The sequence below is a fragment of the Crocodylus siamensis genome, chromosome 4, assembly GCF_052110815.1.
Source record: "Crocodylus siamensis isolate JL-2025a chromosome 4, ASM5211081v1, whole genome shotgun sequence".
Classification (NCBI taxonomy): Eukaryota; Metazoa; Chordata; order Crocodylia; family Crocodylidae; genus Crocodylus; species Crocodylus siamensis.
Genome location: NC_143398.1, coordinates 27,441,506 through 27,967,490, shown reverse-complemented (window position 1 = coordinate 27,967,490; position 525,985 = coordinate 27,441,506). Strand labels below are relative to the sequence as shown.

Sequence of the window (525,985 nt, the reverse complement as noted above, 5' to 3'; positions counted from 1 at the left end):
GTGGTTAGCAGCACCTTTTATTAGGGGGTGCACTGCCTAGCTCAGGGTACAACCCCTACGTGCCACCAATGCCTAGACCCATACTGGGAACATGGGCCTTATGCCCATAGAGCAATAGCAGGGCCTACTGAGTATGTGTCAGCTGAATTTGTGGGATGAATAAAAGCTAAACTAAGGATGGGGGGTGAAGGTCAAAGGTTCAAAATGAGTGCACCAAGAAGGGACAGCGAGCGAGTCCAAGAACAAGACCAAGAAGCCAGCGGACACTGCTCCATGTGACACCAACCTATTTGCCATTTAGCGATGTGTGGCAAAAGGCCCACCACATGAAACTGTAAGCCCTCAGAGAGAGAGGCTACTGGGAAATTGTCAACTAATTGCTTGGGACAAATGATAACAAAATGGGGACGGGGTGAATGTCAACGTTTCAAAACAAATGCAGCAACAGGAGACAGCAAGCAAGTCCAAAAACAAGTCCAAGAAGGCAGTGGACACTGATCCACGTGGCACAGGACACTAGGCAAGATGGACCCCTGGTCTGACCCAGTAAATGGCAATGCTTATGATCTTAGGACTGAACCACAGAAGCCTGTGGGAACTTCTTCAAATTCCCAAAGCAGGTGAAGATACTCTTTCCCTTCCCTCTAAGAAACCGCCCTTCCCCACCCCTTGCCTCCTCCTCCCTGCTGTCCTGAGGGTGGAGAAGCACCAGAGCCATTCCTGCCCACTACACAGGAGCTAGGCTCAGCTGGGGGTGGGGACAACAGCTGCAGGGATGGACTGGGGTTCCTCTTGCCTGCACTGTGACCAGACAGGGTGGGAAAAGCTCTCTGCGAGCTCTTCAGTGTCCTTGTTTTCGCTGTCCCCTCCCTACCTGAGCCCAGTGCCTGCCCAGCCTGTCTGGCTCTGAAACTTCCCTGCCCACCAACCATGGCTAATGCAGCATGGGGAGGCAGAGGGGGAGGGGGAAGAAGAGGGGAGAAGGCTGTCTCTTAGCAGGAAGGGGAAGGGAGGAAGTATTTTCACCTGCTTTAGCACTTAAAAACTTCCTAGAGGCTCCTGCAGCCTAGGCTGTCCACACTGGTAGGCAGACGAAGCTGGGTACAGGGGGTGCAACCATGCAGCCACCCCTGTAGTGTGGGTTGCTGCTCCCGCACCCCCCTTTGGGAAATCCTGCGGCCATCTGTAAACATAACACATATTTTTCTTCAAGTTTAAGAAAAAATAGAAGCTGTACTAATGTGCCTGGGGCCTAGCACTATATCATTCAGTTTAAGATCAAAGCAAAACCAAATATAACTATTGGAATGTGCGCTAATTTGCTAGAGTATATATAAAGTTTAAAAAACACAACAAACTAAGCAAAAATAGTTAAAAGATATTGTCTCATTAATCCTGCTGTCGGTATAATTAAATGGACATCTCTTAGATTCATAAAACAAAATTTGGTCTTCTTGAGCATTTTGACCATGACTCCAATATTTCACTGTCAGTCATTTCTACACCTGAGTTAAGGTTTTTAGTTAGAGCTAAAAACAGTCTGCAGGGCTGTAAAATAGGGAGACACATTACCAGGTATGGCTAAGAGCCAGTCAAATTGCATAAGAAAACATAGTTTGAATAGTGGAAAAACAAGATCATTGAAAAGGATAGAGGGTCTTAACACCTGTGGAATAGAGAGAGCGATTACAGGAATCAGAGAGATGAAAATGAGTCATAAGATCAACTGAGGGAATTGGTTTTAAAGTTTGGGCAGGACAGGAAACAAAAGGGGTACAACTGTATCACTGCACTGTCTCCCCTGAATCTACCCCGGATCTGGTTGTGGATCTGGGGTTCTACCAATATCCATGACACAGCAGAAACAAATCCTCTGCCCTGAAGAGGTTTCAGGCCATTAAAGCAGCAGACTAAATTTACATTTTTTTCTCCAATTCTTATACTTCATAACATTTTTCTTTCTCTCTTTTTTTTTCTCCAATTAATTCAAAAGCTGTGCTGGCTACAAATGACTGGAAGTTGATATACAAAAGAATATTCATAGAAATCATAGAGAAGTAGGACTGGAGGGGCCCTCCAGAGATCATCTAGTCCAAAAGCCTGCCTTATTGTACTATACCGCCTTCGCACTTTATCTAAAGTTCTCACAATATTTCACAAATATAACACATTAAGCTATGTGGTATTCCTATCAGGGGAGGAATTGTTACACCTGTTTCAAAGACAGAGAAATTGAGGTACAAAGGTATATACCCTGAAGCTGCACAGGGAATCTGTGGCTTATACAAACATAAAACCTAAACTTCCTCTTTCCCCTGCATTAGCCACAGAACTGTCCCCTATATCTGACCCCATAGGCCACTTGTCTCCCTTCTCAGCTTTCCCCTCAATACATGTTAAAGAAAGGAAACTGAGTGAATATCCTGCAAAATCTTCCAAGATGTGGATTGCATTAAATGTGGAACAGTGACTGCATCTACATGAGATGCTGACTACTCAGTTGTTACCCCAGTTATTTAGTAGTTGCATGCCCAAGTACTAAATGACTGCACAGTAACCAGCACATGGCTTCCTGGTGACACTGACTGTGCAGTAGCTTGTCACAACTGTGTAGTAGCTCATTACTACTGCACAGTAGTGTTGTGTCACAGTTCATGCCACATGACACTAATATACACTAAGAACGAGCGAATGCATAGTAAGCATCTCATGTAGACATGGCCATTGTCTCTCAAAGGAAGTGATGGAAAACTCATAATTAGGGAAGTTGGGGCTCGACACTACAGAGTGTTCCAACATTCTCATGGAACAATGAACTATTTAAAATATTTATAACCCATCCACACTGGGTGGCAACATCTGGCACAACCTAGAAACTAATTTCTCTGGTTTACATTTTAACATGTCTGCACATCTCAGGCTTGTGAGGACATGAGAGAAGGTCATTATGTTTTTCCTGTGACTAAGTCACAAATTGTTTTACTAAAATGGATCCTATCTTTGAAGAATCAAATAAGTTTCTCCACTTGTCACTTATAAAAATGCTTAAGTAACAGACAGGTACTAGAATGATTTAGTTTCATATGCCTCTGCAATATCAGAATCCAGACACTGTATACATGCTTATTTATGCATGTACATTATCCCATAGAAGCCAATAGTACCAAGTCTGTCCAGAGAGCTCAGAGGTTCTGTCAAAGTAGGCTGTTATCTAGGAAAGCTTATGCCTTCCTAAACTAGTTACTCTTTCTAAGGCAATGGTTCTCAAGCTTTTTAGACTCCAGGCACCCCTCAAAAAATGCCAGCTCTTAGTTTTCATTTGGGTTTTTTTGTTTGTTTTTTTACTAGAACAATTTTTCTGTTGCAAAGAAGTCAGAACAATAAGTCAGATTTTTTTAACACTATGGATTCCTATTTAAAATCTCTGGGTTTATTTTGTGAACCATGTTTGCACACCTAAGAGTACTAACATTGCCTGGTACCCCAAAGCATCCTTGAAGGATCCCAAGGAACCCTGCCAGGGCACCCAGGTTGAGAGCCACAGCTCTGAAGTGCCAGTCTGAGCTGCATTCAAACCTAGTAGAGCATGGCAAATGCAGGAGGCCTGTTGCAGCTCCCTGAACCCCATTCACTCAGACAGAAGATCCTACACTGATTTCTGCCATTGACAAAAGCTGAGTACCAGACACAAGGGAGCTTTGGTCCCTACACATTACTTCACCCTCAACACACACCATTCTTTCATTTCCACACTGAAAGTGAATTTAGCACACTGCTGACTTGTGTGGCCCCAGCAGAACTATTCATATGGCTGAAAGTTAAACATGTACATCGCTACATGTGCGAAAGAGTAAAGATATATTGCTCACAGTTGGGTTAAACATGACGTCATAAATCTCAGTATCAAATGATAAAGCCTTATGCACTTCACAGGTTTCTGCAAAATGTTAAGCTTTTAGTAAAGAAAACTGTATTCTTGTTTTGCTTTTCAATTTCTTCAGAAGTAAACAAGTTACTGCTACAAAGCATCATAAACATCCCTCAACCCATTCACCTGCATGTAAATGACCACTGCTCATCAGTGCATTCACCTCCCTGCAGGATTAACTAGAATCAATGGATGAACCATCCCTCCCTCTCTTTTAGCATATATGTAAGAAAATACTTTATGTTGACAACACCTCTGTTTATGTTTAATAACAAGTTGGTAACTAAATGCTAATATTCACGACAGGTTCAATGAACTGAGGAGAGTTCTGCTCTGTTTCCAGCTATGCCACACACTTCATTTTTGACCCTGGGCAGGTTAGGCCTTGTCTATACTGGAAGAGCAGAACCAGTTTTAATCACCCTGATTTTGAATTGAACCAGTTAAGCCAGTGCTACTAAATCATTTTAACCTCTGTTTAACTCAGGTTACTTTAATTTGATAAGTTACTAATGCCAGATAAACCAATTTACACTGAGTTGCACTCATAGATATGTCTCTATACTATATTAACAGTTTGCAATTTTCACTGAAGTTACTAAATATAATTTATTTCTGGAAGAAATGGTTTACCAGCATAAACAAGAAATGTACATGGCAGAGTTCGATTGACCTGTTCCAGATGAATGCACAAGCTAAATTTGCAGCCCAAATATTTTGATATCAAACATTAAGACTCCAGTGTACATAACCCTCTCAGAAGGCAGTCCATCATTCCTTATATATTCGTGATCCCCTGTAGTCTTTCTTCCCAGAACTAGAGAGGGTGTTGTTTTTGTGGGGTTTGGCAATGAACAGATTATAGTGGATCGCTAGCTCCTGACTAATCTGTAACATAAATAGTGCCACCCAACTCTGACTGGTAGATTTAAAAAAAAAAAGGCTTTTTGTCAGGTTTGATACTATATGCATCAGTTTTTGGAACAAGCAATATTCTTCAAAAGATAAACTATCATATACAAGCTCTTTACAACATCCAAGCACCTGTTGAAATATTGTACTCCTCGTTCATAGAATTTCCTTTGGAATCATCTATTTCTGTAGTTTGTGTTGTTTGTATTTCAGATAAATTAAATATGAGGGTTGTCTAACTAGTCATTGCTAACTTACCATAGTTCTTTTGAATGATAATGAAGACTTCTTTACAAAATGTAAGTAGCAATAATCTGCATATTTTATTAATACACTGACTTCAATACAGCTCATACAGAGCAAATAGTATATCAATTCAAATAAGTAAAAATGATATCATCTTTTCTTAAACAATAGCTTTAAAAATTTTAAAGCTATTATTTATTTAAAGCTAATGTACTGTCTCCCTGTATTTTAAAGGGCGACAGTACATTAGCATGAGTGAGCAATCACATTTTTTCTCCATGATTTATTCCTTTCTCTTGTCTACTATACTTTGTGCAAAAGTTGAGCCTAGTTATTTGTACTCTGGAGTCATCTTTCACAAAGTATTTAGTCAGGCTTCTAGATTTTGTGCAGTGTGTGTAATTGAAATTAACTTGATTCTTCAGCAATATATACTCCATTTTCTTCAACAGCCAGAAGGGAGGCAGCACTAGAGTATACCTTGCATTATTTGTTAGGATCAAATTTCACTGGGGCTCCTTGTTCTATCTCTATGTCTATACTTTCTATTTGATACATCAGCCCAACACAGTTGTTCCTAAACAGGGGGCCAGAAGTCCCTGGTGGTCCATAAAGCCATGGAAAGTGGGCTACAGAATACACAGGATCTTGTGCGTCTTTATAATATTTTCAATTACACATTTGATGATATGGGTGCATGGCAGGGTTCCCAACTGTCTAGAAATGTATCTGCTTTTAAAAAAAGGCAAAAAATGCTTGTCTATTGAAAAAAATTGAACTGTCCACAAAAAATTAGAAACTGCGAGCTTCAGTGAGGTTGGATGCAAGTGCTGATAAACAGAACGGAGTGCAGCCACCTTGTGTCTAAGCAGGAGCACTGCTTGACCCCTGCAGGGTGTTCTGTCAGTGCTTTGAAGCTCATGAAGAGAGGGGCAAAATTGGGGTGGAGCTGTGGGACTGGTAAAGGTTAGAGATAGTAGATGGGTTTGTGTGCCATGGCAGGAGGAGCAGGACCAGTGAGGGTAAAGTTGTGGGTGAACTGATGTGTGGTCAGCACAGTGAAGGTTGACACTCCTAAATTTGAACCCAGCCCTTGTTACTGCCATCCAGGGCTTGGCAGATGGGATATATTTACATTATGTAAAACATGTCATGAAAAACATACATAAATAAAAAAAAACCGGTTTTCGATAGGAAGTTTGCAGATTGTCAGCGGAAAAAAAAAATTATTGCATTGTCAACCCTGGAGCATGGTGGCCTACGAGAAATATTGAGGGTTGATTGTGGTCCATAGGTCCAAACATTTAAGGTGAACTCAAAGCTGTGTCACAAATAGAATTTGAAGGCTTTAGGCTATAATCTAAACTAATACTGTACAAAATTGTTTAATCACTTGATTTGTAAGTATTTTCTAGAAGTTTTTAGGTTTCTCCATCCCTTTTTGGCAGGATTCTTTGTTTCACACCAGGGCTTTGAAGACAGCAAGTCTTTTTGTAAAAGATGTTCTAATGGTTTTCCATTTTCCTGCCTTTGCTCACAAGAACTTTTCTATATCCTTAGAGATGAGAGAAAAGGATAGGCTATTCGAAACTGGCAAACAGCAATGATATAGGGTGAACACTAGAGCCCATTCTGGTGGAAAAAGATAAAAGCCCACTGAAAGAACTAGTGCTGTAAATTAGGAGAGTGGGCACATCTACATGAGATGCTAACTGTGCAGTACCATGTCGCAACACGGACAGTGCTAATACACTCCTGTGCAGTATTATTAGGCTACAGCACAGTAACGTCACTAAAAAAGCATGCGCCAGTGCTACTGCACAGTAACTGGTTACTGCTCATTTATTTACTACTTGATTATACAAGTATTAAATTAAATGCACAGTAACCACTGTGCCTTAATGAATGTATAGATGCACCCAGTCTCTAGAATTAAGAGAAAAAAGAAAATGACAATGAAAAACTGAGTTTATTTGTATGGTCAGGTTGGGGTTCTTTGCAACCCACTAGGTAAGAGAGGAGAAAAGATAGTGGGTATAGATATTGGCTTATGCTAAGACAGCTTGTTCCTCTTTCTTACAGAAATAAACTGTACTGATATAAAGCACCCTTGTACCGAGGTAACTGTGTCTACTAAGGGGATTACATCATCTGAAATATCTGGGGTGAAAAAAAATTATATCTCTACCTAGTTTATGATGTAGAAGATCATAATAGTCATAGTGGCTGAGGTCAATGGGCTTAAAACAAAAATGAATATACTTTATTATTTTTGTATGTTTTAAGAATTCAACCACCTCAGTTGAGGCTAAGGCTAATAATAATACCACAAAACCTTGTTAACTCCACTTCACAACTGGTGCACCTGCTGTGGCTTAGGGGGTAAACACAAATAATATAGGCCCTGGACACACTGCACTTTAAGCTGTTATGTATGAAGATTGGATTTGCACACATGGATCCAGAGCAAACAGATGTGTGGGATAGCTCCTTATAGCAGGTGCTCTTACAGTGCTATAGCAAATGGCTGCCTTGGGGTAGTGGCAGCCGTATGACACTTGCACTGATATAGTTTTACCCCTGTTTTTTTCCTGGAGTAATTCTATACAGGATTCAAATAAATTGCACCATAGTAGGGCTATATGTAATGTATCCATTTCATATTTACACTGGTGAAAAGGCTGATTACACCCCTGTAAACACACTGTATGTCCAAACGCAGGAGAAAGGATCAGGAAATGGCCTTTATTTTTTAAGCTGTGGTTGTGTTATAATTATTTATGACAATATATGTTTTAAATGTACTGTACTAAGGTAAGGATTGCTATGCCCCTTTCACAGGTGGGAAGACAGAGACAAGGAATGAAGTGAATGGTTCGGTGCCATAGCAGGGGTTGATGACAACTGTGGATTAGGATATAGATGTTACTGGTTCCTAGGCCTATGCTCATGCCACTAGACTACACCTCTGTCTTGAGAAGGTCAACACAAAAGTGAAGAAGGAAACCCATCTCTCCTGTTTCTCCACACAGGAACCAACTGTACAGGCAGTTCTACTATGCAGACTTGAACATGTCACAACTCAGTTGCACAACATAAACGTTGCCTTAGCTAATAATTTTTTTTATAATGTCCCTCCCTATAGTGCAAATAGCTTCTTCCCCACACCTCTGTAATTTTTTGTTAAAACTTTACTGAGATCAGTATTTGCAGAAGGCTTAGCTTGAAGGCAGGAGTCCTATAGCCACAGAACAAGTAGAGTGCCAGCACCAGCAGTGGAAGGTTCCTCTGTGTAGCCTTGTGTGGGTGCCTACTATAATAAAGAAAATTAATTTCTTATATTTTAAAAACACCAGGCAACTAGATCCTACTAGAGAAATCTAATTTCCATTTCTTTCTCCCAGCTAAATGAGACAAGTAGCACTGGGAATTTTTTTGGTTTGTCACAAAGCCTGCCTGGTATATAGGTTAGGCTGTGATTATGAAGTCCAGTTTTACAATGAATCTATGCAATCACATTGTCCAATAACACTTCCTGACACATTCATTTGTCCATGCATTTACCTGCCGCATCTTGTCAAATCCTGAATGGTGCATTCTTTGGGTCAGGAACAATGTGTTATTTCCTTGGTCATTGTCTCATACAGCAGAGCCCTGACCCCTGATTGGAGTCCTTAAGCATTACTGCACTGGAAATAACAGCAACGATAACAATTAATATTGAGTGAAAGATTGATATTGCATGAAGAAATTACTATTACTTAAAAAAACCAGACCTATAAGCAATAAACAACAGAAGACCAGAGGGAGGAGTAAGTGGGTGAAAGGTTTCCTATGGAAGAGAGGCGAGGCAGGTAAAGAAAAAAAATTTGAAAGACAAAACTGGCTGCTTGTATTTTGATACCAGCAAAGAATCCATAAATAAAGGGATTGCCCTCAATCTGACATAAAGCATACCATGAGGTGTCTCATGAAATCCTGCTCACTACATTTGCTCAGTTTGGCTCAGAGAGGAGCTCTATCGTGTGGATTAAATAAATATCTGTAGGGTACAGTATAAAGGGGAGCAATAAATCACAATGTAACAAGCTGGGGAATGTGTCTGAATAGGTATATAGAACTGCTTGAGATCTGATCCCATTTAACATGTTCAGTGATGATTAGGAAGTGGGAATAAATGGTGTATTAATAAAAGAAACTGCAGGAACCCACAAGGTCAAAGAAATAATACCCATATATATATATATATACACACATACATATACATATATACATTGCTTGGCTCAATGACTACTAGGGAACATAACAACAGTAAAAATATATATTTGTGGGGTGTGTACAAGGGTGGAACAAGGGAGTAGTAGTACAAAAATGGAAAGAAAATTTAGGATAGATGTTCTAAAAGATTCTTGGCATTGAAATCTGTGAGAATATGGAAGAAGCCTCCCCAGGGAAGCAGTAGAACCCTTATCATTTGGGACTGTTAAAGTTCTATGGCAAAAAGCACCAGACAATGCACCATTTGGCATGGGCAGACGAACAGACTTTATGACCTAATATGTGTTTGCCGTCCAAAATTTGATTCTAAATTATAGTGATGGCGGAGGTGCTTTTTAACAAAGAGTACCCTGTTACTTCCAATCTGTGGAACATACTGGCAGATCTTTAATTAAGGCAAAGTACTAAGAAGCTGATTAAGGCCTTGAAGCTGCAACGCCTAGTGGTGAGCATGTTCATGCATTGCAGCTCAAGCAGAAGTTAGATACAGTCTCAGCTAAAGTTAAACCCTAGGTACAGTCCTCCATGCTATGCAGCAGTAGTTCTCAAGGTCGTGGTATGCCATCCATATTCACAGTACACTCAGTAAAATGGAAGACAGTGGAGAATGTGCATATTTGAGTAGATATTGATTTAAGCATACTAACAACAGGCTTATTCATCAGTGATCACTCCCACTTGAGTCTTCCACCCCCTATTCTGCAGGGGTATCTATCTCAGCAGTCACTCAAGAACGTGGCCTTAACATAGTGTCAATTCCCTTGCACTCCAGGGGCACGTCCAGATGAGTATGTATATACAGGCATTTCCCATGCTGCTAATTTGCAATGCAGAGGGTTGTGGGGTTTTTTGACACCAGGAGATTCTAGTATCAAAACAACCTGTGCTAGAAAAAAGCAGAGCAGAGCACATGGCATCAGCGTGCAACACCCAAAACCAGAACCTGGCCAGCTGGAGCTATACTCCAGTGACCAGCCAGGCTTTCTACTGCCAGATTGCCACTGATAGAGCCCTGTGAGGCCCCCAGGTAAGGCTGCTGAGGCTAGCCCAGGTGCTGGCCCCATCCTCCCCTACCCCACCCGGGGCAACTTGCCACTGGCCTTAATACACAGGCATGGGCATTCCCCGAGGACAAGTAGAAGTGGCACAACTACATACTGCTTCTATTTGTCCTTGAGGAAATGCACATGCACACTCATCTGGATGCACCCCAGGTCCTGATCATCTGCTTTTATGCAAGACTCCACAGCCACACTGTGAAGAATCACACCCTAGATCTATCCTTGATAACACTACTATGGCAACTGCAACTTTCAAACAGTTCCCATGAAGAAAACAGTCATTATTATGCTTCTTTTTTAGGCCTTCGTAGGTTTTTTATACCACTGGATCCCTAAAAAGCTGGAAATTTGGATTTATGAAGTGGGGGTCATTCAAACAGCACAGCTTTCCTTTCTTTGTATTACAGTTTTACATCCAGTTTCAGATTTGTCCTATAAGTGACACTCCAAAACTCACAAACAGAATTCATGTTTCCTTCATTGACACTGAATGATTTGGTGTGGAGATAAGAGCACCATCTAGTGCCAAACAGGCCCATTTGTAGATCCAAAGGAATATCCACTTCATATGCCTTTATTTACTGCTTTGTTATTGTGCCAGGCCACAAAAGGATTGTTCTTTAAAAGTGAGGAACACTCAGAACTCTTTGCAATAGTATTTGAAAGTACTCAACTGGCTTCCAAACACCTCTTAAGATGTCATTAATTATTTGCATTAAGTATTGCTTATTCATTAACATTCTTGCTGTTAAATCACTGAGGGACAGATTTCACCTCTTTCATTCATGTTGACTAGCAACTTACTCACAGATTACTCTTATTCTAATGAAATCAGTGAAGTTTATTCAATGTGGCCAGGTAATAGTTGCAACTTAAATATTTGGAACTCATGAATCAGGCCCCAGAAATCTTTGTTTGGTTGTTTTTTTGTTTTGTTTTGTTTTTTAGGTAAATACTTAAAAAAAAAAAGAAAAAAAAAAAGTGAATTCCAAAACAATTTGAAGTTTTCTCTATTTTCCTTTAGAATACACAAATACACTCAGATCACTCTTTTTTGGTAAGAGGCATTTGGTTGGCTTGGGGGGGGGTTGTGGGGGAGGGATTAGATTTTTTTTTGTTTTGGTTTTTTTTGCAACTACGAGGTCTAGAAAATTACTTTCGAAAATGACTACCTGACATTATCCTATAATCTCTTATCTCCAGGCTGTGGGGCTTTTTAAAAAAAGCATCAAATATCATGCTAGTTGCACTAAAAAGCACAAGAGTCATTTCAACTGTGCAAGGGAATTCAAATAGCTAATTTTTTGTTTACCATTTGTGGTTAAAGTCCACTCATTACTTGCCCAGAAGGGGCAGTGCATTAGTTTGGCCCAGCTCTCTCAACATCTGTATAGATCGGGCACTTCAGCAGGGCTTTTATCTAACAGCTGATTGAACCACCTGTTAGATAAAAGCACCAAAAAGCCCTGCTAAAAGAGCCCAATCTGTATAGATGCTGCAGAGCCCAGTCAAATGAAAGCACTCCCTCACCCCCTGTGTCTGTCAGCACCCATAGAGAGCACCTGAGAAATGTATTGACTCAGCACATTAACAATCAAGCTAGTTCCACACTCTCCTGGACAGGCCTCACTTTTTATGAAAAGAATAGGGGCTGTTGTTTTTTTTTTTATATTATTGTACCTACACTCTGAACGTGGAAACAGATAGTGCCTTTCATTGCCTTTATGCTGCCATAAAAATGTTTATGGTGGCATAAAGCCCAAGAAAACAGACATTCATGCCTCATGAGACACCATAAATGTTGCTGCAACAAATGTGGAATCAATTTGTGCTGCATTTAGCAGCAGAAGTCTGTTTTATGGCACAAGAACGCCAGTAGCCCAGAGCTCCCTGCATTCTCCAGCTGCCCAACCAGTGCTCTAGCTAGGGGCTCAAAGGGCTCAACCCTGCACATCCTGAGAAGTCAGGGTTTCCCTGCTTACAGAGACATAGCCCCAGGAAACCCCAACTTTCTCCCTGATGGGGACATACAGAAATGTGCTTCTGGGACTCTGGGGTAAGAGGGGAAATCCAGACAGGCACTCCCAGAGCTTGAGGGAGCCTAATCCTTCACATGAATTCCTAGAGTTTGTAGGACCAGACCCCTCATGCCCTGAGATAATCACCCAATGCCCCACAGCACCAAACAGGTGGTATGACAGGTGACATATTTCACCCAATAAAGCAAATCAGCTGGGCCAGGACACATCCTGGCCCAGCTGATCTGCTTCATTCGGTGATGCCCATTTCTAGTTTCCATCACCTTGTGGTACCTGATTCTCAGAACCTGAGTTATGCTGGCAGCACCTACAGAACCCACTTAGTCAATTGGGTCCTGTGAGCCATATTTTCAAAAGAGCAGATTTTCAAGTACTCAACAAAATTTCCATTAGACAGCTAAACACAGGCTAGATCTTTCAGAAGCTCAGGACCCACCCTGCACTGCTTTGAAAACATGTATCCAAATATCACATGGAAGATCAGTAGGTTTCAGTTGCAAAGAAAGTAGATGTAGCTATTTAATGAATGGGAGGACAAGGGGCATAGATGTGGATTTTCGTAAACGTGTACATGGGAATGAAGTCTGTAGCTACAAGCTTCAGCTTCTGGTTAATAGGGTATATGTTCCCATAGTGCTTGTCCTTGCATCTTTTTCAGATATGTGAAGCAACTGTGGATAACTCTTAAGTGTTAAAGGGCTACATGCCCTGGAGAGTTTGTATTTAATCCCACAGCTGCATCAAACAATGGAGTGTTACACACATGCACAGTTGCACTCACAACTACAATTAAATAATTAGAGACATTGCATTGTACATACACAAAATTAATCTGTTGGCTTCTAACAGTGAGGGATACCAGTATAGAATCATTTTAAAGTGAGCAAATTTCTATTTAGGAATTACCCAAAAGCTATGATCAGTTTGAAACTTGGGCTGGAAAAAACAAACAAAAAACAAACAAACAAAAAAATACAAGTAAAAGGCATCCTCCACCAGGTTTTCAAAAAAAGTAACTCTGAAGCATGTTCAAACACATGAAGTTTAAGAATATGTGGAAACAAGTACAAGAAAAAGATTTTTACATCCAAATTGTAGTCTCCCATGATAAGACCACCCATGAGGTAGAACAGAGGATTCAGAGAGCTACGAGGGTCAGAGAGAGAGGTTTATGACCTCAAGGAAGCGAGGGGAGTGTGTAGCCTTGTAACCATACTGGGAAAGCAAATTGTTTGCCTGCAGAGTCTACTGCACGTGTGGAGAAGGGCCAGCTCCTCTAGTGCCTGCTCCATTCTGCTGGTGTGAAGAGAGAATCAGAGTAAGACTAGAATTATTGATTGCCACTTTTTAGAAAGGGGGCCATAGGTCAATAAGTCTCAAGGTGCAATTTTCTTCCGTCTCATACCCGCTATAGCCATTCACACTTGCACGACTCAAGTATAAAACCTGTCAGATCACCATGACAGCATTACAGACCTACACTGAACACATCACTTGTACTTATACCTGAAGGACAAGACTGCCAGTGCTGACAGATGTGCAGCTCTGTGTTGTCATTCATGGCACTTCACAGAAAGATCCATGAGTTAGTGACGCCCTCCCCTCCCCTCCCCACTCAACCCAGACATTCACTGTTTGGCCAGGGGTGGGGGGTGGGGCATGATCAAGCTCCACTTTGGAATCGATCCAGTGGAGAGGGGCTGCTTGGCTCTCCCCTAGCCCTGCCCCCTCTTCCAGCTCCACTGCCATCTTCAGGATGGGCAAGGGAGGGGTGAGGGGACAAGATGGGCATGGTTAGGGTGAGAAGGAGCTCAGACTGGGGTTTGCCCAGCCTATGCTGGAGGGTGGGGCAGGTGGATTGGAGCACTCCCTCTACTCTTCCCCCCCCATCCTCCCAAAGTGGGGGATCTAATCCACCTATCCCACCCTGCAGCACAGGCTGGGTAAACCCCACAGGCTGAGCTCCCTCCCCACCCTGAAGACAGTACTGTAGGCAGGGCTGGCTGGGCTGGTACAGCCCAACCCTGCTCTCAGGCAGGGACAAACAGAAGTTAATGAAAGTGCTCCACTTCATCTGAGCCCTCATTAAGTGAGGGTTAAATCTGTCCCTCATTGGGCACTTTTAAAGTGCTATGCAGCCATACACTTACCAGGCACAGCTGTAGAGTGCTTTCAAGGGGCCAACTGCACATCAAATATGTGCATCAAACATCTGTTTGCACCCTTAGGAGAACCAGACCCCAAGTCTTAATTTTGGGGGCTTAAGATTCCCTGACAGACTTTTCTTTTCCATATCCAGATGCTCCGCCCACTCTCAGGAAGGTTCAGACTCAGCAGGAAGTAGGATGAGGGCTGCAGTCCAACCCTTTAACTATAGTTTGCTACAACAACAACCAAAAAACACAGCATTAGTGAAACACTGTTACTGAACAACTTTTTTTTCACTAGACTGTTTCTCTGTTTCTAGTTTTAGTTTTGTTCTCTGTTTTCGTCTAGTGTACAATTATCCAAAAATTATACAGCATGACAGGGTGTGTAAAAACCACACCTTGACCGAGCTCTGAGCAAGGACTTGAGAAGTACTGTTACACAAATATAATTTTGTCACATACCAGATGGAGCATAAAGGAACTTCTGTTTTTACTTTTACGAGGGCACCTATTGTCAGGTACTATACCAGAGAAGTGGGAGGCATTCAAATGCATACAGCTGAGCATAAAGGAGAAAAGAAAGTTGACAGGCAGACCGACAGGATTCGTGACTCCTGATGATCTCCCGAGGTCCCTTCCAGCCCTAATGTCTATGAAATCTATGAAATCCTCTTGGCTGTCAAGGCCCACATCTGGATGATTTTCTTGGGAGGAGGTGGCCACATCCTTGTAGAAATAAGTGTACTTATGAACACAAATACAAATGCCAATCATGCAAAGAGAGAAAAAAAAAATCAGCCTCAGCTCTCTGTAGCTAATAAGCTTTGTGCTATATGAAGAAGCACAGGTGTTATAGCCATACTTCTGGCAACTCCAGGGGTGGTCGTGATGTCCCTGGAGCCCCCTCAGCCTTTGCTAACCTGGCTGAGGCAGGGCAAGCTCCGCTTTTCCTCACCTGTCACACTTTGATGAAATGATATTTTCAGGAAAAAAAAAAAAGAAGCTTGACCCCAGGACTTCCCAAGTCAGATCTCCTCATGAGTGCTGGTGTCACTACTTATCCCTTCAAGGGCTAATTACATGGGTTCCTTCCACCCCAATACCCATGCTTTGCAGATGTTTGTTATCCCTCTACCCCCCCTTCTTGTTCCTAACACCCCTCTCAGGCTACAGGCCCCATGGCCCTGACGACATGTCCCTCCTGAGCTAAAGGCTCCCAGCACCAGTCCTCATCCCTCCTAAGCTACAGGCTTCTTGGCCCCCCTTGATCTCTGGCTGTGATCACCTGGACTTTGGCCCATCTGTGACCTGGCCCTGCTCCTGGGCCAGTTGAGATTTATGGGTTCCTCTGACCCCAGTATCCAGCTGTGGCCCTCCTCAGCATTCAGCCCCTATCTCTGGGCTCTGGCCCCACTCCTGGGCAGAGATCTTTGGGCTCCCTGGCCCTTTCACACTTGCCCCTTCTGGGCTCTGGCCTCAGTCCAAGCAACTGGCTCCCCAGCTCGGGCCTGCATTCTTGGCCCCACCTGGAGCTCAGGCCCTTTCACTGCATCAACACTTCCAACTTCGGCCCTACCTACTCAGCCCCTCCTGGACTCAAGCTCTCTTTCCTTCTGGGCCCAGGCCCAGGCCCTTTATTCTATGTTCCCAGGCTTCTTTACTACTAGGCCTGTTGGGACCTCTGCCTCCCCTTAGTCCAGCAGTTCCCAAACTTGGGGTCATGACACCATTTGGAATCACAACAATAAAAAAGAAAAAGAAAAATGGGGTTGCTGAGACAAATCACAGATTTTCTCCTTTAAAAGGAGAAAAAAAGCAGGAAATGGTGGGCTCCCTTTCCTGGCTGGCAAGGGGCTGCTTGAAGTTGTGGGGAGTGGGAAGAGTGCAATCAAGCAGGGGCAGCACATGCACACATATGCATGTAGCAGCCAGACAACATGGAGAACAGCTGCCACAGGTCCCTCCAGGTAAGTCTGTGGGGGAGGCACATGCCTCCCAGTTTTGTGCATGGGGCAGGGGCAAATGCAGGCTGCCAATTACAGGCTTGGGGCTCCCTGCCCTGCTGCCCTCCCCCCAGGGCCTCAATAGCAGAGCAGGACAAGGAAGCTCAGTGCCCAGGCTGACTGCACTGCCATGCCGATGTACATCCTGTCCACCTGGTAGCAGTGGGGGGCACAACTCTATGTCATCGCTGCTCCTGTTGCCAGATGGGCAGGAGGGGCCTTGCCACAGTGGCAAGGCTAACATGGTGGGGAGGTTTGGTGCTGTTGCTAGGAAACCCCTCTCATGCTGGGTCATACCTACTGGGCTGTGGAGGCCCTCTGAGGGAGGGCAGCAGGGTGGGGAGGCCCAAGCCTATAGCAGGCAGCCTACATCCACCCCACCCACAGGCTCCACTCTGGTTGTGCCATATGCAGGGGCAAGGGGTGGGAGGGGGAGGGGACCTGATCTCCACACCCCACTCTGGCCCCAGCAGCCACCACCTCTTCCAGGCTCAGGTGCTGCTGGGGCAGGAGCTTGCATGGGGCTGTAGGCCCTGGCCCTATAGACCTGACAGCTGGGGCCCCCCCTGGTAGGGCTGGGGGGGAGCAGCAGGCTGCAGGCCATAAGTGAGGAGCACCAGCAGGGCTGGGAGATGTGGGCGGAGATTCAGGAGGCATCAGTTGCCTATGCTCCTCAGTCAGGAGGGCACATGCCCCCCCCAGTGGCCAGTCAGTGACTAGGGGGATCCCCCCCCACAGCCAATTACACCAACCCAGAAGCATAAATGGGCAGCTGCACTTCTTCTGGTGCCCCCCCTCCCCAGCCAGCACTTGCAGGGGGCACCAGTGCTCCCACCTGCCCCCACCCTCATTACCTAAGGAGGGAAGCACTGGCTGTCAGGGATCACCAGCACCACTGGTGATCCTCACCTGGGGGGTGGGAATTGGGAGCAGCAGGTTGAGAGTGAGGAGTCATGCTGAGGAAAAAGGGGGAAAGCACTGCCTTAGTCCCTTCCCCAAACCTCTAGAACTGCTTACCTCAGCTTATATGTTAACCAAGCCCTACTATTCAACAACTTCTCTCTCCATAGTACTCAAGTCTTGACTGTCTGAACAATTCAGGCCCTGGGCTTATATCCTAGTAGCCCAGCCCCTCCTGGTCAGGTGACTCTCTAATTGGCCCCTACCAGATCTGCAGGTTGCTTTTCACACTGCCTGCCTTCTCTTAGAGTAGTAGGAGCATCAAGCTTTCTGCTACAAGAGTTAGTTAGCATAAGGATCCCAGTATCAAGACTTGGGGGAAAAGCTTCCCACTAAAACAAGTAAGAAAATGGATCCAATACATTGCTGGTTTGAGATGAAAGTGGGACTTCTTGAAAGACTCAGAAATTTGTTAAAAGAGCTGCAGAAAAGGAGGAATAAGAAAGTGAGTGGTAAAAAAACAACTTCAGTCATGTGCTGGTAACCGTTCCTCTGTAGATGAATGTTAATTGATTATTTTTTTTGGTATTTCTTGTTAAAGAAGATGTAGTGATAAAAGTAATAATTTAAAGATACTTGCTAATTTAGAAGGTTTGGGAATTAGATGGTCCCTCATTTAGGGAGTAACCAGTTAGAGGAAAAGGGTCTACAGGTATTGGATACTGCTCCACAAATTAAAATGTATTGTTCTTCTCATTTGTTATATGCCTGTATTTACTGAACACAGTGATCATTACAATAAGAAGTTTCATACCACGCCCGTTCCCTTTCCCAGTTTCCAATATTCAAAGGCCTAATATATCTTGATTTGGATGTCTCCCCACTATTGTGTTTAGTAACTACTGATAGACCTATCCTCCATGAATTTGTCCAATCCTCTTTTGAACCTGGTTAAATTATTGGCCTTTACAACATCTTGTTGCAAAGAGTTCCACAAGTTAATTACGTGCTTTGTTTAAAAAAAATAACACCTTTATTTGGTTTGTTTAAAACCTGCTTCCAAGTACACTAGAACTAGGAGACATGCAATGAAAGTAATGTGGCATAGGATTTTGACCATACTTTTCACGGTTCATTGGACTTGCCTGTTCCTTTAAATTTAATATAAGCCTAAAGTCAATAGCTGTGGTTCTAACCAAATTACAGGAAATTCAGTGTTGTGAAGATATGGAGAGGGACTGGAATCTATAGCAAATGTATGCTGATAATCTGTATTTATTTTGTTTCTGTATTTACCTCATCACACTAACCATAAAGTTAAACTGATTCAGCAGTGGTTTAAAATTGTATCTGTGAAAGTTTACTCTTACTATTTATTCTTCTAGTTGAAATAGCAAAGTATAATAAATCAAGTCATGTGTTTCATGACTACAGGAGAAGTCACAAACTGAAGAAACCCTGGAGCTATATGTTAACTATTTCTACAGTGATTTAAAATGTCCATGATCTTTCAGCTACATGAATGGACCAGTTTCATTCTTGCAGTCTTTAGTGATTTAAAACTAAAAACTATGCAAATGAACAAAATGCCTGACTTCGAACTCAAGCAGATTCAAGTGTGTGAGTTTGTGGTTACACTTTGAATTACCTTGTTTAGTCTCGGCTACATCTTAGTGTAAACAGTAGGGCTGTGCAAAGCTTCAGTCCCTGATTTGATTCGACCTGATTTGGTGGCCGAATCTCTGAATCTGAATTGAATCGGAGGACCTTTTAATATCTCCGAATCGATTTAGAAAGATTCGGACATAGAGACAGCTTTAAATGTTTTTTCCACACACCTCTAGGTAGCAGGAGCTCATGAGTGCTGCGGTGCTGGGGCACGTGGGGGGCCTCCCAGTGCGCTCGGCAGCAGACCTGGAAGTGGACCAGAAGCACTTCCGGTCCACTTCTGGGTCCACCGGGGAGCATGCATATTATTACCACTGTAGAGTCTCCCTGACTCACCTTTGGCATTTCCCGCCCCCACCCCCCGCTGTTTCCCACCCCTTCCCTTTCCTGCTTTATTTTTTGTTTTCCTAACTTCTACCTATTTCCATTCTCACTGACATCCTGTCAGTCTTTTAGCTTCTCTCATTCCTTGGAGTCTCAGAACAGCAGAGACTTCCTATGCCTGAAGAAGGGCAACTGTGCCTGAAAGCTTGCTAAGAACTTTTTTCCAATTACTCAGTTGGTCTAATCAAAGATGTCACAGCTACTCAAAGGACCTTGTTTGACTTGATTCTAATGAATTCATATTAGCTATTCCTTTTCACCAGGGATCCTACTCTTCTGCTTGCCACAGAAAAACTATGGAATTCACATTTTTATGTGACCTACTGAAATTATAGTGGTGTCTGGCACTGAGCAGCACCATTTCTGCTCTTTTATTTTTGCCACAGTTTTTACCTCCTGGCCAATCAGCAGCAACCCCCTCTCCTCTACTGCTGCTGATTGGTCAAGAGGCAAAAACCACAGCAAAAATAAAAAGAAGCAGAAATACTGCTGCTCACTGTGGGATAGCATCATGATTTTAGTAGGTTGCAGAAAAACATGGATTTTTGTGTTTTTTAAGTAGAGAAATGTTGCTTTTTTCCCCACAGAAGACCAGGATCCTTGCTCTTCACTTTGTTATCCTACATGCTTAGAAATAGATTTGTTGATTATCTGCTCCTGTATCTTTCCTCGTACTGAAGTTTGGCCAACCAGTTTAATTTTCAGGTTCTTCTTTCTTTTTTTTGAAGACGGCTGCTAAATTTGCTCTTTTCTAGTAATTTTTTAAGATTAACTCATGTTAACATCAGTTAGCAAATTTACCAGCGTGGTCAACCAGGTATTAAAGTACAACAAAGAAGGTTCCTTTTCAATTTCTGAACTTCAGCGTCTGCTGCATGGACAACTAATGGGAAGGCAAGGTCTTTCAATCATGCCAGAGCAGTTGGAGAAACCCCCATATGTGCCTGCATCATCTACCACCCCCCTGAAGATTTGCAGCAGAACCCTTATGGGCCTTCCAGACCCGCATCACAACAGTCCCAGCACTCAACCTGCCTTTGCCAAACTGGTCAGCAGCTGAGCAGTAGGAATTCAGGGCTGTATGTCCATCATCCATACACACTTGTGAATGAATATAGAAAGTCTTGCAATGATCTGCTGTCTCTGCAGTTCTGGAGTAAGCTTCACACAGATCTCCAGAGAAATGCCCATGGTCTGTTTGAAATTCTTCCCACTTTGCAGGTCATCCCAGGTCTGCTGCACAATCCTTTTCCACTGGGCAGCCTTCCCTCTGGACTTGCACAGAAGGAAATTCCTCAGAAAAAGTCCAGGCTAAAGTAGCTGCTCAATCTCATTGTTGCCTCTCATATCCTCTTTGTCTGAAAGCTGCAGGGGGAGGAGGGAGAGGGACTAGCTGTAGCCGCTGCTCCCCAAATCACAACTAAATCCAGCCTGTGGCAGCACCAGCACACTAACTTTATCCACAGAAAGCTCTGCATATCCCTGAGGTACAGACCTCTGTCTCATGATTACAGTTTGAAAATGGTGTCAGCTATCTAAATAGAGCTGAATTATAAAATACAGCAAGGAATCAGGAGATTTTTCTCTTGGATGTTTGAACATGGCATCTCTTTACTCACTATGACTGTAGAAATATATCATATATCACAAGAATAAACCCACAATGGCCAAGAGCAGTTCAAGTGCTTCCATGTATTTCTTTGTCCCCCACACATAGGAATTGTGACTTGAAATATAGAAATAGAAATATTCTGGTTAGAAGCACTGACTGCAGACCAATTACATCTAATACTCTCATTTTGTTGTAAAGCCCCTTGTGAAGACAGAAACAGTGTAAGTTGCAATAGATTTGCTTTCTATCAAATAACAACCAACTTTCTAATGCCTGGAGACTCTGTACCCTAGACCATACCACTTGCTGCTCAGCTCAAGAAATTTGTGTCAGGTAGGTGAATGTGCATAGTGAAATACAAATATCCCATTTTCTTAGGCTTAATATTTCATAAAGCCTTATTTCATCACAGGAGCTAGGCAATGAGCATGTGCTGGATCAGGACAACAGGGAAAAAGATTTAATTAAGATTATTTTGCCCTCTGGTCAGATTTAAATAGTTATTTAAACCCCCACACCCTTTTCAATGGAGCAATGCTCTCCAATATACTGATTCATCTTCTTAATACTATGTACATTGACCTACATATGGTGAAGCTCCGTGGCAGGGGGACATTTCCAGCATAATTTCTAGGATTGTCCCAGTTAAATAGGCACTAATAGAATTATGAGGTCAATATTTTAGACTGTAGAAGAGTCTGATTTGAATCCCTTAATTTAAGTGCATCATGATTCATGATCTCAAGCAAGATCCCATCCAGCAGCTGCATGAAGAAAGCTTTGGGAAGAGGCAAGTCACAGTTGTTTGATCAAGGTTGTGCTTTAGGCAGCATAAGAAAACTATGTTAGCCTACTGTACACTAGTTTCTGCAACAGATTGCATCAATTCCAGTACTGTGGTGCCTCCTTCTAGTCAATTCGCAGCTGTTTTATTCTCCCTTTCCCCACCTCCAATACTTTCTCCTCATTTTATTATGCGTGCCTATCTGATATAGCTGCCCTTATTTCAAAAGTGAAGTATTATTTCATTCCAGCAGAATTCCTCACTGAAAAAGGTAGTTTTGGAGTTAGGTGGACATAAGCACATTGCCTGTAGGTGCATCTTCCCACACAGCAGTGACAACACTTTAATCCAACTTATGCAAATGTGAAATGGAGTACTGGCTTGAGGAAGCACAGGAATGCCTTTAAAGCCAGGCTCAGAGACAAAGCTCCTAAGCAGGTTCAATCTCTGTTTCACTTTGTATCAATGCAGCATTAGAACCCAGGTCATGAAAGGAAAAAGGGTAGCACACTGCCCCAAAGGGACATACAATACCAGTAGCTGCATAGGGAATGCTGATTTGTATCAAGGGCGGCTGAGCTGTTTTTAGTCCTGGCGAACAGAAGAGGAAACACAAAGTCTTAGAATTATCTCAATGGGACCTTTGCTTCTGCAAAGAGAGCTTTGTGCCCACAATTCATGGAGCTGTGAAATCACAGATGCAAACTAGCACCTGCCAGTAGTAGAAATCTGGGGCAGGCTGGGGAGTCCAGTTTCTCACGCTCAGGTATTTTGTATCTGTGCTAATGCTGCAACAAACTAGTTTTCAGGATGTGCATTTGGTTTTAGTTGTGCAATTTTAGTACTAATTAGGCTATGTTAACCACAAATGTTCATCATTTCAATACTATTTTACTCTTCTGAATTATGAGCACAGCCCCAACAAGTCACTAGACCAGAGAGACATTGGCAGCAATATCTCAAACCTAAGTAGCAAAAAATAACTAAGAGCCAAAGTCAGATCAAATCTCATCTATCTGTACAACTTCCACATCAGCTTCACAAATGTAATGAATAGAATCGGGCACAGAACTCTGACCTTTACAAATAAACTCATGTTTTGCTGGATTATGGTGCCCTGCTGCTGGCAGCACTGATAAGCCAAGCAGGGATTGCTCCAAAGAAGTCATGTAGCATGCAAAAAATGAGGAAACTGAATTTGGATGACTCTGGATCCTGAGAGCATTTTGTCAGCACTTCAGTTTTGACTTGAGCTCTCATGGATTCTGGGTCCTACAGAAGCTTGAGGGCATTCAACATCTCTACAGAGATGCTCACACCTTAGCTAAACTGTACCCATATAAAGCAGATTCTTAAAGAAATGCATTACATTTGGTGTCTTCTCCCACAAATGTTACCACTACTGTAATGGCTATGTCCGCTGGCAGCAAGGACTTTCTTTTAACTACGTGAAGGGGTTCTTTGCTGAGTTAACACCAGCTACATTATGAACAACATAAAATCCCTCTCAGGAACTTTTAAAGGAAAATGCTTTCCAATAAATTTACACCCCTCCCCAGTGAATCCTGGTTCCAGAGTCTGGCTATTGAGGCTTTCACAATGCTCTTACAGCACGTGTCTGGGAGAGTAAGCCTGGGCCCTTTTGAGTTCCTCCCCAATATTCCAGTCAATCCCATCAGGAACATGTTATAAGAAATATAAACAGTTAATAACTTAGAAATTCATGGGATGAATCTAAAAGTAATGTAATGCCCCTGAAATCAGTAGGGTTTCACCAGGGATACATTTGGACCTATGGCTCTACAGTTCTCCTACTACTGTATCCTGAAAGCACAAAGCCAACTTTCTATGCAGAGTCCCCAATACTGTGAGAGACAAAACAGCTTGTTTCAAATAGGGCTGCTAGATCCTGTGTGTGGAGTGGCAATCAGAGTAATAAGAACATGCTTATCAAAAGCCTGCCTTGAAACTCAGGTATCTGAGCCTAAAAGTCAATGGGATGCTCACCCCTGCCATTACTGCAGAGAAGTCTTTGGAGATAAGTGTTGCAGGAGTAAGTTACTTTGTGCTCTCATTTCTAAAATCTCAATTGTATATAAAAGTGCATGTAGCATAATTAGAGATGGGTGAGAGGAGCACCAGCCCCAGGCACCAACTTAGGAGGGTAACAAAATTGTCCCCAACCTGGTGAAGTCTGTACCCCAACAGCAAGAGCAGTCCCACAGCATTTATCTTGAAGCAGCAGCCGGTGCAAAGACACCCTGCTATTGCTGCTTAAAGAGAAAGAGCCAAGGTGGCCAGAGTACACAGCTGCAGCAGCAAGGGACTGATGTTTTGGGTAAGTCCCTTCCCTCACCTCCTTCCATATCTTCCTCAAGATTTGTCAAGGGCATAAACCGTGCTTGCTTCACCACTGTCCTAAAGAGAGCAGTTTCCCAAAGTTCAAACAAACATTGAGCCATTGAGGAATGGGACTCAGCAGCTGACACACCGAAGAAGAATCCTTTCTGCCCACAAAAGCCTCTTTAAAAAAACAAAGTGTCCCAACCTGCTCCCAGCAAGAAATCTAAAGCATCCCTATGTAATAGTCAGGAGAACTACTACAGAAGTTCCAAGCATGTGAATACCAAAATGCAGCACTAGGAACTCCAGAACTGTATCTGTAATGCTCAAAAGTGCAACAGCATGCCTGAAAAAGGCCTGTTCACATGAATGAAAAACAAGAGAATTATTGTCCATTACCACTATGTCAAATCAACTGGGGGGGGGGGAGAGGGGGCAGGTCTACAGGTGTGCTTTAATGTGCAGTAGCCTATTTTACTGCACAATAAAGTGTCATGTAAAAAATGTGCAATTATTCTAATGCACAGTAAAACAGGATACTGTGCATTAAGTGTCACTTAAAAACTATGCACATTCATTACTGCACATTAAGGCAGCTTAGTGCGCAATTCTTTAGTACCTCACATTGAAGGTGCTAAATTTAATACACATTAGAAAAAGTGCCTTAATGCACATATACACATGCCAGAGACAGACAGACCTTCCACAGCTGCATCTCTTTATTCCTTTCCATCTGAACTTAATCACATACAATATCTTGCTCAATACACTTCAATACTTTTGTTATATTTTCCCCTCTGAAGGCAGTGCAGTGAGATCACACCAAATTGAAAAGGATAGTTATGATCATCTCATTTGACACCACCCAATGATTTGTGCATGAAACCTAACTTTAGTTTGATCTATAGCATGTATTTTAGATAATTTTCAATTAATAAATTTACCATACGCCTAGGTAGGCTGGTCCAATGATTAATTACCCTCACTAGAAAAAAATTGCTCCTTATTTCTGGATTGAATTAGTCTAGCCTCAGGTTAGAACGTTTCAATCACATATTCCTTAGAGCAATGTAAGTTTCAGTGTTAGCAAAATATTTAAAACAAATGGATCTGTCCCATATCCATGTCCCCATTTGTTGTTGTTTCTGAAGAGAAACTGGGAACTGGACATATTTAGTCTAGAGAAGAGAAGACAGAGGGGATTTAACAGCAGCCTTTAACTACCTGAAGGGTGGTTTGAAAAGGATGGAGCTAGACTGTTCTCAGTGGTGGCAGATGACAGAACAAGGAGCAATGGTCTCAAGTTGCAGTGAAGGGAAGTTTAGGTTAGATATTAGGAAGAACTTTTCTCACTAGGAGGGTAGTAAAACACTGGAACAGGTCACCCAGAGAGCTGGTGGAAGCTCCATCCTTGGAGGTTTTTAAGATCTGGCTAGACAAAGCCTTGGCTGGGATGAACTAGTTGGGGCTGGTCCTGCTTTGAGCAGGGGGTCGGACTAGATAATCTCCTGAGATCCCTTCCAAACCTAATTTTCTATGATTCTATATAACAAATCCTTAATGATGCAAATACTTAATTATGTTATGGACTAGCACTTAGGCAGAAGCATTTGGTTGCCATGCTTTGGGGCTCCAAGTTTTTTAAATAAACATTTCAGTTTAAAAATATTTAACTGCTTAATCTGTAATTTATTGCACAGATACCTAGTTGAGCCATGTGTAAACCATGTAACAGTTAATTTCAGAGAAGTTGTTGTTTCAGTCACTTACAGTATATTAACCCACATGTAACTCCATGCCTATGCAGAAAACTCACCATGCTTAGCTGCAGTACCCTCAAACATACGACAACACACCACGTAGGCATCTCCTGAATGGGAAATAGCGTAGCCATATTTGTGTCATGCTAAGAACAGGGAAATTAGCATAAGGGTAGGCTAACTGGAACTGTCAATCAGCAGTACTAATTATTCCACCTGCAGCAGTACTTCTTCTGGTTCAGGAGACAGGTTACAGGAAGTGTTTGAGGCAGCTGCTGTGGGCATGGCACGTTGGCTACGTACGTACATCCCGAGTTCCAAGTAGATGTGGCATTCTCCTCTGGTTGCTTTAAACCTACAATTCAAAGGTTACAGTTTGTGCTGTTAAACAGCTGCCACATTTCATCTCATGTTCCGGTCACGGGAGGACAAGGGCTAAATGCTGCCTGCTGTTATACTGTGGATCTTCATTGACCTCCACTTAGTTCCTTGGTGGCAGACTGGAATATATATTTTCTAGGCTTTAATGCCCTCATTCAGCAGTCCTTTTGCATCAAACACTGAGATGTAACTTGGGCCTTGGATAAAAAATGAAAATCAATGCCTAGGATTGTTATCTAGTGACACTCCTAAAATGCAAAATTATTTCCTGTCTTCCAGTGCTTGACCTCTTGCCTGCAGCAGCTCAGTGTGCAGCCCTTACAGTTCAACTCAGTCACACTCATTGAACAACCCGGTAGATCAAATGACTGCACGGCCAAAAAGTAAGACTGCTTATGAAGGGGCATCTTACAAATGCCTGAAGAAACAGATGCTTTTGAGTAACTCTGAAAATTATTTTTGAACTCCTGATTTTTTTCTGGCCATCAATACAAACTGTCAAACCATGCTTGCTTTAGCCAGTAAAATCTGAAAGAGAAATCAGAACAACAATCAGGCAAAGTCCCTGAAAGTACGGCTTCAGAAAGCAAAGCACACCTTGACTGTTTTAATCTTTGTATGAAATACCTTAATAACACTCCCCCCACAACCCAGTACTCTAAGCAGGGTCTAAGAGGCAGAGAGCCCTTCTGAGCTGATGCTCAGCAATGTGCCATATGGTACATACATAAGTGAGGATTAGTGATTAGACAAGGGTTGAATTCTCTGTAACATGATTACAGTATAAAAATAGGCTAGTAAGAGACTGCAACATCACCTAATCATATGTTCATTTTGCACCATCATGGGAAAGAAAGACCATAAGAGTTTGGTTTTCTGGACATAATTTTATAACTGACTTCGATTAAACAAAAACAGCTCAGCACAGAACTGTAATATTTTTTCTATGTATCTGATGTGTTTGTAGGCTACTTCAAAACAAACAGGAGGATGGCATGACAAGTAACCTTGTGCTTTTGGTAACAGCTTGTAAAGGATTAAGAGAGGATTACAGACAGTTCAAAACATTTGGTTTTTATAGCAGCACGTTGTAATGTCCATTGCACTCCTGAACTCAAGAGCTGCAGGAACTACTACTGCAAAGTGCTTAGTTAGCAGAAGAAAACCCTGCTTTGAGTATAATGGTAGTTAACCACTATTTTACTGCTACCAACCCCTATTGCTTTTCAGGACATTGTATTATTGAATTGTTTCTCAAGATCTTTAATGGGGCACTTGACTGATTCCTGTGCTCTAATAAATGATGTATGTGATGCGTTTCTGTAGAACCTGGATAAATCTAATTGCATCTGTTCCCCTATGGCCTTCCTACAGCACTCGTCTGTACAGGTAAACCTATTAAGAATGTGATGAGACCCATTGATTTCAAAAGGTAGGTATAAACACAAATGTTTTCAGGCTTACAAGCTATTTGGGCCAACGACTATGGTTGCGTCTTTGTACAGCAAGCACTGAGCCATGACGCACTGATTTTGATGGGAACCTACAGGAACAAGTGCAACATATGCATAGCAAGGAAGACTATAAAACCCCATCCTGGTGTTCCAGTTTTCTCCTCAGTCCACAGATAACATATCTTCCTCATCTGGGGGGCCTTTGGTGCCTATCCTCACCCTTTCCCACAAGTGTCAGAGCTCCTCCCAGAGCTTCACTTGTGGCTCAACTCTGCCACTTCACTACCTGTTCACACACCCCATTCACAAGACAACTTCATGTGGAGAAGGTAGCAAACTGAGTTACACGGGGGATGGGCTGAGTGTTGAGCTCAGACAAACTACCAAGGGGTGGCAAGCAGCCAAAGAGAAGAGTCATTGGACTCTGTTATACAGAATAAAAGTGCAGTCCTTCAAATCCTAATTTATAGGAGTGTTTCTAATTTCACCAGTTATTTATATCAGAAAGGAAGTCTTACAGGCAGGCTTGCAGTATCAAGCCTTAGTGGTCCCAAAACCATTTGTACAAGACTTACTAGAGAAGTAAGGTCTTTATTAAGATCAACGTATTTCCAGAGATTAAGGATTTCTTGACATTATTGGCTACAGTCTTTGCTGCTCTCTTTCTTCACATCTAATGCTGTTTGGTTGCATTACTGTGCTTGGAGTTTGTAACTGTAGTGACATTCATTTAGTAATTTTCCTTCAATATATTTGTAATTATCTGCAGTGTATCTTCATTAAAAAGAGAATTCACAAATCCTTTTCCAAGGCAATTCGTGAAACTAAGCAGGTTTTATTTATGGTTTACAAACATGCATATGCACATGTTTTGCCAATGTTATGTTATTTTATGCCTGGAGTTACTAACAGACAAATAATAGTTATATAAGTTTATGCTGAGATATCTTTGTGTTTCCAGTATGTTTTATTTTTTCAGTACCCATTGGAAAAAACAAGAGAAAGACTCTGTCCCATATCCCATATCTGTTTTCCAACCACCAGAAATAGTTTCCCAACAACAGCTGGGAAACATGTTTAGTGACTAATTTCTAATGTGTTACAATGAATTATGAAATGAATAATTGTTTTCAAAAAATAAGTTGACAAAGTCTTTTTGGTCACCTTTTTACTGAAATATTTCATTTTTTATTAACCAAAGTATAAGCCAAACACAATCAATATACAATTACATATATGCACACATTTAAAATATTACTGATAATTAAACAAGACACAGGTACAAAAACAAAAAAATTTTTATGTACTGCTGGGAACTGTCTACAGATATGCTTATTTTCAAAGATCACAGTTTGTACATAGGTTAGCACAGGTCTTTTATTTATATATATGTATATTTTGTAGTAGTCAAATTATTTTTCTACTAGAATTGCATATCATCTGACATTAGTAGTTCATTTATTCAGCATAAACATTTTTCCAGTAATGAAACAGTTATTAAAGCTGTAGCATTTAAAAGCCACAGAGTTTTTAGTCTTAATTGCCTGGGGAAATGTGCAGAAACAGAAAACAGTAGATTTATTAGAATGCAGAGCTTTGGTTTCCTAATTATCACCTGTGATTTAGTACCTTAGTTCAGTGCATTTTTTGATGTGTGAAGAAATGGCAGCTTTTTATGGAGCTTTATGAAATGGCTTTGGCATAACTACTATAGGCAAGGAATATTCTTGTCTGTTAGAATAGATCCCTGTTTCATGGTGCTGTCTGGACTTAATAGGCATTTATACAAGTGCTTCAGGAGGCGAGGGGAGCCACTTTAATTTGAGCAGTACCGAGAGCTGCTCTAATTAAAGTGTGCAGAGCATCAAGTGTGTCAGCATCAAGTGTATCAGCATCCTCACACAGCAGGAGGCACTTTAACTAAAGCTCATTAAACAAACTTTAGTTGAAGTGCCCCTGCCACCATTTTTCAGTGCGGGGATACAGATACATGTGAAGCTGGAGTCTGCTGGAGCGTAGTAATTACCATGCTCCAACATGCTGGAATTACACTGTGTTGGGGCAGCCTCAATGTATGTGGATAGGCACATGGTTTTTAAGTGACGCTTAAAAGTGCTCTTTAGTTAATGCTTATTAAAATAGGCTAACGCACATTGAAGCGCATGTGTAGACATGCCCAATGAGCATATATGTAGGCTCATGCAAAGATGTCGTGTGAGGGGCATGTGTGCTATACAGTGAATGGTTCCAGGTTTTTGTGCCAACAGTGGGGTATGGGGCCACAGTCCAGCTGGGACCAGGGCTGGGAGCAGGGGCAGTTGTGTGGATTTGTGCACCTCACCCCCACTGTCAACATCTATGGGTTCATGGGAGCATCTGACTATGACGGGAAAATATTTTAGGCTTTTTTACACAGGATGTGAAGTTAAGGTGAATTAGCAAAAGGGGTGAATTCAATGAACAGAAGTGAAAGTATATTGAACATTTCTGTGGAGGCTCTCATTCAGGTGGCCTTGGATCATTGTAACTTAAACATCCTCCTCCTTCTGCATGTGGCAACGGCTAGGCTGAGCAACAGACCTGTTTTTCAGTAGTCACTCAGAGCCAAGGAAGCTGAGAGAGGTGCAGTTTTTCCAGTGTATGACTACTCAGCATTGCCTAGCATGAGCCTCAGCAAAATGTGACTGGCTTCATTTAGCTCCTGCCAGAGCCTCTCAAAGGTACTAAAGTAGTCCAGAATGAGGGGGAACTAATGTGTGTTAAGAGAGAGGAGTGTGTGAATGTGGCACCTGTGAGCACAGGGCCTGATTACAGCATTGAGTGGCATTGATTGCTCCAAGGACCCATGTGACCAAGAATCATTCTGGATGAAGAGCATTTCTTTGAAACCAGCTACTATTGTTCACCCATTTGCAAAGGCAAGTCATTTCCAACAAGCTGCACCTCCTCGCCTCCCACAGCACTGCCCTTTCCATGAGACACCGGCTGAGGAGAGCTGGGGCCAGAGGCAGTGTGAGAAGTGGAAAGCAAGCCTGTGCAAGATGCAGTTTGCTTTCCGCACCTGCTCTGAAAGGCAATAAATGAATTAACCCTGTGCAGGCTTAGCTTGCATGTCTTATCTCTTCTGAGAACGTATAACCATTTGGTGAATGGGCTCAGGGTTTCCATGACAGCAGACATGTCGAGCCAGTAGTCTGCGTGAAGCCCTTGTGAAGGCCGACTCCCAATACTACTAATTAACACTGGTGCCATACAGTGAACGGTTCCTGTTAACAAGCTTTGGGGCTGATCCAAGGAGTGCCTGGTGAGTCAATCTGCACCGCTCACATGACAGTCTACTGCTCAGACCTCAGTGAGTTCTCCCTGCACACACTGACTTCATTCCTGTCACAGGTCAATCCCAACCTGAAGTGGGCTGGCACAAGATGTGAGAAACCAAACCGCGGCCTGTAGTGTTAGCCTGCTCTGCCATGCTGTGCTGGAAAGAAAATGCTCATTTTCCCTTTTCCTTAGGAATGCAGGGCCCAGCCTGACAGCGGCTCTGTTAGTGCATCAGGCACACATACACGCAGGCCTCAGGTGGTTTGTTGCATGATTCATAAACAACGCTGTCAACTCATAAAGTAAATGCAACGTACTTTATTTGGGACTGAAATAAGTTACAACTGTGAAATATAACTTATTGCTTTATCAAATGTCTGCTCTTAAAGGGCATTAAACCAAATGTAAACGGAACAAAGATGTTTGATTCAGCAGTTCAGTCATCTTGCATTTTATGAACAGCCAAGTGCAGTAATTTCATCCTATATTCTATATTGTCAGAAGCTCTGGCCACAGGTTCATAAGCTGGCTTGCACATGCACTACAGTCATTCAGATTTATTGAATGGACTTTACAGAATGTAAATGTATTTACTTGCTTCAGGTGGAAATTTATTATAATAAATTCCCCTAACACGACCCATGGAGTGCCTCACTCAGACAACTCCCACCGACTTCAGCAGGAGTTTGATCTGAGTTAGGGCATTAGATTCCAATCCTAAAAAATGAATTAGATTAGTCCCCAAATAGATTAATTAAAAAAAAATTTGTTAAAATTATTAAAATCCAGAAAGCAGAGAATGTTTCATCGTGTGTGAAAGGAGAGTCCCAACATTCAATAAATTTGCCTGGGTAAACATTCTGCACATTAAATTTATTTATAAGAAGCTTCCTCTCCCTGGAAGAGACTATTAATTTTGCTCTGAAGCTGTGCCCCATCTAGGGGTAAGATTACATGAAGTGCTATGTCTTTCAAACCCCTACCGACATCAACAGGGTTTGAGGTTGTTCACAAGGAAGTGCTCAGTCCCTGGCAGAATCTGCCCCCAGGTGCAAAATAATTCCAGTATACTTAATTCCTTAAAACAATAAACAGAGTGCAATGGGGGGGGGGGAGGAGAGAAATAGACACAAGGAATTTCTACACATCCTGAGCGCGGGGGTCTTGTACGCCAGGAATGAAAAGAACCTGGCAGGGCACTGCCTGCAGAGGAACACTAAAGAGAAAGTTCACAAACCTAGGAAAGATCCCTTCCCCCTGCACTGGCCAGCTGACCTGACCCTATGATTAAACAGTACAGCAGACACTTGATCCCAAGGCGGGGGACAGAAATTACACAGTAAAAGTGACTGGAAACTGGTCAAAATCTGTAACACAACAGAATTTCAGTGCATATAAACTGCTTTCAAAATGGCTGAAACCAGTTTAAGATAAACCTGGATGGATGCAAGATCAGGCTTAACTGATTTAGGTTAAATCGGTTTATTGAACTTCTGTCCCAGATTCCCTCCAGATTCAAGTTAACTCACAGTTCCCCAGTATCCCAGGATGCTTTGCAGGCTGGGTGGGCTAGTCTTGGTCCAAGGTGTCTGCTCCAGTCTAGCAGGGATATGTACTCTAGTGCCCGCTAGCTTCTGGCCTGGGCCACTGCAGGCATAAGGCTGCATTGCCAGAATCAAAAGTGAATATTTGTTCACCTGCCTATTGGTTCAATCTATGCATCTTAGGCTAACCTGCAAAGATTGAATTGATTCAGCCTCAGGCTTTCTGACTGTCTGTACTTAGCCTAAGTGGCTCTGTAACAGAGTCTTTCCAGAACTCTTAATGCTCTGCACCTCTGCCCAATTCTACCAAGGCTGTATCTTAAAAGCTACAGCTGATCTCATTTGTGCTTCCGTTTAGGCCATGGAAAAGCCTTCACTGAAACCACAGGGAACAGGATCAAGCCCTCTGGCCTTTGCACTTAGTATCTGGAGCTGTTCATAAAGCTTACAAGGACAATCTCCAGGGCAGTAGCTTTTCATATCACAAAAATCAGCTTTAAAATGATGAATCACTAGCACAGTAAATCTTTCTGAAATATTTTCAGGGGGAAATGTAACCCACAAAGGTCCAGGAGAGTGAAGGCTGTACATATTAGTGTACTGTCATTCTTGTCATAAACCAGGCCTTTAAATAGTAGACTAACGCATTACAATATTTTATGCCTGAGACTTTATGACATTATTGGCTCCAGTACATGAAGCTTTATGAGGCTTTTGGCAACATTATCAAACCACTTCCCATTTCATTCACTTTTCACTGTAAAAATAGGCTGATTTTTCCTTCCAGCATGAAATTAATATATACTTTACACAGAACCTTTTAAAACAAGGAAGTGTGTTAATTCTTTAAGATATTTCTTTTTCAGAAGACATTTTTCCCATAAGTGAATGAGTTGTCATTTGACAGATAGAAATGTGACAAGGATTCAAATTGCTCTGAGCACATAGTAACATTTTTTCAAAGCAGAACATTTTCATTAGGGTGTGTCAGTGGGAATTTGGGTATTAGGCCCCATGTTGATTGTTCAGTGTCTCAGGTTCAATGGCTAGTGGTGAGAAGGTATCAACTTTGCTCTCAGTGCAAGTCAGAGAAACTTTAGGAGGGAAGTGCCTTTCCAAAAGCAGGGAATTGCTGGAAAACAGCACCAGTTCCTGCTCCTATATCAGAGACTATGGAAGGAGTAAGCACAAGACGTTCTAGTAATTCAGGGCCAACTGGGAATCTACCTGCACTAGGGGATCCTGAAATACAGTGGCTAGATGACTGCTCTGTTCCTCTACTTTTTCCTTGTCACACACCAAGTGCTCAAGAAGCAGACATGTCTCATCAGCACAAACTTCAGTGATAAAGCATGGAACCATGCTCTGAATGCTTAATTTCCTCAGCTGGTGCTTGGCCTAGCAGAAGATTTATGACCTACTTTTTTCTTTATCATTTCTACATTTTTCTTTGAAGATGAGAAAAAGGGAAGAAGGCCTTCAGGGAAAACAACCTACTTGCAAATTAAAATGCATGCATGTTTTACTAGACAAAACTGTGCCCTCCAGCCTCTGTTGCATGTGATGATATCTAATTTTGTTAAGGTCTTTATTTCCCAATCGTTTCCAGATGTTCTCTGGGGCATTCTATTCACTTGCACTGAGACACCCCAGTGGACTGTCTGAAGACAATAAGACCAGCAAACTGCTGATGCAAAAGCAGCAGCTTCTCGGCCTCTTGAAGGCTCAGATCAAGTTTAGTTTCCTTCAGAAGCAGGGAACTAAAGGGTCTTGGCACTACATTATAAAAAGATGGGCTCATTCCAGGATTTTGTGCACTCCCTAGCAGACAGCTCTGGCAGCACAAAGCTCAGCAAAGGAAGAGGGATGTTGATCTAGTGGCTAGGGCATTAACCTGGGACTTGACAGTTCTAGATTCAGTTCCCTGCTTGCCACAGGTGTCCTTGGGACCCCGGAGAAATCACTTTGCTGATAACAGGTTCTTCTCTACTGCACAGAGGCATTGTGAAGATAAATCACTGTGGAACTGAGTAGCTGCTACAGTCTGTGGTGCTCAACCTTTTCTAGACTCAAGGTACCTTGTTAAACTCAAGACATTCCGCAGAAAATGCCAGCTCTTAGCTTCCACTCATTTCTTGACTATGGAAAAATAACAGAGCAATTCTATCGCAAAGAACTCAAAAAGACCACAACAGATCAGAGTGTTTCTAGCACTATGGATACCTATTTGAAATCTCTGGCCAGGTACAGACATTATACTTTTATCAGTATAAGTGGCTGGAATCTGGTCTACATCCATAACAGAACACAAGTTTAGCACACAAAACCAGTCTATACATATAACAAAGCAGAAGTTCAGCACACATAGAGTGGTTTAAAAAAGGCACAACCTGGTCTAAGCTTTTCCTCTCTCCGCTGGGCAAATGCATTTTCTGTTCACTACTGATCGAAACTACACAGCTTACAGAAAACAACGCAACTTAGATTCCACCTTGGGCTTGTTCAACGTCTGTACCTAGCCTCGGGGTTTATCTTGTGAATCATGTGTAGGTGTTTGCACACCTAACAGCGCTAATATTTCACAGCACCCTGCACCACCTTAAAAGGCTCTCCTATCCTGAGAATCACCCAACTGGGAGGTAGACTGAGTTGCCCCCAAGCAAGAGCTTCTCTGGAACAACCAAAAGGTCAAAGAGCTACCGAGAGAAAGGGTGCAGATGGGATGGCTCTGGAGTCCTTTGTGGAGCTTCTGTAAGCATTGTCGACCTCTTTCTGATAAAAACCACAAGCAAGATAATGGCCAGGATACCACCTTTGTGACACAGGTGCCATTTTGAAGTCTCTCAAAATAGTAATGAGTGAGGTTTCTGTCCATGCTCTTTTAATCTAAAATGCATCCTGAGGAGTCTGCAAACAGTACAGCTCAGCAAACAACCCGATACCTTTTCTCTCCCTTAACACAACTGAGCCTTTTTATACTGAAAAGCATTCCCAAAAAGTTAACAATCTCTTTCTTAAGGAAAAAAGGACCATCCAAGCACTTCAGGTCCATTTTTAATTTGCATAGCCTTGCTTATTCATTCATAGATTTCACAGACATCAGGGCTGGAAGGGACCTCGGGAGATCATTGAGTCCAGCCCCCCGCCCGAAGGGCAGGAAGTCAGCTGGGGTCATAGGATCCCAGCAAGATAAGCATCCAATTTACTCTTGAAGGTGTTCAATGTAGGTGCTTGAACCACCTCCGCTGGCAGACTGTTCCAGACCTTGGGGGCTTGGACAGTAAAGAAATTCTTCCTGATGTCCAGCCTGAAACGGTCTTGCAGGAGTTTGTGACCGTTCAACCTAGTCATCCCTTGGGGCGCTCTGGTGAACAAACGTTCCCCCAGATCCTGGTGGTCACCCCTGATAAACTTATAGGTGGCCATCAGATCACCCCTGAGCCTACGCTTTTCCAGGCTAAAGAGTCCCATGTCTCTCAGCCTATCATCGTAAGATCTGTTTTCCTGACCTCTGATCATTCAAAGGAGATTGAAAACTTACATGCCTCTCACCTTCTGCTGGCCACCCCAAACATCCAGGAAGATGTTTTTTCCCCAGGAATGCATTATTTGAGGGAATGATGGGGTCCTTTTCATCCTCCTATGGCCACAAGTGGAAGTGGGAGTTTAGCTGGGGCACATGTGGTAGTGCTAATGGTACCAAGAAGACTTTCAGGTGCCTGGGGCCAAGCCTTGCTCATATAACCCAAGGTCAAACTGTCAGATTTCAGGTGAGGAAAGCATTCTTCCCTCAGATCAGATTGACAAGAACCATTGGGTTTTTTCCCTTTCCTTTGTAGCACATGGCACAGTACTTCTAATTTAGGTATATATTAAATTAGCATATTCTGTACTGTTGCATTTACCACAGCATTGGTAGTACTCATTCATGTCTCTCCAGCTCTTTATTTGTGGCATGCTGTAAGGTTTTGATGTCACCTATTTTGTGTCTGTGACATGAGAGGGGCCAGAACAGATGTTCTTGTGGACCCTTTTAGTCTGCTGGCATACACAGGGGACTAGCTGGTCCAGAAAGTCCTATCCGTGTTTCTAAAAGACTTGTCTTCCTGTTTTATCTCCTCATGCTGTCCAGTATAAATGACTTCTTAAGCTGGAGGGATGGAATGGATAGCTGAACATTTCTATGGTACAGTCTTTCTGTCCAGGTCTCATCTATCCATATATTGCTGCCAAGGAAAGTAGTGGGATGCGGCAAATCTTTTATCTGACAGGTCAGAGGCACTATGTCCAAGAGGGACTGGAAGTGAGCAGTCTTTCAGATCTATTCTTACCTCTACTTTCCAAGTTACTTTGTGTCTCTGGCTTTGGACAAGGCACTGAAGCCAACATTTTCAGAAGTGTTCTCAGTTTGAGGCACTTTGTGACTGACTGTCAGAGGTCCTGGGGACTCCCACCTCCTAGCAAAGTACAAGACAGGCAGACACAATCAGTGAGCACCTGTGAAACTGTGGCTACAATTCAGTATGTTTTTCCATGGGTAGATGCAGATAACAATGTTGACCCAGCTTAACAAGGTGCCATGAGGATTAATCAGTGGTTATCAAGAGCTTTTTTTTTTTTATATTTTATAGAATCTCTAAGTGTTGAATACTCCAACATCAGGGCAGAAGCTCCTCAAATTTAGTTCTTGCATTGCCTTTTTCTTTCACTGCTCTCCAAGGCTCACCCAGCCTGGCAGGGGTCATTATCCTCTTCTCACCAAGGAGAAACTGAGACAGTAACTCACTTACGGTCTGGTAGCCAGTCAGTGACAGAGCCAGAAACAAAATCCAAGTCTCAGGCCCCATCCTCCAGAACATCCTGTCCAATGGCTATAAATAATCCCTGGGCAGGTTAACAGGGACCAATGTACACGGGAGGAGAAAAGTCTCTGAAAGTGTGTGTCGTGTTATAGTGTACTGTATATATGTATCACAGGCTTTGCTACAGATTCATTTAGTGGTTCACAGAAACAGTTACCTTCTGGTCTGTCTGTCCTGTTTTTATTTCCCATGGAAATTCAGCTAATGAAATGTGCACAGTGTAGCTGTGAAAACAAGATCTGTTTTACATGGACTGAAAGATTGTTTCTTGTATCCAAATTAGAGTTTTGCATGCACCTGCATACTCACCCTAACCCTGCCCTTGTGCTGCTCCATGCCTGAATCACATGCCAGGTTTGCTTTGTACAGCAGGCATATCATATGCACATGGCAATCGGTATGACAGCACATTCTGCAAATCAGATCCCACACAAGAATTTACCTAGAAAATCTAACTGTCCTGGTAACTTTCTGGAGGGAACGGAGTTTTAATGTGGAATTACCACAAGCTGTGATGATAAATCTTATACACAATGCATTTGTTTGCTTGTCAGAGTTCAAACCAGCTTCTTCCTCAATGCTAAAAAGGTGAAAATCTTATAAAGCATTATTTTTTTGCTGACTGGGTTTCATTATGCTCCAAGTCTATCACAATGCATGCAAACCAGAGGGACTGAATTCATAAAGCTTTTAACTAAAAAAGACATATTTAAAAAACATAGAACATAAATTAAGGTACTTATTCTTCTTTCTCCATTGTTTTTAGCACCGAATCTTCTCCCAAGATTTTGCAAAGTTCATTCAGTCTCTGTTGCATTTTCGGAATTCCTGCAAGCTGTGATTCTAGTCTTTGTTTTTCCTCACTGAGGGATAAACGGATAGCAGTGTCCAAATGTTCAAACCGCCAGCCTCCTTGTCCATCAAACTGTAACAAGTGAGTGTGGTACTTCCTGCATTAAAATTGTAGGCATTAGCAATGGTTTGGGGAACAGCTTTGTGCATAAGGCTTGAAACAAGAGCATTAGCTTCTCCAAGGCAGTATTTGAGCAAGACCTATTTTGTGTTCAACAGATTAACAATACACCACCTACGCAGCTAAATGCTGTTCTTCTTTATAGAGGAAAAAGCTGAAAAGTAACTATATGAATAAAAGCATAATGCATTTTCAAAAAAAGATTTGGGCACTTCAGATCCTAAATCTTTGTGAAAGTCTTCTGGACTTTCCTTAAAGCTTGGTCTACTGGGATTCAGCAATCCGAGGCCAGTGTTCACCACACTAGTGTTTCTGCTATCAGAAGCTTGGACATAGATCTGGTGCATCAGCTGAGCCTCTCCACCCAGAACACTACTATTCCGAGATGATGCAGGTAAGAGACCTTGGCTAGGGTATTCAGGGTGCCACCCTAAAGCTTCCTGCTGCAAGGGCTGGAGAAGTATGGTCCTCGTTTCCTGGCTGCCTCTCTCTGGATGCTCAGCAATAACCATTAATCTTTAACAACAGCACAAGCAATTGGTGCTCCACGCCCACTAGGAAGCAGCCACCAAGGTCACCCTTTTAATGATTACATTAACAGAAGTGGCTAAGGCCACCACACTTTCTCAACCACTGACAAAGTGCCTAGGAGCCTCTCTGCCTCTGACCACCCACAAGAAGAGTGGTCACACCGACAAGCAATTAGCCTCCATGGCACTTACCTGAGCAGTTTGTTTCAAACTGCAGGTACATGATGATGTTACAGATGTTATTGTACAACCTATAAGTGGGAGAGCCTATGCATTATCCATTTCCATTTAAAAACTGGAGTTACACCCAACTGGTCCCTTCTACTCTGTAATGAAGGACAGCTTCACAATATGAAGCATATGGCCCAATTCCTTGTATTTAAATTATTCTCTCTGTTGCAGAATTGTACCTTCTTAGAAGAAAGTCCACTAAGACTTGTTCCTGTTTTGGCAGACAGAATATATTAGTTTAAAATTACACATTAGTTGGTTTCCCTGGTTTCCAGTCTCAGACTGTAATTGTTTGCTTGGCCAAGTCTACAGTACTGCTTAATTAGCAAATGGGGACAAAAGTCTGTGGAGGTGTGAGAGATCTTTCAGTACCAGGATGTGCACTCAAAGCAAAAGTTCAAGATGTGCACCTGTACTTTTATAAGCCTTACAGAGATTTTTAACAGAATGTGGGGAAGTGTGTTTGGGCATGCGGGTATGTTCGAGGTAGGAGAAGAGGATTCCAGCAGAAGTGCTGTTGTGAGTTTAGTAATTTCTAGTCACGTTACTGAAGTTGAGATGTATCACAAAATGGAAATTAAAGAGATATGTAACTCCATCAACTGATCATTTAATAAATCGCCAACAGCTTATGGTTAGGGATGTGAAAGGTTAAATGATTAACTGCTTAACCAATAAGTCCAATAATAACTGGTTAGCTTACCAGTTATCATTTAGCTCAGGGTGAGGTGCAGTCTAGCAGGAAAAGGGGGAAGGAAAGCAGTGCAGTGCCTCAGCAGGAACCAGAAGGCAGCAGGGCAGGCAGGAAGGAGGGAGGAGGAAAAGTGGGGGGACTAGTATTAGCCTATAAGGTTAAAGAGGAAAACAGCAGGTGACTTAATGACATGTTAATTAAGCAACTCACTGCTCGTTCACAGACGGTGTCTTCTGGTGGGGCCTGCTACCACCTCCTCCTCCATTAAAGGGCCCAGGGAGGACTCCCAGCAATGGCTGTGTCTGAGCTGCTGCGTTATCAGTTAACCATTTAACCAATATAATTAAAGGAAGTTAAATTAATTTTTTTAATTATATTTACATCCCTATTTATGGTTCATTAGGGAATAGGATTTAATTGCCAATTATCAGTTCCACTACACTGGTCAAAGCTTAGTCAATAATCTTACACTGCCCTCCCTAAAAAAAATCCTGCAATCAGAAAGAAAGCACAGTCCAGAGAATATACTGCAAGATGACCAGTTAGGTCTGTTCAGGAGAGCAGCTAACCTGCTGCAGAAGAAAGAAAACAGCCAGTATTTGCTAGTGTTGTCTTCGAGAAGGAGATGACCGTGGGTGATCTTGGCAATGCCTAGGGAAACACAGCTGTGTTCAAGACATTTGGAATTTATGGCTGCCTATACAGGTGCTTGGAGAGACCAGGGGGATGACATTTTAATTAGAGCAGTTCCTGGGCAGCCGCTTTAATTAAAATGCTGTAGTGCCATGTGTATTAACCCCCTGTGCATTTAAAAATGTCCACAGGGTGCTTTATCAAAACCTCATTTGATAATGTTTAGTTAAAGCACCCCATGGCCATTTTTAAATGTGCTGGAGCTTAATACACAGGACACTGCAAAATTTTAATTAGAGTAGCTGCCCAGGAACTGCTCTAATTAACACATGATGCTATGGCAGTGCTGCAGCATTCTAATTAGAACACAGAACAGACTCAGTTAATTGAGTCTACTCCAATGCGTTCTGATTAGAACGCCAATGAGCACATGTGTAGGCAAGCTATGTCTTTGCTACATCCTTCTTCCTCTTCAATTCCCAGGACCTCAGCTGTGTCCCTCCACCTGCCCGGACAACTATATAATCCCCACATGAAAACTGCACAGAAGCATTCCAAAATGCTGATTTGCTCTCAAACAAACTCTTCTGCTGTTTTTTAAATAAACAAATCTGAGATTACAGGAACTTTCCCACACCTGTCAGACTAGCATAATTAGCTGAAAATAAGTAAATGCAATGGGAAAATGAATTCCAAAGACCTTCAGTCAAGAACTATCAGTTGAACATCCCTCTGCATTCTGGCTACTGACAGGCTTCACACCCTGTAATTATGTAGTCTTCATTTTCAAGTGCAGTGCTTTTACAGTAATTTTAACTCTTTTCATATTTAAACAGTATATTTAAGAGATTTTAAGAGATACTCTTTTAAAAACAAGTAGAACTTGAAAACTGAGCTTGTTGGGGTGATAATCATCTGTTTTAGCAGGAGTTCCCCACATATAAATTTGTCCCATATTTGAGAACTTGATTGTGCCAAATTTTAAACATGTAGTTTCCTTTATGGATTGTGACTCATGGCTCTGACTAGGGAGGAGCTCTACAGAAGCAATCCACTTCTTGAGAAGCAAAAGCAATGATATAGCATCTTTCTTCTGAGACATCAAGATGGAAGAGCCCCCCTTTATCATGAGCAGGGATCCAGGTTTTCTGTTTCCCATTGAAAAAATGGAGAAAAATGTGAAATTCTAACTTTACCCGAGGAAAACGCAGTTTTGTCATTTTAATGGAGAAACCTGCAGATTATTCAGGTTTTGCAAAGAGCTGTCTGCAAGCTGGCAGAGTTTCAGCCTGCAAGGGGATGGTGGGGAGCAGGAAAAGGGTGGTCAGGTAGGGGGTGCCATGTGCTTGTATATGCACATGGCTGCTAGGCAGCCTGGAGAGCAGCTCCCACAAGTAAGTCTGGATTGGGGCGGGGGGAGGGATATGGGGCCCCCATAGAGAAGGAGGGAGTGGGGCAGGTTTAAGGCTGGGGCTGTGCATAGGGCCTGGGGTCACAATAAGCAGCCACAGGGTGCTGGCAGGGAGCAGGATGGGGCCACAGGCAGCTTGTCTGGGGGGGGGGGGGCGGGTTGGGCCAGCTCCCTGCTACTGCATGTACTCTCAGGGGGCAGGTGGGGCCTGTGCCCCACAGATCTGTGTGCAGGGCAGAGGTGGTACAGGCTGCCCACTGCAGGCTCCCTGCCCTGCTGCCCTCCCCCGGGGCCTCTGCAGCCCAGAGGATGCGACCCAGTGCTGCAGGGAACAGCGGAGCCACATGGGGCAGTTCCTTGTCGCTGTGAGCTCTGCACTGCCCTGGCAAGGCATCCCTTCCCACACAGCAGCAGCATGGGGCACAACCCTGCACCACTGCCCCTGCTGCAGCCATGTGGGAAGGGGATGCCTCACCAGAGAGGTGTGGAGCTTGCAGCAGCAACAAACTTCCCTGTGCGTATCTGCTGTTCCCAGGTTGCATCTGCTGGGCTATGAAGGCCGTGAGGGAGGGCAGCATGACAGAGAGTCTGAGAACCCAATCTACATCTGCTCCTGCCCTGTGCACAGATATGGGGGGGCATGGGTCCCCCTGCCCCCCCCAGGAGTGTGAGTAGTGTCGAGGAGCTGGCCCCCTCACAGCCCAAGCCCGCAGCAGGCAATGGGAGGGGAACTGTATATGCATACACACACACACACACACACACACACACACCCATATTATATATATATATTTCTGATATTGTAAAAGCCTTAATCTGTCTATCTGTCCATAACACTTAATTCGCGCTCTGATTGGCTGACTGAAACAGCCAGAGTTAAAATAAGCATTCAGGCAGGAGGTGGCAGCATGGTGGAGCACTGCCAGGATGGCAGGGATGCAGGAGATGGAGTAGGGCGGGGAGCAAGGCCCTGCAGGTGGTGATGATGGAGTGGAGGGGGCAGGGGAAGGCCACTAGAGCTGGCTCACCCCCCCCTTGCTCCTTGGGGGTGGTGGCAGCAGCAGCATAGGGGGGAGCGGGGTTGAGACACTGTGGGGGGGCGAGCCCACTGGCACTGGCCTTGGCCTGCCCCTCCCCCCTTCCGCCGTTGTCGCCTGCTAGGCTAACATGGGCTGATACAGCGGCAGTGGGGGAAGGAGTGGGCCTGACACAGGTATAGGGAGAAGCTGGCATGCCGCAGCGGTGCAGGGGGGAGAAGTAGCGAGCCCTGGCTGGGGGGAGAGAGAATCTGGCCCACCACAACAGCGAAGGGGGAGCAGTGGGCCCAAACCACCCGATGTGGCAATGACAGGGGGAGGGGAGGAGTGGGCCCCCTTGGCCCCGAGCCTGCTCTTCCCATCACCCCACCGCTGCTGGGTTGGCCTGGGCCCGCTACTCCTGCCCTGCCCATTGCTTCCCTCCCCCCACCCCACTGCTGTGGGCCAGCTCCTACCTACCCTCGAGCCTGGTCTTCCCCTGCATTGGACCTGGGTCCGCTCCTCCCCTCCCCCCACCGCCACAGTTGGCGGGGGGGAGGGTGAGTCAGCTTGGAACCCAAGCAGCAGGAGGGAAGTGGGGAGTGGGCCCGGACGGATAGTGGGGACAGGGACACGGGGCTCTGTCCCTGCCCGCGGCCCTTCCCCCATCATTCTTGACAAGCAATTGGCTAGTAGATATACCTATATCTATATATTCACCTAGGTGTTCAACTAATATATATGTTCCCTGATAACAAGCTATTATATATACACATATACATACTATATATAGACACACACACACACACGTATGTGTATAAAGTGGCTTTTTGTCAGGGAAAACCAGGATCCCCAGATAAAAAAAAGAATAAAAGCAACAGTGAAGAGTCAGGGCCACAGAGCCAACAGTGCCTATTTCAGCGGCAGCAGGTTTGTGCCTTTTCACTCTTCTTTGCACTGATACATTTGATGGCTTCTTGTGCTCTATAAAAATATTTCTTATGCTGGGTCATTCATAGTATTGTCTCATTTAGAAAGATCACTTTCTTTAACTTAATTTCTTGCATAAACCAAGCTGTAACAAAGCCTGTTGATTGCAAATTGGCCTCGTCAGTCATCTCTGGACTAACAGATAAGGCAATAATGGAAAACAATCATTTTCTCTGTAAGGGATTGCCAGTGAAGATGGTCTACTACATCTGAGAATTTCTCTCAGCCCCTCCCCTATGCTGTACTTAATTTGCCTGTGTCTTCCTATATAATCAGAGACCTGAGGAAGAATATCTTCCATTCAACAGCTGTTTAACTTTATCCCGACTACACAGTTAGTCCAAAACGGTATCACCCTAAGACATCCTTGACTCTCATAATTTCTGGACTATCATGACTACAATATGATTCTTATATTACTGATTTATAAATATAGAATCTGACTTTGGGGGCTTGCATTATACTGAAAGCTAAGACTGTAGTAAAATATGGTATGTAGAATTATCATTAAAAATAAAGTAAAGTAAAATTAAAAAAAAAATAATCAAGAAATATGTTATTCCTATCAAAGAACAAGGAACAGATTTCCTGTTGACATACTTACCACTGTCTTCTCCCAAACAGTTGACAAGCTCCTAAAAATGAGCTGTTCTATTTTCATTTCCTGTTGCGTTTAGAGAATACTATGATGATTTTTTTTGTAGCTGTGACATGAAGTATTTATTAATTGCTGCTTAGCTACCTGCATGTTGCTATTAACAATGAATAACTGCAATGCATTTATAAGAAAAAAGAGGAAATATATAGGAGCACAAACAGGGAAAAAAAAATCAATAGTAAATGCATTTACATGTCTATTATTGAGGTCAGCTTATTTTAGTACAATATTGATTTAACAGGCACCCTAGTGCAAAGACTAAAAGTGGGTCCATCATTTGATAGAAAACTAAAAATGAGAACCATTATAAATACATTAGTACACTTACCAAAGAGAAGGCCTGTGTGTGATAGAAAGCAAGGAAATCCCAGCGCTCTTTGCAGCTTGGAATATCTTTCCTTCAACATCGATGCTCACGGCACTTGTACATTCATCCAGCAATGCATATTTTGGTCTTTCAAAAGCAAATGAAACATGTTACTCATTTACTTTTTGGATAACACGGTTATACAGTGGATACATATGTATGATGCTGATTTTAAGAACAAGAGATGATGCTTGTCGTTGGGCAAGAAAATTGCTTGTCAAAGACCACTGTGACCCAGCAAACAGGAAGCCAGTGGGAGCAGCACATTGGCATCAATCCTCAAGTTTTTTCTTTGACAAAATTCCTTTTCTTTTCAAATCACAACCATATGCTAAATAGGGGCATAGGAAAAACTCAGTATTCAAACAGCAGATTATTGTTATAAAAGTCCACAGAGGCTCGAAACTACTCAAATATATTAAAAATACCAACCTTAGCAGCCAGCATGATAGAGCAGGTGATACTGCACTGCAAGACCATATGAAGACCTGTTATCATTCCTGGGTCAGTCTTTTCATCCTCAAGCTACAGTGGAAGAACTGAACATATAAAGAGGGGGGTTGCTTTGCATTGCTTAACAGCATCCAGCCTGGCTGGCTGAGGAGTATGGTGGGAAGCTTCTCAAAGTTGGTGGACATTAAATTATATGCCCATTTGGGACTCAATAAGTAAAACTACCAAGCTACCATTTTAGGGATACTGTAGACAGATTTTACTGAATACCCAGCAAGCAATCTAGGTGTGGAATCTGATGTCAGCATGATCATTTACCATACAGAAGTAGAGCACCTATCCCTATGGGTCCCATAGCTCCGGAGTTGGTGTCGTCATGCCGGATTTGACTTCCTGGACCACGACCCGTACTTCAGAGCAGAGGGCATCCTGAGGCATGATGGTCTCCATCTCTCCCCCAAAGGTAAGAGTTTGTTTTCTTACATGCTAGCTGACCTCCTCCGGTGCGCTTTAAACTAAGTTCATCGGGGAATGGGGATCCGCGGGAGCAAGAAATAACTCAACCAGGTGTAGGACCTGCCCAGGTAAGAGCTCAGGTATATACCAAGGGACAGTTGTCTCTCAGGAACGGGTGGGGGTGCCCAAGGCTCCCACAGGGGGATTAAGGTGTCTCTTCACTAATGCAAGAAGCATGGGGAACAAGCAGGAGGAGCTTGCTCTCTTGCTTGCAAGTAGTAAAATCAACCTGGTTGGCCTCGTGGAGACATGGTGGGATGAAACTTTTGGCTGGGCAGTAGACATAGAGGGCTATAGGTTGTTTAGAAGAGACAGGAAGGGGAAAAAAGGTGGGGGGTTGCACTGTATGTTAGGGAACAGTATACCAGGTCTACCTTCCAAATGGGACCAGAGGAAGGCTTAACTAAGACCCTGTGGGTCAAGCTCCAAGGAGGGCGGGGGGAGAGGGATCTGGTGGTAGGGGTTTACTACAGGCTACCACATCAGGAAGAAGAGCTGGATCTAGAATTTTCCAGGCAGCTAGGGGAGGCCATGCGTGCAAAGGATGTTGTGGTCATGGGCAATATGAATTAACCTAACATCAACTGGGAGGAGCAGTCGGCCAGGTCTAGCCACTCACAAAGGTTCCTACGTCCAGGACCTACACCTCGTGCAGGAGGTACTTGTCCCCACTAGGGGAAATGCCGTACTGGATCTGGTGTTAGCCTCTGGGGACGACTTGGTGGGGGAGGTGCTAGTACAAGGGAGGCTAGGGGACAGTGATCATGAAATGATCCAGTTTGCTATTCAGAGAAAGGTGGGGAGGGTAACTAGCACAACGCAAATGCCTGACTTTAGGAAAGCCAACTTTGATTGTCCTCAGGGTAGTAGTCAGGGAGGCACTCAGAGACCAGGGGGTAGCTAGTATGGGGGTCCAAGAAAGGTGGTCCTTCCTCAAGGAGGCTATCCTTGGGGCGCAGCAGGACACAATTCCTCTGCGCAGGAAGGCAGGAAAAGGGTCCAAGAAACCTTCATGGCTGAGCGCAGATATCCAGACTGGCCTGAGGGCAAAGAAAAAGGCGTACTGGCAGTGGAAGCAGGGGACAGGGACAAAGGAGGAGTATACCTCCCTGACCCAAGCTTGTAGGGATTTGATGAGGAAGGCTAAAGCAGCACTGAAGCTTACATTAGCTTCTGGGATTAAGGATAACAAAAAGTCCTTCTTCAAGTATATAGGTAGCAAGAAGTCGTCTCGGGGTAACATTGGACCCCTACGAGGCAGGGCAGGGCAGTTGGTGACGGATGCGCGAGAGAAGACAGGACTCTTCAACAAGTTCTTTGCCTCCGTGTTCCTGTCTGCTGACAATGGGGTGCCCTCAGGTGATAGCGTAGAGAGGCCCAGGAAGGATGCGAGTCCCCCGACTGTTAGTTCAGACCTAGTTAAGGACTACCTGGAGGGCTTAGATGTATCCAAGTCAGCGGGCCTGGATGACCTTCATCCACGGGTGCTGAGGGAATTGGCTGGTGTCATTGCGGAGCCATTGGCACAGCTGTTCAAGGACTCCTGGTGCTCGGGCCAAGTCCCTGAGGACTGGAAAAGAGCCAATGTGGTCCCTATTTTCAAGAAGGGGAGGAAGGAAGAGCCTGGCAACTACAGCCCAGTCAGCCTCACTTCTATCCTGGGGAAGGTCTTTGAAAAAATTATCAAGGGCCACATTTGTGAGAGCCCTGCAGGGGAAGTGATGTTGAGGGGTAACCAACATGGGTTCGTGCAAAGCCGATCCTGCCTGACTAACCTGGTCTCTTTCTATGACCAGGTAACAAAGAGCTTAGATGGGAAGGAGGAAGTCGATGTCATCTTCTTGGACTTCCAGAAGGCCTTCGACACAGTGTCCCACCCAATTCTGGTGGGCAAGCTGAGGGACGGCGGCATTGAGGAATGCATGGTCACATGGGTGGCAAACTGGCTCCAGGGGCACACCCACAGAGTGGTGGTGGCTGGGTCGATGTCGACCTGGGAGGGTGTGGGCAGCGGAGTCCCCCAGGGCTCAGTCCTTGGGCCGGTGCTGTTCAACATCTTCATTAGCGACCTGGACGAGGGTGTGGGGAGCACCCTGTTCAAGTTCACATATGACACCAAGCTGTGGGGTAAAGTGAATACACCCACAGGCAGGGACCCCATCCAGGCAGACCTGCATAGGTTGGAGAAGTGGGCAGATCTGAACAGGATGCGGTTCAACAAGGACAAGTGCAGGGTGCTGCACCTGGGGAGAGGATTATGGTTATAGGTTAGGGGCTGACCCTCTCGGTAGCACAGAGGCAGAGAGGGATCTTGGAGTCATGACTGACTCCAGGATGAATATGAGTCACCAATGCAATGAAGCAATAGGCAGAGCCAACTGCACCCTGTCCTGCATCAACAGGGGCATCACTAACAGGTCCAGAGAGGTCTTGTTCCCCCTCTATGCGGCGCTGGTCAGGCCACAGCTGGAGTCCTGTGTCCAGCTCTGGGCACCGCACTTCAAGAGGGACATGGAGAACCTGGAGAGGGTCCAGAGGAGGCCACTCGTATGGCTGAGGGCCTCCGTGGCCAGCCCTATGAGGAGAGGCTGAGGGACCTGAATCTCTTCAGTCTCCACAAGAAGAGACTGAGGGGGGGGATCTTGTGACTGTCTACAACCTTATCAGGGTCCAGCAGCAGGGACTCGGGGAAAGTCTTGGAGTCACCAGGAACAATGGCCACAAGCTGAGGGAGGATATTAGATATTAGGAAGAACTACCTCACTGGAAGGGTGGCCAGAGCCTGGAATATGCTTCCCAGAGAGGTGGTGCTCTCACCTTCCCTGGAAATCATCAAGAGGAGACTGGATAGGCACCTGGCTGGGGTCTTATGACCCCTGCCACCCCCAGTGCTCCTTCCTGCCCATGGCAGGGGGTCGGACGAGATGATCCCTTCCGACTCACTGATTCTATGATTCTATAGCTGACTTCTAAGTACTATTGCAATATTAGTGTTAATTAAAAAAATTCAAGGCTTCTGCTTCCTGATTTTGCTGGATGCATTGTGATGGAGATTCTGGACAGCCCTGTCAGGATACAAGAGCAATGCAAGGAGTTTCTGACCTTTCCTGGGGTTGAGCACCTTTGCAGTGTTCCTTGGTAGCCAAACAGGACAAGTCTGAAAGCTGGCTCTCAGTATTACATATTCTGTGCAACAGTGCAACAAATGCCCATGATAGCACTTGGACATCTCTGATATGATTACTTGGGTCAAAGGTGGTAATGAAAGTGACATCTGGAAAATGCAAGGATAGGTTATGTAAAACGCATTAGCAGTAAGAAATATCACCCAAACTATGAAGCTGAGCTCAAATAATTAAGCAGCACGGTATGTTTTCATACACAATTACCTTCTGGTATTACATAAAGTAATATTATTACTCAAGACTATTGTGGCAAGCCTCCAAAGCTCTTTCTCCATTAGAGTAGCTGCCCAAAGAGCAAATACAGATCCTTACTTATGATAAAACATTCGAGCCATGCCCATCCTCTGCTTTTCTCCTCCTGATAAGACATCTTTCCAGTCCATCACAGCATCCCAGCCTTCAAAAAGATAAAAACAAAAGGTGGAACAATAGTATATGGGGATAAACTGAAGACATGTTTAATTGGCTTTAGGTCTGCAGTCTTGGATTTAAAGCAGAAAGAAAATGTCCAATGGTGCAGGTCAGTCAAGGGGAAGGGTAACATTTTCCAAACTGCCTCAGAAAATTTCCTACTGCAAACTTAATAGGATTGGAGGCCTAGGCCCTGAGTCACTTCTGAATGGAATGCAGGTACATTTGAAAAGGTGTGCATCTCCCCTCTGCTAAACATGCTTTCAGCTGTGTACATGAAATTGTTTCTTCTCTAACATGTTTGATATTCTTCTGTGAAAGACTGAGATAAATTTAATAACACCAGTCCACCAGATAAAGAGAAAAGAAGCTTAAAAAATAAATGAGAGCTCAAAGCATGAGACAGCAATGTTACACAGCTCCACTTGCAATTGTCGGCAACAGTCTCCTAAAGGCACTGGGAAGCTGGATAGAAAGACTTCAGTGCACACATACATTGGCAAGTGTGTGTTCAGGCAGCGAACACAAAACTGGGCAACTGAAATGTCTTAAGATTTTTGCAGTGCTTGCCCTGGCCTCTCCCACTTCATGATCTAATGTGACCCCCAACTTTTATGAAATGTGATACCCTTCTGAATTAGCTTTTCCCCATAGGATTTTTCTCTCTCCCCCACAGAATTATACAAAGATGCAACAAGCAACTGTTCTAATGCATGTATTTTGACCTTATTACCATGAAGTCATGTTTATGTCGGTGTTATGACATGAATCATCTCACTATGAATACAAATGGCCTTATTAAAAGTTTTTAATGAAGTGGTTAAGCTGGACCATACAGTAAAACCAAGGAATTGTTGTAAAAAGGGAAAAATGAGCCTGGGAAAGCACATTTCTCCCAATAAATCATTTTGTGATGAGAGAAACAGGCTTTCAGACAAAGTGGTGGGGGGGAAGGGCTGGGAGAGATGAAGGATATACTTCTAGATCAGCCCGGGAGCACTGTATCTAGAGGAATAAGACAACCAACAAGAATTTCTTTTCTGCTGCTGCTGCCTGATACAAAATGAACATTTTCCAGGGGAGACTGTGAACAAGGTCAAGGAACCATGGTAGCCCGTGTTACTTCTTGACTTTGGCCAAGAATTAAAAGTGTAGGCAGGATTTTACAAGGGTTTTTCAAGGGTTCTGGCCACATTACAGCATTGTTGGAGTCACACAAACAACCAGGATGGCTAAGCCTTTGTAATTTAAGAAGTAGCCTCAATTTGTCTCCTGAGGACAGGTCAGGGCAACTGAAAATATGGATCAGTAAAGTCAAAGCAGAATTCCAAGCATTTGTGTTGTACTGAATTGTAAATTATAGTCACCTAATTAAGTTGCAATTACTATTAATAACAAAGCAAGATAAAACAAATAGCTTCTCTTACAAATTTATATATGCGTATGTTTGCATACAGATATGGACAACAGATATATATATCTTTTCCAGCTTTACATGTTGTGGAGGGGTATACTGCTTCTTGTCTCCCTTTCCTGGGTTATCATGTGTAGAATTCCATCACTGGTGGCAACTGCAAGAAGAAACTTCTTGTGACACCCTGGTCTGCAGAGCAACCCAGCCCTATTCTGATTCTTCCTGCTCTTCTAAGGATAAGGAGAGGTTCTGCACAGGAATACCATTCAGATTACGCCACTCAGGAAGATGTTAAGACAATGTTTATGCCCTGCTATTTTAAAGTTAAAAAGAAAGCCAAACCCCAGAGATCCACTGGGATCCAGTACTTGGACCCTACCTGGTTTGCCTGTCTTGTGTTAGTAGATGTGCGTGTACAGTGGTGGAAATGGGAACTGTGTTTATACACAACCTAGGCCGACCCTGGTAAAAGAGTTTGGTGAAAGGCAAAAAGGGAGAGAAGGTTGCTGGGAACTGTAGGGAACTGACCTGCTCAGTAAAATGTTCTCATTGTCTTATCCAAAAAAGGATGATTAGCCTATTTATAGACAGATTTGTGACGGACTGAATCATGTGTTTGCATTTTAGCTTTTTCTCATTTCCCCTATCACCTTTCTCCTGTCTCCTCCTTCCAGATGTAGAACCACATGAATTTAACAATCAGTAAGGAGGGAACATAAAGCTAACTTTGCATTTAATATCATATTCTAACTGTCTAATGGTTTTCCCTGAATATTAATAATGTAGCTCTTCACAACTTCACATTATATATATTAAGTGTAAATATTTGATATGAGGTGCCATGTAAGTGTATCTATTTTGTATCTTGTGCACTTACATGGCACCTCATATCAAAGGATCTCTTTATGATGCAATTGGAATAACAAACTCGGTGAAATAGTTTGCATGACTGCAGCACTGTCATGAATGGGTATAAACTGTTCAGGAAGGACAGGGAGGGGAAAAGAGGAAGAGGACTTGCTCTTTATGTAAAAGAGCTGTATGATTGCTCAGAGCTCCAGCATGAAACTGGAGACAGGCCTGTTGAAAGTCTCTGGTTAGGGTCAGAGGAGACAGCAACAAAGGTGATGTCATAGTGGGGGTCTGCCATAGACCACCAGATCAGGAGGATGTGGTAGATGAGGCTTTCTTCAAACAGCTACCAGAAATTTCCTGAGCACAGCCCCTGGTTCTCATGGGGGGACTTCAATCACCCTGACATCTGCTGGGAAGGCAATACAGCAGTGCACAGGCAAACCAGGAAATTTCTGGAGAGTGTTGGGGACAACTTCCTGGTACAAGTGTTGGAGAGGCCAACTAGGAGCTGTGCTCTTCTTGACCTGCTGCTCACAAGCAGGGAAGAATTGGTGCAGAATGTAGTAGTGGATGGTAACCTGGGCAGCAGTCACCATGAGATGACTGAGTTCAGGATTGTGAAGAAAGGAAGGAAGGAGAGCAGCAGAGTAAGGACCCTGGACTTCAGAAAGGAAGACGCTGACTCACTCAGAGAACTGATGGGCAGGATCCCCTGGGAGACAAGTCTAAGGGGGAGAGGAGTCCAGGACAGCTGGCTGTACTTCAAAGAAGTCTTATGGAGAGTGCAGGAACAAATTATCCTGATGTGTAGGAAGACTAGCAAATATGGCAGAAGACCAGCTTGGCTTAACAGGAAACTCTTTAGTGAGCTAAAACACAAAAAGGAAGTTTACAAGAAGTGGAGACTTGGACAAACAACTAAGAAGGAGTATAAGAGCATTGCTTGAGTATGCAGGGACGAAGTCAGGAAGGCCAAAGTACAACCAGAGTTGCAGCTAGCGAAGAACATGAAGGGTATCAAGAAGGGCTTCTACAAGTAAGTCAGCAACAAGGGGAGGATCAGGGAAAGTGTGGGTCCCTCACTAAATGGGACAGGCAGAAGTAACCTAGTTAGAGATGATGCAGAAAAGGCTGAAGTAATCAATGCCTTTTTCACATATGTTCACAGGCAAGGACAGCTCCCACACTACTGCAGCTGGCAGCACAGTTTGGGAAGGAGGTTAACAGCCAACTGTGGCAAAGGAACAGATTAGGGACTATTTGGAAAAGCTGGGCATGTATAGGTCTATGGGGCTGGATGGGATATACCTGAGGGTGCTAAAGGAGTTGGCCAATATAATTGCAGAGCTGCTGGCCATCGTCTTTGAAGACATATGGCGACTGGGAGAGGTCCCGGACAATTGAAAAAGGGCAAATATAGAGCCCATCTTTAAGAAAGGGAAGGAGGATCCAGAAACCTACAAACCGGTCAGCCTCACCTTAGTCCCTGGAAATATCATGGAGCAGGTCCCCAGGGAATCCATTTCTAAGCACTTGGAGAAGAAGGTGATTAGGAATTGTCAGCATGGATTCACCAGCAGTAACTCATGCCTGACCAACTGGACTGCCTTCTACAATGAAATGACTGGCTCCAAGGATTCAGGGAGAACAGTGGACAGGGCTGGTCCAACCATTAGGTGAACTAGGCAGTTGCCTAGGGCACCAAAATGATACGCAGAACAAAACAACAGGAACATCAGCCCTGGCCGGCTTTGGCTCCACCTTGGTCTAAGACCTTTGGTTTGGTAAGGGGAGACAGATCTCTGAAAAGATCTGAGGGAAGATCACTAGAATCACAACTCCTACTTTTTCAACTCTCAAGTGGACCTATGTTAGGGTTAATAAAAGGCATGAAACAATCAATAAAATAAAATTTTATTGTTTGATTGTTCATTTTGAATATCAAATAAGTACAGGTAAAAGTTCATTTCTAGACTTATTTTCCTCTATATTGGAAGTAGTGGGGGTGTGGAGGTATACAGTTCGCCTAGGGTGCCAATTACCCTTGGACTAGCCCTGATAGCAGACATAATATACCTTGACTTTAGCAAAGCTTTTGATACAGGTTTCCCACAACGTTCTCACAAGCAAGCTGAGGAAGTATGGGCTGGATGAATGGACTGTAAGGTGGACAGAAAACTGGCTGGATCATGGGGCTCAGAGGGTCAGGTCAATCAATGGCTTGCTGTCTAATTGGCAGCCAGTATCAAGTGGAGTACAACAGGAGTCGGTCTTGGGGCTGGTTTTGTTCAATATCTTCATTAATGGCTTGCAAGATGGCATACAGTGAACCCTCAGCAAGTTTGCAGATAACACCAAGCTTGCAAGAGTAGCAGATACGCTGCAGGGTAGGGTTTGGATTCAGAGAGACGCAGACAAAGTGGAGGATTGGATCAAAAGAAATCTCATGATGTTCTATAAGGGCAAGTACAAAGTCCTGCACTTAGGATGGAACAATCCCATGCACCAGTACAGGTTGGGGGATGACAGGCTGGGCAGCAGCTCTGCCAAAAAGGACCTGAGGGTTACAGTGGACAATAAGCTGAATGTGAGCCAACAGTGTGCCCTTGTTGCCAAGAAGGCCAATGCCATACTGGGCTGCACTGTTACGAGTGTTCTTAGCAGATAAAGGGAAGTGGTTATTCCCCTCTATTTAGCACCAGTGAGGCCATATCTGGAGTGCTGTGTCCAGTTTTGGGCCACTACAGAAAGGATGTGGACAAATTGGAGAGAATCCAGTGAAGGACAATGAAAATAGTGAGGGGGCTCGGGCACATGGCCTAGGAGGACAGGCTGAGGGAACTGGGCTTATTTAGTCTAGAGAAGAGAAGACTGAGAGGGGATTTAATAACCACCTAAAGGCTGGTTCCAAAGACGATGAAGCTAGACTGTTTTCAGTGGTGGCAGATGACAAAACAAGAAGTAACTGTGTCAAGTTGCAGCAAGGGTAGGTTACACTAGATATTAGGAAAAACTCTCTCAGCAGAAGGGTAGTAAAGCACTGGAGCAGATTACCCAGAGATGTGGTAGAATCTCCATCCTGGGAAGTTTTTAAGACCCAACTAGAGAAAGCCTTGGCTGGGATGATCTAGTTGGGGAAGGTCCTCCTTTGAACAGGGGGTTGGACTAGATGACCTCCTGAGGTCGCTTCCAACCTTAATTTTCTATGATTCTATGATCTCAGTGTTTTTTAACCCTGATAAACCTCAAATCCTTCTGCGCCACAGGAAGAAAGGAAAGGGAAAAAGGAAACGGAGGTAGAAAAGTGTCTTGCCATGAACACAAAGCAAATCTTTGAGTAAGGCAGAAATATAAGCTAGACCTTCTGACTCTCAATCAGCTTCCACCACTGAATATATTTCCTCTTAGTATCGGACTGTTTAATACATTTATGTATAAATAATGCAACTGGATGAATATTATATCTGTTTTTAGCACCAGAAAAACAAAAAATATCTGCAGAAGGATTCCAGGATTTCAGAATGAATTTAAAAGACATTTAACATTTTGCACAAAAATGGTATGAGACACATGACAGTTTTTCATGCAATATATATAACAGCTATCAAGAAAAATTCAGGCCATCAGAATGGTCAAGAGCAGGTTGGCTAGGATCGTTTATCCTGAGATGATCCTGCCTTGAGGAAGGGGCTGGATTAGATATCCCTGTGAGGTCCTTACTAACCATAATTTCCTATCATCCTAATGGTGCCTGGCCTGGGTATAATAGGTGGAAGATCATGCAATCAGTTTAATCACAGCACCAATTGTATTGACTCGTTGATCATCCCCATTTCCAGCAATGAAAAGTAGGCTTTTCTCTTTAGGCATTGTTGGGGTTTATCATACAATGCATCCTGAGAGTCCCATGTACATGAAAGTTGCATTTAGCTACTGTATAGAGGTCAATAAAAAAAGCTATATTTCTTTCTGAAATGCTATAAACATGCACAAATAAGTCTCCAGTTATCCAGAAGGTCATGACAGAGTAACTTCCTTAATAAAAGCATAAATATAGTTAAAATTATTTAACTGTACACTCTTTGGGGCATGAGTAAAAGCTATCTGTGTGTTTGTACCTTACCTGGAAGAATGATGTCCCAGCCTTGCTAGGGTTTGTGGGTTGCTACCACAACACAAAATAATTAATATTAGTAATTGAGGGAGCTGAACATTTATGAACTAGATCAACTTGTTTAGTAATTGCACCAGTCCCTGAACTGGCAGAACTGGTTATGTAACAGGCAGATTACAACACATTTGGTGATTTTATCATGTGACAAGCTGCTAAGGTCCACAGGCATGGGTGGATCTAGGATTCTCAAAAGGGGGATGCAGATGGTGTGGTGCATCATCACTTACAACACATTTTTCTCCAGTTAAAAGGAAACTAGAAGCTTTACCAATAAACTAGAGAGCTAAGGCTACACTATTCAGTTTAAGATCAGAGCAAAGACACTTATAAATGTATCAAAATGTGCATTGATTTGCTGTATCATATATTATGTATAAAATACAATGAACTAGGAAAAATAATCAAAAGATGTTGTTTCAGTAGTCCTGATGTCATTAGAATTAACTATAGTCTCTTTTCAGATTAATAAAACAAAATCTAACCTTCCTGAGAATCTTGACAGTGCATCCAATGCTTCACTGAATGTTATTTGCACACCTGAGTTACTGGTTTTAGCTAGAGTTAAAACAGACTGCAGGGCTATGAAATGGGAGCTACATTAACTGAAGCCACTAACAGATTGCAGAATTGACTAAGAAAGGATAACTTGATTAACAGAACATCAAAAACATTAAAAAGGAGAGAGGCTTATTGACACCTGTGGAATGAAGCTTTCAGAAGGAATTAGGTACATTATAGAGAACCATGCAGTCAAGTGATTCCCTCACTGATGCCTGAACCGAAATGATGCTGCTGCCACTCCCAGGCAGTTGGTTTTACACTTTAGGTGGAATCAAAGGAGGGGTGTGATTGCATCACTGTCCCTCTCCCCCATCCCCCAAGATTGGCCCCTGGCCACAGGCTGCAATGTGATTATTGATGCTTGCTAGGCGAGGGTAGAGATGCACATTACAGATTAACTGAATAGTCAATTACTCTATAATACGCTATATAACTGATGCATCTCTATCCTACCTTCTCCCAACTTCAGATTAACGTGACTAACTATCCCTCTGATACTTATTAAATACACACACGTTTTAAAATAGAAGTGAATTCTAGTAAATTGAAGACCCACGACACAAAGTTACTATACATCTATATGGTTTTTATTCTAGATTGTTGCACATATATTGGATATTGAATGAGCACCACAGCAGGACTGCGGGTGGGTTTTATAAATAACACTATTATTATACCTCCTTATAGAAATGCTGTTCCACTTAAAGTACATCTGAATAAAACATCTTACATGGACCAGAGTCACTTTTGTCCATCCTGGACCAAATTCAGTACTGAGGTAATGCTGGTGTAAGATGACTACCAGCGAGCTGGTTAATATATTCACCCTACACCCATGGGTATAGAAAATAATGATGGGGGTTCTGTAGGAAGTAATTTCAGCTCCTAGCATAATGGAACATGTCTGCTGAACTTGGACTTCAGGAACTGCTTTTCCTCTTACATTCTGCTTTGCCTGCTTAAAGACTTGCACATTTTTAATACACATATTGAGTGTTAAAACCATTTCCCTTCATCTCTTCCACTCACTTTGTTTCATTTGTCTCAGATCCACTGAAGTTCAAGGGAGTTCTATCACTGGCAGAAAAGGGAGAAGTACTTGGGCCTTTCTGACTGATTTCCCCCTACTGTGTAGTTTGTACACTGCTGCTAAGCTTTACCAAGAGAGTTCTGTAAAGCTACACCTGCTGGTCCAAATTTTTATCATGCTTTGACTGATGTAAATCAGAAGTAGTTCTGTTGAAGACAACAGAGTTACTCTGGTGTAAAAGAGATCAGAATCAGGCTTGCTTACTACAAGCTGTATATGGCTCTCTCATCCCTGCCCTTAGGGAATGAAATGTAAAGACTTTATGTGTCTACAGCATTCACAGCCATCTGAAGCAACAGGGCCATGTCCTGAGGAGTTAACAATCTAATAAGGGCATAATACAGCAAGGGAAATCTGAAATGGGGATAGTATGTGAAGGACAAGGAGACAACAGAAAAACTTAATGAGAAATACTGTTTGTAAAGCAATGTAATGTCACATACCTTTCGGGGAGTAACAGGAATTCTTTACCTGTATTGTGTTGGGGGCCAGCCTAGCTCTGACCCCTGAGGTTCCTTCCAAACCTACAGTTCTATTCAGATCTGGACTGTATACCTAATAGTATATAACACTAATGCAAAACAATAGCTTTAGGTGGGGGCATTGCAACCACTTCACCTGTATTTGCTGATTATAACATTGTAGCCACAGCTGGGTATGCACTTGCTGGCACCTGCAAATTGTGTAGTAAATTTGAAAGCCTTGTGCTCTGCAAGACACAAAGGCCAACAGTCACAACCTAGGCATGCAAGCCACAGGGTGTTTTACTGCTTTTACAGTGCACTGCTTACATGGAAATCAATGTATTCAATGTTTGAAAAACTGAAATGTTACCTCATTGCATCATACCCTTCCACTGTGAAAGCAGTTCACAAGTGGCAGGATGGCACACAAAGCAGGGAAACTACAAAACTGTCCTTCCTATTCACCTCTCTGTTTATTCCAAATATCTGTCTTCATTACTTCCTCCCCACCTCCTCCCCTGGGTCCCCACTCCAGCCAGAGCATTCACTGCCCCTGTTTGTGGCTGTTTCAGTTATAGAAACTAAATTGGGAAATGAACGATTCTATTTACAGTCTAAATTTAGTTGGTAAAGCCCTGCTACCCATTTTTCACATTTAACAGGTTTAGCCCACTGATATTTTTTTCCACCATTATGTTGTATTAATTGGTGTGAATGCTGAATGTGATTGGGTGAATACATATTTATTTACTGAGGGGTTTTTTATTTAATATTTATTTGAAGAGGCTAACATCCATGTACCCCAGACTACTATAGGTCTGGGTCAGCAACAATTGCATTCTTAAATGTCAGCAACATTAATCAGAATTAAAATGCAAATGTGTAGGATTGTAGTTGGAACATACAGTTAGTATGGAAAGTGATGTTATACCATGGACAAAAAAATTACAACCCCCCAATCCAGAGTACAATAAAAAAGTTGCTCATGTAGTTCAAGTTCCTATATAGGTTTTACAAACAAAACCAATCTTCTGGCCTTTTAACAAAGTAATGGACTCCAGTTGGAGAATTATAATTAAAAAATGGGCTTGAAACTTCTGCTGCTTGAGCTACTAAAGTGAATTATAGTGGGAGAATGATACATTTAGTTTCCAAGACAATATGTATTACAATGCAATATTCCTAAAGTGCCGACAGTGGCCCTGAAGGAGCACTGATGATAGGCAGAAAGAGGCAGCTGCATGACCAGGCATCCTGAACTCTCTTCCTGAGTATCCTTTTGCTTTTTAAATGCTAATGCAGCTGTCATAAATCCACTATAAAAGCATAATGCAGGAAGTAAATCCAAATGATAAATTAGTGACTGTAGCAACCAGAACTATGAAAACTATCTGCAGGGTTTGAAAAAAAAGTCCATCAAATGTTCCAGCTCCCTAGATGCAACAGGAACCATTAATATCTTGACATTTACCGCAGTGAGGTATGTGTACTGCTTCCTATTCTTAGATTCAGGAATACTGGGAATACCATGGCAACTTATACTGCAAGTGGTAAACATTCAGATTCTAGTGGCAGTTCAGTTATTTTTAACTAGTTCAGTCTGGTGATGCTGATAGAGGATGTTACTTCATCTGTGCTTGCTTTGGTCAGGCACTGACAGATGATAATGAACTTGAGTCTCCTCTCACTTATATCTTGTAGAATCAATGGAGTTACAATGTTTTAAGACAAATGTGAAAGAAGTTGGCCTAATGTTTGTATTATATGACGCTATTATTATTTGTATTACTGTGGTACCTAAATAGCCTACTTAAGTCCCTATGATGCAAAGCCCTGAATAAACTAAGCAGATGCCTGCCCAACAGAGTTTACTGTTGAAGTATAATAAGAGAGATAACAGATCGACCAGGGGCAGACAATTATTTCAGGTGGAGGGCCACTTACTGAGTTTTGGCAAGCCATGGAGGGCCACATGACGGGCAGCCAGGGGCAGATAAATATTAATTTTTTAGGGGCCCCGCAGGCCAGATAGAATGGTCTGGTGGGCCACATTTTGTCCACCCCTGAGACAGACTGACAGTAGAATACAAAGAAACAGTAAGACCATATTGTCCTACCTGACAGTCTGTGGTTGTGCTAAGATGTAAATACCTGTTTGAGAGATATTTGGGGGTTTTTTTTTGATAAGTTCTTTACAAAAATATGGGACCTACCTCCTTCTCTCTGAACTATGTGATACAGATGAACAACCTGTAGGATACATTCCAGATCCTGGTCTCGATATCCTTTTCCATGCATGTCATCTACTGAATCAGGATAAATAACTTGATCGCGTAGTGTTCCAATAGACATATAGGGCCTGTAAAACAACAAAAGGAAGCTAGTAATCTAATAACCAAGTCATGTCTCCCCCCTGCTATTTTGTGCATCTTGCTGATGTTCTATGAGCAGTGGATAATGCCTTAATTATAGTTTTAGCAACACAGTGTTTATCTGTAACATGCTGTGAGTGAATGTTTTTCTAAACTTACTCTAGGGACAATGACTTGTTTACACAGAAACCGATTACAGTGGAGCAACATGGATATCATTAACACTAAAACAAAGGCAGAATAAACATCTATCCCCTGGCCTGTATTTTATGTGAGTTCAGAAATCTGCAATTTTGCACTGTATTAAGTACTGCATATCCATTTTGTGTCTATTCACATTTTAAAATTTCAGTTCAACATACATGCATCAACAGGGAATGACCAGAATAACTTGGTGAGACAGATGGGGCTGCAGCCTGGACCCCTCAAGCCAGAGGACCTGCGAGGTGAAGGAGGTACCTTTGCACTCTCCAGGTCCTTGGCTACTCTAAAGAGATGGGAGACTGAATAAACCCTAAGCATAACTCAGACAGCACAAGAGGTTTATCTAATCTACAACTGACTCCCCAGATGGCCATGGGTCCTGATGCTGCCCAGAATCTCTGCTGTGCCATGTTTCATCCTAAATTACCCTTGCCTCTGCCAGGCCTATCCCTCACATTCCCTCTAAACCAGGGCTGTAGAACAGCTTCTCAGAGGAAGTCTTATAACCATCTCTGCTGCCTGGATTATGGGGCAGTGGAGGCATGGTCAGAGGGCTATTCCGCTCCCAGAAGACAGTTCATAATTTCCATTCTGGGAGCTTTGTAAACTCCCTACGGTCCTCTGCAGATGCCAATGATCAACTGCCAACAGCAGGGCGTCTCCTGTGTGTGAAGACAGGGGCAAGAGGAGCCAGCAGCAAGATGTGGCCAGTGATCCACACAAGGAACTCTCGCCTCTGTGGATTATTATCAAGAATAGTTTTACAGTGGGTGACGTTCCTTCTCTGCAGATTAAGGATCTGTGGGGCGGAAACTCCAGAGCTCCCCAGCCCCTCCCTTCTAAGGGAGAGTTTAGAGAGAGATTTAAAGTTAGCCTGGCAGAGACTGCCTGCCTTTTTGGCTTTCTTCAGCACATTGTTTTGAGACCCATCAGTACACACTACAGGAAGGAATGTGTGACACTGACAGCTATAGAAGTACAAGGCTAAAGCAGCTGTATATATTAACGTTCATTAGTATCACTCTACTGCATCTCAATGGCACAGTCCGAGATGCTGCTGACAGTGGTGTTTTCCTATCTATACTTGCAATTAAAATGCCCTCTGTTTGAGAGTGGAAACAGCAGAAAATATGAGTTGCTGACAACCATTTGATCATTTTCCTGCTGTGGGCAGAGACCCAGATGGAATATCACCATGACCACAAATCAAATGTAGAGCTGGTGATCCTCTTTGCTATTTTTAATGTTATAGTTTTGCTGCCTACTGTGGGTTGAGCATGGCACTGCACTGTACTGTGGAGTGAATGCTACTGAAAAAGGCAGAAAACTCTTCATTAATCTGAATATTATAAACATAAAATATGATGCAATTTCCAAAGCAACAATCTAATATATTTGCATAGCACCCTCCAGCAAAAAATCCCAGGGATGTGTTTTCACTGCTCACATAAGAATCACTTCACCCACCCCTGAAGTGCGTGGCACCCCAACAGTACACTACTGCTTACTGAATAACAATAGCATAATTCAAGTCTGTCCACCTGGCAGCCTGTGCACTGCATAAGGCCCACAAGGGGTTATGCTGGGTCCCCCTACCCCCCCTCGCCAAGCTCCCACTTGGCTGCTGCTCCCCCTATTGCTCTGACTGTAACAGCAACTCTCCAGGTTACCTGTCTATCCTCCAGCTTCTGTCTTCTGTGCTCACCCTGTGCAGGTGTGTAGTTTGCACTGAGTGCAAGGACGGAGGATTCCAGTGCAGCAAGGTGGGGAACATCCATACAGTCCGCAGCCTATGGGGCACGCAGCCCCCATTTTTGTGCACTGTGGAGCATGCGGCCACCGACTGCTTAGAAGTTGGACAGCCTAGGCATAATTAATTGAAACTACAGGAAGGGCTGAGATGGGTGAAATACATTACCCCAACAGTAATTTGGTTGGGGCACTCCTCTAGTGAATAACAACATGGAACCTTTAATAGCCACAGCCTCTTAGCATCTCACTTTTAATTGACTTTTGAATGATAGTGCACTCAGCACCTTCATATCTCAACGTACCAAGTACTTACTGACTCACCAGCATCACTTCCTGTAGCAACTGGCTTTTCCTTGTGGCTTCCCATACTCTGCTGTCACTGAGTGCCCTTCACCATATGTAGATTGTAAGATCTACCCAGAACACAGCCATTATGGCAGAGCTGCATATGCCAGTAACTCACAGCATAGGAGAAGGCATGGTTCCATGTTTAGGGTATTGGCCTGAGGGGACTTGAGAGCCCTGAGTACCATTCTCTGCTCTGCCACACAATTCCTGTCTGACCTCGGGCATGTCACGTAACTTCTCATGGCCTCATTTCCCCATTAGTCGTATGGGGATAACAGTACTTTCCCCATCACTGGGGTGTTGTAAGGTGCATCAAAGCAGTGAAGTGCTCAGTTGCTACCATAATAGGAGGTGTATGATAGCTAGATGCTAAGTAGAGAGAAGCACACACTTACTGGGCATAGCAACAGCTGGCTTCTGCCCAAGTCATTCTGTTGACAGCATACTATATAAAGGCCCCCTTTTAATACTGTTTCCATTATTTCTTTAATCTGAATTCAGATAACCAAATGTTTTGTCCTGAAACATTATCCTCAGTTTAGCCAATATTACTGATGTCTCAATGCCTATGTTCAGAAAACCATGTCATTTTTCCTTTTAGCCTGGGCTACTGGGTTCAAGTTCTGAAAAAAACAAATATTTCACAGCCTCTGAAGATAGCTTTTTGGGTGCAGTAGGAGGTAAGTTCTCTAGGTAAGAGAAGTAATGGTGCTATAATCCTTTTGCTCCTTTTTTGCAGGATATTCAGTAGCTCTTTCCTACAGGTCGTATCAAAGATACTCCCACTGAAACCCCCATTGATTTCACCAAGAGCAGTGTTAGACGCTGAATGTAATAGGCCACACACTACAACTTCTTCAGCAATCCCTTGCAACTAAGGATGATTGTCTTATCTGTGGGTCCAAAGATGGCTGATAAGGCCAATCCATGATCAACAGACTACAACCTACAACTATAAACTAAGGTGGTGTATGCTCCTTAGTAGCATTTTGTTAGAACAGATTAAATAAAACAGACAAAGCACCTTACAGAACAACCAAAAATGTTATAAATAAAAAAGTCTTGTACGGGTGTTAGTTCTCTCACAGATACCTACCTCTGCCCTACCATAAAAGAATGTGATACCATTTAAAAAAAAAAAAGATAGAGGAAATAAATAACACTGTATTTAACACTTCATATTCAAAGAGCAGTAGCCTCAGTCAGTTCTACTCTATGTAGCTCATGGGTTTTTTAGGGCCAGCTAAGGTTTCTAGAACCCTTCTGGAGACATAAATAATTGATCTGTGTTTAAAATAACCTATGCTAAACTCACGCACAAAACTGGCCAAGAACATCTAAATATTTCAGGCAGATCAATTACCAAAATGGAATGGAATCAGCTTGCACCCACAAACAGTTTACAAGGGAGGAAGCACAGGGTATGAAATTTTCAATGCATACAACTACAATCTGGTATCAAAGACAGAAAAGAAAAAAAAAAAATCATACCTATGACTGTTTAGTTTTCTCTGTAGAAAGTGTAAGCATATCACCTATAGAAAAGAGGCTAGAAAGGAATGACAACTATAGCCCTAAAGGCATGCTTTAATTATCGTTGATGCTCTGACATCAGTGGGTTCCCTGATAGAGTTAGGGAAGAATTACAAGACTTTCCTGAAAAAACTAAAATCACTGGAGGATTATCAATGCAAATCCCTAAGAAGTTAAACAAGTTTGAAGAAACCTTTTCCCCACCACCTCATGGGAAACTGCACATTCTGGTTTAAGCTTGATGAGAAAAAGTTACCAAATAGAAAACTGGCAACTGCATAATGTGGCCAGCTTGACAAAAGAAGGACACTCTCATGCGACACCCTATCACGCACACTGGAGCAAGGAACTGATGCATCTGTCTGATGGGTAACACCTGATAAGCTTAGCATGTGTATGGTCCACTTACTGTTTTACAGGTTTTCTATGTAAGGTGTTATCCAAAAATAAACAGTATCATATTTTGTGAAAGTCAGATGGTTACTGTCTCGTACTAACAACACACTGTCCCTTCAAGAAAGCAGAACTGCAGGTGCTGATCGAAAGACTGACTTGCCAGGATGATTATAGCAAATTGTAGCAGGATTCGTTGCAGCCTGAATCCCCTGTCTGGAAGGAGAGAATTACAAGACTCTGCCCTGGAAAAGGTAATAGCTGAAAGCCAGAGGCATATTTAAGGTGACCCAGACCAGAAATGGGTCAGAGATGCAGCTCATTTCAGAACTACAGTCAACCAGCAGAAGATGATTAGTAAGGTGTCAAGAGAAAGAGTGCCAAGGACCATATTGGACAGAAAAGGCTACAACCTTCTGATTAATGGGCCCAAGGGTGGACCCCTATTGAGGGAAAGAGTCAGGTGTTTGTAGTTTGACCCAGGGCTCTCAACTGGTCTAAGCTGGGTCCAGAGTATAAGTGGTCAAAGGGCAAGCATGCCCACTGTGAGGGGCAGACCTGGGTGGTAGAGAGCTCTGGCACCCTGACTGGCTAGAGGGTGGGGCCAGGCTCAAGTGAGTGAAGGTCTCTCAAGGGAGAGATCACTGGCGAGAGAGTAAGGTGGTCAGTCAGCAGGCAGTCGGGAATGACTGAGGATGAAGCTCAGCCACCTGATGGGAGATATCTTATACGGGGCCAGAGAGAGATGGGGCCAGCGACTGAGGGTCAGGTTATAAGGGGAAGGCTGGAACAAAGTACCCAGGAGTGAGCAGGCCAGGAAGAACATCAAGGAGACCAGAGGGAGTAGAGAAAGACCAGGGCATGTACGCCTGTGATGGTCCTGGATCATGACCTAAAACTGTACTCTGCTAGGGTTGGGTGGTGCTGTGGGGCTGCCTGTGGTGGGGCAGTCTCCAGGAAATGCCACACCTGTGCGCCCCTAGTGAAAGGTGAGTATGGGGTGCTGGAAAGCCTCAGGCCCCACTGCCTTGTGGGTAACCCTGTGGAGGGGAAAGGCTAGGGGAGCACACCCTGAGAGAAAAGCACCACGCTTGGACAACATGGTTGGCTTCCTCAACCATGACGGGCACATCACGACAAGAGACATGCTCAGATGGGATGGACTCCATCCTTCCCCTAAAGCTAAGCGTGTGTTTTCTTCTAGGTTGGCGGACCTCCTCCGGTGGACTTTAAACTAGGCTCGTTGGGGGAAGGGGAAGACAAAGGTGGAGGAATCATCGGGCTGCCAGACCAAGCCACACCCACAAGCACAGCCCAGCCTAGACCGACGAGCGAAACATATACACAGGTAAGCGACAGGGGCCAGGGCAATGCTGTGATTAGGGGGCCAGTACACACATCCACAGGAGGCCTCAAATGCCTCTACACAAATGCTCATAATATGGGAAACAAGCAGGAGGAACTCACCCTCCTGCTAGCTGACACCAACCCAGACATAGTGGGGATCACTGAAACGTAGTGGGACTCAACACGGGACTGGGCAGTGAATGTCCAGGGCTATAGGCTGTACAGGAGGGACAGGAAAGGAAGGAAAGGTGGGGGCGTGGCACTCTACATTAAGGAAGAATACCCATCCTCATCAATTAACAAAGAATCAGAGGAAGGGCTCTCTGAAGTGCTTTGGGTTAGAATACAAAGCAGTCGAGGGGAAAGAGACTTAACAGTGGGGGTCTAATATAGACCTCCCAACCAAGGGGAAAAGCTCGACCAGGAATTCTTAGGTCAGGTCACAGAGGCAGTGAAGTCTAAGGATGTGGTAGTCATGGGGGACCTGAACTTACTGGACATCTGCTGGGAAGAGCAGTCAGCCAGAACTGACCACTTATGTAGGTTCTTAGCCAGAATACAGGACCTCCATCTAACCCAGGAGGCGCACAGCCCCACCAGGGGAGACGCCTTGTTGGACCTGGTGCTGTCTACGGGAGATGACCTGGTGAGGGGGCTGCAGGTGCTTGGCCACCTGGGCGACAGTGATCATCGCCTGCTGGAATTCACCATCCAGCGCAAGGTGGCAAAGGCCTGCAGCAAGGCAGCAGCCCTAGATTTCAGGAGGGCAGACTTCAATGAGCTAAGGAGAATAGTCGGGGAAGCACTGAGGTCCCAGAGGGGAGGGGAGCCAGGTGTCCAAGGAGAGTGGTCACTCCTTAAGGAGACGATCCTCCATGCCCAAAGGGAGGTAATCCCAATGTGGATCAAAGGGAGCAGGAGGACACACAAGCCCCCATGGCTCACCAAAAGCATCTGGGAATGTCTCCTTGCTAAAAGGGAGGTGTACACCCAATGGAAAGAAGGAGCCATCACCAGGGAGGACTATACCTCGGTTGCTCGGGGCTCTAGGGGGGCAGTCAGGAAAGCCGAGGCAGAGATGGAACTGGGACTAGCTTCCCAGATTAAGAACAGTAAGAAGTCCTTCTTTAAATACATAGGGGGTAAAAAGAAAGTTCCGGGTAATGTGGGGCCCCTGCAGGACACGTTAGGAAATTTGGTCGTCACACCAGACAACAAAGCCAACATATTTAACGATTTCTTTGCCTCCATTTTCCTAAACAGGGACCTGAACAGTCACCCCTCCGCTGGGCCCCCCTCAGGCCCCAGGGGAGGCACACTTAGGCCAAGGGTTAGTGAGGAACTAGTTAGGGAACTTCTGGAGGGACTGGATGTATTCAAGTCAGCTGGTCTAGATGATCTCCACCCTAGAGTACTAAAGGAATTGGCTGAGGACATTGCAGGACCCCTGGCACAGCTTTATGAGCACTCGTGGTGCTCTGGTGTGGTGCCAGAGGACTGGAAGAGGGCCAACGTGGTTCCCATCTTCAAAAAATGGAGGAAGGAGGACCCAGGAAACTATAGGCCCGTTAGTCTTACCTCGATCCTGGACAAGCTTTTTGAGAAAAATATTCTGGCGCATGTCCACAAGGGGCCAGCAGGGGAGGTCATGCTTAGGGGCAATCAACACAGGTTCATTAGTGGCAGGTCCTGTCAGACCAACCTGGTGGCCTTCTATGACCAGATCACCAAATCCTTAGATGCAGGGGTAGCAGTGGACATAGTCTTCCTGGACTTTCAGAAGGCCTTCGACACTGTCTCTCACCCCGTTCTTATTAAGAAACTGTGGGACTATGTTGTCAACACCCACACAGTCAATTGGGTTGCCAACTGGCTGGAGGGCCGCACCCAGAGAGTGGTGGTAGATGGGGCATTTTCAACTTGGAGGGATGTGGGCAGTGGGGTTCTGCAGGGCTCAGTCCTTGGGCCTGCACTGTTCAACATCTTCATCAGTGACTTGGACGAGGGGGTAAAAAGCACCCTGTTCAAATTTGCTGATGACACTAAGATGTGGGGGGGATGTGGGCACGCTAGAATGGAGGAATAGGCTGCAATCTGACCTAGACAGGTAAGAGGGGTAGGCGGATGAGAATAGGATGGGATTCAACACAGACAAGTGCAAGGTGATGCACCTGGGGAGGAACAATCGGCACCATACCTACAGGCTGGGGAACTCCCTTCTCGTCAGTAGAGGCAGAAAAGGATCTTGGAGTCATCACTGATGCCAAGATGAACATGGGCCAGCAGTGTGGGGATGCAGTCAGGAAGGCCAACTGCACCGTCATGCATCCACAGATGCATCTCAAGCAGGTCCAAGGAGGTGATACCCCCGCTCTATGTGACACTGGTCAGGCCGCATCTGGAGTACTGCATCCAGTTCTGGGCGCCACACTTCAAGAGGGATGTGGACAATGTGGCGAGGGTCCAGAGGAGGGCCACTTGCACGATCGGGGGCAGCAGGGAAGGCCTTATGAGGAGAGGCTATGGGACCTGAACCTGTTCAGCCTCCACAAGAGAAGGCTGAGGGGGGGATCTAATGGTCTGTTACAAACTAGTCAGGGGGGATCACTAGTCAGGCACTGGGGAAGTCCTTGTTCCCCCGAGCACTGCCAGGAGTGACCAGGAATAATGGTCACAAGCTGGCAGAGGGTAGATTTAGGCTAAATATCAGGAGGCACTACTTCACGGTCCGGGCGGCTAGGTTCTGGAACCAACTTCCAAAAGAAGTGGTGCTGGCTCCTACCCTAGGGGTCTTTAAGAGGAGGTTAGATGTACACCTTGCTGGGGTCATCTGACCCCAGTACTCTTTCCTGCCATGGCAGGGGGTCAGACTAGATGATCTACTCAGGTCCCTTCCATCCCTAGAAACTATGAAACATTACCATAGGGGCCAGGAAGGCCTGAGGCCCAACCCCTGACAGTATGAGGCCTATTGGGAGGCCTGAATAAGAATGAGGTCTAGCAGGAGGTATATTTAGGGGTCCAAGTACATCAACAGATACTTGAGGCCTGAGTGGGCTGTAGGCCAAGTGCGAGATGCCTGAGGCCAGGGGCCATAGCCAGCTCACAGCATGGGGCAGTAGGCTCAACACCTGTTGTAGAGTAGGGTCTGAATTGCGTGGCCTCAGGGTCTGCGAGGGAGCAAAGAAGAGGCCCCAGTGAGGGGGCATGTGGCCAAGGCATATCTGAGGATGCCTGAAGCCAAGTTTGGACAAGCGGCCAAGTGCAGCCCAGCAGATGCGGCCAGAGGGATGTCGGAAGTGATTTCTGGATGTGGCCTGCGAGGCACGGGACACAGTAAAGGAGAAGCTGGAGCTATGCATTATGCCCTTGGCATCAAGGCATTAAATAGGCAGCCTCCCGCCTATGAACAACTCTTATTACAACAGTGGCGTGGCAGGAAAGTCAGGTGGGGAAACTACCCTAGACAGGTGGGTGGGCCAGTGTTGGGACCGGCCTCATGACGGCCCCCATCACACACGCAGTTTTAATTTTGACAGTGTTCTAAGCAGTTGAAGCCAGCGTTATGTAATATGAACACTGAACAACTTTAAGAATAGAAAATGCTGCCAGACCTGCCTATACTAAAATATTTCATACTTCGAGTAGGATGTTTGAAAGATATAGTGGAGCACGGTGAAAATGCATTGCCCTAGCTTCAGACAAGCATTTGAGCCTCACTCTTGGACTCGTGCTGAAAGGTCCTTAGTTAATGTAGCTATAAATGGTTGGCAGCCAAAAGTAAATGATAACCATACCACACCCCAGAATGTTGCTGACTACAGCAGCTGGCATGCCCTTACCATGCTATCCTGATGGGTCTTTTAAGCTCAGGTAGATCGTGACTGATTAGCATACTTAGTTATTATTTTCAAGCACTCATAAAACTATATAAATGAACCACAAAACTTCCCTCTAAAACATATTCCTTCGATCAAAGACCCTTTAATACCAAACTACTCTGAAAAGTGAAATCTCTGCAGAGAATCAAAGGTTAATGTATTGCAATGTACAGTTGGTTGCCAAGAGTTATGCCAGAGTTGCTAGAGTTTTCCAATTGATTTTTTTTTTTAGCAGCCTTGACTTTGTACTTTGGAATTTTCCGAATTTTCCAAATTTTTGTATTCTGTTGTTAAGTCATTTCTTACAATGCAGCATACACAAGGTGCTAGAACATTTCATTTGTTTTTTTCCTGGAGGACATAAATAAGGTAATCAATACAACAAATTGTTAAAATATGAAATATTTTGTGTTCTGTTCTATTATCAATGAACCTTCATTCAACATTTAAAATGTAAATAATAAGGTTGGATTTAGCAACCCAATGTGAATATATAAATTAGATATTACCAAATAAAACAGGTAAAAATGTTAACTAGAAATGTTCTTGCCCAAGATGCAATTGTCTCCAACATAGATAATTTAGCATAATGTCAGACTCAAGCCGCACATTTATTATTAAGACGATAAACGATCTAAAATAGGGATGACACACGTCACTACATTTGTAGATGACTGAGTCTGACCTACTAGCTTTGTGCAGAGCATTGTAATTAGTAAGCCCTACTAACGAGACACTACCTTGTACCTATCCCTGTGTATCCCTGTTGCTCAGCAATGTAATGGGTTAATGCAGGGGCTGGCAACCTACAGCCAGGGTTGCCAACACAATGAATTTTTGTTACTGACAATCTGCAAGTCTTTACTGACAGCAAAATGTTTTTGGTTTTTTTGGGGTTTTTTGATTTTTTTTACTAACATGCCTTTACTAATATGTTTTACATAATGTCAATGTAACACTTCCATTAGACCCAGCCTTGCTGCTGGGCCCCAGTTAGAAGTGCTGGGTTCAAACTTAGAAGTTAAACATCAATCATAGTAAAAAAAAAAAAACTAAAAAAATTTGGGTGTCAGTAAAAAGATTTCAGTAAAAAAAATATGTATATATTGAGTTTGCAACCCTGCTCAACTGCAGCAGTGGTTTTATGCTGTGCTGCCTCATCCCATGCCAGGGCCCCCTTACACTTTGACCCCAGATAGCACTACTCTGCTCTGCATATGGGAGTTTGTTAAGCTGTGGCTGCTTAGTGTTTTTACTAATGGCTAAAGTTTTTGGGTTTTTTTACTGGCTTTGCTGACACATTTTTAGCCCGATTTTTTTTTTTTTTTTTTTTTTTTTTTTAACTGACAGCCAATAGAGTATACTGACAGCTGGCAGCCCTGCCTACAACCCACAGGCTGAATTGGCTTGGGAAGAGATGATATCCAGCCTGTAGGAGCTCAGGGAACTGGAATATGCCCTAGCTTCAGTACCCACAGAGGCACCCTCAGGGTCCTATTGACTACCGTGTTTAGCTTATGCTCTCTGAGGCAGCAGAGGAGGCATCCGCAGGATCCTATCACCTGCCTTTTTCTATTCCCTTCCTGGCATTCTGCTTATTGCTAGGGAGGTATGGGGGTGTGGCCCATACTGAGGACTGGATCACAAGCAGCAGCTCGCAGTGATAAAAGGTTGCTGACCCCTGGGTTAATGCATTAGCTGTTGCCTTCCAAATACTGCAGTTCAAATTCGGCTCATAAATGAAAAAAATCTGAGCTTATATTCATATGTAGGCATACAAAGTATTTTTAAAATGTGTCACACTAACAAGCCCAGAGAATAAAGTCCTGTATTTTTCCACAGAACAGGCAGCAATAATTTTAGTTCCAACCCTGTTTAATCTTTGGATGCAAGATGGTAATTAAATCTCTATCTCAAATCAATCCTTGGCTTTCCTGTGTAGATAAACTTGCCAATGAAGGTATCAGTTTATGCCAAGGTATTGTTTCTGTGACGCAGACAATTGTGTACTAGGAAACCACTTGAGATGATTGACCATCTACCTGATCAACACTAGCTTTTATTTACTACTGACCTGGGAATACCTCAACTAGAAATCTAAAAGTAAAAGGCTCTGTATAAATTAATGCATTCAGAGGCCTCCAGCTGTCAATGCTACTAAAACTTACAAAATAAAAGAATATATTCAATAACTAATTCCTGAGTCACTTAATTTCTGAAAGACACAGAAAAGTACTTAAGTGAATGCATCCTACATCCTTCAGAATGTTTGTTCATCACATGATTATTTGTTTCAACTGACAAGAGTCTCAAGGATCTGAAGCAGGGATATTGCAGGTGAGAACTATTGGCCAGTACTCAGCAACAAGACTACAATTAATGCTCTAAATTCAGTATTCCTGTGCGTATCAGATAAACACAAAGCAATAATATATTTTTCCTCAATGAACTGAATCTCACTTTACCTCAGTTCATAACATCCCCAACAATGAGGAAAAATTACAAAAAACACCCAAAACAACCCTTATCTTGGGTTTATGAAAATAAATGTAATATATAAACTCTTGTGCTGCATGCTGAGTAAGGTTGAGAGTCTGGGATTTTGTAATTCTTTTCCTAGACAACAGAAGAGGCTTGTAAACTCTGCTTTAATTATTAGACTCCATTGTCTCCCTGGGGGTGGGGGGAGAACTGAAGATGCCTTGGCTTGAGAGGCTATAGCAATTAAACTGTAGAGCCAATTTTCATTTCTGGAAAAGATCCCTGATGAAGCTTATTCACACTGCACTTTAAGTAGTAGTGCTATTTGCTGATCATTCCTATCAGAGTCAGAGAAGTAGGGCTGGAAGGGACATCCTAAGGTCATCTAGTCCAACCTCCTGCTTAAGGAAGGATCACCCCTATCTAAACCAACCCATACAACCATAATCTAAACGCTACATAAGACTACCCTCAACCCATGCCACAACATATAGCTACCACCCTAACCTGCCACAAATCAAGCAGGGGAAACACAGCAGCCAATGTTCTCCTTCTATACCATGTTATCAATATACGCTCAAGAGGTCCCAGATAGAGAGCTCTACACCCTACTACAGAGAAGGCACAAACTTCCATAGTCCATACTAATCTGACCATGGGGTAAAATTCCTTCCTGATCCCAAATATGGTGATTCATTTGACCCTGAGCGGACAGGCAAGACCCTCTAGCCAGGAACCTCTAGCTTTGCTCCTAGCAGGAGAATTGGCACACCACAGTTGAAGTCCCCAGTCTGAGCTGGAGTCAACACCCAGTGCCTCTAAGGAGACTTAAAAACACTCCGATACATATAGCAGGAAAAAAGGAGGGGGTGGGGAGGCACAGAGGAGGCAAGAGCAAACAGCAAAGCCCAGAAGCATGAGAAATACCCATGGCAGAAAATAGGCATAGCTATACCTAGATCATCCCCAACCAGTGGCAGTTCAAACTCTTCTGGAATACCTTCACTGATGAACAGCCCATAGCCTCACTAGGCAACTCATTCCACTGCCTCACTATTCTGACAGTGAAGAAGTTTTTCTGGATATCTAATTTATATTTACTTTGCTGCAACTTCAAGCCATTGGTCTGAATCCTCTTCTCTACATCAAAAAAGAAAAGGTGCTTTCCTTCTTCTTTATGGAAGCCCTTCAAGTATTTGAAGACTGCCATCATGCCCCTTAAGTGCCTTTTCCTTGTCCAGATAATCCTTATTAAATGTCTACCTACACCTTAATTATTTTTGTGAACAATGAGGAAAAGTAGCTGTTGAGTAGTTCTGCCTTCTTTGCATCTTTGGTTAGGAGTTCCCCCTGGCTTGTTAACACAGGACCCACAGATTCCTTGGCTCTTCTTTTCTGGTCAAAATACTTATAGAACCTCCTCTTTTTGTCCTTAACTTCCTTTGCCAGGTGCAGCTTGTTCCTTATTTTTGCCTTCCCAACTTTGTCCCTGAAGGTTCAGGCTACATCCTGGTATTTCCTTGATGACCTGACCATTCTCCCATTGCCTGTATGCCTTTCTTTGGCATTTGAGACATTTTAGAAGCTCCTTATGTTGGCACTGGATTTATGACCCAGATACCTTATTCTGGGCAAACCCAAGCCCTCAGACTGATCACAACTTCTTCTATTTGATAATAGGCAAATTGTATTGATACACAGTGATACCAGTTTCAGGGTTGACAGAGGAAAAGTATGCCTGGCCAATATGCAAGCTTCACCTTATGGTTCTTTCTTGAATGGCAGCACTCTTGGAGGTCAAGAACCAAGCCCCCACCTCCACCCAGTGGGGTGGGTGACACGGACTGGTGGTGTGCCTTCTGCCCATAGGTGCCTTGGAATCCCCCTTTAGGAACCACCCGCTGCTCTGAAATCCCTCCTTTTGTATTCTTTTTCTCTTCTGATGATAAAGATTTCTGGGTACTGTTGATTAGCTTCCCCGTGGTCATCATAGTGTCCACGCTCTGTTCTGTCAGCGTATTCCATTGTTTCCACAAACCCATCACATGCATACATCTTAATTTGGTCATTTATCAGCGTCTTAATTTGGGCATGCCTGTCCTCCTAATTTGGTCTGTCCACCAAAACCAGAAATCCCAGGGGCTTTGCAACTGGGCACTATGAACTGGCGCCACCCATTTTTGTTACGGGTTTTCAGGTAACATTATGCAAATTTCCCAGCCTGTTTCTCCACTGGCCTCAAAACACTGTCTGCCTTGAAAGCTGTAAAACTGTGTCACAAATTAGCTTTTAGAAACCAATTAACCCTTGCTATTCCCCTAGACCATTGTTCTAATGCAATATCTACTTTACCTACAAGCCAATACCTAAAAAAAATGTCTCTAAATATCATTTTCTAGACATCATTTGGGCAGTTACATTAATCTTTTACCATTCTTCTTGTGCTTCCATTGTGTCGAGACAGTTTCCTGTTGGGCTTCCAATACTGTGCCCCTTTAGAAACTCCCAGCCCTCCTAATCACCTTTATCTTTCAATCTATGCCATGATACTGTGCCTATTAACTCCCTGAGTCAGATGAAATCCACTTTTTTGAAATCTAACATCCTAATTTTGTTGATCTTATGTTTTCCAAACTGCAGGATCTAGAATTCTAGTGTATCGTGATCACTTCCTTCCAAGTTATCCACCAACTTCACATCCTCCACCACTTCTTCTCTGTTGGTCAGGACAAAATCCAAGATAGATGATCCCCTAGTTGTATCCTCCACTATCTGGAACAGAAAGTTGTCTTCCAGAAGTTAGGACGTGGCTTGCCATTTTATGTTTGGCTGCACTGTTTCCCAGAAGATGTCTGGAAAATTCAAGTCTCCCACCAGTACCATCCCATAGCTGTTCGACAGATTTGCCACCTGCTTGAAGAGTGCCTCATCCACTTCCTCTTCCTGATTAGGTGTCCTGCAATAAATCCCCACCATTATATTGGTGCCATGTTTTTCACCTTTCATCCTCACCCAAATGCATTCTGCTTTCCCATCTTCTTCCTCTTGAACCAATGAGCAAGTGTGTGCATTTTTGACAAACAAGGCAACACCTTTTGTTCCCAAGCCTGCCCTTCCAAATCACAGTGTAACTCTTGATGCTCCCTTTCCAGTCATAAGAGATATCCCTTTAGGTGTTGGTGATTCCACTTATAAGTAATACTGTTATCTGCTGATTTCATAGACATTTGGGCTGGAAGGGACCCCGGAGGATCATCAAGTCCAGTCCCCTGCCCCAGGGGCAGGAAGTCAGTAGGGATCACTGGATCCCAGCGAGATTAGCAACCAAATGTGTCTTGAAGGCATTCAAAGTGGGTGCTTGAACCACCTCCAGTGACAGTCTATTCCAAACCTTGGGGGCTCAGACAGTGAAGTTCTTTCTTATGTTCAGACTGAATCGGTCGTGGCAGTTTGTGACCGTTCGATCTTGTCATCCTTTGGGGCACTCTGGTGAACAGACATTTCCACAGATCCTGATGAGCACCCCTGATAAACTTACAGGTGGCCACCAGATCACCCCTGAGCCTGGGCTTTTCCAGGCTGAAAAGCCCCATGGCTCTCAGCCTCTCATCATAAGGCCTGTTTTCCTGACCTCTGATCATGCACGTGGCTCTCCTCTGCACCCTCTCAAGTTTCTCCACATCCTTTTTGAATTGTGGAGCCCAAAACTGGATGCAGTACTCCAGCTGTGACCTCACCAAGGCCGAGTACAACAGGAGTATAATGCAAATCCTGGGATTTGCTTGAGAAGCATTTTGATCGCTTTACTAACCGCAGCATCACACTGAAGGCTCATGTTCATCTTGTGGTCAGTCATGACCCTCAAGTCCCTTTCATCTGTGGTCCCAACCAGAGTAGCACTACTGAGCCTATAAGCATGCTGCAGGTTTTTCCTCCCAAGGCGGAGAACCTCGCATTTTTCAGAATTGAACACCATCAGGTTCTTGTCTGCCCATTTTGTGAGCCTGTTAAGATCTGCCTGGATCACCCTCCTGTCCTCAGGCATGGACGTTTTACCCCAGAGGTTGGTGTCATCGGCTGAAGTGATTATTCCTATCTTCAGCCACTAGCCAGAATAAATTAATATATTTTGAATTTCTAAGTGACATTTTGGATGGGACCAGGGGATAGGTCTACCACTGATCCTAGTTTAGTTAGGCTCGAGGGTTAATACCAGAGCTGTAGCCACAGCAACAGCCTGCCCTTCCACTGTTTGTACAGTAAAAGCTCTGTTATCCAGCATCCCCCGGGAATGGGGGATGCCAGTTAATCAAATATGCTGGTTAATCAAATGTGCACCATCTGGTGCACTCCCCGGCATCAGTGCACCAAGGGACAGGGAGGGGGGCCCCGCGCAGGTTGCTTTGCCCCAAGCTGTGGGCTGAAGAAATGACAAAGAAAAGCTTGGCTTGCAGCGGCAAAACCGGAAGTCCCACAGAAGTGGTACTTCCAGTTTCACTTTTGCCATGTCCCTCAGATGCTGGTTAGTAGAGTTTTCTGGCTAATAAAGTGCTGGTTAACACAGCATTTGCTGTACTCGTTTTCAGGACAAGGGCCTTCCCCCCAACCCTGCCCCACCACCATGTTAAATGGGGGGAGTAGAAGCATCTCATTTTGGAGTTAAGTAAATATGGTACGTGAATAATCCAGGATTCAGCTGAAACAACTGTGAAAGGTTAGGTGTGGGACAGCAGAAGTAAGAAGCTGAAAGGAACAATTATTACTGGTAAACAGTAATTTACCTTGATTCTAAGATTACACATTAGTGAAAAGGAAGTATTATACAACTGTTTGCTAGCACTAATAATACAAAAAAATAGTGGATCTTAAAACAGACTTTGCAAAATTAAGAGCTGTCTAAAAACAATAATATTTTAATTATAACAGTTATTTTTTATTTAATTACATAAGGTGCATTATAATCCCTCTGTTTTTTTGTAGCTGTACATGTAATTGTTTGGTAGCCAAGGATATTTTTAGAATACAGAAGGAGAAACCAAGGAACAAAGGCTTGTAAAGGAATAGAAGCTAACATGAGAAACAGACTAGGTGAACATGAAAACAAGATTTAAAGAGACTGGAAAACATGTTTGCTCATTCTGTTCCACATCATCAGTGCCTATTTAATAGAACAAGAAAAATATAGGTATTAATCAGAACATATTAAAGCCAAGAAAAATGGAAGATATTTCCACCAGCAGCAAACCATTTTTGTTGCATTTTAATGATTGATGGGCCTGGAAAAAAAAACAAACTAAAACTGGAACTCAGATTAAATTTATAGGAGAGGAAGGAGGAATTACAGAACTGAACTCCGATAGTGACAGATATGACAGTCAAGTCCATATATTATACCAGAAAAACCACAAAGTGAAAGAGGAGCTATATGAAGTAACGCAGGCCCCTGACAGATGTTAAAACAATGGCGTGACTGGGATTGGAGGGGTTTTATGTTGCAGCCCAAGCATCATGTCTCCTGCCATGCCAGACATGCACAGCCAGAGACAGATGTACTAGAGCACAGACCCACTACAGCACAGACCTGGGATTCCTCTGGTGCCAGCTGCACTACTGCTAAGCTGCCTCCAGTCTGATCCTGCAGACTGGGCAGGGGGTGGCTTTGTCCCAAATCCAGGGCTGCTCCCTACCCTCCCTGGTTCTAAAACCAGGATTGTTGGGGCTGGGTCTGACAATTAGCTGATTGGGACAACCCTCAGAGAGTCCTTAAAGTACCTTCTTGAAGTCCCGAGGCACTGGGACCCTGAGATTGGGGAGCCTCTCCTCCAGCCGGGGGTCCCATGCCTTGGGACATCTAAAATGATGGGTTTGGCCCAGCTCCCTGTAGTTTGGCATTTTTAAGTGCCTTTCCCTGCAGGGAAGGTTGCTAGGCTGTGAGGTTGCTGGCTTCCCAGTGGCCAGAGCCCCTCAGCTCCCCCCACACTTGCAACCAGGTTTCATGGCAGTTGTTTTTCAGCATCAAGGCTGATTGTCACCATTGGTGTGGCTACATGTACAACTTATGATGTGGAACAGAAATCGGAGTAACAGATTGGGCAGGGGAAGAGGTTTGAGTGGTACTTGGGGAGGGTGTGGGGCTGACCTTGTGGCACACCTGCTAAAAAGGGTGGTCCCTACTGCTGTGAAGAATAATCCTGAAATGTTGCCAAGGTAACCCACCAGAGCACAGACCTGGGATTCTGCTGGGGATTATATTGAGACAAGGAGAGGTGGGATTGTCTGTGAACTTTGGATGGAGTGGGAAAGAATAAGATTAAGTGCCTGATTTGTTGAAAAATAAATGTAAAGCTCATATTCAGTATTTCACAGTGATCCAGGGACAGAACATTCTCCCAAAATATATGACACCAGTAGAGAGTGAGAAGAGGACAAAGTCTAGAGAAATCAGATTACTCTGAGACACCATGGTGACGTATTGTGATAGGAGTCATACTTTAAACATTGTTATGAATAAGTCCTATTTTCATATATCTAGTGTTAGTTCTTAGCTTCTTACTCATGTTTTTGGGGGTGTTTGGGGTGGAGTTGGTGGTATTCAAAATATTGGTTGTTTTTTTTAATTATGGACTTCCTTGTCCCCTAAATTTTATTCTGGGTGTGTACAAATGCAACTTGATGAAGAACATGCTGTCTAATTTTATTCCAACCATCCAATAAAATATATGACCCCAAAAATCCTTGCCTTTTGCATAATTTCTGGACCATCATGGCTATACCATCACTCTAACACTACCAAGCATCTTATTACATGCTATCCTCTCAAGTACTTACATTTAATTAAAATAGAATGTAGAAGAAAACATAGTATAATTTTGATCCAACCTGGAATACGATTAGGACAAGAATAATCTTGGGCTTAACATCAAGGAGAGAAGTGAAGGAAATCTTGCCTCCATCTCCCCATTGTAAACCCAGTGAAAGATGATTGTAGCCTGGTGTTTGAGAGCACTTGGACTGCTCTATGCATCTGTGGGATTATAAATTGTCCTAAAAGCCTCTATGAGAATTATTCCTTAAATAAAGGCAGAGCTAAATCTTGCAGGATATAGTCAAGGTATGAAAACAATGTAAACATCACAATGGCTTGACAGATACAAATCCTGGAAACAACAGATGTTGATGTTAATTAATGTCAGGTGATCTCAGAGACAGGGAGTCTCAGGTGACGCAATTTTTTAAGAGTCCACACACTACTAAGAAGAACTGACTGAAGTGTTTCCACAGCAGCAGAAATTTTATATATAGCAAAAGATAATCCACCTTTTAAAAATTGTAAATCAGCCAAGCTATCTCATTTTCCTTACTTTTGGGGGGCTGCACTTTACAGTCCCCAGCCTGTACTGGCGCATGGGATTGTTCTGTCCTAAGTGCAGGACTTTGCACTTGCCCTTGTTGAACCTCATGAGATTCCCTTTGGTCCAGTTCTCCAATTTGTTTAGGTATCTCTGAATCCTAGTCCTATGCTCCAGCGTTTCTAATGCTGGATTCAGTCATGGTGTTTACCCTGGGCTAACACAGGCTGCATGACAAACTGCATGTTTTAGACTGCATTAACGTATACAAAGTACATAGCAACATGGCTACGACATGCAGGGGTCTATATTCTCTTCCAGCTCTACAAAGCCATGTAAATAACTATGATTTGAAAATTCACTAATAAAGTTTTAAATTTGCAAAAGTTTTTTAAAAGAACTAAACTCAAGCTTTAGAAAAAACATATTCCCACTTGCCCTGATCTTTGCTTTTAAAACATATTCCCACTTGCCCTGATCTTTGCTTTTAAAACAAATGTGAAATTTGAGTTCATCTACATTAGGTCCATTTCAAATTCCTTACAAAAACTCTATGGTGTTCCCCAGTGCTCCCTAAATGTCCAGTCCTCCCTGGACATCAAAGGTGAGTGTACATTTGTTCTCAATGCCCTACAGTGACTGGAGATGAGCGCTCTTAGCATTCTCTAATAATCAGAGGTGCTGGTTATCACCTTCTAATTTAACTTTAGGTGCTATGATTTTAGCCATATGTACTATGGCTCAAAATTCATATAACCAGAAAAAGTATTACCAGCTTAAGCAAAAACACATACCTTTGTGGAATATAGAACATGTGCTGAGGAGGGGGTTTGTAGAGAACTCCTTCATATACTGGCCATAGACCACTTAAAATTCTGAAGAGAGAGCTCTTTCCACAGCCATTGGGACCAGTGATTAAAAGATGCATTCCTTCCTGTACCTAAAATCGTAATGATAGTGATGAAGCAACAATTTTTCAAAAATCACTACTTTGCACTAACACATAACCCTAACACCTCAAAACGAAGCCACTGAAAAAGTTTAAAAGTCAGTTTCACTAGTAATGTGGTCTGCTTGAAAAAACCCCAAACAAAGAATCCCCAGTGGATTTCCATACAACATATGCATTCAAAGAACAAAAGCAAAGGAACTAGTAGATATCATATTTACTAGCTCCATGAAAGCAACAACATACCCAGGGTTTAGATAGCATGTTATCACTTACAGAAGACACAGAATTATTTTGTGCAAGTCACTATCATCGAAATCTTTTTAATCATTGGGTCACTTTGTTTCTTGGATAAAGGCTGAGGGCAGTTTATTTTAACATGCCATAAAACTGAATTCTACTTTCACAGAGTTGGGAACACTTGCCCACATAACATATGTCACTATCTATGAGGGATTCTGATTTCTGACATTCTTGTACTGCATCTACAAATAACACTTAGAGCCAAATATTCCCTTCACATACTTGTGCTTCTCTAAGAGGACTGTAAGCAGTTAAAAGGAATTAGTACCTTACAAGCTTAACATTCCTGTAAACTAGATTAAACTCCAATACCATGTCAGTCTGCAGCTGGTGATATCAATTTTTCTTATGGAATCAGACAGAAAGGAGTAAACTCCCAAAGCAGTAGATAAAGCCAATCCCCTTAACCACTTTGACTAAGCAGAGGTTCAAAAAAACCCAAGGCAGAAATAAATTCAATATGCTCCATTTTTTTCTAAGCTGCCTAGATTGAAGCAGTAACAAAGTAAACAAACGTTCAGTGTTTGGGTGGCCAAGACAGGCAGAAGCCTACACTGGCCCAGGCCAGGCACTTATACACACCATCCCTCATGGCCAGGTTCCCTGAGGCTGTTGAGCTCAGTTCAGTGGCAGCCCAGGCCTGGTTGATAGCCAGAGTCTGTGGGGTGCAAGGGAAAAGCCTGCCCTTGGTGTCTTCCACTACACTCCCCTGCTCCAAGACGCTTCTTCCCCAACACTCTGCCTCAGAAAGGCGGGGGGAGGGGGGACCACCCCCCAGTGGACCACCCAGTCAACATTTGCCCAGTATGGAGAGGAAAGCACCCACTTGGGGGCTTTACACCCCACAACATGGTAAACCCAGCTGGGATTGCCCCAGTTCTACTCCTTCCCCAGCCATCACCTCCCAGAGGGGCAGGGGGGGACAGGGGTGGGAATGCACCAGACCCAGACCCCTGTACCAGTCCTCCCAGCTGAGGTCTGCTGGGTGCCAAGGGGAAAGCCCCCACTAGGAGGCTTCCCCCCACCCCCTTGCAGCTTAAGCAAAGCTGGGATCACCCCACCCCTCCTCAGCCATGAGCGGCCGGGGGAGGAGGAAGAAATGCACCCCCGCTCCCCTAGCACTGGCACTCCCAGCTGCAGTCTGCCTGGTGCCAGGGAAAAGCACCCATCTGTGGGATTTTTGCCTCCCTGCAGCTCAGAGCTGGGCTAGGATCATCCCAGCCCTGCTCCTTCCCCAGCTGGCAGACAGCTGAGGATTGCCCCAGCCCCAAACCGCAGGGAGACGAAAAACCTTCAGGTGGGTGTTCTTCCCCCTAGCCAGGCAGACCATAAAACTGAGGGGGGCAGTGCCAGGCCAGGGCAATGCATTCCCACTCCCTGCTGCTCAGAAGTGACAGCTGAGGAAAAGGCAGGGCTGGGGTAATCCCAGCCCAGCTTGAGCTGCTGAGGGGCAGGGGGGAGAGGTAAAAATCCTTCCAGTAGGTGCCCTATGCACCCAGCACCTCAGTTGGGGAAGCTGGTGCAGGGGCAGTGCGTTCCCACCTTTTGCCTTCCCCTGCCCATCTAGGATGCAATGGCTGGGAAAGGGTTGAGGCTGAGACAATCCCAGCTGAGCTTGAGCTGCAGGGGTGAAAAGTCCCCTTGGCGGATGTCAGCTGGGGGGACCACTGGTGTGTGTGTGTGGGGGCGGGGGTTTCTACACCTGCTCTTCCCATCCCTCTCAGAGGCAGAAGACTGGGGAAGAGGTGGGGTTGGGTTGTGATCCCAATGCAGCTTGAGCTGGGGGGGCGGTGAAAAGCCCCCCAGTGGGTGCTTTTCCACCCCACACTGGGCAGACCTCAGGTGGGGGGTGCATTCGACCCCTGCCTCCCCCCATCAGAAGCAGATGGCTGAGGGGGCTGCAGGCCTGAGCCAATCCCAGCCTTGCTCAGAGCTGCAGGGGGGCAGGTGAAAAGCTTCTAGGTGGGGGCTTCCCCCTCCCCCCTCAAACCCCAGCTGGGGGAGCAAGTGCTGGGCAGGAGTGGGGAGGGGTGCATTCCCCCCAACAGGAGGCAGAGGTTGGGGAGAGGGAGGGGCTGAGCCAATACCTGCCCAGCTCTGTGGGCTGCAAGGAGGGGAATAAAAAGCCCTCACCACAGGGGCTTTTCCTCCCCTTGCTGTATGGCCTGGGGCTGGGGAAGTGGGGCCTGGGAGCCCATTCCTCTGCCCCACTGATCCGCTGGGCTGATAGGCCCAGGCAGGAAGCAGGCTAGGGAGCTGAGGCTTTAGCACTTCAGTTCTGTGACAGCTAGGCTGCCCCTAGACAGACAGCACAACCTGGTGCTGCAAAGCATCCTGGGATATTGGGGAACTGAATTAACTTAAATCAGGAAGGGATCTGGGACAGAAGTTCCATAAGCCAGTTTAACCTAAATCAGCTAAGTCTGATACTACATCTGTTCAGGTTATCTTAAACTGGTTTGGGCCATTCTGAAAGAGGTTTATGTGCACTGAAGTTCTACTCTGTTACAGGTTTAAACCAGCTTCCAATCACTTAAATCAGTTTGTGTGTAATTTCTGTCCCTAGCCTCTAAGTCATGAAGCTGAGAGCTCAAAACTAACTGCCTTGGAAAATTTCTCAGAATATCTTTTTCTGATTATATCAATAGCAATGTCACTTTGGGCATGTATATATATCCTTAATTGGTAGTATTCGTGTTATCTGTAGCTATCCAGCTGAACTCTCTCTCTCATGCACACAGATATCATTAGTGAATTCTTTGTATAAATCTACTGGGCAAAGTGTAGAATCATACTGGCATCTTTGCCTGACTGTCAATCCATCATTTCACAATGCTAAGATAATTATTTCTATTCATGTCATCATGAATTTTGCCCCGCCTTAGCAGTTGACGTTAAGTCCTTTTCTCTTGCACAGTGTATACCTACAGAAGTGATCCAAGTAGTTAGCTGCCTTTCCAAGACAAGTGAGGTTGTGGAAGTTCTCAAGTAGCTTTCTAGTACTTTTACCTATTTCTAGGAACAGCAATTTCTGTACTAGCAAATGATCTCGTGACAAACTCTGGTATGTAAATACCATTCAGCAACAATGTAGCATCAACAGGCATTAAATATTATTTGTAATAAGTCATTAGAAACAATGTGAGTTTTTACTAAGTAAAGATTTAAGGATTAAGCCTGTAAACTATGAATAGGGACCTACCAAAATTGGTGTGGCAGACAAGCAATTTTGCAAGCTGATAATGGTGCTGGTCACCATTTTTCTGGACTTATCACAAGCAAGGCCCCCCGCATCCTTATCTCCCCCACTCACTGGACAAGGGAGCCCAGCAGCCCTGCCCCTCACAGCTGATTGGCCAGGAGGGCTTCCTTCACATGGCCCTGCCCCATGCCACTGACTGGCAGAGGACTGCACTTTATGCAGTTCCATCCCTCACCACTGATTGGTGGAGAGAGGCTGAGCTGCATGAAAGGCAGCCCTCTCCTCCCTCTGCCACTGATTGGCTGAGGAGGTGGCCACTATCTTGGCTACTCCCTTTCATGTCCCCCTCACTTGGCAGTTCGCCCTCACTTGGCAGTTCGCCCTCACTTGGCAGGCTGTCAGGCTGGACCATACTGGCTGCTGGCTCCCACTGGGGAGCTAGCATTTTGTTTTTAGTAAGGTTTTTTTTTGCCCAGCAATTCTGCATGAAATTGCAGAGACTGCAGTTTTTCCTGGTTTCTATGAAAATCATGGAATCGTGATTTGAGTAAGTCCCTAACTATGAAGTTAGCTACTAGTTAATACAGCTCCTAGAAGTGGTCAAGTAATGTTACAAGCTCACTGTTTACACTAATGTTGTGGGTTCAGATTTTAAAAGAAATTTGGAGTTTGAGAGTCTCCCATTCCATTGATATCTAACAGGAGATAGATGCAGGATTTCCTTATGCAGCTTTGAAAATCCCAGCTGTGATTTTTCACCTGGCAATGGAACCAGGTGTCAAACCACTGTCTTTCTTCTCCGTGTAGTTTCTTTGAGCAGGATAAACTGTACATATCTGCCTCCATTGAGCCACTATGCCTACCTTTCTTGACTTTCCCTTTTTCCATATGCTCTTCCAAGTATTTAACATAAGGTACATGAATTCTGTGTTGTTTTATGTTAATGTGATGGCAACAATCAGAAGATTCTTGCATATCATCTTACTTTGAAGTTTAGTCTGGAAACCACCACATCTCCATTTGGGGTAATAATAGGAACATTTTCACACACAATTCCATGATCAACATCAATAACTTTTCCTACAAATTAAGGAAAAAAAAGTTAGTGAAATATTCAAAGAAGCTCTAGAGGTCTTTGAACATGGCTTTGAGCCACAAATATCCAAGTGTCAAACCTGGCTTTGAGCAAATTAGTCAAACACCTATGTTTCAAGTTCCCCTTTTGCAATGTAGAGATGATCATTCTTAAATATCCCAGTGGGTCACTGTTAGGATTAATTACTTAATATCTGAACAGATTTGTAAAAATATAAAACCTGATAATCTAATTAATACTATTTTTAAGCCTTTTACTAACACACACTTGCTTTCGGTAGTGAGTATAATCCAGGTACAACTGATTGTAAAACCATAAATCACTGCATAGCAGGATGGATTAAAAAAAAATCAATTATTTCTTTAAAAAAATAAAAATGTGGATTTTTATTTAAATCATATTTTTAGATGCTTTTAAAAAAAATAAATCTATATAAAGGTAGTTTTAAGGTATCTTAAAGCTCAAAGATATCATCATGGAATAGGGATTATTTCTTCTTGTTATATACTATTTGAGATCATATTGCTGGATAAAGTATATGAGAAAGAAATTGAACAGTGTGCAAAAAGTCTAGAGGGAAAATTGTTAACCTGAGTCTTGATGGATGCAGCAATGGACACAGTTATCCAGTAATATGCGACTGTGTGACAACAGAAAAAGGGACTGTCTGCTTTACAGAAATAATTGTTACATCAGGAAGTGCACACAGCAGAATACTTACAAGTAGCAGTAAAAGTTATAACAAACTGAAAAAAATTCAAATGTCTAGTATGCAGCTTTGTTTCACACAATGCTGCAAATGTATCAAAGTTGAGAAGAAATCTAGAAGAAAGTGAAGAGAATTTAGTACTCCAAAAATAAAAGCTAATGTTGAAATTACAAAACACTTCTGTCACAACCACTGTACAGTAGCTGCTCTGAAGAAAGCAGGGGGAACCAAACTAAATCTCCCACAAGACATGCGATAAAACTCAGTAGTGAACGGTTTTGAATGGTATATTGAAAACTGGCCTAATCTGATGACATTTTGTGAACAAGACAGACAGAACAGGTGGAACTGTTACAGCCAAAGTTCTCAATATTGGAATAAAGAGGAATGTAGAATGTGTGCTGACTACCCTGAAACCTATTTTCATAGCCTTGAACAATGTGCAGGGAAAGTGCTGTTTTATTGCTGATGCTGTTCAAAGTTGGAAGAAACTGAGTGAAACCTTGAAAACAGAAATACGTAATGACAGATTGAAATTACTGGCATTAAAAAAAACAAATGGATCAAGTGCTATATCCATCTTATTTTCCTGTTAATATTCGCAATACTCAGTGCCAGAGTCATGGTTTCATATTATCATAGTTTCTAGGGTCATAAGGGACCTGAGCAGATCGTTAAGTCCGACCCCCTGCCATGGCAGGAAAGAGTACTGGGGTCAAACGACCCCAGCAAGGTGTACATCTAGCCTCCTCTTAAAGACCCCCAGGGTAGGAGCCAGCACCACTTCTCTTGGAAGTTGGTTCCAGATGCTAGCTGCCCTGACAGTGAAGTAGCGCCGCCTGATATCTAGCCTAAATCTACCCTCTGCCAGCTTGTGACCGTTATTCCTGGTCACTCCTGGCGGTGCTCGGGGAAACAGTGACTTCCCCAATGCCTGCTGGTTGCCTCTGACTAGTTTGTAACAGGCCACTAGATCCCCCCTCAGCCTTCTCTTGTGGAGGCTGAACAGGTTCAGGTCCTGTAGCCTCTCCTCATAGGGCCTGCCCTGCTGTCCCCGATCATGCGAGTGGCCCTCCTCTGGACAATCCTTAACTGCTGAGTTGGGTATGACATGGACATCCAACAGTCGTCCCTCCATAATACCAACTATAATAAATTTCAGGGCTAAGGGTGAACCATTCAAGAAATACATGTTTGCTGATGAGGTTTTAAAGAAAGTCACACCAGTAAACTGGTAGAAGTCACTTAAGCACCTGGATCCAGAGACTATTGAAGTGATAATCCAGCTTTTAACACCAGTAGCTACTTCTGCAGGTACAGAAAGAATACTTTCTTCCTTTGGATTAATTCATTCTAAATTGAGAAATGAAGAGGAAGGTGAAGACTGAGTTTGCTACATAACCCCGTATTTTACGTTTCTCATGTTTACCTGGCTGAAATAATCTACTTATTTTTTATTAAAAACACGTTTCACAGTTGTAACTAAAATAGTTTAAAAAAAATCAAAAATACATATGCTTGTGTTGTTAAAATAATTATACATGTTTGTTGTTGAAGAAAAATATCCAAAATATACAAGCTTGTTTTAGTTAAATAAACAATTTAAAATGTCATAATTCAGTTTTTGATGTAGCTGCAAAATTAATCTGACAAAATATCAGAATAAATCACTGCTTTAAAATGTATAGTGTGTATCTTCTAAAAATGAACTATTTAAATTTTTTTCACTTGTTTCTATCCCAGGGCAGGCAATGTCCAGCCCACAGGATGGATCTGCCCAGCAGTGGACTCCTATTTCCCAGCAGCCCCTGTCTGCGTGGCTGGGGCCAGTTTCCATGGGGACCCCAGAAGCAACAGCGCTGTGATAGCATGGAGCCAGGGTTTCTGTGGAGACAAGCTCCAACAGCACTGGCAGGCAGCAGCAGCGCCATCTTCTTCCTGGTGGTGGGGGCTCAAAGAGAGCTGTGCTGTAGGCAGAAGCGGAGCAGGCTCAGCTGCTACCACCTGTATATGGCGGGCAGCAGTGGTGGTGCTGCTGGGAGGGGTGGCTACGGGTCATTTTGGGCTGGCTATAGCCCCACTTAGTCCCCCCCCCCCTCAGTACCACCCATGCTGGCAGGGCACAGAGCTGCTCCAGAGCTGAGTTAGGACCTTGCAACAGTGACAGCATGATCCAGAGTCACAGCAGAGCCACAATCTTCAGCCTGCATGCTTTGGGCAAAGACGTACAGGCAGTGGATCCACCCTGGCTCCAGACCACCCTCTCAATGCCGCAAGATCCCAGCTGGGCTCCAGAGCAGCTCTGCGCCCTGCCCTGGCAGTGCTGCTGGGCCCGATCTCCATGGAAACCCAGCCTCCCACTATCACAGCACCCTGCTGCTGGGGTCTCCACGGAAACCAGCCCCAGTCACATGGGCAGGGCCTGCTGGGATATGGAGTCCAGCCACCATTTTGCCCAGCCCTGTTCTAGCCTACATCAGTAAACATACGGACTGCAGTAAACACAGAGGATAATATAAACACTGTTTGGTGATAGATAAGTGTACACTTGATGATTTAAAGGAAAATCAATGGTACATGGTATTGTAATAAATTTGTCTAAACGTACAGATAATTAAGAAATTTTAATATGAGGATGCTTCTCTTTTAACACTTGAATGGAAGTATGCATGCAAGCGCACACCATTTCTGTGTTATAAAACCTTACACTGAGATCTCTGAATTATTAAAACTAAAAGAAAGGAAGAAAAGAAGAAAAATAGTATTACATTGCAATTTCTGATGTGAGAGCCCCAGAAAAAGTGTAGCCTTTCTAACTATTTGGAACCAAAGTCCTGGAGCAGGTTGGAAAAAAAAATGTCTGCTGTACCCAAGAATTCTCTCGTATCTAAACTGCATTCCATTTTTTTTTTAAGTAGGTCATTTTACTAATGGACAACTGCCCATGGGCCAAAGAAATTAATACTCTGCTCTATGAAGTACAAAACATTTTTCTTTACTAGATGATAAAACAGCTGTTTATTTTATTAGCAGTCAAACTTTATCACATCCTACAAGGTCAGGGAATCGGCTGTTCCTTCCCTTAGCAATTGTGCTGCTTCATAGCGTTTATGACGACCCTGTTGAGAAATCTGTGCTGAAGGGCAGTAGTGTTGTAAGTGAAATAAGAACAATCTCAGCAACAGCTCTTTAACTCCTTCATTTCTGGATTTTTTTAAGAAAAAAAGAATGTAGGAGTTCAACAGCGGTTGGAGAGCACAAACTGGAAGGAACCTTTGAAGATAATAAGAAAGAATGAATAGCAAAAGGCTACATACGAGAATTGGGAGAGAGAAACTAGACGTGGGAAGGAAGAGACATGGGGAATGGGACATAGTAAGAAACAGGTGTGCAGAACTGACAGAGGTACAGCTGACTGACATTAGATGAAGACTTTGAATTTCAGTAACTTAACTATTTTTAAATCCAAGCCCACCATAAGCCAATTACAAAAAAATCCATTTTAAAATGATGTGTCAGGTTTCCATTTTCTGATGGGAAAAAAATTAAATTTTAGAGGAAAACAGGCATTTTCTGGAAAAAAGTTGAGTTTAGTTAAATATCCCAGTTTTTTCTGTTGAAAAACATTAAAACAGAAAAGATTTGGTTAACCTAGTGTGAATATATTAATATGGAAAGGATGTCTGCTGGCACGCAGGGGAGGCTGCAGAGGCAAGTGAGTAACCTGCAATGGGAAGGCAATGGTCCTCGAGCACTGAGAAGGAGAGTGCGACTGAACTGAGTAAACAGACAGCTTGTTTCCGTTTCCTACCTACCCTACTGCAGCTGTGGAGTTGCACACTGGAGCCAGGAATTCATAGACAAATGAATCAAAATGTGAAATTACCCTTTATTTCCAAGGGACCGTCAATGTGTAGTTCCACTTTGTCTTCATTCCTGCTGTTGCTTCTCTCCTCTTGAATAACAGCAGTTTTTTTGTAAATGCCTCTCTTCACTTCGTCAAAGACTGAAAACATGTTATACACTCGCGCTGTGTAGCCTGCTAGCTCAGTGACCTGAGAAACAACAAGAGACCTGTTTAAACAATATTATCCAAAAATGAAACACTGCATTCAGTAACTTGGGGACAACCATTTTGATTCAGTACTTCTTAGATTGATTCTGAATTAAGAAAGAATGGGCAATTTGTCAATCATTCATTTGAATAAAAAAATTCATCAGAATTACTGAACAAATTCCTTTGAGCATGATAAAAAAACCCCAACAATGTTAATCTTTCATTATTGTTCAAGACAGGAACATTCAGATGTGGAAATAAAAACATTACACTCCCCAATCCAAAATGTCTGGAATATCATTTACAAGCCAGATTGGGGATTGGGGAGCAACTCACTTAGTAATCTTAGCAATTTTCCTCCCTTGATATCTTTTGTACTGGCCCAAATGCCCAAGTGTATTCCTGCCTGCCAACAAACAGAGACAGTACATTGAGGGACAGATCCCAGATGATGTAAATTGGCATGGCTTCAGCGGAGGCCATGAGAACTTCTGATTCTGTTGTCTCTCGCTAGTTTAGAAGCTACTGCCTTCCACAGGCTGGCCAAATATTCTAAAACAATTCCTATCACTTTTTTTTTTCAAAATATATCGCATAATTTTTTACTTTGAAACGCTAGTGCAAACAATTGTTGTAATGTCTTGAAACACTGTAAAAAACAGTGAGAACCTTGAAAACATCAGAGAGAAAATTTAACAGTTAAGGAAAAAAATCTTCTCTCTGATTTTGTGTGTCATACTGGATGCTTAGGACTTCCTAAAGCAGCAGTGTGAATCAGCTGGGACCAATCAGCACCGCATGAACACTGCCATCAACATGCCATCACTGACAGCTGAATCTCTCATGCCTGAACATTCATTTGCAGCATTTAGAGAACGTAGGCAGCAGAGAACGTGTAACCTAGGGAATAGCTGTCTCTCTTCCGTATTGATGCACACACTTTCTCCCCCTTAACATATTTAAACCTTTCTAATGCTATTTCCTTGGAAATCACATGGGACTTCCTTGCCTGAACTGAAGTTGTTCAATTATGTTTTTTCTTTCCTTCTTCAGCTTTTCTTCTCTACCAAGAGCAGGGGCGGGCAAAACAGCCCATGGGCTAGATCCAGCCCTCAGCTACCCCTGCAGTACTCAACATGGGCCAAGCTCCACATGCTCCCACTGGGGCAGCCTGCACAGCACTCCCACCAGAAGTATTCCCAGTGTGGCTGCAGCTGGCCAGGTGCTGCTCTGCTCCCCTTACGTCCAGCTTTTGTCCTGCCTGCCCAGAGCAACACAGAAGCAGGAGGAAGAGCTGCCACTAGAGGCAAGGGGAGCAGAGCAGCATCCAGCCAGCTGCACCTGCACCAGGAACAGACCCACTGGAAGCTTCTTGAGCTGGCTGGGGCCCAAGCTGGTGAGGCCGTTCTGCTCCCCTTGCCTCCAGCTGCAGCTGCTGCACCACTCCGAGTGGAGGGAGCTTCAGCTGGGTGGTTCCTGCCAAATGCGTAAAGCTGTGGCTCTAGCTCCCAGCTACCTTCCACCTGCCCAGTGCAATAAGCAACCGCCTGCAGGTGGGCAGAGCAGGTGGAAGGTGGCCAGGAGCTAGAGCCACAGCTCCACATGCTGTGCAGGAGCCAACCGACTGCAACTCCCCACCTGCCTGCCCAGAGTGGCGTGGCACGGCAGGAGCAGCAGCAGCAGCCACAGCTGAAGGTGAAGGAAGCAAAATAGCCCTGCCGTCCTGGGCCTCAGCCAAGTGGGTGCAGCTTCCAGTAGAGCTGTTTCTGGTGTGGCTCCAGCCAGTCAGGCACTGGTCTCCTCCCCTTGCCTCCCAGTGACAACGCAAGCCCAGCCAGCTGCAGCCACACTGGGAAATGCCCTGCTAGAAGCTGCACGCTAGCCTAGGCCCAGGGCTGGCAGGTGTGGGCAGTAGCATGGAACAGGAGCACTGGCTGGGCAGGGCTCAGCCCCATGCAGAGTGCCACAGGGGCAACCACCGACCCAGCAAGCTCTGTTGCACGTGCCCCCTGCCTCTCCCCTTCTTAAAATGCAGTGCCCAAAACTGACACAGTACCTCCAGCAAGACCTAGCTGGTGCTAAATAAAGTGGCATGGCTCCTTTGTCCTGCATATTAATTCTATTAATGGAACCCAAAATTGCATTTTCCTTTCCCCCCAGCAGTATCCCATTGCTGACTCATGTTCCATTTGTGATCCACTACAGTGCTTCAATCCTTTTTGGCAGTGTTAATGTCAAGCCATTTAGCCCCCATTGTATACGTCTGCATTTGGTGTTTCTTCTCTGTGTGCACCACTTCACATTTGCTTTGTTGAATTTCATTCTGTCTACAAGCCACTTTGTTCTTAACAAATCCATGGTGACTGCCCCTTGCACCTCCAGTTATTTACAAATGGACTGTTTTACAACTTGCTCTAGCACCTTCCCAGATAACATCGGACTGACTTGTCTGTAATTGCCCAGATCCTGCTTTATTCCCTTTTTATATAGTCTTTTTTCCAGTTTTCTGGGACCTTGCCTATTATCAATGAGTTTGCAATTACAATTGCCAGTAGCTCTGAGATTTGTTCAGCTAGCTCTTTCAGCACCCTGAGGGGTATTCCCTTAGGCCTGCTAACACAAATTAATTCAAACTTGTCAAAAGTTTACTTATCATGATCTGCAGTTCTTCCCCTCCCTTCTTTATATTTATTTTGCTACTTGCCTGGTTGCAGGGTTGTTTTTATGGAAACTGAAGTAAAGTTAAAATTGAGCACTTCTGCCTTCTTTGCACTATCTGTAAACTCACCACCCCAGTGAACAGTGGTTTCTACAGCTTCCTGCTCACCCTTTGCCATTTGATATACTTGTTACCTTTAACTTTGATTGCAATTCATTTTCCGCTTTCCCGATTTTGTCCCTATTTGCCCATGCTATTCTTTCCTTTACTTCTTTAGTGACATCCCCTTGCTTCCACTGCCTTTATGCATCTCTAGATTTTCATATGGTTAAAAAGCAACTTGTGTGGCCAGTCTCTCACAGTTCTTATCTTGCCTCTATGTTGGAATAGCTTGATATTGAGCCTCTAATTTTATGCTGTTTAGAAATGGCAACACTTTGGAGTCCTTTGCATTTTAATTTGTTTAATCAGGAAACCTGTCCTACTATTTTTTAGAGTCCAGTATCCTTGTTTTGCTTACAATGGTGGCTCTCAACCAGGGTGCCATGGCACTCCAGGGGCCAAAAGAGCATTTCAGGAGTGCCACAGCATGGGTAACACTGCCACAGCCACATGGAACTGCCCTGCATGCCTTGTATACAGCCAGATCAGAAAGAGCTGCTGCATAAGCATATGATCCTCCCTGAATAAAACTACTATGCATAAAGCAGGCAAAAGTGCCTGCTCTTGCTAGAGCCTTTTCTTGTCTGACATTATACAGCATCTGCCCAGGTACACAGGGCAGGTGGAACTGTCCTGCACATTTTTTTTCCAGAAGGAGCGGAGGGATGGGGAGGGTCAACCAAGAAGGGCAGCAGCAAAAGTAGGCACTCCTGCCTGCTTTAAGCTTATCAAATAGACCAAATATAGGCAGGAGCATTTGCTCCTGCTACAGTCACTTCCCAATCTGGCTGTTCATGAGGCACGCAGGGCACTTTAACTTCGTGGTAGTAGTAGTAGCAGTGGCAGCATCAGCAGCTGTACCCTGTTTGAGGACCACCAATGGAAGGTAAGGCTGAACCAACAGGGATTCTCAACCAAGGTGTCACCAAATGCAAAAAAAGTTATGGCAGTGTGTCCTGAGTTAAGGACCACTGTCTTACAGTCATGAATTCTCTCATGCCATGATCTTTGTCCTAATTTTTTTTCCCCCACTTTCACATTTGTAACCAGTCTGTAACCCCATTAGTCAGAACCAGATCCAAAAATGAATGATCCCCTAGTTGTTTTCTTAACTTTCTGGAACAGAAGACTATTCTCTATACACCTAAAGAACTTGCTGGCAGGGGGGTGAGGGGTGTTGTTAATGTTTTGCCATATTTTTCTATCAAAGATATCACTGGCTTCCTTATCTTGGAAGGTACTTCAGGAGTTTGCCAAACTGTACTCCTGTGAGTGTTAGCTCACTGCACTCCAACCGAGAGCAGGCACTTTTGAAGCCTCGCCTTAATGAACACCTGAAAAATCTTCCTGGATGTCTGTCACCCTCTCAAAGATGTCTCCTTTGTTCAGCCTTTCTCCATAGCCTTCAAGGATTCCAATGCTCCCCCTGCTAGAGACAGAGAAACTGAGCTCTGGGACCTGATAAACCTCTGCAGGTCATGACATCATCCAAAAGTCTCAATACACTGTCTCCATCTGCTGACAGACTGGAATTACACCTAAGAATCTGCACTGGTATGGAAGTCTGAAAGGAGAAATATTTCCATGGCTTTAAGGTTCAAAAAACACAAATTCAGATTTTAAAAGCTAAGAGTGGCAAGAATAGCAAGGGAATAAGGACAAACAAATCAGCTATGGTAAAATATTTATAGAGTATTAAACAGATTCAAGTAGATTTTATTGCAAGTAGATATGTATGATGTAAAGAAATGCAACTCTGTAAAAATATAATTAATTGCTCCAAATTAACTAACAGACATTTATGATAAAGTACAGGGTCCTATTCTCAATTATGATTTTACACATATAAAAGAATCAGGAGAACTTTGGTTAAAAATCAAACCTAAGTCTACATTTATGTTTTCTATAACTAATACATACGAAAGATGCTGAATTAAAAATCACTTTAGCATGAAGATCTTTTGCTATCAGCAGAGTTGCTCAATATGGAAAGCAGTTGTAAAAGCCTCTCCAAAAATGGAGTCTTTCTAATCAATTCAGTAGGAGTTGGATCAAACTCTGTATTCTTGGACTCTGCTGAGACTGAAAACCAACATCACAAATAGTGCCACAAGTGACAGTGACATTTTTTATATGAAATGCTGGGCTCTGTGAACAAAACCTAACCATCCCATCTCCTCTACTGCAGGAAGGCTAATAGATAGTAAGAATTTCCACAGAAAAAACCTCTAGACTCACTTGCATATAACCAGAATATTTGCATATAACCTTCTGATAAAAAGGGCCATGGATCATACATTACCCCCTTACTCCCCAAAATAAATTCCACTAACTGTCATTGGGATCCTTGGATTTATACTTTACAACCATAAAATAGTAAATATTATTTGAAACATACTGCCATTCTCTAGAAATCACCTAAAATGGGAAATGGGAATGAACTACGAAGTTGTAACCCCTTAACTTTCTTTAGCAAAGTTATAAGTGTAAAATTAAGATAGAAACTCAGATAGCTGATCTTTTGTCAATACATTTAGGATTTTAAAAATGGTACAAGTCAAAATGAGCTTGCTTTTCATTTATTTAGTGGATTTTTTTTCTAAAATAGAAAGCTATTGTGTTTGTAGAGCACCATGTAAAGTTTGTAGCATTATATAAATGACTTTAATATTGAATAAATAATAATGGTAACACTACTATATAATTAGTAATCTGGCTGCCTCTCTACAGTAGAGGCCAAGTATTGAAATAGCTGAAGCAGCATAGATCAAAAATCACCGTGCATTAGCAGGCCTCTCGGGAAGACTGCACCATATCTAGCTTTTCATAGTTAGGGAACTACCTCAATCGTGGTTTTCTGGATTTCGTGCAAACCACGAAAAACAGTTGTCCACAGTGGCTGGGAAATCTGGCATTGGCTGCAATTTCCCCCCACCAAAAAAAAAAAAAAATTCAACCAAAAAAGGTGGTAGGAAGGTAGACCAAATGAAAGCACCCTCCGCCAATCAGTGGTGAGGGGCAGGGAAAAAGAAGTGGTAATGACACAGACTAACTGAAGGTTCCCTCTGCCAATCAGCAGCAAGGGGTGAGACCACCGCAAAATGCCCATGAAATCAGCCCTATGCACCACATGTGAGCCATGAAAAACCCATTTTCTTGTAAGAACTTAGGTAGGTCCCTAGTCACAGTCTATACTCAAGGATCACAAATTAAGGTATTATTTGCACCCAAGTTACCAATGCCTAAATCCACAAAGGGAATTATTCACTGCATAGCTCAGTGAGCCTAACTTTTAGACTTGCCAGCATCTAATGCCACAACTCAAGTTAGATGGCCAAGCCTTCCCATGCACAACATGGGGAAAGCTAAAAGTTTAATGGAGTCCCATAGGGCAGGGGTTTTCAACCTTTTCCAACCAGTGTACCCCCCAGTGGCCAGATGTGGGGGGTGGGGCACGTGGCCAGATGCTGACCAAGCGGGGTAGGGGGTTGGTGCATGGCCAGATGCGGAGCAGCAGCAGTCACCACGTGTGAGCTTCCCCTGCCCCTCACGTCTGGCCAGGCAGGCAGCGTCTGGGCAGCAGCACAACATGGTGTGTTCTCTGTTCCCACCCACCCGCATGTACCCCCTAGGCCTTATCAAGTACCCCTGGTGGTACGCATACCCTCGGTTGACAACCCCTGCCACAGGGAGTAGAGAACAGTCTACAAGTTGTTACAGAAAAGCCAAACTTTTATTTTCCTATTGTACACTGCTTCATTTTTCTGTTCTTGTATCATCATATACTATGTTTTATTTAAAAAGAGTACGTGAAATTTATTGTAGGGTTTTAGCAAAAGACCATACGTCATATAATTTTAGTATTACATATAATTTTATCGCCCGTTTTATTGTGCTGTTTTAGTAAAAGCTGTAAATCAAATACTATTAAAATAAAGTGAATAAATTACTATTAAAATAAAATACAGTAAGATGAACACAGAGACCCGTAGGTCCTGGGTAGATGTAATGTCTGAAGCTCAAATGGCAAGCAGACAGACACAAATGTCCTAGAAAGTGCTCCAAAATCAGCCAAAGTGCTAAAAATATGGCTAGATGAAATATCCTTTATTTTGAAGTGCTTCCCATTTTGGCTGTGTACTCTCCAAAGTGTGATAGGGCTGTTTGGTCCTCCAGCATCCCACCATGCACTCCCTCTAACCTTGCCTACAGGAAGAGAGGAGGAACAAGGCAGACAGCCAAGGAGCACTGTACTGTACACTTGGTCATCTCTGGGGCTAGACAGCAGGAATCCCTGCATACCTCTGTTTCCAATCTCCTGGTTCTGGAGTGCAGGTACAAGGCCTCTTTTTTCCTAGTTTCACCAGGAGAATGCTCAGCTATCCAGAGCCCCAGGTCAAGCAAGGAGTCATCCCCTCCCTCTCCAGGGCTAGAGAGAACAATTCCTTGCATGTGCTGGAACAGGAGATCAGAGCCTGAGTGCACAGGAGAGGACTCACTGACTATCAGACCAGCTCTTCATGGGGTTGGGGGAGTGGAATAGAGCTGCAAGGCCAAGTAACTACAGCAGGAGAACACACTACTGCAGGCCTTCATACAAAGGCTGAAGCGGTCTGGTGAAGAGGCACAAAGTGGCCTTAAACACTCGGAATTTGAAGGACTCTGAACTAGAAGAGAATTAGAAGTGCTTCAAAGTACGTTTGTCCAAGGCCCAAAACCAGTGGTGCTTAATGCCAAGCCCATGGGCCAAATCCAGCCCATGAACCTATAGCATCCTGCCCATGGGGCTCCCCACAGGTCAGAAAAATTTGCAGCAGGGGAACAGTGGCATTTAATAGTACTGCCCCTCCCCTGCTGCCAAATTCCCAAGCCCCATGCAGCTGGGTTAGGGCTGAGCCACGCCCCCTCTCCCCTGTGGGGTTAAATCTGGGCCAGGCTAGACTTTGCCCCCTCCAGACTGGGCCCCACTGTGCTTGACTCATGCTTAATCTGACCCACAGATGGATTAGGCACTGTCAAGCTGGCTCATGGAGCAAGAAGGCTGAATGCCACTGCCCTAAACTAATCAAAGACAATGTAGAGATGACAAGCAAGGCCCAACTCCAGGAGAGTGACAGTGTTTCCACTAACCTATCTCCTTTAACTAATATCCCAGTTTTACAGCAAATACCTGGGATATAGGAGAGACAGGTTTTAATACCTACTATGATTGATTTAGACTAGAGCATCAGTTTGAAGCCTAGCATCTTTCCTCATGTGCGAGTTCTCTCAATACAAGCCTACGAAGTATTTTGAAGTGGGCCTCTCCTGCTAAAGTTGTTCAACACTGTTCAAAATACTTAAATATTCACCAGGCCAAAGAAAGAGAATGACTTTACAGCCTAGTAGTTACAGCAGTCACCTCAGACACATGGGTCCTTGCTTTAATGACTATTTAAGTGCTCCATAATATGCGGACCAGCAGGTAAAACTGAGAAAAGCCAAGCCCAGAATACACTACAGCCTGCTGCTAGGTAGAACACCTGGGTTTAAATACCTGCTCCAACTGAGAAGAGGGATTTAAACCTAGTTCTCATGTGTTTCCTAATGATCCCTGTTTTTCTCTATACACGAGGACATTGAGTATGTTGGTGCAGCTGAGCCACTACTATTTATTTATTTATTCTCTGCAGGTTCAGTGTGCCCTGGGAACACCACATAATTGAACCCATTTAATGAGAAGGCCATGAGGGAATACTTACTTTGTGAATCCCACTATGTTGTAGGCATGAGCTAGGAAACCAAGTAGCTTGGTAGCATCAGGGCCAGCAACAGACATTCTGGTACTTCCAAGGTTAAGTGGCAGCTAAACAGCTGTTTTGAAGAAATCTATGACACCTAAATTTTAAATCTCATAGAGAATCATAGAGAAGTAGGGCTGGAAGGGACCTCCAGAGATTATCTAGTCCAGGCAAGATCATCTCTATCCAAACCATAATTTAAACTCCACATAAAACTACCCTTAGCCTTGATAACACAGACCTAACAACCTAACCTGTGACAGGCAAAGCAGGAGAACCATGGCAGCCAATGTCCATTTTCAGTTAAACATTATCAGTATATGCTAAAGAGCTCCAAGGAAGAAGGCTTCATCCCCTGCTACAGAGGAAGACAAAACCCTCCCCAGTTTCTATCAGGGTAAAACTCTGTACCGACCCCAAATTTAGCAATCAGTCTGTCCCTGAGCAGAGTGGCAAGACCCCCTAAGCTAGGAACTTCTGGCTTTGGTTCCAGCAGAAGCCTTGGCACATCCCAACTGAAGTCCCAAGCCTTGGCTGTACCCAACATCCAAGGCCTTTGAAGGAGGCTTAAAAACACCCTGACACATATAACAGCAAGAGGAGGCAGGGGCAACCAGCAAAGCCCAGAAGCATGGGAAATGCCCATAGTAGAACACAGGCATAACTACACCTAGGTCATGACTGACCAGTGGCTGTCCAACCTCTCCTTGACTACCTCCAGTGATGGAGAGTCCACAACTTCCTTAAACTGTCTATTCCACTGCCTCACTATTCTAACAGTGAAGAAGTCTTTTTTCCAGATACCCAATCTAAACTTACTTTACTGAAACTTTAAGCCACTGGTCTGTGTTCTCCTCTCTGCAACAAGAGATAAAAAGGTTCCTGCCTTCTTCTTTATGGCAGACCTTAAAGTATTTGAACCCTGCCATCAATATCCCCTCTTAAGCACCTTTTCCACAAGCTGAACACACCTAGCTCCTTCAGCCTCCCCTCATACGACTTGCTTTCTGAGCCCTTTATCGTCTTAGCTAACCCTAACTTCTCCAGAACCTTCTTAAAATGTGGAGCCCAAAACTGCACAAAATACTCCAGATGAGCCCTAACCAGTGCCAAGCTGAGAAGCACTATCACCTCCCATGCTTTGCACCTAATGCTTCTATTGATGCAGCCACACAAGGCCAACGCAAGTTTTTGGATGCATCACACTGCAGACTCATATTGAACCTGTGGTCTACCAAGACTCCCAAGCCCTTTTCTGTAGAGTTGCCATCCAGCCAGGTGTTACCCACTATATATCTGTACTTTTGACGATTCTTCCCAAGGTATTGCATACGTCCAGACTGAACTTTATCCTGTTACCTTCAGCCCAGCTTTCCAGTCTGTCAATACCCTTCTGAACTGCACTTGCATCCTCCAATGTATTCACAGTCCTTTCCAGTTTCATGATGTCTGCAAACTTGCTCAAGATGTTTTCTATGTCACTACCCAAAAAATGAATAAACGCACTGAACAGCACTAGACCCAGGACATACCCCTGTGGGACCCCACTCAAAACCTCCTATTCTTCTGACATGGACCCAATAATAATTACCTTTTGCTTATGACTATTAAGCCAGTTAGCTATCCACCTTATGGCAGTTTTATCTAGCCCACATTTATCCAATTTATTTATGACATGGTCATGTGGCATGAACTCCACATACACTACATCCACAGCATTCTCTCTCCACCCAAGTAGTTACACAGGCAAAGATCACATTCGACATGATTTGTTTTCCATAAATCCATGCTGGCTGCTTGTGATCAATCTTTCCTCCTTCTGATGTTTGTAGATGGCCTTCTTTATGATATGCTCCAGTAACTTCCTAGGTATTGAGATATGGAAAGTACTGGCAATTAAGTACTTTAAGTCCTTTGAGGATTTAATCCTTTAGATCAGATTCTCAACTCAAAAAATACCCATTGATTTAGGAACATCAGTTTGAACCAATGTAATTATAAAAGATTTTTTAAATATGCAAATTCATTTTTTATTTTTTCTTCCTTTTTTCTTTTCTATTGTATACATAGATGATATACAATACCTCTTTATAAGAAGACATGATCCTTTCAATAGCATCTGCTCCCGAAACCAACAGATTTCGTGAAGTAGTAAAAGTTTCTGTTCGCTCACTAACCATTGCTTGTTTCTGGCCATCTTCTGACTCTAAAACAAGAAAAAAAAATTATTTTGTTCAAAAATTCTCCTGAAAACATCTCCACAAATTAAATTTTGGATAAAATATAAGCCAGTATATAAAAGACAGTGAGTTAAGTTGAGAACTTCCAAATTCTCTGACCACAGCCTTCTACAAAGAAAAAAAAGTCAGGCATACAATTAACAAAAACATCTAACAACAAAAAACAAGAGGGAGCATTAGGAATTACTTTTCCTATATAAAACATCCTGCCCTTGAACACTGATTGTGAATCTATAGACTCTTTTAATATACCATTATTCAATCCATCTTTCATAACTGGAAAAAAGCATAAATCTAAGCCATGATCTGAAACTAATGTTTTTGAAACATACAACTTCTATTTTTACTCATTTTCAATCCTATTTAATTCCTCATTCCACTCACATAGATGTAAATTGGTAAAATGAGACCATTTTATAAGAAAGCAATTAGCAATTTTATTTTGTCAGTAAGGATCTGTATTCCTCTTTCAGTTATTGTAAGGATGTGTGTTTGAATAATAGCTTTGTCTTCCACAACCCACTTTCACTGTCTGTTTGCTCCCATAATGAAGTCATAATCCTTTCTTTATATGCTGTGGCTTCTTAGAGTAAAAATTATTCTGAATAAAATAGGAGCAGAAGGTATGTTTTTAGAAATACCTTTTACAACTGGTAAAGGGAAAATGGCAGCAAAAATTATAGAAGACATAAGAAATATAAATGTTTCAGTAAGTATTCCATATATGAAATGTTCAGGGTGAAATTAATTATTTAAACCTTTCATGCCTAGAGTCCAAGTCTGTTACTATGATATCCCATGCCATCATCCAATACATGGAAACTGTTTTGCAACATTACTGAATACACAGCGTTTGCTTTTCCAATAAATCATCAAAATAAACGTGGCTACATTTTAAAGACTGAATATTGTATGAACCTAACGTCTGCAGCTATGCAAACTAAAACAATGCTGGTTAAACAAAACACAGAGCTTCGGGAAGCTGTTTGGAGAGAACCATTTCAGAAGGATTTTCTTTTGACCCTATATACAATATACAGATTGAAGTTTATTTTGGTGAGATGGACAAAAAGCTCATTTAATACATTTTGTTATTAATCTAATCTATTGTGCTTTTTCAACGCTTTCAGTCAAGAAACCCCATAAAGAATTCTTCTCCCCAGATGCAATGTAAATACTATTTTTCTGCACTGGTCTGTGTCAGGCACTGTACCAGTAATGGAAGCAAATTTTTCTTTTCTATATCAAGCGTCTGTTTCGCTATGCTGAAAAGGTCAGAGTCTAGAGCATCTGAAAACTGAAATACAACAAACAGCAAGCTGCAGTTTACTTGTCCATTGCTACTTTCTTTTTTAGAGATAGCAGTATCTAACTTGCAGTTTATTTCTCAGAATGCCAAATAAATGGGACAAATAACATCACTTAAATCAATGCAGTTACATAGGCAATAACTTTGGTTCTATGAATTTGAACTTATTACACAAGCAATTAGTATCTTACATGTAAGGCACTGTTTGGTCTCAATTAATGCCTCTCCAAATGCAACGGTTGAATTATTTAGGAAGAATGTGATCATTAACAAATACAATTTTTCCATGTATTGCATGTACTTAGGAAAAATGTGACTTTCTACCTTAAATAACAAGAAGTTAGTTCTCTGTCCACCAGCACAATAGAATATACCTGGCTGGGATGCAATGAGAGGCATGCAAATCTGAAAAAGGGCAAGCGTCCCCTTGGAAAGAATAGTGCTATCCTAAATCTTCTTCTTTTAGAAGTCTTTATTCACTGAAGTAGTCACATTGGGTGCCTGTAGACATGTTACAGGGCTGCTCTGACACACTGTAATTACAGAATTAACCAAGTCTGCTGGAGCATGGTAATTACTGTGCTCCAGCCAGCCTCAGTCTCATGTATTAGTGTCTCCACGCTTTAACATGGTGATGGGGTGCTTCAACTAAAGCTTATTTGAAGAACTCTAGTTCAAGTGCCCTGCTGCCATTTTGAAGGGCGTGTACAATACTACGAGACCCTGCAGTGCTTTAATTAGAACAGTTCTCAGAGCTCCTCTAATTAACCCCCCCATGTGTAAAAAGTCTCCATTTACTCCAATAGGAGAACAAATGTGAATAAAGCTTCTCAAGAAATCCAGCTCTCCCAGAAGAGGGACCATTCATTAGTAGAACTGAGCAAAACATTGGGCCCTGCTACATGTTCTTGGGCCCTGCTACATGTTCAAATTAAAGCTGGACAGAAACAAGCTATAAAGCTGTTACACATTTTCAAACACTAACTTTGTAGCTGGTAGATTCTTTTTATAACTGGATGACATTTTTATGGTGAGATAACTACTTGGCACATGTGACCAGTCTAAATTTATTGCACACAGTTAACCAGATAATTGCATGATAACAACTTTCCATTTGTGGCCACTCTACATTTATTAAAAGATTAGCCAGATAATTGCATAACATACATAACATGTGGCAGAGGCCAAAAAGGCCTCTGCCACATCTTGCATGTACTTGATGAATTAAATTTGGGTAGAACTGAAGAATTTTAAGACATTATAAAATATGGTTTTCCTGTATTACACAACTGATATCAAATTACTAGGCCTTTCCAAAATAACCTTCCTTAATTTTTTTCCAGTGTGTTTCATATAAGGTTTTCCTTCTTTATTAAAAGAAAGTGGTATAATACAACGGTGGTTCTCAACCTTTTTTGTACCAGCACCCATTCGTAAACATTGACTGCCAGTCCCAACCCAGTGCCCTGTGCTCCCAGCCCACAGTATGTTAGGCATGGGGGCCTCAAGCAGCCCCCTGCAGACTGGAACTCTGCCAGCCTACAAGGGAAAAGCCAGAGTTTCCCATGTTTTTCTCCTTTAAAGGAGAATCCATTTTTAAAGTTTGTCTGCAATCCTTTCATATATTCTTGCAACCCAGAGTTTTGGGTCATGATCCACAGGTTGAGAAACACTGTAGTAGATAGATTGGACAAGCATGTGCACTCTCTCTCTGCTGTCTAGTATTTTATCTCCATCAGTAGCCTAACATATTCCTCATGCATAAGAGTTATAACCCCCATGCCTTTGTTAAAAAAAAAAATCACATCTATTATGTTTAACAAAATGAAAATCTCATTGCCACTAATGGTTAGTTTCCTGGAATCACATATCACATATCTTGGATATTTTGATGCCATGTTATTTTAACACTAAAAGCAGGTTTAATACTTACATACTCTTGAGCCACCTTTTAAAAATCAAGAAGTGGGACCCTGACTTTGCAAAGTAAGCCTGAACTATGCAATGGAAGTGGCAGCAAAGGGCTGGCACAACAAAGATATTATAGAAGCATATGTAAATTTTATTTTACAAACACCTTAATTTTTGCGGCAAAAGTGTACAAAAGTTTACTGCTGCACACCTACAATGCACTGTGTCTGAGTTCAGGCCTGGTCACTATACCAGTTCTATACCCTTCCTGGATTTACTCTACAATGATAGCTCTAATTCTGCTCCGTCAGAACTATGAACTCAGTTTATCTGGCTTGCGTGGCAGAATGCTATTTATCTAACTGGATCAGCTGCAGTAGTGAGTTGGGTCTATTCAGTTCTTGCATACTAGATAGCCTTCATACTAGTCTCGATGGGGTCAATTTGTCACCATTATTAATACAGTTCTGATCCTGTAACTTCCCACTCTTAGTCAGTCAGTGCCATGGTGCTTCTATGACAACTTCTATGCTTTAACATTTTTACTTGTTACTACTAGCAAATTACTTGTCAGTAGTATAACTTGGGCTACCACTGACCTTCTGCTCTGCCACATTTTAAACATATTTATCAAGGAACTCATCCTAGGTATCAAGAGTGTTACTTGATATAAGGAAGGTGAAAATGAAACACAGCTCCTTTGCTCTATATATCTTTGTAGTAGCTTTATTCATTTGAAAAACCAACATTTTTTTTCTGATTCATAAGAAAAGTGCTGAGGAGGAGACACGTGTGTTCTATAAACAACCTTTGTATCTATTAAAGATTATTGCAAGACTCCGCAGATTTCTAGCTTAATAGACATATGCTTAAATCAGTAAACCTCACTTCTGTTACCATGGTAATAAAGTACTGTTACCCTCTACCAGCTGTATTGTTTGATACACATCAGTATAAACTCCTTTTTTAAGGATATGACAGCCAAATCCTTCAGCAAAAAAAGACAATGTGAACAAATTTCCTTCTGAAAATGAGCCTATGGTCCCTGGCTAAATGTAATGAATTTAAAAATTGAGCTCTCATCTTTTAAAACATTAAAGAGTCTTTGCTTCATAAACCTTACTAAATGTTACCATTTGTGATTCCAATCAATATATGGAGCTTGGTTAAGGCAAGGTTCCACGCCGTCCCGAAGTCAATCTGTCTTTTTGTTTAAATAGTCCCAGAAAGCCAATCATTACAGTTTCTAAATAGGATTTCTAGTATCTGAATTGTTAATGAACAAGGACAGTTCATTATATTCCCGTCTTGTAGATTGCCATTATGCTGAAATTACCATATCAACTCATTTGTAAAAATTTGTAAACAATAACAGGAAAACATGTTTGCCTGTCGTTACTGCATAATCATATAGGAAGGGGAGCCCTGTCTCAAGAGTTTTTGGATCAGGCACTTCCCTGGCTTTCCTCCACACCTCACCAAGTTCCATTTCTTCCTGTTCTTTTTTTTTTTCTTTTAAACATCTCCAATAGCAGTAATATCAGGGCTTCATATCACCAGTGCTGCCAGAAGATCTGGGCAGGATCTTTGAAGGATATGAATATTAGTGTCACATGGACCCCATAACCTGAATTTCCTGTCCCCTTCTACACCCCAAACAAGGAAGAATATGCAGATTCCTAGATAGGTCAACACATAGTAGAATAAATAAATATAAATAAATGTGCATGTGTAAGGCCCCTACCACCTATTACATATATTATGCAAGAGGGGTGTAGGTTGTAGCCGTGTTGGTCTAAGGACATAGGCAGACAAGGTTCTTTGGGTGAATCTGATATCTTTTATTAGATCAACTTAAATAGTTGAAAAACAATTTTTAAGCAAGCTTTTGGGTTCAAAAACTCTTCATCAGGCTAAGGAAGTTTCAGCAGTTGGCACCAGAATGAATGCACACCGGAAATCTATCAAAGACAGGAATCCCAATTACATGTGGGGGCACATTTCTCACAAGAAAACCACTCTCTCTCCAATCTCTCAGTCCTAATCCTCAAAGGAAAATTTACAGAATGCTTCCCAGAGACGAGCCTATGAACTCCACTTCATCAAGCTCCTGGATACTAAAAATCATGGACTATAGACATTGGATTTATGACACATTATAACCTACCCGACAGCTGACTTCCCAGGTACTTCTCCACTATTCATCCCCCTTCTCTCCCCCACCCCCCAGCCTGTCTCACCCACTGACTCCTCAGTCTACATCTTCACTGACTGCCTGTCTTGAATGCAGCCTTTGGCTTCTTTACTATTCATTCTATCCAAGAAGAACACACATTGACTGCTGAAACTTCCTTAGCCTGATGAAGGGTTTTTGAACCCAAAAGCTTGCTTAAAAATTGTTTTCTAACTATTTAAGTTGGTCTAATAAAAGATATCAGATTCACCCAAACAATCTTATCTGCCTATATATTATGCAATTAACTGGCCCATGATGTTAAGTGCAATTAACATCAAGGAATAAATTTACACCAGCCACACATGCAAAGTAATTCAGAAGCCACAAAGATGTCTGCCTAGCCTAAAAAGAGGCAACTGTATATGGTTAGTGCTTGAAAACATGCAACAACTTTATAGCTGGTTTCTATCCAGCTTTACCTTGAACATGTGGCAGAGCCTTGAAGTGCTCAAACAATAAAAGGAGGAGCAGAGAAAAGCCAATAAAGGTCTGAATAAACTAATGAATTAATCAATGAACAGTACTTAGTAAAAAAGCAGCAGGTATTCTAAGAATCAGCATGCTTTTCCAACCTCACTTAGGGTATGACAGCTACAGCTAAGGTTACAATATTATATAACATGACCATTCAGGTCCTCCTGTAAACCTGTCATTTCAGAATTTATGAGGTTCAGCAGGTTTAAGTTCAAAGTAATGTTTTTTATCATTTTTGCTTTCAGCTGATTTGCTTTGTTTGTAATGTTTGAGACATGATAGGAGTAACACGAAGATGCGGTATATAGTTTCTGTATATAACAGCCATGTAGATAAAAGCAGTATTAAAGTGAGAGACAGTTTTATTGCTACTCTGAAGTTTTAACAGACATTTGAAATTAAAGTAAAAATGTTATTACCTCCATCTGCAAATCCAGTTGCAGTGATGATAGGCACAGCCACCATAATCAAGCCACAGCTGCTCCAGACATACTTCATCAGGAATTGCTCTACCATGATGTACCATAAACGTTTGGACAATATGAGGTTCATTTGGTCTGCCAAAGCCTTGTAACTTTTCTGTAGTTGTTTCATTTCTACCTATAGTTAAAAATGTAGATACTAACACAGTATGACATAGATATTCATACTTACAAAGTACACATACACACACACGATGCAATCCTACATCTACAGTTGAATTTAAATCTTCTTCTACATCTTGTAAAAGTGTGTGTGGTATTTATATAAAAGTATCACCTTTCACATAGCCTATATATAGACTGAATTCCTGTCTACCGTGAAGCCCCTTTGCAGTTCTGTACCCCTTACGATGCCATCTTACCTACCTGGAGAACAATGCCCGAGTCATAAGAGCTGCTCCTCACAATCCATGGAAGATTAATTAACGTTTTATCACACAGAACAGTTCCTGTTCTTGGAACTCTATGAGCTGGGCAATGCTGGTGACTAACGTAGGGCTTAAGTTTGCTAGTCTTACTCGGTCTCACTCTTGTTTGCTCTGATGGGAGTTTTGCCTGAGTAAACCTTTAGAACTGATATCTTGAACTAATGTTTAATAACATAGCAAGCTGGCTACAGAAAGTGATAATTTATACCATTTACCTCAAGCAGCTTAATGAATTACATGTGAAGTAGGATATAAAACAATCTGGCTGAAATAACATAAAAGTAGCGATGGGAAAAAAAAAAACTGCTTAGTTTAGCTGCCGTTAATGCAGTGTGACACAGCTTCAGCAAAGCCTTGCCATTATAAAGATGAGCTGCTCATGTTGTATTATGAATAACGCTGACTGAAAAGAGCAGTAACACTGCAGGCCTTTTTTCACCATTCACTTCCACATGAGGCAAAACTCCCCGAAAAAAAATCTCTTACCCACCCAAAAGATGTTCCTGTCAGAATTCCCATCAGATAAAATTCAGGCCTGTTCCTCAGCCAGCATTAAAACAACCAGATACTTTTTACATAACCCTGATTGCTGGGGCACAGTGTTGCACTTCTGCTATTTTAAGGTTCTGCAGCCTTACTTGGCAATGCAACCTTTGCCATGGTTTTGGTAGCCTTCTGCCAAAGAGCAAAATTCATCTTTGCACCGCCTTGCAACACTGTTGCCTTTGCATGGCATCATTTATGAGAGAGAGGATTTCATCACCCTGAAAGCGCCTCTGCCAACACCAGTGAGGATAAGATTAAGAAAAAAACAATTAAATAAACAGTAATTATGTAGCACGGGTGAGGCCACATCTGGAGTACTGTGTCCAGTTTTGGGCCCCCACTACATAAAGGATGTGGATAAATTGGAGAGAGCCTGGCAAAAGGCAACAAGAATGGTGAGGGGGCGAGGGGACCTGACTTACAAGAGACTGACGAAATTGGGCTTATTTATTCAATTAGACTGAGAGGGGATTTAATAGCAGCCTTCAACTATCTGAAGGGAGGTTCAAAAGAGGATGGAGCTGCACTGTTCTCAGCAGTGGCAGATGACAGAACGAGGAGCAACTGTCTCAAATTGCAACAAGGGAAGTTTAGGTTAGATATTAGGGAGACTTTTCTCACTAGGACCAGGTTACCGAGAGAGGTGTACAAGCTGCATCCTTTGGAGGTTTTATGAACTGGCTAAAACAAAGCTTTGACTGGGATGATCTAGTTGGGGATGCTCCTGCTTTCAGTGGGGGGGTGGATTAGATGACCTCCTGAGGTCCCTCCCAACCCTGGTTTGCTATGAAATGAAACAGAATTAATGAGAAGAGCCTGCCAGGGTTAAAAACAGAAGCCATTAGGAGAAGCTCCGTTTGGAGGAGCCTCTCAGGGAGGATGAAAGAGCCGTGGTGCAGCTCAGAGCCAGGAACGGGGCCAGGGGGGAGGGGGGGCAGGGAAATCCTACAAGGCTGGTGCAGTGCTGGGTGCTGGTTTTTTGTTGGTTTTTTTTACACAAAGCCGTAAACAGGCTTCGGTGTCAGAGGAATTCAAGCTGCTGGGGTGGAGGGAGGGAGCTGATAGCCAGCAGAGCCTATCTGCCCGCGCTGCAGCTGCACCTGCACCAGCACCCGCAGCAGGGGCAGGGGCCGGTGCGCGCCCGCCCTACCTTGTGGCCGCGGTAGAAGGCGATCTCCTCCACGTTGGCCAGGATGCGGGCGTGGACGTAGCGCAGATAGCCCTTCCGCTGCGCTTCCTCGGCCACCAGCCTGCCGAAGCGGGGCGAGCAGGCTTTGAGCACCCTTGCCGTGGCGTACACCACGAGGCCGGCCAGCAGCGTGGGGCCCACCGGGCTGGCGCCCCGCTCGCGCGCCGTGCGGATGAGCGCGTAGGAGGTGAGCAGCACGTCCAGGATGGGCTTGGTGAGGTTGGAGTAGAGGTGCGCCACGGACTGCGCGAACAGCATGATGTCCTCGGTGAGCGACTGGTCGGGCGTGGGCAGGCGGCAGTCCATGCCGCTCACGCGGTAGTAGGTCTGCTGCGCGAAGTAGGTCTCGTAGGCGCGCTCCACCAGGCGCGTGCGGAGCGCCAGGGCCAGCTTGCCCTCCAGGTAGCGGATGGCGCTGTTGACGAAGGTGGCGGGCACGGCGATGAGCAGCCAGCGCAGGAGCTGCAGCGCGAAGCGGCGCGGCTGCTTCTCCACGATGCTCTTGACGATCTTGCCGTCCAGCCGCGCCACGTAGATGGAGAGGAAGGTGCGCGACACCAGCGCGGCCGAGTGCAGGCCCAGCCAGCCCGCCTCGCGTCCGGCCCCGCGCGGGAACAGCAGCCGCCGCAGCGCCAGCAGCTGCCGCACGAATTCCGCGTCGGCCGCCGGCGCCGTCCTCGCCCGCGGGGCGCCCGCGCCGCCCGCCTCGCCCAGGAGCCGGCGCAGCGCGGGGTACAGCAGCCGCAGCCCGCACGCCGCCGCCGCCAGCCACGCCGCCCGCCGCGCTGCGCGCCCGCGGCTCCACGGCCTGCGCCCGGCGGCGGCCGCCTGCGCCAGCGGGCTCATGGCGGGACCGCTCCGGCTCCCAGCGCCTCCGGCTGCAGCACCCCCGCCCCGCCCGGGCCTGGCCCTGGCCCTGGCCCCGGCCCCGCCCCGTCGCGCTCATTGGCCGCGGCCGCCGGGGGCGGGGGCGAGCGGGTTCCTCAGCCTGTCGCAGGCGCAAGGCGCCGGCGGGATGGGAACAGCGGTCTTCAAAGAGCGTGCTCGGGGCCCGCCAGAGGTGGAAGCCCTGCCTCGCCTGCCTGGGGCTCGTTTGACTTGGCACACGAAACATTTTCCTTAAAAAAGAAAAAGAAAAGATCCTGAGCGACTCTGGATGCCACAACCCCGCTCCCACAACCACTGCAGAGGTGTAAAGGGTGTACCCCCTGCGAAAAGGTGTTGCCAACACTGCTTTTGGCCGTCGCCGCTCGCCACCGACACCGCGGCGGCATCTTCAAGCGGTTCATGATCACCACTGGCCACTGCCGACACAGCCAGCGGCGTCTGTGGGTGGTCGCCAACCTCCGGTTGGCGCTCGCCCCCTTCACCGCCGCCAACGGCTGGCTACGGGAGCTCCCTGCTTGCCACTGCCATGCTCCTGCCACCGACAGTGCCACTGCCACCTGCGGGAGCTCATTGTGCCCCCCCAGCCTCCAGGGGCACGCAACATTCATGCCCACAGCCACGGTTCTCCTGCCTTTTTCATTTCCTTCTCTCTGCCTGACTCCTCCCTCCTCTTGTTCCTCATTTATTTCGAAGTACAGTTTAGTCAGAGTAATAGTGCCATGTGCCTAAGAAGCCCACAGGCAGAGGGGGCAGGGGAGCCCCCCCCACTTCAGAGGAGCAAGAACACTACATTTCACTTTAATACTGCTTTTATCTACACAGCTTTAATACACAAAAACTATATACCACATCTTCATGTAACTCCTATCATGTCTCAAACTTTGCAAACAAAGCAAATCAGCTGAGAGCAAAAACGATAAAGGACATTACTTTGAACTTGAACCTGCTGAACCCCATCAATTCTGAAATGCCAGGTTTACAAGAGGACCTGAATGGTCATGTCATATAACCCCCACATTGACCTCCAGAGATAGAGGAGAAAAAAAGAAAAACATTCAAAAAAGTTTTAGCCTGTTTCACTAGTTTATAAAGCAAAGCAGTGAAGCAACAGTATGGATAGGACAACATAAAGGGTTCCTACGTTTGGTGGAGAAGAGAGAGAACTTGGAGTCTGGAAAAAGTGTTACTAGAAATACACAAGAGTACCAACCTCAGCATCACAGAATTGCCTGGAAGATGTTTATTAACATAAGGCTGCTGAATGGGATTCAAACTAACTCTTCTGTAAATCAGGTTGGGCAGAGCTAAACTCGTTCATAGTCTTGTTATAAACCAACCTATATAGGCAGAGAGCAGTTGTGACATTTAGTGAGCAACTCTCCTGTTTCAGACAGGAAACACAATCTTGTGCTATCCCTGCAGCAGCTGAGCGGCAGCCTCCTGAAAATAAGGCCTAAAACCAGACAAGTTCTAACATATGAGCTACAACTCTCCTTTCCCCTAGGAGGATGGTTTTCCATCTCCGCTTTCAGTGTGTAGCTCTTGTTGATTAAAAGGCTTGGGTAAAACAGATGGGAGCGTAACAGTGAAGGAACTGTAGCTGTTTAAATACCTGCAGCTTTCAGTATTGTCAGGGGATCCTAGAGGCTTGGGTAGATGCCTTTTTATCATCTTTTGGGGTTTTTTTGCTGTACAAATCAAAATAAAATAAAATTATAGCTTAGAAAATAGTTCTATTGACATTTGAGATAGAACAGAGTGCAGTAACTCTTCGTTGGCCAAACTGAGCCAGTTGCACTAGCAATTAATTTGTCAGTAAAGAAAGCAGATAGCATATGATTTAAAAATACACAGGCACTAAGTATGATGAGCCAAAAGTGTCTTGTTTAGGCAATCACTTAAAGTTACTTTTTTAAAATCGCACATTTCATTTAGTTCCATTTCCAACTTTATGCTGTTTTGTGCCTTAGTCATAATATCTCTTGCAGCTGATATGCCAAACCGCACTGACTTGCAACATTCCACCACTCCAGCACTTTTTTAAAAGGGGGAAAGTTCATAGATCCCTATTTCACTTCTGCATATCTGCTGACTCGTAGCTGTACAAGAGCCAGGGAGACTGAAGCTGGTAGTGAGTTGGTAACAGCAAGAGCAAACATAGGTGGCAAGGTCAGGCTTGTGAGAGGATTTATATGAAACAAAAAGTCCTGAATATGCAGTGCTGTAATCAAAGCATATCTTTTCTTACTTCGAAAAACATGAGAAAAGTCCAAATTGCTGTTTTAATTGCATTCTTTTTTCCTCCTCTTGGAGTCCTGAGCTTTTTGCTTTGCTACAGTTCATCTTAGTCCATAAACAAATTACTCTTTGTGGAACATAGCTTTCATTTGTAGAACTGATGACTAGTAATGACTGGTGAGATCAGTGCATCAAAACATAATACAGTAATATTCAGGTACTGCTGATGAAATACTGAGCAAAACTCAGTAAAAGTGATATCCTTAAGCTAAAGGCTGCACTCAGTTTCTACTGACTGGGTGCAGTTACATGAGACCTTTACCGCAGAGTTGCCTAATTAGCTCTGCAGTAAACGTCTCAGCATCTACATGTGTGACCCTATTAGGCCACAGGAAACTAACAAACTCTGCAGCAGGTTAGTACTGGTAAATACAAGTTCTATCCTGCTGTGGAGTTTTTTCATGCACAGCAATGCACGTGTAGATGCTGATCCAGTTGGCTGCCACACTGGATCACCCTCGTGCCCCAGCCAGCCCCTCCTCAGCACGTTGAGCTGGGTCAGAGCAGCCCTGGACTAGCAAGCTGAGTCCCCAGATCTCCTGCCAGCCAGGGCTGCTCTGACCTGGTTCAATGTGCTGTGGTTCCAGGTGCACATTCAAATGGGGCACCTTGGGGCAATAAACTCCCATGCATCTGGGACGTAGCAAAGAGGATCGCAAAGCTTATCTGGCCCTCCAGCCACTACACTATTCTCCTTATCCATGTGGCCACGAATGACATGTCTCAGAGCAATCCCAGCTGGGTCGTGAGAGACTATAGGGCCCTAGGAGCGGGGCTTAGGGAGTTGGGTGTGCAGGTGTTTTTTCCCTCACTCCTCCTGGTTGTGGGTCATGGACTGAAGAGATACAGGTGGATCAGGGTAGTCAACCAAAGACTGCAGTGCTGGTGTCATTGTGAAGGCTTTGGCTTCCACGATCACAGTCCGCTCTTTGGTGAGAGAGGCAGTAGTCTGCTGGGGAGAGACAGCCTCTACCTCACTCCACTGGGAAGGAGGCTTTTCTCAGCCAGACTGGCTGACCTGTTCCACCGGGCTTTAAACTAAGCCCTCCAGGGGATGGGTGGATAACCGCCAGTGCAAGCCCACTAGACAACTACTGCATAACCATCAGGTTAGGGCACCCAAGGGAATTCACACCTACTCCAGCCCTGGAACGGTGTCCACCTGGGAGTGCAAGGAAGCCTAAGGCTTCCAGTGGGACACTTACTTATCTGCACACCAATGCCAGGAGCTTGGAGAACAAACAGGAGGAACTGGTCTTCCTGCTAAACAAGAAAGACTATGATTTCATAGTGATAATGGAGACCTGGTGGGACTCCACCTATGACTGGGCCACAGGTATAGATGGCTATACCCTGTACAGGAGAGATTATGCAAATAAAAGGGGTGGGGGTGTAGCTCTCTAAGTCAAGGACAGCTACACGTCACTCCAAATTGGCATTGGCACCCAGGGAAGATGACCGGAGTCCCTCTGGGTCAAAATACATGGGGAACGTGGCACAGGGGACCTCATGATAGGAGTCTACTACAGACCTCCTAACCAGAAGCAAGAGCTAGACCAGGAACTCGCTAGGGAACTGGCTGAGGCTGCACACTCTCGGTACATGGTTGTCATGGGAGACTTTAACTACCTGGACATCTCATGGGAAGAGCACTCGGCCAAATACAATTGGTCATAAAGCTTCCTCATATGCGTGGATGAGCTCTACCTGACTGAAGAAGTCTATGGGCCAATTAGAGGTAAAGTGTTGCTGGATCTGGTACTGGCCAGAGGGGATGATTTAGTCAGTGACCTGAGAATCAATGGAAATCTGGGTGATAATGACCACAAGCTGATCACCGTTGCTATCTATCACAAAGCGGGCAAGTCAGTCAGCAATGCAGAAGTCCTCGACTTTAGGAAAGCTGACTTTGACAAGCTCAGGAGGCTCATTGTTAGGGCCCTAAGGGACCATGACCCAACAGGAAGAGGAGTCCAAGAGGAGTGGTTGCTCCTCAAGGGAGTGATCCTGACAGCACAAGGGATGTTCATCCCATCCTCAGAGGAAGGACAGCAACTCCCTTGGCTCAGCAGGGAACTTGAGGACCCCCTATACCTAAAAAGAGAGACTTATAAAGGATGGAAGGATGGAATTACCACCAGGGAGGATTACTCAATACTGGTCCATGCCTGCAGGGAGTGGACCAGGAAAGTCAAGGCTGCAACTGAACTCCATCTGGCTTCACATATCAAGGATAGTAAAAAGTCCTTCTTTAGATCTGAACCAAATGGGCCAGCTGATAACCGACACCCAGGAAAAAGCCAACCTGCTTAATGGGTACTTCGCATCGGTCTTTCATCAGCCCAAAGGGACCGCTCTGCCTAGCATGATGTGCGACAGCCAGGGTAAGGGTGTATTTATACCCAGCATCGATGTAGACCTTGTAAAAGAGCACCTTGAGAGACTGGACACTTTCAAGTCAGCTCGTCCTGACAGATTACACCCTAGAGTACTCAAGGAGCTGGCAAGTTTCATAGCCCAACCATTGGCAAAAATATGCAAAAACTTGTGGAACTCAGGTGAAGTACCTGAAGACTGGAAGAAGGCCAATGTGGTACCGTCTTCAAGAAAGGGCAGAAAGTAGATCCCGGGAATTACAGGCCAATCAGCTTGATCTCAATCCCCAGTAAGATTCTGGAGAAAATTATCAAAGAGACCCTTCTTGATAAGCTGGCTGGGGGCAACATCGTGAAGGACAGCCAGCGTGGGTTTGCAGTAGATAGGTCTTGCCTGATCAATCTCATCTCCTTCTATGACCAGGTGACATATCACCTGGACAAGGGAGAAGAGCTTGACATCATGTATTTGGACTTCAAAAAAGCCTTTGCTCTGGTGTCCCTTGATCTCCTCATGGAAAATTTGGCCAACTGTGGCCTCAGCCATGCCACAGTCCGATGGCTGGGAAATTGGCTCCGAGGTCAGACCCAGAGAGGAAGGATTCAATGGAAGCAAATCATTATGGTGTTCTGTGACCAGTGGCACCCCGCAAGGCTCTGTCCTTGGACTGGTTCTCTTTAACATCTTTATCAACGATGTGGACTTTGGTGGCAGAAGTGCACTGGCTAAGTTCGCCGATGACACTAAACTTTGAGGCATAGCATCCACACCTGAGGACAGGCTAATGACCCAGGCTGACTTGGATAAGCTTAGAAAGTGGGCGGATATAAACCTGATAACATTCAATACTGAAAAATGCAAGGTACTCCACCTCGGGGGAAAAAACCTGCAGCATGCTTCTAGGCTTGGCAGTGCTACATTCCACTGAAAGAGACTTGGGGGTCATGATTGATCACAAGATGAACATGAGCCATCAATGCGACATCGCAGCTGGTAAAGCAAACAAAACTCTGGCTTGTGATCAGAGGGCAAGAGACTAGGCCTTATAAAGAGAGGCTGGAAGCCATGGGACTCTTCAGCCTGGAAAAGCACAGGCTCAAGGGGGACCTGGTGGGTGCCTATAAGTACATAAGGAGTGTGCATCAGGATCTGGGAGGATGTCTGTTCACCAGAGCACCCCAAGGGAACAACGATCATAAGCCAGAATTGGAATGTGGGATGAAGGAAGTATATCCAAGAACATAATTTTCAGGAGTTTTAAAACACCTTTGAAGTGATATTATAATGTATTCTTTACTGTGGTCATTTAAATTACAAAATAATGTACAATTTCCTAAATTTAAGGCAAAAGTTCAATTATGTGTTTTTCTACAGATTAGTTCTGAGATCTAATGGAGGTTGTAATATCAGAGAGTGGGGTTTCTGGAAAAGTTGTTGCAGCCTTGGAACTCATAGGTATGGATTCATGACATATTACATTTTAAAAAATGGTGAATTTAAAATAAATGTGAGCTATCTGTCCCATATCCTAGCTATTTTGGTCAATCAACATTGAAAATACTTTTAAATTTTAAAAATAATTTAATATACAATTATAAATTAAGTAAGTGTATTTCATATATGCATGTATGTTTATATGCATAAAATACACATACCCAGAGCAATGATTTCAGTGTGATTTGAGGAAGTCTGGTCTCTTATGCAACTGGTCCTTTTATGTCTACTTAACATAGGTATTTATTCTGCTCTTTTTAGTGTTAGCTGATAAATTATGTCATCTTTATTTTGGAGGACTTTTTAGTTTTTCTGTTGCTCTTGTGTACGCTAAGTATCAGGACCTTAGATTGTACAATCATTCACAGATTCAGAGATTCATAGATGCTAGGGTCGGAAGGGACCTCAACAGATCATCGAGTACAACCCCCTGCCTGGGCAGAAAAGAGTGCTGGGATCAGATGACCCCAGCCAGATGTCTATCCAGCCTTCCCTTAAAGACCCCCAAGGTAGGGAAGAGCACCACCTCCCTTGGAAGCCCATTCCAAATTTTGGCCACCCTTACTGTGATGTTTTTCCTGACATCTAGCCTAAATCTGATCTCTGTCAGTTTGTGATCATTGTTCCTTGTTACCCCAAGAAGTGTCCTGATAAACAGAGCATCTCTGATCTCTTGCTGTGTCCCCCTAATGAATTTGTAGGCGGCCACAAGATCACCTCTCAACCTTCTCTTGTGGAGGCTGAAGAGGTCCAGCTCCCCCAGTCTCTTCTCATAGGGCTTGTCTTGTAAGTCCCTAACCATATGAGTGGCCCTCCTCTGGACCCTCCCAAGTCTGCCAACATCCTTCTTGAAGTACAGCACTCAAAACTGGATGCAGTACTCCAATTGCGGCCTGACCAATGCCACATAAAGGGGAAGTATCACCTCCTTGGATCTATTTTTCATGCATCTGCTGATGCATGATAAAGTGAGGTTACTTTTGCTGATGATTTCATCACACTGATGACTCATGTTCATCTTGAAGTCCACCATGACTCCGAGATCCCTTTCTGCTTCTGTGCTGCTGAGAAGGTCACTTCCCAGCCAGTAGGTGTACTGGATATTTTTGCACCCTAGGTGCAGCACCCTGCACTTGTTCTTATTGTACTGTATCCTATTGGATACTGCCCACTTTTCCAACCTGTCCAGGTCTGCCTGCAATCATTCCCTACCCTCCAGATTGTGCACTTCACCCCACAATTTAGTATTGTTCGCAAACTTGGACAAAAACATTATATTCCTCTGTTTGCATTAAGACCTATACAATTACTTATTAAAAGTTTAACTGCAAATTATTTTTAAGATACCATTGTGTTATGATGTAGCATGGAGAACCTAGCATTTTGTAACCATGTTTTATTTCTTTCCATGGACTAGAGACAGAAGTTACACATAAACTGGTATAAGTGATTGGAGACCAGTTCAAATCTGTAATACAACAAAAGTTCAGCACACATAAAACAGATTCAAAATGGCCAGAAATTGGTCTAAGATAAACCTGGGATTGATGTAGCATCACACTTAACTGATTTAGGTTAAATTGATTTATTGAACTTCTGTCCCAGTTTCCCTTCAGATTCAAGTTAATTCACAGTCCCCAAGCATCCAGGTTGCTTTGCTCTTTTGGAGGTTTCCTTTGCCTTGCAGCAGAGTTTGGATTAAAGGTTGAAACTGGCAGTAGTAGTACCACAATGAACCCTGAGAGCAGTGGAGGCTTTTGGCACGTGTGCCCCAAATTAAGTCCCATGCCCTCCCAAGTACCACTCCAATCCTCTTCTCCTGCCTGATCTGCTGGTCTATCTCCCTGATTTGCCACATGCCACATACTGTCCCAGACCCTTTGCTGGTTTAAGCTAAACCAGACACCCCCAGTATCCCAACATGCTCTCTGGGCTGGGTGGGGGTCCCTGATCCACAGCAGGGCTGCCCCCCCACACTCTTCCCCCTTTCCCCTCACCACTCACCGGTTAAGCAGAGATCCCTTCCTCGTCTCTCCCACAGCATGGACTGTAGCCAGCATATGGTATGCTAGCTAATGCTGTGCAAGGCAGATAAAGCAGTGTCTACTTAGGGCTTTCTGGAGGTAATTAACAGCTCAGATGGTAATGTCCCTGCATTCCTTCCTTTGCAAAAAGCTGATTAAGAAGAGCTTGTAAGATTAAATGCTGATAACAGAGCTGATAAATGCTCTGTTTTCAATGGGAAGTGTGTGGAGGGGGAAACCCTCCCTAATCACAATGTCCCCAGTCCTTCTGTAAGTGGATGCTGTGTCATTGACTTCAGTGGGAATTGCATGTGTTTACATCAAGGGCTGAATTTTGGTTGCCCCAGAATACCACTATGGTGTGAACTGTACTCATTTTGTAAAGGTATTGAATATCAAACCACTGCCTCTTGAACCATTTTGCAATACATAACCATTTTCTGATTAATTTATGTTCAGTTAGCCAACAGAAACATTTATAATATCACTGAATATAGCCTTGCACATTGACTATAGCCCCTTTAATTATGTGGGAGTAAGTCTACTGTCTTTGCTTTTAAAATTAAAATCCTTGGGTTTTGTGTCCCTACCTTGCAAAGGGAATTCTTTGAGCCAACTCACCTCAGAACTGTAAATAAAATTAAAATTGTCTGCCTCTTTAATTAAGAGAGCTCTATCTTTGCTAAGTAACTAATTCAAAACAAAAACATTTTGTTTCACAGTGGTTACCTAAATAAAATACTCTTTTTACCACCAGTATTGACAATGATCACAGGCCACCTATGATCACATCATAGCAAACAAAATACATTTAAAAAATTGTGTTAAATCATTTTGGTACTAAGTAGCACTAACTGAAAAAGCACAGGAGCAGTATTATTTTCGTGCCCCAAGTGCCAGCCCCTGGAGGAGCAGGTAGAGGCATACTGTTGGGAAGTATGCTGCACCTGTCCCATAGATAAACAAAATACTTAAACCAAGGGGTTTGTCAACTCATACTTCCACTTGGACGAAGGCCCCCAAAGGGTGCCTGAAGTTAATGAGATCACTGGTTAAAAGCTTCATACCAATAAACAGGCCATGATTTTCAGAGGTGCTGAGTACAAAGTCCCTCATTGCCTAAGGATTCAACAGCAATACAGATGCTTAGCACCTCTGAATATCACAGCACTTTTACTGAAATATCAAAATAGGGTTTTAATTTGCCCAATGCTGGACACCAAGGCTGAAAATTTTGCCAAAACGTCATAGTAAAAATGTGCTAAAACTCCCCAAAAATCCTGTAATTATATTTATCTAAAATCACCTGTGAGCATCTTGAGCTGTTGCTATATTTGCATCTGCTTAATAAATAATCCCTTTGTTATAATAAGCAACAGCCTGGAACCTCTTGCAGGTGAGTAGTTGTACAATGGAAGGACTCATCAAGAAACATAAGGATCATTCACAACTATTTTTTATAAATGATTTACAATCTCAGCTTTTCTCTTTTTTAAAGAAAGGGGTTTGCATCAGCAGTGGTAATTCACTTCTCTTAAGGTGAGGACTGTCCTGCTTAGGGTAAGCAGGCAGCTGGAACTCCTACTGAGACTCAGACCCCATCAGAGCTTTTCTAAAAAAACAACTGACTTAATGAAGACCAAGGAAAAGAAGCAATTGAGAGGTGTTTCCACCCTGCCTCAAGTAGTCCTGGAAAACCAGACTAAACAAAACAGCACATGTGCCTGATTGGCTGATGGACACTAGCTCTCATGTAGTAGATGGCTTGTGGAAATATTACCTACAGGGAAGAGCAGGAGGAAGAGAAGTCCAGCCTGTAGAGTTAGAACATCAACTCCTCTTTGGACCTGCTTCCCATTTTTAGAGATGCATTAGAGGATGGGTAGAAGGGGAAAGCAGGAGATAAATAGGAACAAAGAAAGAGTAGTGAGCATAGAGCAACAAAGGGAACACAGAAGGAGAATAGTACTCCAGAAATACAAGAAAATAGAGGGATAATCCCAGAAGGTGGAAAAGAAATGGTGTGAAAAATAATCAGTTTATATAACTTTTGGATGCTGTGATAGCTTATAGCACAATGTCTGTGGTAAGATCCCCCCATGCATCCACTACAAGGCTTCAGGATATGATATAGATTTGGTGGCAGGCTGTTCTCCTTTAAGACTGGTACAGACAGCACAAGCCTATGTTTTGAGGATGCTGGTTTTGCTTATTCAGGCTGAGCTGTGGCAAACAGGGCCCTAGAAAGGCCTGCTCAGCACAGGGTCTGTAGAACAGTTGTGGAAGGGTTGAGGTTGTGTGTAATGTGGACCCCTCCATTACCCCACTAGTGATTGTTGAAGTCAGCACACTGAAGAAAACCTCAGCCTTGTTATGTAGGTCCCAATATCTGCAGATGGATTGCTTGATGCAGAGAACTAGAGGGAGATTTAAAAGGCAACTTTGGTACCTTGAGGTCTCATGCGTGAGAAAGAAGGCAGTTCTCACTGCCAAAGACCTCAGTCCATAAAACAATGGTGCTCCTCTGACTCTTTTATGCTTAAGAAAGTTGGGTTATTCTGCAACCCCACATCTGGTCCTTGGAGAGCTTTCACCAGAGATATTTAAGATGGGAACCCTGGTAGCGCAGGGCACCCATCAATAGGTTAATACATAGAGCCAAGTAATAATACATGGAATCAGTGATCCCTACAGCAAGGCTCTGCCATCTAGGCTCTGCCATATCACATCCTTGATGACAGGACCCCAACAGAGTTGCTATATTGGCAAAGGTGGAAACATTACATCATGTCTGACTTGAGGAAGGCCAATACACACTGCAAATGATACACTGGTCAGACACTTAGATCAGACAATCAACAGAGTGTTTCTAGAGACAACTGCTGAGATGGAGGTGTGTTTGTTAGTGAGAGGACATAGTTTGTTCATTATTTTAGTCCGTGGTGTTGCAAGTAGAGCTGGTGCCTGGGGCAAACCCTGCAGGAGAGATGGGGGTGGAGGGGAAGGGTCCAGTTCTGGGAGCAGGGGTGGAGAAGAATACAGCAGTCTTACTTTGCTGGGAACAACTGAACTGTCCCTGGCTGAGCTGCTGCAGCAGCTGCTGCCTCAGCTGTTGCTCTTAAAGGAACAGAGACTAAGAAGATAAAAGGATTTTTTTTCCAGTTTGTTTACTCACTGTGATAGCACTTTGTATAAAGTCAGTTTCATGATTTCCCTTGTAAAAATTCTGCAAATGCTTTAATGAAAGACATAGAAAGACTAAGGTTATTTTAATACTGCATTATCAAGATCTGATCTGAGTCCTGCATACATTATTGCTTTCACCACTACTGTCACTACACAGATGACAATGTAACAGTGGTGTTGTAATTTTTCTGGAAGAATTTTAGGTTAGATTTAGCCCAAAATAAACAGCCACTGTGGAAAAGTCCTGAGGTGTATGGGTACTCCAGGCTGTCATGTAAATTGTTTCAGTAGGTGAGTCCCTATGAAAGGCACAAAGAAGATCTACGTTCAGGATTCGAATTATTCGGGAGCTCAGGGGGCTGAACATCCCCCATAAGAAACTAGAGCCCCCCTGTAAGATCTGAAAATCATAACTGTGGGAGGGGGCCTCCAATTGTATTAGGGCCTCATGATGGGCAGCCCAATTTTTTTTGCAGATCCCTCCCCAGGAGTCAAAGTGTAATTCAAACCGTGGCTGGGTTGCTGTGGAAATCCCCTAGGAGCTCCGTAAAGGAAGTACAAACAGCATTGACAATACAGTATAGTGAGTGCTACAGCAGCTCTGGACCTGTCTTTAGATGGTTTGTGGCTAAACCACACTGCAAAATCTAGCTGCCAAATTTAGTGCAACCCTAATGTTGACATTTGTTGCTAGTCAATGTTCACTGATTTTCCTCTTCAGCAGCTCCCTGAGCAATGTGAGAAGTAGGGAGAGGGAGTAGAGACCTATTTCTTGCACCCCCCACCCCAACCTCAGCCATGTTAAAATCATAAGACCAGCTTAAAATTCATTGGATTAAAAAAAACAAACAATACATTTTTGGATCTCTCTTTTTTAAAGCCTATAGGCAGCTCACGTTGCCAAGCTTTTCTTCCAGTCGCAACTTTCCTGTATTAAAGAAATGACAGTATTGTTGCGGGAGGAAAGTAGAGATGCTTTCAGATTTGCTTAACTCCAAGAACTGAGGCCTTAAGAAAAACACCAAGTATTGCGAGGCTCATTTATAAGTCTCATGAGTTAGGAACGCAGCCGTGGCCAGGGGCTGCCTGGCACTTGCGGGAAAGAAGGAGGTGGGAGCAGGGGGAGCCTGTGTGCAAGGCGACCAGGCAGTGTGTTGCTAGGGGAAAGACAGCTGAGCCTAGGCCAGCCCCCTCCTCCCCATCCCGTCCCTTTCTGCTCCACCATTAACCTCCCCACAGCTGGCCTTATGGTCTTACTCCTGCCCCCCCTCCCCCCCCAGCCCTGGCAGGGGGCAGTTGGTGCACCTGCCATGGGCCATTTCCCTCCTGCTCCTCACTGAGCGCTTCAGATCAGCCAGGGGAGCGTGGAGGGCAGGAGGGGAGGCACAGTCTCCCTGCTCCTGGTGCCATAGCACTGCAGCTGGCCAGGGGGACCCTGCAGGCCTGTGGGGCTGTGGTGGTCGGGCGTGGGGCCTGCGACAGCCTGCCAGCCCCTGCATGTGACCTGCCCGGGCTGAAAATGAACTGGGTTGGGGGCAGTCGGTGAGTGAAACAATGGCACGGGGCAGTGGGAGGCCGCAACCTCACCACAGCATGGGGCTGGGTGTGCAGGGGCCTGCCCCATCTCATGCTGGGCACCATGTGACAAGACCTATTGCTCCTCCCTGGCGGGAAGGGACAGCTGGTGGCAGAGCAGCCTCCTCAGTCCCTTCTCTGCTTAGGGAGTCTGGGGCTGTCCAGAAGCGTCTCCATGGGAGTGGCCAGGATGGCACGTCATGAAGGGGCTTCGCCCTACATACACCGCTTCCCTGCCAGGCACTCGGTTGGGCAACGCGGGCTGTGTGGGAAGGGACTGTCTCCCGCCCACCTGGGACTGGGCAGACGTAGGTGATGTGAGAAGGCTTATCCCCTCCCTCAGCTCCACAACGGAGCAGCCTGGGCAGCGTGTGACTGCCAATGAAAATGAAAATATTGCTGGTATTATAGCTATGGATGCTGCTGGATTTACTATGAATTATTTCTAACCAAATCCAATACCTTCCACATCTTATGATAGTCCAAATGCATGTTTCTGCATGAGGAGAAATCAAAGGGACTCAAGCTCGTCTGAACCAGAGGAAGTTTGATGATACAGCACCTCCCATTTAAACAAAGCCAAGTTTAGCCAGAGGAAACCTTTAGTTCCTCTGTTTCCGCTCACCAGTGTTAAATAAAAACAAAGCAGTAGCCAAAGACAACAAATTACCCAAACCACCCAAAACGGTTGAAAGATATGTGCTGCTACCCGTTGTTTACCACCTGGGACTATCACTGTGGTTTCCTGTTTACAACCTCATTGCTTCCCCTTCTTCAGTAACTTCCAGTTGATATGCAGAGTGTCTCACTTTTTGATCTGCTTCTGAAAAGGCAGAATTTAATTATTTATGTAACTTAAATTTCTCACTGTCATTATCCCATCAGGAATTAATAATGTTAATTAAAAATCTCATTCATTATCTTATGACTTCATACTTTGTGTGTCTTTTCCCAAAATGATGGGAAACTCATTTTATTAAAAAAAAGTTTGATAAAAAACCTGAATTTAGCTATTGGGAGGCATAATTCTGAACTCATAGTTTATTTGATTTACATATTATTTTATTCTCTTTATTAGTTTTATTACAGCAGCATCTAGTGATTCCATTTGAGATTGTGATTTTATTATATTAAACAGAAAACATTGTGTGTTCTGAAGAGTTTACAATTTGAGTAGACAAGGCAAAGGATAGAAGAAGTTAAGTACTGTTATCCTCATTTTTACAAATCAAGAAGTTAGGCATAGAAAAATTAAGGGATTTTCCCAAAGGCACTCAGGAAAACTACAGAAGCAGCCAAAAATCGGACCCAGATATTGAGTACCAGTCCAAGGTCTTTGCCACAAGATTCTCTCTCTTCTTGAACCAAAAGTGAAATCCAAAAGTTGTTTATCATAGTTACTACTTAGATGTACATTTCATGGGGAGGATCATGTACAGCTGCTGGGCTGTAAAGAAATGTGAAAATCACCACCCACAGGCTAGTAACATTTTTATACTCAATATTTAAATTTAAAAAATCCCCTTCATTTATTTATTTTCAATTACTATACCACCTGGCTAGCCATTAGAAATTTAAAATTCAAAGGATTTCACCAAGCTTTTGAAACTAGGCTTGCTAAATACAATTTTAGAATCATCCTAAACACACATGCAGAGTCATACTAAAGTAACCCCACAAAGATTTTTTGAAAGCTTCTTTTTGAAGGGAAGTTTCAGCTTGCAATAACTATTGGCATAAATGCTTGTGAATACTATCCTTATACTTGTATAAATATGGCACAAGACATCTTAGAACAGATATCTAGGCCCCCCGCTTGGTGGCCAGAAGTGCACTTCTCTGCATCTGGCCAACGGGGCGGGGAGTGGTGGGGGGTACAATGATCCAAAAGTTTGAAAATCCCTGTGTTAAAGAACAGGGGCAATGCTCCATTTTTTTTCTTTGTTAGTTTTGTTGTTTTAATACTGTTCACCATGGTATGAAAGGCAGAATAGAAAAGTGCAGAATGAACTGTAAAGATTCCTTGTATTATTTTAAGGATTTTAAAATAGATAGTTAAGTTATATACTTGGTTAATTGCTTAAGAGTCTTAATTTGGGGATACACAGTGTTTTTAACTGTAGTGATTTAAAGATAATGGGGCAGAAGCCCAGCTGGTAGAAATCAGCATAGTTCAAATTGTCTGCAGTAGAGTTCTACTGACTTTTATGAGCTGATGGCCTTGCCAACTGTCTCAGCTTGAAATATGATGGCTTACACATGTAACTCTCAGTAGTATTAGTAGGTATTAGAGTCCTATATCTTTATACATCAACGTTAAGCAACAGCTTACAAATAAATACGAAATCCTTTCATGCAGATTTAATGTTATTTGCCATATTTCAGGAGCAGAATCATACTTAAGCAGGAGAGAAGAAAGCAAAAAGTAAGTAGTTTTTTTAGCTCTGCATGCTGTATATTACACAATTACAAAATAGTTTAATGTTGATTTCACATTCAAGGAAGTCTGGATTGTAACATGGTATATCTTTACGTACTTTCAGTGTAACTTTTAAGGCAAAATTTTTTTTCTGGGAAATCCTCATGCTTAATCATGCATTATGTTTTTATTTTAGATTGCTGTGCAGACATGCAATGCAATAATAGTAGTTACTGTTCAATTGTGAACATTTTCCCACAATGCAGGTATTAGTGCATAGTGACTTGAAAAATCATAATGCACAAATATGTGGTCAGTTTAACTAATAGCTAATTATGGACTTGTAGCATTTTTTCTGTAGGCCTACACATAAAATGTTTGGTTTAAGTGTTTTATGCTGTCATTCAAGCTTCTTTGTATTTACCTGATTTGAAAAAATATTGCTTGTATTAAACATACTCCTGACATTCAAATGAAACTAGACAAAAAGAGAAAAAGCAGTGACAGAGTGGTACATAAGAGTAATAAGAACAGACATAATCCCCTTAGTAGCCAGGACCAACAGGACAGTGTTGGGAAGTGAAGCCATCAAGTCTGCACCCTTCCTAGACCCAAAATAGATACCATGGCACTGCTTTTCAAGGCATATAGGGGAAGCACAATAGACTTGCAAGATGGAGCCATGCCCAAGAACAAGGACTGTCTTCCCATTGGAGAGTGGGAGCAGACACTGTCCCCATAGTTTTGCATTTTCTAGAATACTTCATAGGTCAGTGGTGCCTCATTATTAGGAACTAACTGGCTAATCTCCAGTAATAACGATACAACTTTGTAGTGGGCTTTAGCAGAGTGGAGGTGACAGAATCAAGCTGGGGGTCTACTGCAAGGCAAACTACTGCCTGTCCTAGCTCCTACCTCTCAGCTCTCCCTTGAGGTTCTTAACTAAGTGTCCTGAAGATCAGTGGTCTCAAGTTGCAACAAGGTTGGACATTAGGAATAATTTTCTCACTAGGAACATTGGAACGGGTTGCCCAGAGATGAGGTGGAATCTCCATCCTTGGAGGTTTTTAAGACCCAGCTTGACAAAGCCCTGCTGGGGTGTTCTAGTTGGGGATGGTCCTGCTTTGAGCAGGGGGTTGGATCAGATGACCTCCTGAAGCCCCTTCCAACCCTAATTTTCTATGATTCTATGAATATGCATGAAGTAACAGCTGTAAACTATGCACAGGGTCTATTTTGAGGTGATAGGCAGAAGGATTATTTGACATCTGAATAAGCTGCCAAGGGACAGGAGTGGTGGGTTTTTTGTTGATTTTTGTTTTCTTTTTTTGAGGATGGGGGTTCAGAGTCTTTTTGTATTATAAGGTGATAAACCACAGAGCACAAGATTTGAAGATGTAGAAGAAAGAGAGAATGAAAGTGGGAGGCAAGGGAAGTAGGGTACAGAAAAACTAAGGAATGTGAAAGGATTAAGACAGGAGAGCAATGAGAACTGTGTTAAATTGCACAAGGGTTGAATTTACCTATTTGTCTTCCTAACTGGAAATAAGTTTATCTATGTGTCACAGGCTAGGTTGTAAATCAGGTCAAGTACAAAATTACATTTCAGTTCAAAGGTTTTTATGGAATGGCACAGCCTGGAGCCTTCATTGTCCTTCTTGGAGCTAAAACTAAACAAGTTGTTATTGGTTTTATTTACTCATTCATTATTGTTTGTTGCACTTGATATCTGTGATCTCAGGATGATTTATTTAGCTGAGTGATCAACTGCAAAATTCAAGGCTTGTTCCCTACATTGCTACTAATGAAATTCAAGCATTAAACTGAATACACAACCCAGAGAAATTACAAGTGTCAATCACATTTGCTTTTGGCCCTTGGCATATGATAACATCTCAAAGGTCCCAGTCATGGGGTTTTCTTTTTTGTCAGAGGACAATATTTTCTGTGCCAAGAAAGACAGTCTAGGGAACAACAAGCTCTTCCTGCCCACATATAGATGGTCACATCTTTATAATCTTGTTGATTTGTTTACCAATTTCTAAGGTTCATAAAAAAATTTTAGCTCTTAAAAATTATTGACTATATGTAGTTTTCCTTCAAGGAATTTGGCACTGTTTTATGCAAAAGAGATTTTAAATTGTTAGCATGTGGCATTTGAGACAGTGAAGGGATCAATTTTTCCACAAAAATAACCATGATTATTTTTGTTTCAAAGACAATAGTCAGTAAGATTTATATAAGATGCAATCTTTTTTTAAAGTAATAAATGTGACCTTTAAAAATATTTTTACAGTCACTACAGCTATATCCATAGTGGGTAGGCATTTGGTATATGATTTTATTGACAGTAAATGGAATTGTGCTGCTAAGCTGTTTATGCAGTTGTATAGAAGTGTGCCACAGATACTGGTAAGGGGATCTAGAGTTTATTTAAAGCAGCTAATTTTTCTTTTGAAAATTATAGGAATTTTTCGAAAAGAAAAAACTTAGATCAAAGATGAAGCTGCTGGGAGTGTCCTCATCCCCTAAAAGTTCAACAGTCAGTTTAGATCTTCTCAATCTGTATGTTGTTAATCAGATAGCAAGCAAGAAGGATAATACTGGTGAGTTTAATGTAGTAATAGTCAGGTTTTACAACTGAAAGCCATATACTGTAACCTCGAACTGCTACTGTAAGATTATTAACTGATTATGTCAAGAATTGCATCTACCTTTAGGTAAACATAATAACTAAAAGTGAAAACAATATCCTCACAGAAAACCAGGACAGAAGAGGAACCAAATCATCTTGGCTAGCACCATACATTCACTTTCAAAATCATGCAGAACATATGCACTCATTTCATTTTGCATCCTTTATTTCCCTTATGCCCTTTTTTCAACTACTCCATTCAAATTCTATTTCTAGTGTCATAGAGTTGTTGGTTGTGGCTGTGTTGGTCTAAGGACATAGGCAGACAAGGCTCTTGAGGTAAATGTGATATCTTTTATTAGACCAACTAAATAGTTGGAAAAATTATTCTTTGCAAGCTTTGGGGTACAAACACCCTTCTTCAGACACAGGGAGAGTTTGTTGTTTCTTTGCATTCTCTCCTGGGTAGAAACACAAAGAACACAAAAAAATCCCACCCAAAAAACTCTCCCTGTGCCTGAAAAGGGTGTTTGTACCCAAGAGCTTGCAAAGAACATTTTTTCCAACTATTTTGTTGATCTGCTAAAAGATGTCACATTTACCTAAAGAACCTTGTCTGCATATTCCTAGTGTCATGCCTTCTTTCATGGTACCCACAACACTTGGAATAGCCTCTTCCTCCTGCTGCACTGAGTGCCTTTCTCCACATCCTTTCTCAGAATCTTACTTTGGTCTCCTGAATAACAAACATCTCCACATTTCCTGAAAACCTCCTGTTGTTCTGTGTAACATTATCTGAGTCAGATGATAGGGATCTTTCCATTTTATGCTCAAAAAAGTGAGGGTGGAAACAGGCTCCTCTGTTTTTTCATGGGTAGTGAGAACAAACTGAATGAGAAGTATAACAGAGCCTTGCAATGCCTGGAATTTGATGGATACAAAGGAACATACAGATAGAATAATACATTTAAAATAGGATTAACAATAAGCAGTTCAGACAGAGGAAATGGCAAGCAAAGCAAAAATATACTTATATTGGTTAGGTGGCCTGTATTGGTTAGGAAGAATGAACAATGGGTTATGCCTTGTTAAAATAAACTAGAAAGCTTAAATCTTGCTTTGATTCAGATACCAATATTCTGAACATTTTTATTACAGAAAGCATAAGAAAACCAGTCCATGTTGATATGACAAGGGGTATAAAAATACCAGTGAAAAGATATAATATGGAACTTCCTGTGTCACCGCAACGTGCATCATATAAAACAAATCTAGATGACATCCAAAACAGGTACCTGTTTAATTATAGGCACTAGCTAACCCTTAATGAAGATGTGCACAAAGACAAAAATTCCATGATGCTATTTCGTTTTTATCATTTGTAAATTTGAAACATGACATTTCAAGGTACTAGAAAGTATTACAAAGGTTAGAAAAAGGCAATTAAGACAAGAAACACCCCCCAGCAATTTCCATGCTCCTACTCAGGAAACCTACCCAGATCTAGCGATACCTGAAAAAAAAAACTACCTTATTTGACCTTTTATTGTGTTTTTCCCTTCTCAGAAGCCTAGTTAAGTAGATAGGCATTATAGCCTGCAAAAGTAATCAAACCTGGCTTATTTCAAACCACAGAAAAATGACTTGGGGCCCGAAACTGAGGACCTCTCATACAGAACATCCTGCCAGCAGCTACCCTTTCCTTAAACTGAGGGGTCTTCAGATTAAATATCTGCGAATTGCTAGCATGGCAGTTTGCCATAGAGAACAAATAGTCTCTCAAATAAATCAAACCCGAAATTTCACTCTCAACCAATAAATGGCTTTTAGAGATGACAGAGAACTTGTATACTGTGCTCTTGGCAAGAACTATCACTCACCAAGTAGGCTGCTTGATTGTGCAGCAGCTCCATTTCTTAGACTGATATGTCTGTATGTAGAACTATAGCAGTAGTCTAATATTGAGATAACAAAGGCTCCCACTGCTGCAAGATGGTTCTAATCTTCAAAATGAACCAAGGTGGGAAAAATTATTCCTGAACATTACCAGTAGCAGCTGGGAATCAAACAACAATCCAGCCTGAAACTCTAGTAACATATGATTTCAGACCATAGCTACAGACTAGGAACAGTATGCTGGTAAACAGTCTCACTGAAAATGTTTTATGAGCCAAAGTAGTCAAATATACCACCATGAACTGCTAGTACAATGTTGTTAAAAATGGCTTAATATGGTCCTTGGGCATATAAAGAGTGATATTATAGTTGTGATGGTTCAGAAATTATGAGGCAAGGATTTTTTAGAGTAATATCATTTATTGGGCCAACTATGTAGTTGGGATTGAGTTAATCAAGTTTTCAAATACAAGGCATTCTTCTTCAGGTTAGAGGTGATTTTTAATTTCTGCATACAGCACAAGTGCAATTAACACTGTAATACAGCAACCAGTTCTGGAGTCAATATTTTTAAAAGGGATATTGAAAAAATGGAAAAAGGCAAGAAGCCACTAAACTAATTTAGTTTTGGATAAAATGTTTTACATTGAGATACTTGGGGAAATCAATCTGTTTGGTTTATCCAAAAGAAGGCCAGGAGGTGACTTGATTATTAGTAGATAAATGTTTTCTACCTAGACTAAGAACTGGTACAAAAGGGTTCTTTAATGTATTGGAGGTAGGCATAATGAGAATGAATAGGTGCAAGCTGATAAATTAGAAATAAGGTTCTAATATTTAATGGTACCCTTCAGAACAAATTACCAAATGGACTGGCGGATTTTTAAAGCCTTCAAAGTAAGTCTGGAACCCTTTCTGGAGGGTGTACTTTAGCAAACATAAATTATTAAGTAAATAGTTGAAATTCTATGGCCTATGGTTAGGAACCTATCTAAGTCATGGTGAGACAATGGTTTTTCATGGCCCACTTACTGAGCAGATTTCACAGGCATTTTGTGGCAGTCCCACCCCTTGCCAGTGATTGGCGGAGGGCACCTTCACTCAGTCTATGTCACTACTGCCCCTGCCCTGAGACTGAGTAAAGGTGCCCTCTGCCAATCAGTGGCAAGGGCACTATATCTTTCCCTGCCCCAGTGGGAAAGTCTACAGGGGGAGAGGAAAGGGCCAACTTACCGTCCTGCTAGCTGACACCAACCCAGACATAGTAGGGATCACTGAAACATGGTGGGACCCAACGCATGACTGGGTGGTGAATATCAAGGGCTACAGGCTGTACAGGAGGGATAGGACAGGGAAGAAAGGTGTGGGCGTGGCATTCTACATTAAGGAGGAATACACATCCTCATCAATTAACAAAGAATCAGAGGAAGGGCACTTTGAAGTGCTCTGGGTTAGAATACAAGGCAGTTGAGGGGAGAGAGACTTGATGGTAGGGGTCTACTACAGACCACCCAACCCAGGAGAAGAGCTAGACCAGGAATTCTTAAGTCAGCTCACAGAGGTAGTTAGGTTAAAGGATGTGGTCATCATGGGTGACCTGAACTTTCCAGACTCCTGCTGGGAAGAGCAGTCACCCAGGTCTGACCGCTTACGTAGGTTCCTAGCCAGAATGCAGGACCGCCGTCTAACCCAGGAGGTGCACAGCCCCACCAGGGGAGATGCCTTGTTGGACCTGGTGCTGGCCATGGGTGACGACCTGGTGAGGGGGCTGCAGGTGCTCGACCACCTGGGCAACAGTGATCATCACCTGCTGGAATTCACCATCCAGTGCAAAGTGGCAAAGGCCTACAGCAAGGCAGCAGCCCTAGATTTCAGGATGGTGGACTTCAATGAGCTAAGGAAAATAGTTGGGGAAGCACTGAGGTCCCAGAGGGGAGGGGAGCCAGGTGTCCAAGGAGAGTGGTCGCTCCTTAAGAAGACGATCCTCCAAACCCAAAGGGAGGTAATCCCAACATGGATCAAAGGGGGCAGGAGGGCGCAAAAGCCCCCATGGCTCACCAAAAGCATCTGGGAATGTCTCCTAGCCAAAAGGGAGGTGCACACCCAATGGAAGGGAGGGGCCATCACCAGGGAGGACTATACCTCGGTTGCTCAGGGCTCTAGGGGGGCAGTCAGGAAAGCCAAGGCAGAGATGGAACTGGGACTAGCTTCCCAGATTAAGGACAGTAAGAAGTCCTTCTTTAAATACATAGGGGGTAAAAAGAAAGTTCCGGGTAATGTGGGGCCCCTGCAGGACACGTTAGGAAATTTGGTCATCACACCAGACAACAAAGCCAACATATTTAACGATTTCTTTGCCTCCGTTTTCCTAAACAGGGACCTGAACAGTCACCCCTCCACTGGGTCCCCCTTAGACTCCAGGGGAGGTGCACCTAGGCCAAGGGTTAGTGAGGAACTAGTTAGGGAACTGCTGGATGGACTGGATGTATTCAAATCATCTGGTCTGGACGATCTTCACCCTAGAGTTCCGAGGGAATTGGCTAAGGTCATTGCGGGACCCCTGGCACAGCTTTACGAGCACTCGTGGTGCTCTGGTGTGGTGCCAGAGGACTGGAAGAGGGCCAATGTGGTTCCCATCTTCAAAAAGGGGAGGAAGGAAGACCCCGGGAAACTATAGGCCAGTTAGTCTTACCTCAATCCTGGGCAAGCTTTTTGAGAAAATGGTTCCGGCGCATATCCACGAGGGGCCAGCAGGGGAGATTAAGCTTAGGGGCAATCAGCACGGGTTCATTAGCAGCAGGTCCTGTCAGACCAACCTGGTGGCCTTCTATGACCAGATCACCAAATCCTTAGATGCAGGGGTAGCAGTGGACATAGTCTTCCTGGACTTTTGGAAGGCCTTCAGCAGTGTCTCTCACCCTGTTCTCATTAAGAAACTGGGGGACTGTGGTGTCGACACCCACACAGTCAAATGGGTCACCAACTGGCTGGAGGGCCGCACCCAGAGAGTGGTGGTGGATGGGGCATTTTCGACTTGGAGGGATTTGAGCAGTGGGGTTCCCCAGGGCTCGGTCCTCGGGCCCGCACTGTTCAACATCTTCATCAGTGACTTGGACGAGGGGGTAAAAAGCACCCTGTTCAAATTTGCTGATGACACTAAGATGTGGGGGGATGTGGGCATACTAGAATGGAGGAATAGGCTGCAATCAGACCTAGACAGGTTACAAGGGTGGGTGGATGTGAATAGGATGGGACTCAACACCAACAAGTGCAAGGTGATGCACCTGGGGAGGAACAACTGGCACCATACCTACAGGCTGGTGAACTCCTTTCTCAATGCAGAGGCAGAAAAGGATCTTGGAGTCATTATTGACTCCAAGATGAACATGGGCCGGCAGTGTGGGGATGCAGTCAGGAAGGTCAACCGCACCTTGTCATGCATCCACAGATGCATCTCCAGCAGGTCCAAGGAGGTGATCCTCCCCCTCTATGCGACACTGGTCAGGCTGCAGCTGGAGTATTGCATCCAGTTCTGGGTGCCGCACTTCAAGAGGGATGTGGACAACATGGAGAGGGTCCAGAGGAGGGCCACTCGCATGATCAGGGGGCAGCAGGGCAGACCCTACGAGGAGAGACTACGGGACCTGAACCTGTTCAGCCTCCACAAGAGAAGGCCGTGGGGGGATCTAGTTGCCTGTTATAAACTAGTCAGAGGGGACCAGTTGGCATTGGGGGAGTCCCTGTTCTCCCGAGCACTACCAGGAGTGACCAGGAATAATGGTCACAAGCTGGCAGAGGGTAGGTTTAGGCTAGATATCAGGAGGCGCTACTTCACGGTCCGGGCGGCTAGGTTCTGGAACCAACTTCCAAGAGAAGTGGTGCTGGCTTCTACCCAGGGGGTCTTTAAGAGGAGGCTAGATGAACACCTTGCTGGGGTCGTTTGACCCCAGTACTCTTTCCTGCTATGGCAGGGGGTTGGACTTGATGATCTGCTCAGGTCCGTTCCAGTACTAGAAACTGTGAAACTATGAAGGGAGGAAGGGAGTGGGGCTGAGCATGGGACTGGGTATAGGACTGAGCAGGGACTGGGGGGGAGCAGAGCCAAGCCAATATTGGGGCCAGGGCCCACTGTGCCCATGTGGCCACCCCTCCCCCCATGCCCGGGGTCATTCCCAGCTCTGGCAGCCCCTGCACCAATGAATCTGCTGCTAGGACTGTGCAAAGCTTCGGTACCTGAATCGATTTGGTGGAGATTTGGCCTGATTTAGTGGCTGAATCTCCAAATCCAAACTGAATCAGGAGACCCTTTAATCTCTCTGAATTGAATCAGAACCCTCTGAATCAGTTCAGAGAGATGCAGAAAGATTTGGACATAGACACAGCTTTAAATGTTTTTTTTTACGTACCTCAAGGTACCAAGTGGCTCATGAATGCTGAGCTGGTGGGGCGGATGGAGCATCCCACAGAAGCGTGGGGGGATCTCCAGCATGCTTGACAGCAGACCTGGACATGTATCTTCTTTTTGGGTCTGCTGAGAAGTGCACAGGGGGTCCCCCGTGCCTCCCTGGGTCAGTAACTGGTGCCTCCTGGGTCTAGAGGTGCACCTGGGGTCCCCTCATGGCTGATCACTAAGCCAGGGGGGAATGGGGGAGCCACCCTGTGCACTCCCAGGTTGACCTGGAAGTGGACTAGAAGTACTTTCAGTCCACTTCCGGGTTGGCCACTGAGCACACGAGGTGGGGGGGCCACACTCTTGTGGGATGGTCCATCCACCCTGGCGTCACAGCGTTCACGAGCCATGCCTGGTACCTTGAGGTATATAGAAAAAACATTTAAAGCTGTGTCTATGGCTGAATTGCTGATTCTCCGAATCAGCATTGAATCTTCAGATTTAGATTTGGCCAAATCAAATTAGGGACAGTGATTCGAATCAATGAATTGAATCACTGTGCCCAATTCAGGCCAAATCTGAATTTGAATCGAATATGGCCCATTTTGCATAACCCCTACCTACCCCCCACCCTGCAGCAGCCCCATCATTGTCCCTGGCTCTGCACTGCCTGGGGGAGGGCCAGAGCCAGGGGCCAGAGTGAGGCTGGCCTCAGCTGCACTACTGGGCTGGAGGGGACTGAGCCCCTGGGACCGCTATGCCCACCCCCACCCCGAGTCATGGCTGGGCGTGGGATGAAAATCGTGGCTTATCCGGGGGCATGTGGGGAAGTAGGGCAGCTCCTGCTGCTGCATGCATAGGAAGAGGCATGGGGGGGGCGCATGCCCCCGGATCTGCATGGGGTAGGGCTGGCTGCTGCAAGGTGGGGCTGGGGCCAGGGCTGCACTGGGTTCTTCCCAGCAGGGGGCGCTGGGCTGCACTGGGGTGGGTGGCAGTGGTGCTGAGATGGGGGTCTGCAAATTTTGGGGTGGCTGCACCCCCCCCCATAGTCCCCTTCCAGTTCTACCACCGCAGCCTCAGCCCCGGCAGGCAGCCCATCCTGCCTCATGCAGATCTGAGGCAGCAGACCTGGAAATGTGCTTCCCTATGCCTCCAAGGCTACACATAGCAGCAGGAGCCACACCCCCAAAATGAGCTGCTCACATCTCAGTCCTGTGCCCCACCAGCTGTGCAGCACCTGCCTCTCCCCTAGCCCCAGACCCACTCCCTCCCTGCAGCTGCTGGAAGTCTCTTGTGATGTATGACCAAGATATTTAAAATCTCACATATCTTTCTTATACTTTGTTACAAGGGTACAACAACAAGTATTAGATAATAGAAGAAAGCATCTCTCAGACAAGATAAAATACCAACCACAAGTAAGTTAAATTTATAACACATAGGTCAAGTGTAGATTATTAACTAAGAATTTCAAAATAATTTTTAAAAGAATTCCAAAATCTCTCAGGTTAAGTCTGTGGAGTCTTCCTCCTTAAAAATGTATCAAAACATCAAAATCATCTTTCATTTATTTTTTACGTTTATTATAATTATGCGTAATTTTCAGTGCTAGGGCTTGTCATTTTCTAGACATCTTCCAAATACTTAAGAGCAGCCTCTGCTCCAAGGTATTCATAGACTAAAGACAGATAGTACACAGAGGTTAGAAGAAAGATAACAGCCAATATCAGACAAACCATATAGTGTTTATGATGTCAACTTCATTCACTGTGAATAGCATGTGAAATGAATCTTTACAGAGACTTAAATATAGATAATGTATGAGCATGGGCCTAAGGATATCATACAACATGTTCAATGCCATAGCAATGAATTTTGCCACCTGGGGCAAAGCCCGCAGCGGCAGCCTGCCCTCACCCAGTGCACAAATCCATGGGGTACATGCCTCCCCATGCTTGCCCAGGAGTACATGCAGCAGTAGGAGCCACTCTTCCTGTGTACCCATGTCCCCCCCATGAACCGTTACTGTTGTGGCTCTGTCCCATGCACCTCCTCGGCTGGGCAGCACTTGTGGGCACCCCTTCGCTTCAGCGCGTGGGGTGGTCACCCTACTCACCCCCACCACTCCTTGCTACGGCACTGAATATGTTAGAGACCCCACTGAGAAACACACAGAGGTAAATGTGGGAAGTTGACAAATTGACAGACAAAGCTGGGAGCAGATTAGACAAATATTTTCCTGGGATGGTTTAGAAACAAGGATGATTCTGCTTTAAGCATGGAGTTGCATTAGATGATATTTGGAGATCCCTTCTAGCTATATTTTCTATGAATAGATGAACAAATTTTCGAGTTAAAAGGTGGGGAAAGGATTTACTGTGCATCAGCACAGTAACTGCTTTGCTCCGCTGCTCCTCTTCCATAGTAAGTGGAAGCTAAATATGAATAGCTTGCTCCTGCATGAAACACTGCAAGAATGCTAGCAGAATAAGAGAATATGAGAAGCTGCTATATCCCCAACCAAAATAGGTAACCAGCTTAACAGACACCCAACAAAAATGAAACATACTTTAGAAGTCCTATGAGGCTCCTTTCTACCCAGAGGCCTTTATTTACCTAGAAGCTCATTAAGGTGTAAGATTCTCCAGTTTAATGTCTACTTAAATCAGAAGAAGAGTGGACACACAAACTAGTCACTGTCAACAGCTGATGTGCGGGGTATGCCTCCATCTTTAACTCAGTTTGTCTGTCCATACAAAAAGAAGATACATATAGAAAAGTCAAGGCTATATATGATTTGCAAGCAAAGATGAAATAATACTTGCAAATAGATTTTAGAATTGTACTTATACGTCCTCAAATATTTTTCTCCCAGAACACTGGCCAAAATCTGCTTTCATTGATGTATGTTTAACCTGATGAGATTGGATAAACATAACCGAGAGAAGACTTTGTCCCTTAAAAATCCACTATAAGCATTTCCTAAAGACTACTAAATTGATAATGGATTAATGTAATCAATTCCAGACCACACCGTGCAGCTTTGAATGCATTTCTAAAAAGCTGTGGCACCACAGGGGAAATTAGCTTCCTCTGTCAAGTCTCAACTTTTAATGGATTCTATTGTATTGGGTTTATAGACTAATTGTATTGCCTCATTTTTATTTTTGCTATTTTACATTCTTAGGAAAAAGATAATTTTAAAATCAACCTATTATTTTTTCCTGTAACTGTTTAAAAATCTTTTTTTTTTCATATGAGGTTAGGATTTATCCTTAAAATGTAGTAAATTATTCAGCAGGAAGTAAGACTTGTGCAGTTGGCAGATATGAGGTTGAAAAATGTTTCTATGTTGTCAGTGCACGTTAAGAACTGTCTAAGCCTTCTCTTGAAGAACAGAGAACTCAGCATGAGTAATAGTTAAAGTATCTGTGTCATAGAGCAGTCTGCCATCATTTGTCATTATATTTGGATTCTTCTTAATATAGATTCATATTCAAGATAGCTTACACTTAATTCTATCCTATTAACAATAGCACTTGAAATACATGCTTAACTTTATATATGCTTAAGGCCCACTGGAGCCAATGAAACTTAAGAAGAAGCATTAGCACTATCCTGAAAATGGATGCTTTCCTGAAACAGGACCATCAAGAAAAATACTCTGTACTAGAGGTTCACTGATACGTCGGTCTATGTCGTATCAAGACTGATAAAAGGAAAATTGATGTTATCGGCAATCAGCTTTTTTTGGCTGTTGCGGTTGATAGTGCTGCTGATAAATGCCATATGCATGCATGCAGCTGCAGCAATCATGCAGCCAGCCCAGCAGCTTGGACAGCAATGTCCACCTGGTAAGTCTGTTGGGGTGAAGGGGTGGAGAGGGAAGGGGCATGGGGGGGGCAGATCAAGGACCCCACGGTGAGGGAGGGAGTGGGGCTGGGGCAGGGGCAGGAGCAGGCACTTGCCAGCCGAGGCAGGGTGCAGGATGGAGCTGCGAGTGGCTCATCCTGGGGGGGTGGCTCCCCCCACTGTATGCACACTCAGGGGACGCATATGGGGCATGTGCCCCCTGGATCTGTGCATGTGGTGACGGCGGGCTGCCGGTGCAGGCTGTGGGTGGGGGTGGCACCAGGCTCTTCCTGGTGGGGGGCTGCATTCGGAGTGGGCAGTAGTGGCACTGGGAATGGGGCTATGGGGTAGGTTCCCAAATAACCCCCCTCTCAGCACTGCCACCACCCACACTGAGCACAGCCCTGGCCCAGCCCATCCTTCCCCACTGGGAAGATCCTGGTGCAACCGTGACCCCAGCCTGCCCTTGCCCCACATGCAGATCTGGGGGCACACACCCCCTATGCCTGCCCCTGGGGTGCATGCAGTGGTAGGAGCTGCCCCCTGCTCCCTCCCCATGCCCCCTGGAAAAGCCACTCGCAGCTCCATCTCACACTGTCTGCCCCAGCCCTAGCTCCCTTCTACCCTTACTGTGGGGGACTCAATCTGCACCCCCATGCCGCATCCTTCCCACTGCCCCTTCCCCCACGACAGACTTACCAGCTGGATGCTGCTCTCCAAGCTGCTGGGCTTCATATTGGCAATCGGATACCATAGATTTCATAGACATTAGGGCTGGAAGGGACCTTGGAAGATCATCGAGTCCAGCCCCCCACCCAAAGGACAGGAAGTCAGCTGGGGTCATAGGATTCCAGCAAGATAAGCATTCAATTTTCTCTTGAAGGTATTCAATGTAGGTGCTTGAACCACCTCTGATGGCAGGCTATTTCAGATCTTGGGGGATTGGACAGTAAATAAATTTTTCCTTATGTCCAGCCTGAAATGGTCTCACAGCAGTTTATAACTGTTCGGCCTCATCATCCGTTGCAGTGCTCTGATGAACAAACCACCAGATCCTGGTGATCACCCCTGATAAACTTTTAGGTGGCCATCAGATCACCCCTGAGCCTGCGCTTTTCCAGGCTAAAGAGCCCCATGGCTCTTAGCCTGTCATCGTAAGGTCTGTTTTTCTGACCTCTGATCATGCACGTGGTTCTTCTCTGGACTCTCTCAAGCTTCTCCACACCCTTTTTGAATTGTAGGGCCCAAAACTGGAAGCAGTACTCCAGCTGTGGCCTTACCAAGGCTGAGTACAAGGGGAGAATGATGTCCCAGGATTTGCTTCAAAAGCATCTATGGATGCAAGCCAGCGTTTTGTTCACTTTATTAGCCGCAGCATCACATTGCAGGCTCATGTTCATCTTGTGGTCAATGATGACGCCCAAGTCTCCTTCTTCCATAGTGCTAACCAATGTAGCACTCCTGAGCCTATAAGGATGCTGCAGGTTTTTCCTCCCAAGGTGGAGAACCTTGCATTTTTCAGTGTTAAACACCATCAGGTTCTCATCCACCCATTTCCTGAGCCTGTCCAGGTCAGCCTGGATCACCCACCTGTCTTCTGGTGTGGATGCTTTGCCCCAAAGTTGGTGTCATCAGCAAACTTGACCAGTCCACTTCTGACTCCAGTGTTCACATCATTAATGAAGATGTTGAACAATATGGGTCCAAGGACAGAGCCTTAGGAGACCCCACTGGTCACAGGGCACCATGATGATTGACTTCCATCAATTACCAGCCTCTGGGTCTAACCACGGAGCCAATTTCCCAGCCAGCAGATCATGGTGGACCCAAGGCCACAATTGGCCAGTTTCACCAAGAGGTGATCATGGGATACCAGATCAAAGGCTTTTTTGAAGTCAAGATATATGACATCAATCTCTTCTCACTTGTCCAGGTGATAGGTCACCTGGTCATAGAAGGAAATGAGATTGGTCAAGCAAGACCTACCCGCAACAAACCCGTGCTGGCTATCCCTCAGGATGTTGGCATTGGCCAGTCCATTAAGGATGGCCTCTTTAATAAACTTTTCTAAGACCTTCCCCAGGATAGAAGTCAGGCTGATGGGCCTATAGTTAGCCGGATCCACTTTCCTCCCTTTCTTGAAGATAGGCACCACATTGGCCTTCTTCCAGTCTTTGGGCACTACACCAGAGCACCAGGAGTTTTCAAAGATCCATGCCAGAGGCTGGGCTATGATGCTCGCCAGCTCCTTGAGTACCCTGGATTGTAGATTGTCAGGGCCAGCTGACTTGAAGGTATCCAGCCTCTCAAGGTGTTCCTTCACAAGGTCAGCATTGATGGAGGGCAGGGGATCTCCCTCACCCAGACCTCCCTGTCCTGTAGTGGCCATGGGCATCCCATGGGACTGATGAAAGACTGACGCAAAGTACCCATTTAATAGGTTGGCTTTTTCCTGGGCGTCAGTTGTCAGTTGTCTCATCTGGTTTAGCAGGGGTTGCCCTTGCTTTTCCTCTGGCTCCCCACATATCTGAAAAAGGACTTTTTATTGTCCTTGATACTTGAAGCTAGTTGGAGTTCAGTTGCAGCCTTGGCTTTCCTGGTTTGCTCCCTGCAGGACCAGACCAGTGCAGAATATTCCTCCTTGGAGGTGAATCCCATCCTCCATCCTTTGTAGGCCTTTCTTTTTAGCCTCAGGAGGTCTGCTAGATCCCTGGAGAGCCAGGGGGCTGCTGTGCCCTCTTGCTGCCTTTCCTCCAAGATGGAATAGAATTAGCTTGTGCATTGAGGATCGCTCCCTTGAGGAGCAACCACTCTTCTTGAACTCCCCTCTCCCTGGGGTCATGGTCCCTTAGGGCCTCACTGACAAGCCTCCTGAGCTTGTCAAAGTCAGCTTTCCTGAAGTCAAGGACTTCCGTGTTGCTGACTGACTTGCCAGCTTTATGGCAGATGGTGAAGGTGATCAGCTTGTGGTCACTGTCACCCAGCTTCCCATCGATCACTAGGTTGCTGATTAGGTCATCCCCAGTAGCCAGTACCAGGTTGAGCAGCACTTTACCTCTCGTTGGCCCATAGACTTCTTGAGTCAGGTAGAGGTCATCCACACATGATAGGAAGCTTTGTGACTGCTTGGATTTTGCTGAGTGATCCTCCCACAAGATGTCTGGGTAATTGAAGTCACCCATGACAACCAAGGTCCTGGAGCATGTGGCCTCAGCCAGTTCCTGGGTGAATTCCTGGTCAAGCTCTTGACTTTGGGTGGGAGGTCTGTAGTAGACTCCCACTGTTGTGTCCCCTGTGCTGTGTTCCCCATGGATTTTAACCCAGAGGGTCTCCAGTCATCCACCCTGGTCTCCAACATCAGCTTGCAGGGATGCATAGCTTTCCTTAACATAGAGAGCTACACCCCCGCCCCTTTTATCTACTCAATCTCTCTGTACAAGGTATAGCCATCTATACCCATGGTCCAGTCATAGGCGGAGTCCCACCAGGTCTCTGTTATCCTTATGATGTCATAATTATTTGCATTAAGCAGGAGGATGAGCTTCCTCCTGCTTATTCCCCAAGCTCCTGGCATTTGTGTACAGGCAGGCAAGTGTCCCCTTGGGGGCTCTTGCCTTGCCCACAGATTGTACCAGGGCTGGGGCAGGGGTGGGCTCCCTTAAGTGCCTTGGTCTGCTGGCTTTGCAATGGTTGCTCAGCGGGCCAGCAGTGGCGGTAGTCCCCCCATCCCCTAGCGGGCTTAGTTTAAAGCCCAGTGGAGCAGGTCAGCCAGTCTGGCTGAGAAGAGCCTCCTCCCCAGCGGAGAGAGGTGGAGGCCATCTCTTCCCAGCAGCTCACTGCCTCTCTTGCCAAAGAGCGGGCTGTGGTCATGGAAGCCAAAGCCTTCCCGATGACACCAGCGCCGCAGTCTTTGGTTAACTACCTGGATCCTCCTCTCCCTCCTCAGCCATACCCTGAGACTGGGAGGATCAAAGAGAACACCACCTGTGCCCCCAGACCCTTTAGCCCCACTCCCAAATCCCTGTAGCACCTCATGACCCAGGTGGGAGTGCTCCAATCCATGTAACTGGTGCCTACATGAATAAGGAGCTTGGGATAGAGGTCTGTGGGCTGGAGGAGCTTAGGGATCTTCCCCGCAATGTCTTGGATGCGGGCCCCCGGGAAGCAGCAGACTTCCCGGCTAAGGGGTCAGGGCAACAGATTGCCCCCTGAGGATGGAGTCTCCCACAACAAACACTTTACATTTTGTCTTGGGGAGAGCGGGGGCGGTAGCTGCAGTTGAGCCTGTGTTGCCTGTGGGAGCTGGCAACTCAGCAGGCTCTACTAGAGCTGCAAGAGGTGTGTACCTGTTTCTAAGCTCTGGCAGGGCAGGGGCCTTCGTGCGGTGGGCCTTAGGGCCCTTGACCGCCTTGGTCCATCCCCCTGACTGGACAGAGTGGGAGGCCCCAAAATCCTCCCTTGTCCTGGAGGGAGACCGTGTTCTGCTGTCCGGCTCCCAAGGGAAAAAGGTCCTGGCAGTAGGAGTCTATCTGCTGCTCACAGTCCCTGATGGCACTCAGTCCCTGGACTGTGGCCTGGAGCTCCTCCAACTGGCGCACCAGAGACCCCAAAAGGGAGCAGACCCCACAAGAGGGAGTGGCCATACTCCTGGGCCCCAGAGCCTGAAAAAGGGACAGGCAGCCTCCGCAGCTGAGAGCCCGGGTCTCCATCTGCATGGAGCTTAGAACCATGGGCTCTGTCTGGGTGGCTGTGTCTGACACGCTGGGGGGGGGCGCAGACCCCGAGGGGACCCTTGGGGTGCGGCGAGTGCCCATCCATGGCATGCCACTGGTAGGCGGGCTGGGCCTGAGTCTGTCTACCCTAGGGGGCTCACAGGCAGGGCGTCAGGCCTTCCTGCACACCTTCCTGTATGAACTCCATGCTAATACATGCGCCGGCAGACAAGCACACCTGTTTGCACAGCCTGTTTTAACCCCCTCCCACCATGGGCCCCACTTACCTCCAGCTGTGCTGGGGGTTTGGTGGGGGGGCTCCGTAACTGTTGGAGGGTTGCTGGGCGGCTTCGGCAAAGTGGGGGCGCAGTGGGTTTTCACCTGTGTGTCTCTTCCCCTCCTGGAGCTCAGTTGTTACACATTTTCAAGCACTAGACATCTAGGTGGTTCTTTTTATAGCCAAATTAACATTTTTATTGCATATTTACTTTGCATGTGTGGCCAGTCTAAATTTATTTCACAATGAACCAGTTAATTGCATAATATATGTATAATGTGGCAGGGGCCTTAAATAGCAGACATTGCCACACTGTGCCCCTTAGATTGTGAAAAGGCCACCAGATCTGTGGAGTTTCACACCCTGTGACACTTCCCCTGATCTGCCTCCAATTTTCCATTGTGCGCTGAAGTGCGCCTTCGCGGAATCCTACTTTCATAATGTACAGAAGCCTCACAACACCAATGTGAAATATCTTCTATTTTCTTAATTCAAACCCCAGTTCAGTGAAGTACTTGTGTACATACATGAAGTTAAGCATACACCTAAGTCTACCTTCATTTAAGATAGAATTAATGCATATGCTAAAAGTGAATATAAGTGCTCAGGTAAAATATGGTAGAATTTTACCCCTAGAGAAAATAAGTAGAATATTTTCTCTAGGGGTGTGTGTGTAATGAGATATGTAAACACAGAATATAAAAGCACAGAACTGTCCTTGTCTTTTTATAAAACATAGGATTAACCACAACAGTTTAGATAAATAATATGCATCTTTTACTGTACTTTACAATAGTTATCTCAAGCTATGGAATCAACTTGCATAGACTGGAGTACAGAACCTCAGTACAATGGAGCAGCAGCAGCAGCAACAGCAGATTATAGCTCCTGTCCACAGTCCTCTTCTGTTCCTTGGTCTTCTAAATGTAAACAGTTTCCAGAACAAAATTTCAGCACAAATCTAGTAAGCAATACTTGGGGATTGGCTTATGAAGAGACACAGAACAAACAGGTTTGATAAAGATATTTATGTTTCAGAAGAATTATGTTAAAAGTGTATTTCTTTTAGAGAAGGTCTAGTGAAATTATGATTATTAATATGAATAAGCTTCTTCTTTGTCGGAGTCTTTTATTAATGAATACAAAACAATAACATTTCGTTGGTGTCTTTTGAGGCTGGACTAGCACTACCTTTACTCTTAATTACCAGTTGCTGCCCTGAATTAAAGATAATTAAAATACATTAAATATTTTCCTAATATCGCTTCCCCTCATAAGCAATTGCTGTAACTGGGTGATTACAGATTATATGGGAGGTGATCAGTACAACTATATCTGTGATCATAAAACATCCTCTTAAATTAGGGGTTCTTAATTTTTTGGCCCCATAACCCACCTTAATAACTATGAAGTAATCTACACAGCCTGTAGAACTAGTAGTCCAGCCCAAAACAAGAAACAGCAGTGTACCCACCTTAGCGGACCACAATGCCGGTGCAAGACAGTGCTATGCAGAGTTGCTGAGCTAGCCCTGCATGCCGTGCCTCCTGAATGGGAAGCGGCACAGATGTATTAGCACAGTGCTGTGCCCAGACTAATTAATTCTGACTCTCAGAAGAGCTAATCTTTGTGTCTGCAGCACCTCACTAAGCCATCTATATTATTTCCCATTTCAGAAGTAATGAGCGTGGAGCAGCATGGTGTCATAACATGGTGGATCATGTACCAAGGCGTAGGTGGTCAAGCCATTAGCAGAAGTCTGAGGAGTAGCTAGGATCAGAGCCCAAGTCAGCACAGAAATGCTAGAAGAGCAAGGTCAGGGAGCAAGTTGGATCAGATACCATGAGAACTAAGCTCCAACAATCCAAGACATGAGGGAGACAGAAGCTGAAGTCTCAGTGGGGTTGGCAGTGAGTGATCAGATCTTGAGTCAGAGTGCAAAGGAAAGGACAGCAGGAGCCTTGTTACTTGGACAACTTCCCCAAGAAACAGGAAGTCTGACCCAATCTGGAGCCAGAGGTAGAAGGCCTTTCCCCATCAGGGCCCGTTCCTTTCGGCTTTGTCTTCCTTGGTGGACTGATGGAGGGGTGAGCTGGTGCTTGGTCCCTGAGCCCCTGGGTTGTGGTTCTGGGACTAGATCCTGACATAATGCTGATTAATGCTGTAACAACATTTGGAGGAAGTAGCCAGTTCCCATAAGCTCTCTCTATATCAAGCATTGCATCTCACCTGTTGGTACCTCAGGAGCATAAGGATTGCCCTACTGGGTAAAACCAAATGTCCATCAAGTATCCAGTCCCTGATAGTGGCAAGTAACAGATGCTATAAAACAGATAAGAAACAGGGTATAAAGAATATAAGAAACAGGTATAGTGTAACCCATCCCCTTTCATAGACAGGGAGAAGGTTACATCCTGGGTGGACCTGTCCTTCAGAAACGTATCAAAACCTTTTTTGAACTCTTTTATTCTTCTGGTTTCCACAACAACCTGTATTAATTATGCACTGAATAAAAATACTTCCCTATTTTTATTCTAAATTTTCCTCCTCCTGGTCATTTCATCAGGTGCTCCCTATTATGAGAGATCATAAAAAACAGTTCCCTATTTTACACACCATTCACAAACAACATACTGCCCTATGATAGAGAACCACTCCTCCAAATAATCCCTCTCCATTACATTGTGCTCAGTTTGTGGGAAGGCTGAGAACTTGTGATTAAGAGGATACCTTTGAACTCAAGGTAATATTTTCCTATGTCATTTTAAGACATTTATTGACAGGTGGCCTTCTCTAGGTTATCTGACTTTTTTACTTTATTTTTTGATAATTTTAGGTTTTAAGAAATGTGAAGAAGTAGTAACAATTATAAAGGGGGCTTTAATTTTTTTTGAAAAATTGATAATTCTCCATGAAATTAAAAAGATTAATATGTGTTTCATTTGCTTATGTATTTAGTTGATTTGTATGCTGCCCTTCCCAAATTTTGGTGACAAAATGATCAATGCTAGTTCCAGAAGTGTTTTATGTGGCTCCTTTGTTAATCTGGTAGCAGTGGGTCCTAGATAGACTGGCTGGCTGACAACCAGTACTGACATTATGAGCTGCATTAAAGTCAATCAGGCTGCTTACATGAATAATGCAGGGAGGATTTGGTCCTTTATGAGTGGTACTAGAGATTTCAATGAATGTTTTACTCCATCATGAATTAATTAAAATAAATAGAATTATTCAATTCTTTCCCACTGTGCAGCATAATTATACCACATTGTGTGTGTAGATTTTTTAATTATTCTATTCTCATCGAATTTTAATGCAAAATATATAAACAAATGTAAGTGATTAATATATCTATATTGCATTAAGCAATTGCTATTTTAAGCATTACAAATAATTAAACAATTATATATGTTTATTATTTGGCAGTTTCTACCATTTTCTCAGCCTGGAAATATTACTTGTCAAGACCCTTGGATTTCAAATTCCAAAAACAGCCAATGCATTTTCAATGAGTCAGATACAACAGTACCAGGAGCATTGTTTAGTCATTTGCATAGGTAGGCAGAGCTTTTTTCAATTAAAAAAAAAGAGAATTGACAGTGACATTTAAGTAAAATAAAAATAATAAATACTACGGAACAGATCATCATAGAGAAGTAGGGCTGGAAGGGACCTCCATAGGTCATCTAATTCAACACCCTGCCTAAGGCAGGATCATCTATATCCAAACCATTGTATATAAATCCAAAATCTAACTTCTTAGTAAAAGTGTTTTGTTGCTACTGGTGCACTTAGCCTGCTGGGTCTGGAAATAAGGGAAACAAGTCTCATGCATAGAAACTAGTAGTACTACTGCATGATAGCTGGGCTGATCTGCTAACCCTCACGTTATGAACAAACTTTTCCCTGTTTCTCGCTTTTCCCTGTACTCCCACCAGAACCATCCCTAGGGGTGTGCGGGACCCAGGGCATATCAGCCTGCGCAGGGCTGATATTAATCACCTTCTTGTGCTCATCCTTGAATTATCTCCTCATCCTCACCTTCAAAGCCCTTTATTATATTAACTCACCTACATCTCTCTTTTCATTTCTCAGTGCTTCCATTATTCCAGTGCTCTTCCCTTTTCCTCTTCTGTCTCTGATCCTCTTTTGTCTTTTTGTCCTGCTCTTAGCTTGCACCTGATCATGAATTGCTAGCTTCTTTTTGGCTAAAAACATTTCTTTAACTCCTTCTTCCCTTATCCTTATGCAAATAACTCCTACAACTTTCTTTACTTGAACTCTTGTTCCAGAATGTATCTTGTTTTAGATTGCCAGTCTGCTGGGTAGAGAACGTGTCTTTTTAAAGTACAATACAAAAGTATGACATTATAGTTTTTAATATTAAGAATGTAATATAATCCATTTTAATACATATTTAGAGTATTGTACTGGACTTCCATTTATCTGCAAGCTGTGATCACGCAGCTGCTTATTAAATAGCAACCCTAAAACTTGCATGTAATATAAAAATGGCACATGGCTTTGACCGCAATAGTCATGTGCAGCCTCATCTAGCAGTTCTTTTTACCTAGTATTTTAAAAGTCCATTTGATGAAGCAGTAAAGCTCTCAGGGTAACTATACAGAGCACAACCACAAGCCATTTCAGACACAGTGCAGTTTCTCTGAACTGTGCAAAAGTGAAGGGGGAAACAATTCACTGCTCAGAAAAAAAGGAAGTTGACAACATGAGAAGCAGCTAAAAAAAGATGGCTAGAGTAACAAAGAGAGATGGGGAAGTATAGAAATAAAGATCCTGCATTGTACCTCCAGTATTGTAGTGCTCCATTATCCCTGTAACATTCCTTATAGGGAATGTGTGCATCCTTGAGTTTCTGGGGGAAAAGTTTATTTCCTCTTGTGCATTTACTGTTTTAAAACCTAAAACAGTCTTTTGCTGCTGTTTACATGAGGAAAGGGAATCAGTTTCTCCCAGAATCTCTATCAAATTTATTGAGTTTCCTGACCCTTTTCCTTCAAAACCCTTTTACATGCCTTTACACTTCTTTCCCCACAATGGTACCTACTCAATAAGAGGGCTGATTAATCTTATAGTAGGCAAAAACCTTTTTTCTCCCTGACAATTCCCCACCCCACCACAGATCTTCAGAAACAGATCATTTTTTTGCTCAGTTATCCCCAGAAGTAAACTAGCAAGAGGGGATCAGACCTGATACATTCCTCTGCAAGATGAATATTTTATTAAAATTCAAGAAAGTAAATGCAGTAGATGTGAATGAAAATGTTTATGCAATCTTGATTATCACATGTGATTTGTCCTCTCAAATATTTTAGCATGAAATTTCTATGCTAATTTCACTCATTGTTAGTAGCATAGAAAGTTACTGGGTTTATTGTTACTGTTAAAGTTACTGTTATTTTAACTGGGAGTTGAAATTCCCCCCTCTGCAGGAAATTAGATGGTACCGAGTTCTGTAGAGGAGTTCTTCATGGAGGGTTGAACTGCAGTCTACAAATGCAAACTATCCTTTTTTAAGAACTGAAGAAGTTTGTCTTGCAGTTGTTCCTTGCGTGGGACCACCTGAGCTCAGCTGAGTGGAGCAGCAGTGACATACTGTGGCTGATTTGGTTATTCCCTTCTCTGTATGCAAAAAGATAGCTCATACATCCTATTATGTTTGGACAGGGCAAAAAATAGAATTTGTATTCTTTTTTAAGCAGCAAGTCTAAATTCTGTGTTCTTATTTTGCCATAAAAGAACAAATACAATTCAGGATTTTTTTCAATTAAAACGACATACTTTTTAGGTAGAAGTAAGTTTGAGGACCACTTAGTAAAGGAATTTTGAGATTCTTACATATGAAATTTAAAATTAATAATTTGATGTGTGAGCATTTATTGTTGTGTGTATTTCTGCACTGATTGCCTTTTTTCTTCTTCATAAAGTCCAGGATATATGAACTCAGCTGGTAAATCTCCAGCTGTAATTACCGGTAATGATTCTATAAGCAGCAACAGAATAAAAGAATCATTGTTTGATATTGTGGAAGAAACAGCAATACCAAATACCAACCAAGATGAAAGAAGTCATTCCATTCTAGCATTGTTTGAAGATGAGAGCAAGCTGATTCATAATACTCCCTCCAAAAAGCATTGCAGTTCTTTTGTTAACCAAAGCAGTATGAGCCAATTATTTACAGATCATGATAATACAAATCAAACGTTTAACAGAGGTAGCCTTTATGACTTTAAAGAGGTTTATCACAAGACTGACTGTGCTGAAAGACGTACTGTAGGCAGATGCCTTAAGGGAATTTTCACAGTCCCAGAACAGAATTTCTTTCAAAGGAACAATAATTTGAAAACTAGCCGCAAACAAAAGGAAAGACCTAATAAAAGCTACATGAAAGAATACCTTGAGGGACAATATTACTTCACACTGTCTGAAATACAAGAAAATCCTGCAAAGTATGAAAGATTAGGTAAGTATCAAGAATGCCGGGGATTATCTAGCTTTACTCCTATCATGTAGGGGAACATGGTTTCAGAGAGCCAGAGGAATTGTGTCACAGTGTGAAAAATGTCACATAACTAAGGATTGTCACTATTTTTCCCAGGTTTAATGATATAATCATTCTGTGAATTAATAATTTTAATCAAAATCATGATGGAAAAATGTGCTTTCCTAAAATGCTCTATTTTAAATTTAAGCTCTAATTTTTGTTTTTAAGGGTTATTTACAAATCACTCTGCTGAAGAGATTAACTTTGAGGGAACCATGCAGAGCTATTCAATGAACCAGAAGTGAGTTTCTAAAGCAATTACTAAATATTAAAAAGCTGTATCTGTGAATACCACACGTAATGATGAAATCCTGGCCCCAAAGTCTGTGACAAAACTGTCATTGACATCAGTGGGTCACAACTTTGCTTAATGTGTATGAAGTAGCACAGGTCCAGATCCATAAAACAAATTAGGGCTTTAAGCCCTAATACCTAAACCACACCAGAAGAACAGTTATCCCCCAGGTGCTTAAGGAAAACTGCCTTCATGGACCCAGATACATGGTGTTTCCCCTGCCAGGGTAAAAGACAGATGTACAGTGGAAAAATGTCCCTTCTACCCATGTCACTTTGCAAAAAAGGGTTCAAGATTTCTGGGGTCAGAGAAAGAAGGAGCTCCAGTGATTAGAGTACTTAGCTGGAAGAGGGGAGGTCTGGGTCTGATACCTAAGGGCTGTCTGTGAATTCTATATTGAACACTTGCTGGATAAAATACATACAGAACAAAGGCTGGAACCTAGGTCTCTGCTTCCCAAGTGAGTGCCCTAATCTCTGGGATGCAGAGTCAGGTTCCCTCTTTCTAGCCCAATGAATGCTATATTCTTTTTTTGTAAGCTGGCATGGTGTCAACAAGAGGAGTGGAATGTGCCCAGCTCCCACCTTACCCTAAAGCAGGGGTGTTAACATACCACCCACAGGCTTTGTAAGACAGGTGTTGAGCACTTTCAGTTCCTCCTGTTGACACCATGTTGGGTGGCAAAAAAGAGTGTAACATTTAATGGGCCAGAGAGAGGGAACCAGCAGGAGCCTGACTGCAGTTTGGAGAACATATTAGCATTAGTATAATTTACATTACTTTTTATACTGATGTAATTTACATCGAGATACAAAGTGGACAGATGACTAGTTATCCCAGGATAGTTGCTGCAGTAGATGCTATTACAGTGCCCCACCATTTGGCAGTGCAGGAGCAGATAATAGCTTGTTTGCATTGAGCAAACAGTTATCTTCAGAGAACAGCAGAAGCTCAATACCTAAAGTGCTGTAATAAACACCCTATGGCAGAGTTATTTACTCTGCTGCAATGCACATGTAGATGCTGACAGGGTTGGCTGGGGCACAAGGGTGCCTTACTGCTGGGACTGCCTGCCGGCTAGCTCTGCACTGATGCACCTTCGTGTGCTAGCCAGTCCCACTGCAGCACATTGAATCATGTCAGAGCATCCCCAGGCTGGCAGGCTGACCCCCTGTGCTCTTTGCCAGCCGGGGCTGCGTTGCCTTGGCTCAACATACTGTGGTTCTGAGCACCCATGCAGATGCTTCACCTGGAAGCAGTAAACTCCAGTCCAGTTTATTTAGCCACATTAACTGCACATGTAGATATGCCGAGCAAAAATGAAATATTCTGGTTATTTCTGAACATACACTTAGCTCTATTATATAGATTTAGTTTCTAGATCCTGTCTTTTGTAGCAAAAGTAATACAAAGTGCTTTTAAAAATGACAAGTTAAATACAGATGGTGTGTGGAGTGTTTAGGGAAAACAGGCAGCCATCACTGGCATAAAAATGGTTTGTAAACTGAATCACTCTTTCCCTTTGACTAAAACATAAATTACAGAGTAATTTATACTTCTTTATGCTAGGGCCATATTTGATCCTAAGCTAAGTGCGTTTTCTTTCTTAATTCTTTCTTATTCATGTTAATGTCGCACATTAAATGCAAATACATGAAATACAATTTTTGGCATGTGTTTACAGTCTGTATTCTTGTCCTAGTTAGAAGTTACTTCCAAGTTGCTCAAGTTGTACAATCTTCTCTCCTAACTATTCTGTCTTTTCCTTTCACAAAGTAGTGTTGGCCTCAGTAAGCTTTAATAAGATAACTGTCCATGGAAGCAATGTTTACAAAACCAAACTTGAGGCATGAAATGCTCAGAATTAAAAAACAAGTCCAAGCTACATTAGTAGCAGAAGGTATTTTGTAGTTAGGGAGGAGTGAGAATGAATTTACAGATAACAGTACTGTAAGAAGTATAAAACTAAATTATACTGTAAGATTAACAGTAGCTGTGCTTTCAAATTTGGGAAGCAAACAGGTTGAAAACTGCAGCATTGAATCACTAATTATATGACCTTATTTATTTGCATTCTTTAGTGACTGCCATCTTCTGGAAGAATCAGATTGGAGGTACTCAAAAGCCTTTGGATTTGAAATGGTAAAAACAATTATCAGCTTTTATTTACCTGTACTATATACTACAGGATGCTGGCACTGGACATACAGTCAAATTCTGTGCCATGCCTCCAGTGGGCAGGGACCAGCAGCAATTTAGGGGCAGAGGTTGCATGAAAAAACCTCTTTATCTCTATGCATCTAAATAGCTATATAGATAATGTGCCAGTAGATGTCACCCAAGAATATGCAATGTCTTCATGGGTTTTGCAAGTCTAATAAAACTTGTGCACTTCAGGTACCTCCTCTGTGTAATTCTACCTAGAACTCTTTACCTTTCCCACTTCATCCAAACTGCTGCTCTAGTCATGGGCATGGCTGAGTCTTTGTGGGCTTTTTAAATATTTTTATTCCAGAAAGGACCATAATGAAAAAAGGACAATTATTGACACTACAAAATGTATTAATGTCTTCATTTTCTTTAAATAAAAAAAAGGTTCCAACAACAGATGAGGAAAATGGTAATTTGGAAATGAGTTCAAAGTCTGGAGAGATACAAAAAGGTAAGTACCAGGGACATCTTTGTTAGATCAGAAAATAGATCTGCTCTGCGTAAAACTGATACAGTTACTGCTACAGTCACATAGTGATTGCCTCCTGTTTTTCAGCTACTAATATGGTATATTTGACTCATCCAACACTGAACCAAAAAATCTGAATGTTATCATAGAACTATGTCATACTTGTGGTTGCTTTTATTAAAAAAGATTCAGCAGTTATACCATCCCACTGGTGATTAATCATCTGATTCATCTGCAATGTTTTTCACTGTGCCACTTCCACTCTCTTGGCTAGCATGGGATCACATAGTCACTCAAAAAAAATCTGAGAATAATGGCAATCATAAGGACTCTTTTTACCAAGCAGTTTAGAAATACCTGAACACTGCAGCACAATCTTCTAATGTCAGGGAGGTGATGGCACCAAGTATGTCTTTCTTTTGCTTTATATTTCTTGTTCCTTTGGATGACAATTGGCTTGAAAATATTTTGTAAGGACATGATTACATGAAGTAATCCCTGCATTGGAAATTTGATGAGCATTTCTTACTAGTCTGTTTACTGTCTTACAGCTAGATGGTGCCGTGAATAACAAGTGCATGGGATGGTGGGAGTTGCATATTCTTTGGTTCCACTGTAGCAGTAGGTTTCAGATGTATTTGCTGCACTTCCTAGAGCCAAGAACATACTCTCTCTATATACTTAATGCATCACAAGATACTCTGAATATTGTGGAAGGAAGCCCAACAACCTGCTCTATATCCCATCCATTGCAAACAGGAACTTTCCTGCACTCCATTACAAGGTACAGCAGACAGCACAATTCCCATGCATTGCAGGGAGTTCTGAAAGAGTCAGGACTCCCTTGGAGCTTAGTTTTTACAATGCAACTCTGCCAAGCTCCCGTCACAGGGTTGCACTTTAATGGCACAGAGGAGACTTTAAAACATGAGAATAATCCCACTGATTCTACCTTGATTCTTTAGTCTGAGGGAGGAGAATAAGCTCTTTGCTACAATGAACCATCTAGTCCTTAGCTCTTTAGATAGCTATTGAAAGTGGTCAGCATTTTCAAAAGAAGTTTTACTGGTGAGAGACGTGTGTTTTGGATTTTATTTTCAGACACTGAATCCCCCTTGAGCAGTCAGTCCCCCTGTTATTCTCCCAAGCTAACAGAGAGTTGTGTCAGCACTGGTTCTGAGATGGTAAGCAACACCTTCTTACCTGTATTATTTATTAATGTTTATATAATGTATGGATTTGACAGAACTCATCAACATGAAGCCTGGATGCCAGAGCACATGTAGAAGAGCTTGCTGCCTAATCTTGTTTTATTATTTGACTTGTCTAAAAACTTTGCATGTGTGAGCAGCAGAAAAAAAATTGTCATTTTAAAGCTTTATAGGAATATTGGACCATAAGGAATGCTGGTACTATCAGCTTGGTGCTATGCCATGCATTACATTATTTGCTGGTAAGTAAGCAGAATTTGGCCCCAGTGTTTTTAACTGTTCTTGAATAAAAAGGGGGCAGGTTTGGACTTTTCATGTTGCTTATCTCTTGTTCCATTATGGAGTTACTGGACTTATGGGCACCTGTAAGTATCACTAATCTGCTTCAACAGTCAGAAGAGGAGGAACGAGCTGAAAAGAAGAAATGTCTTTATGAGAACTCTTTTCACAGAAACAAAGCCAATCCAAGTGCTGCTTCAACAAGCAAAGGCCCAGAGTGCAGCTCTCATACAGACAGCATGCCTTTCCTTCCAGGCAATAGTTTGGCTGTCAAAGCAGCCAGAATTCCTCAACAGGAAGAGGCTATTTTACAAGCTACACAGGAGGACAATAAAGGGCCAGCTGCTCTACCTCAGTACAGCTCATCACACATAGTACTTAAGAAGGAGGCTTTTAATCACAACGAGAGACATGATGCCTGGTCGCAAACAGAGACCTTTACTGTAGGAGCAGAAAAAATCGATGCTGCCACACAATGTGCTCTGATACAGGCATGCAGCTGTAGAAACCATCTTTCCTCTGTCCACAGTGCTGAAATGATCACTGATGTCAACAAAGCAGATCCCGCTGGAGGGCAGGAAATCCCAGCAGATGAGGCACTTCCATCTTCAGGTACAGACAATGCAACGGTTACTACAGAATTTCCTCCTGAAACTGAATATCTGGCTTTGGCTGACAAGATGACTCTAGATGTTCTGAACTATTTTAATGTAATGAAAAAGAGGGAAAAGAGCAACTGAGAGAGACGTGTTAAGCACGTAGAGTGGATGCATCAAAGTGCCCTGTACTCTAGAAGTTCTGTTCCTTTCACAGTCTATTATTTCATTTATTTGTTACATTTATTGTTAACTTGTGTGGACAAGACTTACTCATTTTTTAAACAAATGATTACTGAAGATGCTCAATGTTTTACTACAGTTCATTGAAAATAATGTTTTTAACTAAAGAAAAAATCTACAATCCAAGTATAACAGTTGTATGAGACTGAGCCTGTTCTTATTGAATTCAGCGGAAAGGCTCCATTTGACATTGAAGGATACAGGATAGGTCCCTTAAATCAGAAAACAAATATTTTGTGTGCTTATGCACCCATTTTAGCACACTAACTAGCCTGAATAGCACACCTATGCTGAAACTGTAAAATGAGATACAAGAGGAATGCACATCTGTGCACATAGAACAAACTGCAATTAGTACTGCATATTCAAGTAAGAAGATTCTCTCTTGAGGCAGTTATGCTAGATTTATACATTCACTGTAAATGCAGACTCATCTCTTGTTTTGGTAGTTTGCCTGAAAATTAAAATGCTGAGTTCTCACCTTTTCTCATTCAGTTAAGTGTTTGTACAATCCAGAAATAAATGTTGTAATTCCTATCATGTTCTGCTTATATTATATACTTCCTCTTAAAACAGCTCTCAAGAAAGGTGCTTGTAGACTACTCTGGCGCTGAACTCCTCTAGTTGCCTAGATGGTCTAACTGGTAGTATGTAGTTAAGCTCAACTATGTACAGAAAGACAACCTTCAAGCTGAGTCTCCATTTCTTTTCAAGCATTAGCTCCTGCCTGCTTGCAGTAATCCCATTTGTTAAGAAATGGGTATGGTCAAAAGATATAGAAGGAGCTGTTCTTTCAACAGTGCAGAGTAAATCCTTCAGTAAGACTGTTGTGCTGTGGTTTTTCCTTCCGTGATGGGTTTCAGAGATTCACTGCCCCAACACACCTGCTTAAGTCAGCTTCTTTTATGTCCATGTTTTATGTTCATATGCTTCCATATCTAAAGGGATGGGTGCAGTTCCAGCATTGTTCAAATCCTTTTCCATTACTTTCTCACCAGTTCCATACTGTAGGTGGTGATTTCTGCAACATCTTATTTTATAATTAAGAGGAATTTACATGGAACTCTGAAAAGGCATTGGCAGCACTCAGCAATGTGTGAGTTAAGTTTGGGACATTTCTAAACCAGGGATCCATAGAAATTTCAGTTAATCTTTTGGCTGTTTGAAAAAACTTTCATCACATTGTATCTTCAAGTCTCAGAGTGGGAAGAGGTTTGCAGAGCTAGGCTTCTGAAACATGCAGCTAGTAATTCAGCCAATGAGTAGGAGCTAGAAACAACCAGATTTTCTTTATTCAGATCACCTCTATTTAATCTCAAAACACATAGGTTCCCTAGTCATGTACTTTGCTGAAACTACAACGATCATCTTCTTCACAGGGAGCATAATTATCTGAATCATATTTATGATTTCGTAAAAGCTGAGCATCTGAACACATAATCTGAAAGCTTGTCCCACAGTGAACTGTCTTTGACATTATGTAGCAAAAATAATGCACACTGAATGCATCGACACATCGCCCTTTGGGGATGTACTGATGCACTACGTCACCATATGGTGCACTACAGCCATAGCAGTGTGCTCCCTGGGTATAGTATGCCGCAATGGCAACAAAATCTAACCATGCACTGTGCACATAGCACAGTAACCACCTGTACTGCGCCATGCTTTAGTACTTCCAAAAGGCAATACTAAAACACAGCACCATAGCACCGTTGCTGTACAGACATGTGTAGACATGCCTACTATCACAAAGACGGGCCAGGATTGCCTTTAAGGTGAAGACTGCATTTAGCAGTGTTGTACTGGAGACGTGACAAGTACACTGTACTTGCTGCCACACTAACAGTTTTTAGCCTATGATGGCTTGTAAAACAGGTACTTAGGATGATTCCAAATCCAATAGTATTCCAGAAATATAATACACCTGTCTGCAATGTGTCTTTCACCTTTTGCAGTTGTCTGTCAGCATCGTTCATCTCCTTATGGGCAGGTGGTAACCCATGTATATTCTTTGGCTTTGCTCCAAGTCATTTAAGCTGTTACATCTATTCCATGGTACACATCAGGGTGTAGGTTGTAGCCGTGTTGGTCTCAGGGCATAGGCAGACAAGGTTCTATGGGTGAATCTGATACCTTTTATTAGACCAACTTAAATAGTTGGAAAACCTCCAGAAATGTAATATATCTCATGTAATGCACCAAATGCCCCGATGGAAAATATGTGGGAGATCATACAACGACTGCTCACCAGAACGAATGCACACAGGAAATCTATCAAAGATAGGAATACCCAATTACCTGTGGTGGCACATTTCTCACAAGAAAACCACTCTTTCTCCAATCTCTCAGTCCTAATCCTCAAAGGAAACTTACAAAACACTTCTCAGAGACGAGCCTATGAACTTCACTTCATCAGCTTCCTGGATACAAAACATCATGGACTAAATACAGACATTGGATTTATGCCGCATTATAACCTGCCTAACATCTGACTTCCCAGGTACCTCTTCACTATCTAACTGCTACATTCATCCCCCTTCCTCCCACCCCCTCCAGTCTGTCTCTCACCCACTGACTCCTCAATTTACATCTTCACTGACTGCCTGTCTTGTATGCATACCAGCCCAGCCTCTGGCTGCTTTACTTTTCATTCCATCCAGGAAGAGCACACACCAACTGATGAAGGCTTTTTAAACCTGAAAGCTTGCTATAAAATTTTTTTCTACCTATTCAAATTGGTGTAATAAAAGATACCATATTCACCCAAAGAACCTTGTCTGCCTATGGTACACATCAACCACCTGTAAATGATGTACTATGGCCAAGTGCTTATGCATGAAAAATGTTACATTTGGGTGGCTGATTTAACTGGCAGGTGTAAAAATACCATTTGTTGCAGCAAGTATCTAGTGACTACACTTGAACAGATGCAGAAAAGAACACATTTCGCTGACTTAAACTGGCATTTATGTGTAATGAAAAAATCAGGATGACAGCTATCTACTCATGCCATTGAGTCAAGGCTTTTAGGTGTTGTTTTGGTTTAATTTCTCTAAGACAGGGACACCCACTTTAAGCCACCCACATGATCCAGAGAACCCACTTTTCCACAAGAAAGTGCTTTGCTTTGCTTTGGTGCAGCATCAACCCACAAAGGCAAATGCTGAAGGCATGCAATGAAACTTTGCCAGCATTAGAGACCTGCACATGGTACCAATAGAAAGGGGCAACACCTGTTTATAAAAATATACGTGATGCAGATATGAGAACTTTGAGATTCTCACAGGTAAGTAATTCCTGCACCATGAAAATAAATGGAGCCAGATCCTTGACCCTGATGCTGGCAATGTAAAGGGGCCACAAAGCTGTCTTACCTTCCTTTTGGGGGGTTTCAGTGTAAGGACAGTCACTGGCTTGTGTAGGACAGAAGCCAGTTCCAATGGAGGTCTGAGGGTAATGATATATTGCTTCCTGGTGCTCCAGGGGGAACCATGCTGGAGAACATCCCACCCACCCACTTCCCTTTGCAAGCGCTGAACCTGGAAATGAGGCAGTGAAGCTACCATGGGGACCACAAATCTTAAGCACTGCTCTGAGCAGCAAGGGGCCTACATCAGCCAGCCAGAAATAGGATCCCACCTCAGCCAGATATAGGATCCAGAAATAGGTGGAGCAGCAGGTAGGCCCCCTATGAAGCCTGTTTTAGTAGGCCTGCTCTGAGTAGGCCTACTGCACTTCAGCAGCACCAGAGGGTCTGTCCTTCAGGATTATTTCTGCTTTTCTCCAGTGCCTGTTTAATTAAATGAATCTTCAATAGCAGGGGTCAAAGCCCTCCCACATCCTTCGTTAATGGTTGGGCCATTCTCCTGTGTATGGGAGAGAAGAATCTGAATCCTTTCTAGGGGAGAAGGACCTAGAACCCAGGACTCTCCGACTGGGCAAGCACTCTCATGACAAGACTGTTATATAACACAGCGGGGATCCAGTGCCATTCTATGTTCAGGGGCACTCCCCCTCCTGCCTGCCTCCCATCTCCTCCTGTCCTATTTATCCCTTCCTTTGCCCACCATTGCTGCTGCCCTAGCAGTCCCAGGGGTGACCGGAGCCCCAGAGCCACGTCTTCCATGCTCCAGTTGGGTTGTGTGGCAGAAAGCCACCTTGGTTTCTCCCCAAAATCTCTGCCCTGTGACAATGTGATTAAGATGGGCCCAGCATTGGAGTCACACCTCAGCCTGTCTCTTTAGGTAACTTGAGCTGGCTGCATTCCTGAGGGAGGGGGGAAACCTGCTCCCTCTGCCTACGGGACTGGTATCAGCTACCTGGGTGAGGGGTTTCTACCTGGTGGGCTGGAGTCTGCCCAGCAACTAGTGATGTATTTCAAATTGATTGGCCAACAGCCAACAGGTGCTGGCCTCCACTGGACCAGGTGAATGAGGTCACAGGGGCTACATAGGTTAGGACTGCCCAGGAGGAGGGGGCAGCAGCCATGCGGGGGACACAGAGGAGCTTTACCATCTGAAACTGGCTCTCTCCCCCAAACTCACGAGCTAGAAACCGCCTGCCTCCAAAGGGAAACTTCACCAGTCTTTGGAAGATTCTTGTGAGTAAGCTACTCGAGATCTGGTTAGATATCTAGCTGGCAGTAACTCAGATGCATGATCAAAAGGCTACCTCAGCCAGACTGTTTGCTCTTTAGGATTTCTAGGATATTGCTCAATCTTGTACCCTATTTTCACCCTACCCCTGTAATCAATAAAGTTCTCCTTTGTGACCGGTGTGGGAGACTTATTGAGGAGTGGGTCTAAATTATGCCTAAGAGACCCCTTAGGTCTGCAGACTAAGGGAGACTTTACTTTTTGCCCCCGGACTTGGGGAAGTGCCCCAAGTGCCTGTACTGGGTCGAGTACCCGTAGGACTTTAGGTCTGTGTTTCCCCAAGGACACAGGGCCGAGAGTAAGTCCATTCTCGAGGTGGTGGCAGCTACGTTACCCCCAGGCTAGTGAGTGTGCTCCAGGAAGGGGGTTGGCCGGACGTAAGGTGCCCCTAGGGAGGCATTTGGAGCCTGGAAGGTGGGCGGGCACAAGGAGGTGGGCGGCTCAACGCAGGAGTGCCCCCTACTGGCCCGCCACAGGTTGCACAGGGAGATGGGATTAGCAGGGGACAACAGTAGTGATGATGGCAGGGGGTTCTCTCTCCTTGTGCCTGGTGGGGAACACTGGAGGGGATGGGGCAGGAAGGATGAGCCTCCCTGATGCTGCTACAGCTGCTGTTCCCAGATGAGACCAGATCCCTGTGCAGCCCAGCTGCAGCTGGCAGGAGAGACTCTGGAGCTCCCTCCCCCAGGAACACTGAAAGGGGAAAGGGGCAATGGGAGGAGAAGTGCTGCCAAGTATGGAGTGGAAGTGGGGCAGGGGGAGAATTCTTACCTGACTCAGGGACTTAAAAAAAGGTCCCCAGCTTCTTCTCCTGCAGTGTGGTCTGAACATGGGGCCATGACTGCACCACTGGACTCCTCTGGATCTACCCCTGCACCTGCATCTTTCACTGGATGCCCAATTCCAGTTCAGCATCTCTTCTCCAACTCCTGCTCCCTGTGGCTGAGGAGAAAGTGGATGCAATCAAATCACCCCTGCACTTCAACTATCCCTGAATGCCAAATTATTTGTTGGGCTCATAGGTAGAGGCTCACAACTTAGAACAGACTGGAACCTGCTTATAATTGCAACTGGGGGTAAATTAGCTCTAGCATCTGGGGGCATCACAACTTTGTACTCCCTTTATGATGCAGATTGCTTTGTGGAAATCTTCAGAAATTTAGCTGGAATATACTTATCCAATTAGGTAGGGTTTAGTTTTGATTCAGTGATCTTGCAGTTATTACTGACAATGTGCAGCTCAGTGGCAGATCCAAACTACTGTACTGAGCATATGTAGAGAGGTGCTGTACTTTGTGAATAGCCAGTCAGTCACAGGTCTAAAGGTCTATAACAATCCTCCATGGGGAACGTGTCAATCAAAGTAACTAATCTTATTCCAAATACTTTGGATGAGAGCATGTAAAATCCAATTACTTTACACTTCTCAGTTATAATCCCAGACCAGCCAGAAGAAAGAAACTAATTTATCTGGTAAGTATTGCTTCATGCTCCCTTCAGTCATTACACAGGTATTTTTAAAATACTTATATGGCTACAATGCTAGCAGAAAATAATCACATTGTATTTGCTATTCTATTCTATATGGTTTATACAAGCCAAGACTAAGTGCTAATCTTACTCACCTGCTCCTTCAATCAGCTCATGATCTTCTTCAATGGAATAAAAGCACGTTTTGCAGCCAAGGTGTAATGGAGAAACATGTAAGGGAGTCCACTCACTAACGCTAACAGTCATGTCTTTTATCCTATCCTCAGCAGCTGTACTATTAGCTGTCTCTTGCATGATAGTTTGTACCAAAAGGCACATTTTCTTATAGGTAGGATCCCAAACATACTGGCCTCTGTTGAAGTCTGCTAGGGCTGACATCCTAAATAATCAACCTTGGGATTATTGATGAGTACTGATCAGAGAGCTGCATCCAAATATTGATACTATCCTGGGATAGGCAGTTCCAAGTAGGTGGTGAAGGTCTAATAATGTCCGAGCCAGATAAGCAGAGATGGTCTATAACAGGGCTGGCCAACCTGCAGCATGGAACCACAAGCAGCACAGGCAGCCTCTCTGCATGGCATGCAGCAGATGGGGACAGGCAGCACAGCAACAGATAGGGCAGGGAGCAGAAAGCAGAGCAGCAGAGCAGGTGGGGGATCAGAGTGGCATTTGGAAGGATGTGAGCTAATCTGTGGTACACCAGCCAAAAAGGTTTTTCCCACTGGTCTGTAATACCTCTACCCCACCCCCGCAATTCTTGCCCGAGTGTCAGGTTCTTTCCCAGACATCACAGCACCTTCTTTTACAGTCTAGGGGATTTTGTGATATTTTGGATGGATTCAGGTTGAATTAATAGAAGTTGCTTCAGTCTTTTCCTGTGGATGATTCACATTTCCTCCAGTCATCACCTCCTCTGCACAGAAAGCCTGCAATTCACTGATGCCTGTAGAGTAACCCCTCAGCATCATTCAGGTTAATAAAATCAACAAGGACATGTTTTATCTATCTATATTATTCTGAATTTGTGAAGGCACCTTCTAGCATCCTCAGTGATGACAAGCAGTGTTCCAACTATATTCAGTGGGAGTTGATCCTGACATTAGATCTAACTTCTAACTTCCCCTAGAGGAATAAGCCTTAGTTTTTCTTAGGAATGGTACAGAAAAGTATCACCTCTGAGAAAAAATAAAACTGTCCCTCTAATATCATGTCATCAGCTCTAAATATCAGTAACCTGATTTGGAATGAATCTTCTATAAAATGTTATTTTCTTATTTCAGACTTTATGCCAACTCTCAGTTGGAGGCAATTTTAATGGACAAGTTAGAGACCCTTTTTCAATTAAAACATGCCTAATTGCAGTGGGCCTGCTGCGCACAGCTTTAAATAAATATTTTTAGGCAAACAGCAACAGAACTTCTAACTTTACTGCTACTTTAATGACTGTAGTCATTATAAAGATAACTGTAGCCTATGTGAGTTTTAAGGAAATATTCCTTTCATTTTTAGGAAAGATCATTGAGGAAAAGGAATAGTTTAAATATTCATGCAACTGGTTATTGCTTGAGGATAAAACGTCATGAACTGAGCTTTTTTTCTAAGGGCTGAGCAGAAAGCTTGGCTGAGGCAGGTTGGGGTTGTGACTCCTGCCTACAATAACTACTACTTCACACTAGGTGAATTCTAGTCTTCCTGCATAAACATGAGAAACCTCCCTGCCACTTTGAGAGTCCTGTCTTGTACATGTCCTCTTGTGGACCAGAGACTGGATTCCTGGCTATCTGATTGCAAAAGCACAGGTCTCCAAAACCTGAGATGTATGGGCATACTTGTCCTTTGAGTTGTAGGTTTGCTGACATCCCTGTGAACCAGGGAGCATTCTGCCTGACCCCGTGTCCTCCCCTCAAACCAAACCAGTACATTGCACTGTAATTTAAGGGCTGTCTACATTGTCTTCATGCTACAACTATGTGCACCTCCAAAAAAGCCCCACACCGCCCACTATCACACAATGTGTGCCCACTCCCCAAGATGAGGGAGCTAGGAACAGCCCTGAGCACATTCTCAGCACCCCGTCACAGGTGTGCGTATAGGCATGTACTCAGCACCACTCTGGGGGATGGTTGCCTTGTCTCCTTTCCAGGATTTGATGTGCATGGAGTTGCATGTGAACAGCACAGTGCATTTCATGATGGTGGCCCAAAGACAACACGGATGATCCAATGGGTGCCCCGGTAGACAATCCAATGGATGCCAATCTGCATAGTAGCCAAATCATAGGAGATGAGGAAGAGAAACCAGCTGGATGCTAGAAGACATTCATCCAGTCAGGTCTGGAAATAGTGACTCCTGAGGGAAAGTACTCTGGTTAGGGCTTATTATAGTGGAGGCTGGGAGACAGGAAGGAGCCAGTTCTGTTGTTTATTCAATGTTTCAAGGCTAACATGTTTCAGAATTCCCTAAATAAATCTCTTAGGTGAGGTCTTTGTGGGAGGCATGGTGATTTGCAGTTTATATAGTGCAGGCTTGTTCAACATATGGCCCGCCATGCGGCCCGCCAAGCCATTTTATCTGGCCCTAGGCGGCATTGCCGTTGCAGAGCCATTGCCGAGCTGCCGCAGCCAAGCACAGAGCTGCTGCTGAGTGTGGAGCCAGGGCGGAGCTGCTGCCGAGCCTCCACGGGTGAGCGCAGAGCCGCAGCAAGGTGAGACGGGCAGGGCCGGCCCGCGGGCCGCAGCTGGCAGCGAGGGGAGGGGAGCTGCTTACCCCCGCAGGGCCAGGCTGAGTGAGCCGGGTCCTGCTGCCGCTGCCCCGAGGGCTGCGTGGCACGGGGCTGCCCCAGCCGCACCTCACTGGACAAGCTGGGGACAGCCTGTGCAGCTTCTTGTCTGGCTCCACCCCTTGCCCTGGCAGGTGGCCAGGGGAGCTGCAGCATGGCCCGTGCCCTGCCCGCATGCATGGTGGATGGAGGCATGAGGCAAGTTCCTGTGAGGAGCTGGGGATGCCTCAGGGCCAGGCCCGGGCTCCGGGCTGGGCTGGGCAGGAGGAGCCCGGCCCAGAGGTGCTCTAGGTCCAGCCACCTCCTTGGTGGTTCAGGTCCTGCTGATGTAGCCTGCATGACTGAGGATGGGGTCTCCATGCTGTTGGAGCAGCCCATGCAGTGAGGGGGTCCTAGAGGCCCACCCCCACAGCGTGTAGCCTGTGCAACACATGCTGGTGTCATCTGGGGCCCACAACCTCACCAGATCTGAACTGCCCTGAACTAGCTTATCCTTGAGATCTCTTCCACATCTCTGAAGGACATGCCTACAATTTCTATTTAATTAACCACAGTGACCATGATCAAGTTAGTGAAGGATCTCAAGGATAAGCTAGTTCAGGGCTGCTCAGATCTGGTGAGGCTGTGGGCCCCAGATGACACCAGCATGTGTTGCACAGGCTGCACGCTGTGGGGGTGGGCCTCTAGGACCCCCTCACTGCACGGCCTGCTCCAGCAGCATGCAGACCCCCATCAGAACATGGACCACTCCTCCACACCCACAGGCCTTTCCGCCTTGCACAGCAGTGGGAGAGGTGGCTGCCCAGGCCCAGGCCCTATATATTAACTGCTTGCAGACCCCGTGTAGACTGTGGGCGACATCCTGGCCCTTTGTGGGCCACATGTGGCCTGCAGGTAGTCCGCTGGGCAGCCCTAATCTAGTCCAACCCCCTGCACAGAAAAATGATGTCCTGTTCCTAAGCCATACCAAACATACATACTTTCTGAAAACCACAACTTCCCTAGGCACATTTCCAGACCCATTTCATTGTCACTTCCTGCAACTTCATTGGTATCAAAGGTCATGTGACATCACTTCCTGATGTGACACTACTTCCTGCGAGGTCTTTGACTATGGCTTGCTGGCCCACTGGGTGATAAAAAATTCGTGATCCGGCCCCACATTCAAAAAGGTTGGGCACCCCAATATAGTGCCAAGCAAAATGATGCCACAGGCTGTTAAGGCCTCCCATATGCATGATAAAGAAATACATGATGATGACTTGCCTGATGGACTCCATCCTAGGACTGGGAACCTTGTCAGAGCAAGGTGGGGTCTTTAAGAAGTTACATGCTTATGCACATCTAGCCAGCAGCACCCCCACTTCTGCCTTCCAGGCCTCCATCCAGCTTTTGCTTCATAACTCTGAAGGTCCTTTCTTCTTACCCAGCCCCCACCAGGTTTAGATTAAGTCATTTAAGGTGCTATATGAATCTACGAATATGTCTGGGCCATAGCTGTATCCCTGCAACATGGCCCTACCTCCAACTACGGCCCAACCCCTGCCTTGCAGCCTTGCCTCCACAGCCTCTGCTTGGGGTAGCCATGCAAGAGCCACAGACACAAATGCCCCCCACTGGAGCAGGAGGACTGTCACACTGGGATAGGGATCTTTTGCCACCCCTGTAGGACAGAGGAGTACAGGACTGGAAGGGGCCTCCTGGACCATCAGGTCCAGTCCCCACTGTTTGCAAGTAATGAATGCAAGGAGTTCTCCCCTCCCCCCCCAAAATCAATATTTCAGACTCAAACTCCCAAATATGAGGCATGGTACCTGAACCACCAGGAGCTGCCTGTAACTCGCCTTAAGTAAAAGAAGGGAGATGAGAGCACTGCCAAGGCCCTGCCCGCTGCAGTGACAGAGAAGTACAAGGCTGTGGGTGAACATCTCCTGAGCAGCTGGCCTGGCCTCTCTCTTGGTTCTCTCCCCGAGCTGTCCTTCATTAGGAAACCACAGTTACTGACAGGCAGCAACAGGCCAACAATGCACATTGTAACCCCAGGCTACAGCTGGCCATGATCACATTGTAGTCTTCTCCCTTAAAGCCGATGTGCCAGGAGTGATCTGACAGCCTGAGCCTGCATCTTCTGCTGTCAGTGGCTGCAGCAACTCTGGGCTATATAGTAGCTATAGGACCAGTGGAATCAGGGATGCAGGTGCGCAGCGAGTGAAGTGAGGCAGCTGCCCAAGGCTGGCCTGTCCCCTTTCTGCCTGCTCCACTCAAACCTCCTGCCTGTCACTGCCCCAGACTTTACTGCAAGCAGCGTGAGCAGCAACATATCACTGAGCCACTAGCTCCCTTCCCCTGGTTTATGTGTTTGTAAATACAATTAACTCAGGTAATCAACAGCTGCCAACACTTGGTGGATTGCAGCACAGCTCCCCGCAGCATCAGCAGCTGATGGAAATTACTTTTTGCAAGACTCCATAATGCTGCCCCCAGGGGGTTATCTAAGGCTTCCCTGCAAATCTGATGCATAATAATAATTTCTGACATACTGGGAAGTTTTATTTAAAAGCTATCTCAGCTGTTATCAGACAGGCACATGAGTTATCCAGCTACTCAGCTTGTAAGAAAATTGCTTGCTCTCTTGAAACTATTTGTATAGTATATTTACCACTCTCTCTCTGCCCATAATAAGAAAGCAGCAGGTGTACCAGTATCGACCCCTGACTTGACTTTGATGTCATACAATACACACAGTGTCCCCCCTCCTCCTCAGCAAACTGTTTAAACGTTGTTGTGTATAACACTAGGAGAGAGGGGCAGAAACTATCAAGAATGACAGCTGAGACCTAATTGTAATATCACCTCTGTGACAGTCAAACAGGGCATGATGACCATATCAAACACTCAAGACAAAACAAGGAAGGTTAGTCAAGCTGTAGCATTGTCCTAGTATGGAAAGATTAAGTAAAGCATCTATTCAAGAAAATAATTACCCCCAAATTCTAGCCTACCTTTGAAGGCTGCAATTTCCCCTGTGAGGAAGGGGGTCCTCCTACCTTGTAGTCACAGATAATGCATTTGTATCACATGAAGAGGAGAAAGGACATTTCCAGTCCATTACCAAGGCTATGACATAGTATCGAAATAGTTTTAAAGCAGGAAGCAGGAATAACTTTTACCCAAGGGTCCTGAAAGAGTCAGCTCATGTTCATTTTCAATAACCCTGGGGATACTGGGGACATTTTGGAAGAACAGACAAGCATTAATGACATGCTGATATTCCAAAGGGACAACCAGGATGACTCAGGGAAGTACAAGCCAGTTAGTTTGACATCAGTCTGGGGCAAACTAATAAAAAAGCTGATACAATATTCAAAGGATAAGGACAAAGGAATGACAGTGCATGGCCTGAGCAGAGCTCCTTGCCTGGCCAGTCACTAGGCTGCTGTTTTTGGCTCATAACACTGATGCTGTGTGCATTTTGGCTTGCTGAGTCTGAACACAGGCCCCTCACTGCCTTTGGCTGGAGGTCTCAGTCCTGGGCACGGCTCCTCCATGTAGCACACTCTTATCAGAGCCCAACTGTCTAGGACTTGAGGCTGGTGACCACTCCCAAGAATGCCCCAGGAGATGAAGTGCACACCCCCTTTGGCATCCTGGTTGAGGTTTTTACCTCTTCAGGTACACATCATGGTTGAAGCAAATAGGCACAGGCTTTATACACTATTATCTCTCACTTCATGCAGCACTGGAGATGTACAGCTATATGGAAGATCAGAAACTGAAAATCCCTGCCTTGCTTTCCTTACTGCTCTTCCGCACACTTTAGGATTTGGGCGGGTGTCCCGTTGGGAATCCAGAGCTCCTCAAAGGACTTCCCACCGAGTCAGGCTTCTGGGCAGTCCCAGAGTCAGGCAGCTTGTTTTGCTCCCCAAAGACAATCTTTTTAGTCCTCTTCCAGTCCAGCTGTGAATCCTACTTAGTTTTAAAATGTTAGCACTAGTGTGGCTTACATTATAAAGTTTTGCTAACATAGCAATGCTGGGTAGTGGTGTGAAGAAATCACAGCCCCAAACTGAGGTAGCTTTGCTAGCAAAGCCCCGCACATGGACTTGGCTATACCAAGAGAAGTTGTCTGCCAGCCGACCCGCTGTAGTTTGGGAAGGTGTGGTTTGAGGTGCTAGCAATGGAGACAAGTCTCTGGTTTCTTTGTTCCTCCTTTTTGCAAACCTGCTGCTTTGATCTGCCTCCCTGAAGACAATATTAATCAAAGTGGTTCAAGCTCCTATATGAACACGAGCTACTCACACTAATGATTTTACAGTGATCCTTGTCTGTCATGATGTGACAGAAGCCCTGACAGAAGATTGGTTTCTCCTCAGCTGGAGATGCATTGAACACTATCGCAGTTTCATTACATCAAACAGCATGTGCAAGATGTGATGATTGCATAGCAATTATTAGCCTTGAATTCATGGGTAATTGAGAGAAATGAAAGGGTCTGTGATATAAAAGAATTCAAACTAGATGCTCTACCGTGCCCTTTTAGCTTTAAGTCCTGTGAATCTGCAACATCAATCTTCTCAAGTCCATCAAATCCATGGCTGCGCTCACCATGACTCTTGAAAACAAAATGGCATCTGTGCTGACAACTTGTATTTTACCTTTGAAATCCATGAACTAGAAGCCCTTCAAAACTGGCGATTTCAATGGAAAAGGCAGATGACCATTCACACTGTTTTTCTATTTAAGTATTTTGAACACCAGAAACACCCAAGAAAATTTATTTTTCAGTCCAATTCACTTTTACTTCACAAATGTCTGGCTGCCATTTTTCGAGGCATCAGTAGTTTTGCTTTCCATTTAAACACAGCAATTGTCTTACGATATGCAGTGTGGGAGGGGTGGCAGTAAGAAAGCGTTGCTTGTTTGTATGGCCCAAGGATGTCCCTGTACTGCTTGTTTTTGGCATGTGGCCAGACTTTGGACTTTGATGCCCTTCACTGAGATCTTGATCTTGGGAGAACATGGATCAATTGTAGCGCTTGAAGAAGGGGGACAAAAAAAAACCATTTCCAGTGAAATATGCTGATGTGTCCATTAACCAATATTGAGACCTTGTTACAAGCACACATTTAGCTGTGGGTCTCTGCTCCTCAGGCTTAACTACAGCAGAAAACCTCTCCTCGTTGGTAGTAAGGCAGATACCCAGGACACTATTTGGAAGTTACACGCACACATACAGTAACAAAGCTGCTGCAGATGGCTCTGAGGCTTTCCCCCAACCTACAGAGCAATATGGATTATGGTGGCAGGCCATAAAATCTCCTGCCACATTCAGGTTTCCTGATCTCTACTGCTTTCGAGAGCCTCTTCTCCAGGAAACCTCCTTTCCCCCGAAATACCATGTCTCCCTGCTCATAAGCCTGCTCTTTCTGACCATTCCCTTCAGTATGCTTCCTGACCATCCTTCTGATCTCCCTCAGGATTTTGTTCTTTTCTCCTTTAACCACATCTCCTTGGCTAAATAATCCACACCCAGAGTTTGACTTACCGTCCTCACTTAGAGGAGCTGCAAATGTAGCTTTCTCCTAACCTCAGCTGAAGCTCCTGCTGTCCCCCTGGTCCTTCTGCATTTCTCATTGCATCTTTGAATGGTGGTCATCTCCCTTCTGCCTCTTCACTTTCACCATCTTCACTGGGGCTTATGGGACACATCTTGAATGGGACCATCTTCACCACCTTCAATAGGACAATGGGATTTTGTTACATAGGAATGGGATTAAATCTGTAGCAATGAAAACCAGACTTCAGAGGGTGGAAGTGATCTTTACTCAGTACGAGGCATTCTCTGATGACGTTGCTCGCCTCCGACAACGTCACACAAACTCAGCACTGGGGATGGGCGCTGAAGTCAGGGAGGGCTTCTGACCTGTTCTGGACTGGAAATGGCCACAAGCCTGTCCTCAGCTAACCTCCTGACCTCTCTGGTGCCTGGAATGAAGCCATGCTATGTGGTCATGAATGGCTGATGTTACAGATAGTGAAAGTGTCCAAGTGAAATTGCTGTTGCTTAAGCAGGTGGTTAAGTGCTTTGCTAAACTGGAGTCCAGGAAATCTGACCAGCCTTCATGTTGCAGCTGGAAGTGCCCACTTGCTCCCATGCCACGCACACCTAAACCCAGAAATGAGGCAGTGTGGCTACCTCGAAGCAGCCCTGAGCTCACAGCTCTAAGTCTCTGAGCCAAAAAGCAACAATGCTGCCTCATTTTCAGGCAGTTATCCATGGAGCTGGAACATGGGGTGGGGTGGGGTGGGGTGGGTGAGAGTCACAGCAGTGCTCCCGGGTGCAGCATGGAGGTTATGGAGACAGGGCTTAGTGCTCCCTTTGTGTGCTCTCCCCCCAGTCCATATCAGGACAGCCAATCCCACCCCCTTGCCTGAAACAGCCTCTCTCCCCCAGTGGGTAATGCTACCTTCCAACTTACTTGCAGTTTGTTCTCTATTATCAGCTCCACATGGGTGTTATTTTGTCCTGTCACTGTGTCTGGACTGCGTGTGTATCACAGGCCTAATTGTTTCCGAGCATAGTTTCATAGTTTCATAGTAGCTAGAGTCGGAAGGGACCTAGGTAGATCATGTAGTCCGACCCCCTGCCTTAGCAGGAAAGAGCACCGGGGTCAGATGACCCCGGCAAGGTGCTCATCTAACTTCCTTTTAAAAATCCCCAGGCTAGGAGCCTGCACCACTTCCCCTGGAAGCTGGTTCCAGGCCCTAGCCGCCCTGACTGTGAAGTAGCGCCTCCTAATATCTAATCTAAACTTACCCTCCGCCAGCTTGTGACCGTTATTCCTGGTCACTCCTGGCAGCGCACGGGGGAACAGGGACTCCCCCAATACCTGCTGATCCCCCCTGACCAGTTTGTAGCAGGCCACAAGGTCCCCCCTTAACCTTCTCTTGTGGAGGCTAAACAGGTTCAGGTCCCGTAGCCTCTCCTCATAAGGCCTGCCCTGCTGACCCCTGATCATACGAGTGGCCCTCCTCTGAACTCTTTCCATATTGTCCACGTCCCTCTTGAAGTGTGGCGCCCAGAACTGGACGCAGTACTCCAGCTGCGGCCTGACCAGTGCCGCATAGAGGGGGAGGATCACCTCCCTGGACCTGCTCGAGATGCATCTGTGGATGCATGACAGGGTACGGTTGGCCTTCTTGACTGCCTCCCCACACTGCCGGCCCATGTTCATCGTGGAGTCAATGACGACTCCAAGATCCTTTTCCGTCTCCGTGCTGGCAAGAGGGGAGTTCCCTAACCTGTAAGTGTGGTGCCGGTTCTTCCTCCCCATGTGCAACACCTTGCACTTATCAGTGTTAAACCCCATCCTATTCTCATCCGCCCACCGTTGCAACCTGTCAAGGTCAGCTTGTAGCCTAGTGCACCCACATCCCCCCACAACTTAGTGTCATCAGCAAACTTGAACAGGGTGCTTTCTACCCCCTCATCCAAGTCACTGATGAAGATGTTGAACAGTGCGGGCCCGAGGACCGAGCCCTGCGGAACCCCACTGCCCACATCCTTCCAGGTCGAGAAGAACCCATCCACTACCACCCTCTGGGTGCGGCCCTCCAACCAGTTGGCGACCCATTTGACCGTGTGGGCATCGACACCACAGTCTCCCAGCTTTTTGATGAGGACAGGGTGAGAGACAGTGTCGAAAGCCTTCCGGAAGTCCAGAAAGACTACATCCACAGCAACCCCTGCGTCTAATGATTTGGTGACCTGATCGTAAAAGGCCACCAGGTTGGTCTGACAAGACCTGCCACTGATGAACCCATGTTGGTTGCCCCTGAGCATGCATTCCCCCGCAAGGCCCTCCTGGATGTGTGCCAGGATAATTTTTTCAAAGAGCTTACCTGGGATTGAGGTAAGACTAACTGGCCTGTAATTTCCCGGGTCCTCTTTTTTTCCCTTTTTGAAGATAGGGACCACATTGGCCCTCTTCCAGTCCTCCGGCACCTCGTCAGAGCACCACGAGTGCTCATAGAGCCGCGCCAGGGGTCCCGCAATGACCTCGGCCAGTTCCTGTAGAACCCTAGGGTGAAGATCGTCTGGACCAGCGGACTTGAACACGTCCAGCCTCTCCAGAAGTACCCTAACTAACTCCTCGCTAACCCCTGGCCCAGGCGTGTCTCTCCCGGGGCCCGAGGGGGGCCCAGCAGGGAGGTGGCTGAACTGGTCCCTACTTAGGAAGACAGAGGCAAAGAAATCGTTAAATATGTTAGCTTTATCATCTGGCGTGATGACTAAGTTGCCCATCGTGTCCTGCAGGGGCCCCACGTTACCCGGGACCCTCTTTTTACCCCCTATGTATTTGAAGAAGGACTTCTTATTGTCCTTAATCCGGGAAGCTAGTCCTATCTCCATCTCTGCCTTGGCCCTCCTGACTGCCCCCCTACATCCTCGGGCGACTGTAACATAGTCCTTCTTGGTGATGACCCCATCTCTCCATTGGGTATATGCCTCCCTTTTAGCAAGGAGACATTCCCGGATGCTCTTAGTGAGCCATGGGGGTTTATGTGCCCTCCTGCTCCCTTTGACCCTTGTTGGGATTACCTCCCTTTGGGCATGGAGGATCGTCTCCTTAAGGAGCAACCACTCACCTTCGACATCTGATTCCCTTCCCCTCTGGGTCCTCAGCGCTTCCCCAACGATCCTCCTTAGCTTGTTGAAGTCAGCCCTCCTAAAGTCTAGAGCTGTTGCCTTGCTGCAGCCCTTTGCCACCTTACGCTGGATGGTGAATTCCAGCAAGCGATGATCACTGTCTCCCAGGTGGCCCATCACCCGCAGCCCCCTCACCAGGTCATCACCCGTGGCCAGCACCAGGTCCAACAAGGCGTCTCCCCTGGTGGGACTGTGCACCTCCTGGGTTAGATGGAGGTCCTGCACTCTGGCTAAGAACCGACGTGAGCGATCAGACTTGGCTGACTGCTCCTCCCAGCAGATGTCTGGGAAGTTCAGGTCCCCCATGATGACCACATCCTTAGCCCTCACTGCCTCAGTGAGCTGACCTAAGAATTCCTGGTTGAGCTCTTCTCCCTGGTTGGGAGGTCTATAGTAGACTCCCACCGTTAAGTCTCTCTCCCCTGGACTGCCTTTTACTCTAACCCAGAGCACCTCAGAGTGCCCCCCTCTACCCCCTTGCTAATTAACGAGGAAGTATATTCCTCCTTGATGTAGAGTGCTACTCCTCCACCTTTCCTTCCTATCCTGTCCCTCCTGTACAGCCTATAGCCCTTGACACTCACCGCCCAGTCATGCGATGAGTCCCACCACGTTTCTGTGATCCCTACTATGTCAGGGCTGGTGACAGCTAGGAGGAGGGCGAGTTCCTCCTGCTTCTTTCCCATACTTCGAGCATTCGTGTAGAGGCATTTGAGGCCTCCAACGGTTGTGCCCACTGACCCCCTAGTCTCAGCAATGCCCCTTCCCCCATCACTTACCTGTTTCTCCCTTTTGACCATTGGTCTGGGCTCGCTGGCTGTTGCTGGGCCTGGTAGTTCATCATCTCCTCCGCCCTCATCTTCCCCCTCCCCCGACGAGCCTAGTTTAAAGCCCGCCGAAGGAGGTTCACCAACCTGGAAGAGAACACACGCTTACCTTTAGGGGAAAGGTGGAGCCCATCCCATCCCAGCATGTCTCTCATCACGAGGTCCTACACGCCTGTGGTGCGTTGCTCACACTCACAGCACCCTCCAACCAGTAAGGCAGTGCATGGATTTGTGTTGTGATTTTCCCCACTTCTCCACACCTGGTGTTGCTGCTATGAGACATACTGACTGACTCGCCTGACTGCTTTGCACTGAGCAAGGCTGTTCCTGCAGAGTTGGGTACAGACCACCTGCTGTATTACTTGTGATTCTCATTTCTGTCCCCTGCTATATAGACACATTATTGTCTTGGGTGTCTGTACCTTTTACTTGGCCATACAACACAACCTAATGATCCCTTTAAAGCAGGGGTGCCAAAGACATGGCCAGCGGAGGTCATACCTGGCCCACAGTACTGCCTGCCACATGCAATGTGTGTTGGCCCCAGCCCTGTGCGCTCTATGTGGCATGCAAAGCCTATCTGGTGTGGGGCCAGTCTAGGGCATGTGCTGCATGGGGCAGGTTTGAGGGACCGATCCAACCCACAAATGGCTTTGTCTTTCTCATCCAGCCACAGGGCCAGATGACTTTGACACCCTTGCTTTAAAGCAAACCATTTCTTTCATTGTACCATGAATGCTATTAATACCTGAGTAGGAAATGCTCCCATTTGAAATTTAACAGTCCTGTAAAATCAGCATTTGCTAATTGTGTCAGAGGGCAAATATTTGTGAAGAACTGAATGATAATTACAGCTTTCAAAAGGTCCCAACATTCAGGTCTTGTGGCTAAAACTCTCCCCAGATTTCAGTGAAAGTTTTACTGCCAGTAGGAACTGGGTTGGTATTGCATTTCGGAGGTGACCTCTAAACGGAAAGAGGCTTCACGAACTTTAAAAAATTCAATTCCATGCAGTGGAATAAAGTTCTGAATGCAGATGCTGAGGGGCATGCTATAATAGGAGAGGAGCAGGGACTGTTCACCCTCCCCGTCAGCATCTGCTCTCTGTCACCGTGTGAGGGAGGACATTAGGCCTGATGGACCCATGGTCTGACCCAGTAAATGGCAGTTCTTATATCCTTAGGTTCGATGCTCCCATTTTAATATGTGCACTGGTCTGCACCATGAATAAGACATATCAGTGCAGATCAACTGAGTTCTTGTCTCAATACCAGATTGGTAGGGAACTGCACAGCGAATGTGGAGAACATGTGACATTTTTGCTTTATTATTATGAAAAATATACAACTTGGTTTCCTCCTCAGTTTTATCTACCAGGACTGATAGGGTTAAATTCTTTACCTGCAAGATAAAAGTAGGGGGAACAGCTTTTCTATGCTCCCTTAACATTATGCCCATTCCCACAAGTCATTATAGCTGGTCCTGCCTTGGGGCAGGGGCATGAGTTTAAAGCCCTGCAAGGTCCCTTCCTGCCCTATTTTCTATGAGTAGGCCTAGCATGGGCTCCCCTTCCTGCTGTGAAGAGCTCAACCTCATTTAAACCACAGCCATGCAGCTGCTGCATTTTTTTTACTCCAGGCACCTCACAGGTCTAGTTACCCAAGTGCCTACAATGGAGAATAAACACGCAAGGACTGCAAAGTAAGACAGAGCTAACCCAAACAGGAGATTTTACCATACCTCTAATCTCCTATGAAATATGAACTTTCATTTCAACCTTGGAGAATTTTTACAATCTTTTCTCCTATGCCTGAAGAAGGGTGCTTGTGCCCCAAAGCTTGCAATTAAAGAATTGTTTTTGCTAAAATCTAGTTGGTCTAATAAAAGATATCACCTCTACCACGAGTTCTGACTCCTTTTGCCTCTAGAGCAATATGGCTACAACCTGGATACCTGAGCAGGGAAGGCCATTCAAAGCATGGACTCAGGGAGCAAGCAGAGGATTCCAGCCCTCTGGCAAGGCTACCACAAGGCGAGGGAGACTGTGTCCATACTGCCTCCATGCTAAGGGAGCCATAGGGAAGCTTGGCATGCCGAGTCTTGTGCTATGCCCTGAGAAAATGTAATGAAATTGCACTTAACTATAGTGCTAGTCACATGCCAATCCGCATGCCCAAGATGAGTGACTGGCATGCACCCAGCACTGTGCAGAGGGCAGCTACATTGCATTTGTCACAGAACACTGAATGTGGAGCCTATGTGCCATGTAGATTGCAGGTGAGGACAGAAGGCCACAGGTGGATATGTCTAGAGTCCCTAGCTAGCACTGGTTTTGTTCTTGTGCACAACAGTGTATTTCACTATGACAAAGGAGAAAGAGATCATGGTCACATCCCAAAACGGTCATCTGTTGAGGATCCAGGCTGTGCTAGTCACACAAATGAAGCCATGGGGCAAAATCCTAGCCATGCTGAAGTCAAAGGGAAAGCTTCCATCCACCTCGATACAGCCAGGAGTTCACCAATAGCACTGCCAAAAGCACATATAATTCAACCTTCATATGACAATAAAGGACAGTCAAACAGCCATAAAACATAATTAAAAAGCAAGGCACAGGTGGGGCAAGAGAGGATGTACAAGAGGAACAGTAAGGAGATTGCATGCTTACTCAGGTAAATATAAGCCCATTGAACCGAGCAGGTAAAACCTTTGTTTTTAACTTACCTTGAGCCTTCTGTATCAGATTCACATTAAACAGCAGGAAACTGCAAGGGCATCAGACAAATGGCATGGAGACACTTGTGTCCTACAAGGAAAGTGTCTGAATGCAACTGTCATTAGATGTGTGATGATCTGCATTTAAATGCAGCTCCTCAAAGGTGTAATGTCTGAGCCTCTGATACTGAAAGTCCTTAGTCACCAGGGTAAAAAACCCCTCAAAACTCAGTACTTTACTTTAAACTCAGCGTGTTCCCATGCCAAGCTCCACGCATGTCCAGAAGAGGCAGAGCATTACTTTGACACAGCTCACCCAAAGTCTATAAAGATCGGGCACTTTAGTGAGGCTTTTTTGGCACTTTAATTTTAAGTGCCAAAAAGCCTTGCTGAAGCACCCAATCTTTACAGACGCTGCAGAGCTGGGTTGAAGTAATGTGCTGCAGCTTCTGGCAAAGTGTGTTTTGGGGTTTGTTTTTTTAAAACTATCTGTAAGCCGCCTAGGGTAATAGAGAAATCCAGAAGCAAGCACTTCTCATCTCAGATGGGCACATTGGTAACTCTTTAGTGAGGCTGGGAAGCATTAAAACAGGCCAGTTGAAAGCTTGTGCTCCATCCTCTCTCTTGGTGCCACAAGGCTAGTGTGTGTGTGTGTGTTTGTGCATTCTGACAAAAATCTAGAAAAGATGCTGTTGCACCTTAATACACACTATCAAAAAAACCTGACAAAGCAAAGCCTATCAGTGCAGAACAATCATCCCCAACTCCACCCTACCCATGCCTCTCCCGGTGGGGAGTTCTGTCACAGCTAAGGAAGACTCTGGTAAGTTGTATTATCTCTGGCTGTGCTTTCACTACATCTTGTGCACGAGCCGTCTCGCAGGCATCCCTGATGGTGTTTGGGTAGACGGACATGCTAGTAAACTATACGGCCCATTTCACTTGGGATCTCAAGAGTCTCTAATTGAAAGTCAAAGCTTCCTAGGAGAATCTCACTTTGTAGTGTGACTTTGTCCTTGGGGTGGGCAGGGTGGTGGGTTTGTAGCTCTTTCAAACTCATTGATTTCTTTGCCTTCCTTAAGAAGTCACAAGGCTTCTCTGCCTCCCTTGAAGATGCTGAATAAGGAAAGCAGTAAGGTGGGGGGTGAGGGGGAAGCCTCCAGGAAAGAAAAGGAAACCAGTCAGTCCTTAAGGAAGTGGTATGTGGTCATCACAAAACACTGATACTCAAGACATATTATTTAAGAGTGTAGGAATCAAATGGATTATGCAATGCACTGGCATCACGTAAGGTACCATGTAAATCCTAATTTTAGCTCATTTTTAAATGACTGTTGTTCCACCTGTAAAGAGTCACCTAAATTCAAGTACAAATAAAATCCTGAGACAGAATCTGTAATTAACTATCTCACTTTTTATTGTGTTCATTTACAATCTGGCATTGACAATTCTTTGAAGATTCATTTTAAATGTAAGAACAAAATTCAGTAAAGCAATTAAAACAGAAATTAATTATTTAACTTTACATCACTAAGGTCTCATAAAATGTACACCACTTTCAAACATTATAGGTTTGATCGGCTGCAAAAGGAAATGGCACATGTTCGACATTATTAAGAGATAACGTAGACAATCCAGTGAATATGTGTTCATATTAGTTTTGCCAAAACCTGTTTGTTAAGTACTAAATACTGTAACATGCAGTCAGGGATTAGGCTTCACATATGCATTAAGCATAAAAGTACCACTTTCAATTTAGTTTCAAAATACATTTTATTTCAAATATTTTAAATCTGAATTTATTATAGAAATAGCAAGTCAGAGATGCTGTTGGCTTAAGTAAGTCTAACTGAAGAACTCCTGCATGTGTAGGGTTGATCCTCCACTATGCCCTGTTCCCGCAGAGAACTTAAGCAAATGCATAATTTTAAGCACATGAATAGTCTTACTGCCTTCACTGGGCTACAGGACTATGTGTAGTACTGGGACTATGCAAGTGCTTAAAACTGAACAGTTGATGTGTGTTCTGCTGGACTGGGGCTCCAGTGTAACCTGGGGCAGGTGCACAGCTTTAAGAGAACTACTGCACTTTACTCTCACTGAGGACCTGTCCCACGAGGCTGAGTTTTTGCTGCAGAAATCCTAGCGATAGTCCCACTTCTGGTACTTTTGTAGATCTGCAGAATGTTTAAGGCAGTGAGAGAAATTTGCCTGTTTTCTGACGCTATAAATCTGCAGGAGCCAGCTGTTTTTGGCAGGTGTACCACAAAGTAGCCCTGCACCCTTCCTGGATGCCACTCTGATCCCTTTCCTCTGCCTGGTTTTCTGATCTAATTTCTGCTCTCTGCCCTGTCTGATCTTCTGCTCTGCTTCTCCCTGTCCTATCCGCTGCTGCGTTGCTGGTCTCTTCCCTGATCTGACTCATGCCACACACACAGGCTGCCTATGCCACTTGTGCCACAGGTTGGCCACCCTTGGTATAAATTGTATTCTGATTTTTAAGTGCATGGACATTATTCACGTATCATCATTCATCTGTGCTACCCCTTGCTAGTTAGATAAACACAATGAACTGTCAAAGTATGTTCTGGGAAATAAAACCCAAAGAAAAAACTGTCAGTTTAAACAGAACCATATTTAGAGCTTCATACTTCTACATGCCATCTTCTTCACTCAGATGTAACGTACTGTATATTTACTACATAAAAAGGAAGGGTTTCTGGAAACTGGATTCATGATGCCTGATTCTGCTCTAACATATATAGGTGAAACTCAGGAATAACTCTATTTAAGTTGATAGAGGTACACCGTTGAGAAACTGGTGTAAGTGAGATTAGAAACATGCCCTTGGTTCACACTAACAGGTCATGTGGCTAAAATATTTCCATATACAGAACTTTGGAACACCATTAACACTCTGTTACAAAACACCACAGTGATGATTATTGGCACATAGAAATCTCATTTCTCTATATGAAAACATACACAAAATAGATAAGAACTGCCATTTTCTCTGACTTTTAAAATCTATAGATTTGCCTTAAGGAGTTTACCCCCCACCCCAGTAGCACAAACAACAATATTTCTCTAACAATGTTCACCTAAAAGAATTGACTGTGCTGACATTTTTAACACCGCTAAAACCTAAACCACTTCATAGATTATGTTGAACTATACTGTACACAAGGCTATGAAGATTTATAGAAAACCACCAATATTTTTGAACAGAAAATGTGACTTATTTAGGTCTGGACAACAATTCAGAGTCATTTTTATAGGCAGCAGCTACATGTAAGCTGTAAATATTACCCGCAATAAAACACATTTTGCCGTAAAGCACATATTGTGGATTATCTGCTTCTGGCCTGGTACACGAAGCTCTATATTCTTTCAGACAAAGAGGAATGGGATTTGGTTCATTGGAATCTCTCAGAAAAAGTGCACAAACATCTTTGCTTTTTAAAGTGCTTAACAGAACTTTGCCTTTCAACGAAACTCCTTCCATACTACAGAACAACACATCTCTTTTGTTTGAGCAATGCTTAGCTAATAAAAATAAGGCTTTATGTATTTTCTTACAGTGTTTAACCCCCCCCCCCTCCAAATTGTTAAAATCAGATTGAAGTTGAGCAAGCAAAATCCCAGAACTATGAATTAGGTCCACCCTTAACTACCCACTGGATGCTGTCCACAGGGCCAGGCCCAGTGCCCTGAAAGCCAAAGGGAAGACTCCCATTAACTGTCACAAGCTTCTCTCAAGGCCTGAGGGTCAGACTTGGTTTAGTGACCCAACCAGGCAATTGAGGGCTGTGGGGACTCTGCAGATGAAAGGGAGAGAGGAGAGATGGAGCTCCACTATTCTTCTAGCTCAGTCCTGGACCCCCATCAAGTTTTCACACACAGAGGAGTCACTGATGTCAATGGTAGTAATCCCCGGACCTGGGCTCCACAGTTCCACAAGTTTCTAATTTTGTAAAATAGCAGCGGGACCCCTGCTATAGGGCCCTCTGCACCCATAGAGGAGCAGCAAGATCTGCCATTTTGGCATATTCACTTTGGTGAATAAACTTGTTTGTCTCCACCAACCCCCTCCCCACCTTGGGGACAGGCACTTTGAGGTAAGTAACAAAAGATTTCTTGTCTGTGGGGTCTCAACTGAAACATCACTTTAGAAAACTCTTTAATACAGTATCTTTGTTCTTTGATTTCCTAGCAGTAACTTTTCCACAAATGAAATATCACAACTTCCAATTCATTCAAAAAGATGTTAGCATGGTAACATTTCTTATGATGCATCTTCCCCTATTACATGGGTATCACTGTCCATGGCTGTCACTGCAAGTCACAAGATAATAAATACACTTATGAAAATGAACTACTGTGCATGCATTGCAACTACATTTCATTTTTTATTGATTCCTAAAGGCTTAGTCCCTTTTATTATCTTCAAAACTTTTTAAAGTGTTTATTTCAATAACTTGACAAGGGGCAGAAACAAGTAGCAAATAACTTTAGAGAAGTTATTGAGAATTCTAAAACTGGTTAGCATATTGCGATACATGAACTAAATCAGAAAGATTAAAAATGCATCTGGACTGACTTTCCTGCACTTATTTTCAGACTAACATGATGCAAAGCAGCAGGGGTATCAAATACCACAAATTTTAATGAACAACAGATAAACCAGTTTACCCAAAATTGTGCTACCAACTTGACTCTAACTTTCCTGATGCACAGAACACCTGAATTAAGCATGCAATACTCATAACAAAACAATATCACATCTTCTACAGAAAGCTTTTAATAAAAATATTGTGCATTGTGCTTAGGCGTACTTTTAAAATTAAAATCTTACTGTAAGAAATTATTTGGCTACATTGTATTTATATCCTTTTATCTGGAATGTTATTAAGTCTACCCCATGCTAGCAAAAATTTTTAAAACTTAAAATATGCACAAATATAAAAAATCTGTTGCAAAATAGAAACATTTATTTAATTTTCTTCATACATTATAAATGTTCACAGATTCTAAAAATAAAACCCTAATTGTGTAAGAGTAATTTCAAGTATTTATTTGATCTCATTTTTCTCATAAATAAATCTTGTATTATGTCTAATGCTCCTAAGAAATGGAATGTTATCTCTGATTTGTAAAAATGAACAGGAATAGGAAGACAAACTCCACTGAGGTGGGGGAGAAGTGACAGAAAATAAACCAGTAGGTTTTGTGCCCTCATTATTCAGCTATATTCACTACTGAAATGCCTGGTGTGATTTTAGATGCTATGTGGAGAGCAGGTAAATGTCATGCAAGACTTTAGAAAATGGTCTGCAATAAGATTAATAAGATTAAAATCACAAGAGTCAGAGAAAAATAGTTGAGCACTGTGTGCACAGTTGAATGCCATTTATGCAAACATCACTGAAACAATGTTGACAAATGAAGATGGTCTTCTGTTGCTAAAAAGCCCCAACGTTGGTCTGAAAAACAAGACACTGATCTTGTGACAAGGTACTATCACAGTAACTTTACTTTGGTTATGCCACGTGAGTGACATCAATGCATTTATCTTTGTGTACTCATGGATGTTGGTGCAATAGGGGGACATGAAATGAATACTGAAAGTACTATTCACCACCTGCATTCTAACGAATTTGGCCCCAGTCCAGTAAAGCACTATATGGAGGAGACTAATCACGTGCGTTAAATCAAGTACATACTTAAGTACTTTGCTGGATCCTGGTTCTAAGTCCCAATTTACAAAAGTCTTTACATACTTGCTTACGATAACTTCTAATGAGGACAGACACTAGGTAAGCACACATTGAAAGTTATGCACTTGTTTACAGGCTGTCCTGAAGAGGGACACTTTCCTGACGTAGGGCTTTGGAGAAGACTTTTGGGCTTCAGGCAGAAACCAGTTTGCCCATAAAAGTGTTTGGTCTTGCCTATTACAAGTGCAGCGTACGAATGATTATGACTATGGCATGCCTTTGGTGAGGGTTGTAAATAGGCAATGGGTGTGAAAGTTGGGATGTGTCCATGAGCCTGTACACGACAGAACATTTTCAACGGCGGGTGCTCCAAACACAAACATAACATGAGCTTAAAAGAGAGAAGAGGTCTAAGGCCAGAGAGCCCAGTGCTCCGACTGCTCAGCTAAGTCAGTGTTCAGAGTCCAGCACTGCCTAAGTTTTGAGAATCTGATTTATTGAAAAGCCCCTCCTCCTTCTGTCACGCTTTCCTCTCCATTTCCAAGCCAAATTACAGAGGGACATTTTAAAACCTTTCCCTTTTAAAAATGTTTCTTTGATTGTTTTTACAAAGTTATAAAGACAGCCACAAAAAGACACTGAACAGACAAAATACACAAAACAAGGGGGAAAGAGTAAGAAAAACCCCTGTATAAAATTATATAGAACAGTATAAACCAGACCTGGAAATTGCAATAAAAACTTATTATCCATGTGACCTACTAAAAATAATTAGGTAACAAATAACATTTTGTTTTTTAAACAGCAAACCCACATTCAAGGTATTTCTTTCCACTCCAACAGAAGGCAAGCAAGCCCACCTCTAGAAATGGAATGACAGTTTCACTGAAATATACTTAATGCAAATAAAGACATGTTTTACCAGGGGACAGGGAGCCATATATAAGCAAAGGGGTATTTCCATATTCTTTCAAAGGAACGAATATTTCTAAGGTATGAGTCTGAATTTCTGACATTTTTCAAACTTATATCTCTGAAGGATTAAAAAGGAAAGGACAGTAGACAAGAGAATCACATTAATGTACCTTTACAAAACCCAATTTTATGCTAAAGTAAGTACATTTTTGGCAGGTGAAAAAAATACAATTTATAATAATTGTTTTATTCTTGTGGTGAGGCCACATGAATAGATTTTTGTGCCTGACATGGCAAATTTTCTTGACAATTTTGCAATGCTTCATAAGGCAATTAATGAATACAAGCTAATGTAGGCTTTTGTCCACTACTACATTTCTGAGGGGATCCAAGTATGCTGGTTAAGTGAAAGGAGACAGATTTACTAGGATCACGTTGCACAAACACCAATATCAATGGAAAGCAATAGGGATATTAAATTGCAATCAACATTCAGCTTTTCAGCACAAAAGCTTTACCGTGATTTTATTTTTTCAAAATGGTGATATTTTGTCTTCAAACAAGGTGTATACCTGAATGCTCAGATGCACAAATAAGAGGGAAAAAAATCATTTCCATTTAACCTAGGCCTTTAAATTGCACTTAATAATAGATGTTACTTTTTTGTGTAGACAGTCATGATTACCTACACCCTGTTGTGAGCTTATAGTTGTTCTTTGGCAATTTAGTTCACGAATGCCACCTACTGTTTATATTATGTAGTCAAAGAGCAGTAGTTGGACAATGTAAAACATCCATTCTGAGATTATAGTCGAAACACTGAGCATGTCCAAGTATGGCTCTCTGTTAATCACCACAAAGCACCAAAAAGTGGAATTCCATCAGAATAACTTAGAGACCTCTTGCCTACATATACAGAAGATATTTGTATTTTCAAAACTCAGTTATTGTTGTAAATATTTACTGCTATAACAACCTGTGGATTTCACATTTTGCTTATTACACAGCAGAATAATTTGAAGGGCCACAGAAGTGTAAACACAAGGTCTTTTATGATCCATCTGGTTTCTGATTAGCCATTATATTATTTTTATCAGTAAATAAAGATAATCACTCTGTATCACTGTGTGCTATCCATTTCATTTGGTGTAATGCACAAATTGGAGTAATTCAGGAGGGTGCAGAATCTCACACAGTTGGTAAAAATTTATATTACCATAGAATGAAATTTCCTTTGGAAGCCATTGCTTTCACTTATCAAGAAAACAGCAGAACATTTTATTGTCTATCAAATGAAGTATTATAGAACATAAAAGCATTTGTAACAAAACAGTAGAAAGAAGAACCAGACCAGAAGCAGGGCAGTGAGGTCACCAAGAGCTGTTCTTCCCCCAGAAGGCTTTTAAATGATTAAATACATCAGCAGCTGAAAATTATTCCACATCAGAAGCATCATTGTCAGAAAGATGATAATTACTTCCCTTCACCCGAATATATTCAATATACCTCCCTTCATCAGAATCTGACATACCGCATGTACATAGCTTGCTTTCAAATAAAGATTCAATTTCCTCTAGTTTTTTCCCTTTAGTCTCAGGAAGGCATCCATAGATGAAAATGAGTCCCACGCCAGCAAACCCTGCGTAGAGGAAGAATACTCCTGCAATATAAAACAACACATGTACCAGGTTACATAATATTTCCTCTCAGCCTTTTTTATGGAACAAAAGGAGCAACAGAATTTAGAAGCTACAGAAATCAAAGAAGACTGTGAAAGTAAAGATTTCAGCTGTAGCATTACAATAAAAACTAGATGAATGTGGACACAAGGAAAGAATGCTTTATTATACGACACTATAATAGCTCAAATGAAGAAGGAAGCAATTATTCCATTTGGTTTTGGAGTAATGTGGAAATTAATATGGATCTTTTTCACTTAACTGCTTCACACTTAAAAATAAGTAGCAATAATATTAAAGGAAGCCAAGAACAAAGACAGGTATGAAGCACAAGGGGCTCTCCCTCCTATGTGAAAGGACCCTGAGATGACCTCAAAAGCATAAGCCATGTTCACACTGCAGCAGCAGCAGCAGCAGCATTTTCTAGTGGGGAATGTCACCATGTATGACCCCCTGGCTTGCACTCTCCAAATCCAGAAATAAAGCCATAAGGTTGCTTTGGGGTGGCCTCATATGGTGGCTCTTGAGACCTCAATCTCCACTGTTTTTGGGAGTGTCTGTGGGGGATGACCTTGGCTATGTCACCACAGGGAAGATGTGGCCATAGAAATGTTTAAAGAAAACAGACAACTGAAATACAAGAGGTAAACTCAAACTGTAGAATGTCTCCTCTCTAATTATGGGAATTTTGATGTGACAGACGAAGGTGGCTCTGTATCTGCTTTGCCAGAGGGCAGACAAGATCAAAGACTAACAGATCACCATCAGTGATCCCACCAATCCTCAGAATGATGGTTCTGTGGATCATGGCCAAATACTGCTCTAGAAGGACTCTGGGGTCGCAGGACTGCCTGTGAATCCTGCTGTGAAGTTCTATGTAGACTATGGCATGAAGAAGAATCTCAGCTGCCACTACATGGTAACACTTTACAAATGTTGCCTTTTTCAACAGGAACTGTTGTAGTTCACTAAATAGACGGTTTCTTTCCTTTATATCATATTAGCATCTTTTCGGATTCTCCTTTTCAGTAGAAGTCATTAAGCCAATGTCAATCAGCTGAACTTGCATACTACCACAGGGCTAAAATATCCATAATACGAACTGCAGCAAATTTACATATCGTGGTATGTAAAATATTAGCATCAGGTATACATACTACTTACCATAGTATGTAAGGTACTCTGCTATATGCAAAAATGTCAGTGATACAAGAACATTGAAAATCCAGTTGACACCAGATGAACATGCATTCCCTATGCTTCTGGCCCAAAGTGGATATATTTCAGAATTTACTGTCCAAGGCATGGGTCCCATTCCTGAGAATATCAGAAAGATTTACTTTAGCATAACAGTCAATGGAACAGTAAGAAAAGTTCAACGTGGTCTGACTATTCCAAACTTTTAAGTGTTCAAGAATTATTTTAAAGCTACATGCTAAAACAGGGGACAACCATTTTGTCACATACCACAAAGTAAGCCCCATGCCTTCTTCAAGCACCACCCCAACTCCCTTCCCCTGTCCGATCTGCTGTCCTGCTATTTGCTTCCTGCCCTGTGCTCCTTGCTTGATCTGTTGCTCTGCTTTCTTCTCTCTGTCCTGACAGTGTTCCTTGTTTGATCTGCTATTCTGTTTTCTCCCTGTCCTATCTGTCACTATGCTGCCTGCCCCCTAATCTGCTGCGTGCGACATACAGAGGCTACCTGTGTCACTTGTGGCACAGAAACCACAGGTTAGCCACCCCTGTGCTAAAACAAGTATTTGTTTACCAGGTGCGAAGAAAACCAGGTATAAAATAAGGCCCAGAAGAGCTGTCCAAGCGTAGGGAGTAGGACAGTAGTTGTATGCCCAAAATAAATCTTCTCTTTTGAACATGGTTTCATTTGAACACCTGAAAAATTACCATATAAAATGAACATTAGGTAATACATTTCAGGAAATGAACAGCATTTCAATATGAAACATCTTAGTCAAAGTGCTAGAAATGTAAGATAAAATAAGTATACAATTAGAAAGCTGAACTGTCACTTAATTTAATCAAGACATTTTGGGCCAAATTCTATATTCAGGTATGCAGCATCTTCCAGTGCTTTTCAAAGATACTTTGTGTTTAATACCATAGCCCAAGGAGGAATATGAGAAGAGGTCTTCATTTTAACAGCAGACTCCTGTCTACAATTCTTCAGTGGAACAGTCTCTATTTCCAATGGGACCATTCACATAACTGTTGCTCACTCGAGTCAGAACTTCAGTATTAGGTCTCTAGGCAAAATGTGGTACATGGATTACAGATAAATTTACAGATTGGTGACTGATAAAAGAGGCAAGAGACAGGTCTACAACCTGATCTTTTATTGCTTACACCCCAAAACACGGAAACAAACACTAATCCCAAAGTCTATGTCTACTCATGACAGCACAACATAGACAACACATACTTACACTGGGCTGGGGAGACTCAACTGCGGGGAAGAGGTAGCAGATCTGCCTCAATTTTCTAAATTTTCCAAATTTCCCTCCAGCCCATATTTTAAATTTATAGATGCCTATTCTAATAAATGTTTTGCTTGGTTTTATTTATATTTCTTTGTTTCACTGAAAATTTTGTCACTGGAGTAAACCAGATTTCTTGTAAACCTGAAGATGTCAGTTAGTTGGGATTTATGTTCCTGTGAAAGTTACACTTCCATAACTCTATCCTGTTCCCCTCGTAATTGTGGAGTGCTTCTTTTTCCTCCCATCTTAGTTTATGGTCTTCTCTGATAAGGCTGCTTTGCTTTTACAACTTTTTTAAGAATCTTACCAAAAATATATCTTTTACAGCAAAACAGTATCTAATATATTTAGTTACACTAATCATTAGTGTAAGCTAAAGCTACGATACAGTATATTTGGATCATCTAATTTAAGGCCTTATTTTCTGTTTAATTGGATCTCATTACTGGTGTAGCTGGACATGTTGACGGCTTCCTTTGTTTTGCTGGCCAAGCTCTGGTTGTCACATCTGCAAAGTTCATTTTACAGTCATTTAGGGCATTTTTACATTTGGCAGGGAGAGTGGGGGTGCTTTAATTAGCAAGCCATGCTAATTAAAAATGCCAGAGCATCATACGTATCAGCATCCCTGCACCAAAAAATGGCGGCGGGGTGCTTTAAACTAAAGCTCGTTGAGTTAGCTTTAATTCAAAGTACCCTGCCGCCATTTTTCAGTGCAGGGATGCTGATACATGTGATGCTCGAGTTTGCTGGAGTGCTGGATTTCCAGCACATCGGAGCAGGCTCCCTGCACACACCTCAGAGACAGGCTTTGGGGCCTTTGGTTTAGCCACACTTCTGCAGCTTGGTATGGCCCCCTTGAAAATGGTGAGGTTGGCAATATATGCTACAGTAGTAGCATTCAGCCAGAGGCACAGCTGGCCTGGGGCAGTCCCCCAAACCCCTCACTTTCCCTGTAGCTTTTCTGGCTCTGGAAGGTTTGGCCGTGCGCAGAAGCAGCAGCTGGAGTTCACTGGTGCTGAGGGAAGATGTCACCTCCTGCAGACATCTATGTTGACGGCCACAAAAACTCCTAATTTTAGTGGCAAAAAATAGGGTGACATCTCTCCCCAGCAGCAGCAAATTCCAGCTGCTTGCCTCCTCAGGACTACGTTTCCTGACGTACCCTTCACTCACTGGCACACACACTGCTGCTGTTACTGCCAGAGGAGGCGGCAGCAAGGTGCGAGTCCCTTCCTCTGGACACTACTCTGGAGCCGCTTGTGCCTGTTCGGTGACTGCAGATGCTAATGTGACCACCTGCACTTCTTGCCACTAATGTAACCAGGGGAGCCTTTCTTCATTCACTAAGCAGTAAACTGCTCATTGAGGAACCCTTTCTCATTCAGTGTCTGTCTGTTTGCTTCCAGCTATGAGGTGACAAATATGCATAATGGCTCAATATCATTCAAAAAGAAGGCTATCATCTTTTTTTTTTAATCAACCTTTCATAGCATTTCATGCACTGCACCATTCAATTCAAGCATTGTCCACAGAGTGATATTTACATACACTGGTGAGCTGCGGGTATGCTGGCGATTTCTCAAATATGAGTTGAGAAACCTGCTTAATTTCCAAGCACCTGGTGACAACACAGCCTTCGCCCATTACCATCCTTTCCATTTGCATCATTATCAAATCACGGGATTGCTCGGACAATTTCACAGTTTCACTAGTACACATATGCTTCTTTTACTGCTACTTTTATTTCATTTGCAGGTGCTTAGTAATGAATACCAGCTGATTATCACTTTAAAATGTCTGGATACAAACAATGCAGTAATTGGTTTCTTGATTCCTTTCAGCCAGTACTGCAGCTGCCCCTCGAAGAATAGTCCGATGCTTTCTTGTGAAAGTGTCTCTCAGTAAACAAAGTTACTTGGTTTATTATCTTGTATCCATTTATATCAGCATGCACCAACCTGCTGATTCACAGAGCCAGGCCACCAGGAGGCCTAGACGTTTCATTTTACCACTGTTTTCTCCCAGATGTGTCCTACTTTTGACAGAGTGGAATAAACAGACTATATGGAAAAAACACATGTTGTTAAAAACCTCCTACTGCTGAGGCCACTGATCTTTTCCCTCTAGAACCCCCTGTAAGTGAGAGGAAGCTCTGTTTCAGGAACATGGATTCAGTGCAACAGAAATAAGAACAGCACGAGAAAATGGAATTGGCAAAACCTCAGCAAGTATGAATCTGTCTCAAACAGCAAGCATTAGCTACAGACAGAGCTTTGCACTTGCTGTAGGCTAGCACACCAAGAGATGCAAATAAATAAACCTCATTCAAGGCCAGCACTCCAAAAATTTACTGCAGCATGAAGTACTGCTCATGTGGTCATTTTAATACAATCATCTATCATGTTACTAAGGACTGTCTTACTAGTAATAGGTACTGCACGGTACGCAGCTCCTAAAGAGCTGTATCTGGTACTGAATGAATGGAAAGCCTATGGCAGCTGCTCAAATACTTTCCCAGCAATCTTCAGAAATGCAAGTTCAAGGAGAAAATTTCACAGCAATAGTTTGTAAAAGAAAATCAAATCAGGTACTAGTGCAAAGGGTTTATAAATAACAAGACTGTGTCAAACCATTACCATAAAACTATAAACTGTAAGGATGTATTGGTTCATTTCCCCTCAAAATGCAGCTTAAGAGAGAACATAATAGTTTTACAGTTAAAATATTTTAATACAAGTTGCTTTTGTTAAGTAAGGTCTACAGACAGTTTTAGCAGCACCTTTTATTCTAATTAATGAAAATTAAACAACCATTGAAAATGAATAATTCTAGACGAAAACACAGTGTCTCAGGATCACTCAAACGTTTTAACAGTGGATTTTATCAGCCCTACAGACCGGAAACAAATCTAGAACAATAGTACAATGTTTTAGTATATGTATTATATTTGATGACATGCTTTAGTGAATTTGTACAAATTCATATTCACATGGTAACATCTATTTGTTGAACTTAGATAAGATAGTTACAAGGTGTTCTGTATATTATTGCTAGATGAGACCGCTGATACTTTGACAAATAATGCCCTCTCCTTTACTTGAAATAAATACAATCACAAGCAAAACACACGATCAGTTTATGGGGTTATTGAAAAACAATATGTGCATACATAGAATCATAGAAAGTTATAGTTGGAGGGGACCTCAAAAGGTCATCTAGTCCAACCGCCTGCTCAAAGCAGGGCCATCCTCAACTAGATCATCCCAGGGAAAGCTGTCTAGCCGGGTTCTGAAAACCTCCAAGGATGGAGATTCCACCACTTCTGGGTAACCTCTTCCAGTGTTTTAGTACCCTCCTAGTGAGAAAATTATTTCTAATATCTAACCTAAAGTTCCCTTGCTGCAACTTGAGACTGTTGCTCCTTGCTCTGTCATCTGCCACCATTGAAAACAGTCTGGCTCCATCATATTTTGAACTCCCTTCAGGTAGTTGAAGGCTGCTATTAAGTCCCATCAGTCTTCTCTTCTCTAGATTAAATAAGCCCAGTTCCCTCAGCCTCTCCTCCTATGGCATGTGCCCCAGCCCTTTCACCATTTTCACTGCTTTCTGCTGGACTGTCTCCAATTTGTTCTTTCTGGGGTGGGAGACCCAGAACTGAACACAGTACTCCAGATGTGGTCTCACCAATGCTGATTAGAGGGGAATAAACGCTTCCCTTGACCTAATGGCAACACTCCTACCAGTGCAGTCCAATATGCTCTTAGCCTTCTTGGCAACAAGGGCACACTGCTGTTCAAATTCAGCTTACTGCCCATAGTAACCCCCAGGTCTTTTTCTGCAGAGCTGCTGCCCAGCCAGTCAGTCCCCAGCCCGTACTGGTGCATGGGATCGTTCTGTCCTATGTCTGCACTTTGCACTTGTCCTTATTGAACCTCATGAGATTCCTTTTGGCTCAAACCCCCTATTTGTCTAGGTCACTCTGAATCCTAGCCCGACTACTCCCCCCAGCTTGGTGTTATTTGCAAATTTGCTGAGGGTGCACCCTATGCCATTTTCCAGGTCACTGCTGAAGACATTGAACAAAACTGGCTCCAGGTCTAACTCTGGGCACTTTACTTGATACCAGCTGTCAACTAAACATGACCCATTGATTACTACCCTCTGAGCCTGATGTGCAGCCAGTTTTGTGACAGTCCATTCATCCAGCCTATACTTCCTTAGCTTGCCTGTGAGAATGCTGTGGGAGACGGTACCAAAAGCCTTGCTAAAATCATGGTATATCACATCCCCCTGTCTCCCCGTATCCACAGAGCCAGTCACCTCATCATAGAAGGCAATCAGGTTGATTAGACATGGTTTGTCGCTGGAAAATCCATGCTGACTGTTCCTAATCACCTTTTTCTCCTTCAAATGCTTAGAAATGGATTCCTTGAGGATGTACACCATGATTTTTCCAGGGACTGAGGTAAGGCTGACTGGTCTATAGTTCCCTGGGTCCTCTTTTCCCCCTTTCTTAAATATGGGCACTACATCTGTCCTTTTCCAGTCATCTGGGACCTCTCAAGATCGCCATGAGTTTTCAAAGATGATGGCCAATGGCTCTGCAATCACATCAGCCAACTCCTTCAGCACCCTTGGGTGCATCCCATCCAGACCCATGGACTTGTACATGGCCAGCTTTTCTTAAATAGTCCCTAACCTTCTCTTTTAGTACTGAGGGCTGCTCAGCTCCTCCCTAAAGTCTGCTGCCCACTGCAGTAGTCTGAGAGCTGACCTTGCCTGTGAAGACTGAGATGAAAAAGGCATTGAATACTTCAGCCTTTTTTGCATCCTCTGTCACAAGGTTGCCTCCCCCCGCATTCAGTAACAGACCCACACTTTCCCTGATCCTCTTTTTGCTACTGGCATACTTGTAGAAACCCTTCTTGTTATCCTTCATATCCCTTGCTAGCTGCAACTCCAATTGTGCTTTGGCCTTCCTGACTTCATCCCTGCATGCCTGAGCAATGTACTTTTATTTTTTCCTAGTTATTTGTACAACTTTCTACTTCTTAGAAGCTTCCCTTTTGTGATTTAGTTTACTGAAGAGATCCCTGCTAAGCCAAGCTTGTCTTCTGCCATACTTGCTAGTCTTCCTGAACATTGGGATGGTTTGTTCCTGCATTCTCAGTAAGACTTCTTTAAAGTACAGCCAATTCTCCTGGACTTTTGTCCCATTCAGACTGGCCTCCCAGGGGATCCTGCCCATGAGTTCCCTGAGTGATACAAAGTCCAGGGTCCTTACTCTGCTGTTACCCTTTCCCCAACTCAATCATCAAATGGTCACTATCCAAGTTGCCATCCACTACTACATTTTTCCCTGTGTGAGCAGCAGGCCAAGAATAGCATGGCCTCTAGTTCGCCAGTCCAGCACTTGTACCAAGAAGTTGTTCCCAATACTCTCCAGAAACATCCCGGATTGCCTATGCACTTACTTGCTGTATTGCCCTCCCAGGAGATGACAGGGTGACTGCAGTCCCCCATAATAAGTCATGACTTTGATGGTTTCAATAGTAGTAGCATTTGTAAATCATCAGTAACAGTCTTGTATAAAATGCCAATAACAGCGTAAAATTCTTAAGCTTAAGGAAAAATGTGAAAAATTTTTGGTTTAGTTGTCATCACAATTTATTCCTTTACATGACAAGATATGAACACTTGAAAAAAGCTTATTTTGTATAAGTTTGACCCAAAGAAGTATGTAGTGAATGGATGTCTTGGTGCCAACTTCAATAGTCTTTGGATTCTGAGAACTACATTTCTTTTAGTATGAAATGTATTAAAAAAACCAACCTTTTTTCTCATACACAGACACTAAGAAAGAAAAGGAACTTTTTAAGGTTATCCTAAGTTGTACTGCTAAAAATAATGGTACAAAACTGATAAGAAACATTTTCCATGACAGTCAGCATAAATTTTCCAAAGACAGGCCCAACTAGATGGTAAAATAACTTCCAAGTAGAATATTGGAAGGACTTGCATGAGAAGAATTTAGAGCAAGACAAATCACTAGGAAGTATGCTGTAAAGAGCAAGGGAAGGTAAACTAAGCCCGCTGGGGGATGGGGGGACTACTGCCCCTGCTGGCCCACTCAACGGCCATTGCAAAGCCAGCGGACCAAGGCACTTCAAGGGGCACTTAAGGGAGCCCACCCCTGCCCCAGCCCTGGTACAATCTGTGGGCAAGGCAAGAGCCCCCAAGGGCACACTTGCCTGCCTGTACACTAATGCCAGGAGCCTGGGCAACAAGCAGGACGAGCTCGTCCTCCTGCTCAGTGCAAAGAAATATGATGTCATTGGGATAACGGAGACCTGGTGGGACTCCACCCATGACTGGACCACGGGGATAGAGGGCTATACCCTGTACAGGAGGGATCGTGTTGAAAAAAGGGGTGGGGGTGTAGCTCTCTATGTGAAGGAAAGCTACATGTCCCTGCAAGCTGATGTTGGCGACCGGCATGGACAGCTAGAGACCCTCTGGGTAAAAATTCGTGGGGAATTCGGCACAGGGGACACAACGGTGGGAGTCTACTACAGACCTCCCACTCAAAGTCCCGAGCTTGACCAGGAGTTCGCCCGGGAACTGACTGAGGCCGCTTGCTCCAGGACCTTGGTTGTCATGGGTGACTTCAATTACCCGGACATCTCGTGGGAAGATCACTCAGCTAAATCTGAGCGGGCGCAAAGCTTTCTCTCGTGCGTGGATGACCTCTACCTGACTCAAGAAGTCTATGGGCCAACGAGAGGCAAAGCGCTGCTTGACCTGGTACTGGCTACGGGGGATGACCTAATCGGCGACCTAGTGATTGATGGGAAGTTGGGTGACAGCGACACAGAAGTCCTTGACTTCAGAAAAGCCGACTTTGACAAGCTCAAGAGGCTCGTCAGTCAGGCCCTCAGGGACCATGACCCCAGGGAGATGGGAGTTCAAGAAGAGTGGTTGCTTCTCAAGGAAGCGATCCTCAGTGCACAAGCTAAATCTATTCCAACATGGAGGAAAGGCAGCAAGAAGGCACAGAAGCCCCCCTGGCTCTCCAGGGACCTAGCGGACCTACTTGGCTAAAAAGGAAAGCCTACAAAGGATGGAGGACGGGATTCACCTCCAAGGAGGATTACTCCGCGCTGGTCCGGTCCTGCAGGGAGCAAACCAGGAAAGCCAAGGCTGCAACTGAACTCCAGCTAGCTTCAGGCATCAAGGACAACAAAAAGTCCTTTTTCAGATACGTGGGGAGCCGGAGGAAAAGCAAGGGCAATGTTGGACCCCTGCTAAACCAGATGGGGCAACTGACAACTGACGCCCAGGAAAAAGCCAACCTATTAAATAGGTACTTTGCGTCAGTCTTTCATCAGTCACACGGGATGCCCATGCCTGCTATGGGACAGGGAAATCTGGGTGAGGGGGATCCCCTACCCTCCATCAATGCTGACCTCATGAAGGAACACCTTGAGAAGCTGGATACCTTCAAGTCAGCTGGCCCTGACAACCTGCACCCCAGGGTACTCAAGGAGCTGGCGAGCGTCATAGCCCAGTCCCTGGCACAGATCTTTGAAAACTCCTGGCGCTCTGGTGTAGTGCCCGAAGACTGGAAGAAGGCCAATGTGGTGCCGATCTTCAAGAAAGGGAGGAGAGTGGATCCGGCTAACTACAGGCCCATTAGCCTGACTTCTATCCTGGGGAAGATCTTAGAAAAGTTTATTAAAGAGGCCATCCTTGAGGGACTGGCCCAGGCTAACATTCTAAGGGACAGCCAGCATGGGTTTGTTGCGGGTAGGTCTTGTTTGACCAATCTCATTTCCTTCTATGACCAGGTGACCTATCACCTGGACAAGGGAGAAGAGATTGATGTCATATATCTTGACTTCAAAAAAGCTTTTGATCTGGTATCCCATGATCACCTCTTGGCCAAACTGCCCAGTTGTGGCCTTGGCTCCACCACTATCCACTGGCTGGGAAATTGGCTTCGTGGTCGGACCCAGAGGGTTGTGATTGATGGCAGTCATTCATCGTGGTGCCCTGTGACCAGTGGGGTCCCTCAAGGCTCTGTCCTGGGACCCATATTGTTCAACATCTTCATTAACAATGTGGACATTGGAGTCAGGAGTGGACTGGCCAAGTTCGCCGATGACACCAAACTTTGGGGCAAAGCATCCACGCCAGAAGATAGGTGGGTGATCCAGGCTGACCTGGACAAGCTCAGCAAATGGGCAGACAAGAACCTGATGGTGTTTAACACCGAAAAATGCAAGGTTCTCCACCTTGGGAGGAAAAACCTGCAGCACCCTTATAGGCTCGGCAATGCTACGTTGGTTAGCACTACAGAAGAAAAAGACTTGGGGGTCATCATTGACCACAAGATGAACATGAGCCTGCAATGCGATGCTGCGGCTAGTAAAGCGACCAAAATGCTGGCATGCATCCATAGATGCTTCTCGAGCAAATCCCGGGACGTCATTCTCTCCTTGTACTGGGCTTTGGTGAGGCTGCAGCTGGAGTACTGCGTCCAGTTTTGGGCTCCACAATTCAAAAAGGATGTGGAGAAGCTTGAGAGAGTCCAGAGGAGAGCCACGCGCATGATCAGAGGTCAGGAAAACAGATCTTACGATGACAGGCTGAGAGCCACGGGACTCTTTAGCCTGGAAAAGCGCAGGCTCAGGGGTGATCTGATGGCCACCTATAAGTTTATCGGGGTGACCACCAGGATCTGGGGGAACGTCTGTTCACCAGAGCACCCCAAGGGATGACGAGGTCGAATGGTCACAAACTCCTGCAAGACCGTTTCAGGCTGGACATAAGGAAGAATTTCTTTACTGTCCGAGCCCCCAAGGGCTGGAACAGTCTGCCAGCGGAGGTGGTTCAAGCACCTACATTGAACACCTTCAAGAGTAAATTGGATGCTTATCTTGCTGGGATCCTATGACCCCAGCTGACTTCTGCCCTTTGGGCAGGGGGCTGGACTCGATGATCTCCCGAGGTCCCTTCCAGCCCTAATGTCTATGAAATCTATGAAATCTATGAAACATAACTGATTCCTTCCTCATTTAATTCCTATCAACTTTTCCTCCATTTTAAGGATGAAGAATAATGTGTGAATCAGCATAAATCAGGGATGGGCAATTATTTCAGCCAGAGGGCCACTTACTGAGTTTCGGCAAGCCATCAAGGGCTGCATGCTCAGGGCATATTATTATTAATTTTCTACATGTTTAGGGGCGCCGCAGGCCAGATAGAATGGCCTGGTGGGCCACATCCAGCCCCTGGGCCACATTTTGCCCACCCCTGACATAAATGGATACTAAGTGGGTGTAAAATCAATGTCTAGTTAAAACAAGTAGAACTGGATACAAAAATGTATGTAGTTATTTTAGCTTCAAATGGGACAGAAAACAATACAGAAAAATATACCCTCTAAAGATAGGCATTGCTGCTTCTCCCCTTCTGTAAGAATTGTTTACTCCTAAGTGATTTGTTATAATAAAAATGTAATATATATATTCCCAAGCTGATACTCTTCTCTTTGTCAGCATTCTTGCCTGCTCAGCAGAACCTTAAAATCCACAGGAAAAACCTCAAAGGTCAAAGCTACCTACAACCTAAATTTCCCCTGCCTGTAGCTTGAGGCTACTGCTCCTAGTCCTATCCCCTACAGTCAGAGAGAAGCCCATCTCCATCAGTTCTGTAATCTCCTTTCAACTATTTAAATACTGTTATCAAATTCGATATCTTCTCTAAATAAATAACAGTAGTGTTTTCAGCCGTTCTTGATAAGTCTTGCCTCCTAGGCCCCTAATCATTTTTGTTCCCTTACGCTGGACTATCTCCAATCTGCCTACATCCTTCTTGCAGTGCAACGTCCAAAACTGGACACAGTATTCAGGTTACCTTCCCCACAAGATAACAGTGCTGATTTGTTGTGGCTGCCTTGCATCACAGCTTTTGGTGCAAAGTGGAATTAACTTGCCAGTGGGTAGGGAGGTTGCTGATACTGCCTGATACCTATTGGTCATAGGACCAGATAAATACAAAGCTTAAGGTCATCTTTGGATGCCTTCTTGATCTATATCACTTGTCTTTTTGTGCAATCAAATATCTTACCCAATGACAGAAGCATTTTGATACATTCTGTAATTGTAATTAAAAATAACTGCCCCTACACCCTCCACGTGATTTTCTACCTTAGCAACTTTAGATCTTGGATTTTGTTTTTCAAAAAACCCAAACTAATATTTAACATTATGTTTTTCATTGAGAATATATCTCAAGAATGGGAAAAACCCATTATGGATGGCTTTTAAGTCAAACACTGTACTTATATAACCATCCTCTGCTTTATGTGAAACTTAATTTCACCTCCTTCAGTTTTACAAATCTCATCTCCCCAAGCAATGTCTCAACTGCAATAAAAATGATAGATCATTGTAAGAGAATATTTTCTTCCATTATGCTCTGCAGCTGAAAAGAAAGATCCTTCCTGTTTAAGACTTCAAGGATGAAGGGTCTTGTTTAAGATAAAAAACAAAAAGTAAAATGAAACGGGCTTTAATTCAATAATACACTTAAGATTATGCATTCCCTTTAAATAGTGAAAACACAGCTCTAAAACTAAACCAAAGTTAACTTCCCCACCTCAAAATTAATTGAAAACTCCAAACGCTAATCTAAATTTTATTTCCTTTTTCCATACAGAAGGAAGTATCAAGAATGGAATAAGTATCAGTGTGGTAATAAGTTTGATATTTTTGCAAACTTATGCCATGTCTAGACTGCCATTTTATCGTGCCTGGACATGGCATTCATCCTCACCAAGTTGCTCTGAACATATTTGCTCCCCAAGTAGAAGCTATGTAGCTTGGATCCTTGCATCCTTCAGTCACTCAGTAATGCTAATTAACCTACCCCTAGTATGGAATAGACTTGGCTACACTGCCTCCAGTTAGAAGGTAGCGCACAGGCTGAAGGACATTGTTGCTGGGTACGGTAAGTTTACAGTCTAGATATGGCCTTATAGACTAATAAAAAGTATGTAGGTATGTGCTGTACAGTATTATACTTAACCATTGTACTTTGTCTCAGGAGTAGTACATTTATGGCATTATGCACCTCTCACGGATATTTATTTTATCTTTCAGGAGTGGGAAAGAGGGGACAAAAAGATTCTGGTCTTCTACACATTGTTCTTGAACAACTTCATGGATTCAAGTAGTGCCTTGAGTCTATCTAGGGGTGTCTGGATCCTAAGAAAGTTGAGAATCATTGGCCTAATGAGACTGCCTTCCCTTGCAGTTCATGCAAACAGCCTTGGTGTCTCCTATTCCCACCCAGTCCAGACATTTACTAAATATTGTCCTTGTCTCATCTGTCTAGAAAGCATCTTTAGAATCCTCTCTCTGCCTTTAACAATTTTAGGCCCATGCACTTTAATACATCCAAATCAGTCCCCACCATTAGTATTTTTAGGTGCTTCTCATCAGGGTGCCTGGGGGCCACATAGAATAACTGAGATTCGCACCCACCTTCCACATCAACAGGATCTGGAAGACAACTACTGAAGCAGAACATATATTTGAGAATAAAAAGTGCAGTGTTCTTTTCAGTGTAGCCTCCTGACTCTGCATATTCTCTTGATGCCATCTGAAGTAAGAACTGAAGCATAACTCTCTTATCTACAAAGATGAGTAATAGATTGATTTCAAAAGCAACTACCTTCTAAAATATCATCAGGAATATTTTTCCATAGCTTTCAAGTGACTGGTTCCCATGTCTCAAAACAGACACACTAAAAGTTGAAGTATTTCTAGAGGAGCTTACATCTATAATGGAATTATTCTGCAGCTTACAGAAAGCTCTGGACTTGATCATTAAATCAGATGCTGCTACCAATATGTAAGTAAAACATTTTATACCAGAAGTTGACACTCAGTTTAAAAAGAAACACAGGTTGAGACTTGAAAATTAACCCATAATATTTACTCCTCTATTTGGCAAAATGTAGTTTAACTTCTTGCTATATAGTATTGTCAATATTTTGGGATGGCCATGGCAGCATTTTGCTAAAACCGGTAATGAGCTTTTAAAGTGATATTAACTTAGGCAAGAAAGTTAATAAGTTTGTTGGTGAAGTTGAAAAGGAACAAATATAAATACTATTGTAAGTGGATGACAATTGCTTCTTTTTAAGTATCATCTCTAGGGTTTCTATAGGGCCCAACATTGTAATATCCATCAATTATACATGGAGAACCTTAGAGTACATGTTCCTCTCTAAGGAATAGAAACACTGGCATTTTAACTGAATAATAGCTGTAATAAGTGCAGCTCTATAAAGTATCCAATAAATGTTAAACTGAAAAGGCAGCAGTAATTTCTATCTCTAGGCAGTGTATTGTGTGGCACATAAGTTTAATAGCAGCTATTGTGGTTAGAACAATACTAATGAGAAAATCCTCAAGTTGCATGACTGGCAGTTTCTATTATAGGTCTGAGAAATATAACAGCACAAGTTTCAAGGGTAAATAAAAATCAGAGTAAAGCTAGGCCATTTTACTCACTGCAGCAGTCAGGAAGATGTGGGTGATGAGTTTCCCTTACTATGTACTATATAGCACGATGTGAATTGTTATTCACAATAGAAGTTTTATATGAAAACTGATATTTCTAAGAAACCTACTGGCAAGCAGAGGGCACCATATATAGAAATACTTGTCAGTATATTAACTGTCAATTTCCTGACATTGGATATGATTTTTTGATCTTTCTTCTGTCCTCCTCCTCAAAGAAATTTTTATCAGTCTCTGACACTAACACGGCTAACCATCTTTGTACAGGCCCCTTTGTTAAGTATCAATTGAAGCGACTTTGTTAAATTAACTCATACATATTTTTAATATAAAATGAGTTAGCGTTTAATTTATCTAAGCAGACCCAGGCATGAATAAAAGAAACATACTTGACTAATTTTCTCACGAATGTAATACGTGTGAGATGAAAATTGTCTCCCCCCACATTCTGCTCAAAGTTTGGCAGAGTACATAACACTGCACATATCTGCATTTGATTTAGTATGTTACACCATGTGCCTCTAACTCTGCCCACAACTATCTGTACATATGTATGCAGGGCTATTCCCTAGGATTTAGTGGAAAATACTGACAGAGTTCTATTCAGATACTAGCATTTTCCTGAGTTGTTTGAGAGAGTACTGCTGTTTTACGGTATTGCTGCAGCTTTTTTTTTTACCCATGCAATAAAATGCTAGAGTATTAATCAACATGCTGTCAAAAGATGGAACATGGCATCAACTAAAGTGTATCAGCTACTAACAAAATTTCACTTTCAAATAACAGTGCTGGCTGGGAGTCCTGCATCTTTATAATACATTTCTAAATCAGCTGCTCTATATTTAGGCTATGTTTTGGTAAGCATATTATAAATCTAAGGCTTTTGCTGCTGAACTGAAGTCTAAACTACTGCTTCTTATCCAAGTACTATGAATAGCTGGATAAACAGGAAGTAGACAATAACTTTCAAACAGATATCAAAGATGACTGCTGTAAAACTTTAAGGCCATATGGAGCTAGACTGTGTAAAGTGACCATTGGAATTACAATAAGTGGCTATATGCCACATGGTTACCTTGGAATCAAGCTCAACAACTTGTGTTTGGCTAAAACAAAGATTGCAGAAAGGCAGTTTGGATTTGAGGTTATCAAGAGATATGGAATCTGCCTCTTCCCTCTGTAGTAGCAATCCACCATTTCCCCCTGCAGTTCCAGTGGGTGTAAAAAAATGAGTGCCATCTTATGTTGGCTCTAAGCTTTTCTCCACTAGACGGAAGAGCCCTTTAGTACTTGGTGTTTTCTCCTTGTGAAGGTACTTACGCACTGTAATCAAGCTTCTTTTTGATAAACTGAACAGATTGAGCTCTTCAAGTCTCTTATGGAAAAGCATTTTCTCCAGATCTCAAATCAATTTGGTGGTACTTTTTTCACTATCCCCATTTTTTTTCAACATACATTTCAACTGAGTACACTAGCACAGTATTTGGTATCCTATCAGTATCACCAAGGTTTTATGCAAATATGGTCTCCTCTTTTTTACTATTAAATTCTTCCCTGTTATTAGCCCTTTTTTGCCATAAATTCACACTGGGAGCTCATGTTGGACAGTTTGTTTTCCAGCACCTCTAAATTCATACCAGGCTCATGTCCCCCATCCTATAGTTATGCCCTAAATTCCCTTTTTCTATATTCATACCTTTGCATTGACTGCATGTAGTAAAATGCATTTTGTTTAAATGGACTCACTTACCAAGCAGTCCAAAATATTTTGTGTGAGCCTGAGTACCCACACTGGATTCAAGTATGTTACACTGGTGTTGGGCAGTACATTGTGTATTTGTTCTTTATATATTGTTTGTAAAGGTTGAATACACTGGTATAAACATATGAGTCCAAGCCCAATAATTGTGCTGTCCCATCCTTATTCACCACTTTATCATTCTGAAATCTCTGCATTTTTTTAAAATTAGTAGTGGTTTCACATGTACTTGCAGACCACCGATGACAACACTGGCCAGGTCTGTTATCAGTACCTGTAGAACCCTACTAGACACATCCTCATCTGATAAAGACTCCCCATTGATCACTCTCTGAAGTCTGTCAATTAGCCTGGTCCTAATTCATTTAATACATGCCCTACATTGCATAGGGCTTGTATTTCAGTCAGAACATTGTGTCACAGTTAGTAAATACAGTGAATGGGTCTGTGCAGTTATCTTTATCGAACTAATTTGGGACCTCAGAGAATGAAAATGTATTTGAACAACTGGAATCCCACATCAGCTTTTCTGCTTTACCTATAGCAGGGGTTGTGACCTATGGCTCTGGCAGTATTTGGGGGCAGGAGGCTCTCCCTGTGCTGCATTACAGTCAGCCACCTGAGACTCCAGTGGAGGGCAACTCTGCCCCTGCCTTGCCCCTGCTGCAGTCAGGCAGCATGGGCTCCAGCAGAGGAGGGCTTTTGCTGTGCTGTGCTGCAGATGAGCAACAGGAAGAAGCAATGGTGGTGACTCACCTGCCTCCGATCTGAGCAGAATCATTCCCATCCCCAGCCAGAAAACACCACCAACCACTGGTCTATAGTAATCTAAGTTTTATCTGAATATTGGCAAACTCTTCTGGAATTTCTCTAACATTATGTTATTTGTTAACAATTAAAATCAGCAAAACAGAGATCTTCTTAGCCAAGTCTTGACTCTATGGTATCGGGGATGCCCAATTTAAAAATATTACCATTAGCAGGTATTATCTAATATCCTTCTTAGTAAATAATGAAGTGGAATGTGCTTTGATACAAGTTTATGATCCTGATTCTTTCCAAACATGGAACCCTCATACTTTTTCTATGTCGTTTTTAGCTTTTCCATCTCATAACTGGACAAAACACTGCCAGACTTTATTTTCCTAATATATTTTTAAAAATACTTAATGTTTTTAGCTTTGCCAGTCAAAGATCTTTCTTCATGTTCTTAGCTTCGCTTGCCAATTGTCTACTCTGCATGATTTTTGTTATTAACTACAATCTATTGCCCCTTTTTTCCACTCAAAATGACAGAAAATTAGGGTTGGAAGGGACCTAGTCTAACCCCCTGCTCAAAGCAGGACCAGCCCCAATAGATCATCCCAGACAAGGCTTTGTCTAGCTGGGTCTTAAAAGGATAGCGATTCCACCACCTCTGGGTAACCTGGTCCAGTGCTTTACTACCCTCCTAGTGAGAAAATGTTTTCTAATACCTAACCTAAACTTCCTTTGCCGCAACATTTATTGCATTTTTTATTTTATTTTCTAACTTCTACCTTTTCCTACTAGGAGGGTCTTTTAGCCAAAGTTGTTTTCTTTCTAGATTGTAAAATCATAGCTTTTTGGCTAATATGCTTCTTAAAGAACTACCCATTTTCATTCTAGTTTTTCTGCCTAATTTTTCCCCAGTGTACTTTGCTCACTGTACTTTTGGGAAATCAGCCCTTTTGAAATGCACATATATGTCACCGAAGTATACATCTCACTCACTGAACTACCCTTTGTTTGCTTACATTGAATGCACTTAAGGCACGATCACCAGTCCCAATGACAAGTACACAAATGTTTCTGGACAAATATATTAATTTGCTGAAAAATACAGTTTTGGTACAAAATTCTTTTGAAAAAATCCAAGAGCATTAACTGGTGAGATTTTCAAAATGAAATATTTTGATAGTTTGGAAATGATGCTTCATTTCAAATTTTGTTCAAAATTAATAAAAAGGAAAATATCCTGAAAATGAACCAAATTTATGAAATGAAATGGTTTGATCAACTGAAAGTGATTTTTCCCCTTCTTCACGGAAAGATTTTTGGAATGCCAATGACCCAAAAAGCAGCTATTTGCACAGCAGCCTGTCTTGGGTAACCTTTTCTTGGGTAAGTCTTTCCAGTCAAATGCTTCATTCATCGACGCTCACCACAAGAAGACCCTAAACAGAGTTAGCTCAGGTTTGATGCAATGCCCTTTCTGTAAAAGGTTGTTACCTCTACGCTGTTAGAAACTCTAATGTTAGTCTGCTATAGGTTGCAGAAAACTTCTGGCATGTGCCTTCCAAACTGAAGCATCTTGTAACAACATGATTTTTGTATCTACACATCACAGATGGGTGTTCAGAAGTAACTCACCCTGTTTTCTGGTTTGTATGAAAATATGCTTGAGGTTGTTGCAATGGACAGACAACAGTTGCTCAAAACACCTCACTGTTAGCAGGTGATCATCCTAGTGGAAGAGGGATAAAGGGGCTCTGTGGACTCACTAAGGCAGATAGCTCAGTCCTGAACAGAGGTAAAAGGATCTAAAGAAAGAAGCTGGAACCTAGCAGCAGCCAATCCTGTGAAGACGGTTTGAGCTAACTTATGTTACTGTTTTTAATATCTTTGTTACCAAATCCAGACTCTAAGGTATGGGATGGTAGTGATTTGACTCCATATACGATGTATTTTTTGAGCAACCTGTGAAAGGCATCCATGCAAATTGATATTTTAAACCTAACCTACAACATATTAGAGTATGAAGTGAACTTCTTTGGTCTGTTAACATAATTTGCTCTTGGCTCTCCTAGTACATGACATATCTGTCCTGACTTACAAACACTCCCCAGAAGGACCTTAGGAAATACAGGTCTGCTTCGAAGCTCACTGAACCCAATGAGAGTCAGTGGCTTCAAAGGGCTTTACAATAGACCCGTCCGTCTGCGGATTCCCAAGATTTAATGAGGCTTAGAGTATTTATTATTTTTCTTACAGCAGGGCCAAGGGACCCCTAACCAAAATAGAGCCCTGTGGCGCCACGTGCTCCCTACCGCCGAGTGCTTACAGTATAAGAAAAACAAGGCAGAGGATGAGAAAGAAAATTACTTGTGTTTTTATCATAACCTTCCCTCTTATTTAGACCTTGTCTTGTTTAGACAGAGCAGTATTACTTGTAGCCCAGCCTCCTTAAATTAAAATGAAAGGAATTAAGGCTCTCTGCTCAACTGACAACTGATTTTCAGAGCACTCTGGGATGGCAGTTGAATCCGTCTTCACATTAGCACACATCCACTGTATCTCCACATACATATTCAATCACCAGCAAAAGGAACCATACTATATTTTCAGGTAAAGATTTGATAACAACTTAAAGTCAGCTTTAAAAGCCAGGAGTGTAATTAAATCATTACATTTATCTTATTTTACACAAGACACAGGCAGACTTGAGCCAGACATCATCTTGTACAGACACTGAGACTCTTCACAGATAGACTATGAAAGCATTTTTTAAATAAGGGAATCTGTGTCTCCCTCTCGCTGGGTAAGTGTTTTAATTACCATGCTACTGGACCTAAAGCTGGATGTGGCCTCTTCCTCCTCAGTCCCCAGTGAAAGAAGACAGCTCTGCATTTTACTGAGCGGATCTGGATTGCTCTCCAGGAAATAGACAGGACATACACCTTTTCTTGCTAGCCATGGGAACCACTTAGAGAATCCAAAAGTGCGAAAAGTGAGTGGGTCTTGGTTGGTTGTTTTTTTTTTTTTTTTTTTTGAGTCTTAGACTTAAAACTAAGAAGAAGGTATGTTACAACAGTAGATACACTAAAAAAGTTAGGGACTTTTGTGCAATGGAATAGGACTACAGGTAGAGATGCCTGAGAGATGGAACAGGATCTGGCCACATTAACTTGACTTTTGTGATAAAGCTTTTGTATATGTGAGAAAAGTTGCTCAATATCCTGTCACAGAATGGGACCATTTAGTAGTTAGTTGCACTACATGAGATTTCAACTAATTTCTGAGATTACTTATATAAATTCAGTATTCCAGAGCACTTCAACTGAGGTGTCTCATGTCCAAGGAACAGCACTTAGCTGTATTTCATAGATTTCATAGACATTAGGGCTGGAAGGGACCTCGGGAGATCATCGAGTCCAGCCCCCTGCCCAAAGGGCAGGAAGTCAGCTGGGGTCATAGGATCCCAGCAAGATAAGCATCCAATTTACTCTTGGAGGTGTTCAATGTAGGCGCTTGAACCACCTCCGCTGGCAGACTGTTCCAGACCTTGGGGGCTCGGACAGTAAAGAAATTCTTCCTTATGTCCAGCCTGAAACGGTCTTGCAGGAGTTTGTGACCGTTCGACCTCGTCATCCCTTGGGGCGCTCTGGTGAACAGATGTTCCCCCAGATCCTGGTGGTCACCCCTGATAAACTTATAGGTGGCCATCAGATCACCCCTGAGCCTGCGCTTTTCCAGGCTAAAGAGTCCCGGGGCTCTCAGCCTGTCATCGTAAGATCTGTTTTCCTGACCTCTGATCATGCGCGTGGCTCTCCTCTGGACTCACTCAAGCTTCTCCACATCCTTTTTGAATTGTGGAGCCCAAAACTGGACGCACTACTCCAGCTGCGGCCTCACTAAGGCCGAGTACAAGGGGAGAATGACATCCCGGGATTTGCTCGAGAAGCATCTATGGATGCATGCCAGCATTTTGGTCGCTTTACTAGCCGCAGCATCGCATTGGAGGCTCATGTTCATCTTGTGGTCAATGATGACCCCCAAAGTCTCTTTCTTCTGTAGTGCTAACCAACGTAGCACTCCCGAGCCTATAAGGATGCTGCAGGTTTTTCCTCCCAAGGTGGAGAACCTTGCATTTTTCGGTGTTAAACACCATGAGGTTCTAATCTGCCCATTTGCTGAGCTTGTCCAGGTCAGCCTGGATCACCCGCCTATCTTCTGGCGTGGATGCTTTGCCCCAAAGTTTGGTGTCATCGGCGAACTTGACCAGTCCACTCCTGACTCCAATGTCCACATTGTTAATGAAGATGTTGAACAGGATGGGTCCCAGGACAGAGCCTTGAGGGACCCCACTGGTCACAGGGCACCATGATGAGTGACTGCCATCAATCACAACCCTCTGGGTCCGACCACGAAGCCAATTTCCCAGCCAGCGGATCGTGGGGGAGCCAAGGCCACAACTGGGCAGTTTGGCCAAGAGGTGATCATGGGATACCAGATCAAAAGCTTTTTTGAAGTCAAGATATATGACATCAATCTCTTCTCCCTTGTCCAGGTGATAGGTCACCTGGTCATAGAAGGAAATGAGATTGGTCAAACAAGACCTACCCGCAACAAACCCGTGCTGGCTATCCCTTAGGATGTTAGCCTGGGCCAGTCCCTCAAGGATGGCCTCCTTAATAAACTTTTCTAAGATCTTCCCCAGGATAGAAGTCAGGCTAATGGGCCTGTAGTTAGCCGGATCCACTCTCCTCCCTTTCTTGAAGATCGGCACCACATTGGCCTTCTTCCAGTCTTCGGGCACTACACCAGAGCACCAGGAGTTTTCAAAGATCTGTGCCAGGGACTGGGCTATGACGCTCGCCAGCTCCTTGAGTACCCTGGGGTGCAGGTTGTCAGGGCCAGCTGACTTGAAGGTATCCAGCTTCTCAAGGTGTTCCTTCATGAGGTCAGCATTGATGGAGGGTAGGGGATCCCCCTCACCCAGATTTCCCTGTCCCATAGCAGGCATGGGCATCCCGTGTGACTGATGAAAGACTGACGCAAAGTACCTATTTAATAGGTTGGCTTTTTCCTGGGCGTCAGTTGTCAGTTGCCCCATCTGGTTTAGCAGGGGTCCAACATTGCCCTTGCTTTTCCTCCGGCTCCCCACGTATCTGAAAAAGGACTTTTTGTTGTCCTTGATGCCTGAAGCTAGCTGGAGTTCAGTTGCAGCCTTGGCTTTCCTGGTTTGCTCCCTGCAGGACCGGACCAGCGCGGAGTAATCCTCCTTGGAGGTGAATCCCGTCCTCCATCCTTTGTAGGCTTTCCTTTTTAGCCAAGTAGGTCCGCTAGGTCCCTGGAGAGCCAGGGGGGCTGCTGTGCCTTCTTGCTGCCTTTCCTCCGTGTTGGAATAGATTTTGCTTGTGCACTGAGGATCGCTTCCTTGAGAAGCAACCACTCTTCTTGAACTCCCATCTCCTTGGGGTCATGGTCCCTGAGGGCCTGACTGACTAGCCTCTTGAGCTTGTCAAAGTCGGCTTTTCTGAAGTCAAGGCTGACTGACTTGCCAGCTTTACGGCGGATGGTGAAGGTGATCAGCTCGTGGTCGCTGTCACCCAACTTCCCATCAATCACTAGGTCGCCAATTAGGTCGTCCCCCGTAGCCAGTACCAGGTCAAGCAGCGCTTTGCCTCTCGTTGGCCCATAGACTTCTTGAGTCAGGTAGAGGTCATCCACGCATGAGAGAAAGCTTTGCGCCCGCTCAGATTTAGCTGAGTGATCTTCCCACGAGATGTCAGGGTAATTGAAGTCACCCATGACAACCAAGGTCCTGGAGCAAGTGGCCTCTGTCAGTTCCCGGGCGAACTCCTGGTCAAGCTCGGGACTTTGAGTGGGAGGTCTGTAGTAGACTCCCACCGTTGTGTCCCCTGTGCCGAATTCCCCACGAATTTTTACCCAGAGGGTCTCTAGCTGTCCATGCCGGTCGCCAACATCAGCTTGCAGGGACATGTAGCTTTCCTCCACATAGAGAGCTACACCCCTGCCCCTTTTTTCAACACGATCCCTCCTGTACAGGGTATAGCCCTCTATCCCCATGGTCCAGTCATGGGTGGAGTCCCACCAGGTCTCCGTTATCCCAATGACATCATATTTCTTTGCACTGAGCAGGAGGATGAGCTCGTCCTGCTTGTTGCCCAGGCTCCTGGCATTAGTGTACAGGCAGGCAAGTGTGCCCTTGGGGGCTCTTGCCTTGCCCACAGATTGTGCCAGGGCTGGGGCAGGGGTGGGCTCCCTTAAGTGCCCCTTTAAGTGCCTTGGTCCGCTGGCTTTGCAAGGGCCGTTCAGCGGGCCAGCAGGGGCAGTAGTCCCCCCATCCCCCAGCGGGCTTAGTTTAAAGCCCGGTGGAGCAGGTCAGCCAGCCTGGCTGAGAAGAGCCTCCTCCCCAGGGAGTTATTTGTCTGTCACATGTACCCTACCTATCTGCTCACTTATCCTGACACTGCGGTTCAGCAGTCAGTAGTGAGCTCAGCCATCACTGTATACATGTTTAATTTCATGATTTGTTTCAAAAACAAATCTCAGACTGCTTTTATGCTATCCTGGCCTCTTCCATGTTATTCTGGCTACATGTGTGCGAGGACACTAGCTAGAATTTTTCCTTTCTTCTGTCATGTGGTCTTCATGTGCTTCCAAGTTTATTCTTCATTATATTCCCCATGAAATAATACAAACATTTCCTGATTCCTACAAGAACAAGATCAGAGATGTTTCTCTGACCTTCTCTTACACTGTGACCTTGTGAAAAGTCTCAAAACAGGGAGCAGCAGAACATAATAGGCCCTGTTGTTTTAAAGATATTACAGTATAGCTTCATATATCTGGCATGCTCAGGACCGAGCACCTGCTGGAAATGTGAAAATTCTCGATTTTTGAAACCAGAGCGCTGGTAGGTTGCGGAGGTGGGGAGGGTAGGGGCAGCTGGTCCCAGAGCAGTGGCTGCACACAGAGCGGCAACACGGGGCGGTGGATGGTGGCATTTATCTGTAATATATTCTCTGGTACCTTAAAGAAGAATTTTCTACAAAAAAAATTCAAAAGTATTTTGCTAATGAATGAGTCACACTGAAAATCTGCGACTAAGAATTATTTTGTTTTTTTTTGGGGGGGGGGGGGGAGAGAACAAAAACAACATGCCTAAAATATTTAGTGAGCTTTAGAAAAAGGCTCAAATTTACACTGAAAAAATAGGGCACATCACTTTCTAGTCCACTCTCCACGTACAATGTAATCTAAAAGTACTGCAAGAACTGTCTTAAACTCAAAGATTGTGGTGTGGCAATACTTCATTCTCATATTTTAGTGATCTTGTCCTCATGCTATACTGTATCATAAAACCCAAATAATTCTTGTCAGTCTGACCCAGAGAAAAAATTTCTGCCTCAGATATAACAGACCTTTAACAATTTTACAAGCATATGGGACTTTGTTACAGACACAGGGATAAACTATTTTTTATGGAATTTTAATAAGATTCTCTTCAACCTATTTGGGATACCTGAGACATAGTTCAGATCATCTTTACATCTGATATACAGAGACTGATGGAAACAGCTGCCAAATTAAGCAATATATAACTATCTCCATGAGAATGAAAGATACTATAAAAGACCCAAGCCACATTTTAGCTATCTATCAACTTTTCACTCTTTTATTCTGACACACTGAATGCTGCAATTTTCACTAATACTTTCTTGACATTTCAATTAACTTTCCAAGGACTAGTATGAAATTTATGAGACAGTGACTGATCAAGAATGTTTAGGAGTAAATATGTACAACTTCGCGACATGAAGTGAAAGTGAGTTGTAACATAGAGTGTACTTGCCAAAAAGTATCTGAAGACTGGTCATGCCAAGTATGGTTAAAATATATTGCTATTTTAGGGGGTGCATATAGAAAGATGACAGAGAGGAGAGCCAGAAGTAATAAAATTAGTCTAAAACAAAGATTTAATGGCTACTTCTGTTTCAGTAGGAGGATGGATAAAGCCTGCCTATTTCCCACTTGAATATTATACTCAAAGCAATATTCATGCCATATTTTTGTATATTGTAATTACATGCAAAACAGTCCAAATATCCTGATATTAACATAGGTAAGTGGCAAAATTAAATGCTATCAAGAAATGTTGACTCTTTAGTAAAACTGATTTTATTTCATAGCTTGAAGGCAGACAGCTGCTGACTAACAACATTTTTGTTGTGGTTAAAGCTATCTACATATGACAACTGGCAAAATGAAAAGGCACATCAGCTGACGGGTACAGGACTGAACATGGATAACAACTCTCTTGTCCCAAAAGGTCAGAACTGAGGTGCAATGATGAGACTGTCTGTTCTGGGGGAGCAGCAGCACAACATGAGCCAGCATGTTTTTGCTGTTGATAGAAATATGTAGCCCCTAGAGCTGCCCGAGCAGCTTCTTTAAACTTATTTGAGTACTTATTGATGGGGGAAAAAAACCATTCACTCATTTCTGTGAAATCTGAAAAAAGAGTGGAGCATTCACTAATGAACACTTTATTACTTCTGACAACTGTGACTAAACGTCAATGAATTTCAGTGATGAGCAACAACTGGAAAGAAGACTACATGTCATTTTGATGGTTATTCAGAAGTAACGTGTGGGATGCTGCCTAACAGAGAAACTAAAAGGTGTGGACACTATCTGTTAGCACTCAGTGTTACATGCTACCGAGTTCTTTGACCATCTTCTAGCCTCTGAGGCCAGATCTAGATGTGCAGGCATGTGCGGTTTGTGCCACCACGAACTTCACGTGTTGCATGTTAAACTGTGTACCATGCTGCTAATTTGCAGTGTTGGGGAAAAATTTGCTACTGGGATTTCCTGGTAGCAAACCCCCCTCCCCCGTTGAAAAAAAAAGCAGTGCAAAGCATGCCGAAGTGCTGTGTGCCAGAGCAAATGCAGACATGAGGGAGCGAGCAGCCCAAGACTGCCTGCTGCTCTATTTCTGCACGCTGTGGAGCCCCTGTGCTGACGCTCTCTGTGCCCCAGCCAGCCACTCCCTGGCTATGCCTTGACACTGGGGAGCAGGCAGCCCTGGGCTGGCTGCTCACCTGTCTCCATGTACCTCAGCACAGGGTCTCTGCTGTGCAGCTCCCCTGCTGAGGCATGTGGAGCCTGTGCTGAGGCACTCGGAAACAAGGGAACAACCAGCCCAGGGCTGCTTGCTCTCTCATCTCGAAGCACACTGTGCCCCAGCCAGCTGGAGAGCGGCACCACGTGCCTCAGCACGGGGGCTCCACAGCAGTGAAGCCCCCATGCTGAGGCACATGGAGACAGGGGAGCAGCCAGCCCTGTCTCCACGTGCTGCTCTCTGGCTGGCTGGGGCACAGGGTGTCTCAGCGTGGCGGCTGCCTACTGCCTAGCTCAGTGCTGAGGCACCCTATGCCCCAACCAGCCCCCCACTGCAGCACACGGAGCAGCAGGACAGTGCGTCTCACTGCAAACCACAGGAGTAGGGGCATGCACTGCAGCACAAAGTAGCAGCACACATTCGTGCCACGTCTAGTTGTGCTGCTGCAAACACATACCCCTGCTTGTGCGGACACGGCCTGAGCGAGCATTCTCTAGTCTTCACAAGGAAAAGTGTTCAGATATACAAGATAAACAATAAACAAATGCATTTTATCCCTCATTAAAAATGACAGGGGAATTTCTTATTCATGACCAGGGATTATGGTTTTATCTGTTTAAAAATTGCAAATTCTCTGATAAAATCCCCCAAAATCCATGGTTTAGCACAATTAAAATGAAACACCAATATATATTTATGTATCAGTTGAACACAATGTTTTACAGATATATTTACAATTTTAAAGCAATTTGGAAGCCTACCAGTGCCTCAATCACTATAGTAAAAATAAATTCTAAATACTTACAAATTTTTAAGTGCTTGATTTTGGGTTTTTATCATGGAAAATCAGAGCCCCCCTACCCTCTTCACTCACCAGGAGTGGATCCAGTTGCAGCTGTCCCTCTATGCTGCTCTGTGGTGCTGAGCAGCCCTGATATGCCAGTGCCCTGCCCATCATTCCCAACCCACAGTCTCCTGGACCTGCTGGTACCCCTCACTCCTGACCTACAGCCCCCTCACCCCTGCCGGTGCCCCTCACTCCCCAACCACAGCCACTCCCCATCCAGCTCTGCTGGAGGGGGCCCCCAGCTGCCAAGGATATGGGGACAGGAGCCCAGGTCTGCAGCCCCCTGCCTCCCCACAACAGTGCCCAAGCCCTGTCTGCCACCCATGGGAGGTGGTGGCTGCTACAGCTCGAGTGGGGTGGAGCACAGAGCTTGCCTCCCTTCCCCCCACAGGCTGCACAGCTGAAGCAGAGCCGGGGGTGGGGGAGGAGTGCGAATGCAGGCGGCCTACTGCAGGCTTGGGCTCCCCTCTCTGCTGCCCTCCCCCTGGGGCCTTTGTGGCCCAGTAGGCAAGATCTGGCGTGGCAGGGCAGAGCAGGGTGGAGGCTTGGTGCTGCCATCAGGAACCCCACGCTGCCATGGGAAGGGGCCCCCAGCTCACCCAGCAGCAGCAGGGGGCACAACTGTGCAATGTTTCTGCCATTGCTGCCAGTCAGGCAGGGGCACCTCGCCATGGCAATGTGTGGCTCCCAGTGATGTCACCAAGTCTCCCTATTCTGTTCTGTGCCAGGTCCTGCCCGCTTGGCTGTGGAGGCCCTGCGGGGAGAGCAGTAGGGCACAGAGCCCTGAGCCTGAAGTGGGCAGCCGGCATCTGCACCCACCTCATTCATAATTCTGGGGGGCACGTGTCCCCTTTTGCCTCCCCCAGAGTGCAGGCAGCACCAGGGAGCCAGGCCCCCCACTGCCTCCCAGACCAGCTGTCTACTGTGACGGCCAGAACCAGAGGGATTAATAAGCAATACATATGTGCTTCTTGGAGGCATTTGGAATTTTGCCTAATATAAAGCTTGTAAGTTTGTAACCCACAAATGTAACTTGTCTGTCATAAGTTTAACCCAAATGATAAAACTAACTGTTCATGGAACTGACTGGGCCCCAATGGCAAAGCTGTAGCTGCAAGATTAGCTGATCTAATGCTTTTTGCACAGCATTCAGCCTTGACAATAAAAACTGGATCCAACTACCTGGCACACCCAACACATTCCAGGAAAGCACGTCTCAAGAAAGCATATTCATAGAAACCTAAAAGGGGTTGGGCTTAGTGTCTGGGAGTTGCCCAGACTGGGAGACCCCAGGAAGCCCCTTCACCCCGGATCCAGGGGGCGGAGTGAACACTCACCTGCTATAGGTCCCCGGATGGCACAGCCCGCTTAAAGGACGGGCCAGAGTCAAACCCAGAAGAGAGAGCTGCGGGACCGGAAGTGCCGGGACGGACGCCGGCTGCCGGCAGGAGAGCAGAGGGGCGGATGCACGCCACCCAACACGGAACCCGGACGTTCTGGGGCAGCGGTAAGACATTCCTGGGGTGATCCGCGGAGAAGCTGGGATTCGGCGGTGAGTCGGCTGTTGAGGGAGTGCAAGGGCACCAGGCTCTGGCGGGGGAAAGGCGGAGGAGAGCCTTAGAACCCGCTGAGGTGCAAGGACCTCAGACGGCAACCCAGCTAAGAGAGGACAAAGGAGGGGCACGAGGCCCTTCCCTTGGAGAGGCACCAGCGGTAGGATCAGATCGGGAGGAGGAGATGAGTGGAACTTCTCACACAAAGACCAGAAGCCTCTGGGACGTCGTTCCCCAACACTTCTGGTAAGATCGGATTGATGTTGACTTATAGAGCGGACAGGACGTTACCCGGAGGCACGGGCGAGGTGTAGGGGTGGAGGAGCCCTCAATTAGCTCAGGGACCACCAGTCCCAATTTTGGACATTTTGTACGCGCCACACAAAATTCCACTAAACCGTGGAGAACATCAAAGTCGTGGCAGGAGAGCTCGGTGCGTGCAGACTGAGAAAGAGGCGGGGACTGGTTATGAAAAGAATGGACCTTTGAATAACATGGCCAGACGACTGATAGAACCATTCACACTTAGGCAGAGTAATGTCAATTTCAAACCTAATGATACTGCATTATAATTTGCTTATTGGATAAACCCGAGTCTAGGTAGTAACCTTTTATGATAATTTTTAACACCTTTCAATCCCATAGGGTAACAGTTATAGGGCAAGATTGTGAGTGGCTCTAAAGCCAACAGATTAGCATAAGACTAGGTATAAAAAAGTGCGTGCATCAGGTGACCAGCAGGAAGGAGGGAACAGAATGGTCATTGCTGTTCCAGCCTGAACTCCAGACTCCTGGTGTGAGTGAGAATCAGATCAGATCCTGATCAAGGGACCTTCCCCAGTAATCCCTCTGACAGCGTCATCAGGGACGCCTGACTTCGCTGGAATCAGCTGGCGCACACCTGGCATTGAGGGACTATTGATAAGTTGCCAACCCATGTCTGTCTACCTGTTGTTTTGAACAGCCCAGTGGCTGATACCCTTGCAGTGCTCAGTTGGCCTGTGACAGAATAGATCCATCTATCTGTTGTTATTATTTACTATTAGCTCTTTAATACTGCATTATCTGCTTATCACATTTATCTTCCTGTTAACTGTTGTATGTGTAAGCTATAATAAATTTGCCTTTGCTTCACTCCCAACTTTGCCTCCTCGATCCGAAACTGAACCGAACAGCCCAGTGACTGATGCCCTCGCAGCGTCCAGTTGGCCTGAGATAGAACTGATACACTCACAGTGCCCAGCTGGTCTGTGACAGTCCACAGCTCCATCTCACTCTCTGCCCAGGCCCTGCAACTGCACATTCCAGCACTGGCTGGAAGCCCCACACACGACCCCAGCTGGGCAGCATGTTCAGGCCCAGCCCTGCCCAACTCCCTCCAGTTTCCTGTGCTTTTCTCCTTTAAAGAAGAAAAATCTGTATTTTTCTGGTTAAAAAAAAGAAAATCCAGGTTTTTCTCCTTAAAATGAGAAAATCCATGTTTTACCATGGCCAATTGAAAACCTGGATCCCTGTTCATGACCAGGCTAGGTGGATTGAGAATAAGTCCCTACCTTAAAACCATAACATTCTGTCTGTCCAGCTAAATTGCCTGGTTGAATATTTATTTGATGCATGATTAAATTACTCAAACGATGCTGAAGTTTGTTTCATATTTGAAATGGTTTTGAATATAATGTATGAAGACAATAAAGCATTTTAGGGAGTTAAAATGCTCTCTGCGAATCACTATCTGCACACTGTATGTTTAATATATTCATCTAGCTCCTGATCTCAGTTTTTCTTTTACTTTATTGGCACTTATATAAGATTCCTGTAAGGTCCTTCTGACTGCTTATCTTGGGACAAGATAATCAGTCAGCCAGGCAGAAGAGAACACTCTCCCCCTCAATGTTAATATAGATTCTCTACATTAATAGCATAAGACAGCAGTTCCTATACTTTTTGGATTAACAAACCACAGTAAACCCTCCGAATTTCTCACTAACAACCTAACACCCTTGGCACTAGGAGAGGGGCTATGGCAAAATTTAGGGTGGCTGCAGCCCCCACATAGGCCCTGACCTGAACTGAGCCCCGGCCAAGAAGAGCCCAGGGCAGCTCTGGCTCCAGCTCCAGTCCACAGCTGCAGCCCACCCGCCAGCCCCGCCCTGTGCAGATCTGGGGACACGCCCCCATCCCGCCCCTCAACAAGCCATGGCTTCATGTTGTGCCCCGCCCCACCCTGCCCCACCCCCTCCCTCACTGTGGGGGGCATTGATCTGCTCCACCACACCCCTTCCCTTCCCTTCCCCCACCCCTTCCACCACACCAGACTTACCAGCTGCACACAGCTGTCCACACGCTGCTGGGCTCTGCTCCTTGCTGCCTGCATGCTGCACTGGAGCTGCATGCATGCAAGAGCATTTATCAGCCGCATCCAGCTAATTTCTGATACAGCCAATTTTCTTTATACCGGTACCAATTCATTATCGGACCGATGTATCAGTGCACCTCTAATTAGAATGCTAAAGCAATTCAGGACCAGATATAGATTGGTCCTTTAGGTGTCTGACCAAGATTTAGCTGGAAATTAGGTACTCATTTCAAAAGAGTGGTTCAGAATGGCCAGATTCCAGTGATCACACACATCCATGCTGTTTAATTTCCCTAGGAGCCTCCATTTTCACCTGCAAATTTCAGCACTGGTCTCCAAGTGGAGGCATGGGGCACTGGGAATTACTGGCTTCTGTTCTGTCCCATGCTGGGATCCATGCTGACCCATGCCTCCACCTGGGAAGGGCATGGGAGCCAGGGAATTCCTGGAGTCCTGGGTCTACCTGCTGGGATTTGTGCTGAGTCCTGTGCTGACCCAGAGGTACAGGTCAGCACAGGTACTAGCATGGAGGCATGGGGTGCAGAGAATTTCCTGGCTCCTGCACCACCCTGCTGAGACCCAAACTGACCCATGCTTCAGGTCAAGGTGTGGGTTAATGTGGAGTCCAGCACAGGGCAGTGCAGGAGCCAGGTAATGCCTGGCACCTGCACCTCCATAAAGGGACCCATGCTGACCCCTGCTTCATGTGAAGTTTTGGGCCAGCCTGGATCCCTGCATGAAAGCACAGAAAGCTGGTGATTAGTCAGTTTCTGTGCCCCCCACTCTACCTCTGCTGGGACCCACGCTGACTCATGCCTCTTTAAGAGGCATGGGTCAGTGTGGATTCCATGGAAGCCTGGGGTCATTTGTGTCCCATTCGGCCACACCGGGACCCCTGCTTTACAGAGATACACCTGTTTGCAGAGATGCACCCCACATGAAAGTAGGGAAAGCCAGGAGAGTGTTCCAGACATAAGTCTACCTGGGGTGTGCAGGATTGGGCCCATGAAGCTCCCAGATCACCTGTCTTGGATGGTGGGAGAGTGCAGGCAGCTCCAGGCTGCCTACACTCTCTCACCACAGAGCAAACAGATATCACCCACAGCTAAGTGACACCATGTACTGGTGCTTTCTATCGTGCCACTGATGAGGTACAACAAAAGGCAGGAACATCTGATTTCTTGGTATTTATGACACCATAAAAAAAATTTATGGTGGCAGAAATGCAACATCAGGCAATGTCTGTTTCTAACCTAAGTTCCCAAAGAAGCCTAATCTGTGGGCATGTCTACACTCACACTGAGAGCATTGAGCTCAGTATAAAGCATAGTACCATCATAATGTTAACTCAGAAATGGGGCAGAGTGGTAAAGCTGGGGCCCACCTTTCCCTGTAGCATAGTGGTTAGAGCATTTATCTGGAAAGTAGGAGACTTGGATTCCTGAGGTCATCTTCAGCCTGAAGGAGTTCCAAACCACATTTCTGAGCCCTCAAGAGAGCGAGCTGATCACCAGGGATCTGAGTTCTCCGTTTGCCATGGAAAAAAGCAGAATTTCTCATTTAAAGGAGAAATCCATGGAGTCTCTCTTTTTAAAGAGAAAACCACAGATTTTCTCCTTTAAAGGAGAAAAATGTGGGAAATGGTAGGTTTCCCCTTGCAGGCTGTCAGAGTTCTACCCTGCAAGAGGCTGGGGAGAGTGGGAGGGGGACAATCAGGCAAGAGGCGCCACATATATGTGTGCCTGCATACATGCATGTGGCAGCCAAGCAGTGTAGAGAGCAGTTCCTGCAGCTCCCCACAGATAAGTCTCGGCGGGAGGTGGTGATTGAGGTCCCCATAGTGAGGGAGGGAGGGAAAGAGTTGGGCATGGTTGGGGGCACTGCCCAGCCTGGGTGATGTGCACGACCTGGAACCTGGGGCTGGGTTGGGACTGTGGGGCTGCAGGGCCTGAGTGGGGAGCAGGACAGAGCTACTTGTGGCTTGTCTGGAGGGAGGCGGGGTGTGGTGGAGGCTGGTTCCCTGCCACTGTATGCACTCCAGGGAGGGCCTGGGGAGCATGTTACCCAAGATTTGTGTGTAGGGTGGTGGTGGATGCAGGCTGGTGGCTGCAGGCTCAGGGTTCTGCTGCCCTCCCCACAGGGCCTCCATGGCCCAGTGGGCAGGACCTGGTACGGTAGGACAGAGTGGGGTGAAGAAACTTGATGCTGCTGCTGGAAGCCCTGTGCTACCATGACAAAGGACCCCCTGCCCTCCCAGCAACAACAGGGGTGGTGATATGGAGTTGTGCCCCCCGGTGCTCCTGGGTGGGCAGAGGGTGTCTTGCCATGGCAATGCAGGGTTCCCTATGGTGGCACTGAGCCTCCATGCCCTGCCCGGCCACACTGGGCTTTGCCTCAGGCCCCAGGGAGACAGCAGCAAGACAGGAAGCCCCAAGCCTGCAGCAAGCAGCCTTAATCCTCCCTCCTGCCAAAGGTTCTGCTCCAACCATGCCTCCCATGGGTTTGGAGTTAGGGGTAATGGCATGGGCAGGGCTCCAGCATATTAGGGCTGCTCAGTGTCACAAAACGGGGGTCAGCCGCAGCTGGACCTGCATCCTTGTAAGTGAAGGAGCCAGGGGGAGCTCTGATTTTCCATGATTAAGAGCCCCAAATTAATGCCAAAATTTAAAGGTATTTAGAATTTATTTTATTATAGTGATTGAGGCACTGGTAGGCTTCCAAATTGCTTTAAAGTTGTAAATATATCAATAAAACACTGTGATCAACTAATGCACATATATACAAACAAATATATGTACACATACATCTATATATATAGTGGCACTTCATTTTAATTACAGAAAAACACAGATTTTTGGGGTTTTAATCAGAAAACATGTGACTTTTAAACAGAAGACCAGAATCTCTACTGGGCTAGAGAAAGACATTACACAAACACTGGTTTAAGTGATCAGAAACTGGTTTAAACCTGTAACAGAACAGATGTTTGATGCATATAAACCAGTCTGAAAATGGATGAAACCGATTTGAGATAAACCTGGTTGAATGTAGTATCAGACCGATTTATGCAATGTCTGTCCCAGACCCTTTGCTGGTTTAAGCTAAACCAGACTCCCCCAGCACCCTGGCATGCTCTCTTCTCCACAGCAGAGCTGGCCCCTCCCCTCTGCTCCCTGGCTGGAGCTCCAGCAGAGACTTGTAGGCACAGCAGGGTCTGCTGGCATCTCTGTGCTCCCTCTCCGCTTCTCACCACTCACTGTTTAAGCAGAGATCCCTTTCTCCTCTCTCCCACAACACGGACTGAGACTGGCATGTGGTATACTAGCTAATGCTGTGTAAGACAGATAGGACAGTGTCCACTTAGGGCTTTTTGGAGGTAATCAACAGGTCAAATGGTAATGTCCCTGCATTCCTTCCTTTGCAAAAGGCAGACAAGGTTCTTTGGGTAAATATTTTTTGTTAGACCAACTAAATAGTTGGAACATTTTTTTCTTAGCAAGTTTTTGGGTTTAACAAATCTTCCTCAGGCTGAGGAAGCATCTGCAGTTGGTGTGTGCTCTTCCTGGATGGAACAAATAGTAAAGAAGCCAGAGGCTGGTATGCATTTTCCTTTGGAAAAAAGCTGTTTAAGGGCTTGTAATGAATAAGGATTTGTTTTCTGATGGAGTGTTAAATGCTGATAACAGAGCTGATAAATGCTCTGTTATCAAGGAAGGGATCCCTCCCTAATCTAGGTGTCCTGCTGAGGGCTGGCCACGCCCCCCTCAGCTCAGCCCTGTCGAGGGAAGGGAAAGCTGTTCTAGCATCCCTGGCTTCTAGCCTGAGCCACTGCAGGCATGTGCCTGCATGTCTGGGATGTCTGTATTGTTACAAAACTGATTTAGCCTGACCAGGTTAGATTAACCTGCAAAGACTGAATCAATTCATGCTCCGGCTTTTTGAATGCCTGTCCCTAGCCCCAATCACCAGGCTGTGGGTTAAGCTGGCTTGGGTCATCTTTCACTCTGAGTGCTCTGCCCATTGCAGCTGGGTCAAAGGGTGGAAAGAAATGAAAGCCATGGGGCCAGAAAAAGCAGAAGCTTAGAGAAAGCCCATTTCCTGTAGTCCAGCGATGAGGGCACTCTGTGGAAAAGGGGGAGTTCTGCTTTCTGGGCCCTGTTGCTAGGACCACATATGCACTTTGCATTAAATACTCATTGGGCAAGAAGTGAAAAAGCATTGGGTCCAGGGCTTAGGACTCTGTCTCACTCCTAGGGTAATGCCCTTATCACCACCTATAGTCATGCTCCTTGCTTGCTCTATACATTGACTGCATGTGGAGTCTACACACGAAAACCTTTCTATTTGGATTACTCTCCTGAAGCAAGGCACTTAATTTTAGGCTTTGCAGTGCCTAAGTGGAGGTGCCTTCATGAACAACTTGGACCCAATCTGTGGTTCATATATTCTGAAAGTAATAGTTAAGACCGATGGAATCCTAATATTTTGCTCTTTAAAATACTGTTGGTAGAAAGTTGTATAAAAATCGCAAGCATCATGTAACAAGCAACCATTTAAAAGATGCCCTTTAAATTTAATGAGACAAGGTGCCAGTCACAATAAAGAAACAATAATATATTTTTGGCATCTCAGGCAGATGTAGGAAATACAGGTTTTTGGAAAGCAGGGACTGGAACACAGCATTAGAGGAGTTTGAAATGAATTTCTCTGGCTGTAATAACCATAGTTCAACACTATCGACTTTAAGGGTGTCCTTGGTCACGTGCATCCTACTAAAAGCAGCAGCACAAAGCTTGTCAGTTTTGAGAGTCCATAAAGGTTTTTTTTTTTAAATAAAAATCTTAGCTTTTTATTCTTACCATATATATATTTTCTTTTTCCCAGTGGAAGCTGGGAACCTGACTGCTGCTACTAATTACTTTAATCTCCCAGTTCTTGAAAATTAGATCCAAAATTTACTAAAATCAAAAGTGAAAATAAGTTAACCTGTCATCATTTACAGTTTTACAGTCTCCTGATGAGTTCCTAGTAAGAATAATGGTACTATCAAGTAGACATTGGTCAACATCGGACAATATTCGCTATTCAGAATTGGACAAAAAGAGTTCTGAGTCAGCAGTACAATTCATGAGTGTCCTGGGAAGCAGGGTAATGCAGGAAACTTACCTGCAGCCTTGAACGATGCACATGGGGAACAACAGGAGGAACCCGCGAGGCTCGTAAGCTGCCTCTTTGTACAGCTGTGGCTGGCCGGTGACATCAGCACCAGACGCCGGCCGGCGAAGTTAAAACGGCAACAGCCGTGGCAGAAGGGGTGGATGGCCCAAGGTTAGAGCGGCTGCGGAGATCACTGGAGGGGCAAGCCTCAGGATGGCAGGCACCACCAGGGAAGCAAGCCGGGCTGCAGCATCCACCGCCGGAGGAGTGAGCTGGGCTGCTGCATCCACCGCCGGAGGAGCGAGCTGTGCAGCTGCAGCCACTGTCAGAGGAGTGAGCCGGCTGCTGCAGATGCCTCCAGAGGAGTAAGTTGTGCAACTGCAGCCATCACTGGAGGAGCAAGCCTCAGGGAAGGTCCCAGAGGAGACTGATGAGCAGGAGCAAGGGCAGTTGGAGGGATGGAGGCATCGATGCAGACGCCCCAAGATGAAGGTGGAGTGGTGGGCCGGTAGGGCGGAGGATGGCCCGTTGGGAGATGAGCTCCAGTGATGACCCAGATGAGGGGCCGTGCGCAAGACAGGGTCACGGACAAGGCCCAGGAGGCCCAGCGGATATGGCCTAAACCCCGAAGCTAAGTAGGGAGATTCACGGCGTGTGATAGAAGAGCACTGAACGTAGGTGGTTGCAGGTGAAAGCCCTGGACTGGGGAAGTTGGGGAGAGGGCACTCGGGGTGCGAGGTATAAGGAAGCTAGGGGCAGTTCCCGGGAAGAAGCGTCTCGCGGAACAGGAGTATAAGTGATGCCAGGCTGGGGTGTGTGACCCCAACCCGGAGACATGTCAGTGTGCAAATTGGGAGGGTGTGATCCGTCAAAGGACCTCATCAAGGGGGCCCAACAAGGTGGCATGAGGCCAGGGTGTAAGGGTGGTGGAGCCCCATGAACCCACCGGGTCGGACCCAGGAAACGAGGGACCCACCAGCTGACCCACCCATTGCGGAACATCAAGACGTGGCAGGTGAGCGGGGGACCGGCGGCATGGGAGGAAAGAACTACCCTGAGGTTACTGAGGGTTCAGAAGAGGCATCATATAAGAAGGGAGATCCGAGCCACCATCCAGTGGCTAGCGAAAGCCCGGCGGTGACAATGAGACAATAATAAACTACAGTAATAAATAATAAACTAAAGTTCTATTACTACAGTATTAACTATTTCATGAATGTAGATGGGTAATCTAAAATACTGCTAAGAAAATACTGCTCCCACGTGGATACCACTTATCCCAACTATCAGAAAATGTTTTTTATGGTTTAATTTTTAAGACTCACAAAAAAGCTCTCAGTATTGGAAACGCTGACACAAGCAGAATGATAACAAGTTGATAGGTGGCAGTCTATATGCCATTATTATGAATCTGATTCATATCCAAAGCTACAAAGATGAAAAGTTACAGTGAGCCTATAATTTGCTATAAATACTTAGGCCCAAGTTGAGCTCTGTGCTGCTGCAGCAAAACTGCTACGCAAGCCAGCTGGTTGAAAGTTGTAGCTCTTATCCAGACTGCACTGCCGTGATACCAGCGACCGCCACAGAGGCCAACTTCTAGTCTGATTTCCTGTGCTGTTACTTTCAGCTTTTGAATTACCAAAAGAATAAAGACGTTAAAGGACATTCTTAGAATTTAGTAAAATGGTCACATTTTCAGATTCAGGGCAACCTCCATAACTTTTTTCTATTTGGCAGCAATTCAGCTGACCGCCGCTGTTGTGCTGTGTTACCAAAGTAGTTCTCAACCAAGGCCCTGTTGCTGTGGCCAAGTGAAACTTCCCTTTGTGCCTTTTGTAGAACCAGACTGAAGGGCTGCAGCAAGAGCGCGTGTTCCTGCCTGGTAAACCTAAAGCAGGCAGGAGCATCCAGCTGACTGCAGCCCTTCCTGGTCCAACCTTGTACATTCCTCCTGAAAACAGCCATTGCCTATGCTAAGGAATCCCTAAAAGGCTCTCATGGAATCCCAGTCAAGAACCACTAATCTAGAATAGTGCTTCTCAGCCCGTGGGTCCCAAGAATGTATGAAAGGGTTGGGGACAAACTTAAAAGTGGATCAACAAACTTTAAAAATGGATTCTCCTTTAAAGGAGTAAAACGTGGGAAACTGTGGCAGAATTCCAGCCTGCAAGGGGCACTTGGGGCTACCCCTGCCCCCCCCACACACACACTGCAGGGCTGGGGCCTGAGGGCAGGGGGCAACAGGTCAGGAGTGAGGGACACTGGGTCGGGATTGGCCATCAGTGTTTACAAATGGGTCATGGTACAAAAAAGGTTGAGAACCACTGATCCAGCTATCTGAACAATTACATGGAAAAAGTAATAACATCTGAAGTGTCCTTTTTCATTTTTGGTTCACACCTTGAGCTCAATCTATTAGCGGTTTCCAGGTCCATTACTTCTTGCCATTTTCCTGGGTCTTTTTTTCATTTTTAATTTTTGATAAAAAAGCAGAAGCATTCTATGTTGGCATCTCTATTTTTTCATTTGTGGCCAACCAAAAGGGTTCCTAATCTAAGCTAATAAACTGTTCCATAAAATTCACATAACGATGATTTAGACATGAACACTACATTTTAATGTTTGGCAGCAAAAGCATCTCTGGCATCTTTAAAATATGTCAAGATTTAACACTTGAAACAAGCCACACAAAATTAACTCACAGAGAAAGTATGTATGCATGTCAAAATAAAGGCTTCCTGAAAACTGAAGATGGCATGAACCCTGCCTTAAAGAGTGCAGAGTTTAAAGGTGAGACAAGGAAAATTGAGAGAAATAGGGTAAGAAATAAATATGAAGGCATGTTAACAAGCATAGGCAGACAACATCAGGACAAGAAAATCATATACAAGGCTCCTCAGAAATGTGACTATAACCCCTTAGCACTAATCTTGACAAATCAATACAGAAAATGCATTTTACAGAAAAAAGAGACTTTAAAGTGAGGATAAAAAATAAATCAAATTCTGTGTACATCAAATGATGATTTCTTACTTGATTTAGAGTAGCAAGAGGTCATACCTATGGTATAATTTTGCCTTGATTTTTGTATGCAGATGCAATTTGTATTCAGAATTAAGACTGATGAAAAATAAGTCATGTTATGAAAACACAAAGGTAAAAAGGTTACATTATAATTATCACTTTAGATACCAAGGACTCTATAATTATACAGAAATATTTGTAAGTACATCAAAAGTTTGGGATAGCAGAAGTCTTGTTAAAGCAGTGGATCATTCCCTATGGCCCCTGAGTGCTCCACTATGTAACCTGAAAGAAATCAAAGTCAACTCCTTCTCCAGGCTGCCTGGTTGAAAATAAAATATTTTTAAAGGTATGGTATGTTTCCTGGCATTATACCAAGAAAACATGTTCTAACTGCAATAAAAGCAATCTCCAGTAACAGGCATTAGGATCTAAACAGTAACACAGACCCTTGGTGTGGACGGATAAACAGGCACATGACTAAATATGGTGCTGGGAGTTTACTGCCTTATTGCTAATGGGTTTGTCAGCTGTTCTGTTGTACCTGTTTCATCCATCTGTTCCTATCCTCTGGTAAGTGGACCTAAACCATAGTAATTTAGTAAACCATAGTAATTTACCAGTGAACGAAACAGGAGCAAATAGGATTGGGCAGATAGGACAATTTTAGCAGATTCATCTGAACCATGGCAAGCACCCTTGCTCCTAAAAACAGCATAACTATTATATCTGCCCATAGGGTCTCAAACAGATTTTTCATCCTCACCTATTTAAAGTCTATAGTATAATACTAGATAGCTACAGGAAAAAAACATAACTAGATTGCAAGCAACTGGGAGCCTGAACTAAACTCTCCAAAGTGAGATGCTGTTCACAGATGGTATTTTCCTTGTACTGGTTTGTTCATTCCTTGCTCCTGATTAACAGGCAAGTTAAGTGAAAATGGGGACATGACTTTGAACCAAATCAATCAATAATTCTAGCACAACTTGTTTCAGTGAAGGATTAATGTCATTGCCTCTATTTTCAAGGAAATGAGCTACAGATGCAGGCAGTACATATAATAATTTCTGTGAATTAAACTCATCAAACATACTGAATTATTCAACAGTCCTAGTGCAGAAAATTTTAAGTTCTTTCAGAAGGAAACTTTTAAGTTCTTTCAGAAGGAAAAAAAAATCATCTTCCTTTTTAAAATGAGAGGAGTTGATAATTTTTATTATATCAAGTGACATGATGAGTCACTTACAAGAATTAGTCAGAATCCTTAGGATGGTAAACACCAAGATCAGCAAATGAAGGCGTATAAGGCCCCTGTCACATGTTTCACTTAAAAATGATTAATTACTTAATCAGGACTTAAACTGTAACTTCGCCATAAGTTAAAGCAACTAATGATGTCATAAAACAAGAAATAAGCCCCAAAGTTATTCCACAGAAAATGTCTTCATAGCTTTGTGGCTGGTTCCTATTATGTCATTAATTGAATGTGTGGCCAGCTGCATGGAAGCTCCATAAGCTGATGGGACTCCCAGCTGCAGGGGCGCACCATGCGCTCCTGTGGCTGACCGTCCGGTCAGCTGATTTAGGTACCCAGCCACGGGAGCTTTCTACTTACCAACGCAGGGGGAGCTTGGTAATAAGATGTGATGGGATCTGATGCTTGTTCCCACAATCATATCTCCTGCCATGCACGTACAGCATAGCAGGAGATGCAACTGTGCAGATCATGCATCAGATCCTAAGCCCCTGCCAGACCTTTACATACAGGTCTGGCAAAGCCTAAGAATCAGCACATGAAAACTGTTAAAACTACAAGTATCCATTGAGAGACAGGTTCAATTGTTCTTACTACACCCTGACACTTAATCCCCCACATTTTAGAAAATGATCATTTCAAAATAAAGAAAATACTTTTATTAACTTAATATTTTATTATTTAAGTACTTCTATGGTGTGAATCCTTGTTAAGAGATCTTTTGCCCAGTCAATTCACCATGAAGCATGTGTATTATTCAAATCAGAATTCCAAAGTCAGCATTATTTGTCTTATCCCCTTCCATTTCCTTAACATATCAATGTCAGTGAGTACTGAGTGTCTGCTATATATAAGCAAGGGCCAAAGCTTCAGGTACAAATGTTCCTGATCCCTGAGGAGTTGAAACATGGTTCAGGCATAAGGTTCCTACTAGTCCAAATCAGCTCCTTCTATTTGGTTTCAAGATTAGTACCATAACACCTGGTTAGAGGTTTGGCCCTCTCCAGTGAAAGTTCAGGCTCCCTGTTCAGAAGTCCCTCAACCTCACAATAGCCTCCATGCTAATGCTGCTGAGCATGAAGTCTTGTTTCTTAATTTTGCTGGGAGAGCTATGCCAGGAAGACACCAAAGAGGGAAACATGGCTCCTTTGCCCGTTGGGAGAACAGCAGATATGGAAGGTTTTGGCGGTTCCCACGACTACTTTCTTGCTTTTTCCAACATGGACTTTAGCAATGATGGGGTGTGAAAATCTGTTTCATCTAACACTTATTCTTACAGCATTGGGAGTTCCCTTGAGTATTCTAGCAAAGCTGCAAACTGGGTTTTCCTGCTACATTATGTGTTTGGGGAATGCTAAGTCTGCTCCTGGGCTTACTTTGGGGCTTTTTATTCCCCTCATAATCAAAACAGGAAGACAAGAATAATTGAAAAAGGAAAAGAGATTGCTTAATTGCTAGTTCATCCCAGGTGAGAAGAGGACAACCAAATATGCAAAACACCTCATTATCCCTGCAGAATGTGAAGACAAATTCAAAATACAGAACCTCATCCTTGGATCATTTTCAAGCGAGTACTAACTCAAGCATCTTGATTTCAACAACTGTAACATAATATGTGACTGAGCTAAAACACCATTTCTGGGTACTTTATGCTGAAGGGCAAGTATTTTCTCCTATTTCACAACTATATAAAATGCTACAGAGTTTGCTATATCAACAATAAAAACTACTAGCAAGGGTCAAATATCTCTACTTCCTTGTTCTTTGCTGAAATGACTGATAAGTATCAGCTAGCACCTTGAAAAGCCTAAAAGGACAAGAAAGAGCTTATAGTAGAATACAGGCTATTCCAAAACAAAAAATATCCCATCTTAAGTCATTCTAGGACTAGAAGTGATATAAACCTCTATAGCATAAGCGTACAGTTTCTAGGTCTTCTTTACAGTTTTAATTTGAATTCAGTTTTACCAGAATCTGAGCTATTTGGCAACTGATGCCTTCTCAAACTTGAATTTTGGGCTTGAGCAAAGAAAGAAAAATGTCTAACTATTTTCCTGTGTAAAATGTATCGTATTACACTAAGTAGCTGCTTTGAAACCCATTGAACTCCACTGGAATGTTTGTTTTTAAAAGTCTGTGCATCAGGTCCTAAATGAGTAACAAATGCCATTTTATGTTATTCATTTCAAGCTATCACTTCTGAGCTAGCCATGACGGTATCCAATTCTGAGTTATTATTTCTATTGCTGCATTATAACCTTCAGACTTTACTTGCTCCAGACCTTTTTGTAGCACAGAACGCAGTGTCTTGCCTAGACTGAAACGTAAGCAAGGTGAGGCATAAAACATTTATAGATGATAGTTGAGAAAAGCTATTGACTTGATGCTGAGGGGTTTAATAAAACAAGGGAAAACCATGTATCTATAGTCAGAAGAGACTTTTTTAAACAGCAGAGAATAAAATTTGAATAAAATGTAATATTGAACATTGCAAGATTTTTTTCTTGACTTCATGTTTGCTGTACACATACATATATATACACTATAATTATCACTGTATATCCCTGTTAAATATTGTTGTCTGGCATTTAAGCATCTGTGAGAGATTTCAAAGAAAGTCCCCAGAGTATTTTCTAAAAATAAATTAAACAAATTAAGAATTAATCCAACATGAACAACAAGATATGAATGTTACAGCAAACAGGAAAAACAACAATTAAAAAAAAACTTTTTAAGGTTTAAAAACAGATATGAGAAATACTCCTTTGTTTTCATACATTTTACTTTAAAATATTAAACTTTTCAAAGCTTCTTTTCAGGGATAAGATTGTAAGGAAAAGTTAAAAAGAACAAAGATCCTTATTGGAGGAACAGCCTGGGATAATGAAGCTTGTACTTTGAAATATATTTAATCCATTTCCATTTCCTTCTTACACTACAAATTCACATTACTATGAACTTAATAAACTAACTGTATGTAAAATGAAAAAGAGTTGTTCTTCACCCTTAAATCAGGAGAATTACTTTCAATTTAAAAAGCAACTGAAAACACATTCTTTTCTGAGTTTTTCCCATTGAGTTTAACAGGTTTGAGATCAGGCTGCAGGTGTAGGGAAAAGATCATTTAAAGTGAGAAAGCAAATCATGCAAAAATAAAGAAAAGACTCCCTAAGCATATGTTGCTTTGACTTAATGCTGCTCTGATCACCAGGTACTCTCTATGGCTCTACCATTAACCTTTACACATTAAGCATCTAGTGTCACATGTAATCAGTGTCAAACAAGAAAAACTGTTGCACGCTTCTGCAAGTAACATACAGTGCTATGAGGAAAAAGGAATACAAAATCTTAAGTGTTAGAACATTTACTCCTCTGGCAATGCAATACACGAGTGGTGCTCAAAGACAAAGACACCTTACATTAATTAAGTAGTTTCTAACACCTAGTACTATGCATCATTTTAAATGCCTAGATGAAGCAAAAGATTGCACTCTCCTTTGATTTCATTACAAGTGTAACAGGGTGCTAATCTCAAACCCTATTACATATGCTCCCAGAGAGAAATCCAGCCAGGAAGTGCTGATGCTGTTATGCCCAGAACTGTGGGAAAAGTCTGGCCTGGTGCCGAACAGGTTAAACCAGAAGTGTGGCAATTGGATGCAGCTGGAGCTCACTTCCATAGGATCCCTGGACTTCCAGTTCTTTTCAAGGGGGAGTAGTTAGGCTTACCTCTTTTCCCTGGAAAGGGGAGAGTGAGGGAATACGGGCATCTTGCACGCTTGTGCGGAGGCGTGAATTGGGAGCGAAGCCCAAGAGAAGTGTCCGGCTGGAGGAGAGAGAGAGCAGGAGACAGATGCCAGGGCAACCACCCAAGCAAGAATCCAGGCAGATGCTGGGCTCATCCTAGCCCCAACAGAAAGAAAACTGTGCTTGGAAGGATGAAGGGAAACTGGGCCTGCCCATAAAGTGAGCATGTCCTGGGAGCTAAAGTAAATTTAAAGTGACAGGACCAAACGAGAAACTGATACTAACTGATACGGGTGAACCAGATCAATTAAGTTGCTGCATTAATTGAGGTCTGGTGGGGATAAGATCAACTGAGGATTGAGGTGTGTCGAATTGATTAAGAAATAAACTAATCAATGACTGTGTGTAACCTGGTCAGCCAAGGGACTGAAGGAGGCCAAGGTTAGGGAGTAGAAACTTGTCTGAAAGGGGACCTCGCCACCATCAGACTCCTGAGGAGACTATGGAATAGGACAGGTCAAAGACCCCAGCTTCACCAGCCAGGGGACCCAGGAAAGTGGCAAGAAGTGATGGACCTGGAGACCACTAACAGATTGAGCTCAGGGTGTGAACCAAAAAGAAGATGCCAGCTGAGACCCTCAGAATTTTAAGCTAATGACTAAAATCTAAATGGGTGTGTAATGGATCAGGGGGTAGGAGAGGAGGAGCCCTGTGTGTACACTATGGATTTCAATGGTTTGACCTACTGCTAGAGTCATCTGCCTCTCCTTTACTTTATTGATGACATTTTAGTGTGGCAGGTGAAAAGAAATAGTGGAGAGGCAATGAGGTGGTAGGAACCGGTTGAGGAGAGATCCATTCTATGTAAACGATGGAGTTGGTGAACTTCACAAGAAGTGGGACTGCTTGCACATACATTTATTAGCCAAATGAGCATTCCTGAAGATATACAATGTCTCCTTACCCTGAACTTTTAATCTATGCTGGAAACAAAACTTGGAGATATATTTTCCATGATGTCTTGGACAACTACATCTTCCTGTTGTTATAGCTAAATTTGTGGCTGACATCCTGCAATCTTGACTTCATCTTTGCCTTGGCCTCCTCTTTTAACCATATCTTCAATGTGTGTTTAAATCTTGCTACTTCCTTCCTGTCCAATGGAAAGTGTTGATTTTCCCAATTGTTCAGAGTGCTGAAAATATTCCCCAAGCCATGATCATCTTATACCCTTACTACAGTGATCTTCTCCTTTATGGCCTCAGGGACTACAAGCTTACCTCTTCACAAATCCTTTCAAAATGCTGCTCCTAAGACCATCTTTCTGGCTCAGTATTATGATTGGACCATCTTTTCTTCAATTTCTTCTTCCAACGCATGTACATGCTTCCTCTCCTCACTTTTAACATCTTCAGAGTGGCATTTTATTTTAGCACAGGTTTCATTTCCACCTTCATTCTGCTAGGTATGCCAGTATCATCTGTTTTACAACACTTATCCAGCCACCATGCTCATCCATATTGCCCCGTATAAACAGAAAAAAATCCTAGTCAAAATCCATCTTTGGTACACCTACATCTTTGCCTCCTTAAGGCTCACCTTTTTCACACTGCACACAGTACGCTGCATCCTGACAGTGACAAGGCATTTGGTGGAGATGCATTTACTATGGCACAAAATCTGAGAATTGAGGGTGGTTTGTTTTTTTTTTTTACAGTCTCCCTCAGCTTTAACCAAGATGTTTGTTTCATTTACCCGTAACTTCTTATCTTTCAGAATGTACTATATCCGAGGGCACTGGAATATTGCTGCTCAACTAGATTTACTATTGATTTCTCTCTGAATTGGAAAACAGTTTCAAAACTAATATTAGACTTTCTTAGGTTAAGTCACTGAAAGTTTAGTACTGAATCCTGTTCAGCAACAAAATTTATTACAAGTGGGGTGGAAAAGAACCATTTGAACAAAGGGACTGCTAGTCTAATGGGGCCTATTTTAAACCTTCATGTTAATTAAAATGTAATTTATGATAATCTCTAGAGTCAGAAGAAATATTTCTTTTGTAATACGAGTGATGGGTAGCATTTTTGTGTTCCCCTTTCAGGCTGCTACTACTTGTCACCATTGCAGGCAGCTTGAGTTAAAACCATACAGGATCTCTTATATAATATGGCAATGCCTGTGTTTCTCTTATATAATATGGCAATGCCTGTGTTTCTATCCCAAGGAAAAGGGAGGATAACCTCAAATGGCAACTTTGGAAATTAAAGTTACCACTACTACTGGAGGACAGTTCATGATACCTTTATAGTTTCATAGTAGCTAGGGTCAGGAGGGACCTGAACAGATCATCTAGCCTGACCCCCTGCCACAGGCAGGAATGAATGTTGGGTTCACAAGACCCCAGACAGGTGATCATCCAACCTTCTCTTGAGTTTGCCCAAGGTAGGGGCAAGGACCACTTCCCTGGGAAGTTGGTTCCAGATTTTGGCTACCCTAACTGTAAAAAATTGCCTTCTGATCTCTAACCTAAACCTCCATCAGCTTATTACCATTGTTGCTTGTCATCCCAGGTGGTGGTGGGGAGAAAAGGGCTCTACCTATTTGCTGTTGATCTCCCCTGATGAGTTTGTAGGCAGCCACCAGGTCCCCCCTCAGCCTCCTCTTCCTGAGGCTGAACAGGTTCAAGTCCCTCAGTCTCTTCTCCTAGGGCCTGTCCTGCTGCCCTCTCACCAAGCAGGTGGCCCTCCTCTGAACCTTCTCCAGGTTGGCCACATTCCTCTTGAAGTGTGGCGCCCAGTATTGGATGCAGTACTCCAATTGTGGCCTGACCAAAGTTGCATAGAGGGGGAGTATCACCTCTCTGGACAGGCTTGAGATGCATCTTTGGATGCATGACAAGGTACGGCTGGCCTTGCTGACTGCAGTCTGGCATTGTTGGCTCATGTTCATCTTGGAGTCACTAATGACTCCAAGATGCCATTCTGCCTCTGTGCTTTCAAGATGGGAGCTCCCCAGCTTGCATGTATGCTGTGGATGCCTTCTCCCAAGGTGCAGCACCCTGCATTTGTCTACCTTGAACCCCATCCTATTCCCGTCTGCCCACTTTTGTAGTCTGCCTAAATTTAGTTGCAGCCTCTCTCTCCCTTCAAGTGTGTCCACCTTGCCCCACATCTTAGTGTCATCAGCAAACTTGGACAGCGTGCTTTCCACCCCCTCGTCAAAGTCGCTGATGAAGATGTTAAACAGTGCAGGCCCAAGGACTGAGCCCTGGAGTACCCCACTGCTCACCTGTTTATCTGTAGAATTCAAAACATTTTACTGAAGTTTGATGTCAGCTGTCAGACATCCAGTGACAAACTAAAATCTCACAATATTAAAAATAAAAAACCATGGATTTTCCTCCAACTTTAAAAAAAAAATCAAAAAATCAAGGAGCCCATATCTTCTGCAATAGTTATAATAAAAGCCTACTCTTAATCTGAATTCCATAAATACATATATTAAAACTTAATGCTCTGTTTTTAAAAAATGTTTAAAGGGATTCTACTGAGGGTATCAAGCCAAAACATACGATTTACCCTTTTAAGTATCTTTTAAAAAGATGCAACCCCCAATTAGCTGATTTTTTAGTGCTGAGAGAACCACAGTTAAAATGCCACCTGCTCTGCAGCAACCCCACTATCAACAACTTTATTTCTGATTGCTGACTTAATATGCATGTTGTTTTGTTTTTTTGGTCTGTCTGCCTCTTTGGTTAGTACTTAGTAGAAAATATATTAAAACTCTCCCCCAAAATTTCTGTATTTCTTCCAAGCTGTTAAGAAATCAAGAGGCCAGGCCCATAAAAAGAACAGTAAAAGTGATCCTTCCTTCAACTGCATCTCAGAACAAAGTTCATCGAACAGATTTTACGCCTGAGAACACTCAAAGCAGCATCTGTGTCAGTAAAATGCATCTGTTATTTCTATTTTATATATTTTATGAATATAGAGACACATTACTATTCTCCAAGATGCATTTTCGCATACTCAATAAAGAGTATGTTTAGTAGGCGTTCTGTATTGCTAAGTTTTTATTTTGGGAACGCACTAAGACATGGAACATTCATAATATGAATGTGGCAACTGGAGGTCTCTGCAGGAGAAATAGTAACAAATGATGCACTGGGAGGACTAGTGTAATGTTTTAAATACAAGATTTTATTGAAAGATTCTGAAGATTGTAATTTCACTGATAACATTCTTACCAACACTCCATGCAGTACAAGTCAAGCACTTTTTTGTTTGGACAGAAGAGTACTTCATCCACAAAGTATTTACAGCTTTCCTATGGTGGTAGTCTTTCACGGACGTACACCAACTTTTTATGCACAGAATTCTTATGAAATATGAGGAATGGGGAATTCAGTTTTAAAAATATAAATCTCTCACATATTTTTTGAGTATTAATAAAATGGTCCCTCATACAGTGATTTTTTAAAACCTTGAAGCCTACTGTATAAATTGGTTAGTGACTGGCAAAACTAAAGAATAATGAGCTGATCTGTTCCCTGGATAGTGACATTTACAAAACTTTGCTTGTTAGTAATATTTCACTTGCTGAAATCTCCAGGAAAATCCACTATTTCCACCAAGAAAAGATTTTTAAAAAGCAATTAAAATGCTAGTCTGCTGAACTGGTCAACAGAAAATGTGGGATGAATTTCAAACTCTCCGGTCTTTATAAAACTGTGATGTGATCAAGCTGAGTGCCCCCTTCTGGCTGCTCACCACATTGCAGCGAGGGGACTGAGAAACTGAACTCCAGATTTTTTTTTTTTTATGTCTCTGAAGTCTCATCAGGCCTTGAGTTTTATCTCTATGAAAACTGCATTTGTGCAGAGCATCCTGAAATCACAAATTCATGATCCGACTGTCTATTGCCAAGGGCTGGCATTGCCTCCTTAGACTCCCTCTCCCCTCTATGCACCTGTTTTCCTAAACTCATACCAAAGGTATGATCCTTTTGGTTTATAGTGTAACTAGGAACCATTGGTAGCTGAAAACTAATAAGATCATACTGAAATGCAACTATTTTCTGAGCGCACAATTTTATTTTTACTTAAAAGATGAAATACAACAGAACAGATCAATAGAAAACAAATCACTTGCCTAAATACTATATCCCTCTCTTAGAATACCTTGCTTTTGTGAGTCCTTACAGAGTCCATCTGTTTTTAGGGCAGCAGGATTCCTCTGCCCTGTTAAGCTCCTGGTACAAGCTGTATCTATCTCCTCAGCCTGAACTGCTGAAAATGGGCACAGAAAACAAATGGCTCAGGATCTGCCTTGTAAACTTTCAGCTTCACCTTCAGACGATTTCCTGAAAAGATTCCACCAGGCTGGAGGAATCCTGAAAAATCATAGAGCTCTATTAGGAATCATTTTAGAGCCAATGTTGACTTTTCCACTACCTGCCTCTGACCTATGAAAACAAAAAATTGATTAGCTGTCCAATGCAGTGATTCTCCATCAGGATGCCAGGGCACCCTGGGATGCTTTGAAATCCTTTGAAGGGTGTACAGGGTACCATTTAATGTTAGCACTGTTAGATGTGCAAACATGATTTACAGGATAATTCCACAGATTTCAAATATGAATCCATGGTATTAAAAATATCCTGCCCTGTTGAGGGCTTTCTGTGTTCTTTGCAACAGATAAATTGGCCTATTTTTTCTGTAGTCAAAAAAAGAGTGAAAACTAAGAGTTGGCTTTTTCTGAGGGGTGCCTTAAGTCTAATGAGGGGTGCTTTGAGTCTAAAAAGATTGAGAACCACTCTTTTAGTGGATAAAGCAACAGCCTCATGAACTGAGCAGTTTCTATCCACATCTAAGCTGACAACCAGACCTTGGGGACCTTACAGCCCACATCTGCAGGCCTGCTATGGTAGTGAGCAAATATACAAGTCAACATTAACCACAAACCCCACAATTTGCTCTTTCCTTGCATAGGTAATAATTTAAATGTAAATATAGTATAAGAAAGTGTGGCAGGACAACCTTAGGGATGCTGTGACCTCCCTTTGCGCCCCTACCTACCGTGCCAAATCTGGTTTAAATGCACCCTCTTTATCTCGCCTGCCACGTCTTTGATGTTAATATGTTCAAGGAAGGCTGTCTTTCTACCCTCTTTGGCACGGTGCCTGGATGTATCCTGGCTCGGTCTAACCACCCGGTGCACTCTGACCTTTGGGCTGCCCGTGATTCCCACAGTTGCCTGTGCCCTTATGGGTCCCTGGACTTGTCTCTGTGCCCGCCTGTCTCACCTTGCGGCTCTCGCCTGCACCAGGGCCTGTTTCCCGTGGCTCTCGCCCTCCCTGGGGCCTTGCCTCTGTACCATCGCCCTCCCTGGGGCCCCGCGGGCCTCGCAGCCCTCACCAGTGTCTGTCTCGCCCCCAACCGGGGCCTGTGCCTCGTGCTCTCGCCCCCAACCGGGGCCTGTGCCTTGCTTTGTGATTCCCACAGCCCACACTGGGGCCTTGCTCACGCTCCCCGCCCGCACTGGGGCCTTGCTCACGCTCCCCGCCCGCACTGAGGCCTTGCTTACGTTTCCTGCAAATTGGGGCTCAGGAGGCCTTGGCCTTACCTGGCCCCCAGACCCCCTTCTTGGGTCTTACGCCCACTGGGCTTCTCATAACGGGGCTCAGGCAGCCTCAACTTTACCTGGCCCCAGACCCGCCTTCTCGGGTCTTATGCCCCACTGGGGCTTCTTGCATGCGCCCACACTGAGCTCTTCCCAATGCTGCCCACACTGGGGCCAGGGTCAGGACACCCCAAAACGCAGTGCCACTCTCCGGCGCTAGGAACCCCCCCACTTCTGGGGAGCTCCCATGAGGCCTCCTCCAACCCCTACAGCCTCGCCCAGTCCTCCGGTGTAATACAACAACCACAAAACAAAAACCTCACACTCCTGTGTTATAACATAAATTCCAAGCCGACTGGCTATCCATAGCTCCATTCATATCCCTACTAGGGTTTTCCTCCACCCAGCATCATTGGGAAGACACTGCTCAGACCATCAGGCTTCTCTGTTATGTTCTGCTCTGCTTGCTCCAACAGAGCTCCAGCTTCTTCAGCTGCCAAAGGGGAACTGACCTCTGGCCTCAACCTGGCTTATTTATAAAGGCCAGGCCCTGCCCCCTTCCGGTCAGCTGACCAGACTGGTTGTCTTGGCAACCCGCACCTGTGCTGCCCTGGTGACTGGCAGCTGAGCCCATTTTACTATAGTCAGTACCAGGCACCTTAGTGCCCTGCTACAGAAAGAAAACTCACTCTTGGCCTTATGCTCAGCCATCTATGTTAGATTGTACAATACACAGAAGTTGCACAGTTTGAAAGGACTCCAGATCTATCTGTTGTTTTGAGGGAAATATGCTACCCCATTAAGTGACATATGTGTCTTCTTGGTAACAGAGAAAAGCAGCGTGGTTCTAACACATAAACCCAGACATGAGAACAACCAACTCCACATTCAAATTCTAGTTCTCATATCAACTCCCTCTGGGGCCCAGGGGCAAAGCAGTTAAGGCATTTCTCTGGGTGCCAGTATCACAAGCCTCAGCCCCACTCCAGAGTTATACCAACGGCAGCCCTCTCTTGGCCTAGATGTAAATGCGTACTTGGTCATTTGGGCTGAGGAGACAGAGACAGCTGGATGTAATGCTAGCCACATGAATCCCTCTCTGCTATTGACTGGCATGCACTACTGTGGGCTTCGGGAAGACGTGTGGGTACTTTTGGCCCTTTCTGCTTTAGGTTTCCCCACCTATCAAATAGAGACCATACTATTTACCCACTTTGCAGGAGGCTTGTAAAAAATAATTTACTGTTGGGAAAGCAGAACATAACTGCTATGGGCATTTGTACTCATCACCCTTGTGCTCTACCCACCTTATCTGCACCATTTTAATTGAAAAGTTTTTCTAACTATTGGAAATACACACAGCCTCTAAAATAATTAGCTGGGCTCTCACTCTCCCCCAGAAAGGGACTGGTAGGGATCTGCAGGTTTCTGCTCCTTTTTCTTTTTTTAACAAAAAAGGAATCATATAGGGATAATCTTGTTAACCATCCTCAAAATGCTCAGGCTCACTACAGACACAGTGAAGCAATCATTGTAGGAGTTTAGCTGTGCAAAACTTGTTTTCCTGATCCACCCCAAAATGCCAAAGCCTGAAAAATGCTGACTGTGCTAACAAGTTAAGAGGAGCTATGCCTCTGTTACCCTCAAATAAACCAGACATGCAAGTCATGCTTATTTAGCAAACCAAATGAGAAATATCTTTTCTCTGTGGAAAAATAATACAAATTCCCTATCCCCCAATGTTCCCTCTAACATTCCTGTTAGAAGCCTGAATTAGGCTCAGCTGGATTGATTCTTGTATGGCTCTTTTCAAGTGCCATTGTCAGCCATGGGTTTCCTTACATTCAAAAAGAATCACCACATGCTGTTTTTCCTATAAAAAACATTTTGACACACTAACTGTCCTCCCAGGTTTCTATAGCAACTCCGGCAACATAAACAGCTTTGCTGGCAGCCACAAGAGACAGATATTTCTTACTTGCCTTCCTCTACTGCACAGATATTCTTGATTTGGAACATACTGTAATTGTGAATTAGTGCAGTCTACTGTCAACATACAAGTAGGATTGATTGTACAAAGCTGGCACAGAAAAAATATGAAAATATAATACTATACTTTAATAGTCCCAAGCATTACCAGTTACACTAATACTAGCATGGTATTTTGGGATTATGACTGAGGGCTTTTTAATACTAAAAAAGGAAGGATTTTCTAGAGGACATTATAGTCATATTCGGACTGCTACTGTGACTCACAGCTTCCTTAAAAGGAACAACCAATTTGTGAACGGACATTACCACTCACAGAAATCAACTGAATATAGACTGCACATATACGTGCATATGAATTAGTGATAATGACAGAACATGGACTTAATCCTTGGGATCACTTAATTATGCATAGGTATTTTAAAATAAACATTCAGAAGTGCAGTAATAAATATGGCTTTAGACAGAATAACTGTCAAATGAAATCGCATATTTTTCATGCTCCCAGAGGAAGGCAATCTCTTCATTAGTGTCAGATGCCTGAGACACTGCATCTCAGTAAGGTAGGAATGTAGATAATGCCTATTTCTCTGAACAACAAACAGCATCTTCAAGAAATCTCCCCATTACAGGGAAAGTTATACTTTCTGTAGGCATGAAGGTTCTCCTGTGAAGGGATCTGAGGAACCAGCACAGAGCTACATGACTATACAATCTGCCTAGCCTGCAACCCAGATCTGTAGGAATTCCTTGTGAATCATTATGTAGCAGGGATCTGGGAAGAGGCAAAAGAGGACCTCTTTACTGATCCACAATCAGTCCCCTCTGTGTGGGGCAGAAATAGAGGGAAAGAATGCAGTACCTACTCCACCATGAGGCCTGCATAAGGGCCACAGAGTGACTGCCTATGTCAGTTCACAGCCTTAAGAGCCCAACTTTGAAAGACTTTCCCCATATACAACAGCCCAGATTGCCAGGCTGTGTAATAGCACCAAGTTAACATGAGCACTGCAGCTTTTTCTCCTCTCAGGCCAGATTTCCAAAGTAATAATAAACCTTGTTCTCATGAAATGATTTGAACAGAGTCCTCACAATAACTTCTGTTATGAAAAAGAAGTATTTTCCCTTTCATATCCAATTTGCTTCAATGGATTTTATAGAAAAGGTACTATGGAAAAATGAATCATAAATATAGAAAGAGTACAGATGTGTAGAAAACTGCTAATAAATAGGTTTGATTTATTTACCGTACATTTGTAATAAGTTTATATCTTCACTGCTATCTTACTATATGCTATTATCATGTCCTTAACTGCAGAGTTGGTACTTAAAATGTACAGTATATGAAACAAATGTGATGGGCTAGCTAGCAGTGACCTAGCCCAGTGGTTTTGAGAGGGCAAAAGATGATTGGAGGACTTGGGATTCCCTTTCCTCACCGATCTGGTAATGATTGGCCCAGGGGTTTTGAAGGGGTAAAAGATGATTGGAGAACTTGGGATTCCCTTTCCGCACCAATCAAGCCCCAGAGACTCACCCCCCAGTGTTCCGAATGGCCCCTTGGGCAGCATGGGCTGACTCAGGGAAGAGACCAGTGAGGGACAACAAGGAAGGAGCTTCACAGAGCTGGCAAGAGCTGAGCCAGTGGGGGCAGGAGCAGTGCCCTGGAAGAGCCTGAAAGAGCAGGACCTGCAGGCAGCAGTGGGACCCTCAGCAGCACGGCGTGCAGCCAGCAGGCAAGGCTCCCCACGGGGCTCCAGGATCCCCTATGAGATCTGAGCAATGACCTGAGGGGTTCCCAGCTCTTCCAATCAGAGGCCAGGCAGCTCAACATGCGGCCAGGGCTCTGGGAAGGTCAAGACCCCTAGCAGGCAAGAATGGTGCTATCAGTGGTGGCTGTGTGGCAGTGTTCCTGCCTACCCTGTAGGAGATACGGGTTCAAGTCCCAGCTGAGATGACTTGGGGTGAGTGAGATAACAAGAAGCAAATCTTCTTGCAGTGGAAAGGGGCCATTGTGTTTTCTCCCCCTCCAGGTACCAAGGCCCTATATTTTCTTGGCATTTGGCATTTTGCGCCTTTTTATATTTCACCAACCTGTATTGTTTGTTCTGCTGTTTGTGTTTTATATTTTGTTAACCTTGTTTTTTGTCAATGATTGTAAGTGTCTAACCTTTGTTGAATCCTGCCCCTTTGGGGCATTGTAGTGTTCACTATACTCTCTGATTTATGCCTGTTATGTTCCCAGTATTAAAAGGTATATGGTTAAGTCCCCATTGGTGGTCTCGCTCTGCTCTATAGGGGGAGGAGAGTCCCTACACCTCCCACAGCGCTTGTGCACCTGTTTTGATCCCTTCAATTGGAGAGGGGGTACCTCTTGGAGTACTGCCCGGGTTACACAAATGTTGATCCTCCCTGTGAAGAAAGGTCTGTTATCTGACAAACAGGAATATGAGCGTTCAGGGAGCTTTCATGAAAATCAGAACATCACTCAGTAGGGACTAAGGTACGTGTTGAACATATGCAATGGGAGCCGTCTACAAACTAGTCAGCATTTCTCACAAAGTCCAAGATTCTGTAGACTTCATTTTAGATGTATTTTTAACAACATATGTATTTTGTGTGAATTCTGCATGATATTAAGTCACAATTTGGAAGTACAGAGAAGCTGAAGTGATGTTTCCCATCAATAAATAAATAACTATATGCATAACCCACCTTTTTAAGGAAAGGCCTGAGGGACTGGACATGACATTTTATTGTAGAGAAAAGACTCGTTTTACATTTATTATTATTAGCTTGTTTGATTGTTTCACTCCCTTTAAGGCCTGTTCAGTAAGATCAGCTGTAGCTAAAGCTTGTTAAGTCTGAGAATACAAAAAATAATTTAATATTAAAAAAAAGTCCTACAATACTTCCAAAGATTATACATGGCATACGAAAACAATTGGTGACGGACAGAGGGGACAAGGCTGAACTCCTCAACGAGTTCTTCGCCTCAGTGTTCCTAAGTGAGAGGCATGACAAGTCTCTCACTGGGAGTGTAGGGAGGCAGCAGCAAGGCACCAGACTTCCATGCGTGGACCCTGAGGTGGTGCAGGGTCACTTGGAGGAACTGGATGCCTTTAAGTCGGCAGGCCCGGATGAGCTCCATCCGAGGGTACTGAAGGCACTGGCCGACATCATTGCAGAGCCACTGGCGGGAATATTTGAACGCTCGTGGCGCACGGGTCAAGTCCCGGAGGACTGGAAAAGGGCCAATGTGGTTCCCATTTTCAAGAAGGGGAGGAAGGAGGACCCGGGTAACTATAGGCCAGTCAGTCTCACCTCCATCCTTGGCAAAATCTTTGAGAAAATCATCAAGGCTCACATTTGTGAGAGCCCGGCAGGACAAATTATGCTGAGGGGAAACCAGCACGGGTTCGTGGCAGGTAGATCGTGCCTGACCAATCTAGTCTCTTTTTATGACCAGGTCACAAAACGCCTTGACGCAGGAGGAGGGGTGGATGTCGTATACTTGGACTTCAGGAAGGCCTTTGACACGGTATCCCACCCCATACTGGTGAACAAGTTAAGGGGCTGTGACTTGGATGACTGCACAGTCCGGTGGGTGGAGAATTGGCTGGAGGGTCGCACCCAGAGAGTTGTGGTGGATGGGTCGGTTTCGACCTGGAAGAGTGTGGGCAGTGGGGTCCCGCAGGGCTCGGTGCTTGGACCGATACTCTTTAATGTCTTCATCAGCGACTTGGACGAGGGGGTGAAATGTACTCTGTCCAAGTTTGCAGATGACACTAAGCTATGGGGCAAAGTGGACACGCCGGAGGGCAGGGAACAGCTGCAAGCAGACCTGGACAGGTTAGACAAGTGGGCAGAAAACAACAGAATGCAGTTCAACAAGGAGAAATGCAAAGTGCTGCATCTAGGGAGGAAAAATGTCCAGCACACCTACAGCCTAGGAAATGACCTGCTGGGTGGCACGGAAGTGGAAAGGGATCTTGGAGTCCTAGTAGACTCCAAGATGAACATGAGTCGGCAGTGTGATGAAACCATCAGAAAAGCCAATGGCACTTTATCGTGCATCAGCAGATGCATAACAAATAAGTCCAAGGAGGTGATACTTCCCCTCTATCGGGCGCTGGTCAGACCGCAGCTGGAGTACTGCGTGCAGTTCTGGGCGCCGCACTTCAAGAAAGATGCGGATAACCTGGAGAGGGTCCAGAGAAGGGCCACTCGTATGGTTAAGGGCCTGCAGGCCAAGCCCTACGAGGAGAGATTAGAGAAACTGGACCTTTTCAGCCTCCGCAAGAGAAGGTTGAGAGGCGACCTGGTGGCTGCCTATAAGTTCGTCAGGGGGGCACAGAAGGGAATTGGTGAGTATTTATTCACCAAGGCGCCCCCGGGGGTTACAAGAAATAATGGCCACAAGCTGGAGGAGAACAGATTTAGATTAGATATTAGGAGGAACTTCTTCACAGTTCGAGTGGCCAAGCTCTGGAACGGGCTCCCAAGGGAGGTGGTGCTCTCCCCTACCCTGGGGGTATTCAAGAGAAGGTTGGATGTGTATCTAGCTGGGGTAATGTAGGCCCAGCACTCTTTCCTGCTTATGCAGGGGGTCGGACTCGATGATCTATTGAGGTCCCTTCCGACCCTAGCATCTACGAATCTATGAATCTATGAAAAATATACTGTAGTCAGATGAGCTAGGAAGGTTTTATCAGTACTCATTTTGAGATGACCTACATAACTCACTTGGGGATTCACACCAACTCAGACTCAGGCTGGTAAATTTGTTGCAGCATATAATCGTATCATGGAAGGATTGCCTTGAAAAACTCTGCTCTCCATAGAATCCGGTAAATTGCACTTAGAATTTCTCATATTAAGTGCAGGGAAATACTGTGCTACCCATTTAAAAGGTTATGGTAAAAGGTGATACCTTACTGGGAACTTCCATGTCAGCATACTCAAGATATAGAATAGTGTCACTTTAAAAATGTGGGAACTTACATATTCATACACATATACCATGAAGCTAACATTTCAGACCAAATGATTTGACCTACACGCTTGGTTTTAATTGTAAAATCTTTAAATAAAATGAGCTTTAAAGAAACAATTTAAACACAAGGGGAAATTTCAGGTGCACCTAATAGAATGTCTTCTCAAAAGGAAAGAATTCAGTAAATCCTCACAGTATATCCAAGAGGTTTGTCATACAGTTCAAACAGCAGAACTTACATATATTGGGTACAAACTGTTCTTGAAGGACAGGCAGGGGAAAAGAGGAGAAGGAGTTGCACTTTATGTAAAAGAGCCATACGATTCCTCAGAGCTCCAGCATGAAATGGAAGACAGGCCTGTCGAGGGGCTCTGGGTTAGGGTCAGAGGGAAAAGCAACAAGGGTGATGTCATGGCGGGGGGGGTCTGCCATGAATGACATATGCCCCTGGCGGCTCTGCGGGCGGCGGCGAGAGCACAGCTGTGGTAAGCTTGGAGCTCCTGCAGATGCTCCTGGCAGCTGGGGGGGGTGTGGCGAGCACTGACAAGAGGTAGGTGACCACCCGCTGGCACTGCCAGCAGCGATCACGGACCACCCGCAGGGTGGCGAGCGGCGACTGCCCTCAGGCACCACCCAGCAATGATGTCAGTGGCGCCTTTTTGCAGGGGGTACACTGCCATGCTCAGGGAGTGCACATGCACCTGGGTGCATCCCCTACACGTTACCCTTCCAGTCTGCCACCAGACCAGATGGAAGTGGTGGATGAGGCTTTCTTCAAACAGCTAGTGGAAGTTTCCTGATCAGAGGTCATGGTTCTCATGGGGGACTTCAATCACTCTGACATTTGCTGATAGACAATACACTAGTGCCCAGCCAATTCAAGATGTTTTTGGAGAGTGTTGGGGACAACTTCCTGGTGCAAGTGCTGGAGCAGCCAACTAGGGGCCATGCTCTTCTTGGCCTGCTGCTCACAAAGAGGGATGAATTGGTGGGGAATGTGGTAGTGGATGGCAACCTGGGCAGCAGTGATCATGAGATGATTGCATTCAGGATCCTGAGGAAAAGAAGGATGGAGAGCAGCAAAGTGAGGACCTGGACTTCAGAAAAGCAGACTTTGACTCACTCAGGGAACTCATGGGCAAGATCTACTGGGAAGCTAGTATGAGGGGTAGAGGAGTCCAGGAGAGCTGGCTGTACTTGAAAGAAGCTTTACTGAGAGTGCAGAAGAACAAACCATCCCGATACACAGGAAGACTAGAAAGTATGGCAGAAGACCAGCTTAGCAGGGAACTCTTCAGTAAAACTAAATCACAAAAAGGAAATTACTTGGGCATGGAAGGATGAAATCAGGAAGGCCAAAGTGCAACTGGAGTTGCAGCTAGCAAGGAATGTGAAAGGTAACATGAAGGGTTTTTACAAGTATGGCAGCAGCAAGAGGGAAAGTATGGGTCCCTTGCTGATGGGGGGAGGCAACCAACCTAGTGACAGGATTCAGAAAAAGCTGAAGTACTCAATGCCTTTTTTACCTCAGGCTTCACAGGCAAGGTCAGCCCCCAGACTACTATACCGGGTAACATGGTTTGGTAAGGAGGGTAGCAGCCAGCAGCAGTGAAAGAACAAGTTAGGAACTATTTAGAAAAGCTGGACATGTACAAGTCCATGGGGCCAGATGGCACTCTCATCTGAGTGCTGGGAGTTTGTCGATGTGATTGCTAGCTGCTGGCCATCGTCTTTGAGAACTCACAGTGACTGGGAGAAGTTCCAGGTGATTGGAAAAGGGCAAACATAGTGCCCATATTTAAGAAAGGGAAAAAGGAGGATCCAGGGAACTACGGATAAGTCAACTTCACCTCAGTCCCTGGAAATATCATGGAGCAAGTCGTCAAGGAATCCATCTCAAAGCACTTGGTGGAGAAGGAAGTGATTAGGAACAGTCAGCATGGATTCACCAAGGGCAAGTCATGCCTGCCCAACCTGACTGCTTTCTGTGATGGGGTGACTGGCTCTGTGGCGGTAGGGAGACCAGTGGATGTGATGTACCTTGATTTTAGCAAGGCTTTTGATACAGTCTCCCTCAACATTCCTGCAGGCAAGGTAAGGAAGTATGGGTGGGATGAATGGACTGTAAGGTGGATAGAAAAACTGGTTAGAGCACTGGGCTCAGAGGGTTATACTGTTAATGGCTCAATGTCTAGCTGGCAGCCGGTATCAAGTGGAGTGTCCCAGGAGTCAGTCTTAGGGCCAGTTATCTTCATCAACAACTTGGAAACTGGCAGAGTGGACCTTCAGCAAGTTTGCAGATGACACCAACCTGGGGGGAGTAGTAGATATTCTGGAGGGTAGGGCTAGGATTCAGAAAGACCTAGACAAATTGGAGGTTTGGGCCAAAAGGAATCTCATGCAGTTCAACAAGGACAAGTGCAAAGTCCTGCACTTAAAATGAAACAATCCCATGCATTAATACAGGCTGGGGACCAACTGGCTGGGCAGCAGCTGTGCAGAAATGGACCTGGGGGTTACAGAGGACAATAAGCTGAATATGAGCCAATGGTGTGCCCTTCTTGCCAAGAAGGCTATCAGCATACTGGGCTGCATTGGTAGGTGTGTTGCCAGTAGGTCCAGGGAAATGATTATTCCCACTCTATTCAGCACTGGTGAGGTCACATGTGGAGTACTGTGTTCAATTTTGCACACCCCCTGCCACTACAGAAAGGATGTGGACCAATTGGAGAGTCCAGTGGAGGGCAATGAAAATGGTTCCTGGGATGAGGCACATGACATGAGAGGCTGAGGGAACTGGGTTTATTTAGTCTAGAGAAGACTGAGGAGATTTAATAGCAGCCTTCAAATACCTGAAAGGGGGTTCAAAAAAGGATGGAGCTAGATTGTTCTCAGTAGTGGAAGATGACAGAACAAGGAGCAAAGGTCTCAAGTTGCAGCAAGGGAAGTTTAGGTTAGATATTAGAAAGAATGCTCTCACTAGGAGGGTAGTAAAGCACTGGAACAGGTTACCCAGAGAGGTGGTGGATTCTCCATCCTTGGAGGTTTTTAAGATCTGGCTAGACAAAGGTTTTTCTGGAATGATCTATTTGGGGCAGGTCCTGCTTTGAGCAGGGGGTTGGACTGGATGATCTCCTGAGGTCCCTTCCATCCCTGGTTTTTCTATGAACTTAATCTGCATGGTGCCCACATCTAATGATTTCTGTATAATCTGCATGGTGCCCACATCTAAATGATTTCTGTATTTTAAGGTTATCAATTCAAACAAAGTGAGGACCTGTTTTTCACATTTTTTATAATTAGTATAATTATTAAAATAGAAAAATGTGATGGATGATTTAATTGTCACATCATGACTTCACCACTGGACAGCACTTATTTTCCAGAAAAATTAAGCTTACATGCAAAGTTTTTTTGAAATGGAAACACACAGCATATGCTAATTAAATAATAATAAAATACCAACCCCAAGAATTTACTTTTCTGGAAAGAGATTAAAGAATAGTGTTTTTATGAAAGCACAAATGCTCCCCATGGCCAAAATCAAAACTTTTATCAAAACCTACTATGAATAAATGCTCTAAGTGACATACCTGCCCCAAGCTGCTTTCATTGTAGTTTCTTGACTAACAGGAATACAGGAGGAATCAACAACACTTGACTTATTCAATTTGTAGCAGAGACCACAGTTGGGATCTAACATGCATCCATTGCAATAACTGAAAGAAAGAGACAAAGAGACACACTAAACTAAATTCCCTTTATCTGTACATGTGAAATAAAACATTATCTATTGAACATGTCAGTTCAAGTCATTCATTCTTTTCTTTTCCAGCGCCATGTTCTGGTGAAAGGCTGGTTGTGCTTGCACATCTCCTTATTAGTGTTACTAAATAACACTTGATCAACATGGAGCTTTGGGGGAAAAACAACTAGAGCAGCTTTGGTTGAGAAATAGGGGAAGGACAATGAAACTATGAAGATAGTAGACAGCAAAAATCATGTAATCCTTATATATAGGTGAGTAAATAAATGCTTTTTCAGACTGTATCCAGTAGTTGTATTTGACTAAAAACTCCTTGAATTAATCATCTCTATATATTTTAACTGAATCTTGCATACAAAAGAGTTGGAGCATAAGACATGACAGTCTGTTAAAATGCTCATATAGAAAGAATCCTTTAATACACTGAGGTATGCTAGAAAAATCTTACAAAGAGAACACTGCTGCCATACAGATCTATGTTTCATAGTTTATGATATAAAGATATGGAAGGGGAAGGAAAGTGCTTGGACTGAAATCTGGAAAGTAGGAGACATAGGTTACACACTTGCCCCGCCACAGATTTTCCAATTAGCCTTCAGCAAATTACTTATTCTCTGACTCCACTTTTCATCTCTAAAATGAGGAAAAGAACATTTATTCACTTCACAAGAAGTGGTGAAGCTATGTAAATTTTAAATTGTGAGATTCATACATAGAGTGATGATGGAGATCATACAACAACTGAAGACAGACAGTACTAGTCTACCATTTTCTCTCTCAGTGGAAAAGAAAGAGTAATTGGAATGGTATATAACCACAGAAGCATGCCCGGTAACATTTCAAATTTCTTGATTCCTATTATTTTGTAAATTAATATAATTATTATTCATTTTGGCTTGAAGAAATCAAATACCCAAAATGCTACTGGGAACTTAACAATAGAACTTTTGAATAAGTACAAACAGACTCCTTCAAGTAGTCTGACATCTTTTATATTCCTTTCATTTGTACAAAATTATGTAAAAATGTCAGATACAAAATTAAATGCAACAGGTATATAAAAAAGCTGAATATTAAAGAAATATGCAGAATAAATACCAGTAAAAAAGTAGCATATTAAAAAAGATTGAAAGACTGCTACAGTGTCTCAATCAAAACCAGTAAAAGAAACACACTTTTCCTGATAAGGTATGTTTTTATGCTAAATTTAGAGTGGACTTGATATAAATCACTCCACTCTAAAGTGAAGTTATTCTCTAAAATGGAGGATTATGTAATACACTAATGTTAATGTAAATTACCCTGAGGTATCAGGGATCAATTGTTCCCTAGTTAGGTCATCCCAGGGTCGCTATTTGCTCAGTTCAAATGGTCTACTGTCACCTAGTGGCTAGGCACTATCACAGCCAGATTTGCTGAGCTCTGTTATGTGTCTGCTTTTACTCTGGGATAGTTTTACTATCCAGTAAAATGTGGCTAGAGGACTCAACAGCAAGAACGTCTTATGGCGGCACCTCAGATTGTCAATATGGATTTAAGGGGAAAATGTAAAAATAACTGTTACATACAGCTTTTTTGGCAGGAAGTCTTGCAGTTCTTTCTTACATGAGTGCTAACTACTGTATGACTGAGCTTTCTGATCCAGAACCCAAATCTTTTGAACTGTCTTTGTCAGGGGCATCATGTTGAGGATGGTCCAAGTCCATAGTTCAGTAGAATAATAGAGGTGCACAAAGAAGGCAGAGTTGCGGTTTAAATGTATCTAGTGCAGCTAAGCTCTTCTAGAGCAGCATTTCTCAACCTGTAGGTTGCGACCCAAAAGCAGGTTGCAAGATTTCAGAGGGTTATGGCCACGGGTTGAGAAACGTTGATCCTGGGAAAGCATCAAGACTGCAAAGGACAGAGAGGCAGCACAAAGGCACCTGCCCCTTCTAGCAAGGGAAGGGGGCAGGGGAGAGCTGCAAGGCCAGGGTGGGTGCTCCAGGGGTGGGGTGGACAGGAGATGCTGCTTGGGAGGTAGGAGGGGCTGGGACCGGGCTGCCTGGCACAGCACGGCAGGCCCAACCCAGGGAAGGGGCTGCCATAGGCTTCCTCTCCTCCTCCCTCCAGCCTGTGCCAGGGCTGGACTCGCTCTGCTGCCACCTGCATGGAGCTGGAGTTGCAGCAACCACCGTGCTCTGGCCCAAGCAGGAGGGGGGCAGCTGGGGGCCTCTCCAGTAGGGCTGGGGGGGGCAAGGGGCTGCAGGCTGGGAGTGAGGGACACTGGCAGGACTGGGGGGGGGGGAGGGCAACGGCTGGGGGTCATGAGTGAGGGACACCAGCATGGCCTGGGGGGAGGGGAAGGGAGTCAACAATTGGCAGGGTCAGTGGGGTGTGAGTCGGGACAGGACATGAACCTTTGCAAATGGGTCCAGGTAGCAAAAAGGCTGAGAACCACTGTTCTAGAGTATCAGTACCACTTGCAATTTTCTCTCTTCTGAGTAAGCCTTTAAAAAAAAAAAAAAGGCAATTTCTAGGTCAAACATAACTGAAATATCAGGAGACATATATTTACCAATTACTGAAGAAGGGCAAAAATAAAAACACCTTAGTTCTCAAAAGTAAAAGAATTCTGCAAATTCCAACTTAAAATTAAACTTAACTGTATATTTCCACACTTCAGATTTTTTAAGTTTACATTTAAGTTGAATAAAATATCCCCTACATCATAAAAACACAGGAAAAAAAGTTCAAAACAATTTGAATCTTTATCCCAATAGTGACTCAGAAACGTGATATAAAATCTAACTGGATTATGCCAGCCCTTGATTTATAATGTTTCAAGTTACAACAGTTCGCACTTACAATGTTTGTAAGTTGACACCTGTTTCACCTGTCTGACGTCAGTTTCCATTTTACAACGCTTGATCCGACACGATGTCATGCCAGCGAACAAGTTCGCTGTGTCACACATCTCCCTGGAGAACATCTGTCTAAACTTTCTTGGAGACTTTCTTTAAGAGAAAGCAGACAAGACTCCAGAAAAACCTGCAGCCAAGACTCCTGCACAGACTCCAGCCAAGAACCCTTCAAAAAGTCCAGTAAAGTTACCTCAAAGAAGTCCTTCCAAATCAGTATGATAGCTATTTACAATATAAATAAATTAATGTAGTTATATTACTCATCTATAATTGATTGAGTACAACATTCTGGGTTATTTTTGGTGAAAATAGGGTATCAGACATTGGTTCAGGAACCAATCCCCCATTTATAACATTGTTCCCTATAGGAAAATTGGCACCGAGTTACAACATTTTGACTTAAGACGTGACGTGGTTGTGAGGAACCAATCGTGTCGTAAGTCCAAGGACTGTCTGTACTTGAGTTTTGAAGGTAATTAAACCATACACTCAGTCTTTTTACTCCCAAATTCCTTAGTTGCATGGGCAAATTAAAGAGTTCAGAAAACTTTTTTTTTAATGTGCAAACTTAGCTTTGAAATTCTAGGCTGTTTGTGTTATTAAGAAATTCATTCTAAAGACTTTCCCCTTATATAACTGATAGTTGCAATTCTAACTATTTTTCTTCCAGAGGAATACTGTATTGAATTGGTATTTACAAGGTAACACAACTACAGAAACATCAATTTCCAAAGAAACAGCAGTAGCCAAGGGATAAATCAACTCTACTTCTCTCATCTTATATAAAAACATGCAAATTTAATAAGTTGTACAAAAAGATTAAATAAAAGAGGGAGAAGTCATTTTGAAAGATAATTTCATCTGGCAAGAGTAAATATTTCCTTCATGTCTTAAAAGCATCAATAAGAAATATGTAGCTCTACAATTATCAATTACAAAAGGAAAGAACAATGCCATATATTACATTAGAGTCTTAATTACATTTTGTTAATTACTATGAGACAGCAGTAGTCAGCAACAAAAACAGTCAAAAGAAACAGAAGATTTCAAATACAATAAGATACAATGTTTTAAAAATTCACATTTTTGTGTGGATAAATTCTAAATATAATAGGGGTATTAAATACTCCTTGACTTGCCAGTGAAAATGCTATGATGTTAACAGGAGACTACTGTAGTTGATTTTTACATTGTGAAACACCTCTTATCTGCTCTCTATTTAAAAGAGAGAGAATTTTTTCACTCTCATAAGAAATTTTATAGAAATATATAGTGCTAGCACATCTAATTAAATATCCTGCTTTCAGAAGTGGCCAGTTCCAGATGCTTAAGATGTAAATATCTGGATTCTCTCTTATCCATATACTGCAATGCAACCAATATGAGTACGTACAAACAGAATTACAGAATTATCACCATCTCCAATTTGAACGTGTAATAAAAGAAAAAAAAATAAAACATCTTCTTGCAAAAGCGGATGGCTAAGAAAAATCAAACAGGAAAAAAGTTCATTTTCTCATTATTCCATTTTGAAAACTTCTTTTTGAAAACCCTGTACGGTCCACTACTTTCAGCATATAAAACAGAGAAAACAAGGTCTAAATAAAATAATGGTAAGATCTATACTGCCTTTACAAACTATGCAAGCTTCTCTCTGGGTATATCAAGACTATCTAACACATGAATATAACTTGAAATTTGTAACGCAAAGTTATCAGTGCAAATACCCTCTTGGGTTAGGGAGGAAGAAAAGGTATTAGGAAACTTTAGAGTTTTATGAATGAATTGAATTAAATAAAACCTAATTTAGAGCAGCTCAGTAAGTTCTAATGACTAAGAGACTTGAAGATAGAATAGGGCCTGGGCCATGCTCCCATGGGGCCATGCCCCCTCCTGCCCCCACCATGGGATCAGCTTGGATCCAGGCTGCTTCCTGCCCCATGCCTGGATGGGGCCCTGCTGCAACCGCCTGATGCCGGATCAGGAACACCAGACAGGTCTGGCTCATACTTGGTCTGAGCACTGCCCTTCTGCCCCATCGGTCAAAAAGGTTGAGCCCCACAGGGGTTCCTGTGTTGAACAGGAAAGCCTCTAGGGTAGACAGGCAATTGCCCCAGTCTGCCCTATGGGTCCACATGGGCACAACTCCACATAACCATGCCAGGACCTGGGTATTACCCACCTATAGGCTGTGAACAGAAAAAAACAGAACCCACCCTCCCACCACCCCAAACTTATTTAGAAGATTCAGCAAGCTGCAGTTGCTGACTCCAATTTTAGTTGCTACTCGGGCTCTATCAAGTATGCATAACTGACATCTCCAGCAGGGTTTCAACAGAAAGACTGCAGCTGAGGATACAGTTCTTGTGTTTAAATAAAACATTAAAAAACACAGAGCAGGTTCCTTCCACTGGCTTGCTAGAAGCACCACCTTAATGATTCCTTTAAGTTCCATCTGCTTGCAGCCTTGAATTGTGTATCAATGGAAAGTCAAATGACACACACTAAAAAGTCATTTATTCTTGGACCAGGAGTTCCTGTTATTGGCAGTATATGAGTTCACACAGAGTCAGGATTTGACCTTAAGTCTTGAAGAGAAGATCAATCTGTCTGAGAAAAACTAGAAATATAGTGTATAAAAGCCTTGAAAGCCTTTTCAAATCTAATTTACAATTGTGCTTTAGGTATTGTAGGTGGCTTGTTGAGTCAGAACATACTGCGTTCTTTCCCACCCTGCGTTATTTAGAAACTGAGGTTTGTTCTGCTTGCAATTCAGGCAGATAATTTATAGATTTTTCCAAAATAAAGCCTAAATAAAGTTCAGGAGTTTTTCTCCAGAATGTCCTATAAGCAAACTTACACTAGCTACATTAAAACTATTTCACAGTGCAACACACACATTTATACAAGTTAAACAAAAGTCAAAGGGATTTGGAAGCTGCAGACTGAAAGAAGCAGAGGAGAAAAAAAAGGGAAAATGTGAGTATTGATGCTCAGAAGGTGTTTGGATGATTTGCTTTAACAGCCCCTTCCTCCAGTCACTTTGAGAGAAAATATATTGGATTTTGCAGGCCAAAAAGAGAAAAGTAGAAGACATTTATAAAAACAAATGCTTAAAGTGGAAATGATTTTCAACCTTATGCCTTTCAGAACACTGACTCCACAATTATTTGCTAAATGGCAATTTTAGGGCATTTATTGTATTTACTTCAATATGAGTAATGCATTATAGTATGATCAGGCACAATGATGACTAACAATGATGAAAATAAGAACTATGCATATTATAATCATCACTGGCATAAAAATTGCATGCTGTAGATTTTAGCACAAACCCTTTGCAAACTTAAATTTCTACCAATACTGTCAAGCTATACAGTATGCCAGATCCATGCAGACATATTCAGATCTCTGACAGACATTGAAACAAACACTACATACGCTGACACATGTTCAAACCCATATAGCAGTGGTATCTCGCACAAGTCCCTAACAAGATATTCACTATAACATGCAATGATGATTTGAAGCTTAAAATTTGTAATTGATTATGATTTGAACTATGTTCTTTGCACTTTTATGCTGAAGTGTTTAAATTGCACCATAGCTATGGGGAGATAATATGCATTGACACTTCTCTGCATTGGAGATTCTTAAAGGGAATGAATGATCCTGGGCACTTTGTCAAAATCAAATGTTGCAGAGAGGGTCTGACTGATGGAAGCTGTGATGGAACTAAGTGGGCCTCTGAAATTAGCCTGGTTTTACTGCAGGTAACTGGCTTGCCTCCCGGCTCGTCAGGAGTCTGCCTAAAGGGCTGCTGAGAAGCTCGGGCTTTCTACTCTTTCATAGTTCACCTGGAGGGCTGATGAGGAGCTGAGAACCTGGAAGCCCAGGGAGTCCTAGCTCACAAGTTCCTAAGCTGCCAGGCTCCTCAGCTTCTCTGTAGTTCACCTGGAGAGCTGCTTTGAAGAGGACCTTGCAAGATCCTGGCTTCCTCCCAGCGCACTGGAAGCTGTGACAGAACGAGGGCTTCTGGGCTCCGTGCCAGATCATTGGCCAGTCTGATGTGGAATTAGAAGTACAGTAAAATTTCTGTTATCCGGGATGAGTGAGGAACGGTGGGTGCCAGTTATGTAAAAATTCCAGATATCTAAAAATACCAGAGTGGGGATTTGCACACGGCAATGCAGGGTGGTTGCATGGGCTTACATGTGACAGTGGTGTGGGGGGTGGTGGATGGTGCCAGCACCAGCAGCATGGTGGTGGTTAATAGAGGTTTCCAGCTAGTACAATGCCAGATAATATGGATTTTACAGTATAAAAGCTCTGGCACCTACAGCTCCCATGCTCAGGCTCTCATCTTAGTCAAGGTTAGCAGGCTCCCAGCTTCCTACCAACACATCAGGTGGGAGCCCCCAAACTCCAAGACTGCTTGGCCACTTTGGTTTCCTGGTTCACAATGGCTGTGAAGGTAGATGAAGGCAATAGTGGAACAGACCTCCAATTGTCTAAGCTTTCCTTGCTATCAAATTAAAGTTTCCTTCCCATGAAGTATTGTGTGGTTACTGATGTGTAACAGCATCCCCATGTTAGAAGACATATGCAGGCATCTTCCTTAAGTAGCAAGTCCTACAATGATGGGTGAGTGGTGGCAGGGGACAGGTGCTAGTGATTACTGAAAGTCATGGATCTACATGAAGACAATGGCTGTGTACTGATTTTGTACTTGGACATCAGACAGGTGCACTTCAGCAGCTGCAATTATGACTGAGCAGACCTATTTAGTGTCTGTGCTATTTACCTTGTATAGGAAGGGGGCTAGACAAGGTAGGGGTCCACCGATAGAGATTTTTTTTGGCTAATACCAGTGTCCAGCTGGTAAGTCTGAGTGGTAGAAGGGGAGGGGGAAGGAAAGGGGCATGGGGGGAGTCCGATCAAGGCCGCTGCATTGAGGGAGGAAGTGGGGCAGGGGCTGGGGCAGGCACTACCCAGCTGGGGTGGGGTAGGGAGTGGGATGGAGCCACGGTTTGTCCAGGGGCCATGGGGGACGGGCAGGGTTGGATTCCGCTGCTATGCATGTCCTGAGAGGGCATGGGGGGGCACGTGCCCCCAGATCTACATGCAGGGTGGGGTGGGGTGGGGCAGGCTGAGAGACATGGGACTCTTTAGCCTGGAAAATTTTAGGCTCAGGGGTGATCTGATGGCCACCTATAAGTTTATCAGGGGTGAACACCAGGATCTGGGGGAACGTTTGTTCACCAGAGTGCCCCAAGGGATGACGAGGTCGAAGGTCATAAACTACTGCAAGACCGTTTCAGGCTGGACATAAGGAAGAATTTCTTTACTGTCCGAGCCCCCAAGGTCTGGAACAGTCTGCCAGCGGAGGTGGTTCAAGCACTTACATTGAACACCTTCAAGAGTAAATTGGATGCTTATCTTGCTGGGATCCTATGACCCCAGCTGACTTCCTGCCCTTTGGGCAGGGGGCTGGACTTGATGATCTCCTGAGGTCCCTTCCAGCCCTGATGTCTATGAAATCTATGAAATCTATGAAAGAAGTTCAATATTGAGTGCTTGAAAGAATATGCTAAAAGTAATCATCTCTATCAGTCTTTGTGAGCAACTCTCCAACTTCTTTTATAATTCCAACACCACTGATCACTGGGAGAGCCTTGAGAAAGGCACCCAGAAGGCACGTGAAGAATCTCTAGGCTTCTCCACAAAAACCCTAGGACTAATTCAATGAGAATGACAGAGAATTTCAAGCTCTCACTGACAGAAAATGGAGAGCTTTCAAGGCTTGGTAGGATGACATCAACTCCAAACAGAAGTGAGACATTTATCAAAAGCGAGGCATTCATCACCACATTAAAGCCAAGACCCAGAGGAAAATTTGAGAGCAAAAGAACAAGTGGTGGAAGGACAAAACAAAAGAAATTCAAAAGTTTGTCGACAGCCATGACACGCATAGTTTCTTCAGTGCAACCAAAGCTATCTATGGGACAAACACACAAGGACCTGTCCCTCTGAGGTTCAAGGATGGAATAAAATGCTCTTTAAAGATAGCTCCAACCATCAGTGCACCGTGGCAGGAACACTTCGAAGACAAGTATCAAAGGCCTTCCACAATACCCTATTAAGGACAACAGGGCCACGTGCTTTGTTCTCAATAAAGATTAAGGCAGGCAGGCTTGCCCACAGGCCTTAGAGTGAGTCTTAGTCCTTCAAATCACTAACTGGTACCTCCAGGGCAAGTGTAGCCTTAAGGGCCAATTGCGTGGCTCTGTCTGCCCCTACACCACACCCCAAGCCTCGCAGATGTTATCATTTCTGATTTTTTTTTTCTCTGATCCTTCTTCTGGGGTGGGCGAACTTTTGTACCCTATCCAGCCTCTTATCTAGACTGAAGGGCCCTGTCTGTGGGACAAGGTGCCATCTGTACCCTGCTCAGCCCCTCCTCCTAAGCAAGGTGGAGAAGCTCTCTCTACAACTACAACTCATGAAATTCTGGAAACATGTACAGATTCCCAGTTACTTGAGAAATGTCAGAATCATCACTATATTAAAAAAACAAGTCAGATTGGATTGCAGCATTCATGTTACTGCACTTCTGTTCATACCTGGGAAGATCCTCATTTGCATTTTCCTCAACAGACTCACTTTCCTCACTGAGAATATTCTACCAGAATCCCGATGTGGTTTCAGAAGACTCAGAGGTACAACAGATATGATATTTGTTCCTAGACAGCTGCAGGAGAAGTGCCAAGAGCTACACCAAGATCTTTACATGGCCTTATCACCATCAGTGATAGATTACCATACGTCAGGGTTTTCCCGGACATGTCCTCTTTTTTGGCCCCCTGTGCTGCATCCAGGTGGCCTTTTAAAATAAGAGCAAATGTCTGGGTTTTTTGCTCTTCCTCTGCTCTCCTAGCCTGGCTGCTTGGGGCTGGGAGCAGAAGGCAAGGTGACTGACTGTCAGGAGTCATGTGCTCCCTGCACTGGCCCTGACAAGCCAGGTAAAGAGACACTATGTGTATGCATGCATGCATGCGCGCGCGTCTACTGCTTGGGGAGCAGGGGTCTGTGGGTCAGGAGTGAGGGGCACCAGCAGGGCTGGGGGGGGTAGGAGGCTGTGGGTCGGGTGTGAGGGGCACTGGCAGCACTGGGGAACAGAGGGCTATGGGCTGGGAGTGAGGGGGGGGCTGGCAGTGCTGGGAGAGCAGGGGCTTAGGAGTGACAGGCAGAGGCAGAGCATGGGCATATCACTGCCCCTCCCACAATCATATGCCCTGTCCCCCCCCACCCCTCAGGTGTCCTATTTTTTGCTGCTGAAAATATGGTAACTCTATGACAGCAGTTGTCCTAAGCAATGTCTCAGAAATGGACCCCTTCACTATTAGAACTGGAATCAAGCAAGGATATGTGGTTGCACCAACAGTTTTTTCTATCTATATCACAGCTATTCTGCATTTCATCATCATATAGACTTCCACCTGGAGACAGCATCCAGTATCACATGGATACAAATACTTTTAACATTACCTAGTTACGTTTGAAATCTGAGATAGCCAACACCTACATTACTGACCTTCAGTACACTGACAACTGTATTGCGTGTACCCACTCCACATATTACAATTTAAGGATAGTCCTTGGAGAATGTTGAGCATTTCTCCTACCTGGATAGCTACCTTTCCCAAAAGTAAACATAGATAATGATACTCAACACTGGATAAAATCTGCCAGTGCCTTCCTTGGACATCTCCAAAATTATGTTTTCAATGACTATGACATCACTTGTAGCATGCATGCCATAGGTTGGCCACCTCTGCTCCACTGCTGTTTTGTTAGTCATTACACCTCTTGCATTAGCTTTCTGTAAGCTCCCTGTCAGTATGGCTTGCCTATGTGCCTTGGAAGCCCTTGAATTTGAACCGTAAATTGTAGCATACCTGGTTTTGATAGTTTGAATTCGCAGGAAAAAAAACCCTTTTCTTAGTGCAGCTTTGTCTATGGGTGCATTTCTCTTTTTGACAAATGAATTATCTAGTTTTTCTTGGCCTGAATCTCTACTTTGTTCAGTTCTGATTTATTTTAAGATTTCTGAACTCTCTTTGTACAGCATTTGCTCACTATTCAACTTTTTCTTTTTAAAATTCTTTTATCCTCACCAATTTTCTTCCAAACATTCATTATAGAACTGTGGTAATACGTACGTGCTGTTTGATTAAGACAATCAAGACAGAGCCAGATGATTACCAAATGGCTAGTTTATTTAATTGAGTCCACATCATCATCACAAACACATACAAAAAAAAGAAGCCAATTGGACATAGTCTTATTTAAGATTTCTCACAGCAGATGAATATTACAGAGAGGAAAATGTAGAAAGCTGCATAAGTGTCTGACTACTTAGTAGTGTGGAGTAGTAATTGAGCTACGATTGTTATTGATGGCTCCAAATCAAGGCTATGATTACAGCATTCTTAGCCTGTCTGCAGTTAGAAAACTTACCATGTAGCTACTTTAATGCTATCTTCACTTAAATTAATATCATATTCAGTATGCTCATCATCACGCATTTGCCAGTTCCATCCTAGGTACTCTCCTATCCAGTTTCTGCTTCATGCATTCCACTGACAATGCAGTTAATTGATTTTTACCTTGACAAAAGTACACAACTAATAGCTTCCTCATTTTCCTTGTCCTCTGCTTTCAGCACCAATGTCCATATGTCCTTCCTTGAAATGGTGTCCTGACTTTGCTTCCAGAACTCTGTCCTCTCCTGGCCCTCTTCCTACCTTTCTAATTCTTACTTCAGCATATGCTTCAACTGCATTTCTCACACTGCACCTCCAGCTTTCTGTTGTGTTCCCATACTCTTCCCACATGTACTCCTTTTCTCAAAGGAATTTCATTTGTAAATGCTCTGCTTGTTCCAATAACTTGGAGATGTCTAGTTGTCAGCTCAAGCTCAACATAGCTAAACAGGCCTCTCAATCCTGCCATGCCCTCTGCTTTACTGCTTTCTTGATCAATACAGGCAATATTCCATTCTGCCCCTCACTCAGACCATTATGTGAACATTCTCTTGAACTTAAAACATGCTCTGTAGGTCTTCGCATCATGATTACTTCCAAATCTAGCAGATTGTCTCTTCAGAACATTATAAGAGGCAGCCTCTCCCATCCACGCAACTTTTGTTAAAGCTCTCCTCATCTGCACCATTATTCAATCATTCTGGCCTCTCAGATTGACAACTGCAACCTCAATTCTATCCATTCAGAATATTGCTGAGGAGATCATTCTCTAGATCACTGCCTTGGCCATAATTCCCTTCTCTTTGCATCACTCCATTGTCTCTCCCTTCTCTATCATGTTAAACTTAAGCTACTTGCCTTCTTTGTCAAGGATCTTGGTGGCCTTTTGTCACCCTTCCTATCAATTCACTCACTCTCCGTGTTATCTCTTGCACTTAGTGAGCCCGTGATTCTAGCCACTATCAACTATTTGCTAAGGTTTCAAACAAGCACCTTTTGTATCTTTCAGCATGTTACTCCTTGCGGTTCTTAAGAGCTTTGAGGAAACTTCCATGAAACAGGCACATTATTTTTTCTTGATATACTATATGTACCTCTTTAATTTTCCTTTCCTGTAATTCCTCTAACCACCCTGACAATGCATCAGCTCCTGGAGGCTGAAACCACTATCTGGCATGCTGACCAAAGATGATTCCTTTCTTCCATAAATTCGCTATGTGTATCTATCCCCAGTTGATGGTGTTACACTTAAACTCTTCGGGGCAGGGACTGTTGTTTCTAGTCTGTGGCTTTATAGTATGTAGCACAGTGGACTCCTGCTTCATGACTCAGACTCCAATAGGTAGTCTAGTAATACAAATAGTAAATGATCATAATAATTTATTACTATTGAATTTATGGCATCTATGCCTTTGATAGGAACATACTTAGAATATCTATGGAATACATTATTCTGAAGTTCTTCCTAAGAATGTATATATATATATATATTACTTACTAGACAGAATATCAGACTTGCTCAGAAGTGGGTAATGTAACCCTTGGGTGACTAAATCTTTTGGTCCATACAATCATAATACTACTATATGCGGAGATGTAATCAATTACCTCCACAAAAATACTTTTGTAACCTTTGTGAAAAATAGTTCCCAGGGAATGGAGATAAAAGTGATCAACAGCGACATATTTTGTCTAAACCTATGCAGAAAACACAACATCATTCCCAGAGGACTGAACATCTACAATCTTCTGACTGCTACACACAACTCCAAATATGCTTCACAACTACGCAGGAGAACTTCAGAAAAACTTAGAAATCATTTTCTTCACCTAACCTACTCCAAAAGAGATCATAGTTTCATAGTAGCTAGAGTCGGAAGGGACCTAGGTAGATCATCTAGTCCGACCCCCTGCCTTGGCAGGAAAGAGCACCGGGGTCAGATGACCCCGGCAAGGTGCTCATCTAACTTCCTTTTAAAAATCCCCAGGCTAGGAGCCTGCACCACTTCCCCTGGAAGCTGGTTCCAGGCCCTAGCCGCCCTGACTGTGAAGTAGCGCCTCCTAATATCTAATCTAAACTTACTCTCCGCCAGCTTGTGACCGTTATTCCTGGTCACTCCTGGCAGCGCACGGGGGAACAGGGACTCCCCCAGTACCTGCTGATCCCCCCTGACCAGTTTGTAGCAGGCCACAAGGTCCCCCCCTTAACCTTCTCTTGTGGAGGCTAAACAGGTTCAGGTCCCGTAGCCTCTCCTCATAAGGCCTGCCCTGCTGACCCTTGATCATATGAGTGGCCCTCCTCTGAACTCTTTCCATATCGTCCACGTCCCTCTTGAAGTGTGGCGCCCAGAACTGGACGCAGTACTCCAGCTGCGGCCTGACCAGTGCCGCATAGAGGGGGAGGATCACCTCCCTGGACCTGCTCGAGATGCATCTGTGGATGCATGACAGGGTACGGTTGGCCTTCTTGACTGCCTCCCCACACTGCCGGCCCATGTTCATCGTGGAGTCAATGACGACTCCAAGATCCTTTTCCGTCTCCGTGCTGGCAAGAGGGGAGTTCCCCAACCTGTAAGTGTGGTGCCGGTTCTTCCTCCCCATGTGCAACACCTTGCACTTATCAGTGTTAAACCCCATCCTATTCTCATCCGCCCACCGTTGCAACCTGTCAAGGTCAGCTTGTAGCCTATTGCACCCTTCTAGTGCACCCACATCCCCCCACATCTTAGTGTCATCAGCAAACTTGAACAGGGTGCTTTCTACCCCCTCATCCAAGTCACTGATGAAGATGTTGAACAGTGCGGGCCCGAGGACCGAGCCCTGCGGAACCCCACTGCCCACGTCCTTCCAGGTCGAGAAGAACCCATCCACTACCACCCTCTGGGTGCGGCCCTCCAACCAGTTGGCGACCCATTTGACCGTGTGGGCATCGACACCACAGTCTCCCAGCTTTTTGATGAGGACAGGGTGAGAGACAGTGTTGAAAGCCTTCCGGAAGTCCAGAAAGACTACATCCACAGCAACCCCTGCGTCTAATGATTTGGTGACCTGATCGTAAAAGGCCACCAGGTTGGTCTGACAAGACCTGCCACTGATGAACCCATGTTGGTTGCCCCTGAGCATGCATTCCCCCGCAAGGCCCTCCTGGATGTGTGCCAGGATAATTTTTTCAAAGAGCTTACCCGGGATTGAGGTAAGACTAACTGGCCTGTAATTTCCCGGGTCCATCTCAAGAAGGAAATCAACACATGCTGCAACAACTTGAGAGAAAAATCCAGATATCTTCCCAAACATTATACAACATATACAAAGAGACTACCAAAGACTTTCCACAACATCATCCAACATAAAAAGAAGAAATGGAACCAATTACTCCAGGAACAACTTTCTCAACCACAAAACAACCATCAAAGAAACAACACCAATATCTTACAACATTTCAACCTCATGCTCGATGAAACTGAACCAATCAAACTTCAAATATTATCAGTCTCTCCACACACACACACCAAAGCTGAAAAATCTGTCCTTTCTAAAGGCCTGAATTCCTGTCTGGAAAATTACACAAATAAAATACTACAATGTGGAGAACTAGAAGAATTCTTCTGATGCCTCCCCCTCAAGAATATTTCCACAACCAGAATGAATCTTCTTCCAACAACACTTCATCCTTTGACAACATTGAGGAAAAGATCAACCCAAAAACCCTCCAAAACCCAATCAGATTGGACCACCTCATAGTGGACAAAATTCAAACCTCAACCGCTATACTGACTGCTTCAGAGAAAGAATGAACAATGAAATAATCAACACACACCACCATAACAACCTCTCCCTCTCAGAGAGAAGGACCATAGAATTTCTAAGATCCAACCACCAAATAGTAATAAAACCAGCAGATAAAGGAGGACCTATAGTTATTCCTAACCATGAAGACTACATAAAAGAAGCCAACAGACAACTCTCTGATGCCACCTACTACAAAAAACTAGAGGAAGATCCAACTCCCCTTTTCACCTTAGCGCTCAAAACTACCATCAAATCATTTCCATCTGAACTACAAGAAAAACTACAGAATTTGATCCCCCCACTACCAAACCCAGGGATTTTTTACATGCTTCCTAAAATCCACAAACAAGAGAACCTAAGCAAACATATCATATCCTACCAAGGAACTCTAACTGAGGAAATACCAGGTTTCATCAAATCCATCCTAAAACCTCTTGTCACCCAAAGTGTGTGTTTTGTCCAAGATGCAACAGTATTTCTATGAAAACTTACACACACAGACCACCTTCCCAGCAACACCCTCCTAGCCACCATGGATGTTACCAGCTTATATATTAACATCTCACACCAGGATGGCATCCAAGCCTGTCTTATATATCTGCAAGAGCAGGAGTACAACTCAGAGTATGGACCTAAAGATATTTCTGAACTTATACATTTCATCCTCACACATAAATTCAGTTTCAATAACCAACACTTCCTCCAGACCATGGGTACAGCTATAGGCACCAAAACAGCCCCACAATATGCCAGGCTTTTTATGGACTACCTAGAAGAAGAATTCCTCAAGAACTGCACCATCAAACCCATGCTATACTTAAGATATATAGATGTTATCATCATTTGGACTGAAAATCTGCAATCTCTGATTCATTTCTATCAGATATTCAATAATCATTACCCCTCCATCAGACTCGCTTTTGAATACTCCAGCACCAACATTTCCTTTTTAGACACTACGGTCACTATCCAGAATGGTATAATACAAACCACCATATACAAGAAACCTATGGACCAGAACCAGCAATCACCCTAAACACACCAAGAAACCAGTAATATATAGCCAAGCCCTCTGATACCACCGAATTTGCACTGAGAACACCTGTGATAGTCACCTCACAAATCTCAAAAGGGCTTTCACTCAACAAGGGCATCCTCCAGAGCGATAGATTGCACTTTTTAAAGAGCCACCCAGATACCACGTGAAGAATTCCTGCAGTACCAAAAGAAAATCCTCATGAATTGCACACCATTAGTTATGCCATACCATCCCTCCATGGAACCTACATGGAAAATCTTCAAACAATTGCAACCCATAATAGAAGAAGACCCACTTCTTAAAAGATCTTTCCAGGACCACCCATTTTAGAGTTTGGGAACTGCTGGTTTAATATATCACATTTACCCAAAGAGCCTTGTCTGCCAATATTCTACAAAGTCATATGCATAACTGAATATGCCTCTACTAATGTAACACTCAATACAGAGACCAATTAAATTAGTAAAAAAGTATTCATTGAATCCAGTGTACTTTAGATTAGGTTTATAGTCACTGATTTTTTAAAATGAATAGCCATTAATATATGTGTATTTGTGGGAATAATGTGGGAAGAGTTTTACATACAATTTTCATTAGTAATAAGGATGCCATATACATTGTGCCCTATGCACAAACTAAAGTAGCAAATCCTAAGAAAAGGTCAAATGATAACCAGGGATCCTGGTTTTCTCTGATAAAAAAAAATAAATACCCAATTTTTGGATTTAAAAAAGTAACCCAAAATCCACATGTATTCATGATTAAAATGAAACACCACTAACATGTATCTACATATACACCTATATTTATACATACATACATAACTATCTCTCCCTCTCCCTATATAGTTGTGTGTGTGTGTGTGTGTGTGTGTGTGTGTGTGTGTGTGTGTGTGTGTGTGTGTAGTGGTGTTTCATTTTAATCATGGAAAAATGTGGATTTGGGGTTACTTTTTAAATCTGGAAATTGGGGATTTTTTAAAATCAGAGAAAACTAGGATCCCTGATGATAACACCTGAAATGTCTGTATTATGTAATCAATTTCAGGACTTGTACTTAGCTTACTGTTCAGTTTTCAAGGGTTGTCCACTAGAATGTTAATTAAATATTAATAAGTTCTCAGAAACATACATATGCAAAAGTTCTCAGAAACATACATTTGTCCCTCAATTTATTTTTAGTTCTTTAGGTTTTTGTAAGGGAAAAACTATTTTTCATGGTATTCTTCTGCTAACAAGATGACTGGTAGCTTGGTCACTTTGATATTTGAAAAATAAAATAGGCATTATATTTTAAAGTATGCTGGGTCTACAATCTATCACACGCCTATGAAACCTGATCAGTATTTTATAAATAGCTCACAGCTGAAAAACTGGGTTAGCTGAGATTGATAAAATATAAAACTGATTTTTTAAATATGTCCTAAAGTCATGAACCACTTTACCATAACTTTAACTTATTATAGTGGATTTTTCTAGACTAATGGTGATACTATTTTACTGTTGAATTCTAAATGGAAACATACACACACACACACACACACACACACACTTATAACTATTAACTGTATAATATAATTGAAATATAATACTATTAATACCTTCATCTCAGTCAGTGATGCATATTTGTATGCTGAGATTAGGAAGGTTAATTGTGTCAGGATGATTCAGGCAAGGATGAACAGCACAATCTTTCTGTACTGAGTACAGCTGACTGCCTCTTTCACCTTAAACAAACTTTGAAGGCAACCAGTTCTAGAATAAGTTTAACCAGGAAAGCTTTTTTTATTGAATACTATTGCCATAAACATGGGAGCTGCAGAGTAAACCTGAATAGGACTGATGAAATCAGTGTCAGTTTAACACTGCAGCTGGTACTGAGGACAAAAATACTGATTAGGGAGAAGAACCCTACTAGTTTGTCTACAGATAGTGACCAAACCTTCAAGGGCAAACAAACAAACAAAAAAAAGGATAGTAAAATAAGGAGAAAGAAATAAAAGAAAGAGGGACAAAAAAATGGAACAGATTTATGATGATGTCGGTCAAGAGCTGGATCGGGTTCCCTAAGTAAAGGGAATGGTATGTTGAGACTGACATTGTATATGGACAGGCATTCATTTCTAGGAATTCTGGGAAACTGCCACAGATAGAAATCTTTCTAGGATAGGGAACAGGACACACATTCCAGCCTGTAGCTGCCCCTTTCTCCCCATACCTGAGCAAGGTATATGCTCTCCCCTGCTCACTGTGGGGAGCAACAGCAGCAGCTCCACTCCTTCCAGTCCCCAGTCTGAGGGATGCACAGGAAAAATTGCCACTGTGGTTCCTCCCCTCCTGGTCTCTGGGCAAGGACACCCCACTCTGGGGAACAGACGAGGAGTAGCAGGTGCCTGCTCCTCCCTTCCCCTCCCAGTTTCTGGAAGAAGAGGAAGCACCAGTCATTCCTCAGATGGATCATTCCTCAGACTGTCCATTCCTAAAAATAGGGTGCCCCAGTTTCTGGGAGAGGAGGAAGCAGTGGGACAATGTCCCACATCAGTTCTGCAGACCAGGATATCCCTAGTCTGGGGAACAGGCAGGGAACAACAGACAGCTACTCCTCTCACCTCCTGGTCTACAGGTCTAAGGACAGAGGTTCTAAAAACCGCAGACAAAATTGGTTCAATCTTTGCAGGTTTTTTTAAGCCATGTAGATTGAACTGATAACAAACTCAGCTGACGCTCTGTGTTCAGATAACCAAAACAGACAAACTTGCACTGACCCAGGCCTAAGGCTGCTGAACCCAGCTCAGCCATAGCCCAGGCTCTGTTCCTGATAGCAGGTGGGGACATGTGTCCAGCAGCCAATCTCTCCCCAGCACCCCCACTTTGAGGGAGGGAATTGTACCCCCAGGCCAGCACTGCCCCACACCCCCCACTCTAGTTTGGGTCTGCGCAGTGCCAGGAAAGCTACCACTGGGGGGCTTTTTGCCCCATCCAGTCCAGAACTGGGCTGGGATCATGCCACACCTGCCCCTTCCCAGGGGGGTGGGAGCAGAACACACCCATGGCCTGGCAGCAGCCCCCTGAGATGGGGTTTGCTTGGTGGGGAAAGAGCCTACCGGGGGTCTTTTCACCCTCCTCTGCAGCTTGGAGCCAGGCTGGGATTGCCCCAGCCCCATCCCTTCCCCACCCATTCTTCTTTGGTGGGGGTGAAATGCATCCCCCCTGGCTCAGCACTGGACCCCCAGCCAGGGTACGCCCAGCGTGAGGGTGAGAACCCACGGGTGAGGGGGGACTTTTAGTCATGCTGCAGCTGAAGCCAGGCTGGGATTGTGCAAACCCTGCTGTCTGCTTTGGGGGTGGGGGCAGGAGAAGGGGCAGTGGGAACACCTTTTCTGCCCCCCAGGCAGGTTTTGCTGTGTGAGGCAAAAGCACTAACTGTGGGGGAGCTGTATGCCTCCACCCCCACAGCTGGGCTGGGATTGCTTCAGCCGTACCCCTCCTCCAGCTGTCCGCTTAAGAGCCGGGGAGGGGCGGGAATGCCCCCTAGCTCAGCATCACCCCCCAAAGCCAACGTCTGCTAGCACAGTGGGAAAGCCCCCACCTGGGGGCTTTTCGCACCCCCACAGCTCAGAGCCAGGCTGTGACTGCCCCAGCCCCGCCCCCTCCTTAGCCACCCGCTTGGGGGCAGAGGCTGAGGGGGTGGTGGTGGGGCAGAGGTAGTCCCAATCTGAATCCAGTTGCAGGCCCCCCCCCATCAGGTGCTTTCCCCCCTGCACTGGGCAGACCTTGGCTGGGGAGTCCAATGTCAGGCTGGGGGGTTGGTGAGTTCCCCTTCATCAGAGAAAAACATCCGAAGAAGGGGTGAGGCTGGGGCAGTCCGAGCCTGGTTCTGAGTTGCAGGCAGGAGGGAAAGGGAGAGCTCCCCAGTGGGGGCTTTCATCCCCCTGCCAGGCAGAACTTAGCTGTGGGGTCTGGTGCTGGGCTGGGGGGAGCATTCCCATGCCCCTCCCCTTTCCACCCCTCATTGGAGAAGAATGGCTGGGGAAGAGGTGGGCTAGGGAGATCACAGCCTGGCTCCAAGCTGCAGTGGCACAAAAAGCCCCTGGGTGGGTGCTTTTCCCACCATGCAGAGCAGACCACAACTGCCCAGGAGACTGGTGACAAGCTGGTGGTGAGTACCCCCACGCCTCTCAGAGGTGGGTGGCTGTAGAAAGGGCAGGGCTGGGGCCATCCCAACCCAGAACTGAGCCACAGGGCAGGGGACAAAAATATCCCCCGATGGATACTTTCCTCCTACTGGGCAGACCCCAGCTGTGAGGGCAGGGTGCGTTCCCACTACCCCCTCAGAGGCAGAAAGCTGAGGAGAGGGTGGGGCTGGGGCAATCCCAGCCCAGCTTCAGCTGTGGTGGGGAGAAAAGTCCCACCCGCTCATGGGTGCTGCGCATTCCTGCACTGGGCAGACCCTGGCTGGGGGGCTGGTGCTGGGCAGAGGTGGGGATGAGTTCCACACCCCCCTCAGAAGCCATCAGCTGAGGAGGGGGAGGGCCTGAGCCATCCCAGCCTGACTTGCTGGGCTGTGGGTAGCGTGACCATCATAGAGGACATTCCGGTTTTGTGCTACTCAGTCCTCTATTAATTTGAAACCGGATGCCTTTATGTCCTCTTTTTTTCTCTTTGAAATGTGTGCATTCCCCCTGGCTCAGCACTGGACCCCCAGCCAGGGTACGCCCAGCGTGAGGGTGAGAACCCACAGGTGAGGGGGATTTTTAGTCATGCTGCAACCACATTTCAAAGCAGAACCATAGCCTATGATATGTGTGAAGTTTATTTCATGAAATACTTACATGGAGGAAGATGTTCTTCTAGATTTTGTACTTGCAGATAAAAGGCTTTGCAAGTGAGGCAGGCTGGAGCTAATGTCCACTGGGGATTCCACCAAGGATGAAATGTTCTTAATTGCTTTCTTCCCTTGAAACACCACTAAAAGAATAATTAATAAGTAATTTTCTATTGCTAGAGTCCTTGGTGGAAAAGACAGCAAATTGTAAGGCTTTGCACCACTGTCTGCAGCAGTGGCTGATAGCAGGTATTTCAGAGAAGAAATTAAGATCCTCCTCAAAATAGACAATAGTGGATAACACTCTTAGGAAGAAAGTAATTTTCCCCTAGTTCCAAGAAGTTTATCATTTCTGATGTTCTCAAACAAGAGAGTTGATATCCCATATACAATATTATCTTGTATAATTGTGGATATTCTCATTATCAAAACAAATGTTTAATCCTTTCTTGAATTCTGCTAAACACTTGGCACTGAAGCCCACAGTTAATTAATGCATGATATAGAAAACTTTTGTTTAATAACTTCTAACTTGGCAGACATTTAGTTTAATTGCTGTATCCTTATTATGGTGCCATGAGGCTAAACAGAAGCATGTGGGACCTTCTATCACTCATTATTTCATATTACCTCCTACATGTTCACTCTTATCTTTAAATTAAAACAGTTCTAGCCTTTTCAAACTTTCCCTATATGAAAGCCCCTCCATTCTTCTAACCTTCTGTAATTGCCCTTCCCTAGACCCTTTTTCCTGCTATATTGACTTGGTCAGTCTGTTAAAAAGAACAGACAATTTCAGATGAGAGCATTCCATTGGTTCATATAATGACAACCTTATCTACTACTAACATCTTGCTTGCCTTCTGTCCACTGAGCTATCCACAATGATCTCTAGGTCTCCTTCCCAAGCGGTTACAGTAAACTTGGAAATCAACAATGTGTAGAAGCAATTTATTTTTTTCAAACAAATTATTCAGAACAACCCAGTCTACATCTGTTTTCATCTGGTATCAGGCTTGACAGTCATCCCTAGCTTTGTCCCACTCCTTTGAACGACCTCACAGTTCTTTTCAGATGCAGCTCACCCCAAAAAATCTGGGTATATCAGCAAATGTTGCAAGACCTCATTGTTCACATTTGCACCATTTCTTCCAAACAATTTCCAGAGGCCATTCCATTGATACTTTAAGCATACAACACACCCTTGAATAAGATATGTATCATTTTTTGGAATGGCAGAATGAAGAAAAAATACTCTTTCCTTGAAAATGCCAGTAAGCATGGTACGGAAACACAGGAAGCTATATGGGAGTGGGGGCAACAATACATTGTGGCTGTTCTGATATTCTCCTAGAGGCAGGATGCCACAGGTGCTGCTGGCTGACCCAAAATGCCTGACTCCTCTCCTCTTCTCCAGCTGAGCTGGGTACACAGTCTGCAGCACCTGCCAGGAAAGCAGAGCCACTCTTAGCCAGCCCTACGTGCAGAGTCATTTGAGGGCTCACCCAACTGATTCATCAAGAACCTCCATCTCAGCACTCATGGCTCTGGTCTCCTTTAGAAATACAGCAGTGCTATGCTCCGGGGGCTGGGGTAGAGGCTCCAAAGTCAGTACCAGTTTCTGCAGCATATGCCTCTGCCAGGGAAAAGGGAAAGTAGTGCTGCATGTGGACAGTAAAGTGGGCATTGCAGAGCTCCTACTATCGATTTCCAGCAGGGAGGCACCCCTGCATGTTCACTGTGGTGCCCCCTGTGCAGAAAGAGCAGTGTTCTGTCCCCTGCAGAAGCTGCCATTGCTGTATTTTCTTCCTTAAAATATCTATCTCAATTTCATTCAGCTGTTTTGTTTTTTTGTTTTTTAAAGATGTGTTTTGTATGTGAGAAAATACAGTAACTTTCTGTATTTTCATACAAAAAGGGACCATTTCTTTGGAGACACTTTTTTGATCTCTTTACTATATCACTTGTTATTTGAGAAGGCAATGTGGGCAACCACCAAAAACAACAAAGCAGGACAGGTAGCAAATTAGGAAGCAGTGAACTAGCGAAGCAATGATATCTGTGTTTAGGGATCCTAAGACATGGATGGTATCCAGACCATGATTACCATCATTTGTATCACCCCTCTTGCTAAAAGACCCACATTGCAGGATGCCATAGTTTCTTCTCCTCAGACACATTTTCTGACAAAGTGTCCTAGGGCGTGGAGAGCAGCCAGGTATACTTCTAGCCAGTGCCTCTGGAGAAACTAGACTGCTTCTCCCACTTCCAGGGTCCCACCTCAGAATTTCCTCATCACCACAACTTTCCTATAGCTTTTAGGAGAGCCTGGGGAGTCTACCCTGGTTTTTCTGCTGAGAAAGAAGAGCAAAGGGCAAGGACAGGCAGCTGAACACCCGTGTACTGTGTATTCTGGTCTTGAGGAGCACTCACATTTGTATTATTTGGTGAATTATTCATTTTAATCATTAATCCATCCCTAGAATAAAATCTTGAGGCTTATCTGTATTGTGCTCAGCCGCAAACACTTGTCAAGTAGAGAAACTGGTTTGAACCAAAGAGCTGCTTCAGCCTTTACTGCAATTTAAACAAACAGTCATATTTAGCTACCGTATTTACCTGAATCCACGCTGGCCCGGAATTGAAGATAACCCCCAATAATTAGATTCTAGCTATAAACATTAAAATGTATTATCACTTTCCATGTATATCATTTGCCTTAAAGTCATCCCCACCACTGCTGCAGTGGGGAAAGCAGTAGTAGGGGGCAGGTATATGGGGAAGCAGTAAGGGTGCAGGGCAGTAGGGAGGCAGGTGGTAGGGGCAAGTAGTATGGAGGTGATGGGGAGGGCAAGCAGCTTACCCCCTGCTATCTGCCCCCTCCCCCCCATATACTTCTCCCTTTGGCCTGCCCTGCCAGCAGCATCTTCCCCACAGTTGCCCCTCTTTGCAGCTTTAGGCTCCAACCCTGCTCCTCCATCTCCCTCCCACTCTGTCCCTCACCTGCCTCCACCTCCTGGCCCCACAACACAAACATGGAGTCATCACTGCTGCTACAGGCCAGGATGGGGCTGTGATCCTTGCCCCAGGCTGGAATGGGGATAGAGCCTGCTGGCATGGGGCAAAAGTAAGAGGAGGGAAGGAACATAAGGGGCAGAGGCTGCAGGGGTTGGGGGAGAGACCGGGAGAAAGGAGAGCAAGGGCCCAAGCCTACAAGGGGAAGAGGCAGGGGATGCAGAAGTGGGAGAGGAGCATGCAGCAGTAGCAGCTCTGGCCCCAACCCAGGGTTGGGGCCAGGGCCGGGGCCACAGCAACTGCTTGCCACCCTCAAATCCAAGATGAGGGGCTCCCCACAATGTTAAATGGGGAAAAAATGCATCTTGCAATCACATAAATATGGTAGTTTTTCTCAGTGGAACTTTTGCATTATCTAGTCTGCCAGCCAAATGAATACTGAGAAGCACATACATATGACTGCAGTCTCCATAGGGATAAAGGCAAGCTACTGATTATTATTTTATGCATATCAACAAGCAATCCAAACCCAAGGATGCCACATCTAGTTTGGTGTCACAGGCATCCCACTACCTCAAAATCTATGTACCTCAGCCTGAAAGAATGATCTAATTTGACTGGGTTTAGGCACCCAGGACCCCAATACAGCCAATGAGGAACCTCCAAATGGTAATCCAGTTTAACAAAGTTTAGGCAGTTAGGTGCAATACATAGAGAATGAGGTGTGTGTGTGTGTGTGTGTGTGTGGGAAGAGGTACCCCAAAAGGAAGGTCTAGAAAGCTCAAAGGTGCTTACAGGAAACTCTAATTCCCAGGCATAGTTCTGAGCTGAACAAATACAGAATGCATACTCCCAGGACAGAGGGTAAAAGCTTCTAGTCCAGTAACATTCCTAAGACTTGAAGCATGGTGAGGTGAGGGCCCTCTGAGCCCTGCTGCTAGGACTTTTAAAATACTTTATTGGATAATCCTTAGTTAAGAAAAACAAAGAGCCTCTGGAATGGTGTTGTCAACATATGTCAGATATGCTCCGAGCGTGTTTAATGGATCTGGTCTCTCTGGGGTATTAGACAGTCCCATGGAACTGGATCACCATGGAGCTTCAATGGGAATTAGATGTCTTAGTGACCAAAATGGATCACTTCTGAGCACACTGGATTGCTTTCAGGTAGAAAAACAGGGGCAGGTGTAAGAAACCCAAAATGGAGGCCCTGCTTAGCTGTCTATGGGGCTTCATGGCTTGAAGAACAGGCACAAACTGAAATGTTTTTTGGAACTTAAGGGGCCTAAGTTAAACCTTAGAGCTGTTAAGGCACTTCTGAGACCAAACTGGATCTGGCCTTTAATCATTACTAAATCCCTGAGATTTAGTAAAGAACACTACTTCTTCTATTAAATCAGTTTGTGTATTTTATTTGCTAGCAAATAAATTAGATCAAAAACCGTAACTACAAAAAAATCAGTGAATATTCTAACAAAAATTCTAAACTAATGGACTGGAAACCCTGACTGTATGCAAAAGTATAAGTTCAATTTACCATGGAAAAATGAAATAAGCATATCTACTCTGAATTCACTACTAGTAAACATAGTTTGAAAAGGTAGAATCTATTTTAAACCAGTGAAATGAAGGGAAAGGAATATAAATGTTCTAATAGAGTTCCTGTCTGGGTTACCATGTAATACACGGGGTTATCTGTAAACAGCCTAGTAACAGCAAGCACATTCTTAGCTTTTATAAATATATATATATTTTCAGACCTTTTAATAACACTGTGTTTTCAAAGGTTGAGAAATTGTGGGATAAATATCCAATAGAAATGTAATGGACAAATAATCATAAAATCTCACCTGTATTTTGTGCAGGTAGCGTTTGGTGAAGGTGCTGTTGGGTTAAGAGTGATTCGTGGTGAGACCTGAGCTGACAGCAAAAATCCTGAAGCTAGAATAATGAGTGCTATACCAGTACCTAAAATCAGAAAAATAACAAAGTAATTTTACTTCAGAGAACACGAAATAATTCTCTGCTGAATAGATGTGTTTAGAAAAAAACAAACCAAGATACCTAATTTACACTGGCACTTAGCAGAGGATTTCCTACAATGCTAACTTGTCTTTTTAGGAATCTGAGAATACCCTTTGCTACATGACAACACTGGTATCAGCTGGAGGTAGCTTGCTGCAGGCCCTCAAGGAGCCAGCCTCTCTCCCCTTCCTCCTCCTCAGGATGCTGGGGAGTCTTAGAGAACCCTATACCACTACATATGACTGTCCACACATTACATGGGAGGCTCCCAAAAAGTTCATGTTTGAAACTAGAACTTCTTTGCAGTAGATTCTCCATTTTTGTCGTGAATCTGTCTTCTTTGTAGTGTTACAAACATCCTGAATGTGTGGGCACTCATTTTTTGTAGTCTCTACAGGCATATATAGTCATACAAGTATCATGCATTTCAAAGGCCTGGATGGTATATAGGCAACGCTGTTTAGAACAGTATAAACATTTTACCAGATGCTGTGTTGGAATGGCCTGTAAAACTCACATATGGCTTCATCACTCATGAATAACACAGCTATTCCAAATTTTAGCCTGATACAACCTTGGGAGTATATTATACTATCATGCATCCTTTCATTTATTCATGTTTCACACACACAAAATATGTGCATGTGTATGTCTAGATGTCCGACTACAGCATACTAAAGCATATTTATGAAAAACATCTTATTTCAAGAGTTCTACAGAACTTTACAAATATTGACTGATATTAGGCAAAGAGAGCTTTAACCTTATTTATGTGGAGCTACCGAATTTTCCTGTGACATAGGGACAGATTCATGAATCACCAAGCCACCCCATGAGCAGATGTTCAGCACAGCACAGCAAGACTTTATAACAGTTTAGGAAAAGCAAAGAAGAATGTTTTATCCTATTCAAATGTTCTTCGGGAAGGAAGGCAGAATGTGAGGACTAAGAGGATAACTCACATTTCTAAAATCATGCATGTACGCTAGAATGTGTGCTTGACACTACTTGTAACATGGTTCTCATGCAGTTTAAGAAAAATACAGACTTCTTGAAAATAAGCATCCCAAATTAGAATAGGGTGGGGGGAGCAGACAGAGGAGGGAAACATTTTTTCTCTCAGGTTCAAACAATTTCCAGTAGACCCAAATCTATTTGATACATGATTTAACAAAATTAATGTGAATGTGAACACTGATACTATAGCCCATAATTTGTTCATTGCAATGCTAAGAACATGTCACAAAAAATACCTGATTAAACATGTATATAGAACAATTCTACTTAGGACTCCAGAAATCTACTTGGGTCTGAGATATTCGTGAATGTGGTTTTTTTACCCCCAATTTTTCTTCGGCTTAGGCCATGGACAGACCTTATATTTGTAGCACTACATATCCCCTTGTAGTGCTACAGAAAGCTGGTGTGCCAACATGAACTGTAGTGCTACAAGAATACAGCAAGTTCTATAAAAATATTCTGGTTTGACACAGGAACTTCTCTGGAGCACTTTGTTTTATAGCACCATATGTAACATCTGTACAGTTCCATGTTACACTACAGGGAGTCTCCGGGTCTCTCAGCTTACCAGAGTGCTCTGCTCTCCCTTCCTTTAAGGGGAGAAGAAAGAAGGGAGGGAGAGAAGGTGGTAGGCTCCATGACAGCCCACCGGAGGGAAAAGAGTAGGAGGGAGGGGACAAGGAACTGTTGTTCCCAAACTTAGAGAAGTAACTGTCAAAGACAGACAGTCCACTGTTGGTGGGGGAGGGGGGCAAGGAATACTGTTGCCCCCAGTCCAATGTAGGCCTGTCGATGACAGCTCACTGGTCCCAAACTGTCTCTTGTCTCTGCTCTCTGCAGAGGCAGGGATCATGGCTGACCACTCTATAAGTGATCGGCTGCCCACAGATCACTGTCAGTGTGCGTGGATGACTGACAGCATACCTGATCCCCCTTCCCTGGTGACTTTGTAGCAATCCAGCCAGGGGGTTCCGAACATGTGTACACTCCTCTTAGAGTTATATTGTTATAGTGCTATGAAATGCTACACATGTATGACTTTCCATGGTCTTAGCTTTTATAACTCACTATACAAACATTAACCAAATTAAACCTCACAAAAGAATTACGCAGTCAGTATTTTTACCATCCTCATTTTGCACAGTGAGAGACTGAAGGGGCAGGTCATGTGGCTTGTCCAAAGGCCCAGACACAGTCACTCTAGTAACCAGGAGTCAGAAGTCAAGATTCTGAATCCCTAACGAGGCACAGAAGAAGGATAGAGCGAAATATTCAGGCTTGCCAACACAACAAAATCCATTCTTTGGGAAAATAATACCACCCACCAGAGGATCTAATGAGCTTCTAATAATTACTCATTTAGTAAACATCTCTCCAACAAAAGTGCTTTGTATGCTGCACAGACCATTAAAATAGAATAATAAGGGATACATAAAGATAAAAATATCAGAAAATGTGCAACTTGTATAATCATCCCTTCCTTGCCACCTAAAATTGAAAACCAATCATCATACAAAAAGCTCTAAGCAGGATTTAGAGACTGCAAGTGGTCTCAGCCTTGACTCAAGCAAAGAGGGTCTTGTTTTCCCCCCTTTTTTGAAGTCAATAAGAAAATACAAACAATAAGCAACACAGTGCTGATTAAGAAGACCTTGCTGAATGAAAGATAGCAGCCCAGCAGAGAGCAAGGACATCTTAACTTTGCAGTCTTTTTCTGTGTCACAGTACCATATACATAAGACCCTATTGCAATCCTGTTCTTATTATTTTATTTCTGCCTGTTTGGTTGTTTGAGACATGTTTATATGAATGTTTTCAGGTTGCCAACCTTACATTATCATCAACTGGTGGCAAGGTCACTATGACCACTGCAGAAGAATTGGCAAAGGCAAAGCGCAAACACAAACAGCTGGCTCTTATCAAACACTAATATTCCCAGAGGTTGCTGGGAGTAAGAGGGAACTAAGGCCTATAAAAGCCAGTCCTAAATTGATTCCAGGGTGGTGAAAGGAAAAGATAACATCCAAGAGAGCTGGGATGCTGCATGAAAGGGATAGGTAGGGGGAGAGGTCCATGGGCCTGATCTGGCCTGTTCATCCAGCCCATGGACTAATCCTGGGCCACTCTACTGGCCTATAGGGCCAGATGAGTTTGACACCCTCATATTAGCTTATTGTCCACTGTAACCCCCAGGTCTTTTCTGCAGAGCTGCTGTTTAGCCAGTTAGTCCCCAGCCTGTTACATGGTATTATTTTGTCCTTAGTGCAGAACTTTGCACTTGTCCTTACTGAACTTCAAGTTGGGATATCGTTTAGGGAGTTTTTGCTTTATACTCTCATTTTATTATTCTATCTACTTGGAGAATGTTACCTGAACTCTGGTTGGTCAGCTATTTGAAAGGTCATGTTTTGCTCTGATTAATACATTATTAAATTGGCTAGTAAGTCACCTACCTGTACTTGTTGGATATTTAGATTTCTGATATGAAAACCACACTGTCAAATTTTAAATCCCTACTCTAAAGCAGGGAAGCCCCCAAACTTTTCAATTATACATTTTTAAAAGAGTTATTCCCAATACCCCAAGGAATACAAAATGTATTTTCCTCCAGCCTTATTTGCACACACTGGTGAACTGTTTTACCTGAAACTTTCCAGAAAAATTAACCTGGAAGTGACCTTGGCATGCAAAACTACAGCTGAAATGGTTAAAATACGGCAAAATTATAAGTAAAAAACCTGGTCTTGTTATGGAAATTGCTGCATGTTAACTGCAGTCAGTGATACCATCCTCTGATGATTACATCTTCCTACAGATGTTCTGACTGAGTCAGAGAAACTGCTAACCCTATTATCATTCTTACTATGAAGGTGTATAGCTAATGGTTAAAATTCATAAGCATTCAGAATTTTACCCTTTGGTATTTTATATCAGCATGAAGACTGCCCACTTTATGATATGTTAAATCATTAATTGCAATGATTTGATGATTTTATATCTGGGGTGTAATCAACAGAACAATATGCTTTTTAAAAAGTATACAATAATTACAAATGTATTTTGCTTTCTGTAATAACTTCTGACAAAATGTTCCATATCCACTTGCATATCTAATAACTCCACATACTATATTATACATTTAAGAAGAACCCAATTGTGTAGTTATGAGCATTTGGCTTCTCCCAAAAGAAAAATCTTAATAGGCCACAAATATGGGCAACAATACCGTAAACAAATAGCCATTATGATTAAAAAAATAACATTTTATTCTTGACCCTTAGCACATACTGTTTTCATTCAACAAGTGCCTGTATACTTCAGTATAGTGTATTCTTAAAAAAAACCAGCAACAAGAACTTTTAAGGAAAAATAAGGAGCCAACAGATTTTTTTTCTTAAGACTGGTGTTGACTGTAGAAACAGTCAGAACAGTGATTTCATTTTCCTAGTTTTCATTCCCAATTAATCACATACCTGTTAAGCTACCAAGTGTAAGTTTCCGGCGGCCCATTTTTTCAACAAGCCAGACTCCCACTAGAGTGAAAATGAAGTTTATAAATGCTGTTAATGCAGCCAGCCAAATTGCAAGCCTGTCGTCTTGAACCCCTGACATCTGCAGAATAGTAGCACTGTAGTACCTGTAAGATGAACAGAAGACAAATATAAGTTCCAGTGCCAGTTCACATTTTACTTAAATCATAAATTTATTCATAATATTAAAGCCTTACTAAATCTACTCTGACTTCCTGAATAAGGCAGGTAATTAAACTATCAACCAATAACCTTGTATTGAACCTAACAAGTCATGTATGAACCACATCTTCATAGGCAACTGGTGCCTGCTGAGTCGCCCCCCTCCCAGTGGACAGTCAGCAACTGGGGGGGCGGTCCCCTCGCGACTGATCCTGCTGACCTGCAACTGGCCACTGGCACTTCCAGGTCAGCAGGATTGGTGGGGGGACCAACACTCTTGCCTGCCCCCCTGCCTGGGAACAATGCTATCAGGGGCTTGGAACATGACAAATTAAGAGAGTGCACCCCCATGCACCCCCTACACATTGCCTCTGCTTGTCTTCCAGAAATATATCCAGTCTTGATTTAGAGAGATTAAAAGATAGAGAATCTACCACTCCTTTGGTATTTTATTCTAATGGTTAAACATTAGATAAAAATGTATGCATTTATTTCTACTTTGGATTTGGATTTGTCTGGTTTTAATTTCTAGCCACTGGCTCTGTTTGTATGCCTTTGTTGCATTAAAATGCCCTATTGCACCTAGTATGTCCATTCAGGGAATATACTACAAAGGACAAATATGTCTTTCTTTTTTCCACCTAATGGTTATACCTAAACTAATACACAGTAGAGGGAACACTGAAGTAGACGCTCATAATAATGTTCACTTGTTTTAGGGTTTTGCATTCTGACTGCCTGTGCCACTGAGGCATCTCAGAAATATTTTCTGTTGCATTAATCCTATCAAATAAAAATTACAGGTATTTTGAAAAAGGCTGGACAACATACATTTATAGTGTTTCTAATCCCAGTAGCATGAACAGGAATACCAAATCTTTACACCAAGAAAAAAATGTTAGGAAGAAATAAAAAATCTTAAAGCTGAAGTGAAATACAGAATAGTTCCTATCCACAACAAATGAATGTAGCTGCTGATAGATTTCATACCCTTTAAAATGTCACAAAATAACCAATACCCTTTCCTGGTAAGAAGTTTTTCCTATAAAAACAAAAACAAAACAAACAAAACAAAATCCTTTAGCTGTTTGGTCCCTGACAAGGAAAACTACACTGTAATTCACAGCAAGGATGTGAAAAACATAAAATATTACATTCTGATTATGGGATCACAAGGGTTTAAAACCTTCAGTTTTACTCTCATAATGGACAGCATTTTTGCTCATTGGTTAAATGAATTATAGTTGTGTTGGTTGTCAGTGGAGGGGAAAAGCCAAAAAAAGGGACATGAGAAATAAATTACAACTCCATTTACTCAAACTTCCCTATCATTTACATTTGACATAAGGTTTTCTCTGTCTACCCAATTTATTTTTAAGATCTCTGAAACATTTTGGGTACCCTTTCTTTTTCTTTTTTGACTGAAAATTGATTTTTAAAAGGCTAATTTTTTGAACATATATTTAACTTATACTTGTTGATTTTAGCTCTAGTTCTGGTTTTGTTATGGGAGAGCACTGGGTGTTTGAAGTTTAAGCCTTTTTAATATTTAAGATTCTAAAGGAAGTGAGAAACTCTAGAATAAAGAAAAACACAGTGATAGCTCTTAAACGATAAAAGAGTATGAACGACATTGATCGTGGTGAAGGCAGACAAAAGATCACCAGAAGCAAGACAGCAACATAAAATGAGAGAAGACGTAACAGGCTTCTGTTCATTTGTGTTTCTTAGAAGTTCAGCACTAGAAACAAACCCCAGTGCTGCTCCCATTAACAAGCAGCATTAGCAATATTGACATTAACACTTTGCTTAGCACATACCATCGGGGAGGACAGAGGATTAGTACTCATCTGTCATCATTCATTATGTCATTTACCTACAGCACACTGATTGAAGTCATGACCATTCAGCTAGCTTGCTCAACTAGTTTTATTATGCTTCACTCAGGTATTTGGTTTATTTCTGAAGCATCTGTGTATTTACATGAAGGCTCAAGGGCCAGTAGTGCACAATAGCTAAAAAACAGCTACTCAAAGTTTTTGTTTCCAGTTTACCTGTTTAATACTTGCTTACCTTTAAAAAAAAAGTTTGTTTTCAAAGGTAAAAAGAAGGTAAGAGGGTGACAACAAGTCATCCTGATATAATTTTTATTTCTCTCTGTAGCCAATCCAACACTTACACTGGAAACCTATTAGCTAGAAGTGTCAATTACAATAGGCATGCTTAAATAATAATGAAACTGAAAATTTTAGGCACACTCTCATAAATTTGGTGAGCTGCTAATTTTAATAAAAAAATGATGTGTGTAATTTTTGCTTGTACTATAAAGAGAACTTCACCTTTCTTTATTCAGCTGCACTGACTGAAAAATGGATTATTATATTTCCTCCAAAGATATAACAGACTTTCTGGTTTTCTCATGACAATCGCCATTCAAAATGTCACAGCTTACCTTCTATTTCATCTTGCACCAAATATCACCTCATTATCCCAGTGCCCTACTCTTCCACCTTCTGAAATTTTGGAGGCAATGTTGTTTTATATTTGGGAAGGAAGAGAGTTTATTTTAAGCAAATCAGTTATGACTAAGTAGTCAGGGCTAAGAACACAAAGTAGTATGCATTTCCTTTCAAAATGAAATTGAGGCATGCCTGCACTGAATTAGAATATAAAATGTCCAGACTCTTTGCTGCTACAGTTAAGTCAGCAGAGCGACTAGTGAAGAGGAGGGGTATGCCAGCAGAAGGTTTTTTGTTTGTTTTTTTAACTACATCAACTATATGTAGTCCATCCTGCCAGTGAGCGGACGCGGCAGACGTCACGAGATGTGCATTGCGGAGACCAACTGGAGGCTACAGGAATGGTGCTTCGAGGCGGGCTTTGGCTTCCTCAGCCATGACCGGTACATCGTGATGAGAGACATGCTGGGATGGGATGGGCTCCACCTTTCCCCTAAAGGTAAGCGTGTGTTCTCTTCCAGGTTGGTGAACCTCCTTCGGCGGGCTTTAAACTAGGCTCGTCGGGGGAGGGGGAAGATGAGGGCGGAGGAGACGATGAGATACCAGGCCCAGCAACAGCCAGCGAGCCCAGACCAATGGTCAAAAGGGAGAAACAGGTAAGCGATGGGGGACGGGGCATTGCTGAGACTAGGGGGTCAGTGGGCACAACCGCTGAAGGCCTCAAATGCCTCTACACGAATGCTCGAAGTATGGGGAAGAAGCAGGAGGAACTCGCCCTCCTCCTAGCTGTCACCAGCCCTGACATAGTAGGGATCACAGAAACGTGGTGGGACTCATCGCATGACTGGGTGGTGAGTGTCAAGGGCTATAGGCTATACAGGAAGGACAGGATAGGAAGGAAAGGTGGAGGAGTAGCACTCTACATCAAGGAGGAATATACTTCCTCGTTAATTAGCATGGGGGTAGAGGGGGGGCACTCTGAGGTGCTCTGGGTTAGAGTAAAAGGCAGTCCAGGGGAGAGAGACTTAACAGTGGGAGTCTACTATAGACCTCCCAACCAGGGAGAAGAGCTCGACCTGGAATTCTTAGGTCAGCTTACAGAGGCAGTGAGGGCTAAGGATGTGGTCATCATGGGGGACCTGAACTTCCCAGACATCTGCTGGGAGGAGCAGTCAGCCAAGTCTGATCGCTCACGTCGGTTCTTAGCCAGAGTGCAGGACCTCCATCTAACCCAGGAGGTGCACAGTCCCACCAGGGGAGACGCCTTGTTGGACCTAGTGCTGGCCACGGGTGATGACCTGGTGAGGGGGCTGCGGGTGATGGGCCACCTGGGAGACAGTGATCATCGCTTGCTGGAATTCACCATCCAGCGTAAGGTGGCAAAGGGCTGCAGCAAGGCAACAGCCCTAGACTTTAGGAGGGCTGACTTCAACAAGCTAAGGAGGATCGTTGGGGAAGCGCTGAGGACCCAGAGGGGAAGGGAATCAGATGTCGAAGGTGAGTGGTTGCTCCTTAAGGAGACGATCCTCCATGCCCAAAGGGAGGTAATCCCAACAAGGGTCAAAGGGAGCAGGAGGGCACATAAACCCCCATGGCTCACTAAGAGCATCCGGGAATGTCTCCTTGCTAAAAGGGAGGCATATACCCAATGGAGAGATGGGGTCATCGCCAAGAAGGACTATGTTATAGTCGCCCGAGGATGTAGGGGGGCAGTCAGGAGGGCCAAGGCAGAGTTGGAGATAGGACTAGCTTCCCGAATTAAGGACAATAAGAAGTCCTTCTTCAAATACATAGGGGGTAAAAAGAGGGTCCCGGGTAATGTGGGGCCCCTGCAGGACACGATGGGCAACTTAGTCATCACGCCAGATGACAAAGCTAACATATTTAACGATTTCTTTGCCTCTGTCTTCCTAAGTAGGGACCAGTTCAGCCACCTCCCTGCTGGGCCCCCCTCGGGCCCCGAGAGAGACACGCCTGGGCCAAGGGTTAGTGAGGAGTTAGTTAGGGTACTTCTGGAGAGGCTGGACGTGTTCAAGTCCGCTGGTCCGGACGATCTTCACCCTAGGGTTCTACAGGAACTGGCTGAGGTCATTGCGGGACCCCTGGCACGGCTCTATGAGCACTCGTGGTGCTCTGGCGAGGTGCCGGAGGACTGGAAGAGAGCCAATGTGGTCCCTTTCTTCAAAAAGGGAAAAAAAGAGGACCCGGGAAATTACAGGCCAGTTAGTCTGACCTCAATCCCGGGTAAGCTCTTTGAAAAAATTATCCTGGCACACATCCAGGAGGGCCTTGCGGGGGAATGCATGCTCAGGGGCAACCAACATGGGTTCATCAGTGGCAGGTCTTGTCAGACCAACCTGGTGGCCTTTTACGATCAGGTCACCAAATCATTAGACGCAGGGGTTGCTGTGGATGTAGTCTTTCTGGACTTCCGGAAGGCTTTCGACACTGTCTCTCACCCTGTCCTCATCAAAAAGCTGGGAGACTGTGGTGTCGATGCCCACACGGTCAAATGGGTCGCCAACTGGTTGGAGGGCCGCACCCAGAGGGTGGTAGTGGATGGGTTCTTCTCGACCTGGAAGGATGTGGGCAGTGGGGTTCCGCAGGGCTCGGTCCTCGGGCCTGCACTGTTCAACATCTTCATCAGTGACTTGGATGAGGGGGTAGAAAGCACCCTGTTCAAGTTTGCTGATGACACTAAGATGTGGGGGGATGTGGGTGCACTAGAAGGGTGCAATAGGCTACAAGCTGACCTTGACAGGTTGCAACGGTGGGCGGATGAGAATAGGATGGGGTTTAACACTGATAAGTGCAAGGTGTTGCACATGGGGAGGAAGAACCGGCACCACACTTACAGGTTGGGGAACTCCCCTCTTGCCAGCACGGAGACGGAAAAGGATCTTGGAGTCGTCATTGACTCCACGATGAACATGGGCCGGCAGTGTGGGGAGGCAGTCAAGAAGGCCAATCGTACCCTGTCATGCATCCACAGATGCATCTCGAGCAGGTCCAGGGAGGTGATCCTCCCCCTCTATGCGGCACTGGTCAGGCCGCAGCTGGAGTACTGCGTCCAGTTCTGGGCGCCACACTTCAAGAGGGACGTGGACAATATGGAAAGAGTTCAGAGGAGGGCCACTCGTATGATCAGGGGTCAGCAGGGCAGGCCTTATGAGGATAGGCTACGGGACCTGAACCTGTTTAGCCTCCACAAGAGAAGGCTAAGGGGGGACCTTGTGGCCTGCTACAAACTGGTCAGGGGGGATCAGCAGGTATTGGGGGAGTCCCTGTTCCCCCGTGCGCTGCCAGGAGTGACCAGGAATAACGGTCACAAACTGGCGGAGGGTAAGTTTAGATTAGCTATTAGGAGGCGCTACTTCACAGTCAGGGTGGCTAGGGCCTGGAACCAGCTTCCAGGGGAAGTGGTGCAGGCTCCTAGCCTGGGGATTTTTAAAAGGAAGTTAGATGAGCACCTTGCCGGGGTCATCTGACCCCGGTGCTCTTTCCTGCTAAGGCAGGGGGTCGGACTAGATGATCTACCTAGGTCCCTTCCGACTCTAGCTACTATGAAACTATGAAACTATATAGCAGCAGGGGCCAAGCTTTTTAGCAGGTGTGTCACAAATTAGCCCCATACCTCCCTGAATGCCACTTTGATCCCCTTCCCCTGCCTGATCTGCTGCTCTTTTTCTCCCTGTTGTATCTGCCACTGTGCTGCCTGCCCCCTACCCAGTCTGCTACATGTTGCACACAAAGGCTGCCCATGCCACTTGTGGCAGCCTTCAGGCACACATGCCACTCCTGAGCTACAGGATGCACCTACAGTACCTACAGTAGGGGTAGGCAATCCCTATCATGGGTGCCAGAGCAAGACATGAGAAGGCATTTTACTTGCTGCATGCGCATTGGGGTGGACAGCAAGGAAGGGGCCAGGGTTGTGCTACCACAAGGATCAAACCCTTTGAGGCTCCTCTGCCATCTGCCCCTGACATGCCAACATCTTACAAGTTGAGGTTGTGGGTGTTATTGGCACCCTGCCCAAAAATGTTGCTAACCCCTGACCTATAGGATCAGCACCACATCACCCACCTAATCAATGTAGCTATGCTGACAAAACTGTAACAACAGAGAGATGATCTTCAAGTCCCACGGACAGTGTCCCTGCCCTATCACATAATTACATAGGCACTTGGATCCTTTGTAGCCTATCCATTCCTTTATAGTTTCATAGTTTCATAGTAGCTAGAGTCGGAAGGGACCTAGGTAGATCATCTAGTCCGACCCCCTGCCTTAGCAGGAAAGAGCACCGGGGTCAGATGACCCCGGCAAGGTGCTCATCTAACTTCCTTTTAAAAATCCCCAGGCTCGGAGCCTGCACCACTTCCCCTGGAAGCTGGTTCCAGGCCCTAGCCACCCTGACTGTGAAGTAGCGCCTCCTAATATCTAATCTAAACTTACCCTCCGCCAGTTTGTGACCGTTATTCCTGGTCACTCCTGGCAGCGCACGGGGGAACAGGGACTCCCCCAATACCTGCTGATCCCCCCTGACCAGTTTGTAGCAGGCCACAAGGTCCCCCCTCAGCCTTCTCTTGTGGAGGCTAAACAGGTTCAGGTCCCGTAGCCTATCCTCATAAGGCCTGCCCTGCTGACCCCTGATCATACGAGTGGCCCTCCTCTGAACTCTTTCCATATTGTCCACGTCCCTCTTGAAGTGTGGCGCCCAGAACTGGACGCAGTACTCCAGCTGCGGCCTGACCAGTGCCGCATAGAGGGGGAGGATCACCTCCCTGGACCTGCTCGAGATGCATCTGTGGATGCATGATAGGGTACGATTGGCCTTCTTGACTGCCTCCCCACACTGCCGGCCCATGTTCATCGTGGAGTCAATGACGACTCCAAGATCCTTTTCCGTCTCCGTGCTGGCAAGAGGAGAGTTCCCCAACCTGTAAGTGTGGTGCCGGTTCTTCCTCCCCATGTGCAACACCTTGCACTTATCAGTGTTTTATCTGAATGCATTGATTGTTGGCCCCTGTGGTACATCATTGATGTCTGGCTTTCACCTCTTGTTTTTTCAGAATAATATCTGGACTTCTCAATATTACACTGGTAGTGCTGCTACAGCTTTCCCAGTATAATTATAGTTGTGAAGCCCTCTGGTGGAGGCACAGTGTACGGTGGCAGAAAGGTTTTTACTGACCACCCTACCACCACCTTCCTAAATGACAGAAACTCGCATAACAGAAGCCCTCTTCTGTTAACAAGAGCCACATCTACAGGGGGGTTTTGAGAGCAGAGCTACACTGGCTAGAAAGGGTTATCTTTTCATACCCCAAGGTGACACACCTATGCTGGAAAAACTTCACTGCTTACACCAAGCCTGTTTTTTAATTCATGACTTTGGCAGGATGACAATTTCACCCCAAGAATTAGTACATACCACCGCAACTCTATTTTCCTCACATATGCTTCCTCAAGAAGGATCCTTCCTCCACCTTCCTTTCAAATGACTGCTCTACCTACTTGTTGCATCAGTCTTACCTAGAGTTTAAGTGCTTAACTATATCCTCAAAATTCCAGGATTCAATCAAGTGTTTGGTTAAAAGACGTCTACTGGGGGACAAAGCAAACAATTTGCCAAAGCACAAGCCACTAAAGTTCAGGTGTGGAGCACAATTTATATAAAAGTTTTGGAGCTGAACTCCCTCTAAAATGGTATGGCAATATAATGTGTTAAAACTCCTATCTGCAAAAATGTCTGCTAGACTGCAATAGATAACCAACTAAATACAATGCTTGAATTGATGCTTCAGTATTTCCCTTCCTGATGTCAACCTGTGCAGCTGTAACAGCTTATTAAATGTAACAAGCAATAGAAAATGACAGCACATTTTATATTCCTCCTGAAGAAGGAAAAAAAAGCCCCTCTGGCAAAAAAAAAGGTCAAATTATGACACTGTTTATAAACAGACAATATTGAACTTGTACCCAGTATTATAAGGACAGAAAATCCTGTGCACAGGAAACTGTTGGTTTTTTTTTAAAAGACGTGGTCCTAAGACATTTAAAAAAAAATGATGCAAATGACAAGAGGTAGTCTCCTACCTTTGGAATTTTAAACCTAGATTTAAATACCTGTACAAGCTTTGGAAGTAGATAAATGCAAAAAGACATAATCACAATTTTTATTCTCATTAAGACATCTTAAATCATGATTTCTAAAAATACGCCTCTTGAACTCGCATTACTGTTTACAAAACAAAACGATATCTCATTAATTCTGTACATACAAAGAGTTAAACAGACACTTTTCCAAGATAATCTTCATAAAATGAAGTACTTGCTATACACACATATATAGAAAGATGGTGTAACAGGGGGCAAGCTTGGGGCAAGATCTCTTGCTGGCCCACCCGTTTCTATGGGCAAGCTGCCCAGTCTCGCCTGCCACGTCTTTGTTGTTTCCATAAACTGTTGGTATAATGCGGGAGACTTCCCATTACTACCCCAGTGCCAGGGGGTGATATCTGCAGCCCTGTTCCTCCCCTACACTGCAGCCCAAGCCTCGCAGATCATATCCACATGCTGTAACCATATCCCAGCCCCTAACTCTGGCCTCTCTCATTGGGCTCTGTGCCCCTCACTCATACTGGGCTCTTTGCCCCACACAGACAGAGTCAGAGCTCCCAGTCTCTGGGCTTCTTGCCTCTTGCTAGGCTCTATGCCGCTTGCTGGGCTCCATGCCCCTTCCCAAACTCTGGGCTCCTTGCCCCTCATTTGCTCTGGGCACCTTGCCCCCCTCTGGACCCACTTTGGTCCTGCCAACCTCCTTGCCAGGTTACCCACTAGGTAACCCCCACCTGCCTTTCACCGGGGTGGCAACTGGCCTGGCATTTCCTGGGGGCTCCCATGCCACTAGGAGCCCCACCAGGCCACCCATCCCACCAGGAGGGTGCAGTTCTAGGTTATGCTCAGGATCAAGAGTCTCCTTTCCATCCCCATAAGCTCTTGCCCTTACCTCCTGGTTTTTCCTGCTGCAGCTCAGCTAGGCGATGTTTCTGCCTGGCTGGCAGTAACAGACTGCAACCTTTATGTACTAGGTTCTCAAAATGGCTGCTACCATCAGGCATCTGCTGGATGCCTGACCCAGCCCTTAAAGTGGCAGGCACCAACAGTGCCCTACCACAGAAGGGTTAACTTCAGAGGAAATACATTTCATCTCTCTTTTTCTCTTCCACAGAGTTGACATGGTTGAAAGTGACATCTCCTGTAAGGAAGGGAAAATCCTCATTTACAACTAAGTCCCTGGACAATTCACAACGTATTAGACTTTTCTGTTTAGTTCACTCACCCAGTAGACAAAAAGCCTAATGTTTCAAGTTTCATATCTTTTGATCAAAAATGCCCTCAGCTGTCAAACTCTCAGCATCCTAGCCGTGCTTGCCCACATCCACATCCTTTATGATGTGCAAAGCCAACTCTATACTGCATAAATCAAGACCCCTCTTACTAATTTCATGCAAAGCTTTTTTGGTGAAAAGATAGAACCACTGTTCCAGTAAAATAGAATGTATAGCTTTCTCTACTGCAAAAGTATCTTCTCCATCTTCTCAAGTGTTCCACACTACAATTTTGTTTAAATACAATGCTGTATATAAAGGGTTGATGAAAAGTTCAGGGCAAGACTCAAAAAAAAAATGTCCACTGGCTACCTAAACTGCCAAACTCAGTCTATGTCAATGCCCCAAAACAGAATGATGCAAATAACACCCTGGTAAATAAATTAATTACTAAATAGTGAAGAAAATCTGAAGTGCTGGCCATGCCAACTTTTTCAAGCACTCTTCCTCTGCAACTGTGAGAGCATGAATGGAATCCACTCACTGTGTTTTATCAGCTTGTTCCACACACGGGTTACTGGATTAACAGCAAAATGTCTAAAAAAACTGAACAACCCCCCCCCAAGCCTTTGGAAAATGATGGAAACATAAATATACAAATTCCACTGAAAGAAGACTTAGACTTTTACTATCTAATGGAGTTACTTTCATAGCCAGTCTCTACTCTGAAAAAACATTAAAGGATATTTTTTATATTCTGATGCCTCTATCACAATTTGTCCAGAAACATTTGTCTCCCGTAGCACCTCCTGGCTGGAAAGCAGTGGCTGCATATAGCTGCATCAATTTTGAAATGTTCCAGCTGGGGGTGGAGGGAGCTCCATACAGTTTGTATGCACATCCCCCAGCTGAAACAATTTCTTTTTTGGAACATTTCAAAGCCTATTTCACTTCTGTCTGCACCCTCTGTGAGGGAGAAAGGATGGAGATGGTGGGAGCAAAAGCAGGAGAGGGAGAAGTTGGCAAATTAGGAGGGAGATGAATAAGGTAGAAGCTGCTGTTGTACCAACTTTCAGACTTTAAGAGCAGTGTTGCTTCTGGCACAGGAGGCATATACAGGCACAAGGTACTACAGTTTTAATGGGATAAGCTGCTCATTGGCTGGAGTTGTGTGAACAAAGCATTACAGAGAAATGGCAACGCAATGGTATGTTAGGATAACACTTTGCCTCCTTATTACGTATGTCACACTGGTATTAGAGAGGCTGCAATTTCTGGTTCAATGAATAGAGCATTATACTGAGAGTTGAGAGACCTGGGTTTTTATTTCAGTTCTGCTATGGACCTGTTTTTTGACATGTAACCTCTCTTGACCATTGTGCCTACCTTGTTATGGTTTTTCTCTTATCAAGTGCCTATCAGAATTGGGAACCCATCTTAAGAAAGGCCTCTATGCACTTTTATAGTACAATTAATTAATGTCAACAACAAAAGTTGTTGTCGTATTTTACATATGATATGTCAGATATTTGTGGTAAAGATTTACTTCTAATGGGAGACTGCTAAATCTGCCTGTGACAGGCAAAATTTATCCAATATAATGAAAACAGATAAAAGGGAAGACACTGAAAAGATCATGTCATATTCCATTTTGACATATGTTTAACCAAGCTGGACACAAAACCTTGACTGCATTATTATAATTCAGTATCAGGTCAGGGCATTATCATTAGTTATTTTAACAGTTTCACAGCAGCCTCCAGATCCTTACAACTATAATTTTCTCTTTGGTTTTTCAGTGAAGTAAATCAGCTTTTGTTAGCCAGAAAAGCTTATCTCACCGGAAGGAAAACAAAAATTTCTCTTTGCTTGCTTCCATATCAGAATGTGCTATGATACTCTTACAAAGATGCTATAAATAAAATCTTCTAGCCATAATGGATTTTAATTCTTTTTTTTTAATAATATGAAGAGTTATCAAGCAATTTAGTAAGAACACAGTAACATACGATTGGAAGGAGTCTCTTGGGTTCTCCAGTTCACTTCCTTTGCTATCTCAGGGAGCAATATCACACAATCCCATTCTAAAAGTGGATACATTTCCCACTGGAAAGGTTGTTCCAGTACCCTATTTCTCTAATGGGATAGAAATCTTCTTCTAATTTCAGACCAAATTTATTCATAACCAGTTTATAGTTAATACTGCTCAACAGATCAAATAGCTCTTTTCCATCTCTGGTATTTACCCCCACCTAATGCATTTAGGCCTTTGTTCTGTCAGGTTAAGAAAGCCAAGCTACTAGAGTATTTTCTTGTAGGATAGATCCATCGCTCCTCTTATCATCTTAATAGTCTTTCTTTGTACCTGTTCCAGCTTGAATTAATCTTTTTTGAACATGAATGACCAGAATTGTGCACATAATTCTAGGGGAGGCCTCACTGGTATCTTGTACAATGGCAATAATATTTCTAGATTCTACTAGAAACAACTGGCCTGATGCATCCAAAAACAGCATGTGCTTTTTAATGAACACACTACACTGCTATCTTCCTAAGATATTCTAGTACAAGGATGTCCAACTTCTAAGCAGCTGGGGGCCATATGCCAGAGCTGTCAATTGACCATAAATTTAGAGACAGTCCATAAAAAAGAAGCCTGCCTATAACGTCTATAAAAAACTTTACAGAGCCATCTGTAAACTTTACAGAGCCATCTGTAAAAACCTAAGAAGCCCAGAGCTTGATTGAAGCTCATCAGAATGAGACTGGAGGCAAGCCTTGTTGCCCAGACAAAGCAGAGAAGTGCCACCTAGGTAGAGAAGAACCTTGCATGAAGCATTCTCTCAAGGCTTTGTAGCCTGTAGCTCCCTCCCCACCAGCTATGTGCTGCTGCTGCTGCAACCTTTTGTCTGCTTGTAATATTGCTGGGCTGGAGGTAGGCAAATAGTAGTAGTTGCCAAGGTGGAGGGAAGGGGGGGAGGCCAGCAGGGGTAAAGCTGGGGTTCAGTCAGGGGTACAAAGGTGTGGGGGCAGACCCCTGGGGTGGAGGCAGCACAGTGTGAAACAATTGCTGCAGTCAAGCAGGGTTGCCAACCCAAGATTTTTTTAAATTTTTTTTACTGACAATCTGCAAACTTATTACTGACAAACATTTTTTACTATAGTTTATGTTAAACCCCTAAATTTGAAACTGGCCCTTTTCCAGAGTCTGGCAGAAGAGTTATATTTGCATTATGTAAAACAGATATTACTAAAAGAACATCAGTAAAAATTTGGAGTTTGTCAATAAAAACAAAAAAAAGGTCTTGGGTTGGTAACCCTGCATGCCCCACAGGCCGCACCAGAAAGGCTGCAAATGCCGGGGGGGGGGGGGAGTAGGGGAAGCATTGGTCTCCCCTGCCCCCAGACCGCACACTGTGCACAGGTATTCTATCTCACTGCTATGCTACATGTGTGGGTGGGCAGGTGCCCACCCATTGCATGTACCTTATGCAACTCCCCACCTCACCTTAGGCTGCTTGGCTATGGGCTTGCCTGCCACACTGTGATGCCTGGGTGCTCTGGGCACCCATCACTCCTGGCACCACAGGTCATGCAGCCCTTTGCTGACCCTCTGCTCTGCCCTGCCCCCTGGGCAGTGGCATGCAGCAGAAGCCAGAAGGGGGGACATCCTTGATCTTCCAGCTGATGTTCCAGGCTTAGTGATAAGGGCAAGGATGGTCAGGTAGGAGTCTGGGAGCTAAGTATAACCCCCTTGCCTGCTGCATGTGGCTTACGAGGTAGACAGCCTTGATCTACTACATAGTGGTCTTTCTCTTCCTCTAACTGTGAAGCCCCCAGCCTACAGAAAAAATGTAGTCCCAAAGTACATTATATTGCAGATTGTATTATTAAACTGCATCCTACTTTCATTATTTCAATCTTCAAGGTCATCCAGTCTCTAACAGTCTGATTCTCCTCTATGTTGATGCCCCTTATTTTTCCATCATCAACAAATTTCATGAGCAAAATCTTGTTTTTAACTGGCACACCCCTACCATGACATTACAGTTTATCCATATTTAGATTAGAAACTTGAATCGCAATGTAGTACAGTCTGGCTGAGAAGGAAAAAAAAAAAAGCCCTGCATGCTATGTTTACTTAACAGAATTTTAGATCAGACCAACATCTTTAAATTGATAAAGAAGGTGCTATTTATAAAGACTTCATGAACCCCAACTACCAAATTAATCCTCTGGGTGTCCATTTCACTGAAAAGTATCAGCAACTGGGTGAAAATTGTGCAATATGAATTCAATCAGACCTTGTCTGATTTTCTTCCACTCTATTAGTGCCCTCCACACATGCATCTCTATTGTGTTTTCCCCCTTCTGCTCATCTTATCTGCTACCTCATTTTCAGACTATTACGAAGATATACTCTCTTGAAAACACGTTATCTGATTGCTTTCCTCTTCAGCATTTACATCTTTCTCCAACTCAAATTTTTAAAATGCATCTTGCAATATACACTTCTATGTCTGTGATTTTATTGAGTTTTTTTGGCTCCTAGCACATACATCTTAACCCCTCACCAAATTCAATGCTGAGCATCTGTGCTTCAGCATCATTGCCCGGTACCAGATTATGTAAAACAGAAAAGCTATAAAGTGTGCGGAATACTAGCAAACATTTCCAGATTGTGATGCACTTAAAAAAAAACACATGAAAAATGTTCAACAGGCACAATACTTTCCACCAAAGAATACTAAATAAAATGTATATATTCACACAAACAGCTTCTTGGCTTGTATGATATTATGGCTAATCTAAACCATAAACTCGTCACACATTATTATTCAACAGAACTGAGTTAGTTCACTGGGCAAAAGGGAGCATTTTGTCACATCCACTTTTGTCTTCTAAAAGATGCTTAACTCTTGCCTTGATTGATTATTACACTAAGCAGCTTTATACATGTCAGTGGTATCCCTTGTGGTAGAGATGAGACAGGTCTGTATGATGATGATGATGATGCTGATGAATATAAGGGATTCTTTATTCCATCTGTTGGGCAGAAACAGGACCTGTTTAATTCTTTGATGCTTTCACTCCCCAAAAACCTGGCAATAATAAAAGGTCAAAGCATAGGTAATACAAGAAATTCTTAAAATAACTTATACATTCACAACAGAGTAATTAATCCCTATTTAAAACGAATTCCCACTGCACCAAATTATAAAGTGGGTTATGATAGATACACATTCCATTTACTGCCATTTGAAAGGCAGACACAGACCATTTTAAGATTATTTCTAACAGTATATATATGCTTACAACTGTCACCAAAATCAAACATGCAAACACATGTACCCCACCTGTCAGGCTAAAAAAAAGGCAGAAAAGCTGCAAAAATGTTCCTTAACATTGCTATGGGGCTGTATGAAACAACTGAACACTGCGCTGTAGGGGAGAAGGATCTCTCAGTTCCTCAGCATCCCACAGTGCTCCACTCTCCCTGACCTCCAGAGGGAAGAAGGCAGGGAGAGAGAGAGAGAGAAAGGAGGATAGTTAATGAATGCTGCAATGGTGTTCAACTGTAATCAGGGCTGAGGCATGAGGAGTTGTGTCCCATCCCTCCCTCCATCATAACTGAGAGCTTCAGCATCCTCTGTGACAGCCCACTGCTCCTGGCAGGGACAAGGGAAGCAGAACAGCAGCTGCCTGGTCTCCAGGGGCAGTAGGGAGATCCTGGTAGCTCACCACCTACCTGCAGGGGGACAGGCTGCCAGAGAGCCCACTGCTACCCCGGTCTCCTGGGAGCAGCAGCTCTCCTTACTGTCCTCTGTGGAAAGGTTAACTCTCAGTGAGTTGGCTCACTGATAGGCTCTCTTCCCCTGTGGTGGAAAAGGTATAGAGCTGCAGGGCCAAGTACCCCCCTATCATTCCTTGATGGACAGTACACTGCTGCTTGTCTTTACTGGGATTTACAGGAAGGGGAATCACACCTTTACACACAGGTCACACTACATTTTCATAGCACTACAAAATTTGGTGACATTTGTAGACTACAAATGCATGTCTGTCCATGGCCACAGTTTCCAATCCTGAGGTCTGTTATCTGGCAATCTTCTGACTTCAGCAGGGAGTGACCATTTTGGGCTCAGGACCTAAAGCAACACACTGCAGTGTCCTTGCCCATACTTATATGGTGAAGCTGGAGAGGCAGAAGTTACTGTATATTAAAAAGGCTACTCCCCTGGTTTCAGTGGAGCACCTGGAAGTGGGGAACATATTTTAGACAGAAAGCAGGGAACAGATGCACTGAATAAGCTAACTAAATCAGAGATGAACAACATGCTTTTGTGAGCTGACTTCACTTCATCAGATGATGTGAAAGGACCCCGTGTTAGTCTGCCTGACTTCAGACTAACAAGGCTAACTACCTCTGACCATATATTAGAATATTCCACAAGATTGTGTAGGCATTCTGTATTGCAAATACATTTCTGCACAGTTTTGAGTTGTGAATTTATGAAATTCAACAGCTTCTTCCTTACAGCAGACATGTCAAACATCCAGCCTGCAGAGAAACCATCCTGCAGCTGCAGCCAAGCACAGGGAATGCTAGCCCTCTTCCCGCTGGATCTCAGACTGGAAGTGGGGGTCCATGGACCCAATCCATCCAATGGGACTGGCCCCACAGTCCTGGGAGCTGCATGTGGTGGCAGGTAACAGGGCCAGGCTGCTGGTTCCATCGTGCAGGCCTCCTCCCAGCAGTGCACAGCTCTGGCCAAGGCCTGGGAGCTGCACGTAAGCTGCAGGGAGCCCCACACAATGAAACCAGCAGTCTAGCCCCACTCCTTGCCACCACATGCAGCTTCTGGGACTCAGCTGGAGCCGTGCACTCCCAAGGAGCTCTGCCTTCATGGGCCATAAGTGCCCCAAGGGCCCGCCACCTGCTGCTGCTAGCAGAGATGCTGTGTACCTTGTGGGGGGAATGTATGTGTGTGTGGGGGGGATCCCCCTCACATGCACACCCCACTGTACCCACACACACCTCACTATACACACACAAACCCCACAGCCCCCCACACTCCCATGCTGTCCTCACATCCCACTCCACCATGCCCACCCCCCCCAAACCCTCCACACACCCAAACCTTCCCCATACCACCCACATGCCCACCCCATCCTACAAAACCACAGCCCCCTTCCACACACACACAACTACATCTCCCTCACATGCTTCCCATAAACCCCACCCCCACACCCTCCCCCCCACCGCCACACCCCACAACCCCTACACCCACAATATACAAGAGTAAGACTTTATCTTGAACCATCATGCAATCACCATGCCCGGTGACAAAAAAGTCAAGGGTCAGGGGTAGAATTCCAGTTCCAAGATGGTGATCAGGGGGAAGGGCCCATGTCAAGACATGGAGCTATCCTTGTGGCCCTCAACAGCTCAGCAAAACTCATTACTCCAGCAAAATTCCAGCCTAAATAATTGCCCGCCCCTGATCCAAGCCATAGACCAATCCTGCACACCTGACCTACAGGGCCAGGCAAGTCTGACACACTTGCTTTACAGGTACAGTAACTGATACAAGAATTCTTAGAGTTTTGGGTAACTCATGTAAATCTTCATAGTTAGTGTATACTGCAGATTCCCTATTGCTGCCTAAGTGCAAAAACTTTTATAAAGATTTCTATGATTCATTACCTTATTGTGCTATGAAAAATGTTATTTTTCATATTACAAGATACTAGTCACATATATAACTTCTAAGCAAACCCAAGAAGAAAATGCATCAATATTTAGTAGGGATTACCAGTATCTTGAAATGTTTAAGATCCTTTGTAAATCAGGAAGCACACCTATTTCCCCAAATTTAAAAGGATGCTGCCATATCCATCTGATATTTTAACCAAGGTGATTAAATCAAAGGTAGAGCAGGGTGGCACATTAGAGACTAACTAGTTTAGAGAGGCAAGAGCTTTCATAGGCGACAGCCTATATCAGAAGCTATTGACTTACAGAATTAAAGGGTTTAAAACAGAAACTATTTAAAAATAAAGGTAAAGGACAGAGGGAGAGGAGGGGGCACTGATCAAAGTAACGTCTAATGTTATTTTAACTGTAAGAGCGAAAAAAAAAAATTCATTTTCTAGGTGTTTACAGCATGCATGGCATGCCTCCTTAAATATACAGGTGGTCCTCAACTTACATCGTTTAGAGTTACAACATTTTGCACTTACAACGTTTCTAAATTGACAACCTGTTTCAACTTTGATGTTGTTTCGACTTAACAACGCTTGATCTGATGTGACGTCATGACAGCGAACAAGTCCACAAAAACCTGCAGCCAAGACTCCTGAGAAGAATCCAGCCAAGGACCCTTCAAAAAGTCCAATCAAGAGCCCTTCAAAAAGTCCAGCAAAGTCACCTCAAAGAAGTCCTTCCAAATCAATATGGCTACTATTTATAAGATAAATATATTAAAATAGCTACATTACTCATCTATAATTGATTGAGTACAAAATTCCAGGTTATTTTTGGTGAAAACAGGGTATCGGTCCTTGGTTCAGGAACCAAACCCCCATTTATAACATTATTTCCTAGGGGAAAATCAGTTCCAAGTTACAACAGATTGATTTAAGATGCCGTTTTCAGGAACCAATTGTGTCATAGGTCTGAGGACTACCTGTAGTCATTTTCTCTTGCAGGCCTAGTCATTTTAGTTTGTATGTGATTTTTAACACAACAATAGGGGAGACTTTCCCCCCTCTTAGAGAAAGGAAACTATTTTGGTGAAATAATATGGCTAGAGGCTCAGTTAAGTTTGCACTTGCAATCACTTTCTGCATCCAACTAAGTGGATTTAGTGTTGATAGAGTCTCTTTAGATTTAGGCATAGAACTCTAAGGTTAAACCATTCAAAGAAATGGATTCAGCCAGAGCACAGAATAAGATTTTTAAGAGCAAATGGTGGCATTTGGAATTAAATGGGTATACCAACAGTCAACAGAGTTAAGGCAAAGGAAATGAGATGACATTTCCAGATTAAAGCAACTACTTAAAATGGCGAAGTGCCTTTGCAAAGTTTCACCTTTTTCCTCCCCTTTTCCATAACTGAATCTATTTTTGTCCTTCTTATTCAACATATATCATTACCTAGCTCTTAAACAGATTTATTCACCAGGAGATCTCAAAGCACTTCAGAAAAGAGCTATCATTATCCCCATTTTACAGATGGGGAAAGTGAAATATGGAAAGGAATGTGACTTGCCCATGTCACCCAGCATAAGTGGCACCACCAGAACAGAAGCCAAGACTCACTAATCCCATTCCATTGTTCTATGGGATTAGTGAGTCTTGGCTTCTGTTCTGGTGGTGGAACAATGGAATGGGATTACAGTAGGATACCTTCTGATAAATCAGCATATTGAAAACCCAGTGGGAAACGCATACTAAGTAAGATTTTAAAAAAACGCCTATCTTTACTGAAGAGTCTGTAAAAACTGAACACTTTCTGATCTCTGAAATATGCAACAAAGTAATGCAATATGAAATCACTGAATTTGTTTTAATAAGATACATAATTTTGATACACATGATACATAATTGATTGTTTTTGTACAAAAACAGTAACTCATTTTCCATGATATGCTGTGATTTACCTCTGTGGCTGAGTTAAATACAATAGTACTAGCAGGACATTAGTAGTAAGAGGAGTGGCCAACCCACAGCATGCTTGCCACAAATGGTACAGGCAACTTCTATGCGTGGCATGCGGCAGATTACAGAAGGAGCAGAACAGTGGGGAAGGCAACAGGCTTCCAGCATGTGGGGCTTCCCTCCCGTGCTTGGCAAGTACAAGAGCTGCACATGTGTGCAGAGAGCGCCAGCGGTACAGACAGCCTGGCAGAGGCTGTGCCCCTTGCTACGATGTGCAGCGCTGGCCAGAGCCACACCCCACTGGGCACCTGTGCTAGTCGTGAGCGCGCAAGCATCCCTGCCCGCTGCCACTGCCACCGCCTGCCAGGGCTGCATGCCATGGGGGAAGTGTAGGGGGTCCCCACACCTCCCACCCTCCCTCACACCCACATGCTGCCCACCTGAGCTCTGTGTTGCTGCCAGCCCCAGCCCAATGCTCTGCAGTTCTGCTCAGCTGCAGCTCTATTCCCACCACTTCCCTACCTGCTGCTCAGAGCCAGCAGGAGACCAGGGAAATGGAGCAGGACCCTGGGGGCTGCAGTAACAGCCCTGCCTGGTATCTGTGTGCTGATGGGGTCGGGTCCTTCCACCCACAAGGGTGACAGCAAGGTGCAATAGGATATGTTTGGGGGAGTGTAAACGCGGGTGCCTCACTCCTGCACTCGTGGATGCAAGGTCTGGCCAGGGTACAATTTGTTGGTGGGCATCGCAAGCCGGTTGTCTGCTTACCACTGGCAGGTTGTCTGTGTACTGCTGATGGTACACATACCACAGATTGGGAACCACTATATTTACCAGGAGGTAAAAGGAGCCAAGGATTTATCATATATCAAATGTTCTGCAGTACATGACTATATGTAACTTCTTTCATGGAAGAAGGCTACTGCAGTTTAGATTTCACCTACCACAAACAAATGTGTACCTGGGCAGTTACTGCAGAGCTGCTAATTTACTTCAGAATAAAATGCCTGTGTGTCTATGCCCACAAAAACTAATTAGATGAAGTGGTGTAAAAAACCCACTACTTGACTGGGACCCTCATTTCAGATTATTGCTTTTTGAAAATTAAAGAATGTAGAAACAAAAACAAAAGTAAATGAACAAAAAAAGTATTTACAAACTGTATTTTGTTCATTTATTTACAAAATTCCTACCATACTTCTTTACTTCCGACAGCTGCAGTTTAGTTGTACTTGTTCATAAAAAAACCCCTCAAACTTGTTCATTATTATTATTTGGTAATATCTGATAGCACTGCAAGGCTGAAGGGTGCAAATGGCTGCCAAAAGCAATCACAGATTTCAGCAGAATCAGTGGCATGTTAATGAGCTTAGGTGGTGTTAAAAGAAGGCTCAGTTAAAACATCTGCAAATAAACAATAGGACTAAATCGATGAAGAAAGGTGCAGGGCTTGCAGGTAGAGTTCAAGGAACGATGCTCGTATCAGAGAGAGAGAGAGATGGAATGAGTGAGCCAGGAGAAGTGGGTGTGTGACCTTGAAAAGGCATAGAAGCAAAAAAAAAAAAAAAAGTTTGAACACGGTTACTTGATGATTTCTGAGAAAGGAAACTGCCTTTATTCTACCTATTCCTCCTGCCACTCAGGGAAACCAGACTTTCTGTAAATTTTTATGAATCAAAAAAGATTACAGCAAGACTCACTTGGTGACAAAGTGGATCATTCATCTTTAAACAGAAAGGTCGAGAATACGGATGTTCCAGCTATAGGAGAATAAATTTACTTGGCCACTCTCTGAAAAATACATGAAACTTACTGAAGCTAGAGTTAGAATCACCAAAAAAGATCAGTGATAATCTGTCTGTCCTAATCCTACATTAGTCCTTAGACTCCTACAAGAAAAATACAAAGAAAAGAAAAAGCTTTTGTTTTTGTAGATCCAGAAAAAAAACATTTATTATGGGATGGATGCCATCAACAACATTTATTATGGGATGGATGTCATCAACAGAGAAGTTATATCTTCACTGTGGAATATGATGTTTGCAGATGACTTTGTAATACAAAGACAGACCTCAGAAAAAGTTTAAGGAAACTTCACAGAATGTCAGTAGTACATTTATGGGTAAGTATCTTGAAGTAAATACACCGACAGAATTAATGCTCTGTGGAAATGCAGATGGAGTTATAAGAGGCATATATCTTACAGAGACTCATTGTTATACATACCTGGCTTGAGGAAGACGCTGAGTTAAGGAAAAGGAAAAACAATGCATGTAACAACTGAAAAGCATTATCCAGGATGAGACAGGATAAAAAGTTACTATCAAAGTTGAAGAATCAGATTTAGGAAGGGGGTAAGAGTTATACTGACTCAAAACACTGAGTGTTAAAAAAGAGTATAAAATGCCAATGAAACATGGGTGGTAACATGGTTAAAAGTTTGCACAATATTTAAGGATAATGTTCGAAATGTCATGGACAAATTGGGAAGGTAAAAGAAGGTCATACTGCTAAGACATTATTAAATATGGAAGAGAAGATGACTACATTTAAAAAAAAAAGGAGTATGTGAAAATAAAAAAACACAGAAGCTTTGATCAATGACAAAAGAATGAGGAGAAAGCAGAATCAAACCACCAGCCAATGCCCCCATAAGGCTAAAGCTAAATATGATGACATTTAAATACATCTCCTGACTACTTGTTCTTGATTTCTCATTCAAATAGGAACCACCCCACAAGTCCTTGCCTTTCTATTCAACCAGCACTATACAATTTTTAATAAATAATGAAATTTTGGTTTTCACTGAACTTCTAGTCTTTTCTGAGGTGAGAGGAAAGATCATTTTCATTTACACACAGTGTGCAGGTTAGTGAATTGTAATTTAGAATCTACTGGGTTTCTTATAAATAGCACATACTGAAAAACAATGTACCTTTCAGGATGTTAATTCACCTCCTGCCAGGGCCAGATTGCTCCTTACAGCATGTTCTTTGGAGCTTTATATAGTTTAGATCTGAATAGGCCAAGTGATGGAGCTTCCTGAGGAGACCATTTCACATTTCAGTAGACCTCACTGGAAATAATTACCTTAGGGTTTTGTACTGTCAGCCATCACCAAAATATCTAAGCTACTTTTACCTTTTTTATTTAAAAAAATGTCCACTATATAAAAGATTATTTAAAGACTTACAATATACAGGGATGATTCATCTCTAAAAAAAGCACCTGGAAAATACTTATTTCCATGGCCAGAATACATGCCAGAAGCCTGTATATCTTAGTCATCTTATTCTCTAGCATCATGTTGGTCAGCTAGACTTGTTTTTTGTAGGTTCTTGTAGCTGAACACAAGTATTGCTAGAAATGCAGCTAACTGGATAAAGTGTACAAAGGACCTACCTGGAAACAGTAGCTTAAAAATGACATGGATTTAACATTCCATCTGTCAATTTATTCATCAGAGAAGTAGATTACAGTAATTTTGGTTTCCATAACTATTGTATCTAGACAATGGAGCCATACTGTATGAAATATGAATTATTTAATGCATAAAAAAAATCTATGATAAAACAATATTCAAGCTGCAAAATCCAGATCTCAAAATATAGGAAAAGGCAGAAGTTAGGCTGCTTGTACTTGAAATCTGGCCACTTTGTGACTGTGCTATATGGTACAATTTGTAATTATGTGCCCAGAGATTATTTTTTATCCATACTCTCATATTGCTCTGCAACCTCAATCATATCTCCACTTTTTGGCCCCCAATTTCTATTCCTGTTCCTCCTCCCATAAAACTCTGGTCCCTGCCTGCACACCATACTCCTACCTGCTCCTTCCCCAGGCAACCTAATTTCTACCATTTCTTAGCTTTTAAGTACTTTTCTTTGCAACCATAATCTTCTTTTAACAACTTTTCTAATTCATTTCTTAAATTCTTTAGAGAAGCAAACACAACAAAAAACAGAAATTCATGTTATATGAGCAAGGGAAATCTCATGTTACTTCAGTTACTGGCTATGGGTGACTGGATTTTAGAGATAATCACTTTCCTGAAGTCAAGGGTTTTTAAATCAGTAAACAGATTTAGAGATGTTTTCTACTGAAAGAAAGCAGATTATAAAGTTGTAATTATGATCTGTAAAAAAAGCTGTAGTTTTAATAACACCCAGACAGAATTAAAAGCAAGAAATACAGAATTTATAGGACTTTATAAATACCATGCATTAACACTCACCCCTGCACACACAAAAACTTTGCTTCCCTAATGAAATAATCAATCTGATTAACATAATTCTCTTAATGAAACTACTTAACATTGTAGTGATACTGCAAATATTAGTTTCTATGTTAAAACTTTATTACCATAAAAGCTGTGTTAACCAGCATGAGTGGGGCAAGAAGTAGGGGCTGGGTATCTAAAAATTCTGGTCATCTGAGGCAGGGGTTTTCAACCTTTTTGAAAACCCCTGAAGAACAGTGTGGGAGGGAGGTGGCAGTGGCCACACAGGGAGTGGAGACGGGGCGGGGGGAGGGGGGGACAGCTGCACACAGAGCAGTGACAGCGCAGGGTGGTGGGTGGTATGTGTGAGCTCCACCCCTGTCCCCCCGGCTGGAAATTCTGTGTTAACCGGCATTCTACTATCTGGAATACTCTGTTAACCAGCTTTTATTGTAAAAGTTTATTGTTTACAACTTGAATTCCAATCTGTTTCATCAGGACTGTTTACCTTCTATAGTTCAGCATTTTTTAAAATAAGAGCTGTAATAACCACAAGGAGGTTCTAAAATTGTTCATTTGTCTTTGCTGTTTATACCCCAGTAATAAAAATCAAGGCAAAGGAGACACATATTGACTAACTTACATGTGTAGCAATAAGGGCTATAGCTATTTGATCATCTTTACTTGGTGACCACCCATACTGGCGCTCCAAGAATATTGTGTGAGGTCTTTGACCACTTCGTGGAAACTGATCATCTGTTGCCAGTTCTGAAGGCCCTGTATTCCAGAGGCAGGCAAAACATGGCCCACAGGCTGAATCCGACCCACCAGGCACTTTCATCTGGCCTGCGCTGCTCACCAACAAATTGTACCTGCCCAGCCCTTCTGCTCACAAGCATAGGAACACGGCACCCATGTATACGATACACATGCCCCCAACATAACCTATTCATAGATGCTAGGGTTGGAAGGGACCTCAACAGATCATCGAGTCCAATGCCCTGTCCTGGGCAGGAAAGAGTGCTGGGGTCAGATGACCCCCGCCAGATGCCTATCCAGCTTTCTCTTCAAGACCCCCAAGGTAGGGGAGAGCGCCACCTCCCTTGGAAGCCCATTCCAAATTTTGGCCACCCTTACTGTGAAGAAGTTTTTCCTGATGTCTAGCCTAAATCTGCTTTCTGTGAGTTCGTGATCATTGTTGCTTGTTACCCCAAGAGGTGTCCTGGTGAACAGAGCATCTCTGATCCCTTGCTATGTCCCCCTAGTGAATTTGTAGGCGGTCACAAGATCGACTCTCAGCCTTTTCTTGCAGAGGCTGAAGAGGTCCAGGTCTCTCAATCCCTCCTCAGTTTGTAGTTTTAAGCTTCCCTTTTGTGATTTAGTTTACTGAAGAGTTCCCTGCTAAGCCAAGCTTGTCTTCTGCCATTCTTGCTAGTCTTCCTGCACATTGGAATGGTTTGTTCCTGCACTCTCAGTAAGGCTTCTTTGAGGAACAACCAGCTCTCTTGGACTACTTTCCCTCTCAGTCTGGCTTTTCAGGGAATCCCGCCCATGATTTTGGTAAGTGAGTCAAAGTCTACTTTTTTGATTTCCAGAGTCCTTACTCTGCTGCTCTCCATCTTTCCTTTCCTCAAGATCCTGAACTCAATCTTCTTGTGGTAACTTCTGCCCAAGTTGCCTTCCACTATACTACATTCCCCACCAATTTTTTCCTGTTTGTGAATAGCAGGTCAAGAAGAGCATGGCCACTAGTTGGCCACTCCAGCACTTGCACCAGGAAGTTGTGCCCGATTCTCTACAAAAGCTTCCCGGATTACCTGTGCACTACTGCATTGCCCTCCTAGCAGATGTTAGGGTGACTGAAGTCCCCCATGAGAACTAGGGCCTGTGATCAGGAGACTTCTGTTAGCTGTTTGAAGAAAGCCTCATCCACCATTTCCATCAATTAACTGCCTCCAAATTTACCGTACATTTTGAACATTTTTATTATTATCAATTATACATTGCACAAGGTTTGAAATTATCCTACAAATATGATAATTATCCTACACCTGGCAATGCTGGCTCCAAATCAAACAGAATGGGAATTCAGTCTCAAAGATATTGACTTAACAGCTTATCGGTTACGTACAACAGGGTACATATGAATTTTCTTGAGAAAAAGCCAAAATTATATTTAGGTAACAAATCTGATTCCAGGAGACGGTTCATGGCTGAGACAGGAGCCTCCCTCTGGCCTAGACTTAAGCATGCGGCTATCTCTGAGGAACAGAGGAGGCCCCACTCCCCTCATCTGCATTTTCTACAAACTATTAGGTGGCACTTTGTTTATTTTGTGGCTTCTGTGAATCTCATTTGTAGGTATTTAGGTTAAACCATGCATTGCATTGGGAGCTAAGGATTCTACAAGGAATTGTACTGGCTAAAGTAGCATGGCACTTCAAAGTTAGATAATGCAATACTTATTGTGCCTCTCTCTGTTTAGGAAATGTGGAGTTTATAAATATCCTTCTGTTCCTGTAATAAGCTTGTAAGACTGAGCTCAGTTTAGTGCTCTTGTAAGTGCCTTTGTTTTCTGTATATTGTTCACGTTTATGACATAAATCATCTGAGGAGTTTTGATAAAAAATTAGTTTCATAGTAGCTGATCAGATCATCTAGCCTGATCCCCTGTCACAGGCAGGAATGAATGCTGGGTTCACAAAATCCCAGACAGGTGATCATCTAACCTCTTTTTGAATTTGCCCAAGGTTACATACAACAGGGTACATATGAATTTTCTTGAGAAAAAGCCAAAATTGTAAGTTGGTTCCAGATTCTGGCCACCCTAACTGTAAAATATTGCCTCCTGATCTCTAACCTAAACCTATTCTCCATCAGCTTATTACCATTGTTCCTTGTCACCCCAGGTGGTGCTAGGGAGAAAAGGGCTCTTCCTATTTGCTGATGATTTCCCCTAATGAGTTTGTAGGTAGCCACCAGGTCCCCCCTCAGCCTCCTCTTGGCAAGGCTGAACACGTTCAGGTCCCTCAGTCTCTCCTCATAGGGCCTGTCCTGCTGCGCTATCACCAAACTGGTGGCCCTCCTCTGAACTCTCTCCAGGCTGCAGGAGAGAGTTGAGAGAAGATGATTAGTCAGAGTGGGCATAAAAACAAACTCATCATAAGGACCAGCCATCTTGTAACAGAAGATAAATAAGAACATGGGAATTTGGGGTGCAGAAAAGCTAAAGAATGAAAGTGTATCAGACAATAAACAGGACATTAAAAGTAAAGCAGGAGGATTGCATTTCAGTATATAGCATGAGAGACTGAACAATCGTTCTTTATGTCTCAATGCATTAACAATGTTGCTTCTGACTTTTATGTCTGCTTCTGCCTAGTCTACCTACTCCCTGGCTTTCCCCTTGGCATTGTATTTTTCTCTTTTTCTATGTGGTAATTATTTTCTCATTTCTTCTTCACATTCGCACTCATATATTCTTGCATTTAACTATTCAATGTTAATCATTCCCATTCTCATACTGTCCACCTCCTTGTCAGAATTTAGATCCTTTTAGATCAATTTTTAATCTTTAACGTATTCATTAAAAAGAAAAAAAAGGGTGTGCGTGCACAGGACCAGTTTTGTGTTGCAGCAATCCTATTTGTGGTCCCATGCTGCCAAGATGTTCTCAGTCTAGCTCTGCTATATGCCTGGCGGTATGGTTTCCTCTTAACATGCTTGTATACCGGAAAAAAATCAGCTGATGTCATATATCTATTGCAGCTATTATTCCCCCAATATGCAGTGAATTTAATGGATTTAATCTCCATAATTAATGCTTGCTGGCAAACAATTAACCAGATAATTAGTATCTTTCTCATCTAGATGCAATTAATATATGCTGTTATAAAATGGTATATAAAAAACTACAAGTCTGAAAAGAAGGGAATAATACATTACTAAAGCTAAATTTCAAAACTTCATAATTCTTAGGTATTATACAATCACACCTGTTCTAGATTTAAAGATTTAAAATCAGTCAACTAGAGGACAATTAAACAACAAATAAAGGACATTATGAGACTGCAAAATCTGGATGGATTCTGATGAATTTATGGTCAGATGTCATTAATGACACTGGAATACTTTATGATGGAGCTCTAATTTACAGTCAAAAAAGCGTGTACTTGCATTAGCAAGAGAAGGGCAAATTTTGACATTTTTATGTCACAACGAACAATTTAAAAACCTATAATTTGGTGTATTCTGAAGGGGGCAGATGTTACCTTCTTCCCTCCATGCAGAAGACATTGCATGCCCCCAAATGGTTGCTTGTGAGCATCCAGAGCATTGTTTTTACTTTTGGAGATTAAGAAAAAATTAAGAAAGGAGTTTTATTACCCATTGTGATTGGAAGAGGAACTGGTACTAGTGGCTATTTAAAGATGGCAGAAAGCTCTGCAGAATAGCAGCCCTTTCCAGCACAAGGAAGTGCTAGATCAAACAAACTTACAAGTGAAAAAGTAACTGCCAGCTTCAGAACTATGAGGGGTTGTCACCAGATTGCAGAAAGAGAGGACCAAGCAATACTGTGGCACTTATACATTCATCCCAAAGGAGAGTAAAGTCCTTCAATTTGACACTAAGCAATCTTGGCACTATACTGAATCCCCTAACACTTCCCACACTACATGTGAATTGCACACATTTTCTAATCTACTTTGCTATAACAAGCTCAGACATTTGAAAGTTCTGTTAGCATGGAATTAAGCATTGCATGCACAAGTTTCACAGCACCAAATTCACCTGAAACTTTCCTTTGCATATGTTGCTTTCTTTTGCAAAGTGTCCTTGTTTTGTCTCCAGGAAAGACGCTGCTAGCTATTTCCTAGGCACTGACATTGGTAGAAGACTTATGTAAATAGATGCATACTGCGGTAAATAGATGCGGTTTTGCTCTGACAGTTAAATGAAGCCCTTTACTGGCAAAGAAGTCCACAGCAGAAGAGCAGCTGCAGCTGATACACAACTCAACTATTTTATTCTGGGCTCCACCACCCACAGCACAAACATTCCTGTTAGCAACAGCTACTGTGACAGATCAGTCAGAAGTAGTTGGAGAGAACATAGTTCCATGCTACCCAAAGCTTTAGCAGTTGGCACTAAGACTTTGAAGCAGACCCAGAACTGAGAAAAGGACTGCTGCAAAGTCTAGAATACTTACAAGACTTGCCTACTTTGATTTAAGAAACGCAGTAAGCACTGTGATTTGCTGGACCATTTGCAGTTTCTACATAGTCTTCTTGGTCAAATTCAGTCATAGTATGTAGCAGAAGTCCTGCCTAGAGATTTTGAACACATATATCAATGTGGCCAGAGATTTGACTGGATTAAAAAAACCCCACACACTGCTCCCTGTAAGATGTTATTGGTGCTAAGGACTTCAATGCTGTGCCTTATTCTTTGGCACTAAGGCTGCATGAGTGAGCACGTGCCTGCTGTGGTGTCTTAAAGCAGCTTGAGATGCCATAGGAGGCATGTCACAGATGAAAAAATGTTCCCTGTGCTGCATATATGCAGTGTGGACCCCAAGTTTAATACCAGGAAATCCAGGTATCAAAAGAAAACACACTGGAAAAAAGCAGTGCAGGACATACTCCTGGAGCATGTCCCAAAGCAACTGGAGGCTGGGTCTTCCAAAGAGATGCTCTAGTTCCCATGCCCATGGGCTCACTGCTGGCTGCTGCAGGAGGTGGGGAACTGTCAGCAGGGCAGGGACTGTGCACTGGGGGGGGGGTGGGCATGGGACCCACCCATTTGACAGTCCCCCCATCCACAAAGTTCCCCCACCCCACCACAGTTCCCCCACGAACCTCCCACAAACACCACACCCCAACCAAACCCCACACCCTTGGCAACTCCCCCACATACCCATCCACAAACACCATACCCACAAACCCCCGACCCACATACCCACCCACAAACCCCACCCCCTCTCCCACAAGCCCCACCCCCACAAACTCCACACCCATCCCTACACCCTCCCCCCACAAAACCACAAACTCCCCCCACAAACCCCAACCCATCCCTACATACACCTACACCCCCCTCCCCCAAACACCACATACATCCCCTCCAGAAATCTCATATCCCGTGTGCCCCACCGCCAAATGGGACGAGACCTGCTGGCAGGAGCCATGGCTGCAGGGTAACTGCCGCGCTGCAGCCCTGCCCTCTCCTCACACCAGTGCTGGGACATGCAGCCCTGGCCTGGGGAACATTCTGGTCCCAGGAACCATTTGAGGGATGTAACAGGCTGGGGGTAGGGGTGAAGGTGGCAGCAGAAGTCTGTGTGTGAGAGAGAGATGGGGTTTGGGATGAGGGAGTGCTCTGGATAGGAGAGGCTGCTAGAGCCAGGCTCAGAGTCTCCCTGCCCTCCTAAAGCAGCCTGAGCAGTGGGAGGCCAGCCTGAAAGAGAAGGGTTTTGCCCAGCCCAGTCCCTGAGCCTCAGTCAAGGGCTTCTCAAGAACAGCATGGGGATCACAGGGGCCTGGGCACAGGTACAGGGGGCAGAAGAGCAAGGGTTGACTCTGCTCAGAGCCACAAAACAGCAGATAAGACAGTTGCAGCTGGACCCATGTCCTGGTGCTGAGACAGAGCTGCTACCGGGAGGGAGCAAGTTGGGGGCAGACAGGGGCTGCAGATCAGGAATGAGGGGCACTGGTGGGGCTGTGGGTTGGGAGTGAGGGGCAAGGGCACGGGCAGCACATCAGCATATCAGTGTTGCTAAGTGCCACACAGCAGCTGCGGGTACAGCTGGAGCTGTCCCCACATCCTGGTGAGTGAAGTGGTTAGGGACAGTTCTGATTTTTCTATAATAAAGAAAACCAAAACCAAACACCAAAGTGTATAGATATTTAGAATTAATTTTATTATGATGACAGAGGCACTAGTAGGATTCCAACTCACTTTAAAATTGTGAATATATCAATAAAATATTGCACAACTGATCTCTCTCTCCCTGTATAGTGGTGTTTCATTTTAATCATGGAAAAACAGATTTTGGGTATTTTAGTGAGAGAAGTTGAAGCTTTTTATCAGAGAACTTGCCATTTTTTAACAGAGAACACTAGGGTCCCTGCTGGTGAGGCAAGTGGTGGGACCCAGGCAGAGAAGCCTGCCCAGGGCCAGCACTGGGGACCCAGCTGGAGGGCAGATGACGTGGCTGACCTCCCAGCCATTTGGGGCCAGGAGGACATGCTTTGACAGTTCAAAGCTGGCCACAACAACGAGCACATCTTCTGGGCAATAGCTGCCCACATGGAAGAATGGAGGCACCGGAAGACATGACAGCAGTGCTGCATGAAGGCCAACTATGCAGCAATGGCCCATTGGCAGCTGGTCCAAAGGTGCAGGCAGCTCTGCTCCAGTGCCCATGCTACAGCTCAGGTGGTCATGCAGTCCCTATCTGGGTCTGACAAACACATAGCTGGCTGAGCGTGGCTTGCACCAGTTTTTTCCCCCACATTTTTTTTGATCCCTGGATATCCAGGGGTTAAAAAAACCCACAGAAAAAAAATCCAGCACAGCGCACACTCGAGTAGTGCGCCCTTGCAGTGCGGAGAACATCGGATTGTGCAGTATGTGGTGCTGTAAGCTCGTCTGCAGCGCCATATACTGCATGACTGCGCTTGTCTGGCCACACCCTAACAGTTTAAATATGCTGTGATGATCAAGGTCAGAACTTGTAGTTCTTGGGTACATTTCCTGTTTTCCACCAGCATTGCTAATATTTTTCTTGGGTTCAGCTTATGTCAGCTGCCTTTCATTCAAGTCATTATCTTGTTCAGACACTGGGACCTCTGAGTAATGGGAACAGTCTTCATTTGATGAGAATTAAATGTTGAGCTGGGAGTTGTCAACCTTTATTACAGACAAGAAAAGACTTTGCCTGAAAAGAGACTGAAAAAGTATCAGGACTTGTTTAAGTTAGAATGGAGACAAGCAGAGTACATTAAAGAGGTACCATCTCCAAAATAATGAATGTACACACAAGGCAAATGGGATGCTTCTAGATGCCCTCTCTCATTAATGAGAGAACATAGGGATACCAGGTGAAATTAGAGAGGCATGTAAAAACTGATTAAAGGAAATACTCTGTTAAACAATATGCAATTAACTGGTGAAACTTTCCACCCCAATATCTTGGGTTTAAAAGTTAATCATCACTCAAGTTGTATGTAACAGTAAGGAGTTGACTTATACCAACAGAAACGCCTGCATCTTCCTTAATTCTTTTAATGTAGACAAGGATGTTCTCACTGTTAAGAGTTTGGAAGACATTTCCTTTATGAGTAGGGTCATTCTATATTTGTACCTTATGTGGATTCTTCCATTTTCTTTGGAAGCTAGCTGACATGAACCATCCCACCAGATCAGAGACTCTTATGTTGTAGTCCATTACTGTCCACCAAGTCCTTATATATGTTGAATAGGAGATATGGACAATATAGACCCCAAAGGATTCTGAAAATAAATGCTTTCAAAGAGGAAGGATATTTGCCCACTGTGTTGCCTCTCTTAGCTCTCTCCACTACAAACTAAGCAAAGCCAAGTTAATGAAACTCCTCTTGCATGTTATCAGTAAGTCAACAGCAACCTCTGTTGGATGGATTTGAAGGTAGTAAGGAAATGGTATTGTTAAGAAAGTTCCTTATCTGTTTAGCTACCAGTACTGACTCTTCACTAGAGATGTAAATATCGTTTAAAATATTACTCATTTAAGCTCTCCCAATTATATTGATTAAATGCTTAACTGATAGATCATACCTATTTTAGTGATCTCCATCACATCTTCACTGTGTTCCCGGTGCTGCATGGGACCCAGGCTGCTGGCAGGGCGCAAGGTGTTGGTAGGGGGTGGCGGGTGCAATGGAGTCACAAGGAAGCATTGCATAACTGTGGAGTCGCAGCTTCCCCTTGCCCTCACAGGCAGAGACTGTGGACCTCTCCTGTGCCCAGATCCTGAGCGTGCTGTCACGGGGAGGGAGGGAAGGAGGGGGGCAATGAAGGAGGTGCTTGGTCCCCCAACAGGGGTCCTACTGCTTCCTACTGCAGCAGTGAAACTCCTGGCCTCACGGTGGGTCTGCCCAGACACCCCCAGAGTGGCAGGGGCTGGGCAGGATAATACCTGTACCTCCCACTGAGCTTTGTGCTGCTACAGCCCAGAACTGGAAGGTTCCTCTATGCTGCCAGGCCAGGCCCTCCCCAGCTTGCCCCAGAGATCCAGTGCCAGCAGGGCAGCCTCTGCCAGATGTGCTGTGTCCTTCCCCCTCCAGCCCGTGGTGGTGGGACTGCATGGCGCCTGGCCCAACTCAAGGGAGACACCAGTTAGAGCAGGCAGTGCTGGGTTTGTGGGGTTACTACCGGACCCTGAAGGGCGAGCACAGCCCCAGGGTATTCCAGAGAGGAAGTGGTACAGCAGCTATAGCCTGGGAGGCTGCTGTTGCAGCACTAATGCTGTCCCTGGGATCCCTGCTGCATTGTTACCCCTCAGAAACACCCTGGGGCCATGCTCACTGCGCCATGGAGCAAAGGGAGGCCACGGCTCCACAATCCCCCCTAGAGGCTCACCTGTCCCCACCACCCTCTGCCCACCGTTCACTCTCTACCAGTGACTTGGGACCCATGCAATGCCAGCACAGTGAAGATGTAAAGAGTAAGGGTCGTTCCTGTCAGAGGTCACTAAGCGGTAAATAGTATAAATGCAATCGTTCAACCATTTTACCATCTACATCCCTACTCTTTGGTGTATTCGAGCCAGACTGATAGTGGCAAAAATGAAACACTATTTAAGTCCAAGATATTTTTGGTAGTACTAATTTCAAAATTGAGGTTAGGCGAACTGTAGTTGGTGAGAGAGTCTGCAAAAAACTTTTTTTTTTTCACAGTGCCAGATGAACTATTGCTTGATTCATGTGGATGGCAGATTACTTTTTCTTGGAGAAAATATTCATGTTCTCTCAGCTCTGGATAATTTGCCTTTCAACAGATTTTCACCAATGAGGAGGAACAAAAATCCAGACATGCAGGGGCTCTGACTTTCCTAAGCAATATCATCACATTTGGTTCCACAAATGAGCAAGTGCCTCTTAAGACAGGAGACATATTCCACATTTTCTGTTCAGACTATTATCTTGTGTAGGGATTGGCAACATTTTGCTGCCCCAGGCCAGAGCTTGGGACCCCAGCTCTCCTGCTGTGGAGCCTCCAACCCCCAGAGTGCTCAAGCTGCGTGTGCTTTCCTCACTGCAGACACCAGCTCCTCGGCAAGGATGCAGACAGAAGAGCGCAGGAGTGAGGGCTGCCGAGGAAGATTCTTCAGAAGGGATGGGCAGCCATCACAAGCTGCTTGATCCTCTGTGCAGCCCTCAGCAAGGTCAGACCTTGCCAGGTCAGAAGCAACTTCTTGGCAGGCTGAACCTGGCCTGGGGCTAGTAAGCTGGTGATGCCTGCTCTGGTGGAGCTGGAAAGCTTAGAGTTAAAGCCTTTTAGGGCCTGTGCTTCCATGCAGATGGACACCTGTTAGATATAGTCTCTTACCACTTCAAAGCAACACACATTGTTGTTGCTGCAGCAATGAGTAGGTCTATGCAAACCCCACTGTGTCGATATCCGTGTCCCAGATTCCCTGCTACAAGCAGTTGGGTATTGTTAGTCATGCAGTGCTCTTTTTCTTCTTTACTGTGGCTCAATACTGGTACTATGATTGCCAATAGTAATTCTAATGCTCAGCATCCTTATTGCACTCATAGCAGACACATTTCATTGGCAAACACTGCACGCAGTTCAAATTACTTAAAACCTATATTTCTGTCAAGGGGTTGACATGTAGGTGTTTGTCAAATCAAAACCCATAGTTTATCTTTATGACATATTTCTATGATTTCTGGATAGAAAATTAAACACAAAGCGAATGCAATATATTTACACATGCACTTCAAATAATGGCTTATCGTTTTCAATTATTACAACACCAAAGCCTTCTCTCCCCCACCCCAAATCAAAAAAAATATTTTTTTCTTTTTTCGGGTTTTTTTTGCACTTATCTTTTAACCTAGTAATTTATAGAGAGCTTAATTTTTGCGTTAAAGCACCGTTTCCTTTTATTTTCCCTGGAGTCTCTTGATGTATTCCCCTCCAAAATGACAAAAGTCTTTGAACTGATGGAATACAGTTTATATAATTAACTAAAAACCCATAAGCATTATTTTAATATTTATCCATTGATCAAGAGTGTTATAACAAACACCAATTAGTATTATGATGAGAACGGCACAGTTAGGTACTTAATTCAGGTTACTTATGACAAGGATTATAGGGTCATAGATGTTAGGGGCTGGAAGGGACCTTACATGGGACAAATTGTACTCCCAACACCTTTCCTAAAGAGTTGGGCAACCAAGGGCAAACATTGGAAATCTTACTCCTCACAGGTTACATTGTACAACTTAAAGGCTTCTGCTGTCTGGAAGTGGCGACAGACTTTGTGCTACCTGTGCTGCTCCTCTACTGAACAAAGTAGATGGTGGATCTACATTTCTCCCACGTAGCATACCTGTCCCACATAATGGAAAGAACAGATCTGAGTCCCTGCTGGGCCTAAAAGCTACTCCTTTCCTTGAGCAGTGGAACCACAATTCTTTTGTATGCATTTAGAGCAGCGGTGGGCAAAATATGGCCTGTAGGCTGGATTCCAGCCCACCAAGGGATTTTATCTAGTGTGCAGCAGGCCCCTTGGCCCTGCCTGGCCCAGGCATGGGGGTGCCCAAGCCTTGGTACATGCAGCCAGTCCTGCCACCCCCAGGTTCACAGTGTGGTTGGGGTGGTACAGCGGCCAGAATCGCCTCCAGGCAGCCCCTGCAATGGTGGCTCCTTCCAGCTCCTTCTGCTTCCAGTCTCTGCCACCACAACCAGCCCTGACCCCGCTGCCTGAGCATCCCAGCCTGTCTGCCCTGTACCCACCACTGAGACCACTGGACAGAGCAGGTGGATGGTCTCCATGGAGACTGGCCTGGGACCCGCACAAACAGGGTGCACTCAGCTAGGTGGATGGGATGAGGTCATGGGTGGGAGGGGAGTGGCATCAAGGAGCAGGAGGCAGGCAGGCAGGGCTGGGATCTTGGGGCAGTGACAGTGCAGGGCTGGGGCAGAGCCATGATCCACTGCCCACACACCCCTGCAATGTGTGTCAGTTCTGTGGGCAAGGGCATGCAGGAAGGAGAGCGACGCTCTGCCCCAGGCGTTACAGCCCCAATCCCAGCCCCATCCACCCATCCCACTCCCTGCCTGCCCACAGCCCCATCCCATCCACCCAGCTGTGCGTGCCCTACCCACATGGGTCCTGTGCTAGTCTACGTAGACTGCAGGATTGCTGGGCGGTGACAACATGGAGCAGGGGCCTGAGGGCAGACCTGCTATCCACTCCCTGTACGCTCCTGCCCATGGCACCTGTCACAGGGGCTGTGCAGGGAGCAGACTGCGGCTGTGCCCTGGGCCACAGCCCCATGTTGTCACAGCTCTGTGATCCCAGCTCCAACCCCGGCCACCTCCTGGATGCTGCTCCTGTTTGCCCACAGCCCTGTCCCATCCGCCCAGCCAAGCATGGGGCACTTAGGGAGTTTTGGTGAGCTGACATGGTGCTGGTGCTGACTCAGCCTGTGACAGCTCAGCAAAACTCTCTACCTAACTGAGCCTCCAGCCCAAATAATTGCCTACCTCTGTTTTAGACTTTATCTGTATTCACAGAAGAGGGAAATGTGTGCTTCCCCATATGCAAACTTTCCTGTATTGATAAGGATTTCACCAGTTCCACATTTGCTGTCTTTTTCAGTTTTTATGTTTAATTACAAGCAATTAAAATAATTTTAAAGAAATGTCATAAACTGGCCATTTGAATTCTTACATGTGACACATTCAAAGACAAACTTTGATAACTGTCAATGCCAAGTACCTTGAATTTTCCAGAAACCCAACTCACATGTCAAAATGTCCAAGCCATGTGTCATATATTTTCACTCTATCATTAATTAGCTTAACAAACATTGCAACCTCTTTGGAGAGGGCAGAGTTGTGAGTCACAGCAACAGATGTGGTCCTGATCTGGAGTCTCTGGAGAATGTTGTCAATGCCAGCGAGTGTAACAGCGACTATGAACAGCAAAAAAATGCTTTCTGCTGTCATGAAGAAAGAAATTAGGCCTTGAATGACAGTTAATTTGTTCCAGACACAGAATTTCACTGTTGGGAAAAGAAAATATCTTCTATGAAACCAGGATATATCCCTGCACTAATAAATCACTCAATTTCTACTTGAAGACTTAGTTTAGAAAGCTGCTGTGTATGGGAAGTGCTTGCAAGGTCCTAACTACTAATAATTGTGTTTAAAGTTGGCAGAAGGTTATGCATAGAACTGGGGAGAACTTCGTTACACAAACTTAATTTCAAAAGTGTGGGGAAATTCTATGCCAGGGTCTTTGAATTTCCTCACGACTTCTCCTATAGATTTCAAAAAAGTGTAAAAACAAAGGCCTTTATCATACTGAATCAGGCAGCAACACTGGGCCATTGAGAGGTCATGCTATGCAGTGGATAACAAAAGCCAAACTTTGAGATGGACTACATGTATACTCTTCAGGAAAAAATAAATTGCAACAAAACCAACATAGAAGCAGAACTGGAAGCGAGTTGGCAGATATTAGAAAGACCTAACTTATTCTCAGTCTCAGGATGGTAGCCAAAGTTGATGTTCCTGTGCCCACAATGACTGAAGAGCATTACAACAGACTCATGGATATTGGAGGAGCAGCTCAACCCTTACTATGCCCCTCACAAAAAAAACATATTAGGATGTAAAAACTAGCAGAGTAAGATTCATGAATGAATTATAGGAAGAGAATGTGGTACAAGAATGGCATGCACTGCACCTAGTGCCTGAATAGCCTTGTCAGGCACAGGCAGCAGGGAGCCTGGAAAAAGCTGCCAGTTGACAAAAGGGCCACATTGTTATGGTGAGTCAGAGATCATTTGCTTAGAAAAGCATGCAAGTGTGTGCTCTCCTGCAGCATATAAATCTTGTAAGTGGGAGGCATGGTACTGTGCTGCTTACAGGAATCTCACCTCAACCAATTTTATTATTTTATTGTTTGAATAAATTTAAATGCCTGTGCTCCTTAGAATCATAGAAACTCTAGTTTTTCTATTTCAACATAACCAAGGCATGGACAGAAACCTTTCAGCAACTCCTACATGGACATAAGAAAGTGAGCTGGAACTCTGTGACAAGGTCTTTGAATTTCCTCACAATTTGTTATTCAGGTTACAATTTAAAAGGGTTTAAAAGCAAGAGCCTAAGATTCATGTTATTGAACAGAATATAGTTACTTGTTAAATTCTCTTAATAAGGCAAAGGAGAGCCTCAGCAGGCATCTGATACCTTCCTTCTCTTCAGCCAACATGGTAGTAAGCAGGATAAGCTTCCCGCTGGAGCATCAGACATCTGGCTACTATCCAGTGAATTTTTCAAGCCCTGTCACTTCTCCCATATGCATCTCTGCCCCTTCCCCTGCTCCCCTCCCCCAAATTTATTCTTCACTGCTGTATTTCACAACACCGGAGATGCAACTGGCAGTATTTTCCCAAGGCAAAACTCTTCTTAATGCACTTATATGGTATACTGTTAAATATCCTCACTAAACTCATTACAGTGCACCTGATCATTTATGTTAACATATTATTCTGCTCCTCAGTTCTGTAAGAGGGCTGTATTCTGAGCGAGACAGAGGAAAATCTCAGTCCCAAGGGGCTTACTTATATTGAGCAGCTACTAAATTAAAATGAGATTTTATGCTGAGAAAGGCAGAATAAATATCACACAGACGAAGGAATGCCTTCATTTGCAGTTATGCAACCCCAGGAAAAGGTTAATGATATTGCAGAGAAGTAATGGAAAATGTAATTTGGACTTCAGAGTCTTTTGCACATAGTGATGCTTGAGAAGTAGATAACCCACCCTGGATTTAAGAATGACAGGTGCATTTTCTGGCAAGGCAGTTAGAAAGGAAAAGCATTTTTTCCTTAAATACCAACCTGAAAAATGTTGACATGCAAACTGAGACATGGAACCCCACAACAGCAGTCTTCCAGAGACAGGATATCAAGTGCAGATAGTCAGACACATATGTTGCTGCAAAAGTACCCTTTTTCTACTTTTGTTTATAAATGTGACCTCGTCTCAATGCATTCATAACTTAACCAAATTAATAACAAAATTTCCTTTTCTCTTTTCTTTTGTTTTTGGAAAAAAGCACCTATTTGAGATTTTCCAACATAGGCTGTGGTCACATATTCAAGTGATCTGGGAAACATCTACCTGGTTTGTTTTCCTGGCAGAAAATTTACCCAGAGATGCCTGAACAGATTTTCAAATACTAAGCCCCTGAGGAAAAGAGACCTTGCAGTACTGATACTGTGCATCCAGGGGATCTCTGTGCACACATTTCACCATGCTCTGCAGGCTCCTTCACTCTGCCTGGAGACAGATGGTAGCAGTAAGGGCAGCCCTGACTGGTTGACCCAGATTGCCCAGGTCAGTCTGCGTCTCCCTGCAGCACAATATTAAGATTGTGAAAGAGGTATTTTCTTATCCCTGCTCAGCTCAGTAGAGAGTCCAGTGAGACATACACTTGTCTCAGAAGGAGGAGGGATGGAAGGAAGAAGAGGAGGAAAAACCATTCTAGGATGCTGAAGGACTGTAGTGTGGTTTCGCTCAGAAAAAAACATGTACAGACATTTACTCTCCCACAAGAAACTCTCCCAGGAGTGATTTAAAACTTTGTTGTTTCTGAGTTATTTTTCTCCCAGGGCAGTTATTTTTCCTCTGGGGAAAACAAAATCCTGAATATCTATACACTCTTGGTTTCTACTGGAAGAGTAGCAAATCTCCCAGGAGAAAGTGAATGGCCTAAAGCTACTTACCCTCAAAAATAAAATAAATTGAATCTGGCATATTTAACTTTTTTGAGTAATCTTGTTGGCTCCAAGAGGAGAAATAAAACTAAACAAAACATCACCCTATATTTGAAAGTGATCTAGTAACATGACAATGGGTGGGCAAATGGGGCATAAGCCCTGGGTCCTATCAGGGGTGGCAGGTGGAGAAGGAAAAGGGGTGCTGGAATGGAGTTGGGGGGTGCTTCACCCTCCTGTTCCCCATCCTGCCTTCCCTCCACACCATCCCCGCAGTGGCTTTAGCTCTGGTTGCAGCACTGGGGAGGGCAAAGCAACAGCACAAGCATATCGTGCACGAGCAACAATCAAATGTTTACCACTGAGAGATGTAGAGGAGGTCACTTTTATGTTGGCTGCCACAAATCAGTATTTTTCTGGCTGCTTGACATACGTTGGAGACAAAGAAAAGAACATGACATTCCTTACTTCACCCCCACAACAGTGAACCTCTGACTACCATCTCTGCACCATGTGCTGGCACCAGTGATGGCAGAGTACCAGCCACTTACACATCTAAAATAATCTAATTATAAATGGCTTAATACACAGTGGTTACTTCACCACAGCTAAAGAAAATATAGAATGGAAAGTGAGAGGGAAAAAATTATTAAAAATGAGTTTCTCTGGAGAGCTGCCCTATTTCACTAATAAGCCTCATTCTCAGGCACATGACAGAAGCAAAAAGCAGAGTGTATTCTGCCTTTCATTGCTGTTTTAAAATGAGTGACCTGCCAAGAAGACCCAACATACAAACTTATTATAATTGGTGTGACAACTAGAAAAAAAATTTAGGACCATGAATATTAAACTGTCAGTAGTTCACTGAAAAGTCAGAATCCTGGAATTCAGTGTAGGATAAACAGTTAGCCAGAAGAAAGGATTTTATGATCCTTGGACTAGCTAGGAACCCTCTTCTGCTGTTCTCCAGGGGTAAATGGGATGTATAGTGCCCATCCTAATCCTATGGGATTGGAAGCTAGGGATTCTTCTGATGTGGGTGAAAACCCTTGGAAGTGTAAATCTTAGGTGAGTACCTGCCAATTCCTCTATGCATACATTCAGAGCTAAGAAGCACTAGGGATGGAAGAGAGCAGAGCTAGCTAACAGTATTCCGGAAAACCACATTAGATTAAGGACCCAGAGTGACTTTACACACTTACCAGTTTAGTTTAAATTGCAGTGGGATTTGAATTGGCCCCTTGAAATCCCAGGGTGGAAACTTTTATTTACTTTTATTTATATGTTATTCTCCATTCACTTTTCAGGATACGCTGTGCTGCTCTACTGCATCCAAGGATCTGCCCCCTCCTTTTTAAAATATTTATGAAAAAGATAACATGAAAATGTGGGATGTGTATATCTATGACATTTTTAAAAGCCCTTCAGTGGTCAAATAGACAGGTTAATAATATTAGCAACATTACCAGTGAAAACAAAATCATCTGTCCATTCCTCTATGAGGACAATAGGAATCGTCAAAGGTTATTTATTACCCCTCAATCCAGGCAGATAGGAGAAGACCACTGAAAAGTAGGCCTTTGGCTTTTTTCCTCAGACAACCACAAATCCCCTCTTCCTTGTACCTACCAGCTAAAGGACGTCAGCGGTTGCAACTGATTGAGTGTATGTTTACACTGCAGTTACTGTAGCTCATCCAGGGGACTGACAGACATTCAGGACCCCGCTCTAATTCATGGCATTTTGCATAAAAAGCACCATGAGTTAGAGCACCTTTCCAACCCACCAGACGTTCATCTGTTGGATTGAGGTTGGTGGCCGTCAGGGAGAGAGTTGCGCCTGCCAGCAAATGAGCAGCAAGCTGAGCAGCTGTCTCTCTCCACCCCCCAGCTCTGGGGCTGTCAGTGGGGAGGGGGTCTCAGATCCACCAACCTTCCCTGCCTCTAGACCAGGCAAAGCTCACTGCTGCTGGCTTCCAGCTCCCTCATCCCTCCCTGCTGGCACCCCTCGTGGTAGAACAGGGTTAGGGTGCATCAGCCCAGCCCCAAACATACAAAAAATTAACCCTAGGGAACACAAATTCCCAAAGGCACTCTAAAGCAGAATGCCTGCACCTGGTACCTCATTTGAGGAGGGGTTATTGTGTGTGTGATCAGCCATTTTAAAAGCACTCTGCAGAGGTACATGTGTATCACAACATGGCTGTACAGTACTTTCAGGGGCCCAATTGCATGAAAGATGTAACTTCTGTGTGTGCCCACAGACTTACTGGCTGTGAAATAGCTAGCTGGGGTATTGGTAGCAGTGTTGCTGCAAGCCAATGGGCCTGAATTCAGCCTCTCAAAAAACTGGTTTTGCTTGATTTCAAAGCCAATGTCATTATTTTGATGCCAGACTCGTACTTTTAGAGCATGTTGGAGAGATGATCAAAGTGGAAACCTTACAAAGTTCTGATATAAAAGTCCGAATACAGAAATATTTCCTTATCAGTAGAAGAATTTGTTTGCATGTACCAGAGATGCAGGGACATTTAGCAAAGTTAATAGTTGCTGTGATCCACTTAGATCCTAACATTTTGCAAAAATAACTACTTTTCTACAGGAGACTAGCCTAGCAGGGCAACAACTCTGTGCCTACTATAGAAGCAGAGTGAATGCCAATGTTTCTGTGCCAAAATGAAATTTATTTCCTACCTATGGGGACTTTTTACCATCTTTAATTTTCCCTGAGCCTGATGTGAGCCTGAAAGCATGCAGAAAAAGACATTTTTTTTGTGATTTCTTAGTTGGTCTAAAAAAAGGTATCATCTCTGAACCAAGAGTTCTAGATTTTTGCAATGCTTTTCTAGGGTCTTTGGTATTGAGAGAAACTTCAAAAAGGTGTTAACCAGATGACATTCCAATTGTATCTTCAGTGAAAAGCTAGGAAAGTTCACATGCCTATAACTGCCCTTAGGTAATGTAATGGGGAAGGGAAAGGAAGAGATGTCAGCTCATATTCACGCCAGTAACTTTCCCAAAGGAGGATGGCCAGTGATAGCATCTAGGAGTCTAAAAGCTGGCTTGCAAAGTTTTTCAATGGTTCAAAATTCAGAGGATGGTAAAAGTAGAAGCTTTCCTGAAATATTTTGGGTGTGAAGGGATGACACCCTATCCTCCCATTCAAGGAGCCTTCTGGTAAAATCAATTCTTCAGAAGGAAAATGCAAACCCTGTTAATAACAGCAAGTTTTTGTTAAACCCCTACTTGAAGTCTTGAAGCCCCCTCAAGAACAATCTGGAGACAGTATCCTGGATCATAGGGCACATTTCTGCTTAAGTCCGTAGTTTCAGGGCCCTCAGAAAGCCAAATGCTGAAGCTCTGTGATCCCGCAGACAGGGCTTTGGTCTGTAAATCAAGAGACTAGGATTCTACTCCCAGCTCTGACAACTGACCTACCTGAAGTCAGTGCCTGCCCCCACTTTCCCTCCTGGAGGTGGTGAGGTCAAGTACCCTCCTTTGTAAAGTACGCTGAGGTTTGCTACCAAGAATTGTAAGACTACATGATTATTATTTCCTGAATGTCTGAAAATTATGTCCTCCTGGGAGAGTGTGACACACAGCAGTCACCATTAAAAGAAACTTGCATTTTATGAAAGGATGTTGTTCCTCATGAAAAGATTCAGAAGAAAAGTCACCAAATCAAGCATTGTTACTTCATAAGACATCATTTATATTTCAAAAAAGAATTCTCTCACTTTAGGCTCCTAACTAATGCAGTTATTGCAGACCCACTTGGTGTGAAAGCATACAGGCAGCACAATCCCCTCCTTTATTGTGTGGCTTTGGTGGAGTCTATAGACAGAAGCCAGCCAGAGACACCAGACTAGGAACAGTGACATCTGAAGCAGGGACAAACCCCTTGGGATTCAGAGACCTTCTCCCAACTCTGACCGGACTTTGCCCATGCTGGCTGACTGTTCGGTTCCGAGCAACTTCCTGTCCTCTCAGGTTCTTTCCCTTTCCCTTCCCTAACATGGCGTCTGCTCTTTACTGTTAATTATATTCCACCTCCTGTCCTGCGTCTGTTCAGTCAATTTAGATCATAAGCAATTTGGGGAGTGTCCATTTCTCTGTTTGTGCAGGGCCTAGCATGATCGGGTTCCATTCCTGGTTGGCCCTTTAGATGCTACTGCAATAAAAAAAATATTATTATTTTTGTATTCCTAGAATGTATTCACTTACCAGACCATTTATTTTCCCCCTTTCCTCTTTATTGCACCAGGCTGTCTCTGCTTAGTTTGCAATGGTTTTCCTTCCTACTGACAGGCTCCCCTGAGGCTTCCAATCTGTAGAAGAGTTCTCAGGCTCAAGGTGAAGGGAAACCAATCCCAAGGGCACTCTTTCTTACACTGTAATGGGTTCAGTGGGATATTGCACTGAATCTTTCCGACTGCACTTACTGAGTAGCATCTGACTTTTCTTTCAGTTGCTTTTGTCCAGCAGGTTTTAGCTTGAATCGTTTTACATTTGCAACATTCCATTTTTTTCACACTAAAAAGCACCCTAGTTTCATTTGTAAGGTTCAGTTGGGTTACAGCATTTCCTTACGTTCTGCATGCCAAAGTAGAGTGAACATATTAGGTTAACAACACCCATGCTACATACTGTATCTGATGGAAAAAACAGAACCATTTAAAATGATTATGCTGGAACTACATGATTTCTTGAGGAGTTTTTCAAGTCATTAATGAAGTACTTTGACCTCAGAGACACCATTTAAGAATGGGCTTTCCTTAAGATCATTTGTTATATCTATATATTATCATTTCATTATTCCTTCCAAGCTTGAATCAGCTGTGTAAGGGACAAATTAATAGGAAATGGTTATTTATAGAGATAATATGGGGAAAGCATTAAATATAAACCTGTATTTCAATGGATACCTGGACAAATGATCAGAATCAATGTGTGCAGATCTTGGCAGTTTTTAAAGCAATCATTAGTAAATAATTCACAAGCAACATAACTACACTGGCTTTGTTTCATTACTAAATTTCTCATATATAAAACATTAATTAGATGCATTTAACTAAGTTGCATGCTCTTGGAATCTATTTATGGTACCAGACTTAAAACAAAACTACTTTTAACTCTCACCTTTTACCTCTCACATTAATTGTTTTACCATAACTGCTAAGTACCCCAGCTATGTATTTCAACAAAAGCCTTGCTCCCTCCCACACAGTCCACTCTCCCTCCTTTTGGATCCTGCCGTGAAGTTATAATGCTGAATTTGTGACATTATGGTTATTACCAAGGCAACAGATTGAAATCAAACAGTATTATGATTTCACTACAGACTGAAGCAGAAGCAGCAGTGAGGGAAAAAGGCTTTTATTAAAACACAAATGCCTTCAATAATAGCAAGGAGAACACCACAAAGATATTGGAAAGTACTTTTCTTCTTTAAATCAATAATTTCTACTTTAAAGTTTTCTCTACTGTGAAAGTCCATCGTTAAAGACGCTTTCAAAGCCTTACTAATCGTAGGCATCATACAGATTTTACCATATGCTATCTCTTAAGTTACACTAATGCAAAGCAAAAGTACGTGTTTTTCCTGTAGCGAATCATGCATTTTCTTTTCAATGTACAATAAACCTGTGCACATCATTCTGGCTGATTTACTGTTGTAAATTATTTTGGCATGCATGAAAAATGGAAAAATGTATTGTATATTTACTTTTAAACATACTTTATTAAAAAGAAAAAAATTCCAAACTAAAAGAATTAACTATGTGAATTTGTACACAAGAACTGGGTTTTGATATGGTTGATGGAAGAGTAGACAACAAAAATGACATTTTCATATTTCAGAACAAGACTGATTTTATATTCCTAACATTTGTTATTAGTAGCATGTGACTCAGGGAGTTTTAAATGATTTTCATTTAGTGAAGGTACCAGAACTAATAAGTTACTTGAAATTGAAATAAACGAAATAAAGCTTCTTTAATGAAACACCAAAAATTAATAAATGTTCCATTTTTTGAATTGAACAAAAAAAGGCTTTGGGTTGTAGTCCAGAGCTGCTCCTATAAATGTTCTTTCCAGTATAGCATAACATTTGTGCATCATTTTCCTTAAAGCAGTAAAGCTCAACCTTTTAGAACAGCAGGCCAGGTACCTGCAGTAGGGGACAGGGAAGGGGTCGACTGCCAATGTCAGAGGGATTGGAGGGAGAAAGGAAAAATGCTTACCTCTGATGAACATCACCGGGGAGGGAAAAGGGAGGGAGCAGGGAGGGATGTAGAGGGGATCAGCAGCATCACATAGGGCAGGTAAGGAGACACACTTGCTGCTTGCCACTGATCCCCTGTGCCACAGGCTTGATCCAGCCTGTGGGCTGTCAGTTGAGCACCACTGTCTTAATGTAACACCCTGGCTCTGACTGCAACATCCCTCTCTAGTGGCTGGTCCAGATTGAGGTTAATAGCCCATTACCACTATACACTCATTACCACTATCAACTAATGGAGTTATTCTTTAAAGGTAAGTGGTACAGTCCTATTCCTTAGAGCACAATCTCCCAACTAATAATCCATTCAACCATTTTAAAAAGCTGAGCTACAATAACTCTTTTAACATTCACAACTAGAACATTCACAACTGATTTTTAGAAGTATTTCTATTAGAATTTGGCACCTAAACATCTTTAAAATGTGGGCCCAAGAGTCTTAAAATTATACTAGGCAAGACAATACATATTTACTGTAATTTTTTTCCCTTTCTAGCATAGCCAACAAATCTGAAATTCAGGAATATTCCATATATTAGAAAAGTATGAAGGGGCATGGGGGGCCAGGCAGAGGCCCCCATGGTGAGGGAGGGAGTGGGGCTGGGGCTGGGGCAGGTGCTGCACGGCCAGGGCAGGGCATGGGGTGAAGCTGTGAGTGGTTCATCTGGGGGGTGGTTCCCACCACTGCACGCACCCTGGGAGGGTATGGGGGCATGTGCCCCTGAGCTCTTCCCAGTGAGGGGCTAGGTTGTGCTGTGTTTGGGATGGGCAGCAGTAGCGCTGAGAGCAGGGCTATGGGGGGAGAGGGAGGGCGAGGTTGCAGCCACCTCAGAATTTGCTGTAGCCCCCCCAAGCCCTCCTCCCAGTGCCACCACCACTCGCCTCAAGCGCAGGCTGCCTCCAACCCCCTGCCAAGAAGAGTCCAGCACTGCCCCCAGCCCATAGTGGCACCCTGCCCTTGCCCCATGTGCAGATCCAGGGGCACCCCCCATGCTTTTCTGGGGTGCATGCAACAGCAGAAGCCACCCCTCTACCTCCCTGCAACTCCTGGATGAACCATGGCTCCATCCCATGCCCCTCCTGAGCTGGGCAGCACCTGCATCTGCCCTGCCCCTTCCCCAGCTCTAGCCTCACTCCCTCACCACAGGGGCCTCAATCTATGCCCCCCAACCTGACAGCCCGTCCCTCACAGATTTACCAGCTGGACCCGGCTGTTTTCCATGCTGCTGGGCTAAGCTCCTGGCCGCCCCCATGCCGTGCTGCAGCTGCGCGCATGCACGGGGCATTTATTGACCACATCAGCCAAAAAAAGCAGATGACCGATACTGTCCATTTTCCTTGTATCGGTGTCAATCTGACATGGGACCAATCAGTGCACCTCTATCAAACTCACTCTCAAATACTAATCCTTCAAAATTTTTAGTTAATGTCTCATGGCCTGGCAACTGAACCACTACATCTCTCATGCCAATTGCTTAAGAGAGTGGGGGAACAAATTTCAAAGGCCCCAAAGGGAAGGTAAAGCATGTAATTCCATTTGTTTATTTGAAAGTCTCCTTTTAAGGCATCTGGGAAGGAAAGCTAGCCAAAAGCCAACTACAAGCTTGCTCAACTGAAGCTAATATTCTAGCTCCAGAAAAATCTGGATTCACATCACGACATGAAAACACCTTCAGTAGCACTAATTGTTGAATGTTTCTTGACAGTGGATAAAGAACAGATATCAATTTTCACCCTCCTGGACTTTTCTGCTGTATATAACACAGCTGACTGTAAGAACCTGCTGTTGCAATTGGGAGAGGAGGCAAGAACCTAAGGCAGGGCTGCTCAACCCCCCACCCCAGCCCATGGACCAGATCCAGTCCATGTGACTACATCATCTGGCTTGCAGGGCTCCACACAGTTCAGGAAATCTGGCAGCAGAATAATAGTGGCACCACCCCCCTGCTGCCTAATATCCAGATTCATAGCCCCTGGGATGGGACACCTGATCCCAGTGTGCAGCACAGGAGCAGGCAGGGGCAGTACTGGACCCCAGAGCCCAATTTTTGTGTAGGGAGTCAGAAGGCAGAGGTTCTGAACCCCAAGACCCAGGTCCAGAATGCAGGGAGTAGGATGGGGCAGTGCTGGGCCCCACAGCCCAATCTGTCCCATGCACCAAACTGGGCCAATCATCTGACTCCTGGGGCCAAAAGGTCTATGGTACTGGGTTTCAACCTTTTTTTCATTTGCAGATTCCTTTGGAAATTTCGAATGGACATGCAGACCCCTTTGAATCGTGTGGGTATTCACATACTTTTGACTGATTGTAGTAATCTTTCACAGACTCCTTCAACTTGGTCTGCAGACCACAGTTTGAAAACCACTGGTCTAGTGGAACAGACTACAATGGTTTGAGATTCACCTACCAAGCAGTGATGCACTCTCCACCATTAGACAGACCCCTGACTCATGAGGCCTCAGAAGAATCAACTGAATGCTTTACATTCCTAGCTGTACAAGGGGCAGCCATTTCTAGACCAGGGAATAAACTCTCCAGGAACCAGAGACCGTTAAAAATCTCACTATTGTCTGCTCCAAGGGCAAGGCACACTTCCTTGTCCTTGCCTTTTCTAACATGAATACAAAATACTATTAATCTAATAATTTAAATAAAACAAACTAAAAAAAAACAGGAAAAACCTGCTTTCACACTCATAGTAAAAAACTCATAAACCCTAAGCTTTTCTGCACATAACTGATGTTAGTCATGTTGCTAAATGTACTACTAGAAGTGTCTGTTTACTATGGTGAAGAGGCCAGTATGAAAATTCATAGTGAACCAAATTATTTCCTGTAACAACATATGTCCTTAAATAATTATGCTCTCAATAAAACACACTTGGGGAGTAGGGATAAACCATATTCCCACTTAGCCTTCAGTTTCTTTGGCTAAACAAGCCATAGTCTTTTAGAGTCCTCTCATAATTAGGGCTCTCCATTCCTCTGATCACTCTTTGCATCTGTCCCCAAGTTTTAGTTAATCTTTTTTGAATAATGAGTGACCAGAACTGTGCACAGTATTCAGCTTTGCTACTTCCTTATACAATGGCATTAATACCTCCTTTTCTCTACTGGAAATATCTCATCCAATTATAGATGCTGTTTTCATGGTTACATACTCAATATACCCAGCTATTTTTCATCTTTTGTCATTTCCAACTGATGAGACCCAGACTTACAGCAGAAATACTTGTTCTAAATGCATCATCTTGTACTTTGGTCAATCAAATTTCATCCCATGTCTATTACTCCAGTCCTCAAGGTCATCTAATTCTTCCTGTATTTTTTAATCATCTTGTATTGATGATGTCTCTCAACCTTGTGTTAGCAAATTAGCAAATTTCATTAGCACACTCCTACTTTTTATTCCATGGTCACTAAGGAAAATATTGAGAGAGAGATTCCAAAATCTATCTATGAGAAACACTGACAGTTAGCTCCATCCAAGCCAATAGTTACCCCCAGTATTCCTCTTTCAGCCTTCCTGTAAGCCAGGTGCTTATGTACCAGACATTCTTGAGCTACTCACTTTCTCCAGCTTTATTTTCTTAGATATCACATGGGCTCAAATAAGACACATACCTTATTTCCAGAAGGCAGAATGTAGGGAAAAGATTTTTTCTAGTCATGGCCTAGAGCTGGATTTTTCATTGAAAGGCTGTGCTGCAAAATGACTCCCAGCATGTCTCAGCCAGTAACCTAACAGTAGCTGTGAAACAGTTAACAGAGATTGGACTCTGCCTCTCCTGTAGCAGTAGTAGTCCATGTTGGCCACTTAGTCCACTTCCTAAGAGAGAAGCTGGTAACTATTTTGAAACACAATTTGTTTATGCTTCTATTTTGGCAAAGAAAATCAGCTTATCTACCTAAGACATGTGCCCCAATTTTGGAGGGTTGTTTTGAGGGGGGTAACAGGGGATGGAAGAATCCGGAGGAGAAGGTGTAAATCTCGCGCTGGGCTGTACCCATATCCGCAGCAGGTCTCCAAGGTGAACAGCCTCTGGCATGTTAGAACAATGTAGGTGATGATCTCCCGAGGTCCCTTCCAGCCCTAATGTCTATGAAATCTATGAAGGGGGAAGTTATATGTGGTATGTGAATAATATAGTATCTAATAATTCTCAGTATTACCAACCCACCATGTCAAAAATCAAGAGACAAACTCTTAAAAATCAGGAGATTTGGTATGTAAATCACAAGATGCTATTTTTGAAGTATAAACCAATACAGATATTTTGACCATTGCTTTATAAATCCCATTAATCACTTATTTAACTTCTAAAAGGTCAGAGATTTATACAAAAACTGTATTACTAACTCAAAACTATGCATGTACAACTTTGTATAGTTGGGGGGTGGGTGTGGGGGGCTATGGGTGTGTATGGGGGGTATGGAGTTCGGGGAGGGGGAGGTCCCCACACACCCTGGCAGGATGTGGAGTACTGTGGGTCAGGAATGAGAGGCAGCAGCAGAGCTGGTGGGGCTGTGGCTTGGGAGTGAGGGGCAGGCACACAGACAGTGCCCAGTGGGTAAGTCTGTGGAGAGGGAGAGGGAAGGGGGGGCAGATTAAGGCCCCCACAGTAAGGGAGGGAGTGGGGTAGGGGCAGGGACTAGGGTGAATGGGACCCTGGGGCTGGGGTAGGTTTTGCAGCAGAGCTGTGGGTTTCTGAGAGGTGGGGGGGGGGGGGGCGCGGCACATCTCTCTGCTGCTGTGAGCACCCCCAGGGGAAGCACGGGAGGCATGTGCCCCCCAGATCTGTGCATGGGGTGGAGGTGGGCTGTGGTTCTGCACCACACTGCCTTTGCCCTGGGAGCCACACAATTCCATGTTGTGCCTCCTACCACCAGGCAGGCAAGGTATGTTCAATGAAGCCAGCACATGGCTCCCAGGTCAAAGGCAGCAGGGTGCAGAGCCCCAGTCCACAGCAGGCAGCCCTGTCTCTGGGGCATGGGGGGCATGTGCTCCCTGGATGTGTGCACAGGGCAGAGGTGGGCTGGGGATCTGCGCCCTGCTGCCTTTTCCCCAGGAGCCGTGCACTGGCTGCTCTGTGCATCCCCTGCCCGCCTGATGGCAGGAGGCACAACAGGGGGTTGCACGGCTCCTGGGGCAAAGGCAGCAAGGTGCAGAGCTCCAGCCTGCCCCACGCACAAATCCAGGGGACATACGTCTCCCATGGCTCCCCTGGGGGTGCACACCATGGTAGAGAACCTTTCCCTGTGCCCCTAGACAAGCCACCTATGGCTCTGTTGCATGACCCTCCCCAGCCCTGGGGCCCCATTCACCCCATTCCCTGCCTCTGCCCTACTCCCCCCCTCACCATGGGGGCCTCGATCTGCCCGTCCCATCCACCTCTTCCCTCCACAGATGTAGAGCAGCGCCCAGGAGGTATACGTGGCAGAAGAAAAAATCCTGAGATTTCAGAGTTTTATCATGAGATCATAAGTCAGACTTAATTTTACTTATAAATAGTGAGTCTCACAACAATTTTGCAAGAGTTGGCATTACGGAATTTCCCACATGAAGCTGCATCAAGCATTGTATGGGCTTCTGCAAAAATCAACATGACAATTTTCTGTTAAATGACCACAGCTTGCAAGAAAGGCCCCACCTGTTATTGCTGGTATGTTCTATCGAACCCAGCAACAGCGTGCAGCCCGAGACACCCAAACTGAGACACTGAGCAGTAATCAGAGAACTCCCTGGGAGATCTTGCTTCCTGCATCAATTCCCAATGGGGAGATTCTACCTCTTAACAGTCACCTCTGAACACAAGAGATAACAAACTGTACCAGGTGGCTGTTCCTCAAAATATCAAGATTGAAGATTTCAGGCTACCAGGCTGCCTAGAACACACTAATAGATACATGTGTGGATGTGTTTCATGAACTTTCAGTTTTGTGATACACCAGTAATCCTTCCAGCACGCTACTGAGGTGTATTGTTGGGATAGCACTGCAAGCCTTTTTCATACTATCTGAACACCTTGATGTAAACAGAGAACTTTATGTCCAGCACTGTCGATCTGCTGCTGTAAGCACTAAATTAATAAAAACCATAATTTTAGAAAGCACAACCTCCTCAGTATGAGAGAAATGCAACTATAAGAAGTAGAAAAAATCCCGCTTTGCACGTCAGAGAGGGAAAAAGGCTGCAACCATACAGAATCAAGTTATAGTCTACATTCTGTGCCAAAATATAATTTTGGATAACAGAGCAGATGCATACTACCATGGAAGAGTGATCTGTTTATTACCAGTTATAACAAACTGATAAATCCACCAGTCTGGCTCTTGTAGGTAGATCAGATCTAAAGCCTGCTATAACAAATTCTACTTGGGTTTAAAGAGTAGTAAACATTTTTTAAAAACCTCCAGAAAGGACTGCTATGTAGGGCTTAAGTACTTTTCCCACTATCTAAGTAAGTAAAAAAAGAAAAGAAAAAAAATGGCATGGCATTTTCTGTTTTTAAACGTGAGCTAGATGGTCCTGAAGTTGGTCTCTTTTTGGTCATCAGATACTCTTCTACAAGCTTTTGATTTAGGACAAGCAAGGACACTCCTTCTAGTAACTTGCTTCTAATCCAGCCTTCCAACTTGTCCTCCGAAAAATCAGAGACACCTACCAGAAGCTAATGCTGAATGGAGCATCGTAAGGGTGCTCACTCCCAGCTCTAGTCTTGTCTTCTCTTATCCATATTCAGCTGTCTGTGGCTGTTTTTGTTTGACTGGAAAATCTGCTTTGACCAGACCACAAGCTTTGTAAATAAACTAGGAATGTGATAGCTGTAATTCAGATAACATTTCCAACATTAAGGGCAGTGGGGAAGGGGGCAAGGAGGGGCAAATTAATCATCCCGCAGGCAACACGGGCTCTACTGTAGCTACCGCCGTCATTCTCCCCAAGACAAAATGCAAAGTGTCTGTCATGGGAAACTCCATCCTGAGGGGGACTTAGGGGGCAATCTGCCGGTCCGACCCCTTACCCTGGGAAGTCTGCTGCCTGCAACCGAGACATTGCGGAGAAGATCCCTAAACTCCTCCAGCCCACTATCCCATGCTCCTTATCCATGTGGGCACCAATGACATGGCTCAGAGCACTCCCAGCCGGGTCATGAGGCACTACAGGGATTTCGGAGCAGGGCTAAAGGGTCTGGGGGCACAGGTGGTGTTTTCTTTGATCCTCCCAGTCTTGGGCTACGGGCTGAGGAGGGAGAGGAGGATGCAGGTAGTGAACCAAAGACTGCAGTGCTGGTGTCATCGGGAAGGCTTTGGCTTCCATGACTGCAGCCCGCTCTTTGGTGAGAGAGGCAGCGAGCTGCTGGGAAGAGATGGCTTCCATATCTTTCTGCTGGGGAGGAAGCTCTTCTCAGCCAGGCTGGATGACCTGCTCCACCGGGCTTTAAACCAAGCCCGCTGGGGGACAGGGGGACTACCGCCAGTGCTGGCCCGCTGACCAACCTTTGCAAAGCCAGCAGGCCTAGGCACTTAAGGGAGCCCACCCCTGCCCCAGCCCTGGATCAATTTGTGGGCAAGGCAAGGGCCCCCAAAGGGACACTTGCCTGCCTGTATACGAATGCCAGGAGCTTGGAGAATAAGCAGGAGGAGTATTAGCCTCTGGTAGAGGAACCTGTCCTCCTGCTTAACGAAAATAATTACGATGTCATAGGGATAACAGAGACCTGGTGGGACTCCACCCATGACTGGAACACAGCTACAGATGGCTATACCCTGTACAGGAGAGATCATGTGGACAAAACGGGTGGGGGTGTAGTTCTCTATGTCAAGGAGAGCCATGCATCCCTGCAAGCCGATACTGGCAACCAGGGTGGACAACTGGAGACCCTCTGGGTTAAAATCCACGGGGAACACGGCACAATTGACACAATAGTGGGAGTCTACTACAGACCTCCCACCCAAAGTCAAGAGCTTGACCATGAGTTTGCCAGGGAATTGGCTGAGGTCACATGCTCCCAGTCCATGGTTGTCATGGGAGACTTCAACTACCCAAACTTCTCATGGGAAAAGTGTTCAGCTAAATCCAAGTGGTTGCAAAGCTTCATCTCATGCGTTGATGACCTAACGATAGATGGGAAGTTGAGTGACAGCGACCATGAGCTGATTACCTTCACCATCTGCCATAAAGCTGGCAAATCAGTCACCAATACAGAAGTCCCTGACTTTAGGAAAGCTGACTTTGACAAGCTCAAGAGGCTTGCCGGTGAGCCTAAGGGGAGGGGAGTTCAGGAAGAGTGGTTGCTCCTCAAGGGAGCGATCCTCGACTCACAAGTTCAGGCTACTCCATCTTGGAGGAAAGCCAACAAAAGGGCACAGCAGCCCCCTTGGCTCTCCAGGGAACTAGTGGACCTCCTGTGGCTAAAAAGAAATGCCTATAAAGGATAGAGGATGGGATCCACCTCCAAGTAGGAATATTCTGCACCGGTCTGGTCCTGGACGGAGCGAACCAGGAAAGCCAAGGCTGCGATGGATCTCCAACTAGCTGCAAGTATCAAGGACAATAAAAAGTCCTTTTTCAGATATGTGGTGAGCCAGAGGAAAAGCAAGGGCAACACTGGACCCCTGCTAAACCAGATGGGACAACTGACGCCCAAGAAAAAGCCAACCTATTAAATGGGTACTTTGTGTCGGTCTTTCATCAGTCCCATGGGACACCCATGCCCATTACAGGACAGGGAGGCCTGGGTGAGGGAGATTCCCTGGCCCCCCATCAATGTTGACCTTGTCAAGTAACACCTTGAGAGTCTGGACACCTTCAAGCCAGCTGGCCCTGACAATCTATACCCCAGGGTACTCAAGGAGCTGGCGAGCATCATAGTCCAGCCCCTGGCACACATCTTCGAGAACTCCTGTCGCTCTGGTGAAGTGCCCGAAGATTGGCACAAGGCCAATGTGGTGCCTATCTTCAAGAAAGGGAGGAAAGTGGATCCGGCAAACTACAAGCCCATCAGCCTGACCTCTATCCCGGGGAAGGTCTTAGAAAAGATCATCAAGGAGGCCATCCTTAACAGACTAGCTGACGGCAATATCCTGAGGGATACCCAGCATGGGTTTGTTGTGGGTAGATCTTGCTTGACCAATCTCATTTCCCTCTATGACCAGGTGACCTATCACCTGGACAAGGGAGAAGAGATTGATGTTATATACCTTGACTTCAAAAAAGCCTTTGATCTGGTATCCCATGATCACCACTTGGAGAAACTGGCCAATTGTGGCCTTGGGTCCACCACGATCCGCTGGCTGGAGAACTGGCTCCGTGGTTGGACCCAGAGGGTGGTAATAGACAGAAGTCAATTGTCATGGTGCCCTGTGACCAGCGGGGTCCCTCAAGGCTCTGTCCGTGGACCCATATTGTTCAACATCTTCGTTAATGATGCGGACATTGGAGTCAGAAGCGGATTGGCCAAGTTCGCTGATGATACCAAACTCTGGGGTAAAGCATCCACACCTGAGGACAGGAGGGTGATCCAGGCTGACCTTGACAGGCTCAGCAAATGGGTGGACGAGAACCTGATGGTGTTTAACACCGAAAAATGCAAGGTTCTCCACCTTGGGAGGAAAAACCTGCAGCATCCTCATAGGCTCAGCAGTGCTACGCTGACTAGCACTACAGATGAAAAAGACTTGGGGGTCATCATTGACCACAAGATGAACACGAGCCTTCAATGTGATGCTGCGGCTAGTAAAGTGAGCATAATGCTGGCTTGCATGCATAGATGCTTCTCGAGCAAATCCCGGGACATCATTCTCCCCTTGTACTCGGCCTTGGTGAGGCCACAGCTGGAGTACTGCATCCAGTTTTGGGCGCTATAATTCAAAAAGGATGTGGAGAAGCTTGAGAGAGTCCAGAGAAGAGCCACGTGCATGATCAGAGGTCAGGAAAACAGACCTTATGACAACAGGCTGAGAGCTATGGGGCATTTTAGCCTGGAAAAGCACAGGCTCAGGGGCCATCTGATGGCCACCTATAAGTTTATCGGGTGTGTTCACTAGGATCTGGGGGAACGATTGTTCACCAGAGTGCCCCAAGAGATGATAAGGTCAAACAGTTATAAACTCCAGCAAGACCGTTTCAGTCTAGACATGTGGAAGAATTTCTTTACTGTCTGAGCCCCCAAGGTCTGGAATAGCCTGCCATCGGAGGTGGTTAAAGCATCCACACTGAATGCCTTCAAGAGAAATTCCGATGCTTATCTTGCTGGGATCCTATGACCCCAGCTGACTTCCTGCCCTTTGGGTGGGGGGCTGGACTCAATGATCTTCTGAGGTCCCTTCCAGCCCTAATGTCTATGAAATCCTGTGTGGGGAGGCCTGGGCAGTTAGATGCCTTTACCCCAAGAAAGAACCTTGAAATTTTGTACAACTCATAGCACTCGCTAAAGCATTTGAACAGTCCAAACCTAAGAGGTCCCATTTAGACTGTCTTTTAAAAATTAATTGTACATCCACAACTACAAATCTGAATCATCTTATTTTCTGGCACTCAACACAAACATAATGCAACAGACTGCAAGTGTCTATCAGTCATTTTTTCTTATGTTTTACTGAAATTTCAAATACTGATTTTTTACTGTAGCATCAATTGTAGACTATTAACATACAGTCCACAATCCTACTGTTTCACCCTGGGATACACCTTCCCTTCGCTTTTCCCGCTGGTATCAAATATACACACATCCCTGATTAGATTCCTTGTATGCATCTCTCTCTCTCTCTCAAATGACCCTTTGGCAATTGTCTGAACTAATACATTTTGGACTGTTGGACCTATTCCATTAATTCTCTGGCTGCCACATACTAATGTTGTAAATGCTCTTCAGTATACATTATGATTTTTCACCTTATTTTCAGGAAGCACATGAGAACGTTTAAGTGCTACACTATCCCATGCTTGTGTAAGAAAAACTCTGGCGCCTTTTCCATTGTTCCACTGTCCTATAGCCTTTGACCTTTTCACTTCCAGAGCATGATTTTCCAAGTGCAAACACTATATACAACGAGTTCACCAAACCAGATGGTACTAATCCTGGTTAAGTGGCTCTGCCTAGAATCCAGAGTGAAATAAAGCAGTAGGGATGAGGATGGCCCAAATTACAAATCAGTCACAATATGGTCCTGGCTTCTTTCACCCTGTTCTGGGGATTATGGGAAAAATAATTGTGTTAGACACAATCTACTACTTCTTTGCAAGAGTGTCTGTGCTGGCTTGCACACTGGAAAGGTTCTATCCAGGCCACATCCCTGACCACCCAACTGCATAGTAAAGGAGTAGCAACCCTCTGAAGGTTGATCTTCTTTCCCCAGCATGGTCCTTTGTGGTAGACAGTGCCTTATGCTTCCCTACTCCCTTCTGTCAGTATGTAATATAAAGCACAATCTGGCTCTAAGAGAAAACTCCAGATGAAGCTAGCCAGGGGGCCTCTTGATATGCCTAAAACAAGGGAAGAAAACTGTAAAAATGATACTTGGAAAGGAAAAACTAACAAAACAAAGACCTTGGGACCTTGTGCACTTACATTTTTCATTTATCTTTCATTTTTACTAGAAGAAATGCACACGTAGTTCCTAGAGGAGCAGCTTGGCTTCCCATGGCCAATAGGAGAGGTCCTGTTCTGCCTTCCTATGCCAACTAGCTGCGAGCTATATTGTAAGACCTTCCTTGCAAGGATTTTCAAAAATGGAATGGTAGACAGCTTTTATCTCAGCTGATAAGTACACTATCCTCCTAATTATAGGAATTTATTTATACTAGCCTTTATTATATTGTATCTATCAGTCACCCCATAAAACTTGGTTTAGAAATACACTGCAGTCTGAATAAGATAATACTTGATCTAATTTAAATACAGCTGTTTTCACTTGAAATTTGAAAAACAACTACTCCCCACTCATATACCCTACCGAAAAACTAATGGGGTTCTACTTTCAATGCAAATTAAGTAACAGTGCCGATCACTGTTATGGTGCAGATCATATATGTTCACAGGACTGAAAAAACAATCACAAAGAAAAGTCACTTCAGTTTTTAACATGATCAGTGCCCTTTCTTAATGGAAGCAAACATTGAAGTGAGTTTCCTTTCTTCTTGGAGAAGACTAAGTCATACTGTACATTTCAGTGTCTGCCAGTTTTCTTTCCTTCCTTAGTTTCTCACATTTGGTCTCTGTTCTACCTCACCATCACTCCAAATTCTTCTCCCTGCTTTGGACACACTATGCATATGCAGGGGCATGCATTTGCTGCTGCTGTGCACCCCTGCAGGCATACTCTGGCATTTGCCAAATTGTTCCAGGTGGAGTTGGAGAGGGTAGGTCTAGCACATGTGCTAGCCCCAGCAGCCTTACCTGGAGGCTTTCCGGGGAGCCAGTGGGGTTGATCTGGCCACATGGAGACTGGCCAACATTTCTGCTTACTGCACTGCTTTTTTTTGTGTCATTTTTTTTGACACTGGGATCTGCCAGCATCAGATTCTGGCAGGGCAGCAAATGGTTGCATATACACTGCATGAAGTTTGTGGCATGTCAAACAGTTTTGAGGTGCCCCAAACTACACATGTGCTAGTCTGGATATGCCCATTTCAATTTATTTAGGTCACAATTCAGAAAGACCCTTAAGTATATACCTAATTTTAGACACATGAAAAGTCCTGTCAAACACACGGCTTCATCAAGTTCATAAATACTTTGTGTCAGCTCCTCTAGCTCTGATAACAACATGGAAAAATTGACACGTGAGCTTCATTCAAGCACCACATCTTATAAATGAGTGAATAGGTTTGTTACCTTACTGAGAAGTGGAACAAACTGGAATGCATGCTTATTGGATCAAACTCACTACTTTCTCTGTTCTTACTTTCGAACCCTAAGAGAACAGGCCTCACAACCTGCCCATACCAGTACTAAACTGTGAATGAAAATGCCTGCATTTAGCTAACTCACAGGAATTCATAACTGAGGATATTCAAAATCTCCATATATGCAATCCTTGCCAAAGGCCATTCAGAATTAAATTTAGAATGATTTGCATTTTCTTTCAGATACTATAAAGGCTGAGCAAGTGCTTATTTAGAACATTTTACGTAAGGCAACATGGAATTTCTTTGTTTGTTAATTACAATTTTTATCTCAAGAGTTCTTATGATTACAAGTTAAACATAATCATGTTCCTCATATTTCCTTATACCGCATACTGCATCATGCTATTATCTGCATCTCACAATGATGTTTGCTAGTACAGAATGTTTACATTTTATAACTTTTGGGTTTTTTGAGGGTTGTTTTTTTTTTTTTTTTTTTTTTTTTTTACAGGAGAGGTTTACTATAACTTCCAATACTTATTTATTTTATTTATTACATAAGCTATTTTCCTAAGTAAGCATATATTTTTCCTGCTCCATAAAGTTTGTTATATTAAGGGCATGCTACATTTAGCAATATTTCATACATCATTTTTAGAGGAGAAAGATAAATATCATAGAAATGAAATGTTACATCTCTAAAATCTCCAGGAAATGGGGTATTTGTGAATAGTCTCTAATGTGTTAGTCAGTATTCATCTTTTCAGGTGTCATCTGATATTATTTTCTAATTTAACATCTTCTACACCTAAATGGGAGGAAGTAGGGTAGAAACTCATATCATGTTGGATCTTTTATTTACAAAGTAATAGTAAAAGTAAAAAACCTACAAGTTAGCAGTCATGGTGTTCTGTTTTGACTTATTAGCAAGTAAAATACTCATCAACTGCTGAGATATTTGCAACTCCCCTTTAACATCTCATAATAAAGGGTTATTTTAACAGTAAAAAATACTTAATGCATAGACCTCTTTTCAGTCAGAGATTAACAGTCAGACTTCAGAATTTTTAAAAACAAAAAAGACCAAGCTACTGGATGTGCAATAATAAAGTGTACATCACAGTCTGCTCAGAAATAAATTATTGTCATTGTTATGGTTCCTGGTTCTGAAATCACAATACATATTGCATACCATTGTGGAATAAAGACATAAAAATCCCATTCAGCTGTCACATGTAACACACTGATAACTTTACGTTTTCAAAAACAGAATGATTTTGTTTTCATACTTTTTATTTTGTAATAAAAGAGAACCACCTAAATCTCAGCTCATCTGAATTCATTGCGACTTTGAAAACTTACATAACTCTTATATCACAGTTTAAATCCAAGCCACAACACAAAGCAGTAGTGTCACATTTAGGTCATCTTTCACTGCTGTCCTTGCTCACCAGTGGCAATTACACTAGAGTTGCTGGTTTGCAATTTTTGAATCAATGCATAATGCTCTAGTGCAGTTCCACTGTTACTCTCCAATCTCTCCAATTACCACATGTTGAGTTCCAGTAGAAGTGGTACAAGCCCTTGGAGGATTTTCCAGCTCCTGGGGATTACAATCTTTCTAAAAACAGTTCTGGACCCCCTTCCTCCTCCCCAGGGGATAGGTAAGGATTTGGGGGGAGGCATCCCACCGCCTCTAATTATGTTACCTTTACTTCCATCCCTCCATAAAAATCTTATGAGTTAATCTATAATAGTATTTTGCAAAATATACATGTTCACATCTTTCAAGTAGATGGTTATTTTTATAAGCATCAAATCTGGAATTAACATTGTCCTTCCCTCTTCCATGTACTGGAGCCAGCTGTGCACTCTTACCAAGTTAGCTGTTCACAAATACACAAATAAAGGGAACTTGGCTTTCCTCCCTGTTTGGGCACAGTCCTACAGGTGACTGAACATCTTCCAAAACCAATTTAAGGTAAGTGAAGCTGAGGAATTCCCAGCCCCTCATAGGATCAGGCTCTATAATTGCAGTATAGCACATCTAGCTCTTAAGTCTTTCTTAAAATATTTTCTTTATTCTTTACTTCTCTGAGACTTCTCAAACATCTATTTAGTGACAAAAATTTCACAGCATCATTTCAATCTCTTTCCAACTCCCTTTCATACAGTTTCTGTTCTCTCTCATTTATATTCAGTACAGTATCTGTTCACTTCAGTGTAATATTTCTAGTTTTCTTTCAACTTCTCCACTTCTACACTCTACTTCTCTTCCCCCCTCCCCCCTTGCCTTTTCTATTATTCTCTTATTAAACTGCTTTTTGTCTCTCTTTTTACATTGGGCTTTCCTGTCTTTGTTGTTTTGTTTTGGTTTTTTTCTCTCCCCATTTCTTGCCAGCTGGAAAAGGACGCTTGCTTTTGTGATCTCATTTTTATTCTCCTGCAAGCTTGCTATGGAGCGATTATGTCTATGGACCAAATCCAGACACAGATATATGATGTCATTTAATTTAGCTGTTGGAAGGGAGAAGGACACCTCAAATTTAAACAACAACAAATTACTTTTTTATCAATTAGGAACAACAGAGATCAAACATGCTTATGAAAACACAAAAGTTAACTTGTTTTTTTAAAAAGTGCTGAAGGCCGTAAGCTTTGTTGAATGACTGCTTTTCAACTTTGTAAAGCTTTGGTAACACCATGTGATTAAAGACAATATCAAAAGGCTCACTGGCACTACCTTTTAAAGTTTCAGCTGGAAAAAAAAAGCCTTTACAATAGATGCTCTTTAAAATAACTTTTGATCTAAGAGGAGAACTACACTCACCAATCACCCTCTAAAATATGGCCTCAGGCATGTAGTAGATATGTTTTGTATCCTTAAGTTACAAGACACATCCACTACATACCTGCTGCTGCTGGTTGAACTTCTGTCAGCAGACAGCAGCTGCCCAGGGGGTGTGCATGCCATGCCCAGTCATTTCTGGTGGCTTTGGGCAACTCTCCTCAGCAGCTGTGTCACTGGAGCATTAAGTACACCCTGGAAAGCAACTATTTGCTGAATGGACCAAAACAGATGATGGAAGGTGTAGGAGTGTTCACATGTATCTTCAGTTATCTGCCAGATGAAAGTAGAAGCCTTAGAGTTCACATAGCAGAGGTGGAATTACTCTGCTGCCAAAAAAAGTTTCTGCTGCTGCATGGGGGCACTGGTATGAACTCTGTAGTGTAAACTAGGCCAAGGGGCACCTATACAGGGTGTTTATAAAATCCTAGCACAACTTTAAAATTTAATAACTTTGGGTGTACCCATGATAGAAGCAACCCTCAAACAGAGACTAAAATGTAATTCATTATTTTGTTTCATAGTTTCTAGGGTTGGAAAGGACTTGAGCCGATCATCGAGTCCGAACCCCTGCCATGGCAGGAAAGAGTACTGGGGTCAAACGACCCCAGCAAGGTGTTTATCTAACCTCCTCTTAAAGACCCCCAGGGTAGGAGCCAGCACCACTTCTCTTGGAAGTTGGTTCCAGATCCTAGCCACCTTGACAGTGAAGTAGCGCCTCCTGATATCTAGTCTGAATCTACTCTCTGCCAGCTTATGACCATTATTTCTAGTCACTCCTGGTAGTGCTCGGGAGAACAGAGACTCCCCCAGTACCTGCTGGTCTCCTCTGACTAGTTTGTAACAGGCTACTAGATCTCCCCTCAGCCTTCTCTTGTGGAGGCTGAACAGGTTCAGGTCCCATAGCCTCTCCTCGTAGGGCCTGTCCTGTTGCCCCCTGATCATGCAGGTGGCCCTCCTCTGGACCCTCTCCACGTTGTCCACATCCCTCCTGAAGTGCAGCGCCCAGAACTGGATGCAGTACTCCAGCTGTGGCCTGACCAGTGTCACATAGAGGGGGAGGATCACCTCCTTGGACCTGCTCAAGATGCATCTGTGGATGCATGACATGGTGCGGTCGGCCTTCTTGACTGCACCCCCACTCTGCCAGCCCATGTTCACTTTGGCATCAATAACGACTCCAAGATCCTTTTCTGACTTTGCACTGATGAGAAGGGAGTTCCCCAACCTGTAGGTATGCTGCTGGTTCTTCCTCCCCAGGTGCATCACCTTGCACTTGTCGGTATTGAATCCATCCTATTCTCATCCGCCCACCCCTGTAACCTGTCTAGGTCCGACTGCAGCCTATTCCTCCCTTCTAGCCTGCCCACAACCCCCCACATCTTAGTGTCATCAGCAAATTTGAACAGGGTGCTTTTTACCCCCTTGTCAAAGTCGCTGATGAAGATGTTGAACAGTGCGGGCCCGAGGACTGAGCCCCGCAGAACCCCACTGCCCACATCCCTCCAGGTCAAAAATGCCCCATCCACCACTACTCTCTGGGTGCGGCCCTCCAGCCAGCTGGTGACCCATTTGACTGCGTGGGTGTCAACACCACAGTTCCCCAGTTTCTTAATGAGAACGGGGTGAGAGACAGTGTCAAAGGCCTTCCGAAAGTCCAGGAAGACTATGTCCACTGCTACCCCTGCATCTAAGGATTTGGTGATCTGGTCATAGAAGGCCACCAGGTTGGTCTGACAGGACCTGCCTCTAATGAACATGTGTTGGTTGCCCCTCAGCATAATCTCCCCTGCTGGCCCCTCATGGACATGCACCAGAATAATTCTCTCAAAAAGCTTACCCAGGATTGAGGTAAGACTAACGGGCCTATAGTTTCCTGGGTCCTCCTTCCTCCCCTTTTTGAAGATGGGAACCACACTGACCCTCTTCCAGTCCTCTGGCACCACACCAGAGCACCACAAGTGCTTGTAAAGCCGTGCCAGGGGTCCTGCGATGACCTCAGCCAATTCCCTCAGTACTTGAGGGTGGAGATCGTCTGGACCAGCTGACTTGAATACATCCAGTCCCTCCAGAAGTTCCCTGACTAGATCCTCACTAACTCTTGGCCTAGGTGCTCCTCCCCTGGGATCTAAGGGGGTCCCAGAGTGGGGGGTGGCTGTTCCGGTCCCTGCTCAGGAAAATGGAGGCAAAGAAATTGTTAAATATGTTAGCTTCATCATCTGGTGGGACAACCAAATTTCCTGGCGTGTCCTGAAGAGGCCCCACATTACCCGGAACCTTCTTTTTACCCCCTATGTATTTAAAAAAAGACTTCTTGTTGTCCTTGATCCGGGTAGCTAGTCCCAGTTCCATCTCCGGCTTGGCCTCCCTGACTGCCCCACTGCAGCCCCGAGCAACCACAGTATAATCCTCCCTGGTGATGGCCCCTCCCTTCCATTGGGTGTATGCCTCCCTTTTAGCTAGGAGACATTCCCAGATGCTTTTGGTGAGCCATGGGGGCTTTTGTGCCCTCCTGCCCCTTTTGATTCGTGTTGGGATTACTTCCCTTTGGGCTTCGAGGATCGCTTCCTTAAGGAGCAACCACTCTTCTTGGACACCTGGCTCCCCTCCCCTCCGGGACCTCAGTGCTTCCCCGACTATTCTCCTTAGCTCATTGAAGTCCGCCCTTCTGAAATCTAGGGCTGCTGCCTTGCTGTAGGCCTTTGCCACCTTGTGCTGAATAGTGAATTCCAGCAGGCGACGATCGCTGTCGCCCAGGTGGTCGAGCACCTGCAGCCCCCTCACCAGGTATGTTTTAACACAATACAGCTGAAATTTTTAGACTTCAACAGAACCACCACCTTTGTGATACATTATTCAATCCAATTTTCCAACTTATAGAAAATATCTGCCAGCTGCTGCTGAGTGATCTCATGAATTGCATTTGTGATCCTTACCCTATGCATAGCATACACTGTGCTAAAAAACGTAATGAATTACGCTTTCAATTGCCGTTTACAGTTTGCTTCTATCATGTGTATATCCAAAGTTATTAAAGTTTAAATTTGCACAAGGACTTTATAAACACCTTGTACATGTGCAGTGAGGCTACTAGAGTGTGGTAGACTCCAGGGGACTCCAGCATCACATGTACCAGCATCCCCATACTGAAAAATAGTGGTGGGGGCACTTTAACTAAGCCTCATTCAATGAGCTTCAGTTAAAGTGCCCCCACTGCCATTTTTCAGCATGGGGATGCTGATATACAAGACACTTCAAGCACTTTAATTAGAGTGGCTCTGAGAGACTGTTCCCTGACCCCAGGACTTGCCAGGGTGGCTTCTGCCACCAGAGGCTGGGGGCAAATGTCCTGCTACCCTGGCAGCACAGAGCTCCCAGCCACTGCTCCACGATCACAGAGCTGAGGCAGGGAGCGCCCTACATGGGGAGAGTTCCCCACCCAGACCAGGACTGCTCCCAGCCAGTTCCAGGGAGTGTGTACGTGCAGCCAGCTCCAAGCTGTGCAAGGGAATGTGTATGTGCATCCAGCTCTGGGCCGCATATGCAGACTTCCCTGTGCAGGCTGGGGCTGACCAGGAACTGTCCTGGTCAGGGGCAGGTCCCAGCCCAATACCCTGATTGGGCAATCTAGGCACAAGGCTTGGAAAGAGCTGCAGGGGAAGGGCAGGTCCCAGCCCCCTGCCCCAATACACTGGTGGGGCAGCTAGCAGCAAGCCCCCAGCTGGGTGGGGAATAGGGTCTGCATGAACACCACGTGCCCCTGGAGGCTGGGGGTGCACGGTGATCACCTGGAGGTGGCGGCAGCAATGTCGGCAGTGGGGGTGTGATGGTGGCAAGTGGGTAGCTCCCACACGTGACCACAGCGGTGTCAGCAGTGGGTGGTGCAGGGGGGCCAAACATCAACACCCACAGATGCCACCGGCAGTGTTGGCGGGGGGTGAGGGGTGTTGGTGAGTGGTGACTGCCCGCAGGTGCCACTGGCAGCATCAGCACCACTGTTTGCAAGGGGTGCACTGCCAAGCTCAGGGGGAGCACGTGCATCCCCTATGTGTCACTAAAGTGGGGCTGGCACCTTCTTCTTCCCTAGCCTTGTGACCCTGATCAGGCAGCCAGGGCCGGGAGCACCCTGCTGCTGGGGCAGGGGAAAAAACTGTCCCTGCTTGGGCTCTGCCAAAGGAGTACGCCCCAACAGTAGACAGCCCAGACCCTACCAGGAGACAGCTGTCTTCTGGTCCCATGCTCCCTGCCAGCCCCTGGGCTAGCACCCAGGGGGAGCCTAGAGCTTCCCCTGGCTGCTGCAGGGGGCCAGAGTAGGGTCAGGGGGAGCAGCACATCTGCTCCCAAAAATGGAAGCACATGTAGATGCCCACCCAGGGTGGGTTAACTCCAGAGTAAATTACTCTGGAGTAAACCCAGCCAGTAGCATTTGCACCTGTAGACATGCCCAGTGACATGCAGATAAATCTTCTTCAAATTATAATGTCAAGTGATTTTCTTTCAAGAGGACAGAAGAAATTAAAAAGTAACTTTTTCAGAAGTACTTAAGTCCCAAAAAACCCATTTGGGAAAATTTATAGCAAATCCTTTCTTCCCTCACAAAAAATTTCTCTCCTTGTTCTGTTATTTGCCACCACTGGGAACAGTCTAGCTCCATCTTCTTTCAAACCCCACTTCAGGTACTTGAGGGCTGCTATTAAATTCCCTTCAATCTTCTCTTCTCTAGACTAAATTGACCCAGTTTCCTCAGCCTCTCCTCAGAAGTTGTGTCCCCAGCCTCTTAACCATTTTTGTTGCCCTCTGCTGGACTCTATTCAATTTGTCCACATCCTTTCTCTAGTGGGGCCCCAAAACTGAACACAGTACTCCAGATGTGGCCACACCAGTGCTGAATAGAGGGGAGTAATCACTTCCTTTGACCTACTGGCAATACACCTACCAATGTAGCCCAAGATGCCATTAGTTTTCTTGGCAACAAGGGCACACTGCTGGTTCATATTCAGCTTATTGTCCCACTGTAACCCCCAGGTCCTTTTCTGCAGAGCTGCTGCCCAGCCAGTCAGCCCCCAGCTTGTATCGGTGCATAGGACTGTTCCACCCTAAATGCAGGACTTTGCACTAGTCCTTGTTGAACCTCATGAGATTCCTTTTGGCCCAATCCTCCAATTTGGTTAGGTCACACTGAATCCTAGCCCTACCCTCCAACATATCTACTACTCTCCCCACCCTGGTGTCATATGCAAACTTGCTGAGGTAACTGCAAACTTGCTGAGGTAACTGGCTCCAGAACCAACCCCACTGGGTACTCCGCTTAATACTGGCTGCCAACTAGACTTTGAATCTTTGATTACAACTCTGAGCCTGATGCTTTAGCCAGTTTTCTATCCACTTTACAGTCCATTCATCCAGCCCATACTTCCTTAGCTTGCCTGTGAGAATGCTGTGGCAGACTATCAAAAGCCTTGCTAAAATCAAGGCACACTACACCACGAGTCTCCCCACATCCACAAAGCCAGCCGCCTCATCACAGAAGGCAATCAGATCGGTCTGGCATGACTTGCCCCTGATGAAGCCATGCTGACTGTTCCTAATCTCTTTTTTCTCCTCCAAGTGCTTAGAAATGGATTCCTTGAGGATCTGCACCATGATATTTCCAGGGACTGAGTTAAGGCTCACTGGTCTGTAGTTCCCTTGATCCTTCTTCCATTTTCTAATCCTCCAGCACCTCTCCTGATCACCAAGAGTTTTCAAAGACTATGGCCAATGGCTCTGCAATCACATCAGCCAACTCCCTCAGCACCCTTGGGTGCATCCCATCTGGCCCCATGGACTTGTATAAGTCCAGCTTTTCTAAACAGTCCCTAACCTGTTCTTTCACCCCTGATGGCTGCTCACCTCCTTCCCAAACTGTGCTGCCAACTGCAGTAGTCTGAGAGCTGACCTTGCCTGTGGAGACTGAGGCAAAAAGGGCATTGAGCACTTCAGCCTTTTCTGCATCCTCTATCACTAGGTTGCCTCCCCCATTCAGTAAAGGATGCACACTTTCCCTGATCCTCCTCTTGCTACCGACATACTTGTAGAAACCCTTCTTGTTACCCTTCACATCCCTTGCTAGCTGCAACTCCAACTGTGCTTTGGCCTTCCTGACTTCATTCCTGCATGCCCAAGTAATGCTCTTATAGTCTTCCATAGTTATTTGTCCAGGTTTCCACTTCTTACAAGCTTCTTTTTATGATTTAGTTTACTGAAGAGTTCCCTGCTAAGCCAAACTGGTCTTCTTGCCATACTTGCTAGTCTTTATGCACATCAGGATGATTTGTTCCTGCACTCTCAGTAAGGCTTCTTTAAAGTACAGCCAGCTCTCCTGGACTCCTCCTCCCCTCAGTCTGGATTCCCAGGGGATCCTGCCCATGAGTTCCCTGAGCGAGTCAAAGTCTGCTTTTCTGAAGTCCATACCCTTACTCTGCTGCTCTCCATCCTCCCTCTCCTCAGGACCCTGACCTCTATCATCTTGTGGTCACTTCTAAAAGGTTATTTGCACACCAGTGTTTTAACTAAATTCTTGGGTGTGGTGGTATAAGACTTCTAAAAATAAATTGCAGTAAATATAGAAATAAATAGCAGTAATTGCTATTCTGGAATAAAGACTTCCTTTTCAGCATCCAGACAGATGATTATGCTGACTCTGGCCTTAAATGAAACAGATTCCCCAGTTAACAGGAAACAGAAAACGATCGACAGAGAAGCAGTTCACGCTGATAGCAGCACTGTGAAAACTGTTTCACAAATTTTCTACTAGCTTTCTTAATTATAAACCACTTATTTTGCTGCAGCAATGGGGAAAAGCCACCACATTCTCCTACCTGTAGCATTGTATCCCTGGGTGTTGGTATTTATGTCCTTCAAAAAGGAACTACTCTTTTACTTTCCTTGTGACCAAATTCAACATTCTACAGTTTGTTCCCATCTAAATAATTTGTCTTACTTAATTTTTTTTCCATTTTGTTTCTGTTTTAGATCCACCTCCTTGGAGAAAAGAATGCTGTTCTGCACCATGTTCAAGCAGTTTCAGTGCCTTCCTGTTTATGTCTCAAGTTTCTTGTTCCTCTTTGTGGTAGATATGCCACATGGGCTTAGTTGAAAGACCATTAAATGCAGTATTAATCTCTTTTCCTGTATGCTAACATCAAGAAGGACCACTTGACCACAACTGCAGAGAGAACAGAGATACCAGAAATTTTCACAAGAGCTTACTTTTCCTTTCCTTGCTCCCAACCAAAAAGGCTGTCACATCCATCACTGTAATTATCCCACGTGATCTATTTCTCTGTTTCTACTTGTGTTGGACTTTCCGTGTCAAGCATTTGGTTTGGTTTTCTACTGGTATGTATGTAGCAGAGACCTAAATATTTTAGCACTGCTGCACCACTAGGATTCTTGTTGTTTGCATTAGTTTCTTTTTATCTTTTATACCTGTACTTTCTAGAGTTCTCCTATTGTCCATTTGGTCTTGGAATGGTCAAGAAATACACAAGGTTTCTAAGTATTCTTTTAGATACTTTCCAGGATATATGAAAGATTCTTTTCCTGCTTCCTAATTAGCCAGTTCTTCTGTTACAAGTTGTCTGTTTCTTTGCAAATGCAGAACATAAACATTTTCCAGTGACTGAGAGTCTTAACAGCAGATTAGATGAAACATCTGTCAGGAATAGTTTAGTGATACTTGATCTGGCCCTTGGGCCACCAGGGAGATGGACTAGGTGGTCTTTGAGGTTCCAATCACTCCTATATACTATGGTAAGAAGATCCAGATGTAAGCAAGTCAGACCCTTTCCCCAGAGCTCAGAGTAGAGGATGCTGGTAGACTAGCATATGCCTCAGAACTTCTGTGCTACGAGGGTATAGGTTGTAGCCGTGTCGGTCTAAGGACACAGACAGACAAGGTTCTTTGGGTAAATCTGATACCTTGTATTAGACCAACTCAAAATAGTTGGAAAAATTCTTCCTTGCAAGCTTTTGGGCACAGATACCCTTCGTCAGGCTAAGGAAGCCTCTACAATGAAGCTAACCTGGCAAAATTACCTCATGGTAGCCATTAGCTGTTATGGGAACTTCAAGCAGTGCTGAGAAAAAAGCCATCCCTGCCCTTCCAACTTTGCTCCAATGAGTATGACTGGGCCCGTACTAATGACTCAGGTCACAGTAACTGTGTACAGCATTTACTTTAGATTTCTGTTATTATAAATCCTTTCTAACTGCAATTATCACTAAAACGTTAAGGGGAATGCAGTTGGGTTCACAAAAAGGTTTTTACTAGTACCTTTATTGTTATTTCTGGTGTAGCAGATATAGTATAGTCTCCAAATACAACCAAGGCTCATTGCCTGCTGTATAAACTTAAATGAACCTTGCCTGGTTGAATTTACAAACTAATTTGAGACTGAACATAAAAAGCGAGCCTGGTAATCAAAGAGGATGGGAGGAAATGAAAGCAATGATATATGAACACATGGCAATGTAAAGATCTATTGCACAAGCTTAAGGTACCAGTTTAAAAAAAAGAATCAGGCAGCTACCACCTTATATACACCCAAGCCATCAATAGACAAGTTGCTTTTATGAAAAACATTGTATAACTTCTAAACTTGTTAACTAAAAAGGGAAATTCAATTTTATTAGATTATTTCAAGATCTGGGATAGTTTAAAGGATTTACAAGCCATTTATACATTACCTTAATTCATGTATTATAGGTATTTTAGTATATCATACTTTCTAAAATTCAACTATATTATATAGCTACAATTTCTTCCTCCCACACACTTGAAAATTAGGTCAACTTCAAGCTATTTGCAAAAATTCCTGCATGGTAAAGGCATCTCTGATCTGAACATGCCTGCAGTTTACGATAAGCAAAGTCAGCTGATATGTGTCATAAATCTTATAAAACTGAAATATACTTCCTCTATAATGAACTTTTGGGTCTGTTCAAAACAAACCATTTCTACAAAGTTAAATGAAAGGTTTACTCATTTTACATTATAATAGAACTTTCTGAAGTATTTTTCTTCAGTAATACGGTCCTGGGTAATGTGGGGCCCTTGCAGGACGCCATGAGGAACTTGGTCGTCACACCAGATGCCAAAGCTAACATGTTTAATGATTTCTTTGCCTCCGTCTTCCTAAGTAGGGACCAGAACAGCCACCTCCCTGCTGGGCCCCGGGGGAGGCACACCTGGGCCACGGGTTAGCGAGGATTTAGCTAGGGAGCTTCTGGAGGGGTTGGACGTATTCAAGTCAGCCGGCCCGGATGATCTCCACCCTAGAGTTCTAAAGGAACTGGCCAAGGTCATTGCAAGTCCCCTGGCACAACTTTACGAGCACTCGTGGTGCTCTGGTGAGGTACCAGAGGACTGGTAGAGGGCCAGCGTGGTCCCCATCTTCAAAAAAGGCAGGAAGGAGGACCCGGGAAATTATAGGCCGATCCTAGGCAAGCTGTTTGAGAAAATTATGCTGGCACACATCCAGGAGGGGCCAGCAGGAGACTGCATGCTTAGGGGCAACCAACACAGGTTCATCAGTGGAAGGTCCTGTCAGACCAACCTGGTGGCCTTTTACGATCAGATCACCAGATCGTTAGACACAAGGGTAGCAGTGGATATAATCTTCCTGAACTTCCGGAAGGCTTTTGACACTGTCTCTCACCCTGTTCTCATTAAGAAACTGTGGGGCTGTGGTGTAGACACCCACACAGTCAAATGGGCCGCCAACTGGCTGGAGGGCCGCACCCAGAGGGTGGTAGTAGATGGGTCCTTCTCAACCTGGAAGGATGTGGGCAGTGGGGTTCCGCAGGGCTCGGTCCTCGGGTCCGCACTGTTCAACATCTTCATCAGTGATTTGGATGAGGGGGTAAAAAGCACCCTGTTCAAATTTGCTGATGACACTAAGATGTGGGGGGACGTGGGCACACTGGAAGGATGCAACAGGCTACAATCAGACCTCGACAGGTTACAAGGGTGGGCGGACGAGAATAGGATGGGTTTCAACACAGACAAGTGCAAGGTGATGCACCTCAGGAGGAACAACCGGCACCATACCTACAGGTTGGGGAACTCCCCTCTTGTCAGCATGGAGGCGGAAAGGGATCTGGGGGTCATCATTGACTCCAAGATGAACATGGGCCAGCAGTGTGGGGAGGGAGTCAGGAAGGCCAACCGCACCTTGGCATGCATCCACAGATGCATCTCGAGCAGGTCCAAGGAGGTGATCCTCCCCCTCTATGCGGCACTGGTCAGGCCACAGCTGGAGTATTGCGTCCAGTTCTGGGCGCCGCACTTCAAGAGGGATGTCAACAGCATTGAGAGGGTCCAGAGGAGGGCCACTCATATGATCAGGGGACAGCAGGGCAGGCCCTATGAGGACAGGCTGCGGGACCTGAACCTGTTCAGCCTCCAAAAGAGAAGGCTGAGGGGGGATCTTGTGGATCTTGTGGCCTGTTATAAACTAGTCAGGGGGGATCAGCAGGCATTGGGGAAGTCACTGTTTCCCCGAGCACCAGCAGGAGTGACCAGGAATAATGGTCACAAGCTGGCAGAGGGTAGATTTAGGTTAGATATCAGGAGGCGCTACTTCACAGTCAGGGCGGCTAGGGTCTGGAACCAGCTTCCAAGAGAAGTGGTGCAGGGTCCTACCCTGGGGGTGTTTAAGAGGAGGTTAGATGAACACCTTGCTGGGGTCGTCTGATCCCAGTATTCTTTCCTGCCATGGCAGGGGGTCGGACTAGATGATCTGCTCAGGTCCCTTCCGACCCTAGAAACTATGAAACTATACTGTATTCTACCTGCTAAGTTGTTCCTTCTTAATAGGAATGAGGAAGTTAAACTGCAGTTAAAAAGTATATGGTTATATCTAAATTTAATTTAGTTAGTATGTCAAACACAAAGGATTGCCTTCATAAACAAAATGATTTAGACAATTTGCACATTAGCATCTCCCCCTATTACAAAGAAATACTTAAATCAAATGCAGGCAGCTTTCATCCATTTGTGTTATGCTGTGTCACATCCATTATCACTGTAATTATATCCTTTCCATTCCTGACTGCCATATTCATTAGGTTATAGTCATTAGATGACTTCATAGGAGCGCATCCTTACCAATATGTGCAAAAATGGAATTCATAACACTAATGAGTTATACAAGCATGTTAAATAAAATAATAATTTAGGAGCAAGTAATGAGACTTTATTTTTTCCCGTCCTACCAGAGAACAGGTATTTTTATTGTAAATAAAGATTTTTCAGATGATCATCTTTATGGATCCACACTGTAAGAGACTTTTAAACCTGGGAAATGTGGATTCAGCCTATTTAAATTTAACCTGGTCTCTAGGATGTGTAGTGGGAAAACTGAATTACGCTCAGGCTCTTAGCATAACTTTAGGCCTTCCTGGAACTAAGCAATTAAATTATACAAACTGGGAAAAGTGAGTTCTGTAATTGGTACGGTGGGCCAATCAGGTACAGTAGTTTCCCTAAAAGGAAAGGAAACCAAAAATGGAACAGGGTTAGAGAACCTTATCTAAAAAGACAAGGTAAGAAACTTAAGGATTTGATAGTCTGAGATGCTTTGAGTTAGAGTACAAGGCAGTCGAGGGGAAAGGGACTTAATGGTGGGAGTCTACTACAGACCTCCCAACCAGGGTGAAGAGCTTGACCAGGAATTCTTGGGTCACCTCACAGAGGTAGTGAAGGCTAAGGATGTGGTTATCATGGGGGACCTGAATTTCCTGGACATCTGCTGGGAAGAGCAGTCAGCCAGGTCTGAACGCTCACGTAGGTTCTTTGCCAGAGTACAGGACCTCCATCTAACCCAGGAGGTGCACAGCCCCACAAGGGGGGACGCCTTGTTGGACCTAGTGCTGGCCACAGGTGATGACCTGGTGAGGGGGCTGCAAGTGCTCGACCACCTGGGCGACAGCGATCATCGCCTGCTGGAATTCACCATCCAGCGCAAGGTGGCAAAGGCCTGCAGTAAGGCAGCGGCCCTAGATTTTAGGAGGGCAGACTTCAACGAGCTAAAGAGGATAGCTGGAGAAGCGCTGAGGTCCCGGGGGGGAGGGGAGCCAGGTGTCCAAGGAGAGTGGTCGCTCCTTAAGGAGACGATCCTCCAAGCCCAAAGGAAGGTAATCAGCCTCCTCTCCTGATCAAAAGGAGCAGGAGAGCACACAAGCCTCTGTGGCTCACCAAAAGAATCCGGGAATGTCTCCTTGCTAAAAAGGAGGCTTACACCCAGTGGAAAGAAGGGGTCATCATCAGGGAGGGCTATTCTGTAGTTGCTCGGGGATGTAGGGGGGCAGTTAGGAAGGCCAAGGCAGAGATGGAACTGGGACTAGCTTCCCAGATTAAGGACAATAAGTCTTTTTTTAAATACATAGGGGGTAAAAAGAAGGTCCCGGGTAATGTGGGGCCCTTGCAGGACGACATGGGTAACTTGGTCGTCACACCAGACGACAAAGCTAACATGTTTAATGATTTCTTTGCCTCCGTCTTCCTAAGTAGGGACCAGAACAGCCACCTCCCTGCTGGGCCCCCCTCGGGCCCCGGGGGAGGCACACCTGGGCCACGGGTTACCAAGGATTTAGTTAGGAAGCTTCTGGAGGGGTTGGACGTATTCAAGTCAGCCGGCCCAGATGATCTCCACCCTAGAGTTTTAAAGGAACTGGCCAAGGTCATTGCAAGTCCCCTGGCACAACTTTATGAGCACTCGTGGTGCTCTGGTGAGGTACCGCAGGACTGGAAGAGGGCCAGCGTGGTCCCCATCTTCAAAAAAGGCAGGAAGGAGGACCTGGGAAACTATAGGCCGGTTAGTCTCACCTCGATCCTAGGCAAGCTGTTCGAGAAAATTATGCTGGCACACATCCAGGAGGGGCCAGCAGGAGACTGCATGCTTAGGGGCAACCAACATGGGTTCATCAGTGGAAGGTCCTGTCAGACCATCCTGGAGGCCTTTTACGATCAGATCACCAGATCGTTAGACACAAGGGTAGCAGTGGATATAATCTTCCTGGACTTCCGGAAGGCTTTTGACACTGTCTCTCACCCTGTTCTCATTAAGAAACTGTGGGGCTGTGGTGTAGACACCCACACAGTCAAATGGGTCGCCAACTGGCTGGAGGGCCGCACCCAGAGGGTGGTAGTAGATGGGTCCTTCTCAACCTGGAAGGATGTGGGCAGTGGGGTTCTGCAGGGCTCGGTCCTCGGGCCCGCACTGTTCAACATCTTCATCAGTGATTTGGATGAGGGGGTAAAAAGCACGCTGTTCAAATTTGCTGATGACACTAAGATGTGGGGGGACGTGGGCACACTGGAAGGATGCAACAGGCTACAATCAGACCTCGACAGGTTACAAGGGGGGGCGGACAAGAATAGGATGGGTTTCAACACAGACAAGTGCAAGGTGATGCACCTCAGGAGGAACAACCGGCACCATACCTACAGGTTGGGGAACTCCCCTCTTGTCAGCACGGAGGCGGAAAGGGATCTGGGGGTCATCATTGACTCCAAGATGAATATGGGCCGGCAGTGTGGAGAGGCAGTCAGGAAGGCCAACCGCACCTTGGCATGCATCCAGAGATGCATCTCGAGCAGGTCCAAGGAGGTGATCCTCCCCCTCTATGCGGCACTGGTCAGGCCACAGCTGGAGTATTGCGTCCAATTCTGGGCGCCGCACTTCAAGAGGGATGTCGACAGCATGGAGAGGGTCCAGAGGAGGGCCACTCATATGATCAGGGGACAACAGGGCAGGCCCTATGAGGACAGGCTGCGGGACCTGAACCTGTTCAGCCTCCAAAAGAGAAGGCTGAGGGGGGATCTTGTGGATCTTGTGGCCTGTTATAAACTAGTCAGGGGGGATCAGCAGGCATTGGGGAAGTCTCTGTTTCCCCGAGCACCGGCAGGAGTGACCAGGAATAATGATCACAAGCTGGCAGAGGGTAGATTTAGGTTAGATATCAGGAGGCGCTACTCCACAGTCAGGGCGGCTAGGGTCTGGAACCAGCTTCCAAGAGAAGTGGTGAAGGCTCCTACCCTGGGGGTGTTTAAGAGGAGGTTAGATGAACATCTTGCTGGGGTCATTTGACCCCAGTATTCTTTCCTGCCATGAAAGGGGGTCGGACTAGATGATCTGCTCAGGTCCCTTCCGACCCTACAAACTAAACTAAACTATGAGAAAGTTACAATTGTAGTGGACAAACAAAGATTTCATAGATTTCATTTCACAGACATCAGGGCTGGAAGGGACCTCGGGAGATCATCGAGTCCAGCCCCCTGCCCAAAGGGCAGGAAGTCAGCTGGGGTCATAGGATCCCAGCAAGATAAGCATCCAATTTACTCTTGAAGGTGTTCAATGTAGGTGCATGAACCATCTCCGCTGGCAGACTGTTCCAGACCTTGGGGGCTCGGACAGTAAAGAAATTCTTCCTTATGTCCAGCCTGAAACGGTCTTGCAGGAGTTTGTGACCGTTCGACCTCGTCATCCCTTGGGGTGCTCTGGTGAACAGACGTTCCCCCAGATCCTGCTGGTCACCCCTGATAAACTTAGAGGTGGCCATCAGATCACCCCTGAGCCTGCGCTTTTCCAGGCTAAAGAGTCCCGTGGCTCTCAGCCTGTCATCGTAAGATCTGTTTTCCTGACCTCTGATCATGCGCGTGGCTCTCCTCTGGACTCTCTCAAGCTTCTCCACATCCTTTTTGAATTGTGGAGCCCAAAACTGGACGCACTACTCCAGCTGCGGCCTCACCAAGGCCGAGTACAAGGGGAGAATGACGTCCCGGGATTTGCTCAAGAAGCAATTATGGATGCAAGCCAGCATTTTGGTTGCTTTATTAGCCCCAGCATCACATTGCAGGCTCATGTTCATCTTGTGGTCAATGATGACCCCCAAGTCTTTTTCTTCTGTAGTGCTATCCAACGTAGCACTGCCGAGCCTATAAGGATGCTGCAGGTTTTTCCTCCCAAGGTGGAGAACCTTGCATTTTTCGGTGTTAAACACCATCAGGTTCTCGTCCGCCCATTTGCTGAGCTTGTCCAGGTCAGCCTGGATCACCTGCCTATCTTCTGGCATGGATGCTTTGCCCCAAAGTTTGGTGTCATCGGCGAACTTGGCCAGTCCACTCCTGACTCCAATGTCCACATCATTAATGAAGATATTGAACAGGATGGGTCCAAGGACAGAGCCTTGAGGGACCCCACTGGTCACAGGGCACCACGATGAGTGACTGCCATCAATTACAACCCTCTGGGTCCGACCACGGAGCTAATTTCCCAGCCAGTGGATCGTGGTGGAGCCAAGGCCACAACTGGGCAGTTTGGCCAAGAGGTGATCATGGGATACCAGATCAAAAGCTTTTTTGAAGTCAAGATATATGACATCAATCTCTTCTCCCTCGTCCAGGTGATAGATCACCTGGTCATAGAAGGAAATGAGATTGGTCAAACAAGACCTACCCGCAACAAACCTGTGCTGGCTATCCCTTAGGATGTTAGCCTGGGCCAGTCTATCAAGGATGGCCTCCTTAATAAACTTTTCTAAGATCTTCCCCAGGATAGAAGTCAGGCTAATGGGCCTGTAGTTAGCCGGATCCACTCTCCTCCCTTTCTTGAAGATCGGCACCACATCGGCCTTCTTCCAGTCTTCAGGCACTACACCAAAGCACCAGGAGTTTTCAAAGATCTGGGCTATGACGCTCTCCAGCTCCTTGAGTACCCTGGGGTGCAGATTGTCAGGGGCGGCTGACTTGAAGGTATCCAGCTTCTCAAGATGTTCGTGTGTGTTTGTGTTGTCACCTGGGGAGACAGGAGCAACTTTGGAATGCTTGTTCTGAAGAATGAGGAATCCAGAAACTAACATCCCACACACCTAGCAGAGGATCTGAGGCCAGTACCACTGAAGGTTGGTGTTGTAATGTCTGAAGGAACCACTTGACATGTCATACTATAAGGAGGAAACTTGTAATAAAGCTTACAGATTACTATTAAAGTTCACTTGGTACCAAATCGTACAAGGGGCTGTCAATCCTTGAGGGTCTCTGGTAAAAGGAAACCTGGAACAACAGGATGAAGGTTTCATGGAAGCAAGAGTATAAACCAACCTCTTAAATTAGTCTCTCTCATCTAAAATATATAGAGAACAACCACTGCTCTGCAAAACTATTCTGTTACCCCGCAGTCCAAGATCAATCCACCTTCTTCATCCGGAATCTCTGGATAACCTTGACCTCAGTTCTTATTTGGAAACATCATGAAGAACTACTGGCTACAGGGAAGCAAATCAGTGAGATCCTTACTGTCCTCTGACATGGCAGAAAATAATCCCCACCTCTTAGACAAACCGTTGCACATTTTTAAACTTAAGGAAATGCCAGAAACTGAACCTTAATGTTAACTTATTAAAAAAGAAGGGTGCATGACAGTCGGTCCAATATGGCAATCTGATGCTTCAAGAGAGTATAAGATTGCTATTAAGATTTTTCATTAAGGTACAAATATTATTTAAAATGCATACTGCTTTTTGGGAGATCAAAGTGAAAGCCTTGTGGGGAGCTAGTATATGATGGTAATATGAAGATGGTAAGGAATGTCAGATACCTTTCCCTGAACTATTATCCTTCCTCTTAAAGATCTGGATTAGTGGAGTATATCCCCATATGACTTCCACCAAATGAAATTTTTGTTTTGTCAGTACATAAATGTGTTTAAGATAGGGATGTAAATATAATTTTAAAATACTTGTTTAACCCCCTCCAACTATACTGATTAAAAGATTAACTGATAACACAGCAGCTTGGACACATCTGCTGCTGGGAGCTGCTCCCAGCTCCCAGAGTCCTTTGACTGCAGGAGTGTGGGGAGAAGGCAAGCCCAGCCAGACACCACAGTCCACATGAAACCCTCCACTGGGAGCAAGGGAACACCTGTGAATAGTTTTCTGGTTTTCTCTGTTAAAAAAGTCAAAATCTTCTGATAAAAAATCCCGAACTATCTGATTAAAACCCCCCAAAATATGTCTTTCCGTGATTAAAATGAAATGCCACTATACAGGCATCAGTTGAACACAATGTTTTATTGATATATTTACAAGTTTAAAGCAATCTGGAAACCTACCAGTGCTTTAATCATTATAATAAAATAAATTCTAAATACCTATATATTTTGGTGTTTGACTCTGGGTTTTTTTTATCATACAAACTCAGAACTCCTCCTACCCCCTTCACTCACCAGGATTTGGGTCCAGCTGCGCCTGTGCCCCACACTGCTTTGTGGCACTAAGCATCTGTACCCTGGTATGTTGGCACCCTGCCCCTGCTATTGCCCCTCACTCCCAACCCACAGCCCCCATGCCCCAGCCCTGCTGGTGCCACTTACTCCTGACCCATAGTGCCTACCTCCCCCCATGGTGCCCCTCAATCCTGACCTGTACCCCCTGGCCCTGCTGGTGCCCCTCACTACCAACCCACTGCCCTCTGCCCCAGGCCCCAGCCCCACAGTGTGGGAAAATGGGAGTGTGTGGGGGACAGGGGGTGTGTGGGTACAGCCAATGCCATAGGCCATGCGTTTGGGGCATGTGGGCATGTGCCCCTCCCCCAGATTCCTGCATCCACAGCAGGTCATGGAGCCACAGCTTAGTCAGACTGGCACCGGGCAGAAGCTGCCTCCATGCAGGACCTGGTATGGGAGGCAGCACTGTACTGCCATGGCCACCAAAGTGAGGTGCCCCCTGCCCACCTGGCAGCAGCAGAGGGACCCAAACCCCTGTTGCTGCCACCATCAGGATTCCCATGCTGCCACACCACTATGGGCACCAAAGTACAGCACTGTGGGAGCAGTGTGGAGTTGTCCCCCCTTGCTGATGCTGGGTCGGTAGGGGACGACTCACCTTGGCAGCCACGGTGGTGCGGCCGTCCTGGTGGTGGTTGCAGCACTGAGCTTCCCTGCCCAGCTCTGCCCTCTCACTCTGGGTCCCACCTACTGGGCTGCAGAAGCAGCTTCTGTCCAGCGCTGGAGCAGCCAGGCTGCAGCCCTGGGCCGCACTGTGGGCACAGAAATCTGAGGGGATGGGAAACGGAAAACCCAGATCCCTGGTCATTAGGCTTTTCCCTGTTTTCCTCTTAAGCTATGGGTACTAGTCCCCCTGGCTGCTCCCTCCTCTCCCCTTCACTCCTCCCTCCCTCTCTCCTGCCTGCCCTGCTGCCTTCTGATTCTAGCTGCATACCACATGGCTTCCCTTCCCCATCTTCCCTGCCAGACTTCACCTGCCTGAGCTAACAAATAACCAGTAAGCTAACCGGTTATCACTGCACTTATTGGTTAAACAATTAATTGTTTAACCTTCCACATGCCTAGTTTAAAAGTGTAAATCGATACATAACAGTCATTAAAGATTCTGCAAATAGAATGCATTTTTTCTCGCTTAGGTAAAAGAATTCAGCTTAATTGGCCACTGCAGCATGGGGTCTACAGCTGACAGAAGAGTCAATGTAAAGAAAACATATTTTTATCAGTAAAACATATAGGATTTGAAATATGCAGCAGCAGCAAATCTGTGAAAAAAGTTATTTTACATGGACCCCTTTTCTGCATATGAATATAGCACAAGAAAAATAAAGAAAACAAAAATCTGCTTTCAAATACCATATTGCCAGTCCTAAAGAGCTGCTGTTCAAGAGACAGTGTGCTTATGATGTTTCACACATGCTGCATTCAACTTCATGAAGAAATACAAGCATTTGAGGGAATTCGAATTTCAATCTTTTCTAAAATACTGATATTCAGTCAAAAAGCCAAAACATTGTTCTGAAACTTTGTTCTGATATTTTATAAAAAGAAGAGAGATTGATACGTACATGACAGTGTTAATCCCTGACAGCTGTTGGAACATCTGCAGGCCACAACCCACAATTAAAGCTCTTCGAGTTGGGGGGTAATTCAGCATTCTGCAGATCACAGGTCCAGCTTGAAAAACAGAAAAATACAAAACTTGCTGTTAACCTACCTTGAAATCCATCCTACTGCAACCCATTTATGCTTTGATCTCAGTCAAACTAGAACATTTCATATACTTGATCTAGCTGTTTTTTTTCCAGCATTCTAATAAATATAAGATTTTCGGGGAATTCAGCCCCAAATGTCAACCTTTTCTAAAAACAACTTCTTACTGTCTCATAAATCCTATACCTTCTAAACAAGCTTGTGCCATTTCTGGGTGTGCTCTTTTAAAAACATTATCACTACATACATCCATTCTTTGTTCCCTTCTTAAAACCACCATCCTGCCATTAAGAACTTTCTTCAGAAAACTCTGTAGCTACTGTTCATATACAGTTCCTTCAGACAAAATATACTCCAAATTGGCACTGAGTTTACTTGTACAACAATTGCAGATAACAATGCTTTTAGGAAGCAGATGAATTAATGTTCTGCAGTGGCCTGGCCAGCAGAGGGAGCACAAGTTAATTGACAAAACTTTTCCTACACCTAGTGATAATATCAGCGAGCAGAGTCCAACTAAGGTTTTCTCCAGGATGATAGAAACACTTTCACCAAATAGAAAATATTTCCCTGCATTTTTAATATTCAAAGTTTAAGTGTCTTATAAAGAGCAAGTAAAAAAAAACTACAATGTGAAAAACTAGAGTACAAAATGTTGATTCCATTAGTTAAAGAAAATATACGTAAGTCTATGAAACCATTATACTGAATATGTTCTGAAAATAAAATTCTATCTTTTAAATGCACACATATATATTATAAAAGCCGTCACCTGTCTGTCTGTCCATAATGCTTTATTTGCACTCTGACTAGCTGACAGAAACAACCAGAGTGCAAATAGTGTTTGGACAGGAGGTGGCGGCACGGTGGAATGTCGCCATGATGGTGGGGACACTTCTACTCCCTGGAGGTGGTAGCAATGGAAAGGAGCAGAGCTGGCCTGGCCCCCCCCACCTTGTTCCTTAAAGGTAGCAGTGGTGGTACAGGGGGGAGCGAGGTTGGGAAGCTGTGTGGGGGACCAAGGCCTCCACTGCTGGCCCTACCTCCTCTTTCCCACACTGCTCCCTCCTGATGTGGGGGAAGGGTGGGGAGCAGCAGGCTCGAGCTGACGCGGCAGTGGGGGGGGGGGAAAGAAGGAGCCGGCCCAAGGTCGAGGAGAAGCCAGCCTGCCACAGCTGTGGGTGCTGGGGGGGGCAGCAGACCTAGGCTGATGCAGAGGGGTGGGAAGGAGGGGGAATGGTAGGAGCGGGCCAAGCCCCAAAATGGTAGCAGGGAGGGTGGGCTGTGTGTGCTGGGCTCAGTCCAGCCCCTAAACTGAGCATGGGGGGGAGGGGACTGGCCCAGTTCCGGCCCCAGAACACCGGCGGGGGTGGGGCACGCTGGGCCCAGTCTGGCCCCAAAATGGAGGGTATGGGGGCGTGCGCCAGGCCCAGCATGGCTCAGAAATGGCAGTGGGGAGTTTGAGCGGGGTTGGGTCCAGCCTTGAAACAGTGGCGGGGAGGTGGGGGGGCCAGGCCCAGCCCCGCAGTAGAGTGGGGGAAAGAGGGAATGCCCCCTCCCACTCTGTGGAGGCAGCAGCGATGGCACAAGGGGGTGGGGAATGGGGCAGGGTCACTGTGGCGAGGGGGGGATGGGGGAGTGGCCCTGAACCTGAACTGCTGGGAGGGGAATGGGATTGGGCCTAAAGCAATGGGGCAAGGGAACAGAGTCAGATCTGAATGGGGCGGGGGCAGGCTGGATGACAGGACCAGAGGCACAGGACCGGACGCTGGGCCCCTGATGGGGGGTAGGGGAGTGGCTCTGGCCCTGAAGCGGTGGGGGCAAGGGTGAGGGGAGCAAGCCTGGCCCCAGGCCTCTGTTTCCACACCCCCGGCAGGAGGTGGTGACAGAGTGGATGGGGGAGCGGCCCAGCCCTGGCACAGCCGGGGGGGGAGGGGAGGCAGGGAGCGGGCCTGGCCCGGAAGGTGGTGGGGGTGGGGCTGGATGCAGACCTCTGTCCTCAGCTACCCCTCACCGTCATTCTTGATGGGGAACTGTGTGTGTGTGTCCCCCTATATAGAGAGAGATATATATATCTATCCATGCCCCCTCTGCTCTAGCAGAGAAAGGTCTGGCTGGGGCTGTCCCCCAGGCAGATCCAGCTGTGGTCCCCAGACAGGTTTCCCACCCCCTTGTCATCCAGCCCTCGCTGCTCTGGCTTAGAGAGCAGTGGGACAGGGCCAACCCTACCCTCTAAAGCAGACAGCATAGCCCAGGTCAGGGCTACAAAGCATCCTGGGATGCAGGGGGACTGCAATTTAACTTGAATCAGAAAGAGGTCTGGGACAGAAGTTTCATAAACCAGTCTGACCTAAATCAGTTATGTCTGATACTACATTCAACCAGGTTTATCTTAAATCAGTTTCAGCCATTTTGAAACTGCTTTATGTGCAATGAACTTCTGTTCTGTTACAGGTTGAAATCAGTTTCTGATCACTTAAAAACTGGTTTATGTATAATTTTGGTCCCTAACCCAAGGAAACTTCAATCGGCACACAACATCACAGCACATCTCATCAGCCACAGGCTGCCAGGAGCATGAGGCCTGTCCTCCATCTTACTACACCTACCCAGAGGATTCTAAAGAGAGTTCAAGGTCTAGATCCTGAGACCCTTGTCTGATCCCAGGATACTTGTAGGGACATCTAAAGCTATGGAAGTCTCTTCAAACATGTAAAGTCATACACCTGGGAGACAGGACTTTTTCATATATCACTTTGGACTATAAATGCCCTGCTAGGAAGATGATACAACAATAAGCACAATATCAGAATCAATATGAAAGAGAATAGGAGAAAATAACAATTTGAGAATTAATAAGACAACTTTCAGAAATACATGGCTACCTAAGTTTCATCTCCCTGCATGCCTTTTAAAATGTCCCAAGAGATAAATTCAATAAATATGTCTAATTTTTCATGCTTTTGACCTAGAGAAAACATATTTGGTGACCTAGAGAGTCACCAATGTATGATGTCAGACTACTTTAGGTTGAAAATGATAAAGATTCACCATAAATGTCTGCCAGAGCAACTGCACATCTGATTAGACCCTAACGAAACAAAAGAATTTCCTTTCATAAAATTCATAGTGTTCAGCCCTATAAACCAATAAAGTGATTGAATATATAAAATGCATCATTAGTCTCTCTTTTACAGGAGCTTTATGACCTGAACAAGAAAATCCAAATATACTGACTGAGCATTCACAAGATAGGTTTTTAAACTGAAAAATGGAGTGTTATGTTTGCTGTTCAAGTCATCCGACTAAAAATCGTGTCACTGTTTTGCATTCTCTACATCTTCTGCCACCAAAAATAAATTTGTTCTGGGAAAGCATCGTATAAGTATCAAGCATCTAATAACTAGGCATTATTCAAGATACAGAAAAGGGAAGAGTTCATTTTCCCATTTTCCTCTGTGTTTATCTACTACAAGTTAAATAATTTCATGATTAAACATTTTCAAGTAGACAGTGCTCTTGAATGTTTATCAAAATGTTTCTAGGGTAATTTAAAAAAAAATCAGTCTGGTTTGCTTTGATTTTAAGCAATTTTAATTTATTAAAATTGTTTTAAAATATTTGTAATTATGACACCTGCATGAATGTCTATACTTACAATTTAAAAAAGTATTACAATCATTTAATTTGAGATACATTACAGTAAAAATTTCTCTCTCAAATTTATTTAATGTAACTCAAATAAATTTAAGTTGCTTCTTTGTAAAGAGCATGTCGAGCAGATAAATATCTGTAACAGCCAGGGTCAACACAAGCTTTATAAACACGTCCTAACATCAGTAGTTATCTGCACTAATCTTTACCACAGAGTGAATGCTGCCATTAGCATTTTCCCAAAAGCAGGGGCTTTTTGTTTCTTTTGTGCAAAATAGCTTTTGCTTTAATTACTTCAGGTTTATGTTCAGGTAGGAGAAATAGAGAGGATGCACAAAGTTCATTCAGTCTTGAGAAACCAACTAGGAGTTGAATGATCATAAAAGCTTGTTTTCTTCTTCCAATCCCTGTATAAAAACCCAAACGGAAGAGGATGAGATCTTTCAAACCTGGAAACTGTTTCAATGGAAGTTAGGCACCTAGCCTGAGCAGGCATTTTTGAGAATCCTACTAGTCACCTAAATACCACTATCTTTGCTACCTGGCCTGTGGTAACTACAGGTAAGCTATCAATTCACTAGCCACAGATAATATGTCCTTTGTTAATAAATGCTTTTAAACTGCAAGCGTGTTTTGATAATCTCACATGAGAAAACAGCATGTGGCATATTTAAGGCAGTTTTATCTGTCTCTCTCTCCCTCCCTCTCTCTATACCTGTATCTTCTATCTAATATAATAAAAGCCTTACTGTCTGTCTGTCCATAATGCTCTGGACCACCTACGCATGGCCCAGAGCCTTAGGACAGACAGATTGACAGGCGGAGGCAGAGATAGGGCAGGGCTAAGCTATGTTCCCTAGCCATATGTTACACCCCCCCCACCCCCCCCGGCCACCCGCCACACACACACAGACACATATACCCCCCTCCCCCTCACTGCACACCCCATGCCAGCTGGCAAGCACCCCACCCCGCAGTTGTGTCCTGCATTCAGCAGGCGCTGCCTGCGGCCACCAGTCTGCCACCCATGCAGCACCCTGCGGCCACGCCCCCACCGCCCCATGCAGACTTCTGCACTCTGTGGCCGTGCACCTGGGGACAGTGATTTGAATTACTGATTCAAATCACTGTTCTCCAAATCGGCCGAATCTGAATCAATTACTTCCCTATTCACACAGGCCTACTCTCTATCCCATCTTCTAGGTCATTGATTCAAATATTAAATAAAACCAGCCCCAAGATCTATCCCTGGGACACTTACTTGATACCAGATGCCATCAAGCCATTCACCACTACCCTGAGCCTGACAATCCAGCCATTTTTCTATCCACCTTACAGTCTATTCTTCCAACCCGTACTTCTTTACCTTGCTTGTGAGAATGTTCTGGGAGATTGTATCAAAAGCCTTGCTAAAGTCAAATAAGGTTCTTTGTGTTAATCTGATATCTTTTATTAGACCAACTTAAATAGTTGGAAAACAATTATTAAGAAGGCTTTCGGGTTCAAAAACCCTTCGTCAGGCTAAGGAAGTTTCAGCAGTTGGTATGTGCTCTTCCTGGATGGAATGAAAAGTAAAGAAGCCAGAGGCTGGGCTGGTGTGCATACAAGACAGGTAGTCAGTGAAAATGTAGATTGAGGAGTCAATAGGTAAGAGACAGGTTGGGGGTGGGGAGGAAAGAGAGAAGGGGGATGAATAGTGGAGAGATACCTAGGGAGTCAGATGTCAGGCAGGTTATAATGTGTCATAAATCCAATGTCTATATTTAGTCCATGATTTTTAGTATCTAGGACATTGATGAAGTGGAGTTCATAGGCTCGTCTCTGAGAAGTGTTCTGTAAGTTTCCTTTGAGAATTAGGACTGAGAGATTGGAGAGAGTGTGGTTTTCTTGTGAGAGGTGTGCCCCCACAGGTAACTGGGTATTTCTGTCTTTGATAGATTTCTGGTGTGCATTTATGCTGGTGTGCAGTTGTTGTTTGGTCTCTCCTACATATTTTCCATCAGGGCATTTGGTGCATTGGATGAGATATATTACATTTCTGGAGGTGCAGCTGTAAGATGAGAATGCTGATGGCTCTGTTGTGGGGTATAGTAATTGTGGGGGTGGTGGAGATGTGTTGGCAGGTTTTGCATTTCTTGTCATGGCATGGTCTGGATCCATTAGACCAACACAGCTACAACCTACACCCCTGTTGCTAAAGTCAAGGTATATCACATCCGCTGGTCTCCCCACATCAACAGAGCCAGTCTTCTCATCATAGAAGGAAATCAGGTTGGTCAGGCATGACTTTCCTTTGGTGAATCCATGCTGACTGCTCCTAATAACTTTTTCCTCTTCCAAGTGCTTAGAAATGGATTCCTTGAGGACCTTCTCCATGATTTTTCCAGTGACTGAGGTGAGACTGACCAGTTTGTAGGTCCATTGATCCTCCTCCTTCCCTTTCCTAAAGATGGGCACTATATTTGCCCTTTTCTAGTTGTCTGGGACCTCTCCTGATCACCATGAATTTTCAAAGACGATGGCCAGTGGCTCTGCAGTCACATTGGCCAAGTCCCTCAGCACCCTCAGCTGCATTGCATATGGCTCCATGGACTTATACAGTCCAGCTTTTCTAAATAGTCCCTAAACTGTTCTTTTGCCACTGTTGTCTGCTCACGTCCTCCCCAAACTGTGCTGTCCAGTGCAGTAGTCTGGGAGAGAGACCACCAGAGGGCACCAAAAATGATTAAGAGGCTGGGGGAGCATAACTTCTGAGGAGAGGCAGAGGAAACTGGGCCTATTTAGTCTAGAGAAGAGAAGACTGAAAGGGAATTTAATAGCAGCTTTCAACTACCTGAAAGGTGGTTACAAAGAGGATGGAGCTAGACTGTTCTCAGTGGTGGTAGGTAACAGAACAAGGAGTAATGGTCTCCAGTTGCAACAAGGAGAGTTTACAGTTAGATATTAGGAAAAACTCTCACTAGAACAGTAGTAAAACACTGGAACAGGCTACCCAGAGATGTTGTGGGCTCTCCATCCTTGGAGGTTTTTAAGACCTGGGTAAACAACCCCTTGGCTGGGATGATGTACTTGGGGATGGATGGTCCTGCTTTGAACACAGGGTTGGACTAGATGACCTCCTGAGGTCCCTTACAACCCTAATTTTCTATGATTCTAAAATACGTTTGGATGAATTTATTGTGTGTACCATGGTCTCATAAGAAATATCATCATATATACATACAATGACTTAAAATATGCCATGGTAAATAGTAGTAATCGCCTGCCCTAGACTTAATAGAATAAAGAGTGATTGGTAAGTAAAAGAGGAGGATGGCATCACTAGGGTATGACATTACAGAAAATGATGATCTGTCAGATGGGTTGTTATAATCTAAATGCTTCTTCCTAAGCCAAATCTCTTCTGTCTAAGGTCTCCAACAACAACAACAACAAACACCTTTCCTACAGAAGGAAACTAATTTTGATAGCCTTAGAACCATTAAGTCAAGAGTAATAAACACAGCTAAAAGGCCTTAAGAAAGACAAGTGCCTAAAACATACACAAAAGACATTTATAAAGGGAAAACACAGACATTCGATAATAGCACAACTTTTCAAATCAGAAGCATTTCGTTCTGGCACAGAAAGGAAAAAGACCTGTAGCTAAAAAGAACTCTGCACACATGTGCATGAATTATCACTATTGAAGATCTCAGTCAAGGAAAAGGGGACAATCTAAATATTAGCTAAATGTTCCAGTGTATTTTCCCACAGAAATACCTGGATAAAAGTTGTAAATTTGTCTAACGACACCTAATAGTGAACTCTTTCATCAGCTACATATTTTTCTTGCATATTTGCTGTTAGAAAGCAAGGATTAGACTTAGAAAAAGTTAGAAAATTGCTGATAACTTTACACAGGTATTGTGCACAAAAAAAAGATAAGTACATGATTAGGATTGCAAGGTCACTAAACAGCTCAAAAATGCTAGATTTAAAGCTTGTCAGTAACTCACAACCCCGCTGCCCCTTGTGAAAATGCAAACTTATTTAATTACACAATTATATTTTTCTACCACACCCCATCTCATTCAATGCACAGAATGGGCTGTACTCACATAATAAATAGCTATTCAATATTCTGTTTCCTTTTCTCAGTTTAATGCATGCCTAAGTTACAGCACACTATTCAAACCCTACTGTAAAGACAAAATTACTAGTGTCCTCACAAGCTATTCTACAGCGCTCATCGCTACCACGATGATACAGGCAGTCCTCAGACTTACAACACAATTGGTTCCTGGAAACAGTGTCTTAAGTCGAACCGTTGTAACTCAGAACTGATTTTCCCATAGGAAACAATGTTATAAATGGGGGATTGGTTCCTGAACCAAGGCCCAATACCCTGTTTTCACCAAAAATAACCCGGAGTTTTGTACTCAATCAATTATAGATGAGTAATATAGCTACATTAATGTATTTATATTGTAAATAGCAAGCATATTGATTTAGAAGGGCTTCTTTGAGGTGACTGCTGGACATTTTGAAGGGCTCTTGGTTGGATTTCTTGAAGGGCTCTTGGCTGGAGTCTTCTCAGGAGTCTTGGCTGCAGGTTCTTCTAGAGTCTTGTCTGCTTTCTTAAAGAAAGTGTCCAAGGAAGTTTGGACAGATGTTCTCCAGGGAGATGGGTGACATAGCCATTTGTTCACTGTCATGTCGTCACATCAGATCAAGCGTTGTAAAGTTGAAACTGGCGTCAAAGTTGAAACAGGGTGTCAATTTAGAAATGTTGTAAATGCGAAATGTTGCAACTCGAAACATTGTAAGTCGAGGACTGCCTGTATTATAAAAACCTAACTTTGTTCGTCTGTAATACTTTATTTGCACTCTGATTGGCTCTCTTGGCAGCCAATCAGAATGCCCTACACAGACAGGGACAAACAGCAGAGCACCGCCATGACAGTGGGGACTGAGGGACCTTGGAGGCAGAGGGAGACAACGGGGACTGGAGCACTGCCATAAATAGAGGGGACTGGCCTTGCCCCCCCAGGTCTGCCCCTTGGAGCCAGGGGCTGGTGCTCCACCCCCCAGACAACAGCTGGCAGGGAGGGGAGGCAACAGAGATCAGGGGAGGGAGGGAAGGGACACAGTGCAAAAAAAGGGGGAGCAGTGCATGCAGGGGCAGCACATGCCACTCAAAACTAGAGCCTGGGTGGCCAAAGCCACTGCTGCCTGGCTGGATCGTCACTGCTGCAGACCCTGGGAGGCCCTCAGGACCCCAGGAAAAGGGGCAGGGGAAGGGATGCAGGCCTCTGTCCCTGCCCTGCCCCCCCCCCCCGGTCATTCTTGAGGGGCAAGTTGCTAGTGATGATATAAGTTCTGCAGAAAAAAAGATAGTATGTAATTATGTAAATACATACTAAATGTTAGAAGTCCCTACTGAGCACATAAGAAGCCTGTGAAAAAAAACCCTGTTATAACTTGGATAATTTTGAACAAATTTTCACAATGATGGTAAAAGGCCCACCCATCCCTCAGACAAAGGCTTCATTCATGCCACATTTCAAATGAATAATTTGCAAAGAGTTTGATAAAGTTGTTTTACATCATGATTCCAGAAAACAATTTATTTCTAAATCAACATAATACAAAGTTACAACAATTTCAAGTTTTTGAGGGGAAAAGGAGATACACCAGGAAACCAAAAAAAGAGAAGGGGGAGAAATAGTACAAATGGGTGACTTCTGAAATTAAGAAAAAAAAACAAACAAACCTTGGGGCTGATAGGAAGTTGAATTTATGCATTGTTGCCAGTTCTAGAAATTTTGTCTAGAGTTTTGTTATTTCTCCCTGAAATAGTTTTCATTTACAATTTTCTAGTGCACAAGGCTCTGAAGAAAAGCTCAAAACTGACCTCTGGGTATCCTGTAGACTGGAAGACCATAAAGCAAATGAAAAGAGTGCCTCTTACTTTTCTAGCTTTTAGGATTTTAGGTATCCAAGTCATGATTTCAGAGCATGTACAGTTGGCCAGACAGCCCATTTAGATGTGGTTTCTCTTTCCTTATTCTCTCATATCCAACTGAGAAAAATGAATTAATAAAAAATCCCCCAAAAGCAGTGGCAGCCATCTGCTGCCTGGGAAACCGGTGATCCCCAACCATCAGTTTGTTAATACAATCCCTGGCAATGTTTCACTAACTGGCAACAATGTAGAAGACACAGCTTTTCAAAATTATCTGCAGCGTCTTGAATGTTCGCTTGCTACTTAATCCAGGCAGTATCTTGTAGCAACAGATTTGTGGAAGGCCTGTGTCAGTATTACTCTAAATTTGCTGCAAATAAGGAATATTTCCAAGGAAGCAGGTGCCTATTTCTGATATGTTATAAAATAATCACTCGTGGAGTAATTCTTCTGACCAATTCTTATCCAGATGCCAATCCATGTTCTTTATTGGATACAGATAAAACCATAAGCAAACGATCCTATCCAGAGGCAAAAGGACAAGGGAAAAAAAATACTTCTTAGACGTTCCTCAGATACTGACAATGGGACACTTTTTTTTGTTCCTTCTCTTTACATACCTCTCATCCCAAACCTGCAAGCATCCTGGTAGCAGCTTCCATACCTTCTTTTCCCACCTCTGCTCTTCTGACATTATCCCTCCAGAATCAACAGCTTTGCTTTTCATGTTATACCCAGATCAGCTGGGCACTTCCATAGCTAGCACTACAAGTGTAAGCTCATGCAGATGTGCTGAACCACCACTTGTACTGAACTGTTCTACAAATGTTAAGGACAGATGGTAGTGATGCCACACAACTGGCAAGGAACAAATAAAACTGCATGGGCAGATCCACCACATGTGGCCTGGTTTGAATGGGCAGTCACACCCCCTTGGAAATCAGGCCACAGGAGCAGCAGCCAGGGACCTTAAGTCCCCAAATCAGGTAAGAATCCCTTCTTCCCTTCCCTTCCTCTCCCCTCCCATTTCCAGCCTCCCCTGACCACCTCTGTCACTGTCCCCAGTTGACCCAGGGGCAGGGGGAGCCCCAGAGCCACTCTTCCCCTGCACTGCATGGGGAGCTAGGCTCAGGCCAGGACACCAGGAGCAATGCCTGGTCCCCTCAGACAGTCCCTGCCAGCCCAGAAGCAGGTACGGGGAGGGGGAACCCACCAGCTGCTGTCCCTGGTTGTGCCTGGTTCAAGCTCAGCCTCCAGCAGGCTTTATTTCTGTTGGGGGTACAGGTAGTTTTCTCTTCTGTCTTCCCAGTCAGGAGTCAGGGCCCTGGGCCCCTGGAGGAACAGTTGTGGTGAGGAGGTCAACTGGAGGCTCTGAAGATGGTGCCAGAGTGAGGGTTTCAGATTTTATGATCATGGAACGCTGTTCTGAGATAGAGGCTTGTTGGGAAGAAATGGCAACCACCAGAAAATCTTTTCTTCCAGGATGGCTGACTTGTTGGAGAGGGTTTTAAACTAGATGAGTCAAGGGATGGGTGTGCAGACGTGAATGAGGGCCAGGGGCCAGTCAAGCAGGAAGGACATAGAGAGGGCAGTCAGGGAGGTGTTGAGAGGCTGGAACAATGTTGGGGTGGTGGGGAATAGGGGGTTACCAATGGGACTTAAGTGTCTATACACAAATGCTAGGAGTATCTGGAATAAGCAGGAGGAACTGGCACTCCTGCTAGCAAATAAAGAATATGATGTCACTGGAATAATTGAGACCTGGTGGGACACCAGGCATGACTGGGCTGTATGCATAGAGGGCTACAGGCTGCACAGAAGGGATCGGGTAGGAAGAAGGGAAGAGCTGTAGCTCTCTATGTAAAGGAGCGGTATGCCTCCTTGGAGACCCAACTTGGTTTGAGAGAAGGGCAACTCAAGACCCTGTCACCTTGTGAATCTTTTTCAGGGTGCTGCAGGGTACAAGAAAATATATTAGGGACTGGAAAAAATAATTAGCTTAAATGATGCACTGCGAAATTCAGAGAAATTATGAAAGGGGCCCCAAGTTGAGAAAGGTTGAGGACCACTGGCCAACACTACGATGCTTTGTGAAGCAGCAAAATATTTATCATGCTAGAATCAGAGAAAGAAAGGACATTATTTCACTGATTAAAAATGAAAGAGGCCCCAAGTTGAGAAAGGTTGAGGACCACTGGCCAACACTACAATGCTTTGTGAAGCAGCAAAATATTTATCATGCTAGAATCAGAGAAAGAAAGGACATTATTTCACTCATTAAAATGTAGTGAAGTCTGTTGGAGAAATTCCTGATCACAGAGATCTATATAAAGCAACAATTTTAAATTCAGCTCTGGTTATTTTGTAGTTTACCGTTGTCTGGCTGAGGAATGGGGATGTTGCCCTGGTGACATGTAGTAGTAGATGGTCTCACAATCCCTTTTTGTTCACTTTATTGATGATAGATTTAATTGACACTGGCCTTTACAAATCTGGTTTGTTATCCTGGGAGGTGTACAAGAAATTCCTATCGATTGCTTCTTCCTTTACTTTTTTTAACTCATTCTGTAAAGTGAAATTTCATTAGCAGAAGGGCACATTGACTATGAAAAAGGCAACGCACTAAATTACAAATGAAGGTTACACCCTAACCTTCTAAGACACAGTTAGCAACCTATGGCCCACAGGCCAGATTCAGCCCACTGAGCTGGGACACTGGTGGCAGGTTGGCAGCGTGGGGAAAGGAGCAGCTCACCTTTGGACCTAGCTCCATTAAAAGTGGTCCATTGCTCCTAAATGGTTGCTAACCCCTGTTCTAAGGGGCATGCATATGAACAGTCAAAGTCCTTTAACCCTTAGCACTTTAAAACTGATATTCTGTAAGTGCCTATTGTAATCTGTCTACTCCATTCAATTCTAAAAGTAGACTAAACCTACTGCAATTTTCATGCTGTTTTATTCAGGTTTAAAAGTTACAGCAAATCATCTACATCAGTAAGAAAGGTCATATGTACCTATACCAGGAAAGGTCAGATGTACCTGTTGACTAGGTCAGCAGATGCATGCTCCTAGGCAGCAAGTCCTCTCCCCTCCTTTATAGCTTATTGTTACATTTGCCCACAGCCCCAAGGAGCATCAGTTTTGAAGTCAATGCAATGATATGTCTAATTCTGATTAGAAACATAAAATGCATGGAACCAAAGTTAAATGTTATGCTTGTATTTAAGTACTTTACATCCTGTTCTCTACCACCAAACTAACACTGAAGGATGTACTAAGGGCAGTCAGTATCACTGACTCCACATGAGCTGACAAGGTCAGAACTGAAGATTTTCATGGCTGAGACTTATCCTTCTATTTTTATTTTATTTTAAGCAAATTTTAAACACATTGATCTTCAAATAAAAGCTTGACATCCCAATGAAATCAGTAGCACTTCAGAAAATTGTTTAAGCATGTGTTTAACTGACAGCCAAAAAACAAAACTTCTACTGGCTAAGCTGAAGTAGAAACGCACCAGGCTGGTATCTAAAGTAGACTCGTTTCTATTACATAGACTAGTCAGAAGAGAAGGTCTAAGTTTCATTCCCCCCTAAAGTAGCTTACATCAACACCAAAAGCTTGCTTTGCACAGATGCTGCAGTTCACTACAATAAAGATACAACAGTAGCGTAAGAGCGATATTGTAGCTGGACTACATAGTTAGTCTTATGAAAACATATCACCCTAAGAAATCCTTGCCTTTCTAATAAAGATGACATTTCAATATTGTCATAAAATGCCAAGAAATAGGTGATAGTTGGTCCCAAGATCCTTAGCAACTCTGATGAGAAACAGCATAATATAAGCAAAAGCTGGCTCCCTGCAATATATGTATTATCTGTTATCTATTTGGTAGTTATTATTTTTGCAAACATTCATGTCCTAGACTATTTACATTTTGAGACTAACAAATGCTTTAGTTAAGTATAAAGTGATCCTTCACCACCTTGCTTTAACAGGGCCCCTGCCCCATTACTGAGAAGGGGGAGGGAGCCCAGAGCCTGCTGGCCAGCCCAGCCCCTTTGAACAGGCTTTGTGGTAAAAAGGGACCCAAGTTAGATGGCTGCCTGCCACAAGTGTAGACAGAGATTGGCAGGCCTGGGGAGGAAGCAGAGGGTTGGGTGACCCAGGAAGAGGCTCAAAAGCCCAGGGCTTAGCCTAGAAGAGGCGGTCTGGCCGTAGGAGCCGCTGGAAGCAGAGCAACTAGACGAGATGGCTCTCTGCTGGAGCCAGCCCAAACTGCCTGGAAGAAAGGACTGTGTGCCACAGAAGGGCAGAAAAGACCCTGTGCTGAAAGTGACATTAGATAAGTACTATGAACCTTTTGCACTTGGGCTACCCCATGGTGACAATTAACTCCAACAGGGGAGCTGGTATTTGGCAAGCCTTACGTTTGGGAGCAGACGCTAATAGCTTTGATTTCTATTTGAACCAAAGGACTGGAGTGGCTGTAAGGGGTGGATTGGAGGCCACTGGGGTGCAGCAGAGGCACCAGTTTAGAGTACTCCTAGGGGCCAGAGCCCTGGGATGTTGCATGTGGGCAGGAGCTCATATACATTGCAGAAAGGAAGACTGTGGTGTGTCAGAGGACTGGGTATCTGGCAGCAAAGACTGGGGGAACAGTGTAAACCCCATGCCCTGAAAAGAGGACATACCTAGGGGCCAAGTGGCCCAGAGCCCACAGAGTGCTGAGCTGATGCTGGGGACCGAGAACTGCACTAGGACCCTGAGCCATGGGACCCAGCCAGATTAAAAGTGAGCTGAGACCCAGAAGGGGTCCTACACCAAAACCCTCCTGGAGCAGCCTCCCTATGAACCTATTACATCGAGTTGTGATAGGCAAGATAATCATGAAGGGACAGGACCCAGAGAGCCCAGAAGGGAGGGTGAGGACATCAAAGCCCAGTGACTAGCTGGGGCAGGAACCTTGTTGCATCAGCACCAAACCTTCTATGTTACACTTGCATACTTATGAGCATTCACACAAAGCATCTGTTTTGCCCTTACTGGCAAAGGTACTAATTAACAAAAATACAATCCTGGGGAAAATCTGGCCCTTGACATCTATTTCTCTTCATTCACTATTTTATAGTATTATCAAGCAACTGGCTTTCTCTTTCCTATCAATCCTTATACATTCTCATTCTTTCATCTTCCAAGGCTTAAGGGAAGAGACTTACTGTATACTTATTGTATATATTTTTAATTTTTGGTGTGGTTTTTTTGAACACAACTTGAATCTTGGCAGCAAGTCTTTTCTCATGACATTAGTAACTGCCCTACATACAGTTGTTTATATCTACTTAAACTAAACATCTTTTATTCATCTAATCAATAGCAGAATACACTGTGGTTTGGTTTTATTAAATCCTTTCCTTAGTTAATTCAAGTAACTGACAGACCAGTCATTTATCATGAACTAGGACTTCCCTACGACTGAAGACTAAAGGACAAGGTAGAATTCAGAAATGAAAAAAAGTGTTACAGAATGAGGCAAAAAGTCACAAGAAGGAGGTGAGGCACCAGGTGAAAATTCAAGTACTAATATACTGAGATCTGCTATGCTATAAAGTATATTTAAATTTGGAAGCTAGGGAGTTTTACACTGAGTACCTTCCAGCATCATAAAGACAAAACACTGAAATATCCTATTTGTGGAGCACTGCTAATTATATCCCATAAAGTTCCATTTGATGAGAATGGAGAAGAGCATCTTTGTACCTTATTGGACGAACCTAGTAAAGAGGGCTTTAAACTAGGTAACATGGGGGATGGTAATCAAAACCCTCTAGCAAAAGAGCATACAGGGTAAAGGAGTCAAAGAAACAACTCAACTCTGGGAAAGGGCCAGAATGCTACAGGACTGCAACAAGTGGTGCAAAAAGGAAGCAAGTATGTCAAAATGAGAAATTGTATCCAATGAGTGTATACAAATGCTAGAAGTATGGGGAATAAGAAGAGCCTGAAGCTCCAGCCTGTGAAAAGAAATATGATCTGATTGGCATCACTGAGACCTGGTGGGACAGCTCTTATGACTAGAATGTCAACACTGAGACTTGCAGTTTCAGAGCTTCTAGAGGGACTGGACATATTTAAATCAGCAGGTCCTAACGATCTCCACCCCAGAGTGCTGAGGGAATTAGCAGAGGTCACTGTGGGACCCCTGGCACAGCTTTACAAAACACCCATGGTGGTCTGGCATGGTGCCAAAGGACTGGAAAAGGACCAGTGTGGTTTCCATTTTCAAAAAGGGGAGGAAGGAGAACCCAGGAAACTATAGGTCAGTTAGTCTTACCTTGATCCTGGGTAAGCTTTTTGAGAGAATTATCCTGGCACTTGTCCACGAGGGGCCAGCAGGGGAGATTATGCTTAGGGGCAACCAACAAAGGTTCATTAGAGGCAGGTCCTGTCAGACCAACCTGGTGGCCTACGACCAGGTCACAAAATCCTTAGATGCAGGGGTAGCAGTGGACATAGTCTTTCTGGACTTCAGGAAGGCCTTTGACATTGTATCTCCCCCCATTTTCACTAAAAAACTAGGGGACTGTGGTGTCAACACCTACACAGTCAATTGGGTCACTAGTTGGCTGGAGGGCCACACCCAGAGAGTGGTGGTGGATGGGTCTTATTCGACCTGGAGGGATGTGGGCAGTGGGGTTCTGCAGGGCTCAGTCCTCAGGTCCACACTGTTTAACATCTTCATCGGCCACTTAGACAGGGGTGTAAAAAGCACCCTGTTCAAATTCGCAGACAACACTAAGATGTGGGGGGATGTGGGCACGCTAGACGGGAGGAATAGGCTGCAATTGGACCTAGACAGGTTACAGGGGTGGGCAGATGAGAACAGGATGGGTTTCAACACTAACAAGTACAGGGTACTGTACCTGGGGGGAAAGAACCAGCAGTATACCTACAGGTTGGGGAACTCCCTTCTCGTCAGTGCAGAGGCAGAAAAGGATCTTGGAGTCATCATTGACTCCAAGATGAACATGGGCCAGCAGTGTGGGGATGCAGTCAGGAAGGCCAACTGTACCTTGTTATGCATCTCGAGCAGATCCAAGGAGGTGATCCTCCCCCTCTGTGCAACACTGGTCAGGCCGCAGCTGGAGTACTGCATCCAGTTCTGGGCGCTGCACTTCTAGAGGGATGTGGACAACATGGAGAGGGTCCAGAGGAGGCCACTCGCATGATCAGGGGGCAGCAGGGCAGGCCCTACGAGGAGAAGCTACAGGACCTGAACCTTTTCAGCCTCCACAAGTGAAGGCTGAGGGGGGATCTAGTGGCCTGTTACAAACTAGTCAGAGGGGACCAGCAGGCATTGGGGGAGTCCCTGTTCCCATGAAATACCAGGAGTGACTAGAAATAATGGTCCCAAGCTGGCAGAGGGTAGATTCAGACTGGACATCAGGAGGCGCTACTTCACTGTCAGGGTGGCTACGATCTGGAGCCAACTTCCAAGCGTAGTGGTGTTGGCTCCTACCTTGGCGGTCTTTAAGAGGAGGCTAGACAATCACCTTGCTGGGGTCATTTGACCCCAGTACTCTTTCCTGCCATTGCAGGGGGTCGGACTTGATGATCTGCTCAGGTCCTTTCTGACCCTATTAACTATGAAACTATTCAACTATGAAATTAGTCCCATAGCCTCTCTAAATGCCACTTCAATCCCCTTCCTCTGCCTGATCTGCTGCTCTGCTTTCTGCTCCTTTCCTGACTATACACAGAGGCTGCCCATGCCACTTGCAGTTCTTGTGCCATTGGTTGGCCCACCCTTGCTGTAGGAGATGTACAATATTGCTTTGATTTGCAAACATGACCTGGACATGGATAAGGCCAATATACAATTTTACCTCAGAAAGGTTTTTTGTTAAACGGAAAGTACTCCCATGGGTGAAATAGACCAATAAATATGATTTGCTTCAGGACTAGGATTTTATTCTGTCTAGGTAGAACCATGATACATCACCATTTCTGAAACAAAATTTATCATTGAAAAAAATCCAATAAAGCTTCTTAATAAAGTACTTCACCGAGGTAAAATAATATGAAAGCTACTGCCCATCAAAAATGCATGGAGCACTTTCAGAAAATAAAGCAGTTTCTAACTGACCTTTATGAAGCCTCCAATTCAACATCACAATTCCCAAATTTGGGTACTTGACCCATGAAGGTGGTTCAAATTAATGTGTTAGGAGCCTAGGCATCCCATACAGTCAATGGAGAGACCTGGGTGCTTTCTGAAGATGATTCATACTATCTAATCCAGGGGTGGGCAAAATGTGGCCCATGGGCCAGATGCGGCTTACCAGGCCATTCTATCCAGCCCATGGAGCCCCTAAAAAATTTAGAAAATTAATATTTATCTGCCCCTGGCTGCCTGTCATGCAGCCTTTGATGGCTTGCCAAAACTCAGTAAGTGGACTTTTGCCTAAAATAATTGCCCACCCCAATCTAATCCAATAGGAACATGAGGTATACAGATGTGTCTGAACTCTCACTCCTCCTTGGTTCTTAGGCAACTGACTCTCAGTGGCACTCCTCTCACATTAGGATTCGTCTCAGTCAAAGGGTGGCACCTACCTGAACTAGGACTAATTGGCAATAGCCTTGAGAAGCACAGAACACTCCTCTCTTCTTGGCTGGTGGTTGTCTGAGGAACCCAAAGGAGTGAGTACAATTCTGGCCCAGTGAGTACGGCTCTCTCCCTGGGGAGGCCTGTGTTCTGATTCTGCTGTCAGGTCTCTGATTTTTAGATTAGATAGTTATTTGCTAATCATGATCACCTTTGGTTTGCTCTTCTCTTCCAGCCCATGAATCCTGTGTTTTTGGCTCCCCATGGGGCCAGCTTCAACAGCAGGAATAAGAGAGGCCTCTGGCCAGTCTAGCCTTTAATCTAACAGATGAAGACAGAACAGTGTGGCACCTTATAGATTAATTTGTTCAGAGAGGCATGAGGTTTCACAGGGGACAACCTATGTTGTCAGATACAAGGAATGGACTTGCAGAGAGCAGAGGTACTTAACAGAAAGAAATAAGGTCATTCAAATTCAAAGGATAGGGAAAGGAGGAGGAAAGGAAGGGACACTGTCAAGAGAGGCAAAGTGAGCTGAAGAGATCAAAGGGGATAAACAAAGCACTTAATCCACTGGGCGATACAGGAGTTATAAAAGCTAGTCCAGGTAATGGAATAAGAATCCATAATCTCTGTCACACCATACTTAACACAGTCATGTGTGGATGATTTCTTGTTCTGCAAAACATACCTATTATAGACATAAATAACTACTATAGAACTATAGATATCAAGACACAGATAACTACTATTATTTAGTAGGCACTTTTCTAGGAAGCAAAAGGTGAGAGAATAAATCCCCTCAGGATGAGATAAGCCTAGAATCCAAATCACTGGCCTCCTAAATAAGTGTGCTTATCATTTGAATATTGTGCAAGAGGTGGGCATCACCATCACCCACATTCTGGTCCTCCAGCAGCTGTTTCATATTGAGTTGTATGCATGCACTCAGACAGTCCCCAAGCATGCTCCAACCTCCTCTGAGAACTGGAAATTTAGGCAGCTCTCACCATGTACTGTACCTAGGGTGCTCTTAATAAAAGCAGAAATCGGTGGTACTGTCACTTTCCTTGGCCTTTTCAGAACAGCTTCCTCTTCAGTAACTGTTGGGTTCTCTCTGTAATACTGCTGTGAGTCACGTAGGAGAATCACAGAGGTGGTAGCTATATCTAGCTTAAAATGTTAAAGTAAGATCAGAAAACAGAAATAGTGTAAAAAAACCAAACTTCCCTCAAAGGTGGCTTACAAGCCTCATCCCTAAATTGCTTCTATAAAAACACAATTCAAATAGAGGCATTAATCAAAAACAAATTTACAGTCCGTTGACAGCCAGAATCAAGTGTGAGCCAGGACTCTTTCCCCACTTTCAGCAGTCTTGACCTGTCAACCTCTTTCTTAATTATGCTGCAGGGCATAGATGCCAAAAATACAGCCCATGGAACTATATCATCCAGCTCCAGATGCTGCTTGTGGGTCTGAGTGCCCCTCCTCAGCATGCATGCAAGATGTACTGGGTGGCCCCATGCACCTCATGCAGCACCTGCACCAGCTCACATGCTGGAGAAGCAGAACAGCCCTGTATGCCTGACAGCCCTGAAGCAGCCACATGTCACTCTGGGGTCATGCTCCACACAGCCTGGTAGCTCCATGACCAAGCAGTACAATCCAGGAGCAGCTCGAGCAGGACTGGGCCATGATGGCTAGAAAATGGTATTTAGAGATTTGCTTTTAGGACTTGGCTTGTCGGTAGAGTAGATATGCATTAGAACAATGGTTCATGGGAATGGCAAGGGTTAATAGTTTCTAAAAGCCTGTTTGTGACAGTTTCACATTCTCAGAAGCCAGCAGACAAAGAGGCTGGGAAACTGAAGACATGCAACACAGTGTTACCTGAAAACCCATAACAAGATTTCAGACTAGACATCAGGAGGCACTACTTCACTATCAGGGTGACTAGGATCTGGTACCAACTTCCAAGACAAGTGGTGCTGGCTCCTACCCTGGGGTCTTTAAAAGGAGGCTCAATGTACACCTTGCCGGGGTTGTTTGACCCCAGGACTCTTACCTGTCATGGCAGGGGGTTGGACTTGATCTGCTCAGGTCCCTTCCAACCCTATGAACTATGAAACTATAAGGTAAGGTAGCATCAGGTCACAGTGACCAGCTGCAAAGCTCCTGGGATTTCTGGTGAAATACCAGATTAGGAGGCCGGGCATGCCCAAATTAAGGCACCAGTAAATGAACAAATTAAGATGTGTGCATATGATGGGTTTATGGAAACAAAGGGATATGCTGACAGGACAAAACATGGACAGTATGACAACCACAGGGAAAGCAAGCAACAGTACCCAGAAATGAAGAGTCATCAGGAGAAAAAGAATATATAGGAGGGATTTCAGAGCAGTAGAGGGGGGGTAAACTGAAGGCCATTATGGGCAGAGGACGTACTACCAGCCCATTTCACCGACCTCACTGAGAGGATGGGCATTGGCCCTCGACCTCCAAGACTGCTGACATTCAAGCAAGAACCACTGCATAATATTTGTCCTTCTGTAACACCCCAGAACTGGTAGATGGGTAGAATGAGGGGATTATTTTGTTTCCTTGCCTGCATTACTATTATCTGCTATCACTGTGTATCAATAAAACTTGCCTATTATTGAATGGAAGAAGTTGTGGTCGGTCTAAGGGTTCGGGTCTGCCTGGAACAAGGTATCAGAACTAGGTCATAAATCCAGTGCCAACAGGCGACACATGGTGCTGACTCTGGCTACACCAAGGCAAAATCATAGAAAATTAGGGTAGGGAGGGACCTCAGGAGGTCATCTAGTCCAACTCCCTGCTCAAAGCAGGACCAGCCCCCTACTAGATCACAGCCAAGGCTTTGTCTAGCCAGGTTTTAAAAACCTCTAAGGAGACTCTACAGTGTCTCTCGGAATCTGTTCCACTGCATTCCTACCCTCGTAGCAAGAAAGTTTTTCCTAAAATCTAACTTCAGCTTCCCTTGCTGCAACTTGACACCTTTGTTCCTTGTTCTGTCATCTACCACCACTGAGAACAGTCTAGCTGTATACTCTTCGGAACCACACTTTAGGTACATAGTTGAAGGCTGTTATTAAATCACCTCTCAGTCTTCTCTTCTCTAGACTAAGTAAGCCAAGCTCCCTCAGTCTCTTCTCGAAAATCTTGTGCCCTAGCCCCCTAACCATTTTCACTTCTTTCTGTTGGACTCTCGCCAATTTGTCCACATACCTTCTGTAGTGGGGACACAAAAACCAGACACTGCACTCCAGATGTGGCCTTCTTCCTTTTCTTAAAGATGGGCACTATATTTGCCCTTTTCCAAACATTCAGGACCTCTGGCAAACACTGTATTTCAAAAATAGTGGCCAGCGGCTCTATAATTATATTGGCCAATTCCCTTAGCACCCTGAGATGCATTGCATATGGCCCTGTGGATTTGTACATGTCCAGCTTTTCTAAAGTCCTAACTTATTCTTTTGCCACTGTCAGCTACTCACGTCTTCCCCAAACTGTCCTGCCATGTGGAGTAGTCTGAGGGCTGATCTTGCCTGAAAACACTGAAGTAAAATAGGCATTGAGTACTTCAGCCTTTTCCACATCATGTCACTGGGTTGCCTCCCCCATTTATTAAGGGGCCCAGTTTCCCTGATCTTCCTCTTGTTAGTGACATACTCGTAGAAACCCTTCATGCTACCCTTCACATCTCTTGCTAGCTACAACTCCAACTGTGCTTTAGCCTTCTTGATTTCATCCCCGCATGCCCAAGCAATACTCTTATACTCCTCCATTAGTTGTTTGTCCAAGTTTTCACTTCTTTTAAGCTTACTTTTTGTGTTTTAGCTCACTGAAAACTTCCCTGCTAAGACAAGCTGGTTTTCTAATGTACTTGCTAGTCTTCCTGTACACTGGGATGGTTTGTTCCTGCACCCTCAGTAAGATTTCTTTAAAGAACAGCCAGTTCTCCTGTACCGCTTTCCTGCTCAGACTGGTTGCGTAGCAGATCCTGCCCATCAGTTCCTGAATCCAGGGTCCTTATTCTGATGCTCTCTTTCCTCAGGATCCTGAACTCAAACAGCTTAGGTTCATTGCTGCCTACTTCTACATTCCTGTGACAGGAGTATCTCTAATGGAGCCTTTCTATTGGTGACTCCACCCTCCTGTTATGGGCCAACCGCCTACTTACTTGCCTGCCACACCTTGATCTTAACTGATTAATTGACTGATGGAATTAGGGGGAGGCTGCCCACTTTATGCACCCCAGTGCCAGGGGGCGCTATCTGCGGCTCCTTTTCCACCCCTACACCGCACCCCAAGCCTCGCAGATGGTACTGATGTAGTTTTTGACTTGGGCCCTGTTGTGACTTCGCCCTCTCTTTTACCTCCTTGGGGCTTCTTGCTGCCCCCCCCCCTTGCTCTGGGGCTTCTCGCTGACCCCCCACCCCTGCTCTGGAGCTGGGGCCAATGCACCTCAAATGCTGCGCCCTCTCTGGCGCCAGGATCCCCACGCTACCGTGGAGTCCCTATGAGGCCTCCTCCAACCCCTAATAGCCTCACCCAGTCCTCCAGTCAAAACAACGAACACAAAAACACTCCCCCGGGCTATAACATAAAAACTAAACCATCCAGCCAAACAACATTCAATCCCTACCGAGAAATACTCCAACCCATAGCAGCCATCAGGGGATGCTCATGCAGTCAGGCTTCTCCCCTCTATCTGCTCTGGCTGGGGCTTAAAAAGGGCCAAGCCCTGCCCCTTCTCGTCAGCTGGCTCCACCAGTTGCCCTAGCAACCAGCACCTGTGCTGCCCTGGTGACTAGTAGCTGAGCCTCCCCCTTCTTGCCACTAGGGGTCTCTTCCATGCCGTTTTCTGCTTTCAGGTGCAGGGCACCTGAGTGCTCTGTGACAGTTCCCTACCAAATTCTTCCCTGCTTGCGAGCAGCAGGTAAAGAGCACAGCCCCTAGCTGACCTCTTCAACACTTGTACCAAGAAGTTGCCCCCAACACTCTCCAAAAACCTCCTGGATTCCCTGTGCAGTGCTATACTGTCCTCCCAGCAGATGTCACGGTGACTGAAGTCCCACATGAGAACTAGAGCCTGTGATGTGGATCTCTACCTGGCGTGGTTTTCCCCTTCTACTAGTTGTTTGAAGAAAGCCTTATCCACCTGATCCTTCTGGTCTGGTGGTCTACAGCAGACGTTCCCAAACTTTTTCTTATTGGACACCCCCTTCCAGACTTACCAGTTGCCCACATACCCCTACCAGCATACATTTTGGATTTTAACCCCTTAAATGCCAATTATTGTTGTAATAAAAATTAAATCCACCATTACACAATTTCTCCTGCACACCTACCAGAGATGTCTTGTGTACCCTCAGGGGTCTGCATGTCACAGGTTGGGAAATTCTGGTCTACAGCACATCCCCACAACATCATCTTTGTTGCTCTCCCTTCTGATCATGACCCAGAGGCTTTCAATGGGCATATTTCCAGTTTCATGCTGTACCTCTGAGCAATCATACAGCTATTTACATAAAGACCAGTTTCTCTTCCTCTTCTCCCCTGCCTGCCCTTCCTGAACAGTTTGTACCCAGCCATAACAGTACTCCAGTCATGCAAGCTATCCCACCAAGTCTCTGTTATTTCAATCACGTCCTAGTTCTGTGACTGTGCAAGGACTTCCAGTTCTTCCTGCTCGTTTTCCAGGTTCTGTGAATTTATGTACAGATATGTGAGGTAATTAGCTTATTGCCCTACTTTCTCAGGAAGAATGAGAAGGCTTCCCTTTGTAGATGCCTTCTGCTTTCGCCAGGTCATCTCTGTCCCCACTTACCTCAGGGTTTTGGTCTCCATGTCCCAGCAAACCTAGTTTAAAGCCCTCCTCATTAGGTTAGTGACCTTGTCTGCAAAGGTGCTCTTCCCTCTCGTCAAGTGGATGCCATCTCTTCCTAGCAATCCTTCTTGGAACAACATTCTGTATCACTAGTGCCCACACGGATTAGCAACATGGAGCAGTAGTCAGATCTTCCAAGGTCCTTCCATCCTTACAATCTATGAATGTACTACTTGATCAAACCACTTCACAATCCCAGGCCTGTTCAGATTCCAGCCATCATTCAGGCACTGTGTGATTCCATACTGCACAGCAGGGCTGCCCAACTTCTGAGCAGCCAGGGGCCACACATGTCCACACTGCCCTGCTGTGTGCTCCTTCCCCCAACAACACATGCTCCACAGGCCACACTGTTCCACTCTCAAAGGCCAGGGCAAGAAGTAGAAGCTGGATGAGCATGGGGAAGCCTGGAAATGCTAGAGGCAGCAACAGCCAAAATGATAGGGGGAGTGAGGCCAAGTAGAAGTCCATCAGCTATAAGTAGGATAGCCCTGCTGTAGGCAATTTAAAAGCTAAGACATGGAGGAAACCCCTCCATGTTATAGGTCCTGGAGCTAGTTTTTCAGGCTCCAACATTAAGATCAGGACTTCAGTGAACTTATCAAAATGTTCTCAGTGGCAATGGCAGTTACTTTAGGGAACTGACTCATACTCTCACAAAAGTTATGGAATCTATACTATGTCAATGGACTACTGTATTTTCTCTGTAAATTCAAGTTCTTGCCTGGGGCAATGCGTGCACAACTACACAAAGTTAAAAATATTATACCAGCTAGTAATTCTTCTTGCCAATTCAGTAGATTGGCATGAATATGCATGCTCACCAGCAGGCTGCTGAAGTGAAGGTCTTTCTACACCTATGTCCCCTGGTTTCCATTGCCTTACAGTGACCATCAGAAATGTCAGGCCTCAGCTATGCTGCCCTGACATAGACACAGCTTTAAAATGTTTTTTCTGCGTACCTCAGGGTACCAGGTGCCTTGTGAACACTGCAGTGGTGGGGCAGATGGAGTGTCCCACAGGAGCCTGAGGGGTCCCCAGCACAGTCAGCAGCAGACCTGGAAGTGGACAAGAAGCACTTCTGGTCCACTTCTGGGTCTGCCAAGGACCCCCCGCCCCGGCCTCCCCAGCACAGTGACTGGTGCCTTTTGGGTCTGCGGGGGGGGGGCACCTGAGTCATCCTAGGTCAGGGAGAGAGCAGCCAGGGTCCCCCTGCAGCCAATTGCCAAGCTGGAGGGGTGTGGGGGCCTACACACTTGGCAGTGGACCAGGAAGTGGACTGGAAGTACTTCCAGTCCACTTCTGGGTTTGCTGCCAAGCATGCTGGGGGGGAGGGGGCATGCTCCTGTGAGACACTCCATCCACCCCGCAATCACAGCCTTCAAGAGCCACACCCAGTACCTCGAGGTATGTAGAAAAAACATTTAAAGCTGTGCCTATGGCCAAATCGCTGATTCTCTGAATCAGCATCAAATCTTCAGATTTGGATTTGGCCAAATCGAATCAGGACAGTGATCCAAATCAACGAATTGAATCACTGTCCCCGATTCAGGCCAAATCCAAATTGAATACAGCCTGTTTTGCACACCCCTAGTAGGCATGTCCTTTTGAGCACAGCAACTATTTTTCATAACATTTTTATATACTTTGTAAAGGTGGGACATATCCTGCTATATATAAAATATACATATATAACTGTGTCAGTGAGATATATCCAAGAAGGCCCAAAGAATTATCAATAATATCTGATATTCATCAAAAAAAGCAAAGCAAAAGCTCCATTTACATTTTATCAGGTTTCAAGGGCTAGCAAAAATGGAAGTGTCAGTGACAGTGCTTTATTTTATTATGAATTATAACTGTTCAGTTGATGTTGTATTAGTTAGGAAACAACAAAAGTTGTTTTTCACCTTCCAATCTCATGCATCTGCATGGAGGTCACAGGGATGATATTTCCACATCTCTCAGTGTTAGCAGCTAACTATGCCTTCTGCCAGCTGCCCCTAACCAATTAAATGGGCTAGAGAGAAAAATTCTTGTCTAGTAAGACCACAGGGGAAACTCTTAAACAAAAGAGGATAAACAGTGAAGAGAAGTGAAGCTGAGAAAAGGCCCTAGTGACTTCAAAGAGGGCTATGGAGATAAGCCCCATGTTTCCTCTCCTGCTTACTGACCTGAAGTTTGTTGTCTTTCACTGTGCTGTAAGACAACTGCTGAGGAACTGTGTGCCTCTAACTTGGAGGTGCAAGACAGAAGCAGTCAGGTCAGTCCTCCAGCAGTACTTGTAGATGGTGTTAAACAGTGGTTAAAACAGTGCCCTGCAAGCTGGATGCGTCGTGCCTGGTCTGTCCACAGGGCTTGATCCAACCAGTGAGGACAGAAGGTGTGGCCCAGCCCAACCTCACAAGAGCAGGGGGTGCTGGGAAGAGGAGACGGCATGACCCAACCATGCAGGAGGGAGGGGAGAGGCCCAGCCAACCTGGTAGTGCAAGACTTCAGAATTTGGCAGCAGAGGAGCGGCAGTATAAATTTCCCCCGCTGTGGGGTTCCCAAACCTACGGGGAGCTCTGCAGGCCAGATGCCATGGCTCTATGTGCCAGATTTGGAAAGAAGCCTTACCTGCCTCCAACTTGTGGAAAAGGGCAGAAGTGTAAAAGTACTGCAGCATGGAAGAACATAGCCCCAAGACAGAGAAAATAATTATACTTTCCTTGTTGAACCTACAGCCTCAGACTGATAACACAGTATGCAATAAGACAACCTGTAGTAAGAGTCTGCCGTATAGGTGGTTGGAGAATGAAACTGAAGAACTTGTTCTATGACCCAAAATGCACTTTACCTACAAAAGTAATGTGGCATTTGCTTTCACTTTCCAGGAAAAGGAAAATAAAAACAAAGTGGGATGGACAGAAACTGATTTTGGTGCAGAAGACAACTACCAGCATAGTGCAACAGTAAGTATACATCACTCAAGTGCCTAACAATCACTTGGGAGAAATGTTTCTGAAGTATTTAAGTTATATATAACATAAGCCTTTTATTATCAGATATAGTCAGTATCAAAGCAGTGCACAGACACAATAACATGAGAATTGATTCCTGTATCAGATATAATGAAAATGTTCTTTGCAAAGTGTTATTTCACTGTAAAACCAAAAACTAGACTAAGTGTAGCAAAAAGGTCCAGAACAAATAAATTGGTTGTATCATGGATGCTCTTCCAATCTCAGTTCCACTAGAAATAAGGTATTTTTTCCAGTGAAAGAAACTATTACTCTGTTGACAAACAGAGACAAAAACAGACAGATACCACAGGTTCAGGTCCTTGAATAGTATTAATTAAAGTCTTCAATTTTTTGTCCCAAAAGAAGGGAGAACTACTACTACAATGAGGTTAGGAGCTGGAATAATTTTAGTGTTGCTAGGGGGACACGACAGTTATAGTCTAAAGAAAACAAGAAAAGGTCATTTGAAATTTGCCTTTTTTAGAAAAAAAGGAGTAAGCATGATTCCTAACCAGATAAATGGTATATTTTACAGAAGCAGCTCACTAACAAAAAAGCTGCATTGTATTTGGCAAAAACATCTTTTTCATTCTCATCAGATGCTATGTATTTTTCATCTTCCAAATAAGGTTGACTTAGGCAATCACAGGGGAGTAAATTAGCACAAAACAACATGAGGCATTACAACTAATCCTATTTAATTAAAAAAGTCTTAGAAACATAGAACAAAATTAGTTAGTACAGTATAACAACTGTAGAAATTATACAATGAACTGTATTGTGTTCCAATGATTTCCTTATCAATTGCTCTCAGGCTAAATATCAAAAGGTGGTGGAGGGGAGAGATTTTTAAATTGTCAGCCTGACAAATTCAACATGGAATCTGAGAGTCAAATTGGATCCTGTTAGTATGAGTGGCAGTGTGTGGTACAATGAAAAGAAATCTGTAGAGTGAACTGTATTCTCAGTGAGCATGCATATGCTTTTTCTTCTCAATGGGGTGTTCACTTAATTCACCTTAGTAAACACAGGACTGTTAGAGGGGAAAATGGAAGGAAAAGAAACTAAGGAAAGTTTTGAAGGTCAGTTTTTAAAACCTCCTCTTCCATCCTGGCTTTCAGGAACACCCATCAGACATTGTTAACAGACCACAATTGTGCCTCTCTGTCATCTCTTCCCCAAACTAAATAAACAGTCCCCCTTCAGTCTCTCCTCCTCAGTTCTGTTCTCCAGCCCCCTCACCATTTTCATTGCCTTCCAATGGACTCTCTTCAATTTGTCCATACGCTTTCTGGAGTGGGGGCCCAAAACTGGACACTGTACTCCAGATGGGGCCTCACCAGTGATGAAGAGAGGGGAATAATCTCTTTGCTCGATTTGCTGACAACACTCGTATCAGTGCAGCCCAATATGCCGCTAGCTTTCTTTGCAACAAGAGTACACTCTTGTCACATACTCAGTTTATTATCCGTTGTAAACCCCAGGGGTTATCAAGGCCAAGCGCACACATTTTGGCTCTGTGCACAGCATGTTCATTTTCTGGCACTTTTCTTCATCCTCCAGCTCAAGCACATCTATTGTGCTTTGAGCTCAAGTTAGTAGTCAGCCGGGACTACACAGGAGTTGGTTAGAATTCAGGTCTCAAAAGAAGTAACCAACTTCCCGTTGGCTGATATAAAAAGATAGCATGCATTCCTTCAAAGGCCATTATTCCAATTTCTCTTTATTCTAAATCTTTACAAATTTCAAAATTAAAAAAAAATGGAGACCTGAAGAATGGCACTTGATCTCTGAAAGCTTGTTTAGCAGCTCTCCCAACTATAGCCATCCAATAAAAGATATCACAAAAAATCCTTGCCTCTCAAGAAAATAAATCAACAAATGTAATTACATGGAAAAATATAGACAAGAATGTGTGTGCATGTCTTTTTAGGCAAGGCAAGCTTTTGGCACAGAAATGTGTTACATTTTTTATTATTATTTCAGAGAGGACCTTTTTCAAAAGTGAGTATGGTCTTGGATTCCTAGGAGTCTATACTTGCCATGTGTTTCAATGCTGGTTGCTAGGATACACCAAAGAAAAAGGGATTCTGTATCAGGTTTGGATGAAGAGCTCAGTCGCTTTCTGCCCGAAGGTGACATACATTTAAGTCTCCCAAATCTAAAATCAAACTCTGAAAAACCAAAATAAAACACAAAATAGACTATAAATACAGAGGTACATGCATCGTCACCTTGAGGGAAAGTAGCATTCTTTCCAATCATGGGATTAGTTACAGCAACACAATATTGTATTTAGAAGTAAGAAAGCAACTTCCTAAGATATGTATTTTGAAAGAATTTGTGACAGTCTATCAATGAAAGGATAGAAGGAGATTAATTCTTTTGAACTCATGATGACCTAAGTAGTATAAAATTTCATAAAGTAATCTTAGAAAAAATTAAAGCAAGTACAATAGGACTTTCATTAAAAGCCAGTATTCAGACTCATTGCAAAATTTTGGTGGGTAATGCGGATTTCTCAGTTTCTGCTGTCAGCCCAGTTTTTATTTCTCATCATTATTACTATATGTATTAATAAAAACAGCTGCTTCCAATAAGGTCCAATTGTTTGAATCATCTTTTCAGGATTCAAACAACATCATCTTTTCAGGATTGAAAAAACCCAGCTGACTGAATGCAGAATTATACAGGTATGCTTCACACTATACCTTAACCTTTATTTTAAAAGTTGGGTGGAATATAAAGATAATTATTTTTTATAATAATTTGTTTTCATCAATAAGCAGGAAGTTCTTTCGAACAGCATGATGCCTGCGTTGAACATATTATGACGTAGGGATATACACATTCTTCATCAAAAAAGGGTACTAGATTGTGACTAGTAGGGCTGTGTGAAACAGCACCATTTCATTTTGACTTCTGTTTCAAAGGGACACCGTTTCATTTCGCCTTTTTGTTTCAAAGCAGTGTTCTGTTTTGTTTCTTCTAAATTGTCTCCCTGTTTTGACACGTTTCGAAGTTTTGCCCATAGGCTATAATGGGGAATCATAAAAATGCCTATAACGTTGTCATTTCTTGCCTAATACAGATGAACATTGCAGCCCTTCTGAGGGCACGAAGCTTACCGAGTTTCAAGGAAATAGGTGCAGGGGTTTCTGGTTAACTGCACCTCAAACTGTTCTAAGCAAAACTTGTATTACTTGCCGGCAGCAACAGCCTACTCTCATCCCACACACAGATCTGGGGCCCTGCAACCCCCAGGAGGGCTGTGGGGCTGCAGACTCCTCCTGGGGGACGCGGGCCCCCAGATCTGCGCATGGGATTACAGCATGCTGCCGGCTGGAGCCAGCGTCAGCACTGGGTTCTTCCTGGCGCTCAGCATGGGCTGCACCAAGCAGACTCAGGTGCTGGCGTTAGCCCCAGCCAGCAGTGGCAGCATGCTGTCCTCCCACACGCAGATCCAGGGGCCTGGGCCCCCCAAGAAGAGCTGGGGGAAGCGATCAGAGAGCTGGGGGAAAGATTGGGGCACTGGGAAATCCAACTGGGCCCTGGAGAAATGTTCAGGAACCTTTTTCCTGTTGCATCTGTGCAGAGCTAGTCACTAGGGCAGTGCAAAATGTCGATGGGTGTTTCATTTCAAAGCTGTTTCAACTTATTTCAAGCTCCACACAACGAAATCGAAATGAAACAAAAGGCTTTGAAATGAAACAAAAGCACTTGAAACATTTCAAAATGTTTCAAGTTTTGAAGCCAGGCTTGCTGCAGCTAAACAGAAATTAAGGAAATGGAGGGGAAAGAGGGGGGAAAGACTGCTCTCTGATACTGATATCTAGCTCCCTGTTCAATTCCCAGGCCCCCTGTTTGATTCCCCCAGCTCTCTGATCATTTCCCCAGATCTTCCCAGCGGGCATGGGTCCCCGTATCTGCACACACAATTTCAGCAGGCTGCTGCCGCCTGCTGAAACCCCACATCCAGATCGGGGCCCGCACCCTCCTGGGAAGAGCTGGGAAAATGATCAGAGAGCTGAGGGAAGCAATCAGAGAGCTGGGGAATTGAATAGGGAGCTAGATGTCAATATCACAGAGCAGTCCCTCCCCGCTCCCTCTCCTTAGTTTCTGTTTAGCTGCAGCAAGCCTGGTTTCAAAACTCAAAGATTCAGGGGTGGAAGAAGATTCAGGGGTAAGTCACATAATCCTTGAATTTCCACCAGGCAAGAACAACGTGTACCTAATACTAGTAAAACAGTAGCCTCCCCAAAGGAAAAAGTATGCAGTCTCATGGAGTCCTACATGCACAAATCATCACAGAAGAAAAAGATGCACTTACTCTCAAAAAGTGTAGAGAAACAGACGTGGACCACAGACCAGACAATACTGTAATAGTTAAGTAGTTTTATTTCAGTCTTGCTCTACAGAAGGAAGTAAATAAAGTGAATGTAGAATATGTCCTTTTCCAAGGGCACTGGTCCCCTCTATGCGGCACTGGTCAGGCCACAGCTGGAATATTGCGTCCAGTTCTGGGCGCCGCACTTCAAGAGGGATGTGGACAGCATGGAGAGGGTCCAGAGGAGGGCCACTCACATGATCGGGGGCAGCAGGGCAGGCCCTATGAGGAGAGGCTACGAGACCTGAACTTGTTCAGCCTCCACAAGAGAAGGCTGAGGGGGGATCTAGTGGCCTGTTACAAACTAGTCAGAGGGAACCAGCAAGGACTGGGGGAGTCCCTGTTCCCCCAAGCACCACCAGGAGTGACCAGGAATAACGGTCACAAGCTGGCAGAGGGTAGATTTAGGTTAGGTATCAGGAGGCACTACTTCACTGTCAGGGCGGCTAGGATCTGGAACTAACTTCCAAGAGAAGTGGTCCTGGCTCCTACCCTGGGGGTCTTTAAGACAAGGCTTGACAAACACCTTCCTGGGGTCATTTGACCCCAGTACTCTTTTCTGCCCTGGCAGGGGGTTGGACTTGATGATCTGCTCAGGTCCCTTCCGACCCTAGAAACTATGAAACTATGGTACCCTCAAAGGTGTGCGTTCAGCTCTGAGGGGAAAAAAAAGTATTAGCATGCATCCTTCATGAACAGCACCACAATGTTGGTTACCTGGGATTTCATAGATAAACTACAAGTCTCAAGAGATGCCATGTCTGATGCTATTTGGATGGAAAAATGATTGAACTTCTTCCACATCAATTCTTCTGAATGATTCACTTTATAAAACCAGCCCAGGGGGATTATACTAGAAGAAACCAGAGTAATATTAATCCCACTCTGCTACATTATGGAGACTCAGATATATAAACATATGACCCTTTTAAATACATGGATGACTCATCTCAGATACTAAGATTATATGCTAGGGAAGACAGCAGGGTTTTGTTTCAACATCCACAGCTCTCTGACTCATACTGATGACACTGAATTTAGAAAAGGAGGTTCATTTTTATCTTCAGGGGACAAGAAGTGATATAGAGGTTAATGACACATTTGAGGGTCTCTTTCCAATCCCTTCATTTCTTGGACTAAGGAGCAGCTGGACATTACAAGAGTGAAACCCATATTCAGATAGCTAAGCTAAGGCAGCACAAGCAAACACTCATAAGAATGCCAGTTTCTTTTACAAAGTACAAGATAAGGCCATTATGTAATTATGAACATATGTACAGTTAATACTGTAAGGCACCAATGTCTCCTATTCAGAAGTAGAATTCAGAATGATCCACCTTGAGACAATATATTTTAGTATATAACACTGTCTTCTAATTGGTAAATGCTGTTTCTTCTGTGCTAGGAGAGAAAACCCCTAATACAGTATTCCCAAAGTTTTTAGGTCTATGCCCCACCACAGTAGTTGGCCAGTCTTGCTCCCCAACTCTACTTCAGCCAACAAATTGTGTTCCGTGCCTTAGCACATGCACAGCATTACATGATTCACACTTTGCCCTTAGTCATGTTCCTCCTCTCTAAAAGACTTGCATACTCCATGATGGGGTGAGTCCCAGTTTGGGAAACGCTGCCCTAGGTCAGCAACTACCTTCCAATTTTCTGTTTTTTCTTTGTGTTTTGAGTGTTACATTAAGAATTCTAACTTTACAAAAGGTGCTCAAAGCCCTTTCCCATTTATCTGGTGTTGAGAAAAACTAGTGCATTTATTCTTTACTCACAAGATTAAGTCAATGAGACTTTTACTTTCTACTTCCTTAAGCATTTTGAAAATCCTTGCACACAAATTGGCGAGAATTGCTTAGGTCAGTGCTGCTGAACTGGTAGCCTGCATGCCGCATGCAGCCCCCAAAGGATCAGCATCTGGCCCATGGGCTCCTGCCTACTCCACTGTTACTCTTGCCCTGGAAGCTAGGTTCTTCAGACTCCTTCTTCTGGCTTTTACTTCCATCCTGGTTCCTAAGGTCCATATAATGCAGTGAGAAGGGGATGGGGAGCCCAAGCTGCACGCCCAGCAGGGTGTGGGGAGTGAAGAAGGCCAGGGATCCTGTACTGCATGCACATATCCACACACAGTAGGGGAAGGGACTGGGCTGCATGCACGGAGCATTATGAAGGAGCTGAGCTGTTTGCACTGGATGTTGGCACTGTGTGTGGCCAGGAGGGATAGGCATGCTTGCAGGCAATCAGGGGCTGGGGGAGTTGGGCTGCCTATGCATTGGGGAACAGCCTATGGGGATAAGGAGAGGGGATGTCCACAGAGCAAACGGATCCTGAGCCTGTAGCCTGCACCTCTTGCAGACCCCAAGTCTGCAGCCTGCATGATGTGCGACCCCCAGCTGCTTAGAAGTTGAACAGTTCTCGCTTAGGTCACAGTGGCACCTCAAAATGTTAAGTGCTTTCCAAAGAGAGGAGGAAGAGCCTTTGTTTCACCAATTACATTGTTCTTTCAAAATATAAAGTCCTAAATATTCATATATTCACAAGGGTAACCAAATCAAATGGAAATACTCTCTAGACTCCTGATTCCTATGTTTCTTTACACTTATTTTATATGGCAATCAAAGCTATGACAAACTATTTTGTGATGGATGAATAAAAATGCCATTAAACAATGAAAGAAAGACAACATCATTGACATGTTCCCATCAGAGCTTTGCTTCACAGTGTTGTATTATAGATGATAGTTAATACTTGGGCATCGTGCAAAAAAGGTAAGCAAGTCCCAAAGGCTCAAGAACCAAAATGAATGATTGTAGCATGACAATTGAACTGATATGCTTTTAGCAAAAATAAGAACAAACTATTATTTAATCCTTGCTAACTGTTCCTTTTTCCAAGTGGTTCACAATGCTCTCAGAATTGCTAGCCTCAAAAGTTCAGAACAAAGTAAAAAAAAACCAACCCCAAAATAAGTGAATAAAACAAGCCTCTCTCAGAAGTAAGGAGAAAGTGAATTATTTATATAGCCGAAGTGCGCTAGGTGTTGTACATACAATATCAAGTGCAGACATTTAATCGGTAATAAATATTTAAGAACACTTATTTCATTTGAAATTTGATGCAATTTTTCAAAAGTTTTATGAACCTACGAACAAGTGCATTTCACCTTAAAACATTTGCAATTAATATTTCAAACATCCCTTCTAGATATAGAAAGTGATCTTATATGTCCTCTCATCCCCAAATTTGAAGAACCCTCTGAACATGGATTATTTAGGTTCTGAAGGGCAGACTACAGGGCTTGGATTAAGAGGGTTCATGAATAACACATATCATTGAAAAATACCAGTGACACTTTCAACACTGTTTGCCACAGGAAGTACTAGTATCATTTTTCTGTTTGTAGTTTTTATATTAGACTTGACATTTGTAGCCCCTCAAAATTGTAGGGGAATTTGCAGCTGCGGCTTTACACACCCCACAGGCCGGTTCTGATCTTAAAGTGGCAAAAATGTCATATTTGGTGGAAAATGTCTACACTGATCCATCAAAAGTAAGAGTTGCTAGCTAAATATTTCTAAAATATGAGCCTGATGTACCACTTTAGTACAGTACCACAAAATGTTCTTTTACTGAAAATGCAAGTCAAGGCCAAAAGCAAATAAAAACCTGTCACAATGTATTTTTTCATCCTAGCCAGAAAAATAATCATTATTTCCCATTAAGTTACAAGGAAGAATTAGTATAATTCTACAAGAATAAATGGACAAGGCATTTATCACAAGCAAAAAGTTGTGTCAACAAAATCACTAATAATCAATTTATCCATCAGATAAACTACAGAATCCAGAAAAAGCCAAGACTGAACCCTAGTTTTCTCAAAGAGTACAAGGCACTGAGTCATTAGCAGCAAATTTCTATCAATCATCTAGCTTTTTGTTGGTGTCAATTTGTTAGCCTTTGCTACTCAAACACTTAGTAATAGAAAAGCATAGCGCACTACAGCTATCCTTCCCCGTGAAGTCCTTTAGCATACACACTACAGTTTTCTACACTTATTTGGTATCTACATTTTGCTTAACTACTACACAATGACAGTCGCAACTGGTCGCCTATTAACTAGATTTGAAAACAAAACAAAACATCAGTTGAATGTATAAACTGCTTAACTGAATTGCATATTTCAGCACCAGTGGCTGTGTCTACACTTGACTGACTGTGCGGCAGCCCAAAACTACTGTGTAGTAGCATTGCGTGGCAGGAACTGTGGTACGACGCTACCGCACAGTAGCATCACAAAAAGGCAGTAAACACTGTTCACGTTCACTTCATTCAGGTAAGCCCACAATCTGCAAAGGTACATAGCCTTTTTTCAGTCCTGACACGGTGTGTACTGGTTTTCTTTGAGATGCCAAATCTGACTTTCATCAACAAAACAAAATAAAAAGAAGCTACAGATCAACTGACTGGCTCTACAGCAGCAGTGTCAAACTCAAATCCTGCTCTGAGCAAATCCAGGCCACAGGGCTCCTTATGGGCCAGTTCCAACCTACAACACACAGTAGCTCTAGGAGTGGTGGCAACTGTAGCTCCAGCTCCCACCCAGTGCAAGCAGTGGCAGAGCTGGAGCTGCTGCCACCATGTTTTGTGCTGGGACAGTAGCTCTGGCACAGAGCATGCAGCAGTCACAGCTCCAGCTTCATGTCAGGTATGGGGCATGCAGGACTGGCAGCCAAAGAGGTGGGGCTGCAGCGATGGCAATGGACAAAGTGGATGGAGTATGACTGGGGTTGTGTCAGCCCTTGCTGACCCCCCTACTGCTGATTGCCATGTTCATCAAGTCCCAAGGGCCCCAATTCTGCAGCAGGCTACTCCCCTCATCCAACCCCCACCCCCAGCTTCTGGTGGCCCATCAGTAGCCCAGCAGACTGTATGTTTGTCACTCCGCTCTACAGTATATCATGTAGGGTTATCCATTCTTTAGACATGCACTAGGTATTAACTTATGGCATCTACTGTATAGTTTAGACAATACATATGCTCTTTGCATGACTACTGTAGGTTTTAGATCACTGACCCTCAAGAAAAAGTCAGCTTGAGTGACCTCTTCCATTTGCTAAGGAGGATCAGTTTCTAGTGACTGCCCTAGCCTATCCCATTCAACTTTTTGCAATAATTTAAATCTTTTATTCAAGCTGCTCAGCATTAAACTTTAAAATTGCTTATACAGGAGTTACTACTATACCTTTGCCTGACAGGCTGTATGACACATACACAATAGGGAAAAAAAATAAAGTTGATGGGTTTAGGGTTCTAAAATGCTTAAGTAAGAGAAAGGTGTTACAGGGTTTTAGGCTTTTATTTGTCCAGCAGTTAAGTACCAAACTGACTATAAAACAGAAGCATCAATAATTGAAGTGGGCATCTGTGATGCCCTCAGTTCCACAATAACTTGTTCCCCAAACTGTTCTTTATTGTTAGTTTAGCTGACACCTGTAAGGTCACAGATAAGCATTTGGCTTCAAAATGCAGCTGGTTATAGTTATGAATTTCTTGTTTTAGTGACATTCAAGATTAATAACTTGCACTGAAAATTAGTCCGATTTTAAGGGGAGTATCTTCCTAAGCTACTACATGGAAACCACCGAAAATGCCAGTACAACTCAACAGAGTAATGGTTTGAATATTAATAGTTATAGAGGGATTTGCTTGGAGACATTTGATGGTGAAGTTGCCACCAATTCTGGCCTTCTCAGTTTCCGAGCCTGAAGAAACAAAGTGGGAGGCCAATCCATGGCACACATTCCACAAATCGCAGACAGACTATTTGTGTGACATGTGGCAAATTGGGGTAGGGAGGGCAGGGAACATAGGGAGAGATATGACAGGAAGAAAAAAGCAAAGCAACAGATCAGAAAGGAAGCACCAAGGGAGGAACAAAAAACAGAGTAACAGGTCAGGTAGGAAGTATACGGCAGGGAGCAGGAAACAGAACAGCAGATCAGGCAGGGGAAAGGGATCGGAGTGACACACAGAGAGGGTGCAAAGCTGCTATATGTGGCATGCCTGCCAAAAAGATTGGTCCCCCACTGCTGTAAAAGGTGCTCCCGAGAATAACATAGATGTTCCCTGACAAGACATATTCAGGAAAAGAACTGATCTAGTATTTGTACCAGATTCTGGGATGCTCAGCTCAGCCTAGCCTTGCTCAGTAGCAGAACTGTAGGCTCCAGAATAACTTTGCTAGGAACAACACAGGTGCCCAAAAGCTATGGACACTGAAGCAGTTGGGCAGCAACTTAGGCACCAGAAGTACAATCTTTTTGGCATTCTGAGGAATGAATCAATGCCTAGCTCCATTAGAGACTTTCTCTGAGACCTTGGGTGAGTCCAGGTAGTCCAGATCTTTAGGCTGCCCTTTTGTCCCCATCAATAAAATGAGGATTTTATTGTCCTTACTTTGCAGGTGTACTGAAAGATAAATGCATTAAAAATGTTTAAACAAAGGGGAGACAGACTGGGTACAAAAGTACTAAAGGATAAAGGAGTTTTGCACTTACATGGCAGGGTTGGAATTCATCTGCTGTTTACACTATTGAACATTGAGTCTGTGCAGAAGACAACACTAGTTTTTGGTAAGCGTACAGAATATATCCATGTACTCCCAAAGAAAAGATTTTGCACTCTGGTAAATAAGAAAAAAAACCCCTCTCTTTTCTTTTTAAAAAGTTCATAAAAAGAATAAAAAAGCTACCTTCACTAGAAGTTGACATAGGCAGCTAGAAGAAAATACAAGAGAAGGGTGTAGACAGGACTGTTCTCGTTCTGCTCTTTTGTGCATTTGCACATTAGCACAAACAGCATGACGTCTCAAATTTAAAAACACTACAACAGATAGGAATGTGGCAACAAGCACAAGAGAAAAGCATAAACATAGCGGCACTATAGAATCAAACTTCTTGTTGAGAGCCAACTTCAACAAGTTGAGGAGACTAGTGGGAGAGGCGCTGGGGTCCTTGAGGGTAGGGGAACTCAGTGTCCAGGACGACTGGCCATTCCCTAAGGAAACGATACTCAGGGCCCAAGGGGTGTCCATCCCAAGAAGAAGCAAGGGGGGCAAGAGTGGCTGAAAGCCCCCCTGGCTCACCAAGGGCATCCGGGAATGCCTGCTTACCAAAAAGGCGGCAGAGGAGTATACATCCTCTGCTCAGGTCTGTAGGGGGGCTGTCAGGAAAGCTAAGGTGGACATAGAGCTAGGACTAGCGTCCAAGATCAAGGATAATAAAAAGTCCTTTTTCAAATATAGAGGGAGGATGGAGAAGGCACCAGGTAATGTGGGGCCCCTGCAAAGTATGTTGGGCAATCTGGTGGTTGCACCAGAGGAGAAAGTGGAACTCTTTAACCAATTCTTCACCTCCGTTTTCTTGTGCAGGGACCAGGACTGCCCCGCTGTGATGCCAGATGGACTCGAGGGGAATGCCTCTAGACCTCAGGTTGGGGAGGACCAGGTCAGAGAGCTTCTGGAGGGGCTGGACGTGTTCAAATCAGCGGGTCCAGATGCTCTCCACCCCAGGGTGTCGAGGGAGCTAGCTGGGTTTATTGCAGGGCCCTTGGCACGGCTTTACGAGTGCTCGTGGTGCTCAGGTCAGGTGCCAGATTATAGGAAGATAGCTAACGTGGTCCCCATCTTCAAAAAAGGGAAGAGAGAGGACCCGGGCAACTATAGGCCTGTCAGTCTTACCTCTATCCTAGGGAAACTGTTTGAGAAGATCCTCAAAGACAACATCTGTGATGGGCCGGCTTCAGGGATGATGTCCAAGGGCAACCAGTACGGTTTCATTAGGGGGAGGTCATGTCGGACCAACCTGATTGCCTTTTATGATCATAGATTTCATAGATTTCATAGACATTAGGGCTGGAAGGGACCTCGGGAGATCATCGAGTCCAGCCCCCTGCCCAAAGGGCAGGAAGTCAGCTGGGGTCATAGGATCCCAGCAAGATAAGCATCCAATTTACTCTTGAAGGTGTTCAATGTAGGTGCTTGAACCACCTCCGCTGGCAGACTGTTCCAGCCCTTGGGGGCTCGGACAGTAAAGAAATTCTTCCTTATGTCCAGCCTGAAACGGTCTTGCAGGAGTTTGTGACCGTTCGACCTCGTCATCCCTTGGGGTGCTCTGGTGAACAGACGTTCCCCCAGATCCTGCTGGTCACCCCTGATAAACTTATAGGTGGCCATCAGATCACCCCTGAGCCTGCGCTTTTCCAGGCTAAAGAGTCCTGTGGCTCTCAGCCTGTCATCGTAAGATCTGTTTTCCTGACCTCTGATCATGCGCGTGGCTCTCCTCTGGACTCTCTCAAGCTTCTCCACATCCTTTTTGAATTGTGGAGCCCAAAACTGGACGCAGTACTCCAGCTGCGGCCTCACCAAGGCCGAGTACAAGGGGAGAATGATGTCCCGGGATTTGCTCGAGAAGCATCTATGGATGCATGCCAGCATTTTGGTCGCTTTACTAGCCGCAGCATCGCATTGCAGGCTCATGTTCATCTTGTGGTCAATGATGACCCCCAAGTCTTTTTCTTCTGTAGTGCTAACCAACGTAGCATTGCCGAGCCTATAAGTGTGCTGCAGGTTTTTCCTCCCAAGGTGGAGAACCTTGCATTTTTCGGTGTTAAACACCATCAGGTTCTCGTCCGCCCATTTGCTGAGCTTGTCCAGGTCAGCCTGGATCACCCGCCTATCTTCTGGCGTGGATGCTTTGCCCCAAAGTTTGGTGTCATCGGCAAGTCCACTCCTGACTCCAATGTCCACATCGTTAATGAAGATGTTGAACAGTATGGGTCCCAGGACAGAGCCTTGAGGGACCCCACTGGTTACAGGGCACCATGATGAGTGACTGCCATCAATCACAACCCTCTGGGTCCGACCACGAAGCCAATTTCCCAGCCAGTGGATAGTGGTGGAGCCAAGGCCACAACTGGGCAGTTTGGCCAAGAGGTGATCATGGGATACCAGATCAAAAGCTTTTTGAAGTCAAGATATATGACATCAATCTCTTCTCCCTTGTCCAGGTGATAGGTCACCTGGTCATAGAAGGAAATGAGATTGGTCAAACAAGACCTACCCGCAACAAACCCGTGCTGGCTATCCCTTAGGATGTTAGCCTGGGCCAGTCCCTCAATCAGGTCACAAAGGCAATGGATGCAGGTGTTGCCATGGACGTAGTCTTTCTAGACTTCAGCAAGGCCTTCGACACCGTCTCCCACCCCATCCTCATTAAAAAACTAGGTGACTGGCATTGATGCCTACACAGTCAGATGGATTGCAGGTTGGCTCAAGGGTCGTACTCAGAGAGTGGTGGTGGATGGGTCATATTCAACCTGGGGGGAAGTGGGCAGTGGAGTCCCCCAGGGCTCGGTCTTTGGGCCTACGCTATTCAATTTCTTCATCAGTGATCTGGACAACGGGGTGAAAAGCAACCTGTTTAAATTCGCTGATGATACTAAAATTTGGGGTGAGGTAAGCACGCTAGTAGGGAGGGAAAAATTGCAGCAAGATCTGGATAGGTTACAGGGGTGGGCTGACATAAACAGGATGCGTTTCAATACTGACAAGTGCAGGGCGCTGCACTTAGGCAGTAGAAACCAGCAGCACACTTACAGAATGGGAAACTCCCTTCTTGAGAGCACGGAGGCAGAAAGGAATCTTGGAGTCATTATTGACTCCAAAATGAACATGGGCTGACAATGCGAGGTCACGGTTGGCAGGACTAACCGGACCTCGTCGTGCATCCATAGGTGCATCTCTAGCAGGGACAAGGAGGTGATCCTCCTCCTCTGTGCAACACTGGTCAGGCCACAGCTGGAGTACTGTGTCCAGTTCTGTGCACCACACTTCAGGAGGGATGTGGACAACACTGAAAGGGTCCAGAGGAGGGCCACCCGCATGATCCGGGGACAACAGGGCAGACCCTACAATGAGAGACTGCGGGACCTGAACCTGTTCAGCCTTCACAAGAGAAGGCTGAGGAGGGACCTGGTGACTGTTTATAAACTCACTAGGGGGGACCAGAAGGGTTTGGGGGAGACACTGTTTCCCCTAGTGCCCCCTGGCATAACAAGGAATAATGGACACAAATTATTGGAGAGTAGGTTTAGATTGGACATATGCAAGAACTACTTCACAGTTAGGGTGGCTAGGAGCTGGAACCAACTTCCAAGGGAAGTAGTGCTGGCTCCTACCTTGGGGATCTTTAAGAAGAGGCTTGATGCCTACCTGGCTGGACTCATTTGAGCCCAGTTTTTCTCCCGCCCAGGCGGGGGGGGGTCGGACTTGAAGATCTACAAAGTCCCTTCTGACCCTACTTCTATGATTCTATGAACTAGCATGCACAAAAGTTAGCATGAACACAGACACACAGAGGACTAAAACAAATAACTCCAGTGTATAAGGACTGCCTATGATTAAGTGTGACCTTCTAAAATTGCCCAACTGCCTGAAGGTCTGTAGGCATTTGTTTTCACCAAAGATACTTAGGAGCCTAAGGTTCCACTAAAGCACATATCCAGAGGCACAGGCATCTAGAATAAGCTGAGCTTCTCACACTCCTAAAGCCATTTAGGTTTCAAAGCCAAGATGTCCCTTCTCCTAAGTCCCATAAAGGGTCTGATCCAGTAGGTGTCCTCAGCTCACATCTACAAACACACGTAACAGTTTAAGATCAGCACAAATAGTACAACACCCTACAACACCTTAATTCAAAACCATAGCCAAAGGAGGAAAGGATACAACAGAAAGGGTGGTGATCTCCTCACAGTTACAGCACTAACCCAAGAGGTGGGATAATCTCAAGTTCTAGGCCCCTCTAACCCTAAAGAAGTTTAAACCCACATCTCTCAGCAGGAAAGTACTTTAACCACTAAACTACAATCTGGTCTGTATGAGGGGACATTCCCTACCCCTCCTATTGATGCTGGCACATAGAGCCAAGTAACAGCCATCACAGGTACCTTGGTTAAAGAAAATAAAATCTATCAGTGTGCAACTATAAAAACCTGCCCTTGGTCATCATGGTTTTAAATTAGGACCTACAGCCCCCTACCAGGACATAGACCAGGGTAAACTGCTTAGTTACTGGCAGTCTCATTCCACAGATAGCAAAGCAGACTCAAATCTTTATAAGTCACAGGGTGGGCTAAGGAGGTGAGACCTTAGATCTCATTTGCCGGGTCCCAACTTTGCAAGAAGGGATTTTGTGCAAACTCAGTTATACCTTCTGTAAAATATGGGGTTGCTGCTGGATTCATTTCCACTGTAACAGGATGAGCTCTTGCTAGATAAAGACAAAATATTGATCATTAGCAGAAGACGTGTGACATATATTCATGGCTTCCTGGTTTCTAGCCCCATTTATATTTTCTCCCAGCCAAAGGAGTATTTTGATGGAGGAAAGCAGCGGGGGAGGGGGGGAAGTATTATGTCCCTATCTTACCTGAAGAGTCAGTTCCCTGGTGTTGTTTCAAAATGACAGCAGCCTCAGCAGGGCTCCTATATGTGGAGCATATACAGAGCAGGAAGAAGCTGAAGAATACTAAGAAATCTAAAGTTCAGTGTTAAAAAGAATTCAGGCACTCGTGTAAATGATCATTTTTTCCATCTCATACTGCAGCAGAACCTGAATGGATTATTTCAGGAAAAAAAGAAAGGAAGAAACCTTTTTAAAGAAACCTTACTGAGGCCACAGGAATGAACGATCCAGATACACAGGAAGACTAGCTTGGCTTAGCAGGGAAATCTTCAGGAAACCAATTCACAAAAAGGAAGCTTATAAGAAGTGGAAAATTGGACAAATGACTAGGGAGGAGTATAAAATTACTGCTTAGGCACTCAGGGATGAATCAGGAAGGCCAAAGCACAATTTGAGTTGCAGCTAGCAAGGGACGCAAAAGGCAACAGGAAGGGTTTCTACAAGCGTGTCAGTAACAAGAGGAAGATCAGGGAAAGTATGGGTCCCTTACTGAATAGGGGAGGCAACCTAGTGACAGATTACATGTAAAAAGCTGAAGTACTCATGCCTATTTCACCTGTTTTCACGAGCAAGATCAGCCCCCAAACTACTGCACCTATCAGCACACTTTGGGGAGGAAGTGAGCAGCCAATAGTAGGGAAAGAACAGGTTAAGGACTATTTAGAAAAGCTGGATGTGTACAAGTTCCTGGGGCCAGAAGTGATACACATGAGGGTGCCGAGAGAGTTGGTCAATGTGACTGCAGAGTTGCTGGCCATTGTCTTTGAGAACTTGTAGGGATCAGGAGAGGTCAAGCACAGTTGGAAAAGGGCAAACATAGTGCCCCCATCTTTAAGAAAGGGAAGAAGGAGGATCCAGGCAACTACAGATGCGTAAGCCTCACCTCAGTCCCTGGAAAAATCATGGAGCAGGTCCTCAAGGAATCCATTACTAAGCAAATGGAGGGAAAAAAGTGATTAGGAATAGTCAGCATGGATTCACCAAGGGTGAGTCATGCCTCATCAACCTGACTGCCTTCTATGATGGCTCTGTAGATGCATGGAGAGCAGTGGATGGGATATAGCTCAACTTCAACAAGGCTTTTGATATGGTTTCCCACAACATTCTTGCAAGCAAGCTCAGGATGTACGGGTTGGATGAATAGACTGTAAGGTGGATAGAAAACTGGGGGGGTCATCAGGCTCAAAGGGTAGTAATATCCTCCCAGGTATGTGGAGACTGGGACCCATCCCAATCTCCAAGTAGCAGGCAAGCAGCAGTCAGGGCAGCACCTAGCCCCCCACCCCTCCTCCGCCCCAACAGGGCCAGCTTGATCTCCCTCCGGTTGGGACGGAGCTGCCTGCTGAGCTGTGACAGCTCCCCCCTTCCTTCCAGAGCTCAGGGCTGAGCCCCTGTGCCCCCTGCCAGACGAGGGATGGCATCCGGGGGAACCTGGAGCTCCATCCAGCTACTGCAAAGAGATAAAGCAGGGCAGCAGCAACCCTGGACTCCTGATGGGCTCAATTTGTTCCTGACAAGGGCGCACATGTAGATGTGCACTGGACAGCACTTTAATGAGCCTGAATTTTCTGCACAGAACATTCAGGCACATTAACTGCACATGCAGATGCTCCCAATAATCTCTATTCTATCCACATGCATAAATGATCTTGACAAGTGCCTTGAAGTGTCTCTCTAATGGATAAAGAGAAGATTTGTAGCTTGTCAAAGTGGAATCAAATGCTTTAAATTAATTCTTAAAATTAATTTCCTCCAATTGATGATTCAATTTATTTTTGTTATTTAAAACTGTCAGATTTTGACTATGTTAACTTCCAGATAATTTGTTACACTATTTGGACTTGACACATGCACATGGTTTTTATATTATGGGGATTCATACATTTACCTTACTAAAAGGGCCACATACAAATTAGTGCATTATTTCTTAATCTCACTTTATTAGATTGAAAATACATATGAAATCACCACTTTTTCTTTTCCCTACCATTTCAAATACTGGAAACTCTTAGAAAGACTATTGGGAAAACTACTGTGCTCATCACCATAACAACTAAACCAAACACTTGAACACCGTATTTTTAAACAAAAAAGTGATTGGCAATTTTCAGTGGCTGTTGATGATATACAGATGTATTTTAACAAGTGTAGCAGTAATATCTCAATTTCATTATTGCTTATTTATGATGTGTTATTGTGATAAATTTCTTTATATCTGTTGTGTTAAAATAATATTTAATTTTTTAAAATAAACTGAAAACCTGTTTTGGTAGCTCAAGTAACAATTCTGTCTTGAACTAAAATTAATACAGCTAATAGTACTAGAGAAGGAAAGATACATAGTTGACATCATCCACCGTGTCAAGTCAAACAGCCTATTTGTAACTGGCGAGTTTATCTAAGAAACATTTTTGGATCCAACCTCATGACGTTCTTTTCAAGTCTGGGGGTAGGAAAAGAGGCCAGAAACTTTTGTCATGTGTGTGAAAATGGTATAGGTTGTTCATAACTGTCTGAAAACAATCAGTTATCAAAAGCACTTTCATCTGGTAGCAAAAATTTCAAAACCAAGAGCTTTTCTAAAAGGCTTTATTTAAAAATAAAGGTTTTTTATGACACACATTCCTAATGTATCCACCATACAGTACAAAATGTTTGTAACATACCGTCTGTGTACCAGCCCAGACACACCCACATATTTTCCAACACTGGCAGAAGCTAAACAGGGAATATTTTCGTTTCCTTGGAGGCATATTTCTCATTCTCATTTCTTGGGCTTGTCAAAAGACAGTGCTGCATGGACCAGCTGATATTTTGTATTTGATGTACAAGAAATACTGATGATTGATTGCAGATAGGAAGGAATCTTTCTTGGGAAATGGGAAAATGAAGATTGTAGGCTGGACAATGTTCTCCAAGTCTTTGAAAATCTTCAAGTTAATTAGTCTCACCTTTCCTGTAACTATTCTGCATGGCAGTAAAGGCCAACAATTTTAAAATTAAGTTTCTTTTCCAAATGTTCTAAAATTTTATGTTAAGTTATATACATTTTGACTGCATATCAAACTCCTTGAACATAATACATTTTATTATAAAGCACTGGAATACTACATTACTGTACAGTTTACAACAGCATTTCTTAAGTGATTTTTTATGGCCAAATTCTGTAGCCTTTTTCTCCTTTAACCAAGCTCCTTGCAGGTCAAAGGGAGGCACCTAAATAAATAACAAGTTAGGGGGCTCCAGGGTTAAGCAGCTGCTGGGAAGCACATTGGAATTGCCATTTTGGATTTAGGCACCTAAATTCTACGCGTCTTGTTTCAGGGTGCAGGTCCTAGTCTGGATCTGGTCCCACGGCACTGAAAGCATACCAACCACATTCTGGTTAAAAAATAGCAGCTCCTCCTGAATGAGCTAGGCACAACTACTTCAAAGGCATTCATCCAGAAATCAGAGATGTCTGCCTGCTCTACAGTGGATTATTGTTCAGGGAGTTTGCTTCAAAAAGATAATTTCCAGTATTTAAAGCTTTAAAAAAATTGAAACACTCTAGTCGCTAGTGGCTTTCTCTTATGATTTGCATTGTCCTTCTCCTCTGCTGTAATTAGAGGAGAGACAACAATTTCTTGCTTTGCTCAATTCTGTTTATTTGTGGCACACATTCTTCCTCCCCACTCCTCTCCCCTCCCCAATTTCTAACTGCCTTTTTTAAATAATGCTTTTAGATATCTCTTAATATAGGGCCAAGAAATTCTCTGGTATGGGGTGCTAGTAGAAGCCATTTCAGTTTTAACAAAAACCAAACTTTTAAAGTGTTAATAAAATGGGCATAGGACAAAAGTCATCATTTAAAATCTAGCTGGCCTCCAACACACTCCTTTATAGAATGGTTGTGCCCAGGGACCTGGAACATTACCAGGACTGTGTTTTTGCTAGGCATTATATATTAATTCCAGAAATAACTTAAAATCTAAGAAATCAAAAATTCAATATAATCAAGAAAAGCTCTCTAGATTTGACTGCCTTTAAAAACTGATTTCTTTACTCCCAAGATTATTTTGAAAGCTGCCAGCTTTATTCCAATTAGCAATAATCAGAACCACCTACATCTTAATTGTACTTTTATTGCCACAGAAATTTTTATTTGTTTTAACAAGACTGAAAATATGGAAAAATATATTGACCCATCTAATAGTCCATGCAGTACAGCAAACAATAATTCAATGTAATAAGTCTCCATACATGACCACTTGCAAGTAAACCATATTCATGTCAGTTGCAAGAAAATTATATTTATTCTGTAGATCATTTTTGCTTTAACTTTAGCAATGGTAATGTCACCTATTGTATGGGAGTGTAAATTGACATATTCTATTTTAAAAAATAGTTTGATTACCTCACAATTCATATTCAGAAAAAAGTATTGTCAGATTATCACTCAATAAAAGTTTAAGTACTGAAGAAAGTTTATTTGCATTCAAAACATAACCCTCCCCACAAAGAATAAATTACATTGCATAAATTCAAAACAAACCCACCAAAACAGACTCTTGGCTCCTCCCCACCCCTGTAAGAAAAAACCCTCCAGCTCCCTGATTCAGGTTAATCAATTCAGATAATTTAGGAGCACAAGATAGATCTGCAAACATCCTTTCAACCATAACATGATCTTCATGTAGTGCAGAATTCAAGTATTGTTCTTCCTGGGAACATACGATTAAGAGATGGTTTGTCTTCTCACATCGCTACAGTTATCAAGTTACAAGCACTATGTGATGATTCTGGAAAAAATTCCTTAAGAGTAGACTCCACCTATAATGAATCCCACCAGTGTCGCTGCATCACAAAACAGCTTGATCATCAGAACCAAACTGCTGTAAAAGTAGTTCCCATTTCATATATTGCTGCTGCACTCAATGTTAAAGATCAAGGTTTGTTCTGTCCCTGTAAATCTAGTCAACTGCCAAAAAAACCCAACAACAAACAATTAAAAATAGTTTCAAATAACACACTGACTTGAATTCTTTAGCTATTTTTCGAGTTTTACTGTCACAATTCCTTATTTAAAACATTCTTCTTTCACTATAATGTGAAATGTTGAAGTTACTCCATCATTATATCAAAAAAGAAGTTGACACCATCATACAACACAAAGTAAACTGAAAGAAGTCAATACTGGCTTCCATACCCTATCATTTCTGCCTCCACAGAACTAGGAAAATTCCATAACTAAGATACTTGTTTATGGAAAAATGAGTTCCATCCACCATTATTTACCTCCGCAGTTACAACAGGCCTGGACCCAGGGCACATAGGTAGGCAGCAGTTATCTCAGGGTAGCTGCACACAGTAGGCAGCTACCCTAGTACCTTATCTACCATTAGGTGGCATGGGAACAGATAACAGCTTTATTTCATGGGACAAATGGCTACTTTGGGATAAGCTGTAGAGACCTCTCTTGCACCAGCACAACTTATTATACCGGTATAAGTTTTCCCTTTGTTTTTTTCTATGTAGCCACACCAGATAAGTTACTGGTTACTGTAAAGGCAAATTATACCAGTGTACAAATGTTGGGTCTACCCCTTCATTGTACGTACTAAGTTACCTCTGACCTTCTTGAGCCCAAAATGATTGCCCCTAAAACTAGAAAGATAAAATAAAAATCCTTTTACAAGAATACTGGAAAATGAAATTTTGTTTTAACATGCTTTGATCTCCCAACAATGTATACTAGAAATGATGGCTGGAGTGTTGTAGCTATCAAGGAAATACTGCCTCAACTAAAAACACTTGGTTTGAGTGCTCAATGTAACTTTTTTAAGCATGCTTGAATTTTACACCTAGGTGCACAGCATTTTCTGGAAAAATAAAAGTCCCAAAATGGACAAAAACCTAAAGAGAACAACATTTCTACCCCTTACATGTCTGCTTATTTTTAAGTAAAACTGAGCTACTGATTTTTACTACTGCAGATATTTCTGGAAGTGAATTTAAAAAAAAGAAAGTTTGTAGCTATTTGTGGAAGTAATTTGAAATGCCTTTGTTGGAAAACAGAGGGGGGGAGTGGATAACAGTCTTCAAATATGTAAAGGGGAATTAGAAAGAGAATGGAAATAAGATGCAGGAGACAAGCTTAAGGACAAGAGCCTCTGCTGAAGTGTGAAGAAATTTAGTTAGAAAGTTCTTCCAAATCTCTAAACTATAAGAGTGGTTAAACATTGAAACAGGCTACTAGAGAGGTTGCTGAATCTCTATCCCTGGAAGTTTTCAACAGCAGGTTAGACAGAATTGGCTGACATGGTTTAGTCAGAGAAGTTCCTGCCTTGAAGAAGGGGGCTGGACTGAGGTCCCTTCCAGCCCTACTTTCCTAGGACCCTATGAAATGTTTGGATACATATCTTATAAAAAAAAAAAACCCAAAACCCCAAATTGAACAATAGCATATAATAACAGTCAACTTTAAACACCAAATGTTGAACTATCAGAAAGCCATGGAACAAAATTTACTAAAATACCTTAAATACTTCCCAAACACAAAATAAATCCAAGCAAATGCAATCTCTCTGTAGATATCTGACAAGCAGAAAGACGGGCTAGATTAGATAAATTATTCATTGTGGTTTAGTAACTGAGCATTAATTACCATGCATCTCTCATCCACAAGGAAGTCCTCTCTGCAGATGCTCCACACCTAAAATATTACTTTGCCATTTTTGTACTTTTACAATCACAATTGTGTGTGAACAAGGATATGTCACCCAAAGTCAGCTGTGTCTATTGCGTTACTGCATCCACCCACATTCCAACTGAAGAAAAGTGAACAGCCCACAGGTTCACTTGTGAAGGAAAATAAAAAAGTATCAGTGTACTCTGGCTTGTTTCTTTCAAGAATACAAGCAAACAGGAAACATTTTCTTATTAAGTGGACCGTACACAAGATTAACACACTACAAGTTGGCTGATATACATTTTCTGTACCAAGCATCTAATAATGAAGACATTTGTTGGAGAATGATTTCATGGTACTATCTAAAAAACAAAGCTAGAAACCTAATATTTTCATCACAAAACCAGTAAGAAGTACTGTTGAGAAATCCCTGACCATCAAGAAAAGGCATTTGAATCAGACCATCGTCATAGGAACTATTAATAGTCAAATAGGTTGAGAAGTGGCACAAGTACCAAATCTTGCTTTCAGTCACCCAGTGAAGGATGAAAACAAAAACAATGAGTAGAAATGAAGAAAAAAAAAATAGCAAACTCTGACCAGATGGTCATGATGCAGGGAAAACTGCAGTCTTTCATCTGGCTGCAAGAGAAAGGCTCCGACCACTTGCTTTCTAAGTGCTGAGCAATAGAAAGGTGCAGTTATATCTAGTGAAGAGGGGATGATAGGTGGTCTTCTCTTTAAACTGTAGCAGATTGTTAAGAGACAATCTTTTAACAGGAAAAGGTTTGGGAACACCAGAGATGAAAAGAACTGCAGTGAGATTTAAAATAGGCTCTCTCACAAGAGAAAGGGAATCCAACAGATGCACAATTCACTGCAGAAGTTGTCTAAAGACATGAGGGGCTGTCTCAATCACCATCATGAAAAAGCAAGGCTTTAAGTAGAATAGCTGTGCATGTACACCCCTTAGAATCTTTTTTTCTCTGTACTTTTCTTCCTTGCTGTTAAACAATACTTCATTTAAGAGTCTGATCACTGCATACCACTGTAAAAACTCCCAAAAGAAAGAAATACAGGTGGTCAAAAGAAAAAAGTAAGGTCAACTGGACACACAAGTCAGCATGTCCAAGGGTGCCTAAGATGGCAAAACTGTAGCATTTCCTAGTCTTATCTCCTAGTCTAACCAATAATTGAGGAATGCAGTTAGGATGAAAACAGATGTTGCCTTTGTGCCACCATAAGCTGTAAGCAAACAGATGCCCTAGTCCCTCGTGCCCAAAAATGTTGTTGTGACCAAAGGTAGTCACAGTTTGTAACACCTTAAATGAGAGGACAACTGTTTGCTTATCGCACACCTTGGGAATTCCCCTGCTATCAAGCTGCCATGCCCTGCCCTAGAGAGCATCTTTGCAGACTGCTGTTCCCCAAGTTGGGGAGTAGTACCCACAGCCTTTGTCTGGAAGGATTGGGCCCCTGAAGCACCAGAAGCAGCAGGGGCCTGATCCTGTGGGACAATGGCAACATCTGTAGATGCCAATAAAGTGGATTAGCTCTGCCAAAGCATGCCCTAACACAGCTGATGCCACTCCAAAGACAGCATCTGTTTATGCCCTTAGAGAGGTCAGCAAAAACGAAAGAGGTAAAGTTAGCTCTGTAGCAACAGTACCTATAAATTTAGGGAAGAAACAATAAAGTAATATTAAAAAAGATGTATGCTGCAATGACTAATGTCTGAACAGATGTCTTCATAAACAAGAAACTATATTCAACTTCTTCACTAGTCCTTTCATTGTAGAATGTTCAATTAAGTAAATGTGTAGGCTTTTTATTCATTAAATTAAATCAATGTTAGTTCCACTCATCTTCACAAGATTTGACAGCAAAACTACAAGATTCTCTCTAACTCTAGCTGTCAGACCATGTTCTGCAACTGAACAATGAATCATATTCCTAACTTAGTGAAGTGTTACAATTTCTTCCTAGCAGCCTAAGAAAATTTTCCCCTTATGTACATTAACATTTCTGCACAACACCGTGTATTTTGCCTAAGTCCCTGCTACATATCAATATGCAACTCAAGTGGGACTATCCTTGGAATTGTATATTCAGTTCAGATACTGGATCTGCAGGGAAATAGTGAAGAAGCAGACTTTTCCCTTTTAATTAACTGAGCTCTTGAATATTATTTGCAATTCTGAATGAGCATAATTTCATCTCCTCTTCCACACAATATGGATCAGCCTTTTATATTTACATATGCTTATTTCTCATCAGAAATGATATCACATAAAAACAAAAGGTTCAGAGAGGATTTGGGCTGTCAAATGTCTCTCTCCTCCCCTCGCACACACAAGCTAACACACTAGATGAGGAATTTCAAAGCTGTTTCCCTATTTCTGCCAAAAATCAATATGAATATCTAAACGTATTAATTTACTATTTGATTATGCTATGTACTCAACCAATCCAGCCTGAAATTGAACTAGTTATCAGGATGCTCTGTTTTCAGTGGTTATTCTACACCAAAACCAGTATTTAAAAAAAATTCAATCTTTGGCAAACAAGTTTTCTTCAGAAGCTTCAACAGATTCTGACCCCAGAACTACGGACAGGTCTAATACTGGTAGACATCACTACCTGTTTCCTAAACACAGCAGGAATGAAACAAGAGACTGTATCTTTGACCCTTTTCTGGGCAACATCTGGCCCCAAAGCTCTCTTGGATTTTCTCAGAGCCATATTCCCAGGTGTTTCATCTGATTTTCTACTTCTCTGTTTTTCTCTCTCTTCTCTTTTAGACACACAAATCTTCAAAAAACCACCATCAGAAATACTCCTTTGCGCATCTGCCCTTTTTTTGGGTGGTGACACATACCTATGTTCAGCGAGGAGTCCAACAGTTCAAAGCTACTTAGTTCCAGAAACAAACCTGATTTTTTTTCTTTAAGCAAACTATTTAAATGAAGGGCAACACCCACATCCAGCCCCCAGCAGGGCTGGGTGCTACTCTCCCCATTGCTCTTGTGCTGCTACTTCCCAGTTCTTAGTGTTCTCCCTTCCTCTTCCAGTTCTCCAGCTTCTGCTTGCTGCCCCTGAGGGCAGAACAGGGTAGGGTGGGGCAGGGTACGACAGCACAGCCCAAAGGACTAAGGGAGCCCGTGGCCAGGGGGTCTGGAGATTTGATGCAGCACAACGGGTGTTATCTGCCACCTTGCACCATGCAGGAAGGAACCATGTGGCACAACACAGTATGCAACCCTCAGAAGCTGAACAGCCCTGCTGTAGCTGAGGATGACTGGTGTGTGCTGATGAGCTTTCAGAAGACTGGTTGAAACCAAGGCCTTGTTTTACATTATGTGGCCATAACAAGACACCTGACAACACCACAAGGGCTTGTTTTTATCAGTTAGGTGAACTAGCTCTTCTAAATGACAGAATTTTGCCAGAAGAAATTCTCACCCAACACATCCTCTCTCCAACATAGCTATGTTGGCAAAGCTTTGCTTGAAGATCAGACCGAAGTCTCTGATTTACTCCTATTTTTCAGCTTTCCAGTTGGATTTTTTTTAAGATTTACCAAATTGTTCCTACATTTTAAATCTACTGCAGGAGTAGCACAGAACTGGTATCCTGGAAGTAATTCTATTTGTAAGAGTCTGTTACATGCTTTTAAAATGTCAACCATACTATTGAAGCTAACAAAATTATAAAAAACTAAAAAATAAATCCCAATATAAACTTTAGTTATTGAAAGCATCTGCTGATTCTCTTAATCTGTCATTTTTTTTAAAAATAAACTCCTTTCTAATCCTACTAGAAACATCTAAACCAATAACAGCTTGAAAAACTCAATTTATTAACTATGAGAAGAGCTAGATTATTTTTCTGCCCTTTCCCTGTCTAGAAGGGCAAACAGAAAAGACAAAACATTAAAGCACAGGTGTGTAAATCTAAACTACTTATTGAATGCCTGTAGGGCACTCTGCCTTCAAGAGACCTGTAAAGGAGTCCTGTTTTTCTTGGCTTTAGGATTTTGTTCTGGATTTTATTCCTGAATCATACAATGCTCTGAAGACTATTTGACCTTTAAAGGTCATTGGCCTTCATTTTCTGATTAAAACTCCAGACTAGTCTGGAAAACTGGGTTTTGAGAAAGTAAGAAAAGCATATCCATACAGGGCTGTCAGAAAGTTAACTGTTAATAAGTCCAAAAAGTTTGCTAAAACCTCTCCCTGACAGTATAGAAAAGCTACTGGAAATTTGTAGTAATTGTGGGAAGGTTTAGGGATGTTTCAGTAATGTTCTATCCAGTCAGAAATGACGAAATATATATCCTTTCAAATGTTTTCAAGTTACTTAGCATCCTGAGAATGGAATATTTGTTCACATTACACTCACTACACTTTCATCAGGGAAGACTGGGGATATAACAGACAAATTCAAGGAGCCATTTAAGGCTTTGTTAACAGATGGAAAGAGATAGCTTATCTACTGCTTACCATTTTAAACGTGGTACCTAGATGACATCTTCAGTATCCATGGCTGAACACTCATAGAAGTCATTTTTTAGCTTCACAGACTCATGCTATGTTGCTTACTAGACTCCTTAAGCATTTTGAGAACACTAGGTGCCTTCATATCTTATTAGCCTAGAATTGTGGGTTATCCAAACAGCATTCTTTGACTTCCAGTCAAAGCAAACCAAAGTCCTGTTAGGAAGATGGGTGACCAGATGAAAAAGGTTCCTGTTCTTGTGAGGAAACAAGGTGCTACTGAACTCAATTTCTTGCAATACTAAGAAGGAAAAAACAGTTCACCTATATACAGGACATGCTCCTACCTCACTCCCTACAAAGCATAAAAACCAAGAATATACCACTACTCAAACCGTTCTCAGCATTTGTTACATGTGATCAACAGGAATTTCAGGTTGAGCTGCCTACTGTAACTTGCCTATTCTTAGGTTTTCCTGCAGGAACTTTTGTACAAGTCCCTTGTTACCTCTAATTCAGAGACTCAAGCTCATCTTATTCCTTAGTTACAGATAAGAGATTTACCTAACAGCTTGAGTCAGCTGTAACCAAGTGGGTTTTATGTAGTTTTCTGATCCCCAAGATCAGACATCTCAGCAAAGCCCTGGATTCCTGATCAATTAAACCCAAATTTCAGCAGATGTCCATACCAGTAGTCATGCCAATACTCACAGCCAACATCCAACAGGAATAAAACCCTACACTGAGAGACAAAGCAAAATCTCTTAGGGATAAAAGGCATTCTCTTGAGGTACTAGTACTCAGGTTGTTAGTAGAAAAGAATTCCTGACCCAATTAATTTGAAACCCTTTTTGGTACAAGCTAAAACCAAGTTTCTAACTGAATTGACTTTACAAAATAGTGTACCCTCATAGAAGCCATGGGTATGGGGTACCTATATTTGAGTGCCTGGTGTGGACCAAAGACTCAAATACAAGGCCTCTGCAATCCAGGCTACATTGAAGCATTGGGGGAGGAGGGCGGGGAGTGTCTCTTTCCTTTGTTTGTTTGTTTTTCAGTCATATTTCTTCAAAAGGCATCACATTTGCCTCTGAGGAACCAGAAATTTTCCAAAACTTCCTAAATATTTAATCCAGCCCAGCCTTAATTTAGATATTTTGGAAATCCTCCTCAAAATGAAGATGTCACCAATGTATTTTCAAACTAGTCAATTGGCTTTGACAGAAGGAATTTGATTATCTTGCATCAGAGTGAAAATTTAAAGATATGCAATCATTCCCACCAGCTCTCAGTGATCAGAAAAGTCCTTCTATTCATTTTTTAGAAACACTGAATGCATCTACATGTGCACTTTACTGAGGAGTCAGCTAATTAGCTCCACAGTAAGGTGTCATCATCTACACAAGTGCTGGTATTAGAGTGCAGTAAATTAATTAACTACTCCATAAGACAGTATCGTCAGGGAAACAGGCTTGGTGCATCAGCCATATAGCTCCACAGTTTCAGCGCTCTTGTGCCCCAGCCAGCCCCAACACTACCAGATGCCGCCACCTGGAGGCCAGAGCTGAACCTCGAAACCTACTGCCAACCCAGGGGTTGTTCCACCCCAGCTCAAAGTGTTGCTTCCCTGGGTGTACGTGTAGATGCTGTGCCCAGGAGCAATGTACTCCAACTGCTCCACAGTTTATTGTGTTGCATTAATTGCATGTGTAGATATTCCCATTGAGTTTCAAGGGTGATTTTGTATTTCTTGCTTTCCTACTTAACTATTGTAGTTTTTGTACAAAAGATGACATAGAAAACCCTGCAGTAGTCAAGGGGGCTACTCTCACACGTAAGGTCAAAGATGCACAAAAGTATTTGCAGGACCAGGGGCTAAAGACATAAAAGACTTGTAAAGGATCTGAATCAAACATATCACACCTTAAGGTAAAATGAAAGGACCTCAAGAGACTGTTTGTTAAGGTGTTATTTCTATTTGAGTAAATTCTGCCAATGACAGTTTACCAAGATGGCTTAGCCAGGACACAGACTCAAGATAATGTCAGACAACTGAGGGACTCATCCTTCAGCCTTCTCCAGTTTCTCTCTCTACCCTGCTTGGTTTCCTTCATCCCATTTACACCCTTCTTTACTAACATTTTATTTAGCCTATTAATGTTCATCTATTACTGATTTATTTAACCCTACTGGCCAGAAGCTGGCAACCTTTAACAATGGAAGGCCATCACTTGTGACACAGCTGCTGCACCAGGCATCCAATCCCCTCTACATCACCCCAGCCCTTCCCTGCTCTTTGCTGAGAGCTGCTCTGATGCCGCCCTACTGCAGCCTCAGCTTACCACTGCTACCAGTTGCCGTTGAATTCCATCACCAATGGCAAATCAGTAGCCCCAAATCCAGTGGCATGGGTTAGCACAAGCTGCAGGAGGGGACTGCAGTATAGAACAGCCCTTGGCATAGAACAGAGAAGACTGACATGGCTGCTGCTGGATGCTGTACAGGGGATCAGGAGCATATATAGTTGACAAATGCATAGCAAAGTGGGGGGAGAAAGTGCCCCCTCTGGAACAGGCTTGATGTGATCTCTCATAGGCCATATCTGGCCCACAGACTGCCAAACCCTGATATCTGCAATATGTTGGAGCAAAAATCTGCATCTCAATTCTGTTTTAAAAAGATATTAATGACCTATAATGCCTTCCTTATTTCTTGTTTAGACATACATTTTTACATGATTATATTAAAATCAAAAAAATGAAAGGGATATAATTTAGAATCCAATTTAAAATTTGTCTCACTTCCCAAGTGAAGACAGCAGAATGGAAGCTTAAAATTGTACAGAATGAAGATGTAAATGATCAACTTATCGATGTTTAATACTGCCAAGATTACTGAAGGAAAGAAATTAAATTAAATTACTACAGAGGACAAATCTCAGGATTTCCAATTATTTTTTCTCCTTACTGAGAAAGAGAGAGAAGAACAATACACAGCCACTCTACCTGCTCCAACTTCTTTTTCTTCTTCTTCAATGTTGTTCTTGATACTGTCGTATTCTTCATCAATTGCCTGGTTACCACGCATCTGAGAAAGAATTCTTCGTGCTTTCTGAGTCTGGCCTTTCTGAATGAGCCAGCGGGGGCTTTCAGGAAGAAACAAGAAGCCAAGAAATTGTATAATTGCGGGAACTGCTGAGAGGCCCAGCATGTACCTGCAAACAAACAAAAATCTCTTTTATCCAAATTTATAAAATTCTCTTTTATTAACAATATAAACTACAAGCACTCAGGTTCCCATTAGACAACTTCTTAAAACATATCATGCTGCTTAAGTAGTCAAATAGGTGAGTGTATGCTTTACATAAACAGCTCTGTGATATTTCTGTCAGCATCTAAAGATATTCATCCTGCTGAAGTCTAACCGTAGCATAAAAAAGTTGTAGTATTCTTTAGGAATACCCAGCTTTGAATTTCAGCTCTACGATTATAGCATGGTTTTACATATACCTGCCCTTATGGTACATGTCACTTCTCAGCAGTCTAGTTACCATCAACAGAAGACCCAAAAGAAATAAATTACCATTTCTACAGAATAATGACGCTCTAAAACATACCAGGCTCCTTAAAAAAAAATTGCTTGGCAAAGAATAGGTCTCAAACACACACACACACACACACACACACTACAGCAGTATTCCCAAACCTAAATGCTTAGCTGAGCAACCCAGAGGATCCTCTAAGATTAGGAGCATACCCAAGGATTTGTATTTACTAGAGTAAATCGGGTCTAAAATTTACTAAAGTCAATGGAACCACACTGATGTGATATCAGAGCAGGGGCAGGCAATTATTTTGAATGGAGGACCACTTGACATATTTTGGTGAGCTGCCAAGGACCAAAAGGGTACCCCCACCCCTTGACAGGTGCCCTGCCCCCCTGGTCACCATCTTGGGACCAAATGTCCGCCCCCCTATCCGCTGACTTTTGCCATCAGAAATCCCTCCCCTTGCCCCCAGAAGCTCTCCTTTTGCAAAGGGGGTTTGCCATCTTGGAACTGGAAAAAAACAAATTATATACTAAAAATCAAACAAACAATGACAATAATAGATTTTAATTTTAAAAATATTTTTGTTCTGACTTGTGCATATATAGAGGTGATTACATAATAGCTCGAAATGAAGTCTTACTCTTGTATATGGTGAGGGGTGTGAATGGGTATGAGGTTTGTGGGGGGGTTGTGTGGGTACATATGGTGTGCGGGGGGATGTGTGGGTACTTTGGGTCACGTCTGTGGAGATGTGGGGGGGCTGTGGGGAGCAGGTGGCTGGGGGTATCTATGGAAGTGGGTGTGTGCATAGAGCAGTGAACAGGGCTCCCCTCAGAGGCATGGGTGTGTGTGTTTAGGGGTGCATGTGGGGAGGGGTGTGGCATTTGTGGAGGATGTGAAGGAGGGTATAGGTGGGTGCAGTGTTTGTGGGGTGTGTGATTGTGTGCGGACAAGGGTTTGTGGGTATGGTGGGGTGTACATGGGAGCCCCCACACCCACCCCCGAGAGGGTCAGCACCCGCCCCCATCTTGCAAACAGTGTTCCCCCTAAGATGTGTGGCATGTGCAGCCACGCCTGGCAGTGCGGCATGAGCGCACCTGCACAGGTGTGCACACCACACAACTTAGAGGAAATGCTTCCCACAAGAGCCCAGAGACTGTGAGCCCTGGGGCACCTCCCCACCACTGCCAACAGTGTGCAGCCCCAGCCCCACCCCTGCCTGCTCTGGATTCCCCCTGACTGAAGTGGATCAGCCAGAACCTGGGTACAGCCCCAACCTGGCCTGCCCCACGTCTGTTCTACACCAGCCACTCGTGGCACATTCTGCCACCCCCTGGGCATGCAGTGGGGCTGAGGCAGCTCCACAGCTAGACTGCCTTTCTAGACAGTCTAGGCAGCAGCAGCTCCTTCTGGCTGCCGCCACTGGCCCCAACCCCATGGTACCACCGGGGACCTACACTACACAGCCCCACCTCCGTGACTGCTTTGGGCTTGCCCACCCAGGCTCTGCAGCAGCTGGTGGGGAGGGGGACAAGAACTGCCTAGAAAGGTAGTCCAGCTGCAGAGCCACCCCAGCCCAGCTGCGTGCCCAGGAGGTGGTAGGACATGCCATGGCTGGACAGTGCCTGGGCCAGGTAGGACCGAGGGACCTGCCGCAGGCTGGAAAAAGACCTGCCACAGGCCAGATCCAACCTGCAGGCCATATTTTGCCCAACCCGAATTAAAGGAAATTATAGACAAAGTTATCATGTTTCCCATCTCTGCCACATCTATTTTTGCAAAACAGAAGGTCCTGCCCCCTGAAAACGTTTAGAAGATGGAATTCTTAATTTGCAGCTCACTAAAAGGACATATAAGTCCACGTCAGTAAAGCCAACATCCTCAGGTTGATAAACTATTCAGCTGAAAATTTATAAATGTTGACCTTATGTTTTAAAGAACTGAGTTTCTCTCTTCAGTAAGATGAGGGAAGGATACGGGAAAAGAAATGTGCAATTTTAGAAAAAAAGCCAAGTTTCAGGACAAATTCTGCAGCTAATACACAAGCCAGAATAGAATCCTGCTCACACTCTCAAAGCCATATTGGCTCTGAAGAGCTGAAAAGCAACACACCTTTCCTAAGTAGAATATGATTCGAAACGTACATAGGAGTAAGAAGTTATATTTACTTTGACACCTGATTACAAGAACTTTCTCTAAGTTGTGTTTGTGCAACTCAACTGACAAAGAACCAACCCACAGGAGAAGCCATTAATACTGTTTGGGAGGGCAGTTCATCGAGGTCTGGACTGATCCAGCTCTGAAGACTTTAAGCACGTCCAGACGAGTGCGCACATGCCTTTTGCAGCATCCCAAAGCCCTTTGAGATGCTACAAGAGGTACATGTGGGAACAAAAAAAATGTTCCCTGCCCTGCAAATTTGCAGCACAGGGGCAAAATTAGACCCCTGGATATCCAGGGGTCAAAAAATACCTTGGGCAAAAAAAGCAGGGCAGGACACAGTCCAGGAACATGCCCTGAGGCAACTGGAGGCTCTGGTCCTCCACAGAGAAGCTCTGGTAGCCAGCCAGTGTCTTTATGGCTGACTCTCACCTTGGTGCTGAAGCGAGCCGCCTGCCCATGCAGGGCAGGCAGTGTGCCAGCCACAGGGAGCTGGACCCAGGCTCTGTGCTAGTAAAGGGGGTGGGAGGAGCTGGAGATGGGGTAAGGGAACCATGGGGGGACCCCCACCAGCCCCAGCCCCCATCCACTCCCTGACCCCCTTACAACAAATAGTATATTTGCAAATAGAGTGATACTTCTGTTTTATTATCTTTGAAACACTCTTACAAACCATACCAAACTGCACTGCTGATTTAAACTATAAATGATCCAATTTAATACTTCCAAAAATAAACATCTCAGATGCGTCCTGAATACAGTATAAGCAACAATCGTCAAACCTCCATCAGAGTTCAAATTTGCATAGCTTTCCAGAGTGATATCTATTCACAAGAAAAAAAATTCTATGCATCTTTTTGTTCAGAGAATATTCAATAATCATTACCACGTTTGGGAAGTTTATGTAGCTTTTGATTTTTCTGCTTTTCAGTGTGGAAGCAAAGAGAACATAAAATTTTTCAGCCACAAAACAAGGTTTTATTTAACATGTCTCAAAAAGTAAGACATCTCCCAGTCTCGTAGCCTACCTCACACACGCACTTAAACAATTAATGTCCTTCAGCATTTTAATAGGAATTTGATTCAAGTATTATGAACTATTAAAAAATAACAAGAAATGAAGCAAAAGACAGCTTACGTAAAAACTAAAACTAGATGTTTCATTGTATGAAACCATCACTTAAGCTTAGCTCAAGTCAGAAGATTCCTATCCGACTTCACACAAGTGCCAAAATCACCATCTCAATACAGCCAACTCCTTTTTCACGCAATTAACTATCTTGATTGTATTAGCTGCAGTAAAATACCCTCCTAGATTGTAAACTAACAATTTGAACTATCAGCAAACAACCTTGTACCTTGAATTGAACACATAAACTAAGCAGAATCTCTGTCTCAATATATATCAAGATGCACATATTCACACAAGAAACACCTGCATCTCACTCTTGGACACTATAAAATAGGGGACAACTGTACTCTATAAAGCAGTGATTCTCAACCTTTTCTGTACCAGGACCCATTTGTAAACACTGATGGCCAGTTCCAACCCAGTAAGTAGTTTAAGTAGAAAACACACAAGCATTTTGGCCCCAAAATACTTGTTACACACTACAAGTTATAGCAGCTCAACAGTCCTAATTTTAAAGACAGAAATCAACATCAACAGGAAAACCTTAACAGCAACATCAACATGTGGCCCTCCATTACCCACAAGTGACATTCATCATTGTGCAATCTGCAAAACGCAAAATTGTCGGTGCCCCTCACTCCCGACTTGCAGGCCCCCAGCTCTGCCAGTGCCCCTCACTCCCGACCCAGAACCCTGCCGGTGCCCCACACTCCCAGTTTAACCACCCTCCCGTCCCCCAGCCCTCTGCCCCTCACTTCCAACCCATTTGCACTTGTCGGTGTTCAATCCCATCCTATTCTCATCCACCCACCCCTGTAACCTGTCTAGGTCTGATTGCAGCCTATTCCTCCCTTCTAGTGTGCCCACATCCCCCCACATCTTAAGTGTCATCAGCAAATTTGAACAGGGTGCTTTTTACACCCTCGTCCAAGTCACTGATGAAGACGTTGAACAGTGCGGGCCCGAGGACCGAGCCCTGGGGGACCCCACTGCCCACATCCCTCCAGGTCGAAAATGCCCCATCCAACACCACTCTCTGGGTGCGGCCCTCCAGCCAGTTGGCGACCCATTTGACTGTGTGGGTGTCAACACCACAGTTTCCCAGTTTCTTAATGAGAACGGGGTGAGAGACAGTGTCGAAGGCCTTCCGAAAGTCTGGGAAAACTATGTCCGCTGCTACCCCTGCATCTAAGGATTTGGTGATCTGGTCGTAGAAGGCCACCAGGTTGGTCTGACAGGACCTGCCGCTAATGAACCCATGTTGGTTGCCCCAAGCATAATGTCCCCTGCTGGCCCCTCATGGACAAGTGCCAGGATAATTCTCTCAAAAAGCTTACCCAGGATCAAGGTAAGACTAACTGGCCTATAGTTTCCTGGGTCCTCCTCCTTCCCGTTTTTGAAGATGGGAACCACACTGGCCCTCTTCCAGTCCTCTGGCACCACACCAGAGCACCACGAATGCTCGTAAAGCAGTGCCAGGGGTGCTGCAATGACGTCATCCAATTGTCTCAGTACTCTAGGGTGGAGATTGTCTGGACCAGCTGACTTGAATATATCCAGTCCCTCCAGAAGTTCCCCAAGTAGTTCCTCAATAACCCTTGGTCTAGGTGTGCCTCTCCTGGGGCCTGAGGGGGACCCAGAGTGGGGGTGACTGTTCCGGTCCCTACTTAGGAAAATGGAGGCAAAGAAATTGTTAAATATGTTGGCTTTGTCATCTGGTGTGATGACCAAATTTCCTAGTGTGTCCTGCAGGGGCCCCAAGTTACCCAGAACCTTCTTTTTACCCCCTATGCATTTAAAAAAGGACTTCTTGTTGTCCTTAATCCAGAAAGCTAGTACCAGTTCCATCTCCTCCTTGGTCTTCCTGACTGCCCCCCTGCATCCCTGAGCAACCACAGTATAGTCCTCCCTGGTGATGGACCCTCCCTTCCATTGGGTGTATGCCTCCCTTTTTGCTAGGAGACATTCCCAGATGCTTTTGGTGGACCATGGGCTTATGTGCCCTCCTCCTGCCTTTGATCTGTGTTGGGATTACCTCCCTTTGGGCTTGGAGGATCATCTCCTTAAGGAGCGACCACTCTCCTTGGACACGTGGCTCCCTTCTGGGACCTCAGTGCTTCCCCGACTATTCTCCTTAGCCCACTGAAGTCCGCCCTCCTGAAATCTAGGGCTGCTGCCTTGCTGCAGGTTGCCACCCTGCTACTTGTTACAGTGTTGGGACCTCTCTTTCTGTTTATACCTATCTCTTTCTGATTTCTGTAGGAAGTTTTATACTTTGTGCTAATTAGTGGCCACAAAAACACTTATTAGAACAAACCTTTGTGGATCTGAGCTTATTTTCCATAAACCAAGGGACAGATCTCATGTGCAGTAAAAATTATTTTTAAGTTACCTGCTTATTGGAAAAACAGTAAATAATAGCTACAAAAAAACAGTAAATATAAAGGGATTTTTATGATTTAAGGACTTTTATATCTGACAAGTGTCAAATGTTTTGTTGTCTGCATCGTGTTTTTCTTTAATTATACAGCTAAATTAAGCTCTTTGCTTAGTTTACAAGCCACTGTATAGAAATAAATTGTTCAGCTTATTCATCTGACTTCTAAAGCACTAGATTTTACAGCGGGGGATGATCCTAATTTCAATTTTTTAACATCAAACAGTAATACTGGAGCAGAGTAAAGTTGTAACTCAGAGCAGTGCCCTTATTCTACTGTAAATGATCATTAAAATAAATTTCAAAGGGACAGTTTTGTTATTGGCCTTTATAAACTTTTGTATTGCTTGAGGAGGCATTAAAATGTTTGACTTAGTAGAGTCTTTTTATCATTTATAAGAGAGTTGTCCAACTGGCAGCTGGTGGGCCCTTTTGGCTACCTCTCATACTGCTATATAACACGATCCACTTACAGCTTAATGGAGGCTGACCATTATGCTTGTTCTCATTTATTGTGCTTTGTGAGATATTTCAATGTGCATGTGCCTTCAATCAATGGGCATTGCAGCAGGTGTTGCATAGTCGGAGGCTGTGCTGCAGTCACAGGTGGTTGAACTGATGGTATAGCCCCACTCGATTAGTTTCTTGGAGCATCCCTCTCTGGTGTGTAGGTGGTTGAGACATTGCTACCGTTGCCATAGTTTGTCTGCCGCTGGAATGTCCTTTTTTTTTTTTCCCCACTGTCAAGTATCTCTTTCAGCCTCTCATTCCACACCTGTAACCATGTCTTCTTGCATGTGGCATCAAGAGGTGGTGTTTGAATTCTAGAAGGAGTGGAGGAATCTGCCCCTCCTGCTTCCCCCCAGCCTCCCCTCCAGTCTTTAACCCGTTTGAACTGTACTTTGTGGGCAGATACTGTCATCTTGTGTTGGTCAGCACCTTCTACATTTTATTTGTGCATGTTTCTATTATGTCAGCAGCTTAGGAAGCCAAGTCAAGGGTCCCATTTTGTGTAGACACTACACAAACAAGTAACAGATGTTTGTGGCCTTAGAAAGCCCACAGCTTGTTTCATACAGGATGCAACAGGAATATGACAGATGGATAGGAATTGGTAGATGAGATAACAATAAACAGAATTTTGCATAAAAGCAGAAGTCACTTGGGGTAATGTGGCAATAAATATAAAAACAAATCTCAATTCTTAGGCCTCATTTGCACTTAACTGCGGCTGGGCTGGTGTAGTTAAATGTGGCAAGATCCTTCACAAAGTGCAGTAGTGTCAGCTTTTATTTTAAACAATTGGCCTGGAGAATAGGAGCTGGTTGTCGTGCTTACCATGCATCCAAATCCATTGGGCAGGGAAGTTTTTTCTAGCAGGGTTCCAGGCCCTTCTCAGCCCACCTGGGTGGTAGGAGATGTTGGTTTGAACCGTCTTGCATTGGGTAAGGCCTAGAACCCAGGTATCCATCCTCCTGAGTAATTGCTTTAATTACAAGGCTATTCTACACTATAATAGGAGAGTATGATATAACTGTACATCGTGCACTTTTCCTTTGGTGACTGAGTTGTAAAAATAAACATACCCACAGACTGCATTTTGTGAGGCCTTATCTTGACAGTATATGTTAGGTATTCTCCGAACACACTTTCCAAAGGAACCCGCTCAGTGGACACCTAATTTCTTGATCCTGATTACAGTCAGGGGACATTCTCTGCAGGGTCAGAAGAATTCTTGGATGTCTCCTTTCAATTTCTCAAGGCACTAGCAAATTTGGGCTCCTCCAATATTAGACTCTGGCTCTGTGTATGTGTATATATATATATATATAAGGTAAAGGTGTCCTGTTTACAGGCCATTGGGGCAGTGGAGACAGGACTCCACTCTTTACTTAACTTCAGCATTAGGAGGTGATGGTCAGCACCATACTCCAACCCCACCCCTTTTACCCCCCCCAAAGTAACTCTTGCTACCTAATAGATAGGAGGAGGGGTGGGCCCCCATGGCTGCACTGGACATGGAGAGAATTGTTGGAACCCCCACCTTCACCTGTATGTGTGAAAGGAGGAGGGTGTTGACTGCAAGTTTGGACTTAATAACTACTTCTGCCCTTTCCTGCTTTTAGGTTCTGAAATCCTTTCTTTGAATCTGGCCCCAAGTCATTCCATTACAATGGAAAAAATGGGCATCAGTTGCTCAGAGAGGGGAAGGGAGAGAGAGGGAGACTGCAGATGGGCATTCTGACTCCCTGCCCAGGGATGGTGTTACCTGAGCTAAGAGGAACTTAAACTAGTAAGGAAGAGTGAATGTTTATGTAAGATCAGGTGCACGTAGACTCCCAGTTGTTTCAGTTCTTGCTGTATAGCTTTTGGAGAATAAATAACATGTTTTGGAGATGCTTTAATCAACTGTAGGTCATATACTGTCTGAGAGAAATGGCTCACAGGTACCAAATGCAATTAACCTTTCATGTAAACAAGGTTGGAAATGGGGATTGCTATGCCCGGATCCTATCTAAAAGTGGTAGAAGTGCAAGGCAGCAGAGGTAAAAGTAATGAAACCCTGTTACCCAGAGGCATAACTGGGCAGTTCTTCACTGTTGATGGTAGTGGTGCACCAGATAGTGACTGCAGCTGGGCTGCAGGTGGCAGTATGGCAGCAGCTACTATTTTTATGGTCCTCCACAGGTTGGTACACAGGCTGAGTGCCTTGGATGCCCCTATCTTTGCTGCTGTTACTTGAGTGATGCACTTGAGGAACTGCACGGGGACATGGAGCACTGCTTGTCCTGTTACTGTGACAGTACAGAGGAGCCAGGGGTGTTATAGCCTGATACCATGTTGGACTGGCTCAGTGGGAGTTGTGGAGTTGCACTCTGGGGTGGGCTGGTAGAAGCCTGTCATGTGGACAGAGACCCATGAGAGAGACTGGGGGAGAGAGCACAAGTGTGGCCTCATTCTCAAGTCCTCACACATGATATTTCAAAACAGAACAAAAACAAAAAACCCCCAAGAATTTTGCTTTTGAAATTCCAAGCAGTTGTGCAGTCCAATGCTATAGAAAAAATAATGGTTTTCTCTAGCTACCCTACGCTCTTGCAAATGCTGGGCATTAAAGACAAACATAAGGGAAAAAATGACATGATTCTCATGTCATGCAAACTTTATATACCCTGTTAATGCCAGCTTAATAGCAATGTAGTGCTGTCACTGAGGAGTTACAGAAGACTTATGAAATTTACTGCTGCAATTTTTTCATTTGTTAGACATCTGTCTTCAGGTACAAGGCCTTATACCTTCTCTAGGGAAAAAAAATATATTACTGAATGCTACTTCACTAGATATTCTTTAGAATTGCCTGAGTAACTTTAGGACCTATTCTATACTTTGATTATATCAAATTTAAACCGAAAGTTTTTTCCCTTTTCCAAAACACACAGCCAGCAAATTAACTGTTTACACTGAGGTTTATACTGTTGGTTCTTCAGGCATTTTCCTTTTCACTTCCTGTCAGTACTCTGCTGTGACTATCAGTAGAATTAATGTCCGACTGACAAAGTTCTAAAGCACCTAGCTTATCATAGACAGGTTTTGAAAAATGCATCTGCTGTCTGTTTAGGATTAGGCCTAGTTGAAAACCAGCTGTGATACCTGCAGTTTAAAGGAATAAAGGAGGTGCACCCAGGCCAACAGTCAGTGAGGATCTAGTCAGGGAATTTCTGGAGGGACTGGACGTATTTAAATCAGCTGGTCCGGATGATCTCCACCCCAGAGTGCTGAGGGAATTAACTGAGGTCATTGAGGGACCCCAGCACAGCTTTACAAGCACTCGTAGTGCTCTGGTGTGGTGCCAGAGGACTGGAAGAGGGCCAGTGTAGTTCCCATCCTCAAAAAAGGGAGGAAGGACGACCCAGGAAACTATAGGTCAGTTAGTCTTACCTCGATCCTGGGTAAGCTTTTTGAGAGAATTATTCTGGCACATGTCCACGAGGGGCCAGCAGGGGAGATTATGCTTAGGGGCAACCAACATGGGTTCATTAGCGGCAGGTTCTGTCAGACCAACCTGGTGGCCTTCTACGACCAGGTCACCAAATCCTTAGATGCGGGGGTAGCAGTGGACATAGTCTTCCCAGACTTTAGGAAGGCCTTCGACACTGTCTCTCACCCCATTCTCATTAAAAAACTGGGGGACTGTGGTGTCGACACCTACACAGTCAATTGGGTCACTAGTTGGCTGGAAAGCCGCACCCAGAGAGTGGTGGTGGATGGGTCATTTTAGACCTGGAGGGATGCGAGCAGTGGGGTTCCCCAGGGCTCAGTCCTCAGGCCCGCACTGTTCAACATCTTCATCAGTGACTTGGACGAGGGTGTAAAAAGCACCCTGTTCAAATTTGCTGATGACACTAAGATGTGGGGGGGGATGTGGGCATGCTAGAAGGGAGGAATAGGCTACAATCGGACCTAGACAGGTTACAGGGGTGGGCGGATGAAAATAGGATGGAATTCAACACTGACAAGTACAGGGTACTGCACCTGGGGAGGAAGAACCAGCAGCATACCTACAGGTTGGGGAACTCCCTTCTCATCAGTGCAGAGTCAGAAAAGGATCTTGGAGTCATCATTGATGCCAAGATGAACATGGGCCGGCAGTGTGGGGATGCAGTTAGGAAGGCCAACCGTACCTTGTTATGCATCCACAGATGCATCTCAAGCAGGTCCAAGGAGGTGATCCTTCCCCTCTATGCAGCACTGGTCAGGCCGCAGCTGGAGTACTGCGTCCAGTTCTGGGCACCGCACTTCAGGAGGGATGTGGACAACATGGAGAGGGTCCAGAGGAGGGCCACTCGCATGATCAGGGGGCAGCAGGGCAGGCCCTATGAAGAGAGGCTACAGGACCTGAACCTGTTCAGCCTCCACAAGAGAAGGCTGAGGGCAGAATCTAGTGGCCTGTTACAGACTAGTCAGAGGGGCAGAATCTAGTGGCCTGTTACAGACTAGTCAGAGGGGATCAGCAGGCATTGGGGGAGTCACTGTTTCCCCAAGCACTGCCAGGAGTGACCAGGAATAATGGTCACAAGCTGGCAGAGGGTAGATTTAGGCTAGATATCAGGAGGTGCTACTTCACAGTCAGGGCGGCTAGGATCTGGAACCAACTTCCAAGAGAAGTGGTGCTGGCTCCTACCCTGGGGGTCTTTAAGAGGAGGCTAGATGTATACCTTGCTGGGGTCGTTTGACCCCAGTACTCTCTTTCTTGCCATGGCAGGGGGTCGGACTAGATGATCTACTCAGGTCCCTTCCAACCCTAGAAACTATGAAACAAGTAGCAAAACCACTTCGTTTCCAAATGATCTTTCTACAAAAACAAAATATTTTCTTTTTATTAATATATAAACAACATTAGCAATTTAGATCTGAAGTTTAATTTCAATAATAAAACACTTAGCTACAGAAACCTAATAGTTTAATTGCTAGGAGGCTGCACTGCACATTGGTTTGCTAGTATTTTGGCCTGACACTGCTTTGCCTACTTTTACCTTTTTAGAGAGTCTTTAAACCAATTACACAATTTTTTCATTTAAAAATGACACAAAAATTCTACAAAACTTCGTTGTTCTTATTTGAGTGGAACAGTGAGTCAATAGCAAAATGCAACTGCATTATGATGCAAAGGTTATCAAAATACACATTCTCCTTGAAAAACTGGGCAATACATTTGGTTCAATTGAATATCTCAACTGTAGAACTAAAAACAATGGTATATACCAGAGGTCAGCAAACTATAGTCCATGGGCTGGATCTGGCTCACAAAGTGATTGGATCTGGCCCATGAGGAGTGATTTGGCCCAAAGCAGCACAGGGAATCCGCAGCATACAGCTCAGCCCCGTATGTCCCCCTCCCCCACCCTGCACTGTGCCACGGATCCCCTGCTGCGCTCTCACCTCTATGGCAGGTGCTGCTTACTCTCAAAGGATATTACGCATATGCTTAAATTTAATCTTTTCAAAGCCACATCTATTTGAAATTTGCCTTTTTAAAAGTTAATATCTACTTTCACACATTTAAAAGGCAACCTGCAGACTGGGTTTATATATTCTCTTATAGTCAGTTTGAGAACCATTCAAGCTCTTCCATGCATACTAATTAATTAGACCACTTTTAAAATTGCTGTAAATGACCAGGAGAGCTAAAACTACTTTAAATACCAGAACTAAATATGAAGAGTATGCATTTCTTTACAGAAATACATGTTATTAAAGTTCTGTCTAGATATTCCGTTTTACCACAGAATATGCAAGCTATTCCCCATTTGCTTCATTTTGGCAATAATTTAGTAGTCCTTCAATTATTTGCCTAGCTCCTTCCCAACAGTGACTTTTTTTATTTGGAAATGTAATAATTCACAAACCTCCATCCATCCTTTGCGAGGTAGCTGAAGATTCCATCAACAACACTTGCAAAGAACTGTCCTCCGGTGATGAAGAGAGTATTAATGGTAACTAATCTGCCTCGTAAGTGGGGTGGAGCAACCTCTGCAATGTATACTGGTACTGTCATAGAAGCCACACCTACCAAAAAAAAAAGAAAAAGTGAGCAGTTAATGACCAAATAGAGAGCCTAACAGCAAGTTAAGTCTCAAGTTAAATATTACGGTTTGAATGCAACAAAACAGTATGCAAAAGAGATGCACATAGACACTGGGTGCTAGTTACAGTATTTGAAAATATTTACAGATGCAAATATGTAAAAGGCATTTAAAATTTGACACAACGGAAACATTAAGTCATTAAAAAGAAATCTCACAAGCTAAAGAAAAAACATAAACATGCAGATATATTCTTAGTCCAAGGAATGTACCAGGTGAAACAAGGTGAGAGAAACTATTTTGTAATCTGAACTGGATACATAAAGGTGCCAGGCAAAGTCCTGAAAGCTCTGATTAACACGGAGAGCCAGACTTAGAGGTACTACAGACCCACAGCTCTCGCTGACTAAGTGCAATTTCAGGTGGTCTTCATCTTTCAGTGGAGGAGAGTTGGGGGCAGGGAAAGAGGCTCCTAGACACATTATTAATGGAAAACTTCATTTGTGTTCTACAGAGATTTAGATTTACTGTATGACTGCTCTGAAGCAGCATAACTAAGACAGGGTGACCGCCATAGCCTCACAATCATAGTGACAGCACAGCAGCAGCTGGAAACTGCCGCTGTCTCCATGCATCAGAGCTGCCCCAATCACCCAGCTGACTTGTTATGCCTCTGCTGCTCTGAGCCATTAGCTCCCTGATTTGTAAACAGATTGATTTAGCCCCTGCAAGGAAAAGCTTTCTGGCACACTAGATTTAGGTATCTGGATAATATATGGGTGTCTCTGGCTAATTCATAACCAGTCCATTGACCAGGAGAGTTTTCAAAATGAACATTTCGAGTGAAAGTCTCCAAGTGCTTCTTCACTCTTTCTTTCCCCTCACAAGAGGCACACAACTTTGTAGTAAACAAGAACTTCATAATGAAGAGAAGGTATGTGTTGTACCCAACCAGAAAATATAAATATAGTTTCTGCAGTTTCAAAAGACTACTAATGCTCTGTTCTGTTAATTAAAATGAAGAATTATTTTGGGGCAAGGGAATGAAAAGAAACATTTCTGTATTAAAACTTGTTGAAATGGAATAGTTAGCAGGACAACTGCAAACTCCCCAGATAAATGGGTAGTCATGCCTTGGACAAGGTCAGAGCCAAGCAATTCCTTCCATTAACATGAAGCTGGCACCTCATGAGCAAAATCTAATGGAAAACTCTTACAGACAGTGCAATTAATTAACCTGTCCTTTTACTTCTTCATTTCTTTTGCCAATGGTGAAGATGCAACTAGCTTCCAGAGGTGACCAATGAAAATGATAAAGGGGGCATAAAGCAAACTGCATGAGCAAAAGCTGAAGGAACTAGTTATAATTAGTTTGAAAAAAGGAAACTAGGTAAGAAGGGGAAGAAAGACGCATGTTTTCAAATATTTGCAAAGACGACATGCAAAAATTATTCTCCTTTGCCATGGAGGCTGGACAACAAGGCTCCCAGTCTGCCCCCACAAACAGCCACATATATACCCCAACATATGCCCCCCCCCACACACACACACTTTACACTACAGCAAAGCATATTTAGTTTACCTCTTTAGAGAAATTTCTTAACTGTAAGAACAGTGTGGGGCAGTCTGAAAGGGAAAGGAGTGTAGAAGAATTGGCTGTACTTTAAAGAAACTTTACTGAGGGCACAAGAACAAACCACTTCAACATGCAGGAAAACTAGCAAATATGGCAGAATACCAGCTTAGCTTAATAGAGAACTCTTCAATGAGCTAAAAACAAGTAAAAGGAACCCTACAAGAAGTGGAAACTTGGAAAAATGACTAGGGAGGAGGACAAAAGTATTGCTTGGACATGCAAGGACAGATCAGAAAAGCCAAAGCACAACCGGAGTTGCAGCTAGCAAGGGACATGAAAGGTAAAAAGAAGGGTTTCTACAAGGAAGTCAGCAACAAAAGGAAGATCAGGGAAAGTGTGAGACCCTTACTGATGGTGGAGGCAATGTAGTGCAAGATGAGGCAGAAAAGGCTAAAGCACCTGACAAGACCAAAAGAACAGGTTAGAGACTATTTCGAAAAGCTGGATGTGTACAAGTCCATAAGGCTGCTCATGACACACCCAGAGATGCTGAAGGAGTTCGCTGGTGTGACTGCAGAGTTGCTGCCCACTATCTTTGAAAACTCATAGCAATAGGAAAAGGTCCTGCACTACTAGAAAAGAGAAAATATAGTGCCCATCTTTAAGAAAGGAAAAAAGGAGGCTCCAGGCAACTATAGACCAGTCAGCCTCACCTCAGTCCATGGAAAGATTATGGAGCAGGTCCTCAAATAATCCATTTCTAAGCACTTGAAGAAGAAGATGGTTAGGAACAGTCAGCATGGATTCACCAAGGGCAAGTCATGCCTGACCAACCTAACTGCTTTCTATGAAGAAGTAACTGGCTCTGTGGATGCAGGGAAAGCAGTGTATGGGGTATACCTTGACTTTAGCAAGGCTTTTGATACACAGTCTCCCACAATATTCTCCCAAGCAAGCTAAGGAAGTACAGGTTGGATGAATGGACTGTAAGATGGATAGAAAACTGGCTGGATCACTGGGCTCAAAAGGTAGTAAACAATTACTCGATGTCTAGCTGGCAGCCAGAATCAAATTAGTCCCGAGGCTAGTTTTGTTCAATATCCTCATCAGTAACCTGGAAGATGGGATAGAGTGCGCCCTCAGCAAGTTTGCCAATATCACCAAGCTTGGGAGAGTAAGATACACTGGAGGGTAGGACTAGGATTCAGAGAGACCTAGACAAACTGGAGGATTGGACCAAAAGAAATCCCCTGGGGCACATGCACTTGCAGCAGCTCAGATAGGAGTGGCACAAAATTGAGTCGAGGATTTTTGCCTTAGCGCATGTGCCTGGACATGCACTTTGATGTGGGGCAAGTTGTGCCACTTGGGGCAAAATGACCTTGCCCAGCTCCTTCCAGATCTGCAGCCAGGGGGAGCTAGGGCCTGGGGCCAGCACCTGTGTTGGCCCCCACAGTATAAAAACCTGTCCTGGTGAGCAGTTCAGGACTACTTGCTCTCAGGAGCCTCAGAGGCATGACCACTTGGTATCTGGGGACACAACCCCTTGTGCCAGCTGGACTGCTGAAGCAGTCCCTAACCTAGAGTGGCCCCTTCGCCCCCTATCCGCTGGAGCAGTCTGGCAGTGGGGGTTGCTGCCTGCCTGTGACCTGCTGCTACCTGCAACAGTATCCACTCCCTTGGCTCTGCAGCCCCAAGGCTGCACCCCTGCCAGACCCAGATGAGGTGCCCCCACTCTGCCATCTGGGCAGCTATCGCCTATAAGGTGTGATCCTTGTGGTGACCCACTTTGAACTGTCAAAGCGTGTCCTCTTGGCTCCAAATGGCCAAGAGGTCAACCACCTCAATTGCCCTCCAGCTGGGTCCCCAGTGCTGGCCCTGGACAAGCTCCTCTGCATGCGTCTTACCACTTGTCTCACCAACAGAGATCCTGGTGTTCCCTGTTTAGAAATTGCAAATACAGGCAGTTCTCGACTTGCAATGTTTTGAGTTACAATGTTTCACACTTAAACATTTCTAAATTGACACCCTGTTTCAAGTTTCTGACGTCAGTTTCATGTTTAAAACACTTGATCCAATGTGTTGCCACACCAGTGAACAAGTTCGCAGTGTCACCCATCTACCTGGAGAACATCTGTCCAAACTTCCTTGGACACTTTCTTTAAGAAACCAGACAAGACTCCAGAAGAACCTGCAGCGAGGACTCCTGAGAAGAATCCAGCCAACAACCCTTCAAAAAGTCCAGCAAAGTCACCTCAAAGAAGTCCTTCCAGATCAATATGATTGCTACTTACAATATAAATACATTAATGTAGCTATATTACTCATCTATAATTGACTGAGTAGAAAATTCTGGGGTATTTTTGGTGAAAATAGGGTATTGGGCCTTGGTTCAGGAACCAATCCCCCATTTATAACACTGTTTCTTATGAGAAAGTTGGTTCCAAGTTACAACATTTTGACTTAAGACCTGGTTTTCAGGAACCAATTGTGTCATAAGTTTGAGGCCTGCCTGTACTCTGACAGTGATAAGAAATGTAAATTCTCCCATTAAAATGCCCAAAATACTGTTCTTCCACTATTAAAATGAAATACCACTATATATAAAGCAAGCAGTAGGGGAAAGTTTTATTGATATATTTACAAGTGTAAAGCAGTTGGGCGGGAGGGGGTTGAGGGAGTTTGTGGGCGGGTGTAGGGTTTGTGGGGGTGAGGTCTGAGAGAGGGTATGGGGCTTGTGCAGGGGCTTAGGGTTTGTGGCTGGGTATGTAGGTGTTGTGGGTGGATTGTGGGGGGACCGTGGGTGTGGGGGGGCTCTGTGGGTCCCCTGCCCCCCCACAGGCTGCAGACCCCCATATAGCACATGCACTGGCCCCCCCCACAAGGCCCACAGCTTTCCCCCTGCATGGTGCACACACCCTCCCCACAGGACCCTCATGGCACATAGCTCACCCTCACAGCAGCAGCAGCTTTGGGGTGCTCAGGGTCCACTGCAGGCAGAGCCCCCAGCAGTGCAGCATGGCCCTGATCGCCTCAGAGCCGGCGCCGCTTGTGCCACCCATCGCAGGGCTGGTCCAGCAAGGGGCTGTGTGGCTCCAGGCAGCACTGCGGCCACTCAGGCTGTCACCTAGGGCCTGGCCTCACTCATGAGAACAGCAACGTTGTAACGGGGCCAGGTCCTGCCTCTATGAGCCCCGCACACTGTCAAGGCTGGGCCAGTTCCATGGAGGCAGGACCTGGTCCAGCACGATGCACAGTCCCCGGGAGCAGGGCCGAGCCCTGGGCGACAGTCTGAGTGGTCCTGGTGCTGCCTGAAGCCACATGGCCCTGTGACAGGCAGCACTGGCTCTGAGGCAATCCGGGCCACCCCATGCCACTTGGGGCTCTGGCTCTGAAAGCCCCATGGCCACTGCTGCTGCGGGCGGGGGGGAGGGCTGCAGGCCCTGCAGGGGACCCAAGACCAGTCCCCTTACCCCCATACAAACCCCACACATCTACAGCCCCCCCCACACACACACACACAATCCCCTATTTACTGGAGACGGCACCTGGGGCACAGTCTTGAGCCGCTCCTGCTTGCCCTGGCACACAACACAGCATGCTAGGGCAGCAGGGGGGCACCACGGAGGTGCTCCAGCCAGATGCCAGAGCATGCCTAGAAGTCCGAGCCCCAACTTGCCTCAGAACACTGTGGGGAACAGTGCCCTGTGCTGCTTTTTTCCAGGGTGTTTTTATTTGATACCCTCATCAATGGTAGCCCATTGAGAGAGGTGGCTGCTGAAAAACGGAAAGTGCTCCATGTACTCCAGAGCCTCCCCATCTACTCACACATAGATAGCACAAGGGATGTTCAGCTGGCCGGGGAGGGGGGCGGGGGTTGTTGGTGGAGAACCTTCATCTTGGCGATGTTTAAGGACAGGCCAAGTCTCCTATATGATGTATTGGAGAGATCTAGGGTCACTTGCACATCCTATGCAGAGAGTGAGACATCACACAGCAATCATCCGGAAACTGAAGGTCGTGGACGTTCTTGGTGGTGAGTTTCATTTTTTGCCTGGAAGCACCCATGCACAGACTCTGGCAACACAAGCGTTTGCATTAGGGTACTTTCTAGATGATTGCAAAAAATTATTTTTGTTCTTGTACTTCACAGTCCATCAATACCCCACCACTAGGGAAGCTGCTGGACTTATCACTTTAGGCACATGCTATACACACACCATATAAGTGGTTAAAAATACCTGTCTTAAACAGCTTAGCAGAAAAACATCAAATCATACTCTGGAAGAGAACATGATTCACAAACGCCCTCCTGCCTGGCTGATTCACCTAAGAGCACAAAATTATCTTTAGTATGAAGGTTACTCTCACAGATCTGCTGGATGTCTCCCAAAGACTCAGTGATGAATACAAGTTATTTATTAAAATAGCATTAGAAAAATTCTTTGTTGTGATGGGTACATACTTGTAACAACCTCTCAGCATGACAATCTAATTTGTAGCAGAACGTACCAGAATATACCAATACCAACACAACCACTTATCGACAGATTCATAATTATGATTTCCTAATAATTTATTATACTTTTTTTAACCATTTTACTGCCAAACACCCCAGAGCAAGCAAGCATCCAAATACTTCTTTAAAAGTGGTCCACAGTATGGATTACACTTCTAGTCAAGTCTGATGTAAAGCTGCAATAGAGGTGACCAGTCTCCAGCACATGTACCACAAGGGGCACAGACATCTAAGTGTGGCACATGGCAGATCAGGGAGGGAGCATGGGAAACAGTGGCAGACCAGGCGAGGAAGAGAAAGCAAAACAATAGATCAGACAGGGAGCACAGAGCACTGAGCAACAAATTGGGCAGGGTAGGAGATTGGAGTGGCACTGGGGAAGTGTGGGGCTTACCTCCTGGCATGTCTACCAAAAAGGTGAGCCCCTACTGGTCTAGGAGGATGGGATAAGGGAGATGGTGACAAGACTGATGACACAGGAACAACAGAAGATAAGAAATCAAAATAAAAGAGATAGAGTAGGGGCAGAGAAAAATTAAAAGCTCCATGCCTACATCACCTTAGCAGAGACAGGGTGAAGACACCACTAGGTCATGCAATACACAGAAAAGAAAGGGTGATAAGATAGTACATCCCACCTAATGTTCTGGAAGAAGCAAGTTAAAAAAAAAAAAAACAGATCTGTAATTCTCATGGAGCAATGATTCCCATAAGGTATGTTATGCCATGGAGGCAGTGTTCCACAAAATAGATACTTTAATCAGTGGCAGATCTGCCCTATGCCCCACCCCCAGTCCAAAAATCTAGCAATATGGAAATAGCAGCAATTAACACTGCCACCGCTCCCCCCCCCCACCAAATTTCCAAGTTCTGTACGGTGGGATCAGGCTTTAGCTGTGCCAGTTCCATGCGGTAGGGCCAGGCCTATGGACAGGATCCAGCGTGCAGACCAACTCAACACCACCAAAATGTTGTGCACACCTGCATAAGTGTCTGTCTGTCTGTCTGTCTCTCTCTCTCTCTCTCACACACACACACAATTTTAATTAAAAAGAACCCCCCCCAAAAAAGAACCCCAAACCTCCAAAAACAACAACAATAACTAACAACAAGATCACCCCAGGTATAAAAAATGTAGGAAGCACTGCCATGGAGGTTAGTAGGTTAGTGGAGTGGAAGCCATGAAGTTCCCTCCCACCTTGTTTCTCCCCCACACTACTGGATTTGGGTGATCCTGCTGAGGACTGAATGTACCCATGTGCATGTGTTTTGACACTGATAAATTCTCCTACAGGATGGTGGTAAATTAGATGATTACTGAAACCCCCACACTTCAGAGTTCTTGAAATACTTCAGGAAGCCAAATATTTTCCTGTTACCTCCCTCACCTGTACATTTATTTTCATTGTGTAAGAAACTGGTAGACAATCTGAAACAGGAGACTAAACTTACACAAAAAGTTTAAAAATTGTTTACATTTTCTAAATAAAAATGTTTTCCTATTTGTGCTGCAACACATTTCTTATAAATGAAGCATGTTTTTAAAAAGTAGTCTACGTCTCTTTTTCAATTTGGACAGAAATCAAGAGCTCTTATAAAAGATACTCAAGTTAGATGCATCATGTTGGGCTGTAACACTATTTCATAGGATCACGGCAACAGGCTTCAGGCCTAAGACATAACACTGATACTCCATCACTATAAAAGTCTTGCATTACTGCCAAACTAGAAAATGTTTATTTTGTTATTATTTTGTTTCAAACTGGGACATGTCCAACAATTCAGTCTCAGGCGGCTCTATTTTTTCCCCATTCTCACTGAACAAGACAGGTCATTTTCTCAGCTTTTTGCTGTCATGAGAGAGGTATTTTGGTCCTTCCCCAAGTCATGAAAGTTAAGATTAGGGAAAGAAACCAAACACACTTCAGAAATTTACTCTAAGAATATCCTTTCAAAGCAGCAATTCTCAGGCTTCTGGCACACTCACAAGACAGTCAGAATACTTAACTTAGAAACTGAACTGTCCAAACTATCATTTATTATATATGGGAGGCAGGAGGATTCAGAGTGAAAGCAGGGAACTAGACCTCAGACATGTGGGTTCTATTCCACTGACCACTGGCAAGCCATTTAACCTCTATGTCTTTTTCTCTGCCTGGAAGAAAATACAATGGTTATCATAATTGGGGTTTGGCTTTTTCTGAATTACCAGAACATTTTCAATACCCTACTTCCAAGTGCATTGCAAATTGCAGAAATGCAATGAACATTGCAGTTAATTCTACCTGCAAATAGTAATTATCAAATGAATACTGATTGCTGTATCTTCATCATAAGGCTGCTCTGAGGATTAATTAATGTTTAGAAAGTACTTCAAGGTCCTTGAATGATATGCACCATGAATACATAAAGGTTTATTGTTATAGCTGCATGCTTATCACCAAGTTGTTAAAAAAAGATTAGTGGAAGACACAGCCAAAAGCCCAATAACTACAATGGTACAGGCATCTGTTATTTAATGAATTAAGCACCTTGAGATTGCAGAATTACTGGATTCATTCCAACTTAATATCAAAAGCATCATAATATCTATATTCTTGTTTCCTAGAAATTGAGAGATTAGACTAAGTTCAAATACAACTCTTTTGCTGAACTACTGTTGTGCTCTTTTGTGGAGCACACATTACAATCTCCCTAAAGCACATTACAAGAGCTTGGCTGTATGTTTCAGGGATCTTCATGTAAATCACAGAAAAGTAAATGAGTTTCATTCTGTACCTCAGACTTTAGTTCTACTGTACCATCTTGATCAATCATGTTCCTACTGAACCAAAGAAGTTTTATTTTCTCTACTAATATTCTCCTCCCATTTCCTTCATTGCTTTTATACCTCTTCACAGTAAAAGGAAATGAATCACGGGCACTCCAGCATCCCTTCTGCACCCTTCTGCATTCCTGTTTGACAGGAGTTTCTACTAGGCAAGCAGCTTTTAAATTTCAATGTTGCCCCTGTATTAAAATCGAGAGATGGGGATGTTAAGAGTTAAAAAGACAAGAAAGTAGATTTTTTAACAACTGGAAAGATTTGAAAGAGAAAGTGGGGGGATTTGGAAAGTTTATGGGAGGCACCCAAGCCATCATTTGTTTGTACAATACCTACAATGTTTGTAGCTAGTGAAGAAAAAGTCTTCTGAAGTAAAATAAATAAAGAATCACATCACAGGGACATTAAAATAGCCCAAGCAGGCTTTCAGTACAGGGCATTTTCAACATCCATGTACGCCAATAAATTAAATCAAGGCCTGACACATAAGAAGTCAAGAAGAAAGGTGACTTTTTCAGGCAACAAATTAAAGCACTAAGGTAAAACAAGAAAGCATTTATAAAAAATTTAGGCCAAATATATACCAAATACACTAGTTTAATGTGTTATACTGCATGCCAACTAAGCCACTACCTAAAACATTTCTAGAAAAGGAGAGATTCATACTTAAACTTGATATGGTGCAAACATTTAGAAGTCGGAATTGCTGGTGGGGGCTTTTTTGGTGTAAAAGCTTTAGCTGATGCACTGATTAAATTTATACAAAGTTTCTTGCTGCCAAATAAGCTGCCAGAAAATGAAGCTGAGTTGTGCAATTAAATTTTGCATCTTTTGATTCCACACAAGCACAAATTTAATGAGATACAACTGCCAGCCCTGGCAGGGGTTACACTTATGTGATCAAAGTGTTAACTATGCCATAAACAGTAATCCTGCCACACATTTAGCCAATTAAAGGTTTCTCATTTTGTGTCACCATTATGCAAAACAGTTTTGTGACTGGTTTCCATCATGCTTTAAACCAAGGGCGGGCAATTATTTTGAGCGGAAGGCCGCTTACCGAGTTTTTGCAAGCCATCAAGGGCCGCATGACAGGAAGTCAGGGGCAGATAAATACTAATTTTTTAAATTTTTTCAGGGCCCCACAGGCTGGATAGCAGGCCGCATCTGGCCCACAACCTGCATTTTGCCCACACCTGCTTTAAACTGAACTTGTGGCAGGGCTTTACTCTTTTTACAGAGCAAAATGCCAGCTGCATAGCAGAGCTCTTATCTTACCAGCAGTAGTGGGGTGGCCTGGGGACATTCCCAATCCCCAGCTGTCCATGCCTTGGGTCCATGGTGCTGACAGCTGGGGATGGAGAAGCTTTAGGTGCCAAGCAAGCTGTAGGTGCCAGAGCAAGGGCAGCCCTCAGCAGCCTGGCAGTTGCAGGGTACAGCCCTGCCTGAGACTGTACCTTATGACGGTCAGCCTGTGGATATGTTGGAACCCATAAGCAAGGGGAAAATGTTGCAGGAAGCACAGCATCAGGGACCCGTACCTGATAGTGCACACTTCCTGTAGCATCTTTTGAACATTAATGCTGGCAGGAAGCTCAGCACCATTTACTAGGTCCCAGATGCTGGGCTCCCTATTGGTCTGTCATGCAAATGAGATCTGACACATTTTATCCCAGGTGCCAAAATCACGTGTCCTCAAACGCTTAGAAACTGGGCTCAAGTTCGTTTAATCCTGGTCATGCAATTAAATGAATGTCTGTCAGGGCCTTCTATAGCAATGTTTTGGTTGAGGTAAACAGGTTCACAGAGCATCAATTAGCAACAAGCAGTTCCCCTCCTCATAGCATGCTCTGTATATTGCTACCTACTCCAAACTCCATTTCTGTCTTAAACCACTCCTGCTAGCAGCCAGAAGAAAACTTCCTGATTCTGGATCTGATTAGGTCACAGAAAACTATTTAACTATAACTATGCTTAGCACAATTGAATTTTTATTTTTTAATAATTTAGATGGATACTATTGATGTTTATTTTTAAGCATGTAATTTTTATTTTTATCAGTTTAAATTTTCAAGGTTGCGCAAAATTAGGAGTTTGGGGGGCAAACAATTTATTAATGATGGTATACGATTACTATAGAGCAATTTAAACCACCTGCCACAACAAACATAACTACTGTAAGACTGCCACCAGCTGAGCAGCAGAGCTGCCATCAGTCCTAACTCCATTTGTCCGTAACTCCCTCATCTACTATGTCACTTCTTTTTCCTTTATTCCCAGTCCCCTGGGGTTTCTGGGAGTTGCAGTCCAAACTACAGTCAGCATGTTTCTTTAGGACTGCTCCCTCTTTCATCATGAGCTCCATCAGCTATCATTTTTCTTACATCCCCTTTCTATAAATTTTCTATAATGAATTAATGACGGAAATATTTTTTCAACAGTCTGCAAGTGCAAGGTAAAAATTAACATTTATCAACGTTTACTGATAAAAATCAAATCCTGGCAAGCCTAACCAGTGGCATTCTGAAAGCTAAACTGGTAACTTTTAAGTTACAGATTTGTTTTTATTATTACACTGATATCTGAAATGTAGGTTTGTTTGGGTTTTTTCCACATTTTGCTTTTTCATTTCAGTTGTATATATAATACAGTGCATCAATAACAAGTTTTTCCTATCAGAAAGCTTACTAAAAAGCAAGGCAGCTTCCTATTTGGCATGTCTTATGTTAAAACTGTGTATTAAAACAAGTATTCAATATTTAACACGGATTGTAAAATATTTCATTAACAATTTATGTAATGTTGTTTTAAAATGGTTTTTCAAAATCATTTTAAAATTAAATCTCAAAAGTGGCATTCCTTGCAAAGGAAATCTTACTGTGAAGTAATATCTCGCATTCTTTAACAAGAGAATGCTTTAATTTACACTTAGATGACATTTTCTAATATGCTCTCAATATTAAAAAAATCTCTTCTCCCCAAATAAGAGCAGTTGCTATAGGCAAATATATTACTACATAATGAATAAAAGCTGGTAAGTGACAAGATTGAAGGAGAGCAGAACATTAAAAGCAACTACTTGAATCTGACACAGACAGTCATTCTGAGCTCTATGCCATCACTTCAATGGTACCCAAGAAAAATTATTTTTTTAGCCAGTTGTTTAACCCAATCATGAATCTTCTGGCATTGAAGATCAATTAGTTTGGGTTTTTTTTTTTACATTGTTAAACTTACCCAGCCTGGAGTGCATCTACCTGATATGGGTGGCTGGGGATAGATAGTGAGTGTTCTGACCACCCAACTGCACAACCAATTCTCCACCTGAGCTCTCCAAGATGTTTTTGTTTGGTTGAAGACTCCCAGACTTATCGCCTCAGAGTCCATGCTAAGGATGGCTCCCTCAGGGCTCGAGTGGGACTTCATGGCCTCCATGTCAACCATGGGGCTATCTGTGGGTACACTGGACCTAATATTTTACACCTAACTAGGTACAGGGCTGCTGTTGTCCAATTATCTGGGATGTTCTATGAAAAGGGGATGCAGAGTGTTAGTTATGACACAAGACACAGTCTACATACCAATAGCAATGAACGGTAGCTTGGATTACAGGTTTCCCTCGCCAAACATGGTTTTGCCAACTACAGTTTTGAGTATCCCTGATTAATATTCTGTATACCATTTTGGCTACCACAGTATACAGTTTTGAGTAACCACGGTTTTCCATGGCCACGTAGGCAGAGGGAGGAAAAAAATGTTGGGGGCTGAATGTGTGCACCCGCAGGAAAGTCTGCATAGAAGGGGTTGGGAGGACGGGAAAGGCTGGGGGGGGGGGGCGGGAAGGGCTGCAGCAGCAAGGTGCAGACACAGGGAGCAGAGGCTAAGCCCAGCTTCAGCCCACCCATGCCCCATGCAAAGATCAGGGGCCCACATGCCCCCCACCCTTGTTTCTTGGCTCCCTGGCACCATGCCACCTCTGGAAGAGCCGCTGGTCTCAGACTGTCTCACAACCTGGCCCAGCCAGGGCCCAACCTGGAGCCTGGTGGCTTGTCTAGGGGCACAGGTGGGCAGCTCCCACCACTGCGTGCACCAGGGGGAGCCAGGGAGAGGGCAGGCACATCCCCTCCCCCATGCTGCGCCCCTGGATGAGCCACTGGGCTCTGACTGCCCTACAAACCAGCCCAGCCGGGGCTCCATTCACCATGAATGGGGTCCCGACCAGGCCAGGTCACGGGACAAATCGGAGCCCAGCAGCTCATCCAGGGGTGTGGGCGGGCAGCTCTCACTGCCACTGGGCTCAAACTGTCCCACAATCCAGCCCAACCAGGGCCCCATCCACAGGCTGCTGACTGGCCAGTCACATGCCACTAGAGGCAAGCACAAAATACCCCCATCCTGCCAATCAGATGGGTGGAGGCAGGGAAGTGCCCGTGTGCTGCAAGTCAAAATGATTTTTATACTCTATACCATACAGGTTGTTAGTCCCTAAGAACCTTTTTCTCCATAAGCCTTTAGTTTTGCCAACCATGGGAACTTTCTGGAACCTACCCCCGTGGTCGGTGAAGAAAACATATACTCATATACATACTTAATTCCTTTATTACTTGCTATACTGTTAAATCTAAGGATTATTTATACTTAAATTAGAATATCGGTGTCTGCTTTCTTGTTATTACTTGCAATTGCAAGCTTTTGAATAAGGACACAAAATTACCTATCCTTTTCAGTGGGGACCAACCTTTTTGGCAGAAGTGCCACAAATTAGACCTGCATCCTCCCAGAAATGCCATTCTGATCCCCTTCCACTGCCCAGTCTGCTGCTCTGCTTTCTGCTCCACACCCAAGTTGCTGCTGAGCCTTGTGCTTCCTGGCCTATCTGTTTCTGGGCTCCCTGTACTCTCCCCAGCTGGCCACATGCCACACACAGATGCTCCCTGTGCCACAAGTTAGCCATACCCCTGTGTTATTCATAAAGCCAAGTGAGATTAAGAATACACCAGGCACTCCCAATTCAAACTGTACAATGCAACGTTACGTATAGAGGAGTACAACATAACATTAAGGGCGGGGGAGGAGATGACAGGTAATAAGAGTTCTCGTTTTAAGTTCCGAAAAACAAGGATAAATAGACTTAGCTACTCCTGCAAAATGTTGTCTTCTGGCTAGATACTACCTGAACTGAATAATCTCAATTTCAGTAAATCCTTTGGTTCCTTGGGTAACATTTTATGGCCATTGTCTTCTCATTTCTCAAGGGGATTTCTACTGTTTTATTCTTGTTAGCAACATATGAATTACCCTTACCCAAGGGTAGGTATAAGAAAGAAATATGACTAGCCATATTTGAGAATGTCAGACATCAGCAGCCTGGATGTTCAGGGCCAATGCCCCCCGTGCATCTGATGAGGTGGGTGAGATAGGCTAGTTGTGTGCCCTCGACACACATCCCAGGTGGCCCTGGGATCCCCCCGCTGCTCTGAAATCCCTCCTTTTGTATTCTCTCTCTTCTGATGACTCTTCATTTTGTTCTAATGCAATATCTACTTGACCTACAAACCAGTTCCTAAAAGCAAATCTCTAAATATCATTTTCTAGCCATCAGGGAGTCACAGTACTTGTACAGCCTTAGGAAATGCTTGATCATCGGGTACCTTCCACCATCCACAGACTCCCACTCAAAAATCTCTGGATCAAAACATAAATATTCTTCAGCAATTATAAGAAAGACCTGCCGGCCAGGATTTCCAATGTAGCTGAAAAGTACTGAATTCAATCCCTGGGGCTTTCTGTCATTTTTCACAAGCCTCAGCTTTGTGCTCTGCTATAACAGCCTATCTATTTGTCTTTCCTCTAAAATTAAATGGTCCGAGTCTTCTCAGTCTCTACATGTGTAGTTTTTTTCTATGCCTCTTCATTTTGTTTCCAGTTTTGGAACTCTTTTATTTTTATTTATCTCTTGAGACAAATGACCAAAACAGAACAAATTAATCTCGTGAAGGTATACTACGGATTTATATAATAGAATATTTGGGGGTTTTCCTTGTTACTGTTGCTTCATTAAACTATCCATACCAATAGGTCTTCTTTTCCTTATTACCCAGAAATAAGCTAGTCATAATTCTTTCTTATACACATTGCCCTTGGGTAAGGCTCACATGTTGCTAACAAGAATGAAACAGTACAAATCTCCTTGAGAAATGAGAAGACAACAACTATAAAATGTTAACTAAGGGACTGAAGGATTTACTAAAATAGAGATTACTCACAGTTCTGATAGTATCTAGGCAGAAGGCAAAATTTTGCAGCTATTAGCTATAGCTAAGTCTATTTATCCTTGTTTTTCTAAATTTAAAATGAGAACTCTTATGACCTGCTTCCCTGGCCCCCCCCCAGTGTTATATTATACTTCTCTATACATAATGTGGTACTGTGTACAGCTTGATTTGAGAGTGCCTGGTATATTCCTAACCTCACTTGGTTTTATGAAAAACACAGGGGTGTGGCTAACCTGTGGCACAGGAAACATCTGTGTGTAGCATGTGGCCAGTCGGGAAGAGTACAGGGAGCACAGAAACATATAGGGCAGAAGGCTCAGCAGCAAGTTAGGCAGGGAGCAGAAAGCAGATGCACTGCTCTCCTTGTGAACCGCCTGGGACTGGAAAGTAGTTGGTATTGTATTCTGTAATCATCTTGCTTACTTTGTTTGCATTACTTTTATTTCCTACACTCTGTATCAATAACATTTGCCTATTATCAAATGGAAGAAGTCATGGTTGGTCTGAGGGTTTGGGTCCACCCAGGACAAGGTGTCAGGGCTGAGTTATAAATCCAGTGCCAACACTCCCAGACATGGGAAACAGGGCTTCAGAAGCAGCCTTCAAGTCTCTCTAGGTCCAGATCACAAGTTTTGGGACAACATTCTACCTTACATCTTCTGCCAGAAAACTATCCATTGATGAGCAATAACAGCAAAATATGCCTCCAATTTCCTGTTCTACTTCAGCTAGATCTGGCCCCAAGGCTACAGACAGGAGTAAAGGCTTCATCCTAGAAAGAGGAATGTATGTAGAGGGGGGAGGATGGCAGTTAGTCATAGACTGTTGCCAGTGTACAACAGTAGCCTGCCCCACATCATCTAATCCAGAGACTCCCAAACTCTTTTTCATAGACATTAGGGGTGGAAGGGACCTCGGAAGATCATCAAGTCCAGCCCCCCTCTTCTTGCATGCCCTCTTCCAGATTTACCAACTACTCGCGTATCCCTACCAGCATGCATTTTATATTTTAACCCCTTAAATACCAATTACTATTGTAATTAGGGGTGTACGAATAAAGATTTTCTTGGCTGATACCAACAGCTGATTATTATTAACCAACCATATTGGCCAATGCTGATCTGATAACCAAATTTTAAAAGTACTGCATTTTAAACCCTTGCATTTTAAAATACTGACATAAACAAACCTTTTTCTGGCACGCTGCAGCGGCCTCCTGTGTCACATGTATCAGCGTCCCACTGCTTAAAAATGGCAGCTCTGGGGGCACTTGAACTAAAGCTTGTCAAATGAGCTTTAGTTTAGGTGCTGCTGCCATCATTTAAGCGCAGGGATGCTTTTAAGCAGAGGGCAAGGGTAGATGCAGGCTGCCCACTGTGGGCCCAGGGCTCTCTGCTCTGCTGCCTTTGCCCTTCCTGTGCTGGCTGCATGACCCCTGCCAGCCCAGCACAACTCACCTCACCCACTGCTGCCAGACAGGGAGGGGGCATGTGACCAGTGTGGAGCTCCCAGCACCCCCAGCCCCCGCCCTACTCACTGTGGGGGCCTCAATCCACTCCCCCCACTCCCTCCCCCTCCCCCCATGCATGGAGCACCCCCTGCATCTGGCTCCCAAATAGGTTTGAGAGGTTTTCAAAAGTAAAAGATGTCAGAAAGCATGACAGTGCTTAGTTCACTGATACAACACTGGTTTTAGGACTATGTAACCCCAATGAAATCAGTACTTCTAGTGACAAATCAATCTCACATCAGGTAACAAAAAATGTAAAGGAGAAGGGAAAGTATTAATACTTAGGTGGGTATTTTAATAGTTTTTAAAGGATTAAAATTACAATGTAAAAACAGTGTTTGAGGTTCTGTGTATTAGATATCTATGCAATCACAGAATTCCTGACACTTTCTGTTCAGCCCAGCATCATCACAAGTAATTACTCTGATTTAGTCCAGTGCTTTGAATATGAATTGTCATATGGATTGACAAGTGGATAAAGAACAAAGAACAACAACAGCAACAATAGCATGGTATGAAGTTCTTCACTGAGTGGTAGAATTAACTCTGGAGTGTACAGTTCTGCAATGATCCAGACTATTACCATGCTTTTCAACACTGGAAGTAAAAATAATAAAAAAAAAAAAAAATCATTTCAGACCTAAACAGTAAAAAATTATGGTAAAAACTGAGAACAGAACAATCACCTAGAACTATCTGGATACTTTGACAAACTGGGATCATTTGAACAACAAATTTTAAGCATAGCCAAGTGAAAGTTTTATATCTAGGTAGCAGAATACAGACTATTACCTACAGACACATTTAAATGTATAAAGTAGCCAGTGGGAAGCAATATTTATCTCTGTTTATGGCAATGGTGAGATTAGTCCTGAAAGAGAAAGAGATACAGAAACTGAAGAAGGCATAAAAAGACCACAAATATTATTCAAGGATTGCAGAAAATGTCTTGCAAAGAGTTAATCTACTAGGTAACTATGTCAAAAATGACCCTGAGGGGACATGATTCTGGCATATAAATATGTAAAAAAGGATCAGGTAATAAAAAGTTCTTTACTTTAGCAAAGGATGTTATGGCAAGAAACCAAAGGCCGGAAGGGAAAGCTAAAGCCAAATTCAAATGAAAAAAAGCCGGCAGACCTAAAGCCAGAATAGATCATTAGGTCACCTAATGCTTGAGCGTTAATCACACTGTGACTGTTCTTACATTCACGGTGCCATTAACTCTGCAGCAAAGATAAAGCAATACAACTGCATTAACTCAGGCTGCAATCACACATTCAAATAACCTGGGAGAATTCTACAAGGTTTGTAGCAGAAAAACTTACCCAGAACCACATGTGCAGATATCCAAATACTGAGGTCCTGAAGAGTGGAGAACTTGCAGTGCTGACACTACACAGCTGGGGTGGGGAGGAGGGGAGCGAGCAGGGAGCTGTGCACACACCTCAGTATGCTCTGCAGGCTCCTTTAGTATGGGGAGCAGCAGTGACAGCAACAGATGACAGCAGTGCTTAGGGCAGCCCTGACTGGCTAACCCAGATAGCCCATTGTCAGCCTGTGTTGTCAGCACATACTGACATTCACTCTCCTAGAAGAATCTCTCCTGGAAATGATTTAACTCAGGTTGTGCCCAGATTATTTTATTTTTCACCTGGAGTGGCCATTTTTAGCCTGGGAGAAAAAGCCTGAACATCTGTGCACTTGTAGTTTCTCCTGAAAGAGCAGCAACTCTCCCAGGAGAAACTGAATGTCTGTACGGCCACAGGCACTGTCACATATTAAACATGTATAACATGTAGACAGACACGAGTTCTAACCAAAATACTAATTAGTATTAGATTTCCATCAACTTCCTTGAGTGCATACTGTTATAGAATGGAGCTTATAATAAAAATTCACCCTTAACATGGTAAATCCCAATACAGCCAATTTCTTTAAAACAGATTCATTCCTTAAAAAGAGTTCCTTAGAGGCTTCTAATATTTTTAATAAGAATTCCAAAACCCATTAGCAAAGCTTGTGACTCCAGAGAATGAGGGTCCACAAAAATAATCTGATGACAAAATAAAAAGTTTAAAGCAACAAAAGTATCAGGAATGAAAAATTAATAAAACATCTAAACAACCTGACAGCAGATGTTCTTGTGTTATGAAAAAGTCTGAATACACTTTTGTTGATTTTGATTTAAGCTTTTTAAATTAAACAGTAAATTCCAAGAGAGAGAAGTAATTACATGTGCCAAGCTACACTCAAATACCAGAATAATGTGCTCTTCCAGTCACTTTAAATATCTGATACTCAACATCTAAGACATTTATTAGACATGCTACCTAAATCTGGTACCTCAAACCTTGTGTTTTATTTATCTATGTCACTGATCCCAAAAAAAGAGCAAAGGGTATGTTGAACAAGTGTTTACTTTCAAATTTATTCTTATGAATTATGTTTAGTTTTGAAAAAAGGACAATGATACAGCTATCTACAAGAAGATTAAATGAGTTACCATATTTACTCAAATCTAAGATGACCATGAATTTAAGACGATCCCCCCAATAATTAGAGCCTATATTTGGAAAATTCAAAAATTTGTTATAATTAGAATCTAATTATTAGACGGTTGTCTTGAATTTACCTCCCTCACTGCTACAGGAGGTATGATGCAAAGGGGCAGGCAATGTGGGGAGATCAAGCAGTGTGTCCCTTGCTTATATCTACCCTTCTGCTACCTCTATCCCCCCTGCAGCTTCAGGTCCCCCCTTCCTCATCTGCTTCCCCTCTTCCCTCCTCCCCAGCCTCTGCTCCCTGCTTTGCCCCCAACCTTACCTTTGCTTCATGCCATCAGGCTCTATTCCCATTCTAGCCTCAAGCACTAAGTACAACCCCAGCCAATCCCCTATAGCAGTTGTGCACCACCACTATGGGGCTGGGCTGAGACTATGCTTGGTGCCCCAGGCTGAAGCATGCATAGAACCTGCTAGTGCAGAGCAAGAGCACGGAGGAGGGAGAGGGGCAGGCGAGGGAACAAAGATGGCATGCGAGGAGGAAAGTGATGGGGAAGGTTGCAGTGGGGAGATGGCATTGTGCAGTGGCAGCAGTGAGGGGGCAGGCAACTGCAGCTATGACCCCAATCCCAGGGAGGGGTAGAGCCAGAGCTGAAGTAGTTGCCTCCCTTACCACTGCCCTTGTACTCAATTTTAAGATGAGGGGCTTCCCCCACCCCCATGTTCCTCATCTTAGAATCAAGTAAGTATGGTACTACTTGGCAAACAATAAAACAGACAAAGACAGGAAGAAAGATGATCATATTTCAAAACTGTACCACTCAAGATTTTTAACAAGTCCACAAACTGGTTAACAGGTTGGAAGGACTAACAGGTTGCAAAATGTTTTATTGAGTATCTATTAAGAAGCATCTATTTAATTTGGGCCAGGCATGAAGAGGTTCCCTGCTTATTATCAATTTTTTTTTTAATTGAAAAAGTATTTCATTTTAAGAGACTCATTAGGTTTTGTCCTCTCGCACCTGAATTTAATGGAAATCAATTGCATTTTAGAGCTCTTTCCAAGATAAGTGATAATTTTCTACTCAAGATGACTGCCAGATTTAAGAAAATTAATCAAACCTATTATATTTCTGACAGAGATTCTTTTTTCTTCTCTTACAAAAAAAATAGATGTTATTAGATTTTGCACAGTCAACAGCAGAAATTACAGTCCCTCATTAGATATGCTAACAGAAAAAAATTCAAGGACCTGGTGTATTTTAACACTATAAAAAAAATAGTATACCAAATAACAAGCCTGTTCACAGCAGATGCATTAAAATACTCATTAGAACGGCTAATAAGTTACCTTTTCAGCTAAAGCTGTGCATAAAGTGAGGTAACAGTCCCAACACCTTAAAAATTAAGCTACTACCAACTTAAAGCGAAATCCATATACAAAGAAGCATCTACAATGTGTTTCCTTTAGCCTTAATTTTATTTAAAACATTTCTAGTACTCATACTTCAAAAGAGTGTTGAGTTCTTCTTAAACAGTATTTCAATGTATGACAACAGTTTGAATTGTTTCTTAACAGAAGGCCACAAATGTATGTGTAGAACATCACATGCACATCTGTATATCGTTAAGGATCCAGGGGGAATTTCAGGGGGATTAATTTGCAATTGCTCTTACCAACCACGTCAGTTAGTAGCAGTTCTTCTATCACTCTCAAGTTAGGCTTCATTCTTAGAAGCCAGCAACCAGTCAGAACATGTTTTAGGGATTTGGTTGTGCAAAGATTCATTCCAGCTAGTCACTTCATGACACAAATGATCTGTAGCACGTATGAGCCTCACATCTTTCAATCTCTTCCCACAGCATACCAGTACTAAGTTTACACACTGTAGCAGTGGTGCCAGTTCAGCGGAACCTGATGAATTTCATTCTAGGGTACTGAAGAAACTGGCAAAGGGGATCCTGGAACCCTTGGTACTAAATTTTAATAATACATACCACATCACAGGAGACAAGTGCAGTACTACAGGCCTAGAAAATGGTCAACGTAGTACCCCTCTTTAAAAAACACAAAGAGAAGAATCCATGGAATTAATTAGAGTCTGCTTAACCTGACCTCAGTGATTGGGAAGTTAAAAAAACATACAGTAAGAAAGTCCATTTGCAAGCATCTGCAAAAAAAAGGGCTAATCAGGAGCAGACAGCTTGGATGTCAAGAATAAATCATACCAAATAAATCTGATCTCTTTCTTTGACAAAGTACTATATACATTTGATCCTAAGACAAGATCTCCCCACCCCAATTTGCCATGGGGGAAAAGGCTCCTCATCTTAGAATCGAGTGCAAGGGCAGTGGGGGTGGAGGGTAGGCAGCTGCTGTGGTTTAGGCTCCAGCCCCTACCTGAGGTCAGGGCCATAGCTGCAATTGATGCCTGAACCCCTGCACCCCCGCTGCACTCTCATCTCCCACCTCCCCCCACCACACATCCTCTGCCCCCCTGCCTGCCCCTCTCCCTCCCTATCTTACTCTTGCTCCATGCTGGTAGGCTCTGTAATGCTGCAGCCTGGGACACTGAGCACAACCCCAGGCTAGTATGGGGACAGAACCTACTGGCACAGACCAAAGCTACAGGGAAGTAAGGAATAGAGGCTGGTGTCAGGGGAAGTAGGCAGGGCGCAGAGGTGGCAGAGAAGTGGGCAAAAGTAGGGGATAAGCTTGACCTTCCCACACCATCTGCTGCCCCACTGCCTTGTTAAGCTTTGGGCTTTGCTGGTTGTCACATGGGGCCAGGAATGAATTTTCTCCCCTCCTGTTCCTATGGGTGTCAGGAATTTTCTTCACCTCTCTCAGAAGAACTGAAGGTTGGCTCCAGCCAATGGTGTGGATTTTGATTAAGGTAAACCAATAATCCTCCTGAGACTAAAAGCCAGAGGCTCCTGGTTAGAGAGTGTTGCCCCACTGCCCAGGGTCCAACCAACCGCTGCCTTTGGGATCAAGAAAGAATCTTATCCCCCAGTCAGATTAGATGGACTGTGGTGGGGTTTTACCTCCTCTATAGCAGGGGGCATAGCCCTCTTCCTTGTATTTCTCAAACAGTCACTGTAGCAGCAGAATTACTGGCAGTGCTTTCATCTCCCTGCTTTATCTGTGGCAGGCTAAGGGGTTCCTGGTGCTCTTTAGTATTGTATCTAGTACCTGTGTGACAGGGTTTTTTGGGTAGTTTTACGAATAGGTTAGATCATCACTTAAACGAGATGGTCCGAGGATAAGGAGGATCTTGCCTCAGACAAGGGATTGGACTAGATAACCTCATGAAGTCCCTTCTAGAATTACTTTTCTATGCTTCTATGAAACCAACAAGTGTCACATGATATAGGGCACTGGAATTGGAAAAGTCACAACTCTGTAGGACCACAGTCATGATGAGTGTCATTTCTGTAGAGAACTCCAACTTGCATTAGTTACAAGCCAATAGATAGCATGGTATTCTGAAGAGTAATACCAGAGCAGCTGCACTGTGGAGCAGTGATTAAGAAGCAGGATGTTTCTATCTGGGGCAAAATAATCAACTTACTTCATACATGCACCCCTAATTAGGGGGGCTGATTTGGGGAGGAGGAGATGTGTGCTGTGAGACAATACTGTAGTAAGAAGCACATACTAAACTTCATACACCTCTTCTAAAAAGAACCAAATCACAGACATTTATGCAATATATATAGCCAGTTAAAGAGACCACTGGGTCTATTTGTAATGGTGCCATCTGGTGACTCTCAATAATATTTGCATTTGTGACATAGCAAGTAAAGCTTAGAAGGTCTTGTATTTCCAATCAAACATTAAACCTATGTAGAGTTAAGCAAAGATCATGAAAAATGAATTCAGGAATCTCCTCTGCTGCTCTCACAAACAGGTTAGCATACCTAAAAGAGCCCTATGAAAAGAAAATGTCATCTTGAAGAGGTAACATCCAAAAGTTTGGATAATGGAGAAAAGGAATCTTATTTTGCTGGAGTACAGTTATAAAGATGGGAGATACTTTCATATGCTCTTATGAGAAGACGGGCATGGAGGAATCTCTTATTTTGTTCATGGCTTCAGCTAGCAAAGGAACTGGAAGATCCAAAATTGGGCTAGAAAGCTAGCAATAAAGATTAGGCAGAAATTTTCAACCAGAATGCCATGACAAACCGTGGTGCTGCAGCGTGTTAGCACAGCTAGGTGAGCCAACTCATATACAAGATTCACAGGACAGACTCAGAGGTTTCAAATAGGAATCCATCATGTCAAAACCCTTCTGTTGAAAAGAACTCAGAAAGCCCACAATAGGTCAGAATTGTTCTATTACATTTTTCTTTAGTTAAAAAAACAAGAGAAAGCTAAGAACTGGCATTTTCTGAGGGGTGCCTCTAGTCTAACATAGGATGTGCCAAGTTAGAAAAAGACTGACAACCACTGACCTAGTGTTTATGCTTTTTCTTAATCAAAAAACAAAATAGCTCTAAACTGACCATAGCTACTCAGTGATCTCTAGTGACATTCACATGACAGTAAATAAGCAACATACTTAAACAGTCACAGCTGTGAAGCCTGCAGCCATTCAACTTTGCCAAATAATATTTTGAAGTGCAGACAGGAGGGAAGTACAGAGAAGAGAGAAGAAAAGAGGGATTTTTTATAAAAATATTAAAAGCAAAAAAGGTGAAAGTGCAAAAATGTGTAGCCCTCCCAGGGGCTGAGCATGAAACACTTACCAGCAACAAAAACATCAAAGATTGAACACCCCTCCCTACCTGCCAACACCCTTCATCGGGTTACATATCTAATACTAGCTATCCATCTTCCACCTTGCATGGCATCCCCTCAGTGACCAAGTGTGACAAACTGGTCCAGATTTTGTTGCAAGCTGTCCAAGCTCAAATGACCTAACCACGGCCAGACCAAGAAGCAGAAAAGTTGGAATGCGTTGCTGGAGTCAGCCTCTGTAAAACAATTTCTGTTGCTTTTCCAGGTCATCATTTTGGCCAGGCCCACAAGGAAATTGGCCAGATAAATCACACTCCCTTTAGCTTCTCAGTATGGGACAGAGAAAATTTACATGGTCTTGGAGAAGTCCAAGTCCAGCATGCCAAAGAGAGTGCCGAGGGCATCAAAAAATGACCACAGGCACAGGCAGTCCCAGAAGGCATAGAAAAAGAGAGTCTCCTCCACCTCCTCCTCATTGAAAGAGCAGGGTCTAAGTGGCATACAAGGGTGGCCGTGGCCATGGCCATGGCCCCATGCAGCAACTACCACTGAAGATTGCTTGTTCTCTCGGCAATGGGCAGCTTGTACAGGGTGCAGCAGGCTGGGTGATTGCTCTGTTACTGCCAGTAGGCACAACCCCTAGGTTTTAGTCAGAGTCATAGAGTCAATGGACCAGAAAGGACCTGTAAGATCATCCAGTCCGGTTCCCTGCCACAGGCAGGAGGTTAAAGAGCTCAAACTAGCTCAATGAGGTGTTTATCCAGCCTCCTCTTGAACACCTCTCCAGGGATGACGACTGCACCACCTCTGCCAGGAGTGTGTTCCAGGTTCTAGTTACCCCGATGGAGAAGTAGTTCTTCCTTATGTCTAGCCTAATTCTTCCCTCTATCAGTTTGTGACCATTGTCCTCCCAAGGGTGCCTTCCTGAAGAGTTGCTCCTTCAGATCCTGGTGTTCCCCCCCTGACATATCTGTAGGTGGCTATCATGTCACCTCTCAAAACTTATCTGCATCTTTCTTGAAGTGCAGCACCCAAAACTGGACACAGTACTCCAGTTGCAACCTCATCAACGCTGAGGATAGAGGAAGAAGCACCTCCTTGGATCTGTTGGCAACACATTGCTGATGAATGCCAGAGGTCTATTTGCCCTGCTGGTGACTTCATTGCACTGTTGGTTCATATTCATCTTCTGGTCAATTGTGCCCCCTGGTACCTTCAGATGCTGTGCCACCCAGTGAGCAGCTGCCTATCCTATATTTGTGGTGAAGATTCTTCCTACCTGGCACTTTTCCCTGGTGAACCTCATCTGATTCCAATCAACCCAGTCTGTCAAGGTCATCCTGGATATTTACCCTGTCCTCTGGTGTGCCCGCATTTCCCCACAGCTTGGTATCATCTGCAAGCTTAGTCATACAGCATTCCACCCCCTCATGCAACTGTTAAAAAACACAGGTCCAAGCACAGATCCCTGTGGGACACCACTGGAGACCGTCCTCCAGGATGAGGCTGTCCCATCAATTACAACTCTGGGACTGACCTCTAAGCCAGTTATCCACACACCTCACCATAGGCTGGTCCAGGCCAGTACCCTCCAGTTTGACTGAGAGAATTTCATGGGAGACAGACTCAAAGGCCTTACCAAAATCTAAGTAAATGACATCTACATCATCACCACTGTCCAGCTTGTTAGTTACCTGGTCATAAAAGGACACCAGGTTTGTCAGGCACAATCTAACCCCCACAAAGTCATGCTGGCTGTTTTGTAATACCCTGCCAGTTACAAGCTTGTGATTGATGGCCTCTTTAACAATTTTTTCAAACGTTTTTCCAAGGACCAAAGTCAAACTAACCGGTTTGTAGTTTGCAGGGTCATCCCTCCTCCCTTTGTTAAAGATGGGCACTAGATTGGCCCTCTTCCAGTTGCCCAGGACCACCCGAGTTCCACAACTCTTCGAATATACCTTCACTAAGGGCCCTGCTATGAGTTCAGCCAGTTCTACAAGGACTCTTGGATGTAGGTCATCTGGCCCTGTAGGTTGCATCAGGGCAGGCAGTGAGGACACAGACATGATGCACTATGACTGTCCACAGGTATATTGCTTTCCCCAACAGGATCTTGAAACAGATCCCACCACTTCTCATTCCGCACAGTGAGGGACAGCAGCCTACCAGACCCACCACTCCCACCACTGCCCACAGTTGGAGAAAAGTGAGGGGGGAGGGGCAGTCTGGCAATCTGCCATGGGGGAAGACTCATCAGTATAGAAGTAGTCCTCCAGGGCACCAAGGGTTTCTGCCAGGAGCCAGGCAGACCAGGCTTAGTTGAGGGGGTGGGTCAGGTTGATGATGTGTGACCAGACCAAGGAAGAAAGAAGGTTTCTGAAAGGTGAGGCTCAGTGCCCCTTGCTGCAAAGCCAAGTTATGGACCAAGGGCTCCTGCAGCAACTCTAGAAAATGCAAGCACCTGCCCTGGGTCCTCAGTCAGAGGTAGACCTGCCAAGTCCAGCCAAGGCTGAGACAGAGGATGGAAAGGCATCTCAGCTGAGACAATTAGGATCCAAGAGGGAAAGCTCTTGATTGAGGTTGAGGTCCCTGAACTGACATACAAAAAGCCAGCAGTCACCAGGGAAAATGCTCACTAGCAAAGAGCAAGCACTGAAGGACTTGTAAGTAGAAGGCAGTCACCCTGCTCACTAGGTGTTGACTACCCACATTGGCAGGCAGAGAGGACGCCTGCTGGCTCCAATGGTCTCTTCCAGCAGACTATAAGGAGCTTCTGGAGCCTTTTGAACATGATCATCGGTGGGTCCAGGATGGCACATCTGTAGTTGCACCTCAACCTCTTCACTGAGGCCTTCCCAGCTCTTAACTGTAAGCCAATGATCCTAGAAAAGTGACCAGGGCTTTGAAACAATTGCGGCCCCAGGACAGGCCTCTAGACAGGTTTGTGGGCTGAGCACCAGCCCAGGTGCCCAAGATAAATTGGCTGCTTTTGACCCAGCTGGTACAGACTGAGGCAGTGTGCTCATAGGTTCACTGACCCACTATCAGACACTGGACGTCCCCCTCAGAGCTCATAAAAACAGTCATGTCATCAGCATATGCAGTTACCTTAACTGAGGACCAGTGGCTGGAGCTGCAGCTGATGACAGGGCCAGGCCTGTCAAGTGCCACAGCAGCACGTGCAGCAGTGTTTCAATGGTTAGGATGCAGAGCAGGAATGGGCAAAAATCTGGCCTGCAGGTAGGATATGGTCTATGGAGGATTCCATTTCCCAGAAGCCCGTGTGGCAGTCGTTCTTTCTGGCTGCCACCACCAACCCCAGCCCCACTGCCCAGGCACCCTGGCCCGTCCACCCTGCACCCAATTCTAGGGGTGGGACCCACGCAGGCAGGACACACAGCTAGGTGGCTGGGATGAGGCTGCAGTGAGGAGCAGAGCCAGGGAGACCAGGATCTCAGGGCAGTGGCACTGCAGTGCCAGGGCAAGGACAGAACCATGATCTACTACCCACATGCCCCTGTGACAAGCACGGGTTCTGCAGGCAGGAGTAGGCAGAGAGTGGACCATGGCTTTGCCCCAGCCCCAGTCCCACGCCATCACCACCCAAAGATCCCAATCCCCACACCCACCCCTCATCCCCAAAGCATCAAAAACTACAAAGACTACAGAAAGAGGATAGGAAAAGCTAAGGGCACCACCAAGCTCTTGAGCCCATCTAAATGCAAGACATTTGTCAAGTCAAAAATGCCCAAATAATCCTAGAGAGCAGACAACGCAGAGGAAGACAAAATCCCTCAATTGTCCTCATGGATCTGACCTGGCAAAAATCTTTGACTCCAGTTGTAGAAACAAATAAGTTATTAAAGCATAACAGGAGATTTGCAAAGCTATGAGTAAATAAATCCAATTATATTTCAATATTATTTTAAGTGTTAAGGGGAAAAATAAGTTCATTTTTGAAAACAAGTCCTTCATTAAAAAAAAAAATCAATTTCCCTGTTCCCTATGTTACTTATATTTTCGAAAACATTTACTTAATGAGAGGCTAAATTAGAGTGACAGATACAGCACGATATAACAAGAGTTAGTAAGTGAGACAAAATTAAAAATATTCAGAGGCTGAATGCCAAGAAAGACTCTTGACAGTGAGATATTTGCAGACAGTTGTTTGCACACAATAAGATCTAGAAGCCTTTGAAAGGGCTAGAAAAAGCAGCATAAGGAATAATTCTCCATCACTTGGACTTTTTAAAATCAAGCACGGACATCTTTCTGCAAAGTATATTAAGGCTCAACAAGAAATCACATGCTTGTGTGAGAAGTTACTGAGTGCAGCCTCATTACCTGTATTACACGAAAGGGCAGATAATGATTAGGAATGATCCCCTGTGGCCTCAAATTCTATAAATTCGATATTGGTCACTAGGGGATTGGTCATCTAATCTAAGAAATGAAGATAGGGAAATGAACATCAATTCTGTTGTCAGCTGTTATCTTAAACCAAAGCATGGGACCCTATTACAGTTATTTCTAGGCAGCAAAAAATTGAACCCCAAGATATCTTGGTCCCCAAGACAGATGCCATTAATTCTATAGGAAGCACTTTCTGTTTACCTTCCTGAATATACTTGGTAGGCTCAATCTAAAGAGACAAAGATACATTATGCAATTCCAAAAATTTTACTCCTTCCATATAACCAATTTAACAGTCCAAACCGATTTAACACCACACCATAAAAAAGCTGTTTGGAATATATTCAGGACTGGAAATGTCACATCAAACTAGCTAAAAACAGCACATTCCAGGCCCATGGAAGCAGCACGTATCTGATAACATGCCTTGAGTCCCCAGGCCCACAAAAGGGCTAAAACAGCCTTTAGACACTTAAGGCACTCACCATTTGCCTGGTCCGGGGTCCTCAAACAGGGTGTTTTTCTATCTTCCCGGAGACACTTGATTAAGGTGTCAGAGCATGCCACATACATGACAGCAGGACTCAGCTTCACACAAAAACCACAGCAACCACAACCAAATTTCATTCAAACACACAACCTGAAGAGAAGGACTGACTGAATAAAGAAGTCCAAGGTTTAGAGATCAGAAACCTGGTAACATGTACCCCAACCTCTTCACAGAACAGACGAGTGCCCCGATATCTGGACTCCAGTCACAGAATCACAGAAAATCAGGGGTGGAAGGGACCTCAGGACCTCTTCCTCTTGCAGGTCACGTTCACACTCTCTCACCCCCTACTCCTTGAAATCTTTTTTGCCCCCCGAAAAAAGCCATAATTTCCAGAATAGGGGCTGAAGAGAGCAACCATCTTAGATGCTCTCTTGGACATTTCAGGAAGTGCTTTAAAATATGTTCCTCAAATTTTAAATATTTTAAATATTTCTTCAGATTGAACATCTGTACCCTTCCTCTTTGGAGTCCTAAACAGCTAATCACCTGGCCTCAAGTGTCTTCACTGATATGACCCCATTTTGAAGTGGATATCCCACTGCATGGACCCTGCAGTGCACTCACGCTGCAGATTCCATGCTGGAACCACACACTTACTGCAATGGGAAGCAGGGCCAAACCCACGTCCCTTTGTAGATCCAGTCCTGATTATTCTTCCTCAGCTCTATTTAAATTGAAAATATTAACCTCCTCATCCAAGCAAGCAAAAAAGAAATATGTACCATTGCACCACATATTTCAGTTTAGACTCTACACAGAATCAACCTGAAAGACATCTAAACTAGAGAAAGAGGCCCGAAAAGCTAACAAGTGGAAACACATTTACCTAAGTGAGCCTGTTGTAAGTAACTGTTTCCCCAACGCTTACAGGCAAAGCACTGGAGCGTGAATCCAGTACTAGGACTTGAAAAGCTGAAGATGAAGCAGTCTTCTGCTGCATCACCAACAGAGTTTTTATTTTGTTTGATACTTACTCCTTTTATATCCAGATGAATTTGCTCTCTGATCTGCCAGAGTCGAACGCTTTCAGAAAAGCAGTTTTTAGCCCAATGTTTTCAAAATTTCTCTGACAACGTATCAGAGTGGTGGGTCACATTAATACTTACCAGAAATAACTCATTTTGAGTATTTAATAGTCAGTCAATTATTCAAAATTTGATTCACTGTATTTTACTGACTTCATTTCAAGTATTGGTACTTAACTCTAGTACATAAACAGTTGTCTGAAGGATTTTTACAAAATGAGAGCTTTTCCTTCTAAGAAAATTGGGAAGTTAGATCATCATTCAAAAGATATAACAGTTATATAGCTTACTAAATGATTACAATTACAAGGAAAATAAAAATACTGTGGCACTTAAATTATATGTCAAGAGATGAGAATTCAATATGTTCAAATGAATGAGATCAGTTACATTTTTATAAATAGGGAAATATGAAATATAGCACGTTTATTATGAAAAAAATCATGATGGCAAGTTAAAAGTTTTCAAAAAAAGGAATAGCATGTTCTTGTAACAGAAATGTTTATCAATTGGAAATATATTAGTACATCTTATTGCATTTTATTTGCAACTGGCAAGGGAATGTTTTGGAGTGATTCTTAAGTATGCTCAAACACAAAACAACTTTTTTTAAAATGAAAGGAAAAAATTATAATCCATTAATTTGATGAAGGTTATTACCTTCATAATCTGTAGTTGCTACATCTTATTTTAGCATGCAGTACTTTATATAAAAATTAAGATATAGAATTTTTATAAAATTATACAACTATCTGTTTGGCATATACAGAATAAAATTCATAAGAAGTTGCTGTGTGTATATATCTAAGATCATAGGAAACACCTTGACAGCCAAGTTAATTTAAGAAGGCTGTTATAACAAATATGTACATTTGTGCATCTATCCTTAGACTGACTTTTTTCCCCCCGAGGTTTACCACTGCAAACATTAGGGTCTGTTAAATAAATATCAAAAATTGTTCCAAAACAAGTCCATCCTATTCTAAAAATAATCTGCATTAGCAATTATTCATGTAACTACTAGAGAGACAATAGGCAGAATGTAAAGTAAAACAGGTATTTTAGCTGCAGGGGAAGAAAGATTTTTTCCCAGTAACTCCTTGTAATACTACAATGTCTTTTTAAAACACCCAACACTTAACAAGTAGAGGGAACTGCTCTTTTTAATGACTTCAGAGTAATTGTAGAGATTGTTTTTTTTGTCTTTTAAAAGACCATTGCCTGGCAGCAAAATTGGGCATAGCATGACTTAGTGATGAATTTTGTAAGAAAAGGCTATAAACTGTTAAGAAAGCATGTATAAATTTGTAACTAAAATACACCATCTACCAGAAGCATGCAGGATCATGTTTAGCCTTCAGCTTAGCTAAAAAAACTAGTGATGGGCACAGTGCAAAACCTATTCTTGAACTTTTATTAAAAAAAAAAAATTAAAAATTCCTCCATCATTTGAATGACAAATTTCTCAGTGAAGATAACCTACAGAGACATCTACATAATTCAGTATTTGAAAATAAAACCATTACTTGTTCATACGCATTTGTACTTCTACAACAGTTTCACCTGAGGATATCAAGGCACTTTACAAACGTGCAAGATATCCCTGTGAGACAGACAATTATAATCCCCATTTTAGCAACTGATAATGTACTCTTACTACTTAACCTCTGAGCTTCAATTAGCAAGTCAGTGGACAAGCGGGGAACAGATTTAGGAATCCTGACATCTAGTTTCTCTTCTGACTTACTGCATTCTACTGGACAAGCAGCAAGGATTTTTGTGAGTGATACCTTTTACTGTACCAACTGAGTGGTTGGGACAGTGAGACAAGCTTTCAAATGCAAGGCGTTCTTCATCAGGTCACCGACTAGATAGTATTCTAATAGTCATAAAAACCCAAAGCCCCCTCACTTCCAGGGCATTGCCCACCAAAACTATACTCTCTCCTGTTTGCTCTTCTTCGCCCAGCCCCACACACCTTACGCTCCTGGTTGCCCAGGAAATTAGCTTCAACAAGTGGGGTGGTAGCACTCTTGGTCATGCCTAGCTCATGGCTTGGTGCATATGGCACTTTCCTAGGAAACAGGAAGCATAGGTTCAAACCTTTATTAGAAGGAGGCCTTCTGCGCAGCAAGTGTCCTAACCATTAGGTAACTGAGGTAAAGCATAGGAATGGCATCTTCCTCCTAATCCTCCTCTGTTTGAGACCTCTATGGATACACATGAGAGAGAGGTTCTAAATGCAGATTAAATGGCAAAAAATGCCACTTACATAAGCATATTTACCCACTTAAGTGCTACTTACCTATCTAGAGATGGATTTGGATTTAGGCCAAAGTGCTATGGAAGATAAGTAAGTAGTGAATTATTTTGTATATGGGAAAAAAGGCTTGGAAAAGAAGTGTTTAAGTCACTTGGCTAAGGCCACACAGTGAAACTAATCCTTCTTCCCATAAAAATGGTTTCAGGCACACTAGGTCAGGGTCCACTGTGAAGTTTTATAAGGCATAATAAAAGGATACTAATAATGTCTTACTGAAAAGCTTAATCCCTCTCAAAATGTGGATGTTTTCAAATTACTATTACAGCTTTATATGGATAGCCCACAAGAAATATTTTGAATCATATGTGCCTTTTCTAAAATTAGAAAAATTCTGTATCAATTCATGAAGAAAATAATAAGAGGATAATTTCACAATATCATCAAGACTTGACTTGCAAAACAAGAAAAAAAAGGCTTCATCTTCTGAGCTCGGTATTTGGGTATTATCCAGACAAATTCACAGGGGGATCCCATTTGCTACTGACGAATACAGTAGCAACAGAAATATAAGGAAGCATTTAATCAGAACACATGCAAGAGCTAACACTCAGTTTGGATTATGGAAGCTAATCAATTTTGCTTCTGTCTCAAGTTTGTCCCTAGCTTGTTTCATTTGCTGGCTCTCCTGTGCTAAACCAATACAGCAGCATTTGGTTTATAAATCTGAGAGGTGAAAGTTTTAATCCGAAACAGAAACTGTTTTGATAGTAATAAAACTTTCAATTAACCCAATTTTGACACAAAAATGTTTTTGGAAGCTTGTTTGAAATACAAAACTGGAAAGCTGGAATACAGATCACCTGACAGAATCGCCTTAATTTACAGTGCGTTGTGATAAACAAAAGACTGCACACTTCCCTGTATTTTAGCTATGCTTCTTTCTTCCACTATTAAAATAAGGGTGTGTGGGGCCTTTAAAAATCTGAACCAAAAGACAAGTTTCAGTGCATGGTAACGAGAGGACAATAAGCCAGAGATCTCCATCAAGCTGGGTCACAGAATCATAAAAAATTACAGTTAAAAGGACCTCAGGAGGTCATCTAGTCTAACCCCTGCTCAAAGCAGGAGCATCCCCAACTAGATCCCAGCCAAAGCTTTGTCTAGCCAGGTTTCAAAAACCTCCAAGGATGCAGCTTCCACCACCTCTCTCGGTAACCTGGTCCAGTGCTTTACTACCCTCCTGGTGAAATTTTTTTTCCTAATATCTAACCTAAACTTCGCTTGTTGCAATTTGAGACAGTTGCTCCTTGTTCTGTCATCTGCCAGCACTGAGAACAGTGCAGCTCCATCCTCTTTGAAATCCCCACCTCAGGCAGTTGAAGGCTGCTATTAAGTCCCCTCTCGGTCTCCTCTTCTCTAGGCTAAATAAGCCCAGTTCCCTCAGTCTTTCCTCCTAAAGTCATGTGCCCCAGGCCCCCTCACCGTTACTGTCACCCTCTCCAATTTGTCCACATCCTTTCCGTAGTGGGGTGTCCGAAACTGAACACAGTACTCCACATGTGGCCTCCCTAGTGCTGAATAGAGGGGAATAATCACTTCCCTTGACCTACTGGTCACACGTACAAACAGCCCAGTATGCTGTTAGCCATCTAGGCATACAAGGGCACACTGCTGGCTCATATTCAGTAGAGCTGTGTGAACTTTTGACAGCCATTTCGTTACAGAGCTGTTTCGGGCTGTTTTGGCATCTGAAATACCAAATCCAAATCGAAACGGAAGGCTCTAAAATGTTTCAGAAAATTTCAGAGCTGGGCTTGCAGGGAAACAAAAACTAAGAAGAGGGAGGGGAAAGAACTGCTCTGATATTGACATCTAGCTCCTGGTTCGATTCTTCAGCTCTCTGATCGCATCCCTCAGCTCTTCCCAGGGGCCACGGGCCCCTGATCTGTGCACAGGGTTTCAGCAGGCTGCCACTGCAGGCTGAGGCCAGCGGTAGCTGCTCAGTGCAACCTGCGCTGAGCACTGGGAAGACTGCAGTGCTGCTGCTGTCTCTAGCCTGCAGCGGCAGCCTGATGAAACTCAGCACACAGATCCAGGGGCCTGTGCTCCACAGGGAAGTACTGGGGAATCAAACCAGGGGCTGGGGAATCCCTGCCGTGAGACTGGCTCCACAGGGAGCAGAGATTTCATAGACATCAGGGCTGGAAGGGACCTCGGGAGATCATCGAGTTCAGCCCCCTGCCCAAAGGGCAGGAAGTCAGCTGAGGTCATAGGACCCCAGCAAGATAAGCATCCAATTTACTCTTGAAGGTGTTCAATGTAGGTGCTTGAACCACATCCGACGGCAGACTGTTCCAGACCCTGGGGGCTCAGACAGTAAAGAAATTCTTCCTTATGTCCAGCCTGAAACGGTCTTGCAGGAGTTTGTGACCGTTCGACCTAGTCATCCACACCGGGGTCTCCTCCCCGCCCTGTACAGCACCGGATCTTTGCTCAGGATGCGCGGCACAGACCAGCACTACCCTGTCACATGTGACCTGTCTCCACAGGGACCAGAGATCTATGCTGAGGTCTCCTCACTGCTGCTGCCCGCCCCACACAGCCCCAAGTCACTGGGGCAGCACGGCATGGGCAGCAGTGGTCAGGAGACCCCCCAGTGCAGATCTCTGCTCCCTGTAGAGCCGAGTCACACAGCAGGGACCAGCAGGCTTACTCACCTCTCTGTGCTGCTTCCCTGCCCTGCAGCCCAGCATGACAAGGATCAGAGATCCATACAGGGGTCTCCTTGCCTGCATGGAGGGCAGCAGCCCTCCTCTCCCCTTCCCCCAGACAAGTAACCCACAGCCTCATCTTGCTCCCCGCTGGGACCCAGCAGCCTCCAGCCCTGCAGCCCCGCCCGGCTGGGTACAGCTTTGCAAAGCTTCCTTTGCAGCCTGATTGAAACAGATTTGAAGGAGATTTGGCTCCAAAACAGATTTGGCCAAAATGAAACAGAAAAGTGATCCAAAACACCAAAACATTGTCCTCCAAAACTGAATTGAAACACAGCCATTTCACACAGCCCTAATATTTAGCTTATGGTACACTGTAACCCCCAGGTCCTTTTCTGCAAAGATGCTGCCCAGCCAGTCAACCCCAGCCTGTACTGGTGCATGGGACTGTCCCATCCCAAGTGCAGGACTTTGCACTTGTCCTTATTGAACCTCATGAGATTCCTTTTGGCCCAATCCTCCAATTTGTCTAGGTCACATTGAATCCTAGCCCTACCCTCCAACATATCTACTACTCCGCCCAGCTTGGTGTCATATGCAAACTTGCTGAGGGTGCACTCTCATCTTCCAGTTCATTGATGAAGACATTGAACAAAACTGCCCCCAGAACGAACCCCATGGGGCACTCCACTTGATACCGGCTGCCAACTAGACTTTGAATCGTTGACTACAACTCTGAGCCTGATGCTCCAGCCAGTTTTCTACCCACCTTACAGTCCATTCATCCAGCCCATACTTCCTTAGCTTGCCTGCAACAATATTGTGGGAGACCATATCAAAAGCCTTGCTAAAATCAAGGTACACCACACCACCAGTCTCTCCGCATTCACAGAGCCACTCAGCTCATCACAGAATGCAAATTGGGTTGGTCAGGCCATGACTTGCCCTTAGTGAATCCATGCTGACTGTTCCTAAATCACCTTTTTCTCCTCCAAGTGCTTAGCAGTGGATTCCTTGAGGATCTGCTCTATGATTTTTTTCCAGGGACTGAGGTGAGGCTGACTGGTCACAGGTTCCCTGGATCTTCCTCCTTTCCTTTCTTAAATATGGGCACCATGTTTTCCCTTTTTCTAATTATGCGAGACCTCTCCTGATTGCTATGAGTTTTCAAAGATGATGGCCAATGGCTCTGCAATCACATCAGCCAGCTCCTTCAGCACGCTCAGTTGTATCCCACCCAGCTTTTCTTAGTAGTCCCTAACCTGCACTTTAAGCACTGAGGGCTGCTCACCTCCTCCCCAAACTGTGCTGCCAACTGCAGTAGTCTGGGAGCTGACCTTGCCTGTAAAGACTGAGGCAAAAAAAGGCATTGAGCACTTCAGCTTTTTCTGAATCCTGTCAGAAGGTTGCCTTCCCCATTCAGTAAGGGACCCACACTTTACCTGATCCTCCTCTTGCTACTGACATACTTGTAGAAACCTTTGTTACCCTTCACACCCCTTGCCAGCTACAACTCCAATTGAGCTTCGGCCTTCCTGGCTTCATCCCTGCATGCCCAAGCAATGCTCTTATTATTCTTCCCTAGTTGTGTCCAAGTTTCCACTTCTTATAAGCTTCCTTTTTGTGATTTAGTTTACTGAAGAGCTCTCTACTAAGCCAAACTGGTCTTCTGCCATACTTACTAGTCTTCCTGTGCATTGGGATGGTTTGTTCTCCTGCACTCTCAGTAAGGCTTCTTTCAAGTACAGTCAACTCTCCTGGACTCATCTCCCCCTCAGTCTGGCTTCTCTGGGGATCATGCCCGTGAGTTCTCCAAGTTAATCAAAATCTGTTTTTCTGATGACCATGGGTTCTTACTCTGCTGCTCTCCATCCCTCCTTTCCTCAGGATCCTGAACTCAATCATCACATGGTCACTGGTGCCCAAATTGTCATCCACTACAACATTCCCCACCAATTCTTCCCTGTTTGTGAACAGCAGGTCAAGAAGAGCATGGCCCCTATTTGGCTGCACCAGCACTTGCACCAGGAAGTTGTCCACAACACTCTCCAAAAAGATCCTGAATTGGCTGTGTGCTGGTGTATTGCCCATGCACTGGTGTACTGCCCTACCAGCAGGTATTAGGGTGACTGACATCTCCCATGAGAACCACGGCCTGTCATCGAGAAACTTCCATTAGCTGTTTGAAGAAAGCCTCATCCACCACTTCTTCCTAGTCTGGTGGTCTATAGCAAACCCCCACCACATTATGCTCTCCCTTCTGACCCTAACCCAAAGACTTCCAACAGGCCTCTCTCCAGTTTCATACTGGAGCTCTGAGCAATCATATGGCTCTGTCACAAAGTGCAACTCCTCCTTTTCTCCCCTGCCTGTCCTTCCTGAACAGTTTGTACCCATGTGTAACAGTGCTCCAGTCATGCAAGCTCCCACCAAGGCTCTGTTATTCCAATTATGTCATAGCTTCATGACTGTACAACGACTTCCAAGTCTTCCTGTTCATTTCCCAAGATCTGTGCATTTGTGTACAGGCACCTGAAGTGACTAGCTGATTGCCCTGAATTCTCAGGAACCATAAAGACTAGGGAAGTGGTAGTCATGGGGGACCTAAACTACCCTGACATCTGCTGGGAGACACAGACAGCAAATTCCCACCGTTCACAGAGGTTCCTATCCTGTGTACGGGACCTCCACCTGATGTAGGAGCTACACGGTCCCTCTAGGGGGAAAGCCTTACTGGACCTGGTATTGGCAACAGGGGATTACATGGTAGGGGACCTACAGATCAATGGTCACCTGGGGGACAGTGACCACCAAATAATAGAATTCATCATAAGGCATAGAGTGAGTAGGGTGAAAGGCATAACTAGTAGGGTGAAAGTGCTAGACTTCAGCAAACTGAGGTGTTTAGTCAATGACGCACTGCAGAGTAAGAGATTTGGTGAGATGGGAGCCCAAGAAGGAAACGATCCTTTGGGCACAGAGGAAGACAATCCCTATGTGGGGGAAAAGGGGAAAAGGGGCCAAGAGGCTTCGTTGGCTGACCAGAGAAATCCAGAGCAGCCTAAGGACAAAAAGGGGGGCATATAAGCAGTGGAAACAGGGAGAGATTACTAAAGAGGAGTATACCTCCTTAGCTCACAGTTGTAGGGAGGCAGTTAGAAAGGCCAAAGCTACCATGGAGCTGAGGATGGCATCCCAAGTTAAGGATAACAAAAAAAATATTTTTCAGATACATAGGGAGTAAAAGGAAGGCCCAGGGTGGAACAGGACCACTACTGAATGGGCAAAAGCAATTGGTCACAGACAGGGAAGACAAGGCTGAACTCCTCAATGAGTTCTTTGCCTCAGTGTTCCTAAACGAGGGGCAAGACAAGTCTCACAATGGGATTGTAGAGAGGCAGCAGCTGGGCGCCAGACTACCAAGCATTGACCCCGAGATGCTGCAGAGTCACTTGAAAGGACTGGATGTGTTTAAGTCGGCAGGCCCAGATGAGCTCCATTGGAGGCTACTGAAGGCACTGGCTGATGTCATCGTACAGCCACTGGCAAGAATATTTAAGCACTCGTGGCACACAGGCCAGGTCCCGAAGGAGTAGAAAAGGGCCAGTGTGGTCCCTGTTTTCAAAAAGGGGAGGAAGGAGGATCCAGGCAACTGTAGGCCAGTCAATCTCACCTCCATCCTTGGCAAAGTCTTCCAGAAGATTATTAAGGCTCATATATGTGAGGGCCCAGCAGGAAAAATTATGCTGAGGGGAAACCAGCACGAGTTCGTAGCGGGTAGATCACGCCTGACTAATCTAGTCTTTTTTTATGACCAGGTTACAAAACATCTGGACGCAGGAGTAGGGGGTGACATCGTTTACTTGAGGAAGGCCTTCAATACGGTATCCCACCACATACTGGTGAACAAGTTAAGAGGCTGTGACTTGGATGATTACACAGTCCAGTGGGTGGCAAATTGGCTAGAGGGTCGTACCCAGAGAGTGGTAGTGGATGGGTAGGTATCAACCTGGAAGACAGTGGGCAGTGGGGTCCTGCAGGGCTCGATCCTTGGACCGATACTCTTCAATGTCTTCATCAGTGACTTGGACAAGGGAGTGAAGTGTACTCTGTCCAAGTTTGCAGATGATACAAAACTGTGGGGAGAAGTGGACACATGGGAGGGCAGGGAACAACTACAGGCAGACCTGGACAGGTTGAACAAATGGGCAGAAAACAATAGAATGCAATTTAACAAGGAGAAATGCCAAGTGCTGCACCTAGGGAGGAAAAATGTCCAGCACACCTACTGCCTAGGAAATGACCTGCTCAGTAGCACAGCAGTGGAAAGGGATCTCAGAGTCCTAGTGGACTCCAAGATGAACATGAGTCGTCAGTGTGACAAAGTCATCAGAAAAGCTAACAGCACTTTATCGTGCATCAGCAGATGCATGACAAACAGAACCAAGGAGGTGATACATCCCCTCTATCGGGCGCTGGTCAGACCGCAGTTGGAGTACTGCATGCAGTTTTGGGCGCCACACTTCAAGAGGGACGTGGATAACCTGGAGAGGGTCCAGAGAAGGGCCACTCATATGGTTAAGGGCTTTCATGCCAAGCCCTACGAAGAGAGACTAGGGCACCTGGACCTCTTCAGCCTCTGCAAGAGAAGGTTGAGGCGACCTCATGGCTGCCTATGAATTCATCATGGGGGTGCAGAATGGAATTGGTGAGGCCCTACTCAACAAGGCGCCCCGGGCGGGTCACAAGAAATAATGGCCATAAGCTAGTAGAGAGCAGATTTAGACTGGACATTAGGAGTAACTTCTTCACAGTTAGTAGCCAAAATCTAGAATGGGCTCCCAAGGGAGGTGGTGCTCTCCCCTACCCTGGGGGTCTTTAAGAGGAGGTTGGATGGGCTTCTGGCTGGGGTCATCTGAACCCAGCACTCTTTCCTGCCTATGCAGGGGCTTGGACTCGATCTGTAGAGGTCCCTTCTGACCCTAACATCTATGAATCTCTGAATCTAGGAAGTATGAGAGCACTTCCTCTATTGCCCCCTCCATCTCTGATCCAGCCTGGGTCACACACCAAGAACAATAGTCATGTTCTTTCTTACATAAGCTAGACAACTAATCCTTTCAATATTACTTTCTAAAATGAATCTCAGATTTATATAAACTCCCTTGACATTACCGATGTATATTATAAGGTAACAATGAAAATGTAAATCTGGTACTTTCAAGGAGAATTTTTACATTCAGTTCTTGAAGATTTTCTACTTGCCATATATAGTGATCACAATTTATGTCTTTTGCAATAGAGAATATGCAAAAAAAAAACCTGTTTGAATCTGAAATCCTCACTATAGATAATTATGCAAGCGGTAGGCAGCTAAATTACAAAGATGGGTACTAAATTCAATTTAGTACATTTTAAAATTTGTTTTAAAGTTTGCAGGCCTATGGTTTTTAACATTTAATTGTATAATAAGCATTTCAGTTCTATACACTATATAATGGATTAAATTAATACTCACTTTCCTATTACACTGAAGATGTTCCACATGTGAACCTGATTGTGCTTTGTATAGTGAATTTCAAAAGAGGAAAAGCTATCTATGGCACTGGATAATACAATAATCTTGGTTTCATACAGCTTGTTTTTCTGCCTAGGTACTTAAATGGTCTCCAACAGTGCGGTAGCCAAGTTTTGCCCCCAAACAAAACCAAAAGATAGTTCTTTTACAGTAAGGGAGGAAAGAATAACTTCATGTATAAAGGTGTTGTTCGCTAGGGACAGAGGGGAAGAATGCACCAAATCAAGCCAAGTCAACATAGAGGAGGTTATCTATCTGAAAGTGCTGGTTCATACCCTTTGTGGGAAAGTTTCCCAATTTAGGTTCTGCTTCTGTGCGAGTTCTGTTTCACACACACGAACTTCCCTTCATCGGTTAAGAGTTTCATGGCTCTGTTGGAATACAGGTGTAATGGGAGATCAAGGCCACAAGACGGAAAAATGAGTTCTCAGTTAGAGTCAGTCACAAGGAGGGCTTTGAAAACCAGGTGTCCCCCAGGGCTCCGTACTTGGATCAGTACTCTTTAATGTATTTACAAATGATCTGGATTCTGGTGACAGAAGCAGAATGGCTAAGTTGACTGACGACACCAAATTATGGGGAAGTGTGGTCACATTAGAGGATAGGCTGGTGATTCAGGCTGACCTAGACTGGCTCGCAAGGTGGGAAGATGAAAACCTAATGGCTTTCAACACTGAGAAATGCCAGCTGCTAACACCTCAGGGGAAAAAGCCCACATCATACTTATAGACTTGGTAATGCTACACTCACTAGGCACCACAACCAAAAGAGACTTGAGGGTCATGACTGACCACAAGATGAACATGAGCCACCAATGCAATGCTGCAGCCAGCAAATCAAACAAAACTTTGGCTTGCATCTACTGATGCATCTCAAGCAAGACCCAGGAAGTCATCCTCCCGCTGTACTTGGCCTTGGTGAGTGTAGCTGGAGTAGTGTATCCAATTCTGGGCTCCACAGTTTAGAAAGGATGTAGAAAAGCTTGAGAGAGTCCAGAGGAGAGCAACATGCATGGATGTTATGAGAAAGCAGGCCTTATGAGGAGAGGCTGAGAGGCATAGGACTCTTCAGCCTGGAGAAGCAAAGGCTCAGAGGTGACTTAGTGGCAGCCTGTATACAAGGGGTGCACATCAGAAACTGGGAGAACATCTGTTCACCAGGGCACCCCAAGGGAAGACAAGGTCTAATGGTCACAAAATCCCACTCCAAACTAAATTCCAGTCCCGACCCTAACCAGATCTTAGGCTTAGCTGGAGTACACAACCACCAATTGTTCCCCCTAGACATTACGCAAAAAGTATGAAATACAAAGGTCTGTCATTCCATGCCTAAAATGCCTGCAACTGTCAGGGTTTTTTGTTTTGTTGGGGGGTGGAAGGTTAAAACAAATCACACTCACCAGACAGTCAGTAAACAATATAAAACAGAAACAGGATTTATTGCACTAGAAAGACCAGTCGTGCAAGAAAAAGTGACCAGTAGGTTTGGAGTCAGAAATCAGGTAGAAGAAATGGAAGAGAAAAATCTCACCTTGATTTTCTAATTAGGATCAGTTCTTAAGAGCCCTGATGAAGGACTTGATCTGGCAGCTCTGACACCAAGCTAGGCCCTGGGCTGGAGCTGCTGTGTTGCCTGGGCCAGGGACACAGCTGCTACAGCTTCCTTATGACCCAGGCTGGATTCAACCTATAGGGTACTTCACAGTCCAGATCCAACCCAGGGCACAAGGTGAGCTTGACCCCTGCCTCACAGCACAGAAGTAGACCCTTTTGTAACAGAGCAGCTGATCACCATTTGGTATCCTGTCTCCTGCAGCTATCCACACCCAAATAGGAGTCAAACAATAAACTTTTTACCCATTATTTGGGAGACATAATTAAGAGTTGCTGTTCCAATGATGTTTGTGCTAGATTTTTCCCCTAGCTAACATAACTATAGCAAGGATCCTGTTAAAATAAAGTGGGTCATAAAATAAATAAAATAGGTCATTGGTTGTTGAAATGGATTATAATGGAAAGAACATTCTTCTGCTTAAAATTTACTGTTTCTCAGTTTCTTCAAGTGTCCCACTATTTCTGTATCTTGGGAACACAGTTAATAAATTCACTCAGTCAGCCTGTCATGTTAATTACTTAACTTCCTTCGATATGCTTGCACTAGCTAATCTTAGCTTTAAATGTACTGCTCCCATCTGGACATTTTCCATTTCAGCCAAACTCCTTTTTGAAGTGAGGCAATTAATGGCGATGTGTACAAGGATGCTACCGTGAAAGACTCCAGTTTCAGATGGAAATGACTGTACTGCAAAAGATACCAAATTCAACTTAAAAAGCATTCTATAGCAGGAATATCAACCTCATTGGCCAAATGAGGGTTGCAGGGCTGGTCTACAGGCCATATGAGAACTACAGGCCAGCTTCATGCACTTGAGCCAGTGTGCAGGGCAGGTCAGGTCTGATATGGGCAGCTCGTGCAGTGCACATTAAGGTGACCACCCATCCCTAAATCAGGTGGGGCAATCTCAGAATAGGAAATTCAAGTCACAGTCCTGGACTGCATGTGTCCCTGATTCGCAGCACCGTGCAGGGATCCATAGGAAATGGCAGGTTTCCCTTTGCAGGCGGGCAACATTCCAGCCTACAAGGGTCTGCTTAGGGTTGCCCAGAGCAAGACGCAAGGGGTGCCACATGCATGCATGCACTCGCACACATGGCCAAGAACACCGCAGGGCACTGTAGAAAGCAGCTCCCTGCAGGAAAGGCCCCCACAATTATGGAGTGGAGCAGGGGCTAAGGCTGGGGGTAATGCCCAATCAGGGCAGTATATTGGGCTGAGACATGGAACAGGATGGAGCCATGGGGGCATATGCCCCCCAGATTCATGTGCAGGGCAGGGGCAGATGCAGGCTGCCCACTGTGGCCCTGCTGCCTTCTCCCCAGGGCCTCTGCAGATGGGACTCAGCATGGCAGAGTGGGGTTTGGAGAATTGGTGCCGCTGCCATCAGGAGCCCCACACCACCAAGGCAAGGCACCCCTTGCCTGCCCAGCAAAAGCAAGGGCAGCGACAGTGCAGAGTTGTGCCCCCTGCTGCTGCCAGGTGGGCAGGGGGCATGTAGCTAGCACAGGGCTCCCAGGGGAAAGGCAGCATGGTGAGGAGCCCTGAGCCCGCAGCAGGTAGCCTGCATCCACCCCCACCCAACTCAGCTCTGCTCCAGCTATGCCACCAACAGGGGGAACAGAGAGGGTGGGAGGCGGGCATGTGTCCTGCCCTTACGTTTTAAAAAGGTAGCCACCATAATGTACATCCCAAACCAGACCTGCATAGTACATGCAGCACATGCCAGCACCAGTCTGGGGCTCACATGGAGAGCTGGTGCAGGGCACATGCTACATGCAGAGCCCTGCTGGACCAACCCTCCATGCTGGCTGCAGTGCATAGGGCTGGGTTGTGGGCTGGATCCAAGACCAGCCTTGGAGTTAGCATGCAGGGCTAGCCTGGTAGGCACTGCATACAACCTATGTCCCACAGATCAGCAATGCATGAACCAGATCCAGCCCCACATGCCGCATGCAGAATATGCCAGGGCTCATGCAGAGTCAACATGGGGCACACTCTAAATGCAGCACCCAAACTGAACTAGCTCTCTACACTGGCTCCAGACCATGGGCCCAATCTGGCCCCCTGAGCACACAGGGCTGGTCCAGCAGATACCACATACAGTACATGTCAGTCTGGCCCCTCATACCACATGCAGAATCAAGGCCAACATGCTGCATGCAGTGAGCGAGATTGGCACAAGACCCACAGGACAAATCCTAGGGCTTCACAGGCAGGATGCGACCCATGGGCTGTATCTCTGACACCCCTATTTTGTAGAATACAGGCCCCTAAATACCCATATTTGGAGTTTTTCCGTGTTGAAATATTCATAGAGAAGCAGAAACAAACCACTGAAGTTCTCCCATATGTACATTCCAATGGAAAGGGACCACAGGCCATCAATGCATCATGTTCCCTGTCCAACCTGACTCTATAAATCAGTGCAATCAGCCTACAGGCCCAGGACAGCACTCATCTCCCCTAAAGTGGCTAGGGAAAGACCTCCTCCTGGTAGCTATACTTAACTGGGGGGGAGAACAGTCTGGGAAAAGCCTGGCAGCACAAAAAGCAGTTTTGCTATCACTGGTATTTTACAACAGCGCCCTCATTTACAAAACACAAGGCTTTTGCAAGCAGAGAGAGGTAGATAGCTATTTTAGTCAAGTCAGCCAAAAGCGTGGGCAGCCAGAAGCCCAGGTAGATTTGCACCTTATAGACTAACTAAATCTGAGATGCATAAGCTTTCCTAAGCGGCAATTTACTTCATCAGATACTGAGATGAGACTGCAGGAAGCAGAGCTTCTAAACAAAAAGCATTAATTAGTATATAAAGAGTAGGGAAGGGGCAGAAAACAGGAGGAGGGGGCTCTGCTGGGAGAGGCACGGTAGGTAGGAGAGAGGAAAAAAAAGCAGTTAACGTACTGAGGGCAGAATCATAAGTGCCCAAGTAGACAAAGTTGCTGGGACCCTCAACTCCCCAGAGCCTCTTTGGTATAGATACAAAGGATACATCTCAATCCATCTTTACCTACACCCTGCAGACATCTTCCCTGACAGCCAACTGAAGCATCCACCAAATGCTATGTGAATACTGAAAACTATAAACCCTTAATTGGGTCTAAATTGGATTTAAGTCTACTTTTATGACCAAATCTCAGATTCACAGCCTCTTCCTTACTTCCTGAATGAAAGCAGGAGTACTGGAGATACTTTAATGACACAAGGCAAAACCACTCCAGGGAAATTAAGTGCTAATTTGTGCACTGGAAAAGAACTAGTTTTGGTACCTTGTGAACTTAGTCCTAAATAAAGCAACTCAAAGAGAACAGCTTCTTCCAGTGAGCTACAGTCCAAAGATTCTGGGTGGTGGCAGAGAACCAAGACCCACCTTACTACATGACTCGCACTGCTTGGTTTTATTGCATCTTCCCCCACTTACCTTCCTCATTTCCCTTGCCCTGCGTGTGTCTCAGATTGTAACTTCCAAGTGGATACCACATTTGTCACATTTCTGTTAAGTATCCCAAAAACTGATTATGCTGTGAAAGTAATGCCAGGACATTCTAGCTGCATCATTTAAAGTTACAATTGCTAACACGTGCTTTTTCATAGGTTGTGCTGGAGGTTTGCACTTAGGGTGGATTCATAAAAAAGATGTTCTCCAAAGTTATCCTGGTATTCTTCCTGCCTTCCAAGCAGAGGACTCCCATACAATTTTCACACAGTACAGTCCTGGCCATGCCTTTTCTCAGGAGCACAGATCCCACTGCGATGCAACAATGACTAGAACTGCTTGCACACTTTTGCTTCCAAATATAACATATGCTTATCTACAATGAGCCATTCAAGCTTCTACCGCTTACTACACATGCAGATAACAAGGCATCAGCCTTACCTTTTAACATTTCCTGACTTCATGCCCTTTATAACTTATCCACTTGTACCATACATGTTTGGATTTCAAATCACTTTACTTGCTGGAAAGTAAAGCAACTTTTACATGGAAAAAATGTGGGCAGCATTTTATATATATATATAAAAAACAACTCAAAAATTCCAAAACAGATTATTAACTGCAAAGTTGTCAAAATATAGACTCAGAAGTTCTGCTAAAAGATTTGAGAACCAAAGGAGTTTAAAGGATTTTTGTCAGCACTTAAATAATTGAAAAATAAGGCGTTAACTAACATGTCAGAGTTCTAGCTATACAAAATCTTACTTTTAAAACTCCAGATTTTCAGATATACTTCTTTACCTGCATTATAAAAAGGAATTGTATGTTAAAGTCTGATTCTAGATGCTCTTAATCAGCAACTGATTGTTCTTTTGCACCTATTTTCTTTAATCCACTACATAAGGGCTGTCCGGTTTCTTGGTGGCTGGGGAGCTGCATGCCCTACCAGCCATAGGCCCTTGCACTGAGGTGTCTTGTAATGAAGATAGAGCCCAACTGTGGGGGGGTTGGATGCAATAGCTTACCTACTTATGAACACTGGGTCAGCTGACAGAGATGGCTGACTGGGCTCAGAGGAAGTTAAAGCTCCCAGGAAGGGAGGGGGAGAGAGAGGGAAGACTGGTGCTTAGGGAGAAGCACAGGGCTCCCCTGGGTATGAAGGAGGATCAGAGATTTGATTTTGTGTTTGTTCTTTGCACCTATACTTGTTTTCTTTGCTGCAGTGAGAGGCTTTCTGTGCATATAATAAACAGACTGGAACTAAAGAACTGGGTTCACCTATATGTGTTATTAATACAACACTCCAGCGCTGTGTGCCAGAGTTTATTGATCCTGGGCAGTGTTTACACATGCACCAGGGCCCACAGTATGTTGAGCCAAGTTAAAGCAGCCCTGGCTGACAGAGGGCCTAGGGGTTAGCCTGGGACTGTTCTGACCTGGCTCAGCATGCTGCAGAGGGGCTGGCTGGGGCACAAGAGTGCGTCAGTGTGGAGCTAGCTGGCAAGCAGCCCCTACACTGATGCACCCTCATGCCCCAGCCAGTCCTGTCAGTGTCTACATATGCATTTCAATACACCAAATAACACTGCCACAAGACAGCACTTGTAAGTGCAAGTACTATCTTAAAGTGGTGTCTATTAGTTTACTACAGCCTAAAAGGCCACACACGTAGATGCTGAGATTTTACTGCAAAGCTAATTAGTTAACTTCGCAGTAAACACTTTGTGTAGATGTGCTCACTAACTTTTACAAGGAAACTGACTCTTGAGCCTGCCCAAGGGAGTGCCAACCAGCTACATGTGATGGAGAATGCAAGAACTGTAAACCCAACTCCAGCCGTGGACACAGGAGCCCTGCTAAAATGGATGGAGGGGAGCAGCAGCAGCAAAAACAGGAGCTCCTGATGTGGCATTTGGAGTCAACATGGACTCCCATCCAAGCTGGTGAGTCCCAGGCTTCCCTGATTCAGAGCAGGGGCAGGCAATTATTTTGGGAGGAGAACCGCTTACCAAGTTTTGGCCAGCTATCAAGGGCCACATGGGTAACCCTGCCCCTTAACAGGTGCCCCAGCCCCTGGTCACCATCTAGGGGCCCAAAATCCCACCTCTAACCTCTGACCTTTGCCACCTCCCCTCGCCTCTAGAAGCACTGTGTTGGAGAAGAGGGTTTGCCATCATGGAACTGGAAAAAAACCCCAAAATATATACTAAAAATCCAGTGCCCATAATAATATATTTTAACTCAATCTTTAAAAAATATTTTTGTCCCAATTTGTGTTTGTGCTGTATATGTAGAAGTGAACACATAATAGCTCAACATGAAGCAGTGTGTGCACACCCGCACGCAGGACATGCATGGGAGAAGCCTGCACTCGCCACCACTCTGCTATAGTCCAGAGCCCGAGCCTGCTAGTACAGCCACCCAGATCCAAGTTTGGGGGAGCCTCCCTGTGCTTCCAGTGCCCCATGCCAGGTCCCCACCAGCTTGTGCTGCCCCCAGTGGCCTTGGCTGCAGCCCCGCGTTGTCCCCCAGGCTGGCCGGGTCCCATGGCCCTCGAGTTCCTGGGAACCACAGGAGCCTCCAGAACGCAAAAGCACCCTTGTGAAACTTCCCCACCCATCCCAGGGCCACTGGGCCCCTGGTGTGCGGGGGGGCCTGGGCCTTCTCCTGCAGTGTGGCGCTGCACCCGGGGCCAGCTGTGGGGGAGGGGGAGTGACAGCCAGGCCCTTGCTGCCCAAGTCTTGCAACCGCATTTGCATTCCAACAGCTCCTGCTGCCACCAGGAGGCTGGGAGCCACTAGGGGCAGCACGGGAAGCGTAGGGAGGCAGCATGGAAGTTTCATCACAGGCCTGAGTCTTGGGGTAGCAATAGCTTGGCTGCCCCCCACCCCCCCAGGAGACTGTGTGGGGAGGCTTAAGGACATGGAAGAGCATACCCCAGACTCTACTGAAGTTCACAGTGCATGGGCTGGAGCACAGCTGCAGAGTTAGGGGGTTAATAGCCTACCTGCTTAAGAGCACTGGGTCAGCTGACAGCAATGACTAACTAGGCTCAGAGAAAGTTAAAAGTTCCCAGGAAGCTAGGGAGGGGAAAAGGGAGGAGAATGGTAATTAGGGAGAAGCACAGGGCCTCTGTGGCTCCTCTAGATCTAAAGAAAGACCAGAGGGTTGCATTTGTTCTTTGCACCTGCACTTGTTTAGTTAGCTACAGTGAGGAAAGGCTGTCCACATGTATAATAAATAGACTAGAACTAAAAGAACTCACTGGTTTGTATGAGGAAACTGCTCCTGAGGCTGCGTAAGGGAGTGCCAGTCTGCTACAGCCCTCCAAGCACCCCCTGCCCCTCCTGGAACTAGGTACATTCTGTCCCTTCACCCCTAGCTGCACTGCCCAACTTCCATCTTCATCTCCCTGGATGCAGGCTCCTCCACTGCACTGGGCCATGCTGCCCCTCCAAAGCATGGGCTTCCTTGGCACTGCAGGCTGCACCATGATACTCCACCCCACCTCTGGGGTGGTGAAGGAAGAAGCCAGAGTTAGGGGGAAGCTGGACCCTCTGGCTATTGCTGCCAGAATAGTGGGGGCAGCAGCAGCTGGCTGAGAGTCCTGGGGCCTGCAGACTAACCCCCCATGGGGGGTGAGGTAGAAGGGAGAACCAATTGGACAGGCCTGCACTATATTATTTAACTACTTTCAAGAGAGTTAATATCCTCACCTTGATTTTTTTGAATGACCTATATGATTTCTTCTTGGCTCTGCCATCCATGAGGAATGCTGCTCTCCTAAAAGATATCCCAGTAAGTCTTTCGTACCACACCAGTATTATGCAAAACAGAGGTGTAACTGGCCAGTTCTGTGCCATGGGCTGCAGTGGCACACACTGCAGGGACAGTGGCTCTTTTTGGCACTAACTCACGTTGAGCAGCCATTTCAAAGCCAATTTTTGGACATGAAAAGGGTGACATGTCCCCTTACCCCAGCTCCCTACAGTTAGGAACTTTCAGCCACTGCTCTTGAACCCTGTACCCCTGCTCTTGTCTGTTCTCTACATTGCCAGAAACTTTGCAGGGAAGGCGCAGGGTATAGTAGTGGCAGGAGGAGGATGGGAAAGTTTGGCCAGTATGTTATGGTAAAATGGACTTCCAAGGTCCATTTTACCATATGCCCCCTTCGTGTCCAAGCCTCATGTTACTGTCATGTCACTGCTACTGTCACATGCTACTGTCATATCACTGTCATGCTACTGATGCAAATATATGCACAAGCAAAGGACAGAGTCTGAGCCCAAATATGCTTCCTGGTGTGTGACCTGTACCAGTCATGCACATGCAGAAGAAACCCCTTAGTCAAAGGTAAACATTAAAAAGAAGAAAGATTTACACCTGAGGGAAATCAGACAAGAAGAAAGTCACATCTGTGTGTAGCCCATTCATATAGATCATATGATGGTGAAAGGTTTAGATTCTACAGGGAGCATAATAAGAGTCATGCCAAGACGGTACAAATGTGGTCAGATGTGTTTAAACCAATTACAGACTGAATATTTAAATACAAACACACTAGTTATTTTATTTTTTTTATTCAAACTCAAGACTCAGACAGCTTCAAGGAACAACAATTCAACTCTTCCATGTGACTGGGGGTCAGCACATAGATAATCATCTGAAGAAGTGCCTTACTTACATTTTGAAAGCCAGCATCCTTCAGAGGTTGTGATTAACTTGTGGTTTAAAATAAAAATTAAATATTGCTAGAAAAAAAAGTGCTCAATTTCTTTCAAAATAGTCCATCAGGCCATGTCTAGATGAGTGCAGCCATGCAGTATCTGATGCCGCAGACATTCCTGCAGCACTACATACCACGCATTCAGGTGTTCTCCAGGCTGCAAAGTAACAGCACAGGGGGTTTTGAACTCCAGGAGATTCCAGAGTCCAAAAAACCTGTGCAAAAAGAAGCGGGGTGGCACATGCAGGGACAATGCCTGCTGTCCAAAACTGGAGACTGGGTCTAGCTGGCAGCCAGGCACCAAACAGGATTGCTGCTGCTGCAGCCCCACAAGGCCCCTAGATAAGGCTGCTAGGGTCAGCCCAGATCTGGCCCCAGCCTCCCCTTCCCCCCCCCACCTGGGTTAACTTGCCATGTACCAGAGGGCGCGTGGCACAGACATTTCCCCAGGGACAAACAGCACAAGATGTCTTGCAGCTAGTTGTCCTTGCCTGAGGAAACAACTTTGTGTGGATGCAGCCGGGGAGGGGGGAGTGACAAACAGTTCCTTGTACAAAGTGGAGCTACCAAGGCAGGCCTGGAGCAACGTCTACATATTTGAAGTCACCCTATGTTAGTTTAGGTATTCCCATGATACTGTCCATTAATTTTCTTTTAAAGCTGTGTTACAAAAATAATGTAAGGGATAACAAATCCCACTCATCTTCATTACCAATTAGGCTAGAAAACAGTAGTCATTCAAGGTGATGCTGCTGCAACTGCTTCACAGAATGAAGGAAAGAATTGGGGAATAACCCAAGATTAACTATTAGCATTACTGCTCGGTGTACTGCTGTACTATTGTACATATAGTCAGATGTCCAGTTTATGCAGTCTCTATAAAAATTTACAGATACTCCTCTATGAACAGTGCTTTTCACCAATACATCTCAAAGTACTTTTCAGAGACAGGCCTTTATAACCTCCCCTCCCCCTTTTACAGAGGGAAAAGCAAGGCAACAAGGTAAATTCATTTGATTTTCAAGATCATATATAGCAGGTAAGTTCCAGATGCAAAATTAAAACTCAGGTCTTATCTCTGAAAAGTAATGATGGCATTCTAGACAGTGGTCTGTGCCACAAGCAATACATGGATCAGGTTTTTATACCTCTTGCTAGAAACGTAACTAATATAGCAAAGGAAGGTTTCAGAGGGCATTCAGTGTACAGGTCAAGACAGAAGGGAGTTACAGGGTCAGAATTAAAGTTGTTTTGGGGATATACAATGTAATTTCTCACATGCATATTTTTCATGTATTGTCTCACCTGTGAGGGCACTTCCCAATTTCTTTGTTTCTTCAATAGATCTTTTCCATACATTAAAATGGAGGTATGCAATTGGACACACCTTTAAATTTTAAGGCTGTAAACTGTGGGAGCAGCAAAAGTGACTAGATTAACAACATCTAGCCACATGGCACAGACGAACTCAAGAGCTACATCAGGCTCATACTTTGAAACAGGAAAAAATACAACAACTTCATCTAGACAGGATTTGCTCCTAATACAGCCACGGTTTTAGCAGCGCTGGCATAAAACCTGAGTATAGGCAGAGAAAGACACTATATACACTGACAGCCTGTGCTGGTTTGAAAGACTGGTGACTACTAATGAGTGTAGCAGGACAAGTCCCCAGAGGACAGAAGGCACAGGATGAAGGTGGAAATTTCCACAGCCGGAGGGAATGAGGGGATGCTCTACACTCAGCATGTCGGTTATCCACATGACATTAGAAATTTCAAGCCAGGTAATGCAGGGTAAATAAACAAGTCCAAAGTGAAAAATGTGTAAAGTGCTGCCAATTCACTCAACTCATCTGGGAATTTGTTCATGTTTACACAAAACAATACAATATATAACTAGATGTTCAGAAACAAGTTTTTTTCCCCTAGAACTAATGTCACTTTCCTGAAGCACAAAATGCAGCACTTCTGAGCCATGTATGGAACATTTATTTACAGCAACACTGATTGAGGTTCATTTTTCAAAACCAAAGAATTTTTTTTTAAATCTACAAAAGCCGTAAGCCTGATCTCAGACCACCACTAGTCAAAACGTTTTTAAATAAATCCAAGCTGTATGCCCTGTGATTAACCATTAAAAGGGAGGCATTAACTAAAAAGCTAGGGAAAAAAAAAATCCCAAAAGCACAAGGTTCTCATCTCCAGCTCAACACACTGCAGTATACTTACTAACACAAACTCTAAGCATCTTTAACTTACAATCATAACAATTAGGGTTGGAAGGGACCTCAGGAAGTCATCTAGTCCAACCCCCTGATCAAGGCAGAAGCACCCCCAACTAGATCCAGGGCTGTGTCAAGCCAGACCTTTAAAACCTCCAAGGATGGAACTTGAACATAAAAAAAAAAAAAAAACCAAGCAAAAACCCCTTCAAATAGGTGCATAGACAACACAAGAGATCTGAATCCTTTATGTTACTTCATGGGCCTGATCTACCGTTCTGTTACTGCAGTTTCACACTGACGGAGTCACACTGGTATAAAGCAGTGAATCAAGCTTAAGTTTACTTTTCCACTCATTACTATGGTACAGATGACAGGTTACTTGGCGTGTAGGTGTTAGCCTGCATGTTTATCTGTTCTCTACACTACACAGGTGAAGGAAGTTATTCATACTTTATTAAGTTGCCTAAGCTGTTTATCCTTTGGGGAGAAGAAAAAAAACTGTTCCTTCATGCAAACCTAAACGCATGCTGCTTCCAATCCCACGTGTGCTCAGGGGAAAGGGAAGTAATGCACACTGCTGTCTCATACCTCATTTGATCCCCCCACCCATGCTGCCGCCCATTCGTAGACCCTAGCCCTGACCCACACTCATTGCATTGCTGCCAACTCCAAGCCTCCAAAAGCAGCAGTGGCAACAGCAGCCCCAGCAGCTGACTCCACCCCTGGAGCACAGCCCAAACACCAACACTTGAACTTGAGACAAGGCTCCCCCCTTCTCCCCACATTGACTGAAGTGGGGAATCTCACCTTGGATTTGACTAAATACAGTAATTAATGCCTTTTTTACTTCAGTTCTCACAAATATGGGCAGCTCTCAGATGAGTACAGCAGTAAAGACAGAAAAGGAGATAAACAGCTCAGAGCAGGGGTAATACACTTATCTGGCCCTGCCTAAGTAGCATGGGAGTCAGTCCACTGGCCAGGTTTGTTCCACAAACTCCTTCCTTTTCCCCCAGCATACCAGATCCAAAACAACTACTGTGGCTCATCAGGGACCCCTGCCATGTGTGGCACAGATCCCCAAGCAGCCAGAACAGGCAGCAGTTTGCCTGGGGACATGCAGCATAGACCCCAGATCAGCTGAAGCAGATGCCATGGTGCCCACCCTGGCTGGATTGCACCAGATGCCATGCCCACTCTTGGAACTGAGCCACAGAGTGCCTGCTCCAGCTAGTCTGGGACCCGTGCTCCACATGGCACTCCTGGATTAGCTGGAATAGGTGCTGCATGTGGTACAGTCCCAGCAGGCACTGAATTAGAAGAATGATTTGCAGTAAGCAAGCCAATAGTAGATTTGAGAGCAAAACCCATAATATGCCACCAACTTGCAGTCCTCTGGTCTGCATACTACACGGTGCTTTCCAGCAATACTGCAGTCCGTCATTACAACAACAGCACAACAGGGCAACTTTGTACCCTTGGCAGCAGCAACGCACAGGTAGCGGCAGTTCTCTGCTCAAGCTGGCAACCACAGCTGTTACCCTGGTCACACCCCTTCTCTCCCTTACTTATGCTCCTGCACTACAATGGGTAAGATTCGTTTCCTTTGCAGTTGTTTCCCCTCTTTGCTGCCAACTTTGATATCTTTCCAAATGTAAAATACATGCTACTTAAATGGCTGTACACCCAGATATTCGTGAGCATTTTAGCCTCCATCACCTTTTTCCACCTGTTTTGCAGGTTTGACATCGCTGCCCAGTAGTCTCTGGTTTCCTACTCATGACGAGCTATCCCAACAGGAACGGGACTGGTGAGGTCAGCAGCGCTTACGGTTAATGCAGGAGTGGGGAATCTACATAGGAGAGAAAAATCTTAGAAGTCTAACTCAGTAGTGAATAAAACTGGACTTACCTTTTCCCCCTCTGGCATATCCCCCATTCCTGCGCTGATATAGCTACTACTGACCTCAACAGTCCAATAAACAAGGACCTGCAAGCAAACAAAAGACGCAATTTGAATGCAAATGTCTGATGAAATACATGCTCATGAAAGTAGCTCTGTACTTTAAAGATACCAGCCAACTACATTTGCTTCACTTTTCCCCGGTTTGCCTTTTAGGTGCAGCACATATCCTGTTTATTACACTTTCGTAGTTTCTAGGGTCAGAAGGGACCTGAGCAGATCATCTAGTCCGACCCCCTACCATGGCAGGAAAGAATATTGGGGTCAAATGACCCCAGCAAGACGTGCATCTAACTTCCTCTTAAACACCCCCAGGGTAGGAGCCTGCACCACTCCTCTTGGAAGCTGGTTCCAGACCCTAGCCGCCCTGATCGTGAAGTAGCACCTCCTGATATCTAACCTAAACCTACCCTCTGCCAGCTTGTGACCGTTATCCCTGGTCACTCCTGGCGGTGCTCAGGGGAACAGTCACTCCCCGAATGCCTGCTGATCCCCCCTGACTAGTTTATAACAGGTCACTAGATCCCCCCTCAGCCTTCTCTTGTGGAGGCTGAACAGGTTCAGGTCCCATAGCCTCTCCTCATAGGGCCTGCCCTGTTGTCCCCTGATCATGCAAGTGACCCTCCTCTGGACCCTCTCCATGCTGTCGACATCCCTCTTCAAGTGTGGCACCCAGAACTGGACGCAGTACTCCAACTGCGGCCTGACCAGTGCCGCATAGAGGGGGAGGATCACCTCTTTGGACCTGCTCAAGATGCATCTGTGCATGCATGACAAGGTGCGGTTGGCCTTCCTTACTGCCTCTCCACACTGCCAGCCCATGTTCATCTTGGAGTCAATGATGACCCCCAGATCCTTTTCCGCCTCCATGCTGACAAGAGGGGAGTTCCCTAACCTGTAGGTATGGTGCCGGTTGTTCCTCCCGAGGTGCATCACCTTGCACTTGTCTGTGTTGATGCACTTGCCAAGATCTCCAAGAGTTACAGTCAGTACCCTAAAGGCACCCAAAATTCTTTAAGTTTGATCACAAGCCTAAGCCATGGTCTCTACATCTGACTCCCTGAAACACAAAAAAGAACCTTTAGTGATGCAAGATTAATTATATAAGGGATTTTCAGTTACAAAGCAGACAAGGTTCTTTGGGTAACTAGTTACATCATTAAAATGCTTATATTTAAAACATTTGTTTCAGTAGAATATAAAGCTAAAAATCAGTAGCAGTAAATAAGCAAGAAATAGTCTTAACTCGCAATGAGTTAGTATGATAGCCTGGACTTCAGGCTTACCAAACAAGTCAAGGTCGGTGCAACAGGCAGCCATTACAACAAGAAATCTCCTAACCGTACTGCATGACCAACTAACATCCTAAGGGATAACCAGCACAGGTTTGTTGCGGGTAGGTCTTGTTTGACCAATCTCATTTCCTTCTATGACCAGGTGACCATCACCTGGACAAGGGAGAAGAGATTGATGTCATATATCTTGACTTCAAAAAAGCTTTTGATCTGGTATCCCATGATCACCTCTTGGCCAAACTGCCCAGTTGTGGCCTTGGCTCCACCACGATCCGCTGGCTGGGAAATTGGCTTCGTGATCGGACCCAGAGGGTTGTGATTGATGGCAGTCACTCATCATGGTGCCCTGTGACCAGTGGAGTCCCTCAAGGCTCTGTCCTGGGACCCATACTGTTCAACATCTTCATTAATGATGTGGACATTGGACTCAGGAGTGGACTGGCCAAGTTCGCCGATGACACCAAACTTTGGGGCAAAGCATCCACGCCAGAAGATAGGCGGATGATCCAGGCTGACCTGGACAAGCTCAGCAAATGGGCAGATTAGAACCTGATGGTGTTTAACACCGAAAAATGCAAGGTTCTCCACCTTGGGAGGAAAAACCTGCAGCACCCTTATAGGCTCGGCAGTGCTACGTTGGTTAGCACTACAGAAGAAAGAGACTTGGGGGTCATCATTGACCACAAGATGAACGTGAGCCTGCAATGCAATGCTCCGGCTAGTAAAGCGACCAAAATGCTGGTGTGCATCCATAGATGCTTCTCGAGCAAATCCCGGGACGTCATTCTCCCCTTGTACTCGGCCTTGGTGAGGCCGCAGCTGGAGTACTGCGTCCAGTTTTGGGCTCCACAATTCAAAAAGGATGTGGAGAAGCTTGAGAGAGTCCAGAGGAGAGCCATGCGCATGATCAGAGGTCAGGAAAACAGATCTTACGATGATAGGCTGAGAGCCACGGGACTCTTTAGCCTGGAAAAGCGCAGGCTCAGGGGTGATCTGATGGCCACCTATAAGTTTATCAGGGGTGACCACCAGGATCTGGGGGAACGTTTGTTCACCAGAGCGCCCCAAGGGATGACGAGGTCGAACGGTCACAAACTCCTGCGAGACCGTTTCAGGCTGGACATAAGGAGGAATTTCTTTACTGTCCAAGCCCCCAAGGTCTGGAACAGTCTGCCAGCGGAGGTGGTTCAAGCACCTACATTGAACACCTTCAAGAGTAAATTGGATGCTTATCTTGCTGGGATCCTATGACCCCAGCTGACTTCCTGCCCTTTGGGCAGGGGGCTGGACTCGATGATCTCCCGAGGTCCCTTCCAGTCCTAATGTCTATGAAAAAAATCTCACAAGCCATTGTACATCTGCAAAGACTCCTTCTCTCTCTGGGCTTCTGTTCCATTTTTGTAATTTCTGGAAGTGCTCTAGCTTCAACCTTTACCATTAGTATATCTAGCATCACATCACTTGCCACAAATATAGAGCAGTATTTATTCATTCATACACAAGAATGTACATTTTCTACATCCACTTCTTCCTAACTCCCAGAAGAGCCCTTGGCATGCTCAAGACACTGGCTGATTTCAAGTACTTTGACTCTATATACCTATGCATAACAGAGTTATACTCAACATAGATCAATAGTTGCCCAAACATCCATATAGCTTTGGGTTAGACAGTTGGCATAAAAGAGAAATTCCTTAAAACATTTTTGTTACGTGACTGTGCTTATGATGAATCTGGAATTCTGTTCTCACTAGAAAGGCCCTAGATGCACTCAACCTGCCCAGAAGCAGTTTCTGTTAGGCAGTTAAGTGTTTCTGTAATCTAGAGTCACTCCCATTTGTGTGGCTGAATTGTCAAAACAAAAAAATTGTAGAGGAAAATTAAAGTAGGCAATAAAGTAGTACTGTACTGCCCAAAATAGAAAAACACGACAGCTCATTAGGTCATAAAAAACATTTGTAGGAAAAAAAAAAAAAAACAGTTAAGGTGGACTTTATAAGTAAGATTCAAATTGCTGTTCTCTTTCATCTACACAAGTTAAGAAGGAAGGAATTCTATTCGGCAAACCAAGGGTAAACTATCAAAAACACAGGAAACCAGAGGACATAAAAAATATCTCTACCTGGCAAGGGAGACAATGTTTGTTTAAAAAGAGGGCTACAAAGAGGGTTAGAGGAAATAAAGATACCCAAAAGACTGAATTTTACCCTGCTATTAGAAATTCAGGTCTTGTGTACACTAGAAAAATGTTATGAATCAAGGCAGATAAGATTAAGCAATTAAGAACAGAAACAGAATTTTTAGTCAGATTGCTTAAAGCTTTTCCCAGCTGTTCATTAGGTTTTAGAAATATATAAATTGTAACATTTGGAAGAAAGACTCCATTCTTCCAAAAAAAGACATGGTTTAGGTGAGAGTTTGCAAAGCATACTTTGAAATGTAAGTCCTCCAACAAAACCAAAGATCTGACTAGACTTTTCTAAAGAACAAGGAAACTTTTTTAAAAAGGGGGGGGAAACTCTTCTTTGCCTCACATGAGCAAAAGACACTTTCAAGTGTTAAAGGACTTACAGAAAGCCTGCAATTAAAATTAATTTACTGGGCACTTCAGACACTGACAGATTGGGGGGGGGACCCCAAAAAGCCACCATACATTACTGGAAGCAGCAGTGTGTTAATAGGACCCAGATCTGTATAGATTGGGCAGTTCAGCAGGGCTCTTCAATGCTTTTAGCTAAAACCAATTCAATCACCTACTAAATAAGAGCGCCACAAAGCCCCACTGAAGCACCCAATTTATACACATGGAGCCGGGTCCAAGTAATGCTTCTTCTGATTATATGCTGGGGTCACCACAGGGGTGCATGGAGTTAAGTAAGGCAAAGCACTGTGAGGGGGAGCAGGGCAGTATGTCTATAAGCAACTTTCATGTCTTTTTAAAAAGGAAATTGATCACATCAACTACGCTGAATTTCAACTGCAAACTGGTGCTTGACCTGGGCTAGCATCTTTGGAAAACAGCTTAACCAGGCATTTAAACAGAACCTAACACACATCATTCTTAATTGGAGACAAAAAACCACATTCTCTTCCAAATTTCAATGGTCACCTTTTCAGAACTTCATTCATAGCCAATATGAAACAGTGACTGGATGATGAGAGAACTGTCAGTAATACTGATGATCCAGAAAACAAAACAAAACTGTAGCAGCACAAAATTTGGTTCTTCATTAGGTACATGAAGTCATTTTGTGTTTCAGTGGTCCATAAATACAAATCATGTTTAAAATGGACATTTTGAGGTTCTCCAACAGTTTTCAGTAACAGTGGAAAGAGGGCAGTCCCAACAGAGTAGAATGATATTGCTGTCAATATTTCTACAATTGTTTCTTACTTCACATCAGTAAGCACACCGTAAGAGTTTCTTTCTGTTAGACAAAGAAAAATTAAAGGAAGAGATAAAGAATGCATTGCAGGAAATGGCTGCTGCAAAATATTTAAATAGAAAAATCTGTTGCATTATCTAACTAGCTCAATTACAGTCCACATCCCTACCCCACTGGCAGCAATGCAACATCCTCATGGAGAGGACACTTGCCAGACATCTTGGAAACCTTGCAGATTAATCTAACATAAAGATCTAGTTTGTTGACATTTTTGAATAAATTGAGGAGAGTCCCACAGAGGGCAATGAAAATGGTTAGGGGATTGGGGCACATGACTTGGAGAGGCTGAGGAAACTGGATTTATTTAGTCTAAAGAAAAGATGACAGAGGGGGGTGGGATTTAACAGCAACTTTCAGCTACCCGAAGGGTGCTTCCAAAAAGGATGGAGCTAAACTGTTCTCGGGGTGGCTGATGACGGAACAAGGAGCAACGATCTCAAGTTGCAGCAACGGAAGTTTAGGTTAGGTATTAGGAACAGCTCTCTCACTAGAAGGGTAGTAAAGAACAAGAATAAGCTACCCAGAGAGGTTGTGGAGGTTAGAGGTTTTTAGGACCCAGCTAGACAAAGCCTTGGCTGGGATGGTACAGTTGGGGCTAGTCTGCTTTGAGCAGGGAATTAGACTAGATGACCTCCTGAGGTCCCTTCTAACCCTAAGTTTCTATGATTCTAAGCAATGCTCAGGGTTCAATCAATCAGTTAAACTTCTACTGGTTACTTTTAAATGCATGGGAGCACCCCGTGTTTTTTGTTTCACCTTCCAACAGCTAACTGTGGTCAGCAAATTGGCTTTAGTAGATACAAATACTGAGCCATTAAACAAAGTTAATTGCTATACATTTTCTAATACTTTCTTAAGCTACCTTTCAAGTGACATAAGGTTGTAAAAGTACAGTTAAGTTTTGTTGTCTGGTGCTATATTCCTCAGGTATATACTGGGAAACCTGGTTTTAAACAGACAGATGCAAATAGTCTTCAGCATTTTTGTGCAATTCTGCTATATGGAAGTAGAGTGCAGCTTTTATTACTTCATATATCCCTTCCAAGAAATAGCCAAATTTAAATTTCAGAAACCTTTTAGCTCACTTTTATTTATCTTTACTCTTTCTATATGCTTGAGTTAGTTTTTACAAAAGAACACAGATCCCCTGTATTAATACAAACGCACTTCAAGATAAAAGCTGACAACTGAAATCAACAAGGAAGGGTCATGATTCTCATTCCTTTAAAAATAAATACATAAATTTTTAAAGCTCCCGCTTCAGTATTCTAAAGTGATTTGGTTTCCCCATGAACATAAGTCGGAAAGAACACACACAGCCACTCTTTCAGAGAGAAATTAAATGGACTTTAATAATCCATAATAGGAGACACTGTCCAGCCAAAGTTCTAGCTGCTGTTCCAGTTGTCTTTTAGTTATCCCTTGGTTTATAAAGATATGATCATTACTTACCTGCAAGAGTTTGTTGACATAAAAGTTTACCAAATGGGTTTCCAACAAAATAAACTATTTTGCATATTATCTTTGTCCTGCTTACTATACCACTGTCACTTTTCTTTTTATTTTCCCATATAAAAATATACATTTTGAAAGTGAACTTCTATAAAAGACCACCATGAACTTTGCAATGTGTATAAAACTCTTAGATTCTGGTCTTTAACTACGTCAGATATATTTAATGATCCAGATAACTTCCTTTAAAAACGAGGTGGTAAGGAGTTAAGTGTAAATGGCTTATTAAACTTTTTTTAAAAAGGGGGGGGGGGGGGGGGGGGGGAAGTACACTTTACCAGAAGAAGCAGCATGTTAGAGATGCTGCGGAGACAGGTCAAAATATAGATCAGATGCTTTTTGGCCCTTTTAGTTAAAAAGTTGATTCAATCAGCTATTACAGGAGGTTTCAACCTTTTTAGAGCAGTGTACCACCAGCAGCCAGTTGACGAGCAAAGGGGGAAGGTAGCAGCAGCAGGTTGCGGAGTGGTGGGGGGTGGCAGCAATGGCCAGGCACAGGGCAGTGGTGGTGCAGGGGGTGGATGGCAGCTACTGCTGCCACTGCCACATGCAACCTTCTTCCCACCATGTCTGGCCGGTGCCTGTTCGACCTATGGAGGGGCGCCACTGTCCTTGCCCCGGCCCTGTTCCTGTGAAGCGATGGTGCAAAGTGGCAGCGCTCCAGCCCCTCTTGCCTGAACATACCCCCTGTGACCTTTCAAAATACCCCTAGGTGTACATGTAACCCCAGTTGACAGCACCTGAGCTATTAAATAAAAGCACCCAAAAAGCCCCACTAAAGCCCCGTCTATACAGAAGCTGGGAAAGTCAGGTGCAACTGCCTCCTCTGGGCATGCACTGGGTTTATCACAGGACTGTACAGAATTTAAAGTAAAGCACCGCTGGGGGCAGGTGTCATTTAGTTTCTTTTAAAATCTGCAAGCAGCCTACCTCTGCAACCTAATATAAAGTCAGGAATTGCAAAAGTAGTGCTTGTATAGCATGCAAACCTGGATCAGGTGTTCACGTTTGTTGCATGTTTCAAAACATGAACTAAAAACGCTCTACCCACACATTTACTAAAAAATATATATTATGATGGAGACGTCTGGCTGCCATCATTAAGTATGCACCCAGATCTCCATGTTAAGAGAGGAGATGTGCTGCAAGTCTTCATGTTCTCAGGCAGATCAGTTTCAAATGCTTTGTAGTTTATAATTTATTTCAAATTTTCTAAGGTACAATGGGAAAAAAAAGCCAAACACACACACACACACACAACTTGTAGGTTCAATATAGCTAAGGGGTGGGCAAAATATGGCCCACAGGCCACATCTGGCCCACCACAACCTTGTACTTGGCCCACAGGGCCCCTAAAATTTTTTTGAAAATTAATATTAATCTGCCCCTGGCTGCCTGTCAGAGAAGACAGCAGCCAGGGGCAGTAGGACCCAAAGGGAGCCAGTGGCAGAACTAAACAGCTGCAGCAGCAAGTCTGGCCTAGCCCCACTACACCTTCAGCCCCTCCCCTCCCACTCTAAGCCCCAGCTGGAAGCTGGAGATAGGGGCTGGTGGAGGCTTCTGGCCTAGGACTGTTCCTGCCTCCCTGTGCCAAGGGAAATACAGATAAAAAAGGGGGCACAGTGCAGACAGGAGACAGGAGAGGACTGTGGGCAATTACCCCAGTCTTCAGGGCCAGCCTGCAGCAGGTACCCACATGGTGCCGGCAGGTAGGTGGGGAAATGGCTGCAGCAGGAAGGGGAAAGGGGCAGTAAGCGAGCATGCAGACGGAGTGACAGCCAGGCAGGAGTGCAAGACCCATGCCAGTGTCCTGGGGCGAGTGCTGGCAGGGCTCAGAGTGGGGCAGCAGGAGCATGGGGCCAAGCTGGCAGGGGCTCTACAGAACTGAGCTAGCTCCCTCCTCTCCCTGTTTGAACAGCATGGCCCAGCTCCATAGAGCCCCTGGTAGTCCAGACCCGGTGCACTGGCATGGGCCCCATACTCCCATGAAGCTATGGCTGCACTTTGGATGCCCACTTGCTGCCCCCTTCCCGCATCTGCCACAGCCATTTCCCCACTCCCCACCCCTGCCCGCCTTGCTCCAGCACATGGTTCCCAGCTGCAGCACCAGGACCACAGGACCAGCTGGGATGTGGTGCCAGAACAGCCAAGGGGGAGGAAAACAGGGAAGCAGCAGGAAAAGGGCAGCAGTGGCAGACAGGGGGCAAGTGGCAGCAAATGGAGGAGGGGGCCCGCACCAGTGCCCCAGGGCCAGGAGTGGCAGAAGCGCAGAACCCAGGCTTGCAGAACTGCTGGCAGGGGCTCTGCCTGTCATGGGGGGAGGCTGTAGGCAAACCCTCCCCCCAGGCCACAACCCTCCCCAGCCACCCTACCCCCATAAAACCCATACCCACCCACACACCCATATTCACTCTCCCACCTACAACCTCCGACAATATACAAGTGTAAGACTTCATTTTAAGCTATCATACCATCACTTCTATGTACATTACACAAACATGTAAATCAGGACAAAAATATTTTTTGAATGAAATTAATGAACATTATAGTATATGTTTGATTTTTAGAATATAATTTGATATTTTTCTGGTTCAGAGATGGCAAAACCCCTTGCTGAAAGGAGTAATTCCAGAGAACAAGAAGAGGGATTTCTGGTGACAAAGGTTAGGGGGTGGGACTTCTGGTCCCAAGATGGTGGTCAGGGGGTGGGACACCTGTCAAGGGGTCAGGCTACCCATGCGGCCCTCAATGGCTTGCCAAAACTCAGTAAGCAGCTCTTCGCCTGAAATAATTGCCCACCCCTGATATAGCCATTTCAAAAACCATTTGACCAAACATCCTCCATGAAGATGCCATTTGAAAGTTAGATTAGAACAGTTAGATATGAAATTGGATTCATACAACTTGTTGGAGAAACGTTTGCTAAAGGTAGCAGTATGTTTTTCATTAATGGATAATGTTTGAAAAAGTTTGTGTCCTGTTTATCAGCATATGAGCTATGTTGACACAATGTTATTAAATAACATAAGGTATAGACACAGCAAGACAGGCTATGTTGACAAAAGGTCAGAGTTAAGGATGATACAATATATCAAATATGCTGCTTACAACCCTAGGGCTTCATATTATACAATTATAACCTCTCTTAACTCAGTGGGACCCATTCAAGGACTATGCCAGAGTGGTTTGAGTTCAGTCCTTCAAACCAAAGAACCTTTTTTAAAAACTTGAACACTAGCAGTTCATGCTTTTAGATCAGCAATTTTCAAATGAGGGTGCCAGGGCACCCCGGGGTGCCAAGAGACTCTCTGAAGTGTGCCATGAGGTAATGAAGAGTTAAGCAGCTACATGCAGGCTCAAGTTTCTCTCTCCCTGACCATTTCCCTGCTCCCCACTGCCCAGTCCCTCTGCAAAGAGGTAAGCACTGTAATAAGTTAATTTTTTAACGGGGTGATATTTAATTCACAAAAAGTTATGAAGGCCTTTAGTCAAAACAAGGGGTGCCTCTAGTGTTGAGAACCATCATTTTAAGAGGCTCAATCCCTGTACATACATAGCAATTTCAATGCCTACGGACCTCAAATTTGGGATGAGTTTCCCTGGTCAAGCAATCTGTGAGCAGAGATATAGTCAGCTGTGTGCAGCCTTGGGAATCTGCCTAGTACAGCTGCTCTGATGCATGTTTTGGAACCTGACATCATGTAGAGTTTGAGGCAGACATGGTATAGTACACACATACCAATATGTATACCATATGTCTTAAAAAAAAAGGAAGATACACAATAGCTCTTAGCTATTGTATAATATATTGTATATATTTTATATCTTTTTCATATTTTATATATAAAAAAGGAAGATACACAATAGCTAATAATATATATGCGTGTTTATTTATTTATAGATAAGCTTATTCATATATATATATATATATATATATATATATATATATATATATATATATATAAAAATAAAAATGTTACAAGCTTATTCACAGTAACATATATAAAAATAAAACAACATATGAGAGCTGGAGCTCACAAAAGCTTGTGCTGCATATAGCTTGAGTAAGGTGCAAATCTACCCCATACAAGGTAAAAATTATCCCTGCCCTCAGGCACTCTATGTAACCAGTTCCAAGATTAAGGCTTTTGGTTCAGACCAAAGTTATACCAGATATCATTATCTCTGTTCCTGTCCTGTATTCTCCTAAAGTGCTCAACTTCCTTAAAAATCTGGTTCTAAGGCCACTAGCTCAGACGCTAATGTTGCAGACTCAAACTTCACGCTGTTTTGTAGCTGCTACAAGGGAATAAGGTACTGTGAACTGACAACGGCAATTTCACACTTTCTGTATAAAACAGTGATCTAGGGCAGTTGAAAATATTTTCAAGACCAGGGAGCACAAGCTGGTCAATATTAAATACTAGCAGACTCTGGCCACATACACCAGTATAATTTTTGTTATGTGCACCTCACTGTCAACTGATTGTTATGGCATGGCTGTCAAAAGAAGTGCATGGTTGTAGGCTCTGAGACTGAGCCTTCCCCTAACCACATGTTTCCAATTACTTTCACCCCAGCAGATTGATAAGCCTCTTTAAACTGAGAAGATAGGCTCATAAACCAGGCCAAGGATGCTAACAGGAACACAGCATATTCAAACAAGGTTGAAAGAAAGTCTATAGCAAATGTTTTGGACATTTAGCAAGCATTTCAAGTGCAAATATCATGCAGGAAGCAAAGATGGACACAAACAGGAGGGAGCAAAACAGGCCAATGTGCTAACAGAGCAAAAGGCACAAGACCTATTGCAGCTATTCCTATGAGGGTAGGGGGAAATCACATCCACTCATCAAGATACAAGGCCTTATTGAAAAAATAGTGAATAGTCAAACATTTCCTTTCTGTGCACCATGAGTAATGGGGGGAAAAGTAATCAAAAACTGCACTATACAATGCACAGGGATTAAACTTAATGTGGCAAAAGCAACCTTAATTTTGGGACTGCCTGACTTCCAGGACCTGACCCAGTATTTTTGCCAACGTTGTTTTAATAAAAGTTGGTGTATTTCCTAGTTTGTTCTCATAAAAGTCTCCTACACTAAGAAGATGTATAACATGATATAATATTCCACTGGCACTCACATGGGTCATCAGCAAAAAAGTTGGAAACTTCTGCTACTTCTAGGAGTATCAAGTTATTATCTCTTACGTGAGCCAAACTTAGAGGTGGATGAGAAGATTGGCCAGTGGGTTTCATATACATTTGCTTGTTTTGTCATTTTTCTGTTGTTAGCAATCTTGGGAGGGAAAAAGAAGGGGTTTTAAAAATATATGAATAAATAAATAAATACATACATACATAAAATTAAGAGGATCCATCCTAGTCTTATCCTCAAAATGAGCCAAGCAGCCAGTTTTTGCTCAAGTTTTCCAAAGAATTTCAGTGCGAGACAAATTACCAGTATGCAAAACTTCCAAGTCAAATGGTTAAAGTCTATTCAAATCATAAGCACATAAAAACTAATGTGAAGTATCTGACAACGATCATAGGTAGCCTTACAAGCCCTACCTATGTACAAATTCATAGAACTGAGAAGACATGGCCTTTATATAAGCCTGACTACTCTGGATGTGGATGTCTTTTAAAAAAGAAACAAAACACACCTATCACTTCCAATTCAAACTATGGTTCAAACTGCAAGTTCTATTGTTTGTCCCCCATTCACCTTGTGATTTAATACAGTATAAAAATCAGAATTGGTTTGTCCTTGGAGGGATGTTCCCAGTTTCAAATTCACTTCCTGAGGTTTTTTTTCCATGCCAATTTGGGAAGATCAAGTTCTCTGGGACTAAAAGGACATTCCGTCTTGTTGGAATGTCCTCCCTGGACATTCCAGTGCTGACCCAAGGATAGCTGTTCTTAGATGACAAAACCAACTTGAATTGGAAAAAAAAAAAAAATCACAGAAAAAGAAGTCACCCACAAACTGGACTGCATTAAGTCTAAACAGGGACCATCTTATTATTAGGGGCCACTGGAATTCACACCACAAGTGCACTGCGCAGCGGCTCCTTTAAAGTCTTGCAGTTTCCCCCATGCACCCTCCTTTCCCCTGCCACTGATTGGTGAAGGGGCCCTGCTTCTCACCTCTGATTGGCGGGGAGACAAAAACCAGAGTGTTAAATATGCTGCAGTTTGCCTCCCACTGCCAATTAGTGGCATGGTCCCAGCCGCCGGCCACTGCTGATCGTTGGGGGGTGGGGGGGACCGCAACCACAGAATATTTAAAACTGTGGTTGTCACCTCCTGGCCATCAGAAGCAGACAGCAAGGTCACTGGGGCCCTTTTGCCAGTCAGTGGTGGGAGCATGCACAGGGGAAGCTACAATATTAAAGGAGTTGCTGTGCAGCATACTTCTGGCACAAATTCCAGTGGTCCTTACCCATTACCTGCATCAGCTTTTGTGACCTTTTGTCCCTATAAGTTTATTGCTTCTTTGCCTCTGCCAACACTAGCTTCCCACCCTTCTCTCCCCTTCCTCCCCATCTTTTGTATTAAAAATCAATCACTCCATTTATACACTGCTCTGTCAATGCCCTTTCACAATATCTGTGAAAGTAAGTTCAAGTGCACAAAAGCTCATGCTATAATTCTCTGATTTAGTTAGTCTATAAGGTGCACAGCTACCCTGCTTTCTGCCTGACTTCAGACTAACGTAGATAAACCACCTGACTCTGCTAAAAAGAACTTAAGCCATACCAGCATGAAAAAGATAGTTGTTATATTATACTGAGGCAGGGAACACAAAACTCTCACTGCTGCAGCTATGACTGAGTGAAGTCAAGAGTATCACTGGATTTATTTTAGGAAGACAACCACAGTATTATATATAAGCACAGCAACTCATTTTACTAGATGCCTACTGATGCATGCTTCTGAAACCCAGGTACAAGCTTGTGCATGTAACATACAGGAGTAGAAGCAAAAAGGCTTCATGGAAAGTAGTAACTTAAGGCTACATGGGCTGTCATACAAGCACACTCTTGCCATGTGATTCAATTCGAATTTTACACTTCCAGTTTCAGCAGTTATTGTAACCTAATGTAAATAAAGTAATTTCAGTAAGCATGTCTGTCCTCTTATGCAAGAGCACATGACAAGAGTTCTTGTTCCTTTTTTGCCCTTTGTGGACAGGCTCCAGTTTGGCTGAAAGACAGAAAGAGATGTAAAACAGAATTTTTGATCTAGTTTCCCCAAATTTCTGCTGCCTTCCTGAGATTCTACAAGCTCCCTCTGGTGGAGGATTTAACACTCGATCTAAACCAATAAGAGGTCAATTTGTCCAACAAGCCCGAGTAAGAAAATTAGTTTTGTACAGAAATCTGTACAGAAGTCACATGATTAATATTTTAATAGCTGCTTTCTTTGCAGGTTGTTAACAGTTAATTAATTTTCCAAACAAAAGCAATTAAGTATTACTGGGCATTTAAAAAAAACACCACTACATTTCAAAAAGTCAACAATGCAGTCAGTATTTATATAGTGTCCCTCCATCCCCGGTTATCAGCATCTTTTCCACCCCTTTAATTTTCTGGAGTCCTTGTAAAGCAGATCTCCATTTTACAAAGAACAGGAAGCATGGAGAATGTCACTTAGTCACATCATAGGTGTGCAGCTCTGCCACAAATACAACTCCCTATTTCCAGACCTATATTTTAAGTCCTATGCCATATTTCATTTGATAATAGGGCATAAATCTATGATGACAACAGCATGACTCATTTACGGGAGCTCAGAGTCAGACCTGCATGTACACACCTTAAAGAAAAGGGGGGAAAAAATCATTCCTTTTAAGCGAATTAAGTCAATAAGAGTTTGCCACATTTACAGGTTGGGACCCAAGGTAGAAAACAAGGTTACACTTTTCCAATGCAAAGGCAAGTAATGCAAGTTAGCTTTATTTTGAACATCTATCATCTTCAGCTAAGTGTAAGCACCTATCGCCATCAGAACAGAAGCAAGCATTTATAGTCACGATGCATTTTTGTTATAGAACTTGATATAACATACAGGGTCATTCAACATTTTATGGACTCTAGTTATTCAATACTGTAAGACAATATGGAAGTGTGTAGGTAATCAAACATGGACTGATCAGCATTAGAAAGCTTCAACCCCAAGCCACTGCTTCTGGGTATCAGTACTACAATCTGTGCCACAAAAAGCTTTCAGCTATGAAAACAGTGTATACCCTGACAGAAGGTTATCACTATAGCAAGACATACCAAAATATTGACTAGAAGTATTGTGCAAAACAAATATGAAGGAGATAATTTTATTTCTAATCTCTTCATTATGACTCAATATTTTTTCTTAACAATATGAATGGCTTTGCAGCAAGTATGTTTGTAAAAAGAGCCAAGGAAAACTCTAAAACAACAGGTTTTGAAAAGAGCACTGTTGCCATATAGAAAAGCCCAGCTTGATTCTCAGATTCACCACCTGGAATAAGAGGAACAACAACTTAAACGGAGAGAAGAAAGTAGTTTGCACCAACACCCCAGGCAAAAAAAAAGATGCACAAAAGGACTGCAAAGATCCTGCCCAATCTTGCTGGCTAAAAACAGACCATAATTGAATTTCGAGTGCATAAGGGTGAAGAGTGAAGATAAACTACTCAGGATACTTAGGAACTGTATGGCATGTAGAGGATCCCCCCCCACTAATAAGAGGCACGGAACTGATCACCAAGTCCTTCCAGCAAACACAGATAAGCCGAATAGAACTGTATATGCAGTAGGGGCATGCAAATTGGGCCCTATTCAATTCAGATTTGGCCCAAATCAGGGACAGTGAATCAATTCGTTGATTCGGAGCACTGTCCCCAATTAGATTCGGCCAAATCCGAAAATGAAGATTCAATGCTGATTCAGAGAATCAGCAATCTGGACACAGACACAGCTTTAAATGTTTTTTCTACATACCTTGAGGTACCAGCACAGCCTGTGTACACTGGCATGCTGGGGCACATGGAGTGTCCCACAGGAGTGTGGGGGGCCCCTCCACATGCTTAGTAGCAAACCCAGAAGTGGAGTGGAAGTTCTTCCAGTCCACTTCCGGGTCCACTAGGGAGCACACTGGGGGCCCCCCCACACCTGCCTGGCTCAGTGATCGGCCATGGGGGACACCGAGTGCCCCCCCAGACCCGGGAGGCAGTCACCAAGCTGGGGAGGTTCAGAGGGGACCCCCAGCATACTCCCTGAAGGACCTGGAAGCAGACCAGAAGTGCTTCTGGTCCGCTTCCAGGTCTCCTGTCATGCACGCATGTGAGCCCCCTGCGCTTCTGTGGGATGCTCCATGAGCCCCAGCACTGCAGCATTTCGCAAGCCCCTGCTACCTAGAGGTAAGTAGAAAAAAAATTTAAAGCTGTGTCTGTATCTCCAAATCGATTCAGAGATTAAAGGGTCCTCCGATTCAATTTGGATTCAGAGATTCAGCCACAAAATCAACCTGAATCAAATTCACACAGCCCTAACATGCAGCCTATAGAAATATATGCACATCAAGAGAGCTACCCAATCAAACTGATGGAGAGAGCAATTCACATACAGCTCCACCAAATGCCTCCAACAAAACCTGAAGCCTGACTCTCAGGCTTCCAACGTAAGTGTGGTCTAACTGGACTGAAGAGCTACTAGATTGTTAATTTATTTTCACAAGCATTCCTTCCAAGTGAGACAGAGCAGAGAAGGGCTTTTTTGCAATTAGATGCCTTCACATTTTAAGAGTCTACTTAAATAAATAAAAATCCTGGGTAAAGAGAATATACACCCCACACACACACTTTCTCTCTACTTTCCAGCTACTCCCACCAGTTCTAAGTTTGCCTAGGGGAATAGTCAGTGGAGGAAGACATAAAAAAGCTGTAGCCAGTTAAGGGAAGAGCTAAGTCCATCCCCCCAGTGCCTTACAGCAGTCAGATGACACTGAAGAAACAAGAGTGATCAGCATACTCCTTGCTTTTAGGCAGTTTGGAAAGATTTAATTCTGCATGAATGGAAGCCTAAATGAAAGCAATCCCCAAGACAGAACTCTCCCATTTCTCAGCTGCACTTTTCAAATTGAGCTCCCTCCTACATGAGTATCTTTCATCTCTTCGATCTGCCTTTTGCTGGTAGGTGTCTTAGTGTTTCAAGCCTTGAGTTTTAAGCAGCAATGACAGCTGATTTTTAACATTTACCTGAAAGTTGCTCTCTAAAAAGGGATGTGGCTGGTCCAGGCTTCTATTTCTTTGTGTTCTGGGCAGCCATATCTTCCTATTTCAGAAAGCAAGTTCAGCAGCTTTGCATGGATGCACAGTCCTACACTCTGGCTAGTCGTTACTTACTGGGAAGCAGAGTTTCCCAGTAAGTCATCTCCACTCACTCCCACTCCCAAGATCTCATCCTGAGCCCAATATCAAAGATTTATGAAGAGGCAATATTAGTCTGATCCTATCTTTTATTGAGTGAACTGTGGAGGCCATTTCCTGGGCAAGCAACAGCCCCAGCTGGGCTTCAAGAAAGCTTCCCCAAACAAGAGAGGGCACCCACTATCACCGCAGCTGGAACACTGCAGCCCTGATCCTGGCTGGAACAGCAGAGGCACTGTGCCTGTGCGAAGTGGTGGCACCCAAATGTTTCTCCCAGAGCCTCAAGCAAGATCTGGCATTTAAAGAAATGCAGGGGGGGCTCACAGGAACACCATGGGCAATTCTCAGCAAGAGGGGAGAAGGAGAGGGTGGAAGGGAAAACTCAGAACTAATCTAAAGGGGATTCTGGGAAGGCGGTTGGGAGCAGGAGCTCAGAGCAAAGCCGTGGGCAACCCTGGGGCAAGAGCGGGGCCCCAGAGCTAATCCAGGGGTGATGCTTGGAAGTGGGGAGGGAGCAAGAGACTCTCAGCTAATCCATAGGGTCCTGGGAACTGGCGGGGGGGGTGGAGGGGGAGGGGAAAAGAGGAGAATTCACAGCAAAGAGGTGATCCTAGGAGGAGGTTTGGGAGATGAGGGCTTGCAGCAAATCCACAGAGGATCCCAGGACAGGGACTGGGAGACTCGCAGTAAATCCTAGGGTCATCCCAGATTGGGAGGGAAGCAAGGGGCTCACATCTATAGTCAGAGGTGTCTTGGAAAAGGAAGAGAGGGAACAGGGGACTCGCAGCTAATCCACAGGGGATCCCAGAAAGGGGACTAGGAGACGAGGACTCACAGCAGATACACAGGCGATCCCAAGACAGGGACTAGGAGGCTCACAGCAAATCCAGGGGTGATCCCAGATAGGGGGGAGGGAGCAGGGGGCTCACAGCTAATGCAGGAGCAATGGTGGGAGGAGGAGGGGGTTCACCGCTACAGCCACAAGTGCCCCAGGAAAGGAGGAGCAGGAGCAGGGGACTCACAGCTAATCCACAGGGGATCCAGGGACAGGGAGTGGGAGGCTCACAGCAAACCCAGGGGTGATCCCTGCAACAGGAGAGGGAGCAGGGGGGCTTACAGCTAATGCAGGGGCAGTCGAGAAAAGGGAGGAGGTGGCTCATCACTACATACAGGATGCCCCGGGAGAGAAGAGGGAGCAAAGGGCTCACAGCTAAGCCACAGGGGATCCCAGGACAAGGATTGAGAGGCTTACAGCACACCCAGGAGTGACCCCAGCAAGGGGGGAGGGGGAAGGGAGTGAGGGGCTCACCCTACAGCCACAAGTGCCCAGAAAAGGAGGAGTGGGGGGCTCACAGCTACTCCACAGGGGATCCCAGGAGGCTCACAAGAAACCCAGGGGCGACCCGAGCGGGGGGAGGGGGAGCAAGGGGCTGACCCTACAGCCACAGGTGCCGGGGGCAGGAGGAGGAGGAGAAGGGGGCTCACAGGCGATGCCGAGCCCCCGGCGGGCGGGCGAGCGCACTCACCGATGCCGAGCCCCACGACGACGCGGCCGCCCAGCAGCGCCTCCTTGCCCCCGGCCGCGGCCAGCAGGGCGGCGCCGGCGGCGAAGAGGCCGGAGGCGAGCAGGATGCAGGGCCGGCGGCCGCAGCGCCCGTTGAGCGCGCCGCCCGCCAGCGCCGCCAGCGCCGCCGCGCCCACCGTGCCCGACACCAGCAGCTCCTGCCACAGCGCGTCCAGGTTGAGCTCGCGCTTGAGCAGCAGCAGCGCCCCGGACACGACGCCCGTGTCGTAGCCGAAGAGGAAGCCGCCGAGCGCCGAGAAGACCGACACCACGTACACGAAGCCCGGCGTGTCGTCCCGCTGGAACTGCCGCCGCGCCGCCCGCTCCAGCTCCGCGCCCGACGCCTGGCTGCTCAGGCTGGAGCACGACTCGGCCGCCGCCAGCAGGCTGCGCTCGCCCGGCCCGGCCCCGGCCCCGGCCCCCGCCCCGCCGGAGCCGTCCGCCTGCTGCTGCCGCCGCCGCTTCTCGCCCATGAGGCTGCTCAAGCTGCGCAGCGTGTACTCCGCATGACCGCTGCCGCGCCGGGACATGGGGCCGCTCACCCGCCCCGCGCTCAGCTCAGCTTAGCCCGGCCGCATCGTCCTGCTCGCGACCGCCGCTGCCGGAGCCCGGGCGGAGTTTGAGCCGGAGGCGGGCCGGAGGGCTGTGTCCCCGCCCCGCGGTTCAGGGCGCATGCGCCCCGCCGGTGTGAAGCCGCTGCCCGGCGCCGGGCAGGACGCCGAGGGTTAGAGCTGCTCCAGCGCCTGGTGCCCGCCGGCTCCGCCCCACTCAAATAAATGCCCTAGCGGAAAGGCTGCCTTCGCCCGCCTGAAGATCCGCGCAGAAGGGGATGTTGCCGCTGTTGGGTTGGGTTGGGTTGGGTTGCTAGGAGAGCTGTGCCTTCCGGCGGTTAGAAGTGTGTTTGAAATGTCTCTAGCGAGCCTCCTGCCGGCTCATCCAGGCGGGGAAAAGAAGCCTGTTGTCTGACAGATTGGGTACATCTACAAGTGCGTTAATGTGCTTTAAATCTAGTACCTGTAGGTGCCTATACACAGTGGGGATGCTGCTCCCATGGACTGTAATTGCTCATTAATTACAGGCAGTCCTCAACGTTTTGCACTTACGAAGTTTATAAATTGACGCCCTGTTTCAACTTTCTGACTACAACGTTTGATCCCATGTTGCGCCAGTGAACTTGTTTGCTGTGTTGCCCATCTTCCCCGAGAACATCTGTCCAAACTTGCTTGGACACTTTCTTTAAGAAAGCAGACAAGACTACAGAAGAACCTGCAGCCAAGACTCCTGAGAAGACTCCAGCCAAGAGCCCTTCAAAAAGTCCAGCAAAGTCACCTCAGAGAAGTCCTTCTAAATCAAAATGGTTACTATTTACAATATAAATACATTAATGTAGCCATATTAGTCGTCTATAATTGATTGAGTAAAAAATTCTGGTTATTTTTGGTAAAAATAGGGAATCAGGTCTTGTTTCAGGAACTGATCCCCTATTTAGAACATTGTTTCCTATGGGAAAATTGGTTCTGAGTTACAATGTTTTGACTTAAGATCCTGTTTTCAGGAACCACTTGTGTCATAAGTCCCAGGACTCCCTGTAATCAAGTCTGCTGGAGCCTAGTAATTACCAGACTCCAGCACCTACTGTATCAGTGTCCTCATGCTGAAACGTGATGGTGGGGGTGCTTTAAGTACAGTTCACTTGATAAACTTGAATTAAAGAGCCATCACTGCTATTTTTCAACATGGGGACACATACATGAGATGCTCTGGGCATTTTAATTAGAGTGGCTCTCAAGCTGCTTTAATTAAAGCATACCCCCCTACCATGAGTGACTGGTGCCTCCTAAATCTGGGGGGGCACCCACAGAAGCCACTGACGGAGGCAGTCCTGTCAGGGGGGACACCAGCCCTGCTGACAGCATCAGTGTCAGCCATTAGGGGGGCACGTGCACCCTGGTGCACCCCCCACCTGTCGCCTATGCCCCACCTCTTACTCCTGGGACACATTTATAAGCGCCTGCGGTTGTGAGGTACTAGGAAAATGTGCATTAGCCTGTCTTAATGTACATTAACTAAAGAGCACAGTTTTTAAGTGACACAATGCACATTAGCCTATTTTAATGGGCATTAACTAAAGAGCACATTTTTCTAGTGATGTTTAATGCTCATTAAAATAGGCTAATGCACTTTAAAGCACACACGTAGACATGCCCACTGTTGCCCCGTAAAGGGCAACAGCAAGCTACTTGTTGCAGCAAGCCCACCAGCAAGCTACTTTCTTAAGGACCTGACCTAGCATCTTGGGGAAATCAGTGAAAAATTTTATCACTGGCTTCTTTGTACTAGTGGCCTACCTAGATGGAGAAGTCCAACTGATTAGGTGTTAGCTGGGGTCCAGATATCAATGGACAGATACAATTGTGGACAGTGACTGTTGAATTAAAAGGTAAGGAGTAATCATTTCTTTCATTTATCCAATTAATGAAAGTAGTTGTAGTCCCCAAGTGTTTGCAAGTGTCCACATAATTTTGCTTGGCAGGTATGATATTAGCAAGGGAAAAGCAAGGGCCACATATGAACGGGGTCTACAGATTTAACAGATGTTAACATCGAATGGTTGCAAACCAGAGTTTGGATCATATAGGCTGATCTGTACAGACAACCCCTTTTTCCTCTGCAAAATCATTTGAGCCTCCATGGAGGCCTAGAACAAGGAGGCAGCTACATAGCTCAGATTGCAAAATCAGGGTCTGAAGTTCTGTTCTGCTCTGAACAGTCCTCCACAGAGCCAGGAGCTCTCCAGCAATAGCATAGCTTGGAATGCAAAACCGTCACAGTCTTGAATGTTTCAGAGGTAGCTCAGTCTGTTGCCCTGTTTGTTTATTCTGGTCTCATATATAGACTCCAAATCATAAATGCAGGAGGCTGCTTTGAGCATAAAGTATTCAACCCAAACTCTTGCTATAATCTATACTGTTACAGTTCGTCTGATGACAACAGTTGGTCCTTACCACGGCCATCCCCCACCTCTCTTTCTAGCACCTAACCCAGAAGATGTAGTCATTTTTTAAGTTAGTTAATGCAGTCCAGTTATATGCTTGAGAGCCAATGAAATATCTTTCACCTTAGCTGGCCAAAAGCTTTTTAACACTTTCCCCACGGAGATAAAAAAGTCATCTCTTTTCAAATCACGATGCAACACTCGCCCTTTTAAACTACCAGTATTCCCTGGAGAGCAAAAGCAGGCAAAAACTCAGGCACAGAAATAAAATAGAAGCCAGTCACTAAACCAATGAGAAGGATGGAGAACTGACCTGTCTTCAGCGTAATTCGCCTTGTCTTGTATAATCTTTGTTCAATGCCTTTACTCTGATAAAAGCCTTATGAGTATCTACATACAGAGAGAAAATATAAAAGTTCATATTATTTATAATATGACATATAGAGAGAGCATTTTAGTATGACATAATGTTTGACATCCAATTCCAAAAAAACAGATTGAAAGAGAAACATCCTGGTTGAGTCACCTAGCTGATTTAAATCAAGACATAACATATCTATCAATTTTTATAGGTATTGTGTTTCTGTTCAGCTTTGAAAGAACTAAAATTATGATCTGTCTGCTTTTTCTTGGGCTTTCTCTGTTTGCACCTGATCAGGAAATGGGACTTGAATGCCAGTCCCAAATGGATGCCATGTATTTTAAAATACAGGCAATAACATGATTTGGACCATGTGTGGTTCGCCTTATGCTCACCTTTGTTCAACTGCATGCACATCAGTGGTTTAGATTCTCCTTTCATCCCTTCAAGAATGGGGTCACTCACCTGTATTTACTATTTAGGTTCTTAAACCTTTACTGTCTCTCTCTCTACCCCAAAAAGAGTTTATGAAAATTGGGAAGGATCCGTACACAGTGTTCCTTAATGATAAATGCACCTAGACAGAAAATGCTGTAGAACCCTAAACATATACTGCAAGTGAAACAAGTTTCTCCTTTGCTCCTGAGCTACTGGGATTTTATATTGCCTGACATGTGCAAAACTGCTTACAGCTTTAGTTTCCTAAAGGTACATTCTTGTTAGTCAGTGCAGAGATGCCCTAAACTTAGGCTCTCTGCTCTGCTCCAGGTACCAGAGTTACTTTGCTAGAAGCGCAGTTACTCCCTAAGTTTAGAAATACCATGTATGTCAGGGGAAAGGGGATCAAGGTAATACTCACTTCACTGAACAAGAATGGTAAGATTAACAAACAATATTTTATTGTTTTATACTTATACCTGTAGCATAACAATGAAGTATAAAAAGCATTTCTTGGTTACCGACAGTAACAACAACTAGAGTTCTTATGAGCTTCCTCATGTTATATATAGTAGAGGGTTTTTCTGAGCTTTTGGTGAGCATAGAATTACACAAAATTTACTCACCAAAGGATAACTATAATCATTGGCAACTGGTGCCTCCCAAGTCTGGGCGGCACCAGATCACTGATGGGGGGGCGGTTCCCCAGCAGCCGATATCTGAGCCAGTGGTGAAACAGGAAGTGCACTTCTGGCTGGCACTTCCAGGAGGTGCATGGCCAATCTCAGGGGCTACACGTTGTACCCCCTACACGTCATCAACAACTGTAATAGATATTTATCAATCAGGACTTTGTACGAAAAGAAAGGCACAACTCAAATCTGGTCTCTATATTCCAAGACAAAAACATTTAAACTGCATTTAAAGTTGTTAATATGGATCAATAGTGGAGGTGGTAGGAAGGATTTTTAAAGGTCACTGTTTTTTCAGGAAAACACTGGCTAGAAAGTAAAGTCAAGAGCTAAGACTAAGAAATCGATTGGAATTAATGGGAAGTTAAGCAAGCCCAAACTTCTGTTCTCTTCCTGCAACTGTTTTCCAGTCTCCATGAAAAGAAGATACTTGCCCATAAAAAGTACCACAATTATTTGACATCTAAACCCCGTATAACATTGTCTGTCTAGTCATGAAGACTGGTAGCCAGCAGTATCTTAGGGACCACCATTTTGTTAGCTTGAATAACTACGGCCCCATTCCTTCTTAACGCCCCACCCCCTCCCGCCCCCTGCAAATTCTCTATAGCTTCAGTCGTACATAACTGCCCTGTATACCTCCAGCCTCCAGTGGCCCAGCCCTGCTCAAAAAGACAATAAAGTGAACACATGGCAAAGCTTCTGTCATTGAAATGGGACTCATGAAACGGATCCTACTTCTAGCTTCTCCCACTGGGCTGTCAGAGGACCTGAGGCAAGTCCTTTCCATCCATATCTCATTCCTCCCACCCAGACCCTCCACCCACCAGTAAAAAAGGGAATAGTAATACCAAGGATGTCAGTAAAGTGCTTCAACATACAAAAGATTATAACATTATCAATAACAAGTAATCAAGTTAATAAGAGCTTGTCAACTGTGTGCATAAGCAGTTAATAAATGAAAAATCTTAATCACATTTAAACAAGGAATAAGGGGGTGGGGGCAGTAGCCATAATGGAATTGGGTAAGTCTTTAAGTGGTCTGAAAGATATCAATTACAGGAAGAAGTTGACAAACCAAGGAGGTGCTATGTTCCCAGTGTAAAAGGCAGATCTGCTATATTTCATTGTGTGTATTGCCAACCACTTCCCATTACAAGTGGTCTTCAGTTGCTTATAACTTTACCAAACTGGGCTAAAATCTGGATAATTTTAAGATACCTAGTAGCCATGGGCAGATCTAAGATTTTGAAAATGAGGGTGCAGATGGTGTGGTGCATCATCACATAACGCCTATTTTTCTAAAGGAAAAAGAAACTAGAAGCTTTACTAATAACCTAAGGCCTAGGACTGTATTAACCAGTTTAAAATTTGAGTGAAACCAAATCTAAAGTTATTGGAATGTGCATTCATTTGCTATACCATATATTATGTAGTGGTAGATTTAAAAAAATCACACAATGCACTAGGCAAAAAATAATCGAAAGGTGTTGTTTTCATTAGGCCTGCTGTTGTTAGAATTAAATGGTCATCTCTTTTTCAGATTCATAAAACAAAACCTAGCCTTCTTGAACATCTTGACAGTGTATCAGTGCTTCCCTGAAAGTTATTTCCACACCTAAGTTAACGTTTTTAGCTAGAGTTAAAATCAGTCTTCAGAACTGTGAAATAGAAGTTACATTACCAGGACCAGCTACCAGACAGCTGAATTTCAGAAGAAGGGATAGTTTGATTAGTTTAAGGTTAGGATATCCTGGATATCCAGGGTTCAGAAAAACCCACAGAAAAAAAAACCAGAACAGTGTACACTCAGGCAGCATGTCCTTGCAGCACGGAGAACACTGGACTGTGCAGTATGATCACACTCATCTGCACGCGCCCATAGAGTTTAAATTTAGCCTTTAAGAATCTTCAAAGGTAACGACACAATGTAGTTTGCATTTATTCTGCTACTTCTGTGTTGTTAATGAGGCTGTTTAGTTTTATTTTTCATACAATAAAACCATGATTGGAACAGCCAATAAGTGTAGGAACAAATAATCCAGGTTTCAAATAGGCTCATTGAACTATTAATTGAGTACCTAGAGCCCCATTCAAGGTTTCATAGGTTAAATTTGGTCACCTAGCTTAGAGGCACTATATTAAAAACTGGGGTGAGCATATGTGAAAGATCAAAAGCAAAAGTCTCTTACTGTTTCAACATTTGAGGATTTTGTTTTAATCTTTCCAGGCTTGAATTGATACTTCCTGAGGTTACAGCTTTTATCAAGTTATTTTTATGTTCTACAATTTTTTTAAAACCCACATTATTATAACACTTGGCACTATAAAAATCTAAGACTCGAAACAACTCTGCCCACATGATACAGCTCTCCAAAGAAACACTGCTCTTGATATGCTGTATCCAAAAGCAAACATATGCCAAAACGACCTTTACGTCCTATCTGCCAAACAGAAGCTTCTCTAAACGCTGCAAATAGGCACAGCAGACCACCGGGTCATCTCTCAGCGACCTCAGTGTTCTTGGGGACAAATATTAACCATCCCTTCAAACCGCTGTCATCCAGTATATATAAAAACATACATAAAACAATTCACATACAATAAAATCAAGTTTAGTTAAAAAACCTAGATTATATTACTCATTAACTAATCTGATTTACACAGCTCAGCTCTTTAAAGAGGTAAAGAATATTGTTAGATCAAACCCATATTTCCACCTCTGCCTAGGAATCTCTTTCCCCCCTAAAAACTTTTTAGAAATAGAATACCAATTATTCACAGTTTGGTGAAATACAGCCAAATGGTGATTAAGATGGGTTCTTAGACAACCCTGTTGCTATAGCACCCTATACTTTTACAAAAATGTCTGGTGATCCAAAGCTGTTTAAATACAAGTCCTCACCTTACCAAGGTGAAAACTGATCAGCAAAATCAGTCATAGGAAGTAAAAAAGTCATCTGTTGTTCAGGGAGGAGGTTTAAAGCTAATGTTCATGACTCTTAACAATATATACCCAGTGAGGGGCACACGATGCAAAATTGTTTTTATCTAGAGTTGTAAATGGAAGTGAACACAGATTGGGATGGATTCAGCCACTGACTGACTTAATTGGTCATATCCTCTGGATCTAACAGATGGTGAATCAGTCAAAACTTGTTCAGTGCTTTTTTGGATGAGTACTCTGTGTTGAGTGATAAACAAGTCAGAGTCATTGGATCAGAATTAATCCCTGCTGCAAAGACATAAAATGGTACGCGTAATTTTTTAGGAGGGATTAATTTGGGAAATCAAAAGTAATAAAATCTGCCACTTACCTGAAATTAATCCTATTTGGAGTCTTTTATGGAATTCCCTCTTGAAGTTTAAAGACAGTTCCCAGCATGCCTAGCAGGCTGACAAATTTCAAGCATAAAATTAAACCCTGATGAAAACTGCAGTAACAGTGATTTGACCACTGTCAATGTGAATATACACTAATTTTATGGGAAGGCTTAATCGTAACATTAGGAAGTGCTGCAAATTCTCTGTTATTTGACAAGCATTTATAACCAAATAATGCACTTGATACTTTGTGGTAGAATGCTTCACTGATTGCAGTGGGGGCTTCTGCTTAAAAATTTGTATCTCAGGATGGGCCATGAGTAAGTCCAGAATACACTACCGATTCAGTGTACTTATTGCAAAGGGAAGGGAACTGAGCCTATATAATTGAATCCAGTGCCTCCAGACCAAACAGAAACAGCTCCTTCAGGAAAGAAAATTGTGTATTTATATATATTTAACCATTGTTATGTAAACAATGGTTTTGTGAACAACGGAATGAGTATTCCAAAAAGCCCAACTGAGGAGGCAGATTTAGATAACCGACTGAGAGGAGAAAAATGGAAATTAGCAAATAGATGGTTGGGGAGGGTCAGAATTAGAATTAGTAAAGAGGCAGAAATAAAGCAAATGAAATGGTGGTGGACAAGTCTGTTCCATTGAACAATTTAGGTACACTTGGGTGCAGATTCTTGTAATAAGGGTCTTCCTTCATCTAGACTGGCTCCTGTGGAGTATCCTGTTACAACTGATGACATATTTTCCCCTGCAGTCATCTGCTTACACCTTCATAACTCTGTGTAATGTTCCTAACTGTAAAATCACTTTTATTCTTTTTTGGAGGAGCATCTTTTCGATTAAGGTAAACTTCTTTTCAGCCCCACTTGATTAGGACCTTGTGCTGGTTTTGCCAGGGCTCCATTAGTTAGAGAAATCTTGCTGTTTCAGCTTTCCCCTGACTATACAGTTCAACATTACTAGCATGGTGGTTTTCTCCTTTTGCAGGTAAAGCAGTATCCCATCCAGACTGTCAGCTGACCTTTTCCAGCACTTATTGCTCTTCAGGGCTGTCTTCTCAACTGTCTGTAGTTGCCCCCTTCTTAAGCCTGAGCATCGATGATGTGCTGCTGCCAAAGCATAACTCTTTCCCCATTTTTGTCTTACCCTCAGGCTTGACAGCTTGTCCTCCTGTTTTATAATGTGGCCCATAATCTGTTCCCCTGGGAAGTGCCTATCCTCCACTTTGATGCCTGCCAGTTGTGTGAAGGCTTTCAACCAGACTCTCTTTGCTTGGCAACTATACAGGCTACAGCTATTAACACCTCAGCTGTTAGAGGTGGGTTAGAATGAGCCTGTACCCCTTAAACAAGGACATAGATTGGGTCCTGATGGCTTCTATTAGGGCTGCTCCATAACAAGCATATTACTGACCATTTGAGAGCACTTCGCTGTTTGTAGTCCAGCAGTATGAAAGGCAGGAGTACTAGAGCAGGCAAGGCTTGCCATTTTTCAGCAGCATATCAGCAAAGTCTGCTCAGAGCAGATCTAAAAAACAGAATAGGTGAAAAGTCAGTGGTTGGTCCATGTTGATTCAGTGGCCAAGTGCTGCTGCCACTAGTGTGTAAGCAGACTGCATGAGGAATGCAAGCCTCCCTTCCCACTCCCCACCCCCTGCCACTTGGGCAGCAAGCTCATCAGGCTTCCTATTGTGCTAGCTCACCCTGCCTCAGAGATCCCAGCTGCTGCCACAGCAGCAGTCAGAGCAATATGGGGAGTAGCAGCTGTGCAGAAGCTTGTGAGTTGGACATTAACCACCCCGAGGTCAGATACAGGCCACAGGGTGCCAACTCCGGACAACTCTTGGACAGATGCAGGCCATTGGGTGTCAGCTCTGGACAGGTCTTGGTGCCAGTTATTGGACTGCTCTTGGACAGATGCAGGCCACAGAGTGCCAGCTCTTGGACAGCTCTGGACTATTCTGTTCCTACCATTTGGCAACAGACTGAGTTGTACATTTAATTGCAGCAGCTAAAGTAAAGGGAGTTCCATTTAAAAACAGCCTCTTTGGCCAGGAGGCTCTTGCTGGAATCAAAAAGCCATAGTGGTCACTCTGCTCCACAGGCTATCAGATTCTCACTTCACATCTAATCATCTTGCCACATAGTATTGGGTTTACTAATTGCCCAAATCCTCATTGATCAACCTTCTCAGTTCAGGCAGACCCCCATACTTATTCCCACCCATCCAGAGTGGTGCAGCGTTTGTCTCAACTGGTGAGGAGATAATGGTTTTGGTGGTTGTGAGAAAAGAGACTGTCCTCTTCTGGAAAGAACACATGGGTATCTGGAAAGTGGCTATTTTTTCATTCTGAAACACCGTGCCATCTCAGACTCCAGTTCTGACAAATAGGTCCAAATGTGGTAGCTGTGCAATGCCTGACAGAGCAGTCATTACATCTTCATTAGAGAGACATTTTGTCAGTCTCCTGGACTGCTTTCAGTACCCTATTTATTGAAAGTAAAAAAAAAAATGTCCTGCATTCTGATTTACATTTTTCCTTGGATTAGGCTCACTGTATAAGCTGCATGCTAAAATCATCAACATTTCTACACACCTGAATCATTTTGCTGATCTTATCCACCCACCTTGAAGATTCTGTCAGACTGCAAAATGTTTAGGCTCCAGTATGGTTCAACTCCCTTCACATAAAAAAGGGATGGGTTGCACTACCTTGAAAAGCAGGGCTGGATCTGGACTGCAGAGCTTCTTGTGGGCCAAGCAGCAGCAGTTGTGGTAGGCAAGTGGTGGTAGCATAGGGGTTAACGCAGCCCTTGCCATCCTCCCACTACTGACATGGGTTACCACAGGGGCTCTGTTGCTAGGAATTTGGCAGCAGGCCCCCATCCCTATTCACCCTGCTCCTGAATTCCTGCCCCTTCTGTCAGCCCTATGGACCAGATCTTTGACACAACCATATTAAGATTTTTAAGCCCATTGCTTCAGTACTGAAATAGCAGAACTTAGACTCCCTGTATGCCTGCCTGCACCAGGCATTATTGGTTTGGGAGTTATGTTCTGTTTCAGGGAGCAAAAATTCCTTTTTTAAACAGCAACATTGCCTGCCAAGTAGGAAATGATAATGCTGGGTTCCCAAAGGAAGATCAAAAGGGAAATGGCTGTGGCTTGGGGCAGGAGAGGGGATGAGAGGCTGCATTCCCAAGGCTGTGTGAGAACTCTGTGAAAAAAATAATGATGATGAACTGTTCTGTGTAGCATGAGTTGCCTTCAAGAAGATACATTGGGGTAATAATGAAGACAGCTTTTCTCTGCTAACATTCCTTATGGTTATAGAGGCTGAGTGGAAAAAAGTGAGCCTTTTGAAGCCATTTACCAGGTGCAAGTGAAGGCATAAATAGGATGAGGAATGCTAATGGTTGTTATGTAATCATTGAGATCAATTAGCAAGTAACTTAAAGCCCTGAAACTTTCCTTAAAGTTTTTGCATATCTCAAATTTTGTATGTGCAGCTGAGAACTCAGAGACTCATTGATTGGCACCTGCCAGAAGTCGCTTATGCTCAGAACTGAAATTGCAAATAGAGAAACTTTCACAAGCAGATGCAGCTACATCTTCCCCATGCTTAATATGTATTTTCTGAAAAGTAAAACATTTATATGCTTAGTATATATACCACGTGTACTAGTGAGCTTGGTCTTTAGTGGCAATTGATTTACTGATTTCAAGGGCTACGTATGTGAAAATAGCTCAGATCCTGAATGCTGATATCTGTAAGAGACCCCTATAGTCATTCTGTTCCCATCTGCTCCAGCAGCACTGCCTTGGTGTGGAATACCATGTAAAACCTTTCAGCGACTGACACCTAAGTTGATGTATGACCAGAACACTTTAGAGAGCAGTGGCAGTTCATCCAAGAAATCCACCAGTGAGAACTGCTGCTAAGTGCACACAGTCTCATGCAACTGAGCTATTAAACAAAACAAAAAAAAACAATAGAGTTTTAATATTCATATTAGCTGGAAAGGGAGAGTGGTGACTGGCTGAATTATTTCCAATGTCTCAGTGGCTTCACTCAAGTTACCTGAGATGCTGAACTGTCTGCATGCATCATCAGATAAATCAATTACTTTTAGCTAAGTTTGAAAATCTGGTGTTTTTTTTATCATTCTTAAATGTATGCAGAACAAAGTAAAGATTGACATGGATGTCAGATTTCTTTAAGTCTTTAGTTTAATCCATTTTAACTTAAGATATTTAAAGGGTATACGCATAAATTCTCAGAAGATGTGTTCTATGCTGTTTTTAATGTGTCAGAGACTGAACCCCTGCTTTAAGTGCAAAAAATAATTCAATGTCAACCATGGAGTAGCGGTCAGCACCTCTTAAGTGCTGGCTAAAAGAACAAGATGTGTATATAACAATATGCATTTGGGTTTTCACAACCCCCATTTTGCCCATTCTCTTCTGCCTCACCTGCTGAATTCATATTGTACTGTGCTAATGTAAAATCATAGAAAATTAGGGTTGGAAGGGACCTAAGGAGGTCATCTAGTTCAACTCCCTGCTGAAAACAGGACTATCCCCAACTAGATCAACCCAGTCAATGCTTGTCTAGTCTGGGGGTGGGCAATTATTTCAGCTGGAGGGGAGCTTAATGAGTTTTGGTAAGCTGTCGAGGGCCACAAGGATATCTCTGCCCCTTGACAGGTGCCCCATCCCCTTGTTACCATCTTGGGATCAGAAGTCCTGCCCCTAACCCCTGACCTTTGCCACCAGAAGTCCCTCCTCTTGTCTCCAGAAGTACTCCTTTTGGGAAGAGGGTTTGCCACCTTGGAACCAGAAAAAAAAATTATATACTAAAAATCAAACATTAATACTAGCATTTTTAAATTTTATTTAAAAGATAGTTTTGTCCTGATGTGCGTGTGTTTTGTTGTGTATACAGAGGTGATTGCATAATAGCTCAAAATGAAGTCTTACTCTTGTATATTGGGGAAGGGGGAGTGGAGGGGTGGGCAGTAAGGGTGGGTGGGTGGGTATGGGGTTTGTTGGGTACTGCTTGTGTGGGATGTGGGGAGTTTGTGGGGGGTATTTGTGGGTGGGTATGAGGTCTATGGGGTATGTGGAGGGGAAGGATGGCTGTGTGTGTGTGTGTGTGTGTGTGGTAGTAGTGTGCGGGGCTCCACCCAGAGGTGTGTAGGTGTGGAGGGGAGGGTGCGAGTGGGTTTGGTGTTTGTGGGGTGTGTGATTGTGTGTGTGAGAGGATGTGGCTATGGGTTTTGCAGGGATGTTGGGGTGTGGGAGCCCCTGCATCCACTCCCCTGAGCCATTCAGCCCCTGCCCCACAACAACCATGAGCCCTGCAGCACTGCCTTGACACTGCCAACAGTGCACAGCCCCAGCATGCCCCGTGCCTGCTCTGGACTCACTCCCATCATAGCAGATCAGCTGGAACCAAGGCACAGCCCAGACCCAGCTCACCCACCCTGTGCCTGCTCCGCACCTCCTGCCTGTGGTGTGTCCTGTTTCCCCCTGGGCATGTGTGGCAGGGCACTGTTGTTGCCACTTTAAGGGCCAAGCCAAGCAGCCAGCAGGTGTTTAATTGCAGAAGCCATTTTAGATTCCAGGCTGCCTATATAAATAGAAGAAGGCTGCATGCAACATCCTGGAGGTAAGGGCAGGAGCCAACACAGTTTGGAGGTTCCTGGTCCTGGGCATGACCTAAAACTGCACCCTGCCAGAAGTGGGTGGCCTTGTGGGGTTCTCAGTGGCATGGGACCCCCCAGGAAATGCCAGGCCAGTTACCACTCCGGTGAAAGGTGAGTAGGGGCACCTTAACCCTAGCCCTCATCTTTGGGTGGGCCATATTCCACCAGAGCAGGGTAGGCCAGGTAAGCTTCTAGAAGTGCCTCAGCCTACTGGGGGAGTGACCCCACAGGGCCAGGCATGCTTCCAAGAGCACCTGAGTTAGGAATTGGGGACCCTGATCCCTAAGAGCAGGCAGGAGGCAAAAACCCAGCTGAGGTACTCGACTGGGTCAGTGCTGGGGCCAGGACCAGAAGGGTCAGAAGGGCCAAGGACCCACTGCTAGGGATGCCCATGAAGAGCAAAGAAGCTCAGGGTCCCAACTGGCCTGAGATGGAGCCAGGGCTTACGGAAGCTGAAGGTCCCATGATTGGAGGCCACAGCTAATGGGTGAAGGGGATGGTTGGCCCGAGATGCCATCTGTGAGGCTTGGGCCATGGTGTAGGGGTAGAACAGAGCCATGGGTAGCACCCCCCAATATCATAGATTTCATAGATATTAGGGCTGGAAGGGACCTCGGGAGATCATTGAGTCCAGCCCCCTGCCCAAAGGGCAGGAAGTCAGCTGGGGTCATAGGATCCCAGCAAGATAAGCATCCAATTTGTTCTTGAAGGTGTTCAATGCAGGCGCTTGAACCACCTCTGATGGCAGGCTATTCCAGACCTCGGGGGCTCAGACAGTAAAGAAATTCTTCCTTATGTCCAGCCTGAAATGGTCTCACAGTAGTTTATGACCGTTCGACCTTGTCATCCCTTGGGGCGCTTTGGTGAACAAACATTCCCCCAGATACCGGTGCTCACCCCGATAAACTTATAGGTGGCCATCAGATGGCCCCTGAGCCTGCGCTTTTCCAGGCTAAAGAGTCCCATGGCTCTCAGCCTGTCATCGTAAGGTCTGTTTTCCTGACCTCTGATCATGCGCACGGCTCTCCTCTGGACTCCCTCAAGCTTCTCCACACCCTTTTTGAATTGTGGAGCCCAAAACTGGACGCAGTACTCCAGCTGCAGCCTCACCAAGGCCGAGTACAAGGGGAGAATGATGTCGTGGGATTTGCTTGAGAAGCATCTATGGATGCAAGCCAGTGTTTTGGACACTTTAGTAGCCTCAGCATTGCATTGCAGGCTCATGTTCATCTTGTGGTTAATGATGACCCCCAAGTGTTTCTTCCATAGTGCTAGCCAGTGTAGCAGTGCCGAGCCAATAACTATATTGGGGTGTAAAATGGGCAGCCTCCTACCTTAATTAACAATGTAATTAATTGACAACAAGGTGAGAAAGGTGGGCGGTATGCCCAGAGGCAGGTGGGGAAACTAGCCCTGAGGCTAGCCAGGGACCCCACTTTGTCACAGCATGCTGCAGGGCTGGGGGAGCTCTACAGCTGTACTGCCTTTCTAGGCAACCCAAGTGGCAGCAGCTCCTTCTTGCTGCTGCTGCTGCTGGCTGTCCCAGCCCCACAATGCTGGTGGGGACCTGTGTGTGCTGCACCACTCTGACCCTGCGTGCCCCATGCCTGCTCTGAGCTCACCTGCCCAGGTTCAGTAGCGGCAGCATGGGACAGAAGCTGTTCCTCTCTCCTCTCCCTTCACCCACTTGCTATTTAATTTTTGGAAATGGCCAGACTAATTTTGTCACACTTTAAAAATTCAGCCTGAGGCACCCAGAATGGAAAGTGTCAGCCTGAAGAGATAGTTAGACAAAGTTGTAAGTAACCAGAAACAGCCATGCTGCAAAGTGCTACCCAACTTGAACCACTGTTGGCACCAACCATGCCACTAGAGTTCAGATACTCAACAGTGCATTTGGATTGCTTTTGGGACTACATGGAAAATTCAGCAAGCCATGTTCTTAATGAGGAACTAGGAATCACTTCAACTCCTAAAGTATAATTTATATCTAAAGGCAGCTCCAGATCCAAAGGATAACTTTTCTGTGCTTTAAGACCATCTCATTCATTCTTTTGGCTTTATTTTTAGCTAGGAAAACTGCTGCATCCCAAATCTGGGACTGCGGTTGATGATACATAGCAGAACGGACTACATCTGTGGTCTTATTACTGTATACTGCCACAACAGACTTGTTCTTCAACAAGATACTATTTTAAGGATGCATCCTTCACACCCAGACAAGGAATCCTGCTTACTTCAAGGGGGCTTCTCATTTGATTAACAGTTTAAAGGACCAAGCTTGTTAGCAACAATTACCCAACAAGAGAGAAACACTCAAATTTAAATTAGAGCTATCTAGTGTTCTAAAAATACTTTGGGGAACAATGAGAGGCTGAAGAAAGCTGCATAAAGAAAGGGAAAATTATGAAAATAGTGCCAGGAGGCACTGTCACTGAGCTGTTTAAAGTGCCCATCCAAGAGGTCCCTGGTAGGGTCAACAGTGCCTTGGTCAACCCTATGCCATCTGTTATTCAGCTTGCCTTTCCAGCAAGGCAGTGGGAAAGTCTCCTCCAGGTCTTAGATTTCTAGGAGCACCTGAAAGAAAGATGTACTTCTTTTCCTTTCGGGACTACCCATGAGATCATTGCCAAACCTGTAATTCTGATTCTGCAACAGGGATATTTAACAAAGGAACTTGGAAAATAAAGCATCACTTTCCAGCTGGCACAGAAAATAACAGCAGTGAATCAAATCAGAATGAGAATTATCTCTTTGTTAGAACCAAGATAACAAATACAAGAGCAGAATAGTAGCACAATAAGAAGCAGCTTGTGTTTCTTTTCTGAAAGGATAGATTGACCTTTTCCAGTAGGGTTTTAAAGTAAGAGCCATAGCTGATATATCAATGTAATGAACAGGAAATGCTATGGAATGGATCTTTGCCTCCTCTATGGCAGGTTTTATCACTTTCATACACTAAAGATGCTTACCTAGCCATTTAAGGATTCCTCCCACCCCTTCCCTATGTAACATAAAGCACCATGGTAAGGAAAGAGGTAAAGATAGGGTGTTTTTATGTCCTGGTGATCATTAGTAGTTATATATCCCTAGGGATGTTGGAAGCAGCCCTGGGACTTCAGTATGGGCTGGAGCTAAAACAATAGAGAATGAGGGAAGAGCCTTGAGACACAGGTGTATGTATCAGAACACCCATAAGCCCCTGTAACAGGGGGCCTGCTCAGGGCCAATCTCCATGTAGCCTGCCCACCAGGCCACCCACTCCCTGCAGGGTGCAGTTTGAGGTCATTCCCAGGACCAGGGGCCTCCTTACCAACTCCTACAGTTCCTCCCTTACCACCAAATGAAAACAACAGCCCTCCAGCCAGACAATGTTGCTGCCTTGCCTCCAGCAGTAGAACTGCTCTATTTATATGGGTAGCCCTGAATCTAAAATGGCTGCCCTAATCAAGCAGCTGCCAGCTGCTGCCTTCCGGCCCTTAAAGTGGCAGGCACCAACAGTGCCCTGCCACAGCCCCCTAACCTACAGCTTGTAGTAGGATTTTGGCTTTTGGTAACTGATGAAATTATCATATGATTAAAATATCTAATACTTAGCTTTTCTCCAGTAACCCGAAAATTCTGACTCTGAAAATCCTGTATAACAGAAATCTGAATATGTGCTTTCAAACAGATTTATACCTTTGCTATTTGATACTTTAAAAAGAAAAGTCTCCTGTTCTGTTGTGTAAGTGGGGCTCTTTTACTCACCCCATCTGAAAAGGACTCTGGACTCTCCACATCATATACCAAGTCATTCCTGAGATCTGCATTATTCTGACAAACACTATGGTCACAATACAAGATCACCCACCAGTGTTCTGTCCTATTTGACACAAATGAGAGAATTTGTGTTTTTATATGAACATGAATAACTGTTTGGAACCCATGGAAAGAGCCATAATTTTTTGTGCTCTAAGAGGTCTGACACGTGACATCTGGAAAAGATTAACAACAGCCCAAGATTCAGAAAAGAGGAGCTATACAGTTTTGATCATATGAAGTAACATTCCTTCTGTCCATATTGGTACTAAAGTACTATTATGAGAGAGAATTTCCCTTATTTAATGGAAGAGCATTATGTGTTATAGCTAGCGGTGGACCAATACAAATTCAGGAGGAACAACCGGCACCATACCTACAGGTTAGGGAACTCCCCTCTTGTCAGCACGGAGGCGGAAAAGGATCTTGGGGTCATCATTGACTCCAAGATGAACGTGGGCTGGCAGTGTGGGGAGGCAGTCAGGAAGGCCAACCGCACCTTGGCATGCATCCACAGATGCATCTCAAGCAGGTCCAAGGAGGTGATCCTTCCCCTCTATGCGGCATTGGTCAGGCCACAGCTGGAGTACTGCGTCCAGTTCTGGGCGTCGACGGCATCGAGAGGGCCCAGAGGAGGGCCACTCGTATGATCAGGGGACAACAGGGCAGGCCCTATGAGGAGAGGCTATGGGACCTGAACCTGTTCAGCCTCCAAAAGAGAAGGCTGAGGGGGGATCTTGTGGCCTGTTATAAACTAGGCAGGGGGGATCAGCAGGCACTGGGGGAGTCACTGTTCCCCCGAGCACCGGCAGGAGTGACCAGGAATAACGGTCACAAGCTGGCAGACGGTAGGTTTAGGTTAGCTATCAGGAGGCGCTACTTCACGATCAGGGTGGCTAGGGTCTGGAACCAGCTTCCAAGAGAAGTGGTGCTGGCTTCTACTCTGGGGGTGTTTAAGAGGAGGTTAGATGAACATCTTGCTGGGGTCGTTTGACCCAAGTATTCTTTCCTGCCATGGCAGGGGGTCGGACTAGATGATCTACTCAGGTCCCTTCCGACCCTAGAAACTATGAAACTATTAAATATTTTTGGTCAATAGTGATGGCTGATTATTAGTAGTAGATGTTTTGGATGGGGAATCCAGAAAAAAGATGACAAAGCTGAGATGGAAATACAAAGCGCCCGAGCGAGGGACTAACAATCGAGGGATGGGGGAGAGGAGGGGAATGCGACTTGGATACAAGCGATACAATGTTAGCCAACTAAGCCCGGGGGGGGGGGAAGTGGGAAGGGGGGGGTTCGCGACTATTAAACAGCCATATCAGCCAATACTGATTTGATAGCCAATATCCAGCCTGGCAGCTTGGAGATCAGCATCTAGTCAGTAAGTCTGTGGTGGGGTAAGAGGTGTGGGGGAGGGAGGGGCATGGGGAGGAGATCAAGGCCTCCACGTTGCGGGAGGGAGTGGAGCAGGGACAGGGGCTGGGGCTGGGGCTGCGGCTGGGGCAGGCATTGCCCAGCCAGGGCAGTGCATGTGACCCCAAAAGGAGTGGGATGGAGCCACAGACCGTTCATCCGGGGGCAAGGCAGGGCTATCGTGTCACTGCTGTGCGGATCCCAGGGGAAGCATGTGCCCCCTGGATTTGTGCACGGGATGAGGGTGGGTTGTGCTGGCCTCTTCCAGGTGGAGGGACTGCACTGGGGCTGTGCTCAGGATGGGTGGGGGCAGGTGGTGGCAGCACTGGGAGGATGGCTACAGGGTGGTTATGGCAAGTTTTGGGACAGCTGTAGCCACCCCTCCCAGCATTGTCACCGCTTGCCCTGTCCCCACCCACTCTGAGCACAGTCCCGGCCCACCCCCCCTGGGATGCAGCCAATGCAGCCCCTGGCCCCTAGCCCACAGCAGGCAGCCCATCCTCACTCCACACACAAATTCAGGAGACACATGTCCCCCATGCCTCCCCCAGGGTTGCATGCAGTGGTGAGGAGATGTCCCCTCTCCCCTCCCTCCATGCCCCTGAATGAGCCACTCACGTCTCCGTCCTACTCCCAGCTGGGTCACGTCCACTACACTTGTTGGGCAGCACCTGCCCCTGCCCCAGCCCCACTGCCTCCCTCTCTATGGGGGCCTTGATCTGCCCCCCCAGTGCTCCTTCCCCCTGTCAGACTTACCAGTTGGATGCTGCTCTCCAAACTGCTGGGCTGCATTCCTGGCCACATGCATGCTGCAGTTGGGCTCATAGATGCAGCATTTATCGGTGACATTATCAGCTACACCAGCCAAAAAAGCTAATTGCTGACAATGTCAATGTTCCTTTTATCAGTGCCGATCCAATATGCCACTGATATATCTGTGTACCTCTAGTTATAGCTCCTGTTTTGATACCAATATCTGTCCATGCCATAATGGGAATTTCAACTTTAAAAAGAAACCAACTACAGCGTGTGCCAAATATTGCAATTTATAAAGCACTAATGAATGAATAAATGAACAATACTTGCAAGTAAAAATGTAGAAGATATAAAATGCAAGAAATGTCAGGTAATGCAAACAGCTAGTGAGAAGAAATAAAGAAAAAATAAACAAGTATTTCTGTCAAACAATAAAGGAATTTTTGCAGTGGAATGGTTTGACCCAGTGGGTGCTGGATCAGGCCCTACACGAAGAAGAATTTGGTTTATGAAGCAGCATAACCATTACTTTTATAAATCATATCTAATAGGCACAGAATATTAAGTATCAGATTTTCAAACTGTGAGAAAACTAGTAGGGCCTCAATTCTAGTGGGTAAACTGCCTATGCAAAGATGAATATATTCATAAACTAAACCAAAAGGGAATACTATGATCATCTAATATGACCTATATACACAAGCCGTAGATTTTGTTCCCAAAGCCTGGATTAAAGCATTCCTTTTAGGAGGATATCTACTGTATACTAATGTACAGTAGGAAGATTACTTATTGTAATCGTTAAAATGGTGAATCTAGCACCTCCATTGTAAGCTGCTCTAATGTTAATTACCTTCACAGATAGGAAGCTGCACATTATTTCAAAACTGAATTTATATATCTTTAGCTTCCAGCCTTTGGTTCTTGTTAAGCTTCTGACTGCAAAATTGAAAAAGGCATACATACATACACTCCCATACCAGATCTCTTTACTATATGTAAGTCATTGTATAGAGTGATCAAAATCACCTTCCAAACTTCTCACTGATAAGCTGAATACAGCTCCTAACACCTCCCATTGCAGGACTTGTTTTCCAGTCCTTGGATTGCTTTCCTGGTTCTCACTCAGATGTACAAACTTGTCCAGTTTACATGCAATAAATAGCTGTCTATCTTGGCTTGTGCCTGCATGTTTCTTACTATCTAAAAATCTGGTTTTAACTTGTATATATGCATGAAGGCCCTGAAATGGTTTCCTAGCCAATGAAAGCAAGAAATTATGTACAAATGTATTAAATACAAAAAATAGGAAAGAACCTTATTTAGGTTGCAAAGTCAAACATTCAAAAATAAGGAAATGCCAAATTTAAAGCTGTCTAGATGTAATTGTTTCATTGACATCCTTCTTGCGCATTCTAAGAGAGAGATGGTGTGATAATTCTGCAAGTGATCAGGTAATTAAAGACTGAACCACAATATACATGCATAAAGGGTAAATGAAGGTTGTACATCTTGCATTTCCTAGCTTTGCAAAATATGGAACATTATTTTAAAAACACTGCTTTTATATGTTGCTTAGATGCTGCAAGTTTTTTCTTTAAGGAATAAGGTAAAAAGTAAATATGAAATGCAAGTGTAGCAATTGCACAATTATGTTTCACTAGCAGCGTTTGAAATTTAAATGCCTATTAAACTACAAGACTACTAACTGGTAGCAGAAATAGTCCATTATCACACGAATAGTGGCACTCAACCTTTTGGCCCCATAAGCCAAATGAGTGGCATGGGGCCTGTCTGTGGGCTGGATTGGACCCCATGCATCAAGGTCAAGACTTCATGTCCAAATCAGGCTCCAGGCAGCCTCAGCTGGCCCTCATGTGCTGAGATCAGACCCTGGGGCCCTGTGCCACCCCTTTGCCCCCAACCCTGTGTGCCATGAATGGGCCCTGGGGCCCTATGCTGCCTTTGCTGAGCCCCATGTATCAGGATCTGGCCCCATGCCAGATCTAGTTCACAATGCCATACCCCACAGGGCTCTACGTGGACCCATGGCGAGCCCCAGAGCCTGGATGACATGGCACTGGGGGTAGAGCACTTTTGACATATGAGCATGTAGACCTCTGGGTTCAAGTACTTGATTCTGCTGATGTTAATGAGCCACCTGCCTCACATGGTTCCCAGGGACAGACAGACAGGAGGCCACCAGTGACAGGGATGGAAAGGAACAACAGGATACGCTGGATACAGGGGTCACTGCAGGAGCCTAGCCCAGATCTCTCTTTCCCTTCTTGAGAGTTGGGGGAGATCCAGACCCATACAATGCCCAGGGAAAGGCGCAAAATGGGCTACTGGAAACAAAGGCTGTGTCTGTTTTCTATGCGAAAGGACCTAAAACCTGGCACCCTTTTCCTCTCTGTCACCATTCTCTACCATTGCTTTGGCAACCACCTGCTTGTTCCCAGATCCTCGTCTACTGCTCCTTCAGTGGTGTGTGTAATGTTCATGTAACTATTGCTTTGGTATAGCACAAACCATTTCCTGAGGAATAAGTCAGAGAAGGGAAATGGAAAGTTAAAGTTTATACCCCAGTAAATGCTGCATAGACTCTCATGTGATGTAGAAAAAGTAACTCTGTAGCACAAATGCTTTGCCCCTGCTGAACATCAAAGACCTGTTGCACATTCAGGAGATTGAAAGCTTCTTTTAAAAAAATTGTACTAATCCTTTGTAATGGAAAATGTCAGGCTGCTTAAACCAGGGCTGCTGCCAGCTCTCCCTGTAATAGATGGTTTGAAACATTCAGTATCTGGTCCTGTAGAGTGGTGAGGCCTCATTAACTTTCACTAAAGTTAATGGGAATGTGCTTGTTTCAATGTATCAAGTGTCTGTTGTTCCTGCTCTGGGCACTGTTACATATGTTAAGATCTCACACTAACAATATTCAGCTATTTATGTAATGGGTTGCTCAACAAGTTTTCAAACACCCAGCCACATACAATGATAACAATAGCCCACGAACAGCATGTAACCCCCATTTCTCAATACTCAAATGTCTCAAGGTTTTGCAGTAGGGTTAGAAGGCAAAATGGTATCTTAGGAGTGTTAAGGAATACATTTCAGAATTTAGGGGCCCTCGTACAGAATGCCATCAAGTAAACGTCCACACCTGTGACACCTTAAGGTGGGGATGGTCCTGCTTTGATCAGGGCATTGGACTAGATAAGCTCCTGAGATCCCTTCCAACCACAGACAGTGGAAGGCCAGGGATAATGGGGTTTAGCCCCCCAAATGCAGGGCAATGGTGGCAGCACAGAGGGCCACAGGGCAGCCTGGGTGCAGGCTCTAGGTGGCTGCAGCAGGACGGTAAGGAGGGCGTACAAACACAGCCATGTAGCCTCATTCTGCACGCAGACAGGATTGCAGCCCAGCCGCGTGTGGAGCACTGCCCACCACATCAGGTAAGGCTGTGAAGGGGAACGGGTGAGTTGGGAGAGCACAGATTGAGGCCCCCACAGTGCAGGAGGGAGTGGGGCAGAGGCAGGGGTAGGGGCTGGGGTGAATGGGGCCCTGGGGCAGGTTGTGGGACAGTCAAAGCCCAGGCAGCTCATCCAGGGGCATGGGTTCCCACCTTTGCATGCCCCATGGATTTGTGCATGGGGCAGAGGAGGACTGCCACTATGGCCTGTGGCCCTGCACCCTGCTGCTGCTGCCTCAGGAACTGCATGAAACCATGTGCCTGCCACCACCAAGCCACACCCTGCCCACCTGGAGGCAGGAGGCACATGGATTCAAAGGAAACAACTATTTAAGTTTACTGCTAACTTGGAAATATAGTCTGTGATTTCTAAAGACACTCAAGGAATTGTAAGCATTATGTTACAAGGACTTTTTATGAAAATAAATGTACTAAAGAAAATACTTGTTTAGCTGTGTTGTCAGCTGTAATATATCAGTTTTTATAAAGTTGTGTGGTGTTTTCCTTGTCATGTGGCAACATTATGAAATTTAAATTATAAAAAAAGTCTGTGTAACAAAAACATGAAGGTTTTAATAAAGGTAACTACCTGGAGAAAAAGTGAGCAACTGTTCAGAAGTTAAAGGAATAAAGATGACAAATGGTAGAAAACTGAAGAGACTTAATCTTCATTGCTTACTTTTGAATGCACAGTCATAGCTTGACCTAGTTTAAATGCACAAGGATTATTTGAAGCATGAACCTTTTCCATCTTACTCAAAAACAGGTTAACACCTGGAAAAAATCATTATCTAATCAAGGGTGTAAAAAGATTCAAAACATTTTCACATTTTTTGTATACAAAGTGATGTGGGTAGCATTAATATAAAATAGCCTGAGATTTTCATCAGCTGTTGATCAGTTAAACAACATAGGGTGGTTGGCAGATGTTTGTGATGACTTGGATTTTGAGTTTTGATTTTGAGACTCCAAAGGAATTTAAAATATTTTAAATACTTTTTTAGCAGGGGAGGCAGCAAAAAGGTAAAACGATACAATAAAGTTACACTGTATATTAGTGGAAAGACAGTAAGTCTGCTTCCATAGTGCATGCACATCCCTCTCCATCAAACTGTTAAGAATACAAGTAGTCCAGATCAGGAGATAAAGGAGCATGGGTGTCATCCTACTGAGAGCAACATTGAATCCTCTGACTCTACCCCTAACACTGCAGTATAAAAGGAACAGACTGGAAGGATAAGGGAGAAATTCCCTCCATGTAGGGTGGATGGAGATGCCATAGGTAACGTGCATTGCATAGAGTCTAGAAGTCAAAGACACAAGGCCCAGAAATGGCAAGATAACAGGAGAACAGACTGTAACCTAAGGAGCCAAAGAAGCTGTGTAGCCCTGTATCCTGTGCTGTATGGGGGTATAATGGGGCCCCTTCCCCATTACTGAGAAGGGGGAGCAAACCCCAGGGCCTGCTGACCAGCTAAGCCCCTAGGAGCAGACTTGATGGTGAAAGGGCCCCGAGTAAGCACTCACCACAGAGCCAGTGGCTGCAGTGGTGGCAGTGGCAGGGGCTAG

At 44.2% G+C, this 525,985-nt stretch overlaps 3 protein-coding genes and 1 pseudogene across 3 annotated transcripts; 2 read left to right on the top strand and 2 right to left on the bottom strand.

Moving 5' to 3' along the window:
* Positions 1–31,527: 31,527 nt before the first annotated feature.
* Positions 31,528–110,549, bottom strand: ABCD2 (ATP binding cassette subfamily D member 2). The gene is made up of 10 exons (XM_090042054.1): positions 109,610–110,549; positions 107,423–107,603; positions 100,918–101,039; positions 90,062–90,230; positions 85,356–85,450; positions 80,711–80,856; positions 60,470–60,615; positions 49,600–49,684; positions 45,095–45,220; positions 31,528–38,580 (listed from the first exon to the last, which is right to left on the bottom strand). Exons 1-10 carry the CDS (start codon positions 110,492–110,494, stop codon positions 38,370–38,372), a joined length of 2,166 nt encoding a protein of 721 aa, XP_089898180.1. The 5' UTR covers positions 110,495–110,549; the 3' UTR covers positions 31,528–38,369.
* A 12,884-nt stretch (positions 110,550–123,433) lies between these two features.
* REDIC1 (regulator of DNA class I crossover intermediates 1) lies at positions 123,434–155,879 on the top strand. Its single transcript, XM_090041062.1, has 13 exons — positions 123,434–123,456; positions 125,875–125,914; positions 128,376–128,514; positions 129,702–129,834; positions 136,181–136,247; positions 144,467–144,682; positions 146,507–146,529; positions 149,619–150,154; positions 150,404–150,476; positions 152,612–152,672; positions 153,126–153,192; positions 154,249–154,394; positions 154,814–155,879. The coding sequence occupies exons 1-13, from the start codon at positions 123,434–123,436 to the stop codon at positions 155,438–155,440; spliced, it is 2,151 nt and encodes a 716-aa protein (XP_089897188.1). The 3' UTR covers positions 155,441–155,879.
* A 22,244-nt stretch (positions 155,880–178,123) lies between these two features.
* SLC2A13 (solute carrier family 2 member 13) lies at positions 178,124–502,060 on the bottom strand. Its single transcript, XM_090042052.1, has 10 exons — positions 501,395–502,060; positions 428,555–428,714; positions 415,874–416,082; positions 358,512–358,620; positions 277,726–277,889; positions 273,058–273,175; positions 246,922–247,047; positions 186,802–186,923; positions 186,198–186,350; positions 178,124–185,014 (listed from the first exon to the last, which is right to left on the bottom strand). The coding sequence occupies exons 1-10, from the start codon at positions 501,960–501,962 to the stop codon at positions 184,788–184,790; spliced, it is 1,956 nt and encodes a 651-aa protein (XP_089898178.1). The 5' UTR covers positions 501,963–502,060; the 3' UTR covers positions 178,124–184,787.
* LOC149865593 (uncharacterized) lies at positions 262,331–263,365 on the top strand (annotated as a pseudogene).
* Positions 502,061–525,985: the final 23,925 nt, after the last annotated feature.

Excerpts from the sequence above, each read along its gene's own strand:
- ABCD2 (XM_090042054.1), bottom strand. The coding sequence starts at position 110,494 with ATGAGCCCGCTGGCGCAGGCGGCCGCCGCCGGGCGCAGGCCGTGGAGC. Across the intron at positions 49,685-60,469 it reads CATAGTTCAGAGAGAAGGAG|GCTGGGATGCTGTGATGGAC; the intron begins GTAGGTCCCATA and ends ATCTTTTTGAAG. Across the intron at positions 45,221-49,599 it reads GCTCGAATGTTTTATCATAA|ACCAAAATATGCATTGCTGG; the intron begins GTAAGGATCTGT and ends TGCTTTTGAAAG.
- REDIC1 (XM_090041062.1), top strand. The coding sequence starts at position 123,434 with ATGAACTGGGTTGGGGGCAGTCG. Across the intron at positions 144,683-146,506 it reads AAGAGACACAGAACAAACAG|GTTTTAAGAAATGTGAAGAA; the intron begins GTTTGATAAAGA and ends TGATAATTTTAG. Across the intron at positions 152,673-153,125 it reads AAGCCTTTGGATTTGAAATG|GTTCCAACAACAGATGAGGA; the intron begins GTAAAAACAATT and ends AATAAAAAAAAG.
- SLC2A13 (XM_090042052.1), bottom strand. The coding sequence starts at position 501,962 with ATGTCCCGGCGCGGCAGCGGTCATGCGGAGTACACGCTGCGCAGCTTG. Across the intron at positions 416,083-428,554 it reads CTCGCAAAGGATGGATGGAG|GTACATGCTGGGCCTCTCAG; the intron begins GTTTGTGAATTA and ends GTTTGTTTGCAG. Across the intron at positions 186,351-186,801 it reads CCTGGTTTTCTTCGCACCTG|GAATGGGACCCATGCCTTGG; the intron begins GTAAACAAATAC and ends TGATATTCTCAG.